This window comes from Carcharhinus amblyrhynchos, chromosome 17, assembly GCF_965287045.1.
Source record: "Carcharhinus amblyrhynchos chromosome 17, sCarAmb.v2.hapA, whole genome shotgun sequence".
NCBI classification, from domain to species: domain Eukaryota; kingdom Metazoa; phylum Chordata; class Chondrichthyes; order Carcharhiniformes; family Carcharhinidae; genus Carcharhinus; species Carcharhinus amblyrhynchos.
Window position 1 is genome coordinate 12,534,857 of NC_137340.1, and position 576,716 is coordinate 13,111,572.

Consider the following 576,716-nt stretch of genomic DNA (forward strand, 5'->3'; position numbering starts at 1 on the left):
CCTGGGCTTGAATGTTTTCCTAGTGATTTGTAATCAAAGTGTGTTTTGACCACAATGCATTGTAAAATTTCAGCATGCCATACTCTGACTTGTAGTAATTCAACCACATGGTTCAGCTTTCTACTAGTTCCTATGTTTATTGCTGATGCACACTGACTAATGTCTCTTGTTCTCTTTCAGCTTCCTAATTCAGTGTCATTCGGAGTGTTATTCAATTATTTTTCTACTGCACCCTACTTGAAATTTAATTTCACTAAGAACATAAGAAATATATACAGGAATAGATGGGTGTTATGGCCCCTCGAGCCCTTCTGCCATTCAGTAAGATCATTTGATGAACTTTATTTTCCTGCCCAATCTCCATAATCCCTCAATTCCTTCAGATTCCAAGATTGTATTCAGCCCAATTTTTGATATTTTAAATACCATTGAAATGTTTGTTTTGTACTTACCTAGGATTTCCAACCTATGTCAAAGTCATTTAACAACTTAAACTATCTGTATTACATGCTACTTTGGAGGAGATACTTTAAGTTTAAGTTTATTTATCAGTGTCACAAGTAGGGTTACATTAATACTGCAATGAAGTTACTGTGAAAATCCCTTAGTCGCCACACTCCGTCTGTTTGAATACACTGAGAGAATTTAGCATGGCCAATGCATCTAACAGCACGTCTTTCGGGCTGTGGGAGGAAATTGGAGCATGCAGAGGAAACCCATGCAGACGCAGGGAGGATGTGCAAACTTGGCACAGACAGTGACCTAAGCCAAGAATCTAACTTGGGCCCTGGTGCTGTGAGGCAGCAATGTGCCAATGGGAGAAAAGCATTTTTTTTAATCCAGAGTTCATAATATTATTCAATATATTTCCTTCCTTCACTACAGTCATCACACTATAAATCCTCTGTTTAATGATGTAGGAAGTTTCTTCTTCAGCGAGGAGGAAATTGAGCAGAATGATTAAGTGCAGTGCAGTCCTTAGAATTCTTCCAGTAATTATCAATCAGCTGATTGCTTTAAAGGTGTGAATTGACCTTTCTGCCCTTCCCCTCCTTGAAAGTTGTCATTGAATATATTTACCTTTTATATTTTTCATTTTTGCCCTGTTAGGATTTTCACCTTGTGTACATTGTACTGAAATGATTTCCTATTACATTTAGTATCTGCAGCTATTGTATTTCCTGATTCCTCTTTACCCTTTGACCCCATTAACTTATTTCTGACAGTTTAGACATTCACCTCAGTGTCTTCTCCCTGCAAACTCTGAGGATATTTTTACATCCAGTTCTCATGATAATTTATTCAGGATCATGCCTGTTTCGTCTGTTTTCTGAACAGAAGTATGCTTGATGATTCATTAAGCTACTAACATTTTTTTCCCATTTCTCCTACCTCGAATTCAAATTGTTCTCTCTTCCATCGTTCCACCTTTCGCTTGAATGTAGCCATTTTGTCAAATCGTGTACCTGACTTCACCTGGATTCTGGACCTCAGTCACATTAAATAGCAGATAATGCATGTTTTGATCACTTATGCAGGTGTACCAGTACTTCCATTTCTTGTATACTATCTGAATAACTTGCCATTACCAAGTTGAGGTGTAAACTGCTTCTGTTGATTTCCATATGTGCTGGACCATAACTCTTGAGCGTTACATTCATCAACCTTGACTAAATCATCTGGCACTCCCAACTTATATTGGTTGGTTGAAATACCTCATTATTGTAAACCTGGGATATTATTTTAAAAACCTAATTAAAATTACTGGATTGATCTAGCCACTTATCAATTTACCATTTATTGAAATATTTGATGTTCCATTTAATAATATTTGTCCTAGCCAAATTTGATGTAACTGCATTTCCAATCAAGCAGATATATTTCCTGTTCAGGTAATTGGCATGTAATGAAAAAATGTTTAGTGCCATTTCTAGGATTGTGAAGGCAAAGGGTTAAGAGTTATTTTTTCATTTTGTTATTTTCCGCTAATATGTTCTTGTTTGCGGTGGGGGGGGCGGGTGGGGGATCAGTACTACTGCACAATTGTATCAGTTGTAAAATCTGAAACCATTTTCCTTACTAATCTTTTAACATACAATAGAATTAGGCTACTATCCAAAATTTGGTTGGGAACGTAAGCATAGAAAATTATTCTTATGAACTTTTTTTTAGTTGAAGCAACTGCATGATCTTCTCTGTACATTAAGGTTTCTCTGTCAGCGACGGACAGTGTGTTGTAGAAAATTCTTTTAAGAATTTGAAAAGCTATTTTCCTCATTTCCAAAATTATTAGGATTTAATTTAAGCTGTTTTTCTATTCTGTGCAGGTTTTCCTTTAGTCCAAAAGTTTTTTCATAATAATACAAAATTCTCCAAGTGAGAGCAGATGTTGATCAGTATGTTAGAATTTTATCATACATTGATTGAAACTTCCTTCCCACAGGATTCTGCACCTCTCTTAAAAATTTGCACCCGTAGCAACAGAAATTCTTGCGTTGCACAAATTTGAAGAGTCTTGACAGATGTTCGCAATTGTTGAAGAACTGGACAAGAACCATCGCTGCCACACAAAACCATTGTTGGTTGACATTAGTGAATGCTGCCAGACTGAGATATTGAAGATCATCTTAAATCTTTCAACACTCAGGAGGATGGAACAGCATACATATTTCCAAAAGTTATTGCTGTTTAAACTGCCCTAAGTAGAATTTTTGGATGATCTATTATCTCAAAGAGTATGAATACTTCGTAAATTTAGCCAAAAAATGTCTCCGTGACTCCTATTCTGCATTCTGATTATGTCTCCAATCAGATGCTCTCCTGTTGCAAATACAGAATGCTACAAAAAGTTTTAGAAACTGAGACAATTTTCTCAGCATTGACCAGGGTTTTGTAAAGTCAGAAAGTCAAGAGACAAAGGAGACTCTTACTGATATGCAGTTTGGAACTTTGTAGGAAGCAGAAGCAAGATATTGGAGTAACCACGTTGACTTTATTTTGCTATGAAGCAGAAAATAACGTTATTCCCCGAAGGTGATGTGGAAAGAAGAGTTAAATAAGATTTTAGGAAGAGTTGTCTATGTAAACAATAGGTGACCACTAGAAAGTTTTGTATTTGAAGCCCTTTTTCAGTGGTAGGGATGGTAAAAATATAATTTTTATAAAATTATATAAAATATATAAAATTATATAAATTATAATTTTAAGAAAGGATGGTTCATTGTCATTTCATGTGGCACTCTTTCAAATAAGAGGCTGAAAGTAATTAGTTTACATTAATGAGCAAGGGATAATTGGAGAAGCTGAGTAATAATGTTGAAGGAATGGATTATTTGGGATGTTATGATCATGCACACGCACACACCATTTTTTTCCATTTTCTGTTGCGTTTTTTTTGTCAGATTACAGCCACTTAGCTTCACAGAGCATAATAAGACAAAAATGAATGCCAAACTAAAGAGTCCAGGAAGATGTTTTACTGAAAACTTGGTCAAAGGGGTTAGGTTTGAATGAGAGTCTCAAAGAAGAAGTGGTGAAAAACTTTAGGCAAGGAATTTCAGGGACCTGATAGGACAATAGAAGGGAGTGTACAAGAGGCCATAATTGGAGGAATTCTGGGGACAGTTTCAAAAACAGTATTTAAGACTGAGCTGAGGACTATTGGAATTCACTTCCCCAGTGAACAGTGGAGGCTGCATCATTGAATATATTCAAGATTGACTTAGATTTTTGATCTACAAGGGAATCAACTCGGGGCAGGCAAGCATAGAGTTATGACCACAGAGCATCCATGATCTTATTGAATGGTGGAGCAGGCTTGAGGGGCTGCGTAGCCAACTCTTTCTCCTATTTATTGTATTATGTAGGGTTATGGGAGGATCATTGAACTAAAGGAAATTGCAGAGATGGGAAGGTTGAGGACAAGAAAAAGCTGAAGATTTCAGAGCATGAAGAGTAGGCTAATTGACCAGGGAAGCATTGGAATAGTTGTGTCCAGATGAGGGACGGAGGCAATGTTGTAGCATAAAAATAAAAGGTGTTTGTGAAGGAACAGATATGGAACTGGAAGCTCAAAGTCAAATGTAAACCATTCAACCTCAGACAGTGGCCATACAGAAGTGAAATGTGACCATAACGGCTAAGTCTGGTAGAATATTGGGGAACATATACGAAGCAATAAATAGGTTGCGTGCAATTTTTAGCAAGTTAAGAGTAGAGGTGATTCTTTTTCAAGAAATCTGAATAGAGTCAAACGTTAATGCGAGACAGAAATGGTACAGGGGTTGTGAGAAAATATTTGTGCAAGGACCTTTGGTTTAAATATGATTGAGTTGGATTTGCAAAATTGGTAGCAGCTAAAATCTGCCTTCCTGTCATGGTAAGTGAATACAAGAGCCTGACACTGAACTCTGCTGTGAATGGATGTAGGAGGAAGAGGAGAATCAAGTGGGGCCTGTGGATCTGATGCAAACTTATCTGGTGTTCTAAAAGTAGCCCCAAGGAAGCATAGAAGTTTTGTTTGAGCTAAGACTCTAAACTGCACAGTCAGATGTAGCTTATAGAATTTCATCTAAATCTTTTGGGAGGAAATGCTGAGGGAGCTAGCAATGATAAAACATGACCAGATGATCCCTCATTAGCTAAGACAATAATATCATTGAGAATGCAAGACTGGACGTGAGAAATGGAAATTTTGTACTGATCCTTTTGGACATTAGCAAGTATTTACACGGTATGGTTGGAAAAAGTAAAGTATTAGTCACAAGTAAGGCTTATGTTGACACTGCAATGAATTCCCCTGGTCGCCATGCACTGGTGCCAGTTCAGGTCAATGTACCCAATCAGCACATCTTTCAGACTGTGGGAGGAAACCAGAGCACCTGGAGGAAACCCACGCAGACACGAGGAGAACATGCAAACTGCACACAGACAGTGATCCAAGCCGGGAATTGAGACATGTAGTTGAAATTTTTCATCTTGCACTCTTTAGAACAGACGCAAGAATACCAATTATAAAGGGAACAACAATTTATACATGAGAAGAGAGTGCTAATTGGTTGGGCAAATGAGCTTTGATTTGTAGAGGTGATGTGTAGATTACAGCAAGGATCAGTTAACTGGCTACCTTTATTTAAATTCAAACCAGTCAGATTGATTCTGGTTAAGGTATTGCCGTGTTCTATACTACTAAATTATTATTTATATGATCTCCATCAACTTAGATCTACAAGTGAGCACCAAGTTTTTGAAATTCTTTGCTGCTTTGCAATTGCAGAAGTGAAATCCAAATTCTTTCAATATCCCATTGTCTTAGAAGAATTTGAGGGCCATGTAACTAAATGTAAGGGCCGGACTTTGTTTCAGAGCAATCTAGAAAACATTGCTGCAAAAGGTAGAATTTAACTTACTGAATGATTTCTAACTGGCAGAAATATTATTCAACTTGTCAAGATTACAAAGAGAAAATAATCTATGTGGAGTAGCAGTTACAGAAGGTCCAGCATACAAATCCAGCTGCAGCATCAATGTCCAAGTTTTAGGTGGTGTACTATCTAAAGGAGCTGTAAAGAGAAATTTAACTCAAATTCTTGAGGTGGTGACCATATTCAATACCACATTTTTGGCTATATGGCTGGATTTGAAAGATGGTTCCAAATTCACAACCTTGGAGAATTTTGACTTTGTACTGACCCTCGTCTAGTGCATCAGAGCATTCTGTACCATTTTATTCACTTTAATATAGAAATATCAAAATCAGGTTCATTGAAATTTACTAAGGATTGCCTGAATATCTCCACAAAAATGTGTGCAGTTTTCTACTAGTTTTTGTGGATTCGGAGCCATTTCTTTATGTTGAACAACTATGGTTTAAAAAGGCAAAATCGATACAAATGTTAAAGAAATACGAGTTAAGATGTGTAAAGTGAACTCTTTTTTTCAGTGCAGACTGACATATTGGAACGTTTGTCCAGCAATTATTTTGGTTGAGGAATCTAAAATCTATGCAAATGTCGTCAGTTAAAAATAAAGCAAGACTTATGTTTAGTTAAGGATTTTCACAACCACCATTCGTTTCAAAGCACTTTATAATCAATGATGCTCTTTGAAAGTGTAGTCATTTGTAACATAAGAAATGCAGCAACAAGTTGGCACAGAGCAATCTCCCACAAACAGCAATGTGATAATGTAATTTTTTTGTGCTGTTGATTGAAAGATAAATATTGACCAGGCCACCAAGGATAACTCCCTGCTCTTCTTTAAAATAATACAATGGGATCATTTACATCCACCCAATTAGTACATAGATGGGGCCTTGGTTTAATGTCTCATCCAAAAGACATAACTTATGACAGTGCAGCATTCCTTCAGTGAAGATTTGTCTTTTATCCTCATGTCCTAAAATTTAACCCTAAACCTTGTGAGGCAGAGGTGTAACTGTGACTAAATGACACTGACTGGCTGTCTCTATGAATTGATTTAAAGGATCCTTCAATTTATTCTGTGGCCTTTACTTAGGAAATTGTATTCAGCCATAGTATCAACTCATAACTCATACTGTGTTGTGTGATCCTCAATTCCTGCTTGTTGCACACCCAATATCTGAGGCTGAATTTTTTTAACCCATTACAGCACTGACTGGTCAAGTAGCATTGGTTGCAAATGTATGAAATGCTTTAAAAATAAGGACAATTGTCGAGAAGCTTTTAATAACAATACAAGGAGGAAACTGTGACATTGATTCTTAGCTTAGCTGTCCCCTTGTTATCCCTCAGCTTCATGGGTGGAAGAAAGTTGCCCCTCCCCCATCACCTTCATGGGTGGAAGAGAGTGGCGGGGGGAGGACAGATAATCAGAGGACAGCACCCAAACTCCAATCCCTTCAGCTAAATTTTAACAAACAGATATCAGACAATTAATATTCCCAATCACATCCAGAGGATAATGTTTGTCCTGCAAGTGAGGAAGAGGCCCAAACTGTGGTTCCCAGCAGCAGATTTGAGGTGGCAAACACTGGCCAAGTTGAGTGCTGAAGATCAGCTCCTTTCAGCACTCTGAGGTAGGAAGAGCAAGGTATTCCAAAAGAAAACCCCTGGCCCTAATTATAGACCCCTTCCAATTGCTACCCAGAGCTACTGGTACCTTTTGACCCTGTGGACAATCCCTGTGGGCCCCTGGTTGAAGGGGTTTGCTGCTTGTTTATAATTTCATTGACTGACCAGGCTGTCACTTCGGCCATCTGTTGGGCGAGGATCTGCAGAGTTTTACCATTAAGGTTGGCAAAGCACCTGTTTCACTCACGTTGTTTGATTTTCCTTGAGCTCTCTCTGTGAATATAGGGAGCAGTATATTTCATCTCAAAACCCTTTAAATTATCAGTGATTTCTCCAGTTAAATAGACAGTCTGCCTCATTGGTGAAATTTAAAGCAATGAGAAGTTGCAGATTTTGTTGAGGCTATCCTGACTTTAAAATGCCTTGGTTTTTGAATGTTCCCTAATTTACTATTTGGATTTGGTATTCAGCATATACAGTTCATTAATTTGAAGACTTATGACAGTTAGCAGGAAAAATACTTCTTCAGATTAATGGTGTGATTGCAATCCAAATAACAATTGGTGTTCTCAAGCATTCAAGGTCTTGGAGAGGAACATAATATGAAGGAACATAATGCTAAGTGTAATAATTATAAGTGTCTCAGAACTTGCCACAAAATTTGCAACAGTTCCCTGAAGAGTTGACATATAAAATAATCTATCAGAATTTAATAAAGTATATGTACAGCCGTGTATTTAATAATTTAAGTAGGGTTACTATGACTAACTAGGTGCACTCAACAATGTTAAATAGAAAGGATAAGTTGGCAGAATTTTATCAAAAATAATCAGACTAATATATGTGCCAAATTGGTTTATTAACAAGGTCTGTAAATATAACAACACCTTCCATGGTTGTCTTTGTTTTGACACCTAATCTTTAAATGGCAATGGTTGGTATTGACTATAATGTATTTTGAATATAGGAATTTCAGTTCTGATCAAGATGGAAGTTGTCACAAATACATGTATTTAAAGTGGAATCACTATCTCAGGTGAGAGTGGATGTGACTCTGTAATCAACAAAACAAATTGGCAAATAACAATTAGCCAATTTTAAAATTCCTGTTTGAGGAGTGATAAGGCAGAATTACGATGCTGAGAATAATCTCCCAACTAACTGAAAGCAATTTCAGATTTTATCAAGCATTTTGAATTCCATGAAAAAGAAGAATTTCTGCTGTTTTATTTTATCTTAGTTTTAGAAGATGATACTGTTGAACCAAGATAAATGTTAGTTAATCCATTTTTTGTGTCATCATTCTCTTCCCTAAGATATTCGGATTTGGTCTCATAAGCACTTGTGGTTCCAAAGCAAAGCCCAAGTAATGTTTCTTCCTGTTTGAGCACAGTCATCAATTTCAGCATACTATTCAGATGCAAAAGGCATCACGTGTAACCTGATCCTTCTTATCCCGTGCTCACTTTGCAGTATAAATCACTGGAGAGCAATCAGCTGCTATCTTTAATCCTGACTGACGTTCCTCTCTCTAACCTGGGGCATTGGGGCTAATTGTGGAACTCTTCCACCACCTTACTGTTATTTGACTGATAGATAACATTGTCAACACTGATAAGAGAACATTTAGAAGTGCAATTACTCATTAACTCCAAAAACGTTTTTGGTGACTGGAACACTGAATTTCTTTTGAGAAATTTATCGTGAGTTGTGTTTTTTTTCAACGTTTATCATTCCAGCCTACATTGGTATATTTTTCTGCTCAAGTATCTTCCTTGTGTTTTCAAATTACTTAAGTTGTTAAGGCATATAGAATGGTTATTGGTCAATAGCAACATTGATTGTTTTAATAAATGTTAGTTATATAATTATTAAGTTGAGTTTTGTTTTGTGGGGATTATGGCCTCAAGACTTTTGAGTGTAAATCTTCAAAACTGTGTACCTGTGGAAGTAACAATAACAATTACTCATTTAAAGATAATAGAGAAACAGTTCCAGCTATTTAGACCAAAAATTCACAGACTTCATTAAGTTTTGGGGCTGCCATTTTACTGATAGTTTTGGCTCTTCAGACTTCCATGTGGATGTTAAAAGTATGGAAATAGATGTTTTAATCAGTTTGGGCTTATACTTGCTGGAGTTTCAAAGGATAAGAGGGGATCTAATTGAGGTGTAAGGCCACACTTGGAGTACTGAGTACTGTGTACAGTTCTGGTCACCCTATTATAGAAAGGATATTATTAAACTAGAAAGAGTGCAGAAGAGACTTACTAGGATGCTACCGGGACATGAGGGTTTGAGTCATGAGGAGAGGCTGGATAGGCTGGGACTTTTTTTTTCTGGAGCATAGAAGGCTGAGGGGTTATCTTATTGAGGTCTATAAAATAATGAGGGGTGTAGATCAGCTAGATAGTCAATATATTTTCCCAAAGATAGGGGAGTCTAAAACTAGAAGGCATAGATTTAAGATGAGAGGGAAGAGATACAAAAGTGTCCAGAGGGGCAATTTTTTCACAGAGGGTGGTGAGTGTGTGGAAAAAGCTGCCAGATGTAGTAGTAGAGTTCGGTACAATTTTGTCCTTTAAAAAGCATTCAGATAGTTACATGGGTAAGATGGGTATAGAGGGATATGGGCCAAATGCAGGCAATTGGGATTAGCTTAGGGCTTTTAAAAAAAAAGGCAGCATGGACAAGTTGGGCTGAAGGGCCTGTTTCCATGCTGTAAACCTCTATGACTCTGACTCTGAGGTACGTAAAATTTTAAGAGATTGATAAAATAAATGTAGACCAAAATGTTTCCTTTTATGGGGCAACCTCAAACAAGAGGTCACAGGTATAGGTTGAGAGGTGGTAGGTTTAAAACTAAGATGAGGAGGAACTACTACTTGCAGAAAGTGGTGAATCTGTGGAACTCGTTGCCCCATAGCATGATGGAGTCTGAATCATTGGTTTTAAGAAGGAGCTGGATATATTTCTAATTTTTTAAAAAAGGATAAAGGGATATGGGGAACAGTTAGGGAGGTAGATTTGAGACCAGGGAGAGATCAGCCACAGCCTGATTGAATGGCAAAGCAGGTTCGATGGGCAGAATTTGCCTACTTCTGCTCCTAATTTCTATGTTAATTTCTTTGAGTGAGGAAAAAAGTAGATCTACACAGCAATGCATAACATAGGATCAAATATTCACATCTGAGAGCATCAAACCTATATGGGAGTGTGCAGCAAATATGCTTTTGAAATTATCTGTGTTCAAAGATTTTGGGAAAAAGACTGTAATTAAAACATTTTCCAAATAAAAACTTCAATGTGTCTGTTTCTAAAGAATTCCGATTTAAACTAATTGGAAAATTTCTCATTAGAACAGATATATTGTGAATTTTACCAACTAATGAAAATGTTACCTAAGTGTGTATGTTTGTTATATCTTCAAATGACAAGTTGCTAATCGCAATGAAAGCCAACACAGGAAAAGCAGGTGGACTGCTCTATAAGATCTGGCTGGATGCTCTATCTGTAGTATTAAAAATACTAAGCTAATAGGTGGAGTCAGAATAAGGGAGAAAGTAAAGAAGTCTAAATCAGTGTTTCACTATATGTATGTGAATGCACAAAGTATTGTTCATGGTTACAAATACAGATTATGATGCAGAATTCAATAACCAAAATGGGAAGTGATGACATCATGGTATTACCACAAGACCATTAATCCAGAAATTCAGCTAAATGTTCTGGGGACCTGGGTTCAAATCCCACCATGACAGATGGTGGAATTTGAATTCAATAAAAAATATCTGGAACTAAGAGTCAACTGATGACCATGAAACCATTGTCAATTGTTGGAAAACCCCATCAGTTTCACCAATGCCCTTTAGGAAAGGAAATTTGCCATCCTTACCTGGTCTGGCCTACATGTGACTCCAGAGCCACAGCAACATGGTTGACTCTCAACTGCCTTCCAAGGGCAAGTAGGGATGGGCAATAAATGCTGGCCAGCTAATGACACCCATGACCCACAGGTGAATTTAAAAAAAAAACCAGCTCAAGGAAGGAGGAACTGGCTGTTAAATATTCCTAGGTACAAGATGTTCAGAAAAGAAAGGGTGGGAAGCAAAGGAAGAAGGCCGGTGGTATTGGTTAGAGAGAGCATTGCAGTCCTGGAGAAGAGAGTGTCCCAGAGGGTTCAAGGGCTGAATCAATTTGGTTAGAGCTAAGAGACAAAAATGGTGCAATTACAATGATTAGTGCTGTCTATAGAACGTTAACCAGTGGGAAGGATGTTGAAGAACAAACCTAAAACGAAATTACAGAGAGACACAAATGTTATAAAGTAGTTATAATGTGGGATTTTAATTACCTGAGTATAGACTGGAATAATGGTCTTGAAAAGAGCAGAGGGGAGAAAGAGTTCCTCGATTGCATTCAGGAGAATTTTCTACAACAGTATTTGTCCAGTCCAGCAAGAAAGGATGTACTGTGGGACACTAGTTTTTGAGGTGGGCTAAGTAGGTCAAGTGTCAGTGGGGAAACATTTAGGAGACAGTGATCATTATAAGGTTTAGGATGATGATAGAAAAGGACAATGTGCAATTCAGAATAAAAATAACTAACTGAGGAAGAACCTCAATGTGGCAAGAATGGAGCTGGGCCAGATAGACAAGAACCAAAGGTTGGGAAAAACTGGCTGAACAATAGAGTACCTTGAAAAAGAAATAGTTTGGGCACAATTAAGGTATGTTCCCTCAAAAGGGAAGATAGGGCATACAAATCCTGAGCTCCCTGGATGAAAAAGGAGATAGAAATTAAGATGAAAAGGTGTGGTGACATGTATCAGGTAGAGAATACAAGTGAGAACAAAACTGAATACAGAAGGCTCAGAGGAGAGGTGGAGAAGCAAATAGAGAAGACAAGAGGGATTATGAGAAAAGATTGGCAGCTAATATAAAGGGGAATCCTTTTCGAGGCACATAAATGGTAAAAGTGTGGTAAAAGGAGAAGGGGGGATGATTAAGGATGTCAAATGGAATTTACATGTGAAGGCCGGGGGCATGGCTGAGGTGTTAAGCTAATGCTTTGCATCTGTCTTTACCAAGGAGGTAGATGCTACTGAGGGCGTGTATGGGGTGTCAGGGAGGGGTAGTACCTTTGGTGGGGGAACATGTTGCGTCCATCTTTTGTCCCCACCTGGCACTCAGCTCTCACCTGTGGCTCCCCGTAGCTGTTTGCATGCGACAGCGGCCACACCCCGGGGAACGGCCTTGACAAGCCGGCTAAAACAGGTGAGGGTAGCCGACAGGTCTCAACACTTGGTGAGGTAGGGAGTTGTCTATCCCAGCATGTGAAGACAGAGTCCAGTGGATTGAACAGACGAGTCCAATGGAAGGTCCAACGGTCAAGAAGGTGACCTCTGCGAGCATCGTGGAATGCAAAGAGCAGGACAAGACACAGAAGATGTCCTGGTCATCCATTGCGCCTAGTCCCACCTCCAGCCGTCTTGACTCTTGTCTTGCCACTGGATCTAGATGGGAATTGGGAAGACAGAGTGAGGCTGATGCTGCGCAACTCTCCCTCACTTTAATCCAAATCAAGCGCTAGTTTCGACACCATCATCATCATCATCAGTGTCCTGTTCAACCCTTGAAGGCCTGTGGTGATTGGCGAGCAACGAAGCAACAGGTGTGGATACACTGGGAGCTGTAGTCACGGACCTGCATGCAGGCAGCTCAGGTCTAATGGTTGTTTTTCTCTGACTGAAACAGCAGTGGAACTCGACGTCTACCTGGGCAGCTGAGCAGTCCTCTTCAGGAACGCACTGCTCACCTCCGTAGAATGAGGAAGGGGCTAGAAAAGGTGCCCTAAACATTGCCTGCTTCACTACACCCAGGCCAGTTTATCGCGGCTGGCGGGGATCCCATCTTGCGGTCGAACAAACAAAATAAAACACAAAGTGACACCGCTCACCATTGGCACTTGGAATGTGCGCGTGCTTTTGGACAGCCCTACAGCAGATAGACAAGAGAGAAGAAAAGCCTTAGTTGCCAGAGAGCTTGCAAGATACAACATTATATTGCAGCCCTGAGTGAAACTCGTTTTGCCAACGTAGGTCAGTTGACTGAAACTGGAGGTGGATACACTTTTTTCTGGAGCTGTCGCGGCAGTGATGAGTGTCGTGATGCTGGAGTTGGATTCACCATCAGGAGTTACCTTGTTCGGAAACTTGATAGTCTACCCAAGGGTGTGAACGACCGGCTTATGACATTACAGCTTCCACAACAGAACAGAAGTCAAGCCACCCTAATCAACGCCTGTGTCCCAACAATGAACAACCTGGACGAGATGAAAGACAAGTTCTACGAAGGACTAGATGCCCTACCATCAGCAGTGAGCAGAACCGACAAGCTGATCTTGGTGATTTTGATGCAAGAGTAGGGTGTGACTACAATCTGGTGGGGAGCGGGGAAGTGTAACAGTAATGGCCTACTCTTACGGAAGACCTGTGCAGCACATGACCTCCTCATCACCAACACAACCTTCTGTCTGTCTACAGTAACAAGACCTCCTGGATGCACCCCCGCTCTAAGCACTGGCACCTTATTGACTATGTCATTGTCAGGAGAAAAAGACAGGCAGGATGTCAGAGCAACCAAGGCCATGTGTGGTGCTGGCTGCTGGACAGATCACAGGCTCATTGTCTCCAAAATGAGGCTCTGCATCAGACCCAAGAGGCGACTACAAGGAAGCAAGGTTATGAAAAGAATCAATGCGGCCAAGCTAAAGAACCCCAGCATAGCTTCAGCACTGGCTGAAGACCTAGAAATCAAGCTTGCTGACCTACACCTTGCAGGCAGTGCTGAGGACGACTGGGAATGCTTCAGGGATGCTATCCATACATCTGTGCTGAAAATGCTCAGGTCCTCTAACCGCAAGCTGCATGATTGGTTCGATGAGAACGATGAGGAGATACAGGCTCTTCTTGTTGAAAAGCACCGTCTTCATCAGGCCTGTCAGAACAGCCCATCTTCAGCTGCCAAGAAAAATGCTTTTACTAGTGTTCGCAGGACAGTCCAGAATAAACTGCGTAAAATGCAGGATGCCTGGCTGAGCGCCAAGGCAGATGAAATACAGGGATATGCTGACAGAAACAACTTGAAATGGTCCTATGAAGCCCTCAACACTCTCTATGGACCCCAATTTCTCGGGATTTCAGTTCACAAACAGGGCGTGTAAACGCACAAACTCAATTTACAAAATAATGGTCGGAATGCGAGTCTTTCCACGTAATTAAGTCTTAAATGTACAGACAGTGTAAGTAGAGAGAGAGTTAAACACAAATTTGAGAGATGTGTATTGTCCCCAGCCAGGACAGTTAGTGAGATTTTGCGAGCACAGGCAAGTTGTGGGGGTTACAGATAGTGTGACATGGTCACCTGTACACACTATCTATAACCCCCACAACTCGCCTGGGCTTGCAAAATCTCACTAACTGTCCTGTATGGAGACAATACACATCTCTTTAACCTGTGCTTAACCCTCTCTCCGCTCACATTGTCTGTACATTTAAGACTTGGTTACCTGGAAAGACTTGCATTCCAATTATTTTGTAAATTGTGTTTGTGTCTTTAGATGCCCTGTTTGTGAACTGAAATCCCACTCACCTGATGAAGGGGCAGTGCTCTGAAAGCTAGTGGTTTTTGCTACCAAATAAACCTGTTGGACTTTAATGTGGTGTTGTGAGACTTCTTATTGAGAATTGTTTAGCAGACAGGAAACAGAGTAGGAACAAAGGCAAAATACTGTGCCTGCTGCAATGAGAAAAAAAAATGCTGGAGAAACCAATGGGTCAGACAGCATCTGTGGAGTGAGATTAGAGCCAGCATTTTGAGTCTGGATGACCCTTCATCAGAGCTGTCAGAGAGTAGGAACGAATGGGTCTTTTTCAAAGTAGCAGGCATTGACAATTGGGGTCCTGTAAAGATCAATACTTGGACCCCAGCTATTCACAATATACATTAATATTTTGAATGAAGGAACTCCAAATTTGTTGATGACAGAACTTGGTGGGAATATGAGGTGGTGAAAAGGATGTCAAGAGGCTTCAAGGTGATTTAGACATATTGAGTGAGTGGGCCTATACATGGCAGATGCAGTATAACATGGATAAATGCGAAGTTATTCACAATGGCAGAGTATTATTTGCATGGTGATAAATTGGGAAATGTTGGCATTCAAGGAGACTTGGTATCCTGGTACACCAGTCACTGAAAGCAAGCATGCAGGTACAGCATGCACTTAGGAAGGCAAATGGTTAGCCTTTATTGAAAGAGAGCAGAGTTTTACTACAGCGTCTTGGTGAGTATCATGTGCCGTTTTAGTCTCTTTAGATAAAGAGAGAATATAGTTGCCATCAAGGGAGTGCAGCAAAGATTCACCAGACTGGGATGGCAGGCTTGTAAAATGGGAAGAGATTGGGTTGACTCGGCATGCGTTCACTGAAACTTAGATGGGGATCTAATTGAAACATAAAAATCTGATGGCTGGATAAATTCGATGCAGGGATGTTGTTTCCTCTGGCTGGGGTTCACAGTCATGGTGGGCTGAGATTAGGAGAAATTTCTGCGCCGCAGAAGGCTGAGGATGCCAAGTCACTGAATATACCAAAGAAGGCAACAGATACATTTCTAGACTCTGAAGGTGTTAGAAGGTATGGGGAGAGTGTAGGAGTATGGTGTTGAGGTAGAGGATCAGCCATATTTCAAGCTGAAAGGTCTTCCCTCCTATTTTCTATGTCTCTAGAATGGTTCCAGGGTTGAGAAACATCAGTTAAGAGGATCAAAAGGAGCAGTTGGGACTGTTCTCTTTAGCGAGGAGCAGGCTAAAGATGAGATCAGATGGGTATGTTTAAAATCATGAGGCAGGACAGAGTAGATAGTGAGAAACTATTCCCATTTGGGAGGGCATGGATTTCAAGTGATTTGCAAAAGAAGCAAATGTGATGCATGATAAAACCTTTTCACACAGTGAGTGGTTTGGGTCTAGAATGCACTGTTTGGAGGTGTGGTGGAGACACATTTGATTGAAGCATTCAAGACGGTATTAGCTAATTATCTGAATAGAAACAACGTTCGTCGTTATGGGGAAAAGGCAGGAGAATGGCACTGATCGTAATGCTCATTCGGTGACATTGCAGCTATGATGGGCCAAACAATCTCTGTCTGCACTGTAACAACTCTGTGAAAATAAGTGGGGCAAAGAGGATATGGGAATACTTTAGCAGATAATAGAAAAGGAACACGATGCTCTCTCACAAGCATCTTGGTAGAAAAAGGTTAGTCAAAGGAAGAGTTAAACTAATTACAGACCAAAAGTGAAATCTTTTCAGAGGCATTTAATGAGTATTTTGGCAGCAGTCTCTAGTATGGAGTAGTTGCAATGTCCAAGCAAAGGAGGAAGTGATGGAAAAATTGGATGGATAAAAATAGAGAAGTAATTTAAACACTTGGCAGTGCTTAAAGTAGAAAAGTCACCCAGTCCAGATGAGATACAGTCTAGCTTATTGTGGGGAAATAACGAAAATAGCAGAGGTTCTGGAAGATTAATCTGGTATCTTCAATGGATATGATAGAGATCAGAAGATTGGTGGATTGCAAGTGTCACACACTGTTGGAAAAGAGGGTCAAGGATAAACCGTTCAGTCTAATATTAGTGGTGGCAAATCTTCTAGATATGATAACCAGGGACAAAGCTCATTTTCACTTAGTACAACATGGGTTACTAAATGGCAGTCAGCACAGATTTGTTTTCATCATTAATTCTTGAGGTGTGAGTGTTGATGGCAAAGCTGGCATTTACTGCTCATTACTGGTTGTTCTGAAAAATTGGTCATGGGCTTTCTTCTTGAACAACTGTACTTGTTTTTCACAACTGTAAAATCAAATTGTATATGATAAACTTGATTGAGTTAATTGATCAAATATTGGAGAGGATTGATGAAGGTAATACTGTTAATCTGTATAGAAGTTCCAAATAGCGTTTTTTACAGTTATTTATTAGTGTCACAAGTAGGCTTACATTAACATTACAATGAAGTTGCTGTGAAAATCCCCTAGTCGCCACACTCTTGCGCCTGTTCGGGTGCACTGAGGGAGAATTTAACATGGCCAATGCATCTAACCAGCATGTCTTTCAGGCTGTGGGAGGAAACCGGAGCACCCGGAGGAAACCCACGCAGATACGGGAGAACATGCAGACTCCGCATAGACAGTGACCCAAGCTGGGAATCGAACCCGGGTCCCTGGCACTGTGAGGCAGCAGTGCTAAGCACTGTGCTATGTGTTTGATAAAGTGTCACATATTACTTGCAAACAAAATTAAGGTTTATGGATTTAAAGGGGAGTGACAGGAGACTGAAAGTAATGAACAGTTATGTTTCAGATTGGATAGAAGTATACAATGGTGTTATCCAGGAGTCAATACTAGGAACACTGCAGATTTTGCTACATATTAATGAGCTGAACATGGCAATAGGGAGCATAATTTCAAAGTTTGCCGATGATGCAACATTTGGAAATGTGGTTTGTGATTGTTCAAGAAGGTTGAGCAAAGTTTTGAAAGAGGTGTTCAAAATATGCAACTTCTTCCAAAGTGACCTGCTCAAAAAGAATTCAGGATTTGAAATTCCTGGGCTTCATTCCTTGTCATCTTGTCCTACAAGTTGGCAAGTAGCCTTAAGATTTTGCAAGTTTAAGTACCACAGACAGTGACTTACAGCTGCCCATTCTCCAGAACATCCTGTCTGGTTCTAAATGAACATGCGTCATTCAATTAAATTGTCTTACAAGGATTTCCTGTGTCAAACCCCCTTGAGATTTCTATCTGACTTCACTTTCAGTTCTAAACTGCTGCTTGGATTTTTCCCAGACTATAATATGACTATGTATGGTAAGCATTTGGTAACTGGAACCCAGACATGCTACAGGTTGTGGCTTGTATACTTTGACCAAGTAATTAGCATAGAAAGCTTTACTGCAATGTTAACGCTACAACTTCAATCATCCTCTCCCCTCCTAGTCTGTACCCATATTTAAATACATCATGCAGAAGATGCAAAAAAAAAATCTTTTTGAGAATGGTACAAGAATTGAGAGGTTATACCCATCAGGGAAGATTAGCAGGTTGCGGCTTTTAAAGAAAAGGCCGAGGGTGACCTGATAGAGGTATTTCAGATTATCAAAGGGCTTGATAGGGTAGAAGTAGGATCTCGTTTTGGCCAATCAGGTTATGGTGAAGCTTTACCTGAAGGAATTTTTTAAAAGCCGTCTGGGCCTTTTGGCTGAGATGAAGCTCAGATCGAGCCTGGGTGGTGGTGTAATGCCTCATCCTGTCAGCTTGGGTTTTGTTGTATCAAGTCCAAGATGGGAGGTATATGGTCTGTCTTGTCAGCTTGGATCAATTTGAATTGGATTTTTGATTGTGAATAAAGTACCAAAAAGTACACAAAAGATATGGGAGCCATTCTCTGACCTCTCAGCAGCTGGCACAGATGGCAGCGATCCTGTAGAATGGTGTGTGGCCCTGAAAATTGGTTTCGCAGCCAGTGCCAAACATTTTGCAATTCACCCAGTCCCTTTCTAACCAGATCGTGCCCAGAAAGGGTGTGAGGCCAATTAGCATATTTAAATTAGTATTTGAATATGTATAGCGTGTTCAAATCCCAGTGCACGGAATTCTTCAGCCTTCGGACTTGGCCCAATAATGGCAAGAATGACTACTGGTCTCCAACAGTGGAGACCTGGTATGATGGTCGCATCATGAGGCTTGGAGGCCATTGAAGCCCCTGGGTGGTTAGAGGCATCATGAGGAAGTGCCCACCTAGCACTGCTCATTGGATATCCTGGCAGTGCTAGTCCAGCACAGCCAGTGTGCCTGTTGGGCAGTGCCAAGGGGGTGGTACCTGAGTGGGAGCTATGGCATGAGGGGCAATGCGGGGGAGAGTGGGGGTGGGTGTCATCCAGGAGTGGATTATGTTGGGGCTCATGATGGGTGGCATGTTGGGAGGCCTCCGATATTGGCAACTCATGTTGGGGAGGGGGTCAAGGACCATACCGCCAATGAGGTGGTGGGGTCCGATATCCGAGGAAGACCCGGGGTGGTGGGGGGGGGGTCTCCCAGTGCACTGTGGTATTGGGTCGCCCTTGCAAAATGGCACCTGAGCGTTCTGAAGCCACGTTCACCGTGTTTAGGCCCCACCTTCCCCCTGTACATGGTGAACTCTCAACTCTACAAAAACGTGAATCTGGAAGGATTGTGGTAAGGAATGTGCCCGGGAGCCCATCACAAATCACTCCATTAATTTTGCCATTATGACATTTAATTTTTTTGGGATGAGAATTCCACCCTATGCTTCCACTTGTGGGGTAGGCCCAAACTCGGACTCATTGACATAAGATAGTCACTGATTATTCTAACATGGAATTTGGAAGAATCTTTTTTTTCACGGTGAGTGGTGAGAATGTGAAATTTGCTACCACAAGGAATAGCTGAGCCAATTTAAGAGGAAGCTAGATAAACATAGAAGGGAGAAAGGAATAGGAAATTACAGCGGAAGTGTTAGATGAAGAAGGTGAGTCGTGAATGCTAGCATAGACCTGTTGGACTGAATGGCCCGTGTCATGTTTACTGAACTAGTTGCTTTTGAAATGAGTGCTTTCCTGTCCTATACCTGATGGCTTACCAGCCTCTTGCGTGAATGTTTCTTGCTCATGTTAATCTTCATTTGACAACAATGTTGTAACATTAACGCCTAACAATATATCAATTATTCAATGGATTTTTCCATCTAATTCATCAGGGTACACTTTCCCTCCGACATAAGGTCAGAAGTAGTAATGTTTGTTGATGATTACACGATGTTCATTTCCATTTCTTGGTCTTCAGATACAGAAGTAAGCAGTCCATGTCCAAATGCAGCAAGGCCTGGACAACATTAAAGCTTTGGCTGTCTTGTAGCAAGAAACAATCATTGCACCCACATGTCAGGCAATGACCCTCTCCAACAAGGGAGGATCTAACCATCGTCCTTTGACATTCAATGGCACCACCTAGAAGGTGCCACCTGAATTTGCTTGCTTCTGCTCCTAATTCCTATGTCCCTAGTAAATCATACGTTGGGTAGTACATACTGGGGAGACCATGCAGACGCTACGACAACGGATGAATGAACATCGCTCGACAATCACCAGGCAAGACTGTTCCCTTCCTGTTGGCGAACACTTCAGTGGTCACGGGCATTCAGCCTCTGACCTTCGGGTAAGTGTTCTCCAAGGCGGCCTTCACAACACACGACAGCGCAGAGTCGCTGAGCAGAGACTGATAGCCAAGTTCCGCACACATGAGGACGGTCTCAACAGGGATCTTGGGTTCATGTTGCACTATCTGTAACCCCCGTGACTTGCCAGGGTTTGCAAAACCTCACTCACTGTACTGTCTGGAGACAATACACATCTCTTTAACCTGTGATCAGTGCTCCTTCCACTCACATTGTCGGCTACTTTAAGACTTGAATACCAGGTTAGGTGTAAAGATTCACGTTCTAATCAGTAATCTGTAAGCTGTCTGTGCTCTATATGTACTGTCTGAGGCCAGAACTCTCCATTCACCTGAAGAAGAGGGGAACCTTGAAAGCTTGTGAGTTTACTATCAAATAAATCGGTTGGTCTTAAACCTGGTGTTGTCAGACTTCTTACCTAGTAAATCCCCCATTATCAACTTCCTGGGTGGGGTTATAAAAACTGGACTAGCCACACAAATACTGTGGTTATAAAAGCAGGTCAGAGGCTGGGAATTTGCAATTAACAACTCACCTCCTGGCGTCCCAAAGCCTGCCTACCATCTAAAAACTGCAAGTCAGGAGTGTGATGGAATACTGTCCACTTGCCTGGATGAACAGAGCTCCCAGAAGTTGGAAATCTCTAGGACAAATTAACCCATTTGATAGGCACCATATCCATCACCTTAAACATCCACTCCAACACACTGGCAGCAGCGCACACCATCTGCAGGATGCGCTGTGGAATTTTCCAAGTTTTCTTTTAACAGCATCTCTTTAACATGCGATCTCTCTCTACAGGTAGAAGGACAATGGCAGCAGGTGCACGAGAACACCATCAACTGCAAGGTGGCCTCAAAGTCACGCACCGTGTTGACTTGGAAATAAATACTCATCCCTTCATCATCACTGGATCAAAATTCTGGAACTTGCTACCTGTGGGTAGATGATTGGAGGAATTCAGAAGAGAAACTTGGGAAGAGGAAGTGGTGTCTTTGTATTCAAGGAGCTTGTGAGGTAAGGGAGGTGAAAAATGAGTTGGTAATCGAAAAGAGCAGAGAGGCTCAGTGTAGTTGCAGGTCCATTTTTAGATGTAGATTAACCAAACCATGAGTAGTTAATAAAACTGGATGATGAAATTAAGCTGCAGCACTAGTGTAAAATGGATAAGGGTTCTCCCTGCCCACTTCACACCTTCCATGTCTTTCCTATTGACCTCAATGGGTATAACAAGCTCCCAGTTCATAACTCATGTTGCAATGTCTAATTCTGATACTGCGATGATGATGAGTGGTACCAAATACTGCACATTTCAGTTAATGTGCATGAAAAAGGGCTGACACAGTGGCTGGCTGTAATGGGTGGCAACATCCTAAAGATATTTGCCTCTTATCAAGTATTCTGCCAGATGGAGGTTGTCTCTCTAATGCAGAGAATGGGAATAAACAGATTAATCTCAGAATGCAAGGCTGTGATTAGTGGGGTACCACAAGGATTAGTGCTAGATCCACAGCTATTCATAGTATAAATGACTTGGATGTGGGGAATAATTGTAATATTTCCAAATTGGCTGGTAAGCCAAACTAGGTTGGGATATAAATAGTGAGTAGCCTGCAAGAAGACTTCACGAGGACTTGGCTAAGTGAATGGGGCTAGAACGTGGTAGACAGAGTATAATATGAATAAATGTACATTTATTCATTTTGGTAGACAAAACTGTAAGGCAGCATGTTTCTTAAATGGTGAGACTTGGGTGTCCTTGTTCATGAGTCACTAAAAGATAACATGCAAGAGTAGCAAGCAATCAATTAGACAAATGATATGTTGACCTTCATCTTAGAGGAGCAAGGATGTCTTGCTGCAGTTACATAGATCCTCGGTGAAATCTCACCTAGAATATTGTACACAGTTTTGATCCCCTTATCTAAGGAGAGCTATTCTTGCCATATGGGAGTGCAATGGAGGTTCACCTGATCAATCCCTGGGATGGCGGGATTGTTTTATAAGGAAAAGTTAAGAAGACTAGGTCTGTATTCCCCAGAATTTCAAAGAATAAAGAGGTGATCTCATTGAAACTTACGGAATTTTTCCAGAGAGTGACAGGTGAGAGGAAGCCAGGATGTCACTTCTGGCTGGTGAATCTAAAGTGAGGGGACGTAATCTTCAGGGGCAGGCCATTTCAAACTGGGGAATTTCTTCAATCGGGGGTGGTGAATCTTTGGAATTCTCTACCCCAGGGGATTATGGAAGCTCACTTGTTGTGCAGCTTTGAGACAGAAATCAACAGATTTCTAGATGCTAATGACAGCAAGGTGTATGAAGATGGTGCAGAAAGATAGCATTAATGTAGATGATCTAATTGAATGGTGGAGCAAGTTCGATTGGTTGAATTGCCTAATCCTATTTCAAATGATGCAAACTTTAAAGTTACATTGTGCAACTTCACTTCCAGTTTCTTGTTCCATTCTTTGGCCAAAGGCTTGGGCTGAAACTTTACAGACCAAGAGGTTGACAGAATCTTGTAAGTAGTGAGCTGAGGGCCACTTGCCAATCCAACTGGCACCTCAGCCACTTTAGTAAATCTATGGAATTCTTTATCACAGAATGCTGTATGCTGAGATATGCTCAGTAGGGGAATCAAGGATTATGGGGATTAGGTGGGAAAGTGGAGCTGAGGATTATTAGATCAGTCATGATCTCATTGAATGGTGAAGACTCGACAGGTCAAATGGCCTCCTGCTGCTCTGACATCTTCTGGTTCCCACTCCCCGCCACCAATCGCTAGGACCTACATGTTTGAGTTTGGTATCTGCCAACCCGACTTATCTTTTACCCAGAATGCCCACCTATTGAGTCGCCCATCTTCTGCAGTGATGTCATCGCTCGCCCTGAGTGACCAAATCCCTCTAATTTTACCTGTCACTCTTGTTCAACCCATTTGCAATAATCCCTCCCCCACCCCCAAATTTCTGGAAACCTCTCACTTTCAAAAAAACAATTTATTCTTTCATAGGATGTGAGTGTCATTGGCAGGGGTGACATTTGTTTCTCATCCCGTTTTAGACTTCACGTAGACCAGGATGTTATCCACATAATGATATAAAATAATTGCACAAAATCTGGTAGGATCAGCATATGAACAGCGAGGCTAATGTTCGCTTGTCCTCAGGATATACCAGTGACCACACCCTGAGAATTAGTCACAATGAAATTCCATAATTTGTTCGTTGAAGGAACTTTCGCAGGTCTTGCAAATGGCATGAAGTTCAGGTGGGTTTCAATGTCTGATATCATTTAATTACTGGATTGGACAATAACAACCTGAACGTGTCCATCTACCCCTATTACAGAGTATTTTTTTCAGTTCCTTTGAACGTTTTTGTTTATTAGTTGTAGAAAAATAGGATTGGGATAAAAAGGGCAACTGACATGCCAGCCTTTAGAAAGAATAGAACACACATCAGTCAAGATCACTCTTCAGCTATACAGACCCCTGAGTTGCTAACACCTAGAGATCGATATAAAGGCTTGTATTCCACTTGCTTTTCTGATTATGTTCTGAATCTGCTCATGATATTTTAAGGATCTGTGTGCTTTTCAAACACTGTCTCTGATTTTTCGCCATTTAGAAACTCCCCTGTTCTATCTCTATTTGGCTCAAAGTGAATGACTTCACATTTGCCTGCATTGCAGTCCGTTTGCTTCTGTTTTGCCCAATATTCCCTCTATTTTTGTACTACATGTCCTCATTTAAAGGGATGATTTGTGTTTGGTCTGCGTGGCAATCTTTGGGCTGTGACTGTGCAGCTCAGAGGAAACATTAGTTTTGTCCATTTGCTTAATTTATCAGTACCTTGTAATTTTATGCTTACTGCGTACAGTTTTATCTGTTGGTTTAATCAGCATTGGTAACAGAGTGTGAATTTCTATCCCATCATTTAATTTGTTTATGACGTTCACCACGTTGCTCTGTCTTGAATATCTTCGACTTGTAAAGCTGCAAGGTGCTATGTGCGAGAAGAAAAAGAGAAAGACAAAGTTTGTTAATAAAGACAGTGAATAGTACAGACCCAAACACATGCAGCCAAATCCTGTCAATTAGAGTACCAGCTGACTATGGGCAGCAATGTGGCACTGCTCCCTCACATCGCCAGGCACCTGGGTTTAATTCCAGCCTTGGGTCACTGTCTGGTATGGAGTTTGCACATTCTCCCCATCTCTATTTCTTCCATGTGCTCCAGTTTCCACCCAAACTCCAAAGATGTGCAGGTTAGGTGGATTGGCCATGCTAAATTGCCCCTTAGTGTCAGCGGAATTAACAGGGTAAATAGGGTTCTTGGGATAGGTCCTGTGGGAGTTGTTGTTGGTGCAGGCTCGATGGGCCAAATGGCCTCCTCCTGCATGGTAGGGATTCTGTGACTATCCATATTTTCACTAGTGCTTAGCCATTCTCCTAACTACGTCAATAACTTGCCCTTAATTCCATGAGCTTCAACCTTAGCTAGCAGTCTGCTCTGAGAAACAAATGCCTTTTGGAAGTCCGTATAGAAAACATTCATAGACGCACCCCCTGTTCATTACTTTATTCACCTCTTCAAATTACTTCATTTGGTCTCATGAGAATAATCTACTCTTTACAAACCCGCGCTGGCTCTCCCCAGTCAGCTCAACATTTTCAAGTTTCAGTCATCGTATTCTTAATTATAGGTTTGAGTAATTTCTTGACCACAAATGTTGGATGACTGGTCTATAATTACCTGGTTTCCCCTTGTCACAATTCTTAAGTAGTGGAGTGCCATGAATGAGTTTCCAATCAGAGTTGTGAGAACTGAAAATGAAACTGGATTTGTGTTAACCAGACTGGCTAGGGTGACAGGTTACCTTTTTTAACCAAAGGAGATGGCCGTGAAAGTGACAGACAAGTTGGTTGTCAACTTCCAAAATTCTGTAGATTCAAGAACAGTCCCAGCAGATTGGAGGATGGCAAATATAATCCCACTATTTACAAAAGGAGGCAGAGAGAGAAACAGTGAGTTACAGACTGCTTAGCCTAATATCAGTTGCAGGGAAAATGCTAGAGTCTATCATGAAGAATGTGACAACAGTGCACTTAGAAAATATCAATGAGACGAAGCAAAATCAACATGGATTCATGAAAGGGAAATCATGTTTGACAAACCTACTGGAGTTTTCTGAGGATGTAACTAGCAGAATAGATGAGGGAGAACCAGTGGATGTGGTGTATTTGGATTTTCAGAAGGTTTTTGATGAAGTCCCACATTAGAAATTAGTATGCAAAATTTAAGCACATGGGATTGGGGTAATATATTGGCATGGATTGAGAATTGGTTAGCAGACAGGAAACAGAGAGTAGGAATAAATGAGTCTTCTTTTGGAGTGGCAGGTGGTGACAATTGGGTCCTGTGGGGATCAGTGGTCTGAATGGTCTCAGTGGTCTCAATGGCTGAATGGTCTCAGCCATTCTCAACACATATCAATGATTTGGATAAGGGATCCAAATGTAATATTTCCAAGTTTGCTGATGACATAAAACTAGTGGGGCATGTGAGTGGGGAGGAGGCTGTAAAGAGGATTCAAAGTAATTTAGCTAAATTGAGTGAGCAAATACATGGCAGATGCAGTATAACATGGATAAATGTGAAATGATCCACTTAAGCAGGCAAAACAGAATGGTAGAATATTATTTAAATGGTGGTAGATTGGGAAGTGCTAATGTACAAAGGGATCTGGATGTCCTTGGACACCAGGCACTGAAATCAAGCACGCAGGTGCAGCAAGTAGTTAAGAAGTAAATGACATTTTGGCCTTTATTGCAAGAGGATTTTGGTACAGAAGCAATGATGTCTTACTGCAGCTGTACAGGGCCTTAGTGAGACCACATCTGGAGTATTGGGTGCTGTTTTGATCTCTTCTAGAGTTGACTGGAGTTTAGAAGAATGAGAGGGTATCTAAATAAAACATAAGATTCTGACACTGCTGGAGAGACTGGATGTAGGGATGTTGCTTCCTTTGGGTGGGGGTGGCCTAAAACAAGTGGTGTCAGTCTCAGGATATGGGGTAGGATTGAGATGAGGAAACCTCTTCACTTAGAGAGTGGTGAACCCATGGAATTCCCTACCGCAGTATACTGTGGATGCCAAGTCACTGAACGTATTTAGGAGGAAAATAGATTCCTAAAAGTTAATGGCATGAAAGGATGTGGGGAGAATATGGGAGTATGGTGTTGTTGGAGGATCAGCCACAGTTATGCTGAATGGTGGAGCAGCACTAAATGCCCTACTCCTGTCCCTGGTTTCGATGTTTAAGGAATTTTGGTTCATTAGAATAGTAGTTGTTTTTTATAACAATTGACAGCAGTGAAAGCATATCAAAGATTTGCCCTTTCCCAGCCTGTTAATGCCCACCTGGTAATAAGAGATAGAAAGTTCCGGGTGTTGCAACATGATACATGGCCTCTGCATGCATTCTTATCAAAACATTTACCTTCACATTGCCAACCTTGGGATAATGAGTAGACACGTCTACTCCATTTCAGTTTTGCTTCTCAGCACACAAAGTCTATGCAAGCACGGGATATTTTACCATTTAAGGTTATTAAGTGTTAAATGGATGCTTGTTATGTGGAATATTGGTCTAAAATTTACTGTTTTGCAATGTTTTATTTACTTTTACTATCCTAGTGGCACTGACAGAAGTAATTTTTCCAGCTCATCCACTGTTTGTACAGTTGATTGACTTGCTGGATCCATTTTAACCAAAAAAATACAATCCTGTGGTACTAACTGGAATGATTTGAAGAACAGACCGTGTCTGGGGGATGGAGGCGTTGGCGGTGGGCTGAGTCCTCCCTCTGGAGGTCATCATTTATAGGCTGGTGGTGGTTTTATGGTCATTTTCTCAGATGTTGGGTCACAAATTCTCTGGGTCAGCCCTCAGAAAATTCACTGTTCAGTTAATCGTTATTACCACAAAGTTCCTCTTGTTTTTGTTTTAATGGGACCAGATATAGTTTAACACTGAGCAAACGAAAGACGTTTCAATGAAAAGACGGGTGTGGGGTCCTGTATCTGGTGTCACTGTGGAATGGAGTTTGGGGTTTGGCAGGACTGTGAAACATGAATGTGAGGTTTTTGAACAATGTGGAGTTGACTGAGATTTGGTTCAATGTGCACGTCTGCTGTTAGTCAGCTGGAAGAAGAAGGGGAGGGTAAGGGGCTGATAGCACTGGGTTGGGATAAGGTCCCTATTTCATGTCATCAATCTGTTACTTGCAGGGACATCTGTAGCCATTCAATTTGCTGATTAATGATTGATTCCTGGACTGTATCTCGATTTCCATTTTGTTCCATCTCATAAGAACATAAGAAATAGGAGCAGGAGTAGGCCATCTAGCCCTTCGAGCCTGCCCCGCCATTCAATAAGATCATGGCTGATCTGTTGTGGCTCAGTTCCACTTTCCCGCCCTCTCCCCATAACCCTTAATCCCCTCTCTTATCAAAAACCCATCAACCCGCGTCTTAAAAATATTTAGCGAGGCAGCCTCCACCACTTCAACGGGCAGAGAATTCCAGAGATTCACCACCCTTTGAGTGAAGAAGTTCCTCCTCAACTCCATTCTAAACCGCCCCCCCTTTATCTTGAGGCTGTGCCCCCTAGTCCTACTGTCTTTTTTGAGCCGGAAGAGTCCATTCTCAGGCTAGTTATTAAAAAAAAGCCACAGATGAAGGTTAGAGCTTTCAACCAATTAGTTGAAAAAAGACATGTAGAATTATAGAATCTTTACAGTGCAGAAGGAGGTCATTTAGCCCATCAAGTCTACACTGACAACAATCCCTTTCAGGCCCTATCCCCATAACGCCGCATATATACCCTGACACGAAGGGGCAATTGAGCATGGCCAATCAACCTAATCTGCACATCTTTGGACTGTGGGAGGAAACTGAAGCACCCGGAGGAAACCAACACAGTCATGGGGAGAATGTGCAAACTCCCCACAGACAGTGACCCGAGGTCCCTGGCGCTGTGAGGCAGCAGTGCTAACCACCATGTCGCCCTGGCCAGGATTTTATGGCTCAGCCGTGGCTCCCCCCACCCCGATGGATGCTGCCGACCGTTTGAATTGCCATTTACTTCAGAAGGACCATAATATCCCACTGGGTGGGTGAAGCTGCAAAAACCTGCGCTCTGTATTTGTTAACCTGTCATTGGCAGTTGCTAATAGCTGAAACGAGACCAAGGCAATGTGAAACAGGAAATAACCAACTAAGTTGGATTTTAAAAAATATCATAAACTAAACAGGCCTCAAAGAAAGCTTAATATGAAGTCTGTGAGGTCAAAAGGAATACCTTGCAGTGTCTAGGTTTGTTGTGTTTTATACCTCAGAGATATGCAGAGATGAAACATTAGGTTCTGTATCTGAACAGGAGATTTATTCAATGTTTCGCAATGTCTGGCAGCCACAGCTTTCAGTTCCTCTTACTCTGTGACCACACCCAGGCTTGTCGAACAGTACATGGAACAGAGTGCGCAGAGACGAATGTCAAACATTGACCAATTTAATATGATGTATTTCTCTCTTGTGAACCTGAAAGATTTTGGGCACGGTCTTTCTGACCCACTGATTATGCGCTGGGAAATTAGCGTGCGAGGATTTTGCACCGGGCTCGCTCCAAAAGCCATCTTCCCAGCTGTGTTTTGTCGGTGCAAAGCTGACTTAAATATTAATGTCATGATTTGCGTGACATTAATGTATCCAGAACTGCCATTTCTAGCCTCTCGGATGTTTCCCCACTTGTCGGCGAGAGGTCTTACCAATGAGAATCATGTATGGTCCCCACCAACAGGACTAGACGTGATGGCCATGCCGAGGGGATTAGAGGCCATTGAAACCCCTGGGTGGTCGGAGGGTATGGCCAGGTAATACCCATGGGGCATGGGTGGGGTGGCAGGAGTTCTCCCAGTGCACTGGTGCCTGCACAATAGTGTCCTCAGCAGTGTGCAGGTGGCTTCCTGGTGAGCTTAGGCTCTGCCCCCTTTCCCCCACCCTTACACACTCTCTCCCTTCTCCTACCACCCCCTCCCTCCTCTCTTCCCTCCCTTCTTCCCCTTCCTCTCCCCTCCCCTTCTCCACTCCCCTTCTCCAGTCCTTCACTCCTCCCTTCCTCCTCTCCTTCCTCCCCTCCCTCCCCTTCCCTTCCCTCCCTTCCTCCCCTCCCCTCTTTCCCCTTCCTCCCCTCCCCTCCCCCTTTCCTCCCCTTCCCCCTCCCTCCCTACATGGAATAGCTCACTGAAAAAACAGACTTTTAAGACACAGAAGTTTTTGGGGAAGATTTTATTTTGAATTGAATCCTCATAAACAACAAGCATATGTGTCTCAAGTCATTTCTTAGAGTTCAGATTGTCCATTTTCCTGACAGAATGAACTCATTTCTGAGATATAAAGATTGATGATGGTGCTGAGTTTGATGAAGTTTAAGTTGTGGGCTGGTGTGATCAGCTCGATAATGTGGTCATTCAACAGGAAAGGAAAATATACCCTAATAACCACTGTCCTCAAAATGCCCTGGTATCCTCACTACCACACATCTTACGTTCAGTTTTGTGTTGTCATTCAACCAATATGCATTGGTGCCAAGAACTGCTTGATCTGTTTTGGTTCTGGTAAAGACGGTGCGAGTTTGTGCTCATGATGTTGCTGTGGGATGGACATCCAATCTCCCATCTCAAATCCTGCAAGTCACTTGTTGAAGCTTGCTTTCACTTTACCCTGCCATTCTGCTGCTTTTACCCTGCCATTCTAAGTGGCAGTGACAGTTTAAGAACAGTTAGCAGCGTGCAGAAGTTATGATAAGTTTGGCCGGTGTTGGGATGGATTGATATGTGCAATGTAGGATATGATTGGATTTGTTTTCCCACGGATATGCTATCGCTCAGAGTGACATGTCAAACTGTTCGAAGCCACCATTTATCTGGAAGTTGTTTTGTGATGGTGAATTATGTACCTTATTAGGACCTCCACAAATGGGAACAAACTGTGGCCCATTGTCTATAACGAGAGGGTCCATCTAGGCCCATTTTGAGAGTAACTGATCTAAAATGTCAATGACTGCAATGGTGGTTTTTGGAATCTGTCGTCACAAATATTTGTTATGTGGATTCTGTAGAACCAGCAAAGCCTGAGGTTCTCCAAAATTATTCACTCGGAGTTGTTGTTCTACTCTTGTTGGCCTTGGGGTTAGTTGTCGAGGGGCGGTTCATGCTTTAACAGATCTTTCGTTAACAGGAGATGTTATATAGGGGTCAATCCTCCCAATGCAACCCGCAAATGTTCTCACGGGTTGGGTCGGGTCTGGAGATGCACGTGTCAAGCCATTTCGTGGGATTCTGGTGTGCATTCCCAACAGCCGGAGAACAGGTGAAGTCGGACTGTGCTGGAAACTGGCGGGAAGAGAGGTAAGTGATTTTAATCTGTTTTAAATGTCATTATCAGGCCCAGCATGGAAGTTGCCAGGCCCAATAGAATCTCCCACTCCGCCAGGAGTATTTCACTCCAACGGGGCTCAGACTAGCTCCCCACATTTGAAGAACTAGCAGGAGACTGGACCCTGACATGGCTAACAAGCGTTTGGTGATTGTGGCGGAGGGTGAATTGTTTACCATGTGTCAATGTCCACAAGTACAGATGCAGGGTGCTGCTTCCCTCTCTCCAGTAGACTATTTGTAATCAGTTTCCGACAATGAGCGCACGAAGCATAAGCAATTGGTCGTTCACTTCCTGCATTGTGAAGTTACAGTTCCTATTGCATTTCCTGAGGCACCTGTTGTGACATACATTTCCACATAGGGGTTCTAATCTAATATTGTTCCAAATTTAATTGAATGCATTGTGAAAATGAACATTGCAGGGTTACGGGAAGAATGGGATGAATGGATAGCTGTCAAAAAGAGCCGGCATTATGGCTGATAGGCTGAACTGTGTGATTTTATCATTCTAAATGCCGTTCCAGGCAAAAATTACTCTGCGTGTGACCCATAAAATAGTTAAAACGAAGATGTAACAGTTCCAATGTAACTTTTTAAAAACGTTCTCATCCATTTGCTTTTACTGAGGGAGAGTAATTGTATACAAGACTTTTTTTTTCCATTGCGTGGCCTTTGACTGCTCCTGCTTTGAGGTGCCTACAGTAAACTGCATTCATCTGTTATCAACAAATAGGACTTAGCATAGGTTGTAAAAACATCGTTTTCTCTTTCTGTAAATAAGTCATTAAATCTGTTCGGAGGAACAGAAGAATGGTCAACTATGTATGAACCTACATGTGGAAGCAATTATCTAAAAACTATTGAACTGACGTGCAAGGTCCCTTTCAGTAAGATAGCCAGTTGTCCTACAGCATGCAGCAAAGGGTAAGTACAGTATGTGGTCATTTGGATTGGAATCCGATTTGAACTATTGCACTCTCATTCCTAAATATTAGTAAATTCTAGCAGATGTTATTTTCCAGTCGGTATTATCTACACTGTGATTTCCACGCTCGACTTGAGGTGGAAAATGAGTCTGTTGAAATGGGCTTCACTGTTTGGGAACTTGTTCAAATGTACATTTGGAAAGTACTTTGTGAGCTCAGGTGGCCAAACAAAATCTGTGCATGATCCCAAACTGTGTGCCCTGCTCCTCGGTGGCACAACGGTGAGCACTGCTGCCTCACAGCGCCAGGGACCCGGGTTCGATTCCCTGCTTGGGTCACTATCTGTGTGGAGACCGCGTGGCCTTCCTCTGGATGCTCCGGTTTCCTCCCACAGTCTGATAGACATCTGATCAGGTGCATTGGCCATGCTAAATTCTCCCTCAGTGTCCTCGAGTGTGCCAGAGTGTGGCAACTAGGGAATTTTCACAGTAACTTCATTGCAGCGTTAATGTAAACCTACTTTTGACATTAATAAATGAACTTTAAACCTTAAACTTGTCAGACAAGCAAGTGAGCCAATTAATGTAGCCTAGAAGTGGACATTATTTTCCAGCCAGTGAATATAATTCTCCTCGGGTTGTTATTCTTCTGTTTTTTTTGCTGATCGCGTAACATTCCCCCCACCCCTCTGCCACCCCGGGCTGCTGCCAAGAAGAGCAAACTAGCATCAGCAACATCTGGATGCTGGACTGTCTGTGTGTTATCTCATTGAGAGACTGAACGTCTGATGCACTGTGGATATCAAACAATTGGCTTGCTTGCTGTAATGATACAATCAGCACAATTTTAGCATTTTGATCTTTGGAATTTGTCTTCAAACAACCAGAGACCGGGGGCGATTCTCATAAAACAATTCTCAGTGGAAAAGCTGGAGTGAGGAGAGGTTGGATAGCCTTGGGTTGTTTTCTCTGGAGCAGAGGCTTTGAGGGGTGACCAGATTGAGGTGTTCAAGATTACGAGGGCATGGACAGGGTGGATAGGGAGCAGCTGATGCCCTTATTTGAAGGGTTAGTTACAAGAGGACACAAATTAGGAGAGAGGGGTGGGAGGCTATGGGGGGATTTGGGGAAAAACTTTTTTACTCAGAGGGTGGTGACAGTCTAGAAAGCGTAGCCTGGGAGGGGGGGTGGAGGCGCGATGCCTCACATCCTTTAAGAAGTACCCAGATGAGAACTTGGCGTGCCATAGCGTGCTGGCAAGTGGGATTAGGTGGGCATTTCATGCATTGGTGCAGACTGGAAAGATCCCTTCTACGCTGTAGTGTTCTGTGATTCTGTAAATCCCACAGGTTTTTTCCAGAGGGATTTTCAAAATGAATCTCTCACACTCTGTGCACTGCAAAGTGCCTAAGCATGAATCACACTAAAAATCAGCGGGTGGGGCCTTTTCCCATTGGAGAGGTGCTGAGTGGGCCACTGTGCATGTGCCAATCTGTCTAATAGAAATTGATGTTACATTAATAAACCAATTTCTGAATGAAATCCTTACATCTGACTTGCCTTCCTCTGGGTCTCCTGCTGTTCTGCTTGATTTTAGGTCACACAATCCACTAAAATCACTTCACTCTTTAACTCATTTTGTCTGTATTCTGGGTACCAATGTTGTGCTGCCTCCGATTCAGAGGCTTTACTATTTGTGTGCATACAGTTCTGTGGACCTCAACCAGTCTTTGGTTCCTTTCTGAAGCAGCATCCAATGTGTCTGTACCAGGGTTGTTATTGTTGACTGACTGTTTCATCCAAGTCACGTGGCATCACTATTTCGCCTGATTGTGTCCTCGCTAATGTCTGCCCGCATATACTTTCCAAACTGGGCAACCAATACCCTCTATAACTCAGGGGCAGTGAGGCCAGTTATTGTACCCATACTAGAGCATTGACTGAAAACAGACACCTCCACATGGACAGAGATTCAAACCAAATCCAGAATTCAGGATAAAACAACTCATAGAAATAGAGCCAGCTCAGATTTCTGAAGTTATGATGGACAGAATGAATAGTCTGTGAATTCACCAGATGGACAGATTAAATAAATGCAATAAAGTTTATTTATTTGTCATGTTACATTATGAAGTTACTGTGAAAATCCCCTAGTCACCACACTCCAGCGCCTGTTGGGATACATTGAGGGGGAATTTAGCATGGCTGATGCATCTAACCGGCACATCTTTTGGAGTGTGGGAGGAAACCCACGCAGCCACTTGGGAGAATGTCTGTGCGGAATCTGCACAATGACCCAAGCTGGGAACTGAACCCGGGTCCCTGGAATTGTGAGGCAGCAGTGCTAACCACTGTGCCACCATGTACATAGATGTTGACATGTTCTACAAGAAGCTTGTTAGAACAATTAATTAATTATAGTGCACAAGGAAGTTTAGCAAAGATACACGTTTAGATAGCACTCAAGAAACAAAGAGTTGCAGGGGTAAGTGGGGTTGGTTTGATTTGAAGGAGGTTTGGAAGTGGTGTGCCCCTAGAGTTAACATTGATTATTTTCTTTTAAATTTCATTGGCTGTATAGTACTGAATTTGGGAAAGGCTCTGTATTGTGCCTTTCTGGATGAGGGAGTAATTTCAAAAGTTGCTGACAACGTAACAGTGGGAGGTTTGGCAAACAGCAAGTGAAAGACTTCCAGAAGATAGAGACATGTTAGTGGAATGGGTAGAGTAGGGAGTGTGAGGTAGGACAAACACTCAATGAAAAGATACTGAAAGGTGAGGATAAACAGTCAGCTTAGGAGTTCAAAGCCACAATTCCCTGAAAGTGTAATTGAAGATGAGCAGAGTTATATTAAAGAAAACAGAGTTTTGTGTTATGTAAACAGAGGCAGAGAGTACAAGCACAAACAAGTAATCGTGGATTTGGACAGAACGTTTCTTTGGCCATAGCTATAGTATTGTTGGTAGTTTGAATGTATCATTACAAAAAGTGCATTTAAAACCATGGAATACACAGAGCATCAATTATTTCGGACGAAGCCAAGAATGCAAAGCTAGAGTTATAAAGAAAGATCAACAATGGGAATTCCTGCAAATATTTGCCCAGTGCCCTTCGAGAGACACTCAGTGTAAATCAGAAAGAAACTAAGGTAATGTGGAGAACCCGGTGGAAAATTCAGGAGTAAGGAGGTTTAATGAAGAGGCTGAAAAAGGACAGCCTGACTAGGAAAATGTTATTACCTCTGGGTGAGGAGCCAGTAAAGAGGAGTGAGTGTCCACTCCTGTGAGTGAATTTACCAGCAGTCACAACAACTTCCTGCAGTGTTTGACATTGGATAACAGTGGCTGTGGGCAGCAGGGAACTAGCAACCCATGTAATGGACAATGTTTTAAAGTTTATTTTATTAGTGGGCTTTCATTAACAGTGCAATGAAGTTACTGTGAAAATCCCTTAGTCACCACACTCCGGCGCCTGTTCGGGTACACTGAGGGAGAGTTTAGCATGGCCAGTGCAACGAATCAGTATGTCTTTCAGACTGTGGGAGGGAATCAGACCACCCGGAGGAAACCCACGCAGACTCGGGGAGAATGTTCAGACTCGGCACAGACAGTTGACCCAAGCCGGGAATTGAACCCGGGTCCCTGGCGCTGTGAGGCAGCAGCGCTAACTAGTGTACCAACATACCACCCACGGTGGTTACCCATACGCCCATATAGAGGGTGGATGGATAACCAGAAGTCTGGTCAAGAGAATCAATTTATAGAGAGCTATTGAAAATGACGAGACAATTGACAAAATGGATGTGAAAAGGAGTGTGCGGCAACTCAGGCCCCCCACCCACCCCCTCCTCCACCCACTGTCTGCCCCACCTGTGACAGAGACTGAGAATTCATTTTTCATGTGGAAGCCAGTCATCCTCAACTCTCAGGAACTGCCTAGGAAGAGAAGGTCAAGTTCAGTTTTTGTCTGGTCAGCCACGATTCTCAGGATGTTGATGGTGTGGGATCAGACAATGGTAATGCTGTTAAATGAAGAGGGAAGATGTTTCGATTCACTCAATGGAAATGATTATTTTCTGACAGTCGTGTAGTGTAAAAGTTACTTGCCTTTTATCAGCTCAAGCTGCATATTGTTCAGGCCTCAGTGCACGCAGACATAGCATTTGAGTGAATAGTACTAACACATTGTGTAATCCATTAGCAAACAGCAAGGTCCAGGGGGGTGAAACGATGAGTCTCCAATATCACAGCTATCTTTCTTTTCTGCTAGGTCTGACTCTAGCTAGTGGAGAGCTGTTCTACTGATCACTATTGAGTTCAGTTTTCGTAAGATTCCTTGATGCCACACTTAGTCAAGTGCTGCCTTGATGCCAAGGGCAGTCACTCTCGCCTCACCTCTCATGTTCAACTCTTTTGCCCATGTTGGGACGAAGGCTGTCATGAGGTCAGGAACCTACTAGAATAGGTGGAACCCCATGTGAGCTTTGTTAGACAAGGCGATTGGTAAATAAAAGCAGTTTGAACCACTGTTGATGAACCTTCCTTCACTTTAGTGATTTAGATTGGACTGACAGAGCGGTAATTGGCCAAACTGGACTTGTCTTGCTTTTTGTGGACAGCAAATAACTTTCCACTTTGTCAGATAGTTGCCAGTATTGTAACTGTACTGGAACAGCCTGACTGGAGGCACCGCTGGTTCTGTAGATCATGCCTTCAACACCCACAGCAAGGATGATGTTAGCGTCTTTGCTGTTTCCAGTGTACACAGCATGTTGTAAAGTGAATTGAATTGGCTGAAGGCTAACATCAGGGATCTCAGGGGAAGGCTGAGATAGATTATTAATTTGGTGCTTCGTGCTGTGGATTGTTGTGAATGCTTTGTGGCATCCATGATCCATTAGGTCAAGGATTCCCAAACTCTGGCTGGTGCTTCATGCCCTCACTCAGATGAGGCTTATAAAACCCTGCCCGAGGCCAGCGGAGAAGTCCATTGGCCACTGATGCTCGCGTGCAGTAAATTTCCGGCCTACGTGATCGGGATTGGGTGCTCCCCCTCTTCTGTGGTAGCGATGGTGACTGTGAAACGTAGACTCAGATGGGATAGTCCAATCTCACAACTCCACCTCCTGCTCTTTCAACTCTGTCCCTACTTTTAACAGCCCTCCTCAACCTCACAAATCTACTGTATTCTGATACAACAACTAGCCCCTGCTCTCACTACTCCCCCCACCTCACTCTGACAGCACCCCTCCTCTCTCAACTCGAAGCTCTCACAGTCCTCTACTCCCCACTGTCACAAGTCCTCCCCCCCCCCCACTGCTCTGAGTTAGCTGTTAGTTCTGCCATATTCAGCAGCTTTGACAAGGGACTGCTACTGAAGTTACAGCCATTGGCTGAGAAAATTCCTGGCGTTGAACTCCAGATGCTCTGGGACCTTCACTGCAAAGAATTCTTTTTTGGGATACCTCTTGTCTTTCTTTTAAAACAAAAATCGGGCGGATGATTCCCTTCAAAGTGATCTTATTTTAAACTTTACCAAAAATATAAGATTGAGATGCGTTTTCAATAGCTCAAGTGGCTTTTCATTTTACTTTTGAAGGCTCCTCTGCAAGTATTTGCACACTCCTGGGGACGTTGAAAATATTGACATACTCCCAGGACCCCTGTCAAATTGCTGAAAGGAAAAGGTCAGCGAACCAAAGTTAAAAAGAAAGTGCTTACATTGTCCAAAAACATCATTTAAAAACAGAAAAATTATTGTGCGACACAAAAAACAGGCTAGAAGGTCAACAGCAAAGGGCAGTGCCCATTAGATCCAGGCAGCCATGTTTTTTGGCTGTGCCAGAAGCTCATCTTGCCTTACAGACTAGTAAAGTAGCTCTGTGCTCACTGGCCTGTGTGTAGCTTCACCAGCTGTAGGGGAAAGTACGTTTGGGAGAGATAAAGACAAGAACCATGTCAACCTCTGTAACCGCAACTGTACTTTTTTCTTGTTCAAACTGCATAGAATGTCTTCCCCGCAGTACAGTTGGGACATTTTTACTTAAGTTATCAAGGTAGAGTTGCAGAACCATCCGTTGAGGTAATTCTGCAATATCAAAGTGCAAAGGTCATACTCCAAGAGGTCAAGTGGTCTCTTCCGATTGTAAAGTAACAAGTTTTATTTGATTTGGTGACTTAACTTGGCACTAAATCATGCAAAAAAACAAGGTGCAACCTTGCATTTAATGAACAGGCAACAGAAATGACACCTCCAGAGTTGATGCTTTTGGCCACAATGCTTAACTCAGGATATTTCCACAATTAGGTTGTTCTCATTGTGCATGTTAATCTATTTGCCTCACACTATCTGGGTCATTAAGTGTTACAAGCTACTTCCAAATTGTGGCATTAACAATGTCTCAGCAAAACTGCAGGCAGTCAAAGTGATTTTAAAAAAAAGGCAAAAATACGTTAGTTAATGGTAATTCCTCCTTGACCGCATTTGACTTGAGTAAGCATTTTATTTCTTTGCCTGTATTAACTCTTAATTAAATCGACCCAATATTTTTGTGAGCGAGGTGCCATTTTATTCGCTGTATTAAAGTTGGGGTACGGAATCCTTATCGTTGTATGAATGTCATAGATTTGAGATTTTACACTGCGTGGTGAAAGCAAATCATCTTGGGAATTTCTAACTAATTTTATTTAGGATTTTTAAAATGGGGTTTTGGGGTATTCTACTTTCTGATTCCTATATTTATGGTTAAAACAACATGGGGCGAATTTTCCCAAGCTGCCCATCACAAGAATTGTAGCGGATGAGGGTGGGGAGGGGGGTAGTGGGGACTGACCATGCAAAGGTCCGTTGACTTGGGCTGGATTTTCCAGTTTTGGGGTGAGCGAGCCTGGAAAATCCCACACAAATATCTTTGTGGATGTCAGTTCTGCCGTATTCAGCAGCTTTGATGGTCGGGCAGAACATGTGTAACATTCTTTCCTTCATTTGACGGGGAAAACGCTGATTTTTTTTATAAGCAGTGCTGGCCTCTTAACTGTCTTATCAGAACTGAATGAATCCCTTTAAACGGTCACCACATGTCTGTTCCTGCTGTCCTTGGAGCAGGAAGAAGAGGCCTCTGATGGGTTAATCACTGCTGCTGAAGAGTTTCCAGCTGGCCCTATCGAGTCATTTCACTCAAAGTATGGTTTCCCTCATCTTAGTTCTCCGCGCATCCTGTTTCGATGTTGTAGTCTAATTTTCTTTCTTGGCCTTTTCTTTCTCTGGCACGTCAGTTGAATTCACAAACTGTGAGTGTTGACATCAAAATTACACACTACTGCAGTTATGCAATGCTGATCTGAGTTTGTTTTGGAAAAAAAAGTAATCTGTCATCCAGATATTGAAGCCAGTACATAGCGCTCTTTTAAATTACCTTTTGTTCGGGTCAAGTGTATATTTTTGTGAGACTAAGGGTCGGATTTTCGCAGAAGCACAGATGTGCAAGTCCCGCCCCCATTCCAGACCGATCCAGTTTTTTTACTGGCAGGGGAAAGGGGACAGGGTGTGATTCTCACAGGCAGGAAAACCAAACTCAGCAGGGACTTTGGCCGATCCAGCAGCCTTAACCCGCAGCACACGAGTCAGCAGTTAATGGAATAGATGTAAATGCTTTTGGATACAGTCCGTTTACATGCCGTGACCTGAAGTTTTTTAAATCTTCTGCTCTTTAAACATGATAAAACGCTGAGTGACAGTGCTAAAACATCCTCGGCTGGACTGCTTTGATTGACATGCCAGCTGGTGCAGGTTTGAATAGAAGGCCGTTCGTTCATGCAGTTTCAACAGAAGACTTTGTTGACATTTCCTAAGCACCAGCGTTATGTCATTATGTATGCTAGGCTGAGTTTCAAAAGCTACCATTATATCAGTAAGGGTCCTGAGTTTGAGTGACTATTTTAAGAAGCTATTAAATGATTACATGGCTTTAATGGGGGGGGGAGTTGAATCAATGTGTAAGAGATTAACCACTCGAGAACATTTAAAAGCTTTTAAATAGTTTCATGAATGAGAGTTTTTTAAATCTATTGTGTGAACGAGCAAAGACTGCATTAAATTGTTAGAAGGTTTTTTTATCCTTTTCTCCTAAGGTCAGTCCATTATGGATACTGGAAGAGTGACTATGGAGGTAGCGTGGGATTATGAGGGGCCCTGTTAGATGGGTGGGATGCAAGAGTTGATATACAGGGTCCATGTGGGATATGAGAGAACAAGAGGGTGAATGTGATTTGGCAAGGATGCATCTTGGGGTTGGGTTATGGGGGCCCCATTGTTATAGAGGGTCATGCGGTTTTGTGTGTGCGTGTGTGTTTGTGGGAGAGCACGGGGGTACAGATTAAGTTAGCATAAAGGTCTATGAGGGGTCAGGAGATATCAGGGGCACAGGAGTGAATCAGGGACCTGTGTTGGCATGAGGTGACCAAGGGGTGATGGTGAATGAGGGGTGGGAGAAGGTCTGATTGGTGAAGACTTCTAAAATAATTGGGACAAAGTCCCAGGAAACCAAAACAGGACTTCTAGCCAACCCATCTCACCGTGACACCACCCCACTCCTGGCCAGTCTCGCTGGAGTGGAACTGTGCCTAAGGCAGCCTTTAAACTGTCAGGAAATTTCCCAACTCAAACTACCCTCCTCAGTAGTGAGTATGTAGCCACATGTTCTTGAGGTCTTTTTGTGATTAGAAGCTGTCTGCCATCCCTGAAACAGTTTATGTGAACAGACATTAACAGAATACTGCTGCAAAACACAGAATGGGCCTAGGCGCTGGAGGTCTCTTTTTTTGTAATGTTTTCTCATCTGCACTGAACTCTAACATCTTGCAATGTTGATGGTCTTCTCAATAACATCAGATCCATAAAAAGAAATCCTATTACGTCCCCAGAGAGCACTATAAACTGGGACCTCCAGGCAGCAACAGGCTTTCTCGTTGAGTATTGAGATCAGAGTTTACTCAATTTCATTCAATTAAGCGATCCTTGTTGTTTCAACTGAATGCAAAAGCGTTTTCACTAAACGCTGAACCAGTTCCATCCTGTGAACTTTCCTTTCATGTTTGCCTTCCATTCTCAATTATGGTTAATTACTTTCATATAGGTGCAGCAATGAACCAAATGTGGCTCATGCCCAAGGCGCTTACACGACTTGATTTAAATACCCGTTTATACTGGGTGTGCATGATCTGAATTCACCCCTTCCCCGTGGGCAGGAGGAAATAAAAGTGTGGCTTTATTTTCTTCTGCAAAATCTCCTAACCTGAAAAACAAAATAACTCGACTCACTGAATATTTGCTGCTTTGCAACGCATTATCTACTTTTTACTATGACATACATCTCCAGGGAATTCCAAGATCCACAGACTGATGTAGTTTAATTGCACCAGAATTCCCTGTAAACAATTCGTCTAACCACCCAGAATTTGTACAAAAAAAGGGACATCAGTATTCTCAGAGGACACCACAGATGAAGCTCAATTTTCAGGGGGAATCAGCAAGATAAACTATGACATTGGTTTTATCCAATTCCCTTACAATATCAGGTTATTAAGATTCTTTAACAGGATATAACCAGCGCTGGCCACACTAAACCCAAATTGCCCTTGTGAAAATGATAGTGAAGCTGCCATCTTGAACTGCTGCAGTAAGTGTGGTGCAGGTACCCCCGCTGTGCTGTTGGTGAGGGAGTTACGGGATTTTGATCTAGTAACAGTGAAAAAATAGTGATATATTTCCAACTCAGGATGGTGCGTGACTTGAAGGGGAATTTCCAGGTGGTGGTGTTCCCATGTGACTAAAGCCCTTGTCCTTCTTGGGTCATGGGTTTGGAAGGTGATGTCAAAGGAGCCTTGGTGAGGTGTTATGGTGCATCTTATAGATGATACACACTGCTGTCATTCTGCATCAGTGTTGGAGGGAGTGGATGTGGTGCCAATCAAGCAGATTGCTTTGTCCTGAATGGTGTCAAGCTTCTTGAGTATTGGAGTTGCACCTATCCAGGCAGGTGGAGAATATTCCATCACACTTCTGACTTGTGCCTTGTAGAGAGTGGACAAGATCTGGGGAGTCGGGAGGCAAATTCTCAACTTCTGACCTGAGCTTGTAGCTACAATACTTATAGGGCTAGTCTAGTTCATTTCTGGTCAATGGTAACCTGATAGATGTTCCCAGTGGGGGATTCAGAGATTCAGGAAATGCCTTTGATTGTGAAGTGGAGATAGTTGACTCTCCCTCATTGGAAATGGTCATTGCCTGGCACTTAATTGCCATAAATGCCACTTGCCACTTATCAGTTCAAGCCTGAATATTGTCCACGTCTTCTGCATATGAACATGGACTGCTTGAGTATCTGAGGAGTTGCGAATTGTGCTGAAATTTGTGCAGTCATCAGCAAACATCCCAGTCTGGCCTTATGATGGAAGGAAGGTCATTGAGAAATTAGCTGATGATAGTTAGGCTGAGGATATTTCTCCTGATAAACTCCTACGGAGATGTCCTGGAACTGAGGAGATTGATGTCCAACAACCACAATCATCTTCCTTTATGCTAGGTATGACTTCAACCAATGAAGATTTTTCCCTTCATTCCCATTAACTTCAGTTTTACTGGGGCTCCTTGATGTCATACTCTGTCAAATGCTGCCTTGATGTCAAGGGCAGTCACTCTCACCTCATCTCTGGCATTCAGTTTTTTGTCCATGTTTGGATCAAGGCTGCAATGAGGTCAAGAGCTGAGTAGCTCTGGCAGAACCTAAACTGAGTTATTGCTGACTAAGTGCTGCTTGATAGCACTGTCGATGACCCCTACCAGTACTTTGTTGATGATTGAGAATATTCAATGAACAGTTGTAATTATAGCACAGGAATTTAATAGTAGGTCTTTGAAGAAAGAAAGAGAAGATTCAAGCAGATTTCACATTGTTTTACAATATTACAGACTAATTTTGTTTTTTAAAATCAAATGCAATATTTTGTGAGGGTTTTGAGACCTTGGAACTTATTCTCGAAAGGTGGTTGAGGTAGAGGGCAGGATGGGAGGCTGGTTTGTGTGATGGATTGGGCTACATTCATGACCTTTTGCAGTTCCTTGCGATTTTGGGCAGAGCAGGAGCCATACCAAGCTGTGATACAATAAGAAAGAATGCTTTCTATGGTGCATCTGTAAATGTTGGTGAGAGTCATAGCTGACATGCTAAATTTCCTGTGTCTTCTGAGAAAGTAGAGGTATTTGTGGGCTTTCTTAACTAAAGTGTCGGGGGGAGGGGACGAGGTTGTTGGTGATCTGGACACTTAAGAACATGAAACTCTCGGCCCTTTCTACTTACTCCCTGTTGATGTGGACAGGGGCATGTTCTCCTTTATGATTCCTGAAGTTGATGACAAGCTCCTTCGTTTTGTTGACACTGAGGGAGAGATTATTGTTGCTGCGCCGGTTCACCAGATTCTCTATCTCTTCATTATTTGAGATCCAACCCACAACAGTGGTGTCATCAGTCAAATTGAAAATCGAATTGGAGGGGAATTTGACTGCACAGTCATAGGTGTATAAGGAGTATAGTAGGAGGCTGAGGGGGCAACAGTGTTGAGAATGATCATGGAGGAGATGTCATTATCTATCCTTACTGAATGCAGTCTGTGGATTAAGAAGTTCAGGATCCAGTGGCAGAGGGAGGTGCCGAGGCGCAGGCTAAGGAGTTTGGAGGTGAGTTTTACAGCAATAATGTTGTTGGAGGCTGAGCTGTAGTCAGTAAATAGGAGTCAGACCTGCTGCGATTTTCCAGCATTTTCTCTTTTGGTTTCAGATTCCAGCATCCACAATAATTTGCTTTTATTAAATAAACATGCAGTACTACTAACAACTTTTAACTAACAAAGGAAGCTTCTTATCAAGAATGTCTTTAAAAAAAGAAATGAATCATAGTGATGAGATTTTCTTCATCTGTAATTTTCTGTGCTTCTCCTATCTTTAGGCACCTATTACTTTGCTCATTCAAAATGAATAGTTAAAACTATTCTTGAGCCAGTCTCTAGCCTACTTTAATGATGGATTTAGAGATTACTAAATTGAGATCTAAGCACAGAAGGTTGAATATAAATAAAATAAGATGGTTTTCATTAAGTTTCCTTATCCCTGAAAACCTCCATTTAATACACAATTATCCCTGTATATGCAACACATGGGTTAGGAATAATGGCTGTTTATGTATAATTAATGAGCATACAAGAGAGATCAGGTCAGGACTTATTTTAAATAAGGAACTTCATTATGTCATGCAGACTATATCTAAAATATTGCTGGTGTCAACTACATATATAACAAGGAACAGTGGTTTAATATGGTTTCCAAAACTGGGGCAATACGGTACCTGACGAAGGAACACCGTTTCCGAAAGCATGTGGATATACTATCAAATAAACCGGTTGGACTCTAACCTGGTATTGTGAGACGACTTACTGTGTTTACCCCAGTCCAGCACCTGCATCTCTACATCATGCAATACGGTGGCACAGTGGTTAGCACAGCTGCCTCACTGCCAGGGACTCGTGTTCGATTCCACTGTCTGTGTGGAGTCTACACATTCTCCCCACGTGCGTTTCCTCCGGGTGCTCCAGTTTCTTCCCACAGTCTGAAAGATGTGCTGCTTAGGTGGATTGGCCATGATAAATTCTCCCTCAGCATACCCAAACAGGCGCTGGAGTTGTGGCAACTAGGGGATTTTCACAGTAACTCCATTATAGTGTTAATGTAAGACTACTTGTGACAATAAAAAGTAAATAGAGACATTGATACATTAGGTAACGTCCCAAGAATTTCATGGGCAGTGTCTAGAGCAAATCTGTGCTACTTTGAAAAGAGAACTCAGATGCAGAACATGAATAATTTAGATGTTCCTTGCCTCTACCTCTCTACAGCGGTGGAACTGATAAATCAAAAGGATGCTGTCATTCAGCTGTGTTATGCATGGAAAACGAGACCACACACCGAACGAAGAAAGTGGTCAGCGAGCTTTGCTTCTCATGACTACCCAAACCAGGGTCACTTGCTGAAAGGCCACCCTGGTACATGGAGATGAAGAGGGAACCATGGGAACTCCCTGACTTCTTCACCTCCAGAAATGCCAGCAGTGTTGGATCCAGCATAGAGTTCCAAACTAAGAAACAATCATGAAGGTGAGATAAATCACTATGTAGCAATTTTGCAACGTTGCTTTGGCTGATACATGATCATTGCAAAATCTCTGTACAGATACTTGCCAAATTGTGCAGGTAATGTAAAACTCATCATATTTGGAAAATAATAGATCTCATTCCAGTGGTTCTATTGGAGCAGCATGACAGTCAATAGTGACCCATAGATGACCCACTGTTGCTTCTACAAACCTAACAATCACAGCATCATAGAATGGTTATAGCACAGAAGGAGGTCATTCAACTTGTCATGCCTGTGTTGATTCTCTGCAAGACCAACTTAGTTAGTCCCATTTCCTGCCCTTTCCTGTATCCTGGAAAACCTTTTCCCTTCAGGTACTATCCAACTCCGATCTGAAAGGCACAAGTAAATCTGCCTCTCAGGCTGTGCATTTCAGATTGTAACTGAATGTAGCTCGGTTAGCCTAGCTTCAGAATGGTTTCCGAAATGTTGGTATGTTCAAACAACAACTGATTTATTTTTCACACCTAAGCTACTTACAGCTATTTATGACTAGGTGATACACTGCTGAACATTTCCTCCTCTCTCTTACATTATGGGACATGTTATTTACACAGTCCCACACGTTAACTTTTACAAACCCTAATATTTATTCTCCCACAAGTTGTCATCCATATTATTACATTTATATTTATTTACTAGTCCAAACACCCCCGCAACCCCCACCCCCCCCCCCCCCCCCCACCAATGTGCCCAAGTCTGTGACACCACAGATTCAATCTGGCAGGAGGTTTCACAACTCTCCGACTGCACTCTTGTCAGACTTGGAAGATCAGTAGTATCTCTTTGAACCCCATTTTCTTGACTTGAATGGTCTTCATTGAGAGTTATAGTATCTGGTTCCTTATTAATCTTTGACTCAATGGGCAGGACTGGAAGTTCCTGCCCCAGCTGAATGGATGTTCCCGTTGTCCGCCCCGCATCCGTTCTGATCCTGTGGCAGGCGGGGCGCTAGAATTCCGGCGAATGTCTCATTCTTCCAAATGTTTGTTTGATTGTTGTCTTTGACGAATATTAACGAGTCCTTCAGTTTCACTGAAAAGCTGCAGGACGTTCTGAAGGGGAAGGTACAAACAGTCGGAGCTTGTGGTTCACATTGGTACCAACAACATAGGCAGAAAGAGGGATGAAATCTTGCAACAAGAATTTAGGGAGCTAAATCTCAGATTGAAAAGCAGGACCTCAAAGGTTGTAATCTCTGGATTACTCCTGGTGCCACGTGCTACTGAGTATAGGTATAGAAGTGTAGAGCAGATTAATGCGTGGCTGAAGAGATGGTACAGAGGGGGGAGCTTTAGTTTCCTGGATCACTGGGGCCATTCCTGGAGAAAGTGGGACCTGCACAACCTGCCTGACTGGTTGCACTTGAACCGGGACAGGATTAAAATTCTTATGGGGAGATTTGCAAGTGCCACTGGGGGACAGTTTTAAAACTAATTTGGCAGGGGGCTGGGATACAGGGTGGAGTTACAGTAGGAAGTGATGCACAGCCAAATATAGAAGAAAAACTAAGTCTGTCTGGAAGGCAGAGTGAAGATAGATATGTTAAGGCATAAGGAAGTATGGCAGGCTGGATGTCATATATTTTAAAGCAAGGAGTCCTTATACGTAAGGCAGATGAATTGATTAACACATGGGAGTATGATAATATTGCTATCACAGAGATATGGTTGAGGGGGGGACAGGACTGGCAGCTCAATATTCCAGAGTATAGAATCTTCAGGCAAGACAGTGGGGCTGTGTAAAAGAGAAGGCGGTGTCACAATATAGAATCATAGAATCCTATAGTGCAGAAGGAGACTATTTGGCCCATCGTGTCTGCACCAACCACAATCCTACCAAGACCCTATCCCCATAACCCTAAGCATTTACCCTAGCTGATTCCCCTGACAGTAAGGGGCAATTTAGCATGGCCAATCAACCTAACCCGCACATCTTTAGACGGTGGGAGGAAACTGGAACACCCAGAGGAAACCCACACAGACACGAGGAGAACATGCAAATTACACACAAGCAACGACCCAAGCCGGGAATCGAACCTGGGTCACTGGCGCTGTGAGACAGCAGTGCTAACCACTGATCAAATATTGATCAAGGAGACTAACACTGCTGTAAGGAGGGATCACATTCTAACAGGCCCCTCAGCTGAAGCCATGCAGACATGGGGTGAATGTGCGAAATTCATAGCCAGAGGCAGGAGTTGAACCCAGGTCGCTGGCACTGTGAGGCGGCAGTGCTCACCATTGTGCCACCACGGATTGTTGGAAGAAGTGAATGGGACCAAAGAGAGAGAGAAGGATAGGGATCAGTATACTGGGATGACAACCATTTGACAGCACACAGTAACGACCATGGATCTATTGATGTGTTTTCAGATCTGCAGGGTTTAAAATCTCAGCTGTTCTACTGGGGAGAGGTGCAAACTAAGGACTGACACTCTGCCCTGAAATAGGGAAGTCTTGCTGTTGTTAATGATAATTGGCATGAGATTGGCATTCAAAGAACAGATAGGGAAATCAAATAGAAATGATAAGATTGGTATTAGGAATGAAAGGCTTCAGTCAGGAGGAGATTAGAAAAATGGGCTGTTTTCCTTTCAGCAGGGAGGGGAAGGGAAGAATTGATGTTCAAAATCATGAATGCCTTTTACAGGATAGATAAGGAGAAACTGTTTCCAGTGGCAGCAAGGTCAGTAACCAAATGTAAGGTGGTTGGCAAAAGAATCAGAGGCAGAATGAGTAAGCATTTTTATTACACAGCAAGTTGATCTGATCTGGAGTGCACTGCCTGAAGGCGCGGTGGAAGTAGATTTCATTGTAATGCTCAAAAGAGAATTGGATATATACTTGAAGGGGAAAAAAAAATTGCAGGGCAATGGGGAAAGAGTGGGTTAGTGTAACTAATGGGGCTTGGTCTTACTGGTTGCTTGTGCCATGCTCCTGCTGCAGCGAGGTTGGAACATTTGATGCCCAGCCAAATCTCCATTCACTGCAGCAGGTTGAGAAAATCCGACCGGTGTGAACGATGGTAACGTTGACTAGCTCTACCAAAAAGCCGGCAGTGACAGGGTGGGAAATATGGCCTCTTTCTGTGCTGTCGTAGTCTATGATTCTATAAAAGGCCGGAGATGACTATAAGCTGAGACCTGTGGACAAATGTTTTGACACAGCTCCGTGGAATGTGGATATGGACCTCTGCCATTCAATAAGTTCCTGATCTTTTCTGGATAGTCAGAGGAAACACTAAGGAAAATAACAGCAGCGGACCTCTCTTGCATGAACCCTCGTGACCAGCTAAAGAACAGTGCTGGCAGTAGATTGGGATCTTGCTCAGTCAGGGAATACTGGGGTGTTGAAGAGAATCAAAAGCAGAGTGAGAAAGGAAACGGTTAGCTTAACTGCTTTCGAAAACTGCACATGTTTCAGGTCTTTTTTTGCTATATTAATCATGGGTGTGACATGACTGGTTAGACCACAGAGTGTTAACCTGACAAAAGGGAGTGTACAGAGGATTGCAAGCTGATAGCAGTTGACCACAATGTGCTGTCATTGCCCTGTGGTCCATGCACTCCACACGTGTGATCAAAAAAAAGGTAATGCTTTATTCATTAGCTAAATGCTTGCAGTTATGCAAATAATTTTTTGCACCGACACTGAAGGGTTGTTTGGTTTAGTCGTGACAGCAGCTCCCCTTGATGGCTCAGCAGTGGGCAGCTGAACTGTGCAGACCAGAACAGACCCTGGTTTTATCTCGGTCTATACTGGGTTAAGACATCTCAGCAAAGGATGGGGGCAACAGGAGCAATATAATTTCTACTTGTGAGAGGGAAATGTGGACAAATTTTACCCTCTTGAACATTGCCTACAGTGTGTAGCCATTGGGGTCATGAGAGGATCTACTTTGGTTGTGTTCTCACTCCACGTTGACTAGCCTCTCCCTCTCAAGTTCTCACATGGTTAGAGAGGATTAGGGATTGAAAGGTGCCTGCATCTGTGGAAGTCTGGTCCAGAACTATGTGGATTTCAAACAGAGTGCCATGTGGCTTTGACCTTACCTGCACCATTTTAGACCTTGTAGGGCAACAGTACACAGCCCTGGACCTAGAGGGACCTGCTTTGCACCATCTCAGCATGGGTGACAACAGTCTGCGCTGGCTGTTTGACAGACAACAGCAAGGTCACTGGCAGAATACCAGCGGTGGGAAGATGAATGGTGTCATCCTGAGGGAGTACAGCAGGCCCTTGTCCACCAAGTCGCTGCCAGTCCCCTGGAGTGGTTCAACAATCTCAGTAATGTATAGGGGCACAGATAGTTATGAGAAGCTGTAAGTCCATTTGAGCGCTGATATCCTCAGCCATCTGGGCAGGAGCTGAGTTTGCCTGAGTCAGAGCTTCTCCTGCAGCAGCTACCCACTGGGTGGCTTCTGCTTGAGCTGCAGTGGAAACGGACTCATCAGACATCAGCCTCTGCAGTGTGACTGGGTCCACAAATGCCTGATGGTGTTGGTCAGCACTCCCACATTGGAAATGATGGGCCTCAGGCTCCGTGCAAAGTCCCGTGCTCTTTGACAGTGGCAGCAGGCTTTCTGACTAGCCTACCAATGCGCCAAGTATGGATGTCGAACCAACTTTTATTCTCCATGTCACCCCATCACCATCCTTGTCTGGGTCCTTCGCAAAACCCACTGTCCAGTGAGCTGGCACCTGTGGTACCCTTTCCCCCTTTGTTGACTGCAGGCCACTAATGCCCTACGTGTGACCATGTCCAGATACATCTGTGACCAGGTACAGATTCCGATTTTATGTACAGACTCTAAACCATGTACAGTGTCAGTGAGCTGGCTGTGAATGTGAGATCAAGTGAGGGGGCTTTATCTTCATCACTGTCTTCCTGCTCTTCTACTTCTTTCTCTTCCTTCACTGACCAGACAGTCGCAGTTTCTGGGTTTCTGAAAGAAAGAAGATGGACTGTAATGAGGCTCGGAGTGAAACGAGGGCAATACTTACACCATCTGCACGCTTGTAGACGGAAGGGGTTGTGGGATGAGGGGCAGTTGGATTGTGAGAAGCCGGATTAGGTCTGAGCGCACAGTCATCTCCCACACTTTCAGCCCCGTGACTGTTAGTGTCCTTCATATTGGCCACTCCAAGCACTGTCCCCTGCCAGCTGTCCCTGTCCCTCATTGGTTGACTCCTGCTGCCTCTGGTTATGTGACTGTTGTGCAATCTGTCTCGGTGGTGTAGCTGTCCTGGTTGACTAGCTGATGGGGTGTGCAAGTTGTGAAATGTGGGTGTCAAACTTGCAACAATACTGTGTGTGTGAGGGTGAGGTGAAGCTATGAGTGAGTTATGACTCTCAATTGTTGGAGATTAGGAGGTGAATGATGCTACGTTGAGTAATTTATGAGGCTAGAGGTACAATTGGTTGGATATGGCTTTTGATGATGCATTTATTGACTTTAATGAAGTCATTAAACCATTTGTAGGCTGGATTTAAATACTACAGGCTAGCTTGGGCCTGTTATAACCTATCATGGTTTTGCAATCCCTGTTTAGAGTGTGCAGCCAAGCAGTAATGCACTCGGCATTAGCTGCAATCGTGTAACTGAGCTGGCCGTGTGTTACCTGCATCAGAAGCAATGGGTTCGGGTTAAATGCATGTTGTGACCTCTGTACCCGTTTTCAGGTCTTATCAAATTTTGTGCCCTGCGTGTTGTTGAGAAGACTCACTATTGCTTGCCCTGGAATGGCTTGGGGCGAATGGGATCAAAGGTTACGGCGAGAAAGCAGGATCAGGCTATTGAGTTGGACGATTGTGATGAATGGCAGAGCAGGCTCGAAGGGCCAAATGGCCGCCTCCTGCTCCTATCTTCTATATTTCGACATTCACACAGAGCCCAAAGCTGGTGTTGAGGCTGCCATACTATTTTTATACACTTAACAATCGCAAGTTCCAATGCAAAAGCCCGTTCCAAGTCTGTGGGTAAGTCTCGGTGTGAAGAACGTAGTTCGTTCTCTGCCGGTTGCAAATTCTGGGCTATTCCAAGAAGAAAATTAATTTCTCCTTGAAAGAGAGTTCTCTATATTAATATATCCCATCGCTTTCCCACTTAACACAGCCAAAAATATCCCAGTTCTTAAGGAGAGGTTTGTCATGTATCTTTTCCACGATTATACTTGCTTTCCCACCCTGTTCCATATACCATTCATTAGATTATTAGGTGAATGTGCAGCCTGTTGCGAGGACCTCTTCCGAAGCTAGTTCTAAAACACCCACAGATGTCTCAGGATCAGTCATCCTGTGATTTTCCATGCTTGGGCTTCCCTTAATCTGTTCCCTTGATGGCCAGATTAAGATCTGTATTCCACTCTCAGCGCAAACCGTTCCAAAGCACAGTGCAAACTATTCCAAAGCACAGTGCAATGAAACATTATCCCCCAAAACCCATTGGCCCCTTGGGCAGTGTATCTCGTTAAACCCTTGTGAATGGAATGACCGACCAGAATTGGAAGGAAGTGAAGTATCTCATGGAACAAATAAACAGGGGCTGCAGCTTACCATTGACACACCATCAGGTCTGCGTAGTGAACTCTGTGCAGCACAGGCCAAATTGAATCAGTTGCACAATATATTTTGGGCCAAGTTACAAACTAAGAAGCTGAGCTGAAGCTGAAGTTCATACTTTGTTTCTTACTCTTTTTCTGTTTGCTTCACTCATCTCCTGTTTTTGTCTTTCATGAGCTCCATAAGGTCCAAGTATCCTTTCCTGGATGTTCATGTTATCACCTGTCTGACTGTGAGGCCAGCGCCACAGAAGGAGGTGAGGAGGAACTACTACTCGCAGAGGGTGGGGAACTCGCTGCCCCATGGCGTGCTGGAGTCTGAATTATTAAATGGTTTTGAGAAGGAGATACATTCCTGATTAAAAAAGGGCTAAAGGAATTTGGGGAACAGGTGGGGAGATGGGTTTGAGACCAGGGAGAGATCAGCCATGATCTGATTGAATGGCGGAGCAGGCTCGAAGTGTTGAATTGCTGACAGCTCCTAATTCCTAGGTTCCTATGGCTGGCTATACATTTACGCACCTTCCAAGTAGAAGACTTTTTTCCCTCCTGTGCCCAAAGAAGCTGGTGTGAGCCCCGCTGCTCTGCAGTTAAATGTATTGATCGTGCACTATTGGACCATACAGGTAGGAAGTTACCAGTTCCATTTACTTATCATTTGTGAGTCAGCACTGTTGATGCTGGCATCTGTTCGCTCTCTAGGGCCCGACATTACAGAGTCTCAACTCAGAATGATTGAGTAAAGTTTGTATTCATTTCTGCAGAGTTCCAGTTACCTCATTGTGGTGTGGGCAGACTCTATCCTTTAAATATTGGTTTTGACGGGACTGTTTGAACTGCTCAGTTAGTGACTAACTTGCCTTTGGATCCAGCTGTTTGTAGTTTCAAATTTGATTCAGGCTATTCAGGCAGTGCTGAATGATAACGCTTCAGTGCACAGACCACAGACAGTGTCAAAACTTTCCAATCCCTCTGCTGCCCAACCTCAACGCAAACGAACTATAACTCACTGAACTGTCAAGTATCTTCCAACAATAATATTGGAAGGGTACGATAGTTTGGTGGTTATGTTATTTGACTTGTGACCCAGAGGCCAGGACGAAAAATCCAGACCTGAACTCAACTGCCACCCGGGTTTGAGTTTGCGAACTTTAATTCTGTTTCGAAAGTCTGTAAATAATAACCAAAAAAAAAGAGGCTGGCGTCAAAATGTTTCCATGAAGTGGTGAGGTTGTCACACATCCCAGCTGCTTCACCAATGTCTGTCAGCAAATGAAACATGTCAGTCTCAATCTTACCACCTGGCCCCACCCGTCGAGCAGTGCGGAGAGTCTGGAAAATAGCCGTAATGCTAAAAGTCCGAGTCACGCCAGGTGCCGGGCCATTCGATATCTTCCCAGCCCTTCTGTTAGGGTGTGAGCTGCTTTGTGCCAGAGTGAAGTTCATTAGCATGAATTTGACTGGATTTAAATCTCATTAGTGAGTTCGGCACACATCCTTCACTCTTCCCGGATGTTTCCCGCCTCTCCAGTGAGATGGCACGCCAGTGTGAATCGCTGCCGCTCGATGTAAGTGTGGCTCATGCGCAGCTGTACCACAGGAGAGCGAGGGGGTGAAACGCACTGAGCACCGACCTTCAGGGCTGGGGAGGGGATGGTCTCAGGCACTGCCATGTTGTGGGGTGGGGTGTGGGTGGTTTGCATGGGCGCAGAGATTTGGAGGGTTTTACCTGGTCTGGGGTTCCTGGGGTCAGGGGCCGCCACTGACCTTGTGCTCTCTATGCTCCCCAGGACAGGATGTGCTAAGAGTCAGCAGTCCTTTGAGGTGGCACATGGCAGTGTCCAGACTCATGGGGACGCAGGTTGCTGGGAGGGAGTGAGGGGCTCAGGGTAGATATCCTTATGGACTGTCTCTCTTCCCCCCTCCATTCCACTCCCACTCCCCCATCTCTGAACAGTATTGGAGCCAATAACCCTAGCAGTGGTTCTCATGGTTGCTCAGCAGGAAGAGGGAGATATCCACCCACTGTAAGGGCACAGGGTGTCAGGGATGTTAGCAATGGGGGGTAATTGGTTGGCAAATGTCAAGACTGTGCCTCAGCAGACAGAGGTTGTGATGAGGGATTACCAGAGGGAGCGGACGAAGGTGCTAGTGGGTCAGGAGCTGGAAGGCTGCGAGTGTCGGGGAGTAAACCGATGTGACCATTCCAGCGAGACAGACAGGACTGATGGCAGAATGGGATGGGCACTCCCCCTTGCTGCCTGAAAGAAGTCATTTGTTTTCTTTTGGCATTGGGTGCCAGTCAATCATGCAAGTGCGTGGGCACTGACTGCCCCTGCCTCTGCATCCTACACTACATTGCCAGCCCAATCCCTGGACACCAACTGTCTTGGGAGGAGATGATGGCTGTCCCCTTCTCCATGCTGTCCAATAGCCATCCCAACTCTCCCTATATAAATCATGGAGCTACTCTATGCAGTGCCATTTTCCTGGCATGACTGGCTGTGAGTGCATCGCTAGTGTTTAAATGCAGCTCCCCCTTGTTATCGGCACACAGTTGCAGAGACCTTGGGTGAGTCAGGCAGCTGGAAACTCCATCGTGGAGTGATTCACATGGAGGCTTTTTCGTGGCATTGAGTGTTGAAAGTGTGGAGTGTGGAATGTGCCAAAAAGACCAGTATGGAGAATACTTGTTATCACGCTGTGAAGACACTCAGGATTTTTTGGGAAAATTCCACCCACCATCTTTTGATAAGTCAGTATAAAGTGATTCCAATGTCACACTAATAGGTTGACTATGAAGTGGCCCAACAAGCAGTAAAGTAAAAAGCTATTCACTTTGTACTTCCACTCCCTCAGAGCAGCCACAAATGGGAAATAAAAGCTGGTCTCAACAGCCTGAGAATGAAGTTTGCTGGAGCAGAGAGAGAGAGCTAAGATTTTACCTGTTAAAAACCTGTTTAAAATAAGTTTAAAGCACTTTACTCTTTGTAGAACTGTTTAAAGCATTTATTTATTGTATTTACTGCTTTAAGAATTCTGAGGGAGTGGTTGAAAGGCATTTGTGGACCAGCCTGCTTTAAATCAGCGCCAGGTTTAAAAGGAGGCCTGGTGTAGACAGCGGGCAGCGTCTGAGCGGGCAGCGGAGTGAGTGGGAAGCAGAGTGAGTTAATAGGGCTTAATATCAAAAAGGGCTGGAAGGAAAAAGGCCAGGTGAGTTTGTTTGAAAAAACAAGGAAAAAAAAAAATTTTTCAAAACTACTACAGCAGGAAACAAGGAAAAAAAATTTTTTTCCCCATAAAAAATTACAGTGAATAATGGAGGGGCATGTGATGTGTGGTTTCTGTATGATGTGGGAACTGGTGGACCCCAGAGTCCTTCCCAGTGACCATGTCTGTAGTAAGTGCAGGTTGCTGGAAGAGCTCCAGCTCAAGGTGGATGAGCTGGCCTCTGAGCTACAGACACTGAGGCTCATCAGGGGGAGAGAGGGTGCCATTGTCAATGGGGTGCAAGTGACATCCACCCCCCCTAGACTGGCTAAATCTAAGGGTCAGGGACAAAAGGGGGCTGCTGGGAGGAGGAAGGGGGGTGAGGAGCGGAGGCCTCAGCCTCTTAATCTGCATAACAGGTTTGAGGTTCTTGCTTCTAGTCTGGAAGAGGACGAGGCAGGTGAGGTTGGTGAGCAAACTGCACACGGTACATTGATGCAGCAGGACATAGGCAAAGAGAAGGGTAAAAGGAACGTAGTAGTGATTGGGGATAGTGGGGTGAAGGGTATTGACACTGTCCTTTGTCACAATGACAAAGTGCACAGAAGGGTGTGTTGTCTGCCTGGTGCTCGGGTACAGGATGTCGCAGCTGGGCTGCAGAGGAACCTGGAGTGGGAGGGTGAGAATCCGGTCGTTGTGGTACATGTGGGTGCCAACGACGTAGGCAAAGTGCGGACTGAGGATCTGGGGAGGGAGTATGAAAAGCTGGGAATGGAATTAAAAAGTAGAACCGACAAGGTGGTCGTCTCTGGGCTACTGCCTGAACTGAGTGCAGACGGGCGTAGGGTTGACAGGATAAAGGAAGTGAATGGGTGGCTCAGGGATTGGTGTGGGAGGAATGGGTTCGAATTTATGGGGCATTGGCACCAGTATTGGGGTAGGTGGGACTTGTTCGGGCGGGATGGGGTTGGTCTGAATCGTGCTGGGACCAGAGTGTTGGCGAATCGAGTAAAGAGGACTGTAGACAGGGCTTTAAACTAATTAGGCGGGGGGGAGGGTGCGAGGGTAGGTGACGCTACGAGGTCTAAAGTTAAGGATAGGGTACAGGTAAGGGAAGAGGCCGAGGATGTCCCAATTGGTGGCGTTACGGCAAATAGGGTCCAGGTGAAGGCTGGGATGAAAGCGCTTTATCTGAATGCACGAAGCATTCGGAATGAAGTGGATGAGTTGGTGGCGCAGATCGACACAAATGGATACGATCTGGTGGCCATTACAGAGACGTGGCTGCAAGGTGACAGGGACTGGGAGATGAATGTACAGGGCTACCAAATGTTTAGGAAGGATAGGCAGGAGGAAAGAGGGGGTGGCGTAGCTCTGCTGATTAAGGATAATATCAAGGTGGTAGCAAGGGATGATATCGGAGCCAAAGAGCAGAAAGTGGAATCGTTGTGGGTGGAGATTAGGAACAGCAAAGGGAGGAAGACGTTGGTGGGTGTCGTCTATAGGCCCCCAAATAATGATCTGGAGGTGGGGCGGGCTGTTAACGCGCAAATAAGTGCGGCGTGCAGGAATGGGACAGCCATAGTTATGGGGGATTTCAATCTGCATATTGATTGGTCGACCCATGTTGGATGAGGTGGGCTCGAGGAGGAGTTCTTGGAATGCTGCCGGGATAATTTCCTTGAACAGTGTGTGTTGGAGCCGACGAGGGAGCGAGCTATCTTGGATCTGGTGCTATGTAATGAGGCGGGTAGAATTAGGGACCTTGCGGTGAAGGATCCTCTTGGAGAGAGTGATCATTGCATGGTGGAGTTTCTGTTGCAGATGGAGGAGGAGAAAGTGGGTTCCCGGACACGCATCCTTTGTTTGAATAGAGGGGAGTATGGTAGGATGAGAGAAGAATTGGCGAATGTGGACTGGGGGAGCGTGTTGGAAGGTAGGTCTGCTGAGGAGCAGTGGAGGATCTTTAAGGAGATCTTTCTTGGTGCTCAGCAGAAATTTATTCCGATGGTCAAAAAGGACAGTAGGAGGAGAGGTAATAAGCCATGGATAACGAAGGAGGTGAAGGAAAGTGTTAAATTAAAAGCGGAGGAATTTAGAGTAGCTAAGAGCAGTGGGCGAGAAGAGGATTGGGAAAGGTTTAAATGTCAACAAAGATTGACAAAGAAGTTGATAAAGGAGGGTAGGAGAAGCTATGAAGCTGGGCTAGCACTTAATATAAAAAAGGATAGCAAGAGTTTTTATAAATATATAAAAAGGAAGAGGCTGGCTAGGGTGAACGTTGGTCCTTTAGAGGATGAGAAAGGGGACCTAGTGGTAGGGGATGGGGAAATGGCTAAGGTCTTGAATAACTTTTTTGTTTCTGTCTTCACGGAGGAGGACGTGAATAATTTGCCGGGTGTTAGCGATGGAAAGGTGGTAGGAATGGAGGGTCTTAATGACATTACTGTTACTAGAGAGGTGGTGCTCGACAGACTGGAGGGGCTGATTGTGGACAAGTCGCCAGGACCGGATGGAATGCATCCGAGGGTTCTGAAAGAAATGGCGGAGGTTATAGTGGATGCCTTGGTGGTTATTTTCCAGACGTCGCTGGATTCCGGGGAAGTGCCGGAAGATTGGAAAACGGCTAATGTTACGCCGTTGTTTAAGAAGGGTGCCAGGCAAAAGGCGGGGAATTATAGGCCGGTTAGTTTAACGTCTGTGGTAGGTAAAATGTTAGAATCCGTCATTAAGGAGGAAATTGCGAGGCATCTTGAAGGGAATTGCTTGATAGGGTAGACGCAACACGGTTTCATTAAAGGGAAGTCGTGTCTGACAAATTTACTGGAGTTCTATGAGGATGTGTCTAGGGCAGTGGATAGAGGAGAGCCGGTGGATGTGGTCTTTCTGGATTTTCAGAAGGCGTTTGACAAGGTACCTCACAAGAGGTTATTGCAGAAGGTCAGGGGACATGGAGTTGGGGGTAGGGTGTTGGCGTGGATAGAGGATTGGTTGTCAAATAGGAGGCAGAGAGTGGGGGTCAATGGGTGCTATTCGGATTGGCGGTTGGTGACTAGTGGGGTGCCCCAGGCATCGGTGCTAGGGCCTCAGCTATTTACCACTTATATAGATGATCTGGAGGAGGGAACCGAGTGCAGGGTGTCGAAATTTGCTGATGACACCAAGATTGGGGGAACGGCAAATTGTGCGGAGGGTGTGGAGAGTCTGCAGAAGGATCTAGATAGGCTGGGCGAATGGGCCAGGAAATGGCAAATGGAATTTAATGTTGGCAAGTGTGAGGTGGTCCACTTTGGTAGGAAAAATGGTAGGAAGGACTATTACTTACGAGGCGAAAAACTGCAGCAGGCGACGGTGCAGAGGGACCTCGGGGTCCTTGTGCATGAGTCGCAAAAACCCAGCTTGCAGGTGCAGCAGGTGGTCAGGAAGGCAAATGGGATGCTGGCCTTCATAGCGAGGGGGATTGAATATAAAAGTAGGGAGGTCTTGCTGCAGCTGTATAGGGCATTGGTGAGGCCGCAGCTGGAGTACTGTGTGCAGTTTTGGGCGCCGCACCTGCGCAAGGATATTTTGGCCCTGGAGGGAGTGCAGAGGAGGTTTACTAGGCTGATACCGGAGTTGAGGGGATTGAGCTATGAGGAGAGGCTGAATAAACTAGGCTTGTACTCGTTAGAGTTTAGAAGAATGAGGGGAGATCTCATTGAGACATATAAGATGATGAATGGGATGGATAGGATAGAGGTGGAGAGACTCTTCCCGCTCAAAAAAGACAGTAGGACTAGGGGGCACAGCCTCAAGATAAAGGGGAGGCGGTTTAGAACGGAGTTGAGGAGGAACTTCTTCACTCAAAGGGTGGTGAATGTCTGGAATTCTCTGCCCGTTGAAGTGGTGGAGGCTGCCTCGCTAAATATTTTTAAGAAGCGGGTTGATGGGTTCTTGATAAGAGAGGGGATTAAGGGTTATGGGGAGAGGGCGGGAAAGTGGAACTGAGCCACGACAGATCAGCCATGATCTTATTGAATGGCGGGGCAGGCTCGAAGGGCTAGATGGCCTACTCCTGCTCCTATTTCTTATGTTCTTATGTTCTTATAATCAAAGAATCTCTAAAGAGCAGAAAGAGGCCATTCAGCCCATCGAGTCTGCACTGACAACAATCCCATCTAGGCCCTATCTCCATAACCCCACGTATTTACCCTGCTGTGCCCAAGTAAGGGGCAATTTAGCATAGCCAATCAACCTAACCTGCCAGTACTAATTTATTATTAGTATCCTGTTAGATTCAAGGGTTCGAATAAGCAAAGAACTAGACTAGACTGCAAGGTACCAGTATGGGTTTGATCATGTCAAATAACAAATACCTTAAAAATCTAATTTACAATAATACTGTTAAATCATATTGTCTTCCTCCATTTTTTATTTTGCACAGATGACTCTTATCCCATTGCCAGCATAGAATAATCTGGACCTTAGACTGCTGCTGCATGATGATTATCAACACCACTGTATAGGCTGAAGAATGTGTTTACAGTAATGCAATCCGACCCAAATCACTCCCCCCCCCCCCCCTCCCCCTCAGTGGTATGTTAGGGGAGTCCATGACCTGGGCAAAAGTGTGATTAAACTGGCAAATCTGAGAGGCTCCACCGATTGGTTTGCTAGGGGAAATATTCTATGGCATGTATCGCTGGATTATCCAAGGACATGATGTGGAGATGCTGGCATTGGACTGGGCTGAGAAAGCTCACAGCACCAGGTTAAAGTCTAACAGGTTTATTTGGTATCACAAGCTTTCGGAGTGTCACTCCTTCCTCAGGTGAGAAAGGCACAACACGCTACCAAATAAACCTGTTGGACTTTAACCTGGTGTTGTGAGACTTTTTACTGTGTTTATCCAAGGACCGCAGTGTATCACCTGAGCTGTAACAATGTGAACATTATATCCCAATGTTTACCCTCTTTATTATCAGTTGTAAACACCAGTTTTACTGTTCCGTACTCAGGTTACCTCACTGGGCAGTCTGAGGAAGCAAGAAGTACTGTACATCTCAAGTAGACAAACCTTCTTTAAAGTGGTGAAACCTCAGAACTGGTGTCAGCGAGCACAAGGAAGATCAAAGATCCAGGGTGCTTACATTATTTGTTTAATTATTAGCCATCTCCTGATTAAAAACCACCTTAATCAAGTTCAGCATTTCAAGCTTAATTGAAAGAAACAATGTCTCTCTGTCCCGAGCACTGGAAAAGTTCTCTGCTCCTTTTCAAGCAATCCCATTGTCCATGGGAATCTTTTGACATCCACCTGAACAGATGGTTCTTTAACATTTCATAGAGGTCTGGGCAAGTTTAAAAAAAATGACAGTTTTCAGCTTGGATCTGGTGACAGGAAGAGATCGTGATAGAATAAAAAGGAAGAAATATGGGATACTAATGGAAAGCAGTTCAAGAAACATGGTAAAACCAAAAAAAAATATAAATATGTAAAGGAGATAAGCATTTTTATTCTGCGTCTCAAACCTATCTTTAGCAATTTAGAGTCATCTTGGACAGCAGCTGGAATGTCACACAGGAAACAGTCATGGGACTTGTTTTAGCAGAGAGTTTTTAAAAAATATATAAAAAGACAGGTTTGTTTGGCCATCGTTCATCAGTTACTTAGCTGAAGTTTTATCCTACTGTGAATGACGACTGCATATCGAGCACTATTTACATTACAGCCGAGTGCTACATGCAGGAATTCAAATACCGGGTCTCAGCAGGATTTGAACAAAATCTGCCAGATGAAACCTGCTGTCTTTTGGGATGTGGCGTGGGCAGTAGATCTCAGCGTTCTCTTCAGTTCCTTATAGAGATCACTAAAAACTTGATGTGAGGTGGTTTCATATTAATTACAAAACCCAGCCAATTTTAGTCATACAAAATCCAAATGTGCACTCTTAAAAAAAATCAGTTTTGTACTTCCTGTGCGCAAAGATTCTTTTCTTCTGGATATACTTGATGGCATGTAAAAGACTGAAACTACCAAGTTGTGTGATCAGAAAATACATTTTATTTTCAAAACTATACAGCACCATTTTAATGCCTGTCAGACAGGTGACAATAAAGTCCCCATTCTTTATTTGCTGTGGAAAGTGGTAAGATGGGAAAGTAATGTTCCCAAGGCTTGATTTCCAATCATAAATTTAAGTTTTTTAAGTTTATTTACTAGTGTAACAAGTAAGCTTATATAAACACAGCAATGAAATTACAGTGAAAATCCCTATTTGCCACATTCCGGTGCCTGTTCGGGTACACGGAGGGAAGATATAGCACGGCCAATGCACCTAACAACATGTCTTTCAGACTGTGGGAGGAAATCCACGCAGACAAGGAGAACGTGCAGACTCTGAACAGACAGAGACCCAAGCTGGGAATTGAAACCAGGTCCCTGGTGCTCTGAGGCAGCAGTACTAACAACTGTGCCACCATGGATTGGGGATTGGAGTGGATGCTCAATGTTCAAACTTTGGCTGGATTAGCAAAACTGGTACCAGGCAGTGACAGATAGGGATGCTGTAGGGAAATGAGGGTGTGACATTTTAACTTGGGTCATGTTTCTACGTCACTAACTCTGGCCACACAGTAAGCAACTTTAGTTAGCTATCTATCCATATATCTATATTTGGAAAAGTCCACACTAGTCACTGGGTTGCTTGTCCGGGAGACGTGGTCTGGGTGCTTGTGAAAGGGGCGGTATTAAAACTAAAAAATACACAGACACAGCAAAGCTAATAAAAACAAAGTGCTGGCAAAACTCAACAGCTCTGGCAGCATCTGCAGAGAGAAAAGCAGAGTTAATGCTTTCAATCCGATAGGAGTCATCTTTGAAGAATATTCATATTGGATTCAAAGGTCAAATCTCTCCCCGTCCCCACAGATCTGCTGCCAGAAATGCTGAGATTTTCCAGCACTTTCTGTTATTATTTCACGTCACCGGCATCCGCTGTACTTTTTGTGTTTACTTTTGCAAAGCCAACTCTGTTCCTCTTGCTCCTGCTGGGATGATAGTAGGGTGTTTATTACAGACTGCCATCCTTGTGGCGGCAGCCTTGGGGGTGGTGAAGCCAGGGAGGAAGACCGGGGAAATAAAGGGGAGTTGTATCGGGCTGATGTCCAGATGCAATCCCACGCCTGGAAAGTATTTCATGGGGCGGGTGGGGACCTGGATCAGCTGCTCGAACCATGGAAGAGTGTAGTTAATTAAGCCAATTACATATCAAATTATTTTGGTTTACAGCCGTGACTGCATTTTGTTGCCAGCAGCGCACCCCCACCCCGTCCCTGGCTATGTGCAAACACTACCAGCGCACTGGACGCCACCTCCCTCCCTTTGGGGAGAGGGGTGAGCTATCTGCGCCAGAGGCTCCATGCCCCAAGAAAGGGGTAGCAGCCAGGAAAGATTTTCCCTCCACTTCCATGGGGCCTAAGGTCTTCAGCAGTACAAATTATACCCTTCAAGGCTTCCTCTGACGAGGTGCCCTCATGGTCTTTGACCTACCTCAGCAGAGTCCAGCTCCCCCCAGTGGCACTGTGGAGGCTCCAGATGTGAACCTCTGTCTGTAAGAGGAGACCACCCTGCCACCTGGATGGCAAGTGCGGAGGCAGCTAATTAAGAGGCTGCCTCTAAGAATATTGCATCACCGGGCATGCTACTGGTGAATGTGGGCTCACAATCCCCCTTTTGTACCAATGTCAGGGTCCCAAAGCCAGCAAGAAAACCCAGTCACTGGGCCTGTGTCACAGCTGAATGCAGGACAGGTAGAAGCAACATGAATCTGAAGAGCAATTCTGCTTTTGGCTGTTCTTCCTCGTCTCTGTGAAGAGAGTCTTTGAGGGAGTCTGCCACCCTCTACTAGAATCATAGCATCCCTACAGTGCAGAAGGAGGCCATTTGGCCGATTGAGTCCGCACCAACCACAATCCCACCCAAGCCCTATCCCCACAACCCCATGCATTTACGCTAGCTAACACTAACGGGCAATTTAGCATGGCCAACCCACCTAACCCTGCATATCTTTGGACTGTGGGAGGAAACCGGTGCACTGAGGGGAAACCCACATGCAAACTCCACACAGACAGTGACCCAAGCTGGAAATTTAACACAGGCCCCTGCCTCTGTGAGGGAGCAGTGCTAGCCACCGTGCTGTCCAGCTCTCTGTGAGGAATGACCATAAGCTCACCTGGCAAGAGAAGGCGAGGCTGGAACGCCGGTCGAGATTAGTAACTGAAGAAAGAGACGGAATCCGTGTTCCGACCCACCCGACAGTGAGATTGTTCCGTGTTTAATCCAACAGTCTGAGAAAATAAGCCAAATGGGAAGAAAATTCCAAAAACGTTACTTTTGTATGAAAACTGCTGTGTCTGGCTCTGCAGTTTAGAACATAAAATGATTTAATATTATGTTACATGGAATATATAGTGTGAAATTTGGCTAAGAGTTGCATTTTCTAAAGCTCTAACAACGTTAATCACTACACACAGGATCATTACTTGGATTACTACTAGGCAGTTTCTCATTGTACTCAGACCTGTCTCCCTGGATCCTGATGTCAAATGCATAACATATGTTTCCATTATTTTCTAGTGCAGATGCAAATATGATCTATGTGCCAAATTCTCCCGGGGTGGGGGAAGGGGGGAACTATTGATTTCATCCGCACTCTGAAGAGCCTCCATTAACGGGGTCTGCAATAATGAATGAGATCAGAGACAAGGCAAAGTACTCAAAAGTAAGAGGTGCAGACAGTTAAAAATGACATTTAAACACATCCAGGATTGTCAAGGCAGATTCTGTGCAGCCATCAAAGTTTGAATGTGTAAAGCTATCACCGCCACACACAAGAAGCGGCTGAACGTGAAGCGTCATGTGTCCCCGGCAGCTCGGAACCGATTTGATGACCTGCAGGAAAAGCAGTGGGAAATTATTGTACGGTTTGCCGTTTCACAACCCACCTCCCCCCCAGTTGAAGATTCCATCTCCCACGCTGTGCTAATGGTTTCTGTCCTGGGAGCGCTACAGAATATAAGTTACAAAAATAAACGACAGATCTCGCTGTGGGATTAAAGATGTCACTAGCTGGGTAGAAAGAAAAGAGATGTACAGTACTTTTTGTGTTATTGTTATGCTCAAAAGTGACATCCCATTGGCAAGATCAAAGATGAAAGGGCACATCTTCACCAGTTACAGCAGTTTCAGCATCTAAGGACCGGTTGAACTGTTACGTGGGATCCTCCAGTCTCTGATCAGCTGCTGAACTTTTTCATTCAATTTCATGTTAGGTATCTTTCAGATGACAATTGAATAGCTAAAAGTAGAACATACAACTGACACTATTAATGGACAAATAATTCTATGCTGTCTCTTTGCTATTTTAACAGCAACGGTAAGCTATTTAAAATAAACCAATTAACGGCACCATTTAAACAGCAAACAGAAGAATGTTTTATATGTTTTATATTTGGGATTGTTGTCGTGATGTTGTCACTTAAGAGTCGAGTCACGTATATAATTCAGGATGTCAGTGCAGCTTTGCCTCATTCTCTAGATCAAGCCTTTGTAAAGTTAACAGTTATTAAATAAACCTCTGTTGTTGTTTGCATCCAACCCCACATGCTATCACTTCATGTTCTCTTATCCTCCAAGTGCAGTCTATAGCAGGATGAAAAGAGTACTGGCGACGAGGACCGAGTTAAATTGTTCGTGAGCAAAAAATAAAAATTGGAGCTGCACTTGCCAACTGGAAACTTTGATACTTTCGACGGTGGGGTAGAATGAACAGCAGGTCAGGCAGTTGTGCCTGGCATCAGACAGGTACGTTTGTTGGGCAGAAGAGGGAAAAGGTCCATACTGAAATTTCAAACCGGCAGCCCGAGGAGTTGAGGCTGCAGAGCTCAGCACATGCACGGTTAGACTGGGGCACGGAGGTAGAGTGAGACAGAGAGATTTTGTGCATTGCATAAAACTAAGACAAGCTGCTAAATTTGGCTCATGTTAAAATTTACAAAATAAGCTAAACCCTCGAGACTAAGGGAATCTGCTGTGAGAACGTTGCTGAATAGATCTCAGTATCGCTGTAAAATAGAGGGAAAATGTGGTGTCATTGTCCCATCCATGGAACAATCGGAGATTTGGTAGTGCTATGCGGAAAAATTTCAGTTTTATATCTCGGCAAACAAGATTCCTGAGGATATCGTAGACCCTGCTTTTCTCAGCACCATTTACTATAAAGCTTATCATTCAGTCCAGAATTTAGTATATCTCGAGAAACCTGGTAGCAAAACATACCAAGTATTAACTAAGATACTGGAGAACTAATACTCACCCGAACCATTGATTATTGTGGAGTGTTTTAAGTTCCACAGGAGAAATCAGCTAGAAGGAGAAAATATAGTACAATTTGTTGTAACCCTAAGGCATCTCAAGTGCATTGTGAATTTGGTGACACTCTGGATGATATGCTCAGAGACCATCTGGTTTGTGGGCTGAGGAATGAGGCTGTACAGCAGAGATTGCTAACTGAATGGAATTTAAGTCTGGAAACATCCCTAGACATGGCCATTTTGATGCAGCTGGTTGCTAAGGAGGCTTCTCAGCTTGGAGCAGGCACAAGGATCCATAACATGGCTGCCAGAGAAAGTCTACCCAGCAACAGGCATGTCATCACTGTGCAAAATGGGACATTACACTCAATTGGAGAAAGCAGCACTGTGTATTACCTTTGCAGTGTGAAAATTTCACCAATTCCTCTAGTGTCAACACCTCACTTTTTTGATAGAACACCTGAACTATTTTTGGGCCACCTAAAGGTATCCCATTGCTTGCCATGGGATGGTCTTTATTACTATCTGCATATTCCTACAAGATTAAATACTGTCAGTCTGAGAGTCATGCCAATGCTGATGCATTATCATGACTGCCTTTGCCTACTGGTCAAATAGCACACAGTAGTGCTTCCAGTATTTTCTAGTTTTCGCTGATAGAACATAGAACATAGAACATTACAGCGCGGAACAGGCCCTTCGGCCCACGATGTTGCGCCGACCAGTTAAAAAAACAAACAACAACAATGACCCACTAACCTAAACCAATCCCTTTTCGTCCATAAACCTGTCCACAGACCTCTTAAACGCCCCCAAACTAGGCGCATTTACAACTGCAGCAGGCAGGGCATTCCAATCCCTCACCATAACTACCCCCCCTTAGTTTAAAGCCATGCCCCCTCGTGCTAGATTTTTCCATCAGAGGAAAAAGGCTATCACTATCCACCCTATCTAAACCTCTAATCATCTTATATGTTTCAATAAGATCCCCTCTTAGCCGCCTTCTTTCCAGTGAAAACAACCCCAAATCCCTCAGCCTCTCCTCATAGGATCTCCCCTCCATACCAGGCAACATCCTGGTAAACCTCCTCTGCACCCTCTCCAAAGCCTCCACATCCTTCCTGTAATGTGGGGACCAGAACTGCACACAATACTCCAAGTGCGGCCGCACCAGAGTTGTGTACAGTTGCAACATAACGCTACGACTCCTAAATTCAATCCCCCTACCAATAAACGCCAAGACACTGTATGCCTTCTTAACAACCTTATCTACTTGATTCCCAACTTTCAGGGATCTATGTACACATACACCTAGATCCCTCTGCTCCTCCACACTATTCAAAGTCTTCCCCTTAGCCCTATACTCAACACATCTGTTATTCCTACCAAAGTGAATTACCTCACATTTCTCTGCATTAAACTCCATCCGCCACCTCTCGGCCCAGCTCTGCAACCTGTCTAAAGTCTTCCTGCAAACTATGACACCCTTCCTCACTATCTACCACACCTCCGACTTTGGTGTCATCAGCAAATTTACTGATCCACCCAACTATACCCTCATCCAGATCATTAATAAAAATCACAAACAGCAGTGGCCCCAACACAGATCCCTGAGGCACACCACTTGTAACCGAACTCCATGATGAATATTTACCGTCAACCACTACCCTCTGTCTCCTATCCGCTAGCCAATTCCTAATCCAGTTCCCTAGATCACCCCCAATCCCATACATCTGCATTTTGTGCAGAAGCCTACCATGGTGAACCTTATCAAACGCCTTACTAAAATCCATATACACCACGTCCACTGCCTTACCCCCATCCACCTCTTTGGTCACTTTCTCAAAAAACTCAATAAGGTTAGTAAGGCAACTCAATAAGGTTAGTAAGGCAGAAATGAATGTGGCTGCCATTCTGAATCTGTGACAGACATCAGCACATGCAGTGGAACATTGTGGCCTATCTCATCTCGCATCCCACTCACAATACAAACATCATCGCTTCAGCTGACCTGAAGTCAACTGCATTTAATTCTTTAATTATTGAACACATGTAACAACAGTCAAATGTTGCATTAACACATGGAGGGCAACACAAAGCTGCTGCAAAATAGTACACCAAATCATTGAGTTTCCTGGATTGTTTCATCATCACATGCAACTTAACATTTTCAATTCAAAAAAAGCTAAGAAATAGGATTAATGCAATTTTTTCCCATACCTCTTCTAAAAATCAAACACACAAGAGAAACAAATGGACAAATCACTGCAGGGAGAAGATGTTTGGTTATTTCAGAATTATATCAATTCCTTTGGTCAGAGGTGCTAAAGTGAGATGACCATCAAGAGAAGGTGGAGAAGAACTAGACCCAAGATATCAGTTCAAATTGTCACACAACCTTCAATCATTATTTACCCACAAATCCCACCATCCCCTCCCTTCTTATTAGAATCATTCAATGTCTGCACTCTGGGGAAGAAGTAAGTTATTCTAATAATAGCAAATAATTTGTAAAAGTTATAATGGCAAGGTATCAAATATTAGATTACTAATTTTACCATTAAGGGGTTGGGTGTTACAGGTGAAATTGTGGATTTGTTCAGCATGTCCCAGTGACTGCAGCTCAGGTTCACTGACAGACCAGAAATGATCCAGTGATGGGGAAGGTATTGGAAATGTTGTTAAAATGGAGGACAGCTGGAATGCATCTCGAATTCATGCCATATATTTCCAGAACACTCAAGCTGGCAGTACAGGACAGATGCCTGTTGTGGGGCATATGTGTAATAATTTCTCCAAAGTTGTACCAAGAGTATTGGAACAATTATATGAAGGGCACCCAGGTATATATCAAATGAAAGAATTTACAAGAATCCACTGCTGGTGTCCTGGACTTGATGCCCTGATTGAGGAGAAAGGACTGTTCCAGTCATGTGTGGGGGTAATGGGACAATGGGTGTAATGGGGACAACCACCTTTGTCCCCATTACACCCATGGGAATGGTCTAAAAAGCCTTGACAATTGATACATTGACTTCACAGGTCTATATGAAGCACACATGTTCATGGTTGTTGTAGATGCACACTCCAAGTGGCCAGAATTGTCATAATGAAGTCAACAACTGCAGAACAAATCACCCAATAGCTCAGTGAGATCTACGCTAAATTTCTTCCCACAGTCCAAAGATGCGCAGGTTAGGCAGATTGGCCAAGGCTAAATTGTCCCTTAGTGTTAGGGGGACTAGCTAGGGTAAATGCCCAGGGTTATGGGGTAGGGTCTGGGTGGGATTGTGGTTGGTGCAGACTTGATGGGCTGAATAGCCTCCTTCTGCACCATAGGATTCTACGATACAGCCCACCAATAAATGGTTTAGCCAAAAGGTTTGTCCAGGTCTTGAACATGTACTGAAAGCCTCTGAGGACCAAGGCTCATTAAATCACTGTCTAAACAGTTTCTTAGTGACATATTGCAACAACAAAGTGACTACTCAGAGTTCCCCAGCTTTACTACTGCTGAAGAGACAGCTGAGAACTATCTTTCATCTACTTCTACTGCAGGAGACTTCCGAGATAGTAGAACACAATCAGGAGTCACAAATCTTAAGAGGAGAAGGTAATTCCAAAAGATACTTGTTTCAACAAGGAGCGCAGATTATGGTATGCAGCTGTACTATTAGCAAGAAGTGGATTCCTGCAACTGCACTGACTCAAACTGGCCCTATCTCCTATATAGCTCAAACTGAAGGTCAACTTGTGTGGTCCACACTAGTTAACGTCCAATTTAAACTGTATAGGAGATAGAGCCAGTTTAGCCAGTGCAGTTGCAGGAACCCACTTCTTGCTAATGGAACAGCTGCATATCATAATTTGCATGTAGGTCAGTTGTAAGCTACACACATCAATGTGCCTGTACTGTGTGTGCCAGAACTACCTCCTGGTGAACCACCCATCCATACTACCAGATGTGAGTCCGGCCAATCAGCAGAAACCGAGTCTGGTCACATGTATGGTTTGTGACATCATTGGCATCGTTGCAGGTTTTGCCTCAGTCTAGACCAAACCTTTAAGGAGTTAACAGCTATTGACTTAACTTCTGTTGTTATTTGCACCCAGTCCCATATACTATCACTTTATGTCCTTTTACCCTACCAGTGCAGTATATGACAGTATATGAATGAGCCACTAGCCAAAGCCCAATTATCTCCAATCTGGTTTGCTAGCTGCTATTTTAACAGTGAAGCTATTAAATGGATTAACTTAGTGGCACTATGGAAATTATTGAGGGTAAATTTAAAAATGCAGAGTAGGATAATGGAATCACAGCATTGGGTGTCCAAAATGAAGAGAAATGTTGGAAAGCAGGGATTAAAAAATGCAATGGCTACAATTTGATGTAAATTCACTCTGTACATGGAGAGAATTGGAATGTGTAAAACGGAAAGATTCTGAGGGAGAATGAGTCAGCATGAGACTGAGACTGTATGAGTCTTGATCTCGTTGTTCGTGTGAAGCCTTTGTCACTTCAGAAAGATTAATCTCCCCACCCCATTCCAATCTGAGGAACATTTCTGCAATGCAATTGCATTTGTTGTCTACAGCCACTGATAGAACAGGCTCAGGTGAAAGGCCAAAAGTTCTTAAACTGATCATAGAATCCCTACAGTGCAGAAGGAGGCCATTTAGTCTATCGAGCCTGCACCAACAACAATCCCACTAAGGCCCTATTTCTATAGTCCCATGTTATAGAAATATATCCCCCATGTCATTTACTCTGTTAATTCCCCTGACACTAAACGGCAATTTAGCATTCAAGTCAGGACTGTGAGTGACTTGGAGGGAATTTCCAGGTGGTGGCGTTTCCATGTGTCGCTGCACTTGTCCCTTTAGATGAGAGTGGTTGGAAGTTTGGAAGGTGCTGCCTGAGGCGACTTGGTGAGTTCCTTCTGTGCATCTTGTGGGCGGCACACACTGCTGCTACTGTGAGTCAGCGGTGGAAGGAGTGAATGCTTATGGATGGGTACCAATCAAGTGGGCTGTTTTAATCTGGATGGTGTCAAGATTATTGAGTGTTGTTGGAGCTGCATCCATCCCAAGTGGGGAGTATTCCATCACTCTCCTGTTTGTGCCTTGTAGATGGTGGATAGGCTTTGGGGTGTCAGGAGATGAGTTACTTGCTGCATGATTCCTAGCCTCTGACCTGCTCTTGTAGCTACAATATTTATATTTATGGAGCACCCAGAGGAAACCCACTCAGACACGGGGAGAACTTACAGACTCCACACAGGCAGTGACCCATGTCCCTGACGCTGTGAGGCAGCAGTGCTAACCAGTGTGTCACCGTGCCGCCCTAAAGATTGTGATATTATCAGTGACCACGGAGTGTTCTGTTTCTATACATAACACAAGCAGTACATAGTAGCACTTCCACTTGCCCTTGTGCAGGTGGTACAAGCTACAAGACTTCTAACAGTAAGACACCCAGCTTTAGCTGCAAGCAGCTTCTGAATGTGGGAACTGAATCTGTCTGTCCTCCAGGTGAATCTATCATACCATAAAACTCACATATGTACTGCAAAGAAAGTGCACCAATTCTACTGGAAAAAAAATATACACTTAGTTAAATTTTTCACACAAAACCTAAATAGCAAGGACTCAAAAGCATTACGTATTAGCTTTCCAAGCTGCTGTTTCTTTTTGTTAGGAAAATGTATAGTCAGTTAAAGTCTTTGATCTTGAAAGATCCAGATGATCGTCAATGGATCCCTTGGTTAATCCACTGATCTGTCGGGATCAGGAATGTCTCGGGTTCAATCCTGAGTCTGTGGTGCATTAGCTGATCTGAACTGCAAGCTGGTAATGGGACCATTGTTGGTTATATTGTCTCAGGTTACAGAGAGGCCACTTGGCCAGGGTTTCTGCTCCTGATTGCTCTCCTGGAAGTGTGCGCGCGTGTGTGGATATCAGCTGGGGACAGATTTGGCCAGCATACCTCCCATGACCAAATAGTCCGTTGCTTCCCCTCCTGTTAGCAGCTCCACAGCAGAGTGGCACTCCTATCCATTCACGTGACTTCACTAACTGCCCAGGGCTCTTCTTTGCTCTGTGGGGGGGGATGTTTGAAATGGGAAAACCACTCGCGCTAGGCTAACTGCGATTGGGAAGTTCAATTCCAGTGCAGCGGGTTAAAGGAGGACTTTTAGAACAGCGGACTGTGTGCGTGAGGAGCAGCAGGCTAGGGGGCTGTGGGAGTCGGCAGCAGCAGGAAATGTGCCCAGATTCTCTTTGTTCATGGAGATGGTATAGTCTCAAGTCAGGTTAAGAAGGGACTGAACTGTTGGGCACTGAGGACAAGAGGAGGGTAATTCGCGTATGGACAAAGCTTGCAGAAAGTGTCAGAGGTGTTGGAAATGGTGGGGGCCAATTTAAGTCCAGGTACTGCCTCTGTCACACATGTAGCCTTCATCCACGTCTTTTCCCTTTAATCATCTAGGTGTTGGGGAAACTCACTTATACAAAGAGCAGTAAACACTCAGCAATGGTTCAACTCACAAACGCACTATCAACTCACACAATCTTCAGAGGATCAATACATCTTCTCATTCTACTTATATTGCCAATTATATGGTGATGGTGATAATTTGGGATGGGTTGGGGGCTGTCAGGGTCTGTAATCAGTCTTCAGAAGTCCCTTCAACAAAATCCCTTTATTTACAACTCTAACAGCAACGTACACAGAGTGTGAGCAGTCTACCTTCAGGACTGCCTGAGGAACTGACACTCCCAGTTAAATGCAAGGATATCCTGGCACTGTCCACAGGGCAGCAGGCAGTGCCAAGGGGGTAGGGCCTGAGGGGGCAGGACCAAGCAGGGGTGGAGCCAAACCGGGGAGTAGGAGGTAAGAGGGAGGCAAGGAGGGAACTCTGCAAGGCAGTGGGGGTTAATGGTGTGGCTGGCCATCGGAGGCTGGGGCTGGTTATCAGGTGGCTGACAATCAGGGGAGGAGGAGGAGGAGGAGGAATGTCCGGGTTGGCCATCACTGGGGGGGGGGGGTTCAGAGCTGGCAATCGGGGGGGGGGAGGGGGGGGGGGGGAGGGGGGGGGAGGGGGGGGGGGGGGGGGGGGGGGGGGGGGGGGGGGGGGGGGGGGGGGAGGGGGGGAGGGGGGGGGGGAGGGGGGAGGTTGGTGGGGGTCAGGGCTGGCGATGTCCGGGGGCTGGGGAAGTGGGGGTTGGCGCTGTGGCGGTCAGGGCCAGCACTGTCAGGGGTGGGGGGTGGGTAGCGTTTGGGTTGGGGCCAGTGATGTCTGAAGGGTCAGGGCCAGCGATTGGAAGACTGGCGATCATGGGGGAGGCATTGGTGCGTGTGCAGCGGCCCCCTGCCCAGCCTGATGCTGGCCTTTTGAGTGGGATCAGGCCCATCTACATTGTAATTCAGGCGTTGGGCAAAACGAATTGTGGGGGTTAGTGACTCCCATCTGACTCCATTTAAATGTGGGGTGGGAATTTCTGTGAGCTCCTTCCCACCCCGCCGCAGCCATTGAGGTTTCCTCTTGCTGTCAGGAAACCCACAGAGGATGCAAGGTGGGAGGTTTGCTGTCAAGGGGACTGAAGGATCCCACTGGTGCGAAAGATTGCAAAATCCCACTCATACTGTTGCAGTATCTCTCGGCCTTTTGGCTAAGATGCAAATGAGATCACACCTTGGAGGAGGAACGAAACCTACTCCAATCAGCTTGGATCATGTAGATCAAGCCCAAGACAGAAGGTGCGAGCCCTGTCTTGTCGGCTTGGATCGGGAATGTCTCAACTTGTTGAGACTCTGAATTGGACTTGATTTGATTGAATTGGAATAAAAACAAAATTTGGGGGATACTTCTGATGTTAGACTGGTGGCTTTGAGATAGTAAGCTCAGTGTTCCATCTTACTGACTCAATTCCCCCGTAAAACAGGAGGAAGTCCAGGCTTTACTGTCTAACAAAAATGATGAGAGACCATTTGAGCAGGATATTGACATAGCCGCTTCCCGAGTAAATCTACAACAGCAAGAAGTCACTGAGCTGAGGAAGGAAGAGAAGGGCTGGAATTTTACCATCTCGACCACCCCAGAATTGGAGCAGGTGATGCTCGCGGAACAGCATTCTCCATCAGCCTCAAACAGGATCTTACGAGCTTTGGGTGGGCGTTAAAATTCTGGCAGAGGAATCTAATGGCAAACTCAAAGGAAAATGGCAGGTTGGATCTGGAGGTTTTAATGTGACTCCGAAGCAGCTGGATTAGAAAGCCTCTCTATTCCTTCTTGAAAGTCACCTCATTGTGTTCAGCTGTTGAAGAATAAATAGCTGCCAATCCATTGGTAACAAAAGGCAAAATACAGCTACCATTCATTAACTAATCATTGCAGCTTAAGATTTGGATTTCTAAATATATATAAAGGTCTGATGGGATGTTCCGATGACAGAAAGGAACCCCATTGAATTAAGAATTCCACCTCAGAAATGATGTTTATCTGGTTCGACACTCTGCTCCATTAACTATCTGGATAACTTTCCATCACACAAATAAATATAAAGCCAAATGTTTCATCCTATGGATTGAAAAGTGGACGCCAATTTGGAGGCTTTAATGGCATTCTAGATTTATTATCCAGCTCGTACACCTTTTAAGGCCTTTTTTGTCTAAGGTTTACTTTTAACATGTTGCAATCAAAATAATTGCATGGCTCTCATCCATTCCCCTTGAGATATACACTAGGCTTTGGCTGGACCTGCCAAACAACAAAATAACATCACAGTTTTATGTTTCTGATTTGAAGCAAAAAGTTGCTTAGGTCACGTAGCCATTGCAATCAGCATTACCTGTGAGTATCTCCATTTGTGACACTTGGTACTTCTAGACTTGGGCAATCCTGGCAGAACTCGCTGTAACTGTTCAAGGATCAGAGGTTCCACCTCCTCCTTATCCTTTTGGACATGTTCAACTCCAAACTGAACAGTGGTGTGGACAACTATGGAAGTGCAAACTTCAGGGGATTCTGTACAGAGCAGTGAAACAATAAGCACAGGTGTTTATATCATCACGAATGAGATTGACTAAGTAAGAACACAAGAAATGGGAGCAGGAGAAGACCATTCAGCCCATCAAGCCTGCTCTACCATTCAATATGATTATGACTGGTCTTGTGCTTCACTTTTGCGCTCGCTCTCCATATCTCTTGATTCCTGAGAGATCAAAAATATGTCTCTCTGTCTTAAACATGTTCATTGACAACGCATCCACAACCCTCTGGGGTACAGAATTACAGAGATTCATAACCCTTTAAGTGAATGAATTTCTTCCCATCCTAATCTTATATAGTCATATTCATATCCCAAGACTGTGTCCCCTTGTTCTAGATTCCCCACCCAGAAGAAGCAACCTGTCAGTATCTATCTTGTCAAGTCCCTTCAGAATTAATGCAATCACCTAATTTTTCTAAACTCCAGAAAATATACACATAATTTACTCAGCCGCTCATCATAGGACAACTCTCTTTTCCCAGGGACCAATCGAATGAACCTTCACTGTATTAGCTCTAATCAAATATATCCTTCCTTAAACATGGAGACCAAAGTTTGGCAGTAGGTATGGTCACACCAAAGCTCTGTGCAACTGTAGAGTGACTCCTTTAATTCTGCATTCCAATCCTCTTGCAAAAAAGATCAACATGTCATTTGCTTTATCTCCATACTGGCTTTTTCTGTTTCTTGTACTAGTGTACCCCAGTCTCACTGGACTTCAACATTTAAAGTTTCATGTATCTTAAAAAAAATTCTACTTTTCTATTCTTAACATCTTTGCCATTTTTTTGCCTACTCACCTGGCAATTCTCTGTGTCCTCCAACAACTCGCATTCCCATCTGGCTTTGCATTATCTTAGACACATAGGGCAGGATTTTACAGCCTCGTTCGTCCTGAAACAGTAAAATCATCCCCTCACCACCACCACCACCAAGGTCAACGGACCTTTCTAGGGTCCAACCTTCGCCTGCTCTTGTTCCTGTGGCGGGTGGAGCGGTAAATTCCCAGCCATTGTCTCTTTGTCTAAGTCATTGATATAGCTGAGGTGGTATACTGTAATTGGCTGAGGTTCTAGCACTGATCTTTGCACTAGTCATAGTCTACCAATGTAAAAATGCCCCACTTATCCCTCCTCTCTGCTTCATCTGCGTTAACCAATCCGTGCCAATATTCAACCCCAACTCCATGAGCCCTTACCCTTTGTATTAACCTTTCACGAAGCATCTTATTGAATGCTGGTATGAGTCCAAGTACACCACATCTCCTGGTTCCAATTTATTTACCCTATTAGTTACATCCTTAAAAATCTCTAAATTTGTCAAACATGATTTCCCTTTTGTAATATCATGCTGACTTAGCTTTTTCTAAATGTCTTGTTAAGACTTTTTAATAATAGATTCTAATAACACTTTCCTACTGACTAAATGCAGGCTAAGTGTCCCATAGTTCCTGGTTTTCCCTCTTCCATCTTTTTCGAATAGCAATGTTGCATTTGCAAACTTCCAATCTGCTGGGACCATTCCTGAATCTAGGGAAGTTTGGAAAATCATAGCCAGAGCTTCTGCTATCCCTACAGTTATCTCTTTTAGATCCCTAGCATGTAGGCCATCAGGCCCCAGGGATTTGTTAGATTTTAGTCCCTTAATTTTCTCCGATACTTTTTTTCCACTGATATTAATTTCCTTAATTTCCTCACCCTTATTAGTCCTTCTGTTACCCTCTATGTCTTTACTCTGAAGACAATGACTGGAACTTTTTGGCCAGTCACACCATCAGAATCTTCTGTTCCTGCTGATGGCGCTCCTCTGGATTTCACAGCGGTGAGGGGTGCGTTCAACGGGAATCCCCATTGACAATGACGGGACCAGAGGCTACCCTTGCCAATGATGGGCCATCTCTGCAGCCACAAAACACGCAGCAGGTTGCGTGGAAAATCCCACCTAAAGTATTTGTTCAATGTCTCTGCCACCATTTCCTCATTCCCAATGTTAATTTCTTCCTGTTTCTGCTTCTCAAAGGACTATCAACATAGTCAGGTTGCGGCAAAGAGTGAAGCATCACTTTTCCATGCACGTTCAAACTAACAAGCTTGAATCTGTACATGCCATCTGTTGCTAAGTGTTAAAGAATGTAGTGTATACTAAGATGAGAATATCTAAAGGATGAGAGTATCATTGATTCGCAGCTTGGAGCGGGCACAGTGGTTAGCACTACTGCCTGAGAGCACCAGGGTTCAATTCTGGCCTCAGGTCACTGTCTGTATGGAGTTTGCTCATTCCGTGCATGAATTTCCTCCCACAGTCCACAACGTGCAAGTTAGATTGATTGGCCATGCCAAATTGCCCCTTAGTATTAGGGGATTAGCAGGGTAAAATACGTGGTGTATGGGGATAGATCCTGGGTATGACTGTTGTAGTTACAGCCTCAATGGTCCAAAAGGTCTCTTTCTGCACTGTAGGAATTCTATGATATTGGGTAAGCAGCAAGACTTGGGAGGTTGCAGTTTGGATCGCTAGTCCATGCTGGATTAACTGATCTCAGCTAAAGTGGGTGATGTGATATAACAAACCGGCATCAATACCACGTTTTCTAATGGAAATGAAAGGTGGGTGATTTCTATAGGCACTGGTTCAATCTGAGCTCGAGAAATTGGGTATAATTAAAAGTCATTGAATGATGAGTTTGATTCTGCAAAATTAAAATATCAAAGGAAAACTTGCATTTATATCAGGTTAAAGTCCCACAGGTTTATTTGGAATCACGAGCTTTCAGAGCACTGCTCCTTCTCCACTCACCTGATGAAGGAGCAGCACTCCGAAAGCTCGTGATTCCAAATGAACCTGTTGGTTTTTAATCTGGTGTTGTGATGTGCTTAATCCAGTCCAATCCCGACATCTCCACATCACTGCATTTATATAGCGTCTTCCATGACCTTCGGATGTCCCAAAGTACCCCATAGCCAATGAATTACACTTGAAGTATAGCTACTGTTGTCATGAAGACAAATGATGCACAGCAAGGTCCTACAGACAGAGCAATGTGATAATAAACTGATCATCTGTTTTAGATGTCAGTTGAGGGATAAATATTTGCCACATCATTGAAATAGCACCATGGGATCTTTTACTAACATCTCATCCAAAGGTCAGACGGTGTTACTGCCATGAGATTACAGTTAATCTGCCTGGAGTTGATGGACTGTTAGTCTGACAATGGAAATACTCGGTGCAATGTTTTCTGTTACCTTCGCCCCATTGTTATCGAAGAAAATAACGGCAGCACTGACCTAAACTGCGTTTCTTGTTATCGATAGAGATGAAACGTATGCAGGGGTTATCAGCGATGTACTTCGCAGCCCAGGGAACATCAATCTGTGTGCCTGCCTCGTAGAAAAGGGCCAAAGCAAAACGAGAGGAGTAACTTGCCGTTTCCAGTTGCTGCCTTTCTGATTCGCCTATTACTGCAATAAAAAAAAATTATGGAAAAATGAACGGAATGGTGTCATAAAATCAATGCTTCATTCCTGCAACATGCACAGTCAATATTTATTTGACTAAATTGCGACTGCATTACAGCTGTTTGTCATGAAATATTTACAAAGGGGCCTGGGTTGAAATCTAGCTGAGACTGATGAGGTGACGAGCTTGTGTCTCTGATGGTTGTTAAGGGTCAAAAATGAAATCGGTTTAAGTACTCTCAGTTCCGTTCTCAGGGGATGGAACTCCACAGTGCAAAAACCGCACTGACCAATCCTCCGAACCCACCAAGCTCCCTAATGCATTTGAAAATGGGCTAGTGACAAATGGATTTGTGAGCCACACGATTGGCTGTGAGAGCTAGAGGTATTAAACGCTGATTTTAAAGCAACTGGAACCATGGTGCAGACAGTGAGCAGACCCTCAATAGCTGGAACAGAAGTGCAGCCAATGGAGTCCAAAGTGGAAGCAGATGGAGAGATTGCAGTCACAATGTCTGAAGGTGTGCATAAGGGAACACTGAGCGGCTCCGGAAGAAGTGACCATTAAACCTGGCCTAAGTGGAACCAGGGGCTGCCTAATGTTCCAGATAGACTAAATTCACACCAATTTGTTTAGATTAGTCAACTTAACACACAGCTTGGCTACAAATCATCACCAATCATCACTGGCCCAGATGCAAAAACCTTAAAGCTATGAAGCCCTGTTTTATTTTAATACACTGGATCATTAAAAAATGTGAAAAAATATATACATTGCTAATAAATAAATCATTGCCTACCCAATAGCAAAAATGTTAATAACTTCACCTTACATTCTTTGTTCAAATCTGTCCTTCAAACCCGCTAGCCAGGGAATCTCTTTCTTACATTGGTTTCCACATAGTTTTACAGTGTACTGAATGGTTTGCTGTATGGCTTTGATAGATTGCATACTGGGCAAGTTCTATCAGTGCAGATCCATTAGTCACTGGTAATTATTGAGTAAAGTTAGGTTTATAATAATGTAGTTTAATTGTATCACGTGGCCCTGCTGCTTATTTTAGATGATTTTACATTTGGACCATCAACTCCAAGGATTAATGCCATCACTGAATATTTCTCAAAAGGCTCTATTCTCTGATTCTTCTAATGGTGATTGTGTACAGGTTCGAGGAGAGGCTGAGTCATCATAGGCTTTGATGCTGTTTAAGGCTGGCATGCAGCAATATATGGGAGTGAAGTTATACCGTACATTGTGCGTGTTGCAAAGCAATGGCTCCAAAATTGTAATATAGCTGTAGGAATTGTCTAGCATCAAAGTGTGGAATATACCAGGTTGTGAGCTAGTCTGCCATTACATATTTAGATACACACACACACACACACACACACACATATATCTGTGTAAATGTTAAGGCACACACACAGAACTCTGTACACATGTTAAGGAACCCATGCACAGAACTGTAAACACAGTTTAGATACACATACAGAATTTTAAACACACACACACACACACCAAGTACTCCGATGAACACATATTAAAGTTCACATGCACAGAATTCTGAGCATGTTAAGGTGAAGATGTGTATATGCACTCTTAGCTGGTTTAAGAGTTGCAGTGAATACACAGCATAGTCACTTTCCCACTCCAAAACCAGCTAGGTGGATCAACTGCTCCTTGCAGTGTGATAAGAGAACATTAAGGAGTTGTGGTTCCTCAGCTTTATTACGGTTCTTTGTGTGAATTGGTTAGAAGCTAAAACCACATGGCATCAATATTCAAGGAGTGGTTGTTTAAAAACCTTGTACGTGGCTGATGTAATTTGGGAGTTGTTAGATACCCATTTAGCTTTACAAGCCAAACCTTAATATTTGGCTGCTTTGCTTGGGTTATTTTGAAGATAGGTTGCCAAAAATGTACAGTAATGGCTAAACTCTCCTGTTGCTGTCAATGATAAATCACCACTTGTTAGTTTTCGGTGCCTCTGCAATGATTCACTACGATAATGGATATATTATTGTTAAACAACACACAAATCATATCTTCTATAAACTGATGAAAATCTTGTGAAACATCTGACTATGATACACGTTATGGCATTCCTATATCAGCTATTTTAACAAATATTCCTCAATTTATAAATAAACCAGTTAATGCTTCCAGTAAGTAGCTGCTACAAGGTGTTTGTATCATTTATTAACGTTGAAGTTATTTACACAGTCTCTTTCAGATTTCCTCAGTCTTCTTTCCTTTAGCATGTATTTTCTATTCATTAGAAGAACGTGTGTAACAAACAAACAAACATTCTGTCAGTCACAATGCTCCTTAACCATTGCTTTTGATCGGATTTTGATGTCAATGCTTATTTTAAGCTCAAAGTTATTTCTAATGCTTATCGAATAAAATGCTGAGATTTGCCATTCATTGTTGCCAAGCTGCTTCTACGTTTTTGAACTTGGCTGCCTATTGTGGGAAATCAGACATTGCTTCACAGATTGGCTCAAGCATTACTACTTGCAATTAAATAATAAACCAGATGTTTTTGCTGAATTGATGAGTACAAAACCATCCAAGGAAGAACTGATGTGCTCACATTTGCAATTTTATGATTGTGAGAAAAAAAAAGGAAAACTTGCATCTTTATAGGAGCTTTCATGACCCCAGGATGTCCCGGAGTACTTCGTAGTCAATGAAGTACTTCTCCATATTTTTTATTCGTTCATGGGACATGGGCATCGCTGGCTAACATTAATTGCCCATCCCTAGTTGCCCGAGGGCTATTGACAGTCAACCGCATTACTGTAGTTCTGGAGTTGCATGTAGGCCAGATCAGTTAAGGACGGCAGATTTCCTTCCCTAAAGTACATTAGTGAACCAGATGGTTTTTTACTGACAATCGACAATGGTTTCATGGTCATCAGTAGATTACTAATTCCAGTTTTTTTAATGAATTCAAATTCCACCATCTGGATTTGACCCCAGGACATTATCCAAGTTTCTGGATTAATAGTCTAGTGATAATACCATCACCTCACGTGGAAAATGTGGCAACCAATTTGCACACAGCAAACTCCCAGGACACTGGGGTGAACTCCCCTTGCTCTCCTACAAAATAGTGAAGGAGATGCACACTGCAATTTGGAGGAGGTGGTGTTCACTGTACATTCCTATCAATGGGGAGAGATATGTGTTTGATGTGTTGTAATCGACTTAATAACTAATCTGTATGGGATATGGCTATGCCTGGTGCATAGGGAGAGTCTGCACTCGTGTTCTGAGAATTTCAAATTGTAACGTCTGACAAAACATGAGCCTGAACCAGCAAGACAAAATTACTCCTAACAAAACAGTGTGCAATAAATAACACAATTTTAAACAGAAATGATATATTATTCAACGTAACATTGTTTCACTTGGTTTCCTAATGGCTTAGCTTGTTTAACCAGAAAGTAGTTGTATAAGTGTAGGGTTAATAAAGATTCCAGCTTCGATTCTTAGGACAGTGCAGAGCAGGGTAAGGGTGGCACAGTGGTTAGCACTGGTGCCTGACACTGCCAGTGGCCCAGGTTTGATTCCCGGCTTGAGTCACTGCCTGTGCAGAGTTTGCATGTTCTCCCCGTATCTGCTTGGGTTTCCTCCGGGTGCTCTGGTTTCCTCCCACAGTCCGAAGGACGTGCTGGTTAGGTGAATTGGCCATGCTAAATTCTCCCGAACAGGCGCCGGAGTGTGGCGACTAGGGGATTTTTACAGTAACTTCATTGCACTGTTAGTGTAAGCCTTACTTTTGTCCCTAATAAATAAACTTTAAAAATTTTAATAGTCTGATTGGCCTTCACAGACCCGGATTAAGTAAAGTTCCCTGGGGCTTAGTTCCCTGGATTGCTATTCAATCAAATTGAGAGAAGTTTGTAGTGTGGACTGGAGTGAGACTCAATCCACTGTAGATTTTGAGGCTCAGTGAGTAGAACTCTCACCTCTCAGTCAGAAGGTTCAAGTCCCACTCCAAAGGCCTGAGTATATAAAGCAGGCCAACACTCCAATGCTGTACTGAGGGAGCACCACACTTTTGGAGACACTTAACTGCCTTTTCAGGTGGATGTGAAAGATCCCAAGGTGCTACCTGAAGGGGGGTTTCCAGTTGTGTCCTAACTACCTCCCACCAAAATGAGAAAGACACTTTTTTCCCTACTGCCTTATATACTTTCTGGAGAAAACCATACAACTTAGCCTTTCCATTTGATATAAATGTGGAGTCATCGAGCATAGGTTTCCCTACAGGCCTCAGCTTCTTAACACTATCATAAAAATTATAAGAGGAATATAATTAATAATGTAAACGCGTGTCAGTTAACATATGGGTGACACAGTGGTTAGTACAGCTGTGTCACAGCGTCAGAGACCCATTCAATTCTGGCCTTGGGTTACTGTCTGTGTGGAGTCTGCACGTTCTCCCCATGTCTGCGTGGGTTTCCTCCAGTGCTCCTGTTTCCTCCCACAGTCCAAAGATGTGCTGGTTATGTGGACTGGCCATGATAACTTGCCTATTAGTGTTCCAAAATGGGTAAATTAGATAGACTAGCAGTGGTAAATGCCCGTTGTGAATTTAGGCCTGGATAAGATGTTCTTTCTAGGTGCATTGGCCATGCTAAATCCTCCCTCTGTGTACCCCAACAAGCGTCAGAGTGTGGCGACTAAGGGGATTTTCACAGTAACTTAATTGCAACGTTAATGTAAGCCAACTTGTGACACTAATAAATAAACTTCTAGATTTTAAAAAGTTTGCAGGGAGTAGATGCAGATCAATGGGCCGAATGGCTCCTTTTACATTGCTAACTTGCCTCTTAGTGCCCAAAGATGTACAGGTTAGCTGGAATAGCAGTGGTAAATGCTTGGGGCTACAAAGATTTGGGGGGTGGGGGTGTGGTTTACGCCTGGGTAAGATGCTGTTTTGGACAGTTGGTGAAGATGGGCTGAATAGTTTCCTTCTACATTGCAGGGATTCTTTGGCTGCAATGCAGGATTTTCAAATCAGTAAAGTAGAATGTCACGGTTCTCATTAATATGATACAATTTATAAACTTGATAACTTATGAGTACAATTTTATACATTGTTTTGCAGTTGAGGCTGATATAGGGGGACAGCCACACAAGTGGCTGATTTAAACTGTTGCCGGCATTGTCTCTCTTCCCCAATCCATGCACAGAATAAGCTGGGCTCTCTTTTCTGGGAAAGACTCAATGGACATATGGTTTCACTCAGACACATTTGTAACTCTGCATTTACGCTGTAAAGTTAGCAGCATGAATTGTGACAACTTAATAAAAGAAAAAGGCATTGGCAAACCCAAAGAGACGAGTAAAAGTTTGACTTCAATTGAAATAAAATCAAAAGGGGATATAAAGCAGGTCACTGACTCACTATCACAAGAACCATCCTGCTGTGCTTGTTCTGTATTTCAATATGTTCAGAACATATTTGGCCTGAATTAAAGCAGGATTTTCTTGGTCACTTGTGCAGGGCTGTTTAGTTACCTCTGGAGCATCAGCTTGACTCAGTTATTTATTTCTGCCAAGCCAGAAGCCACAAGCTGAGCAACGGGCTGGTTCGATCCCAGAATCTGACCACTCAAAAACAGCTCTGACTATAATCGTAATGACAGGTAAGGGGCTACTCTGAAAGTGCAGTGGGACATAGGGCAGCATGGTGGCACAGTGATTAACACTGCTGCCTCACAGCATCAGCGAACCGGGTTCAATTCCGGTCTAGGGTCACTGTCTGTGTGGAGTTTGCACATTCTCCCTGTATCTGTGTGGATTTCCTCTGGGTGCTCCGGTTTCCAAAGGTGTGCGGGTTAGGTGGATGACAAATTGTCCATGCGTGTCAGGAGGACTAGTGTAGGTTTACAGGGATAGAGTCTGGGTTGCTGCCAGTGCAGTTTGGATGGGCCGTATAGCCTCCTTCTGCACTGTAGTGATTCTCTGACATGATCCCATCACCACTCAGGCTACAATAAAAGACAACTTTTGATGGCTTCTGTTGCAGGAGCAAAATATTCTAAATGCACAAAGTACAGTCGGCAACAGCAATGAAGTTAGAAATGACTGAGGGCTCGAGGCATGAGGCAGATTTCCTTGTGGAGTCTGGGGACATGAGTCCACCCACACAACATTATATTTAGATTTTTCACAAAGCACATTTTACGTTTCGTAGCAGCCCGCTGTAATTCTGCTTTTTAAATAAAAAGGTCTTCTTACTGGAAGCCTTGACATGCATTATATGTGAAAATAACCGTGGTTATCGACACTTTAAATGTACTGGTTCTAATTTCTTTTGAGAATGCAACATGAAAAACATGGGCTCACTATATATGGAGTGGGAGGGTGGAGATGAGGTCAGAACACCAGGGAATGCACAGAGGTTCTGCCACATTTAATATATTTCCTCTGTTTTCTGGCTGGGAGAGGCTGGTTAGCTGTCCTGTGGGTAGATCATGGGGCGTGGGGAGGTTGCTGTTGGATGAAAATAAAAGGAAGGTTGCGGTGGAGGGGTGGGAGGGAAGGGTGGGGGGAAATCATGAACGGAAGGCTGGGAAGATTGTGGATAGTAGGTTGGGGAGTTTGTGGATCGAAGGGGTCGGGGGGGATTGTGGATGGAAGGTCGGGGGGGGGAGTTGTGGATGGAAGGTCGGGGGGGGGTTGTGGATGGAAGGTCGGGGGGGGGGTTGTGGATGGAAGGTCGGGCGGGGGATTGTGGATGGAAGGTCGGGGGGGGATTGTGGATGGAAGGTCGGGGGGGGGATTGTGGATGGAAGGTCGGGGGGGGGAGTTGTGGATGGAAGGTCGGGGGGGGGATTTGTGGATGGAAGGTCGGGGGGGGGGATTGTGGATGGAAGGTCGGGGGGGGGAGTTGTGGATGGAAGGTCGGGGGGGGAGTTGTGGATGGAAGGTCGGGGGGGGGGGATTGTGGATGGAAGGTCGGGGGGGGATTGTGGATGGAAGGTCGGGGGGGGGGAATGTGGATGGAAGGTCGGGGGGGGGGATTGTGGATGGAAGGTCGGGGGGGGATTGTGGATGGAAGGTCGGGGGGGGGATTGTGGATGGAAGGTCGGGGGGGGGATTGTGGATGGAAGGTCGGGGGGGGGAGATTGTGGATGGAAGGTCGGGGGGGGGGGATTGTGGATGGAAGGTCGGGGGGGGGATTGTGGATGGAAGGTCGGGGGGGGGGATTGTGGATGGAAGGTCGGGGGGGGGATTGTGGATGGAAGGTCGGGGGGGGGGATTGTGGATGGAAGGTCAGGGGGGGGATTGTGGATGGAAGGTCGGGGGGGGGGATTGTGGATGGAAGGTCGGGGGGGGGATTGTGGATGGAAGGTCGGGGGGGGGATTGTGGATGGAAGGTCGGGGGGGGGATTGTGGATGGAAGGTCGGGGGGGGGATTGTGGATGGAAGGTCGGGGGGGGGATTGTGGATGGAAGGTCGGGGGGGGGAGTTGTGGATGGAAGGTCGGGGGGGATTGTGGACGGAAGGTCGGGGGGGATTGTGGATGGAAGGTCGGGGGGGGGGATTGTGGATGGAAGGTCGGGGGGGATTGTGGATGGAAGGTCGGGGGGGATTGTGGATGGAAGGTCGGGGGGGAGTTGTGGATAGAAAGTCAGATGCTTGGGGGGGAAGGGAAGTCATGAAGGAAAGTTGAGGGATTAAGCCATAGATTCATGAGGATGAGAAACCACTTATGGTACCTAAGAAGGTCATTCAGCCCGCAAGTTTACGTTGACTCTTCATCGAACAATCCAGTCAGTTCCATTCCCCGCTCCATCCCCATAGCCCTGCAAGGCTTTTGCCATTGAGTGTTTATCCAAATTTTTTGATGTCCCTGAAGTCCTCTGCTTCCACTACCCTCATAGGCAGAGGGTTCTAGGTGGATTCTCTTACAAACCAAAAAAAAGTTCTTCTCACATCCCCCTGCACCTCGTGCCCAAAACCTTAAATCTGTGCCCCCTACCCTTTCGTACAATTGGGCAACGGGAACAGTTTTTCTTATCTAGACTTGTCATAATCTTGCACACATCCATTAAATCTCCCTTCAATCACCTTTTCCCAATAGAGAATAACCCCAGCTTGTACCCCTGGTGCACAAATGTTACACCTACGTTCAAAAAAGGATAAGCCCAGCAACGCCATACCAACCACTTTAACCTTGGTTGCGGAAAGGCTTTTGGAAATGACAATTTGGGTCAAAATTAACCGCCACTGGGACAGTGAAGGGTGGCATGGTGGCACAATGGTTAGCACTACTGCCTCACAGCACCAGAGACCTGGGTTTGATTCTGGCCTCAGGTCACTGTCTGTGCGGAGTGTGTACATTCTCCCTGTGTCGGTGTGGGTTTCCTCCAGGTGCTCCAGTTTCCTCCCACAGTCCAAAGATGTGCAGGTTAGGTTGATTGGCTGTGCAAAATTGACCCAAGCGTCAGGGGGATTAGCAGGGTAAATGTGTGGGGTTACGAGAATAGGGCCTGGCTGGGATTGTGGTCAGTGCAGACACGATGGGCTGAATGGCCTCCTTCTGTACTGTAGGGATTCCATGATTCTATGAAATGTGAATTGAGTTAAGGAAAGCCAGCGCAGATTTAAGGGCACATCATATTTGGCTAATTTGAGTTTTTTGATGAGGCATCAGAGGAGGTTGATGAGGGTCATGCAGTTGATGTGATTTGAGAAAGTCATGTATAAGATTTGAGAAAATGGTGTATGTGAGAAAGTGTCACATTACAGGCTTGTCAGCAACTTTGAAGCCTTTGGAATAAAAGGGAGAGAGACAGAATGGACTTGAGGCTGGCTGACAGACAGAAGACTGAGCGTAATGGTGGACGGTTGTTTTTTTTGGGTTGAAGTGAAATATATATAGTTCCCTGGGGGTCAATGTTAGATCAAGGAAAGTAGTGCTCTGATAGTAATGACCTAGTCTTGGGTATACAGGGCACAATTCCAAATCTGCGGATGACATTAAACCCGGCGAGCTGTGGGGTGGATAGTGATAAACTCGAGAGGATTTAAACAGGGTAACGCAGTGGGCTGACAAATGACATTAGAAATTTAACGCAGAGATGAATGAAGCAATTTATTTGGTAGGAAGAATAAGAAAGGTCAGGATAAAAGAACATGTACAATTTTAAAGAGGGTACAAGAGCAGAGAAACTTGGGGGGTCCATACACAAATCACGGAAGGTGGTAGAGCAAGTAAATCTTGTCCTTATAAATTTGCCCCTCGGACCCTTTGGCTAAGAAAAATGTAAGATCAAGCCTGTTCTTGACAGCTTGGATTTTGCCTGGGGACCATGAATTGGATCAAATCAGATGTTGGAGCAAGCAAGGAGATGGATCTTGGATTTGGAGACAGGTTTGGACTGTCCACGTCATGTATTGGCATTGTAACTCTGAGAAAGGAGGAGATTTTTTATAAAAATCAATCTGCCTCACAGGGCATTTTGCCAGTGGCAGAAAGTTTAGCAGTATGTCTGCACACTGGGTGGCCAATTTAAGTTTGAGTTTAGTTATTAGTGTCACAAGAAGGCTTACATTAACACTGCAATGAAGTTACTGTGAAAATTCCCTCGTTGCCAAACTCCAGCGCCTGTTCAGGGACACTGAGGGAGAATTTAGCATAGTCAATGAACCTAACCAGTACGTCTTTTGGACTGTGGGAGGAAACCGGAGCACCCAGAGGAAACCCACGCAGACGTGGAGGAGAATGTGCAAACTCCACACAGACAGTGACCCAAGACGGGAATCGAACCCAGGTCCCCGGAGCTGTGAAGCAGCAGTGCTAACCACTGTGCTACCGTGGTGACTAATTAAGGATTCTTCCTGCCCCTAGGCATTTTACCTATGTCAGAGAGGGAGGGGGATGGTGGGGGAGGGGAGGGGAGGGGGGGTGGAATCAATTTGGTTGTCACCAAATGAGGAAACTGACAGAAAAAATGAGGCATCCTCCCAGTGAGTTCCTGGGGCCTGCATGCCCAGAAAGTGTCCACAAAGACACTTCAAATTCTTCCAGGGCACCTCAGCATTGAGGTGCTCTCCCCCATGATGTTTTTTTATTAATTCATGGGACACAAATATTGTTGTCGGGCCAGCATTTATTGCCCATCCCTAACTGCCCTACAACCTGAGTGGCTGGCTTGGCCTTTTCAAAGAGCAGTTGAGAGTCAACCACATTGCTGTGGCTCTGGAGTCACATGTAGGCCAGACCGGGTAAGGACAGCAGATTTCCTTCCCTTGAAGGACATTAGTGAACCAGATGGGTTTTTCTGACAATCAGCAACATAAGAACATAAGAAATAGGAGCAGGAGTAGGCCATCTAGCCCTTCGAGCCTGCCCCGCCATTCAATAAGATCATGGCTGATCTGCAACGGTTTCATAGTCATCAGTAGATACTTAATTCCAGATTTTTTTTAGTGAATTCAAATTCCACCATCTGCTGTGGCAGGATTCGAACCCGGGTTCCGAGAACATTAGCTGACTTTCTGCATTAATAGCTTAGGAATAGCACCATTGGGATATCACCTCCCTATGCAGTCTCAGCATTGACCCCATCAGCAGCGGCACTGCTGAGGTGCTGGCCCCTCTGATTGGGGCTCCTCTGGGAGCTGTCTCTCCATCTTCATATGGACAGCGGTCCCAGTACCATCCTAGCAACGTAACACCCCTGGGCTTCATCGCCTGCCACACGGGACTTAACTATCAGTGGAAAGTTTAACTCAAGGACCTTGGAGATGAAAGAGAGATTGAAGATTTGACAGGTTGCTTGCAAGGACAGAGGGTGGGTTTATTTTAAGGAGAGGGATGATGATGGCAGAGTGAAGGGGAGAGAATATCATAGAATCCCTACAGTGCAGAAGGAGGCCATTTGGCCAAACGAGCCTGTACCGACAACAACCCCATCCAGATCCTATCCCTGTCACCCCACATATTTACCCTGCCAGTCCCCCTGACTCTAAGGGACAATTTGGCACGGCCAATCCACCTAACCCACGCATCCTCGGACTGTGGGAGGAAACTGGTGCACCCAGAGGAAACCCATGCCGATACGGGGAGAATGTGCAAACCCCATATAGACAAGGCCAGAATTGAACCCAGGTCCCTGACACTGTGAGGCAGCAGGGTTAACCACAGTGCCGCCATTATCTGAGGAAAAAGAAACATTTACAATATTACCTAACATGGGAACCAAGAGTGCAGGTTGTGTAATTAGTGCAAATAGTGTTGAGCGGACAAAGCTTGGTCTCTTGAGTAATATGAGCTCACAGAGGGCATGACTGGTAATGGATTGAGAAACAGAGAATGTGTAAGTTCAGGTTTAATCAATGGGGGAAATGTGGGCTATAGAGTGTAAGACTAGAAATTACAATTTATGATAAAAGCAAATGCAGGCTTATCATTTTGTACAACATCCCCTTATCTGCTATTTTCAAAGAACAAAGAACAACACAGCACGGGAAACAGGCCCTTTGGCCCAACGAGCCCGCGCCGCCATCTTAACAATGTGCTTTTCCTCCTCCACCCTTGACCCATGTCTATGTTTATGGTACCCCCATTGGAAACCAGATTAAGGGGAGAATAATTTCATGTTGGTGTTAATTCATTTAAAATAAATAGGTTGACAACTCAGTTAGAATAACTATATAGTGGTCCCAAATCACCAATTTTCTAGCTTCCATTGTTCCATTGATTCTCACAACGTAAAATCGCCAGCACCAATGCATCCCTTCCTGACGAGCTCAAAGACATTCCATGCCCGTTTTGAGCGAGAGCTTGCCCTCCACCCTGGAAGCCTCAGATGAACCTGTATTGAGGTCACCATTGTAGATATAAGAGCAGCCTTCTCAAAAAAGCGACTGGCCCGGATACGCACTCAGATCCTGTGCAGACCAGCTGGCAGGATATTCATAGACATCTTCAACCTCCCTTTTACACCAGTCTGAGGTCCCTATCTACTTCAAGACAACGACCATCATCCCGGCATTCTTTCTAGCTGTATCACAGCTTGGTACGGCTCCTGCTCTGTCCAAGATCGCAAGAAACTACAAAGGGTTGTGAATGAAGCCCAGTCCATCACGCAAACCAGTCTCCCACCCACAGACTCTGTCTACACTTCCTGCTGCCTTGGAAAAGCAGCCAGCATAATCAAGGACCCCACGCACCCCGGACAAACTCTCCTCCAGCTTCTTCCATCAGGAAAAAGATACAAAAGTCTAAGGTCACATACCAACCAACTCAAGAACAACTTCCTCTCTGTTGCCGTCAGACTTTTGAATGGACCTACCTCGCATTAAGTTGATCTTTCTCCACACCCTAGCTGTGACACTACATTTTGCACTCTCTGCTTTCCTTCTCTATGTACAGTATGCTTTGTCTGTACAGTGTGCAAGAAATAGTACTTTTCACAGTATACTAATACATGTGACAATAATAAATCAAATCAAAAGCAAAAATTCATAAAACACAGAGATCATTTTAAAACCTGAAACTATACATGAATAGGTGTGGGATGCTGATATCTCTGCTCTCAGCTGTATCTCACTGACTTCCCCAGGGTTTCTTATTTAGTTTATGGTTATTGATTATTAAAATTACCTTTCGTGCCTCTTGCTATATGGACTGTGAAGACTTGTTGCCTGGAGACCCCACCAAAACAAAGGAGCCAATCCCACCAGGTATGTGGAAACAATCTGAAAACCATGTTCAAAGTTGTAGAACAGACCCGGGGCTCCAACCTGAAACAAAATCATTCTTGGGATGTGAACGTCACTGGCCAGTCTGGAATTTAGAGCCTATCACCAGCTTCGGATGGAAAGGTGGTGGTGATAGACACTCCTTGAACAACCAAACTCTGTTTGTCGCAGAATCAAACAGTTTTACAACACATAAAGAGGTCCTTTGGCTCATCGTGCCCTGTAGTGGCCATCCAGTGCTGATCTATTCTAATCCCATTTTCCAGCACTTGGTCCACAGCCTTGTAATCTGTGGCATTTCAAGTGTTCATCCAAGTGCTTCCTAAATGTTGTGACGATTCCTACCTCTAACATCCTTTCAGGCAGAGAGTTCCAGATTCCCAGCACCCTCTGAATGAGAAAGGTTTTCCCCAAATCATAGAATCCCTCCAGTGTAGAAAGAGGCCATTTGGCCCATTGAGTCTGCACCTACAACAATCCCACCTATCCCCATTAGTCCATGCATTCACCCCGTTAATCCTCATGACACGACAGAGCAATTTAACGTGGCCAATCAACCTAACCCGCACACCTTTGGAGTGTGGGAGGAAACAGGAGCACCCGGAGGAAACCCACGCAGAAACAGAAAGAACTTGCAAACTCTGCATAGACAGTGACCCCAAGGCTGGAATTGAACCTGAGTCCTGGCACTGGGAAGCAGCAATGCTAATCATTGTCCTACATTCTGCCATAAACCCCTTCCAAAACTTCTGTCCCTTACCTGAAATCTATATCCCGTGGATATTGACCCCTCTTATGAGGGGAAAAGTTTCTCTCTATCTATCCTGTCTATGTCCTTCATAAATTTGTACAGCTCACTCAGGGTCCCCATCAGCCTTCTCTGCTCTAAGGAAAACAACTCCAGCCTCAGCAGCCTCCCTTCAATAGCTGAAGCTCTCCAGCTCAGGAACAGCCTGGCGAACTTCCTCTGCAGTCTGTCTAGTGCAATCATACCCTTCCTACAATGTGGTGACCAGAACTGCACACACCACTGTAGCTGTAGGTTCTCTCAATGCTGTTAGGTAGGCAATTCCAGAATTCTGTTACAGCAACTATGAAAGAGTTAATGTTTTAATTCTATGACCTTTCATTAAATTGAGGGATAAATAGGTTTTAAGCAAGGGGATGGGCAGGACAAGGACTAAAGGAAGGTCTGTGATAAGGTTAAAGTGAGGAGAGATTGAATGACAGAAGAGTTAGTGTTCCAGACTAAGGGAATGATGATTGGGCAAGACAAAAAATAAGGAAAGGTGTATTCCGAGCAGGTACCCTGCTGAATGAAACAAGGAGGGGAATTAAAATGGAGCACAGATTCTGATCAGAAATTGTTGAACTCAATGATGAGAATGGGAGGCTGTAATGTATCAAATTGAAAGATGAGGTGATGGGGGCAAGTTCATCAAAAGCCCAAAAGCTACTCCATTAGCTCTGTTTCTCTCCACAGATGCTGCCATAACCCTCTGCACTTGTCCAACATTTCCTGTTTTATTTACAATTGTGTATAACCAGTTAGGTGGGTGCTGTCGAAGAAGCCTTGGCCAGTTGCTGCTAAGCTTTCTGTACACTGAAGGCACAGTGTGCCATTGATGGAGGTATGGGTGTTTAAGGCAGTGGATGGGTTGCAGATTATTTGGACTGCTCTCTCCTGGCTAGGATAGCTCAATGGACAGCTTCAGTAGTACTACACTGGAGTAAATCTTAAATATGAAATATGAAAATCTGTGAGATTAAATACATTCACAAAACCTCACCACTATAACTCCAGTGCTATTATATTTCTAATGCCTGGAAATTCTGTAGGAAGTCTCAAACAATTGACATCAGGAAACATCCCAAAAAAGGCTGCAACTAATCGTGAAGAAAAAACCTTTTACATAAAGCAATGGCCATTAAGGCTGAAAAAAAATGAACAGTTTAAAGGTGCACTTTAACAATTTATTTGTTACGTGTAATTTCTTAGCAATCAAAAACTAAATCAACCCTACCTATACTGTGATTCTCAGAAACATCAGCTTATCTTAAAGTTTCATCTTATGACCATGTCCTGCAACGACCATGCGGCAGGAGGACTTTGCCTTCCTGTATGAGGTTCTTACAGGCGACTCTGCTGTACAAGTACAAAATAATCCAAGCAACCCTCTTCGTGGTCCACAATCAGGACTACTCTTCGTTAAGCTGCAGCACCACATCCTACAACCAGCTGGAAAAGTCTCCCAGCAAGGGCCTGGCGACGTGAAGGGGTAGGATCGGATGGGATGTGGAAAATCAGGTTTGCACCCGGTTTTTTTTTCTTCCCTGATCGTACCAGCAATGTTTTGCCGGCAAAATCGACTTTGCACCCTTTCTTAAAATAAATACTGATTTCATGCTTTGTATCCGCCCAGTGGTGACCTTGCCCGTGCTGCCCTGCAAAATGCCCTCACAGGAAAGATCAGTGTCCTGCGGGCACTGATGAATGCTTCCATTGCAACAGATAGGGATCATATGGTAATCTGTGCAAATCAAAATCTCAGTGCCGCGCTGATAGCCCAAAGGTCAGTCACAAGGTCAAGACTCAAAGCCCAGAGATCAAAACAGCAGCTCTTCATTTTGAAATGTTAACACCATCATAAATGGTCTTCTAAGGGTGGCACAGTGCTTAGCACTGCTACCTCACAGCGCCAGGGACCAGAATTTGATTCCCTGCTTGGGTCACTGTCTGTGTAGAGCCTGCACATTCTCCCCGTGTTTGCTTGGGTTTCCTCTGGGTGCTCTGGTTTCCTCCCACAGTCCTACAGAGGTGCTGGTTAGGTGCATTGGCCAAGCTAAATTCTCCCTGAATGTATCTAAATAGGCGCCGGAGTGTGGCGACCAAGAGATTTTCATAGCAACTTCATTGCAGTGTTAATGTAAGCCTACCTGTGGCTAATAAATAAATTTTATTTTAAGCTGCTGGTGTCACAGTCCTCTTAGCCAAAGAAACATGGCTGAAAGACAACAACTAATGACAGCATTTCACTCCATGTGGCAGGAGGACTTTGCCTTCCTGTATGAGGTTCTTGTCGGTGATTCTGCTGTACAAGAACAAAATAATCCAAGCAACCCTCTTCGTGGTCCATAATCAGAGCTACTCTCTGTTAAACTGCAGCACCACATTGAGTTTAACTTCCTGCAACTGACTGGCAAAGTCTCCCAGCAAGGGCCTGGCTCCAAGTCCAGGTGTGGAGATGCCAGCGTTGGACTGGGGTAAATACAATAAGAAGTCTCACAACACCAGGTTAAAGTCCAACAGGTTTATTTGGTAGCAAAAGCCACTAGCCTTTGGAGTGTTGCCCCTTCATCAGGAGAGTAGTCCAAGTCCAGATGACAGTCCTCAAAGCCCTTCATGGGAGTAGGCAGCATTAAGAATGCCTATTGGATAATGCTCAGGGGTGAGGCTAAGCCAGTGTGCCTCTTCACTCAGTGAGAGTTCTCTCACCATCTCACAGCTGGTTGACTCGGGAGTCATTTCCCAGTAAAGCAGCTTACGACATGATGTTCACAGACAGTCCCCGTCCAGAAACCTAATGGGTCTCTCTGCATCTGTGTAGACCTCACACTCTTAATAAGACCATGGCCAGGGAGGTCCACCACATGCCTCAGTGGACAAGATCCTGATCAAGCTTTCTCGGAGCAGAGTATTTTCCAAACTAGATGCAAACAGCTGCTTCCCCCTTGGTGAGAACTCATTGCTCCTAAACACATTTATTACACCCTTTGGCATATTTTGTTTCAACCATCTACCCTTTGCTATTACATCAGCACTAGAGATTTTCCAATACATGGTGTCAGACATCCTGCAGGATGGTCATGTGCCACATGGACACTGTCCAGGCACGCACGATGGATGTTAGGCTCTCAGCAGTCTTGGAGCACCTTCAAGAGGCAGGACTGACGCTAAATGACTCAACTGAGTTTACCAAAATCTCCATCCACTTCCTGGGCCATGTTGTCAGCAACAGAACTTTCATAACAACCCACACAAAACCAAGGCGATCACTGATTTCCCCAGCTCCTTCATTTGTCCCTAATCTCCGGGGTCTCCTGGGAACTGTCAACTAGCTGGGAAAGCATTTAGCTCATGGAACCATTGAGACACCTGCTCTACAAAGACCAAGTATATTATAGGGATTCCCAGCAACAGCCGGCGTTCATATAGTGTCATAGAACCCTACAGTGCAGACAGGCACTCCCTATGTACCAAGGAGGTGTAACACTGCACTGATATTCTGGTGCACTGCAACCCAGCTCTGTCTCCCATTATAACAATCAATGCTTTGTCCACAGGTCAAAAGAAGTTCTCTTTAAACAGCAATAGAAGAGACCATCACAAATTGCTAGGATTGTGTGTTGCATTACCAAAATCAGAGATGGGTAGACACTGAGAATGGGCTCAGCTCCATATCTGTGCCCCTGCTGCAAATATGTAGAAAACATAGAAACCCTACAGTGCAGAAGGAAGCCATTTGGCCCATCGAGTCTGTGCCGACCACAGCCCCACCCAGCTTCTATCCCTGTAGCCTCGCTTATATATCCTGCTAGTCTTCCTGACATTAAGCTTTGATTTAGCATGGTCAGTCAACCTAACTCGTATACTTTGGACTGTGGGAAAAAACTGATGTACATAGTTATGAGTTGTTTATAAACATACTCCAGACGACAAAGCCCACCGTCTGGCATCTGAAGCAGGATTCTTCAAGGGGAGCCCGAGATCAAAGCTTCCCTAATTCCAGAACTATAAAACGGGAGGGACTTTGTGAACTTAAACAATTATTCTTTAGATGTTGGTTGCTTTTAAGCATCTATTGGAATCACATTAATACCTCGAACTTTTCAAGCATGTTTGGAGAGCAGATATGCTAAGAGACCACAGGCAAAAATTAAATATTAGCTGCAAAACTTACGTGATCCTATTTTGATCTCTTTTTATCTCATGATACTTAACCCACATGCGAAACAAAATGATCACTATATTTAACTGTCTGCCACCCACATAAAGAACATTTGCCGTGTGCTGCTATTGAAGATAAGATGAACATTTTCCAGTCCGTTTTAGAGATCATTCTCAGCACAGAAGCCATCGGCTGTTCCGAGCCCAGTGATGGTTCTTCAGGATCTTTTTTAATATACATGCAATTACAAAAAGAGTTTCATTGTTGGGGACTCTTTAGGTTGCCCTGCCTGTATACATCAATTACTATGTGAGAGGGGCTTGACTGTCAAATATGAAGAATGTGCAGACTATTGGCAAGGAAATGTGCTGCAGGATTTTAAGAGCCTGTGCTCACATAAAGAATGATCAACAACAAAATGTCCTTTGTTGTTTGCATAGTCTCTTTGTATTCACTTTTGTTTTGCCAGGGAGCTTGAACATTGAAGATATTTCAAACTAGGTTCATATTGAACAATAGCAACATTAGATTAGAGTTTTAAAGCATTCTGCTGCACTTTCTCATCTTGAAGGTAGCACCCTAACGCTAAGCTGTGGTTCCGAGGGAAGCCCTAAATGCATCAATTGAATTGGAGTAATATTATTGAATTAACTTCCCAATCATCAAATGTGAACGATCTTTTTGCATTCATTTTAGGGGATATGGGTGTTGCTGGTAGAATGAGCATTTACTGCCCATCCCTAACTGCTCTCCATCTCAGGGGGGCTTTGAGAGACAACCACATTGTTATGGATTTGGAGTCACCTCTAGGCCAAACCAGGCAAGGACAGCAGATTTCCTTCCCTAAGGGACATCCTTTCATGAGTTCCATGACCAGAGTTCCATGACAGCATATTTTTGTGGTGTCAGTCATCATTGGTTTTAACCAGCTGATGACCTCCTGACCTCTCCATGGCATGATTCCAAAATGCTACTTTTTTAAAAAAAAAGCTGGCATCTGATGCCAGTGATCACAAGTCATCGGCGCATCGCCCCTGTGAGAGCACAAGTTCCCCTTTCAAGCTATGAGAGGCTCCAGCAGAGCCTCAGGCAGCAGGATAGAGTGAGAGTGTGCGGAGATGGGGACGGCCAGTAGCACATTGGCAATGGTGGGTGGCACAATATTCGAGGGGCTGGGAGCACAGGTTTTCTTTGTTTTTTTTCTGAAAGCGCAGGGGGTTTTAGTTCAGTGGGGCAGCAGGCTTGGAGGGCCAAAGGGCCTGTTCCTGTGCTGTAACTCGTTCTTTGTTCTTCATTCACACGGCAAAAAGTCCTGAATGTAGATTTAACATTGAAACCATTGGACTCCAGAAGAATTGGAGTGGTGGTGACCAATTTAATATCATTAGAGACATAGTAACCCATCATATCAGTATAATCTTTCCTTTAATCTGAAGGCTGGGAAAATGCATCTTGTCAGACAGTTATTGACAGGAAGGTTGACATTTCACTAAGCATGCAACTACCTCTTAGTTGTAAACTCTATAATCTTCTTGTCCAGCATTATAAATACTAAGGAGAAAATGTCAGGTTTAAAGGCGTTCTAGAAATGATAGTCGACTGGAAGTACAGTGGCTGATAAATTAGGCTGTCTTGTGCCTATCTTTCAAGTGCTTAGAGGCCTAATAAGGGGCAACACAGTGGTTAGCATTGCTGCTTCACAGCTCCAGGGACCTGGGTTTGATTCCCGGCTTGGGTCACCGTCTGTGTGGAGTTTGCACATTCTCCTCGTGTCTGCGTGGGTTTCCTCCCACAGTCCAAAGATATGCGGGTTAGGTTGGTTGGCTATGCTAAAATTACCTCTTTATGCCCTGAGAAGCTTAGGTTAGAGGGATTTGTGGGTAAAATATGTCGGGATATGGGGGTAGGGCCTGGGTGGGATTGTAGTCGGTGCAGACTCGATGGGCCGAAGGGCCTCTTTCTGCATTGTAGGGTTCTATGATTCTATGATTCAGTGTCCGTGTGGGTTTTCTCTGAGTGCTCCGGTTTCCTCCCACACACTAAAGATGTGCAGGTTAGGTGGATTGGCCATATTAAATTGCCCCTTAATGTCCCAAGACGTGGGGATTAGCAGGATAAATGCACGCGATTATGGGGATAGGGCTTGGGTGGGATGCTCTATCGAAGAGTTGGTGTGGATGTGATAGGTCAAATAGCTGTACTGTAGGGATTCCATGGTTCTATGAAATCTACACACTTCTGCTGTGATATGTGTTATCCGCCAAACTTGTTAAGGGCAAACAAGAAGTGTCTTTATTCATGATTGAAGCAGGCAATCATCCTTCAACAGAAACAAAGAGGGGGTTGAATGCCTGTTTGAGGTGCCCACTCCAGGATGGATTTATCCGGAGGCAGCCAGCTCTGTTGTTGCACTCAGGAAAGCACGCTGCCTGATTAACTACAGCAACAAAGCTAAGAAAGTTACTCGAGCGTGACCATTCCTGCTCCTCCTGACCCTACATTTAACCGCCTCCTTCTCTGACACCTGCCACCCCAGCCCCGCCCATCCACACCCCCTCCAGCCCAATGGCCACCCTGTTTGTTTTATGCAGGCACTTTCCATTTCCATCATTCACACTCAGGGTGTGGGCGATGCTGGCAAGGCAGCATTTCATTGTTCAGCTCTCATTGCTCTGGGCACTTTCAGTCAACCATGTAGTCATATATAGGTCCGAAGTCAAAATGGAAGAATCCTGTCCTTGAAGGATATTACAAACCTTCGAGCTTTTACAATAAACCAGCAACTTTCACCATCAGCTTTTATTGTGTTATTGAACTATAGAATCCCTACTGTGCAGAAGGAGGCCATTCAGCCCATCAAGTCTGCACTGACTCTCCAAAACAGCATCTTACCCAGGCCTACCCCATAACCCCGCCCATTTACCATTGCTAATCCACGTGACTCTCACATCTTTCGACACTAAGGGGTAATTTAGCACGGCCAATCCACTGAACCCAAACATCTTTGAACTGTGGGAGGAAGCCGGAGCACCCGGAGGAAACCCACGCAGACATGGGCAGAATGTGCAAACTCCACATCGACAAGCACTCAAGGTTGGAATCGAACTCAGATCAGTGGAGCTGTGAGGTAGCAGTGTTAACCACTGTGCCACCATGCCACACCACAAATACTTGGCCAACTCAATTTCTTAACCTGCCCTCATAGGATATGAACCTACAACTTCAGGATGGCTGAGAATGCACAACGACCTCTGCACTGCCACAGCCGCCAAAATGTACAAAGGAATCGATACAATGTGTAAAAAAAAATGACACAATGCACAATTATATGATTGTCTAGACTGAAAACATGCAGAGGTAAGAATTTTAATTTTTTTTTTAGATACTTAATATATTGAGATAGCAGATACAGGCAAGAAGCTCAAAGCCGTAATTCAATCTGAGGATTCTGCAGACTTTCTGCTGCTTTGCTTTTACAGCTGATCGTGTCATGAGTGAATTATAACGTTACAGATCTGGGCTTCTTCCATTTATAAGCTGGGACTTTCCAGAGTGGAGCTCTGATGTCGGAAACATCTCAAACTTTCAAAAATAGATTCCTTCACGCCGGAGACAGCAAACTACTCAGGGAAGCCTTACCTAGTTCACAGGGGAAACCAGTGTTCTTTCAGAAAAATGATAGAATCTACTGGGCTTCTCCAATTAGCAAACACGTGATGGAATCAAGTTTGTTTTCTTTCATCCAAGGGATCTCTCGGTAAGGAACATAAGCCAGTCTTACTGGTTACACGAGGGGACAGAGCGAGTTGGCAAAATGGAGTAAAATTCGTAGAATCATAGAATCCCTACAGTGCAGAAGGAGGCCATTGGGCCCATCAAGCCTGCACTGACAATAATCCCACACAGGCCCTATCCCCATTAACCCCACGTATTTACCCTAGCTAGTCCCCTGACGCTAAGAGGCAAGTTCGCACCTAGGCAATCAACATAACCCGCACATCTTTGGACTGTGGGAGGAAACCGGAGCATCCAGAGGAAACCCGCACAGACACGGGGTGAATGTGCAAACTCCACAGACGCAGTGACCCGAGCTGGAATTGAACCCGGGTCACTGGCGCTGTGGGGTAACAGTGCTAGCCACTGTGCCACCGTACCGCCCACATAATGTTAGAGGCGAGATTAAAAGAGGGCAAATTCATTTGGATAGACGAGGATGGGTTTCCCTTTGTGGGCAGTTGGTGGGTAAAGTGGAAAAGGTGCAGTGCATATAAGATGGCAAGGGTGTAAGCAGCTGTTTTGCCTTCTCGTGTTTTATTTCTGTGGCTCCAGGAAACTGCATTTTCCAAACCTTTCCTCAGCTTGGGGCCACGTATCTAAACCCCGGTGAGGAAATCCAGGTGTACATGCAGGATTTCATAGTTTTTCTTCCAACTCATGCTTATGAGACAAGGCGTGTACTCCGTTGAGTACAGAAGCTTAAAGGGTGATCTAATTGAGGGACTTAAGATAATTAAAGTATTTGATCAGTCACTCGGGGGAAATGGCTCCTCCAGTGGGGGAGCCCAGAATAAGATGATATAGATTAAAATGAGAGGTGAGGTGCCAGGAAAGACTTCTTCACGCAAACAATTATGGGATCTGGAATTCTCTCCGTCAAGATGCTGTTGAGGTTGGGTGGGAAGTACAGATCAATAGGAAATTTCATAACTGATACATTGTTTCGGGGCAATGGTGTTAAAGAGTAAAAAAATCCAGAGAGATAGATGAAATTTGGACACAGAACAGCCATGACCTAAGTGACTGACAAGACATGCTCAAGGGATTTAATGGTCTACTCCTGTTCCGCTGCTCCTATGTTCCTCCTTGTTACAGGAGGAAACACCTTGGGCACTTGAAATGTTCTGAGGGGAAGAATTAACTGTAAACTTGGTAAATGATTGATGTTTCTTCAGCCTTCCCCAAGGACCTTGGCACAGCCTTGGGCCCACATGGGTCCCTAAACAGTTTCGGGAACAGATGCAATGAACCAATGCCTCCTACAGGTTCAGGCCCACTTACGCCTTCTGGGAAATCTTGGGCAATGGAGTCAGGGTAAAGAGTGATGCAACAATGTCTCTGTTACTTTTCCCCCTTTCTCACGCCCACAGAAAGGCCAATTACCCAAGCACTGCGACAGTGAAAAGGTTTGAGATTTTCTTTTCGTGAAAACTGGTTAGGTTTAAATTCGCTAACTCTTCACAGCCATTTCGTCCTCCCTATGACATTCTCTACCAGAGAAAGCAAAATGACTCATCAGCTCTGTCCACGGCCCTTAGAATCTACAAGATTATGAGGGGCATGGACAGAGTGGATAGTCAGAAGCTTTTTCCCAGGGTGGAAGAGTCAATTACCAGGGGGCATAGGTTTAAGGTGCGAGGGGTAAGGAGATGTACAAGGCAAGTTTTTTTTTACACAGAGGGTGGTGGGTGCCTGGAACTCGCTGCCAGGGGAGATGGTGGAAGCAGATACAAAAGTGAGTTTTAAGGGGAATACATGAATAGGATGGGAATAGAGAGTTATGGTCCCCAGGAGAGTAGGGAGTTTTAGTTCGGACGGACAGGCTTGCAGCACCGAAGGGTCTGGTCCTGTGCTATAATTTTCTTTGTTCTTATCTCTGCCAATGATTCTCAAAGATATGCCAGGAGGCACACAATAGCTCCCTGAGGAAAATGGTCCACTTATTTCCACCATCACTGTGAAATGTATAAGTTCTGCTTAGTCCCTCACCTACACTTTAGTCATGACATTCTCTTAATATGAACATCTATTGACTGGTTTCAGCCTGGGTGGGGAACAGGAGGCACAATGGATTTCCATGTCAAATGTTTTCCGAGACAAGGATTGAGGAGAGAAAAAAAACTCAGCCAGGATTCCTTCTTCTAATTACGATGAAGTAACTCCAACCTGGGTGACGTAGTGTGCATATTCGACTATAGTAGATCATACTCAACTATATTACCCTCTACAAATGAGCAGTCTGCCAGCACTCATCATCTGGTCTTCACTCAAGCACCCATGGAACTGTAGCCGAGCCTGATTCAGCACTTTCCGAAGGGGAGGAGAGAGAATGGGTGCAAAAGAAATGTCCATAAATGGATAATGATATCTTCAACGTTGTATCATTGATCTATAATTAGATCATTTCCTTTTAGGCCGTTAATTACTGCTGTTGCCATGCTTCTGCCTTCAGCTCGGAGGAATGAATGGCCTCAGTCACGGAATCCCCCTGTTACTGTCACTGCTACTGCATGATCTAAGAACAGCATGATGTGCTTTAAGGTGGATACAGAGCACCAAGCAAAAAAGGCAGGACATTTTTCCATTCATTATCGAGCTGCCAGATATATCACGCACTTCCCAACACCATCCTCATAAACTGGAAGACGGTACCAAACGGTTACCATTTTCACAGCTTTGAAGAGTAGTTGTGAGCTCTGCATTGGGAAAGGTTCTTTTACTCCGAGGAATGCTCATCCGGCCATCACCCTGTGGAAATGAGCCAATCCCTGAATCATTAGCCAATGACAGGTGAGATTCCCATTAGCATTCTGGCACTTGCTGCTGATTGGTGGTGGGCGGGGTGGAATTTCAAGTGGAATTCCAAGCAGGAAAAGCGTGAATACAACATGAAACTGTACCTGATAAAGCAAAGTGAGGGTATCTTTCTTTTTTCTACACATTGGGTATTGGAACCATAGGCCCACCACGGTGGAGGCAGGATGTTGCCTCGGAGGGGACGTTGGACCTCAGTTGAGGTGTGGAAGGACAACCCTCAAGTGAGGCTAGAATCCCAATTGCAGTAGGATTTTGAGGGTGATCTCTGAGTACGTCAGACCCCCCCTAACAGATGACTGCAAAGCAGTAAAAAAAAAGAAATCAATGATCTGACATGCTCAGCCAAGATAAGACTTACTTAGAACATAGAAAAACTGCAGCACAAACAGGCCCTTCAGCCCACAAGTTGCACCGATGATATCCCTGCCTACTTCTTGCAGTGACTCCCTTTCTGCATGACACTGCCACAGTGGCCATCCACAATATGCCAAGTACTCTCATCCCGCCCCTCAAATATCTGTTTATAATCTGAGCAATAAGCAGACCCACCTCTTAGTTTCAGCAACACTGTCAACAGTTGCTGTCGCCCTCACTGCTGCTACATGGGACCATCGAGTTACACAAGAAACACAGGGCATCCATTTTGCATTTGCCAACATTTATCACTGCTCCCCCCTCCCCTCTCGGCCCACCACTTTCCTGGTCTATCTCAACTCTCCAATCTGCAGCTTTGCATGCTGCATGACACACACACCATATTTCCATGTGCCTCATACCCGTCGCAATGGAACCACGCACTAATAATCTCCCCTTCCTTCTGCAAGTCGAGTTGCCACGTAATACCCAATGAAGGGATTTTTAAAATTCATTCGTGGGACGTGGGGAGGTCACTAGCTGGCCAGCATTTATTGCCCATCCCTAGTTGCCCAAGGCCAGTTGAGAGTCAACCACATTACTGTGGCTCTGGAGTCACCAGTAAGCCAGGCCAGATAAGGACAGCAGATTTCCTTCCCTAAAGGACATTAGTGAACCAGATGGGTCCTTGTTCCGTTCTCTCAGTTGCAGGTCTCCCCTGCAGAATCAGGCCCTGCTGTAGACGAGATTGAGCTAAGTCAGCCTGTCTCTGGCCTTCGCCATCACCCATTGCCCTCTTCAACATTCACCAGCGCGCAGCACCTTGAGAACAGCTCAAAACGGACAATTTTGATTTATTAATTAAAAAAATACAAAGTCCTGGAGTTATACCAATTTCCACATGAGAAATCAATTAAAAGGGAAACAGAAAAGACATAGAAGTCTATAACGGGGAACTACCTAAAAGAGCTAAGAACTGCACTTCTCTCTTCTGAAGCAAGCTTAAAGCTGCAGAGCCTGACTCCTGAACTCAAGCAGAAAGCTGTGCGCTTCTCAAAACTGGGAAGGAACTAACATTTGCAAAGCTCTGGGGATTGTATACAGGAAGAGGTCAGTTGTAGTCACATGAAGGAGTGGTCCCACTGACATCAGGGTAGCAACAAACAGCAGAGCCAATGAAGATCAGACAAGTCGCATGTCAGTGCTGCCAACACGGCGAAGAACACTTTCCCTACAAGAAGACATTTCCCCTTTAAGAGTATTTTTCTGAAAATAATTCAGGAGAGCGATGGAACTTTTTGGCATCATGCAACATGTTGGATAGGGAGAGCGAAGTGGAGTGAAAAGTAAATTGCCAGAAAATGTATAACATGTGGCATTAAACGCATTCTGTGGTGATTCTACCAATACCATTCAGAATGGTATTGGTCTACATGAGGCATTTCAATCATATTGATAAGAAACAAGTAATATCTATTTACTGAGGTTCATTTGATTTTTGTCTGAGCCGGGCACTAGGTTCACCCTCAGCCTCGTTCCACAGAACTACACAACGAACGGCAATGTTGCAAGTGAAAGAGTTGCTTGAGGTTCACCGTTATCGTGGTCTTTAATGTCGTGTGCTCCGAGAATTATAAAAAAAGAACAATTTACCATTTTGATTCTAAATATTTAAAGAGAGAAGGATGCTTTAACATTTCCTGTTAGGTCATGTGATTGGCCTGCTTCCCACCCTGCTGTCCCCACCCCCACCCCCATGGCCTCTTGCCTCTTTCAATCTGTGTGTTTAGATTCTTTAATAGGGAAGCATCTCTGGGGAACTAAGTCTGTTGTTCTCCCTCTCCGTGCACTTCCCTTCCGATCGCACTCTCACCCTTTCTCGTTGGCCCTTTTTTCCGTTCCTCCGCTGAAAAGGCGCCGCATTTCTCTCGTTCCCTCCCTCCTATCGTTGATTTTTTTTTAAGAAAAAACGTCAACCAAAAATCGCCTGTAACTCTGAGGCATTTTTAAAAATTTAATTAAAAAAGATGAACCCCGAAGCTGGTTTGCACAGAGCTTCACAGATTGTCAATCTGTTGGCTGTAGCACTAAGTGAGAACAGATGTGACCTCAATGGGTTAATAAGGGTCACTTTTCCCTAATCTGTGCCGGTATTAGGGTAAGGAGGCAATACTCAGGTGTTTTGTCTCTTGAGTGATGCATCATAGTCCTGCTATACAATTCCAATCGCGCTTGCCCCAAAAACCAGAAAATCCCACCCGATCTTTGTACGATCTGCTAACCCCCACCACCACCGCCCGCTATGATTCCCATGGCGGCCAGAACAGGAAAACTAACCCCCCCTCCCCCCCCACCAAGATGTCACTCTGATCTAGTCTAGTGTTGACCATCAGGCATAAGCTCACTATTTCTCTGCTCCTATATTTTATTCTTTGAACACCGTATTAAGAATTGCCTGTGTTATATAAATCAATCAAAAAGGCAACATTCTCTCTCTCTCTCTCTTTCTCAGCAGTCCTTAATGATGAGGTCACTTCCACCCACAAATTAATGGCTCCCAGATCTTCCCACACGCAGCTTAATGTATGTAGCTCCAGAAGGAGTCATTTAATTCCATAGAGTCCTGACTTTATTTTTGTCTTTTGCCATTAATGCTTCAGAACCTTCCAGAAGGGGCTGGCTGCCAGCTGTCCCTGGGGTCACATCTGCACAAAATCTGCAGATAGGGTACATATTTTCTGCAGCAAGACATCAGCGCTGATATCGCAACAGTCATCGTTTTAAAACACGGCTGTAAAGTCTGTTATTTACGTCCCTTTGAGTGCACCAAAACTGGGGCACTGTTTGTTTAAGACATGCTGATTGCTAAACATAACAAAAATCAAAACCTATTGATGTGACGAGATTTGCCCCGTCACATTCATCCTTTTATTAAGCGCTGCAGTTACCCTCTTATATCCATCCTTCAGTAAATGAGATTTAAACTCCTCCACTGCCCACACGATCCATTCCAGGACATAGCAACTCACCCTCATAACTTACACTCTAAAATATCTTTATTAGTGTCACAAGTAGGCTTATATTGACACTGCAATGAGGTTACTGTGGAAATCCCCTAGTCACTGCACTCTGGCGCCTGTTCGGGTACAAGGAAAGAATTTAGCATGGCCAATGCACCTAACCGGCATGTCTTTCGGACTGTGGGAGGAAACCCACGCAGTCACGGGGAGAACGCACAAACTCCACACACTGTCTGTGACCCAAGGCCGGAATTTGAACCCTAGTGCTGTGAGGCAGCGGTGCTAACCGCTGTGCCACTGTGCCAATTTCAAGAAGAGATTCCTTTCAAACACAGAGGCCCCGGCTCTCAGAACAGCATTCTCCATCAGCCTCAGGAGCAATCTTACAAGTGGGCGTGCCGGTAAAATTCCGGCCACAATTACTAAATGATGGTCTGCTTAGCTGACTTATTTATTCTTTCCAATGTCCCCATGACCAGTTTTATCTTCTGTCTATCGCACCTTGGCCTGATAATTACCACATTATGCATGAACAGTATGAATAATGCAGTGGTTAGGTATCCTTGTAATATTAGTAGCAGTGTTGATGCTCATTAAGATGTGTGCCTTTCTCCACAGTGCCTAGAGAAACGCCTGATGTTTTCACACTTGGACTGCAGAAGCCATTAAGTGTTGGAAGATGAAGAACGACTTTATTTTAAGGGTGCAGAAAAGATTTACTAGGATGCTACTGGGGCTTGATGGCTTGAGTTATAAGGAGATGTTGGGTAGACCGGGACTTTTTTCCCTGGAGCGTAGGATCTTGGGATGATCTTAGAGGTCTATAAAATAATGCGGGGCGTGGATAAGGTAGATAGTCAATATCTTTTCCCAAACATAAGGCATCTGAAATTAGAGGACATAGGTTTAAGGTGAGAGGGGAGAGATACAAAAGGGTCCAGAGGGGTGATTTTTTCATAGAGGGTGGTGAGTGTTTGGAACAAGCTGTAGTAGAAGCGGGTACAATTTTGACTTTTAAAAAGTATTTAGGTAGTTAGATGGGTAAGACGGGATAGAGGAAAATGGGCAAAACGCGGAAATTGGGACTAGCTTAATGGTGAAAACTGGGTGGCATGAACAAGTTGGGCCGAAGGGCCTGTTTCCACGCTGTAAACCTCTATGACTTTATGACTCCATAGTGTTGCACATGCGCAGCCATTCGTAAATAAATAATCTAGTGTCCATCCAAGTGGATAAAATAATTCGTTATATTAATCTACAAACCGATTGAAAAAGGTTTTCATTGCAAAATACATGAAAGCTGAGCTGAAAGGTTCAAGTGTACCGGTGGCACAATGGTCAGCACTGCTCCCTCACAGCTCCAGGGACCTGGGTTCGATTCCTAGCTTGGGTCATTGCCCAAGTAGAGCTTGCACATTCTCCCCAGGTCTGCATGGGTTTCCTCCAGGTGCTCCAGTTTCCTCCCACAGTCCAAAGATGTGCAGGTGAGGCTAATTGGCCATGCAATAAAATTGCCCTTTAGTGTCCCAGGATGTGTAGGCTAGAGGAGTGGGGTTGTGGGGATAGGGCCTGTGGTGGGATTGTTGTCAGTACAGACTGGATGAGCCAAATAGCCTCCTTCTGCACTGTAGGGTTTTTATGATAAATGTCATGAGCAGGAATACATCACTACTTTGCTAATCCATTTTTGGCTGGGATTTTCCACCATGGCTGGACCTACTGCAGGAGATGCGGCGAGCCAACCAAAAGTCCATTGACTTTTGGCAGAATGGAAATCCTGGCAGCGGGCGGAACAGGAAGAGCTTGTTAATGTGCGGGACTGGACGATCCTGATCTCTGTCTTTACTTTGTCTTGAGGCCAATATCCCATTATTGACTTTTATTTACTTATTTTAGGAGGAAGCAAAATGCTCGGGTCTGAAAATTGCCTGGGTTAAATTGGTCTATGACATTTGCAAACCCGATGGACTCCTTCTGCACTGTAGGGATTCTATAATTTTGTTGAAAGAATGTGGAGAGGCAACATAAAGGTAAGGATGCAATTCCAAAGTGGATGCAAGAGCAGAGAGATCTGGGGTTAAATGGAACATAAATCCTTGAAAGTCTTAGAGCAGGTTGAGGGCGTGGTTAATAAAGCATAAAGGATTCTGAGTTTTAGGGGCATAAAGGAACAAGAAATTTATACCAAGCCTATATGAAATACTGATGAAGACACAGAGTAAAGAAAATCTTCAGAAGATTCCAGAGGTGATGTAGGTAGATTGGAGAGGCTGGAGCCGTCCTCCTTGGAGATAAGAAGATTGAGGAGAGATTTGAAGTGAGGGGTGCAAAGTCGTCAAGGGCTGGAGAGATTAGATCAGACAAAACTGTTCTCATTGGCGGAAGGATCGAGAACCAGAGGACAAATGTTTGAGGTAACTGTCAAAAGAAGCAATGGCAACATGAGAAATCTGACTTTCAACACAGAATTGGATCATTCCCCAGAGTAAAAGAATGTGTAGGGCTTTAGGGAGAAGGTGGGAGGGTAGCACTGGGTGAACTGCTCTTGCACAGAGCTAACACAGGCACAACAGACCGAATGGCCTCATTCTTTACAGAGTTCAGTTTCATACTTTATTGTGACTTGAACTCGGAGGTCAGAATTTTCATGTAGGCAGAGAACCTCTCCACCTTCGTGAAAATAACTGTGTTGGCATGATTTTGGAAGTCCCATCCCCAAACTGGCCTCTGCCATCTTTGCCTTTGGGGCTGAAGGGAGGGGGGCAGTTAGATTGCTTCTAAATTGCATATCCCTGGTTCGCAGAGGAAACTGAACATGTTAAAGTGCAGGTGACTCAGTTAGATCTGATTTTCACTTGTGGGATGTCCAAAACATGATTTGTGTGCATTAGCCTGATAGAAGGTCTGAATTTACTCAAGTTCTATAGAGAGGTAAGGTGGCCTTTAAATGTGGCTTCATATTGTTATATATTATTGTATTATCTGTAAATATCTGTAAAGAGATAGGAACAAATTGGCTAGAAATTAATTGTTCTATGTAAGTGCTCCAGGAGTCCACATTTCACAGCTGCATTGAAGAGTCATGTGATGGATAACAGAACCAGTTCAAACCAGCCCTTCTTTTGTATGAGGCAGCATGGTAAATATTAAGATCTTTCATCATTCCTGTCAAGAGAATTGTGAAAGGGAGTTGTAAAGCTATCATGGATTGGAATTTTCCCACTGAAAGGATTTTCCAGACCCGCTGATGATACCTCTTTGCCACAGGCTACGGCAGACCACCTCTACTGTCAAAAAACGCGTGTCAGGTCACGTGGAAAATCCTTCCCAATGAATTTAAACTGCTGCTTTTTAAATATTTGAAATAAAAGTCTGCAGTGTTTGAAAAAAAATCAGTGCTTGCTATTTTGCTCTGTCTGTTGACATAAGCCTGATGGTTACATTATAGGATTAATGCTGCATGATTTATTTCACAACCTATCATTATCACAATGGAATGCCTGTCTGATCCTGGTTTAACTGACAGTACCAGGTGCTTAAAACTGGGAATTTACATATGAATGCTTGTTTTTACAAGGGATTAAAGGAAGTTAATTACGCAGTTTTTAAATCAATTAGTGTTTTTTTTCTACAAGTGAATTCACCTATAGATTCTGGAGAACTTTATTTAATCCCAGCACGGACCCTGAGATCTGCCTATGATGGATACTAGATGAATTAGCATGGAGGGTGTAATGGCAAACCGTGGTAGGTGGGGTGGCATGGTTTGACATGAATTGGCTGTAAGTTACCACGGGACTATAAACAGCTTTGGGGATGAATGGAAGCATGGGTTGCATGTATAGTATGACATGGCCATTGGGAGTGGGTAGGGCATAAATTGGGTTGGGTTTGTATGGATGGGGCATGGGGAGTCTATGCGGTGGGTGAGGGGTGAAGGCTGAAAATCTGCTTTGTGTTTTATTCCTTCCTATTTCATTTGATAGCTTTGACAAAATGCCAGGGCACCAAGGCCTGTGTTTTTGGCACCAAGACCTGTGTCTTTTGGCAGTGAGGTAGGTGTTTTGTGTAACACACCTCCGCACCTGGCAGCCAGCAAACTCTGGCGTCAATGGCCACAACTCCCATTTTCACCGGCCATGCAGCACCGCAACATTCACTGTCCCCATCCCGCCCCCACCGCCCCAACTCCTCACCAATCCCAAAATAAAAATCTGGAATTTTCAGGGCACATTTGGTTTATGGAGCTGGGAGTTTTCCGGCTCCTGAACCTGGAGTGAAAATTGAGGCCACAATTTTTGAGATTACATGGCAACCCGACACCCTGCAAGCCACAACACCCATTCAGTCCCAAAAAGTTAACCAGGGAATCACACTCTGAAGCAAGCGCGGATGAATTTGCAGTCACTTTGGAGCTTGTCGTGTCAAACAAGGATATGCACTGCATCATTCCACGTTATTCATTGGGATTGCAGCTATTCAAGGAAGGGTGTGCTGATTTGCACTGGGTTAGTCAGTGAAATAAGACTTGCATGGTTATCTAGGAGCAAAGAGGTTTGCTATGATCTGAGTGAAAGCTCAGGTACTCAGCTGAAGGATTTGTTCTTTATTTGACAATGGAGCAGAGGTGGCACAAGAGTTGTACCGTCTTAAATAAATGAGAACACATCAGTGACGTTCAGTTGTGTTCTGGTGTCCATTGCCAAAAACTCTGAGCGACCCTGTGTGGCAGTTGTTCCAATGATCTCCTGCGTGTTCTGCCTTCAAAGCAGCTGGGATCATATCTCTATGAATCTCAGGCCTTTTTACGGTGATGGTTTTGCAGTTGTGCGTGGCACAAAATCCAAACCATATTCATCGAATTATAGAATCCTACTGTGCAGAGGAAGGCCATTCTGCCCGTCGAGTCTGCACTGATCACAATCCCAATCAGACCCCTTCTCTATAACTCCCATGTATTTTCCCTAGCTCATCTCCCTGACACTAAGGGGCAATTTAGCATGGCCCTGAGTGGCCAATCAACCTAACCTGCACATCCTTATACTGAGGGTGGAAACTGCAGGACCCGAAGGAAACCCACGCAGACACGGGGAGAATGTGCAAACTCCACACAGACAGTGACCAAAGCCGGGAATCGAACATGGATCCCTGGTGCTGTGAGGCAGCAGTGCTAACCACTGTGCCACCGTTGATCCTCTCCTGAAAATGGAAGTTCTCTTTTAGGAGTTTGAAAGTCTTCTTGGTGCCCTTATAGGATCTTTGTGTACTCTTGAGTAAAGGGGCAGGGGACATATGTTGAAGGATATATCTTGAAGCTTTATTCCCTCATCCCCTTGATGACTCTTTGGTGCCACTGAAAATGCTATGGCTTAATGCCAGAAGCTCGCGTTCAGGGAAGGGCCAGTGATTCCGTGTAGTCTCTGTGTCTGACAGGCTGGCAATTGGAGGCAAGTCCAGCGCTGGCTCGGGTGAAACATGAAAAGCTACACTTCAAAACCTCCTTCCCAGCCCCAGTAATTCATCGTCAGAGGTTCTCATTTCCACCACTCTCAGCTTTTACTGGCAACCGATAGGCATTATAAATCCTGTTCCCACTTAGCCGTGCACTGCTAGCATAACTTCTGGAATTTCAGAGCACCAAAGTTAAAACAGCTGCATGTGGACTCATCAGGCAGCTCATCTGGAGCCACAAGCCACCATCAGGAGTGTGATTTAAGGATGGAAAACCAGCAGCAAAGACTTCTGCCCCAGTTGCAGGCCAGTAAACTTTATTGAATTGCATTGAATTACAGACAACATACTGCCTCGAGACAGGTCAGTTAACCCATCTGGTCTATGTCTACTATTCGGGAGTCTCCACATACCTGACTCCATCTAAACTATTAATATCATCTTCACCTCCTTTCACTCAAAAGTCTTTATCCAGCTTCTGCTTGAATGCAACATCCATACACTAAACCACTTGATGTCATTGACCTCATGAAATCTCATGGCATCAAGTGAAGCATGGGCAAAGAAACCTCCTGCTGATTACCACCTCCTACCTGGAATAAGCACTGAGGGTGACAAGGGCACAGACTGTACTCTGGGTAGGGTCTTCAATGTCTATCACGTGGCTCGGTAGTACCACTGCTGGCCAAACGGGTGAAGTCCGAAGGGAAGTAGCTGCTAGACTGGGTCCATGACAGTTGGTGAGGGAATCGACAGAAGGGAAAAATCACCTTGACTTCGTCTTCACCAATCTACCTGCCGCAGATGCATCTGTCCATGTCAGTATTTGGAGGAGTGACTACTGTGCAGTCCTTGTGGGGACAAAGGCCAGAATTTTACTGTCCTGTCTGCCACAGGAATCAAAGCGGACGAGGGATAGGCAATGGGAAGCTCCGTTTACCTCGGGTGGGATTTTCCGGTTTCGGGACGAGCGAGGCTGTAAAATCCCAGCCAAAGGGTGGGATATTCGGCCTCCCGGGCAGCGTGTTTTGCAGTGGTGGAGATGGCCTGCCCTTGGCTGGTGGCGGGATTGTCTGGTCCCACCGCTGTCAGTGGGGGTTCCTGGTGTCCGCACCCTCTGCTGCCAAGGAACCCGGTGGTGGTGGGTCGCCATCAGTTGGCCGGAAGATCCTACCGGCAGGAGAATCCTGCCCAAAGTCTTGTCTCTGCATTAAGGATACCCTCATTCATGTTATGCGACCTCCCACTGTGCTAAATGGTATAGACTTCAAACAAATCAGCAGCTTCAAACTGGACATCCATGAAGCACTGCAGGCCAGCAGCAGGATTGTACTCAGCCATAATCTGTAACTACATAGTCTGGCATATCCCCATTCTACCATTACCGGGGGATCAGCCTTGGTTCAATGAAACGTGCAGAAGGGTATGCCCTCCTGAAATTGAGGTGTCAATCTGGGGAAGCTACAAAACAGGACTAGTTACAGCAGAAGCAGCAAGCAATAAGCAGAGCTTAGCAAGTCCACCACCAACGGATCAGACCTAAAGTCTGCAGTCCTATCACATTGAGACAATGCTGGTGGACAATTAAACAACTCATTGGAGGAAGAGGTCCCACAATAAGGCATTTGCAACAGCCTCAAGTCCTCCTCCTGAGGATCCCAGCATCACAGAAACCAGTTTTCAGCCAAATTGGTTCATCCCTACATGAATTTTTCTTCATTCATTCATGGGATGAGGGCAAGGCTGCTCGAGCAGCATTTATTGCCCATCCCTTACTGTCCTTCAGAAGGTTGTGGTGAGTCTTCAGTTGTTGCGGTCTCTGTGGTGTAAGTACGCCCACAGCGTTAGGGGGGAGTTCCAGGATTTTGACCCAGTGAAGGAACCATGATTTATTTCCAAGTCAGGATGGCGAGTGGCTTGGAGGGGAACTTCCAGGTGGTGATGTTCCAAGGCATCTGTTGCCGTTGTCCGTCTAGTGGTAGTACCGAGTGATGCTGAGTTTTGAAGGTATTCTCCAAGGGCCTCGGTGAGTTTCTGCATTGCATTTTGTAGATGCTGCAGTCAGGATTCAACATCGAGTTCAACAACTTTGGACTGTGACCTTTCTCCTCCATTTTGACCCCTTTTTATAATCAAGAGATATTTTGTTATAATGTAATCGTATCCCCACCCATATGTGTCCACCCCCTCCCCCACTCTAACCCTCAACTGGGCCATCTGAAACTTGTTCTTTAGTTTTGCTTTTATTGAGTACTGACCTTTATTCTCCCATTAACACATTTTGATATCTTATTTTTATGTAACTACAATGGCCTCCTCCTGCCATCAATGCTTGTCGTGACCTACACATTTTTGCAAACTCGGAGTTCCCACCAATCAATGGCCTTCTACTCTGCTCCACGTGCTCCATCCCCTCTTATACATCACATTTCTACCTTGCTTTAATTCTGAAGAAGAGTCAGAGGGACTCAAAATGTTAACTTTGTTTCCCTCTCCACAGACGCCGCCAGACCTGCTGTGTTTTTCCAGCGTTTTACTATTTTTGTCTCTGGATTACTATCTAGTGAGAACACCGGTACATCATCCCTTCCCCTAAGATATCGGGAAATGGCTGAAAGCACTGGATGCTGCAAAGGCTAATGGTCATGACAACTCTCCTGCAATAATACTGAAGACTTGTGCTCTAGAACTTGCCGCTCCCCTAGCCAAGCTGTTCCAGTACAGTTACAACACTGGCATCTACCCAGCAATGTTGAAAATTGCCTAGTTATGCCCTGTACACAAAAAAGCAGGGCAAATCCTACCCCACCAATTACCACCCCATCAGTCTACTCTCAGTTATCAGTGGCGTGATGGAAAGGGTCACTGACCTCCATAAAACTCAGCATTAATCTGTGCATGGATGATAAGTTTGAGTTCCACCAGGGTCACTTAGGTCCTGATTTCATGACAGCCTTATTCCAAACACAAACAAAATAGCTGAACTCCAGGGGTGAGGTGAGAGTGACTGTCCTTGACATCAAGGCTGTTTTTAAACTGAGTGTGGCATCAAGAACCCTGGCAAAACTGGAATCAGGGGGAAAATTTACCAGTGGCTGCACTCACACCTCGCATAAAGGACGATGGTTGTGGTTATTGGAGATCACTCGTTGCTGCAAAGGTTCCTCGGCTGAGTTTTCTGGGCCCAGCCATCTTCAGCTGCTTCATCAGTGACGTTCCCTGCTTCATAAGGTCAGAAGTTGGGATGTTTGCTGATAACTGTGCAACATTCAGCATCATTCACGACTCCTCAGATACTGACGCTGTCCAATGCAGCAAGTCACCGACAGTAATCTGTGTTGGGCTGGTAAGTGGCAAGTAATTTTTATGCCAGAAATGGGCAATAAATGCTGTCCTAGCCAGCGATGCCCACACCCCATGAATGTATAAATAAAAATATTATTATATCACATTCTACATTCTAACCACCCCTGCATAAAAACAGTTTCTCCTGAATTCAAAGAACAAAGAAAATTACAGCACAGGAACAGGCCCTTCGGCCCTCCAAGCCTGCACCGATCATGCTGTCTGACTTAACTAAATCCCCCTACCCTTCTGGAGACCATACCCCTTTATTCCCATCCTATTTATGTATTTGTCAAAACGCCCTTTAAAAGTCACTACCGTATCTACTTCCACTACCTCCCCCGGCAGCGAGTTTCAGAAGCTCTGTGTAAAAAATCTGCCTCGTACATCTCTTTTAAACATTACCCCTTGCACCTTAAACCTGTGCCCCCTAGTAATTCACTCTTCCACTCTGGAAAAAAGCTTCTGACTATCCACTCTGTCCATGCCTCTCATAAATCTTATAGACTTCTATCAGGTCACCCTCAACCTCCGTCGTTCCAGTGAGGTCAAACCAAGTTTCTCCAACCTCTCCTCATAGCTAATGCCCTCCATACCAGGCAACATCCTGGTAAATCTTTTCTGTACTCTCTCCAAAGTCTCCACAACCTTCTGGTAGTGTGGCGAGTAGATTTGAACACTATATGCCAAGTGTGGCCTCACTAAGGTTCTATAAAGCTGCAACATGACTTGCCAATTTTTAAACTCAATGTCCTGGTCAATAAAGGCAAGCATGCTATATGCCTTCTTGACTACCTTCTCCACCTGCATTGTCACTTTCAGTGACCTGTGTACCTGTACACTCAGATCCCTCTGCCTATCAATACTTTTAAGGGTTCTGTCATTTACTGCATACTTCCTATCTGTATTAGACCTTCCAAAATGCATTACCTCACATTTGTCCGGATTAAACTCCATCTGCCCAAGTCTCCAACTGATCTATTTCCTTGTGTTTCCTCTGGTGCTCCTCATCGCTATCTGCAAATCCACCAACCTTTGTGTCGTCTACAGACTTACTAATCAAACCAGTTACAATTTCCTCCAAATCATTTACATATATTAAAAACAGCAAAGGTCCCTACACTGATCCCTGAGGAACACCACTTGTCACAGCCCTCCATTCAGAAACACACCCTTCCATTGCTACCCTCTGTCTTCTTTGACCGAGCCAGCTTTGTATCTACCTTGCCAGCTCACCTCTGATCCCATGCGACTTCATCTTCTGTACCTTCTTGGTTTTACTGGTGAATTTTTTTTTATATTGATAGCTCCCAGTTTTAGATTGGAAACATTTCCTCCCTGGGAGTTCCAGCCTGTGCAATCTTTATGACTCTAAATCCAAGCTCCAGAAAAGGCACAACTCAGGAGAAATGTCGGGGCCTTTAAAAAGCTTTTCTTCAACTTCATAAGTCGTCATTTGAAGGACTATTTTTCTCTGCGGTAACTCGAGGAGAAAGTCAAGTTGCTTTTCATCTAAAATCTCTGAGATTTGTTAGTTCAGTGTTTGCTGTTGGGCATTATATCCAATAGACTTGTTTTCCATTTGGCCTTTCTTCTTAACTGGTGAACCAGGGCTTTGCTCTTGGGTGCTTTAGCAGAGTTCCTACAGGAAGGCGGTGCTGAAGATATACTGAGATTAACCCAGGATGGGAGGTGGGAGGCTGGCCAGGACGGCATTGCAAAGTCGAGTGCAGGGGAAAACAAAGGCCTAGAGCAGGCTTTCAGCAGCAGAAGGGCTGAAGTAAGTTGCTGAGAAGAACAATGTTACAGAGGGTGGCTCAATGGCACAATGATTAGCACTGCTGCCTCATAGCGCCAGGGACCCAGGTTCGATTCCAGCCTTGGGTCACTGTCTGTGTTCTCCCCGTGTATGGGTTTCCTCCGGGTGCCCCAGTTTCCTCCCATGATCCAAAGATGTGCAGATTAGGTGGACTGGCCATGCTGAACTGCCCCGTGGTAAATGTGAGGGAATACAGGGATAGGACAGAGGAGAGAGCCTGGGTGGGATGCTCTTTTGTAGAGTTAGTGAGGGCTGAATGGCCTCTTTCTGCACTGGAGAGATTCTACGGTTCTTGGTAGGTGGAAGTGGGGTATCCTTGTGCTGAAGTGGATATGGGGTGAGAAGATAGGGGGGTGGAGTTGACAGCACAATCAGATCAGCCATAATCTTATCAAATGGTTTGAAGGGCCAAATGGCCTTCTCTTGCCCCCAAGTCCTGTGTTCCGATATAAACTCTGCGCAGGGTCAAATATGATGCCAAAGTTGTGAATGATTCAGCCTGAAATGCCAGCCAGGGAGGAGTTTGACCAGGGGTTCGGGAGCATTTGTGACATGGGCCCAAAGCAGTGGGTGTCGTTTTATTAATTTGTAGCTGGAGGAAATTCTAGCAAGACAAGCAGTCTGGCAGCGCGGAGTGTCAAGATAGGTGGTGACAAGCTTGAGCTGTAAGCTGTCTGCAAACATGTGGAAGCTGACCCCATGTCCTTGGATCACGTCTCCAAGAGATAGCATGGAGATGAGCAAGAGGAGGGGAACAAGAATAGCCCTGTGCATGCCTCAGAGGAAACAAAGAAACCACTTCAAACATAACTCATTATCTGTACAACGCTTTGGAACATCCTTAAGTCTAAATTCTGGCTTTGCTCTTTCTTTCAATTCTGTCTAGTTGGTTATTTATATAAAAATAAAAAAGTTCTTGGAACAAAAATGTTAGATTCATTACGCATCTGCCGAGCTCTCTATTACATGTAAGACCACAGCCTTTCAATGAGCAAATACTCACAGCATTTTACACAGCTGAACATTAAAGCCTCCAAGTGACAAGTAGGAAGAGTCTTCAGACTTAATTTTAGATTTTCTTTCTGGCCTCTAAGAGGCACAGATTTTTTCAAAAAGTCTTTTTCACAGCCGAGGCACGTGGCCCTGCTCAGTTTTTAGAACCATATCCTGTACTGCTTTTACACTCTCAACCGCAATGAAATCACACGTATGAAATAAAGTGCACGCAGTAAGTTAAACTTGATGCTTTCACTGCATGAAACGAGAGGTATTTTTAGAGCAGGCTATTGTGGTAACAAAGAAGCTCAAGTGATTGTGTTTGCCTCACCATTTTTTTTTCCAACAGCTTGCATTACTATTGCATTTTAAATGTAACAAAATGTCTGTTCACAGGAGAGTTAGCAAAGCATTTGACATTGAGTTACAGAAGATATTCGAGCAGCTAGTGTAGTGACTCAGGAAGCCCAACTGGAAAGGAACATAACTTATTACAGAATGCAAAGTAAAACCACTATCGTGGTGTACACACACTAATCCCCGCCCAGGATTACACTCCAGCAGGCCCAGTCCCAGACCTGCCTCATTAAAGGCTCTGGTTATGAGTTCCAGCTGGGCAGGCCAGTGCCTGTTACCAGGGGACCTCAACAAGCCCCACAGGGAGATGAGTCAGTGATTCCCCATGGACCTCATGAGGGTTATCACAGGCTTTAAGGAGCACTAAAACAAAGAGAGGGGTAGAGGAGCAGAGAGACGTGGGGAGGGAATTCCAGAACTCAGGGCATTGACAGTTCAAGGCACTGCTGCCAATGGAGGTGTGATTAAAATTGGGAGTGTTCAAGTAGCTAGAATTAGACAAATGTAGATATCTTGGATGGTTGTAGGCATGGAGGAGATTGCAGAGACAGGGAGGAATGAGGCCACGGAGGGTTTTGAAAACAACAGTGAGAATTTTGAAGGCAAGAAAATGCTTAATGGGAGCTGATGTAAATCAGCGGGCACAGAGGGGATTAATGAACAGGGCTTGGCAGAGTTGGAATACTGGAATATTCATATAGAGATAGATGGATGAGAGTTTCAACAGCAGATGAGCTGAGGTAAGGGTGAAGTGAAGTCAGGCAGTGTAATGGTGAAGATAGGTGGTCTGGGTGAAGTCATAGATATCTCAGATACAAATACCATACCAAGTTTGCGAACAGCTTGGCTCAGTCTCAATCAGCTGCTAGAATGGGATGGAGTCAGTGGATAAGGAACAGAGTTTGTGTGGTAAACAGACACAATAGATGGAAAATGATAATCCCTGCAAAATGACGGGACTTATAGCTGGGTGGGATCTCATAGAACCATAGAATCCCTACAGAGCAAAAGGAGGCCAGTCTGCCCATTGAGTCTGCACCAACTCTAACAGAGTATCTTACCCAGGCCGTCCCCTCCACCCTATCCCCATAACCCCATACATTTACCATGGCTAATCCGCCCAACCTGTGTACCTTTGCAGTATGTAAGAAGTTTCACAATACCAGGTTAAAGTCCAATAGGTTTATTAGTAATCACAAGTTTTCGGAGCACTGCTCCTTCATACTGTGCCCACTCCAGTCCAATGGAGGCATCTCCACATTTTTCGACCATGGGAGGAAACTGAAGCATATGCAGGTACGGGGGATATCGTGCAAACTCCACACAGATAGTTATTCAAGGTCAGAATGGAACCCGGGTTCCTGGCGCTGTGAGGCAGCAGTGCTAACCACTGTGTCACCATGTCGATCTGTAGCAAGCTTTACAATTACTCTTTAAATGAGTCATAGCATTACCCGGTTCCCTAACCATGCAGAGAGGCTGAAGGGATGCTACGCAAAATCTGATAAAGCAAGGATTTCTAATTAAATGGAGACCAGGAGGAATCAAAAGGACTTAACTGCACAGTGACGCCTGAGGTTTCTGCTGGCACAGGAGACTTGGATCTCTCACTCCTTTTTGGAGGCATGTTGCATGTTCTGAAGGATGGCAGTGAGGCGATCTTTCTCTCACTGACAAGAGATCAACCTCTCCAATCAATCATCCAGGCAAGGTGTTGTGAAAGGAGGGAGAAATAGGTATATTCTTGGCTAACAAGGGAATCAAAAGCTATAGAAAGTTGGCAGATAGTAGTATTGAGACCACAATCAGATCAGTCATGATCTTACAGAATGGTGGAGCAGGATTGAGGGGCCGAATGGCCTACTCCTGCTCCGAATTTGTATGTTTGTATGATGGAAATGGCCAACAAAGTCAGCAGCAGGTATGAGGTACCTGAAATCTGCAGGCAATGCACTAAGAGGGTTCAGGACCTCAGGAGGACAGTAAATGTGAGTGGCATATCCATAGAATCTCTTTAAGGTGCCAGTATTCTCCTGCACAGCTTTCCTCAGAACAACACAATTCACAGCTCCCTACATTCCTCTGGCTGAAGGCACCTCACATTCCTACTTGAACAGCCAACGATCACACTCACTGTTGGTCTATAGCTGTCTTGTATCTGTGGCTCACAGTCAGTCCTCCCAGATGTCCCTTCCTCCGCCCCAACAGGTTATTTCCAACACTCATCACTCTTTGCTGTTTCATCTTGCAAAACTCTGTTAAATAAATCCGGCAAGGATCAAAAATTTTCATTAGCACCTCTGTTAAGCCTCGGATAATGAAGTTGTTCTTCCGAGACATGTCAGTGTGGAAACAAGTCTGGAAGGACTTTCACATCCAAACAAAATAAAGATTTTCTATACGAATCTTTTCTTCATAGGTCTCTTTTGCACTGACCCCACCATCTAATAAATCAGGAGACAAACTCCTAAAATTAAAGAAATTTGGTATAAAAATCACAAGTTGCTATTTTTGTCAAACATAAGCTAATATAAGTTGACAGTTGGTTTATAAACTCCATTTGTGGCTTATTTAATCTGTAACAGCTTGCAGAACGTTAGTCTTAGTCCCACAGTTTACCTGTGGTTATAAAAGCAAACCCAGAATGCGGTAATCTAATTTTCCTCATGCTTCCATTCCAAGTGAGGGATGATACAATATTCCCATTAGGAAGCTAGCTGACTTCCATGCTTTTAAATTTATCGGTTCCACAGTTTTGATTATTAGAGGGTGAACTCTGCATTTGGTTCCCAGAGTTAACGTTGCTAAATCTGTCTCCATTATCCTATTAGCTGAATTGTAGGCTCAAATTGTTGTGGATCCGTGATTCTACTCCTGGATACAGTCTTAGATTTTACAATGTAAACGCAGGAAACCTGTCACTCTCTTACCATGGGATCCGCAGATGTATCAAGTAGAAAAGGGTGGCACGGTAGCACAGTGGTTAAACACTGCTGACTCACAGTACCAAGGATCCAGGTGTATTCCCGGCTTGGCTTACTGTCAGTGTGGAGTTTGCACGTTCTCCCCGTGTCTTCCACGTACTCCAGTCTCCTCCCACAGTCCAAAAGACACGCTGGTTAGGTGCATTGGCCACGCTAAATTCTCCCTCAGTGTACTCAAACACTTGCCAGAGTGTGGCAACTAGGGGATTTTCACAGTAACTTCATTGCAGTGTTAATGTAAGCCGACTTGTGACACTAATAAATAAACTTAAAACATTAAACTTCTAAACTTCGACTTTAAAACTTTAATGCGGGATTTTACAGCCTCATCCAAGCGAGAGCGAAACTTCCCACCTAAGGTCAACAAACATTTCCGGACACCCCTCGCCTGCTCCGATTCCGTGGCAGGTGGGGCGGTAAATTCTGGGGCAAAACTTTAAAAACTTAATGTCCCAAGATAGGTGCATTAGCCATGGTAAACGCACAGTATAGTGGGGATAGAGTGGCAGGGAGCTCTGGAGGATCAGCCATAAGGTAACTGAATGGCAGAGCAGGCTTGATGGGCCAAAAATGCCATTCCTCTGTTCCAATAAGTTACTCCCTGGGCACACATTCCGTGACTTACTACTCTGTCCCAACGATCACTTCTTTATCTGACCCTTTCACTCTATGGAGCCTCAGCCATCCCCTAACACCCATTTTCCACATGAAGTTCCTGCAATCTCTCCTCCCAATGAGAGTGCCACTGTTAATTCCCTGGGAGCCAGCTCCCAGCAGTCATATCTCTTCCCACTGGCGGGACAGCTTTGACATCTTTCCTGAATTGACAATTTAAAGGGGTATCTCCAGGAGTTAAATAAATATTTTCTAAGAAGACTCTTGCTTCAAAGCAATTATCCATATCGGGGCGAGTACAAAATCTGTTCCCCCGGGGAACTGCTAGACATAAGCCCCCTCATCAGATAGCGAGCGAGACTTAATTTTACTGACAAATTGCATCTTTTGCAATGGAAATGTGAGAGTTGACCTCCTTGCCTTTCCTTTATAGGCTTTTAAACATTTTTTGGCACCGGAATACTCAATTCTGGTAACACTTTGCGCTAACGGGGAGGCAGAACCTGATTCAAGAAATAAGGACAGAGTATAGATGCTTTGCAAATGCATTTAAAATAAAATGAAATGCAGACCCTCATCCTGGACCCTTCACAGATCCTATTAAGGTGGCCAACGTCATAAGCCTTCAAATTTTTAGTTGTAGTTTGTACAAAAGGCAAAGTGTTTCAAGATTCTTGTCCGTTGTGACATCTTTCAAACATTAATTCATAGTTTTTGTGGCTTCAAAAAGAACGCTTACTCTAACTGGATAAAATTGTGAAAGAACCATATTAACTGCCTTAAGCTGATTCACCACATCTTTGTAACAATGCAAAGAGGCACCAATGATCAGAGAACAGTGGAAATGCCCTCAATCCCATTTTGAGCAGTGAGGACTATTCCTCCCCCCACACAGAAACACTCTTGGCCAATTGATTCAATCTGTTTCTCGTTTGGAGGCATTTTTCATACAACACTTGAGAGGCTCATTTCAATTATCCACTTGAGATATTCAGGCTTCAAGAAGTGGTTGCGGCGGGCTATGAATTTAGGTGGAAGTCAATTCAGGCTGGTATCCACTCATTTAATGCCCAACTGGATTTCCTGGTCAGCTCTGAGGTGAGCAATAAAAGCCCACATCATTTTCAAAGCCAGCCAGGACTTTACTAATAAATGTAAAGGGAGTTAAAGTGGCAGATATCAATGTGATTTTGTTTGTATCCTTTACACAGCCCAATCACTGTTTGACATTCATGCCAGCAGAACATGAACATGTAGCAAAATCAAGTGTAAGTTTCACACTGGATACATTTAAAGGTCCTTGTAGCTAAAACCAGCTAACATTTATCTTTTGGCTTCAGAAAATGTTTTTCTAACAATTGGACGCACGTTGTATCTGAAGGGCATTTGCAGGAAGGATTTTACCACTAATGGGGTTCCTAGTCCACCGGTTATCATTCCATTGAGCAGTATCCAGCCCACCTCCACTTGGCACCTATTATCTTCTGAATAATGTCCTTTTCTCCAGTTTCCCGGCATATTTCCTTGCAAGTAATATTGTCCTCAGGGTGGACACAATATAAAAAGGTCAACAGAGCAGTGGCCAAGGGTGAGAAAGAGAAGAATGGGGACACAGAGGAGAAAGATGCGAAGAGATGACATAATATCGCACCGAGAACATAGGCAAGAACAGCAGGAATGAATGCAAGTGGGTAAGGCATGAGGGCGGGGCTGCATCCCACACTGGAGGGATACAGCTGGAATGGTGACAATGGTGAATGTGAGAATGCCATCATATTGGGCATCGCTGAAAGAACTGGAGGCGGCAGCATAAATTAAGGAGGATGCTGCAGATTTTAAGGGTGTTGCAGGACAGCTTGGATTTCCCCCCTGTCTTCATCCTCTCAATCACGTAAATATGCCTGCACTTATTTTCAGTATATGAGTCACCACCTCAGGTGGCTAATTACAAATTAAAAGACATTCTCTAACTTATTACAGTTGTTACTTTTCTTCTGTCTCACTGCATAGTTCTTTCTGTGTCCCTTGTTTGGTTTTTCTGGTTGTGGGCGACTGTGTTCCTCTTTCACTGTGTAGGAATCAGTCCGTTTCTCTGTGCTCGACTCTCACTTTCCTCCAATAGAACTGCAGAGCCCACCCGCCTTCTAGACAAACACTTAGAATCATAGAAACCCCACAGTGCGTAAAGAGGCCATTTGGCCCATCAACTCTGCACCGATCACAATCCCACCCAGGCCCTATCCCCATGTCCCTACATATTTACCCGCTAATCCCTCTAACCTACGCATCTCAGGACTCTTAAGAGGCAATTTTTTTTTAGCATGGCCAATCAACCTAACCCGCACATCTTTTGGACTGTGGGAGGAAACCGGAGCACCCAGAGGAAACTCACGCAGACACGGAGAGAATGTGCAAACTCCACACAGACAGTGATCCAAGCCAGGAATCGAACCCAGATCCCTGGAGCTGTGAAGCAGCAGTGCTAACCACTGTACTACCGTGCCTTATCTAAGGATCTTCTTCTGTACAGAGTTCTCAAATATCTATGATAAAAACAACTAATATCAACAGTCACTTAGTCCTAAAATAAACTTTAGGGATGGGATTCTCTGATCCCATTTGCCCTGCCCCACTGCTAGCGAGAACAGAGAATTTGGCACTCGGCCAAAACTCAATTCACTGTAGTAGCACCGGATAATCCCCAGCATGGGTGAGGTCGGAGATTTCCATTGTAAAATCTTTTGTTTCTGTAGGTGCCACAAGGCAGGGAAATTGAAATCCATCAGTACAATTACAACAGTTACATGGGTAAGTTTGGTATAGAGGAACATGGGCCAAACATGGACAATTGGGACTAGCTTAATGGTGAAAACTGGACAGCATGCACAAGTTGGGCCGAAGGGCCTGTTTCCATGCTGTAAACCTCTGCCTCTATGTATAATGAGCACTTAAAAGAGGATCGGTGATAGCTAGCTAAGCAATAGTGGCCTCAGTTCAACACAGCTACATTGTACTGCTGAGCTGATCTCTGTCATTTCTTCCACTACCGCAGATGTACATTAACATATATAACAGTACAAGAGTGTGTTTGGCTTGTTCTGAGTATGTTCCATTTGCTACTGCTGTTTCAGTGTTGTTTGATTGGCAACTACATTGGATGAAAATGAAATTCTATAACTTTCAGGGTGATTGGAGACCTATTTCCAATCAATGAGACAACCCATGATACAATATTTTTCATACTCTAATATCTGACATGAGGGGCTCAGGGGAAAGTAACTCTCTGTAACCCAGATTGAGCGTGAAACCTTCCAGGTTGGTTAGACTCAGTACAACACCATCCGTGTATTTCCAAGGTCAGGCCAGTGTCCTCTCTCAAGCATTCGTGGATTAACTTTGATCAGTCCCATCCAATTGCGAAATGGACAAAAACCAATTTAAGACCACTCCTAATTTGGCAATAAATTTGTGATGTTCCTTAGAAAAAAACATTAGAAGCGATGTCGTAAGAGATAGAATCACCAGATTGGTGAAGGAAAGGGCTCTTTTCAGAGTCTGAAAAAGTGTTCATGGAACTTTTCCATATATTTGATCCTGTTATACGTCACCTAATATGCTTAATACTAATGTTTGGAAAAAGTGGAAACTTTCCTGTCTCATCACTGACATCCATCAACCTGATGAACGTAATTATCATCAAATTAAATAGAAATCATCCCCGTGGTCTGATTATACTGTGGAAGATCCACTTAAAGCTAGGAAGTAAGAGAATTTGCTTTAAAGTCAGGACAAGGTTGGACAGCAAAATTTTAATGGTGATGTGACTGGTAAAACCATCAGCTACATTACAGTGACTAAGTCAGCACAGAAGCCTTTTACAAATAATAAATCATAAAATCCCTACAGTGCAGGAGGCCATTTGGCCCATTAAGCCTGCACTTACAACAATCCCACAGAGGCCCTATCCCTGTAACCCCACATATTTACCTTCCTAATCTCCCTGACACTAAGGAGCAATTTAGCATAGCTAATCAACAAACATTGATTTCCAGCAGGTAGCAAAGGTACCTATCTGAAGCAAAGTGACATCTGCATCTCCAGAGAGAGGACGGGAGGTTTAACCTTCTGGGTCTTTGAACCAATGATCACTGAACCTGAAATGTTAACTGTGTTTCTCTCTCCATTGATGCTGTGTGAGATGCTGAGAGATCCTGGGACTTCCAATTTTTATTTTGCATCTGCACCACTTTGTTTTGTGTTCCTAATATGTTTGATTTTAATTTATTAAGTTGAGTTTCTCTGAGCAAGTTCCAGAAAAATGCTCAGTAGTTGGACTGTGCAAGAGAGTTTTGAGGAGGGTTGGATGATTTTGAATACTAGCTCGTATCTGAATGATATTTCGATTTGAAGACAAGATGATTTTTTTGGCCTCGCTCGTCCTGAAACCCCAAAATACCACCCGAAGTCAACAGATCTTTCCAAGTCTGCCCCCCCCCGCCCGCTCCGATTCCTATGGCAGGCGGAACAGTAAAATTCTGGCCAATCTGTCTCATGCTCATCTATGCTGTGTTTACGTCAGTGAAATCTGCAGCACGGTCATTAGCACTGCTGCCTCACAGCGCCAGAGATCCGGATTCGATTCCCAGATTGGGTCACAGTGTGCGGAGTTTGCACACTCTCCTCATGTCTGCGTGGGTTTCCTCTACATGCTCTGGTTTCATCCCACAATCTGAAAGATGTGCAGGTTAGGTGGATTGACGGTGCTAAATTGCGTTAGTGTTAGGGGGACTAGCTAGGGTAAATGCAGAGTTATGGGATGGGGCCTGGGTGGAATTGTGCTGACTCGATGGGCTGAGTGGCCTCCTTCTGCACTGTAGCATTCTATAATTCAGTGACTCTAAACTTGCTCGATAAGAGACAACCTGAATTTTGCAAAACAAAATACTGCAAACCGTTAAAAGAGCATTTTATATTTTAGATGCCATTTTGAACAGTGTATGAAGATATACAAAGATCAGTCATTATGCTTAAAATGAAGAAGTGAATAAAGAAATCCACTTTGTTCTGTTAAATGTCTAAAACAGGGACAGCACATTGCGGTTTCTGTACTATTCCCCCCTCCACCAATCTTAATGCCTCAGCATACAAGATGTCCTCCTGTGTTATGAGGATAGGGGTTGGAATGCACACATCAACTGATTCAAGAACAACTTCTTCTCTGTCAAACCTTTGAATGGACTGACCTCTTATTAAATTGATCTTTCCCTACACCCTAGCTATGACTGCAACACTACATTCTGCACTCTCTCGTTTCCTTCTCGATGAACGGTATGCTTTGTCTGAGTAGCACGCAAGAAACAATACTTTTCACTGTATACTACTACATGTGACAATAATAAATTAGATCAAATCAATTGTACAAGGCTATTGTGAACCCAGAAATACAACGCATTAGGAACGGGGGCGGGGGTCATAGACAGGGGGGAGGGACGAGGGTTGCCCCTCTCCTTTTCGGGGTATGAACTGCAACCTTTTCAAACTTGGACAAAACGAAGCATTGGTTGCAGGCCAGAAAACGTGCTTTTCTCGGATGTTGGCTACCTCACTCTGTGATAATGTTCAGTAATCCAAAAGAAAGCTGCAAGAAAGAATATATCGTGTTATTCACATCCTCAGGATGTGCCAAACTGCTTCTCAGCCAATTCATTACTTCTGAAGTTTAGTCACTGTGTTTTACTGGCAGACACGGCAGCCAATTTGTGCTCAGCAAGGTCCCTCAAACAGCAGTGGGATAACTGGCCAATTGATCAGTTGCTGAGGTGATGGCTGAGGGATTTCTGTTGGTTAGACTACTGGGAAAAGACCCTATGCTCCTTTGAAAGATCCCTCTTGGAATCGTTCATACTGAGCAGGTAGATGAATTCTTAGATAAACATTGGACCTGTATCTCCAAAATGTTGCAAATCCTCAGCCATGAAGCGCTGACCTCGATTAGTATGTGTCCAAAACCAAAAACTGCCGACAGTAGAATAGTAAGCATGAAACAAAGTGAGGGTGTCTCATTGAAGTACTACCCTACTTGATTATGGAAAAAAAAGCAGCCCACACTAACAGATCTGCTGGTAGCAGGAACAAGAATAAACCTTAAAATAAGATCAGAAACTCAGCATTGGAGAAAAAAAATCACAACCTGGAAACCAATGGCTCACAAAGGAGAACAGAATGTAGATTATTCTTAGCATTGTTTTACACTCAACAACGTGATATTTTAAACTAATTCCTGCGTAAAAATGAGAGGACTAAATCATGGAACAACATATTTTAAGCAGCCGTGAGGTACGTTTTGAATAATGGCATGTGTTACACTGAGGCTCAACTTGCTGCTGCTTTTCTTTCAATTGCCAAGATAAAACAACAGCATCTAAAATATAAAATGTATGACTACATTTTAGATGACTCGGTCATCGCAAATCATTCCGCAATTATTTCACTAATATAATACCACCAAATTATTGACTTAGAGGGCAGAATTTTCTGGTCTTGTCCACCATGGAAATCGTAGCAGGCGGAACACAGACTAGGCTATGGTCTGTTGACCTCAAATGGGGTTTTCTGGGCTTGGGACGAGTGCAGCTGGAAAATCCCTTTGATTTGATTTGATTTATTATAGTCACATCGATGAGTATGCAACGTAAAGTATTGTTGCTTGCTCGCTATAGACAAAGCATACCGTTCATAGAAAAGGAAAGGAGAGGGTGCAGAATGTAGTGTTACAGTCATAGCTAGGGTGCAGAGAAAGATCAACTTAGAGTGAGGTAAGTCCATTCAAAGGTCTGGCAGCAGCTGGTACGTGACCTCAGACTTTTGTATCCTTTTCCCAACAGAAGAAGGTGGGAGAGAGAATGTCCGGGGTGTCCTTGATTATGCTGCTGCTTTTCCGAGACAACAGGAAGTGTAGATAGTGTCAATGGATAGGAGGTTGGCTGTCCTGAGTCTAAATATAGTTTAAAAGTTAAATATAATATGCAATGTGTAAGATCAGTGAGTTACAAGACAATCAGTTTAATTTAGCATGATTCATGATCGCAACATTTACGCAGTTTCTGAAAAGTAATTAGTTCACGAACAGAGGGATTATTGCTTACATTTAACTGTTTTCATTCCAGTTCCTACCAACGATCGAAGCCATGTTTGTGCAAACACGCTACGCCCACTGTATATGATGGCTGCTCCAACAGGGTAGTGCCATACAACAAAATGTTTCCATTACTAATTTATCCTACGTGTTGTCCTGACAGGCAGCTGACATCCAGCCCCTGGGAATGAAGTGATTTGAATCCTTATTAAGTGGTGCTTTTCATCACCTGGGGCGAGTTGGGTACGTGTGTCGAGTATATGGAAGAAAATACACTAACTTTGGAACACAACGCGAGGAGTGACTGGCCATCGCTTCGACCCTGATTCGATGCCAGTAGCTGACTGGGATCCCTTGTCGCTAGTGAGTGAGCACAGCTGTTTTGGCCCAAAATAAATAACCCACTGAAGAAGCTATAGGGGAAACTTGGTAAATGATGTTAATGCAAATGGGCCAATTGCTGTTGCTTTCTGAGTGCCTGCCTATTTTTTAACACGGGCACTTTAAGGAGTGCACTGTATTGTACTGCCATTTCGATTACATTCTTGTATACGTTGAATGTGATCTTGATGCAAGTGCTCCAGTGGCATCTGAAGATAGATCAGCCATTTCATCGCATCCAAAAACACTGGTTAATATTTGGAAGCTGGGCATGTGGAAATCTGAAACATCTGGAACATCTGATGCTCCTTAAAGGCAGCCAGCACCTCTTAAAGGTGAAGAGCACTGAAGGAGCAGTCAATGGAAAACATTGTGAAAGGAACAAAACAGTTGTGAAAGGATCAGCGAGGGCTCCCACTTCCACAATGCAGTGTTATTTTTGCTAGGCAATGACCCTCAGCATCCAGGGAAAATCTAACCATCTCCCCTCTGCAGTCAATGCATTACCCTCACTGAATCCCCCACAGTCAACATCCTGGGGGTTATCACTGACCAGAAATGATAACCCCCATATAAACACTGTGGCTATCAAAGCAGGTCAGGGGCTAGAAATCCTGCAGCAAGTAACTCACCCCCTGTCTGTCCACCATCTACAAGGCACAAGTCAGGATTGTGATGGAATACTCCACACTTGCTTGGATGAGTGCAGCTCCAACAACACTCAAGAAGCTTTACACCATCTAGACACAAAGCAGCCTGCTTGATTGGCACCCCGTTCACTCACTTCACTTGCTCATCCACATTTGATTTGATTTATCATTGTCACATGTATCAACCTACAGTGAAATTGTTTCTTGTGTGCTATACAGACAAAGCATACCGTTCATAGAGAAGGAAATGAGAGAGTGCAGAATGAAGTGTTACAATCATAGCTAAGGTATACAGAAAAATCAACCTAATGCAAGGTAGGGCCATTCAAAAGTCTGATGGCAGCAGGGAAGCAGCTATTTTTGAGCCATCTGGTATGTGATCTTAGACTTTTATATCTTTTTCCCAATGGAAGAACTTGGAAGAGAGAATGTTTGGGGTATGTGGGGTCCTTGATTATGCTGGCTGCTTTGCCAAGGCAGCAGGAAGTGAAGACAGGGTCAATGGATGGGAGGCTGGTTTGAGGGATGGACTGGACCAGTGCACAGTAGCATCAACTTATACCACCTAAAAGCTGCACTGCTGAAGGCTCCTTCACCAGCACCTTCCAAACTCTATCACCTAGAAGGACAAGGACAGTGGATGCATGGGAACACCCCACCAGCTGGAAGTTCTTCTCCAAGCCACTCACCATCCTGACCTGGAAATTTATAACCATTCCTTCACTGTTGCTGGGTCAAAATCTCGGAACTCCCTTCCTAACACCACTGTCGATGTACCTAAACCACATGGAATGCAGCGGTTCATGAAGACAGCTCACCACCACCTTCTCAAGGACAATTAGGGATGGGCAATAAATGCTGACAGGGCCAGCGATGCCCACAGCCTGTGAAAGAATAAAAAAAAGTAGCAATTTGGTGGTACAGAACTGGAGTATTGCTGAAAAAAGAGACGTGCCACTGAAGTCTTTGACTTCTACTTAACAGGAAAACTACACAAGGTAAAACAACAGCAAAGGGGACAATTTCGACTGCATGAGAAAAGAGTGCTGATTGGTTGGCAGGTGGACTCTGATTGGTTGAGATGTTGCCATGGAGATTGCAGCGGTGAACTATTAACAGCCAATCCTTTGTTTCAAATTCAAACCAGGCGGTTGCAGTGTCGCTCACTTACACATGCTAGAAGCCACATAGATTCACACGCAGGGCCCTGTCCTTTGCAGACAGAAAGAGCATGGCCGAGAACAATGTCTTTCTCAACTAAACAAAAGCTTGGAGGACAGCTATTTCCTTGTTCGTTCACCGTGGCTAAGGTCTTGACCAATCTGCGTTGACCTGCCTGGTTTGAATTTGAAACAAAATCTTGACAACTGAAGCTGTTTCCTGCTTTCTCTATGGCAAAACCTCAACCAACCAGAGTTCACGTACCAAACAATCAGCAATTTCTTCTCATGCAGCCTAAATTATTATTCCCTTTACCGTTGCTTTATCCTTGTAAATGTCTTGATGAGAACGAGACAAGAAGCCTCAATACCACATCTATTCATCAGGGATAATGTTAGGTAGCTGTTTGGGCAGCACGGTAGCACAGTGGTTAGCTTCTTCACAGCTCCAGGGTCCTGGGTTCGATTCCCGGCTCGGGTCACTGTCTGTGTGGAGTTTGTACATTCTCCCCGTGTCTGCGTGGGTTTCCTCCGGGTGCTCCGGTTTCCTTCCACAGTCCAAAGATGTGCGGGTTAGGTTGATTGGCCATGCTAAAATTGCCCCTTAGTGTCCTGAGATGCATAGGTTAGCGGGATTAGCGGGTAAAATATGTGGGGCCTGGGTGGGATTGTGGTTGGTGCAGACTCGATGGGCCAAAGGGCCTCTTTCTGCACTGTAGGGTTCTATGATTCAATAAAAAAAAAGCGTGCCTGAATCCAACAGGCTTCTTGTCTGCTATCTAAAGCAGTGTTGTTAAAATTGGAGGGCAGTGGGAAAGGAGCATGAGATGCAGCTACTAAGTAGTGTTGTGAATAGAATCAACTGACTGGTTCTAGATAAATGCAGCACAGAGCTAGCAGAGACACAATGGGTTGAAAGGTCATCTTCTATGTTTTAAGTTTATTTATTAGTGTCACAAATAGGCTTACTTTAAACACTGCAATGAAGTTACAGTGAAAATCCCCGAGTCGCCACATTCCGGCGCATGGAAGGAGAACTTAGCATGGCCAATACAGCTAATCAGCACATCTTTCAGACATTGGGAAGAAACTGGAGCATCCAGTGGAAACGTACACGGACACGGAGAGAACATGCAGACTCTGCAAAGGCAGTGACCCAAGCAGGGAATCAAAACTGGGTCCCTGGCGCTGTGAGGCAGCAATGCTAATCACTGTGCCACCGTGCCATAAAAATGTTTTATAGTTCAATATAGTGAGGACGTGTGTCCCACCACTGAACATCATCAACTGCTGATTGGGAGTACATTGATACGTTAGCAATCGGAACTCAAATTTTATTCCAGTGGCCTCTCGTCCTCTACATGTTGCACCCATCCCTTAACTCATTCAAACGTTGGAAAAATAGGCTAAAAAACATTCTCCAAAGCACAACTATTCTCCAAGCTGATTCTTCAAATCATCCTAAAGATTAAAGAGCTTCTCTAATTTGTTGATGATGGCACAAAAGCCAGAACTTCTAAATCAACCAGAGATTCCCTGGAAATTATTCTTCATGCCCATTTTCACGGTGAAAATAAGAACATAAGAAATAGGAGCAGGAGTAGGCCATCTAGCCCTTCGAGCCTGCCCCGCCATTCAATAAGATCATGGCTGATCTGTTGTGGCTCAGTTCCACATTCCCGCCCTCTCTCCATAACCCTTAATCCCCTCGCTTATCAAAAACCCATCAACCCGCGTCTTAAAAATATTTAGCGAGGCAGCCTCCACCACTTCAACGGGCAGAGAATTCCAGAGATTCACCACCCTTTGAGTGAAGAAGTTCCTCCTCAACTCCGTTCTAAACCGCCCCCCCCTTTATCTTGAGGCTGTGCCCCCTAGTCCTACTGTCCTTTCTGAGCGGGAAGAGTCTCTCCACCTCTATCCTGTCCATCCCATTCATCATCTTATACGTCTCAATGAGATCACCCCTCATTCTTCTAAACTCTAACGAGTACAAGCCTAATTTATTCAGCCTCTCCTCATAGCTCAACCCCCTCAACTCCGGTATCAGCCTAGTAAACCTCCTCTGCACTCCCTCCAAGGCCAAAATATCCTTGCGTAGGTGCGGCGACCAAAACTGCACACAGTACTCCAGCTGCGGCCTCACCAATGCCCTATACAGCTGCAGCAAGACCTCCCTACTTCTATATTCAATCCCCCTCGCTATGAAGGCCAGCATCCCATTCGCCTTCCTGGCCATCTGCTGCACCTGCAGGCTGGGTTTTTGCGACTCATGCACAAGGACCCCGAGGTCCCTCTGCACCGTCGCCTGCTGCAGTTTTTCGCCCCGTAAGTAATGGTCCTTCCTACCATTATTCCTGCCAAAGTGGACCACCTCGCACTTGCCAACATTAAATTCCATTTACCAGTTCCTGGCCCATTCGCCCAGCCTATCTAGATCCTTCTGCAGACTCTCCACACCCTCTGCGCAATTTGCCGTTCCACCAATCTTGGTGTCATCAGCAAATTTCGACACCATACACTCGGTTCCCTCCTCCAGATCATCTATATAAATGGTAAATAGCTGAGGCCCCAGGGGCACTCCACTAGTCACCAACCGCCAATCCGAATAGCACCCATTAACCCCCACTCTCTGCCTCCTATTTGACAACCAATCCTCTATCCACGCTAACACCCTACCCCCAACTCCATGTCCCCCAACCTTCTGCAATAACCTCTTGTGAGGTTAATTTAAAAATAACAGTTAACTTGATTTCTATTAGCATAAAACTAACAGCACCAACGTTATCCCTGCCACAGCTACCTGTAAGAAAGGTGCAGAGGTATTCTGATGTTTCTATCGAGCAGAAATGAGGTATAACTTATGGGGTTAAAGGGATCACAAGACAAGGGGGGACATGGGGGATCAGGATATTGAATTTGATGAGCAGCCATGATCAAAATGAATAGTGGAACTGTCTCGAAGGGCCAAATGTCCTACTTCTGCTTCTATTCTCTGTGTTTGTAGGAAGTTAGGATTCGCTTGAATAGAATTAAGATGGGGTGGGGGGGACGGGTGTGGTGGGTGGAGGCAGCTTCAATTTCTTTTTGCTAAATCTATAACATTTTCAGCACAATATAAGATATTTAGCCTTCTTGGTCTATAGTAATGTTACACTCTACACAAGCCTCCTATTCAATCTAAAGTTTTTTAAAGTTTAAAATTTATTGATTAGTGACATAAGTAGGCTTACATTAACACTGCAATGAAGTCACTGTGAAAATCCCCTGGGCTTAGCATCAAAATGTTTCTTATTCATTTGCTTATCGAGTGCCTTCTTACATGCACCCTTACCATTTACCTCAATTATTCCTATGGCACAGACTTCCACATTGTAATCAATGTCTGGCTAAAGAATTGAAGTATAATCCCAAACAGCAGGAACCTAATACATCGCAGTCGAGAATGCTGCCGGTGTTAAATGCAATGCTTTTGAATCGAAGGAGCTCAATTTGCAACCATAGCGTGAAGATGTGCACTGTCCCACTGCCTTCCTTGCAAAGAACCACGCAAAGCAAATGGCTGTGTGGCAAAATGAATCTGTATGTAAGTGCTGGCCATCACACCGCTATTGAAGGCACTGTAGCCACTTAATCCATTGCATGAGGTCTGCAGGAAATCCCTGTTCACTCCAGAAGATAGAAACAATGAACATGGGCGATTCTGTCAAAAAAGCTTTTCATGGGATTGCAATTAATGGCCATTAATGAGATGCTGCATGCTTTCCGAGCCAATAGACAGTCCAGTAAACAGAGGGCAGGCTGTTCATTCTTCTGCCTACTAGGCAATGTTCAAGCTCTTATTAATAATAGAGATCCTATTGAATTCCTTTTCAATTCATTGTCGAGATCTTTAGGTCATTTTCCACTGTGACTGAAAGTTGCTATTTTTGTTCCTCCATCCCATGTGAAAGGGTAACGGGGGTGGGGATTTGCAGAGGGTAAGGGGATTTGCAGAAAAACTTGGAACAGTCTGATAGCTTTGGAGGAACAGTGCTAGGCTGTCAGCCCAGAAGAATCATTCGAATTCCCCTGTTCTCTCATTAGGAGAAAGCTCCACCAGTTTTTTTGGCTGTAGTGCTGTTCCCTATTGTACCTTAACAACACAGTGGATTGGAGCATTGTATTGGCTATTAATGTTTGGAACAGCCAGTCAAGTGAGATTTGGTCATTGCGAATGTGAAAAGCATTGTCCCCAGTGTCAGATTACTATTTACTATTATGGACTCTGTGCTCTCACTCGGGGACTGTGGGGAATAGACAGAGCAACGGAGCGAAAAGTGGCATAAAACAAAAACAGTCCACTTCACCCAAATGTACCTAACACGCAGAGTGGAAGCAATAAAGTTCATCAGAGTGTTGCTATCAGGAGGGTCATAAGTGTATGGACAATTTGTGATGGGCTCACTAATGGAATATAAGAACATTAGGAGTTGGCCAGTCAGTCTTTCTCTAACAATGAGACAATGGCTCCATATACCCATGTTCACAGCCCTCGATACCCTTACCAAATAAAAATTTACTGGTCTTACTGATTAAAACTTCAATTATTCCATCTTTTGGGGAGTATGTTCCAAATTTTTGCCGATCTCTTTGTGAAAAAGCATTTGTTGATTTTGCTCTTGGTCTGACTCTAATTTTAGGATTACTTCCCCTCGGTCTTGACTTCCACGCCAGAGGAAATAGGGCTGGATTTTCACCCTCGAGGTGAATAACAAGAGTCAGGAAACTTCTGGACTCGGTGTTCCCGCCTCAGGAGAAAGTATCTGTGAAGGTAGGATTTCCATTGTGGCAGGTACTACCTGGAGTCCGGTCCACTCTCACCTGACAGAGGTCAGAAGTAGCCACAGAAGTTGTTGGATGCCGAGGTGGACTGTTCAAAAGATCTGCCTTGGTACTCTGAGACTTCATCCCAGTTATAATAAAATCAATAAAACAAAAAGCAGCCCTCTAGTCCTCACACTCTGCACCCTGTAGATGACAACTCATGTCCCCCAACCCATTTCAATACTCTCCATGCCACTTAACCTCCCCCCACCTTCATGCCTTCCGTGCCAAGGATAAATAATAAGAACATAAGAAATAGGAGCAGGAGTAGGCCATCTAGCCCTTCGAGCCTGCCCCGCCATTCAATAAGATCATGGCTGATCTGTTGTGGCTCAGTTCCACTTTCCCGCCCTCTCCCCATAACCCTTAATCCCCTCTCTTATCAAAAACCCATCAACCCCCGTCTTAAAAATACTTAGCGAGGCAGCCTCCACCACTTCAACGGGCAGAGAATTCCAGAGATTCACCACCCTTTGAGTGAAGAAGTTCCTCCTCAACTCCGTTCTAAACCGCCCCCCCCCCCTTTATCTTGAGGCTGTGCCCCCTAGTCCTACTGTCCTTTCTGAGCGGGAAGAGTCTCTCCACCTCTATCCTATCCATCCCATTCATCATCTTATACGTCTCAATGAGATGTCCCCTCATTCTTCTGAACTCTAACGAGTACAAGCCTAGTTTATTCAGCCTCTCCTCATAGCTCAACCCCCTCAACTCCGGTATCAGCCTAGTAAACCTCCTCTGCACTCCCTCCAAGGCCAAAATATCCTTGCGTAGGTGCGGCGACCAAAACTGCACACAGTACTCCAGCTGCGGCCTCACCAATGCCCTATACAGCCGCAGCAAGACCTCCCTACTTTTATATTCAATCCCCCTCGCTATGAAGGCCAGCATCCCATTCGCCTTCCTGACCATCTGCTGCACCTGCAGGCTGGGTTTTTGCGACTCATGCACAAGGTCCCCAAGGTCCCTCTGCACCGTTGCCTGCTGCAGTTTTTTGCCACGTAAGTAATAGTCCTTCCTACCATAGTGGACCACCTCGCACTTGCCAACATTAAATTCCATTTGCCAGTTCCTGGCCCATTCGTCCAGCCTATCTAGATCCTTCTGCAGACTCTCCACACCCTCCGCGCAATTTGCCGGTCCACTAATCTTGGTGTCATCGGCAAATTTCGACACCAAACACTCGGTTCCCTCCTCCAGATCATCTATATAAATGGTAAATAGCTGAGGCCCCAGCACCGACCCCTGGGGCACTCCACTAGTCACCAAAAAATGTCTGTGGCCCGTACAGAGATCGAACCCGCGACCTTGGCGTTATTAGCACCACGCTCTAACCAGCTGAGCTAACCGGCCAGTAATGAGGCTTGGCTGAGCGCCTAGACATCTATTATTCGACTGAAATAGCTATGCTCCGAGGAAAAAGTTGCTTGACTGGCAGCTCTTTCTCTTTGATCTATTACTTAAATTGCACAATGCTCATTTGCACAAAATAAAGGATTTCAAGTGCTTGTAGTCTCTGCTAATGGTACTTCAAATGATCTACATGATTTTATAGGGCTGTAGTAAAATATTTTTTTATGAATGATAAAATTTTCAAAAAGCTTTTCCACACATGCTTTGTGTTTTGGTACAGAGTGTATACTGGGTGAAGGGGCATGGAAGTGCCATAGGTTGACACGGAGGTAATGCAGTGCCATGAAGAGATGGATGGAGAGGCACAGGTTGGTGTGGAGGTCATGAGGCATCTTGAAGGTTGGTGGAGAAGCATAGATTGGCAAAGGGTCATGTTCTTTTGAACTTGTTGTGGCTCTTCCATCACTGTATTTAAAACATACTTTGTATTTTCAGGAAGAGCTGTTGACAATGCTGGTCAAAACCACAAAATAAAGGTAAAGGAATATTAATCGATGCAATCAAAATCTCTGCACTGACAGACCCTTTCATTGTTACTTCATCCAAATCCTAGAACTGGCTACCTAACAGCAATATAAGGGCACTTACACCACACGGACTTCAGTGATTCAAAAAGAAAGCCCACCACCACCTTCTCAAGGGCAACTTGAGATGGGCAATCAATGCTGATCTTTACTGGCAAAGCTCACATCATTTTAAACCACTGATCACCAGCATTACTCCATCATCATTGAAACATATTAAATCTATAGTGGGATGTTGCCACCCTTTTCCTAGACATAGAGCCTGGCAATATTGACTGGCTTCCCTGTGTTTGATGCTGAGAGTGAGTTCACAAAGAGAAATGACAACAAGCATGTGATGGGTTAAAGATCTCCACGAGGACAAGATCTCTAGAAATGGCTTCTTCCAGCCTGCAATAGGAGTGTCCTTGTGGAGATGGAGGAACATTCAAAGGATTTCAACCTATCATGGACAGGACTAAAGATATGCTTGAACCCCATGTCCTTTAAGGTGGTTTTCCAGGAATTCCTCCAGTCTGTCTGTTACCAGATTCTATTTTACAATTTTTGACAACTTTCACATAAGTGGACAAAAGTTCAAAGGGGAAATGTGGAGATTTTATTTTAACGTAACAGGCTACACAAAATGATCCTGAATGCAGTGTCTGAAAGGATGGAGGAAGCAGATTCAACAATAGGTTTCCAAAAGGAAATTGGATAGATGCATAAGAAGTGAGAAACATTCAGAGCTATGGGGCAAACCTGGTGTTGTGAGACTTCTTAATGGGAGGAAGAACAGGGAGTGGCTCTGTCAAAGAGACGGCACAAACGCCAAGATTGAGTAGCCTCGATTCTGTGTGGTACGATTTTATGATAACTATCTGTTTTTCCACTGGTGTTAATATCTATTCTCATTGAAAGCCCTCTTCATTCTCATAACTACAACTGCTGCATGTATCATCTGGGTTCCACATAACGCTCATATTGTGAGGTGGGCAATAAAGTCCAACAGTGAAACACGTGGCGATAAGTGGAAACATCAGAAGGAGCGGATATTGTCCATTCTTAGGGCATGTTGGAACATTTATTGCAGGTTTAATCTGCCTAGCTGATGAATTTACTGTAATACACCGGGCATCAGAATCCACAGTGGAATTTTTCCTTTTTCTACGATCCACTTCGTGGAATGGAAACATCAAGGGCACTCTTCTGAAATTGAGCTACTGCTTCCAAAACAGATGTTTTGCTTTTGGTGTAATTGCTGGTCGGGCCAAGGGGAGAGGAAGGGGAAGGGTATTATTTTCAGGGTTGCTGATCCCGTTGCTTAGAGATTGACACTTTTCCTATGTCAGTGTTAAGCACTTCCAGGTCAGCTGAATTCCACCAATGTCAGAAAGCAGACTTTCCCTGCATACATCGGATAAATTGAGCGATCCCCAAATAAAACTCCCAGGCAGAAGCCCAGCCTTAAAAGCTAAAAAAGGTTACGAAGGGACAGAGAGGAAATGTCACACTGACCCATCTGATATCATTGCACCCAATTACTGGTGCATTACATTCTGGGTCTGTGTTTTGGACAAATATCAGCCCCTAACTGTACCAAGAGTGTAAACCTAAACAGGAGTCACTCTATAGATTCTCCATTTTACATGCCTATCATTGAGCTAACTGGAGTCTGCATTGCAACAACTTCAAACAAGTTGGAATTTGTGGGCAAGATTCTCTGGCCTCCCCTCAGCAATTTTCTCGGTGGCGAAGGGGGCACACTGTTCATGAGTGGTCCCATCGCTGTCAATGCAAATTCTCATTGAAGCCACCCTACGCCGCTGGAAAATCCATGGCAGGACTGGCGCCGCCTGTAGGACCGGAGAATCCCACCGACATGAACAGCCGGAGAATTCCGGCCAGTAACTGCCTGTTCACAGACAATCCTTCAGATGGATAAAATGCCATGGTAAAATAGTCAACTTTGTTCACAGGTGTTTTCTGAAGTGCACAGTGTCTTCTTAGTTGCTTCAAAGTAGTCAGAGCTAGCTGAGGTCCAGATGAAGCTAGCCTACACAGGGAACTGCTCAGATTTACTGCATCTTATTATCTCTGAACCACTTACTGGATACACACATCAAAAGAATGTAATGAAGTATTTAAGTCAAAAATAGAAAAGGTAATCTGGAGATGGAGCAAACAAACCTCTTCCCTGCTGAGTCGCACACCATCCTGACTTGGGATGTACTTCATTATTCCTGCATTATGCAGGAATTGAAACTCCTGAATAGCAGCATGAGACCAAATGGCAGGTCACTGCCACCTTCTCAAGGACAACAACAATAAATGCTGTCCTTGCGTGTGGTGCTGGTATCCCGAAGGCAAATAAGGAGTTGAAAGCAGACCTTAACACCGTGCTAGGCAGCATATACTCACTGCTACTGAACATGCACAGTAATACACTGCTCCCAGAACACAATGTTTCATTTAAATTATTCCAGAATACAGCAGTTGTAAAATAAAACCAATAGTTTCCGCCAACACATATATAAACCAATACAGCAACTGCCCTTTCTGTGGATTTCAAACAGGGTGTTTTTTTTTCCATTCTTTCACAGAATGTGGGCTTCACTGGCGAGGTCAACATTTATTACCCATCCCTAATTGCCCTTGAGAAGTTGGTGGTGAGCTGCCTTCTTGAACCGTTGTAGTCATTGAGGTGAGCCATTAGGGAGGAAGTTCCAGGATTTTGACCCAACAGAGAAGGAACAGTGATATGTTTCCAAGTCAGGATGTTGAGTGGCTTGGAGGGGAACTTAGAGATTGTGGTGCTCCCACGTGCCTGTTGCCCTTGTCTTTCCAGGTGATAGTGGTCACAGGTTTGAAAGGACTTAGCTAAAGGAGAACCACTGGATATGATTTGAATTTACAAAAAGGCAATGAATAAGGTGCCACCTAGAAGGCAACTATGCAAGAGGACAGCTCAAGGTGTTGGGGGTAACACATTAGCATGAATAGAAGATAAGGTCACTCACAAGAAAACAAGGATAAATGGCTCATTTTCAGGTTGGCAAAATGCAGATGGCAGAATGCCAACCTACTGCCTCGACTGAGTGCATTATAGCCAATTTGCTGACATTATAAAGGTTGGTAGAGAAACAAGTTGTGAGCAGGACACAGAATCTCAGCAAAGGGATGTAGATAGGTTATGTGAGTGGGAAAGCATTTGGCAGATGGAGTATAATACAGGAAAATATGAGGTTATTCATTTGGTGGGAAGAATACTAAAACAGAATATTATTTAAATAAGTTAAATAGAGAGATTGCAGAATGTTGCAGCACCGAGGAATCTGGGAGCCCTTGTAAATCAGGCTTGTTCAAATCACATGTGAATGTTTGTGTGAGAGAGGGCAGAGTTTGAGTGTGTCTATGAGGGGGAAGGTGTAAATGAGAAGGGAGAATACGAATCTCTGTGAGGGGGGTGGGGGAGGGTGGGGGAGGGTGTGTGTGTGTGTGTGTGTGTGTGTGTGTGTGTGTGTGAGAGAGAGAGTGAGAGAGAGTGAGGTGTGTGTGTGTGTGAGCGAGAGAGAGGAGAGTGTGTGTGAGAGAGGGGAGAGTGTCAGTTTGCGTATGTGTGTGTGTGTGCATGTGTATGAGAGAGAGGGAAGCATGTGTGAGAGAGAGAGAGAGAGGGGAGAGTGTCAGTTTGTGTATGTGTATGAGAGAGAGGGAAGTGTGTGTGTGTGTGTGTGTGTGTGTGAGAGAGAGAGGGGGAGAGTGTGTGTGAGGGAGGGGAGAGTGTCAGTTTGTGTATGTGTATGAGAGAGAGGGAAGTGTGTGTGTGTGTGTGTGTGTGTGTGTGTGTGTCTGTGTGTGTGAGAGAGAGGGGAGAGTGTGTGTGAGGGAGGGGAGAGTGTCAGTTTGTGTGTGTGTATGAGAGAGAGGGAAGTGTGTGTCTGTCGGTCTGTCTGTGTGTGTGTGACAGAGAGAGGGGAGAGTGTGTGTGAGAGAGGGAAGAGTGTCAGTTTGTGTATGTGTGTGTGTGTATGAGAGAGAGGGAAGTGTGTGTGTGTGTGTGTGTGTGTGTGAGAGAGGGAAGTGTGTGTGTGTGAGAGAGAGAGAGAGAGAGGAGAGTGTGAGTATGTGTGTGTGTGTGTGTGTGTGTGTGTGTGTGTGTGAGTGAGAGAGAGAGAGGAGAGTGTGAGTATGTGTGTATGTGTGTGTGAGAGAGGGGAGAGTGTGTGTGAGGGGAGAGCTCAGGGCATGAACCTGTCAGAAGTGTCAAAAAAGTGACCACAAGCGTAAGTATTTAAACTAACATTGCACTTTGACCAATCTGATTTCACAGGGGAAGTGATGGCCTACTTGTATTACAGTTAGACGATTGATCCAGAAACTCAGCTAATGTTCTCAGGACCCGAGTTTTGAATCCCACAACAGATGGTGGAAATTGAATTTAATTTAAAAACATTAAGAATCTAGTGGTGACCATGAAACCATTGTCTAAAAAATCCATCTGGTTCACTAATGTCATTTAGGGAAGGAAATCAGCCATCCTTACCTGGTCTGGCCTACACATGACTCCAGAGCCACAGCAATGTGGTTGACTCTCAATTGCCCTCTGAAATGGTCGAGTGAGACACTCAATTGCATCAATCAGTGAAGGCGGCAGTTCACCACCATCTTCTCAGGGGAAACTAGGGATGGGCAGTAAATACTGACCTAGCCAGCAATGCCCACGCCCCACAAATGAATAAAAAAAACATAATTTACAAAAAATGGTGTCCAATAACCATTCAGGATACCAGGTGAGGCAAGGGCAAGATTTGGGCCTTTTTCTCCTGCACGGTATTTGTAGTGTTAAAAGCTTATTGTTGTCAGAAAGAGCCACAGAAGATTCTGCAAAAAAGACAGATCGTGTCAGAAGAAGCTTCGAGCTCCATGGCAGTTGATTTTGCTAAATGCAATGCTGCAGCACATGCAGATTATTATATCTAAAATACAAAGATGAGTAACTGTGCTCTGACTGTGAACCTCATGGCTTTGACATGTGGTAAACCACTGATCCAATTGTGTTCAATGCACAAAGGCGCCCAGGTCTGTGCAAGCAAATTGACACAACTGCCAGTAAGCTAAACTACTGAAACATGCTGAACTACGGAACAGAATGCAAAACAGCTAGAATGGGGAGCAATTGTGAGGCGGAAGCTCCTATTAAAAAACCCATTATTTGTTGCCCCTTCTCAAATAAAGAAACTAATGGTCACTGTAACTCCAGCAGTAATAAACAACATTAGAAACTTCCAAAGGCAGTAGTAATATGCAAGATGCTGCAAGTATGGGGGAGGTGATGGCCCAGTAATATTATCACTCAACTATTTCTTGCTACAATTGCATAGGGTATTGGTGAGGCCACACCTGGAGTATTGTGTGCAGTTTTGGTGTCCTTATCTGAGGAAGGATGTCCTTGCTATAGAGGGAGTGCAGGCTGATTCCTAGGATGGCAGGTCTGTCATATGAGAAGAGACTAAATCAGTTAGGATTATATTCACTGGAGTTTAGAAGAGTGAGAGGAGATATTATAGAAAGTTATTAAATTCTAACAGGGTTAGACAAAGTAGATTCAGAAAGAATGTTCCCGACAGTGGGGGAGTCCAGGACTAATGGTCATAGTTTGAGGATAAGGGGTAAATCTTAAGCATGTTCTGGAGGAACAACGTCAACAGAACATTGCTACGTTGCCACTTTCCGAGTTCAAGTCTGCTGTCAGTCTCCTGCGGGCTTTCTTGGGTTGGGTCAGTCAGGAGCCAGTTCTACGATTGCACGGAGCAAAAGTAATTACGCCCTACAAATAAATGGGCAGTGCACACAAAACTACCCCTTTTAACTTTTGCTGCCCGATTGCAAGGGTTACCAATTTAGTGTCAGTGCCACTCTCCTATGGATGAGTGTTCTCCTGTCGTGGTACAGGCACACTGACTCACTGAGCTAGGGTTGGTGTGCTCGGAAGGCCAAACCAGAAGAGCAGTGAGGTGAGGAGAAATTTCTTCACCCAGAGAGTGGTGAATGTGAGAAAATCACTACCACACAATGTAGTTGAGGCCAAAGTGTTATGTGAGTTCAAGAAGAAATTAGATGTAGCTCTGGGGGCTAAAGGGATCAAGGAAAATGGGGGAAATGGGGGGATCAGGATATTGAATTTGATGATCAGCCATGATTAAAATGAATGGCACAGCATGCTCGAAGGGCCGAACGGCCTACTCCTGCTTCTAGTTTCTATGATGGCTGAGGATAGGTGGACACACTAGTGAGAAAGCAATTTTCCGTTTCAGGCAATCTGTGTCAGCACTGAGCACTCTGAGTTACCATAAAACACAGACAGCTCCCCAACATCCTGGCCCCGACTCTAGTCTCATAATGTACCTTGGCCCCAACCTGCTGCACCCTTGAGCCAAATGAGTTCATTCCATGCTGAGGCCCCACATACATGTCAGGAACATTACCGTCTTCCAGAGTCAGGGGCACCCTGCTGCACGACTCTCATGCATTTGGCTACAACAATAGACACTGCCCTACTTTGTATGGATCTCCCCAACTGCTGCTGGCACTATGGAGTGTTGGCCTTCCGAGCACACCAACCCTAGCTCAGTGAGTCAGTGTGCCTGTACCACGACAGGAGAACACTCATCCATAGGAGAGTGGCACTGACACTAAATTGGTAACCCTTGCAATCGGGCAGCAAAAGTTAAAAGGGGTGGTTTTGTGTGCACTGCCCATTTATTTGTAGGGCGTAATTACTTTTGCTCTGTGCAATCGCAGAACTGGCTCCTGATTGACCCAACCCAAGAAAGCCCGCAGGAGACTGACAGCAGACTTGAACTCGGAAAGTGGCAACGTAGCAATGTCCTGTTGACGTTGTTCCTCCAGAACATGCTGAGCGGACGACAGCCTCCAGTTAACACGAGACCACAGCAACCAGTCTGGAAGGCCCTGCATCTTATCAGTATCAAACTCATTTGAAGCAGGTTCTAAAATTGACACGACAACATGTTAATCTGCTTCACCATTCAGAGCTCAGCATTTCCCAAAGCGCTTCAAGAATACTTCATGGAGAACAAGACTCTGATGGAGAGTAATAAGAGAAACCTTAGTGGGTCTTTGCTCCCTTGAGGAAATATTCTCTATTTAATCAGTCAAAAAAAAAGCAACCTGCTAGAAAGATACCTTTTCAAATATCCCAGAAAAGACCAGCTTGAATAACGAAGCTGTTGACTCAGTCTCTGGCCAGCTGGCTTTAAGCGGAAAATGAGTCATTCGCCTACCCAGCACGTAATTACCAATTTCAGTGCCTGGGTGTCAATGAAGAGTTCAGTACCATCTGTCCCTCTGAGGTAAGAATTAGCAAGCACTCTGAGTATAATTCTAATCCCAGTACCACAGCGGAGCCATCTTCAGGCAGATTCCGTTCTCATAGAGCGGTGAATGTATAGGATCGCCTTGGCACACTGTGGATAATCAGGGTGGGAGGGGAGGAACATGCACAGCCAAGAGACCTGCCTGCCCCCGCTGTAAGAAGTCTCACAACACCAGGTTAAAGTCCTTTTGCTACCAAATAAACCTGTTGGACTTTAACCTGGTGTTGTGAGACTTCTTACAGTGTTTACCCCAGTCCATCGCCGGCATCTCCACATCATGACCCTGCCATGCCAGGGTGGCACAGTGGTTAGCACTGCTACCTCACAGTGCCAGCGACCTGGGTTCGATTCCCAGCTTGGGTCGCTCATCTGTGCAGAGTCTGCATGTTCGCCCCTGATTCCGCCTGGGTTTCTTTCGGGCGCTCTGGTTTCCTCCCACAGTCCAAAAGACGTGCAGGTTAGATGCACTGGCCATGCTAAATTCTCCCTTAGTGTACCCGAACGGACACCTGAGTCTGGAAACTAGGGGATTTTCACAGTAACTTCATTGCAGTGTTCATGTGACACTAATAAATAAACTTAAAACTGGTTTCAGGCAGGGAGGCTGATCAGCTCACAAAGTGCCAGTAATCTTTCTTGACCAATTTTCCCTCCTCAAACTGTATCCAGACAATCCCCTGGTTTCAGGTGACCTTTCACCCAGGTGATGTCACATACAAGATCACAGGCGATGTCACATACAAGTGTCCCTTCACTCTAGCGACTCTCAATAGAAGGAAAATTCATCCTCTGTCCTTGCTCTGCTGATGGCTACGGAGAAGGACCACAACCAAAATGAGGAATGAAGCCTCTAAGTTTTCAGGAGAAGCTGGAAATAATGATCCTGTGAAAGAGACTGAATTTCAGCGGGTCTCTCCTGATCCACTGCCCATGATTTTGGCAGAACATTTTTGGGAATGAACGAAGAGTAGAGGATCCTGTTTCTGCAGATCTTCTGTCAAAGTTACGACAGATAATCAGATGATTCCCCCCCCACCTCCAGGTGCAAGTTCAACCACTAAATGTTTCAGATTCTAAGGTATTCAGGTCAACTAAATCCAAATAAATTGTTCCCAGGTGACTACAAACTCGATAGCTGTGGAGCATGGGCTTAAGCTGGAAAGAGCGAATATGGGCAGACAGTTTCCATTTAACTACATCACACCCAGTGTGGTGAACGTGTAGAACAAGTGTCACAAATGTGGAGGTTGACAAATGTGGGAAATTCAAGAAAGACATGAGTGGTATTTTGATGCGATAAGTAACACGAAGTCTGGTAAGAGACTGAGTGGGCTGTGGTATTTCTGTTTTATCTTGAGGATTAACCCAATACACTATAATAGCAAGGTGGGCACTGCAATACAATAGGTTTGACTACATTATTCACAAGTAACTTCAAATTCAAGCAACATGTTAAGTTATGCACACCACCTGTTCTGAAATTATTCTGCAATACAGTTGGAGGAAAATCTTACTTTGGGGATGGTGGTTACAGCACTTATGTGGCACGTGGTTAGTTTTCTATAGCACTGGGCAAGCCTCCCACCTTCCTGGAGGTGTGCGCTGTGCCAGTAGCTGCTTCTGGCATGTGCCTGCAGCCCACTCGGGGCCAAAGACTCACCACACACACTTCCCAAATATATACAAGCCTTTAAGATACGAGCCGTGCCAACATTTGAGCTGGTGTCTGCCAATGCCAGGTTACGTGATGGGGCCTGTCCAGCAGTTCTGTTCTTCCTCCTCTTGGGGCTACTGGGCAGTGCAAATGGCAGTCCTTGGGTGCCTGAGAGCAGGAACTCAGAAGGGGAAGGTTGGTTTGAGGGAAGTAGGGGTGGTATGGGAAGCAAGAGGCTTGTGGTCACATCATTTGCAGCTTGCTTATCATGGCAGATAAAAGGTTGAGCTATCCCAGGTGAGCTGTGAGGTTGAGGGTGAGAAAGAGCATAAGGCAAGAACATATTGTCATAACCCACTCAGTTTGGGTTCCATTCAACTCCTAATCGCAGGACAACCTGGGTCCAAACACGGACAAAGGAGGCGAGAGTGACTGCCCTTGACAACAAGGCAGCACTTGACTGAGGGTGGCATCAAGGACCCCTAGCAAAACCGGAGTCAGTGCGAATCAGGGGGAAACTACCCACCGATTGGAGTCAAATATAGCACAAAGGAAGATGGTGGTGATTGTATGAGAATATTCATATCAGCTCCAGGATATCACTGCAGGCACTCCTCAGGGTAGTGTCCCAAGCCTAACCACCTTCAGCTGCTTCATCAATAACATTCCCTTAATCATATGTGGGGATGTTTGCTGATGATTGCACAATGTTCAAATCCATTCACAACTCCTCAGATACAGAAGCAGCATCCATATGCAGCATTCTATCTTAGGCTGACAAGTGGTGAGTAATATTAATGTCACATAAGTGCCAATCAATGACCATCTCCAACAATCTAATCATCTCCCCTTGACATTCAACGGCATTACCATTGCTGAATTCCCCCCCACTTTTAACATCTTAGCGGGTTACTATTGATCAGAAACTGAAGTGGAATAACCAGATAAATTCTGTGTCTACAACAGCAGATCAGAGGCTGGGAATTCTGCGCTGACTCCCCAAAGCCTCTCCATCATCAACGAGGATCAAGTCAAGAGTGTGATGGGAAACTCTCCACTTGCCTGGACAAGTGCAGCTCTTGCAACACTCAAGAAGCTCAATACCAGCCAGGATGATCAGCCTGCTATCCACCATCTGAAACATTCAGTCCTTTCACCACTGATACATAGTGGCAGTAGTGTGCACTATAAAAAAGATGTGCTGCAACAACTCAACAAGTCACCTTCTATAGCACTTTCCAAACCCTCAACTTCCAACACCTCGAAGGATAAAGTCACCAGCAATTTCTCTTCCAAGCCGCATACTATCCAGACTTGGGAATATATCATCATTTCTTGACTGTTGCTGGGTCAAATACCTAGCCTCACCAGTGATACTAACAAACCCTGAAAGAATACTCAATGTTCTCAGTGACCAGGTGCCACCCTGCTGCTCTTTTTAAGGTGCATTTTCTGTGTGGTAGAACTTTGTCCTCCAATTGTCTGCCTCTGGGCTCATTTCCTGCATTTCGGTGAGCTCACTAGCCCTCACTGTGGGTCTGGAATGAGGGCCTGGACACGATAAAATGGTCTCTTTCAAAGACTCAAAGTTCATCTTGAATCTGGAAAAGTTGGATCTTGCCATAGGGCAAGAGAATGACAAACATTTTACAACCTGTCCAATCCAGCCCAGGGAAAGAAAAATCCCATTAGATTCCAAAAGATTTCCATTTATGGTCAGTTCACCAATCCTGGACTTTCAGCAAGAAACAGTCCACCATAGGGAACAGGTCACATACAGCATGACAAAAAGTGCAGTGCCTGTTCGTGGATCCACCCTCCCTTCCTGTGTGACTGGCTGCTTGGATTTATGTCTTGTCTGTCCACACAGCGTACAAGGAGAGCGTTAAGTAGACCCCAGATCTATGCGTACCTGTTTAACTAATGAACATTTCTATTACTTAGCAGTCCCTCCCACAGCGATATCTGTGCCCTGATAGGGTAACTAGAAGAGGGTTGTGAATTAAGCTTTTTTCTACATAACTATGCAGAAGGACATGGATTCTCCATAACGTGTCTCCTGATGGTTTAGTGTGGTGGTTCCCAACTGGTCTGCCGTGGCACAAGTAATTTGATTTGATTTATTATTGCCACGTGTAGTGAAAAGTATTGTTTCTTGCGCACTACACAGACAAGGAATACCATTCATAGAGAAGGAAATGAGAGACTGCAAAATGTAGTGTTACAGTCACAGCTAGGATGTAGAGACTTAATGCATTGGTGTGCAGTGCAGACCCACCCACGAAAAGAGATTCAAAATTCAAGTAATTAAACCAAAAACTAACCTTTGTCTTCAGCTCTGTGATTGACATCTCCAAGACCTGACAAAACTTGGGTTTGCCAAGCATGCGCTGGCTGGGGAAGAGTCCCGTGTGTGCGGTTTTGATTTTTTATGTTGGTCAGGCCCATGCACACGGACTTTGAGCTGATGACAAAGGTCTCATGTGCCTACACAAAAAGCGGGAATTGAAATTTTGAAGTTTATTTATTAGTATCACAAGTCGGCTTATATTAACACTGCAATGAAGTTACTGTGAAAATCCCCGAATCGCTATGCTCCGGTGTTTGTTTGGGTAAACTGAGGGAGAATTTAGCATGGCCTAACCAGCACTGCTTTCAGACTGCAGGAGGAAACCGGAGCACCCGGAGGAAACCCACGCAGACATAGGAAGAAAGTGCAGACTCTGCATAGACAGTGACCCAAGCCGGGAATCGAATCCGGCTCCCTGGAGCTGAGGGGCAACTGAGCTAAACACAGTGCCCCCACCTCCACCCCCCCGAACTCAGAAAGGATGGGTACGCCCTGGGAGAAGCGAGAGAGACGGGGGGAGGTTAGCGAGAGACAGGCGAAAAGAAGGAAATAAGTTAAAAATGAAGTTCCCAGTAAGAAAAGAAGATAGAGAAAATAGGAGGTCTCAAAAGCATTTAGTATTGAGATGCGTCATGGCATAAAAAAAACTTGGGAACCACCAACATCAGAAAGTTTTGGTGGGTAATGCTGGATAAAAATTCCCATCCCAGGGACAGGAGGTTTAGTTGCATTGGGCCACTTTAACCTACTTTAATTGAACAGCGCTTGCAGTTGGGACTTTCCAGTCTATTTTCATCAAACTATTTGATAGATGAATTAGGAATTAGCTGATGGCAGCACGATGATGAATGCTGTCCTTAATTGCAATATTAAATTAAAAATTACATTGCACAAAGTCCCCACACCAGCTCAAATGGAGTTAATCGCATTACTATGAATATCAGGCTGGTGACTACTGAAAAGTGCACGATTATCTGCAAAGGTCAACTTCCTCTTTTAACCGTTTTAAAAGGAGAAATGACCGTGCAGCTTACTCTGTCCGACACAACATAAAGTGGAAGTAAAGTTGCAACAGGTTCTAATTTTAAATATCCTAATTCAGCTCTCCTGCAACATAAGGAAGAGATTTGCTGCCACCTGTTCCCAATCAGACCTCTCAATGCCCGATCAATTAACCATTGGTTGTCCACTATCAAACCTCGCATTGCAGCCTGGTGAAGGAGTCTCATTGACTGGCGGCACGGTAGCACAGTGGGTTAGCACTGCTGCTTCACAGCTCCAGGGACCTGGGTTCGATTCCCGGCGCGGGTCACTGCCTGTGTGGAGTTTGCACATTCTCCTCATGTCTGCGTGGGTTTCCTCCAGGTACTCTGGTTTCCTCCCACACTCCAAAGATGTGCGGGTTAGGTTGATTGGCCATGCTAAAATTACCCCTTAGTGTCCTGAGATGCATAGGTTAGAAGGATTAGTGGGTAAAATATGTAGGGATATGGGGATAGGGCCTGGGTGGGATTGCGGTCGGTGCAGAACTCGATGGGCCGAATGGTCTTTTTCTGTACTGTAGGTTTTCTATGATTTCTATGACTTGAGAGTCGATCTCCAGGGCAGATAGTGATTCTGCGAAAACACCATTTCCCAGAGAACGTGAAAACTTTGTGACCGAAAAATCGACACCTATTTCCTGGAGCCTTTTCCTCAAAAGATTCTGAAACCCAAAGTGTGATCCACTGGGTTTACAACCCAGATCTGTTACCCTGCTTGACTTGATTGGACGACCAGACCCTCTGAACTAAGCACAACTGATGTCCAAGAGTATTGACTCTCAATCTAGTCAGAAACCTCACCGAAGCTACAGAAATGACAATGGAAGGAACCTGAGGCAAAAAAAACAAAGACCTAATTGCAAGTTTTAAGCTCCACAAAATCAAACCATTGAAATATTTTCCCACCAATCATTCCAACAAAGAGAAAGATAATCACAATTGCAGCAGACAAGATGGTTTAAATTAAACACTATCAGAACAATTTGACTGCAAGGAATTCCATGGGGGCTGAATTTTACATTGAGATTGGGTCCCCTCCCTCTCACGTAAGCATCAGAGGCACGCCTGCCTCTGCTTGCCAGCTCACCCCATGGCCATTAAAATGGTTAATAGCCCTTTAATTGTTTCAAGGCGGTCTGACTCTCAAGAGGAAATTCTGTCAAAGAGAGAGGTTGGCTAATCATCAGACCAATGGCACTCATATCCCAGCAGTCTCAGCAGGAGTGGTGGCCACTTCTGGGACCGCAGCGAGGCCAAAAGCAACGCCTTCAACAGTGGAGCCTGGATGTAAACTGAGTCTGGGAGGTCTTGCCTGGATCAGGGTGCTATGCCCTGGCGAGGACAAGGGCAGCATGGTTGGCAAGGGCCAAGAAGTGGGGTGGGCGGAGGGAGGAATGGTGTGTGTGTGTGTGTGTGTGTGGTTTGTATCCAGGAGGTACCCCCCAGTGAAAATAGCTGGAGACCCTTAAATGGCCATTAACTAGCCACATAAGGGCATTAATTGGTCATACAAAGAACAACCCAGCACGGGAAACAGGCCCTTCGGCCCAACGAGCCCGCGCCGCCGCATCACCCTACACCTACCCTGTCCTGCGTGTCTATGAATGGAACCCCTAACTTAGCCCAGATTCAGGGGAGAATAGTGTCAATTTGGTAAAACCAATCAGCCTAAGAGCACATCTTTGGGGTGTGGGAGGAAACCGGAGCGCCCGGAGGAAACCCACGCAACCACAGGGAGAATGCACAAACTCCCACAGACACAGGCCCAAATCCATGTATCTGCACAGCTAGCAGTGCTAGTCACCGAGCTGTTGCGGCGCCCGTCTACCGGTCCAGGATCAAGCACACACACCGACACGAAGTACTAGGCCACCCCCGGAACCTCCAAGAGCAATGGATGGGCGTGCTGCTGGTGCCTCGCACACAGCGGATAAAATACCTACAGGGTTGGGAGGACTGGGCAGGTCATGGACACGATGCTGCTAGCTAATGCTTGAACGTATCCACTGCCTCACATTCCACCCTTGGGTCAAGCACAAAGTTCAACCCATGTGGTGGACATCTGCTACACGTTGATGGCTATTTTGTAGTTTTAAATCATATCTGAAAATCTTATTTAAATAAAATTCCTAGGTTACAATATTTCTCCATCCATTTCCCAAACCCTGGGACTTAATTTGCCCATTTCCTAGTGGCAACAGGAATGCAGAGTCTTTCTCTGACTGGAAACCATGCCATATTCTCCAGTCCCAACTGTATCAAGTATACATCTGGGGGTTTTGTGGCATATTCTGTGGCAGGATGGGCATGAAGACAGGGGTTCAGCCATCATATCTAGGGTGCCATATTGAAAAGGTAGGCAACATCACCAACCCACTGTTGAAGAAAGAAGGTGGACCTCCCGAAAACGAAGATGAATCTCAGAAACAATGCTGGAAGATTGACCTCCTTGATACACTGAATCTGGAAGATCCAGCTGTAGATGCTCATGTCCACCCACGACTGGGTTACTGGCAACTTCAATCCTGAACTCTGGAAGCAGCCCCAGGCATTGTTCAGGTGAGTCCCGACTTCTGCACCCATGTTGTTCCAGAGTCAGCGGTAGGCGGAAGATTCCAGTTGACCCTTCCCATTAGTGGGAAGATTCACGCTGGCCCCCAGTGCGTTTCCTGATATGCCACGGTGAACACCAGCGGAAGTTCCCCGAGGGAATTCATGCTGGTGGGAAACTGATTTTTGGATTCCTGCTGAATTCTCTGCCACCCCCACCTACCATTGAACCCACTAGCAGGGCCATGGGAGAATTCCACCCTGTTAGAGCCAAGCCTCAATAATATTGACAAGAATTACGTGGCTTTTATGAAGATTTTTTTGGAACCCACGATGTTACTCAGAACAAAAATGGCCGAAGTGCATTTATCTCCTGGGAATTTATGACATGTTAATGATTTCACGAGATCATGTGACTTTGAATTGTGCAATCCTTAGCGTGTTGTAGGTTTGCAGCACAATTAGTGGCAATGTAAACATGTCATGATGCAATCATGATCCTTTCCTCCTCCTCCAGAAGATTGGAAGCTGCGGGATTGTCCAGACATTGGTTATGGATGTGTCATATTTATGGAAAGGATGTCACCTTAGTGATCAGCACTTCATGTGCTGGGAACCACGTAGCTATGTTTTACAGTTAGAGTCCCCAAAATCTGTTAAGGAAGGCCCAAAGCATGGCAATTTATCCTTGGAAGTGTGAATTTTGAATCAGGTAAATGGAAGACCTGGCAAATCATGCAATATAATCACCCAAAGATAACAAAATAACTTGGATAAGTAAATTACATTATATAGAATCATAGAATACCTACAGTGCAGAAAGAGGCCATTCGGCCTAACTGAGCCTGCACCGACCACAATCCCATCCAGACCCTATCCCCATGACCCCATGTATTTACCATAGCTAGTCCCTCTGGCACTAAGCGGCAATTTAGCATGGCCAATCCACTTAACCTGCATATCTTTGAACTGTGGGAGGAAACCGGAGCACCTGGAGGAAACCCACGCAGACATGGGGTGTGTGTACAAACTCCACACAGACAGTGACTCAAGCTGGGAATCGAACCCAGGTCCCTGGTGCTGTGTAGGCTAACGACTGTGCCACCGTGCTGCCCGGTGCCACTCATATAAGGCATGATGGCACATAGAATGCCATGCAAGGAGAAGTTTCCATTGGTCAAATCACTCTGTCTCAACCCCCACCAGGCACAAAGGGAATTCCATTTTCCATAAGGTGAGAAACAATTCACTGAAATATGAGGGAGGAATTGGTGAATTAATTCAGAAGCATTATCAGACTGCTGTTGAAACTGAAGACATTGAAGTGGACCACAGATCTACAATTAATTGAACATTCTAAGATTTACACTGTGTTACATCAATGTGACAGTGCATATTTACTGTGCACTTCTGCCTCTGCAATATCTTCTGTGAGATCCCAGTTCTGAGAATTCATTAGCATTCAGTGTTTGAGTAGGGCAGCCAAAAAATGGCCAATTTTCACGTCTACCTGGTGTTCAGCTACAGGCTTCAGTCTGTCTACACTTGGCAACAAACTGAGTTGTGGCCTTGTTACTCTTTGGCATTGAAGATGATAGAGAAATGTACAATTAAACATGTTTTAAATTTCACTGTTCATTCAGCTAACACAGGCTCAGTGATACAGTGGTTAGCACTGCTGCCTCACAGCTCCAGGGACCTGGGTTCGATTCCTGGCTTGAGTCACTATCCATGCAGAGTCTGCACGTTCTCTCTGTGTCTGCGTGGGTTTCCTTCGGGTGCTCCAGTTTCCTCCTACAGTTCAAAAGGTGGGCTGGTTGGGTGCATTGGCCATGCTAAATTCTCCCGAACAGGAGCCGGAATGTGATGACTAGGGGATTTTCACGGTAACCTCATTGCAATGTTAATGTAAGCCTACTTTTTTTATGTATCTCATTAAAAAAAACTTGTATAAATAAAGCCATTTTTTCATTCAAATCACATCTTTTGATCTGGACTAAGTGCACATGCAGTTAGATATGTGAAGAGAGTAGAATTCTAGATAAGTACATGATGTTTTGTAGTGGCCAGTGAATCAGGATGAAAATGATACTGTTATAATCTACGAGTCCCCCAACTTTCTTAATTACAGATGTTAGACTAACCTATAGATTCCTGCTTTCGGTCTCCTTCCTTTTTTTGAATAGAGGCGTTACGTTTGCGGTTTCACAATATGTTTTCTGGAATCTTGAGGATTACAACCAATGCACCTACTATTCGTGCAGTCATTTATTTTAAGGTGTCAGGATTCATTGAGACATTAAGTAGGAAAATGTGTCTCTTGGCCATGACACTCACTCACAGGAGTGGCTGGGAATGCTGAACTTTGGAATCCGAATATAAAATCACAAAAAAAAAAATCTGACTTCACAGTCAAAATCACAAAAAAAATTCCAAGATTAATAGAAAATTAAAATGGGGGTGGGGTGGAGAATAAAACAATCAATATTATTAAAGAATACGTGTTGTAAACTAATGGGACTAAAAGCTGAGATGTTCCCTGGATCAGATGGCCTGAACCCTAAAGTGGATCGAGTCAGGATAATGGGTCATTTTCAGGTTGGAAAACTGTAACTAGAGGAGTGGCACAGGAATTAGTGCTGGGGCCTCAGATATTTATGATCGAAATGGGTGAGTTGGCCGAAAGAACCCAGTGTATTGTAGCTAAATTTGCCGCCAAAGCAAAGATAGTTAGGAAAGTAAGTTGTGAGGAGATCATAAAGGGACACAGATAAGTTAAGTAAATGGGAAAAAGTTGAAAAATGCAATCCAATGTGGAGACATGTGAATTTGTGCACTCAGTAGGAAGAACAGAAAGGCAGAATGTATTTGAATTGAGAGGGACTGCAGAGTGCTGTGGTTCCAAGCGGTCTGGCTGTCCTTCTATATAAATCACACTGTACCACCGTGCAGACACAGCAAAGAATTAAGAAGGCAAATGAAATGTTGGCCTTTATTTACATCTGTCGTGATAGTTTGTTTATTCGTCACAAACAAGGCTTACATTAACACTGCAAAGAAGTTACTGTGAAATTCCCCTAGTCGCCACAATGTGGCACCTGTTCGGGTCAATGCACCTAACCAGCACGTTTTTCAGACTGTGGGAGGAAACCGGAGCAGTTGGAGGAAACCCACGCAGACACGGGGGGAACGTGCAGACTCCACACAGACAGTGACCCGAGCCAGGAATTGAACCCTGGTCCCTGGTGCTGTGAAGCAGCAGTGCTACTGTGCCGCTCCAGTACAAGGCATTGATGAGACCACACCTAGGGTACTGAATATAGTTTTGGTCTCCCGACTTAAGAAGGGATATATTTGCATTGGACGTATTCCAGGGAAGGTTCACTAGGCTAATTCTTGGGATTATCTAATAAGGAGAGGTTGAGCAGGTTGGGCCTAGATGCATTGGAGATAAGGAGAAGGAGAGGTAATCTTATTGAAATATAGAGGGTGGCCAGATTCTGCTCACCCCATGAACTGTTTTGCAGCGACGGCTCACCATTGGCCAGTGGCGGGCTCTTTAGGTCCCGCTGCGGTCAGTGGGGTTTCCCGTTGTTCACAATCTCCCACTGCTGGACAGGGCAACAGTTGGAAGATCCCTCTGGCAGGAATGGCTTGAAAATCCCACCCAAAAGATTCAACGGGGGCCTTTACAATGTAGATGCTGAGAGGAGGATTCCCCCACGTGGAAGCATTTTTAACTAGGGAAGGATAGTTTAAAAATAAGAGGTTGCCCATTCAAGATGTGGAGGAGGAGGAATTTCTTCTCTCACAGGGTCGTTAATCTTTGGAATTCTCCCTGCAGTGGTGGCTGGGTAACTGCATATATTCAAGGCTTTGTTAGGCACAGATGTTTGATCTACAAGAGAGTCAAGAGTTAAAGGGGGGGGGACAGGCAGGAAGGTAGAGGTAAGTTCACGGTCAGATCAGCCATGGTCTTATTGTATGGTGGCGAAGGCTCAAGGGTCAAACGGCTTACTCTTTTTTCGTACATCCTTACGACAGGATCACTGAATTTACCTTATAATCCCTGTAAATAAATTTGATCAAAAGCCTTAGCCTGAATGATAAGGTCAACACACACTTCAGGATGTACAGCAAGGTAAAGATGTAGCTTTTAACTCTGCACTTCTCATTTTTGCGCTTCTTCCAATCTCATTTTTATGGATTTGCTTCCAGCAACTCATTTCCGGTTTGTCCGGCCCAAGTTTACAGTGTTGGATGGGAATTCCATTTGTAGCAACAACTTTTCTGGTGACCCCAAGTTTTCTTATACACTGCTGCTCCATTTCGCCCAAATAACAATACACTCTCCAGATGGGGGGTAATCCTTGCAGTATGCACTGCAGCTCCTACGGTTTTGGTTCAGTGGGTAGGAGCCTTCCGAGCCAGAAGATTATGGGTTCAAGTCACACTCCAGAGGCCTGAGCACATTTCCAGGCCGAAACCACAGTGTAGTACTGGAGGAGTGCTACTTCCTACTGAAAGTACCACTTCAAGAGGTGCAATCTGTTGGGTCAGACATTGAACTGAGAGTCTATCTTGACCAACATTTATCTCTCATCCAACTGATACGGATGATTTGGTCATTGTCTCTTTTCTGTTTGTATGATATTGTGGTGCACACACTGCCAGCTGTATTGCCTATATTGCAACAATAACTACATTTCTAATGTACCTAATTTGCTGTACACTGTTTTGGGACATGAAAGATGCTCTCACCCGCTGTCTCATATATATATCTGCTTCGTACTAAGTCAGGGTGGCAAAGTGGCACAGTGGTTAGCATTGCTGCCTCACAATGCCAGGGACCTGGATTCAATTCCGACGTCGGGTCACTGTCTGTGAAGTTTGCACATTCTCCCCATGTCTGCGTGGGTTCCCTCCAGGTGCTCCAGTTTCCTCAAACCGCTGATGATATGGAGGTTAGGCTGATTGGCCATGGTAAACTGGCCATTAGTGTTGGGGCGGGGTTAGCAGGGTGAATATATGGGCTTATGGGTATAGGGCCCGTGATGGGCCAAATGGCCTCCTTCTGCACTATAGTGATTCAATGTTTCTAAATCTGCTGCCAGCCTGCCCACAATATTTGATGAAAATGTTCTATTAATCAATCAGTCTTTTTTTTTCATTCTATTATTTTTGTTACTACTTAATTGCAAGTTGCCATTCTGCAGTGTTGTTTTTCTATCAGTAAAGCTGCAAGGGTCTTTACTGACTTGGTTGACCTTGCTCCATGTATAAGGGTTACAATTGACTCTACCAGTCTCAATGACTCTGTTTCCCCAGTCCACACCTCAGCCTCCTAATAACAAAGTCAGCTTCCAGCACTGGACATTCACTGCTCCTCCTATTCTGACCATCTAACCTGGCCCAAGCAGGATATTGGAAATGGAAAAGAGAGTAAACTTTAGTCTGAAATGAATAGAGGCTAAGGATTCATCTCATTGCGTAAATATACTGTTTTATCACTGCACTGGAGAGGGCGGAATTAAGTCCAAACTCCAAACTGATATGAATTTTGTAACAATATGACAATTCTTCCAGATTAGGAAAAGTGTTCCATTTGCTCAGGTCAATTAACACTTCCCTTCGTCACTTGCACTGTCCCCCTTTTTTATCCTTTAATCACTCCTGCCTTCCACCTTATCACAGACCTTCCTTAATACTCACTTATCCCCTCCCTGCTCTCCCTCCTTCTGCACTTGCCTAATACCTATTGAATCATTAACTTTTGCCTGTTCTGATCACCTGAAATGTTAACTCTGCTTCCCTCGCCACCTCTGCTGCCTGACCTGCTGGTTATTTCCAGCATTCTCCGTCTATAATGCATGAGTTTAGTTAGCTCAAGCAGCGATTGAGATCTGGAATGTGAACTTTTGACTGCTTGGTGTGTGGAGCTCAGCATTTTGTAGCAGCAGCTAACAGATTGTCCTTTTGTACTACTTTCTCGACACTGTTCGCCACAAGGATGATCAGCCTGATAAAGCCAGCCAACGCCCATCAGTAAACACCACAAAACACAGCAATCAACACCTCACGAGCACAATTTAGCCTAACCCTCTTGATTTTTTTTTTGACTTAGAAGCTACCAAATTAGGTTTCATTGTTTATGAGGTGAGTGAGGGAGGGGGAGAAAAGGCGAAGAGATGTGTTCTGCCTTACCATGTAAAAATGACCCCATGGTTCCCATTATTAAATGTAATTATTAATATTCTAACCCGGTCTCCCCACACAGCCTCCCCAACACACAAACCTTTATAAGGAAAGTAAGGGGAAAGAAAAAAAAAGATGAAGTGGCTTGTAGAATATCAAATGCAAACTCATTAGAGATATTGGGCAGCAGTGGTTAGCACTGCTGCTTTACAGCGCCAGGGACCCAGGTTCGATTCTGGCCTGTGTGGATTCTGCACATTCTCCCCGTGTCTGTATGAATGCCCTCCGGGTGCTCTGGTTTCCTCCCACAGTCCAAAGATGCACAGGTTATGCTAAATTCTCCCTCAGTGTCAGGGGGACCAACAGGATAAATATGCAGCATTACAGGGATAGGGCCTGTGTGGGACTGTTGTCAGTGCAGGCTTGTTGGGCCGAAAGGCCTCCTTCAATCCTGTAGTGATTCTATAATGATTCGCCTGAACATAAATTTAAATGCTATCACTATTAATATACAAGCATATGAATCCTAAAGTATTTCCATATTGGGAACCACTTTTGCATGAACGCAGAGCTGTTTTGTATGTGTATCTATCAGTCAGGAAGGGTGTCTCAGAAATTAGCTCTGTGACCGGAATAAGGGCTACATTCACTTGGGTTGCCTGCTGGATGCGGTGCAGTAAGTTCTGTGCAAGGCCTAATTTGAAACCAGCCCACCAACCATCCAGTAACAAATTTGGATTTGTCAGTGGACTTAGCTACCACTCCAACAACATTTCACAGTGACTGATAGCAGGCAGCTGGCTCACCTGCCAATCAAGAACCGGCATGTGGAGTTTCGCCACAAGCATGGGCACAGTGAGGAACCTTTCCTCTGGGCCAGATTGGGCAAATGTAACCTCGGCCGAATGACCTCAAGTCACATTGTTTAAGCACTGGAAACTGATGGGTGCAATCGTACTGACCCCATTGAAAGTGTCCTGCCTGAATAAAGACTGAATGTATTACTTTCCAGCAGTTAATTACTGTCCAGACCTGCAATGAATGCATTACAATTGCAGATCCTATTGGACTTGTCATCACAACTCAACAACATGAGCATTTATCATTGATGTCCACCAACATTTGTAGCGTCAATAATAGGAAGAAACGAAAGTGGTCCCAGTCTGGAATAGGGCATTACCATGTATAATATTCAGTGGCAGGTGTATCAAGACCTGTGATATTGGGCTGGTTTCAATGTAGCCGGTGGCAACAGGAAACATGGCTGCCAGGCCCATTTAATCACCTGAGAGGCCCCCAAGTCACTCTTGGGGAAACCGGTCACGATTAGGCTCATCATTCAGCCAATTGACACCAATTATCCCACCTGGTGCCCACCAGGATTTAGTGGTTGTAGAGGGTTTACATGTGAGTGGCATGTCTTTCTCACCCTCCCAGAGCCTGCCAGGCAAATCCTGTTGAGTTTGTTTGCAGCCTTCTGGGGGGTGGTTCCCTGTTTTAAAGACACTTGGTGCTCTTTGGAGGAACCTGGCATCCGGAAAGGCTGCGGCTGCTGAAAGCCACAACCATGCCGCACCCCCTGTCCCCCCACCCAGCCCAACATCTCACCACTGCCTCCAATCTCCCCCCCGCCCCCTCAGTACCTCCTGTGATCTCCTTCCCATGACAACCCCACCCTGCCTTCACTCCGCTGAGACCAGGGATCGCACACAATAATATCCGATTGGCCTGCAGCTATTGGAGGGTACACTTTCTGCCACGGGGCCCTGAATCCTGAGGAAGGCCTGACACTGTCTGACAGAAACTTGATTCATTGTGCCCCCCACCACCTTGACTCAATGGCTGCTCAAATCCATTCCAGCTACAAGACTGCACCGGTTTCCATCTCCATAACACCCATAAACTGGGCCCCTGCCCCAGCTCATCTGCTGCTGAAATCTTCGTCCATGTCTTTGTTACCCCTAGACTTGATTAGTCCAATATTTACCTGGTTGGCCACTCACCTTCAAACCACTTTTCCAAAAAACCCAACGCACAAATCCAAATTCTCACTGTTTACCCATCAGCCTGTGCTCACTGGCCTACACCAGTTCCTCATAGAATCCCTACAGCGCAGAAGAAGCCATTCGGACCATCAAGCCTGCACTGGCTCCCTGACTGAGTATCTTACCCAGGCTCTCTCCCCCACCCAATCCACATAACCCACACATTTACCACGGCTAATCCATCTGACCTACACAGCTTGGGACACTAAGGGTCAATTTAGCATGGGCCAATCCACTTAACCTGAACATCTTTGGACTGTGGGAGGAAACCGGAGCACCCAGAGGAAACGTGCACAGACACAGGGAGAATGTGCAAACACCACACGGAGGCTGGAATCACACCAAGGTCCCTGGAGCTATGAGCAGCAGTGCTAACAAAAGATCATTTATAATATAAAAGATTCATTTTAAGTAAAAACCTTTTCTCCTAATCTGGATCCGTTTGGTCATTGGACACCCCTCATTTCTATAAGGTCAAAATTGAAAAGATTGAGAATGGCCTGGTTCAGCCTTAGACAGTTGCCAGGGAGTAGGATGGATTTGGTATCCAGTGATTGGAGTGTATTCTGGGGGCTGAAGACTTTGGCCTTGGACTTTCCACTATTTTTGCTGGAGGAAATTTCCGATCATCCACTGGATTTCGCACAAGCACAGGGTCAAGCCTGAGATCCTGCTCAAGAGATGGAGGTGGGTGAGGTGGAACCGGGTATCGTCTCCGCACATCTGGGGAAGTTAATGTTGTGTTTTCAGATAATGTCACTGATGGACAGCACAAGACTGAGAAATAGGTCAGAACCTTTGGGGATTTTGGTTGAAACAATACGAGAACAGGAAGAGAAGCATTCCAGCTGATTCTCTGACTAAGATCAGATAGATTAAGAATAGAAAGAGGTGAGTGCAGTCTTAGCCAACTGGATGTCAGTACTTTTGGAGGGTAGTACGGCCAAACACATGAAAGGCTGCAGACAAATCGAGAAGGATGAGGAGAGAAAGTTTATTTTTATCATAGTCATATAGTCAACCCTAATCAGGGCCACTTTGGCATTGCGGCAATGGAGTCAAATATGAAACTCCTGTAAAAATGTGCAAGGTTTGGGATACAAAGACAACACGCTCAAGGAAACTGGAGATGAAAAGGAGGCTGGTGATTGTACAGTCACTTTCAAGGAATGGTGGGGTCAAAAAGAGGGAAATGGAGTTGAGGATGCAGGAGTTGCGTCTAATGGTCATGATGAGCTCAGAGAGGGCAGGTAGGAGTGGCACAGTGGTTAGCACTGCTGCCTCATGGGGCCCAGATTCGATTCCTAGCTTGGGTACTGTCTATGCGGAGTTTGCACATTCTCCTCATATCTGCATGTGTTTGCTCTGGTTTCCTCCCACAGTCTGAAAGACATGCTGGTTAGGTGCATTGGCCGTGCTAAATTCTCCCTCAGCGTACCCAAACAGGCACCAGAGTGTGACGATTAGAGGATTTTCACAGTAACTTCATTGTAGTGTTAGTGTAAGCCTACTGTCACTAATAAATAAATAAATGGGAGAGAATCTTCGAAAGGTTAGTTATGGCTCACATCAACTCTGGTCCCCTAGATTGCCTCTTAGTTGTCTATTATGTACTAACTTTCTCTGTAGTAATCCATCGATCATTACTCACAATGAATAGTTACAGAGAACCAGTGACAATGGCGATTTCAAAGAATAATGTGCGTGTGCAAGAACGAAGGTCTTCGAATGAGAACATCACTTTGCTTTTGTTAACAGCTTGGCGTTTGCCTGGGCTCCCTTATTTACAGTGCTGGAAACAGAATCTAATTTTGTTCGCAGGGCTCGATGCTGGTGACATGCAGAGACTTGTTTAGTGAGAGCGTGTCACATTATCCAGCAATGCCCCTGTCCCGAGAGAGCAGTCAGGAACCACGTGCAAAAGTTGTTACCATGAGGCCTGGGCCAGAAAATCTTTTGATGTTCAAAGCCGGGGTTATGAAGTATTTATTATTGAAAGAAGTATGCTATCAGATATGCAGAACAAACAAACATTCAATCAAGTTATTAAGACCAGATCACAATACTTCTTCAATACCCTGTCAAAAAGAAAATTTATGTAAGGAAGGATGGCCTCCTGTAGAACCACTTCCACTTATATTTCTCATCATCGTTACTTTAGCATCATAATAGTTACAGCAGATTTAAAGTTTGTTTCTCATAAATAAATGGGCACACTTTTCTTTGCTCATCACATACTTAGATCTGAAATATAATTTATTACTGATCATTTTGGGAACACGTGATAAGTTTTTAATCAGTCAGGGAATTAAGGGTTACAGACAGAAGATAGGAATGTGGACTTGGTGAGTCTTAGATCAGCCGTGATCTTATTAAATGGTGGGGCAGGCTCGAAGGGCTGAATGGCCTCCTCCTGTTTCTACTACTTAGGTTTTATGTCAAGTTCATGTGGAGGAAAAGATTAATTGGCTTGTCAAACATCAAGGCATCATTCGGGGAGGTGATAGCCTAGTGGTATTATTGCTAGGCTATTAATCCCCATTCTATGACTGACTGGTGGAAATTTCCTCTGCCACTGAGATCCTGTTTAAGATCAATTAGCTCAGCGCAAACCGTGGATGGAACATAGCAGCTTCCCAGTCTCTCCCGTTCAGTCCCAAAGTATACATTAAGTTTAACCACTTGAGATACAGGGCATCTTAACTGTCAAAATACTTTTTAACTTGTTGCAACCAAATTTTACAGACATATTGCTAACCCATTCAGGCAACGTGGATTTATTTTCCAATGTATTTTGTTAACATAACATTACCACTTTCCATGCGCAAGGGGCAGTTACACTAAAATCTATATTAGGAATGGAATGAGTCCCTTATCATAGGCAGCACTGCTTTAATTATTTTCTTCCTGGTCTGGTTAAAACTCTTCTCCTCTGTACCTTTACTTTCCACGGCATTGCAGTTCTTACTTTCGAACTGTAGTTTTCAAATGAATTCTTACCTTAGGAAAACTTAGGACAATTCCTGACCTTAATGCTATTCCCAAGAATACAAGCTCCTGCCTTTTCAGCACATCACCTTTGTGAACTGACTATTCTCACTTAGAAGGTGTGGCAAACACAGCATACTCTTCTCAGAGAGAAAGAAAAATTAACAGCCATGAAGCCATGTCCACCGCATGCTCCACAAGAATGATTCCAGGAATGAAAGGCTTGACGTATGAGGAGTGTCTGAGGACCCTAGGTCTGCACTCGATGGAGTTTAGAAGAATGAGGTGGGATGTTATTGAAACTTATAGAATACTGAGAGTCCTAGATAGAGTGGACATGGGGAACATGTTTCCATCAGTCGGAGAGATTAGAATCCAAGGGCACAGTCTCGGAGTAAAGAGATGACCCTTTAGAATTGAGACGAGGAGGTCCAGGTTTGATTCCTGGCTTGGGTCACTGTCTGTGTGAAATCTGCACATTCTCCCTGAGTCTGCATGGGTTTCCTCCAGATGCTCCAGTTTCCTCTCACAGCCCGAAAGATGTGCTGATTAGGTGCACTGGCTATGCTAATATCTCCCTCCGTGTACCCAAACGGGCGCCGGAGTGTGGGTGACGACTAGGGGACCTTCACAGTAACTTCATTCCATGTAATGGAGTCACTTGTGACTAATAAATAAACTCTAAACTTTTAAGAGGCCCTGGACCTATTGATGAGAAAGCTAATCCCTGAGGAGCAGCAGAGAACGTACAGTGTGATTTATAAACTTAAACCTTTCTAGCCTACATATCTTTGGAGTGTGGGAGGAAACCAGAGCACCTGGAGGGAACCCACGGAGACACGGGGAGAATGTACAGACTCCACTCAGACTCTGACTCAAGGCTGGAATGTAACCCAGGTTCCTGGTGTTGTGAGGCTGCAATGTGCCACCATGTCGCTCAAAGAAATTTTATTAAGGATGTGTAACTAGTATTCAGGTCTTATTAATAAAATAAGATATTGGACAATACATTATTTGTGTACTGCTTTGCTTTAAGATTAATTTCAAAACCTACCGCTCCAACCCAGTTTTTTTGTTACCTCTCCCAATGTCCCTCTCTTTGTCTGTATGTACATTTTTAACAGATTATGCCCCGTGAAGCATCTCGAGATTTTGTTTCACTGTGCTAAAAATGCTTATATAAATACCAGTTTTGTTTTAAACTGCTTCTCAAAAGAGGACAATTATAATAAACAAAAATGTGATTATTTGAGGGAGGGAACCGATCCCACATTTTAAATGTTTACCCCCCCCACCCCACCCCACCCCCCTTTTAATCTGCTACTTGCTCTTTTACTTCTTCCTGGGGAGAAACTTGTCAAACTATATCAGGGTTCACGTAGACCTCGACTACTGTACAGAATAATACCGAAAGGTTATAAACGGCACAAAAAGGAAGATTACAACACTAATCTAAAAATAGCTGGTGAACATGCAGACAGGGATGATACTCAGAGCGCAGGGACATATGCCAGACGCTGGTACAGCAGTCTGTTCAACGTGGAGGTTAAGATAAATGCGGGCGGGGGGGTGGGGGGGCGGGGAGGGGTGTGGGGAAGGGCTTTCATTTCTGAGCTTTAATCGTGCGAGCATTTTAAGGCTGGGCCGCCATTACGGATCAAAATTACAATCAGCATTCAGCAGGGAAGCAAAAAAAAATTGCGCAGGAGGGGAATTGGGGCCAGGAGGAGGAGGAGGAGGAGGAGGAGGAGGGGTTGTGGAGTCTGGCCAGAATGGAAGTTCAAAAAGAGAAACATTTGGGCATTAAATGAAAAAGCCTTGTACTTGGAGACTGGAAACCTACTTAAGATTCTGCGCGCTGAAGTTGTGCTCGAGATCCAGCATGTGATGTGAGGCATCCTTTAATAAACGCTGGTGGGAGTGGAAAACTATGTCAACAAAGAGATAGGCCCAATTGGTCTTTCAAAAAGGAAAGCTAAAACCTGATTTAAAAGAGCCACAGAAAGCTTTATTGCTTTCTTACAGAAGTGTTGGGTGAAACACGTCTGCTTATTCAGCAAACCAATCAGCAGGCTTCTTCAACCCCTGCAAGATCTTTCAGGGTTGACTGGGGATGGCTACAACCACCACATCAGACTAATTCTCAAAGCTGCATAACCTGTGTGAGCCTAAATGCAGCAAATTATTTCCAGACCAAAGTTTTCCCCACTGGTTTGCTTTGTACAGTGTCCAAAAAAATGTTTCTCATACTGCCACCTTGTGCTCTTTAACACACAAGCCGTACCTTCACAAAATGCGGTACTTTATGCCATTTCACTTCCTGCATTAGTCATTGCAGTTCCTGGGTCACCGTGTCATTGTGTTAACCCTTAGTGTTCTGTCCCTTCTCCACTGTAATGAAGGCCAACAACTTCTAGGACAGAATGCCTTTTTTTTTTAATCCTACATCTGATAATTTGCTAGATTTAAAATTCTTGGAATGTCTTAAAAAAGCCCCCACTTTTTTGTGGGAAAGGAGTGGGATAGCTTGATCTTGGGTTTGGACATAGCTCAGCACAACATCAAGGGCCGAAGGGCCTGTACTGTGCTGTACTGTTCTATGTACTTCCCCAATCTTTAGTTTTGAGCTGGGCAGTCTACAGCAGGGCAACTGCGAAGTATTAAGATTGAACCAGGGAGATTTGATTTCCTATCCCTTATCCCTAAATTAGGGCGGCACAGTGGTCAGCACTGCTGCCTCACAGCTCCAGGGACCTGGGTTCAATTCCCAGCTTGGATCACTGACTGTGCGGAGTCTGCACGTTCTCCCCATCTCTGTATGGGTTTCCTCCAAGTGCTCCAGTATCCTCCCACATTTTGAAAGACGTGTGGGTTAGGTGGATTGGCTATGCTAAATTGCCGCTTAGTGTCATGGGATTATCAGGGTAATATGTGAGGTTAAGGGGATAGGACCTGGTGGGATTGATGTTGGTGTAGGCTCAATGAGTCAAATGGCCTCCTTCCACACTGTAGGATTTCTTCTATGACTTCACTGCAAGCCTACTTGTGACATTAATAAATAAATTTGAACTAAGAAAAGGGTGATGGAGGCGCACAATAGGTCCATTTTACACCACATGCAAGAGTGACCCTATTGTGTGCTCATGTACCACATATGCTTTTTGTTTAATGCTAAATCCTTGGTCAGTTTTGGACTGGGGAAAAGAGGCTGCCCAGAAGCAATAAAATCAGCATTAAAATGGGGTTAGGCCCTGTTGGTTCTTCAAAGAAATGTGGCAAGATGTCTGTGTTTTCCACAACCCCTCCAACTTTTGGTGTTTTAACAGGCACTCAGAGGAAATGAACAACTCCCACCTTTAACACGAGCATACAAGTTAGGCCTTTCAGGCCCTTCAAGCCTTCTCTGCCCTTTAATAGTGATCATGGTTGATTTAATTGTGTTCTCCACAATTGGAGAAATGGAGATTTCAAATCCTTTTTTTTTTAAATAGCTTTGTACAGAAAATTGGAGAGATTTCCTTTCGAAGAACAGCCTGCCACCTACAAGGTGTTTATAATTACCAGCTATTGCATCAAAGTAACTGATATCTGAGAGAACATCCACATTACTCTTGTAACATGGAGGGTGACATTTGAGGGTTTGGTTGGATTCAGGTAAATATTGTAATTCTGCACTTTAATGATACAAATGAGGATTATTATGGCACATTGGCCATGTAATGTCTTAAATGAAGCATTCACAATAAAATGCAAAAAAAAACTGCACTTGCCTATGCTAGTGTGAAAATGCTGTGTTGTTAACTGATGAGAGTTCCTGCCTATTCTACACCACATTCCTGCCTATTCTACACCCTTTGACACCTCTGTTGGACAAGAATATACCTACCTCTGCCTTAAAAATAGTCACTGACCCTGCTTCCAACATTCTCCAGGGAAGAGAATTCCAAAGACACACAACCTAGGAGAGAAAGAATTTCTCCTCCTCTCCTGAAGTGGGAGACCCCTTATTTCTGAAAGGCATCCCTATATTAGCTGTGATGAACTGACAACCAACAAGACAGATAAATAGAAATAACTACGTACCATGTAGAGGTGAGAATGCTTCCAAACTCCCAGACTCCAAATGCAAGAGAGCATTCCCACACTCAATTTCGTGCCTCACTGCAATTGGCCCAATGAATCATGTGACCCCCTGATAACTTGCCTCTTAAAGGGGCAGGTGACCACAGTTCCCCAAGTTCTAGTCTCTACCATAAGATGAAGCATCCTGTCAGCATCCACCCTGTCCGTCCCCCTCAGGGTCTTATATGGTTCAATAAGATCACCTCACTTTCTTCTAAACTCCAACGGATACAGGCCCGACCTGTTCCACCTTTCCTCACAACATAACCACATCCCCCCATCCCATCAAGTATCAGTCACGTAAACCTACTCGCACCTGCCTTAAAAAAGGGGATTAACATTATACATGGTCCTCCAGCCGTGGCAATCGATCGGGAGGCCGGCACACAGGGGTCATTGTGCATATGCCAATCTCAGCATTGACAGATCGGCGCATGTGCAGTGGCTCACTCAGCGCTATGCCGTCGGCCTCTCCAGCGGGAACAGGCCCTGCCCCCTGATTATTTGCGTAAATCACGCTGGTGCACTCTGCGGTGCAAGAACGTGAGAGAGATTCTTTTTGAAACTCTCGCTGAAAAGAACAGCGGGATTTCATCCAATTGTTATGCAAATTTGACACTTGAATTTTTTGGGGAGAATCGCCCCCAACACTCCTTTGCCTTCCTAATCACTTGCTATATCTGCAAATCAACCTTTTGTGATTCGTGTACCAGATCACCCAGATCCCTCTGTAACTCAAGAGTTCTTCAATCTCTCCCTTAAATAACATGCTGCTTTACTATTCTTCCTGTCAAAGTGGATAAATTCAGGTTTATATTAGGGCAGGTGACCATGAGATTGTTGTAATTTGTAGGTCACAACCAGGAGGAATAACCAGGGAAACAGGTTTTTCTGGTTTTCTGTTCTCTGAGCTTTAAAGAGTGAATTCCAGAGCTTAGAGTGTAAAGGTGGAACATTTAAGTTCTGGAAACTTAGAGGACCACAGCTATTATAGAATCATAGAATCCGTATAGTGCAGAGAGAAGCCAATCAGCCCAGCAAGCCTGCACTGACAACAATCCCACCCAGGCCCTATTCCCATAACCCCACATATTTACCCTACTAATCCCCCAACACTAAGGTTAATTCAGCATGGCCAATCAACCTAACCCGCACGTCTTTGGGCTGTGGGAGGAAACCGGAGTACCCGGAGGAAACTCCACACAGACAGTGACTCAAGGCCAGAATTGAAGCTGAATCCGTGGTGCTAACCACTGTGCCACTATGCTACCCTATCTCCAAGGGTTCTGGGGATGGAGGAGATAGGGAGGGGGCAGACAAACAAGGGAGTTTAAAACAAGAATGAGTATTTTAAAATCAAGCTGTTGCTCGAGCTAATGTAGTGCTGGGGGAAACAGAACACGAGCAGCAGAACTTTGGATAATCTCAAGAGATAGAATGCTGCAGACCAGGACTATCTTGGAATGAACAAATTTGGAGGTAACAAAGATGTGACTGGGGATGTATGAGGAGAGGTTGACTAGGTTAAGATTGTTTTCACTGGAGTTCAGACAAATGAATGGGGATCTCATAGAGATTTATAAAATTCTAAAGTAGATGTAGGAACGATGTTCCCGATGGTGATGGTGTCGGGAACCAGATGTCACTGTCTGAGGATATAGGGTAGACCGTTTAGGACGGAGATGAGGAGACTTTTTTTTCACCCAAAGAGTGGTGAGCCTGTGGGAATTAATTACCACAGGAAGTAGTTGATGTAAAGACATGTAATGTATTCAAGAGGCGGCTAGATATACTTGGGATGAATGGATTAAAGGTTTTGGGGAGAAAGCACGATTAGGTAATTCTGTTGGACAATCAGCCATGATTGTGATGACTGGCGGAGAAGGCTCAAAGGGCCAAATTGCCTTCTCCTGCACCTATTTTCTACATGCCGAGGAAGGGACAAAACCATGCAATGGTGTGGACCTGGAAACTAATGGAATTAGGAATGGCACGGATATGTATCTGGAAGCTCAGTTCAGGTCAAACAGGTCTTCCTGGCTGTGAACGGTCTTGCTCAATCTCAGACTGCTGGGGAGACAAGTGGTATTGGTAGCTATGGAACAGAGTCAGTAATAGGGGTCAAAGAGAATGGGCAAAAGTCTTTCATGTCCCCAGGGGTGGGTGGCAGTTATGGAATTTGGCATGAAGACCAAAACATCAGTTAAAGTTAAAGTTTATTTATTAGTCACAAGTAAGGCTTACATTAACACTGCAATGAAGTTACTCTGAAATCCCCCTTGTCGCCACAGTCCACTACCTGTCCGGGTCGATGCACCGAACCTGCATGTCTTTCAGACTGTAGGAGGAAACCAGAGCATCCAGGTGAAACCCAATGCAGACACGGGGAGAATGTGCAGACTCCACACAGACTGTGACCCAAGCTGGGAATCGAACTCGGGTCCCTGGCGCTATGAAGCAGCAGGGCTAACCACTGTGCTACCATGCTGCCCTGTACCAATGTGGATTTCCTGTGGGATGTTCAGCCGGTACCTGCCATGGTAGACCAGGAAACCCACTACAGGCCACCCTGAAGCTGATTTGCACCCTGCTGATGGGATGCCCGATCATCCATACCCAATTGTCCATGGTGGCTGTGGAAAAACATGCCGGACGAAACACATACGCAACAATGTGGTGTGCAGATGTCAGGATTCATCAGAACAATGCCTGGGGCTGACTCCGGAGTGGAGGATGGAGGTCGCTGGAAACCCTAGAACACTACAGCAGTGGGTGAGGGTGAGGTGGGGGGTAGGGTGTGGTGGTAGCATATAGTGGTGGATCTTCCAGATTCTGTGTCTGGGAGGGGGATCCATCTTCCAGCTTCAGAATATTCCTGGATTCCTTGCGCATTCTCCCCGTGTCTATGTGGGTTTCTTCTAGGTGCTCCGGTTTCCTCCCACATTCCAACGATGTGCGGGTTAAGTTGATTGGCTATGCTAAATCGCCCCTTAAGTGTCGGGGAATTAGCAGGGTAGATATGTGGGGTTACAGGAATAGGGTGACATTGTGGTCGATGTAGATTCGATGGGTCGAATGGCCTCCTTTTTCATTGTACGGGCTCTGTGATTCTATGAGATCCGTCTCCTTTCTCAGCGGGTCCATCTTCATTCTTTAAAGCTGGGTCAGTGATTTTGGGTGCCCAGATACAAGAACGGACTACGCACCATCAGGCCTGACCCGGCACGGAATACAGCACAGAACACCGTGTGGCATTATTCAGGATTTCAGGGCTGGAAGACATGGCATGTTATCCCACTGGCCTCCACAACAGGAAACACTCCACATCCCTGTCCCTGTCACGAGACTTAATCCCAGATGGGAGAATTCTGCCCAATTTCTGCTTATCCCGGAGTTTGGCCAATTGTTAACAACAATTGAAGAGATAAGAGAGGTGGTGGTGAGGCAGTGTTGGGTGTCAGCAATGAACGCGTGAAAATGAACGCTGTCTTTTGGATCTTGTGGTCAAGGGGCAGTGTGTGGATGAGGAATAAGATCAGACTGAGGACGGAATTTTACCGGCACGTCCGCCCAAGTTTCACACGATCCCGCCCAAGGCCAATGGAGAATGCCATTCTCCGAGCCAAGCCCGCCCCTGGAATCGAGGCTGGCATGTCAGTAAAATTCCGGCCTGACGGTCAGTCCTTGGAGGACAGCAGAGGTTACAATACGGGAGTGGGAAGAGAAGCCAATGCAAGTGATTCACTGGCTAAGAATGGAACCATTGTGAGAACAGTCCCATGTAGCTGCTTAACATTGGAGAGGCATCAGAGGAGGACACTGTGTTCAACTATGGCACAAGCTGAAGACAGATGGAGAAGGATGAGGAGGGAAAGTTTATCTTTGTCACAATTAGTTCCAACCTCACTTGTGACTTTGAAATGTGCAGCTTCAGGCTGACAAGCTGGAAATCTGTTTGGAAGGATTCAACATGGAGTTTGAGGAAAAATGGGATTTGTGAGGAAGCAACACGTTCAAGGAATCTGGTGAGGGAAAGGAAGGTTGGAGAAGGACTGCTAGTTTGTAAGATCCCAATAACCAAGGGTTTTTATTGAGGGGAGATGGTGACAGATTTACAGGTAGAAACAGAGACAGTACCTGAAGAGAGACAGAGAGAGCCATTGGAATTAGGAAGGGATGTTGGGTGATCAGCAGTTTAATGAGAATGGGGTCAAGAGAGCTGGAGGTTGGTGTGGACAAGAGGAGCTTGGAGAGGGCATGAGGGAAGATAGGAGAGAAACTAGAGAAGGGTGTGAAAGAATAGAGGAGGGGAGAAGGAGCTTTAGGGGAAGCTACGGTTGTCCATGCCATCAACACCCCAAAAGATGATAGGAGTTTCAGTCACTTCACCTCTTATTCTTCTAATCACCTTCCCACACCACTCATTGAATGATTCTTGACTGTTAGTCAAACAGCCTTTTTCCCTCTGTGCTATTTTTTGTAACTAGTAATAATGTTCAATTCAAAAAGTACTCAATGTTTTAAAGCTCTAGAATGCTTTCCATCTTTTGACAGTTTCCCATCCATTCCCAGGATCCTACAGGAAAGTGTTTGGGTTTTGGAAGACTAGAATCATAGAATCCTACAATTCTACAGAGGCCATTTGGCCCATCGAGTCTGAACCAATCACAACCCTACCCAGGCCCTATTCACATAACCCACGCATTTACCCTAGCTAACCCCCCTGACGCTCAGGGGCAATTTAGCATGGTCAATCCACCTAACCCGCACATCTTTGAGCTGTGGGGGAAAACCAGAGCACCCGGAGGAAACCCATGCAGACACGAGGAGAATGTGCAAACTCCATTCAGACAGTGACCCAAGCTGGGAATCGAACCCCGGACCCTGGCGCTGTGAGGCAGCAGTATTACTAGGTAGGAATAGAAATATATCATATATTGTTTGTATCAAATGGGTTGCCATCAATGGAGCTGGATACAGAGGGGGAGGAAACAGCATAGCAGGAGGTCAACATGAAACCAAAGACAATTTCAGTCCCATAGTGTCCACGCACTATCCACAATCCAATCTGCTTCTCAGTTCCCCCAAAATGTCGAAGAGGTCATTTTATGCAGTGTCCCAGCTCTTGAAGGCTATCGGAAAACTGATAGATGAAATTATAAAGCTAATACAACTTGAAACAAAGAAAGTCAGCGCTAGTCTTTGGCTACCTATATCTTAAATTAAGAGCCATCCCAGTTTACATAAAAAGAAAACTCAAGAAGTAAATCACTATAGTCTAGTCCAATATCTTTTGAATATATTTCTTTCCTGATTATCTGAGTTGAGTTATTGTTATTTTGAATATTTGGATTATGCTCATTCGATTCAAGTTGTGTTTGAAGCTTTGAGAGCTATCATGGAACATACTTCCTTCCACATAAACAGGGAGTAAAAGAGAGGCAAAGACACAGGGACAACTGCAATCTCCAAGTCATTGCATTACCTTTTAAATCATTTATCACAGGCCTCGTTTACATTTCTAGCCCCCTAACCCTTTGGGATTTTAAATATTTAAGCAGTGGTGATATTCTAAGCCTCACTAATAATCTGTTATAGGATTTCTACGATTTCAAAACCCATTGATAGCTGATACCTCTGTTACAAATTTTAGGCTTGGAATTATTTAAAAACACACTTGGGCATAAAAGGCCATTTTAAAAAATACCTCCTCACCAGTTGTAAATAATTCTAACACCAAGTGACTGTCGGTCGCCCAACAGATGCCAGTGTAAATCTCAAGGTGTATGCCCAGAAGCGGTTGCTAGTGAACACAATAGTGTACATCTAGCCAAGTCCAGGCTCCGCTGAGTTACAAAGCGAGCTTTGCTATAGTTCAGATTTTTGGCTGCCTCTCAAATCCCACCTTATAGTAAGTGTTTATTCGTACTGAGAGCAGGGGATGGAAGTCCAGATAGAGCAATGTTCCTTGCTGCCTGTTTGCACTTTGACCTTCTAAAAGTACAACATGGAAAGCTAGAACCGTCTCCATTACACGCAGGCTGGATTTCCCTATGGGATAAATCGCGAGGAAACATCGCTAGTTTATAACCATCCTTCATGACAGAGACCACTCAACTTCTGAGCCGCAATTTGTGGACTTGTTTCATTTTTCAATCTAAACATGGCTTTTGGAAGATGTGAATGAAATGAGCTGCCACAACCAAGATGAATATTCCCAGATTAAAATCAGAGAGTTCCTTTAAATGGTTTGCATTATCTTTCTTTCCTAAGCAGTTATGATTGCAGATCTGGTGCTAAGTAACCTGTGTGGACAGGTTACTTAGCATTTCCCTGAATATAAAAGATTAGGGAATGATAAAGTTAAGATGTTCAAGATGTATAAAGGAGCTGGTAGGAAGGATAGAGAGAAACTATTCCTTCTGATGGGGAAAGCATAGAACATTAGAACGTAACGTTAAAATTAAAGCAAAGCTGTTCAGGAAGCAGTTCTTCTCACAAAGGAAAATGGGCATCCGGAACCCTCGCCCCGCAAAAATTGATGATGCTGGGTTAATTGGACAGTACTAGACTGAGGTTTCCAGGTTTTTGTTAAGCAAGAATATTATGGGTGACAAATCAAGACTGAAAGAAGGAGTTAAGTTACCACTCTACATTGTCTAATTGAATGAGAAAATGCTGGAAAATCTCAGCAGGTCTGGCAGCATCTGTGTGGAGAGAAAAGAGCTAATGTTTCGAGTCCAGATGACCCTCTGTCAAAGCTTTGATAAGGGGTCATCTGGACTCGAAATGTCGGTTCTTTTCTCTCCTTACAGATGCTGCCAGACCTGCTGAGATTTTCCAGCATTTTCTCTTTTGGTTTCAGATTCCAGCATCCGCAGTAATTTGCTTTTGTCTAATTGAATGCCTGGGTACTGTAGTAGCTGAATGTCCTATTAGGGCTGCATGGTGGTACAGTGGTTGGCACTGCTGCCTCACAGCTTGGGACCCGTCCGTGCAGAGCCTGCACGTTCTCCCCGCATTTGCATGGGTTTCCTCCGGGTGCTCCGGTTTCCTCCCACCGTCCGAAAAGAAATGTTGGTTAGTTGCATTGGCCGTGCCAAATTCTCTCTCAAACGGGCGCCGGAGTGTGGCGATTAGAGAGTTTTCACAGCAACTTCATTACAGTGTTAATGTAAGTCTACATGTGACACTAAGAAATAAACGTTGGCTCAAAACTCTTCCTGTCGCCTATAAATGCAAGCACAAAGAAAAGGCCTGGCAGAGATGGGCCTGTTTTCGTACTTCCTTTTATGTATTCTCCTTCATGCGATGAATTTTTAAGAGATGAGTAATCCAGGAGCGAATGCCCAGGTGCTCAAGTACACTGTGTCATGGAGCAGAAAGACAGTGATTCAATCACTCATTCCCCAACAAAAAGCTTCTAACCTCAGCCATATTCTCAAGCGCTGGAATGTTCTGGAGTTACCAGGAATTAAAGATTAATCTCCTTGGTAATACTGCGAGAAATTGTGGGGGGGGAAAAGCCCCAGGGGTGCCAACAAAACGGTGTGCTTTTTAAAATCTAAAAAGAAGAGTCTTTAAACACTCCCTCCTATTCGTTTTTAAAACATTGCAGACGGGGAGAAAAGACTGTTTGTATTGGGCGGGCCTGTGGAGGAAATGTGATGGAACTTTCTGGAACGCTTCCAGCCACAGTTGGCAACGGCATTCTCCAGATGAGTCAGCCTGCGGGGAGCAGGCAGCGTTACCCAGGAGGGAGGGGAATGATTGGAGGAACAGTCAGTCACCTCGGGCTATCCTTACGCACCTCCTTCTGGTCAGTGACTCCTATCACGGTGAGGAAACCCAACAAGGATAGAAAGATAAAATGCTGCAATTAATCTGAACATTCCCGGGGCCAATTAGAGTAAACTGTTCATTTGTGACACAATTGGGCATATCCCCGTCAATATGTAAAGAATGGAGGAAGGATTTTGCACTTGTACAACCTGGTTTTCCACAAAATAGCACCGTGGGATCTTTTACATCCACACACTAGGGCAGATGGAGCTTTGTTTTAACTAGGTTAGCAGGAAGTACATGCTTATAATAAAAATGGCTGAACTGTAAACATTAGAAGATAAAAGAACTGCATATTCTCAGTTATTTTCAAGAGCTAAGGACATCAAGTCCAATTAATTTTCAATGCACGTTCGCCACTCCCTTCACTAATTTTCCTTCAATCTTCCTTTCGTCAGAGAAGTCCATGATTTTCACTGTGGCACGAAAGACTATTTGATTACATGGGTAGGGGATACCCCCACCTCCCGGAGGCAGGCTTTTTCTTCACGACGCCTCTCGTGACAATATTTCTTTAACAAAGAGATCCTTGGCACCGTGCAACAAAAAGTACAGCTGAAGCTCTGATGCTTTGAGATCGTACAGCCAACAACACCCATTAATTTTTAATCCCAATCCCACGTCCCTGTGAAAAGGTACGATATTCTCCCACTTTCCTTTCAAACACAATCGTGGGTTAATTTTTTCAGGAACAATGCAGGATTCACCACTCCACCAATTGCTCTCCATCCACATTCCCCCCACCTCATACATCGCACTCCAACCACAATCCCCCACCCTCTCTTAATTCCTCTTCCTTCTGTACCCGTTTCAGGAAAAAAAACTCTTCTCTCTGTCCACCCACTCTCAAAACCATAACTTTAGGGAGAGGTGGTGATTTTGTCACTAGGCTAAAATCCAGAGACCCAAAGCATTGCTCTAGAGACCCGGGTTCGAATCCCCAATATGGTGACATTTGAATTCAGTAAAAGTTCTGGAATGCGTGCTGACAATTGTTGTAAAAACCCATCTGGTTCATAAATGTCCTTCAGGGAAGAAAATCTGCCATCCTTACCTGGTTTAACCTACATGTGACTCCAGATCCACAGCAATGTGATTGACTTTTAAAGTGCCCTCTGAAATGCCATTTAGTTAAAGGACAATTAAGGACAGGCAATAAATGCTGGCCCGTTCCATCTCATGAGTAAATTTTTAATAAACCGTCTCGCCGTTCAGCATGATGAGCTGCCAAGATCGCCTCCCCAAGTGTCATAACAGCGTGAAAATGGGAATGTTCCATGTCGCTCTTTTGGGTGAACTCGGCACTATAATCTTTTGGCACTCTGTCAGCTTCCGGCATTGCGTGGGTGGACCCACGTTGGGGAAGCCGGTTTCAGATCACTCGGGCACCACTGCGCACGATGATCCCATCTCCGACTGAACCAGGAGGTCTCCTCCCATACCCTACCCCTTTCGCCCGGCGTAAATCAGATTTTTGGCCTGGCAAGCCATCTTCCTGACTCGCCATGCTGAACGGCCAGTGCAGTGAGCCAGTAAGATCGCACCCATAGTGCTGGAAGGGGCTTACAGAGCGTCACAGCAATCCAGCAAACTGTCCTCCAGCACATTCCCAGCATTGTGGAGAGTGGCAGGCATGTTAATTGTAAATTAATTATGTTTAATTGTAGGCAGATGGTGGCATTCATTGGGGATTTACTTGTTCCCTATGAATAGACACAGGGCGGGATTCTTCAATCTTGTCTGTGGCCAAATCGCTGCCAGCGAGAATGGAGAATTTGGCACTCAGCCAAAATTTCATTCGTTGCAGAGGGACCGGAGAATCCCAGCCGCAGATGAGATTGGAGGTTTTTGACATCAGTCTTAATCTTTGCTTGTTGGGTTACGAGGCTCATGCTTGTAATCTGCCATTGTGTAATTAAATAATTATAAAAGTATACGAATATTGACTCCAGTTCTATATTGTCCAAATAGCTTTCTGAAGTTCAACCACAGCGTCTGCTCTCATAATGGTTTCATTTATCTCCCACCGTAGCCCGACTCCGACAGTGTCCGTACTGTTGCCTTTCAGCCGGTTAGCCCAGACTGTCACCACTCATGCTGCAAGATGCATTGAAAGCTGGGCCTGAGCTGCTTGAGGACACACTGCAAGGCCCCCAGTGGAAATCGGTAACCTCCCAGCAGACCTGAGTGCTACAGGAACTTGGGACAAAGTCAAAATGCTGTAAATACAAGAAATCTGAAATTGTGATAATCCCTCAGGATTCACTTGGGGAATCCCTAATTGGCCTCCCTTTGAGACTCGTGGAATACGAGTTCCCACGGTAATAGCAATTGCCTAATCAGGGGCAACTCGTATCTCAAGCCTTAGATGAGGCAGGTCCAGTAATTGTCCCAGATGGGACTCATGTACATGTACCCCGGGGTTGTGATTTAACTTTTGCTTTGATGAATAAAACATTGCTCCTTTCCAGTTGACTTCCTGAGGTACTACAGAAATAAAAATAGAAAATCATGGAAATTCTCAGCAAGTCAGCATCGGTGGAAAAAAATAGATCGATGGTCTTTCATCAGACATGCATTTTTTGGGGTAGTATTCACTGGTAATACAGCTTTTTTCCTGTGATCTATTCTGTCAATTGCATAATGTTTATTTACACAAGATAAAGAGCTGTCAAGTGCTTGCAGTTTCTACTGTTGAGACTTTAAAGTTCACGAATGATATAGACTTATATAGGGCTGTAGTGAAAGTATTTTTTTCAAGAAAGTTATGAATGAATGACTTTATAAAAGCTTTCCCATGCATACTATTGTGGCTAGAGTGTTCACTGGCTCTGAATACTGGATGAATGGCATGGAAATGCCACAGCTTGGCATGGAGTACATGACTGAGATGTCATGGGAGGGGAGGGGAGGAATGGTGCGAGTGGAGGGCAGGAGATGGCAGGAATTGACAGGATGGGGCATGGGAATGTGTGTGGGAAAGGAGGATATGAGGACTGAGGGCTTAGAGGCCTGTTTCTGTTTTATTGACTTTGTTGCAGCTGGGATGGAGTCCTGGAGCATCAAGGTGGGCTTTATAAACAGCCAGTCTTGACACATGGTGGCTGCTGCGGCCGCCTCTGAAATCCTTCTGGGTTGGTCACCTCGACTCCAGATATCGCCCACTTCATCTGGATGAAAAATCCCACCATTGCAGGCACTTTCTCCTGACGTGGGCGCACCAAATCAGGAAATGTGCCAACTCATGCCATCCATCTCTAGGACGGAAGTACAACCAATTCAAGACTGCTGCCAGGATCGCCAGCATGTTACACTGCATTGTGCTCGCACACCAGCTGGACACTGCAGGAGTGGAATCACTTCCAGTTACCTGTACATGTCTGACATGTACATCCACACAGACATGCATGCCATCAATGGCACCCTGCATTATGGGGAAGCCTAGAACCATTGCAAAGCCTCATGCTCGCTCCACTTGTCCCTCTCCCTGCCAAGAAATGTATTCAGCTGTTTTGTACCAAGCCTCAGTACGACAGTGGACCACAAACTGGGACATGTCACCAGTTCCAGCTTTGGAGGGTCCAGACACACAAAATTTGATGATCACAACTGCCTTCACAGCCATTGTCTTCATTCTACTCTGTGGGTGCAGTTTCGGGAGATTGAATGGAGCATCTCCTTGGTCAAGCAGAGATGCTTGACTCATTACTCCTTGCTGAGATTGGAGAAGAAATGTCCCCTGAAGACCTGGGTGAATATGTTCTTCAACTGAAAGCCCTTTCCCTCCCCTCCTCTTCCTTCTTACTTTGAACAACTTGTCCTCTCCTGTGTCACCTCTGCCCATTCTCCCTGTCACATGACAAGAGCAATTGAAACAACTGTGCTCATGGCTGGGAGCAGTTGATTTGTTGAGAATCCTTGCAATCAGGACCAAGAGCTTCAGCCACAACACTCCCTGTAGATTTCAGCATGTACGAGCCTCCAAACACCTCTACAAACTCAGCACAACCAACAGAAATCAATCAGCAACTAAACTGTGTTAAATCCTGTTGTACTGAGGCATCTGTTGTACTGAGCCTGGGAATGGAGGGATACTGACGACTGGTCTAGTTGGACCAATGCACGGCACAGGCTTGGAGGGCTGAAGGGCCTGTTGCCTGTGCTGTACTTTCTTTGTTCTTTGTTCTTTGTCTCCTCAAGAACTACAGTCAGGTGTCAGGAAGCACAGATCTTTATTCAGTCTACTCGCTCCACACTCCAAATGTTAAATGCTCGCAAGGGGTGGATCCCAAAGGTTCACCCCCACACTCAAGCTCACATGACCCATTCCCTTAAAGGGGGCTATGCCCCAACTACATAACAGTAATTAGTTGAGGATCCCAATAATTAGCGCTGGTGTGGGATCCTTCCTGCTGCTGGCCCTGGGTTTAGCTGTATGATGTTAACAGAGGGTGAGAGAATGGAGTTCCAAAATGGCACCACTGGTATCAATCGCCTATTCTGTATATTTGTGTCCCTGCCAACGCCCTACTCATGATGGTGTCCAGTGCAGGCTGCACCAGTCGTGCCACAATACAAGGTGCCAACACCATTTTGGAACATCAGCTGCTGCAGGAATAAAGTGCCGCACTTTCGTGGTCTTAAGTTCTAATGAAGTTAATGCAGTTTTAATGAAGATTTCTCCATTATGTAAAACCCAGCTCCAAGCGTCCGGTGAGTTAATATTCCTGATGCTTTTTAATTTGTTAAATTGCTACTTTAGGCTGGATGTGCTTCTAGCCATACAGTCAGACAGATTAAGCAATCCCAGTTTGTCTATTTGTTATACAAGAGAAACCAGAGGATTTGTCCGGTTCACAGATAAACCTGTGCCTGAGGAAAATACAGCACTTTCTAAGCTGGATTAAAATAAGCTAAATTGTTTGTGCCACTTCTATAGAAAGGTGGTTTTAAATATTTTCAATTTCCTCCTATAAAGAATCCCATGTCAGGGGAAAGGAAAAATTAACGAACTTTGAAGGAAGCACAGACAGTAATGAACTTTGGTGAAGTTATTGAATGACTGATCAGTATTTATGGACAGAGATGTTATCATTATGTTGATCTTTAGAAAAATTGCCAATTTTAAGAGAATTGCATGTGTCATTTAAAATTGACACTGCAATTATATTATTACAATTAAAGAATTGCTTTATTTTGAAGGCTGCTGATGTCAGAATTCTCAGATACAGATTGTTAATAGTCCAAAAGTTTAAAGTTTATTTATTAGTGTCACAAGTAGGCTTACAGTAACACTGCAATGAAGTTACTGTGAAAATCCCCTAGTCGCCACACTCTGATGCCTGTTCGGGTACACTGAAGGAGAATTTACCCATGGCCAACGCAACTAAGCAGCACGTCTTTTGGACTGTGGGAGGAAACCGGAGCAGCCAGAGGAAACCCATGCAGACACGGGGAGAACATGCAGACTCTACACAGATGGTGACACAAGAGTGGAATTGAACCCAGGTCCCTAGCACTGTACCACCGTGCTGCATCAGTGTAGTTAAATGAGTCTAGCTGTTATCAGTTTACATCTCCTTCACTCTTGTATCTCTCTCCCTCTCACACAAACACACATACACTGTCTTTATAGGCATCTGTAACAATTTGTTTTAAGTCTGCATTATAATCAGGTGAAGCATTAGCTGGCTGAGGTCACTTGCAATTTCATATAACCTTAATGATTAAAGTTAATGGAGCATTAAGAGAGAAGCAGTGAGAATGATGAGAATCAAGCATCAAGTATTTATATGCTTCACAAGGACTGTAATTACGTCCAATTCTAGGGTGGCAACTGAAACAGTGATGATGATGGAGAGTCCCAGAAAGACTTGCTTAAAAGATAACGGTACTCACAATTCTCAATGTGTCCCTGCAGCTGAAGAATTTGCGGGACAGGCATCGTTAAAACAACTGCATCAAATATTTCAGAAGGTGCTGATAGGCTACAGACTTCCAACTTTCCTTCTTTCAGGTTGATGTGGGTAACATGGCGATTATAAAACACATCTGCTCCTGTGTGGTTTGTGAAAAGTAATTAGAAACAAACAATGAGAGGAAGATAATGTGTAGAAAAAATGTACCAAAGTCTTGCAATGTGAAACGACATATCATCCTTTTCATTTGTGCTTTCAAAAAATAGGGATCATTTGTCCAAATAAAACTTTCTCTAAAAAAAAATTGAAGCATAACACAAAAACAGACTCTCCACCAACCCCCTCACCCACTGCCCACCCCACAATCCAACAACCCCCTCACCCACTGCCCCCCATCCACCAACCCCCTCACCCACTGCCCACCCCCAATCCACCAACCCCCTCACCCGCCCTCCCAATCCACCAAACCCCTCACCCACCAACCCCGTCACCCACCGCCCACCCCACAATCCACCAACCCCCTCACCCACTGCCCCCAATTCTCCAACCCCCTCATCCACTGCCCACCCCCAATCCACCAATCCCCTTACCCACTGCATGCCCCAATCCAGCAATCCCCTTACCCACCGCCCACCCCCAATCCACCAATCCCCTCACCTACCCCCCAATTCACTAACATCCTCACCCACCACCCCCCCAATCCACTAACCTCCTCACCCGGCATATCCCCAATGCCCTCTCATCTCCACATTTTCCTATCTTCTCTAATATCTCTCTCCTGAAACAGTGACACAAAATCATAGGATGGTTACAATACAGTAGGAGGCCATTTGGCCCGTTGTCCACACATGCACTGGCCCTTCTCAGGAGCAAATAATCTCATTGACCCCTCAACCCCCACCCCTCCTTCTCCCCCAACATCCGCCTTTTCCCTGGAGCCCTGCACATTTTCTGTTTCAAATGATGATCCAATTTACAGAACTGGACACTGTTCAGGGAGCGTCAGGAGGCCTCTGATATTTTCCCATGTAGCTAAACCTCACGATCCAGCATGTCAATGTTAGAATGTGATTCACTCATGAGGATGTCACAACTGAGCCTTGTCCTATCTGCATTTGATCTCGCCCATGGACATGAGCAGCGGGCACACAATAGTGGCCAGGGGTGGTATTTAATGTGCGTTTGGTGCTGGAGATGAATTTAATCAGATGGGTGTATGGCAGGTGGAGAACCTATCACCTTCCTGCCTCCGCCCCTATTAAATCTGTGCTAGGAATAGTCATGGGTGGCTCACTTCATCCCATCACCACTTAATTCCTGCACGGGCAGGTGGCTCACAATGCGGAAAGCACGACTCATTTTTGGCTCATCTGTGTGGGGTTGTTTGCAGGCTTCAACGGACTGTCCGACAGGCACTCTATGAAAGTCATCCCCTGCCCCTGCTGTGGACCAGCCTCGATCTCACCCCATGAACCTCATCCCACTTTCACTCACCTGTGGCCTGAGATCCAGCAACACTCCTAAGACTTGGGTGGGTGCATTACAGGAAGTAGCACTGCCATTTAATAGAGCTGGTGGTCTCTGATTGGCCGGCAACTCGTGGCGGGGCGGACTTCTGTGCCCAGGACCCTGGGGATGGCCTACTGCTGGCCTGACAAGTGCCTGAATGGCATGTGAATGTGGTGGGCCATTCCTAACAGCAGAAACTTGGAGCCCTCTCACTGGTGGCGAGATCCCCATCGCGTCCATTTAATACTGTCCCAGGTGTGAAAGCCATCTGTTTCTCTGCCTCCCCCCGCCACCCCACCCCAATAGAAGAATAGTGAGCACAATACCAAGCTAACTAGCTGATTCAGCCTGAATTCTGAAGTTCACTACACCTTGCAATTATTTCCCACTGAGGCACTTGTACAGATGACTTGTCCGACAATTTGGCCATCTGGGAAACCAAACGCAAATTGGGTGACTGCTTTGCAGAACACCTTAGTTAAGCCCAAGGGCCGCAAGTTGCCATTTTAATTCTCCAACCTACTCACATTCTGACACATTGACCCTGATTTTCTGACGCTGCGACAATGAAGCTTAAGCTGGAGGAACAGCATCTCATCTTTCTGATAAAGTACTTTAGGGCTTTCTGAACTCAACGCTGAAGTCAAGAATTTAAGATCGTAATCTCTGTCTTCCCTTTTTACAGGTGGCTGGTGATGGTTCTGCTATTGCCATTTACACCTCCTCCAGACCAATCTTTCATTACCTTATTTATCCCATTACCATCATCTTTTGCCTTGCACTATCATAAGAACATAAGAAATAGGAGCAGGAGTAGGCCAACTAGCCCTTCGAGCCTGCTTTGCCCCCGAGGGTGATTCCCTTCCCTTATATTCTTTCCTTGTGCACTTTGGCAGCATCTAACTTGCCTAAGACCTCTTACATCTTCAACATTTTCCAGTTCGGATTGAGTGACCTGAAAGCTAACTCTGTTCCTTTCTGCCCTGACGCTGTCAGAGCTGCGGAGTATTTGCAGCGTTTTTAGTAGTTTATAAACAGTATTGCAAACATTTGTCTGACCAGAGTATTATAGAATTTAAGGTCACATTTCTCTGACCTGCGCTCACTTGTCTATTTAGGTCAGCATTCATTAGCGATGTCAGCTGCTCTCTACAGTAATCAGGCATGTTGAACATTAAGTCTGCAAATAATACTCCTAAATCACTTTCAACTTCTTCTATAGCTATAACAGCGCCACTTTTTCCACATTCTGCTGGCAATATTTTCCATTTATTTGCACTGGTTATTTTTCTCCTCTGTAATTTGGCAACACATTCAAGGTTTACTGAACTAAATTACTCAGAAAGTGCTTTCTTGTTAGAATTTACTTTGAAACATTAACAATGTCACAAGATGATCCGTCCTATGTAATTCAGTTAACCCTGTATACCGGCTTTTCACGGTTACTGGTGGCCTGACAATGTAAGCTTTGACCTGCTGTGTCACTGCTCCATCTCTTCTGCTCACACTATGACCCGGAGCCAATAATTGAAGCCATCTTCTTTTCATGGGACTTCCCCTATTTGTACTTCTCTCTGATCCAGGGCCAGCACACAACGGCTCAACCATTTTCAAACTCCTCTTTCCAGTTTTTCCACGACCTCACTCTTCTGACTTCACAGCAAATTCAGAAGTAAAATAAGGACACTTTAAAAAATGAAAAATGCTCTGCACGCAAGCATATATATTGCTTTTTAAAATGTAATGAAGAGTGCTCAGTTTGGGCGGGACAACGTAGCCATTTTAGCGCATTAATCGCTGGCTTCACAATTTAGCAAATTATTTTCCAACTTAAAAACATTGAAAGTAGAAGCAGGAATAGGCCATTCAGCCCTTCAAGGCTGCTCCACCGTTCATTTTGATCGTGGTTGATCATCGAAATCAATATCCTGATCCCCCAACACCACCTCCGCACCCCCCCGCCCCCCCAAATATCCCTTTAGCCCAAGAGCTATATCTAATCTCTTTTTGAAATTAACTACTTTCTATGTTAGTGAATTCCACACATTCACCATTCTCTGAGTAAAGAAATTCCTCCTCACCTCAGTTCTAAAAGATAATCTCCTTATCCTCAAACTGTCACCCCCTAGTCCTGGATTTACCCACCCTGGGGAACATTCTTTCTGAATCTACCCTGTCTAACCCTGTTAGAATTTTAAGTTTCAACGAGATCATCTCTCACTCTTCTAAACTCCAATGAAAACAATCCTAACTGACTTAGTTTATCCTCATATGACAGACCTGTCATCCCAGGAATCAGCCTGGTAAACCTTCGCTGTACTCACTCTATAGCAAGGATATCCTTCCTCAGATAAGGACATCAAAACTGCACACAATACTCCAGGTACGGCCTTACCTATGCCCTGTAGAATTGCAGGAAAATGTCTCTATCCCTATACTCAAATCCTGGCGCAATGAAGGCCAACATGACATTTGCCTTCTTTACTTTCTGCTGTACCTGTGCGTTTACTTTTAGTGACTGATGCACAAGAATACCAAGGTCTCACTGAGTATCTACTTCTCTCAATTTACACCTATTCGAAAAATAATCTACCTTTCTGCTATTGCTACTATAACCTCACATTTATCCATAATATACTGCATCTATGCCCTCTCACTCAGTCCATCTAAATCACGCTGAAGCATCTCTGCATCCTCCTCACAGCTCACTCTCCCACCCAACTTTGTAGCACCTGCAAATTTGGAAGTAATATCTTTAATTTCCTCTGCCAAATCATTATTATATAAATGTGAACAGTTGGGGTCCGAGCACGGATCCCTGCAGTCCACCACTAGTCACTGCCTGCCACTGGAAAAAGACCTATTTATGCCAACTCTTTGTTTCCTATCTGCTAACCAGTTTTCTATCCATCTCAATACACTACTCGCAATCCTATGCACTTTAACTTTACATGTTATTTTGCTACGTGAGAGCTTGTCAAAAGACTTCTGAGAGCCTAAATAAACCACATCCACCAGTTCTCCTTGGTCAACTCTACTAGTTACATCCTCAAAGAATTTCAGTAGATTTGTCGAGCATGATTTCCAGTTTGTAAATCTATGCTGACTTTGTCTGATTATATCACTGCCTTCCAAATGCTGAGTTATGAAATCCTTGATAATGAACTCTAGCAACTTCCCCAGTACCGATGTTAGGGTCACTGGTCTATAGTTCTCTGTTTCTCTTTCTGAATAGTGGGCTTACATTATCTGAAAATTACTCCAACCTCTTCATGAATAGCTGTGCGGTATTGATACAGACACGGTCATCTGGAATCCCCTTGGGCACAGTAAGGGCAGAAATTGGGGCGTCAGTAATCAAGAGCAAAGGAACGCCCTGAGCTATTTCAAAACATCCAACACTCGGCCAACCGAGTGACTTTAGCAAATTAAGAAATGGGTGAGTTAGCAAAATGGGCACGTATTTCACAATCCAGTACCTGAGTCTATGAGGTAATGTTTGACAAGAGAGGAAATCCCTTGTGGTGCCACGTAGTTAGAGATTCCTTTATCCTTTTGTACCAATCCCTCCACAGGACTGAGCAATGGTGTTAAAATGCCACGTGATAGCAATTCTTCATAGAAACTGCAACAAAAAAGACACAGTGCCAACCGGTTAAATACTGTGAGTGCGTACAATTTTCATTTGTGCGTTAGACCGATTTGGCTGACAGCTAGAGGTCACCCCGAACTAAAGCAATAAATCACTTGTCTTATCCACTACCAATGTGCCTGTTCCATGGTGCAGTGTGACTTGTTTCCACCCCTACCTCACACCCCCACAGCTCATGGAGCCCGCATCCTTGATTCTGTCACCTCTACTCCTCATGTCTCGTCTGTCTCTCAGACAAGCTTTCGGTCTCCATAAACACCACACCCTTCTCAGATTGCCCTTTCCCATCCCCTTCTCACCCACCCACACCCCTAACCATTCTTGCTGACCATGACTTCTCTGTGCCCCACTCACTGTATTTCAAATCTTCACCCTGGGTTCTCAAAGCTCTCATTCCACTTTGTGGGGATGATTTTACCAGCCGGCTGTGCCGCCTGTGAGCCACACGCTGTCACCTGGCCCTGTTTCCTCTCAATCCTATTACCAGGGCCGGCACAGCCGTTACCGACCTCCTGGTCACTTCCCCTATCGACAGCGTGAGGTCTCGCTGGTGGGAATCACTCATGGTCCCTACCAGCGGGAACCAAGTACCATGACCATGCCGGAGTGGGGGGGGGGAGTCAGAGGCCATTGAAGCCCCCAAGTGGTCGGGGGCATGGCAGGGCAGTGCTCATTGGGCACCACAGCTGTACCAGGGGTAGTGTGAAGTGGGTGGGGCCTGAGTACGGTTGGGGTTATGACAAGGGTATATAAGGGGGAGGTGTTCTGAAGGGGGGGGGGCATGCAGGAGGCAAATAGAGGGTGAATGGCAAAAGCGGGAGACTGGCAAATGGGGACAGTTCAACTAAGGGGTGGGCCGTACATGGGGGGGCTAAGGAGGGAGGGATGGGATGGACTGCATACGGGTAAGGACGGTGACTCACCGGGAGCGTCTCCATGTCACCGATGATTGGTGGGGGGAGGGGGAGTCTGATGCCCCACAGGAAGAGGAGTGGCAGGAGGTTTCCCAGTGCACTGAGAGATCGCGGCATCCTGCACAATGGCAACCAAGCACTCTGAAGCCAGCTTCACCGGCATGCATAGGTCCCCACCCTCACCCCACCCCCACCCAGGGTAAAGTTAACAACTGTTCCCTCCCTCCCACCCCAATCACCACCCCTTCTGCAGGGCTCCCTCCCTCCCATCCTGCTGCCAATCGCCCCACCAGCAGAGTTCACTTCCATCCCCTGCTGATCGCCCCCTCCCCCCCCAGCAGAGCTCAGGAAATTGATTTCACCGGCAAAACAGTGCCGATACAATGTGGGGAGGTGAAAAACCAAGCCTCTCCCGCCCGACTTTTCCACCTCGCCTCGCCAAAAGTTGAGCAGCCTGAAGTGCCTTTCCAAATTTTTTGATAAGACTGCGCCCCATATCTCCACTCTTCTTTTCAATTCTCCAATTCGAGCCCTCTGTGCATTTCCCCGTCCTCTGCTGTAGAATCAGTGGCAGCAAACTCATTGACTTTCACAAAGATCCTTCTGCCTTTGGAAAAAACATTCTTAAAACTCAGAAAGTGGAGACTTCCAGGCTAAACCCCAGGGCCAAGGTTTCTGACCAGGTTTTTGGGCGTTGCTCCTAACCCTCAAACTGTGGCTCAGTGTGCGTTTGCTTGTTAATATGTCTCCGGGTGATAGATTGTGTTTTCTAAGTAAATAATTAGCCGTAGAGGTGTTATAAAAATGCAGGTTGCTACTCCAACAGGAATGTCTACTTTTCATAAATCGACAGCTGACATGCGTGTAGAATAGAAAGCAGGACAAATTGAAATTATAAAACTTCTCTTTGCTTCCAGTATTTCTTTAACTCTTATCATTAACTCTTTTTATAGACTTTCGTTCTTAATTTAACAGGGGCAGAACATGTTTACATATCACAAAACAAAATCAAACTAAGAATTTTATCTAGTTTGTCAGTCATGCTTGGAACTGAAGCCTTTTGAAACATGTCTTATCTTAATATAGTTCCAAGTGCTGTGACGTAACTGAACCCAATCAGTCTTGCAAGTAAAGCAAAGGGCAATTACGTTGATTTCCCATGTGAAGGAAGAGGTGTAAGGAATGATCTGATGGGCTAGGACTTTCAAACCCATGAATGGATACCTGAGGGCATGGAGATAGAGAGACTAAATCTGGAACATTGCGTACAGATACATCAGGCAATGTAGCCCAATAGAGTGGAGGATCAAGGGTCATGAAGGCCAAATGTTGATCAGTTGACAGGATGTGGGTGTGCAGCAACTTGGCACTGAATCCACTCAAGAAACGGTAGATACTATAATGGGAGGAATAATGTTGACAAAGTAAGCATGCAGGTACAGCAGGCAGTGAAGAAGTCAAAGGGTATGTTGGCCTTCATAGCCAGAGGATTTGAGAATAGAAATAGAGATGCTTTGCTGCAGTTGTAAGGGTATTGGTGAGGCAACACCTGGAGTATTGTGCATAGTTTTGGTGTCCGTATCTGAGGAAAGATGTCCTTGTTATAGAGGGAGTACAGCAAAGGTTTACCAGGCTGATTCCTGGAATACCAGGTCTGCCACATAAGTCAGTTGGGATTATATTCATTGGAGCTTAGAAGAGAGGGAGAGGATCTCATAGAAACTTATAAAATTCTAACAGGGTTAGACAGGGTAGATTCAGAAAGAATGTTCCCAACGGTGGAGGGAGTCCAGAACGAGGGATCATAGTTTGAGCATAAGGGGTAAACCTTTTAGAACTGAGGTGAAGAGAAATTTCTTCACCCACAGAATGGGGAATGTGGGAAATTCATTACCACAGAAAGCAGTTGAGACCAAAACGTTGTGTGATTTCAAGAAGAAATTAGACACAGGTCATGAGCTAAAGGAATCAAGGGATATGGGGGTAAGGGGGGAATCAGGATATTGAATTTGATATCAGCCATGATCAAAATGAATGGCAGAGCAGGCTCGAAGGGCTGAATGTCTTACTTTTGGCTCTACTTTTCATGTTTCTATTCTGGAATATCAAATAGGCTGAAGGGTCTTTTTTTTCATCAAAACCTATTCTGGGTGACAGAGGATTGTGAATACCACCCAATGTCAAACATAACGAGGTGGCAGGGTGGAACAGTGCTTAGGACTGCTGCTGCCGAGTTCGATTCCGGCCTTGGGTCACTGTCTGTGCGGAGTCTGCATGTTCTCCCTGTGTCTGCATGGGTTTCCTCCGGGTGCTCCGGTTTCCTCCCACAGTCCAAAGATGTGCGGATTAGGTGGATTGTTCATGTTAAATTTCCTCTTAGTGTTAATGGCCATGGTAAATGCTCAGGGTTATGGAGATAGGGCAGGGATTGGACCTGGGTAAGATGTTATTTCAGAGAGTCGGTGCTGACTCAACAGTTCTACATTGTAGGGATTCTATTGTTCTATAATCTTACAACCTAAAAGTTAGACCGCACTTAGAATATAGTGTTCAATTCTGGTTGCCACTTTACCAGAAGGACGTGGAGACTTTGGAGAGGGTACAGAAAAGATTTACCAGGATGTTGCCTGGTATGGAGGGCGTTAGCTATGAGGAGAGGTTGAAGAAACTTGGTTTGTTCTCGCTGGAATGATGGAGGTTGAGGGGTGACCTGATAGAAGTCTACAAGGTTATGAGGGGCATGGACAGGGTGGATAGTCAGAAGCTTTTTCCCAGGGTGGAAGAGTCAATTACCAGGGGGCACAGGTTTAAGGTGCGAGGGGTAAAGTTTAAAGGAGATGTACGAGGCAAGTTTTTTTTTTATACAGAACTCATTGCCAGGGGAGGTAGTGGAAGCAGATATGGTAGTGACTTTTAAGGGATGTCTTGACAAATACATGAATAGGATGGGAATAGAGGGATATGGTCCCCGGAAGGGTAGGGGGTTTTAGCTCAGTAGGGCAGCGTGGTCGGTGTAGGCTTGGAGGGCCGAAGGGCCTGTTCCTGTGCTGTAATTTTCTTTGTTGTTTGCTCAATAATTAGTAGGGATGAAAATGCAAAAATAGTAGACTGAAAGAGACTTTAGTTTAATTGTTATTCTCTGATGCTGCACTACCATGTATGCAGAACTGTCAGAGGAAGAAATCTGTTCAAATGCATAATTTACATTTGAATTAAGCTTAAAACGCAACCTCCAAAGTTGAACATAAAACATTCAAAGGCTTACATTAAGATCTTGTCAAACAAATTCTCATCACTGCTCAGTTAACTCCCAGCTTAGTCATGATAGAAATGTCCCATGAAAACTGTGGAAAAGAGACTAAGAGGGATGGGAAACGTTCTTTGTTGCTTTCCTGAACCATTTATCTCAAAGTAACCCAGATAAGAGACTTAATTAGATTACAAAATGGTGTGGCATAAGTCAACTGTTCTCTTTTAATATGAATTTATTTTTAAATTCCATTCCGGGATTAGTTCGTCACTGGTCCACCGCCAATGAAGGTAACCTCCCTCCACTTTATTCCTTCCCGCGTCTGACCCCAGTCTACCCAAGCCAACATGGCAGCAGGTAAGTTGCTTCCAGGTCCTTGAGTCACTCCTCCCTACAGTGGTGCACACAGTGACTGGGAACTCTGAAGGGCAGGCCTGTCCCCACCATTGCTCTTGAGACTACTGCTCCACTGTACCAGGGTGATAAATGCCACCTTCCTCCCTACTGCCAATAAGCCATTCCAAGAACACAGGAACAGGAGGAGGCCACTCAGACCCTTCAGCCAGTTCTGCCATTCAACTGGATGATGACTGATCCGTACCTCAATTCCATTTGCCCACTTTTTCTCCAACTATATATCCATCTCAGTCTTAAAAATTCCATTTGATCCCCAGCACCTCTATAGAAGCATCGAATCCCTACGGTGCAGAAAGAGGCCATTTGGCCCATTGATCCTGCACCAACAACAATCCCACTCAGGCTCTATTCCTATAACTCTTGTGTGTTAATCCTAACACTAAGGGGCAATTTAGCATGGCCAATCAACCTAAGTCGCACATCTTTGGCATGTGGGAGGAAACCAGAGCACCCAGAGGAAACCCACGCAGTCACGGGGAGAACATGCAAACTCCACACAGACAGTTACCCAAGGGCGGAATTGAACCTAGGTCCCTGGTGCTGAGAGGCAGCAGGGCTCACCACTGGTCTACTATGCTGTCCTTTTCAGCAGGGAAGGTTCCAGATTTCCTTTTTTTTAAATGTGAAAAAATGCTTCCTGATGTCACTCCCAAACAACAAAGCTTTAATTTTAAGATTATGATGATGCCATACAGTTTTTAATTGACTCTGCTCTTTTATTCAACTCACGGTATGTGCGTGCTTCCAAAGGGTGTAGTAAATAGGTCTTTTATATGAGAAAATGCTTATGAAAAAAGGGTTGGTAAATACATGATAGAAATCATGAGGGAATACATTTGTGTGTGAAACTACTGCAGCAAAAATGACTCACTCCACTGCTCTCTCTTCCAACAAAATAGGTTTGCTTAGCCCTTGTTTACGTAAACTATGCAGACTTCAAGGAGTGTACTAAATCATTATAGGCTGCTGTAATTTGTCAGATTGTGGGCACTTTTAGACTTTTTGTCTTGTCCCCAGAGAAAAATTGGTCGAGTTTAATAAGGCCGCTGCTTAAATTTAGCAACAAGTAGGAAGCGGTGGTGCAGTGGTATTGTCACTGGACTGGCAACCCGAAGGCCCAGAATTATGGAATTATAAGATCCCTGCAATGCAGAAAGGGAGCCTGTCGGCCCATCGACTCTGCACCTATTCTCCATCAGAGCAGCTTTCCCAGGCCTTCTCCCCGTAAGCCCACGTATTTACCTAATTCCCCTAACTTACACATCTTTGGAGACTAAGGGACAATTTAGCATGGCCAATCTGCCTAATCTGCACACCTTTGGACTGTGGGAGGAAATCTGAGCACCTGGGTGGCACGGTGGTTAGCACTGCTGCCCCATAGCACCAGGAACCCGTATTTGATTCCTGGCTTGGGGCACTTCTGTGTGAAGTTTGCATGTTTTCCTCGTGTCTGCACGTGTTTCCTCCGGGCGCTCCGGTTTTCTCCCACAGTCTGAAAGACATGCTGGTTAGCTGCATTGACCTGAACAGGTGCCGGATTGTGGCGACTAGGGGAATTTCACATTAACTTCATTGCAGTGTTAAGCCTTAATTGTGACTAATAAATAAATTTGAAACATTTAGTTTTAACTTTGCAGGAAGCCCACGCAGACACAGGGAGAAGATGCAAACTCCACACAGTCACCCAAGGCCGCAATTGAACCTGGGTCCCTGGCGCTGCGAGACAGCAGCGCCAACTGTGCTGCCTGGGATATATGTTCTGGGGAGACTCATGCTTAAACACCACCAGGCACCAGGAAACTTGATGTGGAATTGAAAGTCTAATGATGACCATGAAACCATTGTCGATTGTTATTAAAACCTTCTAGTTCACCAATGTCCTTCAATGAAGGAATTATGCCATCCTTACCTGGTCTGGCCTACATGTGACTCCAGAGCCACAGCAATATGATTGATTCTGAAGTGCTTAGTAATCCACTCGGTTCAACAAGTAAATAGGGACAGGCAACAAATGGTGACACAGCACTCACATCCCACGAGTGAAATTTCAAACATTCTTAATAGTCATAAATCAAAATTGCAACTTATTTATCTGGTATGATATTGAATCATCAACATTAAGAACCTTTTCAAATACCTCTGATGCTTTTCTGCATAATATGGAGTGACAGAAATGTATTGTGCTCCCAGGTCAGCCGTGCAGTTTGGGTCGTGGGGACTTCTGCTGGTGCTCATTCTTCCACCTTAAAGCAAAAACATGTTGGTTTTTAACATCCTCATTGCCTGTGATTTGCAGAATCTTACATTCTTAGAACACTTGCACCTTGAGCTCGGGAAAATACAAATTCAGGCATCGAGAAATCACTGAATTCTGGTACTATCAACTTGGAGAGCATTTCTTTAATGTTAATATTACTATTACTACAGTAGTCTGATCTACAATTTTATCTTATTAGAATGACTGAGTTTGTAATACAATACAGAGAGGCAGCAGAGAAGGAGCTATCCTGTAGACTATTTTGACTCAGGTAGTAATAAAGATGACTACATTTTGCTGACATGACAAGAAATCATTTTTGATAAACTTTAAGTGATTCTAGATTCAACACTAATTAAGTGTTCTTTAAAGGGAAGGACTGAAGTTTCACATTCTATAGACAGATTGTGCACCAAACAGAGATAGAAACACAGGGCCAATGACTTTATTTGTTCAACTCAGTCCTGCAAGACCCAATTTACCTGTTTTTGAATCTCTGCTCCAACATACTGCCTACTATTCCTTCATTCACCACTGCCTTGTGGGCTTATTGCAGGAGAGAAGACTCATGATCAAGTGATGAAGTGAAAATGGTCAACAGCTTCAAGTTTCTGGGTGTCCAGATCACCAACAACTTGTCCTGGTCCCTCCATGCTGACTCTACAGTTAAGAAAGCCCATTAAATGCCTCTACATTCTCAATTCATTAAGGAAATTTGACATGTCAGCTATGACTCTCACCAACTTTTACAGATGCACCACAGAAAGCATCCTTTCCAGGTGTATTATAATTTGGTATGGCTCCTACTCTGACCAAGATCACAAGAAACTTCACGCAAACAAACCTCCCATCTATTGACTCTGTCTACACTTCCTGCTGTCTTGGAAAATCAACCAGCATATTCAAGGACCCCATGCACCCTGGACATACTCTCTTCCGCCTTCTTCTTTCGAGAAAAAGATATAAAAGTCTGAGAACACATACCAACCGACTCAAGAACAGTTTCTTAACTACTGCCATCAGACTTTTGAATGAATCTACCATATATTAGGCTGATGTTTCTCTATACCCAAGCTATGGCTGTAAAACTACATTCTGCACTCTCTCCTTTCCTTCTTCCCTATGTACTCTATGAATGGTATGCTTTGTCTGTATAGCATGCAAGAAACAATACCTTTCATTATATGCCAATACATGTGACAATAATAAATCAAAATCAAATCAAAGACAACGAGAGTAGGGATATCCTGGAATCCTCATCGTCAATAGAATCAGTCTAGGATGGCCATTGGGATAACCCTATCCCTACAATTCTCCTAACTCAGTGCATGACTGAAGCTGGGAGACAGAGCAAACGTGACAACAGTGGGGAACAGTGAAGATCTGCAAGTTGGCCAGAGATGAGCAGGAAACATGCAGGAGGATCTCTGACATGGATATGGAGACAACAGCTGAGCAAGTGGCTTATTCACCAGACGTTGCTCAGCACTGGGATCATTTTGACAGAAATATGAAAAACGCATTTGAAAATCAAAACAAAAATCACTTCCAAAAGTTCCACAATGTCACCAATACAGGATCTCGTTGCGGTGACAATGAGAGCTGACTTTCTACATCTAAACATTCAAACAAACCCCACTGTGCCCACCCTCCTAAGTGAATGTAAAGGATCCCATGGTGCTGTTTCCGAGAAGTGATGGAATATTGTCCCTGGTGGGGTGGCCAATTTTGTCTCTCAACCAACAACACAAAAACAGATTATCATCATCTTTTCATTGCTCCTGGTGGGATCTTGCTGTGTGCAAAGTGACTGCTGCATTTCTTACATTACAACAGTGACTGCATTACAAATACAACTCCATTGTAAAGTGCTTTAGGACAGCCCGAGGTTGTGGAAGGCGCTTTATAAATGTGGTCCTGACTTCCTTTTTTTATGCTCAAGTACTAGGCTTGACGATTAGGTTCACGTCTCAAACATTAACTTGGCTTTGTGCTGACTCAAACCTTTCTGCACTTTCAGTTATTGTTCCATTATTGTATTACCTTATGTTGAACAATTAAAAGTTGCTTTACCACCGCTTTCCTTGCCACAGGGATTTATCTCGCCATCGAGGGGAGCAGTAAAGGAGGCCTGAGCTAGTGTTGAATGAGTGTGAATTAATCCACAATTAATAGGGGTCTATGGAAGACATTAGAATTGCAAAGATTGCAAAAAAACACTTATGAAAGTTAGTGCAGTGTAACCTTAAACTACACTATGAATCTCTGCCAGGAATCAATGGGCATGCAGTCCAGTTAGGTGCAGCACGTTACACCATATGCTCTCCCTCAGGGTAATTTCATCGAATCCCTACTGTACAGAAAGCAGCAATTTGGCCCATCGAGTCTGTACTAACCACAATTCTACTCAGGCCCTATTCATGTAACCTCACATATTTATCCTGTCAATCCTCCTAACACGAGGGGCAATTTAGCATGGCAATCAACCTAACCCGCACATCTTTGGACTGTGGGAGGAAACCGGAGCACCCGGAGGAAACCCACGCAGACAAGGGGAGAACGTGTAAACTCCACACAGACAGTGACTGGTGCCAGAATTGAACCTGGGTCCCCTGGTGCTGTGAGGCAGCAGTGGTAACAACTGTGCCACCATTCCGCCCTACTGACATTTCATAAAACTGCCAATATCTGTCTTCCTGTAACTTGTAAGAAAATTGCTTTGCAACAAGTTTCCAAAGTTTAAGTTTATTTATTATTGTCGCAAGCAAGCTTATATTAACACTGCAATGAAGTTACTGTGGAAAACCACAAGTTACCACACTCTGGTATCTGTTTGGGTACACTAAGGGAGAATTTAGCATGGCCAATGCATCTAACCAGCACGCCTTTCAGACTATGGGAGGAAGGCAATGCACATGGAGGAAACTGACGCAAACATGGGGCGATCACACAGACTGTGCTCAGAAAATGATCTAAGCTGGAAATCAAACCCAGGTCCCTGAGGCTGTGAGGTAGCAGTGCTAACCACTGTGCTACTCACAGTTCAGTGTTTTGGGGATCTGATTTTCACTATGTGAAGTTTAGAGGTACCTAATTCTAACAGAGTTCTCTCAGTGTCCCTCAACCAATACCACAAAAACCAGTTATTATATAGATTATATCCCAACAGGCCTACGTTGACGTTCAGTCTCCAAATGGGCCTCCTCCCTTATCTGGTCATTGCACACCAATTAGCTGCTGCTTTTGCCTATTCAGCTACAGGAACCGTGTTGCAGATGGGATTCACTGGCTGTGAAATGCTCTGAGTTGCTAGACCAATGCAAGTTCTTTCTGCCCAAACATGTGTCAGAATGAGGTCAAAAAGAAAGAGGCTATTCAGCCTATCGAGCATGTGCCAGCCCTTTAAAACCATCATGCCAATTTTCAATCTTTCTGACAGTAATATGAAAATCAATGACTACACTGCCTGAGTGACAGCCAGGGCATGCACTAGGAGAGCAGTTAAGATCAAACTGAATCTGAGCTGCTGATTTGAAGTCTGTAATGAGATTAGAATGAGATTTGCTCCCTTCCTGTGTGTGTTTCAGAGGGTGAGGATCTGACCCCTGGCGGCCAGCCGGGGAAACTGCAGCTGGAAAGTCCCCTATTGAAATGAGGCCCCGCCCACACGAATGTATCCATTGCCGGCGGGTCACGTGTTCCTGGGCTCGCTTCCGCACTGACCTGCTCCTCTGGCCTTGTCCCACACAGCTATCCTCAGCCTGTTCTCCATGTCTCTGCGGAGCAGGTAAGCGGACAGGCTGCCAGTCACACCCGCGCCCACAACCAGCACCCGAGCCATAGCGTTTCCAGGCCTGCCGCAGCCGGCCTCGCCAGCTCTCATGGATCCTTCCCCCGCCCCACTGCGCAGAGCTGACACTGTCCGAGCGAATCTTTACCCGGGATTACTCAGACATTCACACCCAGGAAGTAACATCCCACACCCCAGCACTCAGGGATTACTGACAGATCACACCCCAGCACCCAGGAATTAAAGATATATCACACCCCAGCACCCAGGAATTAAAGATATATCACACCCCAGCACCCAGGAATTAAAGATATATCATACCTTGGCACCCAGACATATCACAGCCCAGCACCCAGGAATTAAAGACATATCCCAGCACCCAAGAATTAAAGATATATCATACCTTGGCACCCAGACATATATCCCACCACCCAGGAGATAATATCACTCCCCTGAACCCAGGAATTAAAAACATATCACACCCCAGCACCTTGACACATCAGTCCAAAGATGTGCAAGTGAAGTTGATTGGCCATGGTAAATTATCCTTTAGGGGCACTAGCAGGTTAAATACATGGGGTTACGGGGATAGAGCCTGGGTGGGATTGTTGTCGATGCAGGCTTGATGGGCCAAATGGCCTCCTTCCACACTGTTGGGATTTTGTGATTCACACCCCAGCACTGAAAAATTAAAGACATCACACCCCAGCATCCAGGAGTACTGACACATCACATTCCAGCACTCAGGAATTAAAGGCACATGGGGAGATGATGGGACTGTCACTGGACTAGTACTCCAGAGCAGTGGTGGCAGTGTAAGGACTCAGGGGCCATATACAGCCCATCTGGGTTCTGAGCATGACCCACAAGACATTTTGTTGACTTTTACTCCTGCACAAATTTGCCACATTCCATTGATTTCAGTCTGTGTGGTTTTTCTTCTGGAATAACTGAAGTGACACACATATAAAACAAGGTCACGTGAAGTGAGATCATAGAGTCATAAAGTTCTACAGCATAGAAAGAGGCCCTTTGGCCCATTGAGTCTGCACCAGCCATCAAGTACCTTTCTATTCTAATCCAATTTTCCAACACTTGGCTATGGCATTTCAAGTGCTTCTTAAATGACGTGAGGGTTCCTGTCACTATCACCCTTTCAGGCAGTGAGTTCCAGATTCCCACCAGCCTCTCATATAAATCACCTGCTCCCTAACTTAAATCTGTGCCCCCTGGTTATTGACTTCTCTGCTAAGGGGAAAATTTTCTTCCCATCCACCCTTTCTGTGCCCCTCATAATTTTATACACTTCATTCAGGTCCCCCTCGACCTTCTCTGCTCTAGGGAAAACAACCCCAACCTACCCAGCCTCTGTTATTGCTGAAATGCTCCAGCCCAGGCAGCATCCTGGTAAATCTCCTTTGCACCTCTCTAGTGCAATTGCATCCTTCTTATCATGTGGTGACCAGAACTGCTTACATTATTCCAGCTGTGGCCTAACCAACGTTTTACACAGTTCCATCATAACCTCACTGCTCTTATATTCTCGGTTAATAAAGGCACGTATCCCATATATGCCTTCTTAATCATCTATCTACCTGTCCTGCTGTCTTCAGAGATCAATGAATGTGCACACCAAGGTCTCTCTGATCCCGTACTTGCGAGAGTCTGACCATTTATTGTGTATTCCCTTGTCTTATTAGTCGTCCCCAAAATGCTTTACCTTACATTTTCCAGGTTAAATTCCATTTGCCACTGTTTTGCCCAATTAACTAGCCTGCCTCTATCATCTTGTAATCTAAGGCCCTGCTCCTCACTATTTACCACATCACTAAATTCTGTGTCATCTGTGAACTTTGTTATCATGCCTCCTACGTTCACATCCAGATCATTAATGTACACTACAAATAACAAGGGACCACTCCCTGCGGGACACCACTAAACGCAGACTCCCAGTCAAATATTCAACCTTCGAACATCACCACTGCATCCTGCCACCAAACCAATTTTGGACCCAGTTTGCTAAATTCCCTGGATCCCATAGGGTCTTACCTTCTTCATCAGCCTCCCATGTGGGACCTTGTCAAAGCCTTACTGAAGTCCACGTAGACTACATTAATTTCACTGCCCTCATCTACACACCTAGTCACGTCCTCAAAAAAATTAATCACATTAAAAGGACATGATGTCCTTTTGACAAAACCATGCTGACTACCCTTGATTAATCCGTGCCTCTCCAAATAGAGATTAATTCTGTCCCTCAGAATTTTTTCCAATAGTTTCCCTGCCATTGAAGTTAGGCTCACTGGCGTGTCATTACTTGGTTTTTCAATACTTCCCTTGCATACAACATTGACTGTAAAAGCTGTGTGCACTCCCTCTGTATCCAAAGTGTAAATATTTCTTCTGTTTTACCAGTTGAAGGTGATGGCAGTTCTATAAATATATAAATGATTAAGCATTTTCTATAACTGGTTATGAAATATTTGGTGTGTATTAAATGAATTTAATCTTATTCACAGGACCATGGTTAGTGAACAAGCCCAATTTCAATCTTGCAGCCCACTGAGATGAAGGAGGGTCACTCGTGCAGCCCACTCACTAGCTAAGGTTGCGCAGCTATAGAGTGTACAGAAGCTCAAGAGATGACATGAGGTTGGCTTGGGGAGTATTGAAACTGACAAGTCTAGCTGGTGAACAATGGCATGGTTCAGGCTTCCAGCAGTGGAGGTGAGGGCAGGTGATCCAAAACAGGTGGAGAGTTTGGAGAAAGAATTCATTTTGCAGAAATTGAACTGCGACAGAACTCTTCAGGACCTTAGTGTCACGAGGGATATTGATCAAGTGGAAAACTGACTCTAACCAAGTAAACGAGGTGTGAAGTAATCCTGTGGTAGAATGCATTCAAACAAACAGGAGGGACTACAGGAAATGCAGAATTCCCAAAAGTTGCACAAAGTGGATTGTAACATACATCTCGAGAATAGAAATAATAATGTTACCCCTGCTAATAATGATGAATTGCTCAGATTTGAAAAGGATTGTTATTCCATTTGACCTGACAAGGCAGATTGGGAGTTACACTGCACCTCATCAAATTAAAACAGTGACAAATGTATTAGAAAGAGAGAAAAAATAATGAGGTATAGATTCCAAAGAAGGAAATGGTAGAATTTCATCTAAAAGATAGAAGACACAATGGGCCTCTTGCTTAAAGAATAGACGTGATTGAAATGCTGGCATTGAGTTTAATCCAGTGAATGATGTAATTTTGTAAATATAATACTCTGCTAATTGAGGTAATGTGCTACTGAAATATCAAAAGCAAGATGATTGCATTTATGACCTGAGACCAGTATTAGTCACTGGATCACTGCAATCTGATTAACTGACTGTACACTGGTATTAATTGTAGTGCTGTAGACATAGTTACAGCAACTCATTGCTCTTCATGCACTGAATGTTGCCTCGCCCAACCTCAGAGATAAGTTAAGAGTTAATCATAATCAACCAGTCTTGTACTTTGCTCATGCTAATTACAAAGTATGACTGGACTCTTTTAATTGAGCCAATTTATGTTGGATGAGTCAAGAGCCACGTTTAGCATCATTATATGCAAATGAATAGTAATCCTGAACCAATTTTCCTTCTATGGATGTATGTGGCATCTCAGGAGAAGCAATTAGCCATTATCCTATAAACGGGATGTCTCTCTGGGTGAGTACAATATCCTGTCGGTAATGGGATGTAAATTAACTGTAATGGGTAGAAATGAAGATGATCCTACGTAATGGGACAGAATTGCTAGGATAAGATTACCATATGAGTGGTAGTATCTTAGCTCATATTCTCACCTCTGGGTCAGAAGGCTGCACATTCAAGTCTTGTCCACAGACTTCAGCGTCTGTTGGTTTATTAATAAGTAAAGGTTCTGTGGTGGAAATGCTGACTCGCTTTGTGGGGAAGAAGCATCATCTTCTGTTGTCATTGAAACTTTTAAAATGCACATGACCCCTGTCAAACTATGACCTGGAAGTTGGGCAGGTAGAAAAGCAAACACACTGACTACCTTGCTGTTGGGAGTGGCCAGATTTTCCATATCAAGACCACACCTGCCCTCTTATACTTTGACTCTATTTCAACAGGGGATTTCTCCCTGATGTTCAGCCCGTGTTTTATCCATCAACCAGATTCACTTAACAGTGCAATATTCACTTACTAATCTTTTTGCGAGGACTTGCAGATTGGCCGTGTTTCCTCCATTACAATAATGATAACACTTTAAAAGTTTAATTGGCAGGAAAGTGCACAGGAACATCCTGGGGGGTGCGCAAACTGCTGTAAATGCAATTTCTTTCTTCATTCATGGTTCATCAATGGTAGTGTATCTCCTAATATAAAGGCAAAAAGCTGCTGAGGCTTGAGAGTGAAACAAGAACGTTGGAAAAAGCTCAGCAGGTCTGGCAGCATCCGTAGAGAGGGAATAGAGTTTTGAGGCAGGCATCCTGACTCGAAACATTGGCTCTATTCTCTCTGTGCAGCTGCTGTCAGACCTGCTGAGTGTTTGCAGCATTCTCTGATAGGGCAGCTTCTGTTTGCTTTGTAAGTCTGTGCATTATAATGGTTAGCACTGCTGCCTCACAGCACCAGGGACCCCGATTCAATTCCCATCTTGGGTCACTATCTGTGTGGAATTTGCACATTCTCCCGGTGTCTGCATGGGTTTCCTCTGGGTGCTCTGGTTTCCTCCCACATTCCAAAAGATGTACTGGTTATGTGCGCTGGCCATGATAAAATCTCCCTCAGTGTTCCTGAACAGGCGCCAGAGTGTGGCGATTAGTGTCTTTTCACAGTAACTTCATTGCAGTGTCAATCAATGCTTACTTGTGACACTAATAATAAACTTTAAAAAAGCCTCTTCCCTGACTTTGATCTCTTCTGCTGTCTCCCTGTTTAAAGTTTATTTGTTGTCACAAGTAGCCTTATATTAACACTGCAATGAAGTTACTATGAAAATCCCCTAGTTGCCACACTCCGGTGCCTGTTTGGGTACACTGAGGGAGAATTTAGCATGGCTAATGCACTTAACCAGCACATCTTTCAGACTGTGGGAGGAAACTGGAGCACCCAGAGGAAACTTACACAGATACGGGGAGAAGGTGCAAACTCTGGACTGGCAGTGACTCAAGCCAGGAATTGAACCCAGGTCCCTGGCGATGTGAGGCAGTAGTGCTAACCACCATGTCACCATATTGGTGAGAATTCCGCATCGCTTCCAAGGGGTGATCTCTCTATCCATCTGCCATTATAGAAAATAATATTATATAAGAAGTATCATCAACAAAATCCAGACCCTGTAATGGTCAATTCTTAGTGAGACTGCAACCAAATATGCTCTCTGCCATGACAGGATTTTTAAAAAATGTATATTTATGTAAACATATCTTCAGAATTAATCTAAAATTAATATCTTGTATTTAAACTGCTAACGCTGAGGTATGACTGGAACAATTCTCCACTAAGTTTGGCTATCACAAGCGGTGGTTTCCTAGGCAGAAGGGTCAATAAGTACAAACTAATTCCTGTATCGAGTCTTATGCTGGTATGATTCATCTTACCAAAAATCTATCTTACAATTCCTCTTTGAGAAACTAGTTCCCAAAATATTTTATTCTGAAAGTACATTTTTGCTTTTTAACATATAGGGCAAAGTTGAGGAGAATCTTTTTCTTTCACATGGTCATGAGTCTCTGGAACTCTCTTCCTCAAAAAGGCAGAGTCTTTGAACATTTTTAAGGAAGTGCTGGATAGATTCTTGATTAACAAGGGGGTGAAAGATTATTGGGGTAGAGGCAGGAATGTGGGGTTGAAGTTACAATCAGATCAACCATGCTTTTATTGAATGGGGGTGCAGTTACGAGGGGTTAAATGGCCTACTCCTGCTCCAAATTTGTACGTTTGTTTGTACATGTCTCACTTTCAGCACTTTTAGGATATGGTTTGACCAAATGATGTTAATTTTAAAAGTTGCAGTCACAGCACAAGATGACACTTCACCACAAAGTGAACAGGCACTTCCACCCCCAACCTTGTCTTATAAATAAACCAGCAAGTTAAAGAACTTGAAATTGAAAAGTGCAGGTTGAAAGGGGTCATGAAAAAGCATTGGTCAGCAGGATTAAGGATATTCCCAAGGCTTTTTATACATATATAAAGAGCAAGAGGGTAGCCAGGGAGAAGGTTGGCCCACTCAAGGACAAGGGAGGGAATCTATGCGTGGAGCCAGAGGAAATGGGCGAGGTATTAAATGAGTTCTTTGCGACAGTATTCACCAAAGAGAAGGACTTGGTGGATGATGCTGCTGGGAAAGGATGTGTAGATAGTTTGAGTCATGTTGCGATCAAAAAGGAGGAGGTATTGGGGTTCTTGAGAAACATCAAGGTAGACAAGTCTGACAAGGGCCTGATGAGATATACTCCAAAATACTGAGAGAAATAAGGGAGGAAATTGCTGGGGCCTTGAGAGAAATCTTTGTATCCTTACTGGCTACAGGGGAGGTCCCAGAGGATTGGAGAATAGCTAATGTTGTTCCTTTGTTTAAGAAGGGTAGCAAGAATAATCCAGGCAATTACAGGCTGGTGAGCCCTACATCAGTGGTAGGGAAATTATTGGAGAGGATTCTTCGAGACAGGATTTATTCCCACTTGGAAATAAGTGGACGTATTAGCGAGAGGCACCGTGGTTTTGTGAAAGGAGAGGTCATGTCTCATGAACTTGATTGAATTTTTCAAGGAAGTGATATTGATGATTGATGAGGGTAGGGCAGTGGATATTATCTACATGGACTTCAGTAAGGCCTTTGACACCATCCCTCATGGCAGACTGGTGCAGAAGGTGAAGTTGCATGGGGTCAGAGGTGAGCTGGCTTGGTCAAAGAAGACAGAGGGTAGAAATGGAAGATGGCGTTCCTCAGGGAACTGCTGGGACCTTTCTGTTTGTAATATATATCAATGATTTGGAGGAAAATGTAACTGGATTGATTAGTAAGTTTGCGGATGACACAAAGTTAGGTGGATTTGGGGAATATCAGTGAGGACCATCAGAGGATACAGCAGGATATACATCAGGTGAAGACTTGGGCGGAGAGATGGCAGATGGAGTTTAATCCAGACAAATGTGAGGTAGTGATTTAGGAAGGGCTAATACAGATAGGCAATACACAGTAAATGGCAGAACCTTAAGAGTATTGATAGGCAAAGGGATCTGAGTGTACAGGTACACAGGTCACTGAAAGTGACAATGCAGGTGGAGAAGGTAGTCAAGAAGGCATATGGCATGCTTCCCTTCATCAGCTGGGGTATTGAGTTTAAAAATTGTTGCAAATCATTTTGCAGCTTTATAGAACTTTAGTTAGGCCGCACTTGGAATATAGTGTTCAATTCTGGATGCCACATTACCAGAAGGATGTGGAGGCTTTGGAGAGGGTACAGAGAAGATTTACCAGGATGTTGCCTGGTATGGAGGACATTAGCTATGAGGAGAGGTTGGAGAAACTTGGTTTGTTCTTACAGGAACGACGAAGGTTGAGGGGAGAACCAATAGAAGTCTACAAGATTATGAGAGGCATGGACAGAGTGGATAATCAGAAGCTTTTTCCCAGGGTGGAAGAGTCAATTACTAGGGGCATAAATTTAATGTGCGAGGGGCAAGGTTTAAAACAGATGTACGAGGTAGATTTTTTACACAGAGTAGTGGGTGCCTAGAACTTGTTGCCGGGGGAGGTAGCAGAAGGGGATACGGTAGTGACTTTTCAGGGGCGTCTTGACAAGTACATGAATAGGATGGGAATAGAGGGATATGGTCCCCAGAAGGGTAGGGGGTTTTAGTTAAGTCGGGCAGCGTGGTTGATTTAGACTTGGAGGGCTGAAGGATCTGTTCCTGTTCTGTAATTTTCTTTGTTCTTCGTTCTAACTCCTGTACAGTTCACTCTTTTTACAAAAATAGCAGCAGTCCTTTCAGTGAATAATACTGGAATTCAATCAGAAATTACACCTTGATATTACTGAGGTCCATGCAGTGGAAATCGGTGAACTTTGAATTGGATTTGTTGTGTTTTTTTAAGAAAGATTAGTTTGAATTATAACATTTTCCAATTTCATGTTCTTTTAATTTTTCAGGATTAGGCAGTGAAAGTTTACATTTCCTAGAAGAATCATAGAATCCCTACAGTGCAGAAGGAGGTCATTTGGCCCATCGAGTCTGCACTGACCACAATCCCACCCAGGCCCTAGTCCTGTCACCCCACATATTTACCCTGCTAATCCAGCTGACACTAGGGTCAATTTAGCATGGCCAATCCATCTAATCTGCACATCTTTGTACTGTGGGAGGAAACTGGAGCACCCGGAGGAAACTCACGCAGACACGAGGAGAATGTGCAAACTCCACACAGACAGTGACCCGAGCTGGGAATCAAACCCAGGTCCCTGGAGCTGTGAAGCAGCAGTGCTAACCACTGTGCTACCGTTTCCTCTGGTGCTCCGGTTTCCTCCCACAGTCCAAAGATGTGCGGGTTAGGTTGATTGGCCATGATAAAATTGCCCCTTAGTATCCCTAGATGCTTAGGTTAGAGGGTTTATCGGGTAATAATATGTAGGGATATGGGGGTAGGGCCTGGGTGGGATTGTGGTCAATGGGCCAAAGGGCCACTTTCTGCACTGTAGGGTTCTATGATTGAAATCCATGCAGACACAAGGAGAATATGCAAATACCACACAAACAATGACCCAAGCTGGGAATCGAACCCAGGTCCCTGGTGCTGTGAGTCTGTGCTAACCTCTGTGCCAACCCTGCAATTAAAATTAAAAATTGCAATTTCTCCAGTTTTTTTGGGGGGGTGGTTAATTCTAGGGCTTGGTATTTCATCTTTTAAAAAATCAGCTCGTATATGAAGATTCCATTTTCAAAACTTTTCCAAGCTATTATAAAAGTCTTGCTGACAGAAGACATTTTAAAAAAATACCCTTTGAATATTGCATGTTCTTTGCAACTTTCATAATGCATGAATATTGCACAAGTTGTAAGATCCACTGTGAATTTCTTCCCTTCACAGAATTAGGTCAATAGTGTCATTTGTAGATTTCACTAAGAGTGTAACTTCCTCATCCGCAGAATTACTTAGCCTCTGACCCCGTTGTGGCTGCCTTTTTTCTATAAACGTTACCAATGTTGTCCAACCAAACACTTACCCAGGAACTTGCCAAACAAGTTCACCAGGAGAATAAGGTTGAGTTGCTTAGGTTTTATTTTGAGTACGCCACTGGAAGTGGACTAAAGGAAATCTACAATGAGGGCTGGCCAACCTTGGAAGTCAATGATTGGCTCACTCATTGTTGCCATTAATGTATCTACATTTAAGTGTTTGTAATGTTCTGCAAGGCCCACTATTGCGGCCCAAATCCCATTCATTTCCCCCTTTAGTGCTGTTTTGTCGCAAAACAGTCGGTACGGTTGTATTCCACAGGGAAGCAAGTTCTTAAAACAGAACAGAATGGAAAATTGCATGTCATGCTGCAGTATTTAGTTCTGTGATTTTCTCATTGAAACACTAGAGGGATGGGAGGGAACACACTGAGGCAGTGATATTTAAAGTTCTCTTATAATGAATTTTATGTCTCCAGTGTTCTACAGCACCTTGAGTAAAAGCATCCATCGTGTTACCGCACCAATCTGATTATTGATCAGATATAATGCAGTGCCTTCTATATTGTTAAACAAAACGATGTAACAATTTTTTTTTGCCAGAACACATGCTTGCTCTAGCCTGGATTTTTCACACCAGTAAGTCATTGGTGGTAGAGAGGAGTTCCATTCTGCTGGATCTTATCCCTCTTTATCCCCTGCTGTTCAGGGGGAATGGGGAAGGGACAAGCAACCTGTGCTTATTTTTTTGCCAGATGTAAAGGAGTAACAGGCTGCTCTGTTCAAAGGTGTGCAGGTTAGGTGGATTGGTAAATGCGTGGGGTTACAGTGATAGAGCAGAAGGTGGTGGGTAAGGTGCTTGTTCAGAGAGTTGATGCAGACGCGATGGGCCTCCTGCGCTGTTGGAATGGCATGGTTCTCTTTGACCTAAATCTATATCTCCAGTGGGAGCAGGTCATCCTTTCAACTCCCTGAAGGACTCTGTATCCTAATGCAGATCTTTCCAATGTTTGGATGATTATAAGCAGGTTTCTTGCAACCGACACCATACAGATGATACCTGGTCCTTTAATGCACAGAGCTCTCAGAGATCAGGGTCAAAATTCTCCTGTATCGCTCACTGCGGGCGAGACAGAAAATTCAGTGGACCATTTAAAGGTCAGTTGAGCTGGTGTGTGAATTTCTGGTCTTGAGGTGAGCCTGGCCAGAGAATCCCACCCCAGATTTCGGCAGGTGATCAAAGCAGGCTGGCTGTGGAAAGATTTGTGTGTAGGACAGATAAAATTAGTGAAAGCTGAAGACTGAGCGTTGGGATAGTGAAATAAAGTTACTGCCACTGCTTCAATCATTTTAGGGAATCTTCACCGACAGGACTGCCATAAGCTGAGCTAAAGAGTGCACTCTTTGGCACTGACTGTATCCATGGAATAAAGCTGCTGTCAATGGTGATTTATAGAATGGAATCATAGAATTCCGACAGTGCAGATGGAGGCCATTTAGCCCATCTAGTCAATACCAGCAACAATCCAATGCAGGTTCAATCCCTATTTACCCTGCTAATCTCCATTGACACTAAGGGACAGTTTAGCATGGCCAATCAACCTAACCTGCACATCATTGGAGTGTGGGAAGAAACGGGAGCCCCCAGAGGAAACCTACTTGAGGAGAACAAGCAAACTCCACCCAGACAGTGACCCAAGGCTGGAGTTGAACCCAGGTTCCCAGCGCTGTGAGGCAGCAGTGCTAACCACTGTGCCACCAAGGAATTGTACTCTACCTGAAGAAGATAGAGTTGTGATGGACTTTATGATGGCATGTGCTGCCACATGTGCCAAGGGGAGTTGTATCAGTTAATCAAAGTGTAATTTATAGTTCTGACAGAGTGTAATTTGCTTGTTAATACGTGTTTGAATTGTGTTGATTTTTGGTTTGACTTTTAAAGTAAAAGTTATAAAATTTGAAATCTTGTCCATTGTTTTCTTCCGGCAGGAGTGGAGATTGGAGTGAGGGGAGTCAGTCAGTAAGTTTGGTTCTTTTATCTTACTGGTATCTACAGGGATTAAAGCACAAAACTGCAGCAGGCGACGGTGCAGAGGGACCTCGGGGTCCTTGTGCATGAGTCGCAAAAACCCAGCTTGCAGGTGCAGCAGGTGGTCAGGAAGGCGAATGGGATGCTGGCCTTCATAGCGAGGGGGATTGAATATAAAAGTAGGGAGGTCTTGCTGCAGCTGTATAGGGCATTGGTGAGGCCGCAGCTGGAGTACTGTGTGCAGTTTTGGGCGCCGCACCTGCGCAAGGATATTTTGGCCCTGGAGGGAGTGCAGAGGAGGTTTACTAGGCTGATACCGGAGTTGAGGGGATTGAGCTATGAGGAGAGGCTGAATAAACTAGGCTTGTACTCGTTAGAGTTTAGAAGAATGAGGGGAGATCTCATTGAGACGTATAAGATGATGAATGGGATGGATAGGATAGAGGTGGAGAGACTCTTCCCGCTCAAAAAAGACAGTAGGACTAGGGGGCACAGCCTCAAGATAAGGGGGAGGCGGTTTAGAACGGAGTTGAGGAGGAACTTCTTCACTCAAAGGGTGGTGAATCTCTGGAATTCTCTGCCCGTTGAAGTGGTGGAGGCTGCCTCGCTAAATATTTTTAAGAAGCGGGTTGATGGGCTCTTGATAAGAGAGGGGATTAAGGGTTATGGGGAGAGGGCGGGAAAGTGGAACTGAGCCACGACAGATCAGCCACGATCTTATTGAATGGCGGGGCAGGCTCGAAGGGCTAGATGGCCTACTCCTGCTCCTATTTCTTATGTTCTTATGTTCTTTCACCTGTCTTTATTTCAGCAATGTATTTCAATATATTGATCGCACAGCTGTCAACCATGTTCTCACAAACTGAAATTGCTACATTTCCCAGATTTGATTTGATTTGATTTATTTGTGTCACATGTATTAACATACAGAGAAAAGTATTGTTTCTTGCACGCTGTACACACAAAACATACCATTTGCAGAGAAGGAAAGGAGAGAGTGCAGAATGTAGTGTTAAAATCATAGCTAGAGTGTAGAGAAAGATCAACTTAATGCGAGGTAGATCCATTCAAGAGTCTGATGGCAGCAGGGAAGAAGCTGTTCTTGAGTTGGTTCGTACGTGACCTCAGACTTTTGCATCTTTTTCCCAAAGGAGCCATACCAAGCTGTGATACAACCAGAAAGAATGCTTTCTATGGTGTATCTGTAAAAGTTGGTGAGAGTCATAGCTGACATGCCAAATTCCCTTAGTCGTCTGAGAAAGTAGAGGCACTGGTGGGCTTTCTTAACTATAGTGTCGGCACTGGGGTGAGCCAGGACAGGTTGTTGGTGATCTGGACACCTAAAAACACAAAGCTCTCGACCCTTTCTACTTTGTCCCCATTGATGTAGACAGGGGTATGTTCTCCTTTATGCTTCCTGAAATCAACGACAATCTCCTTCATTTTGTTGACATTGAGGGAGAGATTATTGTTGTTGCACCAGTTCACCAGATTGTGATATGTTGAGCTCAAGCCCTCCAAGAGCTCTATAGGAATTGATGGGGTGAACAAAGCTTTCTGCAGCTAAAGAGATGTGTGAGAGAGAGGAATGTCGACGGACAAGAAAGGAACCTTCAATAAATTAATGAAAAAGGAGATGGATTGGCAACTGACTACTGTAACACCCCAAGTTGTTATGAAATTTACTGATAGAACTGCTGACCATGATTGGATAGGAATGGAACAACATCCCATCTTCCGATTACGCAAGTTGCAGTCTTCTGGACTCAATATTGACTGTGAACCTTCCCCTCCATCCTGACGCTTTTTTGTTTCCTTGGTTTGTCCCAATATAATTCCCCCTGCCCCACAGGGCCATGTGTCACTAGTTCTTTAACATAAGAACATAAGAAATAGGAGCAGGAGTAGGCCATCTAGCCCTTCGAGCCTGCCCCGCCATTCAATAAGATCATGGCTGATCTGTCGTGGCTCAGTTCCACATTCCCGCCCTCTCCCCATAACCCTTAATCCCCCTCTTATCAAAAACCCATCAACCCGCGTCTTAAAAATATTTAGCGAGGCAGCCTCCACCACTTCAACGGGCAGAGAATTCCAGAGATTCACCACCCTTTGAGTGAAGAAGTTCCTCCTCAACTCCGTTCTAAACCGCCCCCCCTTTATCTTGAGGCTGTGCCCCCGAGTCCTACTGTCTGAGCGGGAAGAGTCTCTCCACCTCTATCCTATCCATCCCATTCATCATCTTATACGTCTCAATGAGATGTCCCCTCATTCTTAAACTCTAACGAGTACAAGCCTAGTTTATTCAGCCTCTCCTCATAGCTCAACCCCCTCAACTCCGGCATCAGCCTAATAAACCTCCTCTGCACTCCCTCCAAGGCCAAAATATCCTTGCGTAAGTACGGCGCCCAAAACTGCACACAGTACTCCAGCTGCGGCCTCACCAATGCCCTATACAGCTGCAGCAAGACCTCCCTACTTTTATATTCAATCCCCCGCGCGATGAAGGCCAGCATCCCATTCGCCTTCCTGACCACCTGCTGCACCTGCAAGCTGGGTTTTTGCAACTCATGCGCAAGGACCTCGAGGTCCCTTTGCACCGTCGCCTGCTGCAGTTTTTCGCCACGTAAGTAATAATCCTTCCTACCATTATTCCTACCAAAGTGGACCACCTCGCACTTGCCAACATTAAATTCCATTTGCCAGTTCCTGGCCCATTCGCCCAGCCTATCTAGATCCTTCTGTAGACTCTCTACTCCCTCCGCACAATTTGCCGTTCCACCAATCTTGGTGTCATCAGCAAATTTCGACACCATACACTCGGTTCCCTCCTCCAGATCATCTATATAAATGGTAAATAGCTGAGGCCCCAGCACCGACCCCTGGGGCACTCCACTAGTCACCAATCGCCAATCCGAATAGCACCCATTGACCCCCACTCTCTGCCTCCTATTTGACAACCAATCCTCTATCCACGCTAACACCCTACCCCCAACTCCATGTCCCCTGACCTTCTGCAATAACCTCTTGTGAGGTACCTTGTCAAACGCCTTCTGAAAATTAAGAAAGACCACATCCACCGGCTCTCCTTTATCCACCGCCCTAGACACATCTCATAGAACTCCAATAAATTTGTCAGACACGACTTCCCTTTAATGAAACCGTGCTGCGTCCGCTCTATCAAGCAATTCCCCTCAAGATGCCTCGCTATTTCCTCCTTGATGACGGATTCTAACATTTTACCTACAACAGACGTTAAACTAACCGGCCTATAATTCCCTGCCATTTGCCTGGCACCCTTCTTAAACAACGGTGTAACATTAGCCGTTTTCCAATCTTCCGGCACTTCCCCGGAATCCAGCGACGTCTGGAAAATAACCACCAAGGCATCCACTATCACCTCCGCCATTTCTTTCAGAACCCTCGGATGCAAGTTTTGTTTTTATTCAGCACTGACCTTTGTCCTCCTATTAACACATTTTGCTATCTTTCCATTATGCCACTATCAGCACTTTTTTAGTCCTTACTGTTACCATTAACACTCCCTTCGTCTTGTGTCCATGACATCTTTGTCAATCTCTCCTCAGCTTTGTCCTATCCCCCACAGGCAGCACGGTTGTACAGTAGTTAGCACTGCTGCTTCACAGCGCCTGGATCTGTGTTTGATTCCCGGTTTGGGAGTCTGTACGTTCCCCCCAGTGTGGGTTTCCTCCAGTGCTCCGGTTTCTTCCCACAGTTCAAAAGACGTGTTGAATAGGCACATTGGCCATGCTAAATTCTCCTTCATTGTACCCGAGCAACCCAGAGTGTGGCAACAAGGGGATTTTTACGGTAACTTCATTGCACTGAGAATGTAAGCTGACTTGTGATAAGAACAAATAAACTTAAACCTTCTATTCTGCCCCACCTCTTCCACCCCTCTCTCCAACTATATAATGCATCACATTTCTATCCCTCCTCTGTTCTGTAGAAGGGTCATACAGACTCGAAATGTTAACTATGTTTCTCTCTCTATAGATGCTGCCAGACCAGCTGAGCTTATCCAGCATTTTTCTGTTTTAATTCCAGATTTCCAGCATCCACAGTATTTTGCTTTTATTTATTGGATAAGAAGGATTTCCTGTGAGGAGAGATTGTGTAGCGTGGGCCTAAATAGTCTTGAGTTTAGAAGAATGAGCAGTGACCTCATTAAAACCTATAAAGCTCTTACAGGGCTTGCCAGGATAGATGCTGAGAGGCTGTATCCTCTTACAGGAGATGGAGGTCATAGCCTCAGAGTAAGGGATCGACCATTTAGGACTGAGATGATGAGAAATTTCTTCACTGAGAGGATTATAAGAATTGAATTCTTGACCCTAGGGATTTAGTTCATTCAATACTCAGATCAATAGATTTTCAGGCACTAAGTGAATTAAGTAATGTGGGAACAGGGTGGAAAAGTGGAGTTAATGAAGAAGTTCAGACATAATATTACAGGGCAGGCTAGAGACATTATCTGTCCCTAATCCTGCTGGTTTTTCTCATGTTCTTCCCACATCCTGAGACTGGGTTTAATTGGAGTGGAGCTACAGATCTCAATATCGAAATAAATTCTTCTGTCTAAAATTGAGACGAGCAGTATGTTCGGAAACAGCAGCCCCATGCTCCGACCTGCTTGACCTTTAGTTAATCTCCTATTTTGACTACACCATCTTGTATCTCATTTGCGACACTGCCATTATCTATTGTATTTTGCAAGAATACAACTGAAAACAAACAAATGCTAACACAGGGATAACTAGATCCAGCAAGAATGATCTCCAACTAAGTGGTCCATATCTGACACATGACATATTTCAGAGAATAGGACACTCACACGGGGATATCATTACTGAAAAAGGAATTCTAACGGCAAAGTCGGGTTTTATCTGCTGAATGTGCAATTGCATCCTGTAACTCATACTTAATAAAGTTAAGTAATGGGCAGCATGGTGGCACAGTGGTTAGCATTGCTGCCTCACAGTGCCAGGGATCTGTGTTCAATTCTCACCTTAGGTGACTGCCTGTGTGGAGTTTGAATGTTCTCCCCATGTCTGCATGTGTTTCCTCCGGGTGCTCTGCTTTCCTGGCACAGTCCAAAAATGTGCTGGTTAGGTTGATTGGCCATGTTGGATTGCCACTTAGTGTCCTAGAATGTGTGGGTTAGGAGGATTAGTGGGATAAATACATGGGATAGGTCTTGGCTAGGATAATCTGTTGGAGAGTCAGTGCGGACTTGATGGGCCAAGTGGCCTCCTTCTGCACTGTAGGAATTTTATGACTCTATTCTATGATAAATTCAGGGGATTAGATGGAATGCAGCATGTCATCAGAGTAGTTATCTTTTTTTGGCATAATTTGGTAACCTCGTGGAAGTGCTCATGGAGAGTTGGAAGAAATGTTTGTTAAAAGTGTTTGTTGAAACAAACTATGAGTCGTAACAACACCACATCTGGAGCAAGGAAAAATAGCAAGTGCTCTATTACCATCACAACATTACCCATTGATAAAGAGGTGGTTGATGTGAAACGGATCCAAGCTGGCTGGTGAGATAGGGAACCAGATGCAGATCCTTTTCTTGACAGTAGGTTTATGCACAGAGCGCAGCACTAGATCTCTGCCTCCTACCCACCAACAAGCCAGTACCGTCAGCATAACACAGCACAAGGGTAGATGAAAGGGGCTGCAGATGAGGCCACAGCTACATACGTGGCAGCAGAGACTGCAGCTAAAGGTGGCAGCTTCTGTATGTTAGCAGAGGTTATTTCTTCACTGTTCTTAGGGCTGCCTAAACAAATAAAGAGCAGGTGAGAGGGCGTGGTAAACTGGTAGCCTTACTGATTTATGGTTCATGACAACCCCCCACCTCCTGTTTTTGGTCCCACCCTTGATGCCCAGTTGGCTGGGCCGTCCCCTTCCCAACGCTAATTGGCCACATTCCCTGGCCTCGTGCTGGCCAGTCGATGTTTGACTCACCACTGTGAGACGGCTGGGGAGGGACTGAGCAGTCCAACAACCTCACTCACCCAGTGCAAACTGTGAAGTCCTGCCCCAAGTCAAACTCACCCATCATTCCCACCTGCCTGATGCCGAACTGACACTGATTCCCAAAATCCCTGCACCACAAATGTATAATTCTTCTCTTGGAGCTGGAATCTTTCAGAGATCAGTTAACCTCCTTCAGACTTATAGTCCACCTGAAAATTCTCCATTTTCCTAGTAACAGTCTCTTGCTTTCCTTTGCCCCTAAGTTAGTGACTGTACCTGTAGTCACCTGGATCTTGCTGTCAAGAATGAATTGCCTAAAGCTTTCTCCTTCTTGATGAGCCATTTTAAAATCCATGTTTTGTTCAACAACCCTATGGCCACTCCTCCTAAATCTCCGCTCCTTTGACCAAGCAGCCATTTTCCTCAAGTCTTTGTTAAGGGACTTTTGCCTACATTAAAGTCATGATACACACTGCTTTTGTAGTCGCTACGTGTGAATCTCCTGTGGCCTTTGGTTCTTAGCTAGAGTCTTGTCTTTTCGCTGTGTTTGTTATAACAGGCTGAGATAGGTTACCGCCCCATCCCTTGGGTAAAAAAATGAGCAACAATTCTTGTAAACATATTCTTAAACGTAACAGCACCATCGTGTGGAGAAAGTAAGAACAGTGACTCTTCCCATTAAAGTGCTAACCTACTGATTTCAATAAAATCATCGAATTTCTACAGTGCAGATGAGGCCATTCGGCCCATTGAGTTTGCACCGATTCTCCAAAAGAGCACCCTACCTAGGCCCAAACCCCACCCTAAAATAACTGCAGATGTAAACTCCATTACCAACTCAAAGATACATGTGTACATAAAATACGTAGCTGGATTGTTAGATTGATAGACAAGTCTAAATGATTATTATATATTCCACCTCAGACTGTGACCCCTGCTTCTGGACGCCCCTATCATTGGGAACGTCCTTCTTGCTTCTATCCTGTAGGGCCCTGTTAGAATTTTACAAGTCTCGATGAGATCCTCCCTTACTCATCTGAACGCCAGTGAAAACAATCCTAACCTAGCCAATCTCTCCTCATACATCAGTCCCGCCATCCTCGCAATCAGCCTGGAAACCTTTGCTGCACTCCCTCAAGAGCAAGAACATCCTTCCTCAGAAAAGGAGACCAAAACTGCACACAGTTGTAGGTCTAGCCTCACCAAGGCCATCCAGATGCAAAATGTTAGCTTGATTCTCTCTCCACAGATGCTGTCAGATCTGCTGAGATTTCCCAACATTTTCTGTTTTTGTTGCATATATTTTATCTGCTGGGCTGGCAAATCAACATATGAACAAACCATGTGGACATACATACAAACACACAAATTTGGAGCAGGAGTCAGCCATGTAGCCCCTTGAGCCTGCTCCAATAATCAATAAGATCATGGCTGATCTGATTGTTGCCTCAGCTCCCCATTCCACCTAACCCAATAACCTTTGACTCCCTTGTTAGCCAAGAATTGACCTACCTTTGCCTTAAAAATAATCATTGACCTGCCTCCATTGCCATCTGGCAAAGAGAATTCCAAAGCTTCATAAACTTCTGAGTGAAAAAAATTCCTCTCATCTTCAGCTTAAGTGGGAAACCCCCTACTTTTAAACTGTTTTCCCTGGTTCTAGTCTCTTCCAGAAAGGGGAACCTGTCAAGTCCCCTCAGGATCTTCTATGTTTCAATAAGGTCACCTCTCCATCTTCTAAACTCTAATATATACTGACCCCAACCAGTCTAATCTTTCTTCATATGTGTAGTGGGAGGCGGAGGGTGGTTTTGTGTGAGACTGTGAATTGCTAAAATTTAAACTAAGCACGGAAACTTGCGAAACAAATGAGCTGTTCCAAGACGTGTCTTTTATTGACCAATCGATCAAATGGGAGAATCATATTAGATGACTCAGCACACTACTCGGAGCCTCTGGCGAACCAAACATCATGCCTCCATAAGGCCAAATATACATTTCTCAGAATCTTATTGCCCGTCTTTCTGCTGGCCATAACCCATTAAACCTTAATACAAACCAGTCAATAAGCATCCCTGTCACCAACTCCAGACAATAACAATTTACATCCTGACCTCCTGGGATCTTATTTGTCCTTAATTTTGGATGTTATCTCCCTTGGTTGCTCAGCAACACAGCAAAGGTTAAAGTTAATATTCCCACAGATTCATACTCATGTCACTAAAAGCCAGACCCTGAGAAAGTATTTATGTCTGACTGCTATCAGCGTGACTTTGTATAAATCTTATTCATTGAGTTGACCTTGGATGCCATTTTGTTCCCGACATCTACTGATGAAAATGGCCACATTTAACAGTCGGCCTTTTGGCTAAGATCAAATGTAGTATCTGTTCTTATTGCTTCTTGGCCTTTCGGCTAAGATCAAGTGTAGTACCAACATGCTGTACTTGGTTGAAGTCGTTAGGTTACATTTAAGCTTCATTTGAAGCAATTTTTAAAAGTGGAATCTCGGCCTTTTGGCTAAGATCAACCCTTGGAGGAGGAGCTATACTTACTCCAATCAGCTTGGATCATGTAGATCAAGCCCTAGACAGGAGGTGAGAGCCCCGTCTTGTCAGCTTGGATTGGGAATGTCTCAACTTGTTGACACTCTGAATTGGACTTGATTTGATTGAACTGGAATAAAAACAAAAAAAAGGTCTGCTGTTTTACAAAATGTGGTTCCCTTCTAAGTGTTTCACCCCATCAGACCTTGCTGAAGTTTCACAAAATATATTCTAAGGAATAAGCTGCGTCCATTTTCGAAATCCAAAGTACATGTTTAAATGAGAAATACTTGCTATTTAATCAAAATGCCTTTTACACTGACAGTCTCTTATCAACACCTTTAGTCTAAGATCATTCTCTCCATTCAGGATTATGTTTGTGTTTTAAGCTCACGATTATATATATTTTCATTAGTCTAATTTGGCCCCATTACATCGATCAGGTAACTCCCCCATCCCAGGTCCCAATCAAATGAACTTTCTTTGAACTTTTTCGAATGCATTTACATCCCTTCTTAATTAAGGAGACCAAAACTGTACACAGTACTCTAGCTCTTTTGTTACCAATGCCCTGTACAGCTGCAATAAACATCCCTGTTTTAATACTCCATTCCCCTTGCAATAAGCAACATTCCATTTGCCTTCCTAATCGCCTCATCTGCTACTAACTTTTCTTGACTCGTGTGCTAGGACACCCAGATCCCTCTGTACCTCAAGAGTTCTGCTATCTCTCTCCATTTAAGCAACATGTTGCTTTTCTATTCTTCTTGTTGAAGTGGACAAATTTACATTTTCCTGCATTCCCCCGCAGGAGGCAGATCCTCCCCGGGAGGCAGACCACCCTGGCACACCCAGCCGGCCCCGATTGCTAGCTTCCTACCAGCCCCGACCTATCCTATCTGCAGAATAGCAACGGGATCCCCCACCCCTACTGATTGCCCCCAAGGTCCCACCCACAATAGAAGCTGCCCTCTTGGTCCCGCCCTGTGGCTGTGCCCCCTTGACCCTGCCCCTTGGCTCTACTCGATGCCCGATGAGCAATGCCAAGATGCCCCACGGGCACTTTACCCCCGGGCAGTGCCAGGGGAACCAGGCTGTCACTGCCGGGATGCCGTTGCCCAGGGGGCACTACCCCACACCACCCAACCTCCTGAGGGGGCCCAGATTGCCCCCCTTCATTCCGGCGGGGTCTCCCACTAGTTCCCCACAAGTGAGGAGCTACTCTAAACCCCGCCGGAGTGAAATACTCCTGGCGAAGAGGGAGATACTAACGGGCCTGGAGAATTCAGTCCTGGGCCTGATAATGATATTTAAATAAGATTAAAAACAGATTTAAATCACTTACCTTGTCTTCCCGCTGGTTTCCAGCGCAATCCTGACTACGCCTGCTCTCTGGCTGTGGAAGACACGCATGCATCGGGAACGCATGGGCGAATCCCGCAAAATGGCCGACATGTACATCTCCCAACCTGACGCAGCAAAAAATGGGCAGGTCGGGATGGGAGATTTGGGCCCTTCTTCTTATTATGTACCTTTGTGTAATCAGTAAATTTAGCAACCATACATTTGGTCCCTTCATCCAGCTCATTGATATAAACTGGAAATTGTTAAGGCCCCAGCACTGATACCAGTGGCACTCCACTCATCACATCTTGCCAACCCAAAATAGACCCATTTATCCCATACCCTGCCTCACCAACAGATGCTTATTTTCTGTTGCATGGGATTTCATGCCTAATATTATTGGTTAATTCCGGGTCCAGTTACCTATAAGTGATAGAATGATGCACAAAAATTGTTACTTATTTCTACATTTGTTTGAGTCTTAGTTAAAAGGTATTGAAAAAGTGTGGAATATGAACTTAGAGATCTTAATATTTTCTTAATATCTTATATTAAAACCTATACGTCAAAGGATTGTAGTTGCCCGTTAACATATTCTAATTACATATTTTAGCTATATTGCTCTTTATTTGGTGAGAAATATTCTTAATAAAACCCTGTGTTATGGGCACAGTGGTTAGCATTTCTGCCTCACAGCACCAGGGACCTCGGTTTGACTCCTGGGTTTGGGTCACTATCTGTGTGGCATCCACACGTTCTCCCAGTGTTTGCTGGGTTTCCTCCAGGTTCCTCCCACAATCCAAAAGATGTGGTGGTTAAGTGCATTGGCCCTGCTAAATTCTCCCTTAGTGTATCCGAACAGGTGCCGGAGTGAGAGGACTTGGGGACTTTACTTGTGACACTAATAAATAAGGTTTAAACTTTATTTCTTCCTGGACATAACGAGTCAAAAAAAAGTGACATGAAAATAGAAAAGGTTGAAGAAAGGTCTTTCATCTGATTTTTCTCTCTACAGATGCTTAAACACCCAACATGTACATCGAGTGTTTTCTTTTCAGTTAAGTTTTTCAGCCCTTTCTTTGCTTTTTGATTGGAAATATAGTTGCTATTTTAATGGCTACTGTCCACCATTGCTCAAAACACAAACAAACTTGAATCAAAGTGGTGCATCAGTATAGGGCTCGTCAATGTCCTACCCTCGAAGAAAACAGAATTAAACGAGAAAGAGTTGCCAACAAAAATTTTAAAAAAGATGGAGGTGAATTACCTATTTGCAGCCTGAACAGACATTCAATGAAGAAAGAGAAAGATGTGGGAGTTTTTGAAGAGTAGAACATGCAGAAATATGTCATGTTTTCTAACTGAAAATAGCAGGGTTTACATGGAACGAGTGAGAGTACACGTTCCATGTAACGGGGTTAGCCGTTGCATCACCAGTTATATGTTTCATAGAAATCACTTTGTAGCCTTGTAATCAGCTGCATCTCTTTTTGTCACAAGACTTGATGTGGTTCCCATGACTCAATAAATTCCCTTGGAGCCCAGCTTCCTTCTCCCCAATCAACACAGCAAATGTGGGACAGAAGTAAGTTTCGATTTTCTCTCCTCCAAGCTTGCGACTGTTGAAGTGCCAGTAAGTGTTATCTCAAAACAACGATGCATCCCTCCCACGTTTGAATTCAGCATTTAAATATTGGGGGAAGAGACTAACATTAAAAAATACAAGCTAATGTAAGTATGTAACATCAACGATGTAAGTATGTGTTCACTGCATCAAAAGCCAGTTTCTAAGATCAGGAGATCTCAAGTTATTGAAGATGGGTGAGGAATAACTTCAATTAATTGTACCGAATGCTGTGTTCTCTGGATTTTGCTTCACTTTTGAATCAGAGAATATTTTCCTAAATTGACCTAATTTTCTTTTTTTCCCTATGTTTTATATTTATCTTTCCCCAGAAGGTAGCCTAATCTGAGGAAGGGTTGTCAGGGAAAGGGCTAAAACTGTCCTTCATGCCTAGATGGGGCAGACTTCCTGAACCCAGGCAGCCTTGCCCTGTCCTTTCTGGTTCATTTATTTGATGATTGTTCTTGTTTCCATTCTGACAACTGGCAACAACTGATCCAATCGATGGGAGCCGGGAAGTAACATCAGCAATCACTTGGTACCTGCCCCCTGAAGGATAATTCTGACAGTAACTTCCTTGGCTCCAAGTCTTGATTTGATTTGATTTGATTTATTGTTGTCACATATATTAACATACAGTGAAAAGTATTGTTTCTTGTGGGCGATATAGACAAAGCGTACCGTTCATAGAGAAGAAAGCAAGACAGTGCAGAATGTAATGTTACAGTCATAGCTAGGGTGTAGAGAAAGCTCAACTTAGTGCGAGGTAGGTCCATTCAAAAGTCTGACAGCAGCAGGGAAGAAGTTGTTCTTGAGTCGGTTGGTGAACTCAGACTTTTGCATCTTTTTCCTGATGGAAGAAGGTGGAAGAGGGAATGCCCGGGATGCGTGGGGTCCTTAATTATGGGCTGGCTGCTTTGCTGAGGCAGTGGGAAGTGTGGACAGAGTCAATAGCTGGGAGGCTGGTTTGCGTGATGGATTGGGCTACATTCACAATCTTTTGTAGTTCCTCATGATCTTGAGCAGAGCAGGAGCCATACCAAGCTGTGATACATCCAGAAAGAGTGCTTTCTATGGTGCATCTGTAAAAGTTGGTGAGAGTCATAGCTGGCATGCCAAATTTCCTTAATCTTCTAGAAAGTAGAGGCATTGGTGGCTTTCTTAACACTAACGTTGGCTTGGGGGGACCAGGACAGGTTGTTGGTGATCTGTACACCTAAACTTTGAAGCTGTTGACCCTTTCTACTTTGTGTCCATTGATGTAGAAAGGGGCATGTTTTCCTTTACGCTTCCTGAAGTCGATGACAATCTCCTTTGTTGACATTGTGCAGATGTGCAGGTTAGGTGGATTAGCCATGGTAAATTGCCCCTTGGTATCCAAAGTAGTTAAGGTTGGGTGGATTAGCCATGGTAAATTGCCCCTTGGTATCCAAAGTAGTTAAGGTTGGGTGGATTAGCCATGGTAAATTGCCCCTTGGTCTCCAAAGAGGTTAAGGTTAGGTGGATTAGCCATGGTAAATTATCGCTTAGTGTCCAAAGATGTGCAGATTGGGTCGGTTAGTCCTGGTAAAATGTGTGGGGTTACAGGGATAGGGCACAGGGGAAGGCCTGTGTGGGATGCTCTTTTGGAGAATGGCTGCAGACTCAATGGGCCAGATGGCCTCTTTCTGCACTGTAGGGATTCTGTGGTTGTGAGGACAATACCTGGACATACACTACAGAACAAGCACGGATGAAATAAATTCATGAGATAGTTGTTTTTAAAGAGGAAAGAGAACATCATATGTTGGACAGCATAATAGGGTAAACAAAGAATTAGATGAGTATGCTAGAGGTTAGGGAAAGAAAGGTAAAAGCTAAGGTGAGAAGTAGCTTGCAATACACACAGATTAATGAAATGTATAAAGAGACAGTCAAAATGTGGCTCTCCCTAACTGCAGAGCTCCATCACTGCATCTTTCTTAACTCAAAATTCTTGTACTTGATTGTTGATCAGATCACAAAAGAGAAAGAGAGAGAGGGGAGAGGACACACAACTGCATTGTAAATAAGATCGTGAATACAGTTCATTTTCGATGGAGTATAGACATCTGATTTTGAAAATATTTGCCTTTGCTCATAGCAATGAAAACACTGACACTATCACTTTATTTTAGATTATGTGTGAAACCCAAACTGATTTAGAACCATAGAACTCTACAGTGCAGAAAGTGGCCCTTTGGCCCATCAAGTTTGCATCGACCGCAATCCCACCCAGACCCTACCCTCCTATCCCGACATATTTTATCCACCAATCCCTCTAACCTCAGCACCTCAACACACTAAGGGGCAATTTTAGCATGGCCAATCAACCTAACCCACACATCTTTGGACTGTGGGAGGAAACCGGAGCACCTGGAGGAAACCCACAAAGACACGAGGAGAATGTGCAAACGCCACACAGACAGTGACCCGAGCTGGGAATCAAACCCAGGTCCCTGGAGCTGTGAAGCAGTGCTAACCACTGTGCTACCATGCCGCTAGTAAAGACATTTACTGAAGATAATAAATTTATATCTTCACTCCTGTCATGAAGGGAAGCATGAGTATGGGATCCCAGTGCTGTAATCCACATTCCCTTTGAATTTAGCTTCCCATTTTGGCCCACTACATTCACCAACTTTGTTCATTTTCCTAATACAGTAAATAGTCTCACAACACCAGGTTAAAGTCCAACAGGTTTATTTGGTAGCACAAACTTTCAGAGCATTGCCCCTTCATCAGGTGAGTGAAGAGTTCAGTTCACAAACAGGGCATATATAGACACAGACGCAATTATGATAATGGTTGGAATGCGAGTTTTAGCAGGTAATCAAGTCTTTACAGATGCAGAAAATGTGAATGGAAAGCATTGGTTAAAGAAGTGGGAATTGTCTCCATCCAGGACAGTTAATGAGATTTTGTAAGTCGTGGGGGTTACAGATAGTGTGACATGAACCCAAGATCCTGGTTGAGGCGTCCTCACTTGGCTATCAGTTTCTGCTCAGTGATTCTGCGTTGTCATGTGTCGTTTTTCTGATGTATGAAAAGACACAAATGCCGGTTTGGCCTGTTTTGCTGCACTTCACCATTTACTTATTTTCCACGCATGGGTGCAGGTTTAATGTGCAAATGACAGTCCTTTACTTCCCCATTGCAGTATGTCAGCTGTGGCTCAGTTGTTAGCAGCATTCTTATCTCAGCCTGAAGGTCATAGTTTCAAATCCCATTTCAGAATTTTTTTTTCCCATTCATGGGACGTAGGCGTCACTGGCTGGCTAACATTTATTGCTCATTTCTAGCTGCCCAAGGGCAGTTGAGAGTCAACCACATTGCTGTGGCTGTGGAGGCACATATAGGCCAGATCAGGTAAGGACAGCAGATTTCCTTCCCTGAAGGGTATTCATGAATGGTTGGGTTTTCTGACAAACATAATTCCAGGTATTTTAAAATTGAATTCCAATTCCACCATCTGCCATGGCGGGATTCGAACCTGGGTCCCCAGAACATTAGCTGAGTTTCTGGATTACTAGCCTAGTGATAATATCACTAGGCCATTGCCTCCCTCTAAAGGATATATTCCAGACTGACACATGATTGTTGCACTGTCTTAGGTGATGTCTGGAAGGTGAGAAGCTAAACTGAGGCCACACCTGTCCTCTCAAGTGGATATAAAATATCCCATGGCAGTACTTGAGAAGAATAGGAGAGTCATGGTCATGGTCAATTTTTATTCCTCCCTCAATCAACATTAGTATAACTGATTATCTAGTCATTTTTACGTTGCTGTTTTTGGGAGCTTGCTGTGCAGAAATTGATTGTTGCGTTTCTTAAATTACAATAGGGACTACTTCACTGGATTTTAAGGGTTTTTTTGATGGCCTGTTGTGATGATAAGTGCTTTATAAATGCAAGTTCTTTCATATTGGATATACTACTGAAAGATTACCTTTGAATGACTCCATTATAAAAGAAAGTTGTTTCAGTTTTTGAACTAAAAGATATCAATTCAAATTATCTAATGGTAATAAGTTTTCAAACCTCCAACAGAAGCATTGACTTTGTTGAATGTGTATTGCATAATAAACCAGTTTGGCGTACATTTCTTACCTTTAACATTGCGCAAATTACAACTAATATTTATAATGATGAAATACTGGCATTTCAAAGTAATTCTGAATGTAGCAGATGGGTTTCTCTATTCAATTGTGTTGATCCAGTTTGATTTTTCTGAAAGCAAATTAACTCTCAACTAGTAAAGTTCAACATCAGGGACTGAGGCTCCAAACATTAGGGTTAAACGAAAATCGGGTAAAGTTTATGTGAAATGCATTTTGTCATAATTATCAGGTTGATTGGCCGTGGTAAAGTACCTCCTATTGTCAGGGGGATTAGGAGGGTAAATATGTGGGGTTACAGGGATGGGACCTGGGAGGGGTTATTGTCAGTGCAAGCCAAATGGCCTCCTTCTGTACTGTAGAATTCTATGATTCTTTGATTTTATTTCATCAAAAAAGATCTCACCAGTTTGAGTCACTGACTATCCTGGTGTACATTATCTTGTAAATTGAGTTTGTATCTATATATGCCCTGTTTGTGAACAGATCTTCCACTCACCTGATGAAGGGACAGTGCTCCGAAAGCTTGTGGCTTGTGCTACCAAATAAACCTGTTGGATTTTAACCTGGTGTTGTGAGACTTCTTACTATTCTGATACAATCAGGAAAGTCTGTTGTGGGGCCTGGATCTTCCCAGGTGCTATTACACTGGCTAGTGTGTCTGGATTAATCAGAAATGGCTATGGGGGGTGGGGGGAGCTCAGGAGTCCAGGAAGAAGACTGAGAATTTAAGAAAGGAGAATGTGAAGCTGGAATGAGACACAAAATGGGGATAAGGGGGTGGAAAGTGTGTATGTGGGTGGTGGGGAGCATTGAAAAGTGGTATTCTGAAAAAGTAAAAAGTCTGACAACACCAGGTTTTAGTCCAACCTATTTATTTGATAATATACTCACTAGCTTTCGGGGTTACCCCCTTCGTCAGGTGAATGGAGAGTTCTCCATTCACCTGACGAAGGGGGTAACCCCAAAAGCTAGTGAGTATATTATCAAATAAATAGGTTGGACTAAAACCTGGTGTTGTCAGACTTTTTACTGTGTTTACGCCAGTCCAACGCCGGCATACCCACATCATTCTGAAAAAGATCAGAGATGAAGAGTAGGGAATGGGGGTTGGAAAAAAGGGGGGAGGCTGAGGTATAGTGACTGAAGGAGAGAAAGAGACTGGGAAGGGGGTCTTGAAGAGAAAGGAAGATTGGAAAATAGGGACTCAGAAGGACAGGGAGATTGGAGAATATGAGGGAGGAGTCCCATCATTTCACTCAGAGGTGGGAACAGCAGTGGCAATGATTAGGCAAATTTGAAGGGAGGTGATGACCCAGTGGTATTATCACCAGACTATTAATCCAGAAACTCAACTAATACTCTGGGGACCAGGGTTCGAATCCTGACACGGCAGATGGTGGAATTTGAATCCAATAAAAGTGGAATTAAGAATCTACTGATGGCCATGAAACCATTACCGATTGTCAGAAAAAGCTGTCTGGTCCCTTAGGGAAAGAAATATGCTGTCCTTACCTGCTCTGGCCTACATGTGATTCCAGAACCACAACAATATAATTGATTTTCAACTGCCCTTAAAGGAGCAGTTGAAAATCAATCAAAGATGGGCAATAAATGCTGACAAGCCAGCAACTCCCATGTCTTACAAATTATTAAAAGAAATGCAATGAGAGAGGAGTGGCAAATAAAGGTAACTGTGGACTTTACAATGGTATAAAGAATGGAAGATTATTTCCTTTGATGGGTGAGTGGGAAACAAAAGAGAATAAGCTAGGATTTTGACTGAAAGAAACAAGAGGATGGGTTTGTAAACCATGGGCTAGTAGATTATGCCACAACTGGCTATGGAGGTGGGTGAGGACTAGAACATCATTCAGAAGGGATTGGAATGAATATCTGATAAATAGGAATATAAAAAAGATTAGGGGGGATGAATGTGGAGAGAACCAGCACCAGGGCCAACTGACCTCCTCCTGAGCTCTCATTTCTAGGATGCCATGAAATCCCTCTATTATTGAGTCGGAGTGTGGAGATGCCGGCGTTGGACTGGGGTAAACACAGTAATAAACTTGTTGGATTTAACCTGGTGTTGTGAGACTTCTTATTGAGTCGGAGCTCAGGGAATGGTTTTGAAATGTTGGTGCTGAGCTGTCTTTAGGACAATGACCCCCATGACAAGGGCTCCAGATACTGACTGAGCTCATTGGCCTTTCGTACACGCTCACAGGTTGGTTCAGGTCAGTCTGCACTGACCCATTTTGACGTGTATGAGATGCAAACAGAGATCAGCTCTGACTAAGGATCGCAGTTCAAAACTGTTATCTTCCATACACACAACCAAAAATCAAACCAGAGTCCAAGGAGAGACAGAGAGTAAAATCAGATCTGTTAAACATGGCATCAGTTGGGGAACTTGTGCAGTGTCAGGGGATTTTGGTTCTGGTTTAAGGGTGAATAGCAAAAGGTTGTAGGATTACTACTAATTACAGGTAGGATGAGGAAGACTTATGGAGCAGTGGGTCGTATTACTTCCTACGAGTCATTAGCTCCAGGTTCAAGTCCCACCCCAGAACTTGATAGCCAAGGAATCTGTGTTCATGACATCATCAAACAGTTTAATTATCAATTTGTAAATGTATCCAATGAATGCTAACAGCAGTAAGAGCGGAGACCTGGTTGAAAAAGTAATGGAAAGAAAGCTCAAGTTTCTCCCATCGCTATCCCTAGTTTGTGTTTAAACATACGTGTAAAAGTGCATTTTGCCACAGCAACTCAGACTTCCTGGGTGGGATTTTACAGCTACCCTTGTCCCAAAATCATAAAATCTCACCTGAGGTCAACGGGCCTTCTCATTGTCTGCCCCTCCGCCACTCCAATTCCCGTGGTGGGTGGGGTGGTAAAGTTCTGGTGCTTGAATGAACTGTAATATGCCAGAATATGTACTGTAATATGGTAGGATATTGAGGCATTACATCATTACCAGCTGCATATGGGTCTCAATGAATTATTGTCTAACAGTTAGACTCTAACTCATAGTTATGAGGGAAATCTGAGTGTTACTATTATTATTATTCGTGATGAGTGCAATTTCAGTGAGTTATCATTACTTAGTGGTGGAATCAAAATTCTACTGGCCTTTGTGAATCACGGTGCTGCCCTCAGTTCCTTTTCTTTGCTCAGAGGTGACCTCTGCTTGTTAAACCTCCCACACAGCAGCTCCTGGCACAGAAGTACAGCAACGCTACTGAAATACAGGAGACCCTGCTTTTATAAGGTAATTGTACAGGTGTCACAACAGTATGTTTCATGTGATCAGAACAATGCATAACTAAGTCGCAGGGTTAGCATTCCTATTGTCAGTGTCTAAAGTTGCCCATTTTAACTAAAGAAGAATGTGCTCTATGATGTGGAAAGCGTTTAATAAAATGCTCTTTGTTATTTCCCAATATGCACTTAGATCAACATTGAAATGCATCATTTGTATTGAAGCAGAGTTGTGCAATTCACAAATATATATTTTATATTTACTATATATTAAGTGTTTAAGATTGATGTTATTACTAATAACAAAATTCTGCTTATAATCATAGAATCATACAACACAAAAGGAAACCATTTGGCTCATTGTGTCTGTCCTGGTTCTCATAAAGAACCATCAATTTGTCCCACTCCCCTGCTCTGTTTTTGCCTTTTCATATTAAGATCCAACCACTTTTTGGAGCTATCATTGATTCCCCCTCATTAAGTTAATATTTGCAATGGTGAGCATTGGAGAGACTGGGTGGGTGGCTTACTCGACCAGTGTAGCTGTTTTACAGGACACGGCGAGGTGTATGAGAGCAACGTGGCAGGAGTTCCCCATCTAATGTTCAGTTCCTCCAGGGAAATTACGTGGTGGTTCCTCGTGACATTCTAGCTTCAATCAATAATTTGTTGTCAGCAGTTGTGCGTCGGCTCAACGTGATCGTTTGAAACTGGCTGCTCAACAACGAGGTGCAACCAGGGTGACTTAGGAGGTCTTGTCTTTTCACAGTTGAATGGCTTAGGTTGAAACCATATCGTATGGAGGTTTGCAGTTACAAAACTGGAACTTACTCCCATGGGATCATAAATTAAGACTCTGCCATGCTGCCATAATGCTGCCTGTGTTGTTTATTTTTTAAGTAATGTTGTGGAATCCTTATCTCTCTCTCTATTCTTCACCATGATATCCGTGTTCATCAAATTTGGAATATTGTGTTTAGTTCTGGTCACCTCACTACAAGAAGGATGTGGAAGCATTGGAGAGGGTGCAGAGGAGATTTATCAGGATGCTGCCTGGTTTGGGGCTTTCCACATCATAGAGCACATTCTTCTTTAGTCTTATGAGGAAACATTGAGGGAGCTGGGGCTTTTCTCTTCGGAGCGGAGGAGGATGAGAGGTGACTTAATAGAGGTTTATAAGATGATGAGAGGGATTGATAGAGTGGACGTGAAGAGACTATTTCCTTGGCTGGATGTAGCTGTTACTAGGGGGCATAACTATAAGGTTCATGGTGGGAGATATAGGAGGGATGTCCGAGGTAGATTCTTTACTCAGAGAGTGGTTGGAGAGTGGAATAGACTGCCTGCTGTGATAGTGAAATTGGACACTTTAGGAAACTTCAAGCAGTTGTTGAATAGGCACGTGGAGCAAACCAGAATGATAGGGAGGGGGTAGCTTGATCTTGGGATTGGGCGTAGCTCGGCACAACATTGAAGGGCCTGTACTGTGCTATAATGTTCTATGTTCTATAAAGTGAGAAATGTCATTGCTGAGGCATTGGCAGTCCAGTCATGATTTCAATTCTAAGATAATAGCAAAATATTACGGATGCTGGAATCTGAAACAAAAATACAAAATGCTGGAAAATCTCAGCAGGTCTGACAGCACCTGTGGAGAGAGAACAGAGCCAACATTTTGAGTCTGGATGACAGTTGCTCTTAGCTCTGATGAAGGGTCACCCAGACTCGAAACATTGGCACTATTCTGTCTCCACTGATACGGTCAGACCTGCTGAGATTTTCCAGCTTTTTATGATTTGAATTCTATTGTGCATCTTTCTCTCCCAACCTCTTTCTGATAGCTTCACATCATAATGTTCACATCACAAGATATAATTTAATCTATGGTGTTACTCTGTGGCAATTTATAATGGTTAATCACAGACCAATCATTGCCTCTCCTCCTTGCATCATCTTTGTTCCAAGTTACTATTGTTTCCTTGATAACCTGTCTGCATTGAGGGCCTATTGAGTTTCTAACACACAAATTTTTGGTTTCTGCCCTATTTTATCAGCTATAAGTTCAGGAGAAATTTCTTTACCTAGATAATGGTTAGAATGCGGATCTCACTAACATGGAGAGTAGTTGAAGCAAATAGCTTAGATACATTTGAAGCTAGATAAATACCAGGAAGAAGGGAATAAAAGGCTCTGCTGCTGGCATCAGGTGAAGTGGGGTGAGGAGGTGGTGTGTGAAGAATAAACACTGGCATGGACTAGCTAGTCCTGTTCCTGTGCTGTAAACGGCATATCGTTCAAGGTCTGAGAGTATAAAATGGATCAGATTTTGTGCCCTTTGCCATTAAAGCACTGTAGGCAGTGAAGATTGTTGACTTGTGAATGTTATGGGATGAATACACAGCCTTATGTATATTATGGGATGGGTTCACAGCTCTATGTATGTTATGTGATGGGTACACAGCCCTGTGGATATTATGGGATGGTATACAACCCTGTGTACATTATGGGATGAGTATACAACCCTGTGTATATTATAGGTGGGTACACAGCACTGTGTATAATATGGGATGGGTACACAGCCCTGTATAAATTATGGGATGGTTCACAAACCTGTGTACATTATGGGATGAGTACACATCCCTGTGCACATTATGGGATGGGCACACAGTCTTGTGCACATTATGGGATGAGTACACAACCCCATGTATGTTATAGGATGGATACACAGCACGGTGAATAATATGGGATGGGTACATAGCCCTGTGCATATTATGGAATGAGCACACAATCCTGTGTATAATATGGGATGGGTACACAGCCCTGGGTATATTATAAAATGGGTACACAGCCCTGTGTATGTTATGGGATGGGTACACAGCCCTGTACAAACTATGGGATGGTCCACAACCCTGTGTACATTATGGGATGTGTGCATGTCCCTGTGCATATTATGGGATGGGTACACAGCCTTGTGCCTATTATGGGATAAGTACACAACCCTGTTTATATTATAGAATGGGTACACAGCACTGTGTATAATATGGGATGGGTACACAACCCTGTGCATATTGTGGAATGCTACATAATACTGTGTTCATTATGGGAATGAGTACACAGCCCTGCGTATATTACAGGATGGGTACACAGAATTGTGTATATTATTGGTTGGGTACACAGCCCTGTGCATATTATGGGATGAGCACATAATCCTGTGCATATTATGGGATGAGCACACAACTCTGTGTATGTTATTTGATGAGTACACAGCCCTGTGCATATTATGGGATGAGCACATAATCCTGTGTATAATATGGGATGGGTGCACAGCCCTGTGTATATTATGAGATAGGTACACAGTCCTGTGCAACCTATGGGATGGTTCTCAACCCTGTGTACATTATGGGATGTGTGCATGGCCCTGTGCATATTATGGGATGGGTACACAGTCTTGTGCATATTATGGGATGGGTACACAGTCTTGTGCATATTATGGGATGATTACACAACCCCGTGTATTTTATTGGATGGATAGACAGCACTGTGTATAATATGGGATGGGTACACAACCCTGTGCATATTATGGAATGCTGCATAATACTGTGTACATTATGGGATGAGTACACAGTCCTGCGTATATTATAGGAAGGGTACATAGAATTGTGTATAATATGGGATGGGTACATGGCCCTGTGCATATTATGGGATAGGTGCACAGCCCTGTGTATATTATGGAATGCTACATAATACTGTGTATATTATGGGATGAGTACACAGCCCGGCATTTATTATAGGATGGGTACACAGCATTGTGTATAATATAGGATGGGTACAGAGCCCTGTGCATATTATAGGTTGAGCACACAACCCTGTGTATATTATTGGATGGGTACACAGCCCTGTGCATATTATGGGATGGGTATACAGCCCTGTGTACAATATGGGATGTGTATATTATGGGATGAGTATGTTGCCATGAGTGACAGCACTTTGAACGCTAACCCGCCCTTGTCTGTGACCTCACAGAGGGAGGCGGTCGCCGCTCGCTGACTGGTCAGAATCGGGCGGTGACGCCGTGGCCTTGCGTGTGCTCGCGGGTGCGCGCGTGGCCGGTTGGGGGCGCGCCTGGAGCCTCGCGTGGGAGAAGAGCATCGGGGCGGCGTGCGCGCCGGGGAGACGCGCTTCGGGATCGCGGCCGCTGAGGGGGGGGAAAGGCAGCCGGTGAGTGAGCGGTTTGGTGGGTGGCGGGAGGCAGCGGGAAGCCTCCGCCTCTCTGGCCGGGGTACGGTCTCTGGGATGATGGGCCCCGGTAACCGGTAGTTTCCCTCTCCCCTCACTGCCCCCGTCCCGACCCGGGGCCTTCCAGCGGGAACCCCCTGAACCCAGCAGGGCCACTGAGGCCCCTAACCCGGCGGCGTCAATGAACAGGGTCTCCACAGGGCATTCGGCCCATCCAGTCTGTACCTACACCAATCCCACCCAGGCCATGTGGGTGGCCCGGTGGTTAGCAGTGCTGCCGCACAGTGCCAGGGACCCAGGTTCACTTCCTGGCTTGGGTCAGTGTCTGTGTGGAGACTGCACGTTGTCCCCGTGTCTGCGTGGGTTTCCTCCGGGTGCCCCGGTTTCCTCCCACCGTCCCTTAATCCCGATTTACCCCAGCTAGTCCCCCTGACGCTGAGGGGCAATTCAGCACGGCCAATCCACCTAACCCGCACATCTTTTAGCGTGGATAGAAGATTGGTTGTCTAATAGGAAGCAGAGAGTTGGTATCAATGGGTGCTATTCTGGTTGGCAGTTGGTGGCTAGTGGAGTGCCGCAGGGATCGGTGCTGGGGCCTCAACTGTTTACCATTTACGTAGACGATCTGGAGGAGGGGGCTGAATGTAGGGTGACGAAATTTGCAGATGACACGAAGATGAGTGGAAAAGCAAATTGTGTGGAGGGTGTGGAAAGTCTGCAGAGGCATCTGGATAGGCTGAGCGAGTGGCCGAGGGCCTGGCAGATGGAATATAATGTTAGCAAGTGTGAGGTTGTCCACTTTGGCAGAAATAATAGTAGGAGGGGTTACTATTTTAAAAGGCGAACAGCAGCAGTGTGCTACGGTGCAGAGGGACCTGGGGGTCCTTGTGCACGAGTTGCAAAAACCCAGTCTGCAGGTGCAGCAGGTGATCAAGGCGGCGAATGGGATGCTGGCCTTTATAGCGAGGGGGATAGAATATAAAAGTAGGGAGGTCTTGCTGCAACTGTACAGGGCACTGGTGAGGCTGCAACTGGAGTACTGTGTGCAGTTTTGGTCGCCGCACTTGCGGAAGGATATATTGGCCTTGGAGGGAGTGCAGAGGAGGTTCACTAGGCTGATACTGGAGATGAGGGCGTTGGCCTATGAAGAGAGACTAAATAGTCTAGGTCTGTACTCGGAGTTTAGAAGGATGAGGGGGGGGATCTTATAGAGACATATAAGATACTGAAGGGGATGGATAGGGTAGAGGTAGAGAGATTCTTCCCGTTTAGAAAGGATAGCAGGACTAGAGGACACAGCCTCAAGATAAGGGGCGGGGGGAATGCAGTTTAGATTAGAGTTGAGGAGGAACTTCTTCACGCAAAGGGTGGTGAATCTCTGGAATTCTCTGCCCGTTGAAGTGGTGAAGGCTACCTCGCTAAATATATTTAAGTCACGGGTAGATAGGTTTCTGAAAGGGGAACTAAGGGTTATGGGGAGAAAGCAGGAAAGTGGAACTGATCCACTTCAGATCAGCCATGATCTTATTGAGTGGCGGGGCAGGCTCGAAGGGCTAGATGGTCTACCCCGCTCCTATTTCTTATTTTCTTATGTTCTTTGGGATTAACCTTCCACACATCTGACGAAGGAACAGTACTTTTGAAAGCCTGTGGGTTTATTATCAAATAAACTGGTTGGACTTAAACCTGGTGTTGTGAGACTTCTTACTGTGGGAGGAAACCAGAGCACCTGGAGGAAACTCACGCAGACATGTGGAGAATGTGTAAACTGCGCACAGACCTTGACCCAAGCTGGGAATTGAACCCAGGACCTTGGCGCTGTGAGGCAGCAATGCTTGTCATTGTGCCGCCTCAAAGGTTTGCAGTGAGCCTAAGCGCATCAGGCTTTGGGAAAGGAAAGATCAGCCAGAACAGATCAGTAACCCCTACTACAAGTGGATACATAGATACTAGGTGAGGGCAGGATTGAGATCAGTGGTGGTGTCTTGTCCAAAATCCAGTTGCCCCACCAAGCACTCCATATCCAGACATGCACCTGTGCACATCAAACTGTACCCATCAAGTGAACAGTGTCTTCATGAGAGTAGGCAGGGGGAGGAAGTTAGGGAGGAAAAAGTACAGTAAATTAATGATTTGCCCTTCTGTACCCGTTGACAGATCTGAGCAACAGTCAATCATACTGCATTATGCAATGCTGTGCCCTTTAGTTCTTTGCCATGTCAATATTCTCGCTGAAGCATTTGCATTTGCCATTAACAGTGGTAAATTCTTGATTAACTAACAAACCAGAAAAATACCTGGTAATTTTTACAAGTTTAATAGAAGGACAAATTGACAGAGTGTAAAAGCAATAGGATTTCTGGAGCACTTATTCACAAATCCTCACAATGATCAAAAATATTGCAATGAGGATAAAACCAACACCTGTAACTCCATATTATGCTGACTGTGTTCACTTTCTCAAAATAAGTAGCCTTTTCCTGTAGAAAAATGTAGTCATTTTCTCTTAAATCTGAAGGTTCACACTTATTTGTGTTAAGTATTTAAATTAGATTTAACATATTTTATGGTAAGTAATTTAGGGAAATAACATTTACTAAAACACATTTTAAAGCATGTTATTAAAGCATAATTTCAAAGCTTTGATGGGCAAATGTGTAATTTACCAAAATATGGTGTCAAACTGCTCCAACAAATCCAACTCCAAAATTACATGTTTTGGAATTTGAAACTTAATAAAACAAACATCATGCATGCTGTTGAGGTTTGATTGCCAGACTGTAGGTAGGGATAAAGTATGAACATGAGCAGTCTAATGATCGGTAAAATCATTTTTAAGTAGTCCCACTACTATGAACTTTTGATTTTGGGAGCCCATGGCAAATGGAGCTACCATCCATTGCAAATAAATTCCTACACTTTAATATAAAAGCAAAATACTGTGGGTGCTGGAATGTGAAACAAAACAGAAAATGCTGGAAAGTCTCAGCAGGCCTGACAGCATCTGATGAAGGGTCATCTAGACTCGAAATGATGGCTGTATTCTATCCCCACAGATACTGTCAGACCTCCTGAGATTTTCCAGCGTTTTCTGTTTCTTGTCTGAGCAATTTAATATTGCTTCCCTGATCGGCTATTCTTGACTGAACCCCAAGAATCACCTGGTTAGCAGGGTTTCTGACACATTCCCACTAATAATGTAGGACATGGTCTTTTCCCCCCGTTATAGAATGAGTCTCACTGCTCTCTGCATGCTGAAATTTTGCCTTCTCTGGACTACCTTGTCCTGGATGAGTACTGAATAGAATTTCATAGTGGACTGCGACAGTGGAGTGTTCATTGCCATGATTGATGTACAATGGGATTCGACAAGTTGGCCTTCCCTCTTGCCTAGATCAGTCACGTACTTTGTCTGACTGTCACTTTCTGCTCTTCCTTACAAGTGGATCAAGCTGGAATAAGCCCAGGGCTAAAATTTGACCTGCAGGTTTGCTGCAAATTTGAAACTATTGGGCAGTGAGGACAGATTATTGGCCTGATCAGGAAATTGGCTGAATATCAGGAATATTTTGTAGGGAAAAATAGACAGGTACTCCAAAGTGGCAGGATATGTCTAGTGATGTTGGTGCCTCAATTATTCACTGATTTATTAATGCGCAGCTGAGGGGATAGAGAGGCACATGGCCAGGTTTGCTGGTGACACAAAGATGAGATGGGATAGTCACTGGCAAGGCCAGCATTTGTTGCACATTCCTTACTACCCTTGAGGGAATGGTGGTGAGCAAAGGATCAGGGAATTGAAGCCAGGCCTTGCTGGAATGAAGTTAGGGAACACTCCTACACACACAAGATGATAGAATTTTGGAGCTTTCTTCTGCAAATGATGATCCAATGATGGGTCAGTTGTTCATTTTAAATATGAGACTGGTAGCTTAGGGGCAAGGTAGATTTAGGAATCGTATACCTCTGGCAGCTCTGCTTGGAAGGAGTTTGACTGGTGTGCACCTTCTAACAATCCTCTCCACGTGAATGTGTGTATAATTCCCTTCTCAGTGCTTTTTAAAAATTCAATTGTGGGACTTGGGTGTCGCATTTATTACTCATCTGAGGGCAGTTGAGAATCAACCACATTGTTGTGGATCTGGAGTTGCCTATAGGCCATGCCAATTAAGGACAACAGATTCCCTTTCCCAAAGGACATTAGTGAACCAGATGGGTTTTCCTGAACAATCAACAATGGTTTTATGATTGTCAGTAGATTCTTAATTCCAGATATTTTTATTGAATTCACATTCCACCATTTCAAACTCAGGTCCCCAGAACATTTGCCGATTTTCTGAATTAATAGTCTAGTGATAATACCACTAGGCCATCGCCTCCCCAATTTTGATTTCTCTTTTTAGACTTGTTCGCTGTAAAAACTGTTACGTTGCTTGTCAAGGTTATTTTGTAATCACAATTAGACAAGTTCAGAAAATGTTCAGTCTCTTCCCACCCGGACCCCAAGTTTCCTGTTGCTGTTGTTCAGCCCACTGCAGCTGTTGCATGGTTTGCTGCATAATTTCTTAGGTGTGTCACAGTTCAATGTTTAAGCAACTTTGTCCATTCAACCTTCAAAAATCTCCAACCTTTGCGACTTCAATCTCTTTCTATTCGCAGGCAACTTCATTCCCATTGGAATCCTTATTGGTGTTTGAAAACAGAAACTAGGCTGAGCAAGAAAATTTAGCACATTATTACTTTTCCACTCAATTGAGCAATATCATGACACTATGTCACCAAATGATTAATCATAAAAAGCCATTTAAAAAAATCTTTGAATCTGTTGAGTGCATTTCTGTTGCACTGTTCTTTGGACTTTCATCAGCAGAGGACCCATTTTCTTTTGACTTCAGACGATACTAGTACTCAATTAGCAGCTGGTGTGGTTAATACAATTCATTGCTTTCCTCTGGCAGCCAGGGAAAAGCTATATAGAGCACCGTATGGTAAGATGGGTAAAAGGCTTTTCCTCTTAGTCATTTGCCATATATAGGAGGTACAACGTGGAAACAGCCCATTCAGCCCAACCAATCTGGGTTGATGTTTACTTTTCAGACAAGCAAACAGCTCAAATCAGATTTCTGCTGTGCTGCTTCATGTTGATTAACTCCAACAGCAAGAGTGCAAGTGTGAGGAGACAGTCCTAAATAATTCAAGATTATTTAACTATATCAGGGCTTGATAAGCTGCTGAGTAAAAGTTTTTGCTCCTTGTGTCAGTTCTGATGTTTCCGTAATAGATGAGTTAATTGTGTGACGCGGATATCAGGAAATATCAGAGGTTAAATTGAATCTTTTAGAGGACTACAAAGGATAAATTGAGTTGTAGATAATATTGATTGATATTCTGGGCACTATAAGGTCTTTTTGTGTTTACAGAAAAAAATATCTATTTTGTAATGATTAGTGGAGGTTCTGTTTGGTAAGAAGATTAATTTGTCTCTTATTTATATTGATGAATCTTTTTGCTTTCTTTCCTGTGTCAATTGTTTACCTTTTAAAGGTTGGATTCTATTTTTTATCCTTTTTCAGATAAGCAGAGTTGGAGGTTTTTGATCTTCTGACTGGCCACTTTCAGGTTGGGAGTTTTGGAGTTTTGCGTCAAGGATATTTGAAAATGCATCAACTTAGTTAGCTTTATAAAGTTGGCTTTGTCTAATTGTTTATATGCTACGTTTTTCAATAAGATCTGCTTGTAGTTGCTGTCAATAATGTGTTATGTAATATTAAAATATTAACCCAAATACATCTGTAGCAATGTCTGGTTTACATTGTGATATATTTCCTTTTGACTTGTTGCAGATGAGTCCACTAATTTGGCATTGTTGCACATCTTTTTATGTTTGCTCTCGCTGGTTTTTGTATGAATAATACTGAGATTTGAACTATTTGCAAGTATTGAGATAATTTTCTTCAAAGTTAGTTTATATTTACAGTTATAGAGTGTGTTTAGTAAGGGAACAACCAGCACGATTTTGAGATTTGTGTTCTGCATTTACATGTGCGCACATATGCTTTCATGTGTCGTTGCTTTCAATAGGTTGTCTTTGACCATGCAGTTGTATCCTATTGCAGTATTAATGTATTTGTAATTGTAAATGGTGCGTTTATCGTCTTTTTGGCCTACAGAAGAAATCTCAAAGTGCAGTGCTTTAACTGTTAATACATTCAAATAATAAATGCTGCCAATTACCATAGTCATGCAACATGGAATGAGGCCAGTCAGCAGCCCATTGTACTAGGTCTTTGAGGACCTACCCAATTACTCCTACTCCCCAGCTGTTCCCCCAAAGCCCTACACTTTTTTTTCCTTTTCAGGCACATACTGGATGCCCTTCTGAAAGTTATGATTGAATCTGCTTCCACCATCTATCCAGTCAGCATGTTATGGAAGGCTTTGGAATTTTATTATTGCTTTTACTATGTAAACCTGTTCTTTAACGAGGTCCTCTCCCCTACTGTTTGATCATTGGTAGTGATTTGTTTGGCTTCACATTCAGTATGTTGACCACAATGTCAGTCGTTTGCTGGTGCTTTCACAAGTAACAATGCATTTTGTGCATATTTTATGTAGACTGAAGATGACCCTACTGTTTTTTGCCCTGCTATTGCTCATGCAAGATGGGACCATGTGCACAACGTTGGTGATCAACAACTATCCGCCAAATGTGGATCCTGAAGCCTACATGAACATTGTAAGTTAGAAAATCATTGCCAGCTAAAATATCATCAGTATTAAAATGGATTTTTTTTAAAAGTTTCAGTACTTGTTTCTACTTCCTGAAGGGCATGAAGAAATTGTAGTTTTCAACGTTTACAAAAGAAATTGAAAGTTTATAACTTGTGTCCTACAATGTGTGCATTATAAAATACAGGGAAAATTATGTTCCACAAATTCTGATATAACGTTTCCCCCTCTTCTCCACTTCCCAGAAGGTTTTATTGGAATTTGTTCACTATATAATGGGTATATGTGGCAGTTAATTTGTGCACAGCAAGTTCCCACAAACAGCAATGTGATACGCAACCTTGTACTCAACTAACATCTGCAAGAATAGTAAGCTAAATGTTGGCGTAGACACTGGGAGAACTTTCCTGCTCTTCCTTTGAGTGGCATTATGGGAGCTCATATATCTATTTAAGGGAGGGCAGATGGGACCTCATCAAAAAGGCAATACCTTTGTCAGTGCTTTACTCCGTCTGTACTACACTAGAATGTCAACTTAGGTTGTGTGCTCAAACCTTGAGTGTGGTTTGAAGCCAAGATCTGATTCAGGATTGAGAACAATCACTGTGCGAAGGGTGACACGTAAACCTGTGGTTGCTCCCTGACCTGTTTGCACAATTCCCAATCTTGGCTCCACGTTGCTGTTCTCATTTTTATACGCAGTTCTCTTTTTTAGGCCTGCATATCTAAATTGCTCATACCTACTCCTAAACTCTAATTCACTGTTTGCCTTTCCTCTTTTTTTAAAATTAGTTCTTGCACTTCCAGTGTCTCTGCCCATATTCTATTTTAACTTTAACTCCAAACCGCAAAGGACCAAAACTTCACTTCACTGAAGTTTTGCTATTTTGAGCTGAAGCATAGTCTCCAGGTTAATTTGTATGAGATGGTGGGTGGTGTTATGATTACTTGTTTCCATTTGGCCATGAAAGATTCATTCAAACAAAAATGTCATAATTTTCTTCATTTTAACATTGACTATCTCCCAGGTTTTAAAGCATGCTGATGGGCTCCATTAGAGCTTATTGAAAAACACTTGCACTGCAGTATACAGTAATTGCACCTATTGGAAAAATCTTTTCCAAGTCCTTACAGTTGCTTGGTTCATGTTCAGCATATCTAATTCAATTCAATTATTGCTTTGGGTATTACAAACAACATGTATATGCAACCTTGAGTCCAAAGACGTGCAGGTTAGGTTAATTGGCCATATCAAATTGCCCCTTAGTGTTAGAGGGTTTAGTGGGTTAATGTGTGAAGGCCTGGATGTGATTGTCATTGGTGCAGGCTTGATGGGCTTAATGGCCTCCTTTTGCACTGTAGGGATTCTCTGAACAAATAGAATCATTCCTATTAATTCTTCTTGCTTTATTTTGCCTGATTTATTTCTGGTTTACGTTTTGCCTTTAAAGTGGATCTCCTCAGTCTAGCTTCCCCCTTGCTCTTTAGCCCTCACTCTCACCCACCCCCCCCCCCAACCTCCCAATCCTGACTGCTGTGTATTATTTTGAAGGAGGCAAATGAAGGGGAATTATTTACTCTCTATTTTACTTCAGCTTTGTAGCTTTACAGTATTGGTCTGCAACTAATGGTAGTGCATGTAGAGTGACCATCACTCTTGACCTCAGACCCAGATATTGCTCCAGGCTTTGAGCTTTACTTCTGCATCCTTCAATTTGGGGCCTGACATCACTTTCCAATTGCCACTGTTAGGGTACCAGATCTAAAAACCCAAGGTATGTTATGAAGCCAGACAAGACCCCAACAATTTTCTATTTTGGGATTATCTATGACGTTTCACTCCAGGCGCAATTCTACTGATGCACTGGATACTTTTATCAGAAAAGACGTTATTTAATGACATAGTTTAATTATAACAAATGAATTAGCTGAACTTTTAATAATTGAACATACTTAAACATGACAAGGTACAATTCTTATCACTGAGTTCCAATCCAACAAAATTTACCTTATAGACTTAAACCCCTCTTTAAAATGAGTTAGCTCACTTTTAATTTCTTTTTTAAATATCTAAGGAAACTCTTACTGTCTTTATACTTCAGCTAGCTTTCCCTTCTACTCTAATTTTTCCTTCGTTATTAATCTTTTAGTCATTCTTTGCTGTTTTTAATGTTTCATCTAATCTTTTGGCCTATCATCTATATGCAATAATATCCTTTCACTTCAGGTTTCATGCTATTTTTAACTTTTTTAGTTAACATTGGTGGTGGGTTCACCCCTCAGAATTTGTCTTTCTCATTGGAATCTATTTATGCTGTGTGTTCTGAAAGATCCCCTTGAATGTCTGTCAATCCATCTCTATTGATCTATCCCTAAACCTCATTTACTTCCTCTGGCTCTGCCTCCAAGTCCTGGTAATTGCCCTTACTTAAGTTTAAAATATTTAGTCTTGGATTCGTCTCTCCCTAAAACTGAATGCAAAATTCAATCATATTATGTTCACACCTCCCTAGGAACACCTTCACCGTGAGATTATTGAATAATCCTATCTTATGTTCAATACCAGGTCCAGTACAAGCTTACTCCCTGAACATGCTGCTGTAAGAAATTATCCCAGACACGTTTTATGAATTCTAGGCTTTCTTTGCCCAGCTAATTACTCCTGTCTATATGTAGGTTAAAATTCTCCACAATAATCACTAGAAAATATCTCTCTTAGCATATTGTGGCTCACTTACTTCAAAAGGGCAAGCTATTAACACTATTTAAAAACAAAAAGTTTGCTTACCATCACTGGATGTCTAATAATTATAATATTCTCTTTAATGACTCAAACTGTCACTAATGTCTTCCATTGATTCATTACTGATGTCTGTTTGTTTAATAATTCTGAGTGTTGCAGGTTTCTTAGTGACCAGACGCAGTAATTTTCACTCACTTAGGCCTTTTCTTTTCAATTCTGCTTCCCTAGCGTCAACTTATCTCCCACCGTGGTTACCCAAGTGAAGAATATGATGTGGTGACTGAAGATGGCTATATCCTCAGCATAAACAGAATCCCTTATGGGATGGTAGAGACAAATGAAGGTAACTGATTTGGTGCCTTCAGTAAGAAGGGTTTAAATACGATAGATTTATGTTACACATTTCTCAGCTTTAATTAGAAGCTCGCTCACTAGCTTACTCATATCTTTTGCTGCTGAAAGAAGGACTTTAGTTCTTTGCGATAAGTGGGCAAAAATATTTACAATACTATGAGCTGCAAATAACAGATAACTGAAAGAAAAAGTAAATTGCTTATCATGAAATAGTGAAGCATTTAATCTTCTTCCTCCCTCTACTCCTTTCCCTCCTCCCACATTTTCTGTTAGTAAGCAGGTAAAGTGAAGATACTGTTCTGTGTTAAACTGTGACAGGCCAACAGCGCAGATTCAGATGAACTATAGACAAATTTAGGACTGACAGCAGGAAGATGATTATGGAACACTGACAGAATAATAAATGCTTGAACCGGGGAAGTGCCGGAAGATTGGAAAGTGGCTAATGTTACGCCGTTGTTTAAGAAGGGTGCCAGGCAAAAGGCGGGGAATTATAGGCCGGTTAGTTTAACGTCTGTGGTAGGTAAAATGTTAGAATCCGTCATTAAGGAGGAAATTGCGAGGCATCTTGAAGGGAATTGCTTGATAGGGCAGACGCAACACGGTTTCATTAAAGGGAAGTCGTGTCTGACAAATTTACTGGAGTTCTATGAGGATGTGTCTAGGGCGGTGGATAGAGGAGAGCCGGTGGATGTGGTCTTTCTGGATTTTCAGAAGGCGTTTGATAAGGTACCTCACAAGAGGTTACTGCAGAAGGTCAGAGGACATGGAGTTGGGGGTAGGGTGTTAGCGTGGATAGAGGATTGGTTGTCAAATAGGAGGCAGAGAGTGGGGGTCAACGGGTGCTATTCGGATTGGCGGTTGGTGACTAGTGGGGTGCCCCAGGGGTCGGTGCTGGGGCCTCAGCTATTTACCATTTATATAGATGATCTGGAGGAGGGAACCGAGTGTAGGGTGTCGAAATTTGCTGATGACACCAAGATTGGGGGAAAGGCAAATTGTGCGGAGGGTGTGGAGAGTCTGCAGAAGGATCTGGATAGGCTGGGCGAATGGGCCAGGAAATGGCAAATGGAATTTAATGTTGGCAAGTGTGAGGTGGTCCACTTTGGTAGGAAGAATGGTAGGAAGGACTATTACTTACGTGGCGAAAAACTGCAGCAGGCGACGGTGCAGAGGGACCTCGGGGTCCTTGTGCATGAGTCGCAAAAACCCAGCCTGCAGGTGCAGCAGGTGGTCAGGAAGGCGAATGGGATGCTGGCCTTCATAGCGAGGGGGATTGAATATAAAAGTAGGGAGGCCTTGCTGCAGCTGTATAGGGCATTGGTGAGGCCGCAGCTGGAGTACTGTGTGCAGTTTTGGGCGCCGCACCTGCGCAAGGATATTTTGGCCTTGGAGGGAGTGCAGAGGAGGTTTACTAGGCTGATACCGGAGTTGAGGGGGTTGAGCTATGAGGAGAGGCTGAATAAACTAGGCTTGTACTCGTTAGAGTTTAGAAGAATGAGGGGAGATCTCATTGAGACGTATAAGATGATGAATGGGATGGATAGGATAGAGGTGGAGAGACTCTTCCCGCTCAAAAAAGACAGTAGGACTAGGGGGCACAGCCTCAAGATAAAGGGGGGGCGGTTTAGAACGGAGTTGAGGAGGAACTTCTTCACTCAAAGGGTGGTGAATCTCTGGAATTCTCTGCCCGTTGAAGTGGTGGAGGCTGCCTCGCTAAATATTTTTAAGACGTGGGTTGATGGGTTTTTGATAAGAGAGGGGATTAAGGGTTATGGGGAGAGGGCGGGAATGTGGAACTGAGCCACGACAGATCAGCCATGATCTTATTGAATGGCGGGGCAGGCTCGAAGGGCCAGATGGCCTACTCCTGCTCCTATTTCTTATGTTCTTATGTAACTTTTTTTAAAAAGCTGGCGGCTGTAATGCAGGATACTGGGACGTTCGGAGCAGGAGGCTGGGAAAGTGGTTGTGAAAAGAGACGTGAAGAGTGGAGGTGCCACATTGTCCTCTGCTCCATTTTTAAAATAACTGAGGATTTCCTCGGTGGTAATTGAAGCAGTAACGCAAGGAACTAGCTGTTAGCTCATTAATGTCTAGAGTTTAACAAACCTGATGGACCGAATTGACATGAAACTGCACGCTGCTGATAATTTCCCAAGCTCCACGCTAATTACTGCCTTACCTCTGATAGCTGATGCTGAGATTAGGCGAGTTAAAGTTTCACTTCCATGTTAAACAGAGGGCATTTTTCTTTAGTGCAGTCGCAGGATAGAAGTGTTGCTGCCAGTGCCAGCAGTTACTGTCCAGTTCTAATTGCCCTTGAAAAGGTAGTGGTGGAAAATGGCATAAGGGGTGGTACAGTTATACCTCGTATAGTGTTGACTCAGTTTGATGTTGTTTCACTTTAACATTGTTGATAAATATTACTGTAAATCTGTTTAATGTTGCCAGTTTCATGTTTTTCGCCACAGACTTCCTCTGTGTGGTTCTGAGCTATAGCTCCTGGGTTCTATCTAGTGGCAGAAGTTAGTTGGTGCCTCTTGCACTGACTGACCTGTACCACTGGATGGAGCCTTGGTGATCTAAAATAACGATTGAGATGAGTGTAATTTAAAAAAATTATATCTTGTTTATTTGTAATTATTTTATTTCGCTACCAGGGATCCACAGTACTGCATGTGTGTTTCAACTTGCACATTACATTTTCCGGGAAACAAATTTCTGAAGGAACTTAACTCAGGCTTTATTGTTGATTCCTTGGGAATCCATCATTCACATGAAGTCATTTCACTTATAAAATTGTGATTTTCAGGAATGCAGCCACAACTTTGTGAGGACTTGCTGTAAACTGAATGGTGGTTTGCGGGGGGGGGGCGGGTAGGTTTAACAAAAGGGGGATAAAAGGAAAAAAATAGTCGTTTGCTCAATGAAGGACTTTGGATTTTTTTTTCAAAAGTTTATTTACTGGTGTCACAAGTAGGCTTATATTAACACTGCAATGAAATTACTGTAAAAATCCCCTATTCACCACACTCCGGTGCCTGTTTGGGTACACTGTGGGTTTCGAGTCACATATAAGTAAGGATGGCAGATTTCCTTCCCCAAATGGGTTTGCTGATTGTTTGTTGGTCACGATTAATGATTCCAGATTTATTTATTGAATTTGTATTCCATCAGCTATTATGATTGTATTTGATTTTGTGTCCCCAGAGCATTTCCCTGAGGCTCTGGATTACCATTTCATTGACATTACCATTATGCCATTATCTCCCCTTTTTGGAATGCAGAGCAGTGTTACAACTGAAATGCACACTGCAATGAGATAAATGACCATTTAACCTACTTTGCAGCGTTGCTGAGAAATAAATATTGGCTGTGAAGCTCTGTTATTCTACGAATAATGCTATGAGAGTTTTAATTTTCTGCATAGGTAGAAGGGTTCTCCCTATACATCTCCAACAGTATAGCCCCCTCACTACAGTGTGTCAGTCTGGATTATGTGTTCTGGATTTCTGAACTGGGCCTTGTACTCTTAAAGTTTTGCTAAAGAGATGAATGTGTTGCCACAAAGCTTTTACCTGTTTGTGGCTCATTTCCCAACAAACCCCCCTTACCTCTAACCCAGTTCACTTGGCTCTTTGTGCACCATTATTAATGGATGGATTTCCTGCTATTTTTGCGAATGAAAGAACTTCTGTCCAGTGAATGTTAGTTTTTTAGGTTCAGCCGCAGTAAATTATCAAATTTTCAGAGCTTTTTATTTTTGGATTAAATGACAAGATTTGAAGATAATTATTCAGAACTTGGTGCATTGGTTTTGAAACACTTTGTTGCATTCTGAAGAATGTGATAGAGCATATTGTGAATTAGAGGCCTTTTTTATGTTATTTGTTAAAATTTTAATGTGTAATGTATAAAATATAGATGGATAAACATTAGCAAGAAACCCTGAGCTACCTGTTAAGACTCTTATTTTTATTTCTTAAATCTTAAAACCCAGTATCTGTGCGTTGAGGGATTAGCACAGCCATAGCACCAAACCATAGATTAGCAAACTAAATTGCTAAAGATTACAAGAAATAGATTTTCAGATATTTAAACTGTTGAAGGCTGATGGAGTGAATTTGATAGGTTGGCTGTGATAAGTGTTAAATTCCAGTCCTATTTGTCCCAACACATCTAGTGTATCAATAACTTTCTGCTCCTATTCTGAGCACTACCAGACCATCCCAAGTTTTCACACTTTTCATTATTTATGTAAGGCCTTTTATGATATTGTCCAGTGGACTGTCTCTGTCTATGTTGATTGCAATGCATGATGTCGGTGTTGTGGGACTGTTTGTCCAATGAACTGTGGAGGAGTCAGCATTGCTTCCAGTTAATTATTGGGCAGACCAAAACCATCATTATTCAGCTCCAATCAAAAACTCTGTATTTTGGCCCTTACTTCACTTTACCCTCCCTTTGTGTGAGCTTGGATATTAAATGACTGAACCCCAGTGTATTGAATTCAATGTCTTCATCTCTGTTTACAAATCCTTTAAAGCTCTGCTCTGTTCTATCTGTGCACCCTCTCTTGCTCCATAACCCGGGCTGTGCCATTTGAACCTCCTGCTCTAACCTCCTGTGCATTCCCTTGTCCCTCTATTTTACTACTTGTGGCAGACCCCACTGTTGGCTATCTGAATTTCATTTCCTGTGTTGCCTCTTTTCCTTGACTTGTTGCTTCTCTTCCACCTTTTTAAAAAGTTGGTTTCATTAAAAACTTTTGTCGATGCTTTTGGTCATTTCTTCTAACTCTTTCAGCACTGCCTCATATCCACTTGTCTTGTGATGTATCTTGAGATGTCTTCTGTGTGTCAAAAACATTGTTAAGTGAATAAATGCATCACGTTCAGCTGTACTGAACTACACAGACAAGACAGTACAGAGCTACAGTCTGCTGAGGCTATTGAAGAAGGCAGGATAGCAGTGACAGTGTTGCAAATGGTTCCATTCCTTATTATTCTGCATAACATGCATGTGGGTCATTAAGCCAAGGGCCAGGTCATACTTAGTTGTGAGGCCTCACAGAGTCAAATAGTATGTGCAGAATAGTCACCTGAGCATAGGGACGCCAACATCTGTAAAGATGGAGCATAGCAGAAACAATTGTGGCAATCACGAATAGAAACTGTTGTGCTTCAAGAGGGAAAATTATCAAAATATGTTCCTAGAATGGAGCCCGAAGATGCTGACATTGTGCAACTAGTTAAGTGAAGGTCAGTTTGTTCTGCTTCTCATGGTGCTGATCCTGATTTTCATTTGACTTATTATTGTCACATGTATCAACGTACAGTGAAAAGTATTGTTTCCTGCATGCTATACAGACAAACCATACTGATCATAGAGAAGGAAATGAGAGAGTGCAGAATGTAGTGTTACAGTAATAGAGGGTGTAGAGAAAGATCAACTTAATGCAAGATAGGTCCATTCAAAAGTCTGACAGCAGCAGGGAAGAAGCTGTTCTTGAATCGGTTGGTATGTGACCTCAGACTTTTGTACCTTTTTCCCGAAAGAAGAAGGTGGAAGAGAGAATGTCCAGGGTGCATGGGGTCCTTAATTATGCTGACTGCTTTGCCAAGGCAGCGGGAAGTGTAGACAGAGTCATTGGGTGGGAGGCTGGTTTGCATGATGGATTGGACTACATTCACGACCTTTTGTAGTTCCTTGCGGTCTTGGGCAGAGCAGGAACCATACCAAGCTGTGATACAACTAGAAATAATGCTTTCTATGGTGCATCTGTAAAAGTTGGTGAGAGCCGTAAGAATTTCCTTAATCTTCTGAGAAAGTAGAGGCGGTGAGCTTTTTTAACTATAGTGTCAGCATGGGGGGACCAGGACAGGTTGTCGGTGTCTGGACACCTAAAAACTTGAAGCTCTCAATCCTTTCTACTTCATCCCCATTGATGTAGACAGGGCACATTCTCCTTTACGCTTCCTGAAGTCGATGATAATCTCCTTCCTTGTGTTGACATTGAGGGGGAGATTATTGTTGCCACTCCCGTTCACCAGATTCTCTATCTCATTCCTGAACTCTGTCTTGTCATTGTTTGAGATCTGACCCACTATGGTGGTGTCGTCAGCAAACCTGAAAATTGAATTGGAGGGGAATTTGGCTGCATAGTCATAGGTGTATAAGGAGTATAGTCGGGGGCTGAGAACACAGCCTTGTGGAGCACCAGTGTTGAGGATGATCATGGAGGAGGTTTTGTTGCCTATCCTTACTGATTATGGTCTGTGAGTTAGGAAGTTTAGGATCCAGTCACAGACCGTGCTGCTGAGGCCCAGGCCATGGAGTTTGGAGATGAGTTTCCTGGGAATAATGGTATTGAAGGTTGAGCTGTAGTCAATAAATAGGAATCTGACGTAGATGTTCTTGTTATCTAGATGTTCTAGAGTTGAGTGCAGGGCCAGGGAAATGGCATCTGCTGTGGACCTGTAGGCAGAGGCAAACTGTAGTGGATCCAGGTAGCCTGGGAGGCTGGAATTGATTCATGCTATGACTAACCTTTTGAAGCACTTCATGCTGATGGATATCAGAGCCACCAACCGATAGTCATGATTGCACGCAAGTTGGTTTTTCTTAGGTACAGGGGTGATGGTCGTCTTCTTGAAGCAGGTAGGGACCTTAGATTGTTGTAAAGAGAGGTTGTAGATGTCTGTGAATACCCTCACCAGCTGATCTGCGCAGGATCTGAGTTCATATCTGGATGTCCCATATGGGCCAGTCGCTTTCTGTGGATTGACCTGCAAGAAAGCTGCTCTGACATCTGTAATAGTGATCCCAGATTCAGGTTCGCCCAGGGCTTCCAGGGTGGAAGGCATGCTCTCACTGACCTCTTGCTCAAAACAGGCATAGAATGCATTGAGCTTATCAGGGAGAGGTGGGTTTGAGTTACTGATTGCCAATGCTATTCAGGGGGGTTTAAACTGATTCAGAGGGGGGTTGGGAACCTGAATTGTAGCTCCAATGTACAGGAGGATGAGAATAGGGAGGTCATAGATGAGGTTTCTAGGTCACAGCAATGTATTGGCAGGCGGGAGGGTGATTTGAAGTGCGTATACTTTAATGTGAGGAGCATACGCAATAAGGTGGACGAACTTGCAGCCTGGATTGGTGCCTGTGATGTTGTGGCCATTTCAGAGGCATGGATAGAGCAGGGACGGGAATGGTTGTTGCAGGTTCCGGGGTTCAGATGTTGCAGTCAGAGCAGAGAAGGTGGTAGAAGAGGGGGAGGCGTGGCATTGTTAGTCAAGGACAGTATTACGGTGGCAGAAAGGACGTTTGATGCGGACCTGTCTATTGAGGTAGTATGGGCTGAGGTTAGAAACAGGAAAGGAGAGATCACACTGTTGGGAGTTTTTTTATAGGCCTCCAAAAAGTTCCAGAGATGTAGAGGAAAGGATTGCAAAGATGATCCTGGAAAGGTGTGAAAGTAACAGGGTAGTTGTTATGGGGAACTTTAACTTTACAAATATCGATTGGAAAAGCTATAGTTCAAGCACGTTAGAGGGGTCAGTTTTTGTGCAATGTGTGCAGGAAGGTTTCATGACACAGTATGTAGATAGGCCAACAAGAGGTGAGGCTACATTGGATTTGGTACTGGGTAATGAACCAGACCAGGTGTTAGACTTGAAGGTAGGTGAGCACTTTGGTGATAGTGACCACAATTCGGTTACATTTACCTTTGTGATGGAAAGGGATGGGCATATACCGAAGGGCAGAAGTTATAGCTGGGGGAAAGGTAATTATGAGGCTATTAGGCAAGATTTAGGATACATAGGGTGGAGTAGGAAATTGCAGGGACTGGGAACAATTGAAATGTGGAGCTTATTCAAGGAGCAGCTACTGCGAGTCCTTGATAAATATGTACCTGTCAGGCAGGGAGGAAGTGGTTGAGCGAGGGAACCGTGGTGTACAAAGGAAGTTGAATCTCTGGTGAAGAGGAAGAAGGAGGCTTATGTAAAGATGAGACGTGAAGGCTCAGTTAGGGCACTGGGGAGTTATAAATTAGCCAGGAAGGAGCTAAAGAGAGAGTTAAGAAGAGCTAGAAGAGGACATGAGAAGACTTTGGCGGATAGGATCAAGGAAAATCCTAAAGCTTTCTACAGGTATGTCAAGAATAAAAGATTGGTTAGGGCAAGATTAGGGCCAGTCAGAGACAGCAGTGGGAAGTTGTGCGTGGAGCCTGAAGAGATAGGAGAGGCACTGAATGAGTATTTTTCGTCAGTATTCACGCAGGAAAAAGTCAGTGTAGTCGAGGAGAATACTGTGATACCAGGAAGTAGACTAGACGGGATTGAGGTACATAAGGAGGAGGTGTTGGTGATTCTTGAGATTGTGAAAATAGATAAGTCCCCTGGGCTGGATAGGATTTACCCTAGGATTCTCTGGGAGGCTAGGGAGGAGATTGCAGAGCCTTTGGCTTTGATCTTCATGTTGTCATTGGCTTCAGGTATAGTGCCGGAAAACTGGAGGATAGCAAATGTCCCCTTGTTCAGGAAGGGGAGTAGAGACCATTCTGGGAATTATAGACCAGTGAGCCTTACTTCTTTGTGGGCAAAGTTTTGGAAAGAATTATAAGGGATAGGATTTATAATCATCTAGAGGGAAATAAATTGATTAGGGATAGTCAACACAGTTTTGTGAAGGGTAGGTCATGCCTCACAAACATTATTGAGTTTTTTGAAAAGGTGACCAAAGAGGTGGATAAGGGTAAGGCAGTTGACGTGGTGTATATGGATTTTAGCAAAGCGTTTGATAAGGTTCCCCATGGTAGGCTATTGCAGAAAATGCAGATGCATGGGATTGAGGGTGATTTAGCAGTTTGGATCAGGAATTGGCTAGCTGATAGAAGACAAAGGGCGGTGGTTGATGGGAAATATTCAACCTGGAGTTCAGTGACAAGTGGTGTACCTCAAGGATCTGTTTTGGGGCCACTGCTGTTTGTCATTTTTATAAATGACCTAGATGAGGGTGTAGAAGGATGGATTAGTAAATTTGCTGATGACACCAAAGTTGGAGGAGTTGTAGACAGTGAGGATGGATGTTACAGTTTGCAGAGGGACATAGATAAGCTGCAGAGCTGGGCCGAGAGGTGGCAGATGGAGTTTAATACGGAAAAGTGAGAGGTGATTCACTTTGGTAAGAATAACAGGAGTACAGAATATAGGGCTAATGGAAGGACTCTTAGTAGTGTTGACGAGCAGAGAGATCTCAGGGTACATGTGCATAGCTCCCTGAAAGTTGGCACCCAGTTTGATAAGGTTGTTAAGAAGGCGTACGGTGTGTTAGCTTTTATTGGTAGAGGGACTGAATTTTGGAGCCGTGAGGTCATGTTACAACTGTACACAACTCTGGTGCGGCCGCACTTGGAGTATTGTGTACATTCTGGTCACCACATTATAAGAAAGACGTGGAGGCATTGGAAAGGGTGCAGAGGAGGTCTACCAGGATGTTGCCTGGTATGGTGGGAAGGCCTTATGAGGAAAGGCTGAGGGACTTGAGGTTATTTTCATTGGAGAGAAGAAGGTTATGAGGTGACCTGATTGAGGCATACAAAATGATCGAAGGATTGGATAGGGTGGACAGTGAGAGCCTTTTACCTCGGATGGTGATGGCTAACACAAGGGGACATAGCTTTAAATTAAGGGGTGGTAATTATAGGACGGATGTCAGAGGTAGGTTCTTTACTCAGAGGGTAGTAAGGTCGTGGAATGCCCTGCCTGCAGCAGTTGTGGACTCGCCAACTTTAAGGGCATTCAAATGGTTAGTGGATATGTATATAGATAACATTGGAATAGTTTAGGTTAGAGGGTCTTTAGATTGGTTCCACTGGTCGGCACAACATCGAGGGCCGAAGGGCCTGTACTGCGCTGTTATGTTCTATTTTACATGCCTTCATCTTGTAGCAGACCTTGCCATAGTCGGTGGGGGTTGGGCATGGCTAGCCTGGGACTCTAGCTTGGTCTGCTACTGTCTTTTGCCATTTTTGATGGATCTCCTTCGATTGTATCTGGCTTTCTTGTATAGCTCAGTGTCGCCTGACTTGACCACCTCAGACCTGGACTTCAGCAAGCAGTGGATATCCCTGACTTGGTGGTGGCATAAATCTTTCAGCAATTGTGAACAGCAATGACTTGCATTTATATCACACCTTTAACATAGTAGTTCACAGGAGTGTTATCAAACAAAATTTGACAATGAGCCACATAAGTAGATTTAGGGCAGGAAGACAGTGAGGCAGAGAGGGGTTTGAGGAGGGAATTGCAGAGCTTGAGGCCTTGACAACCACAGCCATCCCATAGATCAGGGATAGGCAAAAGATCAGAATTGAAGGAGCACTAATATCTCAGAGGGTTGTACAGGTGAGGCCAGGGAGGGAATTAAAAGTGAGGATGAGAATCTTAAAATTGAGGTGATGGTGAAATGGATGCCTGTGTAGACCATTGAGCACTGGTGATGAAGGCTGAATGGGATTTGGCACGATTTCAGACATTGTCTGTAGAGTAAAAGTTAATGGATAATGACAGGATGATCTCTAAAACTTTTGTATTTAGTTGTGAGACCAATATTAGAATTTATTTTTGGATTGAAGTCTTATTTTGTACTATTTGATATTGACTCTATAGAAAAAGTAAAATTGACTTTGAACTGGAATAATGTTGGTGCTTAGTTTGACATTTTGATGCATGTTTCTTGTATATCACAATTGTGTGTTTTAACAATTAATTTTAAAATTGTCATCACCGTCCCTTTCTAGAATCTTTCTTGCATATTTGTAAATACAAAGACTTAAGTTGAGAAAGATAAACTGTATTGCAGTTAAATTGTTCGTTGGAAATCATATGCCGTAGTAATTATAATTAATGGAGATTAGATTGGAAATGCATTGCAGAACCAGACAAGAATTTGTCAGACAAAATAGCATGCACTTAAGCAGATTGTGCCATTTTATTAAGGGGATTAGACACACTTCAGTCAAACAGGTATCTTATAAACTGTACTGAGTAGGTTATGCATAATAGATACCTCTATACTTTGCCTTTGAAAGGAACAGCATTTTTATTTTGCTTTCGTTTAATCTGGAGCATTTTTGTTTGTTTCTCTAGCAATCCGGCCGGTTGTCTTCCTACAACATGGTTTACTGGCTGCTGGAAGCAACTGGGTTACAAACCTTGCAAACAACAGCTTGGGCTTTATACTGGCAGACGCTGGTTTTGATGTCTGGATTGGAAATAGCCGAGGAAATACATGGTCCAGAAAGCACAAACGCATTCCACCTTATAAGAAGGCATTCTGGACATTTAGGTAACAAATGCTTTTATATTGTTATAATGCAGTTCAAAAATTCTACCAATGGAAGTCAGGAGACTTGTATGCAACAGACTTCTTGTGTGTTAAATTTAGTTTGGATAATTTCCTGTTCAGATCAGAATTAAAATGTGTGATTATTTAGTTTGAACAGTCCTATCAAATACTTAGAGGAGCATAAATAAATGTCATTGTTAGTTTGTATCTATGGGCAGGATCTTCCAGTCATGCTCACTCCCACCTGAGGTCAACGGACCTTTGCGTGGTCCACCCCCCTGAGATAATTCCGGGACGAGTGGGATGAGAAAAACTCCCCCTCCGCCATGTGTGTGGATAATGTCTTTTTCTTTTTCCTAAAATCTGCAACCCCTAACATAGGACCTTTACACATAAAGGATCTGTCTCCTCAAAACAAATACTGTTCATTGTGGTCCTATCTTTTAAGAAAGGAAGATTGACTTTGTATTTAGATAATGCTATTTTTACATCCATTAAATAACCTTTTGAATGTAATTATTGTAGTAATGGAGGCAAATACAGCAGCCTGTTTTGCATAGCCAGTAAGATCAATGACCAGTCAAACTGTTTGAAGGTTTCTGGCTGAGGGCTGAATGTTTTCCAGGACACTAGGAGAACTCTGTTCCTCGACTAATCATACCACATGATCTTCTACATCCACTTGAAGAGCCAGATAGGGCTTGTGTTTAAAGTCTCAACCAAAAGACTTCCTCAATACTGCAGTGAAGCTTAGACCTAATTAAGCAATGAAATAATGCAGTGGGACTTCATTTCGCAATCTTCTGATTTTGGAAAGATGCTACCAGTGAGCCAAGTTGTCATGCTGCAAAATATGTTGTAATGCAAAAGCATAGTTTAGGGTTACTTTATAATCCTCTAGCACTTTTACTCAAGAAACAGTTTGCTCAAGTAAGTAAATATATATTTGCACCCCCTCCCAGTTCTTCAGGATGTAAGGCTCCTGATTTCTGTGAAAATATAGAATTCTTATATGATGTATTATTATACTCTGCATTGTGAATTTGCAGTAGAGTCTCCAAGTAATTAAAGTGTAATTTAATGATCCAGGTTGACTCTGAAGTTTAGTGTTCACTCATTGTCAAAACAGTTTTGTTCTTCATGTTCAGTATAATGATTGTACTACGGGTATATATAAACAGATGTAATGTGACAATATCAACTGAACCTGAAACTTACTGATGTGGTATTAAGTCAAAATACATGATAGCTGTTTGGAATCACATTTCTTCCACACTTTCGATTAATATTAAAAGTATGACTGATTTTTATTTGGAGAACAAAATAGCCAGTTGAATGTTGACTGGATCACAAACATTTTGTGACTTGGTAAAAGGTTGCCTGCATTAGATTTTCAGAAGAACAGATTACATTGTGTATATATAATAATTGTTCTTTTAGCTACCCAGGTACTATTTATAATGAGCTGGTTTTGTGGTATTTTCAGCTTTGATGAAATGGCCACCAAGGATTTACCAGCAGTCATAAACTTCATTCTCCAAAAAACATCACAACAGCAGTTATACTATGTTGGACATTCTCAGGGAACAACAATTGGTAAGCTAAACACCCACAATTTGCAAATGCATTTTGTCTGTTGTCAGTGGCCTTTTTTTTGTGTGGCAAGTGGCATAAATAGCGTGTGGGTTGTGTTAATGTGAAATAATTCAACTCAAAAGAAAAGGAATGAAGTTGGCTTTGCAAAGTCTTAGCATATGATAGGCCAGAGGAAATTTGGAAGACCATTGTTGGGTATGAAGGGAATTGCTTCATTCTAGTGCAGGAAATTGATCTCATTAAAGTTTACTCATTTGTTCAATTAGCGATTATGAGATTGTTACAAAAGCACATTATGGTTTCATGAACTTTGGCAGGTTGGATCATTAAGTTGTTAATAGCATTAGACATAATTTCTAATCATTGAGGACTAACTTTGGATGGGTACAAAATGTCTTTCATTATGATTAAATGAGAAAAAGAATCATTGATTGGGCCATTAAAGTAGGTGAGCCAGGGAGGAATTAGTCCCAGAGAACATTTGAAGTACAAACACTTTGCTGGGGCCAGACATTTGAAGGAGACACTTGACTTTTTTGCACTAGATTTAGAAGATTGGATTGTTGAACTTCAGTGAGACTGAAGAGTTTGCCCTTAGATTTCAGATTTGAAATTAAAGGGACCCTATCTTGGTTCACAAGTTGAATTATATAATTATGTTTTATAAATTGGCAGATACAGAAACACATTTGACTACCTGTCATTGCTGGAGAATTGAACATCTTTGGCTAAATTCCATCCCTGACTGGCTAATGGCATATTCTTTTGCAGTAGTAATTGATCAGCTGTTGCATATATTTCTGCTTGTCCAATCTCACTTCTATTTTGAAGCACATTTTCCATTGAACCGGGGTTTGTTTCAATGCCACTGTGTAACTGCATGGTGGAATATGAGAATTAATTCTCCAAATCACACTTGCAGTGTAAAGCCTTAGCCACTGAGCATGGGAATAATGGCTGATGTTCTCTGTCCAATAGTAATTTTGGAGAATACTATGAATGTGGAGTATATAATAATATGTTCCGTTAATTGAGTTCACAATATTTAGTGGTTTATATAAGTATATTTATAGCACCTACATGCTTGAAGTTTTGAATGTCTAAGTTTACCAGATGGACTTTGAAATTGTCAGTTATCTAGGCAATTTAAGTGATTAGCATATATTAACTATAAATTGTGTACATGATAGACATTTAAAAACTAGGCTTTTTGAAATCTTAAAATGGAGCCTCTCTGCTTGTTTTCTTGCATCTGACATTTTTTAAAGTTGAATGAGAATTGTTAGATTTGATTTTTAGCTCTCCCTTAACACTCTACTCTTCTTACTCAGGTTTCATAGCCTTTTCCACAATGCCTGAGTTAGCAAAGAAGATTAAAGTCTTTTTTGCCTTGGCTCCTGTTGCAACGGTTAAATATTCTGTCAGCCCACTAGCTAAACTTGGGCAACTTCCGGAGTTTTTGATCAAAGTAAGTGCTTTTTTTATTTTGTATGGAGAGGGTAAAGCTGGTGAAGAGGAATATTTGGATTTAGGATGTGCTTTGCAATTTGTAAGGCAATGAGACTCTTTAATGCCCTGGGCGCCTCGTAGAAAGAGGAATTATTACCTATTTGTAACAAGAACAGGGTAACATGATGCTTTTCTTGCTGTTCAATTCACACAATCAATAGGACTTAATGTTACTGGGTGTAAATTGTCTTTAGAATACAGTTACTCTAAAGTTATCTCCAAGAGTTGCCCCTAGCTGTGTCTTTAAAAACAATCATGATCTATTGGTTCAGATAATATCTGTTAGGTGGGAAGAGAGTGGGCAGATTTGCAGCTGGGTAACCCAGAAGCATTGGTTTCCCTTGGATCCTGTTGAATTCAATGGCAGGATCTACTTCAGTACATCCAACAGGTTTCCCAACTGCCAGTTGGGCAAATTGACTGGGTGTGGAGCAGGAAAGGCGCTGGGGAGCAGAGGAGAGTTAAGTCCACTGTGTGGCAGGGGAGTTGGCCATCAGTGGATGCATTTGGAGGGGTGCGGTAGTGGAGGTGGTGGTAAGACCTGTAAATTATGGGCGTTCTATCATTGGGTCTTTAAAATGTAAGCTTGGGAGTCAAATGGAAGCACTCTGTACCTAGCAGCCCACAAGCAGTGCTACAGAGACACTTGTCTATTGAAACCATCCCTTCAGGTTTTCCTTCAGCTTGGGAAACCCACCCAGCCTTCAAGTTTTGAAACTAACTTAAACTGTTCACACCCTGCCTCTCAAATGTTTAATGATTAACGTGCATCCTGAGGGTGTCTTACTCGACTGCCCCCCAACCTGTGTCCATTAAAAACAGACAGAAGTGAACTTGGGTGAAGTTGTCCATTTTTAAATTTAGATCTAGGCCTGCCTCCACCATTTATAACTATGTATTTGATAAATGCTCAGGTTTTCATCCCTTTCTCCAATGCCCCTTATGAAATTGCTATACAGCTAAATGTTGTAAAAAAAAATGTAGGTAACGAAAGGCATTATTGGAGCTGGAATTTTGATTTCCCCTTTGAATAAATTATGTAAATACTGTAATACTTTATTATTTCACATAGCAATGGGTCACAAACTTTTTTCTGTTGAAGGACCTCTTTCCAAATGAACTTGTAATCATACCCCCCCCCACCCTATATCTAAATTGTAACACTATATTAAACTCAACATGAAAGTTCTAGAGTTGGAGCCATGTATAGTCACTAAGGCAGGTAAGTTATCTATTTGATGCATTGAATCCATGTTGACTCTCTGAAGATCAGTCACATTCGTCCACTTTATTCTTGTAGTCCTGCAGGTTTATTTCCCTTGAGTATTCATCCAACTTTCTATTGAAATCGTTGATTGCCTCCATTTCCACCATCTTGTACTGTTCCAGAACAGTACCACTTGTATATGCATAAAAAGATTTTCCTCGCACCCTCTTTCCTCCACCACCAACACCCTGCCCCCAGGATCTCTTGCCCAAAACCTTAAATCTACGTCCCTTCAATCTTGCATGATCAACTTTTCTTTGTCAATCTATCTAAACCCATCATAGTATTCCACACTCTATCCAAATTTCCCTCAATCTCCTTTGTTCAAAGGAGAACAACCATACTTCTCCAACCTTATCTTTAGATTCCTTAAATTCTAGTAAGTCTCCTCTGCACTGTCATGGACCCTTGCATCCTTCTTAAAGTGGAGTGACCAGAACTGGACACACTGCTCTAGTTGCGGCCTAACCAAAGATTCATAAAGTTCAGCATGACTTCTCTGCTTTTGCACACACTGCCACTATTTAAGAAGCCACAGATCCCAAATACTTTGCGAATGATTCTATTACCTGCTACCTTTGAAGATGTATGTGCATGAACCTCCAGTATTGTTTGACTAATGCCTTTAAGAAAAGATGTATTTACCTAACAATATTTACCTACGATGCGCTCTTGCCACTCATCTATATACACTCCCGTTCTAAGTGAGGTAGCCAGCACATTCCAACTCAGAATGACTGTAGAAGAACAGGAGACCTACATCAACACACATACACCCACCCCCAACCCCACCATGAGGAACCTTCCAACTCCCTTAACAGGCTAATTTATTTAGAACGGGAGTGTATATAGAGGAGTGGCAAGAGCACATCGTAGGTAAATATTGTTAGGTAAATACGCCTTTTCTTAAAGGCATTAGTGAAACAATACTGGAGGTTCATGCACATACATCTTCAAAGGCAGCAGGTAATAGAATCATTCGCAAAGTATTTGGGATCTGTGGCTTCTTAAATAGTGGCAGTGTGCGCAAAAGCGGAGAAATCATGCTAATTTATTTATTTCATTTATTTTTAAAAAACTATTTATTTATGTTCTGTGGTTTTTAGGGCTTGTTCGGAAGTAGGGAATTCCTTCCACAAGACAGTGAAACAACATGGCTTGCTACACACATATGTAATCGATTTCTGATTGAAGAGCTCTGTGGCAACATATTCTTTGTAATAAGTGGATTCAACGAGAAGAACCTCAACATGGTAAGCATCACAGGATTTTGAAAAATAAAGTGCTAGATGTGCATATCCAAAAACCACCTTCGTTCATTCAGACTGGATATTTCTGTGAATATAATTATTGATGTTCTGTAGTCAAACAGCATTGTGCTGGTGGTTGGCAATTTGCTGGTCAGTTTTTCCCTGTGCCATCATGCAAATTGCTCAAAGTCTAGCTAGGAATGATTAAAACTTGCACCCAATAATAAGAGTGGGGCTTGAAACTCACTCGATCGTGGTTGTTATTTGATTCAAAGGATAATGTTCCTCTGAGGATATCCCACATTAAAATCCATATACAGATATGATAAATTTTAAATCATCAGTAATTTTAAGATTGTGAAATAATTTAAATAACTTCAGATGGAATATAATGTGGGGAATGTGAGCATGCCCCCTTTGACAGGATGAGTGGAATATTATTTTAAAAGTTTATTTATTAGCGTCACAAGTAAGCTTACATTACCACTGCAGTGAAATTTCTGTGAAAATCCCCTAGTTGCCACACTCTGGTGCCTGTTCAGGTACTCTGAGGGAGAATTTAGCATGGCCAATCCCTGACTAGTATGTCTTTCGGACTGTGGGGGGAAACCCACGTAGGCAGGGTGAGAATGTACACACTCTGCACAGGCAGTGACCCAAGCCAGGGATCTAACCCAGCTCCCTAGCGCTGTGAGGCAGCAGTGCTAATCACTGTGCTACTGTGCCGCCCAGTGGCGAAAGGTCGCAGAGCTCTGCTGTACAGAGGGATTGGGTGTCCTGGTACATGAATCATGAAAAGTTAGCATGCAGTTACAGCAAGTGATTAGGAAGGCTAATGGAATGCTGTCATTTATTATAAGTAGCATTGAATATAAAAGTGGGAAAGTTTTGCAGGGCGTTGGTGAGGCCCCACCTGTACAGTCTTGGTTGCCTTACTTAACAAAAGTTTATAATTGCATTAGAAGGAGTTCTGAGAAGATTCACTTGACTGATTCCTAGATTGAAGAGGTTATTTTTTGAGGAAGGGTGGGGCAAGTTGGGTTTTTGTCCGATAGAGTTCAGAATAATGAGTGGGTATCTTTAAAATCCTGACGGAACTTGATGGGGTGGAATCTTAGAAGCTGTTTCCAAACGTGGGAGAGACCAGAACTCAATGACATAGTTTAAAACCAAGGGGTGTCTCCCATTTAAAACAATGATGAAGGGTTTTTTTTTCCTGAGGGTTGATGGTCTGTGGAATTCTCATCTCCAGAGAACAGTGGAGGCAGAGTCATTGAAAATTTTTAAGGCTCAGTTAGATCGATTTTTGATTGACAAGGGAATCAAATAGTATAGGGGTATTCGAAAGTAGAGTTGAGGCCACAATTGATCAGTCATAATCTTACCAAGTGGCAGAGCAAATTTGAGGGGCCGAATGGCCTACTCTTAGTCCTAATTTAGTGGATGCCTTGGTGGTTATTTTCCAAACGTCGCTGGATTCCGGGGAAGTGCCGGATGATTGGAAAACGGTTAATGTTACGCCGTTGTTTAAGAAGGGTGCCAGGCAAAAGGCGGGGAATTATAGGCCGGTTAGTTTAACGTCTGTGGTAGGTAAAATGTTAGAATCTGTCATTAAGGAGGAAATTGCGAGGCATCTTGAAGGGAATTGCTTGATAGAGCAGACGCAGCACGGTTTCATTAAAGGGAAGTCGTGTCTGACAAATTTACTGGAGTTCTATGAGAATGTGTCTAGGGCGGTGGATAGAGGAGAGCCGGTGGATGTGGTCTTTCTAGATTTTCAGAAGGCGTTTGACAAAGTGCCTCACGAGGTTATTGCAGAAGGTCGAGGGACATGGAGTTGGGGGTAGGGTGTTAGCGTGGATAGAGGATTGGTTGTCAAATAGGAGGCAGAGAGTGGGGGTCAACGGGTGCTATTCGGATTGGCGGATGCTGACTAGTGGAGTGCCCCAGGGGTCGGTGCTGGGGCCTCAGCTTTTTACCATTTATATAGATGATCTGGAGGAGGGAACCGAGTGTAGAGTGTCGAAATTTGCTGATGACACCAAGATTGGGGGAACGGCAAATTGTGCGGAGGGTGTGGAGAGTCTGCAGAAGGATCTAGATAGGCTGGGCGAATGGGCCAGGAAATGGCAAATGGAATTTAATGTTGGCAAGTGTGAGGTGGTCCACTTTGGTAGGAAGGACTATTACTTATGGGGCGAAAAACTGCAGCAGGTGACGGTGCAGAGGGACCTCGGGGTCCTTGTGCATGAGTCGCAAAAACCCAGCTTGCAGGTGCAACAGGTGGTCAGGAAGGCGAATGGGATGCTGGCCTTCATAGCGAGGGGGATTGAATATAAAAGTAGGGAGGTCTTGCTGCGGCTGTATAGGGCATTGGTGAGGCCGCAACTGGAGTACTGTGTGCATTTTTGGGCGCCGCACCTGCGCAAAGATATTTTGGCCTTGGAGGGAGTGCAGAGGAGGTTTACTAGGCTGATGCTGGAGTTGAGGGGGTTGAGCTATGAGGAGAGGCTGAATAAACTAGGCTTGTACTCGTTAGAGTTTAGAAGAATGAGGGGAGATCTCATTGAGACGTATAAGATGATGAATGGGATGGATAGGATAGAGGTGGAAAGACTCTTCCCGCTCAAAAAAGACAGTAGGACTAGGGGGCACAGCCTCAAGATAAAAGGGGGGCGGTTTAGAACAGAGTTGAGGAGGAACTTCTTCACTCAAAGGGTGGTGAATCTCTGGAATTCTCTGCCCATTGAAGTGGTGGAGGCTGCCTCGCTAAATATTTTTAAGACGCGGGTTGATGGGTTTTTGATAGGAGAGGGGATTAAGGGTTATGGGGAGAGGGTGGGAAAGTGGAACTGAGCAGCGACAGATCAGCCATGATCTTATTGAATGGCGGGGCAGGCTCGAAGGGCTGGATGGCCTACTCCTGCTCCTATTTCTTATGTTCTTAATTTGTATGTTCCTAATTAATCCCATTAACTATAGCTCTCACCTTCCCTCGCTGTGCTGTTTGTTGCTTCGCCTCTCTTGCTGATTCTGACCTCTGAGCACTTGCCTTCCCTCCCTGCACCTCCTGTCCCCCAACTTCTCTTGCTGACCTTCGCCTCTTGGACTGGAAACTTGAAGTCACCTGAAACTTGAAGTCATCCAAAACTGTGGTATGTCTTGATGCACTTTAAGTTTTGTTTGCCCATTACCCTCTGTTGTAATGCAGTGCTTCGATTGTAAAATTCACATTAGTTTTTTCAAATCTTCCCTGGCCTCACCCCACTCTCTGTAATCCCCTCTAGCCAGAAAACCCATCAAGATATCTGCACGTATTTAATTCTGGCCTTTTGGACATTGTAAGAAGTTTCACAACGCCAGGTTAAAGTCCATTGGGTTTACTTAAATCTGTTGAACTTCAACCTGGCGTTGTGAGACTTCTTACTGTGTTTACCCCAGTCCAACGCTGCTTCTCCACATCATAGCTACCTTTTGGACATCCCTAGTTTTAATCACTCCAGCAGTGTTGGCTGTGCCTTTAGCTGCCTGAACTAAGTGTTGGAATTCTCTCCCTAAACCCCTCTGTCTCTCTACCCTTTCACCTCACTTTCCCCTTTTAAGATGCTCTTTCATTTTGATCGAGCTTTTGGCCATCTGTTCAAATGTTGCCTTGCGTGGCTTGTTTTATAATGAACCTTGAAATGCTTCATTACACTAAAGGTGCTATATGAACAGAAGTTATTTCTTTTGTTATAATTGAAAATAATGTATTTTGTGTATTTTCTTAATCATTCGAAACATTTAAGGGATTAATTTTCCAAAATTTCAAATGCCTTTTCAGAGCAGAATACCAGTCTATTCAGCACACTGTCCTGCTGGGACCTCTGTACAAAACATTCTTCACTGGAGTCAGGTACAGCCTCTCATGTCTCATTGGTGTCTTTGTTTAGTACATGTTATTTTTTAATTAAAACTGTGCTCACTTTTCAAAGTAGAGATTTTCTGTAAAAGTTGCAGGAACGTGCAGCAGTAGTATATGCTGCAGTTTAAGGACATATCAGTTTATGTTTGTGTACTATTAACAGGTTGCATTGGAAACAGTTTTTTGATTATGCACTTTTTATGTCCTTCAGGCTGTGAAACGGGGACATTTACAGGCTTTTGACTGGGGGTCTTATGCAGCAAACATGGATCATTATAATCAGGTACTCTACAATAAACCACTTGAAATAAAGTATGTATTTATAAATGGTTCAAGCTATATTTCCTGCAAACTTTCTGGTTGTTTATACACATTCATTTTGCTTTACATATTGTGAATTAAAAGACATTAAAGCTGCTGAAAGAATTGATAAACAAAGCAGTTCCTTCACATAGAAGTTTAATTTTACCAACTGTGGGAAAACGGGAAGAACTGCGAAGCAGCAGCAGGGGAGCGATTATTAAAACCTTGTCACTGTTATGTATGTCAGTCATTACACAGGACAGTTAACAAGGCAGAAAAATGTGTGAGGAATCCCCTTTTGGTAACTGGGCTTGTTTCAATTTCTCCTAATTTCCGAGAACTGGATAAAATATTCTTGGTGGGGAAAGAACATTTCAGACTATCCACTTGCAATGTGTATCTTGTTGTGCTGAATCATTGACGGGGTGGGGAAATGGGGGGGTGGTGATTGAAGGTGGGACTAAATTCATCACTGAATGGAATGTTGTCCCCGCTTAAATGTGCTGGGCCTTCGTATAGTTACCTATCGACTTTGAAAAGTAAGAACTACTCCGTCTTTGGGTGATCATTTTGCCATTAAAAGTAGCTTTCCTGTTGTGAAAAGCTGAATATTTTCCCGAACCATAATATTCTTGCCTATTTGAACGACACAGTTACCACACCTTGAACAAAATCTAATTTTCCCCCACATCTCATTTTTTAATTATGTTCCTCTCTTCAATCTTGTTTATCCTGCAGAACTTCCTTCCCTTCAGTTGGTTTGTTATGATGTTGGTAGAGACCAGTTTTAAAAAAAATCCAAAATCCCATTAATTAACTAAAGAATGAAGCCACAAGATTTCAAAGTTTAGAACAGAAGAGTTTTTACTTTACAGAAGTTAAACAAAGCTTCAATATTTCATAACCTTCGATATTCTAAAGCTCACAGTCAAATGTGAACTAACAGGCAAATTGCAGTCAATCATAAACTATAAATTACAAATTAAATAGCAGATACAGCTAAGACAGATCTTCTTGGCTTAGCAATATACTCAGCATATAGGTAAATGCAAAATACTGCAGATGCTGGAATCTGAAACAAAAACAAAAAAATGCTGGAAAATCTCAGCAGATCTTACAGCATTTGTGGAGAGAGAGTAGAGACAACGTTTTGAGTCTAGATGACCCTTCATTAAAGCTCTGACGAAGGGTGATCTAGATTCAAAATTTTGGCTTGCTGTCTCTGCGGATGCTGTCAGACCTGTTTAGCGTATCAGTCATCAATCTAAGTCACAAGGCCTTTCAAAATCCTCACAAAGACGTTCAGCTTCTCTTCTTTGAGGCTGTAGCCTGACTCCCAGCCTACAACAGCGCACAGCTAAACCTGTGTTCCATGAACATAGTCTTCACCAAAGATGGCACGCATCTTGCGGCACCTCCTCAACTCTTGGTGACAGCTTAAGCCTGATGAGATTTTCATTAGCATCGAGGAGCTCCACTTCCCTGTGGCAAACTAATAATCATTTCCCACTTAGGTTTCAGGAAGAAAATAAAATAATATACTGTGACTCTGTATATTCACAAGAATCTGTGGCTTCAAAACTTGTATTTTTTGAGCTGGACACAAATTGAAAACAGAAACCAAACAAAAAAGGAACAAGAAAGGAAAGCCACCAGTAAACCATGAAGCTGCCTGAAAATTGGAAGTAGCAGTTTGTCCAACTATACATCAGTAAATCCAACCATATTATCAAGTAACAGAAACATCTACACCAGCCAAATCTTAGCCTATTCTCAGCTGCTGAATCCAGCAGCTCTCTACTTCAGCCTGCCTGCAGCACACCACTAGTCTCATCAGCTTCTGAGCTTGGAGGGCTCTTACATGTGCAGATGAGACATTTCCACCAAATGGTGGATTTCCAACATTGGGGCTTTTGAAGATCCATCATTTGCCTCTTCCTTTCTGACTTTCGGAGTTGAAAGACTGCCTTTAAAACACACATGGGAACTGTCAGTTTCAATGGCACTTTCTGCAAGTAGGAAGTGCTACTTCCAATTTTCAGGCAGCTTCCTGGATTACTGGTGGCTTTCCTTCCTAGTTCCCCTTTTTTTGGTTTCCTTTTTCAATTTGTGTCCAGCTCAGAAAACACAATCTTTGAAATTGCAGATTCATCTAAGTGTATTCACTCATCCTGTATTTTCTTCCTGAAACTCAAGTGGGAAATGAATATTAATTTACCTCAGGAAAGTGGAGTTCCTCAATTCTAAATAAAATCTCATCAGCTTTAAACTGTCACTTCCATGTAAATTCCCAAAAATGGGAATTGGAGAGTGGAGTGAATCACAGGAATGACAAGGATCTCCCAATTCAGTGTAAATCATAGGCTTACATTTCTTTTTCTTTAGTCCTGCATGGGATGTGGACATTGTTGACAAGGCCAGCATTTGTCACCCATCCATAATTGTCATCGGACCGGCTTCTAAATTTTATTGAGTTTGATAAGATATGGTTCCAGAAGTATCAACTTTTCTCCTTAATTTGGACACCACTTGCTCTCGGTTTACTTTGTTTTGTGCACAAGAATTGGATGAGTAACTTGTTTCTTATTTCACAGCAACAAGTTTCCCTGGAATTGGTGGTATACAGGAATATTCCAGAGATAAATCCTTTGTGGTGTCCTTCAGCAATGCAGAAACAAACATATTTTATTGTTTTAAGCATCTAGGCTAAATTCCAAAGCTCTAATTTTCTTTTCTTATGCTCCAGACCTTGCCACCTCTATACAGTGTAAAATCGATGTTTGTCCCCACTGCTCTGTGGTCTGGAGGAAACGATTGGTTAGCTGATCCCCGTGATGTGGATATGTTATTGAAGCAAATACCCAATGTAATTTACCACAACAGAATCCCTGATTGGGAGCATCTGGATTTCATCTGGGGTTTGGATGCTCCAAAGCGCATGTATTACGACATCATTGGTCTCATGAGAAAGTATCAGTGAGTCAAGGACAGTCTGCAATGAACTATTTTAAAACTGGAGTTAATGGATGTTTCATTTAAGAGTTGCTTTTCTTTTGAGCTATTCCCTTTATGGCTGTATTATATCGATCTTGGATGTTCTTAAATGTTTCTAAAAAGAGATAATATACCGGATTTAAAATTATTAAAGCTTTAGTATTTTGTTGCCCAGCTTGTGCCTGAGTTCTGCCTTTAAGCAAGAAGTGAGTGTTCTAATCCCATTTCCTGATTTACCTTGAATCACAATCACAATTCTATGGCCAAATTCTGAGCTGGGGCCTGGTTATTCTTTAGAGACAGGAAGAAAAGTTTGGGAGTGGCCCTGGTCAAAGTAACATTAATAGAGGTTTAGGAACTGATGTCTATTTCTTCCTGCCCCTTATTGAGACCAGGGAATTTATTTTTTTTAGAACATTACGTTTGACTTGATGACCTAAGATTGCCAGGACTGTGGTGAATGAAAGTAGGTTAACTATCCTCTTGTGCAGTTGGATAAAGCCATATATGTGTTACCCCTTCCAGTTTTATTGCTATTCCCTGGAGTGCCTTATTGCACCATTGTGTTTCCTTTAGTGGTGTTAAGCAGTGAGTGCTAGCAACAATGGAGATGTGGTGATACATTCCCAAGCCAGGATGTGTGACTTCCTTGAAGATGCCATAATAGGGACATTTTCTATTTGTAGATCAAACTTTGCATGAACTCCTTGACCGTATGTAACTGTAAGAGCATGGTGTTATTTTGATTGTGATGCTACTAGTTTTAGTTTGAAAAGAATTTTAACATTACATTCATAAACCAAAACAAAGTTGTAAATTTATTTGAAATTTCACATTGTTAAATCTACACCTCTTCATTTAACTTGAAAAAAGTTCCCATATTTTTTATTTACGTTGTAATATGATTGTCAATTCTTGCTGACACCCAACTACTTGATGTTCTTTGTGAATTGTACCATGTGTATGGGCTTTGATTGTGGGAATTATTAAGTCATGTAAACCAGCACCCAGGAAATGAAAATGTAATTCCATTGAGGTCCAGTCTAGTTTTGAAAGTACTTTTTTTTTTAATGTCGCCACTTGGATTCATAGTCTTCAGGATCAATTGTTTACATGAGTGAAATAGAGCAGGTAGTATTGCTCGAGTAAAAATAGAAAATGCTGGAAAACCTCAGCAGGTCTGGTAGCATCTGTGGAGTGAGAAATGGGGTTAATGTTTCAAGTCCATATTGACCCTTGGGACTCAACATCAACTCTTTCTTTCTTTCTTTCTCTCTCTACAAATGCTTCTAGACCTGCTGAGTTTTTCCAGCATCCACAGTACTTTGCACTTGCATGGCCTGTGGACAACTGGAACAACCAGATCATCTTTATGACAACTTGGATCATGAGCATTAGCTTGATGTTACAGAAAAGGTGGATCTGGTCAGTTTAGGTGCTCGTAACTCTACAAAACTAATCCAAATTTCAGCTCAAGTTGCTTATGCACTGACCTGCTGATGGTTGGCTTACCTTGCTGGAAGGAAAAAAACCTGTCAATCGCACTGAGTTTACAAAAATGCACCATGGTATTTTTTTAATGCTTATGGATTTGCAGTATCTTGTGCAGTTACCAGCATGACGTGCGGGGTACTCGTTGCACTTAAGTGAAGTGGAATATAAGAATGTACAGAACCAGATTGTGAATACCCAACACAGACTAGTTAAATTTCACACAGCAGTAATGATTAAGGCATCATTATTGTGGTAATGAGTTAGTGTTAGAGGACTCTGAGTTAGTACTCAGTGGAGGTTAGGAGGACGTGGGGGAATTGCATTGAAACCTTTAGAATACTAAAAGGCCTGGATAGGATGGATGTGGGGAACGTGTTTCCATTAGTAGTAGAGACAAGTATTCAAGGGCACAGCCTCAGTGTAAAGAAACAACCGTATTTGAATGGAGACGAGGAGGAATTTCTTTAGCCAGAGGATGGTGAATCTGTGGAATTCATTACCATAGAAGGCTGTGGAGTCCAGGTCATTGTGTATTTAAGACAGATGGATAGGTTCTTGATTGGTTACAGGAAAAAGGCAGGAGAATGGGGTTGCAAAACTTAGCCATGATTGAATGACAGAGTAGACTTGATGGGTGGTTGACCTAATTCTCTGCTCCTGTATCTTGTGGTCTGATTAAGCTGGTTTAAGGATGAGTGTTTAAGGGTGAAAAGAGTTTTTTTTTTGAAAATCCAAGTCTATGTTAAACACACTGCTGCTGATTTGAACAATATTATTAATTAAACCTGTCTGTACATTACTGTTTTCAGATAGCTTTTAAGACCTTGTCACAATTGCCTCACTTTTGACAAATGTAACTATTTCAATAAAGAGCTTGTTTCAATATTTTAAAGCTTGATTTTACTCATTTTTAAGACTAGCGGGTGTCTAATTTATTGTAGCAAATCCGGATAAGTGGCATCTGAATTTTTAGAATTGAAGTTTAAATTGGAGGCTCCAGAATAACACACCTCCATTCCTCCTTCAAGTAGCTTTCATAAGGTTCTTGAGGACCTTGCTCCTCTGCTTAAAGCTAGAAAAAGGACTATACAAAGGCACTCATTAGAACCACTTTATTAAAGATAGCTTGTGTTATAGGTAGGTTTCACCACAAAAACTCAGAACATTTAGATAAAACATATCCTACAATTAGTGAGACTGCATCTAACTTGGATGGTTGAGAAGGTAATGGAGCATTAATGTGCAATTTGTAAGCAAGTTTAGAAATTTTCAACTCTGCAACTATGTTTTCAGAACACAGAATCTTGGTTACAGAACACTGCCTTTCAAAGAATGATTGCAATAACACAAAATTAAGTGATTTTAACTTCATTTCATTGTCATATCAAAAGGAATATTTAAATGGTATCTGGGGAGGCCCTGAGGGGCTTGCTAAACTTGGAACAACTTCAGTCCCTGGATTCAAAGTACAAGTTATTTAGCACCAAAAAAGTCCAAGGAGGAATTACAAGACGCTTCAGAGCATTACTTAAAAGAAACTCCCAGCTCACCTGAAAACATTTTCAAACCAATGAAGGGTGGCACAGTGGTTAGCACTGTTGCCTCAGTGCTAGAGACCCAAGCTCAATTCTGGCCTTGCGTGACTGGGTGCAGTTTACATATGCTCCTCGTATCTGTGTGGGTTTCCTCTCGCACTCCAAAGATGTGCCGATAAGATCGATTGGCCATAGGACATTAGTGTCGGGGGATTAGCAGGGTAAATAATTGGGGTTATTGAGTGGGTGTGTTGTTGGTGCAGGCTTGATGGCCTCCTTCTGCACTGTAGGGATACCATAAGTCCATTCATGAGTGCAAACTCATTTTTTCTAAAAATCTGGTCATTTATTTCAAAGTGATTGAAGGCTAAAGATTAGCCAGTAAACTTGCCCAGTGCCACAAGAATTGTCACATTGCGACCTCATCTGTCCCCTCAGGTGGGTGTAACGTTTCACTGAAAGGCAGCCAAAAGGGCAGCAATCACTCAATACTGCAGAGTGCCAACCTAGATAACATGCTCAAGTCTCTCTCCAGGGACTTGAATCCACAACCTTTTGAGCTGGGTGAGAAGCTATCACAGTTACACCATCTTGCTACAAAGCCAGACATCAATTCATTTTCTCAAAAAAAGTAGAGAAAAGCATTTATTTATTTTCTACATACATACACATTGATCTCAGAATTTTCTACAATTCCTTCCGCAGCATAGTGACAATCTGTGGGAATTTTAATCGAGTTGCTATATCCAGGGGTGTTTCTCCATTCTAAACAAAATTCAGACAATGTAAATGTAAAACTTTCTATCAAGTCAGAAAAGCTTATTCAATTAGCTTATTTCAAAGGATCCACTGACCTTTGGCACATTTTTTATAAGTTAATAAATAGACAGGAAAATGTGATGATTTGCATATGTTATAATGGGTGGCTTTTGCCATTTGAATTTTGTTAATATTTCATGAACTATGACTGGAAATGAAAGTAACATTGTGTTGAAATGACTATTTCTGCATCTATTTCTGGAGTGAATAGTCTGAGTATCAGTGTCATATTCTCACTAATTAACGTGAAAACAAGGGAGAGGATATAGGTTGAAATTGTTGCCCAAGCCGTAAGCTATGCTACTTGGCTTCATATTCAAGAAAATATCAGGGATTTTTTTTCAAATTTACATTTTAGATGGTAACCTCCAACAGTACTATTTGGCTACTCATGAGTCTGGTTATCGTGAAAGCAAGTGGCCTAGCACCAGTTATAGAACATAGAACACTACAGCACAAACAGGCCCTTCGGCCCACAAGTTGCGCGGATCATATCCCTACCAAATTATCTATAACTCCCAATCCCACGTACTCATCCAGAAGTCTTTTAAAAGACCCCAGCGAGTTCGTCTCTACCATCACCGACGGCAGCCGATTCCACTCACTTATATTCCAGGGAAGCCCACTCTGCATATGCAAAATAAATGCCTATTTCTGTTATGCATTCTTCATGCTCATACTTCAGCCTCTAACATTGTGGGTGGTGTCACACTTCAGCCATTAGTTTGTGCACATGTGCAATGTACCCTTTGATACTTGGGCACCCATTTTATCCCTGTGAAGTGGCATATACCATCAATACATTCGAGGCTATAGGTTTTAGTCTCAACCTTCCAATTTCAGTCAATTTAGGAGCTGCTGTCAGTCTGTTAATCTGTTAATTTAAATAAGCATGTGTTATTGTTGGGGGGCGGAGGGGGGGCGCGGTGGCAGGTTCTTGGAAGGAAAGGGCTTGGGTACGGAAAGATAGTATAAGTAATTCTACAACAGGCAAAATGGAAATGAGAGAGTAATGGCCAGAAATCTTGCTTTTAAGCACTAGAGATAAAAGGAAAAACAAGACGCAAGATAATTAAACAAAGAAATAAGAAACGTGAGAAAAAAATCTCAATACAATAGCTTAGGAGGGTAGGATGTATGGCCCAAGCAAACATTCTTTATGCAGACACAGAGTACAATTACACTCAGGTCTTGTTGCACATTTCCCTCTCACAATCTTTAGCCATTTAGATAATCTGCCTGTTTTTGCTGCCAAAGTGGATAACCTCATTTATCCACATTATCCTGCATCTTCCCACTCACTTGTCCAAATCACACTAAAGCATTTCTGCATCCTCCAGCTCATCCTCCCACCCAGCTTTGAGTCATCTGCATATTTGGAGATATTACATTTCATTCCCTCACCCAAATCATTAGTATACATTGTGAATAGCTGGTCTCATCCTGCCACTGTTTTCTCAGCGCTCTGCTATTAAATTTTTGATGATGGATGCTAGTGTTTTCCCCACTACCAACATCAGGCTGACTGATCTATAATCCCTGTTTTCTCTTTACCTCCCTTTTAAATAGTGGAGAGGGTTACATTAGCTACTCTCCAATTTGTAGGAACGGTTCTAAAGTCTATAGAATCTTGAAGATGACTACTAATGCATCCACTATTTCAAGGGCCACTTCCTTAATTACTCAGATGCAGATTATCAGGCCCTGGGATTTATTGGCCTTCAAACCCATCTATTTCCTCAACACCATTTCCCTGTGAAGACAGAACCAAAGCATATATCTGGTTGGTCAGCCATTTCTTTGTTCCCCATTATCAATTCTCTTGTTTCTGACAAGGGAACTACATTTGTCTTCACCAATCTTGTTCCCTTCACATACCTATAGATGTTTCTACAGTCAGTTTTTAATGTTTCTTGCAAATTTACATACTCTATTTTCCCCCTCTAAATTATTCCCTTTGTCCTCTTTTGCAGAATTCTAAACTGCTCCCAATCCTCAGGCTTGCTGTTTTCTGGCTAATTTGTATGACTCTCCCAATCCTATCTTTGATCTCCTTCATAAGCCATTGTTTGGCCATCTTTCCAGTTTTACTTTTGTGCCAGTCAGAGACTCCTGTATTCCTTTCTCATTACAGAATAACTGGTCAAGAATGGCCTGTTTTCTAGTTGGTTCCTCAAAGTAATGGTCTAGAAAAGCATCCTGACACACTCCAGGAATTTCTCCTCTATGGTATTGTTACTAATTTGATTAGCGTGATCTAGATGCAGATAAAAGTCACCCATATTTACAGATGTACCCCTATCACATGCATCTTTAATTTCCTATTCAAGGTTATCCCCATCATCGCTTACAATGAGAACTGAGCAGATAATGCAGAATTTATGGATAGAATCAATAGAAAAGAATTCAAGACTGTGGTGGGAGTTGTGACTCAGCCTTCTGCTAGTAGACCTGAAGTGACAGAATATATTAGTACAAGATTATAGAAGAATGTAGCAAAGGCAAATGATTTTATTGGGAGATTTTTAATTTTCATATAGACTGGAATAAGCAAACTAGATCAGATCAAAAAGTGAGCAGGCTTATATTAGATACAATTAGATTAGTTAACCGCTTAACAGTAAGGTGATCATTTATCAAGTAGCAATAGTTCAACACAAGACTGGATTTTGATCTCTAATCAAGCAGGAAATGGGAAATTTGTCAGCTTAACACACCTGCCTCAGGGGAAAGTGCCTCTAAAGATGGAATTTGGTGTTCTGGTGTTGGGTGCTAACACTGATTGGGCCACCACCCCAGGGAAAGAGTTTGGAGACTCACGTTGGTTGCAGTGAGTATAGACTGTTTAAAAAGCCCGCCTTGATACTCAGGGACTTAGTCCCATTTACAATAAAATAAGAAACAGCCCTCACCTCAGCATACCACGCTATACCACTTCTACACCCATTCACCCACTACAAACTCTGCATACAATTCATGAACTCTATTGTGAGAATGTGTCTAAAACAAATTCATAAAATTTGCTATTTGGTCGGAAGTATTGCACCTTAAATAAGCCACGGGAGTTGTTTACCTTGTTAACAATGGATATATCTGCATTTGCTTTAGTGAGAATAGAAACAATCCTTTTATTTTTCATTTGGCAAGCATAGTGAAGTGCTGAGTTCCCTTTCTGTAACAAGATTAAATGTTAAGACATGTTGTATACAAACAAACCCACAAAACTCACAGGCCAATTCAGATAGAGCATTCCCAAGGTGCCAATCTTCAGCACAAAGGCAAAACTGCTAAGTTTTGCTGAAAAAAAATCACACCACTGATTAAGCAGTGTGCCATTGGGAAATGGACAAGAAATGACTTGAAAATTTATTCACAAAAAAGTATAACTGGTAACAGAGGCAGGAAGCTTTAAAAAAAAGTTCAACAGCAATGGTTTTTAGGTGTAGTCTGACAAACAAGATAGCATATTGTATTTCATACCGCAACATTTTCTTGGATTGAAAGCCTTCAAGTAAAGCAAAAACACACCTCTATTTGAGGGCACCACTGCCTGCCCAGTTTAAGCTGCTTTTTTGGCAGATATTTCTGGTATCAGAGCAGGAGCTAACGTGAGTCAGCAAACACAAGCGATGGGTGAGCAGGTCTTAAATTGTGTTTGGATTGAGACAGCAGGGTTTTGGATGAGCTCAAGGTTTAGACTGCAAGACAGAGGATGCTAGGGGAGTCTTGGGAATAATTAAGTCTGGAGGTAACCCAAACATGAATGACAATTTCAGAGGAGATGGGCTAAAGCAGGAGGAAAGACAGGTAATATGACAAGAGGTGGAGTTGGCTGATATTGGTATTGGAGAGGATAGAGAAGATATAGCAGTTGTCCTATCTTGGCTAGGGAGAGGGGATAATCTTGCCAGGAAAGTAGTGGACCTCTCAGAAGTAATACCATCACAAAAAATAAAGCAAAGCCTCAAACTAAGCTATTAAACCTTGGATCAATCTTCCAGTCACTGAAGCAAGGCAGCACATTGTGCTGAGACAGCACAAGGCATGCATTTAGTAGAAAGCACATACAAAAAAAAATCAACGTTTTATTATTTTCTCAAAAATAGCCGAACATATACTTGAAGAGGCAAATCATTGCTGGGCGATGGGGAAAGACTAGGGGAACGGAACTGATTACATAGCTCGAGTTAGCACAGGTATGAAGGGCTGAATGGTCTGTGCTGTTACAAAACTCATCAGAACCCAATGGTTTTTCATGCACGAATAAAATATTTATAACTGTTTTCACTGATCCTTACATTGTCTGTTGCATTGACATCCACTTCAGCATTCAGCAACATCTTGATCAACATTTCATTCCGACTTTTCTTTGATTCCTATGCAACAAATTTACACAATTTATAAAAAGGAGTAGTGAAAAATACCTTCATATCTTGCTTTACCATCAAAATGGAAGAATTAATATTTATACAGCGCCTTATCACATTTCACGCCGAGCCGTTCATGGTTATGCAAGTAAACTTGGCAGCAATTTAGCATGACCAGCCAATGAGCTGGGTGCTCAGACAGGTTTGGTTTAAGGAGGAATGCTGATCAGGGCACCAAGACGACTGCTCTTCTGTGAATAGATATACAAGATCTTGTATATTTACGCCAGCCACCAGAACAAACTTTGGTTTGGCATGTCAGCTGAATGATGGCATCCAACAATTCCATCACTGTTGTCACCTAATTTCAGCCTAATTTTCCAACTTCAGGCACATACTATAAATAGTTTGAAAATTATGTACAGTGCATGCCTGTCATTCCAGAAAACACTTCAGGTGTGCCAGCCCTTCTCATCCCCACCAAGGAGGACAGAAAATTCTCTTTCATATTTTGAGGCAAAGGAGTGGAGCTGGACCATTCTGAACAAAGCCAACTCTAATGTTACAAGCTTGAAAGCAGTGCCAGCCTCATGTTTCAAAAAGAATGGTGCAACATTACTGTTCTCGTAGATCTATGGTGAGGTTCAACAGCACCTTAGCTGACTATCTTTAATTAATAGAAACAGCACAAAACAAATTACCTAGAGAGACAAGCAATGACAAATCCTAAAGGGAACACATTCAAACACATTTCTAATACATAGGTAAAAATTAAAGGAATTATTTGTTTGTATTACTTTCTGCCTGAAGTCTTTGAATGAGCATAGAAGATCAGTCAGAGGATATGGGGTAAACCATTTCAGACTGAGATAAGGAGAAATTTATTTGCCCAGGAAGTGTTAATCGTGTGGAACTCTCCACCACATAAAGCAGTTGAGGCCAAAAGATCGTATGTTTTCAAGAAAGGGTTAGATACAACTCCTGAGGCTAAAGGGATCAAAGTTCATGGGCGAGAGAGGTGGAACAGGTTACTGAGTTGGATAATCAGCGTGAATGGCAAAGCAGGCTTGCGGGGCTGAATGGCCTACTTTTGCTCCTATTTTCTGTTCACGCCCCAGGTTTTAAAATAATTACTTTTCACAATAAACAAATTAGGTTCCACTCTGCAGGAAAGACTGTCTAAATTGGAATTACTGATGAAAATAATTCAATTTAATCTACCGAGCCCCTTCAATCACTCAGCTGAGTTTCACGATTTGAAAAAAGATTTTGCTGTTACATTTAGATACATTTCACCATTGAAACTCAATAAAAATATGCACATAGGGTTCTTGTTCAAATAAATAGTTCTTAATTACTAATCCCCAGGACAAATATTGAGTCAACCGTGGGCATTTAAATAGGAGAGACAAGCGTCACCTGTTCTGATCGAAAGATTTACTTCATGCTTCCATGATTTGATAACGAATGTAAACCACTCAATCTGTTCTCCCTTTTGCCCAAGGGGACCTCACCCTACAATGTAGCTTTAAAAAGATTTGGTGCACTCTTCTCTGAAGCTGTATTTTGGGTAGACATACAGCAAAAAGAGAAGAAAGATCAGGCAGGAGTACTGCCTGCCTGAAAGAGAGAACAGCCAAATTTCCACGCAAAATGCAAGAACTTTTAATGGCGTTTGCAATGGATTAACTTGTGATTATACCCATACTGCTGAGAGAAACCTCAGGCAGTTCCCCTCCCTCTCTCTTCAGCTGCATCTATACTGGAAATATCCTTGTCAACTGGGGCAAGGAAAAGTAGATGGTACATGAAAGGCATGAGGGCTTCTATCTCTGCACAGCATTTGAGAACAATTGCAACTGTTAAGCTCAAGGCATGGTATCCACAATATCAAACAAAGGGAGACTTATTATCAGGCAGTCTGCTCTGGTATCCAATAATATCTGGTAGCCAGTTTAAGACGTGCCCACTCAGGGCAAGATGCCACGTGGCGAGTGATGAAGATGGCGACCACCCAAATCCACTTTTATACTTGGCTTAGGAGTAGAGGGCTATGGGGAAACGGCACACAAGGAGCTGAGGCCGGCATAGATCAGCCATGATTGTACTGAATAGTAGGGCAGGCTTGAAGGGCCTCGTGGCCTATTTCTTGGGCACGATTTTACCACCTGTTCACACCCCGCTCCCACTGCAGCGAAGACAGAGAATTTGGCAACAAGCCAAATCTCCGTTCACTGCAGCGAGGAAAATCCCACTGGCATGAACGGTTGGAAAATTCCGGCCACTGTGTTCTTAGAAGTTGACTCCTATTTTTGAGAGGGATTTTTCAGGCTCCGAAGCTCAACTTACACACCGACATTCATGGTATTCAGCAAATAAAAAACCATCCTGCATGAAGAAAGATATCAGGCAGCAGCACAGAGGGACACAGCAAATGTCTCTTCATTGCAATTCCAGTGGAAGTTACACCAGATCTTGCATAGCCTTTAAACAGAGTTAAACTAGTACTACTTTTAAAATATAAATAGTGACAATATACTGCAAATTGAAATCCTTGTACCTACCATTATAATGTAGCCCAGAAGCAAGACAGGCATCAAAATAATGATCAGCAGGTAGTCCAGAAAGGAGAATCTTCTCCTGACAGCATAATGCAAACATGTTCGTTCCTTCTTTAAAATCAAACAAAATACAAATAAAATGCTTTAGTTACAAAAGTATTGATTTTTCTGGAATGCGAGAGTCCTTATCTCTAGTTTAATATTTTATCACCTACTTAAACACCAGGCTGTTTACAACAGCCAGCATTCAGCTGATGAAGGAGCACTGTTCCGAAAGCTCGTGATTTTTTTTTTGTTTTTATTCCAATTCAATCCAATCAAGTCCAATTCAGAGTCTCAACAAGTTGAGACATTCCTGATCCAAGCTGACAAGACAGGGCTCGCACCTCCTGTCTTGGGCTTGATCTACATGATCCAAGCTGATTGGAGTAGGCATATCTCCTCCTCCAAGGCTTGATCTCATTTGCATCTTAACCAAAAGGCTGAGATGCCACTTTTAAAAATTGGTTCAAATGAAGCTAAAATGAAACCTAATGACTTCAACCAAACACAGCATGTCAGTACTACATTTGATCTTCCAAACAAACCTATTGGGCTTTAACCTGGTGTTGTAAGACTTCGTATTATGCCCACCCCAATCCAACATCTCCGCATCATAGCCAGCATTGACAAGGGATTACTAAATCCAGGGTAACACTGCCAATTGTGAAACATTAGCTCGCAAAAATAAATGTTGATACATGAGCAGTGTCAATATTTAACTTAAATTCAAGTGGAACCAGGCTGAATTATTTTGTCTCCCAGATGGTATCATGCTAATATCCAACAAACATTTAGACAGTTACATGGGTATAGAGGGATATGGGCCAAATGCGGGAAATTGGGATTAGTTTAGGGGATTAAAAAAAAGGGTGGCATGGATGAGTTGGGCCTAAGAGCCTGTTTCCATGCTGTAAACCTCTATGACTCTATAACACTCATGCAAAGGAAGATGGATTAAAGACTGCTGGAAACAGGGGACACAGAATTGGAGATAAAGGAGAGCAGTAAAAATTTGTAAGATTGTAAGCTTGGGTGACTTGTTAAATGTTTGATGGGGACAAGTTTGCTTATTTGGCAGAAGGTGAAAGATATTCACACCTATAAATCATGGCAAGGACATGTATGCTGACGGTGAATAGACTTATATTCCTAAGAGCAGCCTGTGAGGCTTGGAGACTAAGGTTTTATGAACCATTGTGATTTCAAGAAGAAAGATATATCTCTTGGGGCTAAAGGGAAATCTGCGGGCGGGGGGAAAGAATCAAGATATTGATTTAATGATCAAAATGAATGAGCAGGCTCCAAGGGCTGAATGGCCCACTCTTCCTTCTATTGTCTGTGTTAGACTCCAAAACACAGGCTGGTCTCTACTGTCCAGGTAGGTGGGAGCTCATGTTCAGATTGAAGAGGCTACAATCATGAGAATTTAAAAAGGAACTGGATGGTTCACCTAGATTTAGCTAGAGGGAGGGATCTACAGGGTAAGCCTCCTGTTCAGGGATAGAGGTTTTCTAGCTGGAAAGAGGAAAACAGAAACAAGCCACCGGGAACTGAGAATTGCTTCCTGGGAGAATGAAGTTTCCACTTAAGGGACAAGGTAAGTACAGGATAACATGAATGGGGATCATCAGTTATTTAGAAGTTAAAGGTGGGGAGGTTCTTTACTGTATTTTGAAGCACAAGTTGCCAACTGAACAATGTTTAAACCATACTACTTTTAGTTTGTTTATTACAGTGGAAGTCAAATCTTGTCACATAATCAAAGTTATGTATCCTAATGGGACTCATAATTGGGGTTAGAATGGCTCAAAATGGAACCCAGCAAAAGAGAATAGGTTAAAAGCTCTTGGCAGTTTTGGAAAGCCAGGGGAAAAGCGTTCACCTTGTTTTTGATATTGACGTCGGCCATTTTTCTCAGAAGATACCGCACTATTTCAACTCTGCCTGCTCTACATGCAGCGATGAGGGGGGTGTCTCCATACTTCCTGTCCTGCGTATTCACATTCTTGTTTTCCTGCAGCAACTTCCTCATCTCCTGGAAATCATTTTCATACGCTGCCTGGCAGATTGGCTGAGCAAAGAAAAACCAGAATCTTAAAGTCATTGTTTCTTTTAGACCTGTTAGCTGGGATTCTTCAATCCCGTTCGCCCCGCACGGCTGCCAGCGAGAATGGAGAATTTGGCGCCCGGCCAAAATGCCACTCGCTGCAGCGAGACTGGAGAAACCCAGCAGCGAACAAGGTCAGAGAATTCCAGGCCTTACCAATAAAAAGAAGTCACACGTTTTCCTTTAGCTAGGGAACCATTTCATGGGATGAAAGTCAATCACCCCAAAATTATTTTAAATCCAACTCTATGACTAATGCAGTTGGTCAGAGGCTCAAAAATAGATTGTTTCTCTCTCTGCTTCTATGATTAGTTTGTATTAATGGGCTACATCTTCAGAACGCCAGCAGCAGGACACAATGGCATCCTGAATCTGTATTTGCCAGCAGTGGTACCCATAGAGGGACCCATCTCATTGAACAGCGGCGTGTCAGAGGCAGCCAATGAAGGACAGGTTCCTGATGCTGCCAGTTTATGATGTGGAGATGCCGGCGTTGGACTGGGGTAAACACAGTAAGAAGGTGTTGTCAGACTTCGTGCTGTCAGTTTAGTCAGAGGGCTGGCAGCTCTGAAACCTCCCCAGCCCCACTGGAGGTGGTGGATGTTGTGGTGGCTGGCAGTGAATCTTCAATCTTTTACAGACAACTTCAAAAAGAAAATTAGGGGGCCAATGTTACAGAAATTTCCTAAGCCTGGTTGTGAAGACACAGACTAGAAACGTTGTGGTAGAGAATCATCTTTGCTTGAAAGAGCTTATTCTCCAATTTAACACACACTCTGGTTGTCTCTATATATTCTTTTAATTAAGCAAATGGATCAATAAATTAGGCACAAATGAAAGGGGAGTGACAACTCCTGGTGGGACACTAACTAAAACAAAACTTAACTAACTGAACCAAAATATCATTTCTGGAGTGCGTTTTTATAGACAGAGCTGAGTATAATTAACTAATTAATACCCAGTACCTGTTCACCTTATTACCAGCTTAAACTACTAAGTATTTAACATCCATCAACACAACCTACCGGATTTCATGCTTTTCTGTAAACTGAATTGATCTGCAAACAAAAACTTCATTAAGGAAAAAACAGAGAATGACAGTACATCTGGTCGCACAAGCAATCTTTGAAAAGCTCCATGCTCCCTCTCCGCCCCACCATTTGAAAACATAAAAAGTTAAAGTTTAAGTTTATTTATTAATCACAAGTAAGGCTTACATTAACACTGCAATGAAGTTACTGTGAAAAAGGATGATAATAAGATTTTCATGTTCTTATAATTCATTAAAACTCAAGGCACCCCTCGCCAAGCAGATCCAACTATTGCTTTCACCAAACAATAACTAATAACTTGCGCTGACTAATTTTATTTTAGAAATCTCCTTTCTTTGTAATAACTCTCTGATACTCATAAGATCAATTCTCAACCTCTTTCTCCATGACACTTCCTCCCACTGTGAATGGTTATTGATAGGAACATCTTTCCCTGGTTGCCCCATATATTGGAATTCCTTTAAAGTGCTGGATAAGTACATAACCATATCTATCACTTCTACCAGAATGTTTCCCTGCAAAGGTGTTTTTAAACTTCTCCCTTTATTTTTTTTTGCTTCCCTGGCTAATGGACAACGGTTATATTTTCTTCCAACTAATAATCTAGGTTTAGAAATCTGGGTGAACATTCTTTTAAACTTAATTTCTTCAATGTCTTATTTGCTGTCCACACTTCCCCAACAGTAGCATATTTCATAAATCATAGCATGTGTCCAGCCTAGTTTTTGTGCATACTAAGGTTAATTTACAATTAAGCTTAATTGATGTGCTTCTTCCTTGGTTGTACTTTAGGGTCTTCTTTGAGAGAGGATCTGGTATGACCAGGATCCTATTAACTTTCTCTGGGTAAGACTGTTGAGTCTTGCTGAGGGTGGCACAATGGTTAGCAATGCTGCCTCAGAGCCAGGAAGCCGGGTTCCCAAAAATGTGCAGGATAGGCAGATTGGCTGTGCTAAATTTGTGGGGTTACAGAGATAGGGCAGGAGGATGGGCCTGTGTAAAATGTCCTTTCGGACAGTTGGTAAGAATCGATGGGCTGAATGGCCTCCTTTAGCACTGTACGGATTCTATGGAATCAAAGTTATCCCCAGCTTAGCCTGCCTAATGTCCAACCCTATGATACTTAAAACTCCAGAAGCCCAACTTCCAATTTTTACTTACTTTATCTTAAAAGTCACAGACTTGGTCCTCCCCACAGGAGATAGTGTAAGTGCATTAAGAAAATGCCTGTTAGTTTTCCTTCATAGTGCCAGTGAAACATTGCTGGACCTTTCAGCTAAAGATAACCACTTTTTAGTTTAATGGAGCCAAATGAAAAATTCCATACCCTGGATTCGTTGTTTAGCCCATGAACAAATTTAGAGGAGAAATTATGGTGGCTAAATATCTCCAGCTTCTGTTGGAGGCTTTAAGAATACTTCTCTTTGAACTTGTTCACCTTGCAAAAAAAATGCTGCTCTAATGTCAACGGATTTACATTCCCATGAATATGTTGCTAAAAGAGCTAGGAACTTACTTCCCCTGCTGTTGGGAAATTTATTTCAACTGCCTGGTCTTCCAGTCCCCAACTCCCCAAGCTGTAAGACTGGTTTCAGCTTTATACGTAGCATCAGGAAGTACTTTCCCCACACATACCTAATTTGATCAGTACCTCTATGTTAACACCAAACTCTCTCCAACTGTCAAGTTCTTTTTGCTTTGCCTCCTTTACCAATTTACCATTTAACTTGTTAGCAGCCACTACAGCTTCTCTATTGTGGAGGCTCCTATTTCTTCTGGCGTTCCTAGTTCTGCTCTTTGGCTTTTGCTCTCGAAGACTTCATTACCCTTTCTGGACAACAGCGACTTGACCTGCCCCTCCTGCAACTAGCCTTCCTTTCACAAGCTCCTGATCTTTTCCTTGGGCTGTGACCACCATCAGGCTCACTGTCTGAACTGACACTGCATTTCCTGGCTTGCCACATTTTTACTTTCTTCTGCCAATCCATAGATCTGATATTCTGCCCCGTGTCTTCACCATCCAGTCAGTTTTTGTATTTCCCTGTGGCCTTTCCTGCCCTTCCTAACACGGTGGCTCCTTCTGACACCCTAGGTTCTACTTTTGGTAGTTCATCTTTGAAGTACATGGTCTTATTCCGATCTTCACTTTCTGTTAGCTCATTATCTATGGTCAACTTTCAATTAGGTTGTTATCTGTTACAATCTGTTGTTTGTACATGTCCAGGATCTGTGCATGGTGCATCTTCATCTGTTCTGGTTCTGTCAGTGTGTAATCAATGCAGAATATCACAAGATTACTATTTTGCCATCAGTGCCAATAACTAGGGCCATTCCATTTTTTCTGCCCTTCTCTAACACACCACATCCCTGGATTCATAATTCATTTCCGGCTGAATTATTTCATATCTTAGAGCTCTCCAGATTTTTTCTGAAATCTTCGCCTTAATAAACGCATGCATGGCATTCAAATGTGCCGCAAAAATATAACAAATGATAGTCCCCTCTAAAGCCGAGGATGGTCTCACATAATTGAAAGTATTCTTGGATTCCTGTCACAAACTGTTAGAGGCTGCAGCCCCTAACTATGCAAAGTTATGTTTTTTTCACATGTACTCTCCACAACATGGCAATTGTCAATTTACAATTCAGTTGGCCAGCTAAATTTTTTCCTCAATCACGACGTGATTTCTCTCTCACATCCCACTCTTAATGCTGCACGTGCATTGCCACAATATTCAGACTTTCACACGTACACCTTAATTCAATGGCAAATTCTCTTCCATTGTCCGTGAAGAATTTAGCTGGCACTCCCAGCCCTGATCTTTATCGAATATTTTTGACATAGTTGCTGCATCTACAAAATGTGGAACAAAAGTATTTTTCTTTATCCCATACTTGAGTTCCATCATAATGGCTTAAAGTCCCCTGCCAATGGAAGACTTACTACTGGTCATGGTGATGTTCTCTTGTACTTTTTTCATAAATCTGACATTTTTCATTAATATCCTCGACAAATCTAGTATATTTTTGAACCATTATCTTTAACAGAATCTTCAACCTACGGCCAGAGGGATGTGCAAATTGTCGATGCAGATTGGTAATGACTTACTCCTCACTCAAATCCCAATCCCCAGCTGCCATTAATGCCTCATTTAACATTCTGTTTTGGAAACGTTAGGCCAACGTTCTGACTGTGTGAATTGTCCATTTGGAAGATTCACAGATCTTCCAAAAACAATTGCTTTGCCATGCTCCATGTCAATCTTTATTTGGGCCTCTTGCATTGAAGGCTTACTTCACGGTAAAGGTATTTCACTTGCTACATCATCAGTACTGTGATTTACCCCTGCTATACTACACATAATTACTTTTCTTTTAGTGATTTTAATGTGTTACCATTACTGAACCCAGAACTAGCAGAACTGTTACTTTCTTTGACTTCATTTTTGATCTTATTTAAGGAATCTATGTCACACTTTAACCAGTCCACTGTACACATTGTGGATGTACACCCACCATCTAGAACTTCACATTTGAAAGAATCTGTGACTAGGATACTCATTACCAGACTCAAGCTTCTGGTGACCAATATGATTTCTTCAGATTGGTCAGCATCTTTCTCCGCACCTTCCATGTCACGTGTTGTCTCAAACGCCCCATTCTTCATTTTGAAGCAATTCGACACAACGATGTGGAGTCACACTTGTTGACCACCCCTCGGTCCCCCCGGGGTTCATTCTCCCTCGCAATTACCCAACTCCCATTGCCTGTTGTAGCTCCCAAAAGATTTCTGGCATTGTATTGTGTTTGTAAGTCTTATTTTGTGCAGGCTTATGTAGCCTATAGTTGAACAATCCCAAAATGCTGCTAAATATTGCAACCCCCGTCTTCAGTGTTACCTTTAAAGAGCCTGCTTGCACCGTACAAACAGCCTGAAATGAGCGCTTTCCCAAAAATTTGAATTTTTTAAAAATGGCATTCAATCTAAGAGCATTTCTCTCTGAATCTAATTCTGGTTGAAACCAAGAGCCAATCATGTTTGAAACACTAGCACAGTCCAATAATTGAAAGACAAGTACAAATCCAGTCTAACACACTCTCCCCCCCAGTGCTGGTAGATCGGAGGATAACTAACTAATCAATATCCAACACCTCTTCATCTTAAATACCTAGTAGTTTAAGGTAATAACATCCATCAACAGAACCACTTCCATACTAACAGCCAATATGAATAGGAGCAAGGGCAGGCCATTCAGCCCCTCAAGCCTGCTCCATTATTCGTGGCTGATCTGACTGTGGCCTCAACATCACTTTCCCTGCCTACCACCTATATCCTTCAACTCTCTTATTAGTGAAGAATCTATCCACCTCTTGCTTTCAAAATGTAGAATGGCACTGCCGGTCTCTACCACACTCTGGGAAAGAGTTCCACCAGCTCACAACCCTCAAAAGAGAAAACAAATTCTCCTAATCTCCATCATCAATGAGAGAATCCCTCATTTTTAAACCTTGCCCCCTAGTTATAGCCCCTCTCTCAAAAGGGGAAGCGTCTTCTTAGTATCCACCCTGTCGATCCCCTCAAGATTGTATATGCATTAATAAGACAACTTCTCACTTTTCCAAACTCCAGTGCATACACACCCAACTTGTTCAATCTTTTCTCTTAAGATAATCCCTTATCGCAGGAGTCAGATGAGTGAACCTTCTTTGAACCACTTCTCATGTGATTATGTCCTTCTTAAATAAGGAGACCAAAACTGTACACAGTGCTTCAGATATGGTGTCACCAATACCCTACAACTGTAATCAAAACAACTTTATCTTTATATTCCATTCCTTTTGCAATGCTAAAATTCCATTTGCCTTCCTAATCACTTGCTGCATCTCTTACTAACATTCTGTATTTCAATCTTTGTCCACTCACTTAACCTGTCTATATCCCCTCACAGGCTCCTTACACCCTCTTCACACTGTATTTTCTTACCTTTCTTAGTGTTTTTAGCAAATTTGGCAATTATATCTTCAGTCCCTTCATTTGAATCATTGATTGAGATTGTAAGTAGAAAGGTTCTAGTACTGATCCCTGTGGCACTCCACTCATTACAACTGCCAACCTAAAAATGTCACATTCATGCCTATTCTATTTCCTGACCAATCCTCTAAGCATGCTACCACCTACCCCTCCCCCCGCACCATGAGCTCTTATTTTACATAGTAATCTTTGAAGTGGAACCTTGTCAAATGCTTTCTGGAATCTTATGTGCGTAACACCCACAGGTTCCCCTTTATCCACACACAGAACTTGAATAACTTAGTTAAACATAAGGGTCAAGGGCAATAGACCACATCAACTGCAGGCCCCACCCCTATATGCCTACATATTTACACTCCAATCCCTCTAATCAGTGCATATCAGGACACTAAGGGCAACTTTAGCATGGCCAATCAACCTAACCTGCACATTTCTGTACTGAGGAGGGCTGCCTGTCCTGCCTCCCCTACATTGTGGGGGGGGTTGTACTGTCACTGGCAAAATACTAGTACCTGTACCTAATGGCCCCTGATTGGGGCTTTAAACTGCAAAGTGGCTGCCCACTTCTGTGGAACCTGCCCAAGTAATCTCAGTGGCAATGGGACAGATCCAACCTGACTTGGTTTTCTTTTATTTTACTCACCTTCCCCTGCCTCTGGGGTTAGAATTCGATTCAACATTTCACAGTTCTGGGGAAAGTTCATTGACCTGAAATTTTACTTACCAGCATTTTTCCCTCTCTGTGCAGACGCTGCCTGACTAGATGGGTATTTTCTAATGATATGTTTTTAATTTTGAATTTCAAGCATCTGCAAAACTTTTTAATTGTTTCACCCTCCATGAACCATGTACCTTGAGTACAAGCTTCTTTCAAACCACAGAATCATAGAATACCTACAGAAGGAGGCCATTTGGCCCATTGAGCCTGCTCTGACAATAATGCCACCCAAGCCTTGTCCCTGTAACCCCACATACTTACCCTGCTGACCCTCCTGACACTAAGGGGGCAATTTAGTACGGCCAATCCACCAAACCTGCACATCTTTGGACTGTGGGAGGAAATGGAACACCTGGATGAAACCCACGCAGACATGGGGAGAATGTGCAAACTCCACACAGACAGTCACCTGAGGCCGGAATTGAACCCGGTCCCTGACGCTGAGAGGTAGCGGTGATAACCATTGTGCCACCATGCCACCCCAAATCAGCTGAAAATCAATTTGTAAACTAAAACCTGGGTTATTAGAACTGCTCAACATGTGGTCAAGTTGATGGTAGAGAGAGGTCTCCCTGCAAACAGAACCCCATCCTAATTCATACCGTTTGATGCTTATTGAATGTTTGAGACATTCTTCCTTTTTTTAAAAATGGAAGTGTTTTCAAACATCCTGTTCGTTTGACTTCTGTTCCAGTTAAAGGTTTCAACAGATCTTTCAGTTATTACCTCATGACTTTATTACAAATTCTTATTTTAACTCTGTACTTGATTCAGACCCCACCCCCCTCGGGTCGACCCAGGGCAGGACTTAACTCAGTTAATGGTAGGGCACTGGGGAGAATTCTAGAACAAAGGGATCTATGGGTACAGGTTCATATTCCTTGAAAGTGGAGTCACATGTGGAGAGGGTGATGAAGAAAGCAATTGACATGGTTGGTTTCATTGGTCAGAACATCTTGTTGAAGTTGGACAAGACATTGGTAAGGCCACACTTGGAATACTATGGACAGTTCTGGTCACCCTATTGTAGAAAGGATATTATTAAACTAGAAAGAGTGCAGAAAAGGTTTACCAGGATACTACCAGGACTTGATGCTTTGAGTTATAATGACAGGTTAGATAGACTGAGACATTTTTTCCCTGGAGCATTGGAGGGTTAGGGGTGATCTTATAGAGATCTACAAAATAATGATGGGTAAAAATAAGGTAGATAGTCATTATCTTTCCCCAGAGGTGGGGGAGTCTAAAACTAGAGGGTATCGGTTTAAGGTGAGCGGGAAGAGATACAAAAGGGTCCAGAGGAGCGATTTCTACACAGGGGGTAGTGAGTGTCTGGAATGAGTGCCAGAGGTAGTAGTAGAGGCAGATACAATTTTGTCTTTTAAAAAGTATTTAGAAAGTTACATGGGTAAAATTGGTATAGTGAAATATGGGCCAAACACAGGCAATTGGGATTCGCTTAATGGTCAAAACTGGACGGCATGGATAAATTGTGCCAAAGGGCCTGTTTCCATGCTGTAAACTTCTATGAATCAATTGACTATTTTCAGTCCACTAATGGGCCTGAATTATGCTGCAGGGACACAGCTTCCAATCACAGGCCTGAAACTATGGCCAACCTTTGGACCCACAGCCACATCTTACAAGGTTCCAGTGACTAATTGCTTGCTGTTAGTGATGGTATCTCCCACCCTCTCCCTTCACCCCACCCCATGCCTTTCAGAGGCCAGCAGCAACCCTGGGGAGTGGTGGCATCAGCTGGAGCTGCACCCGGAAGAAAGTGTTGCCATTGAAAACTTTCACACTTCTAACCAGGTAAATGGGGGATACTTTGTCAACGTCGCATTGTGAAGTTATCTCAGAAACCTGGTTGCAGGAATTTAAGTATTGAGTTCTGGGAAAGGTGGGCAGGGATTTGGGAGGTAAGAAACTTTCATTCAAAGACTTGAGAGGGTGTGGAGGTTTGTTATATAGATGATCTGGAGGAGGGAACCGAGTGTAGGGTGTCGAAATTTGCTGATGACACCAAGATTGGTGGAACGGCAAATTGTGCGGAGGGTGTGGAGAGTCTGCAGAAGGATCTAGATAGGCTGGGCAAATGGGCCAGGAACTGGCAAATGGAATTTAATGTTGGCAAGTGCGAGGTGGTCCACTTTGGTAGGAATAATGGTAGGATTATTACTTACGCGGCGAAAAACTGCAGCAGGCGACGGTGCAGAGGGACCTCGGGGTCCTTGTGCATGAGTCGCAAAAACCCAGCCTGCAGGTGCAGCAGGTGGTCAGGAAGGCAAATGGGATGCTGGCCTTCATAGCGAGGGGGATTGAATATAAAAGTAGGGAGGTCTTGCTGCGGCTGTATAGGGCATTGGTGAGGCCGCAGCTGGAGTACTGTGTGCAGTTTTGGTCACCGTACTTATGCAAGGATATTTTGGCCTTGGAGGGAGTGCAGAGGAGGTTTACTAGGCTGATGCCGGAGTTGAGGGGGTTGAGCTATGAGGAGAGGCTGAATAAACTAGGCTTGTACTCGTTAGAGTTTAGAAGAATGAGGGGAGATCTCATTGAGACGTTTAAGATGATGAATGGGATGGATAGGATAGAGGTGGAGAGACTCTTCCCGCTCAGAAAGGACAGTAGGACTAGGGGGCACAGCCTCAAGATAAAGGGGGGGCGGTTTAGAACGGAGTTGAGGAGGAACTTCTTCACTCAAAGGGTGGTGAATCTCTGGAATTCTCTGCCCGTTGAAGTGGTGGAGGCTGCCTCGCTAAATATTTTTAAGACGCGGGTTGATGGGTTTTTGATAAGAGAGGGGATTAAGGGTTATGGGGAGAGGGCAGGAATGTGGAACTGAGCCACGACAGATCAGCCATGATCTTATTGAATGGCGGGGCAGGCTCGAAGGCCTACTCCTGCTCCTATTTCTTACGTTCTTATGTTCTTATGTATGGACAATGGTGTCCTGGGATATGAAAGGAAAATGAATCTCTTTTTCTTTACTTATTGAAAAAAAATTAAGCTTTCGAAGTTTGAAATGTTCTTTATGAACAAAGAAAATTACAGCACAGGAACAGGCCCTTCGGCCCTCCAAGCCTGCACCGACTTACCTTCAACATATCTCGAGAGCATTTATGGTTTTGTTCCCATTTTAAGGGTGATCAGTTTGGTACAGTTAAAGCATTCTTGCCTCAAGTTGAAAAAAGTGCCTATTAAGTCTCAATCTGGACCCGGGCACAGAATATAGCCCAACATTTTAACATGGTACTGAGAGAGTGTGACATTGTCAGAGGCGCCATCTTTAAGATGAGACATTAAGCTGTTGCGCAGGTAAAAGACAGGAACATGGTGCTTCATTGAAGAGCTGGTATCCTGTCCAAGATCTTCACTCAACCACTGATGCCAATATCACCTCCAACCTCATCTCTGGCTTGGATTCTCCGGTCCTGCTGCAGTGAATGGGGTTTTGGCTGAGCGCCAAATTCTCCGTTCTCGCTGGCAGCAGGAATGAATGAGATCAGAGAATCCCACCCATTATCTAATCTTTTATTAATTCCCTCTGTACAAATTGGCTGCTGTATTTGCATACATAATGACTGTACCTGCTCAGTGCTTTGCATCGTCTTCAGGCCATAATACGGGGCCCAAAAGTACAGACTCATTAAAGAGAAACAGAAGCAAGTGAGTCTAACAACTACTGAGGAAGTGGTTAATGGAGCACTTTGTATTCCTTTTCTTAGCAAAAAGCATATATATCAGCTGGATCTGGTTTGGGGAATGAACAAGGGCAACAGTGGCATGCTGGAATGGGAGAAGAGCTGGGTAATAGTAATCACAATATAATTAGGTTCAAAACAATTAGCAAAAGAGACAAAGACAAATCAAAAGAAAAAAATACCCTCTTTACTCAGAGGGTAGTAAGGTTGTGGAATGCCCTGCCTGCGGCAGTTGTGGACTCGCCAACTTTAAGGGTGTTCAAATGGTCAGTGGATAGGCATATGGATAACATTGGAATAGTTTAGGTTAGAGGGTCATTAGATTGGTTCCACTGGTCGGCACAACATCGAGGGCCGAAGGGCCTGTACTGCGCTGTAATGTTCAATGTTCTACGTTCTATGGGAGAGAGATAATTTCAGTGATTTGATAAGGGATCAAGCACACACGACCTAGAAACAAAGACTGGCCAGGATATATCTATTGAGCAATGGAAGGCCTGGGCCATCTTCAGGCACACACTAAGGATCTTCCCATAATGAGGAAGGATTCGGCATCCAGTGATACTGCTCTCTGAATGGCAAAGAAATAGAAGTTAAAATGAAACAGCAAAAGGAGATTGCTGACAAACAAAGAAAACAGAAAACCAGGTACAAGTCAAAAACCATGGAGGGAATTTGAAAACTGATACAAGGAGGGCTAATAAAGGAGAAAAAATAGTGATGGGCAAAGTAAGAAATCCAAAAACCTTATAAACAGGAGTTAAAGGAATTGTGGGGACAAAAGGGAACAAAAAATTTATCATGGAAGCACAGGGCATAACTGAGATATTGAATAAAATATGGCCTTCACAAAATAAGAGAATGAAATTCATGTTGCAGTGGCAGGGTGGTTGGAAAAGGGACACAGAATGGGATATCAAGGTAATAGAGGTTTGCATCACACAACATTAAATCACATGTTCCAAGTGGAACATATCCTTAATTACTGAGGGCAGCTTGGGTGTAGATACAAGCAGCTCAGACCACAATCTTTCAATCCTCCTTGGATGTGGGCAAGCTGCAAGAGGGCTGGAGGATTTCAAAGTTACACCCTTATCAAAAATAGAGATGGATAAACTTGGAAACTGCAAGCCAAATCAGGCAATCCTCAGTGATGGGAAAACTTACTGGAGTCAAGGACAAAATAGTCCTGAAGAAACATGTGTTAATAAGGGATAATTACTGTTAGTTTGTTAAAGGCGAATTATTTCTCAGAGTAACTGGATTGAATTTCACAGAGAGGCCTGATGAAGATAGTGCAGATGGGTGATAAGATGCGGGTTGATGGGTTTTTGATAGGCGAGGGGATTAAGGGTTATGGGGAGAGGGCGGGAACGTGGAACTGAGACACGATAGATCAGCCATGATCTTATTGAATGGCGGGGCAGGCTCGAGGGGCTAGATGGCCTACTCCTGCTCCTATTTCTTATGTTCTTATGATATTCATATAGACTTTAAAAATAATAAACTATCCCATAGCAGAGTTACTCAGGAATTGAAAGCTTCTATGAAGAGAGAACGGAGCTAATGTTTCATAAAATCATAGAATCAAAGGCCCTACAGTACAGGAGGATGCTATTCAGCCCATCGAGTATGTACTGACTCTCTGACAGAGCATCTTAACTCGGTCCACCCTGTCCTATCCACATATTTACCCTGTTAATCTGCCTAACCTACACATTTTGGACACTAAGGGGCAACTTAGCATGGCCAATCCACCTAATCTGTACATCTTCGGACTGTGGGAGGAAACCAGAGCCCTGGAGGGAACTCATGCAGACACAGGGAGAATGTGCAAACTCCATACAGACAGTCATCTGAGGCCGGAATTGAACCTGAGTCCCTGGCGCTGTGAGGCTGCAGTGCTAACCATTGTGCTGGGCATCCCTTTCGAGTCTGAATGACTCTTTCATCAGAGTTCATTTTTCTCATTACAGATGCTGAGATTTTCCAGCATTTTCTGTGTTTGTTTCAGATTCCAGCAGCCGCAGTAATCTGCTTTTATCTGTGGTATTGAAGGGACATTTGGGCACCACAACAGGCTAAGGGAAAAGCAGGCTGAAAGTTGGGATGAATGAATATTTCTCTGGCTGGAGAGAAGTATGCAGAGGGTACCCCCGGGTCCATATTAGGGCTATTGCTTTTTGTGTTAGAAATACAAACTCTTGATTTGGATGTGTTAAAGTTACAGAGGTTTACAGCATGGAAACAGGTCCTTTGGCCCAACTTGTCCATGCTGCCCTTTTTTTATTAAAACCCCTAAGCTAATCCCAATTGCCTGCATTTGGCCCATATCCCTCTATACCCTTTGTACCCATGTAACTATCTAAATGCTTTTTAAAAGATAAAATTGTACCCACCTCTACCACTACCTCTGGCAGCTTGTTCCAGATACTCACCACCGTCTGTGTGAAAAAATTACCCCTCTGGACACTTTTGTATCTCTCACCTCTCACCTTAAACCTATGCCCTCTAGTTTTAGACTTCCCTACCTTTGGGAAAAGATATTGACTATCTTGCTGATCTATACCCCTCATTATTTTATAAGATCACCCCTCAGCCTGAATTCCAACCAGTCGGAATTCTGGACACCAACCATGCAGTTTCCACTGTGAATGAATTTTATATTTTTAGCTTATACTTTTCAAATTGACACAGATTTGCTTCGTAACTATTGATAAAATGAGCGCACAGACACTACTACGTCAACAAGTCAGTAGGATAAGTAAGGCTGGAGAACAAACAATCAGGAAATGTGGCCACTCAGCCCATCTAGCTGATTGAGGTGACCCTGCCACAAATTTCCCTGCCTTGTTGAACCTCCTAACCTGGCCAGTCCCAGTCCAGGTGCCCTCTGAGGGCTCATCCAGATGCTTTCTGCTCTCGTCTTTCCTGGATATCCTTTGATTTTCTCCTTGTTACAAAAGGCAAGTTTGAAGTTTGTGATGACATAGTAAGTAGTGAACAGAATAATAGCAGATATAATAAGGACATAGACAGACTGGTAAAATAGGCAGGACACACAGCAGATGCAGTTGAAAGCAGGTAAGTGTGAAGTGATGCATTTTAAAAGAAACCAGATGGAGGGACAGTAGAACCTGGAGGTTCTCAGCCAGAGGTCTGTGGCCCCTTACCTTTCTGATGCTTGCTCAGTATAAAAGCTGGTGCTTAATATCAATGATCAGACTCAAGAGCAAAGCACTCTTGCTGAACATTGTCTGGTTATCCATTTTAACAAAGACTCCCAGATTGTTACTCCCTCCCAGCCCTGAATTACACAGGGATAGAAAACTGATCCAGAGACAATTTCAGATGGTGATCTACATGGTGAACAGGGAAAAGCAGATTGAACTATCACTCAGCTTCATCCATTTGTCATTTTTCATCCACGCACCCTGGACATTCTCTCTTCCAACTTCTTCCGTTAGGAAGAAAAATCTGAGGTCACGTACCAACCGACTCAAGGACAGCTTCTTCCCCGTTGCTGTCAGATTTTTGAATGGACCTACCTCGCATTAACTTGATCTTTCCCTACACCCTAGCTAGGGCTCTAACACTACATTCTGCACTCTCTCCTTTCCTTCTCTATGAATGGTATGCTTTGGCTGCATAATGCACAAGAATACTTTTCACTGTATGTTAATACATGTGACAATAATAAATCAAAACGTATTGTGTGTTTCCCAATCTCACACCTAATCCCATCCCTGCTGTAAAATATCTCCAATAGATCCATAAATGTCAATAATAAATATTCTGATCTACTTAGGATGGCTCTACACAAGGGAAGTATTCAAAATCCTCAGATCCTTCTGGAAAGTTACCAGCAGACACTGCGATGTTGGAACAGGCTGGTTCAGCGGCAACAGGAAAATCAATGGTTCTGATAAATCAGTGCCAAAAAACTTAAATGAGATTCAGATATAGATTCCAAAGTACATCCCTGACAGACAGACTCCATTAATCTGACAGCAGAGAGTTTTAGTGCACGCTACCCAAATAGTTCCAAGGATGAAGGATTTTGGATATAAGATTAGGTCAGGGATACTGGGGTTGTTTTCTTGGTGTGGGCGTTGTCAGACTTCTTTCTTGTTTTCTTGAAACAGCAGTGGTTAGCAGTGCTAACCACTGAACCTGAACGCAGGTTCAGCCTTGAGTGACTGTTTGTGTTGAGTTTGCACATTCCCTGCCCCCCTCTGCTGTGTCTGTGTGGGTTTCCTCCCACAGTCCAAAGATGTGCAGGTTAGGTTGATTGGCCATGGTAAATTGCCCCTTAGTGTCAGGGAGTAACAGGGTAAATACATGGAGAAAGGGGATAGGACCTGGGTGGGTTTGTTGTTGATACTGGCTTGATGGCTGAATGGCCTCTTTCTGCACTGTAGAAATTCTATGACTCAAAGGACATGGAGGGGTGGTTTGTTAGGACTGCACAAGATTAGGACAGGATTAGTTAAAAAGCTCTATATGCAATAAAGCTGTTCCTGTTGGCTTAAGGTACAAAGGCTAGGAGACACAGGTTTAAGGTTTGGGACAGGGTTGTGGGGGACAAAATGTGAGGGATAACTTTTTATGTAAGGAATGGTAATGATTTGCTGCCTATGAGGGTGATGGGAGCAGAGAAGATTAATGATTTCAATGAATGGGCATTAAAACTTGCAGCCCTGACAGGGATAGTCCCAGGACAATTGGACTGACTGGATTTCTCTATAGCCCTCCAGCATGGAGTCAGTGGGCTGAATGGTCTACAGGTTCCCCCTTGTCAACTCTACTAGTTACATATATTTCTGCTTTTTATTCAAGTTAAAAATGGTAAGGGGCTATCTCTACATGGAACCACCCTCTTTGATTACTTACCTTTAACTACAGCCTGCTGCACCTCTCAGGATAAAGGACACCTGCACAGCCCTCCAGATTTAAAAGCTTGCTGCTACTCTTAAAACTGCACAGGAAACTGATCTCCATTTGGGGAAGTGGTGGGGGGACACTTTCATAAAAATCCTCAGACAGCGATTGTTTCCTTCCCAGGGACGGATTCAGGATTCCAAAACCGTCCCCGTTCCTGTTGCCAAGATCCAAATTCAACCCCAAGCCTTCAGCATTTTTGATTCTCGATGTTTAAATGCAGTGCCAATAACCAGACTTGTCTTATCACAGAATTGTTAAAGTGCAGAAGAAGATCATTTGGCCCATTGTGTTTGCAGTGACTCTCCCAATGAGCATTAGGACTTAGTGCCTTTCTCCCACCTTTCCTCCGTATCCCTGCACATCATCAAATGCCACCTCAATCTACCACCACTCTACTTCCAGAATCAAACCACTTGCCGTGTGAAAATTTTCTCACATTGCATTTGCTTCTTTTGTATATCACCTTAAAAATCTATGCCCTCTCATCCTTTTTGGAGCAGGAAAATGTGTGACCAGCAACTACAATGTGGGAAATGCATGGCCTCGTGTCAGGGGGTTTAGCAGAGGTCCTCTCACTTTGGGATTGATTCTCATTCCAGATTATTCAAACACAGCTTGTTCGTTTCCCCAAACTTTTCCCTCCTTGAAACCAATTTCCTTTATTTGCCTGAAATCGATCTCATAACTTAGTAAAAGAGTAGATGGGATCGTTCTACTTCCTATCTTGCAATTCATCAAGTAAAAGGAGAGACAATAAATATGTTTAATTGTACAACTACTCATTATAAAGAAAACAATAGTTTTTTGTTAGAAAGTATCTGTGGAAAACATGGGAAAGGGGTGAGAGGCAGTGCGATCATTGCCCACATTCTCCACTTTGATTTTGGGGTGGCACAGTGGTTAGCACTGCTGCCTCACAGCACCCATCTGTGCGGGATCTGCATGTTCTCTCCATGTCTGTATGGATTTCCTCCAGGTACTCCGGTTTCCTCCCACAATCCAAAGATTTGTGGGTTAGGTGCATTGGCCACGCTAAATTGCCCCTTAAATGTCCCAGGGTGCATCGATTAGAGGGATTAGTGGGGTAAATATTTGGGATTATGGGGAGAGGACCTGGGTGGGATTGTTGTCGGTGCAGACTCGATGGGCTGAATGGCGTCCTTCTGCACTGTAGGGATTCTATGAAAACAAATAAGAACTCTATATTTGATATAACGTAAATGATGCTATTTTGAGAAGTGGATAAAAAACAGACCCATCTAGAAATCCTTGTAAGTGGCAGGATAAGTCAAAAGGACAATTAAGAAAATGGATGAGATACTTGGTTTTGTAAATACAAAAATAAGTCATCATGCTAATCCTTACGAGGCACTGTTTAGGCCTCAGTTGGAGTAGTGTGTAGAATTCTGGGCACCGTCTCTTAGCAAGGATGTCAAGGTGCTGGAGAAGGTTGAACCCACGTAGGTGTCAGGAACAAAAACAAGTTCAATTATGTGGAGAAAGTGAAGACAGTGGGATTGTTTCCTTAGAGCAGATGTGAAGGGAAAACCAATTCAATGTTCTGAGAAATTGTTAGTTTTTCCCTTCTTGTCTATATTTCCCCTGGCAAGTGGGTCAATGACTCACAACTTCCAAATAGGAATGGGTAATAACTGTTGGCCTAGCCAGCGACACCCACATCCCAAGAAAAAGTAAACAAAGGTCACAGATTTAAAATAATCGGTAAAAGAACTAAAAGGGAATTTCTTCCCAGAGGGTTATTAGGATTTGGAATAAAGCACCTGGACATTTTGAGGAATTGAATTCCCCGAAAAGTTAGTTGGCCTTGTGCTCGCAGAGGACTTGAGTTTAAGGGTGAAACATTAGGGTTAAACTAGACACCACATTCACAGGGTGTTCTGATTGAATCTTACAGCACAGAAGGTGGTTTTGACAGGTTCAAGTTGTTTCGAAAGCACAAAGTATTGTGACAGCCAATGCAGACTTGATGGGCCCACTGGCCTCCTTCTGCACTGTAAAGAGTCTGTAGAATGAGAACTGGAGCACTCAGATCAATCATGTATGGAGGGTACTCACGTGAAATGTTCCTCCACTCTCTCCACACTGATCTGCACAGTGTTTCCAAGAAGTGAGGTTTTCCCATCATGTGCCTAATATCTGCAATTCTGCTTCACAACTGCATATTGAAGGGCCACAGTGGCAGGCATTGCTACATCACAGCGCCAAGAACTTCAGTCCAATTCCGGCCTTGGGTAACCATGTGGAGTTTGCACATTCACCTCGTGTCTGTGTGGGTTTCCTCCCATAGATGTGTGGGTTAGGTGGATTGGCCTGCTAAATTGCCCCTTAGTGTCCAAAGACATAAAGTTAAGCAGATTAGCCATCGTAAATGTGCAAAGTTGTGGAGATAGGGCAAGCAGGTGTGCCTGGGTATGCTGGAGAGCTGGCAGCCTAATGGTATGATTATACTATTCATCCAGAAACTCAGCTAATGTTCTGGAGATCTGGGTTCAAATCATGCCATGGCAGATGGTGGCATCTGAATTCAATATTCAGAATTAAGAATCTGATGACCGTGAAACCATTGTCGGAAAAACCCATCTGATTCCCTAATATGCTTTAGGGAAGGAAATCTGCCATCCTTACCTGGTCTGGCCTCCATGGGACTCCAGAGCCACAGCAATGAGGTTGAATCTCAACTGCCCTTTGAAATGGCCCTGCAAGCTACTCAGTTCAAGGGCAACTAGGGATGGGCATTAAATAGTGGCCAGCCAGCCATGCCCATATCCCACAAATGAATAAACAAAGTGTTCTATCAGAGAGTCCGTGTAGACTTGATGGGCTGAACAGCTTCTGTCTACATTGTAGAGATATTCCAGGCTAAGCCAGTGGTACAAATGAAAGCATAACATAGTTGATAGTGGCAACAGAAGGGAGTGTATTTTTTGAGACTGACTTTGAATTCCTCATGGACACACCTTACTTTTGCAACGCCTTACAAATAATACAATCTCCTGAGCTGGAAACAGGCCAGTACATTGATTATTACTTCATCCAGTGGATCTGCAGAGCCAAACAGGAAGGGTCCAGAGGGGGAAAAAGATTTATTTGACCATAATTTGAAATCCAGAGCAGCCGAAATGTAACACGTTCTTCGATTAATACAGATAACATTTCACATCGACACCTAAAAGTTTCAGCTCATTTGCAAAAGTGTGCGCCACCAGAACTAAATCAGTTAACACGTTTTCGCCACAGTTCCACTTTCCTGCAGCAATTCCACTGCATACACTGAACAATTCACACTCCCTTCCAGCAGTTAGTTCAAGTCACAATGTCTCTGCTTACCTCGGAGTAGAAGATTCCCATCTGTGCCCTGGACTCTCTGGGCACCAGGCAGCGGTGAACAGATGATAAACTGGCACTTTTACCCCTTGGGGCTGCTGCTGTGTTCCCAGAAGTCACCGTAAAACCCCTCAAGCACTTTGGAGCTCGATCCAACACGGCCGCAAAACGTAAATCTGTTTTTTAATTTTTTAAAAAAAACCTTAGATTTCAAAATCCGATTGCACCACCATCAGAGGTGACTGCATAAATGGGAGTGGTGTCAGCACTTAGCTCCTCCACTGGGCAAGGTTGTGTGTAAACTTCGACTGAGTGGAGCAGTGATACTTTTGGAATGTAGGGGAACAAGCTCCTACAGGTTTCAGTCGAGAAGTGCATTTTTTTTGGTTCATTATCAGACTTTACACGATTCACTTGCTTATAGCTCAGTTATTTTACCGATTTATTGAGAAAAGAGAACACATCGCGCCTTAACCAGCGTTACAAAATTGCTGTGGTTTGCCCTTCCTGATTATAACCGTCACTTCTGATATTTCACCTCCCCTACGTCCAAACTCAATTGCCAATAAAGCTAGTGTCAGCTTGGTCCAGTGCGTGAGCTGCATGGGAATGTGATGAATGCCCCACTGCCGTTTTGCAATTAAACTTGGGGATTGCACACGGTGTGTGCTGATTTATAGGAGGGAATTTTTCCAGACTGCAATGCACTTGTGGTCTGGGATGTGCTTTCGCAGAGTATCACAAAATCCCTATAGTGCAAGACCATGGAAACAGATTCAGTCATATTCAAGAGAGAACTGAATAAATACTTTTACTGGGCAATGGGGGAAAGAGAAGTGGGACTAATTGAATGGACCTGCCAAAGAGTCAGCACCAACACAATGAGCCGAATGGCCTTATTCTGTCTTGTACTGTATAATGTAACATGAATTGGGGGGGTGGTATGGGAGTTAAAGGACAGATAAATTGAACAAAAGTGTAACTTGGAATTTTTTTAAGTTGATTTATTAATAAACTTTAAATAAATTGGACCAAAGTACAACTTAGAAATAATTATGTTAATCAATTAAGTGCCTGTTTTAAGGTCACACATCTTATCCTTTCTTTAAATGTATGCATATTTAGATTATTAATTCTAATCTCCATTCATTGTAAACTGCCTATCTAACTATATCAATCATCTGACTAGTCTTTTGCCAGTGCTGGTGCTACACTGCCCTCACTGGCCTAAGGATGTAATTACAGTGTGACAGGCTTACATAAGTAAATCCCATTAAATTGAAAGAGGAATTTCTGAGAGGAAAACAGAATAGGAAGTACATGCTGTCATTACATTTTTTAACATATTAAAAGTATCAGAAGAAGAAAATCATAAAAAATGTTATGGGGTGAAAGAATACTTGACTTCATTATTTTCATTGTTTCATTTATCTACTCTCTACTCATTAAAATAAACATGAATACCAACATATTAGTATAGTTTACGTAGTGTTTAACTTTGCTAACTTTAGCTTTAATTTTTACATTTTTAGCTTAAATTTGCTATTTCAGTCTTTTTGATAAACTGTTTAAATATAAATAATTTATTTAAAGTTTATTTATTTGTGTCACCAGTGGGCTTATACTGCAATGAAGTTACTGTGAAAATCCCCAAGTCGCCACGCTCCGGCTCCTATTTGGGCACACAGAGGGAGAATTTAGCATGGCCAGTCCACCTAACCCCAGCACCTCTTTCAGACTGTGGGAGGAAACCAGAGCACCCGGAGAAAATCCACGCAGACACAGGGAGAATGCGTAGACTTCACACAGGCAGTGACCCAAGCCGGGAATTGAATCCGGGTCACTGGCACTGTGAGGCAGCAGTGTTAAATCCTGAAAACCCTGTATGTGAGAGGGGGCAAGGCTGACCACACTTGAAATATAAATGTCACATTGAATCATATTTGCTTATGATTGATTCATTTTCATTAAACAAAAAAGCATTATTGTCAGTGCAATAATGTCATGTTTTCTGCTTCTATAAGAACAGGGTAGCACAACAAATATTTTATACTCATTCTGTGGGCACCCATGTCACATTTTCCTTTCCATATTGTCCCTTTACTAACAGTAATTGCATTTTCTCCCTTACAGTGGCATAGTGGGTAACCCTGCTGTTTCACAGCACCGGAACCCGAGTTTGATTCCCAGCTTGGGTCACTGTCTGTGCAGAATCTACACATTGTCCCCGTGTCTGCATGGATTTCCTCCGGGTGCTGCAGTTTCCTCCCACAGTCCGAAAGACGTGCTGGTTAGATGCACTTATCATGCTAAATTTTCCCTTAGTGTAGCCGAACAGGTGCTGGAGTGTGGTGACTCAGGTATTTTCACTGTATTTTTATTTAATGTACGCCTACTTGTGACACTAATAAATAAACTTCTAAAACTTTTTTATAACTTTTCCTCATCTGTATCAAATTTCTCTAATTTCTATTTCCCACAGTTTGACTTGTAAGAAGTCTCACAACACCAGGTTAAAGTCCAACAGCTTTATTTGATAGGTAAGTCGGAGTTCTGTTCACAAACAGGTCATATAAAGACACAAACTCAATTTACAAAATATGGTTGTATCGCAAGCTTTTCCAAGCTAATGGCAAAAGTCACTAGCTGGCTTTTGCTACCAAATAAACCTGTTGAACTTTAACCTGGTGTTGTGAGACTTCTTACTGTGTTTACCCCAGTCCAATGCCAGCACCTCCACATCATGATTTATAGACAGCAGCATTGTGTGTTGGGCGTGTGTGGACTTTTCCTTCTTTTCCTGAGATTGTACGTTCCCAATAGGAATTGGAATGGACCATGGACTTCTGAGCTGCACAGATTTATTGTGACTAGTGGCCTTAATGTCTTGAGAATTCTATATTTAATGTTTCCATGGCTTTCTCAGTAAAACTACAGGCCTGGATTTTGTGGCCAACTGCAGTGCAAGGGCACTCGCTGCTGACTTTGAAGAAAGCTGCCTACAAAGTTCTGGCAATCTTTGTAGTAGGCGTTTCCCTTTTCCCGGTTTAAACCTGGCACGAGAGCAAGGGGATGACTTGGCACGCAGTAGCAGTGATGTTGGCAAGCAGATAGGCAGTCAGTCACATTGAAATAGTCACATACAGCAGACTAGGAAGTTAAAAGCACTGGACAGCCCCCATTATTAATTTTCATTTTCAGATGGTGAAACAAAATGTAACTATATTAGAACAGATGCTAAAATAATTTTTTTGGTGTTTGTACATAGCACAATTAATCAAGTTAGATGTCGGGGGGTATGTTAAAAAGCTTGTTTAACAGTTTGTGAATTATTTCCAGGGTTTTTACAGCGAGGTTAGACTGGAAACTCTTGTCGAGAGCTGATTTCAAGGGGAGAGAGCACCTTGGGAATCTCTGCAGTACACCCTGCATCAGGGTGGATTTGGGCATTCAGATCCTAGGGGTGGGCTGAAAATGAAACTGTTCCATCACCTGCCAATCCTCCTCTGCCCCATATGGAGAAACAGGGTCGCACTGACAGTAAACTTTGTGTGTCCACATTATGCTGTGCATTCACAAACTCTCAACATTGCCACTAATAGCAAAACCTTTACATTTCTGGCTGAGACATTGCAGTATCATCTATGGAATCTCTTGCTGCACGCAAATGAGAGTTCTGTCATTCAAAAATATGCAAACAACTGAAACAGGGCCCAGATGTTATTTCTTGATAACTGTAGAAAATGCACCCTGAATGTTGGATTGCTGTGTAAATGGGCTCGTCTGTTTAGTTGCTTCCTGGTTGTTAAGAGGAAGGGAGGAATTTTCCGCACAGACTTTCAATTTCAGTGCTGCAGCGACACTAACCAGCAGAACAGGAGCCACTGCCGAGCCCTCCACATTTCTGTTTATTTGAATAATTGCTCATAGCTTCCAGCACAGGCTGTGGGGTTTGGGGGGGAGGGGGCAGTGATACACTGGGCACGGTTCCCAGTGAAATAATGCTGACTAGGAAGGAAGATATGAGGTGGACTTTAGGTCCAGTGGGGATCACTTCTGTAAAGGGTTAAAATCAGAAGCATACATGATTTAGTGTCAGATCCCAGGGAAAAGAAGAAGGACAGATCTGGAAGGTGCAGAAACTCCACCTTGAGGTGGTGGAGGCAGGCACGCTGGAGTTGTTTAAGAGTAACCTAGACAGGCACATGAGTGGGTTGGAGATGGGTGGATATAGGAGATTGTTTTAAATAAGGTTCATTAGCATTGGGACGTCCCTGGTAATGTATAAGGATGTGGAATGATACTAATGTTTTTCTCTTTTAATTCACCAGTTTTAAGTCAGTCCGCCTTGTTGTCCAACGAGGGGCATACACACGATGGGTCATACTAGGGCTGCTCTTGAATGTTCGAGAATAGCCTAGTGCTTCATGTCGTTAGTGTGTGCCTAAACTGGACCAGATGCTGGGCAAGACGACAGCTCAGTGACTATCACTGATTGCTGTGCAGACACATGGATTTGGGCCGGTGTCTGTGGGAGTTTGTGCATTCTCCCCGTGCTTGCGTGGGTTTTCTCCGGGTGCTCCGGTTTCCTCCCACACCCCAAAGATGTGCTCTTAGGCTGATTGGAGGTAATAAATTGTCCCTAAATTAGTTTCCCTCAATGTGGATTGCCATAAAACAATAGATAAGGGTCATGGGTGGAGGGGGGGACTGGTAATGTTAAAATGGCGGCGCGGGCTCGTTGGGCCGAAGGGCCTGTTTCCCAGGCTGTTTTTGTTCTTTGTTCTAGGTCCAAATGTATGAATACTTGTCGTAACTAAAGGTAAAAGTCACCATCGTGCCAGATGACTGCTCTCTCCTTTGAGGGGGAGAGGTGACTGGTGGTGATTTGACCTGAGGGCCACCAGACCTCAGGCAAGAGTTGATTGGCCATGCTAAACTGTCCCTGGTGTCAGGGGATTAGCAGGGTAAATATGTGGGGCCAGAGGAATAGGGCCTGGGTGGGATTGCGGTCGGTGTAGACTCAAAAAACGAAGAGAACAAAGAGCAAAGAACAAAGAAATTACAGCACAGGAACAGGCCCTTCGGCCCTCCAAGCCTGCGCCAACCATTCTGCCCAATTGAACTAAAACCTCCTACCCTTCCGGGGACCATATCCCTCTATTCCCATCCTATTCATGTACTTGTCAAGGCATCCCTCAAAAGTCTCTACCATATCTGCTTCCACTACCTCCCCTGGCAGTGCGTTCCAGGCACCCACAACCCTCTGTGTAAAAAACGTGCCTCATACATCACCTTTAAACTTTGCCCCTCGCACCTTAAACTACGCTCTCTAGTAATTGATTCTTCCACCCTGTGAAAAAAAGCTTCTGACTATGCACTCTGTCCATGCACCTCATAACCTTGTAGACTTCTATCAGGTCTCCCCTCAACCTCCATCATTCCAGTGAGAACAAACCAATTTTCTCCAACCTCTCCTCGTAGCTAATGCCCTCCATACCAGGCAACATCCTGGTAAAAAATTAAATCTTTTTTGTACCCTCTCAAAAGCTTTGTAAGAAAATTTTTAAGAGAGAATCATGGAATCATAGAATCCCTACAGTACAGAAGGAGTCCGTTCAGCCCATCGAGTCTGTACCAATCACAATCCTACCCAGACACTATTCCCATAACCCACACATTTACCTTACTAATCCCCCTGGCACTAGGATCAATTTAGCATGGCCAGTCAACCTAACCTGTACATCTTTGGAATTTGGGAGGAAATCAGAGCACCCGGAGGAAACCCACACAGACACAGGGAGAACATGCAAACTCCACATAGACAGTGACCCAAGGCCAGAATTGACACTGACACTGTGAGGCAGCCGCGCTAACCACTGTGCCACCATGCTGCCTGACTCGATGGGCTGAATGGCCTCCTTCTGCACTGTTTCTTTTCTATGCTTCTATGAGGGGCGAGCTTGAGAAGATGGGGCCTTCATGAATACGGTATGGTACGGGTATTGAACCCACGCTGTTGACATCTTCTCATATCAGTGACCAGCTGACCAGCCAACCGAGCTAACCAGCTCCTCGCATGTAGAGTAATGGTTTTGAGAGACCACAGATTTGATCAGCATATGTTGGAAGAACAGACAATCCTCAAAATCCCCGTCTAGGCCTCGAACACCCAGTGAAAAAGCCCCCACTTGTTTCTGGCCAACAGTAAGCCCCCCAGGATTTAGGGATGGTAATGCCATTGAATGCCAATGGGAGGTGGGTGATTAGGTTTTTCTTTGGAGATGATCATTACTCAGAAATTGTGTGATGTGAATGATACCTGCCCTGAGCCTGAATGTTGGATTTGTGCTTTGGTACAGGGAGCAGTTGCCTATGTACCAAGGGAGGTGCACATGGTGGATAGGGGAAAAAAAGTGAAAAGAAATGCTCCTAAATATGGGAGAAAGCTAAAAGAGAAATCACATAAAAATTTAGAGGCACAGCTTCAAGCAGACCAACAAGTCATTTCTCTTGACTGTGCACCAAACCCATAGCTCATTCATGAAGGTGCCACTATAACAGCACAAACGAATCCACTTTTCAGTTGTATGAATTTTACACTGTGAATGAAGTATAGCAACTTGAGCTCCTATTACCTTCCCACCTAGCCCAGCATACTGACCCAATGGGTTATACTGGGTGCTGTGTCGTCACGTTTGGAGTACTTGCCTGTGGTGCACAAATTGACACTCTTCCCTCACTCTGCATGTGGTCATTGTAGTAATGGCCCCTTTAAGAGGTGGGGAAATCTCAGAGGGTCATGTGATCCAATTGGCCAATCAGGCCAGAGGATGCAAATCCCTGGGATGAGTGTGTGCTTTCCTGGGTAGAACAGTTCCAGCAGCTGGAGAAGATGGGAGTAGAAATTAGCAACAGCAGGGGTCACTATGTGGAGTTTGCATGTTCTCCCCATGCCTGCATGGGTTTCCTCCCACAGTCCAAAGATTTGCTGGTTGGGTGGATTGGTAATGCTGAATTGTTCCTAGTATCAGGAGGATTAGCAGGGTAAATGAGGGTTACAGGAATAGGGCCTGGGTGGGATTGTGGTTGGTACAGATTTGATGGGCCAGCTGGCCTCCTGGGGATTCTAGGATTCTAGGATTCTATATCACTCTGTAGACAGTTAATATTACTAGACTGTGTGGAGTTTGCATATTTTCCCCATGTCTGCGTGAGTTTCCACTGTGTACTCCGGTTTCCTCCCACAGTCCGAAGATATGCAGGTTAGATTGATTGGCTATACTGAATTGCCACTTAGTGTCAGGGAGATTAGCAGGGTAAATGTGTTACGGGGTTACAGAGATAGGGCCTGGATAGGATTGTTGTCATTGCAGGCTTGATGAGGCAAATGGCCTCTTTCATAGGGATTTTATGATTCTTAATGACGTAATCAGAAAACCAAACTACCACTGGAGTAACCCCTGCTGAGTTAATGATAGGTTGTCAGTTAAGAACCAGATTGGACCTGGTGTTTCCAAAATTGGGAGGGAGGTTAGAGTGAAAGCAAAGTGTTCAGAAGAAAAGTCACAACGCATCAAAGGGTGAGAGGACATTCAAAGTAGATGATTGATTGCCAAAAATTTTGGAAGTGGACAGTGTTGGGTACCAGTTGTGGTGGTGGCCAAAACGGGATAGGTATCAAATGAAGTGGAGTTACAGGATAAAATCCTTAAAAAGCATGTGGATCATTTGAGAAGACAGGAGCAACTTCAAGAACCAGAGAGGCAATCTGATAATACCTGCCAGTAATGACTGTTAATCATGGAGCTGGAGAGGTGAGTCAGCCTGAAAAAGGGTTAAGTCCTGGTCCAATGGGAACTGATGGACTAATGAGCACTGATGCACCTTTGCAAGATGGATGTCAGATTTCCCAGAACCTGATCGAGACTACCTTTACTGTGGAGATACAACCTATTGAGCTATGTGACTCCCGGAGGCAGAGAAAGGACCCAGACAGACTCAGGTTTTTTTTTAACCTTTTAAACTGTTTAAGTTTTTATAGTATGTTAGAGTAAAGGACTTAAGGGGGGAGGGATTTAGTAGCAGCCCCTTTAAGAGGCAAGGTCTCGGAGGGTCATATCATCCAATCAGCAAATTGGACCAGAGCATGCAAATCCTTAGATTGGGCCTGAGAGTTGGAGAAGATGGGAATGTGTAGTCACAGCCTATGTTACTATAATAAGTAGTTTGTAATTACTCAGGCTGGTGGTTCCCAATTACTCAAGTTGTGTGATTGCTTACATGACTGTATAAGTTATACATGCATGGATAAGTCTCTGTTTTTGTAAGATTATAAGATATAGCAGCAGAATTAGGCCAATTCGGTCCTTTACCTGTTGCCATATTTTTACAAGTTGTTCATTGTATTTGTCTGCAGTTTTGTTTTTAATTTTATTTATCCTGATATTTTTGGCTCCTTTGTTACAGCTTAGCTGTTTGGTGAGGTTAAAACTCAATTAAAGCAACCTAAATGGGGGATAGACAATCCACTGGTCTCATGACAGCTCACTCAAGTTGCAAGTGAAGGACAAAGGGACATGAGGGAGGGGTTGGCTGAGTGGGGGATTTTAAAAGACACAATTTTAAATGAGATTATGGAATCCAATTTTTACTGACAGAACTGACTTTCAGAAAGAGTATTGGAGGCGAAGAATGGTGGAGACTTTAGGATCTGCTGAGAAGGAGGAATTTACACAGCAAATGGCCTTCGACGGTAACCTTTTGCGAGCAGAAACATTTCCAAACACTAGGTGGCAGTTCATCCCACAAATGACTCCAAATGAATGAAGTGCAAGAGAAAGTTTCCTGGGTTTCAAATTTTGAAAGTAGATTCTCATTTTTTGAAAATCAAAATGAATTTTAAAACACCCATTTTGTTGGCACATAATTAAAGAAAACAGATTTGAACAGGATCAGGAAGAGCCAGAAACACCCAGCAAGTCTGGATGGCCCTTTCCTTCTCCCACCTTGTGCCAATTTTAACAATTAAACTTTCTTAACCATTCAACTTTTCCTGAGCACTTGCCCTGCTTCTTAACTTTTTAATGTTCCACTTCCTGCCAAAGCCTGCTCTTTCTAAGCTTTCTCTAAGCCTCCCAACAACTTTTGATTTACTTTTTTCAAAAAGCATTTAAATGTTTAACAGGGGAAATTACCTTCTTTCCACCTGTATCTTTATTTTGACCAATCATTAGGTGATTTAGTTTGTTGCATAGGTACATCCTAAGGTGCCATTCAATTAGGTGGACACTTTTTTTATTCATTCGTGGCACATGGGCATCACTGGCTGGCCAGCATTTATCCCTAGTTGCCCCTGAGGACAGTTGAGTTAACCTCATTGCTGTGGCTCTGAAGTCATATGTAGGCCAGACCAGGTCAGAACAACAGATTTCCTTCCCTAAAGGACATCAGTGAACCAGATGGGTTTTTCCAACAATCAACAATGGTTTTATGGACATCAGTAGATTCTTAATTCCAGGTATTTTTTATTGAATTCAAATTCCACCAACTGCTGCAGTGGGATTTGAACTCAGGTCCCCAAAACATTAGCTGAGTTTCTGGATTAATAGTTAGTCATCAGACCACTCGGCCATTGCTTCCTTTAAAAGATAGTGGTCAGCTCTCTAATTTACTGATTAAAAGCTTAAAATCAAAGCCCTTGGGTAAATAACCAGGCAAAAATTGTTACTGAAAGTAAACAGGACTGAAAAAAAAGGGTCACTTTCCAATAGTCTTCTCCAGCTTAACTGGTTCATTTTTAAATGCTGACTTCCTACCAGCCCAAAATGTTCTCATTTGTATTGCTTGTTTTACACATGTGCAGTTCACGCCAGAGAATGCAGTAACATTGTGAATGTTCTCTCCTTAAAAAAATTCCATATTAAAATGAAGCTCTCTGTCACTTTGAGAAGTGCTCCTCATTTGCACCTTAAGGTTTAGTTGGGTACTGGTGGTTACAGCAATATCAGGCTGGAGCCATTCTTTCAGGCAAAACAATGAAACTAAATTAAACAATCTGAAGGACAAAGCAAGAAAGGCAGCTCCTTAAAGGGGAACCTTCCAAAACAGAAATTAAATTTAAAATATCAAACCAAAAGATGATTAAAAGGGTCCAATCCCTGCAGTGCCTGGCAGGCATGGAAGACCTTAATGGTGCCTGTTGGGCACTGTATGCTCCCTCTCTAGGGGCACCCAGCCATGAATGTAGCTGTGGTAGAGGGGCAGACAACCAGTAAGATCAAACTCCGGATCAGTTTCTGACTGACAAGTGTCTACGCTGCTCCCACCAGCAACAGAACATTTACCTCTGTGACCACGCTCTTGAAGTCATTTCTTGGTCCCGATTTTGCTATTGTAATAATGGCAAAACTCGGAACATTCCCCATCATGATCCCATGCAAAAAAACAGGCATATGTGCAGTTAAAAGTGAAGATGTGTTGCTCTGCATACATTCCTGTTTCTCCGCATGGCATGCTGTTGAAGTCCCTGCAGATGACAATCTATAAGAAATCATTTGAGCTGACATGGACTTCCCTTTCTAGATTATAATATTGCTGTTTCAAAAGAAACCTGTAAATGTTGCACCTGGCTGAGAGATAAATAACTGGGTTTTTAATGGTGTGCTAAGTCACAAATATTGCTGAACAAACTCCCTGGCCCTGTAAATCTAATTTTCTTTTGGAGGATGTCAATTTTCTACGTTGCAATAAAGAATCCATTAATTTTGAATATGATTAAAATATTATTCTCTTAAAGCTTGTTTATGATATTTCTGCTCTGACTTATTCCCATGTGTGTATCCCAAGCTTTATTTTGCCCTGGTAAATTTAAAAACCGCGAAAGATAATTTTGCATTGTATTTTACTTCCTGGTTTGCTATCTGTGAGAATTCTTCAATGTGATTGGCCATTTACCTTCATGATGACCTCTCTCTTGCTGGACAGTTGGAGATCCCCTTGAGTTTGCACTCTCATTAAATTGCTGCTGGCAATGGTGAAATCCATGCCAAAGAGGTTGCTAGCCAGTTTTCTTAGTGGTCGATTGCAATGCCAACACTTTGTCACCTAGTGCAATATCTGAGGATGTAACAATTCTGAGAAAGACAATAGTGTGCTCTATCATTTTGCGGCTTTCTTTCTCACTGTGAAGTCAGATATTGCCGCTTGTGATTCATTGAAGAAGAATCACCATGGATGAGAGGGGGCCTGTGAGGTAAAGTCACATAAAAAGCATCAAATCAAACTACTCAGTCCACCACAGATGGATTTAAATGACTGAAATATTCTGGTTGATGTGAGAAAAAGATGAATGTTTATTGAAGGCAGATGTTTTCTCAGCTTTTTCCTTAATGAAGGTGATGGCACTGACTGGGTTAGAATTCTGCGGGCGTGAGCTATTCCAGTGGAGAAAAGACCTGTATTAATCTAATGCTTTTCACAACCTCACAAAGTGGGTGGCATGGCGGCACAGTGATTAACACTGCTGCCTCACAGTGCCAGGGATTCAGGTTCGATTCCCAGCTTGGGTCACTGTGCGTGCGGAGTCTATTATGTTCTCCCCATGTCTGCGTGGGCTTCCTCCCACAGTCCAAAGATGGATTGACCATACTAGCCCCCCTTAGTGTCTGGGAGGGATTAGCTCAGGTAAATGCATGGGGTTATGGGGATTGGGCCTGGGTAGGATTGTGGTCAGTGCAGACTTGATGGGCTGAACAGCCTCCTTCTGCACTAGGGTTACATAAGTCTATGAAAGTGTCAACAATTAAGTTCTTATGCCCTCGAATCACCATTAAAAAGTTTGTGAATAGAAAGCCCTTAGAAATAATGCCATGATAAACGGCCAGAAAATCTGTACTGCTGATATTGGTTGAGTTTAAAGTTTTTATTTATTAGTGTCACAAATAGGTTTACATTAACACTGCAATCAAGTTACTGTGAAAATCCCCTAGTTACCACACTCTGGTGCCTGTTTGGGTACACTGAGGGAGAATTTAGCACCATGATCCTTTACACTTCTTTAAATTATACAGCGGTTTTTCTTACGTGTATGTGAGGAGGGCAGATGGTGACAATATGAGAAATAGAGATCCCTCTAAGAGTAAACCCGGACAAGCTTCAGAGTGCGTAAAGAGTGGGTGACGCTCACTGAAGACTGTACTTAAGAGCTGGGGTTTTCCCCAGTAGGACAGTGGCTTCTGGACAGGGAGCAGATGTCGAAGAGAAGACTGAAACTTGTATTTATGCTGAACTGTAGTATCAGTCTGACAACACCAGGTTTAAGTCCAACCAATTTATTTGATAGTACACTCACTAGCTTTCGGGGTTAGTCCCTTGAAGGGACTAACCCCGAAAGCTAGTGAGTGTACTATCAAATAAAATCGGTTGGACTTAAACCTGGTGTTGTCAGACTTTTTACTGTGTTTACCCCAGTCCAACGCCAGCATATCCACATCAGAGCTGTAGTATAACAGAACAGCTGTGAATCACAAACTGGCTCCTGCTAAACGATTCAGTAAATGGCTATCTTTCTATTAAGGAGATGAGACCTCAGTTCAATGTCTAATTTAAGAGAAGGCTTCTCAGACTGCGCAGCACTCCCTCAGTACTGTGCTGAACTTAAGTCGGAATTGTTTGTCTGGGGTGAGCTTATATATTAAAAGTCAGCTTGGCCATTCAACATCCTCTATATTATGAATTTTGGCCAATACATTCATGAAATAATGAATCAGATAAACATTTCTAATAGCTGACTGTTTAATGAGGCCCTTTTGAGCCTCTTTCTAAACCCCCATCTTCCATCCAAACCTGTGCACAGCTGCAGGAAGTTTACCATTTTGGAGTTTGCCAGTTTACTCTGTATGGAAGTATCCAGCGTATTGAAATCTGTGAATGGGAAAGTATTTTAACTCAGAACTGTTTGTTTCTGTTCTATTTGAGGAAAGTTTAAACTCGCTCTGATTTACACATCACTGCAAAAGAAAAGAGGAACTGAGAAAATAGATTTGACAGGCTGTAGAATTTTTTAACTTCACAAAGAGGCATTAATTGGACTTCCGGATGGTTATTTTGAACTGAGAACACCTCTCAAACCCCAATTCACAAACAGGAGGGCAACCTTGTGTATGGAAAAAAAATCTTTGATTACTTAAAATTACTGTAAAAACTTTTATTAGAATCATAGAATCCCTACAGTGCAGAAGGAGGCCATTTGGCCTATCAAGTCTGCACTGACACTCTGAAGCAGCATCTTACCTCTTGCTCGCTCTATACCCATAACCCTGTGCATTTACCATAGCTAATTCACTTAACCAACACATTTTTGGACACTATGGTGGCACAGTGGTTAGCACTGCCGCCTCACAGCACCAGGGACTGGGGTTCAATTCCAGGCTTGGGTCGCTGTCTGTGTGGAGTCTGCACTTTCTCCCTGTGACCGTGTGTGTTTCCTCTGGATGCTCTGGTTTCCTTCCACAATCCAAAACACGTACTGGTTAGGTGCTAAGTTCTTCCTCAATGTACCTGAACAGGTGACAGAGTGGTGACTAGGGGATTTTCACAGTAACTTTATTGCAGTACTTGTGACACCAATAAAGGGCAATTTAGCAAACCTAATCTACCTAACATGCACACCCTTGGACTGTGGGAGGCATCCAGAGGAAACCCAAGCAGACACGGGGGGAATGTGCAAACTTCTCACAGTCAGTGACTCGAGACCGGAATTGAACCCGAGTCCCTGGCATTGTCCCATTATCAACATTTTGTTATCTTTTCACAGAAGGATTTTAAGATATGTTTGATCTAATTAAAGTTATAGCTAGCGTGTGTCCATAGTGTCACATTTCAAAGCGCCACACCTTAAAAATATTTCCTGGGGCAAAGGTCCTACAACGTAAAGTAAATATAAATCAATGATCACCCAGATTTCTGAGCGGAGCAGTGCCCTTGAATTTATTTGAGCCGTTCCTTTTGTTGGTGAAATAGATAAAAAATCCAAATGCTAGAAATCTGAAATAAAAACAGAAAATTCAAGAAATGCTCAGCGTGGCTGTAAACATCTGCAAAGAGAGAGGGAGATGGAGAGAGAGAGTTTACATCCAAGGTCAATAACGTTTTGTTAGATTATTGTCTTTCATATCAGAGAACTGATTTACAGGTGTGTTCGTTGCTGCCCAAAACTTGTCCGAACCAGGGGATTAAAGTGAAAAACAGAAACCCTCGGCTGTCCCCAGATCCCCCACACTGCAGGATCCAGTGAAAAACTTAACATCAGGAGCTGGATTTTCTTGGAGGGCGAGTGGGTTCACTGACCCAATCAGTGCGCCGGCAATTCTGGAGCATCAGAAGCACCACAAGGAGAAGTGGGTCTCTGAGACAGGGTGGGGATTGTGTGGGAGTCTCTCTCTGAGGCAGCTTGGGGATTGTGTGGGAGTCTCTCTGAGGCAGCTTGGGGATTGTGCGGTTCTCTCCCCGAGGCAACTTGGAGGTGCTCTTGACCTGCTTAGTCCTCTGATCTGGCCAATTGCCACTCGTCATCCAAGCAAATGCAGCTCTTGATTTTGGGTCCTGCAGTTTGGAGTAGCTGGAGGCAGCCTGATGGTTTGTGATTTTCACTTTAATCTCCTGGCCTGGACAATGATTGGGTGGAATGCTCTTTTGGTGAGTCAGTGTATTCTCGATGGGCTGAGTGGCCTCTTTCTGCACTGTAGGGATTCTGTGGTTCTATGGAAAGCAAAAGCCAATATTTGTTCACCAAATTTGCTGGAGAAACAAGCATCACAGATGGTTTTTGTCAATTTTAGACATTGGCATAGGAAATTCTGTGGGGAACAGATATATGGATGGGACTAGCTTCCAGAAGTCAGACACCACATCAGTAAGGGGACACAGACAGCTGGCAGTGGTCAGAAGCACTCAGTTACAACTGGAAAAGCCTCTGATCTAAAATGTTAACTCTCTCTTTCTCTCAACCAATGCTTCCAGACATGGTTGAGTATTTTAACATTTTGTGTTTTATTTCAGATTTTCAGCATCTGCATGCTTTGTTGTATTTTTACACAGATACAAACATGGCTGACTGAGCTGCAAGACTGGCATCTGCCCGACATAGTGGAAAATTGTTCAGGTAAACCCTGTTCACACAAAGCAGGAAAAATCCAATCCAGCCAAGTACCATCCCATCAGCCTCCTCTCAATTATCAGCAAAGTGTGAAAAGGTGTTGCCAACAGTGCTATTGAGCTGCACTTACATTGCAATAACCTGCTCGCCATTGTTACTTAAAGACATTACCATCGCTGAAAGCCCCACCGTCAGCATCCTGGAGGTTACCACTGACCAGAAACTGAACTGGACTAGCCATATAAATATTGTGACTACAGGAGCAATTCAAAGGCTGGTGATGGTAAGTCATCATCCAACTCCCCAAAACCCATCCACCATCTAAAAGGCATAAGTCAACCAATAAAAGATGTTGTGGTTTTGATGGATGGAGTCTAGTTTATCCATACATATTGAATGAGCTACTGGCATTTTTCTATGTGTTACAACTGGCAATATGGGTTTCTGCCCAATGAATATTAAATCCCTTTGGACAGTTAGTTCAGCTAAAAAGTCAAAGTTGAGGTGGATTGGTGATGGTATCTCCATAATGTTTTTCACTTTGGCTGGTTCACTTTCCATAGCTGTGTGCCCAGTGAAAGGCAGTTTAATTTGATTCATGTTTCACAGCACTCTACATTGTTGTGCCAGTGTAGGAGAATCTCTAAATGGTTATCATGGGCTTGATTTGTTACTTCAAGCATTTTCTCTGAACCAACCATTACAAAACTAATTGAATTGAGTAAGTCCTGCCCTGGTTCAATCTACCAAAATGCATCACCTCGCATTTGTCTAAATTTAAACTCCATCTGCCATTCGTCAGCCCACTGGCCCAATTGATCAAGATCCCGTTGCAATTGGAGATAACTTTCTTCACTGTCCACTATGCCACCAATCTTGGTGTCATCTGCAAACTTACTAACCATGCCTCCTATATTCTCATCCAAATCATTAATATAAATGACAAATAACAGTGGGCCCAGCACTAATCCCTGAGGCAGACCGCTGGTCACAGGCCTCCAGTTTGAAAAACAACTCTCTACAACCACCCTCTGGCTTCTGTCAAGAAGCTGATTTTGTATCCATTTAGATACCTCACCCTGGATCCCATGAGATTTAACCTTATGCAACAATCTACCATGTAGTACCTTGTCAAAGGTCTTGCTAAAGTCCATGTAGACATCATCAACTGCACTGTCCTCATCTACCTTCTTGGTTACCCTTCAAAAAAACTCAGTCAAATTTGTGAGACATTGTTTTCCACTCACAAAGCCATGCTGACTATCCCTAATCAGCTACGATGACTGTTCAACTGAGACCTTGCAGACTTTGAGAATCATGTATTCTGGAGTACCGTGCAGGTGTGGAACCATTGATAGTTGGCCAAGCAGAACACCCTAGCTTGGCAGCCTTGCTTAGGTCTTTTAGACATGCCATCCTTCTGAGGAATGACTAGCAACAAGCTGGACCATGTGACTGGCATTCTTACAGGAGTGTTGATGCCCTGTCTGACCAGATCATCAAGCATTTCCTTCAGCTTATCCGCAAAAGTCCCTGATACACAACCGGGGGAATGTCATATTGGATCTACTACCTTGTTGAGCCTAGTTTGTTACTCTTCCTCAACTTGTCCCACTGAATTCAAAGGATGTTGCAATATTAAACATTGCTTGATTAATAGCTTGTAGTTATTGATCATGTATAGTATTACACCAATTTAGGGTGCTTGAGTCATTTCTTCATTATCATTTCACTGAATGATATCCAGGCTCGGTTAGGTCTTTCTAACTAGCAGAGGCTGCATGATTATGTTATGGATGAGTCTACATTCTGAGTTACATTTCAGTCATTATACTTGGACTGTGATTTGGATTTGACCTTGGGATACGTGAACTGCTATAAGCTGCAAACTATGTTTTATGTAGTTTACCTTTTTACTAGTTAAAAATCTCTGGTTGCATTTTTTGATATAGTTGAAGCAGAATGACATTACGTTATGCACTCATGTTCATTTAAAATGTTGGGTAGTGTCCTGCTTTCAGCTTAAGTGCACAACATTCCAAGTCACCCAAACCAACAGCAATTGGTTGCTGACAGTAGCTTTTACCCTTTCATGTGATGCGTGGGTATTATTGCCCTTCCCTAATTGCCTTTGAACTGAGTGGCTTTGTAGGCCATTTGAGATGGCTGGTGAGAGTCGACCGTATTGCAGAGGCCTGGTAAGGACATCAGATTTCCTACCCCAAAGGAAATCACCAAACCAGATAGACTTTTGCAATTAATGAGAGTTTTATGAACACTGTCACAGGGATTAGATTTCAATTCCAAATGTATTAATTGAGCGTGTTATAGAGTTTAGGGGGTGTGTGTGGTTTGGGTTTAGGGGCTGTGTGTGCGGTTTGGGTTTAGGGGCTGTGTGTGCTGTTTGGGTTTAGGGGGTGTGTGTGGGTGGTGTTTTTGTTGAGTTGTGTGCATATGTGTCAGTGTTCTGTAGGGCGGATGCATTAAGGGGTGGAGAGTGTGTGCCGGGGCTAGATCTCCTGTGAGATGTCAAGATTGTTAATGAATCCCCGGGTTCCTGCAGTCTCTGGTTGATGGGAGGCGCTGTGAGTGAGGAACCGGCGCTGGGACTGAGCTGCAGCCGCGGCCGAGCTCATTGTGGGGCTGTACAATGTAGCTGCTGATGCGGCAGCCACTTCCAGCAGCTCCCGAATGATCTGACCGGGGAAAACGCTGGATAGCCGGGGATCGGCCTGGCTAATGCACCCGCTGCTGGCCTGTCCGGGTTAAGGGACATCTATCCATCCATCTGGATCTCTGGTGGGATTGAAGTGGCGAGCACTTCTCTAGGTAAAGGGAGACTTTGCCCCGATACAATTAATAATAATGTTATTTTTAAAAAAAATCTTTTTTCAATGCAACTGTCCCAAACAATCCCACAAGTGATCTTGTAATGTTGGGGAATGTGTTATTTGGTTCCAGTACTCGGATTGTTGAACTGTGTCAGGTACAGAAAAAAGAGAACATTTAAAATTCTGCTCCCGTTTATCGATGAATAGTTGGAGCGATTGGATTGCAGGTTAACTTTGATGGTGGGCTTCTATCTCCGGAAGGGCAAAACCTATCTTTCGTTGTGGTATCCGGACATTGAGATGTTTCCTATTAAACGGCGACCTGATGAAAAGATTTGTAGTTACAGAAATTTGAGCATATTTCAAATATCTATGTGTGTGTGTGTGTGTGTGTAAAGTCCACCTATTTCAAAGGGATTTCAATGAAAACAATGTAATTTCCAAGTAAGCTGATATATTATGAGGGTTGTGAAGTATTTGATTGCTAATGCTTCTTCTTAAATCACTGGGTTAGCTTAGAACCAGAAATCTAAGAAGGGTGCTACCAATGCCACGTGACGGAGAACAGGAACTGCTGCACATTTTACACTCTCCAATGTCCCCGGTCACAGATTTGTACTTGGTAAACATTCAGAATGTCTTACTGTGAGATTTCCCCCTCCCCTGCCCCGGTGGTGGTGGGTTCCAATTTGGGGAGTTCAGTCTGGGTCTGGGAGGAGTAGAAAGTTGTGTGGGAGGGGGAAAGCGAAGAAAATAAGCGTGGAGTGTGAAGTGACCTTTCTGTTTCTGAATATCTGCCCGAGAGGAGTGGCGAACCTGCGTCATTGTGCCTTTGCCTCTTGTCTTGTTTGTAGATGAAATCTATTGTGTTTAGCTGATTGTTGAAGGTTGATTACCTCGTGTGCAAGGCAGTGTTTTTCAGCACTGTGCCGTAAGTAAAATCTCTGTGAGAGGGAAGAGCATTCGATACTCACTGTGCTAACTACTTGTGCAATATGTTTGGAAATTTAATTCAAAGAAGTGTACATGTGTGTAATACAGCCATGTATGTTCAACTTCCAACTTGATACTTTATTTATTGTATTTATTAGTATCATAGGTAAGCTTACATTAACACTGCAATTAAGTTACTACAAGTAATCCAGTAGGCAATGCATTGTGGTTGAGGCACATCATTACATCTTTTAGGGAAAAAAAAACTGCGATGTGTACAGGGTATTGAAGGCAGAACGGTAGTTAGATTTGTTTTAAATTGTTCCAGTAAAGAAACATGCATGAGGGGCCGAATGGCCTCTTGCATTGTAAATATGGTTCTCATAGAGTCACACAGCGCACGTTCTCTGAAAAATAGCCCCAGGATCGAATTGATTCAGAATCAATCAATTAGTATCACCAGTGTTAAGTGAATCTTGCATAAGGAATATTCCCTATTAAAGAGAGAGTGTGGAATATATGTAAAGGCAAAAGACAATGGAAATGTATTTGGTACAAATAAGTATGTTGATTCAATCCCTTGTGAGATCAGTTCTGTAACGCACAGCTAAGTGCTGATCAATGCCATAAATGATTTGAAAAATATGACCAGATCTAATGGAAATTACTGTAAGCATAAAAGGTACTTGAAAATTGAATGATTTCATGTGGAGAGGCTTTCAGTTCTCTTTTGAAGGCTTTATTCATAATCCAGTGGGAATTAGGATCTGAACCTTTATTGCAAATACAGACTTGCAAAACATTACATTGATATTGATAAAATGAGCTAGAAAAACAATCTACTATCCATGGTTTATATTTGTGTTGTATTTGTAAATTATAACACTTGAAATAATGGTTGCAATCTGATATAAGTTTATTGAGAAAATTGAAAGGGTTCGATATGTAAATATGAGAATTTATGTACATTTAATTTTTCAAACTATGGTGGAGTATATAAGTTGACCAGTGTGTCAGCCAACCAGAAGTACTCTGACTCTATGTAGGTAATTATTTGAACCTTATAAGACTGCTTGAAGTGCAACTTGTTATTATTAAATGTGAGATGTTTTAGAAAATAGTGAAGGGACTAGAATTTTTCAAAAGCTCTGAAGGCCCAGTTTGCAATCCAGACCCCACTTTGTAAAAAAACAAAATTGTTCTTAAAGCTTGAATTAAGAAAGGACAAGCAGAAATCTAAGGGGACAGATGAAGTACTTGAGAGCAGGAAACTGGTTGATACCAGATTACTCTGTTCACAGCTATCTTCTTCTGTTTGTCATCTGTAAAGAACCTCCGTGAACCAAGTTTGTGTAATCTTAACCTACAAAGGACATGAATCAGGGATTTTATAAAGGCTGTTTGTGCTGATTGGTTTCTATATTTCCTGTTATGTTCCCACTTGTCTCAAGTGTTGATTCTGCATGGACACTGTAATGGCAACATATAAGAGGTCACTTGAGGAGGCACTGATATGTGTGTGTATCCCGAGTGAGTGCCAAATATACTGTTAAACTTGGAGATCACTGGATCCCTTGGTGAGAAAGCAAGTTGTAAAGAGGAGATAATTAGGCTGCAAAGGTTTTTTTAAATTTATTAGTGTCACAAATAACGTTACATTTACACTGCAATGAAGTTATTGTGAAAATCCCTTAGTCGCCACATTCCGGCACTTGGGTACACTCAGGGAGAATTTAGCGTGGTTAATGCATCTAATCAGCACATCTTTCAGACTGTGAGGGGAAACCGGAGCACCTAGAGGAAACCCACGCAGACACAGAGAGAACATGCAAACTCCGCATAAACAGTCGCCTAAGTTGGGAATTGAACCCAGGTTCCTGGCTCTGAGGCAGCAGTGCTAACTGCTGTGCCACACCATCTAAGAGGTATAGAGCAGTTAAGTGAGTGGGCAACAAGGTGACAATGAAATATAATGTGGAGAAGCATAATACTCCAGTGCTAATAGAAAAATGGAATTTTTTTTGAAAGAACACAAAACCTGTAAATGTAGATGTTGAGAGACTTGGGTGTACTTATCCAAGTAACAAAAAGTAGCAAAGTATGTAATTAGGAAAGCAAATGACATGTTGGCTTTTCTTGCAAGGAGATTGGAGTACATGATTAAAGAGGTGTTGCCACAATTGTATCAAGCTTTGGTGAGGCCATACCTGGAAGACTGTGTGCAGTTTTGGTTTCTGTAATTAAGGAAGGATACAGTTGCAGAAATCTCTCTGAGCCAGGTATGAACCTAAACCACAAAGGAAGATGGTTGTTGTTGGAAATCAATCACCTCAGTCCCGGGACATCACTGCAGGAGTTCCTCAGTACAGTAATGTCCTTAGTCCAGTAACCTTCAATTGTTACATCAATACCTTTCTTCCATCAGAGGGTCAGAAGTGGGGATGTTCGCTGAAGACTGCATAATGTTCAGCGATTTGGGATTCTTCAGATACTGAAGCAGTCCGTTTTCAAATGCAGTGAGACAGGACAATATCCAGGCTTGGGCTGACAAGTGACAAGTAATATTCGTACCACGCAAGTGCCAGACAATGGCCATCTCCAGCTGGAGAGAATCAAACCATTACTCTTCTAAATTCAATGGTATTACCATTGTTGAATCCCCCATTACAAACATCCTGGGGGTTAACATTGACCAGGGACTTAACTGGACTAGCCATATAATGCTGTGGCTACAAGAACAGATCAAAGACTCAGAATCCTGCATCAAGTAACTCACCTCCTGATTTCCACAAAGTCTGTCCACCATCAACAGGGTACATGTCAGGAGTGTGATGGAATTCTCTTCACTTGCCTGGATGGGCATAACTCCAACAACACTCAAGAAGCTTGACACCATCCAGGACAAAGTAGCCCAATTGATTGGCACCCCATCCACAAACATTCAACTGACGCACAGTAGCATCAGTGTATACTATCTACAAAATGTACTGCAGGAATTTGCCAAGGCTTCTTAAACAGAACCTTCCAAACCTCCTTCAAGGAGGAAGTAGCGAAGCATCTTGAGGGGAATTGCTTGATAGAGCAGATGCAGCACGGTTTTGTTAAGGGGAAGTCGTGTCTGACAAATTTATTGGAGTTCTATGAGAATGTGTCTAGGGCGATGGATAGAGGAGAGCCGGTGGATGTGGTTCTTCTTGATTTTCAGAAGGCGTTTGACAAGGTACCTCACAAGAGGTTATTGCAGAAGGTCAGGGGGCATGGAGTTGGGGGTAGGATGTTAGCGTGGATAGAGGATTGGTTGTCAAATAGGAGGCAGGGAGTGGGGGTTAATGGGTGCTATTCGGATTGGCGGTTGGTGACTAGTGGAGTGCCCCAGGGGTCAGTGCTGGGGCCTCAGCTATTTACCATTTATATAGATGATCTGGAGGAGGGAACCGAGTGTATGGTGTCGAAATTTGCTGATGACACCAAGATTGGGGGAACGGTAAATTGCGCGGAGGGTGTGGAGAGTCTGCAGAAGGATCTAGATAGGTTGGGTGAATGGGCCAGGAAATGGCAAATGGAATTTAATGTTGGCAAGTGCGAGGTGGTCCACTTTGGTAGGAATAAAGGTAGGAAGGACTATTTCTTACGGGGCGAAAAACTGCAGCAGGCGACGGTGCAGAGGGACCTCGGGGTCCTTGTGCATGAGTCGCAAAAACCCAGCCTGCGGGTGGAGCAGGTGGTCAGGAAGGCAAATGGGATGCTGGCCTTCATAGCGAGAGGGATTGAATATAAAAGTAGGGAGGTCTTGCTGCGGCTGTATAGGGCATTGGTGAGGCCGCAGCTGGAGTACTGTGTGCAGTTTTGGTCGCCGTACTTACGCAAGGATATTTTGGCCTTGGAGGGAGTGCAGAGGAGGTTTACTAGGCTGATACCGGAGTTGAAGGGGTTGAGCTATGAGGAGAGGCTGAATAAACTAGGCTTGTACTCGTTAGAGTTTAGAAGAATGAGGGGAGATCTCATTGAGATGTATAAGATGATGAATGGGATGGACAGGATAGAGATGGAGAGACTCTTCCCGCTCAGAAAGGACAGTAGGACTAGGGGGCACAGCTTCAAGATAAAGGGGGGGGGCGGTTTAGAACGGAGTTGAGGAGGAACTTCTTCACTCAAAGGGTGGTGAATCTCTGGAATTCTCTGCCCGTTGAAGTGGTGGAGGCTGCCTCACTAAAAGTTTTTAATATGCGGGTTGATGGGTTTTTGATAAGAGAGGGGATTAAGGGTTATGGGGAGAGAGCGGGAATGTGGAACTGAGCCACGACAGATCAGCCATGATCTTATTGAATGGCGGGGCAGGCTCGAAGGGCTGGATGGCCTACTCCTGTTCCTATTTCTTATGCTCTTATGTTCTAAACCTACAATGGCCAGCACCTGGATGGACAAGGACAGCAGATTCCTGGGAACACCAGCACCACCTGCAAGTTCTCCTCCAAGCCTCTCAATATCCTGACTTGGAAATATATCACCGTTCCTTCACTTTTACTGGGTCAAAATCCTGGAATTGCCTCTCTAACAGCACTATGGGTGTACCTACTTCACATGGCTTGCCATGGTTCAAGAAGGCAGTTCACCATCATGTTCTCGGGGCAAAATGAGTGATGGGGGCAATAAATGCTGGCCAGCCAGCACTGCCCACATCCCAGAATGAATAAAATAAATTGGCGTTGGTCAGTTCTCTAAATTGTTCTCTTGGGTGACAGAGTTGCCCATTGATAAGAGGCAGAATAAATTGAGTTTACATTCTTTGGAGTTTCGAAGAATGGGAAGTAACCTCATTGAAGGAGGTTGGCACTGAGAGATTGGGAATCTAAACCAAGAGAGTGCAGTCTCAGAATAAGGGGCTGATCATTTAGGACTGAGCAGAGGAGAAATTTCTTCATTCAAAGGGTTGTGAACCTTTGGAATTCTCTGCCCCAAAACTTGTGGATAATCCATCTTTGAATTTATAGTTGAAATTGATAGATTTTTGGTTCCTCAGGAAATCAGGGGATTTGGGCAGGAAAGTGGATTGAAGCCAAAGACTGACTGTGTTGCTAGGTAGAGCAGATGAAGTGTATGGTTTTGTCCTGCGTGCTCTAACCCCCTTCTCACTGGCCGTGTGCATTTTTCAGTGAGTTAATTGAACATAAATAGGAGCACAAACTGTCTGATTTTTTTTTCCATTTCCTTTCGCAAGGGCACAATGTCTTTTATAGTGTTCAAACATCTACCCTGGCTGAAATCAGGACATGGTTTGGACCTTTTTAATTTCTTTATGGTTTAGTGTTGTACGTACATGGCACAATGAGATTGTTCTCATTAGAACAGAGAAGATTAGGGGCAATTTAATGGAGATTTTTTGACATTTTGAGTGGTTCTGATCGAAAAGGTAGAAGGGTTGGTAACCAGAGGAAACAAATTTAAAGTAGTTGGTAAAAGAACCAGAGGAAAATGAGGAAAACAATATGCAGCAAGTTATTACAATCTACACTGCGTTACCTGAAAGTGTTATTCAAAATATTGAATTATTTTTCGTGTAATAGAAGTGGGGAAAGTATTTGACTAACTTTTTATTGTCATTTTAAACTGAATTTAGAGTCTCAAAATATCACAAAATAAGGTTGAAATTCTGCTGCCTCACCCAGTGTGGGAAATTTCAGCACAGGCCGTTCAAAAGTCTAAAAAACTTAGGTGGGAATTTCTGGTCTTGCAGTGAGTGCAGCTGGAGAATCCAGCCCAAAGTCTGTCTTTTGGTGTAAATATCTAGGGTTGCTAAAGGTATTTGAATTTATTTAGTCAGTATACTCCTTTTACAACTGAGACATTTATAGAGATCATAGCAAGTGGGGTCTTCTAATCAACGTATGTTTTACAGAAAGGAATGTCAGTGTTTTGTTATCTTTACCCTTGTTTGTGTAGCATGGATGCACTGATACTAACCTCATTAGCTAAGTTCTCGTTAAAGATTTTTGTTCTCAATTGTCACAGTATACTCATGGAATTCCTTTCAGAGGGGCATTTCTGGTTTATTAGTAACTTTCAGATTGGACCAAAAGAGGTGCAGTTGCAGTTCTGTCGCTGAACTATAGCTAAGGTTGACAATTGGAGATGCGATTTAATGATATCTGCTTCCAGCCTTTTCTTTGATTTGATTTATTATTGTCACATGTATTAGTATACAGTGGAAGGTATTGTTCTTGTATGCTATATAGACAAAGCATACCATTCGTAGAGAAGGAAGTGAGAGAGTGCAGAATGTAGTGTTACAGGCATAGCTAGGGTGTAGAGAAAGATCAACTTAATGCAAGGTAGGTCCGTTCAGTAGGGAAGTAGCTGTTCTCAAGTCAGTTGGTACGTGACCTCAAACTTTTGTATCTTTTTCCTAATGGAAGAAGGTAGAAGAGTGTATGTCTGAAGTGTGTGGGCTCCTTAGTTATGCTGGCTGCGTTGTTGAGGCAGCGGAAAGTATAGACAGAGTCAGTGGATGGGAGGCTGGTTTGTGTGATGGATTGGGCTACATTTATGACCTTTTGTAGTTTCTGTGGTCTTGGGCAGAGCAGGAGTCATACCAAGATATGATACAATCAGAAAGAGTGCTTTCTATGGTGCATCTGTAAAAGTTAGTGAGAGTCATAGCTGACATGCCAAATTTCCTTAGTCTTTTGAGAAAGTAGAGGCATTTGTGGGCTTCCTTAACTATAGTGTCAGCATGGGAAGACCAGGACAGGTTGTTGGTGATCTAGACACCTAAAAATTTGAAGCTTTCAACCATTTGTCTTTGTCTCTGATGTAGACAGGGGCATGTTCTCCTTCCTGAAGTCAACAATAATCTCCTTTGTGTTGTTGACATTGAGGGAGAGATTATTGTCTTTGTCCCAGCTCTCCAGGTTCTCTATCTCGTTCCTGTACGCTTTGTTGTCATTGTTTGAGATCCGACCCACTATGATGGTGTCATCAGTAAATTTGAAAATCGACTTGGAGGATAATAGGTTTATAAGGAGCATAGTAAGGGGCTGAGAATACAGCCTTGAGGGGCACTGGCGTTGAGGATACTTGTGAAGGAGGTGTTGTTGTCTGTCCTCACTGACTGTGGTCTCAGAGTAAGGAAGTTCAGGATCCAGTTGCAGAGGGTCGAGCCAAGGCCCAGGCCATGGAGTTTGGAGATGAGTTTCGTAGGAATAATGGTGTTGAAGGCTGAGCTGTAGTCAACAAATGGGAGTCTGACATACGTGTCATGGTTATCTAGGTGTTTTAGGGTTGAGTGCAGGGCCAGGGAGATGGCGTCCGCTATGGACCTGTTGCGGAGGTAGGCAAACTGTCGCGGATCCAGGAAAATCCAGGAAACTGGAATTGATTTGTGCCATGAGTAACCTTTCAAAGCACTTTATAATAATGGATGTCAGAGTCACTGGACAGTAGTCATTAAGGCACACTGCTTGGCTTTTTGGTTTGGGATGATGTTTCAGATTCCATTTTGCTCAAGTCATCCTTAGTGATCACCATTATCAGTTTGGCACCTTTCCAGGAGCTGAGATCCTTGGACACAAGCCCCACTTATGGATTTGAGCACAAAAATCACACCATGCAGATGTTATCTCATCTCTCTGCAAGGCTTGACCTCTCAGTGCAGTAACGAGGAGTGCTGCAAGGGATCTTTCAGATGGAATTCCCAGCCCAGCCCTCTCCTGCTTGTTGGGGCAGATGTGATGGACCTTGTAGCTCTATTTGAAAGGCAGGAGAGTTCCCTCCACGTCCTGATCAACATTCCTCATTCAGTCAGCACCAGAAGAAAATATTGACTGACTGGTTGCTATGTATGTAAAATAAGAGGGGTAGACTGTGACTTAGCTTGATAGTGTAAAATGAGTGACATGAGTCAACAGTCCATTTTTGATTTTTATGTTTTTTGAAGCAAATGGAAATATGAAGGTTAAATTGGTTGCTGACTCACTACTGTTTGTTTCACATTTCTGCTTAAAGTAATGTTCTATATACCCCGTGACTGTTAAAGTAATTAATTGGCAGTGCTTTAGAACATGCTGACGGTTGTGAAACGGAACAGGCAGGGCTGGGTATTAAAAGGTGCAGTATATACATTAATAACCGTAAAGTGTATGCAAGGCGCATGATGGGATTCTTGACGTTCTGTTGATGAGCAATGGTAGCTGCTCACAGCCTGTGTAAACACTGAAGGAAATTCCAGAACTCCAAGCCGCAGGATGGGATAACATCTCACCAGTTGATAAATGTATTGGGATAATCGGTGATGATAGGAGGTAAGAAGTATAAAGGAGTGTTGCAAACTGTAAGTTATTGAGGCATTTCCCTAGGGTGATTCAGGAGCAGGCTGGAATAAAGATTTTTACTTACTTGAACCTCAGACTCCTGAAGGACTGTTTCCTCTCCACAGAAGGCACTATGGATGGTACACAGTGCCAGGGCCCTGAGTTCAATTACTGGCTTGGGTCATTGTCTGTGTGGAGTCTGCACATTCTCCCCGTGTCTGTGTGGGTTTCCTCCGGGTTCTCCAGTTTTCTCCCATAGTCTGAAAGACGTGTTGGTTAGATACATTGGCCATCCTGAATTCTCCCTCAGTGTACCCGGACAGGCTCTGGAGTGTGGCGACTAGGAGATTTTCACAGTAACTTCATTTGCAGTATTAATGTAAGCCCACTTGTGACATAAATAAATGTAAATGACAGTTTTTTAGATCTTAGGGTATATTTCTTCTTTCTCTGAGTGATGTTTTTCAGAACTGTTATATTTATACCATCAATATATGTAGCCTTTTTATGTTTGATTTGGAATACGAAAATGTTAGGGGAGAGATTAAGGAAACAATCAGCGAGGCAAAGGGAAAATTAAATCAGTTGGGAATATGAAATCAAATTGTAAAATATTCTGCAGACTTATAAGAACAGTGCTTGTAGTTACAAATCATCTTGAGTGTAATAACATGTCCCAAGGAATGTTTAAACTAAATTTGATATTGAGTCATGTAAGGAGATTTAGAGACAAACACTTCAAGAGATTTTAAGAAGCATTTTCTAGCATGGAAGAGAGAAAAGGAAGTGGAGGGGTTTGCAGAGAGAATTCCTGGATCTTTGAAGCTGAAGGCAAAGTTAACAGTTGTATTGAATGGCTTCAGGAAAACTAAATAAGAATAAAACTGGACAGATCACCCAGCATTGACCTAGGTAGTGGAAATGACAAAGGCATGCCCTGCCTGGTCAACCTGCAAAGCCCTCCTCACTAACATCAGCGGACAAAATTGGGGGAGTTGTTCCACAGAATAGTCAAGCAACAGCTTTGCTTGGTCACGTTTGCTGAATTGTACCTTTTTTTTATAGCAAATTTCACATCCTTCCATCATCCCTGCATGTGTCCGGCAGCATCGATCCAACAGAGCCCTTAACATTGATTCTGGATTCACATCAGGCATGAGCAAGGAAGCCTCCTGCTGATCATTGTCTACTGCTCCCCATCAACTGATGAATTCGTGCTCCTCCATGTTGAACACTATTTATGAGAAATACTGAGGGTAGCAAAGGCACAAATGTACTCTGGGTGCCCAGCCATCACTGCCCATCACCAAGAGTGGCTCATTAGCACCACTGCGATGGAGTTATTGAAGGGCTATATTCATGACCTTTTGTAGTTCGTTGCAGTCTCTGCAGAGCAGGAGCCGTACCAAGCTGTGACACAGCCAGAAAGAATGCTTCCTGTGGTGCACCTGTAAAAGTTGATGAGAGTCATAGCTGACATGTCAAATTTCCGTAGTCTTCTGAGAAAGTAGGGGCGTTGATGGGGCTTTCTTAATTATAGTGTCAGCATTGGGGGGACCAGGACAGGTTTTTGGTGATCTGGACACCTAAAAACTTGAAGCTATCAACCTTCCTACTTTGTCTCCATTGATGTAGACTGTGGCATGTTCTCCTTTACGCTTCCTGAAGTTGATGACAATCTCCTTCATTTTGTTAACATTGAGGAAGAGATTATTGTTGCTGCACCAGTTCACCAGATTCTCTAACACATTCCTGTACTCTGTCTCATCGTTTTTTGAGATCTGACCCACCACGGTGTTGTCGTCAGCAAACTTGAAAATCGAATTAGAGGGGAATTTGGCCACACGGTTATTGGTGTATAACGGGTATTGTAGGGGGCTGAGAACACAGACTTGTGGGGCACCAGTGTTGAGGATGATTGTGGAGGAAATTGTGATGTGTGAGTTAGGAAGGAAGTGCCGAGGCCAGGCCATGGAGTTTGGAGATGAGTTTCGTGGGAATAAAGCGTTGAAGGCTGAGCTGTAGCAGTTCACACTGGGAACCCATGAGACTCTGTGGCCATTAGCATCAGCAGAATTACATTCTACTGTAAAAATTTATTTACAGGATGTAGGCATTGCTGGCTTGGCCAGAATTTATCACCCACCCCTCATTGTCCTTTTGAAGGTGACAGTGAGCCACCTTCTTGAACACGGTAGTCCCTGAGATGTAATAGGTACATTCACAGTGCTGTTGGGGATGGAGTTCCGTTATTTCAACCAAGCAACAGTGAAGAAAGGTGATACACTGCAAGTGAAGATGATGTATGACTTGGAGGGGAACTTCCAGGTGTTAGTTTTCCCATTTGTCTGCTGCCCTTGTCCTTCTAGATGGTGGTGGTCTTGGGTTTGGAAAGTGTTACCTAAGGAACCTTGGAGAGTTCCTGCAGTGCATCTTGTAGATGGTACACACTGCTGCTACTCTGCGATGGTGGTGGAAGATCTGAATGTTTATGGATGGCGTGTCAATTGAACAAGTTGTTGTGCCTTAAGTGGTGCCAAGCTTCTTTGGAGCTGTATTCATTCAGGCAAGTGAAGAGTATCCCACCACACTCCAGACTTTTGCCAGTGATTGACAGGCTTTGGGGAGTCAGGAGGTGAGTTATTTGCCATAAAATTCCTAGCCTTTGACCTGCTCTTGTAGTCATGATGTAGAGATGCCGGCGTTGGACTGGGGTAAACACAGTAAGAAGTCTCACAACACCAGGTTAAAGCCCAACAGGTTTATTTGATAGTAATCTCACAAGCTTTCAGAAGGTTCTTCCACACACCTGACGAAGGAACACTGTTTCCAAAAGCTTGTGAGATTACTATCAAATAAACTGGTTGGACTCTAACCTGGTGTTGTGAGACTCCTTACTGCTCGTGTAGCACAGTATTCATATGGCTAGTCCAGTTAACTTTTTGGCCAATTATAACACACTGGATTTTTAACTATCGTTTGCAACCACTTATCCCTCACTCTACAATTTAAACCAGGAGAGCATTCCGGAAGCAGCACCATACATACCTGAAAATAAGATGCCAGTCTGGTGAAGCTATAACATGGAACTATTTGAATGTTAAACAGTGGAGGCAGCATGTGATAGAGGTAAGCAATCCCAATACCAGTGGATCAGATTGAAGCTTTTCAGTCTTGAATGAGAATGGACAATTATACAACGAACTGAAGGAGGAGGTTCACAAAGATCCCATTCCTCAGTGATGGGAGAGCCCAGAATATCAGTGCAGAAGGCAAGGCTGAAATATTCGCAGCTATCTTCAGCCAAAAGTAATAACAGCTTCTTCCCTGCTGGCATCAGTCTTTTAAATGAACCTACCATCTATTAAGTTGCTATTTCTCCACATCCTAGTTATACTGTAACACTGTATTCTGTACCCTCTCTTTTTCTTCTCCCCATTGAACTCTATGAATGGTATGCTTTGTCTGTATGGAGCACAAGAAACAGTACTTTCACTGTATCCCAATGCATGTGGCAGTAATAAATCAAATAATTGCCTTGGCCTAGCATCAGAGGGACTAGTGTTGAACTACTCCATTCACTCTATGCAGTGTCAATAAATGATTGAAGGCACTGGACAATGTAAGGGCTCTGGAACCAGAACTAGCCACGCATTTGGCTAAGTTGTTGTACTACAGCTCCAATATTGGCCTCTTCGCAACAATATGGAAAATTGACTAGGTATGGCCTATCCAGAAAAAGCAAGACGTAGAAAATGTGGATTGATTAGGAAAGCCAGCATGGATTTCTAAAATGGAAATTATTTTTAAATTTCTTGCCAGAGTTTTTTGAGAAGGTAACAGAAAGGGTTAATGAGGATAATGCTGTTGATGTGATGTATATGGACTTTCAAAAGGCATTTGATATGGTGCCACACAACAGACTTGTGAAAAAGGTTAAAGCTCATAGAATAAAAGGAGCATTAGCAATGTGGATGCAAAGTTGGCTGTACGATAAGAAGCAGAGTATTGGTCAATGGATAATTTTCAGGCTGGGAGGAAGGCTTGTAGTGGAGTTCCCCAGGATCAGTATTGGAACACTTGTTACATCTAGATATTGGTGTGAAGGGGGACAATTTCAAAGTTTGTGAATGATACTAAAACTGATAAGCATTGTAAACTGTGCAGCAGACAAGTGTAGGACTGCAACAGGACATAAAACAAGCTGGTGGAATGGGCAACTAGGTAGCAAATGAAGTTCAATGTGGAGAAGTGTGAGGTGATGCACTTTAATAGGGAGAACGTGGAGAGACAATATAAAACAAAGGATAAAATTCTTAAGTGAGTGCAGGAGCAGAGGGACATGAATGTATAGATCATTGAAGATGGCAGGAATGATGGAGAGGGTAGTTAATAAAGCATATAGTATTCTGGGCTTTATTAACAAGGGCATAGAGTACAATAGCAAGAAGGCTATGTTGAACTTATACAAGACACCATTTAGACTCAGCTGGAACATTGTATACAGTACTGGATGCCACACTACAGGAAAGATGAGAATGCGTTGGAGAGAGTGCAAAAGATGTTTGGAGAATGGTTTCAGGAATGAGAAATTTGTTAGATATGTTCAAAATCATGAAGGGGCTGATTAGGGTAGGTGGGGAGAAACTGCTCCCACTCGTTAGCGTATCAAGAATGAGAGAGCACAGATTTAAAGTGATTTGAGAAAACACTTCTTCACACAATGGTTGGTGTCTGGAATGTACTGCCCGGAAGTGTGGTGGAGAAAGGTTCAGTTAAAGCATTCAAGAGGGCATTAGATGATTATTTGAGTAGAAACTGGGGTACAGAGAAAAGCCAGGAGAACGGCACTAAGCCATGGTGCTCATTCAGGGAGCTGGTGCAGACACAATGGGCTGAATGGCCTCCTTCTGCATTGTAACAGCTCTGTGATTCTGAAATCCAATCCTGCCAATTAGTGCCTCAGCAGTCCACTTTATCATCAGCAAAGTGTTGCTGACAGTGCTATCAAGTGGCACTAACTTATCAACAACCTGCTCATCAACACTAAATTTGGGTTTCTTCAGAGCCACTCAATTCCAGACCTCATTAAACATGGACAAGAGAGTCTAATTCGAGAGGTGAGGTGAACGGCTGCCCTTGTCAGTAAGGCAGTATTTGATTGCATGCAGCATCAGTGAGCCCTAGTGAAACTGAAGTCAATGGCAATCCAAAGGAAAACTCTCTGCTGGCTGGACTCGTACCAAACACAAAAGATTATGGCTCCGGTGGCTTGTCATCTCAACCCTGGGACATGGTTTTAGAGTTCCACATGGTCGTGTCCTACGACTGGCCATTTTCATCTGCTTCATCAGTGATCTTGTCACCATCATGTTGAATGTTTAATTATGTTCCTCCAATGTTCAATATCATTCACAACTGCTCAAGACACTGAAGCAATCCTTGCTCGCATGAAGCAAGACCTGGGCAACATTAGGCTAATATGTGAAAAGTAACATTCACATCACACAAGTACCAGGCAATGGCCATCTTCAGCTGGAGAGAATCCAACTATACCTCTTGACACTCAATAGCATTATCATCAAGGAATCCCCCACCAACAACATCCTGGTGGTTACTAATGACCAGAAACTGAACTGGATTGGCCATATAAATACTGTGGCCAAAAAGGCAGTTCAGAGGTTAAGAATTTTGTGGTGAGTAACTCACCTCCTGATTCCTGAAAGCCTCTCCACCATCCACAATACACAAGTCAAGAATTTGATGGAACACTGTCCATTTGCCCAAATAGGCTCAACTAACACTCAAGAAGCTCAACACCATCCAGGACAAAGCAGCCCACTTGATTTACACCCCATTTATGCCAGAGAATACTCATTCTCTCCACCACCAGTGCTGTGGCAGATATGTGTATCGCCTGCAAAATGCACTGCAGAAGTTCGCTAAGGCTCCTTTGACAGCACCGTCCAAAGTGGTGGGTGACACGGTGGCACTGTGGTTAGCACTGCTGCCTCACAGCACCAGGGACTTGGGTTCAATTCCAGCCTCAGGTAACTGTCTTTATAGAGTTTGCACATCCTCTCTATGTCTGCATGGGTTTCCTCCAGGTGCTCCAGTTTCGTCCCATATGTGCTGGTTAGGTAGATTGGCCATGCTAAATTTCCCCTTGGTGGCTCAAAATGTGTTGGTTAGTAAGATTAGCGGGGTAAATGCGTGGGGCTCTGGAGATTGGGCCTGAGTGGGATGTTCTTTTAGATTGCAACCTGAATGGGCCGAGTGGCCTCCTTCTGCACTGTGGGCATTCTGTAAAAACTGTGATCTCGCTCATCTAGAAGAATAAGGGAAACAGCTGGTGGGAACACCACCATTTACAAATTCCCCTCCAAACCACATACCATTTTGACTTGTCATTTGTTCACTGATATTAGGTCAAAAACCTGGAACTCCCTTCCTTCCTAATTGCACTGTGGGTGCACCAACACCACATGGACTGCAGCAGTTCAAGAAGCTGGCTCATCAACTCCTTCTGAATGAAAGACAATTAAAAACAAGCAGCAAATGCTGGCTTTGCCAGTGGTGTTCACATCCCATGAATGAATCCCAAAAGAAATTGGTGGTGGAGCAAATAAAACCTGAGATGCCCAAGAGATCAGAGATTGAGGGTCACCTGTAACTTGGAGGGTCACAGGGCTGGCGAAAATTACCAAGTGACACAGAATTTCACTGCTATCGAGCAAAATTCTTAACTTTGTACCCTTGATGGACCAGACAAAGCTTTTGGAATTTTAAATCAGCCTTTATTAAAGCTATAGTGAGGCAGTCTGCCTTTCACCAAAGTGGCTTGCAGTCTTGTTGAGTGATACATGGCATGAACAATTATACCTTTGCTTATCTTCCAAGTGTACACTTGTTCTGTAGTCATTGATATCCAATTACAACTGAGTTATAATTACTTCATTTATGTCAGGTGACTATAATTAACCAATCTCTATATACTTGTCTAATTATAATTGATTACTAATCAGGAATGCTGACCATGGCTACACCATCTGAACACCCACACCTGCTGTTATGGCTACCACATTGTGGTTATCAGAGTTCTCACCCTCTTGTCCCGGTCAGCTTGTTTGTGTTACCCACCCGTAAGTGTGGGAACTGCACTGAGATGTCTTCACAGCAGCTTGCAAGGGAACTGTGCTGTACTTAATTCACAGGGGAACTCTACTGCTTTCGGTGATTTGAACCCCTTCACCGAGATCGGGAAAGGCAAGGCCGTGACATTCATTTGAGAAAAAAGATGAGAACTTTTAACATTGAGGTGCTGCTCAGCAGGATGTTGGGACTTGGTGCATGTAAGGACATGACTAGCAGAAGAAAAGTCATAATAAGGATAGGGCCACTCAGAGATACTTACAAATAATGGCAGCAAAATGGGTGAAGTGTTAAATTGGTACTTTGCCAGGGAAAATACTAATTAGATAAGACAATGGAAGAAGAGACCAAAAGAAAAATGAAGATAGAAAGGGGTAAGATCATAAACTTGGAGGATTTCATCCCTGGTCTTTATTGAATTCATACATTTTAAAATAAGTTAGGTAAGAGAGCAGAAATATTAAATATATATATGCACTCATATATCTGAATAAATAAATTGTGTGTGTGTGTGTATATATTAATGCATGTAGTAAAATTATATATAAATAAGTTGTTCTTCAATTTTGCATTTTATCTTGTGGGCATTTGATGAAGAGGTTGTTTCGTTCCTGAAGTTCCCGTTACTACAACACTGAGTGAGTGTACATCAACCCTGTAGCACAATGCTGGGCAGCCTAGGTGAGTGAGTGGACTGCATGAATGACCCTTATTCATCTCAGTGGGCCGCAAGATTGAATTCAGGCTTCTTCACTTACCATAACCCCTTGAATAAGATTCAATGCATCTAATACATGATAAATATTTCATAATGAGTTATGGAAATTGCATAATCATTTATATATTAATTGAACTGTCATCAACTTCACAACAAAAACAAAATAAGTATTTGTACTTTGGACACAGAGGGAGTGCTCAGTTCTCACAATCAGTGTTGTGCAATCACTGTGCTCCTTGCTTCACTTGCCTTTTCAGACATTTCACTTCAGTCATACTGGTAGGAAAAAAACTGTGTGACGGAAATCAGCAGAATGTGGCAACTTTGTGCATGGGCAAACTAAACAAAATATCTCTTGGGCTGCACTCAGAACCCAGATGGGTCGCATGTGGCCCCCAGGCCACAGGTTGTCCACTACCCTGTAGCTTATAACCAGCCGTCGAAAGTAGTGGCTATTGGACACCAAGCAAAACATGGGTGACACAGTTTGGACGGGACCCAAATCTGTGATGATGGTTACCCCTCTGTCCCCCAATCAACGTTTCATGTGATGCTAGGCAATGGACAGATGGGAAGGCAGCACAAGACAAGGCAAGAGCTCCCCGCAAAGCCTTCAACAATAGGAAATAGGATTAACTTTGTGGCTCAAAGTTCCTGAGGCAAATTTTAGCACCTCCTTTCAGTGCATCCATGCATACCAACTAATTAGTTACAGACTAGGGATTGAATCTGAATTATCCTCTGTTTATACAAAGTGGTGGCTATTGATTTTTGACCAATCTTTATTGACCTACTGGATCCTAGGAGAAACTAGAAAATAGTTTTGTTAACCTATAAAAGATTACTATCCCTCCCTTATTCTTGGAGTTTACATTTCTTTTTCCACTTCAGATTTTCTAGAGTGGCTTTGTGTGGAAAAGGAATTGTTTTTCCACATTGTATTCCTTTAATGGTCTGTCACATGGGTATTTATTGTGCAACGCTTTGTTATTGTGACTTTCAGGGTGCTCATGGGAAATGTGACAGAGGGCGCCTATCACATTACTGGTGTTTTGAGCATATTGTAAGCAGTAGGTCCTAGTTACAATAGTCTCTGATATACACGTGGAAAAATTCTTACGGTGTTAAGTTGACATCAGTGTGTTTTGTGACGCCCTGTAGCCGTTTAAATGTTAAGTGATTGATTAAAATGTTTAATAAAACATGCTCGCATCTGAGCCCAGTTTGAAATGTACCTTTTATAATGGTTATATTTGGCTGTGGAGGTACGACACTAATCTTCCGCTGCCTTAATCAAACACTTTTTTTCTCTCTCCCAAAGAGGGAGTGGAAACAAAGTTACTGAACAATTTCAGGAAATGTCACAACTGGGCAAATGTCACCAGTAGGCTGACTGCCAGCAAATGTTGATGTTACTACAATAACTAACTGGGCTTTCTGAAGGTCTTGCATCATTTCATAAAGCTCAGAGGCAGTGGAAAAGTTCAAGCAACTTAGACTGATCATTTGATGAGATTCTGGCCTTGAATTCTAGCATCTGTTAACACGTACTGGAGAGTTTTATGTGTCTGCAAGCATGTTTTATTATATTTCAGACGTGGGCAGGACATATTTCTTTCCATTTGGCACATGTTAACCAAAAAGATCAAGGTGAGCATCAGACTGACTTTGTAAGGCTATAGGGGAGGCAGTGGCATAGCGGTATTGTTGCTGGACTAGTATTACAGGCAATGTTCTGGAACCCTGGTTCAAATCCCACCAAGGCAGATGGGGAACATTTGAATTAGATTTTCTAAAAAAAAATTAGCTGGAGAACCTCATCTGATTCACTAATGGGCAGCACAGTGGTTAGCACTGCTACCTCCACAGCGGCAGGGATCCTGGTTCGATTCCTGACTTGGATGATACTTCTGCGTGTGTTTTCTCTGGGTGCTCTGGTATCCTCCCACAGTCAGAAAGGTGTAGTTGCATCGGCCATGCTAAATTCTCCCTCCAGTGTACCGGAACTGGAGCCGGAATGTAGCGACTAGAGGAATTTCACAGTAATTTCATTGCAGTGTTAATATAACTCCTTGTGACAATAATAAATAAACTAATGTCCTTTTCAGGGAAGAAAATCTGCCATCCTTCTGCGAATCGAGATGGGTAATAAAATGCTAGTCCAGCCAGTGACACCCACATCCCTTAAATGAATTATAAAATACATTTTATTTGGACTATCCATGGTATTTGCCTTGTCCATTTTCAAACCTGTTTTATTATAAAATTTTCAAGATTTATTGATGTCCAGTTATATGAATGAAAACGACTCCTGACCCTTGTTTACAAAGTTGACACAGGCAAAGTTTCACAGTATAGCAGGTGATATATGTAATGGTGATTTTTTGTTTAATGCCCGTTGTGTTTGTGTATGTAGTAAATTGATACCTAAGGGTAATATAGTGTGACATCTGTAGAATGCTGTTGAAGGTGGTGTGATCTTGTTTCCTCAGGTTTACCTAAAACATACCTTACTGGGAGAGGGTGGATTTCAGATAAATAAATCACTGAGTACCGTTGAGCCAATTGTGCTCTGAGCACGAGTAAATAATGGGACTAAATCACAATGTCATCTGTTTGTTATAAGCTGTATTTGTCTCACTTATTCCTGTCAATAGATTAACCCAGAAAGAAGGGAAGAGACAAAAATATGCCTCCTTGAGGAAGAACACTGGTGAGCTGCTGAAAGATAGCTTGAGCAGCTGGTTGCATGAGAGCAGTTGAAGATAAAGAGAGGTGTTTACATATTGATGTGGAGATGCTGGCGTTGGACAGGGGTAAATGTAGTAAGAAGTCTCACACAATGCCAGGTTAAAGTCCAGTCTGTTTATTTGATAATAAACCCACAAGCGAAGGAACACCGTTTCTGAAAAATGTGTTTACGTTTTGTCCAGGAAAGAGTATGTAAAGAACATGGGTGTGACAGCAAATGACCAGCGGTCAATCTTTCCTGCTTTATCGAGAAGTTTAAAGTTAACTAAAACCATGGCGGTTGTTTATGGCGCTGGTATCTGCAAGTTTAGTACTTACAAGGAGATAAACTACTTCCCTTTAAGTTTGAAGTTTATTTATTAGTTTCACAAGTAGGCTTACATTAACACTGCAATGAAGTTACTGTGAAAGTCCCCTAGTTGCCACACTCCGACACCTGCTTGGGTACATTGAGAGAAATCAACTACATGAGGGGTATGGGCCAAACGCAGGCAAATGGGACTAGTTCGGTTTTGGAAACCTGGTCGACATGGACGAGTTGTGCTGAAGGGTCTGTTTCCGTGCTGTATATATCACGATGACTCTGAGATTGTTAATTAGAACTTTTAAAGTCATCAATAATTTAACATCAAGGTTAAACTCCTGACTATCAACACATCAGATGTTCCTAATCTCCGCAATCCAGAATGCTTGGGACTAAGGCAAGTCAGGATCTCAGAATTTTCTGGATTAAAATGCCCAAGTATGTGTACTGGATATAACTGTTCCTGAGCCATAAAATGGTAACAAATCATTGCAAAGCATTAAATTTAATTTAAATAAAAAGGACAAACAGGCGTACCCTGGGTCTGCTCAAAGCACTGCTTCCAACTGGCTGAGGGCAGTAAGTGTTGGGTTATTGGGGAAAAGGCGGTGACTGTGGAATGTGAACAGACAGCAAGAAGTCACAGTGCAACATAGTTATCCCAGCATTAGCGCTACCAACAGGCCCAGACTCAGGTATGGAGGGTAATGACAGATATTTAACATAAAACGTCATCAAGAACAATTTCCTTTGCCAGAAAGATTGGCAATGTTGCCCACTTGAAATGGAGACGAGGTGAAAGGTTATCACTTCAGAAGGTCTTGAACCTTTGGAACTCTCCTCGTGAAAAGGCGATGGAAGCAGCGTCTTTGACTATTTTATAAGGCCGAGGTGGATAGATTCTTGGGAAACAAAGAAATATAAATAAACCTTTATATTTAATATAAGGTTAATAGGCAGAGGCTGGATACAGATTTGAGATTGCTATCAGATCAGTCATCTTATTAAATGCAGAGCAGGCTTGAAGAGCTGAACAGCCTACTCCTGCTCCTTGTCTGTATGTTCGTACCACCAGTGTTGTTGTGGGGGGGAGGTGGTGGTGGGGAAAGAGTTCTACCTAATTTCTTGACTTTTCTTCCTCCTATTGTAGCTTCATAAAATCCCTTCAGTGCAGAAAGAGGCCATTCAGTCCATTGACCCTGCAGTGATGACAATCCCACTCAGTCCCTATCCCTGTAACCTTCACATTTTCACCCTGCTAATTCTGCTAGCATTAAAGAGCAATTTAGCATGGTCAATCCATCAAACCCGAGCACCTTTTGGAGTGTGGGAGGAAATCAGAGAACGCTGAGGAAACCCTCCCAGACATGGGGAGAATGTACGAATTCCATACACAGTGACCCAAGGCTGGAATTGAACCCAAGTCCCTGGCGCTGCAAGGCAGCTGTGCTAACCACCATGCCACCTGTCTTGTCTCTTACTCTTATTTCTCAATTAATCACAGTAGTGAATAGTGAGTAGGTGTGTTGCGTGGCCTGCTGAACAAATTCTAGGCTGCTGACGTTGCAGACTGAAGAAGTTACAGTGAAGTTGAATCATGGACCTTCAGGTGACATCAGAATCTGTGAGTGGCATTCAGATTGTTGATTTCAACCGGAGCGATAGACTAATTGATTGTAACCTGGCAGACATGTCATATTGTCCAGACTGTATCTTGTTTTATTATTGATCTAGGCTGTTGCTTATATTGTGAGATCATTTAGTATGCAGCAGAGCTTCCAGCTGTAACGTTATATGGGGAAAATACAAAAGGGTCTCAGATTGGGAACTGTTTTCACACAAACAATTTAAGAACATCTCCTTGGAGTCTTGCTTAAAAAGTTATTTTTCCCAACGTTCCAATCAAGAAAATATGGGTGGAATTTTCTGGTCCCCCCCCCCCCCCCCCAAACCAGAAAGTCCTGCCTGAGATCAACAGATCTTTCCATGTTCCGCCCCTCAGCTGCTCTGATTCCTGTGGTGGGTGAAATTCCGGTTGATATCTTTTAAAATTCAGTAATTTCCATATTTGATATTAATGACTTTCAAATCTAGGTAATCATGAATCTGCAGCCACAGTTCCTCTCACGCAGGATTGCACCCAGATGTTTAATTCTCATTGGCAGTATTGTTATAATGAGTGTTTTAATGTTTATAGGATATTTACTGTAACAGTCCATTTATTTAAGCTGCAGATATATTTAAGGTTAGACTGGGTAAGGTTCCTAATGCTACTTTACCATTACTAACAGATGGTTCTGCAGCTGCGGTGTGACCTTCTGCAATCCTAACTGACAGATGAATGAAAAGAGTTTCATCTTCCACTGATGACATATTTCCCCTTTGTCTTTCCAATGACGATATCATCTATCTGATTTTGTACACCGGGCTGTATGGTAATGACACACTTACAGGCCTTCATGTAGCTTACATTTATTACTTCCTTTATATTCCAAAATTCCATGTAACTCTTTGTGCTGAGCCATTAACACCAGTTGAATTCTTTTAGAGGCCAATCTCCCAATTTTGTCAACTCAATCTTACCTGAATTGCACTGTTGTTGTGAACACTTAACAATGTTGAATGCTATTTTGTTTTCGGTTTTTCTTCCTTATTTTCCTATTTCCATCTATTTTCTTCATGTGTTTTTGTGTCTTTTTGTTATGTGAGCACAGCCAATATTGTATATGCTCTTCTGTCCTCTCTCACACTCTCTCACACTCTCTCACACTCTCTCACACTCTCTCACACTCTCTCACACTCTCTCACACTCTCTCACACTCTCTCACACTCTCTCACACTCTCTCACACTCTCTCACACTCTCTCACACTCTCTCACACTCTCTCACACTCTCTCACACTCTCTCACACTCTCTCACACTCTCTCACACTCTCTCACACTCTCTCACACTCTCTCACACTCTCTCACACTCTCTCACACTCTCTCACACTCTCTCACACTCTCTCACACTCTCTCACACTCTCTCACACTCTCTCACACTCTCTCACACTCTCTCACACTCTCTCACACTCTCTCACACTCTCTCACACTCTCTCACACTCTCTCACACTCTCTCACACTCTCTCACACTCTCTCACACTCTCTCACACTCTCTCACACTCTCTCACACTCTGAACTTGCACAAGTAATCCCTACACACAGGATTTTCTGGTACTGTTTGTGTACGGATTGCCATGGCAGGATGGAAAATTTAACAGACCATTGACTTTGAGCAGGCATTTCTGGCCCTGTGTTGGGCAGGATGGGCAGCACGGTAGCACAGTGGTTAGCACTGCTGCTTCAGAGCTCCAGGGACCTGGGTTCGATTCCTGGCTCGGGTTACTGTCTGTGTGGAATTTGCACACTCTCCTCGTGTCTGCATGGGTTTTGTCCGGTTGCTCCGGTTTCCTTCCACAGCCTAAAGATGTGCGGGTTAGGTTGATTGGCCATGCTAAAATTGCCCCTCAGTGTACTGGGATGCTTATGTTAGAGGGATTAGCAGTTAAAATGTGTGGGGGTGGGACCTGGATGGGATTGTGGTCGGTGCAGACTCGATGGGCCGAAGGGCCTCTTTCTGCACTGTAGGGTTCTGTGATTCTATGAAGATCAGAAAATCATGGCTGCATATACACACACACACACACACACACACACACACACACACACACACACACACACACACACACACACACATATTTTACTCATTCAATCTGTGTAGTTTCTAATCAGCCCCTGCCATTAAAGGAGGCTGTCCAATCTTAAAGAGCAGTCCGTCCTTATTGTTGTTTGATATACAGAACTTGAGTATGTTGCTGAAAATGGACACATGTTGTAAAAGCTTTTTGTGCTGTACTCATCAGGACAATTCACAAGAATGCCATATGTACAAGGACAATGGTTTATGCTGCAGGAAAGGAAAGTGCTGAATGGTTGGAAAATCAATAGAGGCATTGTCATGAAGAATGCACCGGTTAAGTGATGTTTGACATTTTAACTATCAAGCTTTGTTTGAATTCAAGCAGGCAGGTTAAGGCATCGCCCTGAAGCTTGAACCTGAGACTAGCTATCACCTAATTTGTTTAATTGAAAAAGGTGCAATGTGTGTTAATGTTCTTTTTGTTTGCAAAGGATCGGGCCCTGTGTATTAACATACATAGTTTCCAGCCACACTGCAAACCCGACTGATAACCTAAACTGGATGTCAGCGTAGTTCTTAGCATATTCATGGTTGTTTGGCAAATCCTGTCCAATTGTAGCATCACATCTAATGTTGGACACTATGTTTTGAATTTTGCAAGCGTGGGCTAGTTTGGTACGGCCAGTGCCATACCTATTATGAACAGTGGAAGGCACAGACTGTATCAATCTTTGGAATGTATGGCCTTTATACCTAGAATCACAGGCACTGAAATTCATACATCATATTGTGCAATTGTGTATTAGGTAGGACATCTTTTTGGTTTGTGTGCAGCGTGCTGCTGGTGGCAACCTGCACTTGTGTACCATTGTGTCTTTTTCAACCAAACAAAATAGGCGACAGCCATTCTCGGGTTCAATAATCAGAGCAATAAGTGTCAAACTTGCTTGATTTGAATTTAGCTTGGCAGCTGTCAGTCAACATTTGACTGGTGCGTTCTCCATGGTAATGCCCTGATTAATCAAAATCCACTTGCCAAGCCATCCAGCACTGTCTTCTCCTGTAGCATTTGGTATTCTTGCAAATTGTCCTGATGAGCGCAAGGCGAAAAGCTTTGAAAACAGGGCAGCATGGTAGTACAATGGTTAGCGCTGCTGCCTCACAGCACCAGGGACCTGGGTTCAACTCCCAGCTTGGGTCACTGTCTGGAGTTCACACGTTCTCTCTGTGTCTACGTGGCTTTCCTCCGGCCGCTTCAGTTTCCTCCCACAGTCCAAAGATGTGTAGGTTTGGTGGGTTGGCAATGCTAAATTGACTCTTAGCATCAGGGAGACTAGCTAGGGTAAATGCATGGGATTTATGGGGATAGGGCCTGGATGGGATTATGGTTGGTGCAGGCTGAATGGCCTCCCTCTGCAGTGTAGGATTCTATGATTCAGTGTATTTTTTTCAGCAATACTCAATATTTCCTTCACTTTAAGGTTTTTATTGGAGGGATGTTTTATTGGAAAGTAGCTTGCAAAATGCATTCTTGTATTTACAATGATTTTGACTGCAAATGCTGAAACTAACTGCAATTTTAAAAATAGTTGATTTAAATGGCCTTATGCTTTTGAATTTGTTTGACCATCTTTTGATTGTTGAAATAGGATACAGCCAGCCTACATTATATTCTGATTTTGGGATTCGACCCAATTAATTACTTTCTGGAGGCTAAACAGCCAGAATCTGGATTAAACCCAACCAAATCCTAAGATGCAATTGTCTCTCACACTCTCTCTCTCTCTCTCTCTCTCTCTCTCTCTCTCTCTCTCTCTCTCTCTCTCTCTTCCTCTTTTAGTTTTTCTTATGTTACATTAGGTCACCGTGTAGCTGGTTGATCAACTTCATATCGACCATCATTTTTTTTGGAGTTGTGTGTGGTTTTGTAGTCAAATGTCCTTCCTGTTGTGAACTCTCCCACGTGTATCCCAGCTGGAGACCAATTCACTCTGGCTTGCTTACATTTGTTGGTGGGTTTTCCTGGGGCCAACGTGCCTTGGGGCAGAATTTATTGGTGAGAATGAAAGGGATTGCTTGTCACACAAACTCCCCCTCCCCCACCAACAATTGCAAGAATCTTCTGGCAGCCTATGGATTTAGCAAAAAGCTTACTCTGTAGCGACAATATGTTGCTGGAGGGCTAAAATGGGACTTTTGCCCCCTCAGTAGAATGGCATAGTGGTATTGTCACTGAGCTAGTAACCTAGAGATCCAGGTAATGCTCTGGGGACCCGGCTTCGAATCCCACCATGATAGGTGGTGAAATTTGAATTCAATAAAAATCTGTGATTTTAAAAAGTCTAATAATGACCATGAAACCATGGCTGATAGTTGTAAAAACCTGTCTGGTTCACTAATGTTCTTTTAGGGAAGGATATCTGCCGTCCTTACCTGGTCTGGCCTATATGTGATTCCAGATCCATAGCAGTGTGGATGTCTTGAGAGGGCGATTAAGAGTCAATTAGGGATGATTTATTCTGTGTGGGTTTCCTCCGGGTGCTCCAGTTTCCTCCCACAGTCCAAAGATGTGCAGGTTAGCTTGATTGGCCATGCTAACTTGTGTCTCTTAATGTCAGGGGACTAGCAGGGAAATATGTGGGCTCATGGGAATAGGCCCTGGGTGGGATTATGGTCGGTGCAGACTCGATTGACCAAATGGCCTCCTTCTGCACTCCAGGGATTCCATGGATGGGCAATAAATGCTGGCCTGGCCAGCGATACCCACGTCCCATTAAAGAATTTTAAACAATTCCAATCCTCCAGAGCTGCCAGCTAATCTGATTGGCTGGCAGCTCCAACAGAGCTGGAACTAAAGAGTGGTGATGCTACAGAACTGGAAACATCTCCACAACGAGATGGATGTCGGAGTCAGGAAATATGTGCCTTTTATAATGGATCAGGGGGTCAAAGGAGGGATGCCAGTGAGTGGGTGGACCAGCTGGGAAGGCACAGCAGGAGGGTAATATCTTGGGGGAGGGGTGCCCCTGATATGCAAAGGTTACCCCAAATGGCTGAGCTGCCCCACCCGGTCTGCCTCCCTTTCTGCCTTTTACAAAATGTTGTTTTATTTAGCAGGCAATCATTTTATGGTATGAGCAAGGTGAAACATAGATCAGTTGCCTTGGTAACAAGCTCAAATAGCCCAGTTATTATTTATTTAAAAATGGCAGACTGGCTGCCGCTTTTGACACCCTTCACCCACTGCATTCTGCAGACTGGGTCAGGGCTCGGCAGAAGGTGGGGTGGTGGGGCTTCCCACCTTCCTATCCCTGGTATTTGACCTCCTGCCAAAAACACAACCATGCAGCCCAACCCCAAGTTCCCCTGTCTCCGAGATTGAGTGCTACCAACTGTGTCACTTGGACTCCACAATTGTATTTCTGCTGAATAAAATTGTGTGGGAGAATGACGTCACTCCCCTGCTCCTCAGGAATGAGTGGAATGACTTGTTGTATCTAATGTGCTTGTCTCATTTGCAAATGAAAATGCTCTTTACTCCGATTTGGAGTATTCTCTGATGTGGTATGGCTGGACGGTGTGTGTTTTGATGATTTGAACTTTTTCAATTAGGCTAAAGTTTTCTATTCAGAAGAAGATTGTGACACAGCGACTCACCACATCGCTCACAAAAGCCTCAATTGTTTCACTTTTAGAATGTGTATGATTGTTGTATAGAGAAATGTGGTAGTCATTCTTTGCACTTTGAGATTCCACACACAGTAATGAGGTAAATGAGTGGTTAATCTCTGTTTTTTGTGATGTTAGTTAAGTGCAAAATGCTGACTAGGATACCAGGAACTTGGTGCAGTGATACAATTTAATGTCTGTCTGAAATACTGAGAAGGAAATGAGGAGCTTTGGTTTACCTTCTCCAACAGCACAATATTTTAGTGCTGCACTGGGTGTCATATCAGATTCTGAGCTCAAATTCTTGCTATGGGGCCGTAACCAAAATAAGAACATAAGAAATAGGAGCAGGAGTAGGCCATCTGGCCCTTCGAGCCTGCCCCGCCATTCAATAAGATCACGGCTGATCTGTCGTGGCTCAGTTCCACTTTCCCGCCCTCTCCCCATAACCCTTAATCCCCTCTCTTATCAAAAACCCATCAACCCGCTTCTTAAAAATATTTAGCGAGGCAGCCTCCACCACTTCAACGGGCAGAGAATTCCAGATATTCACCACCCTTTGAGTGAAGAAGTTCCTCCTCAACTCCGTTCTAAACCGCCCCCCCTTTATCTTGAGGCTGTGCCCCCTAGTCCTACTGTCTTTTTTGAGCGGGAAGAGTCTCTCCACCTCTATCCTATCCATCCCATTCATCATCTTATACGTCTCAATGAGATCTCCCCTCATTCTTCTAAACTCTAACGAGTACAAGCCTAGTTTATTCAGCCTCTCCTCATAGCTCAACCCCCTCAACTCTGGTATCAGCCTAGTAAACCTCCTCTGCACTCCCTCCAAGGCCAAAATATCCTTGCGCAGGTGCGGCGCCCAAAACTGCACACAGTACTCCAGCTGCGGCCTCACCAATGCCCTATACAGCTGCAGCAAGACCTCCCTACTTTTATATTCAATCCCCCTCGCTATGAAGGCCAGCATCCCATTCGCCTTCCTGACCACCTGCTGCACCTGCAGGCTGGGTTTTTGCGACTCATGCACAAGGACCCCGAGGTCCCTCTGCACCGTCGCCTGCTGCAGTTTTTCTCCACGTAAGTAATAGTCCTTCCTACCATTCTTCCTACCAAAACCTTCCAGCCTACAAGAGAGAGTGCCACTAACAAAGCCAAGCTGACACATATATTTTGTTTCATTTCTGAATGGAAAATGGCATGGATTTCCTCATTCTGGGGTAGTTTTGTTTCAATTTTTCTATCCAAATTCAGAACTTTCCGTTCCTCCCCTTGGAAATTTAAGGGCTTGGTTAGAGAGTCATGGTGCAGTTGGATCACTGATATTTTTTTCCTTGTGGTGCATTAGAATCCCTACAGTGCAAAAGATGGCCATTTGGCCCATTAAGCCTGCACCTACACCAATTCCACCCCAGGCCATGTCCCCGTAAGTCCATCTATTTGCCCTGCTAGTCCCCCTGATGTTAAGGGGCAATTTATCATGGCCAATCCACGTGACGTGCACATCTTTTGGACTGTGGGAGGAAGCTGGAGCACCCGGAAGAAACCTACGCAGACACGGGGAGAACTTGCAAACTCCAAACCCAAGCTGGGAATTGAACTCCGGTTCCTGGCACTGTGAAGCAGCAGTGCTGACCACTATGCCACCCCATATAAGGATCACAGACTGCTGAAGCTTTCTGGAGGATGGCTGGTCTTATTGAGGGCCGCAGCATGATACCTGGATGATACTGAGATCAAGGACAAGGCCCTGTGAGATTGTGTGTGTGTGTGTGTGTGTGTGGGTGGGTGGGTGGCCGGGAAGCAGCAGATGTACTCATTCAATTCATGTACGTGTTTCCTAAGCTGTTTTATTTTGTTTTCAAATGTATAATTACATTGTCACAATGCCGCGCAGATTATTTACACAATGCAGCACATTGTTTATACATAGTACATAGTTTGACAAAGAGCTTGTGCGTAGCTTTTGGATGATCCAGGCAGTTCACATTCGTGTTCGTTATGTTTACCTGGGGGGGAACGCAGAGACAAAGGTGTTTCAGACGCATTACTGTAACGGCAGCATGGCTCCCCTCCACCCTCTCCTCAACAGCTGCTCCCTGCCCTCACCACTCTCCTTCGGCTGTGAACTAATATTTATAACCACCAATTTTTTTGTTTGCATAATTTATATCATTCAGAACATCTGCACCACTAAATCCAGCGTTGACAGAAGTAATTCACAAAATCCTCTCATAAACCTGTCTCTTTCCGTTGTTTTTACGTGGGCTTCAGTTAAAGCACTTTGACGTGCTACCATGTAACCTACTACAAGAGTGAATGGCACAGAGTTGCAAGGAAGTTATTGTAGTTGATTAAGTAAGTGGTTGAGTCAGAGAAAGCAAAGGTTAAAGGAGCAACATCTACATGGAAAGAGCTGATTAATGAACAGTGAACTGTTCTGCAACTGTTGCTTTTGATATCTCTACTAACAATCTGACACGCTTCCTGACAGCATTTTCCATTTTAAATTTCTATGCCACATTCAGACAGGAAAAGCTGCTTGTATAAAGCTCACCGCGCTGCATGCACACCGTCCATCTCAGTGCAGCAGTGTCATTTGCTGCTGGAGGAGGCAGTTATAGTTCGTACACGGGCAGAATGTATGAGAAATGGGGACCTCGTAACTTGTGTCCCTAAGGATTTAGAGCCAGTGGTGGTAACAAAACTCTTCAGTTTTGCCAATGAAGCTAAATTGGGAGGGTTCATAAACTGCGCGGAGCCAAGTGGATCTGTTCCAGAAGGAGCAACTAATAGAAGCTTTGGAAGTTGGAAAACGGCAATGGTAATATGGAATAAGTGAATGCAGTTTTTAAATTATGGCAAGGGAGAGGAATCTGAGAGTATTGTCTAAACATTTCCTTCCAATGTGCAGCTATAATTTGATGGTTTAGAAAAAAGACAAACATGGTCTTGAAGCTTGTGTGCAGTTTTCATGTCTTATCTAAGGATACCCTTGCTATAGAGGAAGTATGAGAAGGTTTTTGCTTTGATTTATTATTGTCACATGTATTAACATACAATGAGAAGTATTGTTTCTTGCACGCTATACAGACACAGCATACCGTTCATAGAAAAGGAAAGGAGAGAGTGCTGAATATACAGCTATAGCTAGGGTGTAGAGAAAGACCGACTTAATGTGAGGTAAGTCTATTCAAAAGTCTGATGGCAGCAGGGAAGAGTTTGTTCTTGAGTTGGTTGGTATGTGACCTCAGAATTTTGTATCTTTTTCCCAATGGAACAAGGTAGTGTGTCTGGGGTGCATGGAGTCCTGGATTATGCTGGCTGCTTTTTCGATGCAGCAGCTGAAAATTGGGATGGCAGGTCTGTCATATGAGGAGAGACGAAGTCAGTTGGGATTATATTCACTGGAGTTAAAAGTGAGAGGGGATTTCATAGAGACTTATTAAATTTTAACAGAGTTAGACAGAGTAGATTCAGAAAGAATGTTCCCGATGGTGGGGAAGCCCAGAACTTGGGGGTCATAGTTTGAGGGATACAGCTTTTAGGACCGAGGTGAGAAGAAATTTCTTCACCCAGAGGGTGGTCAATGTGTGGAATTCGCTACCACAGAAAGTAGTTGAGGCCAAAACGTTGTCTAATTTCGAGAAGAAATTAGATATGGCTCTTGAGGCTAAAGGGATCAAAGAATAAGTGGGGAGCAGGAATCAGGATATTGAATTTGATGATCAGCCATGATCAAGATGAATGGCTGAGCTCAAATGACTGATTCTGGTTTCTATGGTATCGAGCTCAAATCCCAGAAACCGATAACGAGACTGTACAAAACTTTGGCTCACTTCTACCATCTAGACTGTTGCATACAGTTTTGAACACTGAGTTGTCAGTATACAGGATATTCTGACCTTGGAGAGAATATAAAGGAGGGCATTTAATTTGGTAACTAGAATAACCTCGCCATGAAATGTTGCAAGTGGACGATGCTATAAATTTCAAACAGATAGTGGCAATTTCTGTCAGACGGGAATGAACAGTGAAGTGTTTTATGAAGACCAGTGTTTGATACAGACCTAGTAATTATTTTCTGGTCCTATAGTGCGTTAGTTCCCAAGGTCTTTTGGGCACATTGGAGGTGGGGTGGGAGTATATATTGGTTAAGTGTACCTAGTTATGCAGCATGGGTTAATACACTGCCACGGCGTGGTTGATTGAGTAGGGAAGCAGAGAGGAATTTCCAAGAGATTTGTCTGAAATTGGTATCAAGTTTTTCACCTCTGATTTTTTTTTTTAATACCTTACCCCAGTGGATAATATCTCAATCGACTAGGGAAGATGACTACCTAGTTTTTAAGGTGAGCATAGTCATTTCTTGTATATTTCTCTCTTGTGAATGACTGGCTTAAGAAGATACTTTTTGTATTTTTGCAAAAAGACGTTTGGCAAGGTCCCGCATGGCAGATTGGGACAAAAATTAAAATCACATGAGATTTGGGGTGGGCTGGTGAGGTGGATGCAGTACTGCCTTGGTCATAGAAGGCAGAGAGTAGTGGTGGAAGGATGTTTTTCAGAATGAAGATCTGTGTCTAGCAGCGTTCCGCAGGAATCAGCGCTGGGACCTCTGTTTGTATTACATGCAGTGACCTGGAGGAAAATGTGGATGATCTGATTAGTAAGTTTGCGATGACGCAAAGATTGCCGATAGTGCTAGAGATTGTCAGACACAACAGGATATAGATAGATTGGAAACTTGGGCACAGAAATGGCAGATGGAGTTTAATGCAGACAAATGTGAGGTGACGCATTTTGGAGGATCAAATTTAGATGTGAATTATACTATAAATGGCAGAATCCTTAGGAACATTAACATACAGAGAGATCTGGGCGTACAGATCCGCAGTTCCCTAAAAGTGGCCAAGGTGATTAGGAAAGCATATGGCATGCTTGCCTTTATTAGTCGGGGTTTTGAGTACAAGAGTTGGAAAATCATGTTGCAGCTATATAAAATCTTGGCTAGGCTGCATTTGGAGTATTGTGTGTGCTTCTGGTCACCATACTATCAGAGGACATGGAAGCTATGGAGCAAGTGCAAAGAAGATTCACCAGGATGTGGTCTGGTCTCAAAGGGCGTTGTCTTGGAGAAGAAGTTGAATAAACTAGGATTGTTTTCACTGGAAAGACAGTATGAGGGGAGACCTGATAGAGGTCTACAAAATTATGAGAGGCATAGATAGGGTGGATGGTCAGGCTTTTTCCCAGGGTGGAAATGTCAATTACAAGGGGGCGCAGGTTCAAGGTGAGAGGGGGTAAGTTTAAGGGAGATGTGCGGGGGAAGGTCTTCATGCAGAGAGTGGTGGGTGCCTGGAATGCCCTGCCAGAGGAGCTGGTGGAAACAGACATTAGCAACATTTATGAGGCATCTGGATGGTTACATGAATAGAGGATTACGGTCCGAGTAAAAACAATTTTGTTTTTAGTTTAGTTGTGGCATCATGATTGACACAGACTTGGAGGACCGGAGGGCCTGTTACTGTGCTGTACTTTTCTTTGTTCTTCTTTGTCAAAGTTTTTTGTCTTGTGCTCATCAGAACAATTATAAGACTATCAGTGTCAGGGAGGCAACTTTATGCAGTATGGCAACAGAGTGCTGACTGGTTGGCATGGAGAAGGCATCCATTAATGGAGATTGACAGTTAACTAACAAGCATTGTTTAAAAATTTAAAGCAGGCAGACTGACCCTAATTGGTCATGAAATTGCATTAAGGGATGCACCAGCGAATGGCTTTCACGTATTTTGTTTAGTTGAAATAGGCACAATACGTTTACATTTTCCTTCTATCCGCAAAGAACAGGGCCCTGTGTGAACTCAGAGAACTCTCCACTCACCTGATGAAGGGGCAAACCCCAAAGCTTGTGGATTTACTAGCAAATAAATCGGTTGGACTTTAACCTGGTGTTTTGAGACTTCTTACTGTGTTTACCCCAGTCCAACGCCGGCATCTCCACATTGTAACAGGTTAATTATTGACTGTACCCAGCCTGCCTACAGTTAACACGGGGGATTAACAGGGTAAATGTGCGGAGTTACAAGGATAGGGTGGTGGGCTTGGGAAAGATGCTCTGTCAGTGAGTTGGTGCAGGCTTGATGGGCCGAATGGCTTCCTACTGCACTGCAAGAATTCTAGCATACGTAAGTAAGCCACACTGCAAGCCTGCCAATGTAAATCTTAGCACAACTGGCAGTGGTTGGAAAGTTATGTCCGATCATGGAATCACACATAATTTTTGGATCTTTTGAGTTTTGCAAGCATGAGCTGTTTGAACACAGTCAGTGCTTTACCTCTTGTGAACAGCCGAATTGGTGTGCTGTTTGATACAATTCACCATCCGTTCTGTGGTTCTGACTGTACCATGGGGAATGAAGCAGGGAATTTTGTTTGAAGCAGGACTATTGTTTGAAGAAGAGACTGTTGTAATGGGTACTTTTTTTTCCCTCCTAGGTGAGGTAAAGAATGGATGCCTTGGGTGGAAGCTCCAAAGGCAGCTCGTGGGCAAATATGGAGATGGAGCAGCCATTTACACTGACCTCTCTGGTATTATCTTCTCATTCTTAACGATACAGTGATCAAATGTGCAACGGTTCAAACTTGCAACAACCCTTTGAAAACTTAACATCACACAAATAGTTTATAGACAGAAGTCTATTTTGTAATCTAATTGTGTACATATAAATTAGATCAATTAGCTTGAATTATTACAGTGCAGCATTTAAAACCATCCCATTCAGTTGTGATGGAAAACAAATTGCTACAGTCTGAACCAGACTGTGGTTCAGTCTGCTTTCCAACTGAACCACATTGAAATGGTAAAATCATTAGTAGGCAAGGGGACAGGATGTTATTATTGTGGTCTTTCAGTTCCATGAACGTTAAATACTGGACTCAATGCTACTATCAAGTAGTAGACAGAGCTAAGCAATTCCAAAACCATCTGATTCAACCTAAGCTCTGCAGTCTTGCCACATCCTGCCGTGAATGGTGGTGGACAGTAAAACAACTCTGGAGGAAGAGGAGGTTTCACAAGTATCTCCATCCTCAATGATGGCGGAGCCCAGCACATCAGTGCAAAGAAAAGGCTGAAGTATTGGCAATAATCTTCAACCAGAAGTGCCAAGTGGATGATCCATCTTGGCCTGCTGTAGAAATCTCCAGCATCGCAGATCTCAGTCTTCAGCCAATTTGATTCACTTCAAGTGATATCAGTTATCAGCTTAAGGCACCAGAGTCTGTCAAAGCTATAGACCCTAACAATATTTATAGTACTGAAGACTATGCTCCAGAACTTGCCGCATCCCTAGCTAAGCTGTTACGAAATAGTTACAACACTGGCATTTACCTGGCAATGTGAACAATTGTACAAAGATGTCCTGTACCCAGGACAAATCCAACCTAACCAGTTACTGTGCCATTAGTCTATTGTCGATCATCAGCAAAGTGATATAAGAGATCATCAACAGTGCTGTCAAGCAGCCCCTGATTAGCAATAACCTGATCACTGATGCTGCGTTTGGGTTTTACCAGGGTCCCTCACCTAGTGACATCACTAGGTTCTTGGTTCAAACATGGATAAAAGAGCTGAATGCCAGAGGTGAAGTGGAAGTGACTGCCCTTGACACCAAGGCAACATCTAACCAAGTGTGGCATCAAGGAGTCCTAGCAAAGCTAGAGTCAATGGGAATCAAGGGGGAAACTCTCCACAGGAAAGTTGGAGTCTAAGATGGCTGTGGTGATTGGAGGTCAATCATTACAGTTTCAGGACATCACAGTAGGAGTTCCTCAGAGGAGTATCCTAGGCCTAACTATCTTCAGCTGCTTTATCGTTGACCTTCTTTCAAACATAAGGTCAGAAGTGAGAATGTTTGCTGTTGACTGCATAATGTTCAGTACCATTTGTGATTCTCAGATAATGAAGCAGTCCAAATGCAGCAATATCTGGACGACATCCAGGCCTAGGCTGACGAGTAACAAGCGACATTTGTGCCTGGCGCTAGTGTGGCAATGACCATCTCCAACAAAAGAAAATCTAACTATCATTCCTTGACGTTTAAAGGCATTACCATTGCTGAATCCCCCACTATTAAAATCCTGAGGGTTACCATTGGCCAGAGACTTCACTGCAGTAGCCACAGGATTTATATGGCTATCAGACAGGTCAAAGGCTACAAATCCTGTGGAGGGTAACTCGCCTCCTGACTCCTCCAAAGCCTGTCCACCATCAGCAAGGCACAAGTCAGGAATACAATGGAAAACTCTGTACTTGCTGGATGGGTGCGACTCCAGTAACACTCAAGAAGCTTGGCACTATTCAGGACAAAGCAGCCCATTTGATTGGCACCCCATCCACAAACATTCAGCCTCTCCATCATCAACAAACAATGGCAGCCATGTGTACCATTTAAAAGACGCATTGCTGGAACTCACCAAGGCTCCTTAGGCAGCACTTTCCAAACCCATGATCACTACCATGTAGAAGGACAAGGGCAGCAGATACATGGGAACATCACCACTGGAGATTCCTCTCCACGTCACTCAGCATCCTGACTTGGAAATATATCACCGTTCCTTCATTGTCGTTGGGTCAAAATCCTGGAACTCCCTTCCTAACAGTATTATGGGTTTACCTACATCTCAGGGACTGCAGTGATTCAAGAAGGCAGCTCGCACCAACCTTCCCAAGGGCAATTCGGGATGGGCAATAAATGCTGGCTTATCCAGCAATGCCCATGTCCAATGAATGAATTAAAAAAACCTCATATTTGAAAAAAGCTAAAAAAAATTTGTGTCAATCAATTTTTTTTTTACTGGTCAAATATATTTCCAAAATTTCAAATGAGTTGCTTTATTGTAAAAAGTAAATGTTATCTTTTGATGATATTAAATCAGGATAGGTGAGTATCTTCAATTTTAGCCGATTAGACCCATGTAGAAAGTTATTAAGAAAGAATTCTTTCTTTGCTGGTTAATGACATTTTTGGAAGAATTTTCTGTACTCTGACATTCAATATATCACTCTGGTAGTGCTTGAGATATTGCATCCTGGTCAATGTGTGGATAGTTACAGGTAGAAACTCAACCAAAAGAACGTGGGCACCTCTAGGTTTCCCAATACCCATGAAAGAGAAATGGGCATTTCCCCACAAGAACCCATGGCGGCACAGTGGTTAGCACTGCCGCCTCACAGCACCAGGGACCTGAGTTTGATCCCGGCCTTGGGTGACTGTGTGGAGTTTGCATTCTCCCCACGTGTCTGCATGGGTTTCCTCCGGGTACTCTGATTTCCTCCCACAATCCAAAAGTGTGTAGGTTAAATGGATTGTCCATGCTAACTTGCCCTTTTAGTATGCAAAGATGTATAGGTTAGATGGATTGACCAAGCTAAATGCTGGGGTTACAGGAATAGGGGGGTGGGCCTGGGTAAGATATTCTTTTGTAGAGTTAGTGCAGACTTGATGGGCTAAATGATACTCAGTTGAAGCCCAAATAAGAATAATCACCCGGAGGGGGCACAAAAGAGACCCGCTGGCCGTGGACTGAACCCAACAAGAAGTCAGTGGAGAGAAGGAGAAATGGGTGTGCAGAATTGGTGAGAAATGCCCTTAGTTTAAATGTTTTGTGCATGAAGATGCATTAAAAGCAGTTTTTGTTGAAAATATCTACATAGAGACAAAAATGTTAGGAATCCAGCATCTCCAAAGGAATATGTTCTTTATGATTCTGGCAGACTAAAGGAAACACCCATAAAAATATTAAAATGGCTTTCATTTTATACTTATGGATGTCAAAGGCAAATTGAAAAATGTGGCTACTCTAAGCATAAGATGATCAAGAAGGCATACAGCTTGTTTGCTTTCATCAGCCAGGGCATTGAGTATAAAAGTTGGCAAGTTACGTTATACCTGTATAAAACTTTAGTTAGGCCGCATTTGGAATATTGCATGCAATTCTTGTCGCCACACTACCAGAAGGATCTGGAGAGGGTGCAAAGAAGGTTTACCAGAATGTTGCCTGGTCTGAAGGGAGTTAGGTATGAGGAGAGGTTGGATAAACTCGGATAGGTTTCATTGGAAAGATAAAGGTTGAGGGGAGACCAGATAGAGCTCTACGAAATTATGAGAGACATAGATAGGGTGGAGAGGCAGAGGCTTTTTCCCAGGGTGGAAGTGGCAATTATCAGAGAGCACAGGTATAAGGTGAGAGGTGGTAAGTTTAGTGGGGGGTGTGCGGGGAATCTTTATCAAGCTGAGGGTGATGGTTGCCTGGAACACACTGCCAGTAGAGCTGGTGGGAGCAGGCATGTTAGCAACGTTTAACATATCTTGATAGACATATGTATGAAAACGAACAGAAGGATAAAAACTGTGTTTTGGCTTAGGCTTGGTGGGCTGAAGGGTCTGTTCTTACGCTGTATTCTTCTTTGTATCCTTCTTTGTCTTGTCAGTCAGTAACATCTAGTGCATTCTCCATGGGATGAATCAGGGTCCATTTGCCTCTTTGAGGATGTAATTAGTAGAGTTGATGAAGGGGAGGCAGTGCATATGGTTTATTTGGGCTTTCAGAAGGCTTTTGACGGTGCTCCGCATACAAGATTAGGATGTAAAATTAAAGTGCATGGGATTGGGGGTAGGGTATTGAAATGGATAGAAAATTGGTTGGCAGGCAGGAAACAAAGAGGAGGAATAAACATTTGCAAATAGCAGGCAGTGACTAGTGGGGTACCGCAGAAATCAGTGCTCAGATCCCAGCTATTCACAATATATATTACTGATGAGGGAACCAAATGCAGTTTCTCCAAACTTTCAGATGATACAAAGCATACAAGTGGGAGGGTGAACTGTGAGGAGGATACAGAGATGCTTCAGTATGGTTTGAACAGCCTGAGTGAGTGGGAAAATACGTGACAGATACGGTATAATGCGAGTAAGTGTGAGGTTATCCAATTTGGTTGCAAAACCAGTAAGGCAAATTATTATGTGGCTATAAATTGAGAGAGGGGAATTTGCAATGAGACCTACTCCTGTTTTCTGTGTTAATCCACACTTGCTTTTCATACAGTATGAATTGTTGTTTTCCCCTTGTCCTGGTATTCTTGTGAAGAGTCCTGATGAGTGCGAGATGAAAAGCTTTGACAGGTCTCTTTTTCAGCAATGCCCTATGCTTCCTTAGTCATTGACTGACTAAGGCCTATTGCGGTCATTGCTAGTTTTATTTTATAACAGAGTGAACGCAATTGTCTTGCAGAGAAAACTGACTACACCCAGTCACACAGATGTTACCTTGTCCCCACAAGAGCGGGTGAGAGCCCTCACCAAAATGGGTTGCAACATCGAAATCAGTGAGGACATTACTCCCCGCCGCTACTTCAGGTCTGGAGTGGAGATGGTTCAAATGGCATCCGTCTACCTGGAAGAGGGAAATCTCGAAAATGCTTTCGTCCTTTACAACAAGCTTATAACGTAAGAAACATCCTTACTGATGAATCTGCTGTTAATTTTCTAGTTAACATATAACCCATCTGGTCGTTGACAGCCAAATGTCAGAGCAACAATAGAACTGGGCAGAGGAAATACTCTTCTGCCAATAATTAATTAAACAGGAAAATGAAACATCACCTTAAAGCGATGGTTACAATGTGGTACTAAAGTATTTTTAATCTTGCAGTTTATTTGTAGAGAAATTGCCAAAGCATCGTGATTACCAAACATGTGCAATCCCTGAAAAGCAGGATATTCTGAAAGTAAGTATGCTTTTTTTCGTTCACAATGTGGTCAGGGTCCCCCTCACAACAGAGGTAGAAACTCTTTGAAAATGGCGGATGGCAACCAGTTATGGAATTCCTGCCCCATTCCCGTTTCCCTTTTTTTTTTGCCAGCAAAGGGTACGGGTGAAGGTGACAAGGCCCCATGCAGCACTCCCAACCTTGCTGGTTCTATTGCAGGGTGGGCATTTCGGACCCCTGACACTTTGATGGAATCATGCTGGCTGTTGTCAGGGATTGGGTTCATGGCTCCTCGGGAAGACTCAAACCATGGGGGAACCCTAGTCTGGATTCAGGAACCAAAAAAAAAATTCCCTTCTTACCTTCTCATCAAGCTGTCAGTCAAACCCCAGCCAATGCAAACACCAAAGTAAAGTTTATTTATTAGTCACAAGTAAGGCTTACATTAACACTGCAATGAAGTTACTGTGAAATTCCTCTAGTCGCCACACTCCGGGTCAATGCACCTAACCATTGAAAACGCCATTAATCCTGTTCAAATAAACACACAAGCATTGAAAAATAATGGATCTGTCAGTGAAACAAAGCTAGCAGCCCCTTTTTGTACCTGTGTAAACAGCAGCCATCCCAGAGCTCAGCAGAATATGTTCCCAAGACCAATTAGGATTCAAACCTAGCCATTCTGATTGGGAGAAATTCAAAGCTGTGATACTGGGCTGACTGCATCACAGTTTCCAGTGCTGGATCTTAGCCGGATTTGAACACACTCATTTCAAGTTCCTTTCAAAGAACGTGAGCACAAAATCTAGCGTGAGACTGCAGTGCCCTGTCAGGGGGCGCGCTGCGCCGTCAGAGGTGCCACCTTTCAGTTGAAACATTAAAGCAGGATCTTAACCCCTCTCTCAGGTGAATGTAAAATATCCCATGGTAGTTAGCCCTGCTGTCCTGGGCAGTATTTATTTCTCAACTGACACCTAAACCAGATATCCTTGCTGCGCACAAAATGGCCATTGTGTTTCCAACATTTCAGCTAAAGTACTTCATTGGTTGTAAAGTGCATTGTATATATTGAGAAATGTGGGTCTGTCTTTATGAGAGAGTCAGTTGTTGATGGGCAATTTGTGTGTCTTTCCATATCATTTAATGAAATGATTGAATTCCATCAGTCAGAGTTTGTAAGCTTCCTTTATTAGTGAACCATAGCTGCAGGGAACTTGTGTTCCTGAGTTTCAAAGGTACTGCTATATTGTGAGTGTAAAATACTAAGAATAGCATCATAGAATCCCTACACTGCAGAAGGAAGCCATTCGGCCCATCATGCCTGGACTGACAACAATCCTGCAGGGCCTATCCCTGTAACCCCACGTATTTACCCTGCTCGTCTCCCTGACACTAAGGGTGGGATTTTATGGTGTCGTTTGTCCCGAAACAGAAGAATCCCGTCTGAGGTCACTGGACTTTTCCGTGGTCTGCCCCTCGCCCACTTTGCTTCCCGTGACAGGCAGGCTGGTAAACTTCCAGCCCAAGGCTCAATTTAGCATGGCCAATGTACCAAACCTGCACATCTTTGGATTGTGGAAGGAAACTGAAGCACCCGCAGAAAATCCACGTAGACATGGGGAGAATGTGCCGATTCCAGACAAGCACCCAGGGTTGTGAGACAGCAGTGCTAACCACTGTGCCACCGTGCCATCCTTTACTCTATGGCTGTCTCCTCACATCAGGGTTTACTTGACCAAGGAGGGTTACATTGACAGACATTTTGACAGCTCCTCTCAATGTGAAATGTTGATTGTGTGCCGGCAGTGCAGGGACCTGGCTGGTTTGGTCTCCTACAAGGTGAGCCATGATTGGCTGAGCACTGGGCAGACTTGTCAATGGCGGATAAACAGATTCATGGGCCAGTTTGAGCTGACTGTGCCTATGTTTGGAGCTTTGTCTGTTGTGATGGGCTTGCATTCCTTTTGACAGTTTTATTTAGGCAAATGTTAAGATTACCAATTAACTTCTGTTTTACTCCAAGAAATTAAAAGAAGTTGCATTCCCAAGAGCAGACGAGTTGAAGACAAAACTTATTGCTAAGTATGGTGTGGAATACAAAGAATATCTGACTGCCCAGGTAAAATTAACAATCTTTATTTTCCCCTGTTGCCAATGTATTTACTTTCTCTGAAGTAGTCTTTCCTTTTCTATTACCCCAGATTCTCTTACCCCAGATTAGAGTAACTATGCATTCGATTAGGGGGATTGGAGTATCTGTTGCACCTTAGCTGGTGCCTTCAATGTCTTTGCTGGTAGTAGGTGACTTTGTGGGACTCGGTTGATGCTTTTTTTCTCTTTAGCAGCAACACACGTGTACATCTTTTTCAGATCCCTCTGTAGCCTCGCACATAGCTTCAACCTTCCCCCTTCCACCATCGGAGTTCGGTTCAGTTGCTGTGTCTACTGAAGCTTGCACATAATCCGCGAGACTGAAGGGTAAAGCCTTCAGTCACCTGGATCCTAATTTTCCCAATTCTGTCCCAAACCCCTTTACACCTTTGTCAGGTTTTAAACCCCAATTCTGACTGAGTCAGTATATAAATGGATATTGGTGCACTGTACCTGATGACCTGGAGTTCAGCTGCTTAGCTGACACACTGGGGAATGCTTGGCATGGGGTGACCAATGTAGGTTTAAATTCGGTTGCCTTATTCATAGAAATAGTTAATTAACTGATGGACTCTACCACATTGGAGAGGTGATGGCCTTGTCGTATTATCGCTAGGCTATTAATCCACAAACTCAGCTAATGTTCTGGGGACCCAGGTTCGAGTGTCGCCAGGACAGATGGTGGAATTTGAATTTAATAAAAAATATCTGGAATTAAGAATCTACTGATGACCATGAAACCATCGTTGGAAAAACCCATCTGGTTCACTAATGACCTTTAGGGAAGGAAATCTGCAGTCCTTACCTGGTCTGGCCTACATGTGACTCCAGGGCCACAGCGATGTGGTTGATTCAACTGTCCTCCAAGACCAACTGGGGGAAGGACAATAAATGCTGGATAGCCAGCAATGCCGATGTCCCATGAAATTAGTTTTTAAAAAAAAAACTCTGCTCCCCATTGTAGAGAGGATTTTAATTGGTCAGTTTATTTATTTTTACTTGTTTCCGGTATTTATGAATACATTAAGATTCTAAGTACCAGAAAAGTAGGGCTGCATCAAAATTGATACACAAATTATGCCACCGATTCATAGAAACCCTACAGTGCAGAAAGAGGCCGTTCGGCCCATCAAGTCGGCACCGACCACAATCCCACCCAGGCCCTATCCCCATACCCTGACACATTTTACCCGCTAATCCCTCTAACCTACGCATCTCAGGACACTAAGGGGCAATTTTAGCATGACCAATCAACCTAACCCGCACATCTTTGATTATCTGGTCTGTGGGCCTGATTTTGTGTGCCGGGGACAAATGTGGGCCCCAACTCTCCCACCTTGTCAGGAGCAGTCAGCTGACGTGATGTTTGGCTGGATTGGTCAATTAGTAGCCAGGGGGCATACCCACCATCCAGTGCCAAGTTAATATGTCTAGTTAAAGATTGGAGAAGTAGGAAAGTGGTCCACATTGATGGTTTAACTCGTCCCGATTGAGATATCCAGACAGATTTTATGATGTGCTGTACAAACTGGGTTGTGTCTGTGCTTACGATTATACTGAGATCCCTCATTAGGGTTTAAAGCTGCTTTACATTACGTGATATTTCATAGAAAAATTTAGTGTGATTATGACACTAATATTGAACTGAGCTCGTGGCTGGAATTCCCTGACCTCTGCCTCTGGCTGGGATTTTCCAGTCCCACTGCAGTGAAGGGAGGTTTGGCTGAGCGACAGATTTTCTGTTCTCACTGGTAGTGACAGTGTGGTGGACCACAGCAGAGAATTCCAGCCCATGTTAGCTGGCAAGAACTGGAAAGGATGCATTTCACACTGCTATCAGCTGTTTTGTTGAATCTTAGGGGAATTAACCTCATGCCCTGACCAATATTTATCTCCCAAGCTAAAACAAATTATTTGGCTGTGTACTTTTTTTGGACCCTTTCTGATCAAATTAGCTGCAAAGTGCTTTCAGTGTGCTATGTAAAATCATGCCTCTTTTAAAGGATATATTTATATTGCCTTCAGGGTCCTGTGACCAAAGCCAATAGAAAGCCTTGGTTTTCTATAAAGCAGGGTTATACCTTGGTGCTGTTTTGTTATCTGATGGCCCTTTGATCACAGCTCCCTGTTGACAGTGCAGTCAATTTGTTCTTGAATGAATGAATGAATGCTAAGATAACACAACTGCAATAGATTCTCTTCATCAATGTCGTTATCCAAATAAACCTACACAAACATCTCTCAAAACTGTAATGAATGTAAATTAATTTCAGATTTACATTAGAATATTGAGTAGAATTGCATGCTCTTGCTGATTGAGACATATGAATGATTTGCCCCCCTTTTTCCTGTGAACTCCTCTATATGCATGGACTTACCCTGCGTTGTGGCTCCATAAGCATCCTTTCCGGTTTTTCACCCAAATGCCATTTGTGATGGCGGAGCAGCTGATGTTGAAACTTCTCTTTTTCTTTCTGCATTCATCAAGATGATCCTGAGGACTTTGAACTGTTCCCATTTGAAGCATCAAGCTATCTCAGATCCTATACAGCACGGGCGGGCACAGAGTGCAGCACGGGCAAACGCCAAGCGCATCTCCAGAGCAGCACTGCCAACTAATTTGAATTTAGTGTTACTTGCAGTTCTAACCAGAGACTGGATGCAGACATTCTAAACTTACTATGCATGAGATCCCCATAGCCAGAGGACAGGAGAGACGGGGAGGCCTCCAGAGAGACACTTGCTTGAGCTGGATCAGACAGGCCATTATCGAACTCTATCATCTCCCAGTGACAGCCTGACCACGTCCTTGCCCTGTGTCTGTACATCTGCGGTGCCTAATCAATATAACGATCAGCAGCAAGGTTCTTGGATAATTCCCCCCTGCGCTAGCTCAAGGGCATCGAGACCTCTTGCATCCCAATTAAGCCACAGTGGTACAATTCGCGACCCGAATTACTGACGTCAGCTAATTCGGAACAGAAATTGTGTCGCTGTGGCTTAATAATAAATCACTGTAATCTATTAGGCTATCACATCTCGAGCGTTTAAATACCCAATTGCCTGTGAACAGACCAGGTGCAAGAGGCTTTTCCAATCTAACAATGTAGGATGACTTAATTTATCCGTCTGTCCAGGGTCAAGTATATGGCAGCAGCATTGTGATCCCAATATCAGTTGAAAAATGAAACACGACAGTGAAATATTTCTGATGGTCTTTCTAAAAATAATGGTCGCAGAGGGTGTTTCCAGTAATCTTTCTACTGAGTGACGTTTGTGAGTCCCATAAGCTAAATATCAGCCTGTGTTTCTGGGTGCTTTCTGAATATTTTCAAAGTGGAATTTTTACAGGGATGTGGTGTACACCACATCCCTGTAAAAATTCCACTTTGAAAATATTCAGATTTCTGAAAATATTCAGATCTCACTTTGAAAATATTCAGATTTCTAGTTCTGTTCTGTTTTTGGATTGTGTTTTACAGAGGTCACTGATCACTCTGGTCATGTCCTTGTTAAAGCACATAGTGAGAGAAGATCCAGATGTGTGCCCAGGGTAAACCATGTTCGATTGATTCCCCCTTGTCTGAAAATAAGATTTATCTGGACTATCTTACATTTGCGGTTATAGAGTCATAAAGCAATTCAATAGGCCTTTGGCCCAAACAACTGCCCATGGTATGCTCTCCTCGCTAGTCCCAATTGCCCACGTTTGGTCCGTAACCCTCTAATTCTTTCCCATCCAAATGCTTTTTAAATGTTGCTATTTAACCTGCCTCAACCACTTTCTCTGGTAGCTCATTGCATACACGCACCACCCTCTTGATTAACAGGCAATGGTTGGGAACTTGCCATGTTTTCAGTTCTGCTGGAGCGTTCTGTAATCGAAGAAACAAACAAAATGTTTCTTCTTTACAGAGCAAAGCTAAGGATGTTGACTTGGAAAGACAGCAACAAAACAAGTTGATCGAGGAGGAAAAGTTACGTGTGGCCAGGATTCGGCAGCAGCAGCTGGAGGTGCAACAGTTCCACTTCTTCGAAGAGCAACTGAAACGGCAAGATTTTCTCAAAGAGAAACAGAAGGAGCTAAAGCTGAGAGTGTCGGAACAGAGTGACGGAGGGATGTTAACCTGCACTGCTGCTGCCCGTGAAAAGACTGAGCCTCCCATCCCTCCCTGGCGCGCGGTGAACGCTGCTGGCCAGTCACCAAATGATGTCCAACCGGGATGGTGCCCTCCAGTGGACAGATCCCTTAAACCTCAGAGCACCGTTGCACGTAAGGAATAGAACGAGAATACGGGCTTGAACTCAGCTCATTGAGGCCCTTTTTTCAGTACTTTATTTCTAATCAACAAAGCCAATTCAAATTAATTTCAATCATGGTCCCCACATGAGAGACAAACCAGATCCAAGCTGACTAGACGAGACACAACATCCCATCTTGGGCTCAATCAAATATGTTCCAAGCTGACAGGCTGAGGCATTGCACCACCCACAGGCGTGATCTGACACTTCATCTTAGTCAAAAGGCTGAGATGGCTTTGAAAAATCACATCTTGTCTTTACCTCATTGGCTACCCTGATCCTTTACCCTTGCTTAGGGAGGTTGTCCTGACATTCAGTTGGATCATGGTTGATTTGTTTCCTAACTTCATTCACCTGCCTTTCTTCTGTATTTTTGCCCAACAATAATAATCAAAGACCAGATCTTTCCTTGGAGGATACAGTCATAGAGCTTTCCAGCATGGAAACAGACCCTTTGGCCCAACTTGTCCATGCTGTCCCTTTTTTTAGAGCTCTAAGCTAGTCCTAATTGTCTGCATTTGGCCCATATCCTTATCTTATCCATATAACTGTCTAAACGCTTTTTAAAAGACAAAATTGTACCTGCTTCTACTACTATCTCTGCAGCTTATTCCAGACACTCACCATCCTCTGTGTGGAAAAAATTGCCCCTCTGGACCCTTCTGTATCTTTCCCCTCTCACCTTAAACCTATGCCCTCTAGTTTTAGACTCCCTTATCTTTGCAAAAGGATATTGACTAGTTGCCTTATCTGCGCCCCTCATTATTTTATAGATCTTTATAAGATCACCCCTCAGCCTTCTATGCTCCAGAGAAAAAAACCCCAGTCTATCCAACCTCTCCTTATAGCTCAAACCATCAAGTCCAGGTAACATCCTAGTAAATCTTTTCTGCACTCTTTCTAGTTTAATAATATCCCTTCTGTAACAGGGTGACCAAAACTGTACACAATATTCCAAGTGTGGCCTTACCAATGTCTTGTACAATTTCAACAAATTGTCCCAACTCCTGTATTCAATGTTCTGACCAATGAAACCAAGCATGCTGAATGCCTTCTTCACCACTCTGTCCACTGTGATTCCACTTTCAGGGAGCTACGAACCTGTACCCCTAGATCTCTTTGCTCTATGACTCTCACCAACACCCTACCATTAACTAGGTCCTGCCCTGGTTCAGTCTACCAAAATGCATCATGTCACACTTAACTAAATTAAACTCCATCTGCCATTCGTCAGCCTATTGGCCCAATTGAACAAGACCCCGTTGCAATCCTTGATATACTTGATATACTTCACTGTCCACTATGCCACCAACCTTGGTGTCATATGCAGACTTACTGACCATGCCTACTAAATTCTTATCCAAATCATTAATATTAATGACAAATAACATTAGACCCAGCACTGATCCCCGGAGCACACCGCTGGTCACAAGCCTCCAGTTTGAAAAATAACTCTACAACCACCTTCTGACTTCTGTCATCAAGCCAATTTTGTATCCATTTGGCAACCTCACTCTGGATCCTGAGAGATTTAACCTTATGCAGCAACCTTGTCAAAAGCCTTGCTAAAGTCCATGTAGACAACATCAACTGCACTGCCCTCATCTACCTTCTTGACTACCCCTTCAAAAAAACTCAATCAAATTTGTGAGACATGATTTTCCACTCACAGAACCATGCTGACTGTCCCTAATCAGTCCTTTCATCTCTAAATGCCTGTAGATCCTGTCTCTCAAAATACCTTCCAACAATTTACCAACCACAGATGTGAGGCTCGCTGGCCTGTAGTTCCCAGGCTTTTCCCTGCAGCCTTTTTTAAACAAAAGCACAACATTTGCCACCCTCCAGTCTTCAGGTACCTCACCTATGGCTACCGGTGATTCAAATATCTCTGCTAGGGGACCCACAATTTCCTCCCTAGCCTCCTACAATGTCCTGGGATACACTTCATCAGGTCCTGGGGATTTATCTCCCTTGATGCACTTTAAGACTTCCAGCACCTCCTCCTATGTAATATGTACACTTCTCGAGACATCAGTATTCATTTCCCCAAGTTCCTTAACTGTCGCCTAAGTGCTGATTTCTCTTTTGTCCCGGCATTTCCATTCAATGGAACATGGGAAAGCTGTTAATTCCAGGCCTTTTAAGAAATATTTTTAATTGACCATTGTGGTCTATTGGAGAATGACACTAAGGTGCATGAGGGGTTTAAAATAATGGATCTTTATTTGTAGATGTGCATTCTCTTGTATGGCAGCTGCTTCTCTGCCTGTTTCCCATGCTAGGAACTTACAACACCACTTCCAGTGAATATGTTAATACAGCAGAGCTCAATAAGTCAATAAGAATCAATGCAAATGCATAACATTACCCCTCCCCACCCTTAAATTGAACATCCCCAAGAATTCATCATGAACAGTAATCAGTAAGTCAGTCACTATTAATAGGTCAGATGGCCTGGAGGTCATCGCTCTGGAAACAGTTGATGGTAAACCTCCGGTGTATTTTTCTTTACACCGGTGGTAGGTAACCTCTGCCGTTTTCATCCTTGCACGACCTCACCAGTGGTGTGTTTGATCAACATTAACATTAATAGGTTGTTCTGAACAGTAGAGAGATGATGCTTTCCTCAACTGTGCCTGTTGAGGAAATGGAGGAATAAGTAGGTCCTTTTCTGAGTGGCAAGTGGTGACTAGTTGGGTCCCATAGGGATCAGTGACTGGGGCCCCAGCTACTCACAATATACATCAATGATTTGGATGAGGGAACCAAAAATAATATCTCCAAGTTTGCTGATGATGTAAAACTTGGTGGCAAGTTGAACATAGAACACTACAGCACAAACAGGCCCTTCGGCCCACGAGTTGCGCCAATCACATCAATACCTACCAATCTATAGACCTATCTATAACCCCCAATCCCATTAAATCCCATATACTCATCCAGAAGTCTTTTAAAAGACCCCAGCGAGTTCGCCTCCACCACCACTGACGGCAGCCGATTCCATTCACTCACCACCCTCTGAGTGAAAAACTTACCCCTAACATCACTTCTGTACTTTCCTCCCCGCACCTTAAATCTGTGTCCTCTCGTAGCAACCATTTCAACCCAGGGAAATAGCCTCTGAGAATCCACCCTATCTATTCCTCTCAACATTTTATAAACTTCTATCAGGTCGCCTCTCAACCTTCGTCTCTCCAGGGAGAAGAGTCCCAGCTCCCTCAACCTGTCTTCATAAGGCATGCCTCCCAATCCAGGCAACATCCTTGTAAATCTCCTCTGTACCCTCTCAATAGCTTCTACGTCCTTCCTATAGTGAGGCGACCAGAAGGAGGAGGATGATGTTAAGAGTACGTGTGCAACACATTTTGATTTCCCACAGTGTTTGCAGAGTGCAGTTGATGACATATGGAGGCAATGACATTGGTTTAAACTCAAGCAGTACTCTCTGACTGTGCCCTCAGGTTGGGGGGGGAGGTACAACTTTGTGCTGAGCTCTTCATTAAACTGACCAAACTTCTGAACTCATAATGGTTATCTGCACTGAATCCCCGTAGTGTAAGTGTTATGTTATTTGCATTGTATGGGGAGGCTGTAGTGTAGTGGTATTGTCACTGGACTAGTAATCCAGAGTCTCGGGCTATTCTTCTGGGCATCTGGGTTTGAATCCCACCACAGCAAATGGTGAAGTTTGAACTCAATAAAAAAAATCTGGAATTAAAAGTCATTAAAAATGATGGCCGTTATAAATAAACATAAAAACCCATCTGGTTACCCTTATGACATCCTTGCATAAACTGGATCAAATAAACTTGATTCCATGTGATTTCTGACAATTAAATGCCAAATCTTCTAAGATGCCTGTTCTAACTTTGGGACTGATCATTTCCTGGCTGGAATATAGCTGATTTCTACTTAACCATGTTTTACAGGACAGTGTGTCGACGGCCTTCAACAAGTTGTCCTCCCTAAAAACCTTTGCCAAAAGTTTTTGATGCAGGCGGACGCTAACACAGCACGAGGAATAGAAACTTGTGGAATTCTGAGTGGAAAGCTGGTAAGCTGCAGAAGAAGAAGAAAAAGCATTTTCACGTTCCCTTCTTTCCTCTAGTCGGACACCTCTGAAGTTTGTTTTAATTGTCAGCTGTGGATCCAGTGTTGGCAATGTTGTTCAGTCTAGGTTTTATTTTGCTTTACTCTGTAAGCGCTGTGGCTGTACGGCAATGCTGCATTAATCTTTATCAGCCATCACTACCTCCTGTTTCCCAGGCTTACGCTCCCATTTCCCAGGTGGCTTCCACCAAAGATTTGTGTTTGTCAAATGGTAGACGTACTTCAAGATAAAGGAAGTGACAGGCACGCGGCAGAAAAGTAACTTTCAGAAAATAAGCTTAGGTTAGGCCTGAAAATCATACAATTCCTGTAGTGCAAACGGATGCCATTTAGCTCATCGAACTTGCACCGACAACAGTCTCATCCTCCTGACATTAAGGGCAATTTCTCATGGTCAATCAACCTAACCCGCACATCTTTGAACTGTGGGAGGAAACCGGAGCAACCAGAGGAAGCTCACGCAGATACAGGGAGAATGTGCAGACTCCACACAGACAATGACTCGAGGCCAGAATTGAACCTGGGTCCTTGGCACTGTGAAGCAGCAGTGCTAACCACTGTGCCACCGTGCAGCCTCTACCTTGCCTTTGTATCTTTTGCTGAAATACAAAGTCGATATTTTTCATATACTCGTTGCCAGTACTTACCAGGGAGAGACAGACGGAATCTCCCCATCCAGCCCCGTGGAAAAAAATCAAGAATAACATTTCTGGTGTTTTCCCGTCTTTATAGGGATCTTTGCCAAGTCACGAGCTCTTTAAAAATAGCAGCTGGGATCTGCTTCCAGAGCCAGGATTTTAGAACATAAGAACATAAGAAATAGGAGCAGGAGTAGGCCATCTAGCCCTTCGAGCCTGCCCCGCCATTCAATAAGATCATGGCTGATCTGTTGTGGCTCAGTTCCACTTTCCCGCCCTCTCCCCATAACCCTTAATCCCTTCTCTTATCAAAAACCCATCAACCCGCTTCTTAAAAATATTTAGCGAGGCAGCCTCCACCACTTCAACGGGCAGAGAATTCCAGAGATTCACCACCCTTTGAGTGAAGAAGTTCCTCCTCAACTCCGTTCTAAACCGCCTCCCCTTTATCTTGAGGCTGTGCCCCCTAGTCCTACTGTCATTTTATGACCTTGTTCATCCTGAAACAATAAAATCCCATCGGAGGTCAATGGACCTTTCCGTGGTTCACCCCTCTCCCGCTCCAATTCCCATGGCAGGTGGGCGGGTAAAATTTTGGCCCAGGATTTCTGACTGTGTTCCTGGAGTTGCTGATTTTTGGGAGTTTCTTTCAAGAGTGTGGGCTGATTCAAAAGGGTGAGTCTAGTCAGCTCCATTGCAGGGAGAAACATGACTTAATCCTCTAGTAGTAATGGAATTGGGCTGGGTTTTCATGGAATCGGGCTGAGTTCTCAAAGAATTGTGTCCCATAGCACTTCAGAAGTGTTTTGAGCCTTAGCCTACATGAGGAAACCTTTAAAAAGGTCTTCCTCAAGCTGCCCATGTCAACTTATTCCCCAGAAGCAACCCTTGTGGCCCCTTCTCATGCTACCCTAATGCCATAAGATGGTGTCCAAATGACCCTTATGATCCCTCGTACTCCTGATGCTAAGCTATGGCACTTAATGTCCATTCAGCATTATACACTGTATAGAAGCAATGAATCCTATAGTGATGAAAGGAATTGCTTAAAAAAAACTTTAAAAAACATTCATTTATTGATAACCTTTCACGTTCTTACAAAAATTTATTTTTTATCGTAGCCCAATAAAAGTGTCAATTATCCAGAACTTTTAAAATGTCAATAGCAGAATTGCAAGCACTCGAACCCACTTGATTGTGTGTAACTAACCATTGTGATATTGACTGAAGACATTAGAGAGAGTGTCATGTTTTAGTAGCAGCATTCTGACCCCTGAGTCTGAAGGGTCATGGCTTCAAGCAACCCCTGTGGCCCCTGGTGACTAGGGGATTTTCATAGTTACTTCATTGCAGTGTTAACGTAAGCCTACTGTGACACTAATAAATAAACTTTCAAGCCCAACTTCAGAGGCTTGAACACACAACATAAGCTGGCACTTCCATACAGTGGAGTACGGCACTGTCAGAGCTGCTGTCTTTTAGATGAGACCTTAACTCAAGGTCTCATTAGGCCCCTCAGCTGGATGTAAAAGATCCCTGGCATTACTCAGCAAAAGAGCAGGGGAATTCTCCTCGTATCCTGGACAAAGTTTAAGGCTGATGCTCCAAGGCAGTACTGAGAGAGTGCTGCACTGTTGGAGGTGGCATTTTCTGGATGAGATGTTACCACTTGGAGGGTGTTAATGATCCCATAGCACTGTGTTGAAGGAGAACCAGGCAAGCAATCTTCATGTCCTGACCAATATTTATCCCTCCTTTAACATCGCAGAAGATCATATCAATTGATCATTATCACTTTGCCATTTTTGAGAGTTTGCTGTGTGTAAATTTACTGCTGCATTTCCTACTTAATAACAATGACTACACTTCAGAAGTACATCACTGACTGTAAAGTTTTTTTCAAGTTTACTTATTAGTCACAAGTAGGCTTACATTAACACTGCAATGAAGTTACTGTGAAAAACCCCTAGTCTCCACACACCAGCACCTGTTCGGGTACATTGAGGGAGAATTTAAGGTGACGAATTCACCTAACCTGTTCGTTTTCAGACTGTGGGAGGAAACCGGAGCACCCGGAGGAAACCCACACAGAAACGGGTAGAACATGCAAATTCTACACAGATAGTGACCTGAGCCGGGAATCGATGCCAGGTCCCTGGCTAACCACTGTGCCTCAACTTCTGGTGGTGATGAAACAATGTTGTATAAATAAAAACCTTTCTTTTCCTCTTGTGCCAAAACCAGGTTATCTGGTCATGTATTTAATTGTTGTTTATGGGATCTAATTGCAGGTTAATTGGCTGTCACATTACCTAACTTGCAACAGTGACTATATTTCAAAGGTATCACGTTAGCTATAAAGCAATCCGGGATGGCTGGAATGATTTAAGTGTAAATTTCTCTTCCTATTAACTGGCAACATGTGTTATTTAGTATAAATAAAAAGCAGCAAAGATTTTGAATTCCAGGGCAGGTGTGCCTGACTGGATGGCTGTCTGTCTACAACTGTTAACCAATCAATACATCCGTTTGTTGGCGAGTCTAACTCTGTTATCAGAGAGAGCTGGAAGTAGTGGTAGAGATGTCAGTTCAGGGGCACCAGTCACCAACCTGCCCCAGCGTCAGCATACAGGCAGCCAAAACCAGCTGTTTTTGGCTCGGGTCAAGCATCAGATCAAGCCCAGACTGCGGTGCAGTGCCTCATCTTGTCAGCTTGGATCTTTATGTGTCTCCCTTACGGAGACCTTGAATTGGATTCAGTTGGATTTTGAATTTGACTTTAGGAGCAAGCAAGGAATGGATTTGGGTTTGCCTGGTCCATTCTGAGAATTGGCTTCATAATGATGTGGAGATGCCGGTTTGGATTGGGGTGGACACAGTAAGTAGTCTCACAACACCAGGTTAAATCCAGCAACTTTATTTGAAATCACGAGCTTTCAGAGCGATGCTCCTCCATCAGGTGAGTGATGAAGGAGCAGTGCCCTGAAGCTCGTGATACCAAATAAACCTGTTGGCTTTGTAACTTTAAGGATGGAGTAAAAATGTTTGAAAAATCCAGCTGAGAGTACTGATTTATCACTAGTGCAACAATCTTTCTGTTTCTTCCAAACTAGCTCTCTGTGACTTTGTCTTGTTTGAACTAAGAACGTAAGAAATAGGAGCAGGAGTAGGCCATCTAGCCCCTCGAGCCTGCCCCGCCATTCAATAAGATTATGGTTGATCTGAAAGTGGTTCAGTTCTACTTACCCACCTGCTCCCCATAACCCTCAATTCCCTTTTTGATCAGAAATCTATCTACCTGTGACTTAAACATATTCGATGAGGTAACCTCCACCACTTCAATGGGCAGAGAATTCCAGAGATTCACCACCCTCAGAGAAGAAGTTCCTCCTCAACTCTTCTAAACTGACTCCCCCTTTATTTTGAGGCTGTGTCCTCTAGTTCTTGTTTCCTTTCTAAGTGGAAAGAATCTCTCTGCCTCTACCCTTCATTATCTTATATGTCTCTATAAGATCACCCCTCAGCCCTCTAAACTCCAATGACTCTGGGAATCTTTGAACGTACTTACTGTATAAATATCGTCCCCTTTAGATGTTTTGTCAGTAACGTGTATTCTGATTCTGCCATCTAAAAAATACTCTTGATGATGGGGGTGGGCTTGGGGGATGTTCCTCAGGTCGTCTTGGGCATTGTCCTAATCATCTTCCTGCTGTCTCCGAAATCTGTGCTGTCAAAGCGGAAATGATCACCATACTAAACCTGTCATAGGAATGGGCTTGAGGGTTATTTATAAACACCAATCAAACATGTTGTATTCACTCTGCCCTTACATCCACGTTTACCAATAACGGTCAGCAATTAATCAGATTTTCATCTAAAGTACTTGCTTGAATTTTGTCCAAGGAATGGATTTGACATCCCTTTTAGAGTCAACACACTTCAACACACTGCATATTTGTTACATTCGTGCAGACTGAAACCTCGCATTAAAATAAATACAGTGGACAGTTGTAACTTTTGAAGTACAACTGCTTGCTTTCTATCTGATTTTGTCATGACACTAACCGACATATAAAAGAAATTGCAATGCTAATTCTTGTAATTCTTTGTCATTCTGTTTGCAGACACATGATGAGTTTATAATTACACACGTGATAATACCCAAACAGTCTGGGGGACCAGATTACTGTGACACTGAGAATGAAGAGGAACTGTTTACTATTCAGGAACAACATGACCTCATCACTCTCGGCTGGATCCATGTAAGTTAATAAAGTGAATCTCCTGACTGTGTGAGAAAGGGAGTGGGCTTTTCATTCACGCTGTGGGATATTACTGTTTGGGTGTTTAATCCATTTATCTAAAGTAAATAAGGAATGTTTGGCAAGGGATGTATCTGTACACTAGTATCACACTAATAAAATGTATTAAGTGATTACATATAATTTAAGGGGACGCTGTTTTTGAATTAAGTCCAGTATTCTCAAGCAAGAGATCATGGTTCAATTTCTTTCTTTTGGTTGATGTATACGTTTGGGCTTCGTAAACTTTGAGCAGTCTAACCAGGCAGACTCTTTTATCTATTTTAAAATTTAGTTTATTACTGCCACAAGTAGGCTTACATTAACGCTGCAATGAAGTTACTGTGAAAATCCCTTAGCAGTCGTACTCTGGTGCCTGTTCAGGTACACTGAGGAAGAATTTAGCATGGCCAAGGCTAACCCACACATCTTTTGGACTGTGGGAGGAAACCTGCACAGACACAAGAAGGGAATTGAACCTGGGTCCCTGGTGCTGTGAAGCAGTAGTGCTAACCACTGTGCCACCATACTGTGTTATTCAAATCTACGTCTTAAAAGGTTACTTTTATGGTGACAATGGAAGATATTATGGGCTAGATCTGGCAAGGTAATGGTATGTATATAAGAACTAACCTAATGGGTGAATGATGGAGGGAAAAAGATATGAGATGTGGATGACAGTGATAAGAAAAAGATAAGGTAGTAGCTTGGGAGGTGTTGAAGAGAGCAAAACACCTTTTTCTTGCCTTAGCCATGTTGTCTGCTTACCCAGGAATGAAGTTGATGACTCTTGTGAAAACAATTATTCTGTAGAATAGAGAATGATATGTTGGAAATGAATAAAAGACCAAAACTATTCTTCCTAAGATACCCTCATGTGAGGGTAGCATGTCACTCTCCCAGAGATCTGGGCTGAAACCAAATCTTGGAAGCCTAATAGCTCAGTTAAACATTGCCACTTATTACCCAGAGCTGCTTTAATCACGGATTGGGAGCACAAAGTGAGTTCTAATATCAAACGGCCAACAGCGGGTTGACCAAATGAGGGACATGGCCAGAGAAGAGGGAACCCAAACTACATGGGTGTTGTTGTACACCTGCCAGTAACTGGTTTCACAGAGGAACTGCTGGAGTTAGTTGTGTTTTTAGTCTACCCGCCAAGGGGAACCTAAGAAGACCTTGTGACGCAAGCACATTGAAGAAGTAGGGAAACTTGTCCTCTCATGAAGTGAGATGGACCAGCCTCAACCTACAACAAATGTATCATGAACTTTTATGTCAGGGGTGGAAACTTCTGCTCCCTGTATCTAATCATTTGCTGTGTTTGGTAAGTCACCTCATTACTTCTGTTTAAGAGCAGAAGTAGGCCATTTGGCCCCTTGAGCCTGTGCCACCATTCAATAGGATCATGGCTGATCTGATTATGGTCTCTACTCCACATGCCTGTTTGCTCAATAATCTGCCAAACTCAGCCTTGAATATATTCAATGTCCCAGCCTTCACTGCTCTCTGCCGAAGAGAATTCCACAGACTAATGACTATTTGAGAGAAAAAACAATCCTTATCTCTGTCTTAAAAGGAGGATCTCTAATTTTTAAACTATCACCTAGTTATGGCTTCCCCACAAGGGGATACATCCTCTCAGCGTTTACCCTGTCCGGTCCCCTCAGGATCTTTGTGTTTCAATAAGATCACCTCTCATTCCCTTAAACTCTAATGGGTAGTGGTTTAACCTTCAAATACGATAACCCTTTCATTCCAGTAATCAGTTGAATGAACGTTTTCTGAGCAGCTTCTAATGCGATATCCTTTTATAAAGAGGTCAAAACAGTACTCAATATGCCAGATATGGTCTCGCTCAGACTCTGTATGACTGTAGCAACACTTTCTTATAATCAGGGGTCAAATGCAACTCTTGGTGCACCAATCGAATGTACTGTTTGATGAGATATTCTCAGGAGATTTTACAGACCCATAGTGGGGGATGAGGTGAGCCGGATAAAAGTCCATTGAGTTTCGGCAAGGCTGGAAGATCCCAGTGGTGAGCAGGACCAGAAGATCCCAGCCAATGTCCTACCAATCTGGCCCATCTGGTTCACTAATGTCCTTTAGGGAAGGAAATCTGCCGTCCTTACCTAGTCTGGCCTACATGTGACTCCAGAGCCACAGCAATGTGGTTGACTCTCAACTGCCCTCTGCACAAGGGCAGTTAGGGATGGGCAATAAGTGCTGGCCAGCCAGTGATGCCCATGAATGAATAAAAACAAGATAAATAAGGTGACTGTATGGAAGGAGAGGAGAAATGAATACATATGATTACAAAGATTTATGTATGACCTTTGCACTAAAGAATGGTATTTTTAAGGATGATGTGTCTTTCCAGACTCATCCAACACAGACTGCATTTCTATCAAGTGTGGATCTCCATACTCACTGCTCTTACCAGCTGATGTTGCCGGAGTCCATTGCAATCGTTTGTGCTCCTAAACACAATGAGTGAGTTGGTTTTATTCTGCGTGAGCAATGCAAATTTAAATTGTGATATACATTATCAATGTATTGTGTCACATGTGTAATACGTGTAAAGCTAACAGGCAGGTGAACATTCTTGTTTCTTTGTTTATGCTTGCACTAATCAAACATCTGATGGTTCTAATATTGCATTTTGGAAACAATATGGCATGATTTGGAAAGGAATGATCAGATTTGTACCAGACAGCAAAGGGTCATTCTCCGAGGCTGTGCTTGTACTGTTCCCGTGGAGGGAGCCTTGCCTGCAGGAAATTTGGGTTATGCGGCACTGTGTCGGATGTGGCTCTCATTGGTTGCACTCTGCTTCTGAGGCAGAAGATTGTGTAGTCCCATGTCAGTGATATGTGTACAGTGTCGGAGCTGTGCAGTGTTAGAGGGATGCTGCCCTGTTGGAGATGTTGTTCTTGGATGACATATTAAACCAAGGTCCTGTCCTGCCTCTCAGCTGGATGTCAAACATTCGTGGCACTAATTTGGAAAGGATGTTCAGTGTCCTGGACAATATGTATCCCTGCACTAATATCGCTAAAGCAGAGTTATTTGGCCTCTATCACATTGTCGCTTCTGGGATTTTGCTGTGTGCTGTGGCATTTCCCTTGTTACCATACTGAATACAATTCAAGAAGTGCTTTTTTGGATCATCCTCAGATCATGAAAAGCACCATATAGATGCAAGTTCTCTCAATCATGACTTACTGATAAATACAGTTGAACAGTGGTGGCCAGGTCCCAGGTTTCTGAGGTGTAGTGTTGGCAGCCAAGGCTCCTGTCAGTGAAGAGGATTTGTGAAATGATCCCTCGCTTGGTTTTCTGTAATTACTCGATTCCAGTGGTATTCAATCTTCTGGCCAAATTTACAGATGGCCAACCAATGGCACATGTTCCCTGGTCTATCAGACCTCAGTTGGGACTCAGTGTAGTTCAAGGTCGTGACCCTCCCATTGAAATGAATGTAACAGCGTCAAAAAATAGTCCTCTGTTTCCTGTCAGTGATATCCTCTGCAGTGCTGTGGAGGTGTTAGGGCAGGAATGTTTTTTTAAAATCATAACAAATAGATTTGTAATTATGTAGAATATAAGGCACAGAAACAGGCCATTCAGCCCATCCCAGTCCAGACCAATGTTTATGCTTCAATCGAGAATCATTTGAAAGCTCACTGTGCAGAAATAGGCCATTCAGCCAACTGTTGATGTGGTGTACATGAACTTTCAAAAGGCGTTCAGCGCACACACACGTGTGAGCAAAGTTAAAGCTCATAAAACAAAGGGGACAGTAGCAATGTGGATAACAAATTGGCTGAATAATAGGAAGCAAAGCAATGGTCTTCAGGTATTTTTCAGGCTGGAGGAAGGTTTGTAAAGGACCAGTGTGGACCATGATCTCTGACTGTTCACCCTCTCCCATGTCCTGCATCTGCTCTGTGACATCCTTGACCCTTGCACCAGGGAGGCAACTCAGCATCCTGAAGTCAGGACTGCGGTCTCAGAAATGCCTGTCTGTTTCCCTACTTAATGAATCCCCTGCATTTATTGCTTTTCCTTTCTTTTTTCCTCCCCTTCTGTACAGCCTAGCCGCTCAGGGTGCCAGAAACCTGGCACTGGCTGCACTCCACCGAGAAACCAGCTTCCAAAATGGAAAACCAAGGGGAACCCCAGGGGACTCCTGCACCAGCTGTCGAGGACTGCCTGGTGGTCACTCATTCCCTTTCTGCCTCCAGGCCCTTAAGCTGCAGTGAGACCACTTCCCTGAACGTGCTATCCACGTAGCTCTCTGCCTGACAGACATGCCGCAGTGACTTCAGCCGCCGCCTGAGCTTTCAAACCCGGAGCTCAAGTTTCTGCAGCTGGCAACACCTCTTGCAACACAAGGTCATCTAGAACACTGATAGCACCTGTGACTTTGCACATGATAGAGGACACGTCGTCACTCAACTGAGCTGCCCAGCCATGTCTTAGCTTTATTTATTTTAGATTAACCTTATTCTGCTTTGGATTTCATATATTGCCTTATTATATTGGTCCTAAGTTTCCCTTATTCCTGGTGCTTCTCAGTTAAATTAAAGTACAGTCACTTACTGGAAAACAATTCACTTTTCTAATGTACAGCAATTTGAAGACACTCCCTAACAACAGTTTCTTATCAAACAATGAACTTACAATTTTCCTATAATGTCTCTGTTTTTAAAGTCTGTCTCCTTCTCCACCTCTTATGGAAGTGACAAAGTTTCTTCTTGACTCCCTATTGGATTTTTTGGTGACTATCTTAAATTGAAGGCCTTTAGTTTTGCACTTTCCCAGAAGCGGAAGCACTGGCTGGAATTTTCCACCTTGTTTCTCCATGTTGGGGCTGGTGAAATCTCTGTCCACATCAGCGTGACTGAAAGACCTCTATCTTATCCATAGTTTCTGGTATTATCTTGTAAATCTTCTCTGCACCGTCCAAATTCTGGTAATATATATCTGAGAGTTCACGTAAGGATGGCAAATTTCCTTCCCTAAAATCCTAAGAATGCCTACAGGGCAGAAGGAGGCCATTTGGCCCATTGAGTCCACACTGGTAACAAACCCACCCAGGCCTGATCCCCGTAACTCCATACGCTTACCTGCTAATCCCTCTACCCTACACATCCTGGGACACTAAGGGGCAATTTGCCATGGCCAATCCACCTAATCTGCACATCTTTGGACTGTGGGAGGAAACCAGAGCACCCAGAGGAAATCCACACAGACATGGCAGTCACCCCCAAGGCCAGAATTGAACCCAGGTCCCTGGCGCTATGAGGCAGCAATGCTAACCACTGTGCCGTTCAAGGGGCACTATTGAACCAGATGGGTTTTTAATGTCAATCGACAATAATTTCATGGTCATCATCAGATTTGTAATCCAGATTTTGATTGAATTCAAGGGTCACCATCTGGGATTAGAACCTGGGTCCCCAGATCTTGCCCTGGGTCTCTGGATTACTAGTCCAATGCCAGTACCACTGCGCCACCACCTCCCCTCAAGTTTAGCATTACTTTAGTTTTCAATTCTACCTCTGTAGAAAGAAACCTTCATACTTTTTTGGCTGCTTATTAACCTGTGTTGTTACCTTTAATGATTTACGTTTTTGTACTCCCAGATCCCCCTTATTTCTTTACCCTAGTTAGATTCTTATTTTCCAACTAACGTGTGACTTTTATGTAAACGTTGGACGAATATTTTGAGCATAAACCACGCTCCTTGGGTTTTCCCTTATCTTTAAAACAATGTGAGTCAGAATTTCCTTTCTGTCTCTCTCCTCCCCCCGCCACCCCACCTCACAAATAATAGATGTAACTGTAGGCTACTTCCAATAACATTGAGTATAAGCAAATGAGGAGATTCTAAAATTTGGATTTTTATTCCTTCTGGTTTATTGATCTTCACTGTGCTGTAGGATAAGCAGGTAACTATGGTCCGGCAGTGAGTTCCAAGGTGACTCGTGGAATTCCTACATCGCAGAAGGATGCTGTTTGACTCATCGAGTCTGCATTGATTCTCCAAAAGAGCATTTTATCCAGGCCCTATCTCCCTAACCCCACGTATCTTCTCTGCCAACCCACACTTGGGACACTAAAGGGACAAATTAGCATGGCCAATCCACCTAACCCACATGTCCATGACAATGGGAGGAAAGAGGAGGACACACAGGAAACCCGTGCCCTGTCCCTGTCCACAGAAGTATAGAGTCATTGAATCAGCACTGTGCAGAAGGAGGCCATTTGGCCCAGAAGGAGGCCATTCGTATTTAATCATTATTCCTTGGGATGAAGCAACGATGACAATTGCAGGCGTAAGCTTGAACAAAGCCATTTAGCAAGACAAGAGAGCTGCTGCTGGAATTACAGATATCTATATTTTTTAAATTCCACACTGGGAATTTGTGTAAATTTGTTTTACAGACAATTGAAGAATGCTTGTATTAATAACCTGAATTATGCCACACCTCTGCATTCCACTTATTTGGCTTTGAATGACGACATCAATTTTAACATTTGATATTTTCCAGAACTGGAGCCTTCCGGCTGACTCCTGCAGGGATCCAAGAAGTGTCCACCTGTCGAAAGAAAGGGTTTCACCCACATTCCAAGGAACCGGCACTATATCAAGTATGTTTACTGTATTATTAGATTCAGTTACCATTTCTTGAATTGAGATCAAAATGATGCAAGCTAATTTTTTTGAAGAGAAACAAGTTAAATGTCAGTTTTGTAGTCACCGATTCAATTTATTTCAATGTGAAGTTATCCAAATTGTGCAGTGTAGCATGAAACAAGAAATAGGGGTCACGGTCCTATGACATCTATGATTAGGTTTTACACTGGCTGTAGCGAAATCCAAGCTGTTCCAATTCAGCTACAGCACTGGCATCTATTCAACAATGTGAAAAATTGCCCAAGAATGTGCTGTACCATGAAACAGGACAAATCCAATCCAGCCTGTTATCGCCAATCTACTCTCAATCATTAGTAAAGTGATGGAAGGTGTTGTCAAGCGGCACTTACTCAGCAATAACCTGCTCATGGATGCTCAGTTTCGGTTCTATCAAGGTCACTCAACTCCTGACCTCATTACAGCCTTGGTTCAAACATGGGCAAGAGGTAAGGTGAGAGTAACTGCCCTTGACATCAAGGCAGCAATTGACCGAGTTTGGCACTGAGGAGTCCTAGCAAAACTGGAGTCAATGGGAATCAGAAGGAAAATCCTTTACTGGTTGGGGTAATACCTGGCACAAAGGAAGGTGGTTGTGATGGTTGGAGATCAATCATCTCTGCTCCAGGACATCACAGTAAAAAGTCTGACAACACCAGGTTTAAGTCCAACTGATTTATTTGATGCTAAACTCACAAGCTTTCGAGGTTTCCCTCTTCGTCAGGTGAATGGAGAGTTCTGGCCTCAGACAGAGCATATAAAGCACAGACAGTTTACAGATTACTGATTAGAATGCAAATCTTTACACCTAACTCACATTGTCGGCCACTTTAGGACTTGAACAGCAGGTCAGGTGTAAAGATTCGCATTCTAATCAGTAATCTGTAAACTGTCTGTGCTTTATATGCTCTGTCTGAGGCCAGAACTCTCCATTCACCTGACAAAGAGGGTAACCTCGAAAGCTTGTGAGTTTACTATCAAATAAATCGGTTAGACTTAAACCTGGTGTTGTCAGACTTTTTACTGTGTTTACCCCAGTCCAATGCCGGCACATCCACACCAGGACATCACTGCAGAAGTTCCTCAGGGTAGTGTCCTAGGCCCAACCATCATCAGCTGCTTCACCAATGACTTTCCTTCAATCATAAGGTCAGAAGTGGGGATGTTTGCTGATGACTGCACCATTTGTGACGACTCAGATACTGAAGCACCCCATGTTCAAATGCAGCAAGACCTGGACAATATCCAGGCTTTGGCTGACAAGTGACAAGTAAGATTTGTGCCATGCAAGTGTCAGGCAATGACCATCTCCAACAAGAGAATGATATTCAATGGCATTACCATCACTGAATCCATCACTATCAAGATCCTGGGGATTGTCAGAAACTGAATTGAACTAGCCATGGCTATTGGAGCAACTTGAAGGCTAGGAATCCTTTGGTGAGCAACTCGCCTTCTGACTCCCCAGAATTTGTCCACCAAGTAAAAGGCACAAGATGGGAGTGTAATGGAATACTGTCTAATTGCCTGGATGAGTGCAACTTCATTACACTGAATCATAGCATCCAAGAGAGCAGAAGGAGGCCATTCAGCCCATGGTGTCTGCACCAACCACAATCCCACTCAGTTCTATTCCCATAACTCCACGCCCTTATCCTAGCTAGACCCCCCAATACTAGGGGACAATTTAACATGGTCAATCCACCGAACCCATGCATCTTTGGACTGGGGGAGGAAACCAGAGCATCCAGAGGAAACCCAAACAGAGTCTGGGGAAATGTGCAAACTTCAAACAGACAATGACCCAAGGTCAGAATTGAACCTGGGACCTTGGCGCTGTGAGGCAGCAGTGCTAACCACTCTACCACCATGCCGCCACTGAAGAACATTGACACCATCCAGGCCAAAGCAGACTGCTTAATTGCTACACTTTCCACAAATATTCAATTCTCGACCACCGATGAACATTGGTAGCCACGTGCAGTGCAGAAACTCACCAATGTCCCTTAGACAGCACCTTTCAAACCCATGATCACTACCACCTAAAAGAACAGGAGCAACGTCACTTGCAAGTTCCCCTCCAAGCCACTCACCATCCTGATTGGAAACATATCATTGTTCCTTCACTGTCATTGGGTCAAAATCCTGGAATTCCTTCTCTAAGAGCGCTGTGGGTGTACCTACACCTCCATTCAAGAAGGCAGCTCACCATCACCTTCTGAAGGGCAACTACGGATGGGCAATAAATGCTGTCCTAGCCAGCGAAACCCACATCCTGTAAATTAATTTTTAAAAAATAGCTCCCGTGTGTCAAGCCATACGTTTAAAGAAATGAACTTCAATTTTGAGTATGCCCTTTTGTCTATCAATGCTTCCCTTTTTCTGAAGACATTGGTTCCTGAAAAAGGTACAGTTCCACAATGCAACTCGCTTTCTGCTAACTTAACCAAATGATGATCATTCTTAAGGGCATGTCATAGCAGAACATGCTTAACTCTTTTGTCATGTTGTCAAATAATCAGGCAGAAAGGACAAAAGCGTAATGGCAAACTAACTGATAGGCTGGGAAGGTCATAAATGTGGGGCCAAATATTTTAATTACCACAGGTTTAAAAAATAATCTTGCACTGCTTATGATATGAGCTTTACAATAGATAGTACTGAATTTAAAAAGTTCATAGGTTCTCTGACTAAATGTAAGTATTAATAACTGTTAGATATGCAAATCCTTGTGGGGCAGGTGTCCATCATGTATTTGGCATAATTACCAAAATGTCCACGTTTGTAATAAATTCAAGAGCTGAGTAACCCAGGTGGAACCCAAACTGAGTGTCAGTGAGCAGATTATTGCTGTGTGTGAGTGCTGCTTGGTCACGCTGTTGATGACTTCATCACTTTGCTGATTTCATCTAAATACAACTGCTTTCTAATCACAAATAAAAAGGTAGTAATTCATCGCTGTAAGAATTGCAACTGAGAAAAGTTTCCTGAAAATTATAATGTGGGGTATTACCATGCTGTGGGATGGAAAAAATATTATTGGGAATGTTTTGCTTTCATTCTTTTGTTTTCTCCGTGTCTATGTGTGTTTCCTCCAGATGCTCCAGTTTCCCTCCACAGTCTAAAGATGTGTAGTTTAGGTGGATTGGTCATGCTTAATTGTCCCTTGATTAGCAGGGTAAATTTGTGGGGTTATGAGGATAGGGCTTGGGTAAGATGCTCTAACACAGATTTGGTACTGACTTGATGGGCTGAATGACCTCCTCCTGCACTGTAGGATTCTATGATAGCTTGCCATCTTCATATCTCCAACCAATGTACACCTACAACTTGCATTTATGCCATGCTCTTAAGCTGACACAGAATCCAAGAAGGAGATATTGGGAAGGGGATGAAAAATCTTGATCACAGCATTAATTTTTCAGGGGCAGAGTTGGGGAAGAGAGTGGAGGGAAGAGATTTAGTGAGAGAATTCAGGAGCTTAGAGCCTCAGTGACTGCTGGCAGTTGGGTGAGGAGGAGAGTTGGAGGGTGGCACTGAGTGAAGACGCACCAAAGGCCAGAATCAGAGGCCGTAACAGAAAAGGTTCGGAGAAAAGGAATAAAATGTAACTGACAGAAACTATGAAGCATCCACATAATGAATAACAACATTCATTAGACAATTAAAAGTTGAAGAAATACTTGGTATTCAGTGGGAGCATTGCCACAAAAGTTTGCTTGTTTATTACAGTACTGTATGAGCAGAAACATACATGTCAAACTCATGGCTGATTCTCTTTCAGACTTGCAAACACATCGCTGTAAAAGATATGAATATAATTATCATGGACATGAGGTGACAACATGAGCCGCAGACAATCCTGGAATCTGTATAAATTATTTCTATTGTAAGAAGAAACAGTATGTTGCTTTCAAGTTTTTATGACCAGTTAAAGCCAACTGGATTATTTAACACTCTTTTTGTACATTCAGGTTAAATAAAGTATACCGGTGGTTAATATTTCTTTTTGAAATGCACCAAGTATTTCACGTGTGTAATGTGAAATTACAAATGCTAGTTGTCCAAAAGAAAGTGTTTATAAAATTGAACTGGAACTTCACTCAGAAGCCAATAAATGCTGTTAATTTCTTTGGTATGTGTTTTTGTCATTTAGTTTTGGATTTAGGAGTGCAAAGGATAATAATCTTACAAATGACAGTTAGGATCATCATTGAAGATTAGGGTGTTTCCCATCACGTTATCCAACTACCACCACATTTAACCATCTAGTTGAACCCATGTTGTCTGGGCATCTCACAAAACCATTTAGTTCCTTCTTACAGAAGCAATGATGTGGAATCTATCCGGGCCAGTGTCACCAAGAGAAATTGCTGACATGTCACAGATGTGGATGTAGTGATACTGTTTTAGCCACATCCACTAATCTTAGGGAGTACTTTACACATGCACAAACATTTGCATATGTATGCTTAATTAATACACATCTATCATCATTCAGTACCTTAAAACACTTACTCTGCTTTCAGTCTTCCCATTTACCGACAAACCACCCAAAGAGAGTTGAAATTCCAGTGCATGTGCTGTGCAAATGTCAGTATTGAGATCACATGCCCAACAACTGTGCCTATTACCCATTTTCTTCTTTGCCAATCAAATGCATTTGAGTATATCTGGATGATGAATTACTTACATGTAGCCAACACATTTGTCAGCTATTGTTCCTCTGCTCCTGTCTGAATGTATGAATTTTTGTTCTAATTCATTACATAAGAGAATGGGGGCATTTAAAACAAAATCATCAGTGAGCATTAGATATTGTGTTTTGAACATATTAATTCATGTGAGATGTACCCAATGTAAGAGCCCTTGTGAACACAGATTCTGATGTAGAGTTGGTTGGGTCTTAGTGAAAGCAGCTATTTTACTATACTGTAAATAGTGCATCAAATTAGCAGTATCAATTACTTAGATAATTGTTGAGCATTTGCTAATGGGTTTTTACAGTATAAAAATGATGAAAGGACATACTATTAGTATTTCACTTAGAGCCTATTTAGTCAGGTCCAGAATTATCTTTCTTAAGTAGTTTAAAGAGAAATAACTAGTTTGAAGGAACAGTTGATGGGAATGATTATTTTCTATTCGTTCAGGGGATCTGGACAACCTTGACCAAGCCAGCATTTATTGCCCATTCCTAATTGCCCTTAAATTGAGTGGCATGCCAAGCTATTTCGGAGGGCAATTAAGTGTCAACTACATTGCTGGGGGTCTGGAGTCACATGTAGGCCAGATCAGGTAAGGAAGGCAGATTTCCTTCCTAAAGGACATGAGTGAACCAGATTGGTTTTTCCAACAATCAACAGCGGTTTTATGGTTACCATTTAGACTTTGAATTCTAGATTTTTATTGAATTGAAATTTCAACATCTGTCATGGTGGGATTCGAACCAGATCCTCAGAACATTTAGCTGACTTTCTGGATTAATAGTTTACAATGATACCACTAATCTAGCAATGGGAGGTTATTTAATATGAAGCCACAAGATTCAAACCAATCTTTAAAATAAAAGGTGACACCTTTGAAATAAATAAAGCAAGATGAAGCTTCAATGTCCTGTGGCACATTCGTTTCTAGTTAGGTCAGACTAGTTAGCCACCACGCTACTAAATAATTAGGTGTTGACTATTACAGGAAACACAAGACAATTGTGAATATACTGGCAGCACATTCTGACTTTATTTTAAAAACTCCCATTCATTCAGTTAAAGCTACAGCTAATGTCTAGTGACAGAGCAATGGATGAAAACAGTAGAAAGTATGGTTCTCTAATTGCACATTCACAGTTTTCTTGTTGCAAAAAGATACAGAAGAAGACAGAAGGAGAGAGGAGACGATGGTTTAAAAGCATTTGCGGTGTACAATGGATGGACCAGCCTCGTCGTACTCGGGCTTGCTAATCCACATCTGCTGGAAGGTGGAGAGAGAGGCCAGGATGGAGCCACCAATCCAGACGGAGTATTTGCGCTCAGGGGGGGCAATGATCTGTAGGCACGCAATAGAATGATATCAGTGACTTATACATAACCACTTTTCAATTACAGCTTAATCAACCCATTCAATTGTTTGCCTCTCAGACTGGGTTTCTACTGGAATTTTTATTCTACAATGTTTTTTTCCTTCCACCTAGCTCCTCCCCTCGCCCCCGCCCCACAAATCTTTCCTAACTGTGGAGAGGTGCCGGGGAGCTGCCTCTATTGATAACAGCTGTTCAACTAACTGAAAGTTCATGACATTGACCCCGATGTCTACTGCTGTTTTTCTCCTCCTATCCATAAGGAAGTAAGTGGCTGACTCTTTGGAGTTTCCCCGTGTGGAGAGCATGGATAACTGCAAATACAAGCCTGTTTGCTTACCATGAGTTCCGCACCGTGGTAACAGTCCTGCCTTTGAAGTTAAAAGGCTGCTGACTCGAGCCCTACTACAGGACTTGCGCACTTATTTCAGGCTGACTTAATAATAACTGAGGGACTACTGAATTTCCAAAGGTGCTATCTTTTGGCTGAGGTGTTAAAGTGATCCGACACGGGGGAGGATGCAAAAAAAAACCTCCTGACGTGGTTCAAAATCAACCATTTCCTTTTGGTAAAGAATGGAGAGGTAAAATCTCCATTCCTAGAAAAAAAAGGCTGCACATACCTGATTAAAGTGGAGCTTAATATTTGAATTCTCTTCTCAACTTATGCCATCATTAACATAATACTTCAGCTAGTAAGTTACAGGCTGAAGTAATAGACCTCTTGACCAAGATTAAGCATCTGATCAAACCCAAGATGGGGTGCAGTGCCTTTTCTTGTCAGCTTGGATCTTGTTTGGCTCTCTTGTGGGGACCATGAATTGGATTCAATTTGAATTGGGTTTTTTTTGGAGCAAGCAAGGAGATGGATTCAGATATGCCCAGTCCACTCTGTTCATCGGCTTTGTAACTTTTAAGAATGGAGTAAAAAAAAGTTTGAAGTTTATTTATTAGTATAACAAGTAAGCTTTCATTAAGTTATTGTGAAAATCTCCTAATCGCCACATTCTAGCGCCTGTTTGGGTACACTGAGGGAGAATTTAGCATGGCCAATGCACCTAGCCCACACATCCAATGGACAGTGGGAGGACGCCCAGAGGAAACCCATGTAGACACCAGGAGAATGTACAAACTCCACACACAAACACACACACACACACACACACAGTTACCTGAGCCAGGCATTGAACCCAGGTCCCTGGCAAAGTGAGGGAGCAGTGCTAACCTCAGTGCTAACCCAGCACTGCTAACTATACCACTGTGCAAAGCATGTCTACTATAACTAGTAACAGCATAGGTTATAACATTTTTACCTTGTGACAGCTAAACTGGTCACTTTAATGCATCCAACAGCCAGTGCTAAAATACTTTTCTGTGCCCTTTTTCACAATGTATATTTATTTGCCTTTCTTGGTCGCTTTCACTCTGTCATCTTTCAGCATTATTCCTTGGCTGAGAGGTCAGTTGTTGTTCCCATACCACTTTTTCAGCTAATCCTAGGAGATGAGCAAAATGATTCTTCCCCTTTACTTAGGGGAAAAGCACTGCTAGGGGTCAAGGCCAGAGCTGGGGAGCAGGGGGATCTCATTTCTTAGCTATCCATGCCTCTTGTTCATTCCACATATCTCCAGATACAAAAGGTGTTAAATAGTTCATTCTAAGGTGCAATTATTTAAAATCCATAGTATAGTAAATATATTGAGGTTTTTCAGAAATCTGTGAAAAGTAAAAAATAACTTTGTAGACTTGCTTTTAAAACTGAATCCATGTGGAATCTGCCCTGCCGAACATAAACAAAAGATCTATTCTAAGGGGAAGCATGTCTTATCAGTAAAAATATTTAACATAGATCGGTAATTAATTGTGCCAAGAAACTTAACATTGACTTGTCCAGAGCAAGAGATTAAACTATTCTGTGCACATTTATTAAAAACCAGATAAGATAGCTGTGCAATTGAAGTACTAAGTTTATGTAAGTGAAATGGTCAAATATTCAAGAACAGTTGAGATTAGCATTGAATAATTTACAGTTCACTCCATTTTCAGTTTTAAACATACACTTCATAAGAGGATTTACCAATGGAATGGACATTGGTGAAACTTTGCTTCCAAATATCACACATGTATATACTGTCTCTGCATTGTGCTCTGTTCAAAGCTATGTATAGCTATCATTGAAATGGAAATATTGCATTTGTGATATCATTGCTTCCTGCTCAATGCATTATTTCAATGTAAAAGATAAGTATCATCTAATGTTTCTGGTGACACTCATTTAACTACCTGACCCTCACATCAATGTGGAAGTGATTTCTGTCTTGTTCTGGTTCAGACGCTTTACTGACTGAAACAAATCTCTTTCACCTCTTTGCCCTATATTGAGTTAAAGGTCAGTGATCAGACATGACAGGAGTTTCTCCTGATAACGTTTCATTGGCAGCTCATTTTCCTGGGAAAATGACCATTCTGTTTGATGTTGTCGGCCTTTTGGCTATGATCAAGTGTAGTATCAACATGCTGCGCTTGGTTGAAATCATTAGGTTATGTTTCAGCTTCATTTGAAGCAATTTTTTAAAGCGGCATCTCGGCCTTTTGGCTAAGATGCAAATGAGATTAAGCCTTGGAGGAGGAGCTATACCTACTCCAATCAGCTTGGATCATGTAGACCAAGCCCAAGACAGGAGGTGCGAGCCCTGTCTTGTCAGCTTGGATCGGGAATGTCCCAACTTGTTGAGACTCTGAATTGGACTTGATTGCATTGAATTGGAATTAAAAACAAAAAAAAAATTCTGTTTTACATTATCAAGCCAGGTTTACAATGATTAGACACAAAATAACACCGTGCTCTTTAATTTCCTCAACTAACCTTGATTTTCATGGTGCTGGGGGCCAATGCAGTGATTTCTTTTTGCATACGGTCAGCGATACCAGGGTACATGGTGGTACCTCCAGACAGTACGTTGTTGGCATATAAATCCTTCCTGATGTCAATGTCGCACTTCATGATGCTGTTGTATGTGGTCTCATGGATGCCTGCAGACTCCATTCCTGCCAAATAAATGTAAATCCATGAGTTTAAAGTAAGTTTTGAAGGCCAAATACCCTTTGTAAAAGGTATCTCAGTGTGCAGTCTGGCTATTAAAAAAAATGGAAGCTTGCAAACTTGCTGTTGGTTGAGATTTGGTGCAATCGAAGATTGCCAGTGGATTGAGCTGGTGAGGGAAAATGGCCTTGGTTATCTTGCCACACCAATGGTTCCTTTCATGCAACTGGTTGGCGCATGGGGAACATAGGAACAAGAGTAGACCATTTAGTCCCTCAAATCTGTTCTACCATTGAATTAGATTCTGGCTAATCTGTAACTCAAATCCATTTACCCATAACGATATTCATTTCATTATACAGAAACAGATTCAGAAGAATGATTCTGAAGAATACCTTCAGGCCATGGATGGCTCGCCTGCTCAGTAATGATGTCTGAATCTGCTAATGTCAGTGTAGAATTAGAAATAAAAGTGAACTGTTGTTCCAAAAGGAGATTGTACCTCATGGAAGATGTTAATTATATTTTTCCACACACTTGTGGTCTAAGTTACAGTATAGCGAAACCAACATTTTTTTTAGGATCCTTTAAAATACCTTAAGTAGCAAATAAGTTTTAAATACAATCAACCCACCAATGAAAGATGGTTGGAAGAGGGTCTCTGGGCAACGGAAACGCTCGTTGCCTATGGTGATGACCTGGCCATCAGGCAGTTCGTAGCTCTTCTCCAAGGAGGAAGAAGAGGCAGCAGTGGCCATCTCATTCTCAAAGTCAAGAGCCACATAGCACAACTTCTCCTTAATATCACGGACAATCTCACGTTCAGCTGGGAATCAAAGAGCAACAGTATGTCAAGTTTGCCTTTGGAAACATCTGATTTGATCTTAGAATCACAGAATCCCTACAGTCCAAAACAGATCATTTGTCCCATCAAATCTGAACCGAATCTCTGACAGAGTATCTTATCTAGGCCTTCTCCCCCACTCAATCCCAGTAACTTCACACATTTAGCATGGCTAATCCATCTAACCTACACATCTTGGGACACTAAGAGGACGTTTATATTGGCCAGTCCATCTAACCTACACATCTTTGAACTGTGGGTGGAAACTAGAGCAGCCAGAGTTGCTTGTGGCCAGACTAAATGTACAGCTGCACAAGAGTCATATATTTATGTTTGCAAGAGAATTTCTCTACTTGCCATTAAAACTAAAGGGGAAAAGAAAGATCAGTGAGCCATCATGTTGGAAATACTGACCAAAAAAGTGTAATTAAATTTGTATATCGGCCACTTACTGAAATTGGGAACAATGCATCTAGAATTTCCTAATCATTTAATCATTTGGATCAGCTAAATTTGCATTTGCTGTAGATGGCTTACATCTATCAAATCTTTCTTTAATGTGTAGAATGCTGCTTTTCTTTGTGTTCCCAAGAAAGAGTTAATGCTTATTTCTTATAAAATGCTCTTTGTGTCCCTCTGTTGGCAGAACAGTTAAGAACATCCTGCCTGAAGACTTGGCTTTGGAGCCATCAGACGGATACCAGGGGGAAGTGTGGATTGCAGTCACTGTGGGAATAGACATCTCTCAAGGTATTCTAAGGTGGGATTTGAAAAGGTCTTAATTCCTTTCATTTTAACAAGAATTAATGATGACCTCCCTGCATTTAGATGCCTGCTGCAATTTCCTGCTCTGCGCTCACAGGCATTGCTGTATGCTTTAATAGAAAGGTTTAACATGAAGTGAACTGTCTTCATAACCGCAGCCATGTTGTAAGAAAAGCCTTACCTGTAGTGACAAATGAATAGCCGCGTTCAGTAAGGATTTTCATGAGGTAGTCGGTGAGATCACGGCCAGCTAGATCCAGACGCATGATGGCATGGGGCAGGGCATAACCTTCATAGATTGGCACATTGTGGGTGACACCATCTCCGGAGTCCAGCACAATACCTGCACACAACCATAACCATCTGATCAGAAACAGCCACAGGTCAGCCCCATCTCCCAACACAGGGAATCACTGCTCACACTTACCTGTTGTACGGCCAGACGCGTAGAGGGACAGCACAGCTTGGATAGCAACGTACATGGCTGGCACGTTGAAGGTCTCAAACATAATCTAGAAATGACCACAGTTTGGAAAATGGTTACATAGTGCTGTTATATAAGTAAATGCTTATTCTTCTATCTAATTGATATTGGTGTAACTAGGCACCAATGTCCAAAGCTTTTTCATTGGGGTGGGAACTGGTAGGCCTAGATTTCTAACATAAATTCCATCATCCACCCAATGTTTTGATGGCTTTAAATCTATTGAGTGAAAATCATCCAAGCACAGTAACACTAGTCAAAGTGGGTAGATTAGTGATTAGGCAGCAATAATTGGGCAGTGCTAGTTTCTGGTTGTATCACAGCTTGGTGTGGCTCCTGCTCTGTCCAAGACCACAAAAAACTGAAGGTCCTGAATTTAGCCCAGTCCATCATGCAAACCAGGCTCCCATCCATTGACTCTGTCTACCCACTACCTCAGAAAAGCAGCCAGCAAAATTAAGGACCCCACAATCCCCAGGCATACAAAAATGCAAAACCTGAGATCACGTACCAGCCGACTCAAGAACAGCTTATTCCATGCTGCCATCAAACTTTTGAACGGACCTACCTTGCACTAAGTTGATCTTTTGCTACATCCTAGCTATGATTGTAACACTACATTCTGCACTCTCTCTTTTCCTTCTCTAAGAATGGTATGCTTTGTCTGTATAGCGCGCAAGGAACAATACTTTTCGCTGTATGCCAATACTTGTGACAATAATAAATCAAAATCAAATTAGTACCTGGGTCATCTTTTCACGGTTGGCCTTGGGATTGAGGGGAGCTTCTGTCAGCAGAGTTGGGTGTTCCTCGGGGGCTACACGTAGCTCATTATAAAAAGTGTGGTGCCAGATCTGTAGAAATAATGACTGCCATTTTAAAAAATGCAGCTTTCTCGTTCATCTCAAGTTTCAAATATTTACTTTGATTAATTTATCTGAACATGAGTCTTTTAGAGCCATTTCTAGCAGGGCTGGTATAAGTGGAATGCAAATGCCTTGCCTTCTCCATATCGTCCCAGTTTGTGATGATGCCATGCTCGATGGGGTATTTCAGGGTCAGGATACCCCTCTTACTCTGAGCCTCGTCACCTACATAGCTGTCCTTCTGACCCATTCCAACCATAACGCCCTGTAGAGTTAACCACAGCAGGAAGAGTTCACATATGTGATGAACACATTGAGATACTGTTGGGAGTATTTACAATTCAGGAAACCAGAATACAACACATAACTTGGAGGAATTGACATAAGGGTTGTTGCAAATATTACCTGTTATTTATAATGTGTCAGCAACAGGGCATTTTGAATGTGGAATTTGTTGTGTAAATGAGGACATTATTTTCTATCCCAACTCACAAATGCATTTACCAACAAAGTCATTTTGAAAACCCTGTACAACTATTCTTAACCTTATTATACATTTGAGTGCAACACAGCTTGATGTCATATTGGATATCTGAGGCTGGGTCGCATAATCATCTGCTTTCCTGTGCTTCAAATGTTTGGCCATTTGTTCCTGTAAAGATGTGAAGGTTAGGTGGATTAGCCATGCTAAATTGCCCCTTAATGTCCCAATATGTGTAGATTAGATGGATTAGCCATGGTTAATGTGTGGGATTTTGGAGACAGTGTGGGGAAAGGACCTGGCTAAGATACTCTATCAGAGAGTCAGTGCAGACCCAATGGGCCAAATGGCCTCTTCTGCACGGTAGGGTTTCCATGATTCCAAATCTACCCCCAGATGCAATGACTCTTGACCGTGAATGAGGCGACATAGTGACAGAGCGGTTAACACTGTTGCCTCACAGCTCCAGGGACCTGTGTTCAATTCCCAGCTTGGGTCACTGTCTGTATCGAGTTTGCACGTTCTCCCCATGTCCGTGCGAGTTTCCTCCGGGTGTTTCCTCCCACAGTCCAACGATGTGAGGTTAGGTGTATTAGCCATCTAAATTGACCTTAGTGTCCCGGGATGCGTAGGTTAGAGGGATTGGTGGGGTAAATATGTAGGGTTGCGGGGATGGGGCCTGGGTGGGGTTGTTGTTGGTGCACACTTGATGGACCAAATGGTCTCCTTCTGCAATGTAGGGTTTCTATCTATGAACTGATTTATTCATCCAGAATCAAGCTGGTCATTTTCAGAGAATTGTACAGCACAGAAGGCCACTTGGCCCATCATGGCCTATGCTGACTCTAGGGAAGAGCTGTGCAACTGATCCCATTCCTCAGCTCCATAGCCTTCTAACGTTTTAATTTTCAGTTACATTTCAAGTCGGCTCTGCTTCCTCCATCCTATGCACTCCAGATCACAAAAACTCTGCCTATTAAAAGTTATTGCATTTGCCTCATAGCTGCTTATGCTAAATGCCTGAAATCGGTGTCCCTCAGGCACCCTGCAGTTCACTGGGTACAGTCTCCCAAACTTTTGCATCACATCACTGATCACCTCTGCACAGAATTTAATGCACACCGTCCGAAGACAGCCACAGCATTTCAGGATGCTCTCGTAGGCGTGACAGCGGCTTTGGGACCCTTTCTGCCCTGGGACCCTCTGTGCTCTGAGACTCTTTCTGCTTTGGGATCCTGTCTGTTCTGGAACCCTTTCTGCTCTGGAACCTTTCCTGACCCTTCCTGCTCTGGGTGTTGCCCGGCTGCTGACCTGATGACGAGGGCGGCCCACGATGGAGGGGAAGACCGCTCGGGGAGCATCATCTCCGGCGAAGCCAGCCTTACACAGTCCGGAGCCATTATCACAAACCAGTGCTGTACTCTCCTCCTCGTCACACATGTTCAATCTGTCTGCTCCTGGTGGAATAAAGAATCCTAGGTCAGAAAATACAAGCAGCAGGGTGTATTTGTGTACACAAATATATATGTATAGACTTAGATATCCATCAATATAGTCTAAATATACAAGTTCACAGTCCAGGGGCTGTACCAGGACAGGGTGAACTGGATTTGGTAAAAATATACTTGATGAATCAGTATAAAACAATATTGAAATTAAATAGCCACTTTTGCAATGAATGTGGAGCTGCCAGGGATATTCCTATAATTCAGAATATTCAGCAGACAAGCTTTAATTTGTAATAACTTCAATGTGTAATAACTTTCGTACCTGTCCCCATGCACTGCCCAGTCCAGTTTGTCAGACATCTCCTTGTTTAGAGAAGTTTCCCAAAGTAGCCAATAGAGCCCTCGCGCCCGGCCAAGTAAATCTAAGAGGTTGCTTTTAATGCATCTTTTTTCCTAATTAGGAAATCGCCCCGCGACACCATAAAAACTCTCTCTCCAGCATGTTTAAAAAAAATATTTGCTTCTGCCCATCCAAGGCATGAACCTGGGGCTTGCAATACCAGGAGCGACCAGAGAGGCGTCGGGCAGGGATTGGGAAAGGACCATATTTAGTAATAAAGGCAAAATAAGCCCACAGCACAAGTGACCCAATATCACAGCAACCGCACGGAGATGCCAAAATCTGGTCCCGCAGCGAGCCAGTGATCCTTTGGCAGATACTGTCAACCCCCTCTCATCTGTTCTCCCGACTGGCCAAGAGCAAAGCTGCAGGCAACAACACTGGAAAAAGTGATTTGAGTCCTGGAATAAAGAAATGGAGATGCCAGAAGTGCAAAGGAACTGCCTAAGGCTGGGCATCTGACTGCTTAAATACTGCCCTTTTACATTCACAGTTCAGAAGGGAGTCAACATCTGGGAATGAACCCCAGTGGAATAAAGGGTACTCCACCTCTCTGTTCAAATATTTCTCAGACTGCAGATGAAGTCCTGGGAACATTTAATGATGGTAAATTATCGCTAATTCTTTCGGGAAGATAGTAGCACAATGATCACTGCTGTGTAGCATCTCCAAAATTACTCAGGACAGGTGTTTCAATATTTGCATCTCATCAAATCCGCTTTACCAATCCTAAGACTTACTTTTCACATCTCAGATATGACAGATTTTACTTTAAATCCATTCTGCTATTTTGTTTTTAAATTACCAACCAGCATCATCCTGCAGTAAGTCATAATCAACAATTTGCAATTAAAACTCTTTTAAGACAGTACCCAGATGTCAGGTTTTAATTTACAACAGTATGACGGCTTGCCTTGCAATCCCCCATCAATGCAAAATCTGAGAACAACTCTAAATATTGAATCATGCTGATTAACCCTTGCCTGGGACTCACCCTCTCTGCTTTGACGGGGTCCTTTACTCTGGGAAGGTGCTGCACTCTCCCTTCCCTCTTTGTTAAGTTTTATAGCCCTTGCGTCTCGTCACCCTCTGCCTCCACCCACAGCAGCCCCAAAAAAGGACCAAACCCCGAGCCCGGCTGCACAGATTCCTATTCCACAGCCATATACGGCTCTCACACAAAAGCCCTTCTCTGGGTGGACGAAGGCGTTCGGTTGTATATTACCACATTCCAGCCGCACAGTTCTCCAAGTGGCGAGTATAGACAGATCCGCAACTCGGGGAGTGAGCTGCAAATGTACACTTGACAGGGGGCTGATAGATGACCCTTGATAATCTTCCGTAACCAACAAGGCAACCGAGAACCGGGTCAGACTTCCTAACATATGAAGGTGAACTCAGTGCAAAACTTCTTAAAAAATGTATTTCTACACATCACTTTTGATTCCTGTTGCCCATCCAGCGACTGTGTAAAGTTTCATTGTGATAGAGAGAGGATTCAGTGTAAGAGAACCCATGGGGAGTTGGAGCATATCCATAGATGGTAAAACAGAGTGATGATGGCCACATCCCCCTTACTGAACTAACTCGATTTTGGGAATTTAAAGTGGTATCCCTATAAAGAGAAGTGGGAACAGTTCACTGGCTTTTATTTGCCTGAAAACTAATGGTTTGGCATCCATGTACTATTTTGTTGACATTTTGCTTTTCAATGCACTTAACGACCTTGATATCTTTGCACACTCTTGGTGCTTTTATACCTCACCCAGTACTGAGACTTCATCATTAAGCAGTAAGCGCAAGTGTTTCAAATGATGTTAGGGAATGGCCATCTTTGGTGACATTACCTTTGCCCAACGTCCCATCATCAACATTGCAGAAGTGTAAGTGGACCAGCCACATCACTAATGAAGCAGGACTGTGACTGGGTATTCTATCAGGAGTAGCTTAACTCCTACCCCTGCAAAACTCTCTCCCATCTATGATTCAGGAATATGATAAAATCTTCTCCATATACCTGTCAGTTTATCCATCCATTCCCTCTACCACTTGTGCATTCTGTGCTATCTAAAGGATGCATTGCAGTAAGATGCCAAAAACCTCCCACATCCATGACTTCTATTCCCTGGAATCACAAGGGAAGCAGCTGTGTGGAAACACATCACCTCTAAATTCCCTTTCAAATCACACTGGATTCCAACTTGCCGGTTTTTTTCATTCATTCAAAGGACATGGGCATCGCTGGCTGGTCAGCATTTATTGCCCATCCCTAGATTCTCAAGGGCAATTGAGAATCAACATTGATGAGGCTCTGGAGTCACATGTAAGCCAGACCAGATAAGAATGGCAGATTTCCTTCCCTAAAGCAGTATTAGTGAACCAGATAGGTTTTTCCAGCAATTGACAATAGTTTCATGATCATTAGCAGATTCTTAATTCCGGATTTTTTCTATTGAATTCAAATTCCACCATTTGCCACGGTGGAATTTGAACCTGGGTCCCCAGAACATTAGCTGAGTTTCTGGATTAATAATCCAGTGATAATACCACTGAGTCATCACTTCCCCATTCCCTCATTGTTGCTGGTCAAAGTCCTGAAACTCCCCAGCTAACAGCACGGTGTGAGTACTTACACTACATGGATTGGAATAGGTCAAGAATAAGGCTGAAGGACAAGTGATGAGTGATGAAATACAAGCATTGCTGAGACAGAATGTATGAACTTGGAGCACTAGGAGGAAACCCATGCAGACACAGGGAGAATGTGCAAACTCCACACAGACAGTGATCCGAGGCTGGAATTGAACCAGGATCCCTGATGCTATGAGGCAGCAGTGCTAACCATTGTGCCACAATGCCACCCCTTGACCATCCTTAGTTGTCCTTGTGAAGATGATGGTGAATTGCTATGTATTCTTGAATTACTGCAGTCTTTGTGGTGAAGATACTCCCATAACTTTGTTAGGGAGTTCTGGGATTTTGACCCAACACCAGTGAAAGAACGGTGATATATTCCCAACTCAGAATGGTGTGTGATTTGGAGGGGAATTTGGAAATGATAATGTTCTCATTCATCTGCTCCCCCCCATTCTTCTCAATAGTGATGGTCATGGGATTGAGAGGTTTTGCCAAAGATGCCAGTCCATTAACATCCAAGTTGGTAATATTATTTCCCAGGCACAAGCCAAGATTGTTTTATTTTTTGATAACGCCTCACAAGAATGGATTTGTTGGCCAACTAATGGCTATGGCGTATGAACAAGTCATGTGATGAAACCACGCAGGAATACATTTAACCACAGTTGGTAGCATTAAGTAGAACGCTGGTAAAATTTCATTGTCCTGGGAAATGGCTGATAATTGTCAAATTTAATTGGCTTACCATCAGTGCCAGATGAATTGCTGAGGTTGCACACCTTGGCAGAGCAGGAGGATGCTGGAACATGTTGGAGAACCATTCCACCACCTTGATGCCTGATTTCCTTACCACCTCAACATGCATCTCCACAGGTCTGGGAAAATGCCTCCTGCACAGCCCCCACCCCCCACCTCCCACCTTCCTGAACTGTCTGGAGTAAGTTGAGATAAAGTGCAATCAATCTATTACCATATAAAATGGTCTGTATGTCTATGTTTAATATACTCTTTACCTTGATGGTTTTACATTTAACTTTCACTTCTCCAATGGAAGGATTATGTGGGAGAAGTGAAAGTCTTAAAGTCTTAAGTGAAAGTCTTAAGTGAAAGTTTTAAATCTGCTTTCAGACTCTCCCATACACGCTCAGCCTGAAAAACAAATCGCGGGTCCCATTTGCACTGTGGGGGGGCCTTAGCGCGCCCAAAATGATTGGAGCTCTGAGCTGCGCATGTGCAGTTGGAAAAAAATTTGAAAAAGCGCGCTCGTGTCAGGTCACAGAAAGCAGCCCAAGAGTGAAAAGCGGAAGCGATGGCCCCCATAGACATCATTGTCCCCTTTATCCACCCCCCTCCTCTACCCAGACCGATTGCGACTCCCTGCCCCCTTCTCCCCCCCACTGATCACCCGCAGAATGGCAGCGGACCCCCCCTTGCCTCCCCAAACCTCCCCCACTCCCCACCAGAGATCCATCTTGCTCCCCCCCCCGCCGGTGAGCGATCAGGCCTTCACTCCCCCTCCCTGCCCCACCAGAGATGCATCTTACCCCCACCCTCCTCCCCCTCCCCCCAGAGATTGATCCGGCCTCACTCCACCCTCCCCCCCCCCCCCCCACATCAGAGGAACATCTGACCCGCCTCCTCCTCCCTCCCTATCAGATAACTTTAGCCCTCCCCCCCACCCCACCATCAGACAACGACAGGCTCTCCCCTCCCCCCAGACAATGATTGGCCCTCCACCCCCAAGACAATGATCGGCTCTCCCCCCGCCAACCTCACCAGAGATAGAGCTGACCCGCCTCCTCCTCCCCTCCTCCCCCCCTCCCCCTACCCCCAAAACAAAAAACAATCTGGCCTCACTCCCCTCCCTGCCCCTCAATCAGGGAACATCTGACCCACCTCCCTGCTCCCCCTTACCACCAATCTGAGTCAGAGAATCGTTAGAAGCTCTGAACGTGCCTTTTCAGCAGCTGGAGCGCCCGATTCTGACTTTTATTCAGCAGGTTCATTTTGGCGCGATTCCGGATTGGCGAACGTGGTAGTAAAGGGGGAAATGCTGAGTTCATTAATTCAATTGAAATGCATGCAAATACATTTAAATTGCCGTTGCGCCCGTTTTGGGCACGAATTGGATTGCCGCCATTACTGGGTTTCGGTAAAGTGGCAATCTGCGCGGACGCTGGTGTGGATCACGTTAATGGCCTCACACCCGACTTTACCATGTTTTTGCGCCCAAAAACGGGCACGACGCAACGGCAAAATTGGGCCCTTTGTTTGCTGAGTACTGTTACATGGCGTTTTGTCTTATAGAATCAAAGAATGAATACAGCACGAAGGGAGGCCATTCAGCCCAATGTTATGATGATGTCTCAGCTATTGGGCTATTCCCACTCCCTGCTTTTTCCCTATAGACCTGCAACTGTTTTTCTCCTTGGCTAGTTATTCAATTCTCTTTGTAAGCCACGACTGGCCCTGCCTCCATCACAGACTCAGATGGTGCATTCCAGATTCTGACCACTCACTGCATAAAAAGGCTCCTCATAGAATCATAGAATCCTACAGTGCAGAAGGAGGCCATTTGGCCCATTGAGTCTGCACTGACCACAATCCCGCCCAAGCCCTATACCCATAACCCCATACATTTACCCTAGCTAGTCCCCCTGACACTAAGGGGCAATTTAGCATGGCCAATCCACCTAACCGGCACATCTTTGGACTCATGTCACCATACTTCTTTTGCCAATTACCTTAAATCTGTGCCCTCTGGTTCTTGCCCCCTCTGAAATGGGAACAGCTTCTCCTGATCCAGTTTGTCCAGACCCCTCATGATTTTGAACACCTTTATTAAATCTCTGCGCAGCCTTCTCTTCTCTCAGGAGGGCAGCCCCCGTTTCTCCAGTCTATCCATATAATTGTGGTCCTCATTGCTGGAACAATTTTTGCAAATCTTTTCCGCCCTCTCTCTGATACCTTAACATCCTTCCTAAAATGAGATGCCTAAAACTAAACACAAAAACCCAGTTGACACCAAACCAAATATATTAAGGTTCACCATAATATCCTTACTCTGTGCTCCTATATAAAAATTGCTTTTGCCAGCTGCCCTGTTACCTTTGATAATTTTTGCACCCACCCCCAGGGACCTCTGCTCCTGCATTCCCTTTTGAATTATACCCTTTATTTTATACTTCCTCACCTTATTCTTCCCACTAAAATGTATCACTGTATAATTCCCTGTAAAAAATTCATCTGCAATGAGTCTGCCCATTTCACCAATCACCCCCCTCCTCCTCCTTCCTCTCTCTCTCCCCCCCCCCCCCGCCCCCATTTCCTCTGGAAGTCTATCAGTATCATAGAACATAGAAAAACTACAGCACAAACAGGTCCTTTGGTCCACAAGTTGCACCGAACATATCTCTACCTACTAGGCTTACCTATAACCCTCAACCCCTACTGAGTCCCATGTACTCATCCAGAAATCTCTTAAAAGACCCTATCGAATCTGCCTCCACCACCACTGACGGCAGCTGATTCTACGCACCCACCACCCTCTGAGTGAAAAACTTACCCCTGACATCTCCTCTGTACCTACTCCCCAGCACCTTAAACCTGTGTCCTCTTGTGGCATCCTCCTCACATTTCACAACACTCCCAAGTTTTATGTCATCTGCAAATTGCACCCTGAACACTGAAGCCTAGGTTATTAATATCAATCAAGAAAAGCAGTGGTCCTACTCTCTGACCCCTGAGGAATTCCATTATATATCTTCCTCCTGCCCAAGAAGCAACCATGCTGTTTCCTGCCATTCCGCCAACTTCATAGCTATGCTGCTACTGTCCTTTTTATTCCATGGCTTTGGCTTTGCTGACAAACCTGACATGTGGCCCTTTATCAAACACCTTTTGGAAGTCCCTGTGCACCACATCAGTAGTATTACCCTAAACATCATACAAATTTAACCAAGTGATTTAAGGATAATTTGACTTCAACATTCTTGGTCTCGATCTGATTAATTAATCTACATTTGTCCAAGAGGAAATCTTGCCATGGATTATTATTTCTAAAAGCTTTTCCACCACTGAAGCTAAATGGATTGTGTTTGCTGAGCTTATTGTTACAGTTTTTTTTGAAAAAGACTGTAAAACTTACAGTTCTCCTCGGGTGCCACCCCTGTATCTAAGGAGGATTAGACGATTATGGTCAGTGCCTTCACATTTTCAACCCTTTCTTTCCTAACGTGTACCTGATCGTGTCCTGATGAGTTTTTATCAACTTTAAATACAGACAGCCTGTTTAATGTTTCCTACTTAACAAGTTTTTTTTTAGTCCATCCAGAGTCTCAACACAGTGGCACAATGGTTTGCTCTGCTACCTCACAGTGCCAGGGACCCGGGTTTAAATTCCTGGCTTGGGTCATTGTCTGTGCAGAGTCTGCACGTTCTCCCTGTCTCTGCATGGGTTTCCTCCGGGTGCTCTGGTTTCCTCCCACATGTGCTGGTCAGGTGCATTGGCCATGTTAAATTCTCCATCAGTGCACACAAACAGGCACTGGAGTGTGGCCACTAGGGGATTTTCACAGTAACTTCATTGCAGTGTTAATGTAAGCCTACTTGTGACACTAATAAATAAATAAACAGCCATCTCCTCTATCTCAATGACTTGGGCAGCATTTCCTTTCTTGGTAAAAATGCACTAATCTTGAAAACACAGTAATCTTGAAAAGCAACTGAACAACAAAATAAGGAACAAAGTAATATTAGTATGTTGAAAGTGAATGGAATTCGTAAAATAACACCCAACTGACTCTCATGTTGGCCATTATCTGTATGAATAAATATTCCTGTACTGTGCAGGTTAAGTTGTGTTGGAAGGATTATTTTTTGTAAATTAACTTGTTAATTAAAATGGCCCATCACAGTTGTGTTCAGTTCAAATCCTCCTCAACTAACTTGTGTGAATTTTTAAAGAGGTGACAGAGAGTGCAAATGAGGGTAATGCAATTGATGTGCTGTACCTGGAGTTATAAAAGACATTTAATAAAGAGAACATAACAAACTTGTCTGCAAAGTTAAATCCAATAGAATAAAGCGACATGGATATGAAATTGGATGTATGACAATTTAAGGTGCAGGTTTGATTTACGCTAGGCTATTATATGGATAAGCTTGGTATACGTTGAAAAGAATGTAAGGTGATCTGTGCATATACATGGATGTCTAGGGAAGCAGTGTGTGGTGTTCACAATTTGCATACTTATTTATTATGGACAGCTCGATTTTCAGGTTTCAGATGTCCTTTTCAACAGATTCACAATCTTTTCGCTGATGAAGACAATGATTACTCTGTGATTCACCAGCACTCTCTACTGCACTCCTGAGAGGTCAGGGGTCAATGGGAGGGTGGTGGGAAGGCTGCCTGTGGAATTTTATAGGCCTCTCCTGAGGAAACCTTGGGACACTGCAAGGTCTATCCTCCTACGCGCCACTCTCTGCTTTAGCAGTTCCACATCTGTACTCTCGCTTCAAGCTGTTCTGTAACACATAGCTCAACAAAAGACAGCATGAATTATTTGAGAATTTTTTTACACCAACATCAGCTATCCATTAAAAGACTGCTGTGGTTCCCTAAGTAGCCGCAACATCACTTGGAAAACCCACCACCAGTTCACAAGTTTCTAATGACTGACAGACGGAATGACGGAACTCATGTATAGTAAAACATGATACAGGAGCAGTAATGTCTGTGTAGACAGTGCGTGGAGGAACAAAATCCAGATGTACAGTCCCTGCTGCTACATTATACAGTTAGGAAAATCCACCTTACAAAATGACCCTTTACCTAAAAGAATATTATAGAAAGATACCCAAATAGCTAAAATGCTATTTTAAAATTAATTCAAAAGTTGTCAACATTGTGTTATCCTGGAGCCAGCGTTAAATAAAGACATAGGACATATACCCTGAAATAAATTGGTCCATTTGACCCTCATTATCTTTTTATCATATTCATTTGTGCAGGGTAATATGACAACTGATGGATACTGTTTGCAGAATTTCATGGTCTATTTGCTGTCAGGGAGGCCTATAAAATTCCAGAGGCGGCTTTCCCACCACGCTCCCATTCACCCTGACCTCTCTGCAATTAACAGCCACTTCCCTCACTGTGCTGAATTCAATAAAAAAAATTGAAACAAAAAGAAGTCCTCGCTCTTCACTGCACCTCACACTCTCACATCCTACACACACCTCATGCTGCATCCATACTAATGCACCACCTCCCACACATCTCCCACGGCCTCCATAATCCTGATGCCAACCCAAGCCACACTACCCACCCCAATGGTCCCTCAGTGCCCCATGTCAAACTATACCACTCTACCCACTCTCCAAGGCCCCTCATACCCCTTGTGCACCCCACATCCCCATGGCTCTTTAGATTCCCATCCCAAATTAGTGCCAATTCATGCCAACCTACGTCCCCATTCTCTAATATTTCAAATACATTTAATCCTACACCCTCCAGGCCAACTTGCCAAGGAACCTTTGACAGTTTTGAAGCTATGATAGCTTTGACAATTCCGATGAATTTATGTGCTTTTTATGGATATGAGAGACCGTGGAAGTTTCTTTTGAGGGTGGGGGAGGGGTAGGAGATAGCGTAGGTTGGCATGAATGGGAAATGGGGAATGTGGGGGGTGAGGGATGTTTTTCATTTCAACCTTGCTAACTTCACCAAAGTGCTCCATAGCCAGCAGTCTCGGCAGTCACTCAGGGGCAGCGGGCCTGACTTCTGATCCAGTCAGCATCCCGGATTGAAAATCAAAACCACAGGCGGTCATTTTTAAAACGTGGGGGATAGGAGAACCGAGTGTTCTCCTGCCTCTGTGCACCTGACCGGGAGTGAGAATCCAGGGCCCTGGTCTAATCTGCACGTGTCGGGCTTCACACACCGGGCCTACCAAAATCCCACTTCAATCGAGGCAGGGGGTGACCTGAGTGGCAAGCTGCTTCCGTAAACCACGCGAATCCTGGTTCAACTCCAGTCCCGTTCCCTGTGGAAATCTGAACTGTCGTGTTTGGGAGCAATGTGGTCGACTTTCAACCGCTCTCAGGCAACTAGGGATGGGCAATAAATGCTGGCCGGCCAGTGACACCCACCAATGAATAAAAATAAAATTTCTGGGCTCATCCACCATTTTAGCCGTGATGGAGAGGCAGTTCACACGGTGGGAATCTAGGCCACAGCCTTGTTGCTAAGCAGGGTAAATGCAGACATGTTTGAGTTGAGTGGCTCATTTCTGTGCTGTAACTTCTGTATAATTCTAGGTACACAGAGTTGGTATTGCTGATAGTTGAGGCTGCTTTTTCTATGAGCATGACTGAACTGCAATGGCATTAAGATTTATATTACTTTTCTAATTGCTATATTTGGGTGCAGCATGACCTAGAGTTCCTCATCGAGGCTTACTCTGGGTTACCATTCCAGGAGCTGCAGCATTTACATGAACGTCGCTCTCTGATATGTTAATTCCAATTACATTTGATGGAGTAAAAGACACTAATATAGACACCCCAAACCGCCACTGACATTCCTACTGAGCAGGATTATGTATACATAACCAAACATGTGTGACCTGCAGTCTAGTGGACTGCTTACGCTGTTGGATTCTGGCTGGGAAAGAATCGTGCCAGCACAGAGTGTAAAGGGAAGTTGGTTTACAATGATACTTGCATAAAACCTTCTCCAACTTGCTTCTTTGTACAAGTGGCAAGGTGCCTCAGAAATTTTATCATTCATTGAATCATAGAAAAACTACAGCACAAACAGGCCCTTCGGCCCACAAGTTGCGCCGATCTTATCTCTACCTACTAGGCTTACCTATACCCCTCAATCCTATTAAGTCCCATGTACTCATCCAGAAGTCTCTTAAAAGATCCTATCGAATTTGCCTCCACTACCACCGACAGCAGCCGATTCCACTCACCCACCATCTCTGAGTGAAAAACTTACCCCTGACGTCTCCTCTGTACCTATTCCCCAGCACCTTAAACCTGTGTCCTCTTGTGGCAGCCATTTCAGCCCTGGGAAAAAGCCTCTGAGAGTCCACCTGATCAATACCTCTCATCATCTTATACTCCTCTATCAAGTCCCCTCTCATCCTTCGTCTCTCTAAGGAGAAAAGATTGAGCTCTCTCAACCTATCCTCATAAGGCATGCCACCCAATCCAAGTAGTAACATCCTTGTAAATCTAGTTCAGTTTATTTTCTACCAATCTGGTGCATTATTATCTCCTCCAAGTGTACCAGCCCCATACCAATCCATGCCAATCTATGCCACTTTATGCCCTCCATGCACCAGTGATGACCCCCACAATCCCTTAAACCAGCTCATGCCACTCTACCCACCCCAATGGTTCCTCAGAGTCCCATGCCACCCTGCACCATGCTATGCACTCCCCAAGGCCCTTCATTCCCCCCGTTACTACTTAGTACAAATTAGTACAAACCATGGAGATACACAATGGAACCAAGCTTTAATCATGTAATAAACTCCCCTGCCCCAGGCAATAGTAGCGTTGCTTCAAAAGAGGTTGAATTATTGAAGTTGATATGCTGAAGCCTCAGAAATGTGTTTAATTCATGTGACATCAGGGTTTAAAATTCATCTCAGGTTAGCTTGGAAAGTAACTACCCTTTGTTGGAGTGAGCTCTCGCTGATATCTGAGAGTTGAGTGCGACCGTAAGATATGGAATACCTCAGTCAAAATGACAGAAGTGAACTCACTCACAGAGAAGAAGTGTCTAAATGTAAATCTAGTTCAGTTTATTTTCTACCAATCTGGTACATTATTATGTCCTCCAAGTGTACCAGCCCCATACCAATCCATGCCAATCTATGCCACTTTATGCCCTCCATGCACCAATGATGACCCCCCCATCCCTATGCCAGCTCATGCCACTCTATCCCCCCCAATGGTCCCTCAGAGTCCTATGCCATCCTATACCACTCTATGCACCTCCCAAGGCATCAGTGGACTCCAATGTAAAGGTTTATTCTTCTTTGGAAGGTGCAAAATTCAGCTCAGTTAGTTCAGTCTGAAAGACCTGCTGGTTATGCGCATTGAACATGCTAAATTCTCCCTCAGTCTACCCGAACAGGTGCTGGACTGTGACGATTGGGGGATTTTCACAGTAACTCCATTGAACATAAGAACATAAGAACATAAGAAATAGGAGCAGGAGTAGGCCATCTAGCCCTTCGAGCCTGCCCCGCCATTCAATAAGATCATGGCTGATCTGTCGTGGCTCAGTTCCACTTTCCCGCCCTCTCCCCATAACCCTTCATCCCCCCTCTTATCAAGAACCCATCAACCCGCTTCTTAAAAATATTTAGCGAGGCAGCCTCCACCACTTCAACGGGCAGAGAATTCCAGAGATTCACCACCCTTTGAGTGAAGAAGTTCCTCCTCAACTCCGTTCTAAACCGCCTCCCCTTTATCTTGAGGCTGTGCCCCCTAGTCCTACTGTCTTTTTTGAGCGGGAAGAGTCTTTCCACCTCTATCCTATCCATCCCATTCATCATCTTATACGTCTCAATGAGATCTCCCCTCATTCTTCTAAACTCTAACGAGTACAAGCCCAGTTTATTCAGCCTCTCCTCATAGCTCAACCCCCTCAACTCCGGTATCAGCCTAGTAAACCTCCTCTGCACTCCCTCCAGGGCCAAAATATCCTTGCGCAGGTGCGGCGCCCAAAACTGCACACAGTACTCCAGCTGCGGCCTCACCAATGCCCTATACAGCTGCAGCAAGACCTCCCTACTTTTATATTCAATCCCCCTCGCTATGAAGGCCAGCATCCCATTCGCCTTCCTGACCACCTGCTGCACCTGCAAGCTGGGTTTTTGCGACTCATGCACAAGGACCCCGAGGTCCCTCTGCACCGTCACCTGCTGCAGTTTTTCGCCACGTAAGTAATAGTCCTTCCGCAGTGTTAATGTAAGCCTACTTGTGACATTAATAGATAAACTAAACTTAAACTTCTAAATGTTCCTCGCTCTCACTTTAATTATTTTACCTCTTAAGTATTCCCTTTTGTTCTTAAGATGACCACAGTTTGCAGAAACCTTATCCCAATTTCCTCTTATCTGCATTAATGAGTAAAGCAAGTAACAATTTAAACAAACCGTCCCACTGAATATTGAAGTTAAACTACAGAAATGTGTTTGCCCTGATATTTGCGTGTTGGGGGCTAAGGTTAACAAGCTGCCCCCACCTGTTGGAAACAGATTGACATGAAGAGCCTTGTCAGCTCCTTACTTACTGAAGCAGACCCTTTTCATATTGCTTCAAAATTTAGCAGGTACATTTCAGTGATGCATTGGTACAATACTTATTGCTTTGGATCACGTGGGGAAGAATAATAAGAGATTTAAAAGTCTGCGACATTGGGTGGATTTTTCCCAAAATCTGGCCGAGTGTTAGGTTCAGATGGAAAATGGTGTGTATCAGCTGCACAGCTGGATTTTCCCTCCAGATTTCCTGGCAACCTGCACAGGGAATTTGGGGGCACTGTTTGTGCCATCGGTCTGATGGGGTGGGTCCTGAACAGAGCTGGCATTTCCGGCTTCACAGAGACCGGGAATCTATGTTTAAAGGGTGGCCCGACCTGCACTAAAAATAAATTTCTTCCCACAGACATGAAGGGTCAAGGCGCACCCCTCCCCCCGCCAAAAAAATGCAAGCACTGAGGAACTCCCTTCACAGGCACCACAATCCCCCATCCCACCTCCCCCGGCTGCTCCAGGCATTGTCCCGCCCCCATCACAGGGGTCCAGGCATTCCACTCTGCTCCACACCGGCATCGGGGCATTCCTCCACCCCGAACAAAGAAGGAATGGGGTATTCCCCCCTTTTCCACCCGCCAAACAAGCATTGGCGCATCCCACCCCCAACATTCAAGCACTGGGGCACATCTCTGATAGGCATCACTGTCGCCCCCAAACCCAGGCATTGCCCCCTCCACCGCTGGCCCCAAGGATTGTCCTCCCCCCTCAAAGGCACTAGGACACCCCCGCCCCACTATACATAAGGGGAACACCCCTAAGTGGGGCTCCCCAGAGGGCAATGTGAGGGTGTCATTGTCAGGGGGCATGTCCAGGGTGCCAGAGGGTAGTGCTAGGGCATAGCCCAATCATGTCCCTCCCCACCTGAGAGGTATACTTACCTGTGTGCCTCCACAAGGCCATCACAACCAGTTTTTGTTCTTGAAAACCAGTAGTGATTCTTGACAAAGTGACATCAATATGGCTCGGAGGGACGATATGGTGGGCATGGATTGCTCTGGCATTAAGCCCTATAATTATATTCAAATTTATTTAAAAATATGCTGATCAGGCACACACCCCTTCTGGACATGAACCTCATCCCATCATTAGATAGGGCGGGGAAGAGCCCAAACCCATCAGTGCTTAGCCCTTTGCAGCCTCTTGTGAGATTTAATGGCCATTATGGGTTTTGTGGCCATGGCTAGAATGGCTGCTAGCTTGTGGCCACTGAGAGGAAATTCTCATGGAATTGATAATTTTGGATAATATTCTCTGTTCAAAAAATAAAGTTTAAAAAGTTTATTTATTAGTCACAAGTAAGGCTTACATTAACACTGCAATTAAGTTACTGTGAAATTCCCCTAGTTGTCACACTTCTGTGTCTGTTTGAGTCAATGCACTTAACCAGCACGTCTTCCAGACTATGGGAGAAAACCAGAACACTTGGAGAAAAACCATGCAGACACGGGGAGAACATACTCCACACAGACAGTGACCCAAGTTGGGAATTGAGCCTGGGTCCCTCGCGTTGTGAGGCAGCAGTGCTAACTACTGTGCCACCATGCCACTCATAAAACATTTGGGTTGATGCAACATCGAGATTTGCATAACTTAAATAATACAGACTTTGCTCATGCTTAACAAGAAGGATCCAACAGTGTTTTTGCCCGGTCTATCTAAATTTGTGAATCACAAACCTGTGAAACAATACCATTCATATCTTCCTACAAGTCCAGAATGGAAAGAGATCTCTTTGACTGTCATGTAATTAGTCTACTCTCTCTCTTCGCAGATGCTGTCAGACCTGCTGAGATTTTCCAGCAATTTCTGCCTTTGTTCCGTACATCTTGCTTTCAGCCGTGTTATTGCTACCTAGAATGCCAATTTCTTGACCTCTTCTTTTTGAGGAATGGCCAGGATTACTCGCTTGTGGACAATCATCGGCACAATCTCATTTCCTTTCTCTGCAGCATTACGGTCCTTGACAAAGCCACCCTGTAAATTTTTATTCACAAAAATTATTGGTACTAAAATGCTCAGATAGTCAAACAATTCAAACATCAGTCAAGTTTTATTCATGAGCATTGAATACTGCACTTTACAATTCAATTGTGTTAAAGCTCCATTTTTTCAGCCATGTTTGCCTTTTGAAGTGTTTGCTTTGAATCCACCAGCTTCAGGAAGCGCGGTATGCCCCAGGTCAAATAAAACGCAGCAGTGGCATTTTCTCTTTCGAGTGTGACAATCAGTTTAGTTTCATCAATATATTCCTCAGAAAGGGCGGCACGGTAGCACAGTGTTTAGCACTGCTGCTTCACAGCTCCAGGGTCCTGGGTTCAATTCCTGGCTCGGGTCACTGTCTGTGTGGAGTTTGCACATTCCCCTCATGTCTGTGTGGGTTTCCTTCGGTTTCCTCCCACAGTCCAAAGATGTGCGGGTTAGGTTGATTGGCCATGCTAAGAAATTGCTCCTTAGTGTCCAGGGATGTGTAGGTTAGAGGGATTAGTGGGTATAATATGTAGGGATATGGGGGTAGGGCCTGGGTGGGATTGTGTTCAGTGCAGACTCGATGGGCTGAAGGGCCTCCTTCTACACTGTAGGGTTCTATGTTCTAAAGAAATGATGACTCCTTGGATAATATGAAAGAAGCTGTGTCAAGGTTGGAGATCTGGAGAAGATTATACAGAGATGGGGAGAGGGGCTCAGCCCGTGGACATGTTTGAAAACAATGATGAGAATTTTAACTTTCTACAATCTTGGGCTGGTCGCTCCAAGGGTTAAAATGTGTCTAGAATTTGGTGTCCTTGAACTGAGTGGTTTGTTCGGCCAGTAGTGATTCTTGACAAAGTGACATCAATATGGCTTGGTGGGACAATATGGTGAGCATGGATCAGAAAGAATTAAGAGTGAGCCACATTGCTGCAGATCTGGAGTGACGGGTAGGTCAGACCAGCTGAGGAGGACAGATTTCCTTCCCTGAAGGTAATTAGTGAACCAGATGAGTTTTTACAATAATTGACAATGGTTTCTAGCAGTGCAATGGGCTGGGAGACATTAGCAGAGGCCGTTTAGCAGGCTCCCCACCAGGCGCCATGGTCTCCGCCAGTGCTGCATTTAGACATAGTGAGGCCCTAAGCTTTATAAAGCTTGGAGGCCCCTTGTTAAAAAGTTACACCAAAATGTTCCACAAAGACGCATACCAAAACAGGACCTTGGGTCGCCACAAAAAAATTGAAAACATAATTTTTTGAGTTGCTCTTCAAGCTGGTGATTTTTTCTTTTCTTGTATCCGCTCTTAAATGTTCTCTTCATTGTAAACCTTCTGAAATTTTGTGAAGCCCCTGTGGATTGTGAGGCCCTAAGCTGTAGCTTGTTTAGCTTATGCCTAAATCCAGCACTGGTCTCTGCTGGTCTTGGTGATGACCAAGGAGCAAACTGGCAATGCCCAAGTGGCACTGGACAGCGTCAAGTGGATACTGCCTGGTATTCAGCATGGTCCTGGTTTCCAGCAGTCCCCTGACAACTGGTGCCGTGGGAACTCTCTGCCTCCACCAGCTCCTCACGCGAGTGTGCCATGCCCATCCCAAAGTGCACTACCCTCTAAGCCGCCTAATGAAAGCCCACCAACATACTTGTATCTACACTGGTGCCAGGTTGCAGGAGAGAGTGTGAAGCATGTGTATCTTTTAGTAGGACCTACTCAAGTATCAATGGAGGGTCCTGGGGTCCCGACTGGTTTTGGAGGATGGTTCATCTGGAAGAAAACAATCAGTCAGCATTAACATTCAACACATAGTCAATGTCTATCCTAGGCAGCATTCATATCAATGGCAACATTGGCTGAATAACAGAAGCACTCTTGTTTAGAAGTCATGAGCGATGAGGTGACTCTATATTGATTACACTCTCCACCTGTCCCATCCCTGTCCATTGGGCTTTTATCTTCCTGTGAGACGCGAGCCTCACTGTAACCTGAGGACTTTCCTCTGTGTTCACACTCAAGATCAAGAGCATCCATCTCAGTTGTGGTCAGGATGAGCCATTTGGCCACCTCGCCACCAGTCGCCTGAGCGCCCAGCAGCATTATGGCTTGTCTTCTCCTACAAATACAGAAGATCCATTCATTACTCCATCAGCAACATTGATACCATGCTCTCGCGCCACCTCACCTTCCACCGTCCCCATGAATCATGTTTAATTCCCTGTCATCTCCACATACCTGACCCTGAGATGGTGCCAAAGCTTCTCATCTCATCTCCCAGCTTTAACGCGCACATGTTGTAAATCCCTATGACTCTATTTCAAACAGTTATGTGTGTAAGATGACTGTCGAGGGATATGGGCCTAACATGAGCAATTGGGACTAGCTTAGTTGTTAAAAAAAGTGACATGGGCAAGTTGGGCCAAAGGGCCTGTTTCCATGCTGTAAAGCTCTATGTTCCTCTGAATCCTAGACCACTGAGCACCATTAAGGATGGCCATCCTTCCAGATTTCTCCACACTGGATCATGCTGACTTGATGCCAGCATGCAAAAGGTCATTGAACTGTTGTGGAAAAATCTCTACTGGGGGTCAGGTTTAAAGATTCAATATGCAGTTTAACGTACAAAGCTTAGGGAGAAGCGCCGGGCTTGGTCACCTTCTCAACTTTAAAATGGAAGCTGAGCTTCTTTTATACATTTTCAAATAGTGGACAAGTACGGACATTAGCAGTTAGCACACCGTTATACATTTATGCCCTTCTTTCAACCACTGATCTTGTTAACAAAACTCATTATTTTGATTCTGCCTTATCTCAAGCTAAGGTGATCATCCGGGCCTCAAGGTCTGATTTATTTCCTGTACTAATTAGACACTAACAGGATTTAACTCATTGTGCAATGTCTATGCCTAAGTCAGCGCATCTTAGTGTCTTTTCACAGAGTCCATTTTGTGCCAGGTAAACATCTTGTATCTTTTAATTTCGGGTTTACTCCAAAAGAAACTTCAGTGGCACTGTATCCAGGTGGACCATGTCATGTCCACTGACATCACCTGCCACCTCTACTCAGGTCTTCTTCATTTGCTGGGGTGACCTTCCCTTTCCATCCTGTGTAATTGTCCAAGAAGCGACAGGCGGGTGCCCACCTGCATTGCCATTTTACCTGCCATGCTGACTGGTTGCTGCTGCCATCAGTATGTCCTTATTGGTCAGTGCCTTCTGCTTCCTCTGTAATTCCTGGATGTCTCCTGTCCACAGCCATGTTTAAACCTCTCGCCAGCTTCCCATTGGACACAACACCCACCTCATTCCTGCCCCCTGCTGGCAGCCTCCTCCAATGGGAGGGGGGCACATTTTTCACTGGCACAGTTGTTAATTAGCCAGCCAACATGAAGTCATGTATTTTGGATTTTCATGGGCAGAAGTGGTCAACAGGGTCACCTCTGGTCCCCGCAGATCATGCGTGCCCCACAAGTGCAAAGTTCAGGCCATGTGGAATTGAAAGTGAAGACGGGCAGAAGCTCAGGGTCATGTTCGCAGACAGAATGGAGATATTCTACAAAGTTATCCCCAACCTCCATCTGCCTCCCCATTTAGAGGAGGCCACACCATGGCACCAAACACAGCACACTAAACAGAGAGAAAAAAGAAATCACTGTTTAGCTTGAAAGCAGTGTTTGGACAGGGAGCAAGCAAGAGGCAAAAGGGCAGGCATTGCTTCCTCTACGCTTGCATGAAAAGGTGCTATGGGGAGGGGAGAGGTTATTGTGGGTGATTGAGTAATGGACCAGGATGTCAGAAGTCCCTTTGGATTGCTGACAGTGGAGGGCAGGAAAAATGTATCAGGTAGTGGGACCGTAGTGGAGGTGATGGATTTGATGGAGAATGTTTTGTTGAACATGAAAGATGGGAGGATGGGGGAGGAACCTATTGACTGGGATTCCCCCCAAAAAAATTCTAAGTGCTGAATTCGCATGAAAACTGAAGTAACTCTTGTCGATTTTTTTTTAAGCAGGATTTTCAAAATGAATCTCCCATACTGCAGAGAGCCCTAGTGTGAGTCACATTGAAAATCAGTAGGTGGGGTCTACTCCCGCTGGAGAGGCCGGCAGCATTATGCTGAGTGGGCCACTGTGCATGCACCAATCTATTAGCGCCAAGATCGGTGCATGTCTAGTAGCCCTGGTCTCCTCATCACTGGCCAGCCCTGCGGCTCTGCATCGCTGGCCTTCCGACTCCCCCAGCCCTGATTGCTGACCTCCCAGACCTTTCCAGGCCAGAAGGAAGTGTAGACAGAGTCAATGAATGGGAGGCTTGTTTGCCTGATGGATTTTGCTACATTTTATTGATTGACCAATAGATATTGGCCAGGATAGTAGGGATAATCCTCTGCTCTTCTTCAACATAGTGTCATGGAAGCTTTAATATCCATCCAACAGGGCAGATACTTAATGTCTCAATCAAATGGTGGCACCTCTGACAGCACAGCACTCTTAATGCTGCATGTCAGTCTTGAGCTCAGGTCCTAGAGTTCGACTTGGATCAAGGACATGGTGACTCAGAGGTGAGAGTGCTGCCAGTTGCACAATGCTTCACGAAGGGAAGATATGCAAATAGACTAAAACCTGCTTCATGCCTGGATATCCTTATCCATTATTGTGGGGGTTGTAAGAGAAGAGCTATGAGGGTGAAGGGGGGAGGGAGGCGAGGAGGTGCAAAGTGCATCTCTAGCCAGAAATGTTGCACACTTTCTGCAATCATACCAGAGCCTAGAAGTGCCTGAAGAATGGATGTAATGTGGGCCAACTTCCAGATTACGATACTTAATTCAATCACTTTGTGTATAGTTAGTTTTGACCCTATAAGCTTGAAATAAAAATAAATCAAACTTATTCTTAAAGGTAATATGAAGGTAATTAGATTCCTGAACAACAAAATCTATGGCTGGAATTTTACCATCCTGGGAAGCGGAGCAGGCGTGGGGATGGACCATGGAAAGGTCCGCTGACCTTGGATGGGATTTTATGGTTTTGGGATGAATGAGGCTGGAAAATCCCACCCTATATATCTCCCAGCTTTACTTGAAAAAGACATTTTGGCACCAAAGTATTCAAAAGGCTTAAAATATCCTCAAGTACAGGGTGAGATACATTAAGTAACCTATTTGTTAAACCCCGTTATAGCTTTGTTGCCTGAATCCTTGTTAAAATAAATTTCTAAAGTACAATTAAATGAAGCTAACTAAAAATAGATTAATAATGAACAAGCCAAAGAACATTTGGATTTTGCATTTTGACTGGAGTAGGGTGGAATACAGCAACTGCACCCCTTAGAAGATAAACTTGTCCTTTTTCTACTTTCCAAGGCACATTCAAAACAGAACATACTGAATCCCCTATCCACAAGGAGATGTGCTTTGCTACAGTAAGTCTACAGTTAATTAGAATTAATCTCTTCAGAGCAAAGTAAGTTCTGATGTCAGACTCACATCTAAGGGCTGAGTTAATTGCTTAAAAGTTCATTGGATTATTTTCTGGAATTTGATTACTCTTAATAAGTCCAAAAGCTTATTCAGAGCAGATAATAGAACAACGCTGTCGGAAGAGGTCAGGAATAAATGATTTTAGAAGAAATTCATTGAACTCCTACAATGCAGAAGGAGGCCATTCAGCCCATCAAGTCTGCATTGACAATATTCCCACCCAGGCCCTATCCCCATAACCCTACATATTTACCCTGATAATGCCCCTGACACTAAGGGACAATTTAGCATTGCCAATTTACCGCACATCTTTGGACTGTGGGAGGAAACCGAAGCATCTGGAAGAAACCCACGCAGACACAGGGAGAATGTGCCAACTCCACACAGTCACTGGAAGCTGGAATTGAACCGGGGTCCCTGGCGCTATGAGGCAGCAGTGCTAACCACTGCACCACTATGCCACCCCCTCCCCCACCACCCCCCTTTGGGGGCAAGGGCCCCCAAAAAGCCCTTGCAAGAAAAAGCTGGATAGAAATCCTACTGTGTCCAGTTATACCAACTGACTGATGACATGTTAGGCACTCGCCTTGCATGGGTGATTAACCCAGGGGAGAGTAAATCTTAAAACTTAAATTCCTGATTAAGTAATATGAGTTTAAAGGGAATGGTTAGGTGAAAAAGAAGTATCTATTATACTCCGAAAGTCTGCTTATCCTCCAGTTCATTCTGCCAGAGATGCTTTTACCCATGTCCATTCACCCTTCCTCCCCATTATTAGCCACACCCTGGAGTACACTCCCTCTCTGGCAAGCGGCGGCCATCGCCAGAACACACTGTAACGATCGCTATCCCATCTTGGGTAAAATAAACTGCTGTTTCAGTGCTTCGCTGGGGTCGCCCAAACGTAGCAAGCACCCTATAGACTGAGTAATCTATTTGCACTGTTTGGAAAAACATTTCCCTGTAAGGGATGATGCAGAATTGAGCGCCGGGAGAGTGTCAATGGGACTGAGCCTGCAGCTGCTGGACTGGGGCACGCTGTGAAAGTGGTCTTAAAAAGAAGCGGTTACAGTGGGGGTGTTAAATTGACCCCATGGTTCCTCGAGGCCGAGCAATAGTAATCCATCATCTAATCAGTGAATCCTCCCAGGCGATCTGCCCACATTAACAAAGAAACGATGGAGTTAATACTTCCATGTACTGGACTGAACAGAAAGTGCAGCTTACTCACAAGTTTTAAAACTGGCATACTTTTATTGTCAGTGCACCGATATCTTTCTGATTAAACCGCCCCATCTCCTAAAATCACCCCTTTGAGACAGTGTAACCTTCTCCCCTTGAAGGTCCAAACAAACAAATACATAAGTTATAGAATGGGAGCACAGATACAAACAAGCCCGAGAGACTGCAGCTCGAACCATTTCCGAAACAAAACCATTTCCAAAAGAGTATGTTTCACAGGTTAAATCCATCTCCTTCCATGTATGCATCATATAAGGAATGCATCCGTGCTGATGACTTAATCTGTAAACAAAATCCAAGGAATTAAAATCATTTCTGACATTCTCTTCCTTATTTAGCCATTATAGTGCAAAGAATGCACAGACTCAGGAATTCAGGAGTTGCACAATTCGAGCTGCATGCAGGGTAGCTATCTTGCAAAGACCCCCTCTGCATCCAGCGCACAAACATTTTCGGAAGCTGCACTCCCAGCTCACGTTAAAAGACAGCCGCCTTACCTAAATTGGAAAGGGCAGGAACCCCACTGATCACATTAAGGTACTAATCACACCGGTTCAAAGCTACCGAAGAGGGAGGGAGAATCATTTATAACTGCCATTGTATGCACCACTTAGGATCACAGCAGAATCTTCATTTTAAAAAAAATCCCAAATGTGATTATATTTTCCATAAATAGACATGTGAGAGCCTTTGGCAACATCGGCTCCTGTCAGAACTCGAGGCTCCAGACAACTTTACCCACAGGCCTGGCCAATATCTTGTTCCAAAGCAAGTACATGCCCTTCATCCTCACAGTGAAAAAAAGTCAGTGTGGGCGTTATACTTGTAAGTAGCAATCACCTGTTTTTTCATATTTAGCATCATTATTATGAAGCAGGACATGACTAGCTGCTTAGTGAAATAGAGCCCTGGCAAATGCCTCTAAAGCTGCGGAAGGTTCATTACAAAGCCCCCACTCTCCAGAATTTATCAAGAGTCACCAGCTGATTTCTAGTGGCATTGCCCATGGGTAGACTGAGCTCCGGTGCACAGATAATGATCCAGTAACGAATGGCCTTGTTTCAATGGAGCTGGTTTGGCGGAAGATTCCACTGACAAAAGCTGGGTGAAAAATTCAACCCCGGTGAGCACCTGAGTGACCCTCAGATAAGTGGGTCTGTGACTCTGGTGAGGGTTGGTGGGGGCAGGGGGAAGGGGAGGTGGGGGGTAGGGTTGCCAACCCTCCCGGAATGTCTGTGGGTGCGATTTTCCGATCGTGCTCGCCGCAAGCCTGGAAAATCCCATCCGAATTCGATGGACATTTGCATAGTCCTGTCCTGCCCGCTATGATTCCTGTGGTGGGCGGGATGGGAAAGTTATGCCCTGTGAGTCTATCGGAATCTGCAACAATCTCCCAGTGCCAACTGAAAGCAATCCGGGCGATTTTAAAATGATATTTTAAGCAACTAAATGAATATGCACAATAATTCATTGTAACGTGGTGATCTGCTTGGCAGTGTGATGACATAAGCTTAAACTGGTACTGATGTAGGTCTTATATACCTACTACGCATAGGAACAATGTCGCAGCCTCTTTGTTTCCTGCTTAGTGGCAGCGAATCGAGGTGAAGAAGGAGTGAACGTTGGGCTGCTGGCTACAAACATTACAACGGTTAACTCTAGAAAGCTGTTCTCTTGCTGAGACTTGAGCTACAAGGAATACTGATTTTTGCCCCGGCCAATTTTCTTTACAAAATGAAGCTGCTGTTTGAATTGGGGAGAATTTATACAGAAAGTTTTGGCTGGCACGAAATGGGCTTTTGTTGTGGGATTGATGGAAGTCTCAGTGCATTTCCCTCTCTTGCATTCCCTTAGATTCCGCTCGCACCTTGCCACCAGCTTTCTGTGCTGCCACTTCTGCCGGCGTCTCCCAGAATATGTCCAGCCAGAGTTGGCAATCTAGATGTGGACAATTCAGGCTCAGGGATCAGGAGCAGCGAATGGGAGGGTGTTTAAATGTATTGTTAAGAGGAACACAGTTCTTTCCTTCTTGCACGTGATCCCTGTGTTAAGTGTTCTCCATGATGCTGCCTCAGGGCAAAGCAATCTTGGAGAGAGGGCCTCAAGCAGGCCTTCATGCATTGCTGAGGGATCTATTGCCCATGTTGGGCATTGGGTAAAGGAATCCAGGCAGGCGATACACTTCCAGCCTGTCATTTTGGGGTCTTTAATCTGTTGCCTGCTGCACAGTCTGTTTTAATCCTTATACGGTGGGCAAATAACTACGAGTGGACGTCTTATTAGTACAACCAATGTTTATTTAAATCCACACAATCAATAATCACCCATCCGACCAACAATAAGCTTTCTTACAGAAAATATTAGAATTCAAGTCCAGTACAAGGCCTTGACTTAACTTTGTGTGACTGGCAAATACCCAAGCAGATATTGGCCTTTATCTGTGCGCTGGTCTCGGTAGTTGTCTGCACAGTCTGGTCCTTTGGTCTGGTCTGGCACTCTGGCTCTGGTCCTCCTTCCTTCTTGGGTGTGGTGGCTCTCCTCGTGCTGGTCTTGCTGGCGATGGTCACCATTGTTGTAGCTCGTTTGTGGGGTCAGAGAGAGAGAGAGATTCCTGGTTGCCCAGTACCCTTTATACCCCATTTGGTTTCACGCCCCTTTTGGCCATTACCAATCAATCGATCAGGACTTGATCCCCCTGATCGACAAGAGTCCAATCAGGTGCTGCCATATCGATCTCTGGGTGTGTCCCCAACGACCATGTCTGTAGGTGCTGGAGGCACATAGGTCGCATACCTCCCTCCTAAGCAAGGGTTCATGGTGCCCTTATGTCTGGTACACAGCCCAGTGTGACCAGAAAGTCCCTTTCATCCTGGAGATGAAACAAGCCAGTGTGACCAGAAAGTCTCTTTCATCCTGGAGATGAAACAAGGTAGTGTGACCAGAAAGTCTCTTTCATCCTTGAGATGACCCATGTCCTGTTTATTCATTCGTCAGAGTTGCAGTCTGTTTGTCTTTGTCTTTAAACTGCAGCCTATTGTTTTACTTCTGGCCCAATTGTCCCAGCGCGCTTTACAAATCGCCATTTTAGATGGCCCGCTTGGCCACAGATCTCCTCACATCACTTGAGAACAGAGTGCTGACCTGTGCTATTTCTCAACCATTAAACCTGGCCTATCCTTGTATTACCACTACTAAGTCTACTTGTGGTCAAACTAGGGACATCCCTAGGCCAATTAACAACTGTATAAAGTTGATATTAAAAGTTTCTATTGATGGCAGTCACTCAGTGACTTTGCTTGAGGAGGTGCCAGCTTTTGTTCAGGCCAGTGAAGCCAAGAGGAAATCATTAAAATTCTTTTTTCATACATGTTCTCTTTAGACTGTTCCATGTGTTTTGTTGGCTTTCGAATGTTAAATCCAAAGTATAAGATATACGTGTCAATTTTAGAAATATTTTATCAGATCCTCCATGCTAAGTAGTTTCACAACACCAGGTTAAAGTTCAGCAGGTTTATTTGATAGCACGAGCTTTCGGAGCACCGCTCCGTCAACAGGTGAGCGCAGGATTTGTTTCACAAACAGGGCATATATAGACACAAACTCAATTACAAAATAATGTTTGGAATGTGAGTCTTAACAGATAATCACATCTTTACAGGTGCAGGCAATCTAACTGAATGTAAGACTCGCATTCCAGCAATTATCTTGTAATTGAGTTTGTGTCCAAATATGCCCTGTTTGAGAAACAGATCCTGCATTCATTTGATGAAGGGGCAGCGCTCCGAAAGCTCATGCTACCAAATAAACCTGTTGGACTTTAACCTGGTGTTGTGAAAGTATTTACTGTGCCTATTCCAGCCCAATGACGGCAACTCCACATCACAGATCTTCTGTGGGAATGGTTGCCTGAATATGGAGAATACAATGCGTTATAGCCACAGCAATGTTATGCTCAGCATATTATCAAAAGAAGATATGAAAGCACTTGGGGAGAGTGCAGAAAAGATTCACAAGTGTGATGCTAGAGTTCTCACAGAGTTGGCCCCCATAACTGTGCCATGAAGGGTGGATTCCAATATCTGTTCAATGCCCTCTGCCATGTTGGAATCCATGCCCCTTCATTGTGACAACAGACTGTGTGACATGGCCTCCATCAGAAAGAAGATACAAAAGTCTGAGAACACACACCAACCCACTCAAGAACAGCTTCTTCCCTGCTGCCATCAGACTTTTGAATGGTCCTTTCCCTCCACCCTATTGGTAACTGCAACATTACATTCTGCACCCTCTCCTTTCCTTCTCCCCTATGTACTCCGTGAACAGTATGCTTTGTCTGTAACAGCTCACAAGAAACAGTACTAGTCACTGTATTCCAATATATGTGACAATAATGAATAAATGAACTGACCAATGCACCAAATATCTTTGCGTACATTATTATCAGCCTCCTTCTCCTGTAGTCCTCCTATGTGTCCTTTACAGTTGAACCAATTTGAGATCTCTCCTTATGTCCTTTCCCTGCTCATGCCCAGTGACTCACCATGTTCTGCTATTAATGCTATACCAGTCTCCGGTATGTGCAGCGCCAATATCTGAGCTGGTGGCTATGAGCATGAGATCAAGTGAGCTGCTTCTTCATGCATGTTCTTGCTTGTGCCCTTCCTGATGAAGCTGCAGCAACTGGCCTGGCAATAGCTCCGGAGCTTCCAAAAGTACAATCGTACAACTGGAAAGTTGGGATGAGTGAAGGAGAATTTGGGGTGGAAAGCAAGAGGCCCCATGGATAATGTGTCAGATGGCAGGAAGAAGGTGAGGTGGGGTTTGAGAAAATAGGAACAATACCATCATCCTGAATGTGCTTGGAAACGCCAGTTGCAACCAGCTCAGTTCATGCAGCCTCCGTAGTTTGAAGCTTTTCTCCGTCACAGAGCTCAGGAAATGCAGCCGTGCCTTCAGTTTTGTGTGACCTGCCCTGCAAGAATGTTGCAAGATGTGGAAGCTGCAAGATGAGGCTGTGAGACTTTCATGTGACTGGTAATTTGAATATTAGACATAAACCGACTGCTAAATATTGTTGATGGATGAGTAATGGGAGTGTGGTGTATCAAATTGTTTGCGAGATTGATGTTGCAATGGCTCTGAGAAAACATTTGAAGCTGTATAGAGGGAGGCAGTAGCGCAGTGGTATTGTCATTGGATTAATAATCCAGAGATCCAGGGTAATGCTTTGGGGATCTGGGTTCAAATCCCACCACAGCTGATGGTGGAATTTGGATTCAATAAATATATGGAATTAAAAGTCAAATGATGACCATGAAGTCATTGTCAATTGCCGGAAAAACCCATCTGGTTCGTCCATGTTCTTTAGGGAAAGAAATCCGCAGTCCTTACCCAGTCTGGCCTACATGTGACTCCAGAGCAATAGCATCGTGGTTGACTTTCGACTGCCCTCTGAAATGGTCTAGCAAGCCATTCAATTTCAAGGGCAACTAGCGATGGACAGTAAATGCCCAGCCAGTGATGAGAAATCCAATGAGTGAATAACAAATAAAAAACACTAAAATCAGGTGAGGCCTCCAAGTCAATGTCAGAGTATCCGAGAGGCCTCCCTCCAACCTGATTCTTCATCAATTACCTCTTATTCCTTCCATGAAACACTTTTTGATTCAGTTCCACCAGTTGCTTCAGCCAGAATGTGCCTCCCTGCAGGTTAACTCTAACTCATGCTGATCACACCTGCCCCCCGGGTTCCCTGCTGAACATGCAGTTACTCAGCAGCATCTTTCATCGAGGGCTGCACATCACAATCATACTGGGGACACAAAGTCTGCATGCTGCCTGCCTCATCTTAAAAGGGAGCGGGGTAGTGACGTTGCGATCCCTGCACCCAGAACTGGCGCTATATAATGTTTAGCTTAATGGATTTTTATAGTGCATTCTTGGGAAAAATGACTCATATTATAAAAAAGTCTTTGACCTCATCAAGTACTCTCAACACTTAGTGTCAGTAACACTTTACTAACTTCAGTGTAACTCAAGATCAAGAATCATAGAATCTCAAGGTGCAGAAGGAGCCCATTCAGCCCACTGAGTCTGCACTGATAACAATCCCACTCAGGCCCCAACCCCGTCACCCCCATGCATTTACCCTGTAATTTCCCCTGACACAGCGTCAATTTAGCGTGGCCAATACATCTAACCTGCACATCTTTGAAATGTGGCAAGAAACTGGAGCACCCAGAGGAAACCCACAGAGAGAAGGGGAGGATGTGTAAACTCCACACATTCACCCAACCTATTGAATTGAATCCGGGTCCCTGGTGCTGTGAGGCAGCAGCGCTAACCACTGTGCCACCGTGCCACCTCAGTGAAGTATATTTGCCTCGGTGACAGTCTACCAATGTCAGTACATCTGAGCCAAGAATGAACATTGATCGTTACATGCGAGTGTCCTTGACAAATATACTTTCACCTCACGGCAGCACCAACAACCAGTTTCATATTAAGTGATTAAAAGTAAAATATATGTTTGATCGTGTAGTTACAGGAAAAGCACACGCGCTGTTATGGGTGCTCTGGATTTTTTTATAACCAGAGCAGAGGCCTCAGGATCATGAGGTGAGAACCCCTAGGTCGACCAAAAGACTAAAGTGTATTTCCCAACACGTAAACTGGGATTTTATGACTTCGCTCAGGCAAGGCTCGTAAAATCCTACCCCAAAGCCAATGGAGAATTCTGTGAGCCTCGCCCACCCCGATGCTGGGGCTGGCATGGCAATAAAATTCCGAGTTTGCTGTGAGTGCAAATTCCAATCTGGACGCAAAATATCACGGAAGTCAGAAAACAAGAAACTCGCTGATTTTTCCCTGCCCCTTGCCAGTGTCATAACAAGGCTCCCACCCAGGAAGAGTGGGATCTTCATCTCCATTCATTTCAATAAAGTTAACATGATTAGCGGGCTTCCCCGCCGTATCATCCACTCGCCTTCGGAATTCCTTCCTCACTGACTTCACAAGTGCAAAGCAGTTGAAGGGAACCCATTGGGGCGCATAGGTAATTGTTACATCTGGGGAGACAGAGAGAGAGAGAGATATGCCCGGGCAGTGCCCCCGATAGGTTTTTTACATCGGAGATTGGGACTCCCTTTAAAAAGATCTCAGCATTCCTGGCTGCAGGATTTTTTCGACCCCGCCCCTCAAAGTAAAGTTTCTTTATTAGTTACATGTAGGCTTACACTAACACTGCAATTAAGTTACTGTGAGAATATATTAGTCGCCACAATCTGGCGCCGGTTCGGGTACACTGGGGGAGGATTTAGCACGGCCAATGCACCCTAACCAGCGCGTCTTTCGGACTGTAGGAGGAAACCAGAGCACCCGGAGGAAACCCACATGGACACGGGCAGAACATGCAAACTCCGCACAGACAGGGATCCAAGCCGGGAATCGAACCCGGATCTCTGTGAGGTGGCAATGCTAACCACTGTGCACCCTGGCTGAAGCTGGCTGCTTTCCAGTGTGATGGTGTGGGCCATGCCTGAAGCATGTTTTAGCAATATTTAAAAATATGGGTATAAAGCTGGCAGTGCAGCCGGAGAGCTACACACCAGGGAGAAAACCCTGGAAAATACCGCCCCCAGATTACACTCAATAATTCACTTGTTTCAAAACAGGTGAATGAACAGACACACATGAAAATGGAGGGACACAAGGAAGAATTGCAAATGAAGAACAGAATTCAAATTAATTTATTATAACAATTTATAAAATGAAGTTACTCATTTACAAAATCAACAATAATCTGGTTAGGGGAACATCAGTCAGCCTTCGTTTTGGGAGTTCGTGAATACAAGTAATGGTTAATAATTTGGAAGTGCCTTGGTTATTGGCCCTTAATTCACTTTGTGTTTGTACAATTATTCTACCAGAGGCCTTGCCACTGATAGCTGTGTTCTTCCTGGAATTTTGACTCTGGATGTTACCTCCATATGTTTGTGACAGTGACCTTGTGACAGATTCCTCTCCCTTCCTTCAAATAAGAGGCTGGAGTAGCGCAGCGGGCATGGGAGTCCACGGGGGCGCAGGGGGGGGGGGATCTTTAGCAAGATTTGCGATCTGAGACCGGTCTCGGAAGCCTTTTGTTTTAGCGCAGTCAGCTCTGTGCCAGAAATCGGCCCATGTCCCGCCAGTGAGTGAGAAAAGAATGTTTGTGGATCTCTCGGTTTTATATCATTCTAACATTTCTTCAGTGGTTGAGCCGCTGCTGCCCTGTCAGTTACAGTCTCGAACCGCCGGCCTGTAAAAATTAAACAACTATTGGGACCATGTACTGAACTCCAGTCCTGGATCCTGTCCACCAGCAAGACTGCAGATTTCCACCTCCATAACATAGCCCACCTTCATCCTCCTTCAGTCCAACTGCTGTGGAATCACACAACCGTGGCTGGATCTTTCCAGCCGTTGATGCCGGTGGGGTTTTTGCTCCCGTTGATAGCTCACTCCAGCCACGGGTTTCCCAGCGCTGTGGGCTGGACTCACTGGGAAACCTCAGCGACAGCGGTGGGACCAGAGGGAGGGTCTCAGAAGAGTTCTTGACAGCTCGAGGTAGACAGCTTTAAGAAATAATTTTGGACCTATATATGCGAACAGACCTGCAGAGGAATTCCGATGGGATTATTTCCTTATGTAGGAATCCATTTTAAAAAGTCTGACAACGCCAGGTTTAAGTCCAACCGATTTATTTGATAGTAAACTCACTTACTATCAAATAAATCGGTTGGACTTAAACCTGGCGTTGTCAGACTTTTTACTGTGTTTACCCCAGTCCAACGCCGGCATCTCCACATCAGGAATCCATTTTGCCGTTGTTGCAGTTCCGGAGCTGATGCCACTTTTGTAGCTCATGATTTTTACAATTGATTCCATCTTCAACCACTAGATGGCTTTATATGACTTTACGACATCATTATCTGGCCTATAAACTGCACGCATTTCTTCCTCCAACTAATTAATCTGTCCTATAATTCATTTCTCTACCCATTTTCTCCTTTTAATCCTGGTGTTATTAATTTGAGCGCCTCAATCTTGTGTTGATGACCACCACCCCCCCCAACGGCCTTGCCCTTCCTGTGATCACCTACCAGCCCCACAACTGACATATCTGAACTCTTCTAATTCCCATCTCTTGAGTCTCTCTGATTTTAATGTCTTCGCCATTTGCCATGGCTTCAGCTTCCTAGACCCTAAGCTCTGAAACCTCCTCCTCAAAGCTTTCCATCTCTAGCTATATTCCCTGTTTTGAGACCCTACTTAAAACCCTCTTTTTTGACCAAGCCTTTGACCATCTCTCCTATTATCCTCTAATGTGGTTCTGTGTCAAAGATTTGTTTTATGATGCCCCTTGGAAAATTTCATTGTGTTGAAGGTGCTATATATTGTTGCAGTTGAGTGTTACTGGGGATGCAGACATCCCCATGAGTGGATACCATTATACTCCCAACTCCTGCCTTTGAGGCATGAGGTGGTGAGCTACTTTGTGCAGAGTACCCAGTCTCAGTCCTTCTCTTGTAGCATGGGCCCCATGACTTTAATGGGAACTGGTGAATATGGGGCAACACAACAAAGGGAGATGGACAATGAGTGATTAGCAACGTGGGAGAAAATGTACATTCATTCATGGGATGCAAGTGTCACTGGCTGAGTGACACTGAGTAGCTTAATCGGTCATTTCAGAGGGCAGTTAAGAGTCAGCCACATTGCTGTGGACCTGGAGCCTTGGTAAATTTCCTTCCCTAAAGGATATTAATAAACCCAATGGCTTTTTTCATGAGACTTTTAGATTTTTTTTTTCAGTTGAATTCAGATTTTGCCATCTGCTGTGGTGGGTATGGCATACATTATACTTCCTGCTGACTCAAGAAAGCATAATCAAACACCTTAAATATTCTCTCTTCCACTTTCATCCATCGGGAAAAAGATACAAAAGTCTGAGGTCATGTACTAACTACCTCAAACACAGCTTCTTCCTTGCAGCCATCAGAATTTTGACCTTGCATTAAGTTGATTTTTCTTTACACCCTAGCTATGACTGCAACACTACATTTTGCACCGTTTCCTTTCCTTCTTTATATACAGTTTGCTTTGTCTGTACATCATGCAAGAAACAATATTTTTCAGCGTAAATAATACATGTGACAATAATAAAATCAAATCAAAAATATCATTATGCCATTACCTCCCCCTCAAAGATGGATTGTAGACTGACGCCCTTTTAAAATAATTGTTTCTTTATTGTGAATTTTAGTACCTACAAAATAAATGTTAATAGGTTTCCAGGTGCCATTTAATTTGGAGGAATCATGATAGCAATCAGTTATTAAAGAAAGTACAGTATAGACAGATGACTTTAACATTCTGCAAGAAAGCTATACCTCATATAATAATTCTTGTTCACCAGTTAGGTAAGTAACAACTACTTATTCACTACAATACAGAAGCTTGCAGCCTCATGGCTGCCAATCATCTTCCAAGAAGCTTCTAGAACCTTCTCACTAGGTAATTCCCCCCCACCCTGCTCACTGATTGGTTCCCTGGGTCATGTGACCCATACATTGTGGATGGATCCTTAAAAGGACAGTCACCACACCTTATATTGTCTGTCATAGGCAGATATTGAATAGTAGCATCCAGGAATACACTTCTCATATTTCAAAATATTTTACTGGGTAAATATTTCAAATTTCTTTCTCTTTAATGGGAGTGAAGTGGAATAATAAGATTAGTAAGATTTTCAAATATTACACATTAGGGCACTGACAGAATGACCAGCAGTAAGTTAAATGATTCTTAAAACACAGACTCATAACCTAATAAGAAAGCAGTTTGCATACATATGAAATGCAGTAAGAGATTTAAACAAGTTAGTGAGATTTAAAGCATATATGATTATTTTTTAATGTGTAAATGTATTTTATAAGAATTATTGTATGCTTTATTCGAGATAAATCCTGCAAAGCATCATGGTGAAGTCCACTGGGTCAAACCATATTCTGAGAGAATTCTATAGGCTTGAGAAAGTCTAGATTACTATCTAGTGGCAGAAACAATTAGAACACTTAATCAGACATTATGAATCGGGTTTATTCACTGCCCAAATAGCATGGATGCCCAGACGTGGAGTCATATCTTCATCTGATTTGGAAGTGATCTTTATGGGAACCCAAGGGAATGTATTCTTTAACCTTTGCAGCCAGCGTCTAGGGTAACCAGGCAATAGGGAAATTAGTTTGAGCCAAGAGAGGAAGGAGCATTCATTTTTAATTAACTAGTGAAATACCATGATGCTGGAGGGAGAGATGTGATTGGCTAGAGTATATGGCAGATATATTGCTGATTGATTCAAAGCTAACGTAAGGCAGGAATAATTGATAAGAAAAATCTGTAATTGACCTGGATTGAACTGTATACATTAGAATTAATCTGTCTTAGTGTGGCCTTGATCCTTTGTCTGATTTCTCTCAACAAATGGTGGTCTAAATAAAATTATGTCTCTTGTTCCGAAACACTGGTTTTGTGAGTCTTGTAATGTCCAAATTTTCCTGACAATACTGGTCACAGTACTGCACTAGCTGGAGTTAATTGGTTCAGTTGGTGAGTTGGAGAGAGCATGACATAGGTTTAATCCCTGTACTAACTGTGGCAGTTCACGAAAGCATGTCTCCCTTGCCTTGCCTTGCCCCAGATTGGAGTGGTTCCCCCTCAAGCTTATATGTAAACACTTGTACCTCTCTCTCTCTAATGGTTAAAGATGCCTGCAAAACATTGTAACTATGGCTTACCCTAAAGTAACAAAGCTTCACACACTCCAGGATGAAGTTATATGAATTACTTCAATGAGTAATTGAAAAATCCCTTAAACAGATGATAGTGCACCATTGAATAATCAAGGGTAAAGGCAAAAAAGTTGAAATTAAAGGTGGTTTGTTTGAATGCACAAAGCAGAATAAAGATAAATAAGTTGATGTAATAACCATTACATGGACATGGTTGTAAGGTAACTAAGGTTGGAAACTTAATATTCTCTGGTGCATGATATTTTGAAAAGACAGACAAAATGTAAAAGGAGAGGATGCCACAATGATAATAAACGATAGCATCAAGGTAACAGTGAGCAAGAATCTTAATAGGCCAAGAGCAAATTGTTTAAATCAGTGTGGGTGGAAGTAAGAACAAGGGACAGGAAGTACTGGCAGGGTGGTTTCTACGTCACCTACCTGCAACCGTGTGGTTGGGCATTGTAAAAACCAAGAAGGAAGAGGGGTTTATGATAATAAGATTATTGAACAGAGTTTTCCAGCCTTTCTTGCTGGCAGGACCTTCAGCTCCCGCCAATCTGAATGGAAATTTCAATGACCCACAGGACGGAAAATTCCACCTATGTCACAATGGTAGACTTTTTTCATATAGACTGACAAATCAAATTGAAAATGGTGTCTGCAGATTGGAGGATGAGGAGGCAGAGAGGAGACACCCAGGATTCCTTCAGTCTGATCAGTTGTCTCAAGACTGCCTGCTGGAACTTTGCTTCATAATAAAACAACCTCTCACTGTTCCTTACCACTCATCCAGCCCCCTGGCCTACGATAAAAACAAGTAAAAATAACATTATCCAAAATCACATCTGAATGCATGAATTCTCTGAGTATCTGTATCCCATGAACCTCTGCTGGCCTGGTTCTTTTATGTAAACATGTTAGAATATCCCTTTGCCTGTCGACACTTTACACATATTGATTATACTGAACAGCTTACATTTGTCTTTTAGTGCTCGTGATTACTTGTGAAGACTTGTTATTCAGCCGGCCTACACTGTACTTACCTTTTGACACTCTTGATTACCTGTTGGTATCAGGCTATTGTCGCTCCACCTATATATTCTGTGCCTGCGCATCTCATTCCACTTCACCTGATGAAGGAGCAGCGCTCTGAAAGCTTGTGGTTTCAAATAAACCTGTTGGACTATAACCTGGTGTCATGTGACCTCTTGTCTTGTCCACCCCAGTCCAACACCGGCATCTCCACATTATGTAAAGGTAAAGTCGCTATAGTAACGACTGATCTCTTCTTTGAGGGGAAGTGCTAACTGGTGGTGATTTAACCTGAGGATCACCACACTTCAGGTGAGGGGCAAGCATGAGAAGCTGGGTCTTCATGAAAAGCCTCAGCTGGTGGGAATTGAACCCACGCTGTTGTCATTGCTCTGCATCACAAACCAGTTGTCTAGCCACCTGAGCTAAACTGACACCTGCCTATGTATTACTACCCCAGTGGCTGAAGCCTGGCTGGTGGAAGGCTGCAGGCATACATTTGAGGACTCTGCAGATGGTCTTGAGGGTCTATTTTCAGGTGCACCACCTTGGCATAGGTGGCAGCATTCTGGGAACGCTGGCTGGGAGGAAAAAGCATGGGCATTGACAGCTTGGCAATGGTAAGAGAAGGGATGCTGCCATCCTGAGAAAAGGGCACAGTGTGAATTAATCCAGGTTAAAAAAAAAGTTTATACATTAGTGTCACAAGTAGGCTCATAATAACACTGCAATGAAGTTACTGTGAAATCCTCTAATTGTCACATTCCAGCACCTGTTTGGGTACGCTGAGGGAGCATTTAGCATGGCCAATGCACCGAACCAGCACATCTTTCCGACTGTGGGAGGAAACCGGAGCACCCAGAGGAAACCCACGCAGACACACAGAGAATGTGCAAATTCCAGACAGACAGTGACACAAAGCCAGAATCGAACCCGGGCCCCTGGCACTGCGAGGCAGCAGTGCTAACTATTGTGCCACCGTGCTGCCCATAATGAATATGCCACCCATATGGCTATAAGGAAGAGTTATAAAGGCATAATAATTATTTTCCTATAAATGAGACCATCCAAAGGTTCTACAACATGTTAGGTTTTGTAAAAGGGTAAATGCAGTTCACAGTGGTTAATTATCATCCTGCCATGTGTCTTTTACAGTAATAAGGATTCACTGATAAGGAGGAAATGCACCACAAAAGACTGCAGGCCAGCAGATTGTTTTCTTACACTCTCAGGAAAGGTGGCTCAATGTAGGAGTTTAAAATTAAACCATATTCAGATGGAACATTTTGCAATTTAGAAACATTACCTTAACTAATAACACAGACAAAGGAGAAATTCTGACCAAGCGTGAGTATCCTGCAAGCCTTGTTCTGCTGGGTAGGAGAGGCCCGTGACTGAAGTGGAATTTGGAAATGTTATCAGTTTCCTTAAAAATAAAGTGGGTTATCTTTCAGGGAAAGTAACAATAATTAAAACCCAATTTGGAGTATAAAAGGAGGGACCTCATTCCAATCAAGAGTCCACAGCTAAGAAATTATAGTTATACAGTTTAAAAAATGTTACAAGTATTCAGGAGCAAACTGGATAAGGTAGATTGGCTTAACCAGTTTAGGGAATCTCATTCACTCAGATGATAAAGGTAAATGCTAATTTAGTATTTCATGGATCTTCTTCTTGATATATTTTTAGAGTAACAATTAAAGTCTAAAACTCTATGCTGTATTAGATATAAGGCCATATCATCTCTCTTTTTCCTGGAACCTATTTAATGTTGCGATTTACTGTTTTCACCAAGACTTTGAATTGCACATTTGATTCTTTAATAAACTTTTATAATATGTTAGAATTGATATTGCCTCTTGTATTACCGTATGGTAACGTTCTCAGCCTGGGATTTTCTGGCCCCCTTCCCACGGTGGGTTTTCCCATGGCAGATGCGGCATGCCATTGGCCACCAGTAAGATCTCTGGTTTTACCGAAATCTCTGGTGTTTTGCACAGCCCTGCTGTGTGTGGTTGACTACAAACAGGACCGGAAAATTCTGTTGGCCAGGAGGGCTACAGAATCCTGCCAATAGTCTTCTGTATCATTAACTTATGAACCTAATTCTGTACGCCATTAGGTTGGGAAGTACATGTTGAGGAGTTTTACCCCTTTCCTAATAATATTCGAGAAATTATAATCCAGCTTGTAATTATTAAAAAGCTGTCAGGAGGCTGGTAATTACCTCAGGTGGCTTTTTTCCTTTGGGAAAATAGCTTGATCCTTTATGTCATAAAATAGAATCATAGAATCCCTACAGTGCAGAGGGAGGCCATTTGGCCCAGCGAGTCTGCACCGACTCTCTGACAGAGTGTCCCATTCAGGCCTTATCCCCACATATTCACCCCACTAATCCTCTTAACCTACACATTTTGGGATACTCGGGGACAGATTAGCACGGCCAAGCCACCTGACCTGCAGACGTGGGGAGAATGTGCAAACTCCACATTGTCATCCAAGGTTGGAATTGAACCTGGGTCCCTGGCGCCTTGCGGCAGCAATGCTAACCACTGTGCCAGCATGCCGCCCCATTTCAGGGTTTTGGGGATCTGACTTTCTCTATCTGAAGTTGAGAAGCATCCAGTTTGGATTGTCCTAAGAAAGGACTTGGACTATAATATAATGCAATTGATACCCACACGATACACAATTCATATAGAATTCTATATTTATATATATCCTGTATATCTAAAAACACCTTTAAGATTAAATACAGGAAATAAGTTTGCTGACAGTGGTAATGAGACCTGGATTTGAGTTCCTGGTGACATCAAGTGCCTTGATCAAGTGTTGTAGAAGATAAAGCATGAATTCAATGGATACGCATTAGGTTTTAGAAATTTAAAGTCCTAACTGAGGTCAGGTCATCAGAATCTTTCAATTAGGCAATTCAGATACTGGCTTTGTTGGGGATCAGAGTTTCCTGACATGACTGATTCAACCCCAATGGACAGGCTGTCAGGATAATTAACAACCTGACCGACCCTCCAAGGGTTCCGGAAAGGATAGTACCCCCAAAATAAAGGAATGACAATCAGTCAAAATGATATAAAAGGAGGCCAAAAATAAAATTCAGGATTCTGAGCATCATAGGTCTCAGGTTTGGGGGCTTGTGATCCAACCAAGGCATGTTTAATTCCCCAATGCCCTTGCAACATTGTCTGTCAATTAAGAGGTAGAAGCCTTACTTGATACAGGAGATGATTACACCATTATGCTCCCTAAATTATAAAAACCATGTGGGCAGATTCAGGGAGCCTGATTTATAAAGTATCATTAGGGGAATTCATACAATGTCAGTCCTCAAAAATTGAACGCTATGTAATAGCTATTCCAGCATATAGAATCACAGCCACTCTTAGAGGTGGGACGAGTACCAATATTAGCCTGTTCTCTCATACATTAGGACAGGCATACATTAAACATTACTTTAAAATCTCAATAAGTAGTCTCACAACACCAGGTTAAAGTCCAACAGGTTTATTTGGTAGCATGAGCTTTTGGTGCGCTGTTCTCAAGGAGCAATGCTCCGAAAGCTCATGCTACCAAATAAACCTGTTGGACTTTAACCTGGTGTTGTGAGATTACTTACTATGTCTACTGCAGTCCAATGCCAGCAACTCCACATCATGGTTAAAATCTCAAACAAGCCTGTACAAGCATACGTAGACTAGGATGACAGACTAAAACATACTTTGGCCCAACTAGATTAGGCTTGCCTAGAAGGGGCAGACAGAGACCTCTGAGAGTAACTCATTAATAAATATTATCCTCATCCACAATATCATTCAAACCAGTGAGGTGAGGTTACTATTGAGTGTCACTCATCCTGCTGCAAACTAACACAAGCCCAAAAGGCAGGGGCCTATCCAAAAATCATGGGGGAGATTGGATCTCTTTAAAACTATCAAATATTTGGAAGAACAAGATGTCCTGATACAAATGTCATCTACAATTAACTCACCACTGTCTGGTGTTGCTAAGCCAGATGGGAGGTGGAAGTTAGTGGTTGATTATACAGCCTTAATGTACGTCACAGCCAAGCACACTAAACAGCAACAGAATTCCACCACCTTACTCTCTGGCATCAAGAGTGAAAAATATAAGCCCTGTATCGATTTAGCAAACGGTTTTTGGTCACATCGATTAAAGAGATGGAATTGCCAAAAACAGCAAAGATTGGATCAGGCAGGTATCACTCCTGTTTTGTGCTGGGATTTCAAAAAGCTTTCTTTTTTTCTCACATCATTGACTAGCCAATGTCAACTCTCATGAAGACAATGGCTGGAATTCTCTGATGTTGTTCACTCAGCCAAATCTCCATTCACTGCAGCGGGACTGGAGGATCCCAACTGCAGGCAAGGTCAAAGAATTCCGGCCTGTATCTGTATTTCACACAGTGACCTCCAAAAGCAATGGAAATGCATTGACGCAGTTTTGTCCAGAGTTACTGCTGCTGGATACTTAACATTAAAAGGAATCAATTTGTATGGCCAGAGGTAGTTTATCCAAGCCTTCAACTAACTGGAAAGAGTAGAGGGTTAACTCAATCCTATAAAGAGAAATTCGCCACCGTTCAATAATCTAAAACTCTTTTTAAAAAACCTTATGTTGTAGGACTTCCCAGTTTTGCTTGGTCCTTTTTGGCCACATTTACAGAACTCATAGCACCCCTGAATGCTAGGATAGATGAATCTCACCAGAAGATTATTTAATATTACAATAACTATATAGAGAGCCTTTTTTTTAATGAATCTTTGTGCTCACACAAACCTTTTTTTCCTTTTTTTTCCTTTTGTGAATAGTGGGTAAGTGGTGGAAGGATTCCCGGTCTGATTGTTAGCCCATTGAACCACATTACAAGCACTTTTTCTGTGACCAATAAGTCCTGATGTTAGACTTGAGCCCAGAGCATCAGAGGTAATAAATTGCCACTGGTCCACAAGGCTGCCATAGTGAGCCATTGACCCGGAGCAGGAAGATCCACAAGTTCCCCTCAATACTCACACCAGGCCATCACCTCAAATGGCAGTTGCTGTTTTCAACAGTGAAAAAAAGCATCATGACTATTCAGTTTCATTCTTACCATTTCTTCAATGTTGAAAGGAAATGTATAAAAAGAAAGGGTCAGCATCAGTGTAATTCAACATCTCACTTACGCAAGAACCCTTTAAAGGAAAATCCCTATTACAATCTGCACAGAGATCCCCGACTTAATATCAGTATTGAGAATGGTGTCTGATGAGAGAAGAGTCACCCAAATCTGAATTGGCAAATGGACACCATTCCCGAATTATCCAAGGAATCATCCTGGAATGACACTCATTTTTAAATTTCTATTTCCAGGTGTTGGGCAGAATAATGTTCACCCTCAGATCTGAAACTGCATTATGAGGTCTGATGATTCTTCACGTCATCTTGCCAGTTTTATATAATGTGGCAGGTGGGCATCTTAAAACGCGATCTCCTTATTGTGTAAATACCAATTAATAGTGTTTTTAAGATCGATAATGACCCAGTTGACTGCTATAATATAGTGAGAATCCTAGAATCCTACAGTGCAGAAGGAGGCCATTCGGCCCATTGAGTCTGCACTGACCACAATCCCTCCCAGGCCCTATCCCCATAACTCCTTGCATTTACCCTAGCTTGTCTCCCTGACACTAAGGGGCAATGTAGCACGGCCAATCCATCTAACCTGTACATCTTTGGACTGTGGGAGGAAATCGGAGCACCCGGAGGAAACCCACGCAGACACAGGGAGATTGTGCAAACCCCACACAGACAGTGACCCAAGCCAGGAATCGAACCTGGGTTAACAAAGAATGCCACTTTTTATCAGAGCCACTTACGGAGGGCTGGTGGCCTGACCCCATTGGAGCGAAGGGGAGGTCATGGAGGCATCCCAGATGGTTGGGAGTAAGGTAGGGGGTGCCCCCCGGATATTTGCCAACTTTGTAGTGCCTAGGGGGTGCCCCTTGGGCATTGCCAATTTGGCAGTATCAGCCTGGTCCCCTGGCACTGCCCAAGAGGCACCTAGGCATTGCCCACTGGTTATCAGCCAGTGCCAAGGGGGTGGGACTACAGAGGTATGGCCCAGTGGGGGAGGGGCCTATGAGGGAGGGGCCTGTGGGGGAATTTGTGGGATGGAGGGAGATTGGGATTTTGCGGGGGGGGGACAGAATTGGGACTATGCGGGGGTGGAGGCAGGGAGATCGGGATTTTAGGGGGTTGTAGTCACAAATGCGTGGGGGGGGAGGATTGGAAATGTGGGGGCACGGAGGGAGATTGAGATGGGCTAGGGGTATCGAGACCGTCCTGGACACATCGGGAGGCCAGGAATTGGGTGGGTGGGGTTGGAGGGGCAGCGATACAGGGTCCGAGGGGCTGGCCAGCAATTGGGAGGCCGGCATTACTGGACATGCGCCGATCTCCACTCTGACAGGCTAGTTCTTGCACAGTGGCCCACTCAGCACTTTGCAGCAGTCCTCTCCAGTGTGAATAGGCCTCACCCACTGATTTTCAGCATGATTCTTAGGGCACTCTGCAGTGCACAGAGTGTGGGAGATTCATTTGGAAAATTACGCTAAAATAACCAGCAGGATTGATTCCAGTTTTTACGTGAATTTGACATTTAACATGAGATTCTATGACCTCGCTCAGCCGAGATTCGTAAAATCTCACCTGAGGCAGTAAAATTCTAGCTTTAGAAATTTTTTGGGAGAATCCAAACTAACATCCATAAAATTGATCAGAGGATAACGGAGACAAATCAACAGAAACAATGAACTAACAAAGCATGACAGCCTCAAGCAGGAGACTGATTCAAGCAAAAAAGTTTGAACAGAGGCCTGGTTTCAGTTCTAAGTGGAATATTCAGATACATACAGTTATTAATGAAAGAACAGCAAAAATATTCACTAGTCAGCCGAATGGTAAGCAAGCGCTTACAATTTTCTTCAAAGTCAATCTGTAAAGGTATCCCAATGGATAGAAGAATGGATTACAAGGTGCAGTTGTATGCTGTCTTTCAGGATCAGACTTGGTAATCAGATGTGGATGTGACCAAACTGCTGACGCAGTGTCACTTCTGCATTACAGCCCTTAGCAATGCTTCAGGAGTTGCTCTTAGAAGGAGCCGTGAATAAGACAGGTAAAGACCACTGCGAAAAGGGGAAAAGTTCCAGAAGAAAGACAGATCATTCAAGTCTTAGGCAGGGCCCAACGGGTGACATGGTGACACAGTGGTTAGCACTGCTGACTCACAGTGCCAGGGACCCCAGAAAATGCTGGCCTTAGGTCACTGTCTGTGCAGAGTCTGCACATTCTCCCCGTGTCTGCATGGTTTTCCTCCAGGTTTCCTCCGCATGCTCTGGTTTCCTCCCACAGTCTGAAAGACGTGCTAGTTAGGGTGCATTGGGTTACACTAAATTCCCCCTCAATGTACCTGAACAAATGCTGGAATGGGGCGACTAAAGGATTTTCACAGTAACTTCATTGCAGTGTTAATATAAGCCTACTTGTGACACTAATAAATAAACTTAAACTTCAAAGAGGACCAAAACACCCTGATGACAAAACTAACTCTCAGCCGAGCAAAAGGCTGAGATGTTGCCAGCTAATGTCAGATTTATTTATCTTTATCTTCGGAGCATTAATTATTATGTGGGCTGTAATTTAATATAGTGCATGTATCCAAACTTTTGAGAAAGAGGACTTGTTTTGGTGTTAAATTGTAGCTTCTCTCTTAAGTAAATTTAGAGTGGTATCGGATCCTAGTGTTGGACAAACTTCCTGGATGTCGACGGGCAAAGGTACGCAACCCACCATAGTTCAACTGAATCCTCCGTCTCATTGAACTGGCCCCACTATCACATGCTCAGTGTTAAAGACATGCTTCAATGTGCCAACCTTCAGCCAGTTTAATCAGACACTGATACTTCTCCTTGATTCACCTGATTGGTTCCATCATAGGAATTTCATTTCTACCTATCATTGTTAAAAAAATCTAATTTGTAACATGGATTAAGATTGGTGCATGGGTGATTGAGAGGGAGATTGCTGTAATCCATGTTTAGCTTATTGTAAATCTTACAACACACTAAGAAATACTAATAGTGTTCAGAATTAACAATGTTTTATATTTATTAAAAAGGCAACTCGAAGGATGGTAATTGTCTTGGTTGGCTTGCTTCCTTTAGGGTGAGCTAGATCCAATCCTTTATTCCTATTTAAGCATCTTTGAGATCTGACTTTATCTGAAGTTGAGGGGAGTTTCCTGAGAGGAATTACTGATTTGGGCTATAATACGTCACAGTTGTGGGCCCAACCACCTTCATTTGCTTCATCAATGAACTTCCCTCAGTAGAGTCAGAGGTGAGATGTTTGCTGATGATGACACATTTGGAACTCCTCAGATATTGAAGCACTCTGTGTGCATTTGCAGCAAGGCCTGGATAACATTCAAGCTAAGGCTAATAAATGGCAAGTAATATTCATGCCACAATAGTGCCAGGAAATGACTATCTTCAACAAGAGAGAACCTGACCATTGCCCTTGACATTCAATGGCATTACCACCGCTGAATCCCCACTATTAACACACTGTGGATTACCACTGACCTGAAACTGAACAAGATCAGCCATATAAATATGGTGACCACAAGAACAGGTTAGAAGCTGGGAGTTCTGTGGTGAGTAACTTACCTCTTGACTCCCTAATGCTTGTTTACCATCTCCACTTGCCTGGATGAATGCAGCTCCAACCTACATTCAAAAAGCTTGACACCATCCAGGGCAAAGCAGTCATCTTGATTGGCACTTCATCCAGCCCCCCACTCCGCTGCCCACTCCTCCAACCCCTCCCACCCTCCCACAACCCCCCACACCACCCCACCTCCCACCGTTCCCCGCCCCCCCCAACCCCCTTGATGCAGTGGCAGCAACGTACCCTCTACAATATGCACTGCAGCATATGCACAATATGCAAGCCACCTTCAACTGCCCCTTTCAAAATCACCACCTCTACCACCTAGAAGGGCAAGGGCAGCAGATGTAAGGAAACACCACCAATCTGGAAGTTCTCCTCCAAACTGCTCACCATCCTGACTTGGAAATATATCTCCATCTCTTCACTGTCACCGGGCCAAAATCCTGGAACTGCCTCTGTAACAGCGCTCTGGGTGTACCCACACCTCATGGACTGAAATGGTTCAAAATGGCAGCTCACCACCATCTTCTCAAGGGCAACAAAGGATGATCAACAAATATTTTATCTGAGCCAGCAAAGCTTGCCGTGAAACAGGAAGTAAAAAGAACATAATTATCAGCACATGAGTAAAACTGAAAGATTACTCTGGTAACATCGATCAGCTTATGTTCGGGATGGTATTAAAAAGTCCTATACAAGAGAATGCTGTTTATGAGGCTTACACACATCCGCCTCTCTGAGGGCAGCTGTGCTGACAGAGCGTGGGTAGTATTAAATTTAGAAGAAAACTCTGTGTGGTTACTAGTTTATTTCTCATACTCAGAGAAAAAGCACCAGGGAAAATTCACTGAGACACATGTGTTTTATTCAATGAGGTTCAATGTATGGTTCTATTTTTCTGTCAATGCCAGTATTTGTCCCCCATCCCTTGCCCCCCCCATCTAATCATCAGCCCCTTTTCCCCCAACCCCCCGAACATTGTCCCCTTTCTCCCCACATGGACTGATTATCGACCACTTTGTCCTCCCTCCACCCCAATCATCAGCACCTACTCCAAGCCCCTCCCAATAATTGACCCCTTTCTCCCACCTCCTACAACATCAGCCCCTGTACCCCTCATCATCTACCCATTTCTCCCCCGATCATCAGCCTCCTACTCCCCCACTCGATCATCGACTCCTTCTCCACCCCCTCCCAATAATTAACCCCTTCTCCCCCTCCAACCCCACACAAAGTCTGAGCCAGTACCCAACTCACCATCTAAATGTATCCCTCTCATTCTCCCCCACATCAGCCCTCCTCTTGGCACAGTTTGGCACTTTGCGCTAGGGGCACTGCCAGGCCGTTGCCTATGTCTCAGTGCCTCCCCAGGAAGTGGAGCTGGCCAGCTACCTACCATACCCTGTGCTTGTGATGCCCTTGGCGATCGTCCTCTGGAGAGCTTGGACCTCGAGAGCTCTTGACTGGCTTCCAAGTGTCAGAGATGTATCCATGCCACCCTGTTCATCCGCTGCCTCTGAGATGCTCCGGTGTCAGGAAGTGGGGGGGAGTCAGAAGGTGTAGCCACAGCCACAGTCTCCTGGATAGAAGGCCTCGGCACAGGCTCGAGCCCTTCCTCCTCCCTCGGGATTCCTGTGGGGCCCCGGGTATCTCCATAGTAACCCGGGAGAGAGGAGGGGAGGGGGGGAGAGAGGGGAGGAGGGGAGGGGTGGGGGGAGACAGGGTGTCACCTGGCACTGCCAGTCCTGGGGACCAGCTGCAGTCTTGCCAAGGTGGGTGAGCCCTCAGCGATGGCCCTTTGAGTCAGGGGCCACCAGTCAATGGTAGCCATAAATGCCCTCTGAGACTGGGCCACACTCTGCAGCCCCTCAGCTGTGATCCTCTGCGACTGGGCCACGATCTCAAGGGCTGCAGCCATAGCCTCACTGTGTCTCAGCGCTGTCCCGCTAGATCTCTCGCAAGCTCTCGAGCCTCTCAGCCATGGGTGGCAGAATCTCAGGAAGCCTGTTCAGTACCTCAGCTGTGGCCTGCTGTGACTTGGCTATCGCTTTGAGGTGAGGATCCCCTGACCCACTACACCTGCCACTCTTGCAGTGTTGGCCTGGGAACCACACAAGACAGGCAATAGCTGGTCCACCTGAAGGCTTTGGGACTCCTCCCAGCAGCCTCGTAGTTGGTCCAGTGAGGCCATCAGTCCCTCCTGCATTCCCTGGCTCTTTACCTGCATCTCCAGCAGCTGAGGGAGGAGTGATCTCAGAGGCCCAGCATGTAGCCTGGGGCCAGCTGAGTCCTCATCTCTGGCAGGTTGCTCCCCATGCCAGACGCTCCCTCGGATGTTCCCTCCACCATTCGATGTACATCAGCAGAAGTGTCGTGCTCACCAGAGAGTGACCCAGAAGCCTCACCACCAACTGGACCCACTGATGCATCAGTATCTGGGATGGTGAACTGCAAGGTGGAAGCTGACGCTAAAACGGTGCCACCCTCAGAGGTCCCTTCACCCATATCCTCTGAGGAGTCCACTGAGCTGTCATAAGGTGGGAGCAGTGGGGGTTGGGAGGGCTGATGCCAGATGTGTCTGGTGCATCTGGCTCCCTTCCTGGAACACAGGACACAAAGTTAAGTGTAAGGGAGGGACAGGAATCTGGGCTGCATGCAACTTAGTTTAGATGTTTCCCATGAGTGGAGGATTGGCAGGTGCTCACTTCTGTTCTCCAGCCCTAATTGTACGGATCCCCTCGTCGCCCGCAAGCTCCAGTTCCTGCTCCTTAAAAGGAGTAAGAATCCAGATCGCGGGCACACCACCCCCTGTCTTCACCCTCTCCCGGCGATTATGGGCCTTCTTCTTCTTCTGTGGGGACAGAAGGAGCCATGTAAAATCTGATGGCACAAGTCCTGGAGGATATCAAGGGCTGGCCCTCAGAGGGAAAGGCTTGTGAGATTCTTGAGGTTGGAAGGAGGTGCTTGGGGGTCAGGGGCTGGAAGCATGCACTGTGCTGGGGGTGGGGGTAGCTGGGGTCACTTAAGGGAAAGATGTTAGATCAAGTTTAACACTCACCTTCGCTGCCCGGATTAGGTCATTCAGTTTCTTGAGGCACTGCTTTCAGGTTCTCCTGGCCAGTGCCCTGGCACTAACACATGCGCCACCACCTCTCAGGCTGCGTTGCCATCCCGTCCCCTGGCGGGGAAGAGGGTGCCCTGGCACTAACACATGCCTTGTCTCCACCACCTCCAGCAACCCTGACCCGGTCAGGAAAATAGGGAGCTGTCTTCCTGGAGGCATTTTTTCCTGCACTGTTTGCCTGTTTGTCCACCCTTAGGGATTTTTAGTGGAGTTCTCCTTTGTTAGGGCAGATCAGTTTGCGTGAATCATGCGCCTGTTAGGGCGAGTTCAATACAGTTTGCCTTGTTACCATGGAGGGGAAACCAAGTCAACACTCACAGGTGTGCGATTGGGGGGAGGGGGATGGGGGGAAATGATCAGTGGCAGGGGAGAGAGAGAGAGGGCCATGTCAATCAGCAATTAGGAGGGTGATGAGGGGGCCATGTGAAAGGGGGTCCAGGGGGGTGGTGGATGGGGAGGGGGTAAGGGGTCAGTAATGTTGGGTGGGGTCCCTGATGTCAGTGGAGGGGAGGGGGAGGCTGTATCGGTCTGGGGTGTTCTATCAGGAGAACTGTTTTTTAGCTTTTTCCAATCTGAGAACAATCTTGACTCCAATCTGAGCTGCAGGCTGTCTGGCAAGACAGTCCCACCCACTGCCTCTAGTGGCAAGAAATGCTCAAGCCCATATTTTCAGTGTCTAATTCTATAAGATTGGGAATGAAAACTTGCCCAAAAAAAAATCAGGAATTCTCTTATTTTCATACTAGTTGGACACTTCAAAAAAATCTTGTAAATTTCTGTCCATTCCCTCTCAGGTACACTCTCACACACAAACACACTCTCACACACAAACACACTCTCTCTCACACATTCTCTCTCTCACACACACATGCACACGTTCATGGACACACTCAGCCCCCTGAGAGATGGCCACAGCTCCCAACCTCCCCCCCGCAAAAAAAGACCCCGGACAGTTCAGAAAAACAGGCAGGAATACAAGCAAGATAGAGACCAAACCCACAAAAGAAAAAATAGACATTAGGGAAACCCCAAAGCCCCACAGGGAGAAAGAGAATGGACACAATGAGAAAAGCAAGCCCCAAATCTCACGAGGGATGAACTACTTAAGGTGATGATTAAAAAAAAATTACTGACAAATCAGAATGAAAGAAAGGGCAGAGATGTGGGAAATTCATCCTCAACCTCCGTCTTTCCAGGGAGAACAACCCTAGTTTACTCAATCTCACCTCATAGCTAAGACCCTCCATACCAGGTAACATCCTGGTAAACCTTTTCTGCACTCTCTCCAAAGCCTCCACTTCCATCTGGTAGTGTGGCACCCAGAACTGGAAGCAGTATTCCAAATGTGGCCGAACCAACGTTCTATACAGCTGTAACATCATATGCCAACTTTTATACTCTATGCTCCATCCAATAAAGGTAAGCATGCTATATGCCTTCTTCACCACCTTTTCCACCTGTGTTGCCACCTTTAAGGATCTGTGGACTTGCACACCCAGATCCCCCTGTGTGTCTATACTCCTGATGGTTCTGCCATTTATTGTATAGCTCCCCCCAATATCAGATCTACCAAAATGCATCACTTCGCATTTATCTGGATTAAATTCCATCTGCCATTTCTTCACCCAATTTTCCAGCCTATCTATATCCTGCTGTATTCTCTGACAATGTTCATCACTATCCGTAACTCCACAAATCTTTGTGTCGTCCGCAAACTTATTAATCACACCAGCTACATCTTCTTCTAAATAATTTATATATATCACAAACAACAGCGATCCCAGTACAGAGCCCTGTGGAACACTGCTCGTCACAGACCTCCAATCAGTAAAAGATCCCTCCACTGCTACCCTTTGTCTTCTATGGCCAAGCCAGTTCTGTACGCATCTAGCTAGTTCACCTTTGATCCCGTGAGATTTAACCTTTTGCACCAGCCTGCCATGAGGGACTTTGTCAAATGCTTTACTAAAATCCATGTAGATGACATCCACAGCCCTTCCTATATGTTTCTGTAGCCTTGTCATCTCTAAGGTAGGGACATATTCGGCACAACTTTGTGGGCCGAAGGGCCTGTATTGTGCTGTAGGTGCTCTATGTTTCTATGTTTCTTCCCTCATCAATTATTTTTGTCATCTCCTCAAAAAACTCAATCAAATTTGTGAAGCATGACCTCTCTCATACAAAACCATGTTGTCTATCGCTAACGAGGCTATTCTGCTCTAAATGTGTATAGATCGTATCTCTAAGAATCTTCTCCAATAATTTCCCTACCACAGACATCAAGCTCACTGGCCTATAATTACCCGTGTTATCCTTGTTACCCTTCTTAAATAACAGGACTATATTTGCTATCCTCCAATCCTCTGGGACCTCACCTGTGTCCAATGAAGAAACAAAGATTTCTGTTAGAGGCCCAGCAATTTCAACTCTTGTCTCCCTCAGTAATCTAAGACAGATGCCACCTGGCCCTGGGGATTTGTCTACCTTAATGCTTCCTAAAACACCTAACACTTCCTCCCTTGTAACTGTGATTTGTTCTAACGGGTCGACACATCCCTCTGAGACACTGCCAATCAACGTGTCCCCCTCCTTTGTGAATACTGATACGAAGTATTCATTTAGGATCTCACCTACTTCCTTGAGTTCTAAGCATAATTCCCCTCCTTTGTTCTTGAGAGGTCTGACTCTTTCTCTGACAACCCTCTTGTTCCTAACTTACGTATAAAATGCCTTGGAATTCTCCTTAATCCTGTCTGCCAAGGACATTTCGTGACCCCTTTTTGCCCTTCTAACTCCCTGTTTGAGTTCTTTTCTACTTTCTCTGCATTCCTCCAGTGCTTCATCTGTTTTTAGCTGCCTGGACCTTATGTATGCCTCTTCTTTCTTTTTGATTAGACCCACAATTTCTCTGGTTATCCACGGCTCTCAAATCCTACCTTTCCTGTCCTTCCTTTTTACAGGCACATGCCTGTCCTGCAGCCCTATCAACTGCTCCTTAAAAGACTCCCACATGCCAGATGTGGATTTACCCTCGAACAGCCTCTCCCAATCAACAGCCACCAAATCCTGCCTAATCTGTCTGTAGTTAGCCTTCCCCCAATTCAGCATCTTACCCATAGGACAACACTCATCCTTTTCTATCACCATCTGAAAGTTTACAGAATTGTGGTCACTGTTCGCCACATGTTCCCCCACTGAAACTTTGATGACCTGACTGGGCTCATTCCCCAGTACCAGGTCCAGTATAGCTCCCTCTCTAGTTGGACTATCAACATATTGTTCCAAAGAACTTTCCTGGACGCACTCTACAAATTCCTCCCTGTCCAAACCCCCAGCCTTAAGGGATTTCCAGTCTGATGTGCTAGTTAAGTGAATTGGCCATACTAAATTCCCGCTTGGTGCACCCTTGCACAGTAACTTCATTACATTATTAACGTAAGGCTAATGGGGAACACTAATTAATTAATAAATAAAGAAATAAACAGATAAATTATCTATGAAGTAATTTTTGCACTGCCACACATTTTACGCACTCTCATGCATTCTCTCACAACACATTTTCTCACACATATATTCTCTCTCTCTCTCACACCCACCCACACACACACACACACACACACACACACATTATCACTCACACACATTCTCACACACACACACACACACACTCTCTCACACACATTGTCATACATGCTCTTTCACACACACACATTCTCTCTCCCATTCCCCCCTCACACACATACACTCTCTCACAGTCTCACACACACATTCTCTCATACACACACACACATTCTCTCGCACACACACATTGTCCTCACTTGCACGCACACTCTCTCTCACACACATTCACATACTCTCTCTCACACGTTCTCTCAAACACACACACTCTCTCTCACTCTTTCACAAGCACACTCTCTCCCTCACATACACTCATTCTCCCTCACACACACTCACTCTCCCTCAAACACACACACATTCTCCCTCAAACACACACTCTCCCTTTCTCTCTCTCTCACACACACACACACACTCCCTCACACATGGCCATGCTCTCCCTCATACACACACACACTCTTTCTCACACAAACACTCTCTCACAAACATACACACACTCTCCCTCAAACACACACACACTCTCCCTCACACAGTCTCACACGTGCACATTCTCTCACACGCACACACTCTTTCACATGCACACTCTCTCACACGCACACACTCTCACAAGTGCACACTCTCCCTCACACGCACACAATCTCCTTCACACACTCTGCCACACACTCTTTCACACGCACACATTCTCTCATACACACACACACTCTCCTTCACACACGCGGGGTGGAATGTTCCCACCCTATCTGCCAAGGGAATCGTAGTGGGCAGACCAGGCAAAGGTCTCTTGACCCTACGTGGGACTTTCCGGTTTTGGGGCGACGCAGTTTGAAAATCCTGCTCTCACACACACATTCTCTCTCACATAGACAATCCCATACACACACTCCCATACACAGTCCCATTCACACACTCCCATACACAATCCCATTCACACACTCCCATACACAATCTCATTCACAGACTCCCATACACAATCCCATTCACACACTTCCATACACAATCCCATTCACAAACTCCCGTACACAATCCCATACACACACTCCCATACACAGTCCCATACGCACACTCCCACACACAATCCCATTCAAACACTCCAATACACAATCCCATACACACACTCCAATACAGAATCCCATTCACACACTCCAATACACAATCCCATACACACACTCCAATATACAATCCCAAACACAATCCCATACACACACTCCAATACACAATCCCATACACACACTCCAATACACAATCCCATACACACACTCCCACTTACCTGATGACAGGCAATAAGAACGACAGAGTTTCCTCATCAGACATTGTTTTTGGGAAAACTATATTTTATTTGTAAAATGTCTGAAAGAACATTACAAACATCTCAGAATGGCCATCACACAGTGTGCAATCATATTCAGGTTCCGTACATAGAACATGTTGCACTCTGAGGTGCTTCAATGCAGTCAAAGAACCATTACAGACATGTCAGAATGGTCAGCACAAATGCTGCAATGGTATTTGAGTTGTTTACACAGATCACAATGCACTCTGAAGTGTTTCTGTACAATCTGATACATGTAATATTCACTGTAAACATTCAACGTGAGACATACAGCCCAAGAGATAGACTATACCTTGCCAGGCATAAACCAATGGGAAATCCACAGTTGCTAAGGCCCTCTGAGGGCTTGGTACCGGGAGGAGATGTCGACTGAGGGACAAATATTGGTCATGACACCGGGAAAATTCAACTGCTCTTCCTCAAAAAGAAAGCTGGTGTGGTTCGAGAGAACACTGGCGATGCAACTGCCAAAGATGTGGAGACGCTGGTGTTGGACTGGGGTAAACACAGTAAGAAGTCTCACAACACCTGGTTAAAGTCCAACCAGTAATCCCACAAGCTTTCGGAAACGGTGTTCCTTCTTTGGTGTGACACACACCTGACTAAGGAACACCGTTTTGGAAAGCTTGTGGGATTACTATCAAATAAACTGTTGGACTTTAACCTGGTGTTGTGAGACTTCTTGCTGTGTTTACCCCAGTCCAACTGGTTGGACTTTAACCTGGTGTTGTGAGACTTCTTACTTTGCAACTGTCACTCAGCACGGGAAGAGTCCTGCCCTGCTTTGGGGCGTGGAGCCCACACATGCTGAACCTCTGCTCTCACTGTCAAAGCTTCATCAGTGCGTGTCTGCTCAGGGATACGAAGCAAAGGACCGGGGCAGTGAAAATAAAAGCTACATTAATTAACAAATCTTATTTGAAATTGCCGCTCCGGAACTGGGGAGGAGAAGTTCCCTGGTTTCATTTTCGCAGTTGATCTGCCGGTTCTTAGAGCCGTTGTCATTTCTCGGGGAACATGAAGCTACAGGGACCCGCAGTGCTGGTATTGGCTTCACTGGTGAGTGGATGAGGGTGCCGGTCGCCCAGAGGCTGTCAGGGGTGGGGGCTGGCCTTAACGCAAAGACGACTCAGCAACTTGTAGAGGGAGCTGAGTCTCTGGGGCAGCGCTGTCTGATCAGCCAGAGCTGTGTGTGTAGGCACGCTCCCTGTCTGCCCCTTCCAGGGCTGCTTCCACACGGGCAGGGCAGTTACTCCAGGAGACTGACTAACTGGGGCAGAATTAAAGGCCTCGCTTAGCAGCCACTGCTTTCCGATTAACCTGTGAGGTTTTTCCTTGAATTCAAATTCAATACTGTGACGAAACTACTGTTGACTTGCGAGTGTTTTTCTTTACACTCACCCGCCCAAGACATGAATGTGGTGTGGACAGGAATATTTTACACACACTGTTTGTGTGTGGTTCGCTCAAAGCGTTCACTGGCGTTAGATATTGAGGTCACCGTGTCAGACATGTCAGACATTGAATTGAACAGGACTAATATCAGCTTTTATTGTGAGCAGTGGCAGAGGATGTGTGAAGTACCCTGAAGGGTTCTGTTTTTTTGTTGTGACTGTGCCTGCTGGTAAATGGTGTGTGACTGTGACCTTTTAAAATGGTTTTTGGGATATAAGTGTCACTTGGTAAGGCCCTTATGTATTGTTGCTCTCAAGAACGTGGTGACGAGACATCTCCTTAATGCATAGCTGTCGTCGTAAGTGGTGCTGTTTCTTGTTAGTGGTTTGATACCACTGAGTAGTGTGTTCGGGAGTAGTTAAGGATCTTGTGTTTTGGAGTTTTATGTAGGCCAGATGAGATAAGGACGATAGTTTTGCTCCCCTGAAGAATGTCACTGGACCCGATGAACAATCTGGTTGTTTCGGAGGGTTAGAGAGCACAGGAAGAGGCCTTTTGTCTTGTTGAATCCATACTAGCTCTCCTTGAAGCAATCCAGTCAAGCTCATTTCCCTGCTCGGTCCTTTTGTCCGCCCAAATTTATTCCCTACAAATGCTAATCCAGTTTCCTTTTTGAAATCATTTGCCAGGAGTCTACTGCCTCGCCTGCCCTGAATTTGGAGTGGGTGAGAAGCAGAACCTGGATGTCCATTGACCTCGGGTGGAAATTTCAGGTCTTGCTCGAGTAAGGCTGTAAAACCCCACCCATTGTTTCTGCTCCCATCACCTTCATGGACAGTGTGTTCCAGGGCAGTATTATTCACTGGACATGGTTAATGTGGACAACATTTTATTCTTAATTCATTGAATTTAACTTTTCCCAGCTGTCATGGTGGGATTTGAACTCACATCTCCAAGTTTATTAATCTGGGCCTCTGCATGACTAGTGCAGAGATACAGTGCTTTGTGGGCAGTAAAAAACTACACTTATGCAAGTGCATTAAATATCGACCACTTCCTGCACCGTGTGAAAAGGAAGTTTATTTACTTTGGAGAAATCAAAAACAAAAAAGAGAATCTATGAAAAGTACTTCTGCAGTTCATTTTTTCTTTTGTATTTTAAGAGTGTAATCGTGGCTAATAACAGATTTTTCATATTTGGATTAAAAAAACTTTCCTTTCCAAAATTCCCTTTCAGTTCTCTCATAAATGTGTTTCCCCATTTAGTGACTCATGTTGGAGCAATCAACAGCAGTGAGTACTCATCAGCATGTGATTTATAGTGACTTTTTCTAGGGTCTTTAAAAGTGAAATAGCCAAATTCACCTCTCTACTTGTCCACTAGCCTCACACATACACATCCGTGCACACATATGGTACACATTCATGTATACATGTACATGTGCTTGTATACATATGCACACATGTACATACATATACAAATGCATATATGTATACACACACAAATGTATTCATCCAAGTAGATGCCCACACGCGCACGCACACATACACGTATACAGATGCACGTACACATCATTGAATCATACAGTGCAGCAGGAAGCCATTTGGCCCATTGAATCTGCACCGACCACAATCCCACCCAACCTCTATCCCAACAGCTCCATGGATTTATCCTACTAGCTAGTCCGCCTGACACTAAGAGGCAATTTAGCATAGCCAATCAACTTAACACACACATCTTTGGACTGTGGGAGGAAACCGGAGCACCTAGAGGAAACCCATGCAGACACAGGGAGAATGTGCAGACTCCACACAAACAGTGACCCGAGGTGGGAATTGAACCCTGGCGCTGTGAGGCAGCAGTGCGAACCACCATATCACCCTAAAAATAGATTCTTAATTCCAGATATTATTTTACTGAATTCAAATTCCACCATCTGCCAAAGACTGGATTCGAACCTGGGTCCCTAGAATGCTAGCTGAGTTCCTGGATTAATAGCGGACTATTGCACATGTGCACAGGCACACATGCACACACACATATGCACACACGCACATACATAAATGTTACGCAATAATCAAGAGGGAAGACTGTTTTCTTTCCTTGCTAGTTGATAGTTGGTACTAAATGTTAGAATAATATAACAGTTTTTCATCAGCTCTGAATTTGTGGTACTGGCTGGGGTTTGAGAGCAGGTTGGAAACCCAGCCCTTGGCTAATTTCTGGCCTCTTACCTGTCATCAACGCTGGCAATTTGATGACTGGATAGGATGCTTGCTTGGCACCCAATTCATGGTGTCCAGGAGGTGAGAAATGACTCTAGCAGGGTAGTGGCAGAGGTAGCAGTTAGCCATGACAGGGCCTGTCTTGGCCTTTGCAAGGAGGGCAGGTAGTTCCACAAAGGGACAGGAGCTTAAACTGATCCGATACTGTGCAAATGGCCAAAAGTGTTCAAAATCTGGCATAAGGGACCCGGTAATTTAAAATGTTTTATTAAAATCCTTTCCCTTTGCCCCTGCTGTGAACCTGTTAGCTGTGCAGTCATATGCATCAGACTGTTCTGGTTTGTCAGAATTGTATTCATGACCTCATTGGCTTGTTAACAAGCTCCTCAAGAAACATACTGAGCTGCTAATTACAAGTGAGTGGGTTCCCTGTTCCCTCCTCCCATCAATCTCACTTTGAACATTCAACATTGTTATGGAGCTGGTGTAATCCAGTGTCACCATCTAGGGCTGCAGATTTTAAACTCCATCTACACCACCCCCACAATCCTGGCAGCAGTTGAAAATCCTGCCCCAAATCTTTCAAAATCATTTGTTAGGGAATGAATGCAATTTTTTAAAAAAGTAAACCCATTGCAATCCAGTACAGAAGGAGGCCATTTGGCCTATTGAGTCTGGACTGACAACAATCCCATCCTATCCCCATATATTTACCCTGCTAATCCCCCCGAAACTAGGGTCAATTTAGCATGGCCAATCTTACATATCTGATAGCATTGCACTACCTCAGTAATTGGACATGAAACAGGTCTTACCATAACTATTGCACACGAATGAAGAAAGATTTTTGTGTGCTCCATTTTATTCTTGGAGTTGTTGGTTTTAAATAGAATAGAATCCCTACAGTGCAGAAGGAGGCCATTTGGCCCTCGGAGCCTGCACTTGACAGCAACCCCACCCAGGTCCAATCCCCGTAACCCCCATGTATTTACTCTGCTAATCCCCGACACTAAGGGGCAATTTAGCATGACCAAGCCACCTAACCTGCACATCTTTGGACTGTGGGAGGAAACCAGAGCACTGATCCCTGTTACTGTGAGGCCGCAATGCCAACCACTGTGCTGCCCTGGCATGTTTAAGACGGTTTAATTGTGATTGTGTCATGAGTTACCCGAATCTGACTTTTTTTAAAGTTTAAATGATTTATTAGGAAAACTTTTGTAAAATCCTACCCATCACTGTTGCATCACGTAATGTTTTTGCAGGGTGTAATAATGTCCACGTCAGTGAGGAATGGTTCACTGTTGGCCAGTGAGATGGGTTCAGCACCTGGAGAATCTGTGAAGCAGCGTTCCAGAAGAGAACAAGTTTGTGGGTCTGGTCAGTACAAGCCAGAGCATTCAGAGGAGTGTTGCACCAAATGTAAGGCAGGTGAGCGAGTGTTAATTCTAAACAATTCCAATGCACTGATTTGCTGCCGCACTGTTCTACTGCGTGTCGAATCTGCGAGCTGTTTTTTCACAGAAACAGCAACATAAAGTGGTTTTGTAACAGGGGATTTTCACAGTAGCTTCATTGCAATGTTAATGTAAGCCTACTTGTGACACTAGTAAATAAACCTCACTGAAGTGCAATCGGACACCAACGTCCATTGAGACAGATACCGGATGAGTTTTTAGGAAGCTTGCTGACAAGCCTGCGATTTAGAGAGGGCGTCACAGGAGGAGGAGAAGGAGAAGCAGGAGTGAGTGGGCAGCTAGTGGCATGGCTGCCAATGAGAAGGCCAAAGGGAGGGTAGCCAACTGTGATTAAATGAATTCCTGGAGATTTCATCAGTGTTTAGCCCCCACTCCCTGCCATGAATCAACCACCACACCTATCCCTGGGGAACACTGCCATCTAGTAGGCAAAAAGACTCATCAGCCAATTGGATGATACTCAACTGTGAGCCAACAGTTTCTCCCTGTAAAAACTTTAAGGATTATCTCCACCTATCAATTTATAAATGATTTATTACAACAAAAAAAACTATTTACAGAGTGCTTTAAAGAGTCTTTACAAACTCAGCTCTTGACTACAACCATTTGAACAAGTCTCAACATGTCCCCAACTCTGCTCCTGATTGGCTAGTCAGTCACATGACACCTCCCTCAGCAACTGTTCCTTGAAGAGGCTAACAACTACTCTCTCCCACCCCCTTATTCAATATTTTATGTTTAGTAAAGGGAAATTTTCAAAGAAAATGGCAAAGAAAAGCTCTTTTAATATCCTGATTTTTTTTCCCCCCCCAGGGTTGCACAGCAATGTCCTGGAGACTGACCTTCAATTCTTGGGGAATCCTGGAGGGTTGGCATCCCCTAGGTGAAGGAAAGTGGGAGGGGTTGCTTAAAATGTTAGCGATAAAGGAAAGGAAACATGTGACATGGAAGGGGCCATACGGCTGAAGGATGGTTAAGGCCTGACAGTATTTTCACAGTAACATCATTGCAGTGTTAATGTAAGCCTACTCGTGACATTCATAGAATCATACAGTACAGAAGGAAGCCATTTGGCTCGTTGAGTCTGCACTGACCAAAATCCCACCCAAGCCCTAATCCCACGACCCCACGCACTTACCCTAGCTAGTCCCCCTGCCACTTAAGGAGAAATTCAGCACGGCCAATCCATCTAACCCACACATCTTTGGATTGTGGGGGAATCTGGGGCACCTGAAGGAAACCCACGCAGACATGGGGAGAACGTGCAAATGCCACACAGCGGTGACCTGAGCTGGGAATCAAACCTGGGTCCCTGGGGTTGTGAATCAGCAATGTTAGCCATTGTGCCACCCCAATTAATAATAATCAATACATTAAACATTAATAATTAAGCTTAAAAAAATTAAATTGACTTTAAATAAAAATATAATCATTTTATATTGAAGGATCAAGAGGCAACTTAGGCTACTGAGGTCAGGGGTGCAGGCTGAGGTGCAGCCAGCAGAGTTTAAGTGGGCTTATGTTTAGGAATCAGGAGAGCATTGGCATAGTCAGAAGTGTTTCGAAAGCACTCAGCAGTGGGGAGGTGAACAGAGTCCGCACAGAGAGAGAAAAACAGGGAGTGTTTTCATTAGATGACCTCAATTCTCATAAAGGGCCATCAACCTGAAACGTTAACTCACTTCCTTCGCGGATGCTACCCGACTTGATGAGTAGTTCCAGCATTTTCTGCATTTTTGTGGGAATGGCCAGGTGAAAAAGATACCAGAATGAGGATTTCAGCAAAAGGTGGAGTGTGGGAGCTGGGGAGTTGGCTTGAATTTTGTCGCTGCGACCAAATGGGGGCAGACGAGTAAGTGGCTCCATTTTCCTGCGGCTTGAACTATTAGGATATCTTGGAAGTGTTTGGAAATGCTGTAAGCTTTTCTCTACTTGTGGGTAGAGGTGACATTTTATTCTCATGTTTCATTTTTCTCAGTATTCTCTACATTTGCCTTTTAGGAACTCACCTGTTGGAAGATTGTAGCCAAGGAAAGGAAACGAAGTGTCATCCATGTTCAGACAATGAATTTATGGATGGTGAAAATCATTCACTTGCGTGCCATCGGTGCAAGCAATGCCAGGAGGAAAGTGGTAAATATGTTATCTTATTCAAAAAATACTTCTGCAACCTGTCCACTGTTGAGGCAATTCTTTGCAGTTCTTGCATGAAAATAAAATCATCACCTTTCCTGTGGTTCAAAGATGTCCTGGTTAGGTGGATTGTCCATGGGATATTGTCTTTTCAAATCGGCAGGGTGGCACGGTGATCAGCACTGCTGCTTCTCAGTGCCAGAGTCCTGGGTTTGATTCCCGCTTGGGTCACTGTCTGTGCGGAATCTGCATATTCTCCCACAGTCTGAAACACGTGCTGGTTAAGTGCATTGGCCATGCTAAATTCTCCCTCAGTGTCCCCGAACAGGCGCTGGAGTCTGGTTAGGGGATTTTCACAGTAATTTCATTGCAACATTAATGTAAGCTGACTCATGATTCTAATAAATAAACTTTAAACTTTAAGATGTGTAGGTTAGGGGATTGTCCATGGTAAGTTGCCCCTTAGTGTCCCAAGATGTGTATGATACGTGGATAAGCTATTGTGAATGCATGGAGTTATGGGGATTGGTCATGGGGATTGGTGGCAGGCTTGGATAAGATGCTCCTTCAGAGAGTCGGTGCGTGCTAGATGGGCCAAATGGCCGCCTTCTGCACTGTAGGGAATCTATGGTTCTAATATAAGTTTGCTAAATCCTCAGGGTAATGCCCCATCTTTGATTTGATTTGATTTATTATTGTCACACGTACTAGTGTACAGTGAAAAGTATTATTTCTTGCACGCTATACAGACAAAGCATATCATTCATAGAGAAGGAAAGGAGAGGGTGCAGAATGTAGTGTTACAGTCATGGCTAGGGTGTAGAGAAAGATCAACTTAATATATGGTAGGTCCATTCAAAAGTCTGATGGCAGCAGGGAAGAAGCTGTTCTTGAGTCGGTTGGTATGTGTTCTCAGACTTTTGTATCTTTTTCCCAACTGAGCCTGAAGTTCTGGATTCGAGTTCCACTCCACAACTTGATGGCCAAGGAAGCTGTATTCATAAGGTGGCCAAACAGATTGAGTGTCAACCTGTAACATCCTTCCAAACATGCCATTGTCATGCAGTAAGTATGGCAAAGACTCCTGGTCAGCCACACCTGAAACAGAGTGATGCCCCTCAAGCTATAATCCCTTGGTGACAGGCTAGTGGCCTGTTCCAGGAATAACCAGCTAAGGAAACAGATGAAAGGCTGCCTTAGTGCACCACAAGGTGCGGGAAGAGAATTGGGATTGGACTGCCATTTTGGTGCTGAATAATCATTCTAGCACAATCCTCTAATCACAAACGACAAAACCTGATCTTAGCAGCAGAAAGGAGCTCCTCAATCTGTGTTACATAGAACATTACAGCACAGTACAGGCTCTTTGGCCCTCAATGTTGTGCCGAGTTATGTCCGAACCCAAGATCAAGCTATCCCACTCCCTATCATTCTAGTGTGCCTATCCAATAACCACTTGAAAGTTCCTAAAGTGTCCGACTCCACTATCATGGCAGGCAGTGCATTCCTCACCCCAACCACTCTCTGAGTGAAGAATCTACCTCGGACATCCCTCCTATATCTCCCACCATGAACCTTATAGTTATGCCCCCTAGTAACTGCTACATCCACCCGAGGAAATAGCCTCTGAATGCCCACTCTATCAATCCCTCTCATCATCTTATAAACCTCTATTAAGTCGCCTCTCATCCTCCTCCGCTCCAAAGAGAAAAGCCCCAGCTCCCTCAACCTTTCCTCATAAGACCTATCCTCCAAACCAGGCAGCATCCTGGTAAATCTCCTCTGCACTCTCTCCAATGCTTCCACATCCTTCTTATAGTGAGGCAACCAGAACTGAACTCAATATTCCAAATGTGGTCTCACCAACATCCGGTATAGTTGCAGCATAACCCCATGGCTCTTAAACTCAAACCCCCTGTTAATAAACGCTAATACACTATAAGCCTTCTTCACGTCTCTATCCACTTGAGTGGCAACCTTCAGAGATCTGTGGATATGAACCCCAAGATCTCTCTGTTCCTCCACATTCCTCAGAACCCTGCCGTTGACCCTGTAATTTGCATTGAAGTTTGTCCTACCAAAATGAATCATCTCACACTTATCAGGGTTAAACTTCATCTGCCACTTTTCGGTCCAGCTCTGCATCCTATCAATGTCTCTTTGCAGCCTGCAAGAGCCCTCCACCTCATCCACTACTCCACCAATCTTGGTGTCATCAGAAAATTTACTAACCCACCCTTCAGCCCCCTCTTCCAAGTCATTGATAAAAATTACAAATAGCAGAGGACCCAGCACTGACCCCTGTGGTACACCGCTGGTAACTGGCCTCCAGTCTGAAAATTTTCCTTCCATCACCACCCTCTGTCTTCTATGATACAGCGTGTTATGTATTATTGAAAGAGGTCATCAACTACTTATAGCTTAGTTGCTGATTGAATTCCACTGGGTGTAACTACAAATTGCACAAATATACGCTTGCTAGAGTTCTACAAAGTGGTTAAAATTTGCAGGTTGTGTCATAGCAGGCCCTGAAGGACTTTGTCCTGACTTCAAGGATTTTGCAAAAACCAATTGCCGTTAGGTTTTGGTGCATTATAATAACCATTGCCCTTGGAATGGATCCCGATCTGGAGACTGAGTAAAGGCAATGATCAGTGAGGGAGGTTTACACAAGAGAGAGAAGGAGAAGCTGGGGAAGGCCATTCAACTGGAGACCACATCCTCCCATGAGTTCAGAGAGCAATTCTTTAAGCTGCAGCTGAGCAATGTGTGAGCCATCTGTGCTTCAGCAAAGATGGGCAACATTTCCCCTTCTCCTGCAATTCCAATAGTTGCCGCTGGTGTCTTCCTGGTGCTAATGAGACAGGCAGAGCTGCCAGTCAAGCAGTTCAGAGGTCAGGGGTGGTGCCACAATGAAGCGTGGGAGTCCCACTTGGCTCTCATTAGTCTTTCAGCTCCATCAATGTTTCCAGCGTGGGCATGCAGTAGTATACATCCTCGGGCAGCTTTGCATCTTTAAATATTATCACTTTGTTGCCTTGGAAGGCAATTGCGTGGAAGGCATTAGACCAGTACTTCCCAAACTTTCTCCCACTAGGACCCCATTTGGGTCACTGTGGCCCCATTGGGGTGGCGTGGTGGCATAGTGGTTAGCACAGCTGCCCCACCACGCTAGGGACCCGGGTTCAACTCTGGCCTTTGGTCACTGTCTGTGTGGAGTTTGCACGTTCTCCCGGTGTCTGTGTGGATTTCCTCTGGGTGCTCCGATTTCCTCCCACAGTCCAAAGATGCGCTCATTAGGTTGGCTCTGCTAAATTAACCTTAATGTCGGGGGATTAGCAGGGTAAATATGAGGGGTTATAGGAATAGGGCCTGGGTGAGATTGCGGTTGGTGTAGATTTGACGGGCTGAATGGCCTCCTTCTGCACTGCAGGCATTCTAGGATTCTATGATTTAGAGGTTCAAATATTTTGCTGTCACCCTCATTGGGACCTGTGAGTGTTGTGGGGGATGGAAGGGGATTGTGGAGGGAAGAGAGAGACCTGTGGGGGTGGGAGGAAGGGAAGCAAAGTGTTGACTTTTAGGGGATTTTTCAAAACGTACCTTTTTGCTGGCATTTTGGAGCAACAAACACCAGTCATCGAAACAACAATATTTAAACAAGTGAGTATTTAACGAGCCTCGTAGCTGTTCACATTTTCACTCTTGCTCTGTCTCAAGATCTGCCCAGAGATGCTCAACAAATAACCTGACAGAAGGAGAGCGGGTGAAAGTAACCCAAACTCCTCATCATCCTAAATCCTAACATCCAGTTGGAGCTCCTCAGAACGTTCTACTCAGGGTCTCATGATGCCCCCCCCCCACTGGGGACATGACTCTCCTTGGGAAGTCCCGCTTTAAGCAGTTATCAGTTCCTTTTTCTGTGGAGTTAAGGTTATTTCTGTTTGCTATCCTTTTGTCGGTACTGAGTGGTTTTAAGGCAGATTTCGAGAGAGGCTGAGAGTAAAGTTGTGCCACGGCCTTCTAACAAAGGGGCTAACTTGCCTGGCACTTCAAGATCATAGGAGAATTGCTGTGTAGCTTCACTGGTAAATTATCATAACTTTCTTGGAGGAAATTGTGAGGAGAATGTTGTCAGGCCATGGAAAATGTATCATTAAAATGAAAGGGAAACATAAAAACAAGTTACATAAAAATATTTTCTTCCTGATGTTGTTTTTGTTCAAGTAATTGTCTTCTTAAGATTCATATTGGCATTTAAAACCAAATGACTCAGTAAGATCTGGGCCGGAGTTCTGTGGCCTGGGTTCAATTCCCGGCTTGGGTCACTGTCCATGTGGAGTCTGTACGTTGTCCCTGTGTCTCTGTGGGTTTCCTCCAGGTGCTCCGATTTCCTCCCACAGTCCAAAAGACGTGCTGGTTAGGTGCATTGGCCATGCTAAATTCTCCCTCTGTGTACCCTAAAAGGTAGTAAAAAGTCTGACAACACCAGGTTTTAGTCCAACCTATTTATTTGATAATATACTCACAAGCTTTCGAGGGGACTGCCTCTTCGTCAGGTGAATGGAGAGTACCCTAAAAGGTGACAGAGTGTGGCGACTAGGTGATTTTTCACAGTAACTTCATTGCAGTGTTAATGTAAGCCCACTTGTGACACTAATAAATAAACTTTAAACTTTATCAATGAAACGTCCACGAGCAAATCCCAGTCTGGGCCCAATTCGGCCCCCACAAAAATGGTAGTTGCCTTGTTTGGGGGTGGGACCTCTGGGATTTGAGCCTTTCCCCCCCATTTTCACAACAAAGGACAGGCTCTCCGTCAGTGCAAAACTCCAGGCTTTGGAGTTTGCTGTTCTTATCTTGCTGAAACTGACAGCAACTTCAGGAATTCTGATATCTCCATTGTAATCAGAGCTTCCCATCTAACACAGTAAACATCCTGGAAGGAATTGCACCGGCTGAATGAGGTACAATTCAAATTTTTCATTGTTTACTAATTTCACAACACTGCCCTAAAAAGTTAAAATTATCTTTACGTAACGCCAGATTGTTCTACATTTCCACATATTTCTAAAAGCGTTTTCTTTACTAAAAGTTTATTTACCTATATATTGGCCTCCATCTTAATACAGTCACATTTCTGTTTTATTCTCTGGAAATTTAAATTAAAAATGAAGGATTTTAAGTGCCTTCGTTTGCTGTGTAAACACTCCAATTTGATTGGTAGGTTGCCATAGTCCCAGACGCCTGGTGGGGATTTAACCTGAGGATCACCACACCTCAGTCAAGGGGCAAGGTTGAGAAGGTATAAATAATCTCAACTGGTATGGGGAATTGAACCTGCGCTGTTGGCATCACGAACCAACCACCCAGCCAACTGCACCAACTGATCCCCATTATTTGATTGGTAGCCTCCTTGCCCACCGACATTGCTGCCGCACACCTAGCCAGCCTGTTTCATTTGGTGTCAGATTTAAACTGTCCCGGAGAAAGGGTGAAGTTCCTACCATAGAGCAATTTTCCTTCAGGTCAGTGGCTTCCCCGCTGACCATCAAACCTAGTTCAAATTTAGCCTCAAGTCTGTGCTCTCTTGCGGATGAAGACTGTATTCTGTTTATCCTCCGTCAGGTCAAGAAATGAAAACCAGATGCAATAAAACTCATAACACGGAGTGTAAGTGCCGAAAGAATTTCTTCTGCCTAATTTCTGAAAACTGCCTGAAATGTCGCCCTTGTAAAGAGTAAGTAAGAAAAAAGAGCAATTGTGATTGATGTGTCCACCAGGAAACAAAAGTATAGAATATAAGAGTAGGGGGGTTATGATGCAGTGGTATAAAACTCTCGTTTGGCCACAGCGTGCAGTTCTGGTCACCACACTATAGGAAAGAGGTGATTGTACTCAAGAGGTTGCACAGGAGATTCACCAGGTTGTTGCCTGGGCTGGAGTGTTTCAGCTATGAAGGGAGGCTAGTTAGCCTGGGGTTGTTTTCCTCAGAACAGAGATTGATGGGTGGGTGGGATGGGGGAAGGGGGGAATCTCATTGAGCTGTATAGAATTATGAGGGAGATAGGGTAGATGGGAAGAAACTGGTCAATTGCCAAGGGACATAGATTTAAGTTAAGGAGCAGGAGATTTACAGAGGATTTGGGGAACAACTTTTTTCATCCAGAGGTTGGTGGGAACTCACTGCCTTAAAAGGCGGTGGAGGTGGGAACCCTCACAACATTTAGATGAGCACTTGAAACACCATAGGTTATGGATCAGATGCTTGAAAATGGGATTAGAATAGATATATGATTAATGGTTCAGTGCAGACATGATGGGCTGAAGGGCCTCTTTCTGGGCTGTAGAACTCTATCACTACAGCTCTAGATGCAATGTCAGCTTGGTTGCATTGGGAGAACCCTTGTCTCGAGTCAGAAGAATGAAGTCCTGTTTTAGAGTATAAGCATGTAATCTGGGCTGATGTGTTAGTGCAGTGGTGAAAGATTGCTGTCCTTTAAATAACCAATTAAACTAGAGTCTCTTTCACACTTCAATCACTCCACCGTTATGGCTGTGTCTTTGGCTGTCTGGACAATTAGTTCTGCAAATTCCTTCTTAAACCTCTCTTCGTCACAGCCTCTTTTTTTTAAAGATGCTCCTTAAAACCTACCTCTTTGACCACATTTTTAATTACCCCTCCTAAGATCTCCTAAATCCTGTTTGCTAATGTGGTAATGCATTGCATTGGGACATTTAACTGTATTAAAGCTGCTACATAAATGCAAGTTATTATTGTCTGTAAAAAATTCTATGCCATTTTTCTGAAGAGGAGCAGTTTAACCTTTAATTAATGCTATCAAAATCACAAGTTATCTCATTGCTGTTTTGGGAGGGGCGGGGGGGCGGGGCTTGCTATACTGAAGTTGATTGTAATGACCTTAATTGGCAATTGCTGACAAAACGCCCAACATTTCAAAAGTCATTCATTGGCCGTTAAATGCTATGGAACATCGTCAGGACGTCAAAGGTGCTGCAAAGCTGTGTGTAAAGTGAAACAAGAGAAATACCAGCAAGAAACCATTTAATTTTCAGCCTGTGGTATTCTGTGAAATCCAGGACAGTATTGTGTACCTGAGAGTGTGAGCTGGTTTGTGCCTCACCCCTGGAATATGGTGTGCAGGTCTTTCCACACGGATATGCAGAGAATCAATTGGATAAACTGCTTAGCTTCAGAGTGTTATTTGTTCATGATGATGTTCAATGTTACTGAAACCACTTCTGTGATTAAATTGCTAGCTCTACTGATGTGGGTTAATTGATGGTGTTTTTATTTATGTAGCATCTTTCATGAGTTCAGCATGAAAGATGCTACATTTACAGCCAATTTGAAGTAATTCATTGACTACACTATGGTGGTGTGGAGAAAGTCATAGCCAATTTACATAGAGCAAGGTCTCACACATGGTAATGTAATAATGACGAGATAATCCATTTTAGTAACATATTGGCCAGCACAACAGGAGAACTTCCTTGTTAATCTTCACAATAATGCATCAAGATCATTTACATCTACCTGAGAGATTAGGGCATTGGCTCAATATCTCACCTGTTAGATGGTAGCTCAAACAATGCAGCTTTCCTTTAGTAGTGCAATGGAGTATCAGCTTTGATTCTGTGCTCAAATCCAAGAACCCACATCTTTCTGATGCAGAGGTGAGTGTGCCATTTATAAGCCTCAATTTACACAGTGTTTTTTCACAAGTTAAGTCATGGATGGACAGCACAGCGGCACAATGGTTAGCACTGCTGCCTCACAGTGCCAGGGACCTGGGTTCAGTTCTGGCTTTGTGTCACTGCCTGTGTGAAGTTTGCACATTTTCACTATGTGTGGGTTTCCTTCAGGTACTCCGGTTTCCTCCACAGGCTAAAGATGTGTAGATTAGGTGGATCAGCTATGCTAAATTGCCTCTTAGTGCCCCAAGATGTGTAAGTGAGATAGATTAGCCATGATAAATGTGTGGGGGTTAAAGGAATAGGGCCGGGTAGAGCGCTGGGTAAAATACTCTGTCAGAAAGTTAGTGCAGAGTTGCTGGGCCAAATGGGCTCTTGTACACTGTAGCGTTTCTATGAAGTCTCAGTGAAGTGACTATCTACAGTTAGTATCTCATTAACACTGCTTAGCAGCGATTTTCCAATGTCACAACCAACTATTTGATTTTAAAAACATTGAAAACATGGGTAGAAACATCTGCATTCTCAGTGCGTAAATTTTGGCAAGATACTGAGCTGACTTTCCACTATTTACCCTCACCACTTTTCAGACAGGGCAACACTGCTGCTCGGAGCTCAAACCCCACACTTGTTGGGTTTTCTGAAATTGCCTTTCTAATGGGGAACCATACTGCGGAAATGTATATCATTGAACATTCAGCTCCCTGGCATCTAATGAATTTTGACAGTTGCATCCCGTCTCGCAGAGGGTGCACAGTGTGGTTCTACGTCAACAGCCGTACAACCTGAGTGTTTAAAATGCAGCAGCAAGTGTTTCTCTGCAGCTCTGGTGCTGAGCATGTGGAGTTTTATTTGGCCTCTGATTGTGCTATCCTAACAGGGCCTTAACATTAATGCTGAACTAGCTGGGAGCCTCACCCTTATCGGGAAATCACAGGTTTGTGGGTGGTGATCTTCCCATCAAATGCAGCCAACTGGTCTTGCTTTTGTTTCGCGGTTAGTGGGGGTGCAGGAGGCACTCCCATCCAAACTACTTAAACCCAGTGAAGCACGACACTGTGTCACGCTGGAAATCGGAAACATGTTGAAAGATTCAGCATGTCATTCAGCAGCTGGGAAAGGAAGGAAAATGCCTTGACATTTCAGACCTGACCAGCTGAGTGTTGCCAGTAATGTTTGTTCCTGTTTTCTAGAATCAGCTGTTTCCCTTTTTGTTTCCTGCCTAAGGTGTGACGTGACGACTCAGCGGATTGTACAACCCTGCACAGAAAACAATGATACAGTCTGCGCGGAGAAAGGTCTGTCTCTCTCTCTCTCATTCTTTCTGTTGTACTGATCATACAAAACAAAATTTTAAAATGTGGCAGCCACCAAACAGGTGACAATCTGCTTAAAGCAATATTACTGCTTTATAATTACTGACTAATTTAAATAAGTGATAAAATTAATTTTGCGCCAACTAATGTGTTCCTATAGTTGCGTTTAGCTCAGTTGGCTGGACGGCTGGTTACTGATGCAAAGTGACGCCAACAGTGTGGGTTCAATTCCCGTAATGGCTGAGATTATGGCAACTTTACCTTTATCATTGCTAATTGGCACCATTTCAATACTGGCTTTCTTCATAAACATAAATGATGCTGAGGAATTGCGATTTAAAAGTTACTGTCGCGTTTAGTTGCACAGCATTTTAAAAGCGCTTCCTCCTCGTTTCATAGTGAGCTGACTCCTTATTTGAGGTGGCATATCCCAGTCACTGATCTTCTATTTCAGGCAGACAGCTATTCCTCCTGATACGAGCCTAGCTGTGAGCATGGCTTAGTTTCTCAATTGCTGGCTTTTCACAGGGCTAAACCCATATTCTGTGTCTCTCAAAATCCCTGCATGTGTGTGTCCAGTATTGGAGACTGGACAGTTACCCAGGGATGGAAACCCTTTCCTCCAGTTTATGCTTCTTCTTTATTTAACTTGGATGCATGTGGCCCATTGCAGCTATTGGCGGTGCTAAGGCTGACATCACTGGAGTCAAAGCAGCTCAGTGCTTGAATCTGGGATCCCTGTAAGGTGAATAAGAGTCAGTGGTCACTTGGACCAGTTTCCTTCACTTGAAGGGGTCAGGGAGGTATTTTTCCAGAGGTTTTTGTTTCCCTTCTTCCCCAAGCTTGCCTTTCCAAAGTGACCACATGGCTCCTGCTGGGTAAAACATTGGGTACATTTTCCAGTCCTGCTGGCCATGGGAATCGCTGCGAATAGGATGGAAAATTTGCTGGACCATTTAAAGGTTTTTGACCTCAGACAGAAATACCTGGTTGCAGGGCAGCTGCAACTGGAAAATCCCGCCCAAAGGTGGGGATTTTCCAGCTCCGCCGTGGCGGCATCTGCTGTGAGAGCTGTGGCAGGTGAGCCAAATGTCCACTGACTTTCAGCAAGACTGGAAAATGCTGGTGGTGCGTGGTGCTGGAAAATCCCAGCCACTATAAGCGCATTACCTAATTAGTGTAATAATTAGTATCTCTGACTATCGCACAGGACACCAGGGTTTAATTCAACTCAGTGGTTAGCACTGTGCCTCTGTCAAAGCTGACTTGCAGTGCCAAGGATCCGGGTTCAAATCCGTCCTTGGGTGACGGTCTGTGTGGAGTTTGCACATTCTCCCCGAGTCTGCATGGGATTCCTCTGGGTGCTCCGGTTGCCTCCCATAGTCCAAAGATGTGCAAGTTACGTGGATTGGTCATGTTAAATTTCCCCTTCGTTCCAAAGATTAGGGGGATTTGCAGGGTAAATTCGTGGGGTTAGCAAAATAGAGCCTGGGTAAGAAGCTCTGTTGGTGAAGACTTGATGGGCCAAATGGCCTCCTTCTGCACTGTAGGGATTCTATGATTCAAAACTACGAGGATCGGGCAGGATGGAATTGTCAGTATTTTCTTGTCTGTGTTTCTGGTCCAAGTGACTCACCCACTCATTGGACAGTTTGCAAAGGTTGCCAGCCTGCTGCATTGTGTTGTGTAGACACAAGGCCCTAAAATACTTGCAGCCATTTCCATAACATGGAGAAGAGAGAGAATTTTGGGAATATGTTACTGATCTCACTGTGGATTGACTACATCTGTGTTTCAAGATGGCGGCTTTTAAGTTTAAAGTTTATTTATTAGTGTCACAAGTAGGCTTACATTAACACTGCAATGAAATTACTGTGAAAATCCCTAGTTGCCACACTCCAACACCTATTTAGGTACACTGAGGGAGTATTTAGCATGGCCAATGCACCAAACGTTGAACAGCTTTTGGACTGTGGGAGGAAACCAGGCCACCCAGAGGAAACCCACGCAGACACGGGGAGGACATGCAAGCTCCACCTGGACTGTGACCAAAGCTGGAAATCAAACTCAAGTCCCTGGCGCTGTGAGGCAGATGAGCTAACCACTATGCCACCCTGCTTCGTGAGCTATATATGGCATGATTTCTATGGATCGCATGTAAAAAAAATACTTTCCACTGTATCTTGGTATATGTGATAATAATAAATCCAATCAAAATCACATTTATGGACACCACAAGGTTTAGAGAGAAGGTGACAACAATATGACTGCAGTGACTTACCTGTAATTGTGGCTCAACACAAACTGGAGGAACAGGATCTCATCTTCTGGTTTGGCACGTTGCAGCCTTCCGGTCTCAACATCGAATTCGACAACTTCAAATGATTATCTCTACCCTACTTTGACCCCTTTGTTTTCATTCCATTTAATTTTTAATTGTTCTCTTTTTATTTCTTTATTGTCTTTCTTTGTTTTTCTTTTTTCCCCACTCTTTTCCCCCCTATTTTATCCCCCCTTTCCTTACCTTTTCTCCCCCTTTGCTTTCCCTTTTCCGCCTATTTCTCAATTTTACCTCCCACTTCTCTCCCCCCACATCTTCATCTTTCACCGTTTACCCTCTGATTTCAGCTTCTCTGCCATTTGGCCATTTGCACCTTCTAGTCCCTCAATGGACTGCCATTAGCAGCCTTTCCCCTTGTTTCTGTGGCAATGGCTCATCTTTCATTCCCTTACCCTACAGTATAAATATCTCCCACTTTCTAAGCCTTTTAGCTTTAACAAAGGGTCATCTAGACTCCAAATGTCAGCCCTTTTCTCTCCTTACAAATGCTGCCAGGCCTGCTGAGATTTTCCAGCATGTTCTCTTTTGGTAGCTGTAATTGTGTTGTTCATAAGGGGACAGGTTCTCCTTACTGCTGTACTCTTAGGACAAGGTCACGGTGGTGATAATCACCAGTGTCACTCTAACCGAGTATTTGCTGTCGTTCTTGAATCCTCCTCATTATTTATATTTTTCTGTTTTGCAGATGTCCAATCATCGAATACTGGTGTGGTGGTTGGTGTGGTGGTTGGTGTGGTGATTGGTCTGATTGCAGTTGTAACTGTTCTGTACTTCAAAAGACATCTCCTCCCATGTGAGTCAAAAAAAGCTTGGTCTGTTTAACTCTTGTTAAAAATAGCAACTTAATCTTATCCATTTTAATATTGATCAACAATACTGATTACAAAGAAAATTACTGAAATGCGTTTTATGTCCAGGCATTTGGAATAAGGGAAAAAACTTGTTCCTTTTGAACTGTCTGTTAGGGATGGAGGACCCCATTACTAATGTGCTTGTTTTGAAAACAGACCTTTGTTAAACGTTTTTCTTGTGATCTCAACAAAACATAGCCTGAATTTTATGGTCAGCATTGAAGAAATGATGCTTGCCTTACTGATAGGTGCCCAGAGAATTTATGCGGGAGTCTTAGGATAGTTGTCCTTTAACATGCTATCTATTCCAGGGTGGCAGACACATGATAGGAGGCGGAGGTCAGTATTGTGTTTGAGTGGGGAAAGACACAGCTAGGATTTTCACCCCATCGGACTGAAGAATCTCACTGAGACATTCCAGAGCCTAAACCAGGGAGTAAACAGCAGAAAAATGTGTTCTTCATGTACACAAAGCTAAATAAAGACTGGCAAATGCAGTTCAGATTAAGGGAGAGAGAGAAAAGACACAGACTGAAGAAAACACCCTTTTTAAAAGTGTAATGGCATTAGTTCTAATTTTACCACCCATTACTAATGTGGGTGGGTGCAGCAAATTCACAAGGTTGGCAATCTTTTCGGTGCCAGAATGCAAAGACAGACCCTATAGATGCTATTTCTGTCCAGGATGTCTACAATGAACTATGCACATGCTTATTCCAAAACTTGCTGTCTTATTTACCCAATGATAGTGGTGAGCATTGCTAGCTATTGTGATGTGTGCCTGCGTGCCAGTGTAATGTAAAGGTGCCCAGCAGAGAAAGGTTAACCTAAGCCTGAAGAATGGCACTGCTTACAGTATGATGTATAGAGTCACATGGTAAGGGAGTCTTAGAGGACAGTCTAGAGGCAACACTCTTAAGCAGACAGCCAGGGTGGAGCAGCAACATGCATGATCATATCCTGGACTGGTAAATAGTTAAAGGCTACCAATAAAGGATTCATGTTTAAAAATAGAAGTCTCAAGGTCTCCTCAATGAGCACTTCCACGACAATAGCCTTGACATTATGATTCCTCAGCCGACATTACAGAAACAGGTTATCTAGTTGATATCACATTTCTATTTATAGGAATCTGTTGTCTACAAGTGAGTTGCTGCACTATGAGAGTGGTTGCAGTTTGAAAGTACTTTGCTGACTGTAAAGTTCTTAAGAATACGCTAAGGTTGCAAAAAGCTCCATGTGAGTACTAGTCTGTCTTTCCTTTCACATGTCAACTAGGATGCTACTGTAAAACCAATTCAGCAAGTACCCATTCATTGTTAATCGAATCTTTGTGTAAATGCACAGTCAAGAAATCCTCAAATTGTATATGCTACATTGTTGGCATGGTAGGGCGTAGTAAATCCTTAGTATGTTAATGAGCAAATAGCTGGCAGCAATTTCTTGCCCACTTAGTTCATATTTTCAGAGAGGAAGAGGTTAGTTTTTTTCACAAGGACAGTGAGAGGCTGAATAAACTAGGCTTGTACTCGTTAGAGTTTAGAAGAATGAGGGGAGATCTCATTGAGACATATAAGATGATGAATGGGATGGATAGGATAGAGGTGGAGAGGCTCTTCCCGCTCAGAAAGGACAGTAGGACTAGAGGGCACAGCCTCAAGATAAGGGGGGAGCAGTTTAGAACGGAGTTGAGGAGGAACTTCTTCACTCAAAGGGTGGTGAATCTCTGGAATTCTCTGCCCGTTGAAGTGGTGGAGGCTGCCTCGCTAAATATATTTAAGACACAGGTGGATAGGTTTTTGATAGGCAAGGGGATTAAGGGTTGTGGGGAGAAGGCGGGAACGTGGAACTGAGCCACGACAGATCAGCCATGATCTTATTGAATAGGCTCGAAGGGCTAGATGGCCTACTCCTGCTCCTATTTCTTATGTTCTTATGATCAGTTACCGAGATGCAACTCAAACATGACTGGGTTGATTCTCTCTAAGGTACTATAGCAGGAGTAACTGGAGTAAAGTTGTTGCTGGCAAAAGCAGCAAGAATTCCTCTATTCTTATGGAATTCACCTTCTGAATTGCAACTTGAAACTTATAATCTCTTTAACAATATTTCAAGCTGTTTCTTGAAAAGTAATTTAAGCAATGGTAATTAGCCTTAATGTTGTTACCTTTTAGCCATCAATAATCCTATAACTAATTTCAACTTGGCAAAGAGTCTACACATCTGACACTGGTAAAATATTGTTTTTGTAATTTCAGGCAATAAGTCAGGAGATTTTCAGATTGTGGTAAATACTAATTTCATTATTTTATAAATATAGATAATTTAAAATAATGTAATTCTTTGATGCATGAAACACCAGATGTGATTGTATTTTGAAATTCTATTTCATAGAATCCCTACAGTACAGATGGAGGCCACTTGGCCCATCAAGTCTGCATTGACTCTCTGAAAGATCATTTTACTCCGGCCCACTCTCCCCACCCTATCCCCATAATTCCACACATTTACCATGGCTAATCCACTTCACTTGCACATCTTTGGACATTAAGGGGCAATTTAGCATGACCAATCCACCAAACCCGCACATCTTTGGACTGTGGGAGGAAACCGGAGCACCCAGAGGAAACCCACGCAGACGCGGAGAGAACGTGCAAACTCCACACAGTCACCCAAGGCTGGAATTCAACTGGGCCCCTGGCGCTGTGACAAAGCAGTGCTAACCACTGTGCCACCGCTAAATTCAGTTTATTTGATAAGAGTATCCTTAGAAAATAAAGAAAAATTTAAGATAAAAAATGGGAGTTTGAAACCTTCAACATTTGAAAGTCACTGGCAGGCTTGAGTGTAAGTTCATAGAATCCTTACAGTGCAGAAGGAGGTCATTCGGCCCATCGAGTCTGCACTGACACTCTGCCAGAGCATCCTACCCAGGCCTTGTCCCCCGACTTATCTCTGTAACCCCATTAAGATCTGGAGTCGCATCGGCCAGACCGGGTAATACCCAAATGGGTATTTATGTCAATCAACATCATTAGGCTTTTAATTCAAGATTTTTATTAAACTCAAATTTCGCTATCTTCTGTGGTGGGATTCGAACCCTGGTTCCCCAGAGCATTAGTCTGGTTCTCTGGGTTACTAGTCCAGTGACAATATCACAATGTCACCACCTCCTGCTGGTCTATGATCCATTTGCAGGTCTTTTCCACAGTAAAGTTACATCACTCGCAATTTTATTTGCTAACAATAAATGTTTTGAACCATGTCTAACACTTGGGGCATTTCAAAGTCATTTCCTTTGACTCAGCATATTGAGTCTGATGGTTGTGACTTCAAGCTCCATTGCAGAGACTGGAACACAAAACCCAGGCTGATGCTGTGGTAAATCTGTTAATGCTGTGATATCTGTTCATCTACTTCTGACATGTTTCTAATTTGATTTGTTTCTTATCTACAGCCACAGAAGCCAGCAGATGGTAATTATTTACTGATTGAAATTACTGTTGCTGAACTGTCGTAATACGAGTATATTTTTGATCTACTGACACATAAGTTGCACGCGTGTAGAGTAAACTCAGAATCTAGTTGTGATCTTATCAGCTGTTTACAGGCACTGTGAGGCAACAGTGTTAACCAATGTGTCACTGCGTCACTGCTAAACTCAGTTTATTTGATGAGAGCATCTAGCAATAAATAAGATAAAAACAAAAGGGAAGTTGTTTCCATTGCAGCAAGGAGGGAGAACTTAACGCTCAGCCGAATCTCCGTTCGCTATAATGGGACCAGAAAATCCCGCCGGAGAGAATGGCTGGAAAATTCTGCCCGTTGCGTCTCAAGACTTTCTATAGATATAAAGTCTATTTATTAGTGTCGAATAAATAGTGACTATTTATTCGTGTCACAAGTAAGCTCACATTAACACTGCAATGAAGTTACTGTGAAAATCCTCTACTTGCCACACTTTTGTGCCTGCTCGAGTATACTGAAGAAGAATTTAGCATGGCTAATGCACCTAACCAGCACATCTTTCAGCCTGTGGGAGGAAACCAGAACACCTGGAGGAAACCCATGCAGACATGGGAAGAATGTGCAGATTCCGCATGGACAGTGACCTAACCTGGGAGTTGAACCTGGGGCCCCAGTGCTGTGAGGCAGCAGCGCTAACCACTGTGCCACTGAGCTGCCCATGTAGCTCCAGCTTGTGGATGTCCCATTATGTCGGAGGATCACCTTGTCTTTTATCTATTGCTCTCTACTTAGGCTTACACTTAATCTTGTTGTAAATGTAGATGTCATAACATAAATCAGTACTCTGCATTGTCTCTTGCCAATTGCAGTATGCCATGTATACTGCAATCGGTGAGATTGCATTGTACATGCCATCACGTAAACCAGCCTCCCATCCATTGACTCTGTCTACACCACCTGCTGCCTTGGCAAAGCAGCCAGCATAATTAAGGACCCCATGCACCCTGGACATTCTCTTTTCCACCTTCTTCCTTCAGAAAAGATACAAAAGTCTGAGGTCATGTACCAACCGACTCAAGAACAGCTTCTTCCCTGCTCCTTCAGACTTTTGAATGGACTTACCTTGCATTAAATTGATCTTTCTCTACACCCAACTATGACTGTAACAATACATCCTACACTCTCTTGTTTCCTTCTCTATGAACGATATGCTTTGTCTGTATAGCGTGCAAGAAACAATACTTTTCACTATATATTAATATATGTGACAATAAATCAAATCAAATGCAATTTTCTAAAGTCCATTAGACACCAATATTCCTATTCTGCTGTCTGCACCTATGCAATATTGTGGTTCACTTGAATGCAACTGACAACATAAAATAGCTTCTTTTCCTAGTTTTACACCTTATCTCTATGTAGGAAACCAGCATTGACTAATTCTAATCCCGTAGAGAGGTACAGATTGGAATGCGCTCATATCAATGTTTACACTCCTGGGACGGAATTTTATATCCTCACTCATCCTGAAACCGTAAAGTCACGCCTGAGTCAATGGATCTTCCCATGCTCTGGCCTTCACTCACCCCAATTTTTGTGGCGGGCAGGCCAGTGTAATTCTGGGCCCGTGGTGAGTTGAGGCATTTGTTCCCATAGAGATAGCTGCTGAATGCTTGTGAAGAGTGGGTTGGATATTATGTTTAAAGTAGGGGGAGTATTCTCACCCAGTGGAGTTGCATCTAATTCAAAAGTAAAGTTTCAGTTGCTTTTGGGGAGCAATTGGAGTGGCACAGTGGTTAGTCCTGCTGAATCACAGCGTCAGAGTCCCGGGTTCAATTCTGGCCTTGGGTCACTGTCTGTGTGGCATTTGCACATTCTCCCCGTGCCTGCATGGGTTTCCTCCGGGTGCTCCGGTTTCCTCCCACAGTCCCAATGATGTCCAGGTTAGATGGATTGGCCATGCTAAATTGGCCCTTAGTGTCCTAAGTAGGTTAGGTGGATTAGTTGGGTAAATATGTGGGATTACAGTCATAGCATCTGCTTGGGATGTTCTGTCAGTGCAGACTTGATTGACCGAATAGCCTGCTTCTGCAGGATTCCGTGATTCAATTCTATGAATATGCATTGGACATTGGTAATCTGAAAATCAATAAAAAATCCATTGATGGCCGGTATTGGCTATTGACATTTGATCTTGGATCACAGTTTAGTGCTTCTGCACTCTCCATTACTTTGCTTTTGGCAAGTACAGGGCGGCACGATGGCATAGTGGTTAGCACTCCTGCCTCTTAGTGTCAGGGACCCAGATTCAATTCCCAGCTTGGGTCACTGTCTATGCAGAGTCTGCACATTCTCCCCGTGTCTACATGGGTCTCCTCTGGGTGCTCCAGTTTCCTCCTACAGACTGAAAGATGTGCTGGTTAGGTGCTTTGGCCATGCTAAATTGTCCCTTAGTGTACCTGAACAGGCGTTGGAGTGTGGCAACTAGGGAATTTTCACAGTAACTTCATTGCAGTGTTAATGTAAGCTTAGTTGTGACAGTAATGAATAAACTTTAAAACTAATGGAGTTAAGGTAAAATATTTTCCTGACGGTGTTGGGGAGGTGCTGCAAGGTTGAAATGAACTCCTCTGTCTGTTTCAATAATTTTATGTTGGTAAATAACTAAATCTGTGATAGTACCTACAGTTATCAGCTGAAATTGTCTTTCATCCATTCACAAAAGTTGTGAGTAATCAGTTTAGTCCACATGTTAGAGTCCTAATTTTAACTTGGAGAGGCATTTTTGTATAGTTTCAGGTATTGATTAAGATGTCACGCAAGTGATCTTGCAAACAAAGTTATATTTTGCAACTGACCGGCTTTTATTTCCATTTCAGCCAACAAGCAGTTGCAGGAGGTAAGCAATTGTTTGTCATTGCACAATAAATAGAAGCTCTGCTCAAAATCACCTCTTAGCAATTAGTCAGAACCACAAAGATTTCTTGCCTGATTGCAGGTGTGAGCAAGAGGTAGCTCTGTGGTTGGCACTTTCGCCTCACAATGTCAGAGACCCGGGTTCAATTCCGGCTCAGGTCACTGTCTGTGTGGAATTTGCATGTTCTCCCTGTGTCTGTGTGGGTTTCCTCTGGGTGTCCCGATTTCTTCCCACAGTCCAAAGATGTGCAGGTTAGGTTAATTGGCCATGCTATATTGACTCTTAATGTCAGCGGGGTTGGCAGGGTAAATACGTGGGGTTACGGGGATAGGGCCTGGGCGGGTTTGTTGTCGGTGCAGGCTCGTTGGGCATCCTTCTGCATTGCAGGGATTCTGTGATCCTTAAAAACAATCCAACAATACGGAATTGAATTGATAATGCACTGTCGAATGGTTCGCCACTGCCTTTCCCAGGGCAATTGCAGATGTGCAATAAATGTAGCCTTCCCAGTGATACCCACATGCAGAGGGTTAATGAATAAACTACCAGTGTCACTGACCTCATTAGCAATTGGCAAATCTTCCCTGTGCAAAATCATAATTGTGTATTCCTGGTGGGGAGCACTGCTCGCATGGAACACTGATCAAGAAATTCACAGGCCTGGGGCTTTCATATCCTCTCCATGTAAATGAAAGGCTGAAATGTCAGAGGCAGCAGACCCTCAATATCACATCCGGTATTGCTCACTCGGGGGGAGGGCTTAATCAGGTAAGGCAGTCCTCTTATGCAGGTAATCAGTAATTGTGCGATGAATATTGTCACAGAAAAGTTATGATAGACCAGTATTCAAAATTAGCAAAAACACAAGATACTTCACTGACAAATGTTAAATGATATTTTGGCTGTTTGGGACTTTCCTCTTATTTTCCCCTACATTAGGAGGGGTAACTGGTGCAGAGGTAACAGTCTCTGAATTCTTGTCTTGCTTTTGAAAACCTCACGAATGGTTAGAAATTCCCTTCACACTCCAATACACTGATTGCAACATTTTTAAACACTTGGTTACACTCTGTACAATGAACTTTATGTATCTGGGACCAGTTTGAGGGCTGAATTGAATCTTGGAACTCGAGTGTCCTGACAACCGTCATTTCAAGTTTCACCACTGCACCTCGATCCCCGTTTTGGTTTTATACCGTGTGATAACTCGTATTCTAATTATTTTACTCTTTATTTTTGCAGGTACCAGGTACTGTACACCGTCAAAAACAACAAGTGCACTTTCTCATGGCTCCGTTTTGGGTCCAGCTTAGGCTATATCCTTTTCAGTAAATAGTCGCCTGGAGACAGGCAGGCTTGCAAGGGATTATTGCAATGAAAATGAATTAATGTCATTCAGTTGTGTACTGATATTAACAGCTAGTATATGATAAAGGAATGATATAGCAACTTGTCTTTTACCTTCAGCAAGTTTATTCTACACACAGCTCAGCAGCAATATAGGCTGGATTTCTCTGACCTCACTTGCGGCTGGGATTCTTCGCTGATGTGAATGGAGATTGGGCTGAGCGCCGAATTTTCCGTTCTTGCCGGCAGAGGTGGCGGGGTGCAAACGTAAACCAAATGTTTCCCCTTGTGGGGCAAGAGGTCACAAGTATAGGTTGAGAGGAGGAGGAACTACTTCTCGCAGAAGGTGGTGAATCTGTGGAACTTGCTGCCCTGTAGCATGGTGGAGTCCGTATCATGAAATGGTTTCAAGAAAGAGCTTTTGATTTTAAAAAATGGGTTAAAGGGATATGGGGAGCAGGTAGAGAGAAGGGAGGTGGATTTGAGATCAGGAAGAGATCAGCCATGATCTTATTGTAAGAGCAGGCTCGAAGGAATGAATTACCTACTTCTCCTAATGCCTATGCATTGGAGGATTCTGGCCATAAACTCCACGTGGTTTTCCCCCTATTCCCTTCTCTTCCACCCCACCCCACCCCACCCCACCCCACCCCACCCTCCGCTGCCCCCGCCACAACTGTTCCAGTTGTGACATTTATACACCTTTTGAGGTTGAGCCAATAATCATCAACTGGCTTTATTAAGGCAGTCAGCTTCACAATGTGATTGCCAAAGCATAGCTTTTATTGTTTGTTTAAGGGATGTGGGTGTCACTGGTTGGGCCAGTATTTATTGTCTGTCCCTAACTACCCTCCATTTCAGAAGGTATTTCAGAGTCAACCACATTGCTGTGGGTCTGTAGCCAGACCAGCCAAGGATGGCAGATTTCCTTCCCTCGAGGACATTGATGAACCAGATGGGTTTTTACAACAATTGACAACGGTTTCATGGTCATCGTTAGATTCCAGCTTTTTACTGAATTTGAATTTCACCATCTGCTGCAGTGGGATTTGAATCTGGGTCCCCAGAGCATCACCCTGGGTCTCTGGATAACTGTGGTTAAAGGGACAGTCCTCTGCATGGCGGAACTGCAGCCATGAATCAGAGAGCTGCAGGATTAACGAACCACCTTTGTCAGTAAGGTGGCTGATACCGTTACACCAATGTAGAGGCCTGAGCCAATTGTTTCCAGAGATATTTTTGGTCACTTAAGCAGAACAGGATGACACAGAATTGCAGTTGACTTAAGTTTCAACTAGTTACTTCTGTGTTGCTAACCCGTGGGACTATACAAACCAGAACAATACTGATCAACCTATCACAATGCTAGCCCTTTGCCAGAGCAATCTCAAACGAATCCTCAAAGCAGACTGTGCCAAATGCTGACAAGTGAAAATAGGAAGTGTTTTAAAATATTCCACAGCTCTGGCAGCGTCCGAACAGAGAGAAACTGAACTCATCTTTCAGGGTCAATGACCTTTAGTCAGAACACTTAACAGTTCTGACGAAATGTGTGGGACTTTCCCCTCCCACAATTGCCACTGAAAATCATCCAGCCCTTTTGCTGGTCTGTCTCATTTCTATCCCATCTGTGCTCATTCTGCAATGGGCGGGGTCAGAGTGTTTAGGCCATTAACTCTGTTTCTTGCTCTGGGATGCATTCAGACCCACTAAGTATTTCCCAGAATGGATCCATCGCCCTGCTCTTTCTCCATATCCTTGCATCCATCTCTTCAAATATTTCCCTGCTTCTCTCTTAAAAATGCAAGCTCCCTGTTTCAGTGATGACTCATCCCAAGGTACTTTACGCTTGTAGGAATGGTGTAGAAAAGGTGTGGGCCATTTGGCCCCCTCAAGGCTGTTTTGCCATGTGGAGAGATCATGGTTGATCTGCCACCTAACTCATAATCCACCTGTTCCCCACATAATCCCTGCATAAAGAAATCTCTCTGAGATTCACTCCTCTGTGTGATCATTTTAAATCGGTGACCCTTGGCTCTTCAGCCAGAGATGGCTCTCTGCTGCATAGTGCTGCTCCAGCCTTGGGGATATAAAGTCTGCGCCCCAGAGCACTTAACATTCTAGACCATTGTTGAGAGCTAGCAGGCACTTTATTACTGTTACCCCTCACCATTGGTGCCCTGACAGTTTGATTCAATTTAAAACATGAATAGCTATGCTGATACATTCCCCAAATGTACGTCAGGATGGTTAGTATTCTGCTGTTCTTCAGGTTAAGGGCAGTGCATCATGAATAAATAAATTGACTTATTCGTTTATTAGCTGCCACTATCTTATATTGTTAACACACAATTACGATGACTACGCTTCTGACTGTAGACTTGGAGTGGGATTTTCTGGTCGCACTCGCCCCCAGGGCTGGAAAATCCTATCAGAGGTCAACGAACCTTTGCATGGCACATGGTCCATGTCCCAACTGCTGTGATTCCTGTGGTGGGCGGGACAGGAAAATTCCAACCCCTTGGTTTCCCCTTCCCTCCCCTCACTGCACTGAAGTAGGACTTATTGTGTCATCTTAACTCTAGCTCGGTCCCTCACAGGGTCTCAAAGCTAGAACTTCATACCCCCAGCTGTTTTTCTTGCAAGAGCCTGCAGGAACAATGCAAGCTGGTGCTATCTAATCATTTCATCGTTATGTCCCGATGTTTGGTCTTCTGTAGAAGGCAGAATGAATAGCACAGAAAGAGGCCAATCAGCCCATCTTCTTGTTTGTGCTCCAATCCACATAAGTCACCCACTATGGCCCACTCCTCTATCATCCAAATAACCTGTCCCCTTCTTTATGACCCCTTTCCATGAAAATGCAGGATACATAACATCTGCCTTATTACCTTCTCTTGGTACTGGGCCTTGGTGAGACTACACCTAGAGTATTGTGTGCAATTTTGGTCACCTTATCTAAGAAAGGATAGGTTCACCATATTGATTCCTGTGATGACAGGATTGTCGTATGAGGAGAGATTAGGTCAACTAGGCCTGTATTCAATGGAATTTGGAAGAATGAGAGGGCATCTCATTGCAGCACATTAAATTCTGACAAGCTGGTCAGACTGGAAGCAGGGATGTTGTTTCCTTGGGTTGAAGGGGGTGCCTAGAGCAAAGGGTCATAGTCTCAGGATATGGGTAGGTCATTTAGGATTGAGTTGAGGAGAAAGTTCTTCACTCAGAGGGTGGTGAACCTGTGGAATTCTCTGCCACAGAATGCCTTGGAGGCCAAATCATTGAATATATTTCAGGACCTGGATTTCTAGACACTAATGGTGTCAAGGAGTGGAGGTGGGGGGGGGGTAGTACTGGAGAATGGTATTGAAATATAGAGGATTAGCCTTGCTCATATTGAATTACAAAGCAGGCTCAAAGGACCAAATGGCCTATTCCTGCCCCAATTTTCTATGTTTTTTCCTTCACTGTCCAAGGCCCCAAAATTCCTATATTCCTTTCTCCCTCCTGCCTATTTAGCTTTCCTTTAAATGCCAATTATCTCGACTACTCCAAGGGGTAATGTGTTCCACATTGTAACCTGAGTAGGATTTCTCCTGAATTTCTCTGCCGGATTTATTGGTGACTGCCTAAATTTGGCCCATGGTTTTAAACTCCCGTCACAAGTGAAAACACCTCCCTGTTTATTGTACCAAATCCTTTGGTAATCCTCTTGTCAGGTTACTGCTCGATCTTCTCATTACTCGAGGGCAGCCTGTTCAGTTCGCTATTTTTCTGTTTTGCTATTGTCACGGTTTTTATCTTCCTTTGTGGAGTCTATACTGTGAACCTGGGCACTTCACAGTGGAGGTTATGTGCAGAAAGTAGCTGCTGGCTTCAACAGTTTTATAATATCGGTGATAGCGTGAATGTAAATGAATATATCAGCCGGAATTTTCCAGCCATTCTTGCTGGCGGGATCCTCCAGTCGTGCCGATGGCGAACCCCCTCTGTGGGCTTTCCAGCTGTGGGTGGGGTTGGGGAAGGGGGCTACATAAAATGGAATCCCCATTGACAGAAAATCCCATCACTGTCCAATGGTGGACAGGCTCCTCTGCTATGAAACGTACCCCAGAGGAGGTGGAAAGTCCTGTCCGTACTCTGCAGGCTTTTATGAGCAATGAGATTTGGTACTAAATAAGTAAGGTCCCTCTTTTTTCCTTCTTGAACAGACATTGAGCTTTCTGCGGAGGATCTGAATTCAATTGTGGCAGAAATTGAACCGAGAAAGTTCCATGATCTTGGGCTAAGATTAGGGCTTGGTGAACCAAAACTGCAACAGATTGAAGCTGATTACTACAACGATAAAAGTCGGCAGGGCTATGAAATACTGTCCTCCTGGCTCCAGGGTCATGGAGGGAAGGGAGCCTTTCCTCTACTGATTGCCACTCTCAACAAGGCAAAATGTGTCCGTGCTGCTGAAAACATCCTAAAGATTATTTCTCCAGCTGAGGATACGACCGAAAGAAGCAGGCTGGGTGCAAGTGAAAATGGCACAACAATGGATTCGGTGCCTGTCTAGATGCTTTTCATTTGGGCCATTTAATAATTTTAGGATTTGTTATGGATTGCAAGTTATCATGGGCAGGCTTGTATGGTTCGATGCTCAATGGCTGGCTGATTTACTATTCCAGGCATGACCAGATAAAAATGAATTGAAAAATCGTGGTTAAATTGATTGACAATTTAAGCAGCAGGCGTTGGAGTGGTAGATCTGAGGAGCTGCTCTTATCATGTTAATGTATCAGATCAGAAATGCCAAGGAGTATTATGAAGCTAAACCAGACATGAACTATTTTGGTGAGAATAGGATTTTTGACACCAGGGGTGATTCTACAGACAGGAAGCTTTTATCAGAACAAACTTTATTTAACAACACAGGTTAACTTTAACAAATGAATTAGCTTCATCTTCAACAATTGGACAATACTGAAACTTAACAAGATACAATTGCTAACTATTCCTATGAGCTCTAATTCAATCAATATGATAGACTTAAACTCTTTAAAATTAGTTTGCAAAACACAGGTATACTTGTCTTAGATTACCAGGCTTTGGATCTTTCAGAGAAGTCTTTTCAGAGAGAGAGAGAATAATCTGTTTAACCTGTGAATAACCTGCAGCCCAAGCAGCAACTGCTTGTTTTTATAAAATTAAACTGAGAAACAGTATTTCTTTCCTGCAAGCTTAGCTCCTCTCATTAAGCACATGACTCTGTCCCTGTTAATTAACCTGATCAAAACTCTACGCTGAATCCCTCCCCCCACCACCCCATCACACAGAGGAGACCCAATTAAACACAAATGCATTAGCTGAATTTAAAACAAATACCATGGGTCTAAAATAAGTACTTATCCTGTGCCCAGCTACCAATTTAAAGGTTTTGCTAGAGAAATCAGCAAAACTTTGGGCCTTGGAAAGTGGATGAAGAGACAGCAGTGGACATTGTCTACATGGACTGCAGAAAGGCCTTTGACAAGGTCCTGCATGGGAGATTAGTTAAGAAGGTTCAGTCATTAGGTATACATGGAGAGGTAGTAAATTGGATTAGACATTGGCTCAATGGAAGAAGCTAGCGAGTGGTAGCGGAGGCCTGTGACTAGTGGTGTGCCACAGGGATCAGTGCTGGGTCCATTGTGGTTTGTCATCAGTGAATAGGCATATGGATAACATTGGAATAGTTTAGGTTAGAGGGTCATTAGATTGGTTCCATTGGTCGGCGCAACATTGAGGGCGAAGGGCCTGTACTGTGCTGTAATGTTCTATGTTCTATATCAATGATCTGGATGATAATGTGGTAATTTGGATCAGCAAATTTGCTGATGATACAAAGAGTGGAAGTGTAGTGAACATGGGCTTGGAATGTAACATAGCCCTCCCTAATTTCAACTTGATTCAGTGAACGGAAGGAAAAGACTTTGTAATGAACTTGCAACATTCCCTTCCAATTTCCTCTTTTGCGCTTGAGTCAAGTAATAATTTAATGTCCAGATGTCACAGCTGAAAATCTACTCTGCCATCTTTTAAAACGGGTATTTACAGACGTAGGAAAATTAATACTAAGAATTCTATTCAAGCAGAATGCAATAAATTGATTTTTCTTGTACTGTAATGAATTATAATTAAAGGGTTTCTTTATATTGAGTCTTTCTTCATCCTGTAGGTCTGGTACAATTACTTATTTGAAAACTGTATGTACTGTATACTGCAATATTGCTAGCACTGAACAATGTAGAGAATAGAACAAAGGGATTTATGAAAAAAAACTTACTTATACCTCCAATTCTTCAACAATAAGTGCAACACAGGACGATTGATTCTGTTTCCTTGCAGTCAGTAGTAGGGCAATAGCACTCCATGAGCTCATTACTTAATGAGGATATAGGAGCAGAATTAGACCATTTGGCCCATCGAGTCTGCTCCACCATTCGATTATGGCTGATATGCTCCTCATCCTCATTTTCCAGCCTTCTCCCCACAACCCTTCAACCCATTACCAATTAAAAATCTGTCTAACTCCGCCTTAAATTTTCTCATTGTCCCAGCACTTTGGGGGAGCGAATTCCACTCTTTCGTAACCCTTTGAGGGATAGCTGTTTCCCCTCAATTCTGTTTTAAATACCTCAACAAAAGTGGAGAGAAAGGCCTTACAATCTTTCAGCTCATGACACATTGAAAATAATTGGATTAAGATCAAAGTTAAGATTAGCGAAATTAAAATAAATTACAAAATATGGGGATCTTTGAGGGGAAGTGTGTCAAACAGTAAATACAAAGTTAGTGTTCCAGCTTAGAAACACCTCATTCAACAAAGTGCAACATTTATAGGGGCTTTTGCACCATAAATAGTGCAATTTTTTAATCAATTGATAGATTTCCTGTTAATTGAGTTCCGCACATGGCTCAACAGCTACCCTGGAGAAACTTACAATCGCTAATGGCAACCTCTGGTTACCTGAATTATTCTGCACGTGTGTGGTCTCCAGGAGCGGCTGTCAGTTTCAGTGTAATAATGACACCAAAAGCTACCTGAGCAAAACCTGGGACATTGTGCTGTTTGCCATCATCCTGCTGTGAAAGTGCTTTTGAATAAAAATGTGATATGAACTACTCCTGATAGTTTTGTATTGATATTGAACAGGCAAAACTATGGTTTGCACACACTGAACAGTGCAAGAAACTTTCGTAATGTGCCAACTGGAATATCTTACATATTTGTGAGCCGCGTTAACAGTTGCTAGTTAGTAGAGCACTCCAAAAAATGGACTTTCCACATTTATATATCATCGTGGTTTACTGAAGGTTTATCATCACTAACAAGGTTTTCATTTTCTGAGAACTGCTTGACTAACTACTGTTATTCACTACACCAGTTTTCAATAAATATTTTTAATAATAATTATTCTCTTCACTCTTTTTTACTTATTTGCACCTGTTTGTCTGATCCAGTGTTCCTAAATTCTCAATAAATTAGTGGAAACCAGTGTAGACTATTTAGCCAGTTTAATGCATTCTGCCATTCAGTTAGATCTCCTCCTACACATAAGGGAAACCCCCGTTCCCCCCACCCCTCCACAAATGGGGCTTCTAGAGAGCCTGCCCAGGCACTGCCAGGTTGGCATTGTCAGAGGACAGTGTTGGGGGGGGCAGTGTCAGGGCATTTTCCTCTCCACCCGAGGAGGCTGTACTTACTGTGGTCCCATTGGGTTTCTTTTGACTGCTTCAAGCATTTAAAAGCCTGCTGTAAACCTCACCAATGTGACATCGAGTTGGCAGCGTATCAATATTCAGTAGGGGGGAGGGGAACATATTCCAGGGAAATCCTTTAGTTACGTCTAACTTCATTTAAATATATTGAAATGAGGTTAACGCCCAGAATATCTTTAGCGAGAGCTGTGCTGGAACCAGTGTTTTAGCATGTACATAACTGGGGTGGTACAGAAGGTTTTAAACTAAATTGTGTGGGTTAGAGATCAAGTGAAGCAAGATGCAAAAAACTAAAGAGAGAGGACAATGCAAGAAGATCAATGCTAATTAGAGGTGGGAGGACGGGACAGAATGTACAAACTTAAAAGTGCACCAGCAGAAAAGGCTAGAGGTTGTGAAAATAATGAAAAGACATCTGAAAGCGCGCAACATTTCACAGCAAGATGGATGAACTGAAGGCACAAATAGAAGGAAAAAGGTATGAGTGCGGTCTTATCGGCAGTTCGCACCACACTCCAGCTGCAACAAGATCAGAGAATTTGGCATTCAGCCAAATCTCCGTGCACTGTACAGGGATGGAAAACTCCAGGAGGCGTGAACAGCTGTTAACATTCAGGCCACGGTCTATTTGCTATTCTGGAGATGTGGCTGTAGGGTTACCAAGGCTGGGCACTGAATCTTCAAGGGTGTACAGCATTCAGAAAGGATAAGCCAAAAGGAAAGGGGTGAGGGTGCAGGTGATTGCACTGCTGATAATATATGAGATTAGAAAGAATCTTAGATTGGAAGATCAAGATGCAGAATTAGTTTGGGTGAAGTTATGAAACAGCAAGAGGAAGACAACTTTGGTAGTTGTTTATCAGCCACCAAATAGTAGTGGTAATGTCGAGCATGGTATAAATCAGGAAATTAGATGTGTGTGTAACAACGGTAATATAGCAAATACAGTAATCATGGTGGACTTCAATTTACATTTAGGCTGGGTAAATTTAATTAGCACTAATACTGTGGAGGACAATTTCCTGGGTTTTCCAGAACAATTTAGTGGAAGAAACAAATAAAGTGTGGGCTATTATCATGTGTAGTATTGTGCATTGAGAAAGGACTAATTAATAAGCTTGTTGTAAAGGAGCCTTTAGGGAAGAGTGACCATTATATGATAGAATTGAAAATGATGTAGGATCTTACATTTAAATAAAGAATATGAGGAGAGGCTAAGTGGGTCAGGATGATATTGGAATTTGGAAGAGTGAGAGGGGATCTCATAGAAACTTATAAAATTCTAACAAGATGAGACAGGGTAGAATGTTCCCAATGGTGGGGCAATCCAAAACTAGGGGTCATACTTTGAGGGTAAGGGGTAAACTTTTTACAACTGAGGTGAGGAGAAATGTCTTCACCCAGAGAGTGGTGAATGTTTGGAATTCACTACCACAGAAAGTAGCTGAGGCCAAAACATCGTGTGATTTCAAGAAGAAATTGGATATAGCACTTGGGGCTAAAAGGATCAAGGGGTATGGGGGAAGGTGGGATCAGCCATGATCATAATGAATGGCGGAGCAGGCTCAAAAGGCCGAATGGCCTACTCCTGCTTCTAGTTTCTATGTTTTTGTGTTTCTAAAACTATAGAGGAATGAGGGGCAAGTTGCCTGGGATAGATTAGGCAACAATATTGGAAGGTATGGAGGTAGACAGAGAATGGCTAGCAGTTAAAGAATTAATATTTGGTTTACATTCCTTTGAGCGATGAAAACTCAATAGAAAAGATAACCCGGCCATGAACAGGAGAAGTTAAGGATTATACTCGCTCAAAGGAAAAAGCTTATAGAGTTGTTAAAAAAGTAGCAAGCTTGAGGATGGGGAGTATTTTAGAATTCAGCAAAGGAGGATTAAGAAATTAATTAAGAAAGAGAAAATGGAATTTGAAAGTAGATGAGCGAGAAAAATCAAAACAAATTGTAAAAACCTTTACCTGTTTGTAGAGAGGAAATGATTAGCAAAGACATGGTGGGGCCCATTACAGGCAGAGATAGGAGAACCTATAAAGGTCAATAGGAAATAGCAGGGATACTAAACAAAGACTTTAGTATGATTTCGCAGAGGAAGATGCAAAAAAATCTCTGATGAGTAATTGAGAACCAAGGGACTAGCAAGAATAAGGAACTGAAAAAAAAGGTCTTAGTCATGAAGTAGTACTGAAGAAATTAAATGGGACTGAAAGTTGGTAAATCCCTTGCATCTAGTCATGTACATCCCTGAGTATTGAAAGAGGTGGCTGTCGAGATAGTGGATGCACTGGTGGTCATCTTCTAAGATTCTATAGATTCTGGAATGGTCACCGCAGAGTGAAAGAAAGCAAATATAAAGCCACTATTTAAGAAAGGAGGGAGAGACAAGACAGGGAACTACAGCCCTGTTAGCCTGACATCTGTAGTGATGGAAATGCTAGAATCTGTTATGGAGGATGTGATAATTGGGTACTTCGAAAATATTACTAGGGCTGGGCCCAGTCAACATGGATTTATAAAAGGGAAATCAGTTTTGGCAAACCTGTTGGGAATCTTTCAGGATATAATCAGTGGGTTGATAAGGGGAAACCACTGGATGCGGTATATTTGGATCTTGTGAGGGCTTTTGATGAGATTCCACACAGGAGGTTAGTAAACAAAATGAGAGCACATGTGATTGAGGTAGTAACATACTGGCATGGATTAAGGATTTCTAATGAACAGAAAAGAGAGATTAGAATTGTCCTCAGGTGGCAGATTGTGACTAGTGGAGTTGCATAAGGATTGGTACTTGGATGTTCACAATCTATATGAATGATTTGGATGTGGGGAGCAGATATGATGGGGGCAATCTTACCAGAATTTGGCAGAGTGTTGGTTCCAGCAAGAGAATGGTGTGTTTCTCTCCAGATTGTACCACGCTCTGTCAAAAAATAACAACCAACTGAGTTTCACAATGTGATTCGGGGGGTGGAGGCGGAGGGGGGGGAGCGGGGAGATGGGAGGCTAAACATGTTGGCAAACTCCATCTGCAGTGAGATTGGAGAACATTGTTTAAAGGGCACTCTGGTCAGAGCTTGAATATATTTCCCACAAACCCATCATGCAAGTTTTGGAGGCTTCTCCCCTACCCCTGATAGAAGTTGGCACTCATACCCCTGCCTGAATAATATGAACCATTCCTCCTTCCCTTGAACATCAGACCACTCAACCCCTAACAGTCACCACCACCCTCTTTCCCCCTGAACATCAGACTCCTTCCCCACCCCCCCCGACCATATATGCCACCACCACTGCCCCCCTCCACCCCCCTGTTATCCTGACACCTCCCCCCAAACTACACAGTCAATACTGGCACCCACGCCTACTCCAAATGGCCATCAGTGGCATTCCCAGCTCCCATTGTCAGGGTTTGGCACTACCAGGCTGACACTTCCAGGTTGGCATGGTGCCAAACTCTCTGTGTCATGAGGCAGGGCCAGCTGGCATTGCTAGGGGATTGCCTGGCCCTGTCCCACTCCTCCAGAAGGTGATATTCACCTTGACACCCCCATGACAGGCTCATGTCTGGGTGAACCTGTTGTACATCTTGCTGATGTGACGTCACGTCGGCGTGGTATCGATAGGTGGTGGAAGGGGGACGTTTAATGTTACGGAAATCTGTTAAAATGTATGTAAATCAGATTCACTGTGGAAGTGAATCTGATCGCATTGCCGATGAGGGCTAGCGAAAATCGATGGCTGCGATCTCACCAGCAAGATCCGCGCCTTCTGAGTTTCACCTCAACCCGAGCCGACGCCGGCAATTTCATGGGCGGCGAGAGTGGGCTCAAAATCCTGCCCAATATTTCCAAGGCAGCAATGTGAGGAGGATTTAAAAGGGCTTCAAAGGTTGCACAGTGGCACAGTGGTTAACACTGATGCCTCACAGCATCAGGGACTTGGATTCGATACCCGGCTTGGGTCACTCACTATCTGTGTGGAGTTTGCATGTTCTCCCCGTGTCTGCATGGGTTTCCTCCGGGTGCTCCGGTTTCCTCTCACACGCGGGTTAGGTGGATTGGCTGTGTTAAAATTTCCCCTTAGTGTGCCAAGATGCGTAGGCTAAGGGATTAATGGGGTAAATACGTGAGGTTATGGAGATGGGGTAGGGAGGGTGTACCAGGGTAAGATGCTTTGCAGAGAGCTGGTGTAGACTTGATGCACAGAATGGCCTCCTTCTCCATTGTAGGAATGGTCAAGAAAATGGCAAATGGAATATGATGTGGACAAATGTGAAGTTGGTAAAAGAAACAGGAGTGCAGTTACTATCTTAAATAGTAAGAGGTTAGGAAGTGTTGGTATCAAAAGGGACCTGGTGTTCATGTTTATAAATCACTGAGAGCTAACGTGAAGTTGCAACAATTAGGAAGACAGATGGTATGTTGACTCACATTGCAAGAAGATTTGAGTACAGCAGTAAGGAGGCCTTACTGCAGCTGTACAGAGCTTTGGTGAGACCACACCTTGGACCCAATTTTACTATCAAGTTATGCCCGTTTTCGGGCGTGAAAATTTGGTAATGTCGGGCATGAGGTGAACAGAGCGAACCGCGCCCACGTCCGCACTGGTTTCTCCTTTACCAAGGCCCGAAAATGGCCACGATCGGGACTGCACCCGAAATGGGCGTGATGACCATTTAAACGTACTTGCGTGCTTTTAAGTGCATTAATGGACTGCACGCTGAACTTTACCAGCATTTCCCCCTTTACCACCGCGTGTGCCAATCCGGAATCCACAAAAGTCCGATTCGGGCACTCCATCAGTGAGGGTTAGTGAGGAGGTAGGTGCGTGGTGTCCGACGGCTCTCTGCCGCTCGCGGGTGCCCTGTTGTTGTGGCCATTTTGCGTCTCGGGTTGGTGGTGGCTCTGTGAGTGTGTGGGAGTGGTGGGGGTGGCTGTTGACTTGCAGGGTCTCTGATGTCCGACTTGCAGCACAGACCTGGGTCTCAGCACTGATCTCACGTCTTGTGGTGCTGCTGGGTCCTAGTGCACTCAGCTCACTTTCAGCTGAAGGATGTGCACAAAGCCCTTGCAAATTGCATGGTGCAGCCTCTCAACTGCAAGGGGCTGTGATTGTGGGGAGTATGTGGCTGGGGGAATTGGGGGGGCTGTGATTGTGGGGAGTGTGTGGCTGGGGGAATTGGGGGGGCTGTGATTGTGGGGAGCATGTGGCTGGGGGAATTGGGGGGGCTGTGATTGTGGGGAGCATGTGGCTGGGGGAATTGGGGGGAGATTTGGAGGAAGATGCAAGATGGGGTTCAGCACTCACCCTTGCTGCATTGGGGGGGTGTGGTTATTGACTTTTTTCGGCAAGGCTTCCTGGTTCGGGGGGTCCAGTTCCCTGGTACTGACCAAGGTGGTGACTTCCTCCCAGGCGGCATTCCATCAGAACCCCTGGGCCCTGGGTGAAGAGGGTATCCCACCTCACCTCTGCTGCATCAAGTAGCCTCCCCAGGTCACCCTCAGAGAATCGGGGGACTGGTCGTGCACACGTTTTATGCAGGAACGCCTGCCTGAGTTTTTGATGGAGCTACCCTTTGTTAGGGCAGATCAGCTGCAGGCAGTTTGCAGAACATTCCAGCAAGAACAAAGAACAATACAGCACAGGAACAGGCCCTTCGGCCCTCCAAGCCTGCACCGCTCATGAGCCCAACTAGACCATTTGTTTGTATCCCTCTATTCCCAGTCTGTTCATATGGCTATCTATTGCTTGCCAGTGCATTCCAGGGCTCACCACCCTCTGTGTAAAATACATTCTCCTGACATCTGTGTTAAACCTTGCCTCCCTCACCTTGAACTTGTGACCCCTGTGTTTGTCAACTCCGACCTGGGAAAAGTTTCCAACCGTTCACCCTATCTACGCCCTTCATAATTTTATACACCTCTATTAGGTTGCCCCTCATCCTCCATCTTTCCAGGGAGAACAACCCCAGTTTGCCCAATCTCTCCTCATAGCTAAGACCCTCCATACCAGGCAACATCCTAGTAAACCTTTTCTGTTCTCTCTCCAAAGCCTCCACGTCCTTCTGGTAGTGTGGTGACCAGAACTGGATGCAGTATTCCAAATGTGACCTAACCAATGTTCTAAATAGCTGCAACATCATAAGCCAACTTTTACACTCTATGCCCCATCCAATAAAGGCAAGCATGCCATATGCCTTCTTTACCACCTCTCCACCTGTGCTGCACCTTTAAGGATCTGTGGACTTGCACACCCAGATCCCCCTGTATTCTCTGACAATGTTCATCACTATCTGCAACTCCAGCAATCTTTGTGTCGTCTGCAAACTTACTGATCACACCAGCTACATCTTCTTCCAAATCATTTATATATATCACAAACAGCAGAGGTCCCAGTACAGAGCTCTGTCACAGACCTCCAACCAGAAAAAGACCCCACCACTGCTACCCTCTGTTTTCTATGGCCAAGCCAGTTCTCCATCCATCTAGCTAGTTCACCTTTGATCCCGTGAGATTTAAGCTTTTGCACCAGCCTGCCACGAGGGACCTTGTCAAACGCTTTCCTAAAATCTATATTGATGACATCCATGGCCCTTCCCTTGTCAATCATTTTTGTCACCTCCTCAAAAAGCTCAACCAAATTTGTGAGGCATGACCTCCCTCGTACAAAACCGTGCTGTCGATCGCTAATGAGATTATTCAGTTCTAAATGTGCATATATCCTATCTCTAAGGATCTTCTCCAACTATTTCCCTACCACGGATATCAAGCTCACCAGCCTATAATTACCCGGGTTATCCTTGCTACCCTTCTTAAATAACAGGACCACATTCGCTATCCTCCAATCCTCCGGGACCTTACCCGTGTCCAGTAAAGAGACAAAGATTTCTGTTAGAGGCCCAGCAATTTCATCTCTTGTCTCCCTGAACAGTTTACGATAAATGCCATCAGGCCCTGCGATTTGTCTATCTTAATGTTTCCTAAAAAACCAAACACTTCCTCCCTTGTAATTGAGATATTTTCTAATGGGTCAACACATGCCTCTGAGACACTACCAGTCAACATGTCCCTCTCCTTTGTGAATACTGGTGCGATGTATTCATTTAGGATGTCACCTACTTCCTTGGGTTCTAAGCATAATTCCCCTCCTTTGTCCCTGAGAAGTCCGATTTTTTTTTTCCCTGACAATGTAATGTTCTATGTTCTAACCCTCTTGTCTCTAACAAATGTATAAGTTCCATGCAGTTTGCTTGTTAGCATTGAGGAGAAGGCAAGTGAGCACTTGCAGGTGTGCTGATGGAGGGGAGTGGGTGCTGGATCAGTGCCTCAATGATTGGGGGTGGGGAAGAGAGAGGAGGTGTCACACAGCCATCAGAATCCTGAGGAGATGGGGGCCTTGTGCGGGAGGGTCCAGGGTGAGGGTGAGGGGAATCAATCTGCCGGATATCTGTAAGGTGGAGGGTGGATCTCTCTGCCTGAGATTGGTAGGGGGGGAAGAGGGGGAGGGGCCCATGATCATTCTGGGTGGCAGGGGGATAAGGGGGCCAATAATGTTGTGGGGTTGGGGTAATGTCTGTCAGGGCCAGGGGGAGGCATTATCCGGCCAGGGAGTAGAGTGGTAGTAGAGCGTTATTCTATCATTTTTTTCTGTGCGTGTGCAGTTGGAGGTGTCGATCGGAGCTGCAGGGTTCTGGGTGTGCTGTTCCGCCCACAATCTTGTGCAGCTTGATTCAGAATCGCTGAGTTTTTTAAGGTAAAGTGCGTATGGAGTCCCCTCAGCACGGGTCTAAAACTCGGATCTGAAACATTCCCAGATTCAAGACCGCCCAGTGCTTAGAACCAAAATGGTAAAATTGGCCCCTTGTGTACATTCTCCATCTCCTCACCGAAGGAAGGAAATGTTTGCCATAGACGGAGTGCAGCAAAGGTTCACCAAACTGATTTGCTGTGATGGTGAGATTGTTCTATGAGGAATGATCGAGGAAATTGTACTCTCCAGGGTTTTGAAGAATGAGAGGTGATCTCACTGAAATGGACAAAATTCTGACAATTCCTACAATGTAGGAAATTTCCTCTGGCTGCGGAGGAGAAGGGGCGGTGGTTCTAGAACCAGTGGACACATTGTCAGAATAAGAGGTGGGCCATTTAGAACCAAGGTGAGGGGGGATTTCTTCATTCAGAGGGTGGTGAATATTTGGAATATTCTACCAGAGTGTTGTGAAAGCTCAGTGATCGAGTATATCCCAGACAGACACTGATAGATATCTGGATATTAAAGATATAAATGGATCTGGAGATAGTGCGGGAAAATGGCGTTGAGGTGAAAGATTAGCCATAATCAAGCTGAACAGTGGAGTAGGTTTGGGGAGGGGATGGGGTGAGGAATGGCCTACTGCTGCTTCCATTTCCTCTGTTTCTATGCTCTCTCTCTCTTGGTTAAGACATCACTTTAAATGTACCTCCTTAACTAAGCCTGTGGTCACCTGTCCTAGTATCTTCGAATGTCAAACTTAGTTGAATAATGCCCCTGTGAAGCAGCTTGGAACGTTTAACTAAAGGCACTACATAAATGCGATTGTTGTTGCTAATTGATCTAAAAATGCTTGCTGTGGACAGCGTGTGGCGCTGTTCACCATCATTTCAAAACTATCCTCTTGAGCGTTTGTTCTGGTGAAATTTGCTTTGCAAATTTGCTTATCAGCTTTGGAACCACAAGATGGCCCCATAAAATCTTGAGCAAACTGAGGATGGCAATAAAATACACGATAAATTATCGTGACAATCAAAGGTAAGTGCTGGGAATGTATAATTTATAACAGTATAGAGAAAGGATTGTGTTCTTGGAGCCCGTGATTGAAGCAGGTACTGATCTTTAGCCCAAAGTGGTATTAGGAGGAACAGGGCAAGTTTGTGCGTGTGTGTGCATGCATGTCTGTGTGTGAGTGTGAGTGTGCATGTGTGTGTGTGTGAGTGTGCATGCATGTGAGTGTGAGTGTGCATGCATGTGAGTGTGCGTGCATGTTGAGTGTGTGAGTGTGCATGCATGTGAGTGTGAGTGTGCATGCATGTGAGTGTGCATGCATGTGAGTGTGAGTGTGCATGCATGTGAGTGTGAGTGTGCATGCATGTGAGTGTGCGTGCATGTTGAGTGTGTGAGTGTGCATGCATGTGAGTGTGAGTGTGCATGCATGTGAGTGTGCATGCATGTGAGTGTGAGTGTGCGTGCATGTGAGTGTGTGAGTGTGCGTGCATGTGAGTGTGAGTGTGCGTGGTTTGGGTGCGGGGTGATGTGGGTGGGGGTTGTGTGTAGTAGAGGTGGGGGGGTTGTGTGGGTGGGTGGGTGGGGGGGGTTGTGTGTAGAGGTGGGGGGGGGGTTGTGTGTAGAGGTGGGGGGGTTGTGTGTAGAGGTGGGGGGGTTGTGTGGGTGGGTGGGGGGGGGTTGTGTGTAGAGGTGGGGGGGTTGTGTGTAGAGGTGGGGGGGGGGGTTGTGTGTAGAGGTGGGGGGGGGTTGTGTGTAGAGGTGGGGGGGGGGTTGTGTGTAGAGGTGGGGGGGGGTTGTGTGTAGAGGTGGGGGGGGGGTTGTGGGTGGGGGGGGGTTGTGTGTAGAGGTGGGGGGGGTTGTGTGGGTGGGGGGGGGGTTGTGTGTAGAGGTGGGGGGGGTTGTGTGTAGAGGTGGGGGGGGTTGTGTGTAGAGGTGGGGGGGTTGTGTGTAGAGGTGGGGGGGGGTTGTGTGTAGAGGTGGGGGGGGGTTGTGTGTAGAGGTGGGGGGGTTGTGTGTAGAGGTGGGGGGGGGTTGTGTGTAGAGGTGGGGGGGGGTTGTGTGTAGAGGTGGGGGGGTTGTGTGTAGAGGTGGGGGGGGTTGTGTGTAGAGGTGGGGGGGGGTTGTGTGGTGGGTGGGGGGGTTGTGTGTAGAGGTGGGGGGTTGGGTGGGGGGGGGGGGTTGTGTGTAGAGGTGGGGGGGGTTGTGTGTAGAGGTGGGGGGGGTTGTGTGTAGAGGTGGGGGGGTTGTGTGTAGAGGTGGGGGGGGTTGTGTGGGTGGGTGGGGGGGGTTGTGTGTAGAGGTGGGGGGTTGTGTGGGTGGGTGGGGGGGGTTGTGTGTAGAGGTGGGGGGTTGTGTGGGTGGGTGGGGGGGGTTGTGTGTAGAGGTGGGGGGGGTTGTGTGTAGAGGTGGGGGGGGGTTGTGTGGGTGGGTGGGGGGGGTTGTGTGTAGAGGTGGGGGGGGGGTTGTGTGGGTGGGTGGGGGGGTTGTGTGAAGGTGGGGGTGGGGGTGTGGGGGGGTGGGGGGGGTTGTGTGTAGAGGTGGGGGGGGTTGTGTGTAGAGGTGGGGGGGTTGTGTGGGTGGGTGGGGGGGGGTTGTGTGTAGAGGTGGGGGGGTTGTGTGTAGAGGTGGGGGGGGGGGTTGTGTGTAGAGGTGGGGGGGGGGGTTGTGTGTAGAGGTGGGGGGGGGTTGTGTGTAGAGGTGGGGGGGGTTGTGTGTAGAGGTGGGGGGGGGGGGTTGTGGGTGGGGGGGGGTTGTGTGTAGAGGTGGGGGGGTTGTGTGTAGAGGTGGGGGGGGGGTTGTGGGTGGGGGGGGTTGTGTGTAGAGGTGGGGGGGGTTGTGTGGGTGGGGGGGGGGGTTGTGTGTAGAGGTGGGGGGGTTGTGTGTAGAGGTGGGGGGGGGGTTGTGTGTAGAGGTGGGGGGGGGGTTGTGTGTAGAGGTGGGGGGGGTTGTGTGTAGAGGTGGGGGGGTTGTGTGTAGAGGTTGGGGGGGGTTGTGTGTAGAGGTGGGGGGGGGGTTGTGTGTAGAGGTGGGGGGGTTGTGTGTAGAGGTGGGGGGGTTGTGTGTAGAGGTGGGGGGGGTTGTGTGGGTGGGTGGGGGGGGTTGTGTGTAGAGGTGGGGGGGGTTGTGTGTAGAGGTGGGGGGGTTGTGTGTAGAGGTGGGGGGGGTTGTGTGTAGAGGTGGGGGGGGTTGTGTGTAGAGGTGGGGGGGGTTGTGTGGGTGGGTGGGGGGGGTTGTGTGTAGAGGTGGGGGGGGTGTGTGGGTGGGTGGGGGGGGTTGTGTGTAGAGGTGGGGGGGGTGTGGGTGGGTGGGGGGGGTTGTGTGTAGAGGTGGGGGGGGTTGTGTGGGTGGGTGGGGGGGGTTGTGTGTAGAGGTGGGGGGGTTGTGTGGGTGGGTGGGGGGGTTGTGTGTAGAGGTGGGGGGGTTGTGTGGGTGGGTGGGGGGGGTTGTGTGTAGAGGTGGGGGGGTTGTGTGTAGAGGTGGGGTTGTGTGGGTGGGTGGGGGGTTGTGTGTAGAGGTGGGGGTTGTGTGGGTGGGTGGGGGGGTTGTGTGTAGAGGTGGGGGTTGTGTGGGTGGGTGGGGGGGTTGTGTGTAGAGTGGGGGTTGTGTGGGTGGGTGGGGGGGTTGTGTGTAGAGGTGGGGGGGGTTGTGTGTAGAGGTGGGGGGGGGTTGTGTGTAGAGGTGGGGGTTGTGTGGGTGGGTGGGGGGGTTGTGTGAGTGGGTGGGGGGGGTTGTGTGTAGAGGTGGGGGGGGTTGTGTGGGGGGTGGGTGGGGGGGGTTGTGTGTAGAGGTGGGGGGGGTTGTGTGTAGAGGTGGGGGGGTTGTGTGGGTGGGTGGGTGGGGGGGGTTGTGTGTAGAGGTGGGGGGGGGGGTTGTGTGTAGAGGTGGGGGGGGATTGTGTGTGGGTGTGTCGAGGTGGGGGAGGGTTGTGTTCTGACACTATGAAATGTTCAGGAGGCCTGTGTTTCAGTTCAATGTTAGTTCACTTTTCACCTGGAATGGGTGGGGAGATTGATGCTGAAGGGAAATCAGCATTCATTGGTCTCCCTCCACATCCAGCCCCAGAAAGAGAAACTTTTATACTTGTATCAGAGGATGGGTTCTGTCTGCTGCCGGAAATCCCTTTCAACCCTGGTGGGAAAGCTGTCCCCGTTCTATGTAAATTTGTCAACTTCACCTGTTTTAAGCAGAGGTCCTCGTCCCAGTTATGGTGGAAAAGGTCAGGTTCTGCGCAAATAAATAGAGTCGTAGAGGTATACAGCTCAGAAAAAGGCCCTTCGGCCCATCACATCTGTGCCAGTCAAAGACAAACCACCCAACTATTCGAATCCCATTTCCCAGCACTTGGCCCATAGCCTTGTATGCCTTGACATCTTAAGTGCCCATCTGAAAACTTCTTAAATGTTATGAGGATCTCTGCTTCCACCACCTTTTCAGGCAATAAGTTCCAAACTCCTTCCACCCTTTGTGCACATCCCCTCCAAACCCCCAGCCCCTTATCTTATATAACGACTGCTTATTTTTAACTACTCTTTTTCTGTTTGATGTACTAACAGGATTAAACTGAACGCTGTATGGTTACTTACATTTAAGAATAGGTCTGCTCAATGATTGTTGAAAAGGGAGATATGGGAATAGGGCAGGTACTTGGGATTCAGTTTGTATGGAGGATCGATCCCATCTGGGGCTGGATGGACCATTCACACTGGTTGCATGTTGACATTTCTCTACAATTCGCATTCATGAAAGATTCGCACTGTGTTTACCTCTGAAAACCAACTATTACAGATTCTTGTGATGAACGTGAGGTTGAAGGTTACTCTCGCTGGTAGATTGGTTTTGGTCTGATTGGTTTTCCTGTTGACAGTAAGGTACTGAGAAAGTTAAACCTTCCTGCAAGGGGAGACTGTGCGGTAAGTGACTGACATGGAGCCAAGCTGCTGCCCATCCTGTGTTTAAAGTTTATCTATTAGTCACTAGTAGGCTTACTGCAATGAAGCTACTGTGAAAATCCCCGAGTCAGGTGCCTGTTTGGGTACACAGAGAGAATTTAGCATGGCCTGGTGCACCTAAGCAGCATGTCTTTCAGACAGTGAAAGGAAACTGGAGCACCCAGAGGAAATCCGCGCAGATAAGGGAAGAATGTGCAAACTCCACACAGACAGTGCTGGGAGTTGAACTCGGGTTCCAGGTGCTTTGAGTGCCAACCACTGTGCCTCCATGTGCAGTCTGTAATTGTGATGTATGCAGCTGCACTGTGTTACAGTGCACCAAAATGATCAGGACTTTAACTGGTACATTGCAGTTGTAATGAATCTCCCAGTGGTGTTTGCAGGTGTGTGATGAGTAGCGGAAGAGAGGTAAGGTTTCATGAGAATGGGGCTTTTGGCAAACGAACAAATGCAGAACCAGTTGACGGGTGACACTTTATGAGATGCACACTTAGGCCATGTGACTGGTACTTGGGATTGTTGGCTCATCCTCACCAGGAGTCTGCGTCAAGGGGAGGCAGGTTTATCACATCCGCTAAACTCCACTTGCTGTGTAGAGTTTGCACATTCTCCTCGTGTCTGTGTGGGTTTCCTCCGCGTGCTCCGGTTTCCTCCCCATAGTCCAAAGTTGTGCGGGTCAGGTTGATTGGCCATGTTAAAAATTGCCCTTAGTGTCTGGAGATGCGTAGGTTAGAGGGATTAGCGGGTAAAATATGTAGGAATATGGGGGTGGGGCCTGGGTGTGATTGTGGTCGGTGCAGACTTGATGGGCCGAACGGCCTCTTTTTGTACTGTTGGGTTTTTACGATTCTATGGTAAAGAGATACTGCTCCTGGGTACACACGCTATAGACACTGACTGCTGCTTCCTGCTGGGGTATTCCTGATATAGGAACAATGTGTTTCCTGGTGGGAATCTCTCCTATGTTTTTTCTGAGATGAAGAAGAGGGCAAATTGATTGGAGCGTGGCAGGCACAGTCTGTGCCTAGTCGATACCTTCTTATTGACTCACACACCTATCTGAGGCAACCCTGTGGAATTGGCTCCACGAGATGCGAGTCAGCAAATGGCCAGAAGCAGAGTTAGCACTGTGGTCTCACACTGCCAAGGACCTGGGTTTGACTCCCAGCTTGGGTCACTGCCTATGCGGAGTCTGCACATCCTCCCTGTGTCTGATTGGGTTTCCTTCCACAGTCCGAATCATGAGCTGGTTAGGGGCATTGGCTGTGTTAAATTCTCCCTCAATGTACCCAAACAGGTACCGGAGTGTGGTGAGTAGGGGATTTTCACAGTAACTTTATTGCACTGGAAGCCTACTTGTGACACCAATAAAATAAACTTTATTTTAAAACTCGCTGGCATGTGAGCAAGCAGGATGACTGATTAAATTATTTCCCGAGACAGAGCGGGTGAATGGCCTGTCCCCAGTGTGAACTCACTGGTGACTCTGCAGGTTGGATGAATCAGCGAATTTCTTCTCACACTCAGAGCAGGTAAATGGCCTCTCCCTGGTGTGCACACTTGCCAGTGTGTCAGCAAGCTGGATGACTGAGTGAATACTGTCTCACCCTCAGGTGAACAGCCTCTCCCCAGTATGACTGCGTTGATGTGTCAGCAGACTCGATGATTTAATGAATGCTATCCCATTTTCAGAGCAGATGAATGGTCTGTCTCTGGTGTGAACTCGCTGGTGTGTTAATAGGTTGGATAACTGAGGAATAAAGGATTTGCAGACAAAAATCTAAGACCAAAACATCACATCAGAACCTGACACAGTCACTCGATTCGAAAGGATCTGTATTTCATTAGTCTTTCAGTCTAGAAGCAGAAATGTCTGTTCTTCAAAACGTTTTAAACATCAGTGTGATTGGAAAAACACCATCACACACACACACACACACACACACTCAGCGCAGGTGAATGCTATCTCCCTGATGTGAATTCATAGATGTGTCTGCAGGGTCGATAAATCTTTGAATTCTTTCCACTCTCAGAATGGCCTCTCCACACAGTGATTGCGTCAGTATGTTAGCAGATTTGACGTGTCAGTGAATCCCTTCCCACATCAATGCAGATGAACGCTCTGTCTGCAGTCTGCACTTGTGTGTCTGCAGGTGGAATGTCTGAGTGAACTTCTTCCCACACTCAAAGCAGGTGAGCAGTCTTTCCCCAGTGTGATTGTGTCAATGAATTTCCAGTTCACAGAATCACAGAATTCCTTCAGGACAGAAGGAGATCTACACCAATAACCCAACATCTATCCCCTAATTCCCTGACACTAAGGGCCAATTTAGCATGGCCAGCCCAGCTAAGTTGCATATCTTTAGACCGTGGGAGGAAACTGGAGCACTTGGAAGAAACCCACGCAGGCACAGGGAGAACATTAAAACTCCGCACAGACAGTGACCCAAGACAGGAATTGAACCTGGATCCCTTATGCTGTGAGGCAGTAGCACTAACCACAGTGCTGCTGTGCCGTTCCTGATATTCAGATAGGACTTTGAATCCCTTCCCACGATCCTCATATTTCTATAGTCTCTCCATAACGCAGATGTCCTTAGGTGTCAGGCTTGAGACTCAGTTGATGCCTCATCGATACACACACAACACAACACAGAGTGCATAACTGGTTAAAGCCTTTTCCTCAGTCAGTGCACTGGAACACTCTCTCTTTGTGTGTGTGTGTGTGTGTGTGTGTGTGTGTGTGTGTAAGTCATGGTGCTTTTCCAATCACACTGATGTTTAAAACGTTTTGAAGCAGAACAGACATTTCTGCTTCTAGACTGAAAGACTAATGAAATTCAGATCCTTTCGGATCGAGTGACTGTGTCAGGTTCTGATGTGATGTTTTGGTCTGAGATTTTTGTCTGCAAATCCTTTATTCCTCAATCCAAAGGTTGGACACAGGAGGAGGTTTCGGTCTCTATGAAGCTCAATCTCCCGAAGAACATCCAACCATTAATCGTGAGCAATTTATTGACCAAATCTGAGATTGGACCACTGAGCTAGGACAAAACATACATGTCAATCAAACCTTCCAAAGATGTGCAGGTTAGCTGATTGGCTAAGGTAATTTGCCCCTTAGTGATAGGGGGATTAGCAGGGTAAATACGTGGGATTGCTGGAAAAGGGCTTTGGTGGGATTATGGTCGGTGCAGGCTCAGTGGGCTCTTTCTGCACTGTAAGGATTCTATGATTTTCCGATCACCGTGGGATTCTGATGTTAAGTTTCAGGGATGTCTTGTTGGTTTCCTGATGTATAGATCAGCAAGTTGCAAAGTGGCACCATTGACAAGGCTAGAAGGGCAGATTACAGTTGTTGTTAGTAAGGGTTTGAGCTTCACTATATTCACCTGTTATTCAAAGTAATTTCAGAGATGACAATAAAACAGTAATACACCCACAGAATCCCTACAGTGTCGAAGGAGGCCATTCGGCCTATCGAGTCTGCACCAACAACAATCCCACCTGGGTCTTGTCCTTGTAATGCCTCCAGAACACTAAGGGACAGTTTAGCATGGCCAATGTAACTAATCCGCACATCTTTAGACTGTAGGAGGAAACTAGAGCTCCCAGAGGAAACCCACCCAGATAGGAGAAGAATGCGCAAACTCCACACAGACAGTGACCCAAGCCAGGAATCGAACCCGTTTCCCTGGAGCTGTGAGGAAACATGCTAACCACTGTGCCAGCTTGCTGCCCTGTTCAAAAGCTGCCTTTCTGAGTGTTCTAATACAATGGAGGAAGAGTAGAAGGGACAGGCGGAGCTGAGTGCAGACTCTGGAGGATGCCCAGCCTGTGATTCTGGGTGCAGGGGAGCCACAGCAAGAATGAGGTTCAGAAGGATAGGTCCAGATCGTGGAGGCAACTTGCTAAGCCTATTTACAGACGAGTGAGAGATAATGCTACACATGTTGGTGCTTGTCCCAAGCTCTAGTAGATCACACCTCACCCATTTACTCATGAAAACCTAACATCCGATGGAATGGGAGGTGACCCCTCTGCCAGTGGCTTTGAAGGTGACAGATGATGAAGAGCAAGAGTCCCAGGAACTTCAAGAGGGTGATGAGGATCAGCTTCACGGGACGACTCCATCGAGGAAGCAAGATGTGGCAGATGTGCCCATCCTACTTTAATCACTGTCAGATTCTAAGAGTAACGTGAAATCTACATGACCACATTTCTCCTGGCCTTGCATTGAAAGGGATGTCCAGCCAGTCACAATGACAGCAAGTTCAGCTTTCAGTATTGCATCTTCTACCCTCATGACTAACCAGGTCATGATCTATAAAAAAATTCAGCAGTGCATCCTACATGTGCTCACTCAGGGAAATAAGAGTGAGAATGCTACAGGAACTTACTTGGTCCAGTTGTCACCACATTAATGAGAAACTGCAGCAGTCAGGGAGATGAAGAAATGGTTAGGGATAACCTCCTCCTGTCCAGGTCTTGCCCTTTGTCACTAACACTGAGGACAACTAAATATCACTAATCACTCAAGACTGCTCACTTACCCTCACACAATGGCAAGTGGTGAGGTAAACAAGTTACAAATTCTCCAATCACACACTTCCAATAACAATTATAACACATCTCTCTGAAATTCAGCATGTCAGCTACAACTCTCACCAACGTTTACAGATGCACTATAGAAAGCATTCTTTTTGGTTGTAACACAACTTGGTATCGCTCCTGCTGTGCCCAAGGCCGCAAGAAACTACAAATGGTCGTCAATGGTGCCCCGTTCATCACACAAACCAGCCTCCCATCCGTTGGCTCTATCTGTACTTCCACTGCCTCAGCAAAGCAACCAGCGTAATTAAGGAGCCCACACACCCCAGACATTCTCTCTTCCACCTTCTTCCTTTGGGAAAAAGATACAAAAGTCTGAGGTCACCAGCTTCTTCCTTGCAGCCATCAGACTTTTGAATGGACCTACCTCGCACTAAGTTGGTCTTTCTCTACATCCAAGCTATGACAGTAACACAACATTTTGCACTGTCTCCTTTCATTCTCTATGAACGGTATGCTTTGCCGGTATAGCAAGCAAGAGATAATACTTTTCACTGTATACTAATAGATATGACAATAATAAATCAAATCAAAGATATCACACAAGAAACTAGAAACTATCATTAGTGAGCTGGAATCTCAGAGGTACACAATCAGAGTGGGAGGATGGCGAAATAACAAGATTCTGATGTGTATAATCACAATGCATTTGGTTGATCATGGCACTCACATAAATATCAAACGTAGTATTAAAAATGTTGATATTTTTACAGTAGTTTCACACCCGTGTCGCACACTGAGTTGTGAGTCTCTGCTCTGGTGGCGGGCGTGGGTGAACTCTTCAACGTGGTCTAGAGGCTGGAGCTTATGTTGTCTGGCCTTGTGGGCCTTGATCTGCTGGTGCCTATGAGAGAGAAAGGAAAGTTTGAGTTCCTGAGCACGTGGATTACAAAATTGCATGTCACGCACTGTGAATGTCAGGATGTGCTGAGTTCATGAAGGTGACATCTGTACTGGGTTACTTTGAGAATGGGATCTCTCTTTCCCTACAGGAGTGATCCCTGTCCTCCCCAGGCAACTCAGCAGAATCCTCCTCAAACTGCATCAGGGTAACCATGTCAACCATCCCTCCCCTGGACTGGGATCTTTCCCGCCTCTTATAGACCAGATTGACCTGGAACGATGCTAAGAGAAAGGCAAGGGATGGAACAGAGGTTAGGGAAAGTATGTGTAGTGAGCCCGACCTTCCCCAGAAGAGGCTGAGGAGGGAGTGTGAGCAGCAGGTGAAATGGGATGAGTTTCTGTGGGATTATCAACGATGATATATGTACCCTGCTAATGGTTGTGTGAGATCCTTGAAGAGAATAGTCCTTCGAGTGCATGATGCCACTGATGAGGGTGCTGCAGGGTGACTTACCCTGGTGGTTGGATAAAATCATTCATCCTCTTCCTATACTGGATAGCATTGGGAGTGTGGTGACTAGCTGAGCTGACCTCCTCTGCGATGGCACATTCTTGTGTTGCCGTGCTGCTTGTGTCAATGTCCTGAGGAGCAGAAGAGGGGTGAAGCCTCCATATTCTCATAGAATCATAGGTATCCCTACAGTGCAGAAGGAGGCCATTCGGCCCAACCAGCCTGCACTGATGACAATCCCACCCGTATTCCCACGTATTTACCCTGCTAATCCCCCTGACACTAAGGGACAATTTAGTATGGCCAATCAACCTAACCCGCACATCTTTGGACATATTGTGGCTGGCTTTCTTTCTGTGGTGGACAGACATCTCGACATGTCTCCTTGAAAGCAGGAATGCCGGACAGAGCCAGATGTGTGTTCTTGGGTGGCATTTTAATACGGTGCCAGGACCTTTTGACCCCGTCAAGTAACAGCCGGGCAGACAAGTCAGTTCCCGACCGCCAGGTGATTCAGAGAGATGTTCACCTGTACATAATTAATGAGTTTCCAAGTCTTGAATCGGATGTGATTTCCTGCCATTCCAGGCATGTGGAAAGGTATGACAGAACGCTCCTGCCACTACACCTGGTTTAAAAAAACGGAAAGTTTCAACCACAGTGTCAGAAGTGAGGAAAGGCAGGGTTCTTTAAGGTCGTTTGTAGGGAAGTTGCAAATTGTCTTTATGTCCTGGGATGAGTAGTGAGCTGTTTTAGACGTTTAAGCTCCAGGCCCATCATCTCCCAATTATTTCTAGATGCCAATCCTTGCATACGAAGGAGAACTACACATTTTCTTTATGATTCTCCCACCGAAATTGTATAGATTCAGTGAGGTTAATTAGTCACAGCACTGTGACATTTTCTTTTGGTAAATAAGGCAATTTCAAAGCATGAAATCAGTTCAATTTCCCGATAAATTGTGTCACCGCCAGACAATTAGTATTTGTAACAGCTACCCTATGCTGACTTTGCAACACCACAAACATAAATGAAAAGTGCGAGATGCTGGGAATACTCAGCAGCCCTTGAGTCATTTTTGAGAAGAAATGATAGGATCAAGTTTATGACCTTTCATCAGAACTCACTGATAAATCTGTGACCATCACATCCCTCAAACTGCCTATTTCTTTGAATTCATTCATGGGCTGTGGACATCATCAGCAAGGCCAGCGTTTACTGCCCATTCCGAATTGCCCTTGAGAAGGTATTGGTGAGCTACATTCCTGAACCACTGGGGTAGGAACCCCCACGGCATTTTCAAAAGGGAGTCAGGATTATGATCCTCTACTGGTGAAGGAACAACAATATCCTTCCAAGTCAGGATGTTGCATGACTTGGAGGATAACTCTTGCAGATCATGGTGCTCCAGTGCATATACTGCCCTCGGAGTTAGCTTGTGGGTTTGGCCAAAAAATAACCTAGTTATGTTGTTGAGCTGATACTTGCAGAATTTTTCTAAATATATTAGCCTAGAAGCAAACTATATAAAATATTCTTTGGCAATTGAGCAATAAATGCCCAGAAGTGTATCACCGACAAGTTTCACTGCATCCAAGGTGCACTGGTGGTTGTGTGTGTGAATATTTAGGGTGGCGGACCTGAATGGTGTTGTGTTCTCTGAGTGTTGTTAGAGCACAGTAAGAAGTCTCACAACACCAGGTTAAAGTCCAACAGGTTTATTTGGTAGCAAAAGCCACTAGCTTTCGGACCGCTGCCGCTTTGTCAGGTGAGTGGGAGTTTTATTCACAAACAGGGCATATAAAGACACAAACTCAAGTTACAAAACAGCTCAGCTCAGCAAAACAGCTCAGCTAGTCACCACACTCCCAGTGCTATCCAGTATAGGAAGAGGATGTCATCCAACTGCCAGGGTAACTCACCCTTCAGCACCCTCATCGTGGCATCATGCACTTGAAGGACTATTCTTTACAAGGATCTCACACAATCATTAGCGGGGTCATTATCCTGTAAATTGAGTTTGTGTCTTCATATGCCCTGTTTGTGAATAGAACTCCCACTCATCCGACGAAGTGCTCCGAAAGCTAGTGGCTTTTACTACCAAATAAACCTGTTGGACTTTAACCTGGTGTTGTGAGACTTCTTACTGTGTTTACCCCAGTCCAACACCGGTATTTCCACATCATGTTGTTAGAGCATCCAGGCTAGTGGAAAGCATTCCATCACTCTCATGACTTGTCCCTTGCTGGTGGTGGACAGGCTTTGGAGAGTCAAGAATTAAATTATTCACTGCAAAATTCCTAGCCTCTGACCTGCTCTGGTAGTCACAGTATTTACGTGAAGCTCAATTTCTGTTCAATGACAACGCCCAGGATGTTGATAGTAGGGAATTAGTGATGATGATGCCATTGAATGTTAAAGGTGAGTGGGGGCGGTAGGTGGGGCGGTGGTGGTTAGATTCTCTCTTGGCAGGGATAGGCATTGCTCGATACTTGCAAGGCCTGAATGTTGTTTGCTTCTTCTCAGTGCAGTTGACTTATAAATGGCCTCGCAAACCATTATTTTTCAAGGGCAATTAGGGATGGACAGCAAATGCTGACCTCAATTGGTGACATCCACATTCCATAGAAGGATTTAAGACGATCTGAATGTTGTTCAGGTCTTGCTGCATTAGGGCACGATTTGCTTCAGTACCTGAGGAGTTGGAGAACTCCATCAGTGAGGCATTCCCACCCCTGACATTATAATGGAGGGATGGTCATTGCTGAAGATGGATAGCCCTACGTTACTAGCCTGAGGAACTTGTGTCATGTTGTTTGTGGCTGAGATGATTGTTCGCCAACAGCCACAGCCATCTTCCGATCAGTTGGAATTTTGCTAAGTCTGCTTGTTGCTACACTCAGTCAAATGTTCCAGTGATGCCAAGGACAGTTACTCGAACCTCACCCAGAGTCATATAAGGCACAGAAGGAGGCTATTTGGCCCATCGTGTCCCTGCCAGCACAATCCACTGAGTCTCACCCCTCCATTTGCCCCATAGCACTGCAGTTTTATTCCCTTTGAATGACCTTTTGAAATCATTGATTCCTTATCCATTACGTTCTTGAGCAGCAAGTCCCAGGTCATTACCACTCACTGCATAAAAGATTTCTTCTCATATTCCTCTCGATCTCTTCCCCAGTATCTGAAATCTGTGCCCCCACTTTCTTATATAATCAACTAGTGGGAAGAGTTTTTCCTTGTCCACTTTAGCTAAGTCCGTCATAAACATCTCTTCAAATCTTCCCTCTATCCCCTTTGCTCCAAGGAGACTAACCCCAGCCTTTTCGACCCTCACCTTGAAACTAATATCCTCCCAAATCCCTGCACCCTCTCAAGGACCTTCAATCATCCCTAAAGTGTGAAGACCATGACTGAATGGGGTCTAACCAAAGCTTTATAAAGGTTTAGTGTAATGTCCCCGCTTTTGTACTCAACGCCTCTGTTTATGAAGCCCGAGACCCCACATGCTTTTTGTTTTTAGCCCTTTTGTCCATGTTTGGAGCAAAGCTGCAATGCAGAAAAGTCAAGTGTCCTGGGCAGAGCTCAAACTGAGCATCAGTGAGAAGGCTATTTGTAAGCAAACGCCACTTCCCGAAGCTTCATTTATCTGATGAGTGCCCTGCTGGGGAGGCAATTGGCTGGATTGGATTTGTTTTTCTTACATTTTCTGAGCAGCTAATGCATTTATTTTATTTATTAGTCACAATTAGTCATAAGGTTTACATTCCCACTGCAATGAAGTTACTGTGAAAATCCTCCAGTTGCCACACTTCGGTGCCTGTTCGGGTACACTGAGGGAGAATTTAGCGTGGCCAATGCACCTAACCTGCACATCTTTGGGCTGTGGGAGGAAACTGGAGCACCTGGAGGAAACCCACGCAGACACTGAGAGAACATACAGACTTCGCACAGACAGTGACCCAAGCGAGGAATTGAACCTGGGTCCCTGGCCCTGTGAGGCAGCAATGCTAACCACTTGCCACTATGCTGCCCTTCATGGCCAATTTCCCATGCTGTTGAGTTGATGACCGTGTTAGAGCTGTGCTGAAACAATTTGGCGAGAAGTGCAGTTAGATCCAGAGCGCACACCTACAGCACTACAGCTAGGATGTCGTCAGAATCCACAGACCTTGCTGTATCCAGTGCTCGCTGCCATTCCTCAATAACACATGGTTCAGAAGCAGTTGGGTCTGTGTTAATGGCGGGTTCAGGACAAAGCCAATTGGATCTCTACTCAGCACTTCCGGCTGAACATGCTTTATTGTTCTGCTAAATGCATCAACAACTGTGTGAAAATCAACCTCTCTAAGAATCAACATAATCATTCAGGTTCCCCGGTAGCTCAGTAGTTAGCACTGCTACCTCACAGTATCAGGGACACGGGTTCGATTCAGGCCTTGGGTGACTGTCTGTATGGAGTTTGCACATTCTCCCCGTGTCTGCGTGGGTTTCCTCCGGGTGCTTCGGTTTCTCCCCACAGTCCAAGAATGTGCAAGTTAGATTGATTGGCCGTACTAAATTGACTCTCAGGCTGGAATTTTACAGTCCCGCCCACCATGGAAAGTGGTGAGGGGCCGGTCATGGCAAGGTCCGTTGACCTTAGTTGGGATTTTACAATTTTGGGACAAGCGAGGCTGTAAAATCCAGCCGTTACTGTCAGAGGTAGATACGTGGGGTTACTAGGATGAAGCCTGGATAGGATTGTTGTCGCTGAATGGGCTGGATGGCCTCCTTCTGCACTGTAGGGATTCTACGATTCCATTCTAAGATTCTAAGAGGCTCAGGATCTATGTGGAGGTCACATAACATATCTGCAGTTGTAATGGAGAAGGAGGGGTCACAGCAGAAAAGTATTGAGAGGAGAACGGGAGAATCCATTTAACAAGTTTTCACTTGAGAAACCTATTCAGTCATTGTGGCCACCATCAACCAATTACATAAAAACCACAAATAAATTTATGTTACTCTTACACTGAAAAACATGCGTTCACTGTGCAATCTCAAACAATAAGTGGCTTATAAAGAGCGTGGGTTAAGATTTCACAATGCCGATTGTATGAAATTGAACTTTATGTGAACAATTAGCGAATAAATTTGATCTGACGTATTGCTAATTGCTATTGCTAAGCTCAGTTGGCTAGCATGTGATTCAGGATAATGCAAACGGTGTAATGTTCAACTCTTGTTCCTGCCCCGCAGTAAAGCCACAGCATTAGCAGCATAAATTTTCCACCTGCCATGGGCGTTGCAGCTGGTGAGGGGCTGGAAAGGTCCTTTGCCCTCGGTCAGGATTTTCCAGTTTCGGGGCAAACGCAGCTGGAAAACCCTGAGTCTCCGCTATGCTCGTCATCCAGAATAAACACTTTCGCCTTGTGCAAAATGATCAGAAATGACCCAAAGAGTCCAAACAAATCTGACTTGAAGGGTTGTTATACTTTTAGGCAGTGATAAGAACAAAGAATAAAAGAACAAAACAACAAAGAAAATTACAGCACAGGAACAGGCCCTTTGGCTCTCCAAGCCTGCACCGACCATGCTGCCCGACTTAATTAAAACCCCCTCCCCTTCCAGGGACCGTATCCCTCTATTCCCATCCTATTCATGTACTTGTTAAGACGCTGCTTAAAACTCACTATTGTATCAGCTTCCATTACCTCCCCCGGCAACAAGTTCCAGGCACCCACCATTCTCTCCGAAGAAACATTTACCTCCTACAACTCTTTAAACCTTGCCCCCTGCACCTTAAACCTGTGCCCCCTAGTAAGTGACTTTTCCATCCTGGGAAAAAGCTTCTGACTATCCACTCTGTCCATGCCTCTCATAATCTTGTAGACTTCTATCAGGTCTTCCCCCAACCTCCATCTTTCCAGTGAGAACAAACCGAATTTCTCCAACCTTTCCTCATAGCTAATGCCCTCCATACCAGACAGTATCCTGGTAAATCTTTTCTATACCCTCTCCACATCCTTCTGGTAATGTGGTGACCAGAATTGAACACTATATTCCAAGTGCGGCCTAACTAAAGTTCTATAAAGCTGCACCATGACATGCCAACTTTTAAACTCAATGCACCGGCTGATGTAGGCAAGTATGCCTTCTTGACTACCTTCTCCACCTGCATTGCCACTTTCAGTGATCTGTGTACCTGTACACCCAAATTCCTTTGCCTATCAATACTCTTCAGGGTTCTGCCATTTTGTGTATATTGCCTATCTGTATTAGCCCTTACAAAATGCATTACCTCACATTTGTCCGGATTAAACTCCACCTCTCCGTCCAAGTCTCCAACTGATCTGTATCCTGTTGTATCCTTTGTTGATCCTCATCGCTATCTGCAAATCCACCAACATTTGTGTCATCTGCAAACTAATCAATCCAGTTACATTTTCCTCCAAATCATATACATATACAGCAATGGTCCCAGCATTGATCCCTGAGGAATGCCACGTGTCACAACCTTCCATTCAGAAATGCACCCTTCCATTGCTACCCTCCGTCTTCTTTGACTGAGCTAGTTCTGTATTCGCCTTGCTAGCTCCCCTCTGACCCTATGCGGCTTCACCTTCTGCACCAGTCTGCCATGAGGGATCTTGTCAAAGGCCTTACTGAAGTCCATGTAGACAACATCCACTGCCCTCCTCTCATCAATCATCTTCGTCACTTCCTCGAAAAACTCAATCAATTTAGTAAGACACGACCTTCCCTTCACAAAACCATGTTTTCTTGCTAATACATCCATTTATTTCCAATGGGAATAAATCCTGTCTCGAAGAATCCTCTCCAATAATTTCCCTACCACTGATGTAAGGCTCACCGGCCTGTAATTAACTGGATTATTCTTGCTATCTGGATTATTCTTGCTAATAAAGGAACAACATTGGCTACCCTCCAATCCTCTGGGACCTCCCCTGATACAAAGATTTCTCTCAAGGCCCCGCAATTTCCTTCCTTGCCTCTCTGTATTCTGGTTATATCCCATCAGGCCCTGGAGACTTGTCTACCTTAATGTTTCTCAAGAACCCTAATACCTCCTCCTTTCTGATCTCAACATGACTCAAACTATCTACACGCCCTTTCCCAGACTCATCATCCACCAACTCCTTCTCTTTGGTGAATACAGACACAACGTACTCATTAAATACCTTGCCCATTTCCTCTGGCTCCATGCATAGATTCCCTTCCTTGTCCTTGAGTGGGCCAACCTTCTCCCTGGCTACCCTCTTGCTCTTTATATATGTATAAGAAGCCTTTTCCTTAATCCTGCTGGTCTATGCTTTCTCGTGACCCCTTTCAGCCTTCCTTACTCCTTGCTTAAGCTTTTTTCTACTTTCCTTGTATTCCACACCTGCTTCATGTGTTCCCAGCCTCCCAGCTTTGATTAGGCTCACAATATCTCTCATTATCCAAGGTTCCCAAAACTTGCCATACTTATCCTTCATCCTCATAGGAATGTGCCGGCCCTGAATCCCTATCACTTGCACTTGAAAACCTCCCACATGCCAGATGTTGATTTGCCCTAAACGTCTGCCCCCAATCTACATTCTTCAGTTCCTGCCTAATATTGTGGTAATTAGCCTACCCTCAGTTTAGCACCTTAACTTGAGGACTACAATTAAGTTTATCCATCAGTATCTTAAAGCTTACTGAATTGTGATCACTGTTCCTGAACTGCTCCCCTACTGAAACATCGACCATCTGGCTGGGCTCATTCCCCAATACCAGGTCCAGTGTGGCCCCTTCCCTGGTTGGACTATCTATATACTGTTTCAAGAAGCCTACTGGATGCTCCTTACAAACTCAGCCCCTAGCACCAAGTGAGCCTCTGTGAATATAGGGGAAGTTAAAATCTCCCACCACAACAACCCTCTTACTTTTACACCTTATTAAAATCTGCCTACGTATCTGTTCCAATAAGTACCAGGCTTTAGGTATATTTCAAACAATTACTTAAATGAATGCTTCTTGCAATTTAGTGATGGTATTTTCACCTCCTAGTGTCTGAAAGTCAATCTGGAATCTCGAGATCTGAGCATCCAGCAGACACTTCAGTGCAGAACTGAATGGGTGCTGCATTGTCAGAAGTGCAGTCTTCCATCTATACTATTAGGTGGACGTAATAAATCCCACGATAGTACCCCTCCTGGTGTCTCAGCAAGCCAGTACTTCCCATCAGCCAACATCAATAAAAAAAATCTGACAATAGATCTCATTGTTCTCTGTGGAATCCTGCTGTGTTCAATTTGTGCCATATTTTCCACATTGCAAGAATGACTACATTTCAGAAGTACTTAATTAGTTGTGTAGCAGTTTTGGGACATTCTATGGCTGGCAGAACACTTCTTAAAAGCAAATTCTTTCTTGTATCTTCCAGCAGTCATTAGTTTGATTGAATTGCTTAAAAATATCATTTCAAAGAGGGATCTATTAATATGTTCACACTAATGTTAACACATTTGAAGAGCATGTTGTGGTTATAAATTGCATAATACAATGGGAGATGGAGATGACAGATCACAGAGTCAGAATGGCAGAGATCAGTCATAATCAGAGCTAAATACCTCAGCAAGCAGCCAAAAGTGGTTTCGAATATTAATATAGCTGAGCTGATTTGGGGAAAGAATGTGCTTGGTTCCCCATAGAATTGATCATGATGTGGAGATGCCGGCGTTGGACTGGAGTAGACACAGTAAGAAGTCTCACAACATCAGGTTAAAGTCCAACACGCTAATTTGGTAGCACCAGCTTTCGGAGCATTGCCCCTTCATCAGGGGAGTGAAGAGTTCAGTTGACAAACAGGGCATATATAGACACAGACTCAAGTACAAGATAATGGTTGGAATGTGAGTCTTAACAGGTCTTCATAGGTACACCCAATGCAAGTGGAGAAAGGGTTAAGCACAGGTTAAAGAGGTAAAAATTGTCTCAAACCAGCTCAGTTAGTAAGATTTTGCAAACCTAGGCAAGTCGTGGGGTTACAGATAGCTTGACATGAACCCAAGATCCTGGTTGAGGCCATCCTCTTGTGTGTACAACTTGGCTATGAGTTTTTGCTTGTCGATTCTGCTTTGTCATATGTTGTGAAGGCTGCCTTGGAGAACCTTACCTGAAGATTGGAGGCTGAATATCCTTGACTGTCGAAGTGGCCTCCGACAGGAAGGGAACACTCTTGCCTTGTAATTGCCGAGCTGACGGACAAGTTCTGGTTTTGCGTCACCATAATGCTGAACCTAGCAGATGTTAATTGATAGCTGATGTTGCAACCGAGAACCATGCATTTTTTGACAATAACCAGCTTGACTTTCCTTCCAAGAATTGTGAATGATACACATTTGGGTTATGAAGGAAACCGTGTTTATTTTTTCACATGGCTTTCAGGAATTTTATCTCTGGATGCTTTGTATCAACCTCGCGTAAAGAAAAAGGAATTTGCGCTCAATTAATGATCAGTCAGAATCAGCGTAATATTGCTGCCACTTTAACTAAACTCACCAGCGGGTGACCCGCAGTGTCCAGAGCAATGTGGGTGAGGAGTAAAATCAGCAGAGAAGCTGATATTGTCAGCTTTCTAGAATCATAGAATCCCTACAGTGCAGAAGGAAACCATTCGCTCCATCAAGGCTGAACTGACAACAATCCCACCCAGGCCCTATCCCCATAACCCCACATATTTCCCCTGTTAGTCCCTCTGACACTACAGGGCAATTTAGAATAGCCAATCCCACCTAACCCGCACATCTTTGGTCTGTGGGAGGAAACCTGAGCATGCGGAAGAAGCCCATGCAGACACGGGAAGAATGTGCAAACTCCACACAGACAGTGACCCGAGGCCGGAATCGAACTCGGGTCCCTGGTTTGGTGAGGCTGCAGGGCTAACCACTGTGCTACTGTGCCATCAAAAGTGCACCTATTGTTGTGCAGGCCTGCAGGCATTAGCCAGTAGGTATCATGAGGCGTATAGGACAGCACTCCATGTTGCCAGTCTCACCTGAAGGAATAAACAAACACTCAGTTTTAGAGAACAGGACCACCCTCTAAGGCTTCTGATCGACTGAAAAACTCCCTAGCAGCAGAGACACACCTCGGCACAGAGGGGTTAGAATCTGTTCTATGGTTGGACGTTTACCTTTGAGAAAAGTAGTGTCTCTTGGTTTTACACAATGGAGGCGTGTGTGTATGAAACGGTAAGGGTAATTTTAGGGTTTATAAGGTCCTCGCCTTGAGTGGAATTGAAGGCTGGGAAATACCGAGAGAATTGCATTACTCTTTCATTTATCAAATCATTATATGCAGTGCCCATGAGACAGGTTCTGAAAGTAGCTTACATGTGGCAGACATTATGAGGCCTAATTTTAACCCATTCAAAACCCACCTGCCTGCGCAGTTAAACTCATATAGTAAGCAAGGGCTAGATTGCTCATGCTAGTTTAAACAAGGTTAGATGGAAGCCCTTGAGACACTCTTGTTCATCATATCTTTTATACAGTTAAGTATGTAGGCATAAAAACATAGACTGATAGAAAATAGGAGCGGGAATAGGCCACTTGTCCCTTTGAGCCTGCTCTGCCTTTCAATATTATCAAGGCTGATCCCCTTTTTCGATGCAATACTCCCGTACTCTCCCCATCCCCCTTGACATCTTCAGAATCTAGAAATCTATTTCCTCATCAATTATATTCAGTGATGAGGTCACTCTGTGTTAGAGAATTCCACAGGTTCACCATTCCCTAAGTAAAGAACCTTCTCATCTCAGCCCTAAATGTCCTGTAGACTGTGGCCCCTTGTTCTAGACCACTCCCCTTCCCCTCCACACATCCAGTCAGAGGAAACATTCCTACATCCAGTCTGTCCCACCCTATCAGATGTTTCATTGAGATCCTTTCTCATTCTTCTAACTACCAGTGAAAACAGGCCATGTCAGCCCATTTGTTCCTCATCCAATACTCCTGCCATGCCTGGAATCAGCCTGGTGAACCTTCACTACTGTCCCTAGTATACCGTTTCTTTAGTAAGGAGTCCAAAACTGCACACAGTATTCCAGATGTAGTCTCAACAAGGCCCTATGCAACTGCAGTAAGACTTCCTTGCTCCTGTACTCAAGTCCTTTTACAATAAAGGCTAACATACCATTTGCTTTTCTAACTGCTTGCTGTATCTGCGTGCTTGCCTTCAGTGACTGGTGCACTAGGACACCCAGGTCCCATTTGTACATGAACATTTCCCAATCTATCACCATTTTAATAATAATCTGCCGTTCTGCTTGTTCCTCTGTCACAAGAAGATAACTTCACATTTATCCACATTATACTGCATCTGCCATGTATATGCCCCCTCACTCAGTATGTCTAAATCACCTTGAAGCCTCTTAACATCTTTCTCACCACTCACATTCCCACTAGATTTTGTGTTATCAATAAACTTGGAAATATTTTGATTTCCTCATCCAAATTGTAGATATGTGTTATGAATAGTTGGAGTCCATGCTCTGATTCCTACTAGTCACTGCCTAACACTTCGAAAAAGACCCATTTATTCCTACCCTGTTTCCTGTCTACTAATCAATTCTGAATCCATGCCAATGTATTACCGCCAACCCCAAACACTTTAATTTTGCACACTAATCTCTTTGGGACTTTATCAAAATCTTTCTCAAAATCCAAGTGCACCACATCCACTGGTTCTCCCTTCTCTATTCTACTAATTACATCCTCAAAAACCTCCAGTAGGTTTGTACCTGGGGACATAACTTCCTGGATCCCAGGTGTCGAATTTGGGGTGTACTCCAAAGATGTGCTGGGGAATTCCTCTCGGATTGTCCCAGGTAAGGATTTACCTGGCAATTGTCCCAGAAGCGCTAACTTCTCCTGAACAATTGCACTGGACTGAGAACCCTTTGTCAAATCACTAACTTCAAATTGCTCTCTTATTTTTACCTTCATAGTTACTTTGAAAGTTACTCCTTCAAAGTAACTACGAGGGTAAAAGAAAGCACTTTTTAATTCCAGAGTAACTATTTTAAACACCCAGACTGAGTCCCAAACAGAACACCCCTTCCACACCCCTGACCCCCCTCCTACAGGTCACCCACAACCACCCACTAAGCACCAATATTTTGATTTCCTCATCCAAATTGTAGGTATATGTTATGAATAGCTGGAGTCCATGCTCTGATTCCTACTCGTCACTGCCTAACACACGGTATTCCCCACCTGCACGGGAATCCCCACTCTCCCCTTAATCTGAACACCCTCTGACCCAATATCCCTCCAACCCAATGAGCCTCCCTCATTGCCTGAACACCCCCTCACATATCCCATTCACTTAGCTTAGAAACTCTATTTCTTCCTTTCAAAGGGACCTTCAGACTCACCAGCTTTCCAGCAGCGAGTGTAGTGAAAAGGGTGGGAGGAGGGTGGAGTGGGGGAAGTCCACCTTCGCTCTACCCCTTTTGCACTCCGCCACTGGAGCCAGGGATGCACTTCACTCCTTCAATTTCACACGGCCTGAGTCCTTCAGTTCCTCAGTCACCCGAGTGAAACAGCTTGATAGAATCATCACAGAATCCCTACAGTGCAGAAGGAGGCCATTCGGCCCATCAGGTCAGCACCAACCACAATCCCACCCAGGCCCTATCCCCAAAACCCCATGCATTTACTCTAGCTAATCTTCCTGACACTAAAGGTCAATTTAGTATGGCCAATCCACCTACATTTTTGAATCGTGGGAAGAAACCAGAGCACCCAGCAGAAGCCCACTCAGACACGGGTAGAACGTGTGAACTCCACACAGACAGTGACCCAAGCTGGGAATTAAGCCTGGGTCCCTGGTGCTGTGAGGTAGCAGTGCTAGCTGCTGTACCACTGTGCCACCCCCATTTGAAGTGAAGATTTTACTCTGCCTCAAAATGCCCCTCCTAGAAAGTTATGTGCCATGATTTTCCTTTCACAAATCCATGTTTGTTTGGTCTATCCCACTAATGTTTTCTAAGTATCTTGTTATCACAGTAAGTAATCTCACAATACCAGGTTAAAGTCCAATAGGTTTATATGGAAACACGAGCTTTCGGAGCACTGCTCCTTCATCAGGTGGGGAGGAGCGGTCTGAAAGCTTGTAATTAGAAATAAACCTGTTGGACTTTAACCTGGTGTTTTGAGACCTCTTATTGTGCCCACCCCAGTCCAACGCTAGCACCTCCACCTCCTGTCATCACATCCATTATAATAGACTGTAGCATTTTCCCTACTACTGATGTTAGGCTAACCAATCTATAATTCCTTGTTTTCTCCCTCCCTCCTTTTTTAAATAGTGGGATTATATTTGTCACCATCCAGTCTGGTGTGACTTCCAGAATCTACAGAATTTTGGAAGATAACCAACACATCCACTGTTCCCATGTCCACCTCCTTTAGTACTATGGGATATAGATTATCAAGCCCTGGCAATTTATCAGCTTTCAGTCCCATTAATTTACCTAGCACTATTTTTCTACTAATTTCCTTCAATTCCTCTTTCTCACTAGACCCTTGGTCCTCCACAATTTCTGAGAAGTTATTTGTGTCTTGCTCCATGAAGACCGAACTAAAGTAATTGTCCTGCCATTTCCTTGTTCTCTGTTGTAAATTCCCATGTTTTGGACTGTAAGGGACATACTTTTTCCTAACTTGATGCTCATAAACCAATACGTAAAATCAATTAATCTATTGCTTCTCTGCTCCAAGTGATGTTATGATGTGGAGTTGCCGGCATTGGACTTGTGTAGGCACAGTAAGTAGTGTCTCAACGCAAGGTTAAAGTCCAACAGGTCTATTTGGTAGCACGAGCTTTTGGAGCACTGCCTCTTCATCAAGTGAGTGGAAGTTGGATTCATAAACAGGGCATATGTAGACACAAACTCAAGTACAAGATAATGGTTGGACTGTGAGTCTTTACAAGTAATCAAGTCTTTACAGATGCAGACCATGCGAGTGGAGAAAGGGTTAATCCCAGGTTGAAGAGGTGGGAATTGTCTCAAGCCAGGACAGTTAGTGAGATTTTGCAAGCGCAGGCAAGTTGTGGGGGTTACAGGTAGTGTGACATGAACACAAGATTCCGGTTGAGGCCATCCTCATGTGTGCTTAACTTGGCTATCAGTTTCTGCTTGGCGATTCTGTGTTATCTTGTGTTGTGAAGGCTGCCTTGAAAAACGCTTACCTGAAGATCAGAGGCTAAATGCCCTTGACTGCTGAAGTGTTCCCCAACAAGAAGGGAACACTCCTGTCTGGTGATTGTCGAGTGGTGTCCATTAATCTGTTGTCATGATGTCTACATGGTCTCACCAGTGTACTGTGCATAAGTGACAGTCTTACGTTTTCCTCTTTGTGTGTCTCTGGGCATCTATCACTTGTCATAATATCCTCTCCATAAGAAACAATGGCTACCACTCAACCTTTGTTTCTGTATATCCTTTCAATACATCTGGGTTGGCACAGTGGTTAGCACTGCTGCCTCACAGCGCCAGGGACCAGGACTCGACTCCCAGCCTTGGGTCACTGTCTGTGTGGAGTCTATACGTCCTAGGTTGATCCCTCATTTGGCTATTCTCTAGAAGAGATCTCTGCAACCTTTCAGGTCTGATCAAATGGCCAAAATACTGACGTTTTCTATTCTGGATGTCACTTTTTTAGAGTTCTTTTTGCCCTTGCTATTTCAAGTATTTCTTCATTGGTCTGACTGTATGTAGATAGAATTTTTAGCATATGTCTGAGAAAGGGAAAATGCTGGAAAATCTTAGCCAGGTCTGCCAGCATTTGTAAGGAGAGTAAAGAGTTGATGTTTCAAGTCCAGATGACTCTTTGACCGAAGACACTGTAGGCCCACGTGGACAACTCACTTAACCCCTCTGCCTTCTCTGCAGCAACACTTGCTATCAAATCATCACAACGCCTTCAAAAATATTCCAGAGTGCTTCCAAACACCTGGCAACGGAAAAATACATATTTGTGGAAATTCTCTTTCTGGCTAGTTTGGGTTCCCGACCCTTTATGTAATATTTGTGTAATGTTTGTCTAATGGTTTAGCGCTTGTTGTTGGCAGAGTAACAAGGGAGTACATTGAACATGGTTCAATTCTGATATCCTGGCGCTACATCAGGGTGCGCAATCTGGAAAGCATTGATTCCCAGGCGTCTGGGTATGTCTGCCCAGATGTCCATCTCAAGTGGAATATGGAGATGTAAATTTGCAGACAAAGAGTGATTAAGCAGTGATTAATTTAAGAGCCAGACGAACAAAACGTACCTTTCATAATAGCCGCAGGCCATCAATATATTTTATCAAACTGCTTATTGATATCTCACTATAACTATATATAATGTATGACATTTGACATACCTGCATAGATTTCCTAAGCAGTGTTATTTGGTACCCATGTTTTTTGAAATCTGGTTGTTAACTCGCATAATCTTTTCTTCTCTCCTTCGTGTATAGAATCGTAGAGTCATAAAATCCCTACAGTGCAGAAGGAAGCCATTCGGCCCATTGAGCCTGCCCTGACAACAATCCCATCCAGGCTATCCCTGTAAACTCTGCCTACCCCCTCTGACGCTAAAGGGCAATGTAGCATGGCCAACCATCCTAACCCGCACATCTTTTGGACTGTGGGAGAAAACTGGAGCACCCGGAGGAAACCCACGCTGAGAACATGCAGATTCCACACAGACAGTTACTCGAGGCTGGAATTGAACCTTGGTCCTTGGTGCTGCGAGGCAGCAGTGCTAACCACTGTGCCACCATGTCTCATGCCTTTCCTCTTCCAATTGCTCTTTCTCTTTTGTCCCCTATTCCTCTCCAGCTCTTCCATTTGCTCTCCCACCCAATCCTTGTTTTCACCTACTTCACTCATTCCTGTTCTTTCTGCAATAGGCACCAGTGCAGAATTGCACCACTCCTCAATATTCTTCATTCTGCGTTGATGTAGAAGATTACTTTCTACCCCTCTGCCTCTCATTCCCTCAGCTGACATAAACTCTTTGTCTTGTAGACCTGAGCAGCCTCATCATCTATTAATGCAGCTGCAGAGTCACTGCCAATGGCAACTTGCTTGGCCTGTGGTTGATTTGCTCAAGCATTTCTGAGTACTCATTGTGGTTGTGCATTTAGTAAATACCAGCGGTTTGGAATTAAAAGCTACATTCCCACACAAGTACTATTGGATGAAAACACAAGACCCTAAAAAAAGTCAATGTCAAGTAAACACAGTACAGTAATGCTTCATGTAGAGAGTTACTTGTAATGTTGCACGCTGAAAGACTTTAGGCATGATTTTCCAACTGCGTTCGCCCTGAAACGTCAGGGTTGCTTTACAATACTCCACAATGACCCTGTGGACTGCCGAGATCAAATTCAAAAGGAATTATGCAAAGGCAATCTCCAGTTCACAAAGCCAGCCTGGGAGAAAGGGACTTTTCAAATTCTTGGAACATTAGCAATCTCATAAACCCAGAGAAAGGGACATACATACGCCCTTTACCAAAGCCAAAGTGGAGGGATAGGTGCCATATGACATGACCCACTTGGCTGGTGGAAACTGTAATAGTGTCTTGTGGAGCTCAAAGGCTCAGTTTGCCATCTACCAAGCAGGAACATAGACAAGTGGCTTTGTCCAGGTTTGAATGCCTGGCACTATCTACACTTTTTCTACTGAAACTTCTGAACTTCTACATCATTGCCGACAAGGCTAGTTCATCTCTCTATGCCTATGTCATCAGGGAAGTCATCTCTACTGTAAAAGGGAATTATCCAGCATCTGTTTTCAACTTGCTGACTTCTACAAAGGAATACACTTATTGGATTTATGTGAAACAGTGCATTTCTCTGTGGGAGAGGGAGGGCTCTCCAAGGGCACAGTGCGACACCTTTGTGAGGTGCTCTCGCACCTGGCATGTCAGGGGAGGGGCAGCCACCCACTCCCTGTGGACGTGAAAGTGATGTCTGCCCTGAACGTTTTTGCATCTGGATCATTTCAGGCACCAGTGGTGACTTCAGTGGGACCTCCCAGGCCTCCGTGCACGGATTTGTGCAGCAGTTCAGTGATGCCCCGTGTGCCCAGGCAGGACAATACGTAAGCTTTGATGTGGGCCGTGCGCATCCCACTCAGCTTCGCAACCATTGCTGTGATTCCCAGTGTCCAGGGACCAGTGGACGGGACGCACGTTGCCTTGTGGGCCCCACATGGAGCACCACATCGATTTGTGAACAGGAAGGGGTTCCACTCCCTAAACATTCAAATTGTCTGCGACCATCTTATGAGGATCATGCAGGTTGATGCACACCATCCAAGGAGCATCCCTGAGAGCCTTGTCGTCAGACAGTCGGACGTCCCTGGCCTCTTTGAAGACCAGCCCAGGCTCCAGGATGGCTACTAGGCGACAGAGGTTACCTGCTAAGGTCATGGCTGATGACGCCTGTGTGGAGGCCCGAGACTGAGGTGGAGACCGCTACTACGAGGCCCATGCAGCCACCTGGTTCTCCATAGAGTGGTGTATCGGCCTGCTGAAGATGTGGTTCCGCTGCTCGGACCACTCTTGTGGGAGGGGTGGGGGGGAGCCTTCAGTGTTTCTTCAGCAAGAACTCTTCAAAATGCAGTTACTGAAAAATACAACAAAACTTACTTCAACTTATAAATCAAAGAAAAGGTTTAGTATGGAAACATCATTACTCCAAGCATGGGGCTTCGCCCAGGGCCACTCCAAGCTCCCCACAATTCTACGTAGTTCCTTATTTATAGTGAAGCAGCTGGTCAGCTGACTATTACATCAGTCTGTAATTGGTTCCTTGTCTTATGTCTTGTTCCCATTTGTCACATTACATCTAATCAAAGTTGTCACATTCTAACAAATTCTCTTTTTTAAAAATGTTTTTTTTCAAAATAATTTAAGACAGCCATCCTCCAGTATTCTTAATAACTTTCCAGTACCTTCACCCTTTTTGTAAAACAGTCAGATACCTGTAAATTAGCACCGACCCAGTTAAGTTTGGAAACTCCCTTGTTTGCCAGCATTTGCTTAATGCTGGCCAAATCAATTCTTAATCTTTTTTCCGCTACACTTTGATGAGAGAACATTGTTCCATAAAGACCAATTGTGCACGTAACACTTAATTGGTAGTTTCTTATCCAATGTGCCCATAAAAAATAATACTGTTAATGTGTCTGACAAATATATCCCCATATCCAACTCCTCCACTAAAGCTAGGGTTTCAGCCGCAAATGTGCTTTTGACTACCTTTTTATTTTCTTTGTTTCCCAGGCTAAGGGACAACATTTTTCTTCCTGACCTACCAGGAATATTATGAATCCAACTTGAATGTCCGTCTGGTAGATTGGCATGTGAGGCATCACTAACACAACCAATTTCATATTTTCCAGTTCTCCTAATGCTGGGAATTTAATTACACACTCCTCTAATTTGAACTTTTTAAGTGTCTTATAAACCTGCAAGATCTGTTTGACATATTGCTCAATGTATTACTAAGCTCTAGGATATGAAAGACCATCTGGTCTTTGTGTGCATTGCCAATTTAGATGTTCCATCATACTTCTTCATAGAATCATAGAAACTCCACAGTGCGGAAAGAGGCACTACACCGACCACAATCCCACCCAGGCCCTACTCCCATATCCCTACATATTTACCCGCTAATCCATCTAACCTACACATCTCAGGACACTAAGGGGCAATTTTTAGCATGGCCAATCAACCTAACCTGCACATCTTTGGACTGTGGGAGGAAACCGGAGCACCTGGAGGAAACCCACGCAGACATGAGGAGAATGTTCAAACTCCATACAGACAGTGACCCAAGCCGGGAAGCGAATCCAGGTCCCTGGAGCTGTGAAACAGCGGTGTTAACCATAGTGCGACTGTGCCGCCTTCCTTAACTCTGTTTCTTTTTTGTTGGCCCATTCCTCTTTTCCCATCTCTGGTGATGGGAGTGGATTCAATACTGTTTAGATATCCGTGTTGACTCCAGAGGTACTTGTCAGAAATCAAGACCAAGATATTGAAAAGCACCGGCTGCTTGACTCCCTACTCAAAATTCTGTTTTCAGCTTCTCAATTATTCTTTTTTTCAAACTCTTCTGTTCCACTCTGTAGGAAATCATTCACATGCATTATAAAAATTTCAGCTAATTTTCCTTTAGCTTTCCAGTAAATCACTGCTGGATCTGCTTTTGACTGAACACAGCCAGGCTTCAGCAATACAGAACGCACAAGAGAAATACCAAAGCTTGATGCATCACTTAACCCATATACACATTTATTTAATTTCCACAAATGTCCCTGTGCATTACCTGCTTCTTTGGATGGCCTCAAAAAAATATTTCTTTGAAATGTTTCAGCCTGCAGAAATGCTGCTTTGCTAACTATTGATTTACACTTCCATTATGTGATGGCTAGAACAGTGGGAAAAAAAATTCAGTGTCACTTTCCCTGCTGTGGGTGAATTAACCCTAATGTCTCTCCCATCCAAATGTTCCTCTTACGCACAGGCTACTAATCTGGCTTTAGTTTTGTGTGTTCCATCTTGCAAAACTTTCTCTGTGCAAACCCAGCTATGGGACAAAGCAGGCTGCTCTTCATCTGATATTCAGTATACACCCCAAACCCCTTCCAACTGTCCAGCTGCCTTTGTCTGGCCTCTCTTAGTCCTGCAAGCTCCATTTTGTTTGCAGCTATCAGTACTCCCTTATCATGGGGCTTCCACTCCTATTCCTATCTTTGGCTTGATCCCTAGCCTTCCTCGTTAAGCTCTGGCCTCTGCTGCCATGTCCGTTTCTGTGATGTGGAGTTGCTGGTGTTGGACTGGGGTGGGCACAATAAGAAGTCTCACAACACCAGGTTAAAGTCCAGCAGGTTTGAGAGTGCTGCTCCTTCATCAGATGAGTGCAGGATTTGTTTCACAAACAGGGCATATATAGACACAAACGCAATTACAAGAAAATGGTTGGAATGTGAGTCTTAACAGGTAATCAAATCTTCACAGGTGCAGACAACGTGAGCGGAGAGAAGGCCAAGCACAGGTTAAAGAGATGTGTATTGTCTCCAGCCAGGACGGTTAGTGAGATTTTGCAAGTTGTGGGGGTTACAGGTAGTGTGACATGAACCAAGATCCTGGTTGAGGCCGTCCTCATCTGCGGAACTTGGCTATCAGTTTCTGCTTGGCGATTCTGCATTGTCTTGTGTCTTGAAGCCACCTTGGAGAATGCTTATCCGACGATCAGAGGTTGAAAGCCCTTGACTGCTGATGTGTTCCCCGACAGGAAGAGAACACTCCTGCCTGGTGATTGTCAAGCGGTGTTCATTCATTCCTTGTCGTAGCGTCTGCATGGTCTCATCAATGTACCATGCCTCGGGACATCCTTTTCTGCAGCGTAGACAATGCTGGCCGAGTTGCAAGAGCATGTACCGTGGACATGAGATGATGGCAGCCATGTCGATGATCCGGCACATCTTGCAGAGGTTGTTGTGACAGGGTTGTGTGGTATCATGATCACTCTTCTGAAGGAGAAGAGTACAATGGTCTATTTGAGATTGCGCAGTTGTTTGAAGACAAGTAGTGGAGGTGTGGGAAGATGTTTGTCCTCATCGATGAAAGAGCAGTGCTCCAAAAGCCCGTGCCACCAAATAAAGCTGTTGGACTTTAACCTGGTGTTGTGAGACTACTTACTATGTCTGTTTCGGTCAGGGCTGTTACTCTCCGACCACTGTTCTCAGTTGACACACCTTTGGTCACAGATTTGTGACTTTTTCCTGGGTTCATGAATGCTTACTGTCTCCTTCTCGGAGACTTGTGTCTTGATTTTTTGGTTCCCATCTGTCTACCCCATTTTCCCAATCTATAGTTTTGGCTTCTTGCCCTCACTGTTGTATGTTGAGCCAGTGTTTGTACTTTCCTGAGGCCTTTCCTGGTTTCCCGATTATAGTGGCCTCCCTCCACTCTCTTGACCCTTTGGGTATGTATGACAACAGTGTGCCTACTTTGGGTAGCTGAACCTTTTGAAGTAGCAGCTTCACCCCCTGCTTCACTGGTACTTTGTTGAACATCAGATTCCCTCTCTTCATTATTGACTGTCCTCATAGTAACTCAGGGTATGTGCACGTGAGGTTCAAGGTGCCTCCTATGCTTCTGCATGTTGCCTAGATGCTCCACATTCATACCCAAGTCTCACTACTCTCTGAGTGGGCTCGTGTTGTATGATAACTACCTTCCATCTGTTGCTATCACTTGCCTGGGCCCTTTCCATTCATTTTTTCCTTCTCTTTTATAGCAGACCCTATCCTCTTTCTCAAAGTATACTTCCAATGGCCTTATGCGATGCCTTAGGGTCCTTCTTATCTGTTCTGAAATCTTAGCCTTAATGAAGGCCTTTCTCCCAACATGCATAGTGTTTAAGCCCTTCTTCTTTATCCAGGGCATCTGCTGTCCCGTCGGAAAATACTTTGCTTCTTATCTTGGTGCTAATTAGAAGTGACAAAGCTAATACCACACCTTGCTTTTTTTTTCTATATTGTGATGACAGAGATCCACATTTCCACAAAACTTACTCCAACGTTTAAATCAAAGAAAGGGTTTAATACAGAAACATCATTACTCCAAACTTGAGACCTCACCCTGGGCCACTCCAAGCTCCCCACAATTATACATAGTTCCTTATTTATAGTGAATCAGCTGGTCAGCTGACTATTTCATCACTCTGCAATTGGTTTCATGTTTTACTGGGTCAGCTGACCCTTACATCTTGTCCCTATTGATCACACTACATACAATCAAAGTTGTCACTGTTTACGTTCGAACATTCGGTATGACCCTGTGCCTGCTTCACACATCAAGATCATTTGCTGTGCTCTGCGCAACATCACCCAGCAGCGGGGAGACCAGCTGGAGTAGGAGAAGGAGCGGCGAGCGGGGTGAAGTGGGCGTCCTGCCGAATGAGGAGCCAGAGGAAAGAGGGCAGGTATCCGGCAGGGAAGGGCAGTGAGGGACATCTTGATTGAAGCCTGCTGCTGTGCAGTGAGGGGGCTGCCACCACCCCACATCCACCACACCCCAGGAGCAAGGGCAGCTGTCGTTCCTTCTCCAAAATGAACTGAGCCCTCGAACCATATCATCCTTCCCCTTCCTCTGTCATCCCACTGCCCTATCCCCCAGAGACATCCAAATCTGTGAATGTGCCTGGGCTGGCAATGGTTGCGAGTCTTGGTTGAAGACTGGAGGATGATGATGGCTCACTGTTGTACACACTGGGATCCTGCCCTGCTGCAATCCAAGTCTGACTCCTACCTGTACACTGACTGCAAGCTGCCACCCTGGCCCAGGTAGCTTCAAGGGTTGGGGACACATACTTTTTTGGCCAATGGGTGGAGGTGAAGGGGGAAGGGGAAGGGATGGGATGGGGGCACTTGCACCAAGGGTCTGGTGGATGTTTAGGAAGGGGAGGTAGGGCAGACACTCTGTAACATGTGGCTGAGTCTCGTAAGGCGCAGAAGAAAGCACCTCGATGCATGGGAATGGGGACCACTCAGCCCTGTGCGGGAGGGGACGGGATGGGGGGTGGGATCTGAGACACATCAGTCATGGCTGTGAGGTGCAAATAAAAGTTTATTGTGCTGTTAACATTATTGATGAATAAACCCTGACTACTGGTGACCTTTACCCATGCCCTCTAGTGAACTACAACTTTGGTTGATTACTCCTCCTTCCAGGTGCTACCCCAGGATGCACATCAGAGGTGGGGGTGCCCAGCTTTGATGCACTCTCCATTGTCTGTGATGCCCTTGGTGGATGTCTCATGGGTGGTCGGGACCTGAGGGCCCCACTGACTTGTGGATGGCACTGTTTTGGTGCCACGTTGTTCATCTTGCTGGCCCTGAGATGCCCCAGTGTGAAGAAGGGAGGAATCGGAAGGTCTCGGGACATCCAGGATCTCCTGTGTGGAAGGCCCTGGCATGGGCCCAAGTCCTTCCTCTTCCCTGGGATGCCCAGGGGCACTCCATGGGATGCCAGGATAGCTGGACTGAGCTCCAGAAGCTCTGGCTTATTAGGGGAGTGCGGGTGCAGTGAGTGTGGCCAATCAGGGGAGTGCGGGTGCAGTGAGTGTGGCCAATCAGGGGAGTGCGGGTGCAGTGAGTGTGGCCAATCAGGGGAGTGCGGGTGCAGTGCGTGTGGCCAATCAGGGGATTGCACGTGCAGCGAGTGTGGCCAATCAGGGGATTGCACGTGCAGCGAGTGTGGCCAATCAGGGGATTGCACGTGCAGCGAGTGTGGCCAATCAGGGGATTGCACGTGCAGCGAGTGTGGCCAATCAGGGGATTGCGGGTGCAGCGAGTGTGGCCAATCAGGGGATTGCACGTGCAGCGAGTGTGGCCAATCGGGATTGCACGTGCAGCGAGTGTGGCCAATCAGGGGATTGCACGTGCAGTGAGTGTGGCCAATCAGGGGAGTGCGGGTGCAGTGAGTGTGGCCAATCAGGGGCCTTTTGGCAACAAATCCTTGTGAGAAATTTTGAAAGCTGCTTTTATTTGAGTGTCATGCATCCCTCAGGGTGCTGATCCATTCCCCCTCCTTTTGGGGAGGCGCCCCCTTTTTCTTTGTCCGAATGTAATTTAAGTTTGTTTACTTGGTTTGACCCGAAAGACACCACAGGGTGCTGATTGGCTGCCATTCAATAGGGTGCTGTGTGCAGGGGTGGGGCAATACTCAGGACTCCCATTCAATTGAGGGAAGGCTCACAAGTTGTACAAGTTCCCTGCAGAGCAGCAGTATGTTCAATGGATGGAGGGATTGGTGATTGCATTACCTGGAGCTGTGGAGGCATGGGGTAAGTGAGCAGCCATGTCTGTTGATGGGGAGTGTAGTGATTTTTGAATGGGGGTTGCCAGTGATGTTGTATGGGGGAGTGGGAGGGGGCCTGCGCTGTGGCTGGCAATGTCTGTATGCGGGAGGGGGCCTGCGCTGTGGCTGGCAACGTCTGTATGGGGGAGGGGAAGGGGCCTGTGGTGTGGAGAGCTCATTCAGCAAGGCAATATGGGTTTACTAGAGGATGCCCAACAGCCAGTGGGAGATGGGCAGATTCTGGTAAGGTGTAAAAGTAACAGGGTTGTTGTGGTGGGAGATTTTAACTTCCTGTATACTGACTGGGACTCACTTAGTGCTCGGGGCATGGCTGGGGCAGAGTTTATAAGGAGCATCCAGGAGGGCTTCATGAAACAGTATGTAGATAGTCCAACTAGGGAAGGGACCATACTGAGCCTGGTACTGGGAATGAGGCTGGCCAGGTGGTCGATGTTTCAGTACGGGAGCAGTTCAGGAACAGTGATCACAATTCAGTAAGCTTTAAGGTGCTGATGGATAAAAAGCAGTGGCGTCCTCAACTGAAGGTGCTAAACTGGGGGAAGACTAATTACAACACTATTAGGCAGTAACTGAAGAATGTAGATTGGGAGCAGATGTTTGAGAACAAATCAACATCTGACATGTGGGAGGCTTTCAAGTGTAAGTGATTGGAATTCAGGACTGGCACATTGCTGTAAGGATGAGGGATAAGTATGGTAAGTTTTGGGAACCTTGGATAATGAGAGATATTGTGAGCCTAGTCAAAGAGAAAAAGGAAGCATTTGTCAAAGCTGGGAGGCTGAGAACACGTAAAGCAAGTGTGGAATACAAGGAAAGTAGAAAAAAACTTGAGCAAGGAGTAAGGAAGGCTGAAAGGGGTCATGAAAAATCATTGGCCAGCATGATTAAGGAAAATCTCAAAGCTTTTTATATAAAGAGCAAGAGGGTAGCCAAGGAAAGGGTTGGCCCACTCAAGGACAAGGAAGGGAATCTATGCATGGAGCCAGAGGAAATGGGCATGGTATTAAATGATTACTTTGCATCAGTATTCACCAAAGAGGAGGACTTAGTGGATGATGAGTCTGGGAATGTGTAGCTAGTTTGAGTCATGTTGCGATCAAAAAGGAGGAGGTATTGGGGTTCTTGAGAAACATTAAGATAGACGAGTCCTCAGGGCCTGATGGAATATACCTTCAAATACTGAGAGAGGTAAGGGAGAAAATTGCTGGGGCCTTGAGAGAAATCTTTGTAACCTCACTGGCTACAGGGGCAATCCCAGAGCATGGGAGACTAGCCAATGTTGTTCCTTTTGTTTAAGACTAGTAACAAAAATAATCCAGGTAATTACAGGCCAGTGAGCCTTATGTTAGAGAAATTATCGGAGAGGATGCTTTGAGACAGGATTTACTCCCACTTGGAAATACGTGGACATGTTAGTGAGAAGGCAACATGGTTTTGTAAAGGGGAGGTCATGTCTCACTAACTTGATCAGTTTTTTGAGGAAGTGATGAGGGTAGGGCAGTGAATATTGTCGATAGAACTTCAGTAAGGCCTTTAACAAAAGTGTTTCATGGCAGACTGGTGCAGAAGGTGAAGTTGCATGGGATCAGAGGTGAGCTGGCAAGGTAGATACAGAACTGGCTTGGTCATAGAAGATAGAGGGTAGCAGTGGAAGTGTGTGTTTCTGGATGGAGAGCTGTGACATGTGGCATTCCTCAGGGATCAGTGTTGGGACCTTTGCTGTTTGTAATATATATATATAAATGACTTGGAGGAAAATGTAACTGGATTGATTAGTAAGTTTGTGGACGACACAAAGGTTGGTGAATTTGCAGATAGCGATGAGGACCATCAGAGGATGCAGCAGGGTATGGATAGATTGGAGCTTGGTGGAGAGATGCAGATGGAGTTTAATCCAGACAAATGTGAAGTAATGCATTTTGGAAGATCTAATAAAGACAGGAAATATGCAAGAAATGGCAGAGCCCTTAATTAATAGGCAGAGGGATCTTGGTTTACAGGTACACAGGTCACTGAAAGTGACAATGCAGATGAAGAAGGTAGTCAAGAAGGCAGATAGCATGCTTGCCCTCATCGGCTGGGGCATTGAGTTTAAAAATTGGCAAGTCATGTTGCAGCCTTACACAATCTTAGTTGGGCCGCAGTTGGAATATAGTATTCAATTCTGCTCGCACATTACCATAAGGATGTGGAGGCTTTGGAGAGGGTACGGAAAAGATTTATCAGATTGTTGCCTGGTATGGGGGGCATTAGCTATGAGGAGAGGTTGGACAAACATGATTTGTTCTCACTCGAGCAATGGAGGTTGAGGGGAGACCTGATGGAAATCTACAAGATTGAGGGACAGAGTGGATAGTCAGAAGCTTTTTCCCAGGGTGGAAAAGTCAATTGTTAGGGAGCATAGGTTTAAGGTATGCCGGGCAAGGTTTAAAAGAGATGCATGAGACAAGCGTTTTACACAGAGGGTGGTGGGTGCCTGGAACTCACTGCCGGGGGAGGTAGTAGAAGCGGGTATGGTAGTGAGTTTTAAGGAGTGTCTTGACAACTACATGAATAGGATGGGAATAGAGGGATTTGGTCCCCAGAAGGATAGTAGGTTTTAGTTAAGTTGGGTAGCATGGTCAGTGCAGGCTTGGAGGGCTGATGGGCCTGTTCTCGTGCTGTAATTTTTTTTTTATTCTTTGATATCAGCCTTGCCTTTGAGTTGGAAGGGTGATATTTTAGTTCCAGTCCTGGACATGAATCCATAATCTAAATTGGGCACTGCAGTTGCAGTAGCAAGAGACTATCACATTGCTAGAAAATGCTGTTTGGCCCAAATTCTAATCTGCCTGTGCATGTAAAAGTTCCCAATGGAGAGAAGAGCAGGGATTTTTAGTCTTCGACTTGGCCAACGTTTCTCCCTCAACCGACACTACCAAAATATATGAACCAATCATTCGTTCATTTTTTTGCTCATCAGATGTCAAAGTGCCAACAGAGGGCTCATATTTTAAAAATGACCCTTTTTAGTCTAGATTATTGGCTGGGTAAGATTGCAATTCCATCATGACTTTGTGTAAAGGGATGGCACAGTGGTGAGCATTGCTGCCTCACAGCACCAGGGACCTGGGTTCAATTCTGGCTTTGGTTCAGTGCCTGTGTGGAGTTTGTACATTCTCCCCATGTCAGCCTGTGTAGCCTCTGGGTGCCCTGGTTTCCTCCCACACTCCAAAGATGTGCAGGTTAGGTGGCTTGGTCATGCAAAACTGTCCCTCAGTGTCAGGGGGACTAGCAGGGTAAATACATGGGATAGGGCCTGTGTGGGATTGTTGCTGGTGCAGGCTGAATGGGTTGCATGGCCCCTTCTTCACTGTAGCAATTCTATTCCATTCTATGACTGTCTGTGTGGAGTCTGTATGTTCTCCCCATGTCAGCGTGGGTTTCTTCTGGGTGCTCCGATTTCCTCCACAGTCCAAAAGGTATACTGGTTAGGTGCATTGGCCATGCTAAATTCCCACTCAGTATACTCAAACAAGTGGCAGTAATTTTGTTGCAGTGTTAGTGTAAACCTACTTGTGACACTAATAAATAAACTTAAACTGTTGTTCTGTCACAATTTTCCTTCAGCAAGACAATAAGTATCTAGATCTGGAATCTGCCGTAATCTGATCCATGCCCGTCAGAAATAAATTCTGGGTTCATGAATAGCTTTGATCATTCCTGAAGTAGATAGACAAAAATGGCCATTTGCTTGTAACAGAGTGGTTAGTTGGTCAACTGAACAGTCAAAACCAAATATGAGATGACTTATTACTGTCATTGAGAATCAGGGAGATTATTAAAACAAGACATGAAAACAACCAAATGAGTAATAGTTGGTGCACAATTGGCAAGAAATATTTGCATAGTCTCATTTAATGTCACAGTGAAACAAGATGGAAGATATTCTGATGTGAGCAATAGCTCATCTGTATTTTGTGATGTCTAAAACTTCTCATGACTTTCTAAGATAGCAACAATGACTCCAAGGAGCATGGCAACCATCTGCGTCATCTCCCCGTGTCTGCATGGGTTTCCTCTGGGTGCTCCACAGTCCAAAGAGGTAGTTTTAGGTGCATTGACCATGCTGAATTCTCCCTCAGTGGACCCCAAGAAGTGCTGGAATGTGGTGACGAAGGGATTTTTACTGTAACTTCATTGGTGTTACTGTAAGCCTACTTGTGACTAATAGATAAACTTTAATTTACTTAGATTTGTGATAAGCAAGGGGGGAGGGGTGAAAGGTTATCGTGGGGGGTAGGCAAGAAATGGTTGAGGTTATAATTAAATCAGTTGTGATTTTATTGAATGGTAGGCGGAGGATCAAAGGGCTGAGTGGCCTACTCCTGCTCCTAATTTGTATGTTTACATATACATGGAAGCACAGCACATTTGGCATAATCCAATTTTGTGTTAAGTCAAGACTATATCAACTAAATCATCCCAGTTTGGCCAACTAAGTTCCAGTTCAGTTTCTACCTCCCTCTTGCAGTGTAAACCTCCTCTGACACCTCTCATAGTACAGCATTCCCTCAGCACTGCTCTGGAGGGTCAGCATCCACTACGTGCTTAGGTTTCTGAAATGGGGCTTGAACTCACAACCTTCTGATACAGAATGTTTGTTGGGTGAGATCAGCCACTAGTATGCCCATGCTACCTCCCTTTTGCCTGTCTTCTAGAATACCCTGGCTGTCACTGTACCTCCTTGTGGACAGCATGTGGCACAGTGGTCAGCACTGCAGCCTTTCAGCACCAGGAACCCAGGTTCGATTCCACTCTTGGATCACTGTCTGCAGAGTCTGTATGTTCTCCCCATCTCTACGTGGGTTTCCTCCGGGTGCTTTGGTTTCCTCCCACAGTCTGAAAGATGTGCTGGTTAGGTACATTGGCCATGCTAAATTCTCCCTTGGTGTACCCGAACAGAGTGGCGACTAGATGATTTTTCACAGTAACTTCATTGCAGCGTTAATGTAAGCCCATGTGTGACATTAATAAATAAACTTTTAAAGATTAATATTTAACACCAAAATTCTCAGACAGTATTCCTATTTTTGGTGCATTTCCAAAAATGGTAGCAAGGAAGTAGTAAATTTTGCTTGCATGACTTTTAATAGAACTGTATGAAATGCTTTCCTATGTGCTCATTTTATTTATTTGTGAGTAACTATCTTGACATTTTATTTCTGATTATACTCCTCTTCTTGCTGAGTGTCTCACTGCCTACGGTTTCCTTTTGATTGTATGCCAGAAGAATGATTTTGGTACAGTTATTACCCTTTTGGCACATATCATATCGTCTCAATATTTCAACATGTCCACGTTTTCGTTTGTCTGTTTTCTGTGTGTACGTTATTCTGTGGCACTTCATGAAACACATTTTGCAAACCCGTGTTGGGGATATGCTGGGCCACGAGATCACAGATTGTGGCTGTGTACAGTTGTACTGATGCTGGTCCACCACACCACATTGGTTGCCTAGACTTGATGTACTTGACCTTTTCAAAATCTATCCCACGTAGCTTGGTGGCTTTGCCACATGACACAATACAGGCTTTCCTCAATGTGAACTTGGGACTTTGTCTCCACAAGGACTTGATCTGTGATGGTTACTCCCACTAATACTGTCACGAGCAGATGCATCTGTGGCAGGCAGAAAGGTGAGGATCAGGTCATGTATACTTTTCCCTCATGTTAGTTCCCTTGCCACCTGCTGCAGACTCACTCTAGCAGTTATGTCTTTTAGATTTTGGTTAGGAGTGCAGCACGGTGACACAATATTTAGCACTGCTGCCTCACAGCGCCAGGGACCCGGGTTTGATTCTTGGCTTGGGTGACTGTCTGTCTGTGCAGAGTCTGCCTGTTTTCCCCATGTCCGCATGGATTTCCTCCAGGTGCTCCATTTTCCTCTCAGTCTGAAAGAGGTGCTGGTTAGGTACATTGGCTGTGCTAAATTCTCCCATGTGCCTAACCAGCACCTCTTTCAGACTGAGAGGAAAATGGAGCACCTGGAGGAAATCCATGCGGACATGGGGAAAACAGGCAGACTCTGCACAGTCACCCAAGCCAAGAATCAAACCTGGGTCCCTGGTGCTGTGAGGCAGCAGTGCTAAATATTGTGTCACCGTGTCGCACTCCTAACCAAAATCTAAAAGACATAACTGCTAGAGTGAGTCTGCAGCAGGCGGCAAGGGAACTAACATGAGGGAAAAGTATTGGTAGAAAGCCTTAATATATCCTCTACCATTCCCTGCCATCCTGATCTGTTTTCTATTGAGTAACATGGGCAATTTCTTAACTGCATTTCCCTAGTTTCATCACCATTCACCTTTTTTACTTTATGCATGTGGAACTTGCTTTAATTTTCCATATCAATTTGCTGATCATCTGTTACACCAATCCACTTTCCAAAATACCATACAGTATTTCAATAGATGATTTGCTCCTCTTTAGCACATGTTATAACATTACGAGAAATGCCTACTACCCTCAAGCTGGTTCTTAAGCTGTGTGAATCATTCTCCAGCATTGTCCCCAACAGAGTATAACTAATTGAATATTTTCTCAAACACAAGGGACATTTGTTTGTGGGTAGATTAGTTTTGTGATGCTGAAATGCTTTTGGTAAAGTGATTCATCATTACACAATGATCACAGTGGAAAGCTACAAAAAATAGATTTGGGTGGTAAAGTTAAAAAAGATCAATATCAGTCTTATCAATTTCCTTTGATACTGTCCCCCAAAAAAGCACAGGAGCTGGTCCATCTTTAGCCACGTGTGAAAATGTAAAGGTTATTGTGTCTTGTGGAGAAATGTCACAGTGCATAAAAAGGACGTAAATATTTTCCATACCTTACTAGCTGCACTAGATAATTGTTACTTTGCCTATGTTTGTCAGGCAATTTGTTTTAATTATGTCTTTAACTTACAAGCTTTACACACCTGCCTTTCCTCTAGGTATTCACTCAATCTGCAATTTGGGTGCCATTGCATGAATCTCCAATATTCACGCAGGATTACATCGAAGCTACAGTACAGAAAGATGCCACTTGGCCCAACAGGTTTACGCTTATGACTATACTCCACAGAAACCTCTGCCCACCCTGCATCCTGAATCTTTGGATGGAATCTTATCAAAAAATGGCAAAGGCCATAATTTTCCAGACGTGTTTGTGCCTGCCACAGACGGCGTTAGATTGGAGTGGGGCTGGAGAATCGCGGGCGAGGGGTTTAGCACATTCTGCATCAATGAGAAACCTCTTCGATATCTTCCCACCCACCATTCCTGGACCTAATCCAGTGTGGGCAGGAACCAGATCAGCACATTCAAATCAGCACTTAAATAAGCAGTGTCCATTTGAGGCTGGATCTTCCCTGCTCACAGGATTTTCCGACTTTCGGGCTCAGCAAGAACCCGGTGAGAATCATTACTGATCTCCACAAATGGAGATGGTCAGACCGGGGGTAAGGCATCGAAGGCCATTGAAGCCCACAGTGGTCGGGGATGTGGCTGGGCATTGCCCATCGTTACTCACCTTGGTGCACCTGAGAGGATCCCCACAACATGTAGATGTCTGGCTGAACCTATTGTAAACCTCACTGACGTTTCCTGATTCTCTGAATATTCTGCCTGCGTTGCCGTTCTTCCTCTGAAGGCAAACGTGGGCTTAAAAAATCGCCCTACCTGTGTTTAATGAATCATTTGAGGTAGCTTTCCCAGTAGCGACATCTAACACCTGAAAAGTGGTTTTTCCATTCTTTCCTCCAAAGCTGCTGAGTTCCTTTAATGTGACCCATGTGATAGAAACCCTGCCCCCACGTTTTTGATGGTTTAGGGTTGAATCAGAATGCTTCCATCTGCAGTGATTGGAATTGGGGAGAATGTTTAAAGGTGCTATATAAATGAAAGTTTTTGCTGCTAAAGAGCTGCTGTTTTGAAATTTAGCTGTAAATGCTGATGGAAGTGAAGGAGAGTTTAAGTTGAGGCCCTGTTAACTGTGACACAACTATGCACTCAATGATTTTGAACCAAAGTGGCTGTAGTGGCCCTAGATTCCATCACTTTATCAGATCCACTGGCCTAACCGTAAGTCATTATTGATAAGGAAGGAGAGGTTCTGTTCTCTGAAAGGCCATTTTCTCTGTTTCATTGTGTTATGTGGGAGCTCGCAATTTTACTTTTGATAGGCCTTTTGCCAGTTTCTTGTTTTTTTTTACTTTTGACTGCCAGTTTCCATTTAGAAGTCTCCTTCCAGGCTGGGTCTTTCCACGGGGCATTTCAATGAAGCAGAGGGGAAGGCTGCCAAGTATATTGTTTGATGGGGGAAGCCCTCGGACGTTAGCTGAGAGAACAGGAAGAGCAGCAGGCAACACAGGAAGTCAGACTTAGAATCAGCGGCACAGTAAATCTACACATCTTTCTTAAAATACTCAGCATCAGGATATCATTTGTCACTATATACCCATGGAGTTTGTGTTTGGAGACCTCTGTGTTCTGTGTGCGGGAATCACTGGAGTGAGCATCTGCTCCACAATATTCTACATTTACATGAGTCCTCAGTGCTGCCAAGCATAGCACTGAGATTGGCCACAATGTTTACCATCTGCTGGACACGTGTGCAGTGAGGCTTCACAAGTATTTGTCTCATCATGGGAAAATCCAAATGCCTCTGACATCCCTTTACCCTCTAGCCTCTTCCTCATGAAGGCTGGATCTCTATCCAGGCCTTTCAGTATTCTGTAAGTTGTAATGAGTGGATGTGGGGGAAGATTCCTCCATTAATAGGAGAGACTAGGATCTGAGGGCACAGCCTCAGAATAAAGGGTTGATCCTTTAAAACTGAAATGAGGAGGAATTTTTTCAGCCAGAGGGTGGTGAATCTGTGAAATTCATTGCCACAGAAGGCTGTAGAGGCCTGGTCACTGAGTGTATTTAAGACAGATAGGTTCTTAGAATTCCTACCATGCAGAAGGAGGCCATTCTCCCAATGAGACTGCACCAACAACAAGGTCCTATCCTTGTAACCCCACACATTTACCCTGCTAATCCCCTGACATGTAGCATGGCCAATCAACCTAATCTGCACAAGTTTGGAGTGTGGGAGGAAACTGGAGCACCTGGAGGAGACCCACACAGACACTGGGAGAATGTACAAACTCCACACAGACAGTGACCCAAGCTAGAAATAAAACCCAGATCCCTGGCACTCTCTCTGTCCTAGGTCCCTGCACCAGCCCCGCACTCTCTTTCCTGATCTCTTTCCATGAAACTTGTGGTCCTCCCTCCTTCAGGCTACACTCTGGGCTCAGACCCTGACCCAGGACTTTCCTGAGGGTAGCCCCCTGGGTTGACTGAATCTCCTGACTGGTGTACACTTGGGCTGGTGGTTCAGTGCCTTGCCATGAATACCCTGCAGTGATGATGTGGGTATGCTGGCGTTGGACTGGCATAAACACAGTGAAAAGTCTGACAACACCAGCTTTTAGTCCAACCTATTTATTTGATAATATACTCACAAGCTTTCGGGGTTAGCCCCTTCGTCAGGTGAATGGAGAGTTCTGGCCTCAGACAGAACATATAAAGCACAGACAGTTTAGAGATTACTGATTAGAATGCGAATCCTTACACCTAACCTGCTGTTCAAGACCTGAAGTAGCTGATAATGTGAGTGGAAGGAGCACTGATCACAGTTTAAAGAGATGTGTATTGTCTCCAGACATCTTCCACTCACATTGTCAGCCACTTCAGGTCTTGAACAGCAGGTTAGGTGTAAGGATTCGCATTCTAATCAGTAATCTCTAAACTGTCTGTGCTTTATATGTTCTGTCTGAGGCCAGAACTCTCCATTCACCTGACGAAGGGGCTAACCCCGAAAGCTTGTGAGTATATTATCAAATAAGTACCCTGCAGTGGGCAGGGCCCAGCTTCCAGTTCCACTCTGAAGTTGAAAGCTGGAAGTCAGGGTGCTGAGGGCCCACTGCCTCCCTGCCAAATACAACATGGCAGTTTTAAATGCTGCTGTGCTCAAAATGGTTTCCATGTAAGTGGGAGGGAAGCGATTAAGGTGGTGGGGACAAGGCTGGGTCGTTTGAGGAAAGGGAGCTACAACTTTTCTTGTGGGGTTCAATGAGCTATTCCTTTCTGACCACCAGTCGTCACCATTAGAAAAGCTCGAAACTTACCTCGAAGGCTTCTTCCACTCCACAAACAGCCCTCTTCATCCTGGTGAGAAAACTTCCCCACAGGCCCCAGCTAAAACCCCCTGATGCTGCACTCAAACCCCAACTGGTGCAAATTTAAGAGGTTCCCCTCCGGTTCAGGGTGGCGCCTCTGTCGCACCCTGAGAGGTTAACACTAGCAAAGCTTGGGTTCTGAGAAATTTGCCCACATCTAACCAATGGGCCAGATTTTCACTAAGACAGGGAGGGTTAAAATCAACTCTTATTAAATCTGCATTGTGGCGCTTGTGACCAGTGTTTGACTTCCTCCTCACTTGAGTTGACCAGATTTGCATGCAATGATCAGGAACATGCAATTGCCTGGTTGTTTTGCGCAAAGGATTTGACATTCAGTTATTTTCCACCTGCTCTGTTTAGTTGGACGTTCTTCACACTGAGACTGGGACTCCATCTGTTTCACCCTTAACCACTTCAGAACAGCTACCCAGTACCCAGGTTTCCCCTATTACCTTTTGCTGCCTGCAGCATGTTTCACTGGCCCACACCAGATTTCATCTCTCACTTTTTGCCACTTATACTTTACTGTTCCAATTCGTTATGTACTTCCCCACATCAAGAAGAAAAGAATCGATCAAAGAGTGTATAAACTATGTCATGACATTTCCTGCATTTGCTCAACTATTCACAGAATGAAAATCAGTTTGTGTAGACTCAGCAGAACTGATCAAGAATATTTCCTTTCCCCCCAACCTTTTGTTCTTTCCTTCTAATATTAGTCAGTGGAATAGCAATGTGTGTGAACATCCAATTTACTGACAACCTGGGGAATTTGGTGAGAAATGCTTTAGTTACATTACCAGTTCAATCTAGAAGAATGGTTGGTACAGTGACATAGTGATTACAAAAATAGAAGTTCCAAGGCTTAACAATTCATTGAATATGAATTTAATTCCCACCATTGCGGTTGAAGGGTTTTACTAAATAAATCTGAATTTCAAGGAAAGTTGCTATAGATAATAGTGATCATAACAGCTATCAGATGCTTGTTAAGACTTACCTGGCTGACCATTGCTAACCCATGAAGAAAAATCTGCTCCTTCGTCCAGTCCAACCTCGAAGTGACTTTGCCTGGAAAAATAACTTCTAAATGATCGTGCACTGATGAGAAATGTACTGAACACTCTAGTGGAGCTGACCTTTCAGTTGTTCAATGAACAGACATATGAACTGGATGTTTCCTGTAAGTTTTATTTACAGGGGTCAAGTATATACCCTGTTCCTGCTGTGATCATAATTTGTGCAAGTGAAAGAAAAGACTTATTCTCTGTCAAAGCCATGCTGATAACTATCAGGTTTTCCTGGATTTGGATTGTATTTTTAATTGTGTTGCCCATTAATGATTTCCTCCCATTGTTGTATCTTTTATCATCTTCCCAGTCATGCAACAGGTGAGATTTCCTTTTGTACCCTGTGGGAATGATAACTTGGTAGAGCAGATTGCCTGCCTATTATAAAACTCACTTGATTTTCATTTTAGTGAAATTGAGATGATGATCCAGTGCTCCTCATTGGCAGCCCAGTCAGACCACTGCCAGAAGGCTTAAATAGAAGTTTACCCCAGTCTGTTTAGAACTCCTGCAGGAATGTAGTAAAAAAGTTGTTAGGGGCTTGGTTCTTTGCATTTTTTTTGCAGGAATGGGACATCTGATCCATCTACCCAAGCTTGGGCAGGCACATTATAATTAGCTATCAATTATTGCAATACATTTTTGAGTGCGTTCCTCAACCTTTGCACCAATCACCTGCAATGAAAATCATGGCCACTGGGGAGACGTGGAAAGGTGACTTAGCAATTAAAGAGCCCTTCATTGGGCCCCGTTGTACATTCAACCTAATTTCCCAAAGCCAGCAGAGGTTCATCATCCCATGCCGTACCAGGTCAAAACTTATTGCTGCTCTCCATCATTTCTCACCAGAGAAAACCCCTTCCTGTATGAGTTCCAATTATGTCCATAACCCTTTGCACTTTTGTTAATCAGAAATCTACATGCTTTTCTCTCTCCTGATTTAATACCATGCACACATTACCATTACTATTAGCTGGTCTAAATGCGAACTGAGGATCTGCGGAGGGAGTATGAAAAGCTGGGAATGGAATTAAAAAGTAGAACCGACAAGGTGGTTATCTCTGGGCTACTGCCTGAACCGAGTGCAGATGGGCGTAGGGTTGACAGGATTAAGGAAGTGAATGGGTGGCTCAGGGATTGGTGTGGGAGGAATGGGTTTGAATTTATGGGGCATTGGCATCAGTATTGGGGTAGGTGGGACCTGTTCGGGCAGGATGGGGTGGGTCTGAACCGTGCTGGGACCAGAGTCCTGGCAAATCGTGTAAAGAGCACTGTAGACAGGGCTTTAAACTAATTAGAGGGGGGGAGGGTGTGAGGGTAGGTGACATTACGAGGCCTAAAGTTAAGGAGAGGGTACAGGTAAGGGTAGAGGCCGAGGATGTCCCAATAATAGAGGGAGTGGGGGGCGTGAGTATGGTTGGTGGCGTTCCAGCAAATAGGGTCCAGGTGAAGGCTGGGATGAAGGCACTTTATCTGAATGCACGAAGCATTCGGAATAAAGTGGATGAGCTGGTGGCGCAGATCAGCACAAATGGATATGATCTGGTGGCCATTACAGAGACGTGGCTGCAAGGTGACAGGGACTGGGAGCTGAATGTCCAGGGGTATCAAGTGTTTAGGAAGGATAGGCGGGAGGAAAAAGGGGGGGGGGGTGCGTGTAGCTCTGCTGATTAAGGATAGTATCAAGGTGGTAGCAAGGGATGATATTGGAGCCAAGGAGCAGAAAGCGGAATCGTTGTGGGTAGAGATTAGAAACAGCAAAGGGAGGAAGACGCTGGTGGGTGTCGTCTATAGGCCCCTGAATAATGATCTGGAGGTGGGGCGGGCTGTTAACGCGCAAATAAGTGCGGCATGCAGGAATGGGACAGCCGTAGTTATGGGGGATTTCAATCTACATATTGGTCAACCCATGTTGGACGCGGTGGGCTCGAAGAGGAGTTCTTGGAATGCTGCCGGGATAGTTTCCTGGAACAGTGTGTGTTGGAGCCGACGAGGGAGCGAGCTTTCTTGGATCTGGTGTTATGTAATGAGGCGGGTAGCATTAGGGACCTTGCGGTGAAGGATCCTCTTGGGGAGTGATCATTGTATGGTGGAGTTTCTGGTGCAGATGGAGGAGGACAAAGTGGGTTCCCGGACACGCGTCCTTTGTTTGAACAGAGGGGAGTATGGTAGGATGAGAGAAGAATTGGCGAATGTGGACTGGGGGAGCGCGTTGGAAGGTAGGTCTGCTGAGGAGCAGTGGAGGATCTTTAAGGAGATCTTTCTTGGTGCTCAGCAGAAATTTATTCCGATGGTCAAAAAGGACCGTAGGAGGAGAGGTAATAAGCCGTGGATAACGAAGGAGGTGAAGGAAAGTGTTAAATTAAAAGCGGAGGAATTTAGAGTAGCTAAGAGTAGTGGGTGAGAAGAGGATTGGGAGAGGTTTAAATGTCAACAAAGATTGACAAAGAAGATGATAAAGAAGGGTAGGAGAAACTATGAAGCTGGGCTAGCGCTTAATATAATAAAAGGATAGCAAGAGTTTTTATAAGTATATAAAAAGGAAGAGGCTGGCTAGGGTGAACGTTGGACCCTTAGAAGATGAGAAAGGGGACTTAGTGGTAGGGGATGGGGAAATGGCTGAGGTCTTGAATTACTTTTTTGTTTCGGTCTTCACGGAGGAGGACGTGAATAATTTGCCGGGTGTTAGCGATGGAAAGGTGGTAGGACTGGAGGGTCTTAATGACATTACTGTTACTAGAGAGGCAGTGCTCAGCAGACTGGAGGGGGCTGATTGTCCCCAGGACCGGATTGAATGCATCCGAGGGTTCTGAAAGAAATGGCGGAGGTGTTAGTGGATGCCTTGGTGGTTATTTTCCAGACATCGCTGGATTCCGGGGAAGTGCTGGAAGATTGGAAAGCGGCTAATGTTACGCTGTTGTTTAAGAAGGGTGCCAGGCAAAAGGCAGGGAATTATAGGCCGGTTAGTTTAACGTCTGTTGTAGGTAAAATGTTAGAATCCGTCATCAAGGAGGAAATAGCGAGGCATCTTGAAGGGAATTGTTTGATAGAGCAGACGCAGCACGGTTTCATTAAAGGGAAGTCGTGTCTGACAAATTTACTGGAGTTCTATGAGGATGTGTCTAGGGCGGTGGATAGAGGAGAGCCAGTGGATGTGGTCTTTCTTGATTTTCAGAAGGCGTTTGACAAGGTACCTCACGAGGTTATTGCAGAAGGTCAGGGGGCATGGAGTTGGGGGTAGGGTGTTAGCGTGGATAGAGGATTGGTTGTCAAATAGGAGGCAGAGAGTGGGGGTCAATGGGTGCTATTCGGATTGGCGGATGGTGACTAGTGGAGTGCCCCAGGGGTCGGTGCTGGGGCCTCAGCTATTTACCATTTATATAGATGATCTGGAGGAGGGAACCGAGTATATGGTGTCGAAATTTGCTGATGACACCAAGATTGGTGGAACGGCAAATTGCACAGAGGGTGTGGAGAGTCTGCAGAAGGATCTAGATAGGCTGGGCAAATGGGCCAGGAACTGGCAAATGGAATTTAATGTTGGCAAGTGCGAGGTGGTCCACTTTGATAGGAATAATGGTAGGAAGGATTATTACTTATGTGGAGAAAAACTGCAGCAGGCGACGGTGCAGAGGGACCTCGGGGTCCTTGTGCATGAGTCGCAAAAACCCAGCTTGCAGGTGCAGCAGGTGGTCAGGAAGGCGAATGGGATGCTGGCCTTCATAGCGAGGGGGATTGAATATAAAAGTAGGGAGGTCTTGCTGCGGCTATATAGGGCATTGGTGAGGCTGCAGCTGGAGTACTGTGTGCAGTTTTGGTCGCCGTACTTACGCAAGGATATTTTGGCCTTGGAGGGAGTGCAGAGGAGGTTTACTAGGCTGATGCTGGAGTTGAGGAGGTTGAGCTATGAGGAGAGGCTGAATAAACTAGGCTTGTACTCGTTAGAGTTTAGAAGAATGAGGGGAGATCTCATTGAGACGTATAAGATGATGAATGGGATGGATAGGATAGAGGTGGAGAGACTCTTCCCGCTCAGAAAGGATAGTAGGACTAGGGGGCACAGCCTCAAGATAAAGGGGGGGCGGTTTAGAACAGAGTTGAGGAGGAACTTCTTCACTCAAAGGGTGGTGAATCTCTGGAATTCTCTGCCCATTGAAGTGGTGGAGGCTACCTCACTAAATATTTTTAAGACGCGGGTTGATGGGTTTTGATAAGAGAGGGGATTAAGGGTTATGGGGAGAGGGCGGGAATGTGGAACTGAGCCACGACAGATCAGCCGTGATCTTATTGAATGGCGGGGCAGGCTCGAAGGGCTAGATGGCCTACCCCTGCTCCTATTTCTTATGTTCTTATGTTCTATAAACAACTCCAACCAACATCTGCTAACCTTTGCTGTTTCTTAGTTTATCCAAACAGATTCCACATATTGTCCTTCCAATTTGAGATCCTCCTTTACTACTGTACTGATCCCATCTCTCATTAGCGCCACAGTGAATATCCTTAAATGTTCAGTTCCTAGTCTCGTCCACCATTGCTGAAATGGCAATTATATCCTAGCCGTTTGCCTCTATTTGTGCCTCCAGATATCTACCTTGTTACAAATGCTGCGTATGTATTCAGAGAGAGTGTCTTTAACTTTGTCTTTTTGACATCATTCCGCATTCGACACATACTTGATACATTGCTTTGTTTCTCCTGTCCTTTAGTCCCATTTACTGTTACTAACTTCTTTCTGATTTGGGCCACCCCTCAGGCTTCCACCTTCAACACCTCGGTGAGTTATTTTGAGTTTCTCTCTCTTTTCTCAGCCCCTATAAAGCCACATGGGCACTTGTAAGCAGGCATGTGGCATGATTACTTACCTTCATCAGCCAGAGCATTGAGTACAAGAGTTGAGAAATCATATTGCAGCTACATAAAACCTTGGTTAGGCCACATTTGGAGTATTGTATACAGTTCTGGTCGCCACACCACCAGAGGAACGTGAAAGCTTTGGAGAGAATGCAAGGAGGGTTCACCAGAATGTTGCCTGGTCTCGAGGGCGTTGACTATGAGGAGAGGTTGAATAAACTAGGATTGCTTTCACTGGAAAGGCAGAGGCTGAAGGGATAAGGCTTACAAAATTATGAGAGGCATAGACAGGGTGAATAGTCAGAAGGGTGGAAGTGTCAATTACAAGGGGGCAAAGGTTCAAGGTGAGTGGGAAAGTTTAAGGGAGATGTGCTGGGGAATTCCTCATACACAGAGCAGTCGGTTCCTGGAATGTGCTGCCAGAGGAGATGGCGGAAGCAGGCACATTAGCAACATTTAAGAGGCAGTTGGATGGGTACAAGTGGGGAGGGAATAGAGGGATATGGACTAAGTAAGGGCAGAAGGGTTTTTTAAGCTTAGTTTGGGCATCGTGATCGTCGCGGGCTGAAGGGCCTGTTTCTGTGCTGTACCTTTCTTTGTTCTTCTCCAAACTGATGTGTTTAGTAGAAATTCAATCTCTCATCCTGCTCTCTGAACTATTCTCTTTTTAGTTTTAAGTTAAAGGGACGTTTTAAAACAAAATAATCTTGCTATGTTTTGCATTCATGTTGGGGTACGCAGGATATTAGGATTGTGAATGTTCCCTTGCCGTGGACAATCTGACTGAATTCAGCATTACAGTGTACCGCCTTAACCAACTCCATGTTGAAGGCAGTGGCAGCAGCAGCTGCCAGGATTGTTGAGCCTGATGTTCTTTCTAACCATGGACTGACTTGGGGCCCGGCTCAAAGATGTATTCTTTGGACATTGTTGATACTTGTCGCCAATCGTTAATCTTTCTAAGAAGAGAGACACGTCTGAGTCAGCCACAATGGCGTAGGGCTGGAGTCATGTATTGGAAAACTGCCTAGAGACGTCAACAAACTGTTTTTACAAAACGGCTTGAAAGCTTCGTGGTTATCATTACAGGCACCGCCAATTTCAGAAAATTGCGTGAGCCTAAAAATGGGTTTTGTGCCAAATAATTTGCAATCATCGCTGTCCCTTCCTAATGAGACAAACTAAGTCATGTCCAGGAAGGACTGATTCGCATCTTTAAAATAGCATATAAACATACTTAACCCGTTCAATTGCTGGATTCTTCCAACCCTCGGGTGTAGTGAGAACCCCGTGAGAATCATTACTGCTCTCCACTCGCAGAAACCAGGTGTGGTGGTCTCAACGGGGGTGGGGGGTGCAGTCAGAGGCCTTTGAAGACTCCTGGTGGTTGGGGACATGGCTGGGCAGTGCCCACCTGGGACACCAGCAGTGCCAGTTGAGCATTCAGTGTACCAGGCTGGCACTGCCCAGTGCAGTGCCAAGGTGCTGGGTGGCAGTGCCAGGCTGCCCAGGGGACACTGCCAGGCTGGCACTGCCCAAGAGGCACCTCCTGCCCCTGACCACCTGGCAGCTTCAATGACCGTCAATGCCCCTGATGAGGCAATCACATCTGGTCCCCATACATGATTCTTGCCAGGGGGCATTGCAGCTGGTGAGGTGGTAAAGGTAAGTGAACCCAGACAATAACATTCAGTACTTGGTAGTGACATTCGAATCTTTCTGGGCGTGAAGCTGGCTTCACGCACAAATCAGGGAATCCTTTTCACTTTAAGATAAAGGGACATTTTAAAACAAAATAATCTCACTATGATCAGGGAAAGTGGAAAAACTGAGTGCGCACCTGACTTTTCACCTCTTGCCTAATCTTAACACTTTGCCTTGCTGAAAATCCACTGGGAAGAGGTTGTAAGATTGCGGTCTCAGTCATTTTTTGGGAAAATTCACTCGACGTTTCAACTGAGTGGGATTTGTACTCTATTATTCCAAGCCTCTGGGTTCATTACGCAATGTCGATGATAGTTATGATGTGGAAATGCCAGCGTTGGACTGGGGTAAACACAGTAAGAATTTTCACAACATCAGGTTAAAGTCCATCCGGTTTATTTGGTAGTAAACGCCACTAGCTTTTGGAGTACTACTCCTTCATCGGGTGAGTGGGAACTCCCCACTCGTCTGACAAAGGCCAGCGCTCCGAAAGCTAGTGGCGTTTACTATCAAATAAACCTGATGGACTTTAACCTGGTGTTGTGAAACTTCTTATTGTCATTACGCAACAACAGAACCAAAGCTTTACTGTGCCCATTCACACGCAGGTAGCCTGTGAGAGTTCTGGAACTCATGGTCTGTCAATTTCAAAAAAACTATGTAGAAAGACTTCACGTGCACGCTTGGCTTTGCTTTGCTCCTGATTGTTTGGAATTTGCTGCCAATTGGGAAAACACTAAAGTATTCGGAGCTAAGAGGTAAAGGTTGAGCTTTCTAAAGATGCCCTTTTGATAAACTCAAGTAAATTGTACTGTAAAAGATTGAAAGGCATTCGCATACTGATTCATTTGACATTCATCTGCTATTTCACTGAATTTGACAATCCATTTACTTCTGCTAAAGGAGCAAAATTAAGAATAGCAGAGAAACATGTTTATACTGAACTTTCACGCCCCGATAACCCACAACCTTTTGTTTCTTATCGTAAATCTTTGACTTTATAAGATAGATGAGAATCAGTTTACAGGAGGAAGAAGAGAAATTGGCCCATCCCACTGATGCTTACCATAACTGTGACATGAGCTTAACATGGGGGTCATTTCAAACTGCTCAGAAGCAGCATGTACAAACTCAAACCATTCAAAGGCACGAGATGGGGAGCAGAGCTATTAAGGAGTGGTTGGTGCCAGACAGTTTCTAAATGCAGCAGTTTAAATATTTCCATTTCAATATTCCTCTGACATTCTTCAATATGCTTGTTTAGAGCAAAGCAACACCTAAAATCAGCATCTGACCACCTTGTTTCCGTCCCTAACCAATACGAATGATGACAGCAAAATTTCCCTGCTAGAGACTGATTAATAGATAAGTGGTACATAGCACAGAATAAAATACATCGGTCCCAGGTTGTGTTTACATTGACGTAAAATTTGACTCCAGTTGTGCCTGTATTTTCAGCACTATTGGTGCAGGCTTGAGGGCTGAATGGTCTGTTCCTATGCAGTATTGTTCTTTGGAAGAGCTCTTTGAAGATGCCTTTTTGATCCAGATAACCTCAAGTAAATTATACTGTGAAGGATACTGGCCTGCGAATGCCTTTCAGATTCATTTGACGTTCATCTGCTATTTCACTGAATTTGACAATTCATTTAAACACATCTAAAGCATTAAAGGGAAGGATATCAGAGAAACATGTTCACAAAATGGCAGCCATACTGAGCTTCTACACTTCTGACATAGACACCATTTTTGGGTAGGTTAGTGCTGCACATGCTGAAGGTTTGCCAACATTTAGTCAGTGCGAAATATTGATATGACTCTAACAGTGACATTTCTAACCTCAACCTTCCAGCTGATGCTCTCTCTACATAGAATATAGAACAGTACAGGCCCATTGGCTCTCGATGTTGTGTTGAGCTATGTCCAAACCCAAAATCGAGCTATCCCACTCCCTATCGTTCTGGTGTGCTCCATGTGACTATCCAGTAACAGCTTGAAAGTTCCTAAAGTGTCAGACTCTACTATCACAGCAGGCAGTGCATTCCACACCCCAACCACTGAGTGAAGAATCTACTTCAGACATTCCTCCTATATCTCCCACCTTGAACCTTATAGTCATGCCCTCTAGTAACAGCTACATCCACCCAAGGAAGTAGTCTGTGAACTTCCACCCTATCTATCCCCCTCATCATCTTATAAACTTCTATTAAGTTGCCTCTCATCTTCCTCTGCTCTAAACTGAAAAGCCCCAGCTCCCTCAATCTTTCCTCATAAGACCTACCCTCCAAACCAGGCAGCATCCTGGTAAATCTCCTCTGCACCCTCTCTAATGCTTCCACATCCTTCTTATAGTGAGGTGATCAGAACTGCACACAATATTCCAAATGTGGTCTCACCAAAGTCCTGTATAGTTGCAGCATAACCCTATGACTCTTAAATTCAACCCCCCGTTAATAAACGCTACCACACTATAAGCCTTCTTCACGGCGCTATCCACTTGAGTGGCAACCTTCAGAGATCTGTGGATATGAACTCCAAGATTATTTGTTCCTCCACATTCCTCAGAACCCTGCCGTTGACCCAGTAATCCGCATTCAAGTTTGTCCTACCAAAATGAGTCGCCTCACACTTTTCAGGGTTAAACTCCATCTGCCACTTTTCGGCCCAGCTCTGCATCCTATCAATGTCTCTTTGCAGCCTGCAAGAGCCCTCCACCTCATTGACTACTCCACCAATCTTGGTGTCATCAGCAAATTTACTAACCCACCCTTCAGCCCCCTCTTCCAAGTCATTGATAAAAATCACAAATAGCAGAGGACCCAGCACTGACCCCTGTGGTACACCGCTGGTAACTGGCCTCCAGTCTAAACATTTTCCCTCCACCACCATCACCCTCTGTCTGAGACAGCCAGTTACTTATCCAATCAGCCAAATTTCCTTCTCTTCCACACCTCCTTACTTTCTTCATGAGCCTACCACGGGGAATCTTATCAAACGCCTTACTAAAATCCATGTATACGATATCAACAACTCTATTTTCATCTACACACTTAGTTACCTCCTCCAAAGAATTCAAGCAAATTTGTGAGGCCAGACTTACCCCTCACGAATCCATGCTGACTATCCCAGATTAAGCTGCATCTTTCCAAATGGTCATAAATCCTACCCCTCAGGATATTTTCCATTAACTTACCGACCACCGAAGTAAGACTAACTGGCCTATAATTACCCGGGTCATTCCTATTTCCTTTCTTGGAGAGGAACAACGTTCGCCACTCTTCAGTCCTCTGGCACAATCCCTTTGGACAGTAAGGACCCAAAGATCAAAGCTAAAGGCCCCAGAATCTCATCCCTTGCCTCCCAAGATATCCTAGGTTGTATCCCATCTGGCTCAGGAGACTTATCAACCCTCAAATTTTCAGAATTGCTAATGCATCTTCCCTCAGAACATCTACCTCCTCCATCCTACCAGCCTGTATAATACTCTTATCCTCAAAAGCATAGCCCTTCTCCTTGGTGAACACTAAAAAGTATTCATTCAACGCCTCACCTATCTCTTCTGACTCCATGCATAAGTTCCTATTACTATCTTTGGCTGGCCCTAACCTCACCCTGGTCATTCTTTTATTTCTCGCATAAGAGTAAAAAGCCTTGGGGTTTTCCTTGATCTGACCCACCAAGGACTTCTCGTGCCCCCTCCTAACTCTCCTGAGCCCTTTTTTTTTTAAACTCATTCCTGCTACCTTGTAACTCTCAAGCGACCCAAATGAATCTTGTTTTCTCATCCTTAAATATGCTTCCTTTTTCCACTTGACAAGACATCCAACCTTGAACTATGGTCCACTCACTCAGCCATTTCCTCCCTGCCTGACAGGGACATGCCTATCAAGGAACAGCATTTGTTCCTTGAGCGAGCTCCACTTTTCATTTGTGCCTTCACCTCAGTTTCTGTTCCCATCTTATGCTCCCTAATTCTTGGCTACTTGCATCGTAATTATGCCTGCCCCAATTATAAACCTTGCCCTGCTGTGTGACCTTATCCCTCTCCATTGCAATAATGAAAGACACCGAATTGTGGTCACTATCTCCAAAGTGCTCTCCCACAAACAAATCTAACACTTGGCCTGGTTCATTACACAATACCAAGCTCTTAACCTGGTAGTCTTTAGGATATCTTCAATAGCAGGAAGGATCACTCATCAGCGCTATTGAACAGGTCACCAATCACTCTCAGTTTGTGAGGTGGTGATGTCAGCGATGGGGTGGGCACAGTAAGAAGTCTCAACAGCAGGTTAAAGTCCAACAGGTTTATCTGGAATCATGTGCTTTCAGAGTGCTCCTCCTACATCAGATGAGACACGCAATTTCAGGATTTTGATCCAGCAACTGAGAAGGAATGGTGGGCAATATATTTCCAAGTCAGGATGGCGAGTGGCTTGGAGGGGAATTTGAAGGTGATGGTGTTCCTATTTATCTGCTGCTCTTGTCCTTCTAGATGGAAGTATTCATGGGTTTGGAAGGTGCTATTTTGTATTGTCATTTAAAGTTGGTGAAATATGCAGGGAGAACTGTGACACACTGAAGACTTATTGGTCTGACCAAGGGTTTTGCTCACACCATTTGTCCTCAGTCTGTAGTTATATACTGTGGTCACAATCACTTGTCTACAGCATAAGATTAAGTTTTTAAGTTTATTCATTATTGTCATAAGTAGGCTTACATTAACACTGCAATGAAATTACTGTGAAAATCCCCTTGTCACCACATTCCGGCTGTTTGGGTAGACTGAGGGTGAATTTAGCATGGCCAATCTACCTAATCAGCACAGCTTCCAGACTGTGGGAGGAAACTAGAGCACCCGGAGGTAGTCCACGCAGACACAGGGAGAATGTGCAGACTTTGCCCAAGCCGGGAATCGAGCCTGGGTCCTGGGCTAACCATTGTGCCACCATGCCAGTGCTGACAGGGAAAATGAGCAGATTCTACACAGAGGAAGACAAGGTGAGGAAAGAGGAAGCCGCCCAGTTCCAATGTGCAGTGGTCCCCGTGGGAGGGGGAAGATCCAGTGGTCATGGCCTGTGTAAGTTCCTCTTTCTCCTCCCTCCCGTGTAGGCAGGATAAGCAAGCAGGTTCTGCGTAGCCAGTATGAAGAGCTAATGACCAAATTAAGAAATAAACCTCAAAGGTAATAATTTCTGGATTCCAATCTGAACAATGTGCAAATTGGAATTGGACAAATAAGATTAGGTAAAGGCTCAAAGATTGGTTTGGGACAAATGGGTCCTGGCTCATGGGGCATTGGTAACAATACTGGAGAGAATGAGATTTGTACTGTTGGATGGTCTGAACCATGCTGAAGCTGATGTTCTAGTGAGCTACATAACTAGGGAAGCAGAGTTTTAATCTGAACAGTGGGGGCAAGGGATCACATTTGGGAAGATGTGGTATACCAAAGAGTAAGACAAAACAAGATAGAAAGGAACTAATACAGTGTAATAACTCCATGGAGGTGAAAGCCCCATCACAAAGTTACTTTATTTACACCATACATGTGTACACAGCCAGCTCTCCAGTTGCTCTCTGCTGAATGCAGGCTGGGAGTCTGACACACTCTCTTTAATTAGGGAACATAAGACTCCCTGATTTCAACCATCAGTTAGGACTCATCAGGCAGTTCCTACTCTAACAAGCCAACCTCATTAGCCTGGCTGAAGTCACCACACCTCCCCACCCAAAAGTCCGAGGAATCCCCTCGATTTGCTTCCCTCAGGGGTCTTTTCCTCCACTTGAGCGCTGGATCTGGATCCTCCAACTCAGCCTCTGATGTCAGCGGTGTGTAACGGTTGAGTGCCCATCTCTTCCACCGCGAACACCGGAAGTCTGGTTCCTCGTCCACTTCAGGTGGTAGGGGAATCGCTGCGGCTTTGTCCCCTGTGTCCATTTTGGACCCTGAGGTCCCCGTCGAGGGTGCAGGGGAGGTGGTACTGGCTTGTCGAGGGGGACTCTGCTTGTCCCTGGGGCTGCAGGGTGGACTCAGCTCCAGAACAGGTGGAGATCTTGAGGTCCAGGTATTTCCTGACCACTGCCTCACCTACTTGTACTCAGTAGGACACCGGTCCTGAATGCGATTGTTCCAGTTACTCAGGTGGGTCCATTTGCTTAATCTCTGACCCAAACTCTCTTCCCTGCTTCAAAGTGCCTCTCTTGGTGAGTGCTATGGCCCCTAAAATTGGGCTTCCTGGTATCTTTCCACCTTCTCTCCCAGGTTTGGCACCAACAGGCTCAGTCTGGTGCAGGGCTGTCTGCCCATCAGTAATTCTGCTGGTGCCATTCCCATGATGGTATGTGGAGTGATCCTATAATCAAATAACCACTTTGGGAGTTTCGTCTCTAATGAGGCTGCTGGCTGTTTTTTCAACCCGCTTTTAACGTCTGGACTGCTCTCTCTGTGAGCCCATTCGATGTCACTTTGATGTGTCGCATCCCATTTGATTTCATAAATTTTGTGAACCATTATTGGAAACTAATACCTCTGGGATCCCGTGCGTTGCAAATGAGCTGCGCAGTTTCTCAACGGTTGCCGTTGTTTGCCGAGTTTTGTTTATAAATGTCTAACCACTTGGAATGGGCATCTATTATCACCAGAAACATGGACGCCATAAATGGGCCTGCAGAATTGACTTGGAGTTGCGACCATGGTCTGCCAGGCCGTTTTCACAGGTGCAGCGGGGCTGCTGGTGGTGCCATCTGCCCCTGTTGGCACTTCTGGCACTGTCCTATCAGTTTTGCTATGTCTGCATCCAGACCCGGCCACCAGACGTAGCTCCTGGCCAGCATCTTCATTTTTGATACTCCAGGGTGCCCATGGTGTAGTTTGGCCAGTATGTACCGACGGACCTGCCTTGGGACGATAACCCATGCTTCCCACAGCAGGATCCCGTTTTCCGCTATGATCTGCTCCAGTATGGGTGGAACTGTGGGTGGACTGGTCTTTCCAGCTGCCCTATTAGCACCAAGTGCTTTATCTTCGCCAATACAGGGTCTTTGTGTCCACTGGCGTATTTTGTATGCATCCACCGTAAGGATTATCCATAAAGTTTAATATCATAATGGTCTCTTCCATTCTGGGTACCAATGGTGGGGTGTCTGGTAATGGTGGCAAGCTTAAGGCATTGGCATTTGCCACTCTAGTCCCTGGTTGGTGCTCCAGTCGATACTGATATGCCACCAGCAGTAATCCCCAACGCTGGATCTGGGCTGACGCTATCGGCGGCGCTACTTTGTCTTCCTTCAGTAGGCCCAGCAAGGGTTTATGATCTGTTGCAATTGTAAATTTTCGGCTATATAAATACCGGTGAAATTTCTTGACTGTGAAGATTATCGCCAATCCTTCCTTTTCAATCTGGGCATATCTTCACTCTGCCATTGCCAGGGCCCTGGTGGCATAGGCTATTGGCCACTCTTGTCCATTCTGCCACCTGTGTGCCAGGACTGTGCCCACTCCATGTGGGGATATGTCACAGGTGAGTACTGATTCCTTCTCGGGGTTATGACGTACCAATACATTTTTGGATGAGAGTTGCTGTTTAATTTTCTTGAAGGCCCTGTCCTGGTGGGCCAACCATTCCCAACTTTGTCCCTTTTCAGCAACTGATGGAGGGGATCCAGAGTGGAGGCTCTATTCTGTATGAATTTCCCGTGGTATGTTACCGGTCCTAAAAACGATCATAGTTCCTGGATGCTTGCGGGAGCCGGGGCATCTTTTTATTGCTCGCACCCGATCCTCCAGAGGATGTAGGCCCGACCTATTCACTTTGTACCTGAGGTAGGTTACTTGTGGTGCTCCTCCCTTTTCAAATGCACTCCTGCTGCTGCAAATCTCCTGAGAACATCCTCCAGGATCTGCAGATGTTCCGTAATGAGGACATCATCTTGGTAATTTGCAACCTGTGGTAACCCCTGCAGGATGCTCTCCATCGTCCTTTGGAATATAGCACAAGCTGAGAAAACCCTGAAGGGCAATCTTTTATACTGGAAGAGGTCTTTCAGCGTATTTATTGTGGCTAATTTTTGCAGATCCTCGTCCAGTTGTAGTTACAGGTGTGCGTGGCTCATATCCAGTTTTCTGAATAGGAGTCCTCCTGCCAACTTTGCATACAGGCCCCCAGTCCTGGGAATTAGGTATTTGTCTAGCTGAGAGTAACAATTTATCTTCTGTTTGAAATTGCCACAAAGGCTAGCTGTAATGCCTGTTTACAGTCCAGCTGGACCTCCACCAACAGACATTTCTATATAGTCATTTCGTTAACTCCGCACACCAATCGGTCTCGGAGCATCTCATTTAATGACCCCCTGAATTCGTAAATCTCCGCCGGACATCTTAGTCTTGTTAGGAAACTGGCGATTGACTCCCCTGCTTCTCGAAATATGGAGTCAAAACAGTACCCCTGCAGGATCAGGGGCGGCTTAGGGTTACAATATTCTTGAACTAAGTTTGACAACTCTTGGAAGGATTTTGTGTCTGGTGCCCCTGGGAAAGTTAGACTGCGTGTAATCATAAAAGCTGCTGGTCCACACACACACACAGTCAGCAGAATAATCCTTTGTTTCTCATCTGAGGCAGGAAATGGGAGTGGTGTACAGACCCCCTAATTGTAGTTACGTGGTAGGAGTATAAAGAAAAGATAAGATCATGTGAGCTTGTCAGAAAGATATGGTGACAACCATGGGGAATTTTAACCTATGTCTAGACTGAAAAATATCAGCTCAATTTCTGAGAACAGACTTTGTGTAATTAAGCACAGCAGACTATACCAGACCAAGTATTGTGCAATGAGAGAGGATTGATTGATAACATAGTGAAAGCAATCCTAGCAGCAACGGTCATAATATTACTAAATTTTACATTGTTCGTGGGAGAGAAGAATGTGCTCTCGGCTAGTATTTTAAACTTAACTAAGGGCAATTATGAGGGCATGAAAGTGGGGCAAGCTAAACTGAACTGGCAAATGGTGCTTAAGGGGTAGATCAGTACAGATTCAGTGGCAGACTTTTAATGGAATATGCAGAATAGACACATGCGTCTGGGGAATCGATCATGGAAATGGGGGCTATAGCGGATGAATTGAATAGACATTCGGCTTCGGTTTTCGCTATAGAGGGCACAGGTAACACCCAAGCCAGGAAATGGAAGGGAGGAAGGATCTCAGGAAAATTACACTCACCAGGGAAGTGGACTGAGCAATTGGATGTGTGGGCTGACAAATCCTGAGATCAAGATAGACCTCTCCCTACAGTCCAGAAAGAAGTGGCTAATGAGATAGTTGATGCTTTGATTTTATTTTTCCAAAGTTCCCTCGAACCAGGGAAAGTTCTATTAGATTGAAGATTGCAAATGCATCTCCTTTTTCATAAAGGGATTCAGAAAGCAGGAAACTACAAGCCTGTTTAGTCTAATGTCCATCATAGGGAAAATATTACAAGCCATTAAAAAGATGTTATAGCAGGGCACTTGGAAAAATTCAAAAGCAATCAGGCAGAGCCAACATTAGTTTTGTGAAAGGGAAATCATGTTTAAGCAACTTACTGGAGGTTTTTTGAAGGAATCACAATATGCTATGGATAAAGGGGAACAAGTGGATTACACTCAAGTTTCCAAAAGGCATTTGATAAAATGCCACATCAAAAGTTTTTTTGTTTATACAGCTTATTTATTTATTAGTCACAAGTAAGGCTTACATTAACACTGCAATGAAGTTACTGTGAAATTCCCTTAGTCGCCACACTCTGGCATCTGTTCGGGTCAATGCACCTAACCAGCATGTCTTTCAGGCTGTGGGAGGAAACCAGAGCACCCGGAGGAAACCCACACAGACACGGGGAGAATGTGCAAACTCCACACAGACTGTGACCCAAGCTGGGAATCGATTCTTGGTCCCAGGTGCTCTGATGCAGCAGTGCTAGTCACTGTGCCACTGTTATTGCAGGAAATAATGTTCATGTGTAAGGCACAACATAATGACATGGGACAGGAAACATAGAGTTAATATAACTAGGTCTTTTTCTGGTTAACACAGTAAGAAGTCTCACAACACCAGGTTAAAGTCCAACAGGTTTATTTGGTAGCAAAAGCCACTAGCTTTCGGGCCTCTCTCCCTTTGTCAGGTGAGTGGAGAATTCTGATCAAAACATTGTTGAGACTTCTTACTGTGTTTACCCTAGTCCAACACTGGCATCTCCACACCTTTTTCTGGTTAGCAGAATGGCTAAATTTGTTGATGACAAAGATAGATAGGAAAGTAAATTATGAAGAAGACGTAAGGATGTTACAAAAGACCATAGATAGGTTAAGTGAGTGGGCAAAAGTCTGATAAATGGAGTATAGTTTGGATAAATGTGAAATTGTCCATTTTGGCAGGAAGAATTAAAAAGAGCTTATTATCTAAATGGTCAGAGGCTGCAGAGCTCTGAGGTATAGAGGGATCTGGGTGTCTTTGTGCATGGATCACAGAATGCTGGGGTACAGGTATAGCAAGTAATTAGGAAAGCTAATAGAATGTAATTGTTTATTTTAAGGAAATTGATTACTGTTATTTATTGTAAACCAATTCAGCTCTGTTTAGTGTGTCGCATGATTACGGCATTTGGGAGTTTTTCCCTCTCTTCTATCCTAGATTGTAAGCAAGCAGCACCTATCTAATAAAGTTCCACTAACTGGTTGTGATCCACTGTGTGGCAACCCTTTCGTTCTTCCACTGCTGGAAAGCCAGAAAATCTTGCCCTTTATCCTTGCAACCAAAATGAGCTGATAACTTTTGTATACAACAGTACGATAAATCTGGTGAGGAAGATGGTTTTCCAGTTTTTTAAAAAAAAAATCAGAATTAAAGAATCACTGAATTCCGACTGTGCCAAAAAATGCGCATGTCGCCATGGGAGAATCGCCTACAGAGTTTCAGCCTTTGCTCAGGGTGCACATGAAGTTTAAGTTTATAATTGCTGTGCTCTCTGAACGATTCCTTAATTCCTTTTACACAACCGTGACCTTGAGATCACCCAGAGAGTTGGAAGTGGCAAAAAGAAATTCATCAGCTTGCATGTCGACGGTATTACCAGTCGATTAGCACAAACAGTGGGCTCAAAATCAGATTAAGGAAATCGGGCAGCAGCCTGTGTAAAAATGTTTACTTACCAAAACTGGAGAGTATTTCCAGCTGTGTGCCCTCATGTTGGAGGCTGCCATATTGGGTCCTTGAAATCATTGCGTGAGAGAGAGGAGAAACCCGTTTTTGGAAAGATCTATTCCAAAAGAAAAGAAATGTGGCAATAATCATGATTTAAGTAGAATTAAATCCCATGGATTTTAAAACAGATTGATGTTTGTAAAAATTCTTTTTAATATTTTCTTAACACAAGTCCAGCCAAGAAACAAAACATTTTTTTAAACAAAAGAAATAATACAAGTTAAATTGGAAGAGTAATGAAATTAGAGAGGAGGAAACATTAAACAAAGTACTAATAACTTAAGGACTGATAACTGGTTCCATAGCACTACTTCCTCCCACCATCAATGTGGAATCCTAGAGTATCCATGAGAAGAGATTTCAATATTACCTTGCTGTGAACAGGATACTGAATGAAATTAAAGAAGTAACTTTCCTGAATGTAATAGGATGGAAAATCTTCACTTTATTACAAAGTCTTGTCCATCTCCGCCAAACGTGGTGTAAAAACTTGCAGGGAATTGGCTAAGATCGTTGAAGAGTGGTCCTCGCCCATGCCTTTAATCATAGTGGGGAAATTCAGATTTCATTGACAGAGCCAAGAAGAAGGTGAAAATATTCCACAATTTGTAGCCGTACAATGGAAAATAACAATGAATGCCCAACCCTCAAAGGTTGACTGGTTTGTGGACTTTGAAATGAAGCAATTTAAAGATCGTTGTTCACCAAAAGTTCTTTAACACGAAAACTTGCCGTTGAGATTGCAGTTCATGACACCACACACAACCCTGCCACAGCAACCTCTGCAAGATGTGCTGGATCATCAACACAGATACTGTCATCTCACATGAGAACACCATCCACCAGGTACACGGTACTTACTCTTGTGATTCAGCCAACATTGTCTATCTGATACGCTGCAGGAAAGGATGTCCCAAGGCACACTGGGGAGAACATGTAGATGCTACGACAAGGAATGAATGAACACCGCTCGACAATCACCAAGCAGGAGTATTCCCTTCCAGTCGCGGAACACTTCAGCAGTCATGGGCATTCAGCCTCTGATCTTGGGGTAAACGTTCTTCAAGATGACCTTCACAGCACACGACAAGGCAGAGTCGCTGAGCGGAGACTGATAGCCAAGTTCCGCACACGTGAGGATGGCCTCAACCGGGATCTTGGATACATGTCACACTATCTATAACCCCCACGACTTGCCTGCACTTGCAAAATCACTAACTGTCCTGCCCGGAGACAATACACATCTGTTTAACCTGTGCTGTGCCCTCTCTCCCGTGTGTGCCCTCTCTCACGTGTGCCCCCCCCTTGTGCGTGCGTGTGCCCCCCCCTTGTGCGTGCGTGTGCCCCCCCCTTGTGCGTGCGTGTGCCCCCCCCTTGTGCGTGCGTGTGCCCCCCCCTTGTGCGTGCGTGTGCCCCCCCCTTGTGCGTGCGTGTGCCCCCCCCTTGTGCGTGCGTGTGCCCCCCCCTTGTGCGTGCGTGTGCCCCCCCCTTGTGCGTGCGTGTGCCCCCCCCTTGTGCGTGCGTGTGCCCCCCCCTTGTGCGTGCGTGTGCCCCCCCCTTGTGCGTGCGTGTGCCCCCCCCTTGTGCGTGCGTGTGCCCCCCCCTTGTGCGTGCGTGTGCCCCCCCCTTGTGCGTGCGTGTGCCCCCCCCTTGTGCGTGCGTGTGCCCCCCCCTTGTGCGTGCGTGTGCCCCCCCCTTGTGCGTGCGTGTGCCCCCCCCTTGTGCGTGCGTGTGCCCCCCCCTTGTGCGTGCGTGTGCCCCCCCCTTGTGCGTGCGTGTGCCCCCCCCTTGTGCGTGCGTGTGCCCCCCCCTTGTGCGTGCGTGTGCCCCCCCCTTGTGCGTGCGTGTGCCCCCCCCTTGTGCGTGCGTGTGCCCCCCCCTTGTGCGTGCGTGCGTGCGGCCCCCCCCCCCCCCCCCGTGTGCGTGCGTGTGTGTGCCCCCCCCCCCCCCCCCCGTGTGCGTGCGTGCGTGCGTGCGTGTGCCCCCCCCCCCCCCCCCCCGTGTGCGTGCGTGCGTGTGCCCCCCCCCCCCGTGTGCGTGCGTGCGTGTGCCCCCCCCCCCCCCCCCCCCCCACCATGTGACTCTGAAAGCTTCTACCAAATAAACCTGTTGGACTTTAACCTGGTGTTGTGAGACTTCTTACTGCGCTTAACCCAGTCCAACACCCAAAGCTGAATGGGAACAAAATTAATATGCAAGTAGATACAGGAGCTGTTGTACCTGTATCTCTGAAAGTCAATAACAAAGATCAAGAATGCATTGTGAAAGCTGTTTAACATAATTCTGAGGAAATTACACTGAGGATGTGATTCCAATGAAGGATTATATCACCCCACCCTCAACAGGAATTGGAGTGGCCGAGGAGGAACAATGGGAAGGTCTGTTGGCGTCGGGTGGGATTTTCTGATTTTAGCTTGAGGGAGGCCGTAAAATCTGACATGTAGAGTCCGTGATCACAAATATTGGGCAACTCCAATCGTTCCTGTCATTAAAATAGATGGTTCTATAAGAATTTGCCACGACTTCAAAACAATGATGAACTCAGCGCTGTGTGTCAACAAGTGCCCCTTACTATTAACTGAGGAGTTATTCTCTGGATTGGCTCAGTGGGGGCGGGGGGGTTGTCAGCAGCTCAGTAAGATAAACTTGTTCTAAGCATACCTCCAAATGAAGGTGACAACTGAGTCTCAATCACTGTTAATGATTCTTACTCAAAGGATTGTTCCAGAATAAACACCGACCGTTCAGAATAACATCGGTGCCAACTTTATTCCAAAGATCAGTGGGTGAAATCCGAGTTGTCCTCGTTGGTGGCCAGTTAAGGACATTTTCATCATAGACTCCAGTGCTGCTTCTACATTTTGTAAATGTTCCTGTTTATCTTTGTCTAAGAGAAGTACAACCTTTGTGTCCTTTGTCACAATGACAAAGTGCACAGAAGGGTGTGTTGTCTGCCTGGTGCTTGGGTCCGGGATGTCGCAGCTGGGCTGCAGAGGAACCTGGAGTGGGAGGGTGAGAATCCGGTCGTTGTGGTACATGTGGGTGCCGACGATGTAAGGCAAAATGCGAACTGAGGATCTGGGGAGGGAGTATGAGAAGCTGGGAATGGAATTAAAGAGTAGAACCGACAAGGTAGTTATCTCTGGGCTACTGCCTGAACCGAGTGCAGACGGGCGTAGGGTAGATAGGATTAAGGAAGTGAATGGGTGGCTCAGGGATTGGTGTGGGAGGAATGGGTTTGAATTTATGGGGCATTGGCATCAGTATTGGGGTAGGTGGGACCTGTTCGGGCAGGATGGGGTTGTCTGACCGTGCTGGGACCAGAGTGCTGGTGAATAGAGTAAAGAGGACTGTAGACAGGGCTTTAAAACTAATTGGGGGGGGGGGGGGGGGGCGGTGGGGTGCGAGGGTAGGTGACGTTACGGGGGCTAAAGTTGAGGAGAGGGTACAGGTAAGGGAAGAGGCCGAGGATGTCCCAGTAATAGAGGGAGTAGGGGGCGTGAGTATGGTTGGTGGCGTTACGGCAAATAGGGTCCAGGTGAAGGCTGGGATGAAGGCTCTTTATCTGAATGCACGAAGCATTCGGAATAAAGTGGATGAGCTGGTGGCGCAGATCAGCACAAATGGATATGATCTGGTGGCCATTACAGAGACGTGGCTGCAGGGTGACAGGGACTGGGAGCTGAATGTCCAGGGGTATCAAGTGTTTAGGAAGGATAGGTGGGAGGGAAAAGGGGGGGTGTAGTTCTGCTGATTGATTAAGGATAGCATCAGGGTGGTAGCAAGGGATGATATTGGAGCCAAGGAGCAGAAAGTGGAATCATTGTGGGTAGAGATTAGGAACAGCAAAGGGAGGAAGACGCTGGTGGGTGTCGTCTATAGGCCCCTGAATAATGATCTGGAGGTGGGGCGGGCTGTTAACGCGCAATAAGTGCGGTGTGCAGGAATGGGACAGCCGTAGTTATGGGGGATTTCAATCTACATATTGATTGGTCAACCCATGTTGGACGCGGTGGGCTCGAGGAGGAGTTCTTGGAATGCTGCCGGGATAGTTTCCTCGAACAGTGTGTGTTGGAGCCGACGAGGGAGCGAGCTATCTTGGATCTGGTGCTATGTAATGAGGCGGGTAGAATTAGGGACCTTGCGGTGAAGGATCCTCTTGGGGAGAGTGATCATTGTATGGTGGAGTTCTGGTGCAGATGGAGGAGGAGAAAGTGGGTTCCCGGACACGCGTCCTTTGTTTGAACAGAGGGGAGTACGGTAGGATGAGAGAAGAATTGGCGAATGTGGACTGGGATAGCGTGTTGGAGGGAGGGTCTGCTGAGGAGCAGTGGAGGATCTTTAAGGAGATCTTTCTTGGTGCTCAGCAGAAATTTATTCCGATGGTCAAAAAGGACCGTAGGAGGAGAGGTAATAAGCCGTGGATAACGAAGGAGGTGAAGGAAAGTGTTAAATTAAAAGCGGAGGTGTTTAGAGTAGCTAAGAGTAGCGGGCGAGAAGAGGATTGGGAGAGGTTTAAATGTCAACAAAGATTGACAAAGAAGATGATAAAGAAGGGTAGGAGAAACTATGAAGCTGGGCTTGCGCTTAATATAAAAAGATAGCAAGAGTTTTTATAAATATATAAAAAGGAAGAGGCTGGCTAGGGTGAACGTTGGTCCCTTAGAGGATGAGAAAGGGGACCTAGTGGTAGGGGATGGGGATATGGCTGAGGTCCTGAATAACTTTTTTGTTTCTGTCTTCACGGAGGAGGGCGTGAATAATTTGCCAGGTGTTAGAGATGGAAAGGTGGTAGGACTGGAGGGTCTCAATGACATTATTGTTACTAGAGAGGCGGTGCTCGACAGACTGGAGGACTGATTGTGGATAAGTCGCCAGGACCGGATGGAATGCATCCGAGGGTTCTGAAAGAAATGGCGGAGGTGATAGTGGATGCCTTGGTGGTTATTTTCCAGACGTTGCTGGATTCCGGGGAAGTGCCGGAAGATTGGAAAGCGGCTAATGTTACACCGTTGTTTAAGAAGGGTGCCAGGCAAAAGGCAGGGAATTATAGGCCGGTTAGTTTAACGTCTGTTGTAGGTAAAATGTTAGAATCCGTCATCAAGGAGGAAATAGCGAGGCATCTTGAGAGGAATTGCTTGATAGAGCAGACGCAGCACGGTTTCGTTAAAGGGAAGTCGTGTCTGACAAATTTACTGGAGTTCTATGAGGATGTGTCTAGGGCGGTGGATAGAGGAGAGCCAGTGGATGTGGTCTGTCTTGATTTTTCAGAAGGCGTTTGACAAAGTACCTCACAAGAGGTTATTGCAGAAGGTCAGGGGACATGGAGTTGGGGGTAGGGTGTTAGCATGGATAGAGGATTGGTTGTCAAATAGGAGGCAGAGAGTGGGGGTCAATGGGTGCTATTCGGATTGGCGGTTGGTGACTAGTGGAGTGCCCCCAGGGGTCGGTGCTGGGGCCTCAGCTATTTACCATTTATATAGATGATCTGGAGGAGGGAACCGAGTGTAGGGTGTCGAAATTTGCTGATGACACCAAGATTGGAGGAAAGGCAAATTGTGCGGAGGGTGTGGAGAGTCTACAGAAGGATCTAGATAGGCTGGGCGAATGGGCCAGGAAAAGGCAAATGGAATTTAATGTTGGCAAGTGCGAGGTAGTCACTTTGGTAGGAATAATGGTGGGAAGGATTATCACTTACGTGGAGAAAACTGCAGCAGGCGACGGTGCAGAGGGACCTCGGGGTCCTTGTGCATGAGTCGCAAAACCCAGCTTGCAGGTGCAGCAGGTGGTCAGGAAGGAGAATGGGATGGCTGGCCTTCATAGCGAGGGGGATTGAATATAAAAGTGGGGAGGTCTTTCTGCGGCTGTATAGGGCATTGGTGAGGCCGCAGCTGGAGTACTGTGTGCAGTTTTGGGTGCCGTACTTACGCAAGGATATTTTGGCCTTGGAGGGAGTGCAGAGGAGGTTCACTAGGCTGATGCCGGAGTTGAGGGGGTTGAGCTATGAGGAGAGGCTGAATAAACTAGGCTTGTACTCGTTAGAGTTTAGAAGAATGAGGGGAGATCTCATTGAGACGTATAAGATGATGAATGGGGTGGATAGGATAGAGGTGGAGAGACTCTTCCCACTCAAAGGATAATAGGACTAGGGGACACAGCCTCAAGATAAAGCGGGGGGCGGTTTAGAACGGAGTTGAGGAGGAACTTCTTCACTCAAAGGGTGGTGAATCTCTGGAATTCTCTGCCCGTTGAAGTGGTGGAGGCTGCCTCGCTAAATATTTTTAAGACGCGGGTTGATGGGTTTTGATAAGAGAGGGGATTAAGGGTTATGGGGAGAGGGCGGGAAAGTGGAACTGAGCCACGACAGATCAGCCATGATCTTATTGAATGGCGGGGCAGGCTCGAAGGGCTAGATGGCCTACTCCTGCTCCTATTTCTTATGTTCTTATGTTAAGTAGGATAAATTCAAATTTTTCAAGTTAATTATAAGCTATTTAGGCCATGTAATTGATAAAGATGGACTCCACAAGGATGTTAAGAAAATGGTTCTGATTTCAGATCTGTCTGGATCAAAGAATACTTGGCACTGCCTCCTCAGCATGCCAGGGACCTGGGCTCAATCCCTGGTTTTGGTTACTGTCAGTGCAGAATCTGCACGTCCTCCCTGTGTATGCGTGGGTTTCCTCCGGGTGCTCCAGTTTTCTCCCACAGTCCAAAGATTTGCGGGTTAGGGCATGCTAAATTGGTCCTTTAGTATCAGAGGGATTAGCTAGGGTAAATGCGTATGGTTACAGTTATAGGGCTTGGTGGGATTGTGGTTGGTGCAGACTCAATGGGCTGAATGGCCTCCTTTTGCACTGTGGGATTCTGTGAAATTTCTTTTCTACTGGTTCATCAATTGTCATGGAAAATATGTTCTGAATCTCACCACTGCATTAAAACCACTCCGTACATCATTATCTGTGAACCAGCAATGGACTCCGGTAAAAATCCAAAAATGGCCTTTGGACAAGAGACTGAGAGAAGGCATATAGTGAAGTCAAAAATATGCTAATGAAATTGGAAGTCTCACTTCATTTCGACCCTACTAGCAAAGATCACACGAGAGTACTGAATAATACATTGTTAGCTGCTTTCAGAGTAAAGGGAAAAGTAATAAAGTGTAAATTACTGTGCGTGTAAGTGAATACCCAGTGTGTGGAAAATAAGAACAGTGAGTTGCAGGCTCAGATAGTCACATGTTGTGCCAATAACCACAGGCTTGGCTCAAAGAAGGGCAGGATTAGGTATTAAATATTCCAGAATGCAAAGCGTTTAGGAAAGCTGGAGCACTGCCAGCGTAGATTAAGGAGAATTTATGGGCGGCAAGGTGGCACAGTGGTTAGCGATGCTGTTTCACAGCGCCAGGGTCCCAGGTTCAATTCCAGCCTCAGGTTCACTCTCTGGAGTTTGCACATTCTCCTGTGTCTGTGTGAGCTTCCTCCGGGTGCACCAGTTTTCTTCCACAGCCCAAAGATGTGCGAGTTAGGTTGATTGGCCATGCTACATTGACCCTAGAGTCTGGAGGATCAGCAGGGTAAATGTGTGGGGCTACGGGAATGGGTGGGATCATGGTTGGTACAGACTCGATGGCTCAAATTGCCTCCTTCTGTATTGTAGGGATTCAATGAACATTGCCATGCAAGAGGAAGCAAATCACAAGCAGGCAACCCCAATTGGTAAGGGTAGGCAACAACACCTCCTCCATGATCATCCTCAACACCGGTGTCCCACAAGGCTGTGTCTTAAATCATGTACTATATACCTATGACTGTGTGGCCAAATTCCCCTCCAACTTGATGTTCACGTTTGCTGATGACACCACTGTAGTGGGTTACTTCTCAAACAATGATGAGACTGAGATCAGGAATGTGATTGAGAATCTGGTGAATTGGTGTGGCAACAATAATCTCTTCCTCAATGTCAACAAAACAAAGGAGATGTAATCAACTTCAGGAAGTGTAGAGGAGAGAACATGCCCCTGTCTACATCAATGGGGATGAAATAGAAAAGGTCAAGAGCTTAAGGCTTTTAGGTGTCCAGATTACCAACAACCTGGTTTCGTGACCCCCCCCCCCCCCCCCCAATGCCGATGCTATAGTTAAGAAAGCCCACCAAAGCTTCTACTTTCTCAGTAGACTAAGGAAATTTAGCATGTCAGCTACGACTCTCACCAGCTTTCACAGATGCACTATAGAAAGCATTCTTTCTGGTTGTGTCACAGCTTGGTATGGCTCCTGCTCTGTCCAGGACCACGAGAAACTGCAAGAAGTTGTGAATGTAGCCCAATCCATCACGCAAACTAGCCCCCCATCCATTGACTCTGCCTACACTTCCCGCTGCCTCGGCAAAGCACCCCGGACGTTCTCTTTTCCACCTTCTGCCGTCGGGAAAGAGATATAAAAGTCTGAGGTCACATGCCAACCAACTCGAGAACAGCTTCTTCCCTGCTGCCGTCAGACTTTTGAATGGGCCTACTCTGCATTAAGTTGATCTTTTCTTTACATCCTAGCTATAACTGTAACGCTACATTCTACACTCTCTTGTTTCCTTCTCTATGAATGATGTGCTTTGTCTGTACAGCACTCAAGAAACAATACTGTTCATTGTGTACTCATACATGTGACAATAATAAATCAAATCAAATCAAATCTCAGAGGGGCCAAGAACAGAACCTGCTTGACTGGAGCTAAGGAAAAGTGCATTTGTATTTCCTAGAGTAACTTATAGGCATCAACTATTGAGAATGATGAAGAGGAACGCATTTGCAAAGACATTATAGAGTAGTTATAATGAGAGACTTTTATTATCAGAATATAGCCTGGGACAATGGTAGTGTAAAGGGAAGAGGGGAGCAAGAGTTATGAGAGTGCATCCAGGAGAATTTTTTTACAGCAACATGTGTCCAGCCCAACAAGAAAGGAAATACGGTTAGAGCTGCTTTATTGGAGTGATGTGGATGAAGTGTCAATAGGGAAACACCTTGGGGACTAAGGTCAATGTACCATAGGATATTGTTTGACGTAGATGTTGTGATTTGCGACTTACCTACAGCCCATCTGATTGAGGTGGGCAGCATGCAAATCTAGTGCATCCACCCTCACCTACATGAGTATAGAATGAAATGGAGTGGGTGCCATTGCTGGCATGTTCCTCACACTTCCAGCTGCCTCTGACCTCAATATGGCACCTGAACAGCATTGTGCAGATAGCAAATGGGCCATCCAACCGTCTCTTTTCAAAGGCAGACTCTCTCTCTTAAAGGGAAGCTGTGTTAAGTATTGCTTTAAGCTAAGTGATGGAAAAGTCAGCAGCAGGTCGGGGAGAAGGTTCCGGGGTGACGAATGTGGCGCTGAAGGCACTAGTGATGCAGTTGATGCTGTAGTTCTGTAGGAGTTCAGGAAGCCCTCAAGGAGCACCATCAGAAGGAATCAGCACATGGGCAAGGCAGGCATGTCCTAAAGTGGACCAGAGGACCTGCCGGATGTGGCACAATAAGTCTAATGAGCTCATGCAAGTGCTCAAGTTCAATGAATAATCTTTGCATAACATCTCCTCTAACACTGCTCACTGCATCACCCATTGATGGCACATAGGACTTCCTAACATCCAGATATTCCACCTCACCCTCTCACACACATCAACGGTGCCCCCCACAGCCCTCCAGGTACATCACTCAAACACATTGCCACACAATCAGTTACATTTGCTACATTACATGATAAGGTGGCAGAAAGTAGAAAGAAATTGGCAAGTGACAAGGATACCTACATCTTCGGAGCCTCAAAGTCTGTGCCAACCAGCATCAGCGAGAGCATTGAGCACGAGGGTATCTTCCTGTATCATGCCCTTTCTCAACTCCCAGTTCACCCGTATCAGGCCACAGAGCTGGATATGGCCATTGCTTTCCTCCCTGCCTCTTCCCTCACACCAGCGTTCATTCTCCTTCTGATTTTCCGCTTTCAGCCAGCCAAGGGAACCTGTCTTCCAGGAGGAGAGAGGACACCAGCACATCCGTGATAGAGGCCCCAGCGCTTGATCTGGCAAAGACAGCTTCCAGCTAACATACTGGAGTGGCACGTACCTAGGAGGCCGGTATAGAATTGTGATTAACACGTGGTGAGATTTTGGGGCACAGGCCAGGCTAGAATAAAGAGTAGTTTGTGTGCCAACTCACTAGAGGGCAAGGCCACAAATCAATGCTGCTGCAGGGTATTGAAATTAAGACCTCGGTGGGTGAGTGTATGGAAGAATACTGATGAGGATGCACACCAGGATGCTGGATGCATTGACTGACCTGCTCTGTTAAGGAGCATGGAGGAGTCCCATTCCATTCCAAGTTGGCAGAGGGCATTGTGGAGAATGTCCTTTCTCAGCAGCCACTGATCTGCCTTCCTGTTATTATGATCCCTGTAGAGACTGACAGTGACCGATGGAAAAGATTGCACAAGATTCCACATTTTAAAAATTTTGCTGGAGCGAGCAAGCTAACAAACAGTATTGAATAAACATTAGTTGGCAACAAATACCGTAAACTACATAAATCTGTTACTAACTAATTAACATCAACAAAAATCCCACGGCATAATCATACCACATTCTCAGCAGATATATAGTCTTGTGGATACAGTCCAAATGCTTCTCCCTGAGTCAACCCGCCATCTCAATGAGAGAAAATAGTTACTGGCCCCTACCATACCTTAGCAAAGGGGTCTGCTTTAGGATCATAACAGAGTTTCAAATCAAGCCTTTGTCTCTGGGACGTCTCCCCATCCCTTTTCCGAGTGGGACATCTCCCCGTCCCCACTCCCTCTGAGACCCCTCAGTCCCATATCTAGGACACTTCTCTTCAGTAGTGCTCTGCTCCTGGTCACTTTGATCCAGGATTTTGTTTTTTTTTCCAGCTGCACTGGATCCATCCTCAGCCCAAAGAACTCAAAATGCTGAACTGCACACCTGCAGCCAGCCTGTACATGGACCAGTGCTAATCCTTTGGAGCAGTAATGTTCAGCTCAGCGCGGCTAAGGAACTGAAGTTGTGCGTTTGAGTCAGTGCTTAGGTGTAGGTTTCGGAACTCAGGGGAATGGCATCTTGAGAGAAGAGAATGTAACCGTGGACTTTAACCTGGAGTTGTGAGACTTCTTCCTGTGATGTGGGTCACTGTTGATGCTGACAAATTCGGACTATTTTTGGAGAGAACAAAAGCCATAAGGTTCCACAGGCGTTGAACAAACAAAAAAGTAAACTTTACTCTGAAAGGTCGGAAAGACAAATTTACAATATTTACAATTTACAATATCCAACTTCTAACATTCAGCATTAATATGAGGTACATATAAACTAACAGATAAATAGCGTCAAACAGACCCACTACACACTAAATGGCAAATGCAGCCAAGACAGAGTCCACACATTTCTCAACAACCCATCCAGACATCAGCAGACGCTGTGTGGGTGTCTAAGTGCTGGGCATACATGGAACTAAGAGTTCCAGATCTGTTTTTGGACACATTTGTAGGCCCCCTCCCATACATACTCTGGCTGCAAAATTTTGAACAAGTCTGTTGCTTGCTACAGAAGCCTGTGGGTGGAGCTTAATGCACCCCAAAAAAAAGGAGGTGGTGCACATGTGCAGGCCTCTGTGCTTTAGCAGCAGCAGGGGTCTGACAGACAAAGAGAGCTGTCAGGCCCCTGCTACTGCAGGCAACCTGAAGCAGCTCTCCCCACCCCCACCCCCCCACTGCAATCGTGAGGGCCAATGGCCAGAAATGCAGCCCCCTCCAAAACCCCCACCACCCCAAACCGATCGCGGACCTCCTCTCTCCCCCACCAATCGTAGCCGTGGAACCCTCCCCCACTGATCACTGCAGAGTGACGGGGGGGGGGGGCCCTCCCCCCATTAGTCCTGCCACACACTAGCCTCTCCCCCATTGGCCTTGCTCCCTGACTTTGCCCAGTGGGCATTGCCCAGGTGCTAGGGTGGCATTGCCAATCCGGTCCTGCCCAAGGAGCACCTTGCATCGGTCCACCTTGTTGTCTAACGAGTGGCATGCACACGGTGGGTCGTGCGTGGGCTGCTCTTGGATGTTTCGAGAGTGGCCCAGTACTTCACGTTGTTTGTGTATGCTTAAAACTGGACCAGCAGATGGGCACCACAACAGCTCTGTGACTATCACTGCTAGCTGTGCAGATACATGGATTTGGGCCAGTGTCTGTGGGAGTTTGCGCATTCTCCCCGTGGTTGCGTGGGTTTCCTCTGGGTGCTCCGGTTTCCTCCCACACCCCAAAGATGTGCTCTTAGGCTGATTGGTGGAACAAATTGTCCCTAAATTATTCTCCCCTTAATCTGGTTTCCAATGGGGGTACCATAAGCATAGACATGGGTCAAGGGTGGAGGAGGAAAAACACATTGTTAAGATGGTGGCACGGGCTCGTTGGGCCGAAGGGCCTGTTTCCTGTGCTGTGTTGTTCTTTGAGCACCCTCCTTGCCCTCAGCCTCCCCAGGGGGCCTCAGTGGCCACCAGTGAGACTAAGTCGACTGCTTCCCGTTCATGGGGAGCGTGTCTATTCCTCGCTGGTGAGAACGTCTCCTGGCTAGGCCTTAAAGGCAGGAGAACCTGGATGATTGAGCGCCGGGCTTGCTAGTGACATTTAAATGCTTATTTCAAAAAAAAATCATTAAGTTAAAGTGCTTCTCGCCCATTTCTAGCGAGAGACTGACTGTGCTGGAAATCCTGTTGTCGTAAAATGGATCCAGTCGCTAAAATGCTTTATTCCCCACTTTACAAAGGTGTCGCCCCTGAAAACAGATGTGATGAGATCATAAAATATCGCCCAGTGAGTCAGCCAATTTCACTGAAACTCTGTTCCTCACCACAACATCTCCAAAAATACCCCAGAACATTTACAGACACTTTGCAACAGCAAAAGTTCTTAAAAATTTCCTTGCCTGCAATTTGGGTACTGAGTTATTTAAATAATTCAGTGCAGGGCCAATTTTGATGCTTATTATTTGTGGATTGATCAAGAAGATATTGACTGGAACTGCATGGTCCAAAGCTGGTATTCTGGGGCCACACCATCCCCTTGGGCTGTAGGACATCAAGATGCATTCAAGTCAAAACCTTCAGACTCACGTGGATCATACATGTTTCTCTTCACAGAGCCCCATTCAGGCCAGGCAGGAAATAGCCATGACATGCTGCTTCCCCTCAAGGTCTCTGTATTTCATTCTCATGGATGTCTTTATTGGTGCAAATGCCTGCCTTTATTCTGAAGAAACTCCCCTAATCTCTTCACTGTTGGTTTTGTTCAGACTTGTGAAAGGCTTCCTTGTCACTTTTGTTGTTCACTTCTTCCCTTCCCCCGCTGCCCCCCACTGTGACGCTGCACAAATGCGCAACATCATGCCACAGGTACTCAGAATAGACAGGGATGATCTTGTGCTTAAAAGCATGTTGGCAAATGCACAATGAGGCATTTTAATTGCAAGTGTTACAAGCAGTGAAACTGGGTCAAGATCTAAGGTCTCAGTGGACCCTGTTATGGGACCAGGACCCTGACTGCAGTATTCACTACAAGATACAGCGTTCCAAATCATTACATATTGAACAATACATGTTGCATCTCTTCCTGATCTATAAAAAAGGCACTGCGTATGGAGGGCACATCGCTTTGATCAAGCTGTCAGTTATGCTTCCTAGTGTGTCATTCCTTTAGGCTCAGTTCCATTATTTAGCTCTTGTTCTGGTGAATACCTGTGCCAAAGTACTTGTTCTGCAAATGTGAGTCATGTGTGGAAGGAACTCATACATTGTCTAGACTTGTGTTTGGACTGTAGTTTTCTAGCAGAATATTCAAAACTGATTTTCTTGTTCTATAAATTCTTCATCCAATTCTGGTGCAACACAGCTCAATATAACTCCCCAAGTGTCAAATGTGATCATAGAGTCATTGAAGTTTGTAGCATGGAAACAGGCCCTTCGGCCCAACACGTCCGTGCCGCCTTTTTCTTTAAACCCCTAAGCTAATTCCAGTTGTCTGCATTTGGTTTGTATCCCTCTATACCCATCTTACCTCTGCTTTTTAAAACACAAAATTGTACCCCTGCCCCTACTACTACCTCTTGCAGCTTGTTCCACACACTTCCCACCCTCTGTGTGGAAAAAATTGCCTGTCTGGACACTTTTGTATCTCTCCCCGTCACCTTAAACCTATGTCCTCTAGTTTTAGACTCCCCCGCTTTTGGTCCATCACAGCATCACTAACAGTGACAACTGCACTATTCTTGTGGAGATGGGGGTTCCTATATTCACATTAAGGATACCCTCCATCATGTTAGCACTATCACTGTACTAAATGAGATAGATTTCAAACAGATCAAGCAACTTAAGACTGGGCATCCACGAGACACTGCGGCAGTCAACAGCAGTGGAATTGTACTCGGCCACAATGCGAAACCTCATGGCCCAGCGTATCCCGCACTCCAACATTACCACCAGCCAGGGCATCAACCCTGGCTCAACGAAGAGGGCAGGAGGTTTTGCAAGGAGCAAAACTAGGCATACCTAAAAATGAGGTGGCAACCTGCTGAAGATACAACATAGGACTACCTGTGTGCCAAACAGCAAGTGACAGAAATAAGCAATGGACCAGATCCAAATTCTGCCGTCATGCCACATCCAATGGATGGTGGTGGACAATTAAAAAACTCAGGGGAGGAGGAGACTCCACAAATATCCCCACTCTCAGTGATGGAGGAGCCCAGCACATCGGTACAAAAGAATAAGGCTGAAGAATTCTAAGCAATCTTCAGTCATTAGTGCTGAGTGGGTGATCCACCAGAGTCACAGCTACTGGTCCTCAGTTAATTTCACTTCACACCACATGATATCAAGAAACAGCTGAAGGCAATGGAACTCGCTAAGCCCCCAGCCAAGATATTCTAGTACAGCTACTCACAATGCACCCTGACAAAAACCACTTACTCTTTCTCCAGACCATTTTGCAATGGCACATTCCACAAGGAGGTGGACAGTGGGCTCTTACCCATTACAGTCACCTCGAGGGCAACGTGCAGATGGGTTGAGACTCTGGGTATGGAAGAAGGACCTAATGGGGAGGGCCTTGCTCACCACCAGCCAAGCTAGGTCTTGGTGCTTGTTTCAAAGTTCAGGTGGTGAGGCATTCTGCCAGTCTGCTCAGGAAACCATCCGGCACAATCCACCACTTCCTTTTCCCTTAGGGCCTCTAGGAAGTTACGTGCAAGTCATTGCGTTGTAGTCAAAGGTGTTTCCTGCATAAATGTTTCTATAAAGGACAGATGGTACAGCACAGTCCAACAACTTGGAATGTTCCATGGCAGTGTGGCCAGACCCATCCGTTGGAACACCAGGGACAGGTAGAATCTCAGTACGTAGTGACACTTGATGTTTGTGTACCAAGGACCTATTAGTACCAAGCACAGACTAATGCAGACACACACAAAGATGGCCATCAGGATTGGGGCAATGTTCGGCACATAATTTTCCTCCTTTATCTAGAGGTTTGTACATTGCGTCCCTCTGAACGTGGTTCATTTTTGATCCCCGGATGAAGCAGAAAATGGCTCGGGGGATTGCCACAGTGCAGGGGTGAAGAATAGGCCAGATCTGCACCACACACAGCAACACCGAGAGTGCCTGACACCTGATGACCAGGCTCATACCTGCAACGGAGAGGGAGTTTTTGATTTATTATAGCTACCTGCTCTCTCCAATTTCTAACAGATGCCCTAATCCCTCCAAGCCATATTTCCAGAATCTTCTGGCCATCTGATCTAACAGTGAATGGAACAAGAGTGGTCAGCCTAGTTCCCATAGAAATGGCCTCACTCTTGACATGTTTTACCTTGGCACTGAGGTCAGTTCAAACTGGTTGCATTTCTGTGCACCGACAGTGGATCTGAGCAGAAGAGGGTGATGTTGTCCATATACATGGAGGCTTTGACTTGAATGCCTCTACTACCTGGGATCATCACTTCTCTTCTACCCGAATCCTTCCTGATGGACTCAGCAAAGGATTCTATATAACAAACAGGACAGGAGAAAGAAGGCAGCTTTGCTTGATTGGGCGGCACGATGGTTAGCACTGCTGCCTCACAGCACTAGGAACCCAAGTTCAATTCTGGCCTTGGGTGACTGACTGTATGAAATTTGCATGTTCTTCCCTGTATTGTGGGTTTCCACCAGGTTCTCTGGTTTCCTCCCACACTCCAAAGATATCAAGTCATGTCAAATTTATTTATTAGTCACAAGTAAGGCTTACATGAACACTGCAATGAAGTTACTGTGAAATTCCCCTAGTCGCCACACTCCGGCACGTTTTCGGGCCAATGCACCGAGCACATCTTTCAGACTGTGGGAGGAAACCGGATGTGCAGGTTAGGTGGATTAGCCATGGTAAATATGTGACGTTGTAGGGATAGGGCAGGAGGGAGGGCCTGGGTAAGATATTCCGTCAGAGAATCGGTGCCGACTCGATGGGCTGAATGGTTTCCTTCTGCACTGTAGGGATTGTATGATTGGAAAGCTTTCTAAATTCTACTCATTGAAACTGTGTGACTGATGTTTGCATACGGCACCTGGATCGAGTTGCAGATTCCCTCCCCAAACCCATCTTTAGGAGCACTCCCATCATGTTAAAGGTCTTCTCCTGATTCAGGCTGATGAGCTAAGTATCCACAGCCCTGTCCCACAAACAGGTGATCATTTCCCTGAGTAGCGTGAGGCATTCGCAGATCTGGTCAGGGTGGATCAGTGATTCCAGGGCAATGACCTTGGACAGAATTTTATAGTCCACATTCTACAGTGAAATGGGTCACTGATTTCTAACTTCCTCCCTTTCCCTTTTCCTCCATAAACACTCAAATAAATGATGCGTGCAGGAATGGAACGGCGATAATTATGGGGGATTTCAATCTACATATTGATTGGTTGACCCATGTTGGACACGGTGGGCTTGAGGAAGAGTTCTTGGAATGCTGCCGGGGTAGTTTCCTTGAACACTGTGTGCTGGAGCCGACGAGGGAGCGAGCCATCTTAGATCTGGTGTCATGTAATGGGGCAGATAGAATTAGGGACCTTGTTGTGAGGGATCCTCTTGGGAAGAGTGATCATTGTATGGTGGAGTTTCTGGTGCTGATGGAGGAGGAGAAAGTAGGATCCTGGACCTGTGTCCTTTGGTTGAACAGAGGGGAGTACAATAGGATGAGAGAGGAATTGGCAAATGTAGATTGGGGGCGCAGATTGGTCAGTAGGTCTGCTGAGGAACAGTGGAGGATCTTTAAGGAGATCTTTCTTGGTGCTCAGCAGGAATTTATTCCGATGGTAAAGAAGGATCGTAGGAGAAGAGATAATCAGCCACGGATAACGAAGGAGATAAAGGACAGTATTAAATTAAAAGCTGATGCGTTTAGAGTGGCTAAAAGTTGTGGGCGAGAAGAGGATTGGGAGAGGTTTAAATATCAACAAAGAACGACAAAGAAGTTGATAAAGAAAGAAAGGATAGACTATGAATCTAGGCTAGCGCTAAATATAAAAAAGGATAGTAAGAGCTTTTATAAATATATAAAAAGGAGGAGGCTGGCTAGGGTGAATGTTGGACCCTTAGAGGATGAGAGGGCAGATTTAGTGGTGGGGGATGAGGAAATGGCTGAGGCCTTGAATAACTTTTTTGCTTCGGTCTTCACGGAGGAGGACGCGAATAGTTTGCCGGGTGTTAACGATGGAAAGGTGGTAGGAGTGGAGGACCTGAATGAAATCATTGTTACTAGAGAGGTAGTGCTCGACAGACTAGTGGGACTGATTGTGGACAAGTCCCCAGGACCGGATGGAATGCATCCAAGGGTTCTGAAGGAAATGGCGGAGGTGATAGTGGATGCCTTAGTGATTATTTTCCAAACCTCGCTGGATCCCGGGGAAGTGCCGGAAGATTGGAAAACGGCTAATGTTACGCCGCTGTTTAAGAAGGGTGGCAGGCAAAAGGCAGGGAATTATAGGCCGGTTAGTTTAACGTCTGTTGTAGGAAAAAATGCTTAAATCCGTCATCAAAGAGGAAATAGCAAGGTATCTTGAGAAGAATTGTTTGATAGAGCAGACACAGCACGGATTCGTTAAGGGGAAGTCGTGTCTGACGAATTTATTGGAATCCTATGAGGATGTGTCTAGTGCAGTGGATAGAGGGGAACCGGTGGATGTGGTGTTTCTTGATTTTCAGAAGGCGTTTGATAAGGTGCCGCACAAAAGGTTGTTACAGAAGGTTAGGGGGCATGGAGTTGGGGGTAGGGTGTTAGCGTGGATAGGGGATTGGCTGTCAAATAGGAGGCAGAGAGTGGGGGTCAATGGGTGCTATTTGGATTGGCGGTTGGTGACTAGTGGAGTGCCCCAGGGATCGGTGCTGGGGCCTCAGCTATTTACCATTTATATAGATGATCTGGAGGAGGGAACCGAGTGTAAGGTGTCGAAGTTTGCTGATGACACAAAGATAAGTGGAACAGCAAATTGTGCGGAGGGTGTGGAAAGTCTGCAGAGGGATCTAGGTACGCTGAGCGAGTGGGCAAGGACCTGGCAGATGGAATACAATGTTGGCAAGTGTGAGGTTATCCACTTTGGTAGGAATAACAGTAGGAAGGACTACTACTTACAGGGCGAAAAGCTGCAGCATGCTACGGTGCAGAGGGACCTGGGGGTCCTTGTGCATGAGTCGCAAAAACCCAGTCTGCAGGTGCAGCAGGTGGTCAGGAAGGCAAATGGGATGCTGGCCTTCATAGTGAGGGGGATTGAATATAAAAGTAGGGAGGTCTTGCTGCAACTGTACAGGGCACTGGTGAGGCCACAGCTGGAGTACTGTGTGCAGTTATGGTCGCCGCACTTATGCAAGGATATTTTGGCCTTGGAGGGAGTGCAGAGGAGGTTCACTAGGCTGATACCGGGGTTGAGCTATGAAGAGATGCTGAATAGACTGGGCTTATACTCGTTAGAGTTTAGAAGAATGAGGGGGGATCTTATAGAGATGTATAAGATGATGAAAGGGATGGATAGGGTAGAGGTGGAGAGGTTCTTCCTGCTCAGAAAGGACAGCAGGACTAGAGGGCGCAGCCTCAAGATAAGGGGGGGTGCAGTTTAGAACAGAGTTGTGGAGGAACTTCTTGACTCAAAGGGTGGTGAATCTCTGGAATTCTCTGTCCATTGAAGTGGTTGAGGCTACCTCGCTAAATATATTTAAGACACGGGTAGATAGGTTTCTGATAGACAGGGGAATTAAGGGTTATGGGGAGAAAGCGGGAAAGTGGAACTGATCCACTTCAGATCAGCCATGATCTTATTGAATGGCGGGGCAGGCTCGAGGGGCTAGATGGCCTACTCCTGCTCCTATTTCTTATGTTCTCTTTTAGATGAGGGTGATGATGCCTTTCCTTGTGGTCAGAAGCAAATGCTCATATAGATATAGCAGGTCTGGAACCAATCCAATTCCACTGATCTGAATACAATGCCCCAAGGGCAACTAGGGCTGAGTAATAAATACTGGCCAGCCAGCGGCACCCACACCCTGTAAAAAGAAACCTCAGCTGGTAAGCCGTTGCTGCTGGGAGTTTTATTCTTCTTGATGGAGTTGTGTGGCCTCAGTCAATTCAATTAGAGTTAGCGGTTTGTCCAGGCTCTCCCATTCTCTGTTCTCCAAGGTATCTGTGACATGGGACAGGAAGGTCTGGGAGGCCATGCTGTCTATAAACTTCCCATCATATAAACTGCCATCATAGAATCCCTACAGTGCAGAAGGAGGCCATTTGGCCCGTTGAGTCTACACCAACCACATCCCACTTAGGCCCTATTCCCGTAACCCCACACATTTATCCTGCTATTTTGGCCCTGGAGGGAGTGCAGAGGAGGTTTACTAGGCTGATACCGGAGTTGAGGGGGTTGAGCTATGAGGAGAGGCTGAATAAACTAGGCTTGTACTCGTTAGAGTTTAGAAGAATGAGGGGAGATCTCATTGAGACGTATAAGATGATGAATGGGATGGATAGGATAGAGGTGGAGAGACTCTTCCCGCTCAAAAAAGACAGTAGGACTAGGGGGCACAGCCTCAAGATAAAGGGGAGGCGGTTTAGAACGGAGTTGAGGAGGAACTTCTTCACTCAAAGGGTGGTGAATCTCTGGAATTCTCTGCCCGTTGAAGTGGTGGAGGCTGCCTCGCTAAATATTTTTAAGAAGCGGGTTGATGGGTTCTTGATAAAAGAGGGGATTAAGGGTTATGGGGAGAGGGCGGGAAAGTGGAACTGAGCCACGACAGATCAGCCATGATCTTATTGAATGGCGGGGCAGGCTCGAAGGGCTAGATGGCCTACTCCTGCTCCTATTTCTTATGTTCTTATGTTCTTAAAAACCCCTGACACTGGGGTTAATTTAGCACGGCCAGTTCACTTAACCTGCACATTTTTGGACTGTGAGAGGAAACTGGAGCATCCAGAAGAAATCCATGCAGACACAGGGAGAATGTGCAAACTCCGCACAGACAATGACCCGAGGCTGGAATTGAACCTGGGTCCCTGGCGCTGTGAAGCGGCACTGCGAGCCACTGTGCTACTGTGCCGCCCTCTGTCCTTAAACTGGTTCTCTGGTTGTGTACATGAATTGGGAACAATACTCCTGTAGCTTGCCTCATCAATATCCTCTAACCACACCTTCTTGGTAAGATAGCAAGTTTTGTCCAGTCATTGACAGGGAAATATTATGTTTATTCTGAACCCGGGAGTAATTCCAGTGATGTGTCGCTGAATCTGGGTACGTCTCCGACCCTGTGCCCAACATCCATCCTGAACTCCATTATTTGTGGACTGTCTCTTTAAATACAGGTGAGATGGTATGAAGCAGCCTGCAGGTGGAAACAGGAAACCAAACCTACAAAAATGATTGCATGAATTCCATCCAGTGCACAGATTCCAACACCCTAGCTGGAATATTCCAGCATCCCCACGGTGGGGCTGGTGAGCCACTGAAATCTCTATTCACAGTGGCGGGACAGGAAGATCACACCAGGATAATGGGCTGGAAAATTCTGGAGTTGATATCTGGGTTTTAGCCATGCAATCCCCCGTCACCCCTTGGAGGCTGGGACCTGGGACGGCATTTCCCCACCATTATCTGACTCGGAGGCTGTGACTTGTGACAGCTGTGGCTCTATTTTGTGGTACATCTGCGTCTGAAAGTGTGAGTTCAGGTTCCATGCTAGAAATGTCAGCACAGTCGCACAGTGGTTAGCACAGCGCCAGGGACCCGGTTCGATTCCTGACTTGGGTCACAGTCTGTGTGGAGTCTGCACGTTCCACCCGTGTCTGCGTGGGTTTCCTCCAGGTGCTCCGGTTTCCTTCACAGTCCGAAACACATGATGGATCAGCTGCATTGGTCATGCTAAATTAACCCTTAGTGTCGGGGGGTGGGGGCAGCTAAGGTAAGTACATGGGATTATGAGGATGGGGCCGGGTGGAGTTGCAGTTGGTGCACACTTGATGGGCTGAATGGTCTCATTCTGCATTGTAGGATTCTATGATTCCAAATATTACATTGACACAATAGCGTTTGTAATGAGAAAAGGTCTGTGCTGTCGGAGATACCAGCTTTCGAGTAAGGCATTTAAAATGACCTTTAAATGAGGCAGGAAGGATGCATAGCACTCCTTTTAAGCAAGGGAATTATCCTCAGTGTCTTGGCGAACACTTGTCTCTTGGCCATCAAGTGTCAGATCAAGCCCGAGATGGGGTGCAGTGGCCCATCTCGTCAGCTTGGATCTTGTTGGCCTTTCTTGTGGGGACCATGAATTGGATTCAATTGGAATTCAAGCTTGGCTTTTGGTTCAAGCAAGGAATGGATTTGGGTTTGCCTGGTTCATGTCGAGCATTGCCTTTTTACCTTTAAGGATTGAGGAAAACCAAAATCACCAAATGACCTAATCATTATCGCATTGTCAATGGCCAGAGCTTGCTGTGTGCAAATTGGCCATTGTAGCCAGAATTTTATACACCCCCTTCCAAGTGGTGAGGTTAGTTGGAGGGAATTACATTTGGACTCATGGAAGAGGTGCAGTCCCTGTCATTTATCTGCCTCCTATTGGGGCTTTACCCATGGTGAGTGTGGCATTCGGTGGTCATCTTATCCCTGGGCCAAGTGAGGCCCTTAACCAGCCAATTACTGGCCTTTCCCTGCCATTGCTGGGAATTTATACATGGTGCAAGGTGGTCCATGTCATGGGATGAGGTCGCCAAGTAAAACCTTGTGGCACATTGAGTGTGAATCCCTCTTGGTGGGTTGTCCTATGCCCAGTGGAGGCTCCTCACCCAAGCAAGTCAAACCTCCAAAAATGCATTACCCCTACACACCCTCCCCCCTCCCCAACACCCCAACTGCACTGAGGATCCTGGCACCCTATGGCCCTTGCCACTCTGGCTCCAGTGAGACCCCAGACTTACTTTGTTGTTCAGGCCCATGATTCCTCCCCAGATTGCAAACTTCGGCTTTGAACTGTAATCTCTTCCAGATGCACAGTCTCTTCCAAACCCAAAATCTCCCCTAGGCCTTACCTCTGGCATCCTGCTGTCCCAATCATTCCAGGATCTACCCTATCCACAATCTTTTCAGCAACACATACCTCACAATCTCACCCTCCCGCTGTGCTTTCCACTGCTGTTTCTGTGGTCTTGAGTTCATTGTCAGTGTTAGACATCCTGCCCGTTCCACTTCCTCCCAGTAAATATCAATGTCTACGACGGCTCATTTAGATCTTTGTAATAACATGAAGGAGCCATTGGGCCCTAAATTACAATTCATTTGGATGTGAATTTCTTTCTATTTATTGAAATTCCACCTCACCACATATTAGAAGTACCATGTGTTGCAAATAGCAATCTCCGTTAACTATGATATTGAATTAATAAACACTATTTGCCTTTGCCCTGTAGAAAGTTCTGTTTTGGCCAGACACCAATAAAGTTCTTGTGTGCACATTAGGGCAGGACATCACAGTTTTTTTTTCTGTGATCTTCCGTATTTTGCAACAATCCTAGCCACACTCAGCAAGCAGGATATTAAAATTCTGTGTGGTTTTATTTTCTCCATGGCCAATTGCAGTTCTGCTCTCCATGATGTATTACTTGTTCTCTTAGGTTATATTTATAACTTAAACATTGTATTAAGTGAGAAAAGTGGATGCTGCTAAGTGTTGCCTGTTTCCATTGCACACAATGACCACAGTGTCTGCAATGCAAATTCCAGTTCCGTGATTGTTTGGAGTAATTGCATACATCAAAAATATTGCTGAAATGTTAAAAGCGAAAGGGCCCTGAAAACTGTTGGGCCAGAATTGTACATTAGAAATATGAACAAAATGAAGAAAATACTTAATCAAGTTGGTTAGAACTCTAAAAGGTTTTTTGTTAAAAGTGAGACTTCCAATGTTTCGAGGTGTCGTTATGAGTTTTTGCCTAGTCTATGAACGATAGTTTATCGTTCTACTTGAAACTATTTACTAAGAGCACTGTACAAAGACCCCAGGGGCATCCAGGAGACACAGGGTAGAAAGAATAACAGGGCATGTGGGGGGTGGGGCTGATGACCTCTGCCCTCTCCCCTCTCCAATCATTTAAACCAGGCCAGCCTGGAGTCAAGATGATCCATGCCGATCCAGCCTGCTGCCATAAAGCATTGCGGGACTGATTAACGTGGGCTAAATGTGCTGCTCATTGGGGTAGAAATCCTGCCCTGTGCAGCTGTCAGCCAATTCAATTGGGTTCGCAGATCCATCAGTCCCTGCAGGTGCCAGGGCGAGAGGAAAAGATCAAGATGGATCCCCACTGCGAGTAAGTCTAGGATCTTGGACCAGGAAGCGTTGGGTAGGTTAGGGAGAAGGGTGGGGGAAGTGTGGAGGTTGGTTTCAGGGAGGGAGCGGCAGAAGGGAAGGGGGGTGCTCGATCTCACAGATTGTCACCATTTGGCCTATTATGTTCACACTGGCTCTCCAAACGTGTATCATGACTTAGTGCCATTCCCCTGTCTTTTCCCTGTATCCCTGCACATCGTATCTATTTAAATAACCATCTAATGTTCTCTTGAATACCTTATTGAACCTGCCTCCACCACGCCTCCAGGCAGTGCATCGTTTTTTTTCTCACATTGCATTTGCTTCTTTTGCAAATCACTTTAAATCCGTGTACTCTAATTCTTGATCCTTTTAGAAGTGGGAACAGTTTCTTCCTATCGACTCTGTCCAGCCCCTTCATGATTTATCAAATCTCCTCTTAGCCTTATCCTCTCCAAGGAGAACAGTCTATCCTCATAACTGAAGCTTCTCATCCCAGCAACCATTCTTGTAATCCCCTTCTGCACTTGCTCCAATGTGTTCACATCCTTTCTATAATGCGGCACCAGCCTTGGGAGGAACAAACCCAAAGGCCTGGCATCTGGCTTGGGGGCAGCTGAATCCAGGCCCCCGAATGTGCCCACTTCCACCCAATGTGCGTCTCGGTCTGTGATGTGCTCTCCAGTCCGTGACTCAGAAGCCTCAAAGGTACCCACTGTGGTGATAGTCTCTGTGTTGGTGGGTTGTGTGGTATATACTAATGCCGCTTCAGTGGTGCTGCCCTCGGAGGATTCCTCAGTTCCTCTCTCCGAGGTGTCATCCAGAGGGCCGTGGGCAGTTTATTCCAGAGCAGCGGGGGCGGCAACACCCAAAGGACCGGGTTCCTCTGGGTCCAGAGCTGCAATAAAGAGCACACATTAGGGGAAGGGAGGTAAAACATTCCATGCAGCATGGCACTTACTTAGAGGAGGATCTAGGTTGAGGGTACATTTATGCTCACTTGCACGCTGGACGCCAGCTTGGCTGTCAGTGACCATTTGGAATGCCCCCATCACCCCTTCCAGCTCCATGGCACGCTCCTCCATGCTACTCAGTTGCCACAGGTCAGGCACACCACCACCAGTCTGTGTCTTCTCCCGTGCATTGTGGATTTTCCTTTCCTGTGGGAGTATAAGGTGGACAGCCAGCATTAACATATCGCGGTGCACGGTGCCCAATGCATGCCGGTGTCTCGGGTGTTGTGCTGGCAGTTTCAGGGAAAGCGGTCACTACTGAAGGGGGCTCGTTGAGGGGTGAGGGGAAGGGGTTAGATTCTGTTCCTGGGGGTAGGGTCGGCTGTTGCATGCCCTTCAGCTGTCAAAGCAGGGTTTGAGGTCTGTAACAAGCACGTGCGGGGTTCCAAATGGGATGCCCACTCACTCTTGCTGCTCGAAGAAGGTTGCACATGTTTTTCCGACAATGCCTGCCAGAGCGCGGTGTCAGGGTCCTGGCATTCACCGCTTCTGCCACCTCCTTCCAAAATGCCATTGGATGGGGGCCCTGGCCAAGCGAGATCTGCTCTCGCCTCTCCTCCACGGCATCCAGCAGGTGCTCCTGGTCTGCCCCTGTGAAACTGGGTGTAGGTTTGCGCCCAACTGTCTTTGTGGCCTGGCTGGCTGTGTGTCCCTTCCTGTAGCTTATATACAGCTCAGACTTATCAGGAGAGTGCGGGTGCAGTGAGTGTGGCCAATCAGGGGAGTGCGGGTGCAGTGAGTGTGGCCAATCAGGGGCCCATTGGCAACAAATCCTTGTGAGAGATTTTGAAGGCTGGTATCAATTGACTGTCATCCATCCATTGGGTGCTGATTGGCTGCCATTCAAGAAGCTGCTGTGTCCAGGGGGCAGTGGGGCAATACTCAGGACTCCCATTCAAGAGAGGGAAGGCTTGCCAATTTCAGGCTCTTTGGTGTGAATAAGCCCTGTCCCCTGAGCTTTTAATGATATTCACAATTGTAACCTCTGCTTTGAACAGAGTGGGAAGATTCGAGTCTGAACTTGCACTGAAAAAATAGTGCGATCTAGACCAGTTGTCTCGCCAATTCAGCACTGGTGGGAGAATAGCCCCCTAGATCTCTAATATATGTCAGGAAAATATTAAGGAACAATGCTACAGACTTTCTTCTAGCCTGAAAAATATCCATTTACCATTGCTCTCTGATTCCTGTTACTCAACTAATTTCGTATGCATGTTGCTACTGTCCATTTTATCCCATGAGCTGTAACTTTTCTCACTAATCTATTGTGTGGCACTGTATCAATGCCTTCTGAAAGTCCATGTATGCCGCATTAACAGCATTACTCTCATCAACCCTTTCTGATACCTCCTCAAAACACTCCGGTGAGTTAGTTAAAGATGATTTCTCCTGTAAAAGTATGTATTGGCTCTCTCTAGCCAGCCCACATTTTCCATGTGACTACTGTCTCAAATAATTGTTTCTAGAAGCTTGTCCATCACTGGTGATAAACTGATTGGTCTGCAATTGCTGGGGGGCTCTCCTTAGACCCTTTTTAAACAAGGGTGTAATTTTTGCAATTCTCCAGTCTTGTGGCACCTCCGCTGAATCTGGAGAAGATTGGAAGATTATGACCAGCTTCCCTGCAATTTCAACACTCACTTTCTTCAATATTCCTGGATACACCTCATCTGGTCTCTGTGTCTTGTCAACCTTGAGTACAGATAATCCATTCCTCCTTATCAATTATGAACCCTTCTAGGGACAGAGTCATACTCTTATCCTTGGTAGCATCTATCTCCTTGGTAAAGACAGATGCAAAGAATTAATTTAAAACCTCAGCCACATCTCAACTTCCATGTGTAAATTCCCCACAAGGTCCCTAATCAGCTCCATTCCTCCTTTTACAATCCTTTTACTATTTATGTGTCCTTCCCTAAAGGACATTAGTGAACCAGATGGGTTTTTCTAACAATTGGCAATGGTTTCGTGGTTAATTCTAGATATTTTTTAATGAATTCAAGCTCCACCAACTGCTGTGGCAGGGTTCAAACCCGGGTCCCCAGAACATTAGCTGAGTTTCTGGATTGGTGGTCTAGCAATAATACCACTAGGCCACCAGCTTCCCCTACTCTCCAGGCAACAAACCTTAAAATGGTCTCCAGTTGCCAATCTAGACAGAAATCTGAAGCCAAATCAAACTTATTTTCAATGTGTTTTGTGATAGGTAGTAATGACCATTATTATATTCTCTGGAGGAAAGGAGAACACGAGGGGCTGTCAAAACCCATACAGCTTGGTCGGGTGGAGTGAGTGCTGTAGGAGGAAGATGAGATTGGTGAAGGCTCACATTGAAACCAGTGTCTGAAAAAGCAGAAGCACGTAACCTTTAGTGTAACCTGAGCAACCCCCACTATTGTTGCCCACTATTCCCAACCTTACCCCCATGTCCCTGGATCTCTAGAACCTGAGTTAGATAAATCCAATTAAACTAGAAGAGACCTGTTGGCTGAGATCATCAGCCGAACACTGTAATCAGCAAACTGTGTTAAATTCAGCACTATATATGAAGCCTTCATCTGGTAAAGCAAAAACAAGAGCTGGCAAGTACAGAATAGTAGTCATGATGTGGATGCGCCGGCGTTGGACTGGGGTAAACACAGTAAAAAGTCTGACAACACCAGGTTTTAGTCCAACCGATTTATTTGATAGTAAACTCACAAGCTTTTGAGGGGACTGCCTCTTTGTCAGGTGAATGGAGAGTTCTGGCCTCGGACAGAGCATATAAAGCACAGACAGTTTAGAGATTACTGATTAGAATGCGAATCTTTACACCTAACCTGCTGTTCAAATCCTAAAGTGGCCGACAAT

General features: G+C 44.1%; 6 protein-coding genes, 1 non-coding gene and 1 pseudogene across 13 annotated transcripts; 4 read left to right on the forward strand and 4 right to left on the reverse strand.

The window, feature by feature from the left end:
• Window positions 1-60,844: 60,844 nt before the first annotated feature.
• Window positions 60,845-197,071, reverse strand: rnls (renalase, FAD-dependent amine oxidase). The gene is made up of 7 exons (XM_080205497.1): window positions 196,838-197,071; window positions 192,995-193,100; window positions 186,104-186,249; window positions 181,096-181,254; window positions 77,513-77,686; window positions 74,025-74,200; window positions 60,845-63,750 (listed from the first exon to the last, which is right to left on the reverse strand). The coding sequence occupies exons 1-7, from the start codon at window positions 196,995-196,997 to the stop codon at window positions 63,598-63,600; spliced, it is 1,074 nt and encodes a 357-aa protein (XP_080061623.1). The 5' UTR covers window positions 196,998-197,071; the 3' UTR covers window positions 60,845-63,597.
• Window positions 136,372-136,445, reverse strand: trnai-aau (transfer RNA isoleucine (anticodon AAU)). The gene has a single exon. It is a non-coding gene; the product is annotated as a tRNA-Ile (tRNA).
• lipf (lipase, gastric) lies at window positions 196,816-267,347 on the forward strand. 6 transcript variants are annotated; one of them, XM_080205491.1, is made up of 12 exons: window positions 196,879-196,901; window positions 208,092-208,122; window positions 236,858-236,903; window positions 237,900-238,020; window positions 240,985-241,099; window positions 252,267-252,465; window positions 253,952-254,061; window positions 255,393-255,529; window positions 257,944-258,090; window positions 261,911-261,982; window positions 262,203-262,274; window positions 265,041-267,347. In XM_080205491.1, exons 4-12 carry the CDS (start codon window positions 237,907-237,909, stop codon window positions 265,272-265,274), a joined length of 1,200 nt encoding a protein of 399 aa, XP_080061617.1. In that variant the 5' UTR covers window positions 196,879-196,901; window positions 208,092-208,122; window positions 236,858-236,903; window positions 237,900-237,906; the 3' UTR covers window positions 265,275-267,347. The 6 variants fall into 6 exon arrangements, with proteins under 6 accessions (XP_080061616.1, XP_080061617.1, XP_080061620.1 ...); XM_080205494.1 differs by lacking the exon at window positions 208,092-208,122 and having other exon boundaries at window positions 196,880-196,901; XM_080205492.1 differs by lacking the exons at window positions 196,879-196,901; window positions 208,092-208,122 and adding an exon at window positions 231,244-231,266.
• LOC145354607 (U2 spliceosomal RNA) lies at window positions 216,530-216,710 on the forward strand (annotated as a pseudogene).
• Window positions 267,348-267,898: 551 nt separating the features above from the next.
• On the reverse strand, window positions 267,899-297,246 carry ankrd22 (ankyrin repeat domain 22). Its single transcript, XM_080205250.1, has 6 exons — window positions 297,015-297,246; window positions 277,989-278,177; window positions 276,068-276,175; window positions 273,435-273,512; window positions 272,210-272,308; window positions 267,899-269,082 (listed from the first exon to the last, which is right to left on the reverse strand). Exons 1-6 carry the CDS (start codon window positions 297,033-297,035, stop codon window positions 269,005-269,007), a joined length of 573 nt encoding a protein of 190 aa, XP_080061376.1. The 5' UTR covers window positions 297,036-297,246; the 3' UTR covers window positions 267,899-269,004.
• A 17,447-nt stretch (window positions 297,247-314,693) lies between these two features.
• Window positions 314,694-380,625, forward strand: stambpl1 (STAM binding protein-like 1). Its single transcript, XM_080205500.1, has 11 exons — window positions 314,694-314,997; window positions 349,008-349,100; window positions 353,805-354,019; window positions 354,225-354,300; window positions 356,306-356,401; window positions 360,349-360,706; window positions 364,668-364,792; window positions 369,611-369,748; window positions 372,171-372,283; window positions 376,351-376,450; window positions 380,278-380,625. The coding sequence occupies exons 2-11, from the start codon at window positions 349,020-349,022 to the stop codon at window positions 380,332-380,334; spliced, it is 1,359 nt and encodes a 452-aa protein (XP_080061626.1). The 5' UTR covers window positions 314,694-314,997; window positions 349,008-349,019; the 3' UTR covers window positions 380,335-380,625.
• A 1,583-nt stretch (window positions 380,626-382,208) lies between these two features.
• Window positions 382,209-391,999, reverse strand: acta2 (actin alpha 2, smooth muscle). 2 transcript variants are annotated; one of them, XM_080205499.1, is made up of 9 exons: window positions 391,895-391,999; window positions 390,364-390,509; window positions 388,708-388,836; window positions 388,449-388,559; window positions 387,649-387,733; window positions 387,403-387,564; window positions 386,247-386,438; window positions 385,436-385,617; window positions 382,209-382,538 (listed from the first exon to the last, which is right to left on the reverse strand). In XM_080205499.1, exons 2-9 carry the CDS (start codon window positions 390,490-390,492, stop codon window positions 382,395-382,397), a joined length of 1,134 nt encoding a protein of 377 aa, XP_080061625.1. In that variant the 5' UTR covers window positions 390,493-390,509; window positions 391,895-391,999; the 3' UTR covers window positions 382,209-382,394. The 2 variants fall into 2 exon arrangements, with proteins under 2 accessions (XP_080061625.1, XP_080061624.1); XM_080205498.1 differs by lacking the exon at window positions 391,895-391,999 and adding an exon at window positions 390,823-390,841.
• A 51,107-nt stretch (window positions 392,000-443,106) lies between these two features.
• Window positions 443,107-470,036, forward strand: LOC145354330 (tumor necrosis factor receptor superfamily member 6-like). The gene is made up of 10 exons (XM_080205501.1): window positions 443,107-443,312; window positions 447,140-447,305; window positions 449,354-449,485; window positions 455,114-455,225; window positions 458,429-458,499; window positions 461,544-461,651; window positions 463,968-463,996; window positions 465,167-465,185; window positions 468,057-468,076; window positions 469,337-470,036. Exons 1-10 carry the CDS (start codon window positions 443,271-443,273, stop codon window positions 469,424-469,426), a joined length of 789 nt encoding a protein of 262 aa, XP_080061627.1. The 5' UTR covers window positions 443,107-443,270; the 3' UTR covers window positions 469,427-470,036.
• The last annotated feature ends 106,680 nt before the right edge of the window (window positions 470,037-576,716 follow it).

Excerpts from the sequence above, each read along its gene's own strand:
- stambpl1 (XM_080205500.1), top strand. The coding sequence starts at position 349,020 with ATGGATGCCTTGGGTGGAAGCTCCAAAGGCAGCTCGTGGGCAAATATG. Across the intron at positions 360,707-364,667 it reads ACCTCAGAGCACCGTTGCAC|GACAGTGTGTCGACGGCCTT; the intron begins GTAAGGAATAGA and ends CATGTTTTACAG. Across the intron at positions 376,451-380,277 it reads AGGAACCGGCACTATATCAA|ACTTGCAAACACATCGCTGT; the intron begins GTATGTTTACTG and ends ATTCTCTTTCAG.
- lipf (XM_080205490.1), top strand. Across the intron at positions 241,100-252,266 it reads GATGGTAGAGACAAATGAAG|CAATCCGGCCGGTTGTCTTC; the intron begins GTAACTGATTTG and ends TTGTTTCTCTAG. Across the intron at positions 254,062-255,392 it reads TTCTCAGGGAACAACAATTG|GTTTCATAGCCTTTTCCACA; the intron begins GTAAGCTAAACA and ends CTTCTTACTCAG.
- rnls (XM_080205497.1), bottom strand. The coding sequence starts at position 196,997 with ATGAGAGCTGGCGAGGCCGGCTGCGGCAGGCCTGGAAACGCTATGGCT. Across the intron at positions 186,250-192,994 it reads TATGCAGAAAAGCATCAGAG|TTTCTATGAAGAATTGCTAT; the intron begins GTATTTGAAAAG and ends TTTTTGTTGCAG. Across the intron at positions 74,201-77,512 it reads TAACAAGAAACGCAGTTTAG|AATCCCCTGAAGTTTGCACT; the intron begins GTCAGTGCTGCC and ends TGCTCTGTACAG.
- ankrd22 (XM_080205250.1), bottom strand. The coding sequence starts at position 297,035 with ATGGGAATCTTCTACTCCGAG. Across the intron at positions 278,178-297,014 it reads TGGGAATCTTCTACTCCGAG|CCAATCTGCCAGGCAGCGTA; the intron begins GTAAGCAGAGAC and ends TTCTTTGCTCAG. Across the intron at positions 269,083-272,209 it reads ATATATCCATTGTTAACAAG|AATGGAGAAACACCCCTGGA; the intron begins GTAAACAACTCC and ends AATTTTGTTTAG.
- acta2 (XM_080205498.1), bottom strand. Across the intron at positions 388,560-388,707 it reads ACTGGGACGATATGGAGAAG|ATCTGGCACCACACTTTTTA; the intron begins GCAAGGCATTTG and ends TTATTTCTACAG. Across the intron at positions 386,439-387,402 it reads CTATTCATTTGTCACTACAG|CTGAACGTGAGATTGTCCGT; the intron begins GTAAGGCTTTTC and ends TTTGATTCCCAG.
- LOC145354330 (XM_080205501.1), top strand. The coding sequence starts at position 443,271 with ATGAAGCTACAGGGACCCGCAGTGCTGGTATTGGCTTCACTG. Across the intron at positions 443,313-447,139 it reads TGCTGGTATTGGCTTCACTG|GGTGTAATAATGTCCACGTC; the intron begins GTGAGTGGATGA and ends ATGTTTTTGCAG. Across the intron at positions 447,306-449,353 it reads TTGCACCAAATGTAAGGCAG|GAACTCACCTGTTGGAAGAT; the intron begins GTGAGCGAGTGT and ends TTTGCCTTTTAG.